General features: G+C 35.1%; 11 protein-coding genes and 1 long non-coding RNA gene across 13 annotated transcripts; 6 read left to right on the top strand and 6 right to left on the bottom strand.

Moving 5' to 3' along the window:
• The first annotated feature begins 6,151 nt into the window (after window positions 1-6,151).
• On the top strand, window positions 6,152-15,176 carry LOC131842506 (facilitated trehalose transporter Tret1-like). Its single transcript, XM_059191056.1, has 3 exons — window positions 6,152-6,294; window positions 10,794-10,926; window positions 13,889-15,176. Exons 1-3 carry the CDS (start codon window positions 6,256-6,258, stop codon window positions 15,169-15,171), a joined length of 1,455 nt encoding a protein of 484 aa, XP_059047039.1. The 5' UTR covers window positions 6,152-6,255; the 3' UTR covers window positions 15,172-15,176.
• Window positions 15,177-22,520: 7,344 nt separating this feature from the next.
• On the top strand, window positions 22,521-46,273 carry LOC131842654 (facilitated trehalose transporter Tret1-like). Its single transcript, XM_059191222.1, has 3 exons — window positions 22,521-22,720; window positions 43,395-43,509; window positions 44,979-46,273. The coding sequence occupies exons 1-3, from the start codon at window positions 22,682-22,684 to the stop codon at window positions 46,271-46,273; spliced, it is 1,449 nt and encodes a 482-aa protein (XP_059047205.1). The 5' UTR covers window positions 22,521-22,681.
• A 2,070-nt stretch (window positions 46,274-48,343) lies between these two features.
• Window positions 48,344-52,251, bottom strand: LOC131842699 (facilitated trehalose transporter Tret1-like). 2 transcript variants are annotated; one of them, XM_059191275.1, is made up of 3 exons: window positions 52,213-52,251; window positions 50,753-50,888; window positions 48,344-49,614 (listed from the first exon to the last, which is right to left on the bottom strand). In XM_059191275.1, exons 1-3 carry the CDS (start codon window positions 52,249-52,251, stop codon window positions 48,344-48,346), a joined length of 1,446 nt encoding a protein of 481 aa, XP_059047258.1. The 2 variants fall into 2 exon arrangements, with proteins under 2 accessions (XP_059047258.1, XP_059047259.1); XM_059191276.1 differs by lacking the exons at window positions 50,753-50,888; window positions 52,213-52,251 and adding an exon at window positions 49,707-49,797.
• A 1,207-nt stretch (window positions 52,252-53,458) lies between these two features.
• LOC131842701 (facilitated trehalose transporter Tret1-like) lies at window positions 53,459-56,811 on the bottom strand. The gene is made up of 3 exons (XM_059191279.1): window positions 56,776-56,811; window positions 55,603-55,738; window positions 53,459-54,897 (listed from the first exon to the last, which is right to left on the bottom strand). The coding sequence occupies exons 1-3, from the start codon at window positions 56,809-56,811 to the stop codon at window positions 53,639-53,641; spliced, it is 1,431 nt and encodes a 476-aa protein (XP_059047262.1). The 3' UTR covers window positions 53,459-53,638.
• An 8,901-nt stretch (window positions 56,812-65,712) lies between these two features.
• LOC131842698 (facilitated trehalose transporter Tret1-like) lies at window positions 65,713-74,262 on the top strand. The gene is made up of 3 exons (XM_059191274.1): window positions 65,713-65,862; window positions 71,744-71,879; window positions 72,840-74,262. The coding sequence occupies exons 1-3, from the start codon at window positions 65,827-65,829 to the stop codon at window positions 74,093-74,095; spliced, it is 1,428 nt and encodes a 475-aa protein (XP_059047257.1). The 5' UTR covers window positions 65,713-65,826; the 3' UTR covers window positions 74,096-74,262.
• A 6,892-nt stretch (window positions 74,263-81,154) lies between these two features.
• On the top strand, window positions 81,155-84,994 carry LOC131842653 (facilitated trehalose transporter Tret1-2 homolog). The gene is made up of 3 exons (XM_059191221.1): window positions 81,155-81,341; window positions 82,849-82,994; window positions 83,276-84,994. Exons 1-3 carry the CDS (start codon window positions 81,155-81,157, stop codon window positions 84,455-84,457), a joined length of 1,515 nt encoding a protein of 504 aa, XP_059047204.1. The 3' UTR covers window positions 84,458-84,994.
• A 130-nt stretch (window positions 84,995-85,124) lies between these two features.
• LOC131842700 (facilitated trehalose transporter Tret1-like) lies at window positions 85,125-89,026 on the bottom strand. The gene is made up of 3 exons (XM_059191278.1): window positions 88,994-89,026; window positions 87,729-87,861; window positions 85,125-86,398 (listed from the first exon to the last, which is right to left on the bottom strand). The coding sequence occupies exons 1-3, from the start codon at window positions 89,024-89,026 to the stop codon at window positions 85,125-85,127; spliced, it is 1,440 nt and encodes a 479-aa protein (XP_059047261.1).
• A 12,741-nt stretch (window positions 89,027-101,767) lies between these two features.
• On the bottom strand, window positions 101,768-138,834 carry LOC131842558 (lysine-specific demethylase 5). The gene is made up of 32 exons (XM_059191129.1): window positions 138,454-138,834; window positions 134,338-134,415; window positions 132,866-133,004; window positions 131,667-131,833; window positions 129,545-129,779; window positions 126,616-126,779; window positions 125,371-125,532; window positions 124,485-124,601; window positions 123,939-124,050; window positions 122,942-123,078; window positions 122,698-122,804; window positions 121,749-121,901; window positions 120,266-120,377; window positions 118,429-118,623; window positions 117,682-117,860; window positions 116,563-116,734; window positions 115,161-115,359; window positions 114,298-114,413; window positions 113,536-113,755; window positions 112,929-113,137; window positions 111,380-111,550; window positions 110,785-111,062; window positions 110,220-110,377; window positions 109,978-110,141; window positions 109,560-109,685; window positions 108,493-108,581; window positions 107,901-108,018; window positions 107,289-107,466; window positions 105,173-105,243; window positions 104,239-104,356; window positions 102,985-103,110; window positions 101,768-102,626 (listed from the first exon to the last, which is right to left on the bottom strand). The coding sequence occupies exons 1-32, from the start codon at window positions 138,658-138,660 to the stop codon at window positions 102,451-102,453; spliced, it is 4,953 nt and encodes a 1,650-aa protein (XP_059047112.1). The 5' UTR covers window positions 138,661-138,834; the 3' UTR covers window positions 101,768-102,450.
• Window positions 138,835-139,896: 1,062 nt separating this feature from the next.
• LOC131842559 (calsyntenin-1) lies at window positions 139,897-459,061 on the top strand. The gene is made up of 18 exons (XM_059191130.1): window positions 139,897-140,136; window positions 430,005-430,165; window positions 440,653-440,774; window positions 442,747-442,958; window positions 444,109-444,255; window positions 445,078-446,196; window positions 446,454-446,534; window positions 447,114-447,296; window positions 448,649-448,776; window positions 449,217-449,397; window positions 449,852-450,186; window positions 450,617-450,892; window positions 452,148-452,264; window positions 452,523-452,627; window positions 453,707-453,872; window positions 454,046-454,254; window positions 455,265-455,391; window positions 456,153-459,061. The coding sequence occupies exons 1-18, from the start codon at window positions 140,052-140,054 to the stop codon at window positions 456,218-456,220; spliced, it is 3,822 nt and encodes a 1,273-aa protein (XP_059047113.1). The 5' UTR covers window positions 139,897-140,051; the 3' UTR covers window positions 456,221-459,061.
• LOC131842557 (uncharacterized) lies at window positions 274,760-278,243 on the bottom strand. The gene is made up of 4 exons (XM_059191128.1): window positions 278,226-278,243; window positions 275,984-276,038; window positions 275,739-275,938; window positions 274,760-274,979 (listed from the first exon to the last, which is right to left on the bottom strand). Exons 1-4 carry the CDS (start codon window positions 278,241-278,243, stop codon window positions 274,833-274,835), a joined length of 420 nt encoding a protein of 139 aa, XP_059047111.1. The 3' UTR covers window positions 274,760-274,832.
• A 5,398-nt stretch (window positions 459,062-464,459) lies between the features above and the next one.
• Window positions 464,460-487,407, top strand: LOC131842581 (fez family zinc finger protein erm-like). The gene is made up of 2 exons (XM_059191158.1): window positions 464,460-464,568; window positions 486,268-487,407. Exon 2 carries the CDS (start codon window positions 486,286-486,288, stop codon window positions 487,405-487,407), a length of 1,122 nt encoding a protein of 373 aa, XP_059047141.1. The 5' UTR covers window positions 464,460-464,568; window positions 486,268-486,285.
• A 12,409-nt stretch (window positions 487,408-499,816) lies between these two features.
• Window positions 499,817-501,399, bottom strand: LOC131842610 (uncharacterized). The gene is made up of 3 exons (XR_009357496.1): window positions 501,385-501,399; window positions 501,071-501,291; window positions 499,817-499,997 (listed from the first exon to the last, which is right to left on the bottom strand). It is a non-coding gene; the product is annotated as an uncharacterized LOC131842610 (long non-coding RNA).
• Between the last annotated feature and the right edge of the window lie 18,745 nt (window positions 501,400-520,144).

Genomic DNA, 520,144 nt, shown 5'->3' with positions numbered 1-520,144 from the left:
GTAATGAAAATAAATTATCGAATTAATTAAAAGAAACATTATTATCGTCCGGTAGTCAATAATGTTCACATAACAAAAGAAGTAAAGGGAAGTGCTATCTGATGCTTTTAACAAAAATAAACCAACATGTTATTCGGCACTATGCCAAATGATATTAAATTGGCTTTTTCCTAATAAACATAGTTGTAAATATAGCACATATTCATATTAAATATATTGTACAAAATTATATTTCAATAAAGGGACTTACGTTTTTTTAGTGGACGATAATAATATGTTGCATCTACCTGCGTTAACAGTATGCACTGGCGAATTCACCAGGAATTAACCGTGTAGTGACAGATTCAAGGGAAACCGTGTAGAGGTCGACCTGAAATATTTCTAGCAATTTATTTAGGCCTATGGCAATCACTACAAACAATGCCACCATAGCTTCCCATGAGAGCGTCTTTAACTCACACTATAAAAACTATGATTCTCACGCCCATATCTGGCGCCCATAGGTTACTAATTACCAATACTAACAATTTCTTACCCCCAATTATTTATTATACATTATTATGTACGTATTGTACTTACTAATCAATTTATTTAATTATATTTAATAATAAATAAATTCTATTATATTTAATATTTTCTGTTGTTTTTATAGATTCAATATATAGCAAATATTGTGGTTAAAAATATATGTAAAAAATCATGACATGTTGTTTAATAGTTTCTAAACTAAAATTATTACTGTTTAACCAATTTAAACCAGAATTTTGTTCTCTGATTGTCACATAATATCGATATTTATCGTTTTAGTAATCGCATCACTAACATCAGTAATGCAACCGCGGAACTCGAACCTTGCGTAAGTTGAAATTACTTTCGCTTCTTTTTCTTTGACCTGCAGTCACTGGTAATAGTACTGCACTAAAAGCGAACTACTGCGATTCCTGTATTGAATTTGTTTTATTTTTTTATTAGATGTAGAATAAATGTATTCTGTATCTATCCTTTATTCAAGTTTATTCAAATGAATGTAACGTACACATAATTAAATAGTACGCAATCTTTTATGATTCTACCGTTATATTCGGAATGCAGATTTAGAAATCTCAAGCAAATTGAACTTACAATTTTCTATGTTATTATTTTAATAGGAATAATAATAACTATTACAATTCTGTAATAACCTTTTTACAGTAATATTATTGTAATCGGTAAATTATTACAATAAAAAGTCAACGACGACGACGGCATTTGAAGTTCAAAACTATCCTCTACTGACTCTATTTTATATTAAATAAACCTACAATTTGAGGGAAGTAGCAAAAAAATACAAATATTTTCTTTTATTAATATTAAAATTACTTGATCGTTCAATTTGTTCATCAATCTTTTAATGTTTTGTATATAATTTTTATACAACGCCTGATAAATTGAAATAGCAATTTCATGTTTTAACAATTTTACTTTGATATTGTTCTGTTGGCGCTCATCAGGGTCATGTGGTTACTTATTTTTATAGAATAGACAACTAAATCATACTTTTAATAATAAATTGGCAAACAAGCAGTTTGGCCATCTGGTAGCAAGTTGCCTATATTCATACTTGAACAGGACTTAATGCTGCATACCCTTTATCGCTCTCCATACAAAACTTGCTATTATGTGAAAATTGTCAACAATAAATAATTAAACTTGATGTTATTAGTTGTATATATATGTATATCTGAGTCACATATATTTATTTATGTTTATTACGTGCGCCACCTACCCTTTCCATATTTTATATATCTCTATCCACCCAAAAGTAGTATGGAAGAGATTGCTTAGCAATAAGACCATTATTGCTAAGCAATCTCTTCCATACTTTTTTCTTCCCTTCCCTTTTCCTTCCCTTTGTATCAGTCAATGTATACTTTCTATTTTATAAATTTTTTTGTTGTGTAATTTTTGTTTTGTGGTGCAATAAAGAGTCTAAATAAATTATAAAAAATAAATAGTGAACTTTCAGAATGAAACACTGAAGAATATCTACATCGTAATTTTATTGAGTGGATACACTCCCTATGACAGGGTAGGAGAACCAATGGCACAATATTTTGGGCACGTCGTCGATCATAAAACTGTTTGAAGAAACTGGCTCGTGCCATTTAACAATATTTTCATCTACCTATGCCTGCGAGTCATTATTTTCAGAGATGAATAAAATTAAAAACTCGGTTAGAAACCGTTTGACAGATGAATCCAGTTCAGCATGCATTTTGCTAAAAGTAACATCGTACAAGCCTGACATAAATTATTTGTCATCTAACCTGCAGCAACAGAAGTCACACTAATTTTACAGTAATTTAATTTATGCGTGTAATGAAAACAATCCAAAATGTACCTCTTTTGTTTACTTTATTTCATAGAGAGTTTTGATAGTATTTATTATTATTGTTTTCCAAATAATCAGAAAGTCAATATTATTTAATGGCACATCAATGACGCCATTAAATTAGTTTCTGGAAAAAAATGGCACGTTGATGCATAAAGGTTCGCCTACCCTGCCCTATGACATCTATGGTACCGTTCAAAACATACATTGCCATATCGGATGATTAAAATACCATTTGTGAACGTCATACTCGTGAACGAGTGCTGCTTGTGGGGACTGATCTGTTTGGGTTGCAAACACTGATTAGACTATTTGCTTTTGCATATGCTGGTCACTCTATTCTCCCAAGTTTGAATTTAAAAATTAATGTGTATTATTGTAAACATGTGTAATGTTAATTTGAAAAGAATACTAGCTGAGTTTCTTGTCAGTTCTTCTCATCTCGAAATCATTCCGAACTGACGGTTGATTTGACATATCATAAGAGTCTGTAATAGACCTACATGAATAAAGATATTTTGAATTTTGAATTTTTTTTGTATTATATATCCGAATTCAATAATTAATCCTTCAAGCGAAATATAGCTTACAAATCAAGCTGATTGGCAGCTAAAAAAAATTAAATAAAGGTTATATGTGAACAAATATGTGTATAAGTGTACGGGTACATACCGGTGCACATATGTGTGAATATAACTGTAAAAATTTGTATAATTACAATACACAAGTCGCAAATTTATGTACATATGTACACAGAAACTTAATAAGGCATTGACGCAAGTAAGTATTCTGTTATTAGTGTTGTGTAGTTCATAAAAGATCTAGTTCGAAGAGCGCGAACTGCGAACTACGCTAACTAATGGACAGATCATTCGCTCTTTAGTTCGTTTTATGAAATATTATAGAGGTCTTGCTAAAAATAACAAAAGAAAATAGCGGGCTAATGAAGAAAGAAGGACACTTATAGAGTTAGAGATGGTCCAGCCTAGTAGGCTACCCTTTGACTCGAGCGACCTAGACTTTATCAAATGTCATTTGCTTGGGTCAGATATCCACAGTATCACCTATTGCAGCTGCCAAAAAGTTACTATGTAGGTATTGTGCAGTATTAGTTCTATCTCTATTAGGAATAGAATAGAAAATCATTTATTCAAATAGACTTACATTGAAGCACTTTTGAATAGTCATCACATTTTTTTTTAATCTACCGCTCATTCGGAAAGCTGTCTCATCACAAGAAGAACAAGCGTGAAACTTGCGTGTTGCTCTTTTAAATAATTTTATTCTCACTTTACATTTTTAAGTTTAAGTGTGTGAATACAAACTATCAATTAGCACTAATTCAATTAAATACTCAAATATAAAAAATATTAAGTATACAACCAACTGGTTAAACAATTAACAAGAGGAAATCAGTCATAGTGATTAGAGCAGACCAGTCCTACAAGCAGCACTCGTTCACGAGTATGACGGAACGGACAAATTTGAAGAGACATTGCATCTCTCCAAGGTCGTGTTGCGTCACACGCAAACAGTCAACATTTTACTGTCAATACTTACTTTTCACTTTACTCGACTTACTCTATTACAATAATAAATGTAAAGGTATTTTTTTTCGTTATTAAATCTTACTAATAATACAGTAGACAGTTTTACAATATTTATATGTTACATACTATTAAGTTAGGAAAAGAATTGGTTGGTTGGTTTAAAATTGACAAAGTTTCATATGAAATTTCATCCCCTATTTTATCCCTTTGGGGGTAGAATTAATCAAAATCCTTTCTTAGCGAATGTTACGTTATAACATCTACCTGCATGCCAAATTTCAGCCCGATCCATCGAGTGGTTTGGGCTGTACGTTGATAGATCACTACGTCAGTCACCTTTGAGTTATATATATTTAGATATAAAAGTATTTACATCTATTTTGATTTCTAATATCTTGAGGCATTTTATTAAATATTTCAGGTAATTATAATTGTCACAATTTATATCTATAATAATTATTTAGATATTTAGCGGCTATGTCGGAACTGCTATTATTTATGTTCATTGTGTTCTTTGTAGCTGCAGCAGGAAAGGAGGAGGTGAAATGATGAGTCCAGATGGCTATGTACATATTTATAATATACAAGTATTTACAATTGATATATATGTATGTTTTTTTTTAATATTTTTTAAATTTAGGGACATTTGTACCATCTAAGTACATGTCAGTCCCATTGTACTCTAAAACCAATCACTTCATTACCTCACCAGTGAACAAATTGCCTCAGCCGCACCGCCCGAAGGATCGGTTAAAACAGTTTGTATGGCAGCAACATCTAATATATTTATTTCATAGTCTGACATTATTCCATGTCGTAGACTCTAGTTCCTGACACACTCCATCAGCAAATGATATACATCCTCTATTGTACCACATACTTCGCAATATATATAGTAGGTATGTACAAGAAAGTAATTCGGTCTCGATAGACAGGCCTGTTATTTGTGTTGCAACGATAACAGTTAATTCGCCACAGATATAGAAATAGAAATAATCTTTATTCAAATAAACTTAATATAAGCACTTTTGAATAGTCAAGTTTTTTTATTCTACCGCTTATTCGGAATGCAGATTCATCACAAGAAGAATAAGCAAGAAACTTGTGTGTTGCTCTCTTAAATAGATATTGATTTACTTATATTTAATTAACAACAAGGGTTAGGCATGCGACAATCAACATAGAAACCGCTACGCGCTTAATCTCTGTTCAATCAGATAACATTGTCAGCGCTATGAATTTTAAATTAGATATTTTCTACATAAACATTATTATCATTTATAAATTCTTCAATTTTATAATAAGCTTTTTTACAAAGAAAAAATTTTATGACACATTTGATTTTTTTTTCTGGCAAATTGACTACAGACTCTGGGAGTTTGTTGTAAAACTTACGCAATTTCCATAAAACGAATTACTGACTTTCGTTAAACGACACTTAGGTAAAACTAGTTTGTTGACATTACGTAAGCTTTAATTAGTGTAATCACCTACTTTTTTAAAAAAATGTTAATGTTTTTCCTGGCATACATAATATTTTCGTAGATGTATTGAGAAGCAACGGTGAGGATATTTGATTCTTTAAAACATTCACGCAAAGACTCCCTGGAACCCATACTGTAAATGGAGCGGATGGCCCTCTTTTTCAAAATAAATACTGTATTTATATCAGCTGCTTTGCCCCACAATAAAATACCGTATGACATAATGCTATGAAAATAGCTAAAATACACGAGTTTAGCCGTTGCCACGTCTGTTTATTGTCTAATTCTTCTAACCGCATAAGCAGCAGAACTAAGTCTATTCGCCAATTTAGAAATATGAGCACCCCATTGTAGTTTGGAGTCTAATGTGTTACCAAGAAATACAATATCATCAACAAAGTTAATAAGTTTATTGTTCAGTACGATTTTTGAATCAACCTTCCTTACATTGGGGAGCGTAAATTTAATACACTTACACTTATAAAGCTGGAGTTTCATATTTCCCTTGTACACATTCCCCAGTCGCAATACTATGGTTTGTCTTCGTCACAAGGTGTTGTTTGCTGTGGTTTTTAGTAGCTAAAACGTATTTATTATCCTGACGTAGAATTGTTCTTTATCATTTAGTTCATTCCAATCAACTGTAATATGATTTGATTGAACTAAATCGAAGGCTCCGAGTCGCGAACTATAAGCACAAATGAAGTGATACATATTCCGCTCACTCGCTCTGTAGATGTGTAATGAACATACCACTGCCGTAATTTATTTTTAGCGTAACAATACAATTAATAAATATAGTTCATTGTACTTAGTATGATCACTTTATTTCTGATATATATTGTACAGAATGAGTTTGAAGTCTAAACTTGTGCCCTTGATAAGACAAGTAAGTGGAGCATATTTTTTTTAATTTAATTATTTATTCATATATATATACATTTATTCATATATTATTAATGGTGGGCCGGGTCATTGGGCTTCCTAAAATATGGTCGAGCGCAGTGATGGCTTGCTCATCCGTCATACTCGTGAACGAGTGCTGCTTGTAGGGACTGGTCTGCTCTTATCACTACGACTGATTTAATCATATTGTATATTTATATTTGATCCAAAAATAGTGCTGGTTGGTAGTTTGTATTCACACGTTTCGACTTGTAGAATAGAATAGAATAGAATAGAAAATCATTTATTCAAATAAACTTAATTTAAGCACTTTTGAATAGTCATAACAATTTGTTTTTTATCTACCACTCGTTCGGAAAGCTGTCTCATCACAAGAAGAACGAGCAAGAAACTTGTGTGTTGCTCTTTTAAATAATCCTTGTAAGTTTACATTTACAAGTCGAAACGTGTGAATACAAACCACCAACAAGCACTAATTTTTTGGGTCAAATATAATCATGCAATAAGATTAAATCAGTCGTAGTGATAAGAGCAGACCAGTCCCTACAAGCAGCACTCGTTCACGAGTATGACGGATGAGCCAGCCATCACTGCGCTCGACCATATTTTAGGGAGCCCATTGACCCGGCCCACCACGCCGCCACATGTCTGGACATTTTAGTGAGCATGACTACTCATTCCACACGACCACGTCACAGCTACAAAAATTACTATATGGTAGTTACAGTATTCGCACTTTACATAAGGATGCATGCGGCTATCAATACAAAAGCCGCTACGCTATCATATATCAAGAAAGCAGTATGAAAATTAAAATTATAACGTTGTCCGCAAATAAACTTATTCTTGCTATATATTGCTATCATCTATAAATTCATCTATCTTATAATAGGCTTTTTTACATAACATTTGTTTAATATAAGATTTGAATTGCCTCTCTGTAAGATTTAGCGTAGACTCTGGCAGTTTATTATAGAATCTTACGCAATTACCATAAAATGAATTACTAACTTTGTGTAGACGGCATTTCGGTAAAATTAGCTTATTTTTATTGCGTAAGTTTCTACTTGTACAGTCTTTAAGTTTCTTGAAACTATCTAAGTTTTTCCTTGTATACATAATATTTTCATAAATGTACTGTGAGGCAACGGTGAGGATATTTGATTGTTTAAAGCATTGACGTAATGACTCTCTAGAACCCATACCATAAATAGAACGTATGGCTCTCTTTTGTAAAATAAATATAGTATTTATATCGGCAGCTTTACCCCATAGCAGTATGCCATATGACATAATGCTATGGAAATAACTAAAATATACAAGTTTTGCCGTCGCCACGTCTGTTAATTGCCTTATCCTTCTAATTGCATAAGCAGCAGAACTAAGTCTACTGGCTAATTTTGAAATATGGGGCCCCCATTGTAACTTCGAGTCCACTGTTATTCCTAAAAAAACTGTATCATTAACAAAATTTACTATTTCATCATTAAGCAATAGCTGCGTATTTACTTGTTTTACATTAGGCAGCGTGAATTTAATGCACTTAGTTTTGTTGGAGTTCAGTAATAGATTATTACATGTGAACCAATTTAGTATAGCAGAGATAGCATAATTTACATCGTCTAATTGATTACATTGGCGACCAATTTTAAACACTAACGAAGTATCATCCGCAAATAACACTATGTCTGCAACTTTCTCTACCATGTAGGGAAGGTCATTTATATAAATTAAAAAGAGAAATGGGCCTAATATTGAACCTTGAGGAACGCCCATTTTTATATTAGTTCCCTTAGACTTTACACCATCAATATCTACAGTTTGCACTCTATCCTCTAGATAAGTTTTCATTAGACTTAGGTCATTATCTCTAATACCATAGTGTTTGAGCTTGTACAAAAGTGTTTCATGATCTACGCAATCAAACGCCTTCGACAAGTCACAAAAAACGCCGAGAGCATCCTGTGATTTTTCCCATGATTCGAATATATGTGTAATAAGCGCCACACCTGCATCAGTAGTAGACTTGCCGGCAGTGAAACCATATTGCTGACTGTGAAGCAGTCCGTTATCCCTGAAGTATTTTAACATTTGGTTAAACATAATCTTTTCAAATACTTTACTTAGAACTGGCAAAATAGAAATTGGTCTATAGTTGCCTAGCTCAAATCTATCTCCAGATTTAAAGAGTGGAATTAATTTGCTAAATTTCATTAATTGAGGAAACACGCCATTATCAACACATTTATTGAAAATAGTAGCTAGATAAGGAGCAACAATATCTATGAATGAACTAACTACTTTAACTGACATGTCCCAGAGATCTTCCGTATTTTTTAAATTTAACTGTTTGAATATTTTTATGACATGAAAAGGGCTGACATGTGAAAATTTAAATGTTAAAGAGCAAGGGCTGACATTAGCCTCCAGTAATGTTTTTGCCCGAATTGGAGATGAGTCTAGAGAAGATGTAATATCAATTGGAATATTAGCAAAAAAATCTTGAAAAATATGAACTATATCTTTTGTTGCTGTTATTAACTTATTGTCACAATTTAATGAGAATTGATTGCAGGCTTTTTCAGACCGTCCAGTTTCTTTGTTTATAATTCCCCAGATGGTCTTAATTTTGTCAGAGGACTGATTAATTTGTTTATTTATAAAATTAGATTTAGCTGCAATACAAACTTGTTTGAAAATTTTAGAGTAATTTCTCACATAAGTTGTAAATTTGTCATCAAATCTATATTTTTTTGATCATATAAATCAAATAAAATGTTTCTACTTTTAAGTATTCCTACTGTTGCCCATTCTGTAAATTTAGATTTAACACAATATTCTCTTTTCTTGAAAATATTCTGGTATTCTTTTGACAAAAGACTAATTAACTTGGTGTAAAGAATATCAGGATTATTAAGACTGACAGATTGTAACTCTAAGTCTAATTTATATTTAACCGTGCTTTTGTATTTATTAATATTGTAAGCATTTATTTGTCTTTTTGATCTTTTATTATTGGTATTTTTTTTAGTCTGATTACTAAACTTAACAACTTGACCACAGTGATCCGAAGGAAGTTTATTTATTATTAATTTTTCAATATACTCACAGTTACAAAAAACATTGTAAATGTAAACTTACAAGGATTATTTAAAAGAGCAACACACAAGTTTCTTGCTCATTCTTCTTGTGACGAGACAGCTTTCCGATAAAAAACAAATTGTTATGACTGTTCAAAAGTGCTTAAATTAAGTTTATTTGAATAAATGATTTTCTATTCTATTCTATTCATGAATAATTATTTATTAGACTGAAAGTAAGATGGGAAGATGATATTAGGAAAACAGCCGGTCCAATATGGACTCGTAAAGCAAAGGACAGGACAGAATGGAAATCTTTAGAGGAGGCCTATGTCGGAAGATAAGCTGTACCGTTTATTGATAATAATATTAACCAAATGTAAAAATATTAGTATAGCAATAAAAGCTTTTTATTTTTATTTTATTTAATTATTTATTATTCATATAATTGATTAATTATTAGTAAGTGAAACTAAATTACTTTTAATTACTGTAATACGTTGAGAATTATATGAAATTAGTGACTATTATCAAGCCAATGCTAAATAAAAATAATAATGGAATGAAATTATAATATAATATAAATAAAATCGTTCCTCACTATAACAAAATAATAAATATCTTATTTTGTTTTTTATTTAAAATAAAACGTACAGGTGTTTCGAAATTAAAGAAATAAATAGATAACACAATATACGAGTATTTTATTACAAGCTGAAACCAGTTTTAGAAACAAATAGAAGAATTACATAGGTATTTTTTTATTTTATTCTAATGTACAGATAAGAATAGACTTTATTCAATGGAATCAATTTTTGAAAAAAAAATTCAGAATGAAATATTGACGACCTTGGCGTTTAAGGTTTTTAACTTAACACGTTAAAAAGATATTACACGTGAAAGAGTGATCACAAAAAATAGTAAAATAGTAAAATCACACACGATTTTGTACGCTGATCGCACTCCCGACGTGCGATTTAGCGCAGAAAAACCGCGCCTGCAAAAACCCAAACGGGGACCGATGTTACGACGGCCTGAGCTGAAGTTCGAACCCCTAGCGGTGCCCTCAGACTAAAGTCGTATCCGTCAGGCTGGAGTTGGCCTTCAGCCGCTCCATAAGTCCTTCCGCGGGTTTGGAGTGCCATCTGCACTCGCCCCCTAACGTCCGTTGAAGCTGTAAAGGCTAGCTGCGGCCAACAGCATTAGAGTAGTGTGAAAAAAAAAGAATATACTTCAATTCTTGTCGTGTATTGTGTAGGTAGCGAACTCTGAAAAAGGGCGAGCACAATAGATCTATGTAGGTCGCAGTGCTACAGGTCCAAGCACCTGATAGCAGCCCAAACGCCCCCAACAATAAAAAGCAACTCATGTACATTTTCCTCAATTTATCTGCTTTTTCAAGTGCCTGGTGACTGGTGGAGTATCCCTGGGAGTGATGGAGCACGGTTTAGTACTTGGCTTTACCGCCATACTCTTGCCGCAGTTACGCCAAAACCCCAAGATGAATATGAATATTTATATCGAATCCTGGATAGGTAAGACAAGTATATGTCTTCACTAGTTTCATCCTGTGGGAAGGCCTGCAGCAAGGTGGACCGACGATCTGGTCAAGATCGCTGGAAGGCATTGGATGCGAGCAGCGCAGGACCGATCGTCGTGGAGATATTTGGGGAGGCCTTTCTTCAGCAGTGGACGTCTTCCGAGCTGAGATGATGATCCTGTGGTACTGCCCGTTTAGAATATAGCCTATGTTAGTTGATGTAGTTGTGTTGTAATACCGAGATATACTTTGAAGAAAGTCGACTGCGAAGGTCTATTTCATATATTTCAGGCGCTGGCTTGATTATGAGTTGTTTCAGTTGAAGAATCTTTTTTTTTTTATATTATAAACGCGAAAGTTTGTAAGTATGGATGTTTGTTACTCTTTCACGCAAAAACTACTGAACGAATCTTGATGAAACTTTACAGTAATATAGCTTATGCATCAGAATAACACATAGGCTGAAAAAATCATGCTGTTCAAACCGCGGGCACAGTTAGTATTATAAACGCGGTAATTTGTGAGTACGTTTGTAACTCTTTTACACAAAAACTATTGAATGGATTTTAATGGCTATATTTTATATTGAATTTTACCACGGGTACAGCTACAGTTATTATAACAATATTAAGCTAAAATAAACATAATAATATAGTCTCAAAATAGGAGCCAATGACTCCGCATAATTTAAACTGATATTGAAAAATAAATTTGTATTGAAAGTAATTGTTTTTACATATGATTCATTTACATACACGTGTCTTTAAAGTTTAATCAAACAATTAAGTTATACATGGTCTGGTAGTTATATTAGATATCTATAGGAATTTACCGTGAAAATAGCTACTTTTAATTACTTCCGTTGATTCAATTGCGACCAAACAGACAGACACCGATAGATTATAATATTTTATATACATTTTTTGATGTACCGTCCTATCAAATGCATTTAGAGCAAAACTATAAATTTGAAATTGCAAATAGTCACTTCAATTTTATTTATTCCTATAGATAGGCACAAAAAACCTAATAAATTTTTTTTTTAGTAAACAAGTGTAGTTCATAAATTAACAGGCTGTTATTATGTAACAGATATTTAAACTAATTATCATTACATAGTATAAAACAAAGTTGCTAAATCTTTAAAACTACGCAACGGATTTCGAAGCGGTTTCTTTTTAAATATAGAGTAATTCAAGAGGAAGGTTTATATGTATAATACAAGTATACCCGTGCGAAGCCGGGTGGGTAGCTAGTTTGTTATAAACCACTAAAGTACTAAGATTTTGAACATTGTTTACATAGCAAAACACTTCCGCTGTCTGTTCACTTGGATCTTTTAAACTACGCAACGGATTTTAATGCAGTTGTTTGAAATAGATAGGTAGTGATAGATAGTGATTCAAGAGGAAGGTTTATATATACTCGTATAATACACTAGCTGACCGACGCAACTTCGTCTGCGTTTCGTTTCCCCACATTTTGCAATACTTTACATTGGGGCTCCGCTCCTATTGGTCTATCGTAATGTTATTTTTTTTTATTTTTTCAAAAATAATTTTTACAATTCGAACCAGCAGTTCCTGAGATTAGCGTATTCAAACAAATAAACAAATCCTTCAGCTTTATAATATTAGTATAGATATACACCCGTACGAAGCCCGGGCGGGTAGCTAGTGTTACATATTTAAGACTTGAATACAAACTAATGTGTTCACTTATTTGTTATTTAGGTCTTGTATCTCCTGGTATGTAAGTTGTTATCGACATAATATCGGCTCGTTAGCCACAGCTCCACGTTTTTGCTCCGCGGCGCCTGCGCAGATATATTTTTTTTTTTTCGGACTACTCTAATGCTGTTGGCCGTAGCTGGCCTTTACAGCTTCACCGGACGTTATGGGGCGAGTGCAGATGGCACTCCAAACCCGCGGAAGGACTTATGGAGCGGCTGAAGGCCAACTCCTGCCCGACGGATACGACTTTAGTCTGAGGGCACCACTAGGGGTTCGAACCTCGGCTCAGGCCGTCGTAATTTCGATCCCCGTTTGAATTGGACGGGGGATCGATCGGAGGGGTCGAGATGATAGTAAAACTGAGCGCTTATACAAATCAGCCACTAAATTTTCTTTAGTAGTCGAGATCTATGCATTACACTAGATTCACAGAAATTATGGATTACTGAAGAAAATTATTTCGGACATTCTACAATAATAAACCGTGTGTTTTCACATACGCTACACAATTTAACGTGTAAATTTAATAATTTTTGTATGCCATCTAGCCGAAACATGTCGGATAAATTCCTTCTATATGTATACAATACAACTCTTCATGTAATCGCATGTTTTACAAATAAAGAACCTGGAATTTTAACCAAAATATATATATCTATAGTTATCTTAGAGAACAGCAACGCGTGGCCGGGTCAGCTAGTTATACATATACCTACATATATGTTAAATTGTATTTTTAACATAGCGCCATCTATTGAATATTTACTCAGTCCAATCAACAGATATTACCATCTCTTAGACTACTTTGGAGTTAACAGATAATAGTGCCTGTCAAATAATAAACAAATAATTTGCTACTATAAATTGAGATGTAAGTCTCTTTTGAGTTGGATCAAATTGAACACAATCATTATAATCTGCTTCTTCCTATCCCATTTATTTGGGGTCAGCGTAATATGTTTTTCTCTTCCATTCATCTCTGTTCGCAGTCATTCCGTTATGTACTCCCTTTCTCACCATATCATCTTTCACACAGTCCATCCATCTACATATACATTCATATGTAACACCGTATATAACACCACCTAATCAAATTGAACACAATATGCAAATTAAATTCGTAATCGGTTCAGTAGTAAGAGTCCATCGCGGACAAACAACGTGACACGTAATTTTTGCATATAATGATTACTTAAGTTACTAACTTATTTTCTTTCGTTTCAGCGTCGATCAACGGACTGTCATTTTTCTGTTCATTTTTCCCGGGCGTGATTATTGGTCCCTTCATAATGAGGAAATATGGACGACGGAAGGCAAACCTCGTCAGTGCGATCATAATGATAATCGCTTGGTCTTGTATTTTTGCAGCTTCAGATGTAAATTTAATATTAACATCAAGATTCCTTCAGGGTGTAGCATTAGGTTTATCTAGTATGTCAGCATCCGTATTAATAGGTGAATACACTACTCCAAAATACAGAGGCGCTTTTTTATCTGTAATGACATTGACTATGCTGTTGGGAGGTTTAATAGTACATATGATAGGATCCTTCTTAATTTGGAATCAAACAGCGTTATTTTGTTTGTCCATAGCAGTATTAGATGCAATAATTATAACCATATCACCAGAAACTCCAGTTTTTCTAGCCACAAATGCTAGATATGATGAGTGTAGAAAGGTCTTTCATTGGTTAAGAGGTTTTGATGAAGAAGACGAATTAGATGCTATGATTAAAGCTGCTGTAATAAAAAAATCGATGAAATGTGAATCAAATAAGAGTAGTTTAAAAGATAAAGTACTGCATGTTATAAGTTTTTTAAAGAGACCTGATTTTTACAAACCTCTGATTATAATGTTGCATTTAGATATAATAGAATTGTGGTGTGGATATATGATAATAGAAACATACGCGATAGATATACTTACCATGTTATTGGGTGATGATATTAATGTACCCACTAATATTATGATCATAGGTGTTTTAAGGATTGTATCCTGTTTATGTGCAATACCAATACATACAAAAATAAAGAGATGTACTGCATTAAAACTATTAATTGGTTTGAATGTATTAAGCTACATGTTTCTATCAGGTTATGCGTATTTGAAAGAGCAACATTTGTTCAAAGATTTTATTGTAGGTTCCTCACTATTGTACTTACTTGTATTTTCATTCTCGGCTGGATCTATACCATTAGTGTGCACAGTATCTAGTGAAATATTTCCTTTAGAATATAAAGAAGTATCTACTATGATAACAACACTGTTCGCATCTTTAAATATTACATTAAAAATTAAAACGTTTCCATACTTAATCGAGGCAATAGGAATGTATGGTACATTTTTAATGTATGCCATACTGTTAACCTACGCGTTGATAGTTACATATTGTATGTTACCGGAAACAAAAGATAAAACTCTGCAAAATATAGAGGAAGAGTATTGGATAAAACCTTCTCAGGACACTAATTCACAGAACGACGAATTAACGCCTATTAAAGTATAGATCAGACATCACATTCAGAATATTATTCTCAATCAAAGATGTTCTGTACATCTTTATCTCTTACTGATAGTATTAAGAATATAATTCTGCATGTTTAATATACATTTTCACTTTTAGTGTATATTTTATTGTTAATTTTCAGTTTGACATTAAATTTTAGTTTTAATTAACAGTAAGTAATTTATTGTGTTTTAATTTGATTTTAATTGTAATTGATATAGTGCGGAATGCAGCAAAATATTGTGATATAGTACGTGGAAATCAACACGTTGAATAGAAGATTGTGCCAGTGTACGTTTTGTCTAACGACATGTAGGTCACGCAGTTGCCCATATATATAGTTTATGTAATTAGTCTAAGCTAGAGTAAATCAAGATGTAACAGTTAATATACAAGTTACACCCTACTGTGTGTGTTTACTCTCACCACCGCTCCCCGCCATCACAATATTAATAAAATGTTTACTAAATTACCAATAGATCTGATGATAATTATATATTTTCATTTTTAGTTTAAATTTTATTGTTAATTTTCATTTTGTCATTAAATTTTAGTATTAATTATTCATTCAGTAATTTATTAATATGATTGTATATGCATATTGGAAAATGTAACTGGCTCCTAATAAAGATAGGTGACACTGCATGTTGTCAACTCACCCGGCCGGCCAGCGGTGGTTCTGGGCCAGACGGATAACGTCTGCCTCGGTGCCACTGTTAGGCAAATTGTAACATCTCGGCTGGAGTTGTACAAAAGTGGAAATTAAAGAAATATAATAATATTAAAGTAAATTAAAAAAGGCACGGACGAATATGTCTGTGGAAAATTGTATTTAAAAAAAAGTAATTTATTAAGTTTTAATTGTAATTTATGTAGTGCGGAATACTCTGAAATGAGCATACTAAGTTACAAATACCAATACAATAAAATAACAAGGGCCCGGACTACTGTCTGTGGCAAGAAAAAAAATAAGAAAAAAATTGTATCTAACTATATTGTCAAGTTAAAAAATGTAGAAAATTGACAAATTAATTGTAATAATTAAAGTCAGAGGCCACCACATGGTATGGTGGTTTAGCGGTTTAACATCACACTTGACTTCCGATGGTCGCGGGTTCGATTTCTCGCATGGTACAAACATTTGTATTCATGATTACGATTTTTTGTAATGGTGTGGGTGGTTTCTATGTACATTCTGTACGTATTACGAAAAAAATGTATCCCATCAAAAACATAAATGTGAAATGATAGCCGAGTTTAATATTAAGATATATGCCTTGATTGTTGACTTCTACGACAAAAGAGATGAGATCTAAATGGGTGCCAAGTTCAATGGTCTGTCCTGAAATGTATTTATAACAATATAAAATATCATTTCTTCTTATAACTTAGGATAATATACTGTAGCCTAAGGTCTAACTTGGCCAGTTCTCATATACCAATTATTACTTTCGATTGCTAGTTACTATTAATATTAAAATAGGAACCGACAAGTAACATGTTTAGAACTTGCGAAGGCTACAGTATATTTCGTATATGAAAACTAGCCAAGTTAGACCTTAGGCTACAGTATATTATCCTAAGTTATAAGAAGAAATGATATTTTATATTGTTATAAATACATTTCAGGACAGACCATTGAACTTGGCACCCATTTAGATCTCATCTCTTTTGTCGTAGAAGTCAACAATCAAGGCATATATCTTAATATTAAACTCGGCTATCATTTCACATTTATGTTTTTGATGGGATATCATTACTTTTTGTACATAAATTATACGAAGTACTTATTTATAACTAAATTAATACCAATTTATTTTTGATAAATTACTGTATTTTCGTATATTTACGGGATATAATTGTCTTTTTTTTGTGTTATTTTCTATATTTTCTTGTAACTTTTAAATGTTCAAGTGCAATGCCAATTCAGTATCAGGAATTTTTGGGCAAATCGGGGCGGTATAACGTCCACAGATGGTTGTACTCTACAATAGAGCTCTCGTGACTTGGATCTAAATTGTTAGGACGTACTCCATCTAAGGTTTTAACTCTGGAGAGTCCAACGTAAACCTGCCCTTTATTAAATATAGAGGAGGCTATGTTGAGAAGAGGACTGCCAAAACTAAGGCCCTGTGATTTGTGGATAGTAATAGCATATGTTAAGCAAATACGGAATTGTTCTCTATCAACATGTACATTATTTAATATCTGAAACTTCGTATTGACACGTTATAGTTCGTAAAGACGATTATGTAACAAATTGACTGTTATCTATTGAATTCTCAAGAAAACAATTTGTTACCAATGAGTTCTCATTCTCCAATTAACTATACATTCCTACTTATAACTATACAAAAATTGTTATTAATTTTTGGTTTAAACTATTGTCTATACCATGCGTATTTACTAAAATAATGTAATAATAATATAATCACAAATATATAAGTATAATTTAAGAAAGCTATAAATTTCGTAGCATAAATCGCAACCTTATAGGTTAGATATCGAGAAACAAAACATTGAGACATGAGGGCGGCTGCCATTCGCTCGGACAGGTTCGCGTCAACGTTTTATCGCACCGCTCCCACACGGCGCCGCCGCGGCGCCCTATACCGAAATGCCTATTATTTAATAATTATTTATAAAAATAATGATTTTACACTATCGATGTGCGCTAAATATTGAAACAATAATTAATACCAAATCTCAGTTAATAACATAATAAATACGAAATTCGACTATACTCCTAGTTATAAGTACGAGTATATTTTAGACAGAATCTAAATTATAGCAACTAGTGTTTACCGCTCAATGCAATATTTGAAGTTTGCTAGTTATCGACACTGATGTGAAGGGGTCAACGTAAATTGGTAATGATCGACGTTTTCATACAATATTAGTCCCCGTCCAGTACAAGATGAGATTTTTCGCCAGGGATCAATGTCAATTGGTGGCTATCGACGTTTTCATAGAATTTTAGTATGTGTCCAGTATAAGTTGAAATAGAATCAATTAAAGTGAAAAATTGTAGTAAAATGATAACAATTTACCAGTTTCAGATTTTTTCCTTTATATTCACCTAATTACCTATCTGCATACCAAAATTGAACTTCCTAGGTCATCTGGAAGTGGGTTATAATTTTGATCTATAGTTGATCAGTGATAAAAATGACGATTTTTGGACATTAATATCTAAATAACCGTTTGAGATATGTTTATGAAATTTGGAACACATATTTATCTCGCAAGTCTCAATATATGAACCAAATTTGACAGGTTTGTGTGAAAGAGTTTTTGAGTTATGAGGGGGTCAAAAGTGGCTCCAAATGGTTCGTGTAAATATACACACGGTGCTGCAGGCCAGTTTACTTGAAACTCGGCTTGACACGCTGCCGCGTGTCTAGATCAGAACACACAAGATCTGCTTAGCTTGGCACTAGATGGCTCTGTGAACTGTCCAGGGATATCATTTTTTTTTCCGGTAGATTTTATAATTTTGACAATTATATGTATTACAAACTAAATTATTCGAAAACAATGATTAAGAATTAATCTCAATCAAATCAAAATCAATGTGAAAGAAAGTTGTCAATTATTACATAATATGGAACAATTTTTTTTAATAGTACTGTTAGAGGTATTGCCAACTGTTGACATCTCAATGAAGCAATGAAGAAACGAACTTTCGAATTACCGTGTTGCGTTCAATTTCTTAAAAGACATTTATTTTGGAAAAGACATTTATCTATTACATTTAAAAAGGTACTTTGATTACAACATGTTTGCTTGTTGGGACTGGTCTGTTCGGTTGCGAACGATTTTTTGTTTTTTGCAATAGCATATGTCACACTATTCTCCCAAATTTGAATTTAACTGAATCTGTATTATTGTAAACATGTACATTTATTTAAAAAAAAATCATGCTGAGAAATTTCTCAGCTCGAAATCAATCTGAACTGACGGTAGATTTGACATACCATAAGAGTCTGTAATGGGCCTACATGTATAAAGATATTTTGAATTTGAACATTCAAGGTTAGACTTACTGTATATTGTACAAGACAATGTTCAATTAATTGAATTAATTCCGCAGCATGTATAATATAAATTTATACTTATATTATACAATAATCTGACAGGCACTATTTTTAGGCATAAACTTAAAACAGACAAATGGTATTTTTATTTGTATAAAACTGATAATAGTTTTTTTAACGCGGGTTATTGACAAGTTATTCTGTGCATAGAATTAGTGCATATAATTATTTAGAACGTTTTGCGCGATGGCGTATGACTCACGTGTTCCCTTAAGTTTAAGGAAAAAATTTACAAGACCGCTGGCTTGTATGGATCAGATATATATATAATTAGAGGAAGTATGAAAGTGGCGCCGGTGTCGGAGAAGAGGACTCGTCTATCGTGGTATGTGCATGTAACGCGTAAGAATTAATATAATATTTTAAGGAAGGTGTTACATAAATAAATACAAAACATCTGTTAAATTATTTTTTACTGAGCAAAGCCTATATTACTCACAAAACGATTACTTGAGTGACGAGCGTGCATGGCAATAGTTGTTCATGCACGAAATTTTCATGTCTAACATTAATGTTAGACATAGACACCTATATAAACATTGTAAATAAACTGGCTTTAAAAAAATCTATTGAATTTCTTGCCAGTTCCTCTCCATTGTATCTATATACTGAACTGGACGGTGGGGAAAAAATTTTAGTTATAATGTAAAAAAAATTACGTTCATAAGCGTCTAAAATGTCCTACACGAATAAATATTTTTTTAATTGTATTTGATTTTTATTTTAAACGAATATTGAAGAATATCTATATGGGACACAGTTAACTAGATACATCAAAATAATAATTGCACTTAATAATGTCTAAGTAAGACAAATCAATATTGTCTACTAAGCACTGCTGTGTCTAAACTGTGTCACCCCACCTTACATTTTCCTATTGTTAATTAGTATATAAGATCATTATTTCTGTGTACATATTGTCTGTTTATTACCATCTGTAATATACATCCTCTCGACAAACAAAATCGTACTCATTCCCCTGCAACAATCTACATAGCAATTTTATAGCGTGGATACCCCATAACATCCATGGTATCACTCAATAAATGCATTGACATACCAGATGATTAAGGATTTGCACATATCATCATCATCATCATCATCAGCCCACTGCAGTCCACTGCTGGACATAGGCGTCTCTGAAGGCACGCCACTGGGCACGATCTTCAGCCCTTCTCTTCCAGTTTTTACCCGCAACCCTACGTATGTCGTCGCTCCACCTAGCTGCGGGGTGTCCTACACTACGTTTGCCAATTCGCGGTCTCCACTCTAGAACACGCCTACTCCAGCGAGCATCGGTTCTACGACAGATATGACCAGCCCACTGTCACTTCAACTTGCAAATACGAAGAGCTATGTCGGTGACCCTAGTTCTCTGGCGAATTACTTCGTTACGGATTTGATCCCTCAGAGAAACTCCAAGCATAGCCCTTTCCATAGCTCGTTGAGCGACTTTGAGTTGGTGGACCAGTCGTATCGTCAGTGTCCACGTTTCAGCACCGTATGTCATAACGGGTAGGACGCACAAGTTTCTTGCTCATTCTTCTTATGATGAATCTGCATTCCGAATGAGTGGTAGAATCAAAATATGACTATTCAAAAGTTTATTTGAATAAAGATTATTTCTACTTCTAAAAAATAACTATACAATCTATATATAAGTCTTTCTTTGTACACTAGATTAATATATATAAATATATGTTATTTTTCTATTTATATCGGACACTGGTTTCAGCTGATAAAATACTCGTATATTGAATTTTTTTTTTATGAATGATTATGGAATGGTGCACCCGCCTGCGCTAACGGGTTACGCTGGCGGGGCACCAGTGGAGGATCATAACAGGTCATAACTGACCTGACCTCATGCTCATCTTATCATCCTGGGCTCCATTATGGGCTAACGCCCATCGTGGTAAATTCACTAGGAATTTATCACGATGGTTTCCAGGAGGTACCGCGTGGAGGTCGACCTAACACCATACATTGCTAGCAATGGGGATTACTAGTCCCCATTACTAACAATCCCCATCCCTCCGCATATTGAGGTTAGCATGAGTAAAAAATATATTCATGACTTGAAAGAGACAGAAACTAAAAAAATATATACTATACTTTATTACCTAATTGCAGGTTGAAATATTTATTTCTTTAATTTTAGTAACACTTGAGCATATAGTTTAAATAAAAAACAAAATAAGATATTTATTGTGTTGTTGTAGCGAGGAATTATTCTTTATTGTACACAAAAAAATACAGACATATAAATAAAATTGGAGTGTCTATTTGTAATATTGAAATAACCGATTTTTACTACATGCATTTGAATATAAATACGATACATACACTAAAATAACATTTTTTACAATTTTTGTCTGTCTGTCTGTTTGTTCCAGCTAATCTCTAAAATGGCTGGACTTATTTTGATGGGATTTTTTTGGCAAGTAGCTGTAGGTAATAAGGAGTAAGTAACTTAGTTACTTTTATTTTAGAAAAATAAAGTTATATCCAAAGCGGGCGCTCTACGCCCGGGCGTACTCGCCTGTAGGTATAGCTAGTTGTAGTGTCTAAAGTTAATACTTGGAATAAACCTAACATTATTACGAATCCAGATCTAACAGAGGACTACTTAGTACTACAGTTAAATCGTTCATTATGTATTCCATACAGAAATCAGTCACTCATGTCTGTCACCGTACAATTACGTTCCATTTTACCAGAAAACTGAAAAGATCAAAAATAATATTAGTTCAAAGAAAAATGTATAAACTAAAAATAAATTTATTTCTATTTATCTAGGTCTTCATTATAACTATTTCATTAATATATAATATTTATTAATGTACTATTAGGCTGAAAATCAGTTTTAAATTACAAGTAGGAGTCCTATACGGAGGAAAGGAACAGCGAGATATTTTTATTGGATCGTTCGAATGGTGAAATAGTCACCATTCGAACGATCCAATACAATACAATAGAATTTTTAAAATGGAGTTTGTATTTTTGCATTTAGATCACTGTTAAACTAGGGGCATCGCAGGTCTAACTTTAGACCATAGACGAATCACGATTTAGAGATAAACTTCATTTTGTAATAAGGAATACATTGGTGAATGGTTTACATATTACTAGTGCTAAACCAGGTTTATCTTTTTGTAATAAGGCCGTAGCAGTTTATTATCTATCGTCTCGAGGCGAGCGTACACGGACCGCCGTGCGCAAGAGGGAAGGGATTCCCTGCGCAAGCGCCGCGGAGTAAAGACGTGGAGCTATGGCTAACGAGCCGATATTACGTCGATAACAACTTACATACAAGAAGACATAAATAACAAATAAGTGAACACTATACTAGTTATTAATGATACTTCACTGTACTCACGTGGTCACTTTATTTCTGATAAACATTATACGCAATGAGTTTGAAGTGTAAATTTGTGAATCTGATGAGACAAGTAAGTGGAGCATATGTTTGTGTAATTTAAATATTTGTTAATGAATAATTACATATTACAGTGCAACCTTTATATAAAGTGCCCACCAATAACTCTTAATGTTATCATTATCTTTAATCTTATAATGTGATTTCGCACTATTCCTGGAAAAAGGAAGTAAGTGATTTTCGCCAACTTTTCAGGAGCTTAAAAAAACTGTCCTATATTTTTTGTATGAGTTCTAGAAATAAGTTTCAAAGAGAAAATCGTAGGTCACAGTTGCCTTCAACTACATGTGTCATTTAATTTAGGAACAGCTTCATGTACTTCCAGATAATCTAAAAAAACACGGTTACTTCTGTATTCCACGAAACACAAAGAACATTTGCAGGGGTAACTACAATTATTGCTTTTTTGTTATGTATTTTGAAATATATGAACAAATTTAACTCTACTTACGTCTTTATACTCTTCTATATTTCATTATAATCTAGAGTTGCAAGTATAATTACGTTGTTATTTAACGGAAAATCATTTTTTGTACATCGAGTTACGTATTTCTAGGGAGCCATTTATTTTAGTTTAGTTAGTGTATTTATAAAAATAGCTTTTATAATGCGGAAAGTAACTGAATATTTAATTTGTATCATTTAATACTTCTTACAGTAAATAGTCCATTATGTGCGTCCATGTAAGTCAAAAGTATAAATATAGAGACAAATTAATTTAGAGAATATGAAAACAAGCAGGGTTATTATTATTTTTTTATTATTTTTAAAGAAATGTTTATTGCCTCCATAATCCACTTAATCAAAAAATGTTCAAAATAGTGATATTTTTATTATTTTTATTAACCTTCATTATCCTCAACTTCGGAATCGGACTCTGTGGTAGCAGATTTAGTACTTAAGTTCTTATAAAACGTCTGATAGTGTGGTGTTATGTTTTTATCTTTATATAGATTCATCAAGTCTTTGTATATATTTTAGGTATCGGTAGCGGTGCATCATACTATGCCTGATTTCAGAAGGCTCGCTGTGTGCAGCTCTTTTTTTCTCATAACTCTTCCGCTTCTATTTGTCTATTATTTGGTGTCTCATCAGCGAATGCGTATTTCATTTGGAATTTCCCCGGACATTGAGGATCTGCCGAAATCTCTTTAATTTTACTCCAACTCGTGTAGTAAATATATTAGGTCCTAACATATGAAATTTGTAAGGGAGTAACCTAATTACTCCCTTACAAAACGCCACTTTCAGTTGATTTTTCAAAATATAATATATTTATTTAATCAAAATATGATCCATTGCTATTCATGCACTTTTGCCATTTGATAAGTAGTTTTATTGATCCCTTTACTAAAAACCATTAGGACGGGAATCGATAAATCGAACTAGAATTTTTCCCTTGCAAGAAATTATCCAAATTTTGAAAGAAAGCAGCAAGATCCGAGAAGTACGGTGGATATATTGGACATTTGAAGCTCTTCTAATTTCGTAACGTTATCCTGAAGCAGCAGTGGCCTATGGTGATTGACCAGTCTCGGTTGTTTAGCAGCTAGCTTTTCCATCATGGTTTGCAATTGCATACAATACACATCTGCCGTAATATTCTGGCCAGATTTAAGAAAGCTGAAGTGAACAACACAGGCACTAGTCCACTAAATGCTCACAGGTAACTTTTTTTGAGTTTGAATTTTCGCTTGGGGCAGGATTTGGTTAGTTTGCTAGGATTCAGCCATTGCGATGAGTGTTACCGATTATCGTACAAGATTCACTTTTCATAACAGGTAATGATTCGATTTAAAATCCCTTCATTATTATGCCGGTTGGCTAATGTAACGCAGCAGTCTACGCACGTTTGTCGATTTGCTCCATTCAATTCATGATCCACCTTTCAAGCTTTTTTCACCTTCCCAATTTGCTTGAAGTGGATTAAAACAGTTTTGTTACTAACACTGCAGCCTGCAGTTAACTCGGACGTGGTTAGCGATGGATCCGCTTCCACATTAGCCTTTAATTCTTCATTATCAACCTTGGACTCTGGCTGCTCACGGGGCTTGTTTTGCAGATCGAAATTTCCAGAACGAAAACATTGAAACCACTGTGTTTTCTTTTGCGACACCATCGCCATACACATCATTAATTCTTCAAGTCGTTTCTGCACACTAGTGCCACGACGGAATTCGTACTCTTAAAAAACGCGATATTTTATGTTTTCCATTTTGTAAACTCAGTGACGTAAAGAAAAAACCAAAGATGGAAAAAACATATGGATTACGGTTTTCGAAAAACAAATGCATGAGTAAATAACTGTACAAATTTGAAATTTGAATTCCTGGCGAAAGAGGAGATATTTGAGATCAAAGTGGCCAGTACGACAACACCAATTTCATATGTAAGGACCTAATATTATAGTACCATCTCTGAGAGGCTGGAGTAACATTTTCATAATCTGGGTTTTTCTTAATGCACTATAAGTATAAACGATGCATTTTCGATGCAAATCGGTGTGCTTAACCGCTAGACCACCAAAGCCTAATTGGGACAGGCCTATATCCAACTTTGGATAGACACAAGTTGAAATTATGATGATTAGTACTTTAATAGTTTTCAGAAATCTTAATCTTAATATAATATTCTAAACACGAAAGTTTGTAAGTATGGATCTTTGTTGCTCTTTCACGCAAAAACTACTGAATGGATTTTTACGAAACTTTACACTAATATAGTTTATGCATCTGAATAACACAGGATATATTTTTTATAGAAATTTAACGCGGGCACAGCTAGTAATTTATAACAAAGTAACGTTTGCGGGACCAGCTAGTATTGTATGTGTACCTATTATGGGCAGTGGGAATTAATATTGAATATTATTGCTAGCAATATATTAGTTCCACGCGGTCCATCCTGGAAAACATCGTTAGTTAATTCCTGTTAGACCTACAATAAGATTCACTGGCAATTGTATATTCGTTTATACATATTTAAAATAGAAGTATTCTTTTTATCTATTGTTTTTATATACACTTCTATCAATTCGCTCTGCTATGGTAAATGTCTAAAAGCAGATCGATTTTTCTATCATTTATTATTACTATTCCTGACAAATTCATCTGATCTCCTGCTCCTCCTATCATCCATCATTGGTGCCCGTACAACCTTATACAATTAGCTAAAAATAGTTTATTTTTTACTTAATTTTAATTACATGGACATATTCTTAATTTTTTTTTCTTGTAAATACATCCTGTATTCAAAATTACCCAACATCGGGTATGAAATGTTACGTGTAATAAAGAAGTAACTACAACTACACTTTACGCATTGTGAAGTTTTGCTGGGGGAAAAGTATGTAACAATAATCACACATAAACTATCAGCTAAAAGTTTCGTAGAAGAAGTACGTAATTAGAATTACACAATAGTCCTAGATTGTAAGATATAGGAACAAGTATTTAAGTATATTTGCTTTAAACATTTTTTTGTAAATCTTCTTTTTGTAAATCCCTTTATGAGCGGGATAATTGTAAAGCGAATAAATGCAAATACGCATACCTCTATTTTATGCTGGAATTTTATGTTTTCTAAAGTCGCAAAATTTTAGTATTTTTGCATTTATTCCTTCATTTTTGTCGATAGCTTCATGAGATTTTGACAGAAGGTGTAAACCATGAAGCTCGCTTTATTTATGTAATAAAACATTTTTGACGCAAGTGTAGTTGCGGCCTTTTTACACGGGATGTGCGATTTGTTGCGGGTAAATAATAAGATGTTGCTGGTCGAGACGATGTATATTACAGATGATGATAAACTGACAATGTGTACATAGAAATAATAATCTTATATACTAAATAACAATAGGAAAATGTAAGGTGGGGTGACACAGTTTAGACACAGCAGTGCTTAGTAGACAATATTGAATTTGTCTTACTAGACATTATTAAATGCAATTATTATTTTGATGTATCTAGGTGATTGTGTCCCATATGATTCATTTCTCGACATGTTTCGACACGCTTTTGTTAGTAAAGTAAACATTGTTGTTTGATGGAAAGTAATGTTAAACACTTCTGCTCATCACTATTGTTAAAGATTTAAGTTAAAATGGCCCTGAAACGTAAAAGGTGTTCCTTATCGGTCGCATAAAACCGAAACATCATTAATTATGTTGACCAAAATCCTATGACAAAAAAATTAGACATAGCTAATAAGTTCGGGATTCCCGCAAGTGCATTGGCTACAATTTTAAAATTTAAAGATAAGTTTTCAGAAGAAAGTGGTTTGAATGTAAACAGTAAAAGATCAAAATCATGCACTATTCTCTTACCTCTTTATAACGAGTTTTAGACCAACCTAACCTCAACATAACAAACCTCAGTTCAACGAATTACTTGATATTACGAATATTTTCTTGATCCCCTCCGATTTGTTATATCGAGGTTGCACTGTGTATATATTGGAATATATAGAATATAGGAAAGTGACCAAATATGTAATAGTATCCTAATATGGAATCCGTCCATTTAAATAGACTGTGATTTTCTACCTCTTTCTACTCCCATTTACGCATACAAATTATAGCATGTCAATCGAGGAAGCCTTTTCGTCGTTGTGACAGTGTTTTGTTTTATCGCTACCACATAAGTTTCTAAGTTATATAAAAAATAAATATTTCACGTACAGAAAGTCCACACAGTATAGTTATTATAGCTTTTATATACTGTTTAGATGTTCTTTTGTATGTTTTAGCGATAAATAATAAAGATAAAAATGTGTATGTCGGTTGGAAATCATTGGAAAATCCAAATATGGACAGATTACAGTATCCAATTATGGATTATTCCATAAAGGGTTCTCTGAAGTATCACCTGACTTGATAATTTTGTTAATTATATATTTTTCATTGTTTATAAAATATAAAAAATTTATTGGCAAAAAAAAACAAAAATAAAAAAATTGAATGAGAAGAAATCAAAAGAGAATATTAAGCCTACGTTAGATTCAGATGATGAGAAAGTGATGCTGTTTGATACAGATAGTGAACCCTATTCCTTGATATGATATACAGCTCCAGATTCTGCAGATTTGGAGTATATTAAAATCCTTTCCATGGGGATGCCTATGTCATAGTAGCTTTATGCATGCAAAATCTCAGCCCGATCGGTTTAAAATTGACAAAGTTTCATACAATCTTTCATCCCCTATTTTATCCCCTTAGGGATAGAATTAATCAAAATCCTTTCTTAGCGGATGCCTACGTCATAACACCTACCTGCATGCCAAATTTCAGCCCGATCCATCCAGTGGTTTGGGCTGTGCGTTGATAGATCACTATATCAGTCACCTTTGAGTTATTGTTTACGCCGAAACGTAACATTATTTCATTTTTACCTATACTTTCCTTACGCAGCGATAGTTCGACCAATACTCTATTTCACTCACACGCAGCCGCGCATCTCGTTCATTCATTTTTAACTACCAATATAATAGAAACAAGCGCGCGTTTTAATTTGCATATCTGTCTCACTCACGCATACTCATCCCATGTATGTCCTTCCTTGTCCTACTTCCTGAAACCATGCAACATGTCAAAGGACAAGAAGAAAATAGAAAGACGACTTCCGCCCAGTTAGTTCAAGTTCAAGTTCACCGCCGGCCGCCAAAAAACGCTAACGCTGCTCAATTCGCTATCCGCCTGTACAAAACTATTATACAATAAACGCATAAAGTGAGAATAAATCCGTAATGTGTTGTGTTTGTTAATCAAGAAGTTTTAAGAAAAACATTATAAAAATATTAGTCTTGGTGAATAGAAAATAGAACCAGCGCCGAGAATCATCGGGAGAAGTCGAAGAAAGAATTCACCGGTGAGCTCCTTTTGTCCTTTCTACCTATTCACTTCCAAGTCCTGGTCCTTCGTCCCGATTCCCTTTCTATCTACTTCATCATTCATTTATTATCGCTATTTACTTTATTTTCAAGTCATTTATAACGCAACCGCATTTAACTTATAACGGTCAATTTTTCTATTGCGCAATTCACAAGATCGCCATTTTGTTTCGCACCCACGCGCCGCACGCCTTTTTTTTATAATAGTTAATTCGCAATTTTACTCCTATTGGTGGGAAATTGCGGAAAAATATAGCAAATAAGGTTTCACCACCATGCGGTAGGGCGCGGTCGCTGGTTCAGAAATATGATGTTAATTCGCTGACTGATTAAAACATTCAAGGCTTGTTACCTGCAATATATTGGGCTCGTACTCCTGGAGACCACCTCTAAACGGCTGTCGCACAGATCACAATGATATAAGCACAAAACACAAAAATATTGTCCAAATTCGAGATTAACTTTTAGCAGCGTGCACGGCGGTTGATTGTACAAATCAGAGAGTTTTCGAAGAATAGATGCACAATTGCACTCGCAGTGACGCGACAGAGGCGCCACTTTACAGGTACATACTTACCCGCTAAATTACAAATATACAAACCTTGACTGCAAATACAACAGACCAGCGAAATAACAATATATATAATTGTTAACAATAAAAATGTTATAAATGGCGTAACCATTCCCCCGCCCTTGAAAGGACCCCTTTCAAAGAAGAAAGGTAAAAACTAGTACCAAAATTGACAGTTTCGCGATAATTGAACCTTATTATAAATATAAACTTAACAATATAGTATAAAGAAAACTTAGCAATAATAAGTAATAAAATAAAATTAAACCTTAAATCCTAATGTTGTGCTTGTCATAGCTATTGTGATGGTAACGGACACAGTTTTACCACCGGCCTTTGTAAAATACCAGCCTTTGTTTTCACTTGAGCTACACGTATTACATTATCCTTGCCCTTATAAATTCCAACAATAAGCCCAAGGGGCCATTGTAATGGCAAAACATTATCCTGCATTACAACAACTACCATACCTTCACGCACAGGGAAAGCAGGAGTGTTCCACTTCTGCCTAACTTGCAAAGTATGTAAGTATTCTCCACGCCAACGCTTCCAAAAAGACCTAATAAGTTGATCAAGAAGTTCGTATCTCTTAAGAAGATTAGGAGAGGCTTCTAATCGTTCCAATGCGGGAAGCATTTTAAGCGGAGAAGTATTTAAAAAATGCGCAGGAGTCAAAGCCTCCAGCTCTGATGGATCAGAACTTAAAACAGTTAAAGGCCGTGAATTTAATAAACACTCTATTTGAGTGAGTACGGTTGAGAGTTCTTCATACGTCAAAATCTGTGACCCAATAACTTTATATAAATTAGATTTAAGGCATTTGATATTACTCTCCCAGCATCCGCCGAAATGAGGAGCATTTGGTGGAATGAGCTTCCATTGTATCCTATTTTCTGCAAGCTCTTGCTTAAACGGTCCGTCATATTCATTTGTGAGAAAAGTATAAAGTTCACGCAAATACGACCTAGCGCCAATATAATTTGTCCCGTGATCCGAATACATGCATTGTACAGGACCACGTCGTGAAAGAAAACGCTTGAATGCAGCTAAAAAACAAACCGTGCTCATCTCGCTCGGTCAATTCAATATGAACGCAACGCGTAGTTAAACAAGTAAACAAACATACGTAAGCCTTACAACTTTTTATACCACGACCACGGTACGGGGTTACATAAAAGGGCCCTGCAAAGTCACTTCCAGTATGGAGAAATGCCTTTTGCGTTTCTCTCACCCTAGCCTCTGGTAAGTTTCCCATAATCGGATAGGTTGAACGAGGTTTAAACCGAAAACATACATTACATTTAGATAACACAGACCGAATTATACGTCTGGCAGCCAAAATCCAATACTTTGTTCGTAAAATTGACATTAAAAGTGCTGTACCAGTATGCAAATTTCTAATATGATGATAAGATACAAGAAGTTCAATAATGTGATCCCTTCCGGGTAGCAGAATGGGATGTTTGTAATCATATGTTTCATTTGAATTAGCTAAGCGTCCACCAACACGAATAATATTATTATTTAAAAATGGATTCAATTTACCGATGCGATTTGAGCATGCCTTGTCATTACTCAAATTCTGAAATTCATCACCAAAATATTTTAATTGCACTTGACGAAACACTTCGTTTTCTGCAAATTCTAAGTCAGAACTAGTGATAGGGCCTAGCGGTAATTTTTTAATAAATTTAAAAATATAACAGGCAACGCGTATAAATTTAGACCAAAATGAAAACCTGTGTGAAAGTTCGCATAGAAAGGGTTCAATAGACGTAACTATTACCATTGAGACCGGTTTCAATTCAGGTATGTCTACGTTAGCAATCACAGTGAAAGGTTTAACAGGCCAATTATCCCTTGAAGACGAGGCCCATAGGGGACCATGGAGCCAAAGTGGATGACTCAATAATTGAGCTGGCGTTAACCCCCGTGAGAGGCAATCGCTAGGGTTCTCACTGCCCTTTATATGATAAAAATGTTTAGGTTGTAAATTATCCTGAATTTTCGTAACCCGATTGGCTACAAAAGTATGCCACCTATGAGGCGATGAATGAATCCAGTTTAATGCAACTGTGGAGTCCGAAAATGCATAAATTGCATCTATAGGGTACCTAGCTGAATAAGTTTCATAGACACGTTTAATCAGCTGGGATAGAATTACAGCAGCGCAAAGCTCAAGGCGAGCAAGCGAAATTACCTTTAACGGCGCAACCTTTGATTTCGCACAAACCAAAGATATTTGGTTTGAACCTTGTGCATGTGTTACATGAACGTAAACTACCCCACCGTAAGCCTTCTGACTAGCATCGGCGAAACCTAAAATAGTGACGGAGCATTGATCTACGACCCCTAGGTGACGAGGAAAATATAACTTCGAAATAAGCGGTAGTTCCGTTTGGAACTGAGACCAACACTTTATTATATGTGGAGGAGGTGTTGCATCCCAGTCCACCTTTAGAATCCATAACTCTTTTATCAGAAGCTTTGCGTATAGGATTACCGGGGCTACCAAACCCAAAACATCAAATAAACGAGCGACTGAAGATAATATATTTCTTTTAGTACAAGGTCGTTCGTCTAGGATAACCTTGAATGTGAAAACATCATTACTAGGGTCCCAACAGAGCCCCAAAATTTTTAAAACATCATTTTTATCAAATTCTACATGTTGTGACAGTCGATAATCTTCTGGAATTTTGTACAGAACTTCCTTGCAGTTACTAGACCACTTAACCAGTTGGAAATCTCCTGCCGCAAATAATGCTATTAATTCTTGAGATGCATTTATAGCATACTCAGGATTCATAATAGAAGTTACTATGTCATCCATATACATATCTCTGTTTACGATTTCCTTAGCTAAAGGAAAGCGAGCGCCATCATCAATTGCAAGTTGAGCTATGGTGCGCAATGCCAAATATGGACTACACCGAAGCCCAAAGGCAACACTATTAAATTCATAAATTTGAACAGGATTGTCAGGGCGAAAACGATATAAGATACGTTGGAAGCAACGATCTTCCTTACGTACCTCTATTCTCAAATACATTTGTTTTACATCAGCCGATAAGGCAATTGGAAAAAGACGTAAGTTTAATAATATAGTTAAAAGATCCCTTTGTAAGTTGGGACCACTGTGCAGGACATCGTTTAAAGACAATCCATTATTCGACTTCGCACTGGCGTCTAGCACGGGTCTCACCTTCGTACTACTTTTATCTGCACGCACTACAGCGTGGTGTGGAATGTAATAACAGCGATCACTTCGTTCCTGTGCACTATGCACCGGCGACAAATACAATTTATTTATATAATCCTGTATGACGTCATCATATAAAAGCTTTAATTGGGGTTGTGCAATAAATTTTCGCTCCAAATATAAAAATCTGCGTTTTGCGACGTCAAAGGAGTTACCAAGTAAGTCGGGGCTACATTTAAATGGCAATGCCACATTATATTTGCCTGCTGAATCACGAGTAGTCGTGGCAGTATAAAATTCCTCGCAATGTTTATCATCTACATTAAGAATAGATTTGGATTCTACCTCCTCAATTTCCCAAAATTTTCTAACTAACGCCTCAATTTGACAAGAAGCGGTAGTACACAACGCTAATGAACGCGGGGATTGCGCAAGCGTAGGCGCTTCCCCGAGCACGATATATCCCAACACAGTCTCGAGGGCATCGGGCGTGCCTGGAGGATTCACTACCTTACCAGACAACAACATCCTTGCGAACAAATTAACACCGATTAATAAATCAATTTCACCCGGTGTGTCCCACGAGTCATCAGCCAGTGGGATATTTCTAAAATTCTCGAAATTAATTGCGTCTACAGGGCATGTAGGGAGAGAACAAGTAATTTGGTTTAACACTAGCGGTTGAATATTAAACTGAAATTTAGTGTTAAACCGTGATTTGAAAGTCATATTTACAGATCCCTTAATTACTTGAGAAGCGCCACCTATGCCTTTAACAACGACAGGTGCGCTACGGTTAACATTGAGACCTAATTTAGAACAACATCTAGCCGTAACATAATGTTTTTGGGAACCAGGGTCTAACAGACACCTAATTGTGACGTCACGACCGTCGCGACCAATGGCATATACCTTTGCAGTAGCCAACACTTCTGTCGAGGCACGCACGGCACGTGGCGACATGACTCCTTGAGTTGATGACAAACTACAAATGGCGACGTTAGGTACAGAAATGTCATCAAAGGACGGGTTTTCGTCCTCATCAACTAATGCTACATTAGCAGTAGAATCGATTAGTTGCGACTCTTGCGACTGGTCCTTACCAAAATGAAGTAACGTATGATGTTTCATATTGCACTTACTACAACAAGATTTTGAATTACATTTCAACGTAGAATGCAGTGGACTTAAACAGTTGCCACAGCAATGATTACTTTTTATAAATTTAAACCTATCAATAGGCGCGAGTGCAAGAAATTGCTTGCATTTATAAAGATGTAGTTGCGAGGGCGAGGGTTCCCTGCATAAATTACACGAAGCCGGTAACGCGGACGCAGACATACAAACGGGTGCGGGAGCTGCAGTAGTTGCTGCTAAATAAGCGCGAGGCGGGCGAACAGCAGCAGCGGGCGGCGGCGCGCGCGCGCTCGCAGCTGGCGCCGTCGCGGCGGACCCGCCGACGGAACCAGTGCGGTTATTGATACGATGTAATATTTTTACATGCTCGCGGATAAATTTCACAAACTCATCATAGTCAGGTACTTCTGAACTACGAATGGAATTTTCGAAACATTTAGCGGTATCAGAATCTAGTAATTTTAATCCCAAATGGACAAAAATAAAATCACTCAGATCATTTATATTAAGCTGCTTTAATGCAGCGATTAAAGATGCGAATTTATCTATGGTTCGTTCTAAATTTACTGCCGAAGGACCGTTAAGAGGTTTCATAGAAAATAATTGATTTAAATACGACGTTGCCAACGCGCGCTTATCGTGATATTTATCAATAAGGGCGTTCCATACGACCGTATAATTCTCAGCGCATGGCACTAGACCGGCACACACGTTCTTAGCACGGCCGGACAAGTGTCCCATCAAATGGTGAATACGTTCAGAATCTGTTAATCTTTTATTTTCATGAATTAAACGTTTAAAAGTTTCATAAAAAAATGGAAAATTGTAAATTTCCCCATCAAACATGGGTAAAATTACGCGGGGAATATCTATTTCGTGTTTAGGTTCGTGGCTCGGGATAGATTGTGGAGTTATGTTCTCTAAAGACGCAAGAACCGTTTTAATTGGATAGTAAATATCATCGAACGCATTCACGTATTGATAATTTACAACGTAATCGTCATTTAATTCTAAATTCAATAAATTAATTTTATCGATGATATCCACATACTCCGATCGTATGTGGTCTACTTCACGAGCTTTCACTAAAAAGATCTCCGTAGTCCGATCTGTCGTTAATTTGGATGACGATTGATATATAGATTGAACCTGACTAAAGAGAAGAGCACGTTTTGCTTCAGATAATTTAAGATTTTTCTTAATATCCATTTTATTAACCTGAGCCATGTTCCAATAATATACTATATCGATATACAATATTAGGAAATAAGATAAACAATAGTACTATGTTATACCCAAACTCTGCCAATCCCAAGTAGAAAGAGGCGTGAATATATTAAGAAATTAATTACAATAAACCTACTATTAGGTATTTATGCAAAAACAAACGGTTAGTTGTATCTAACCAACAGTTAACTGTTATAAACAATAGTTAGATACAATTATAGCGGTAGGTACATTCATTTAATATTTGTACAATAGAAATGCAACTATAAAATATTGCATAAATTCGCGCGGACTGACACCTGCAAGTTATCAGTATAACCTTGACCTATATATGAGGTTAAGTATAAGACTATACTGCGAATATTGGTAAACAACCAAATTTAAATATTTATATTAGATAATCTCTGCCTACCCCTTATGGGCCTAAGCGTGAAGATATAAAGATAGATAAACCCTAAATATGTAATCTAGTAAATTCAATTTATCAAACCGCGTACTAATACAATAAGTAATCACGGCTATGATTATATATATATATACATACTATAATTATGTGCCCAAATACATATCTGAATTATTTCAAATTAAATACATTTACTAACTCAGTAGGTACATAAGCGATTCAATTACGCAGTAGTAGGAGGTTCGAGTCGATGCGGGGTGAGAAATAATTATAATCGAACACGAAACAACCCATACAACGTAATGCGGTGCAGTATAATACAATTAATTTTGCAAATACAATAAACAATGAATACACTTATATACCAGACTATTTTGAAATGCAGAGATAATGAGACATGAACTATACGCAAACGAGTTTATCAAAAAATATGCGGGTACATAAATAAAAACCGTACAACGCTACGTGCGATTTAATTTTTATAAAGTTTAATCTCTTATGAAGAAATTTAATGTATATGTAGTTAATAATATGAAATTACTATAATGCGTAGTTAATATAAAATACCTATGCACTTTTGTATTTCGAGTTACGGAACTAGCTAATGAATACAATCGAACTTAGCCCTATTCATATAACAATAAGGTTCAATTTCAACTGTGCGGAACTGTCAACGTACACCAATTTCGTAATTAGAATTTTATATAATTGATTACTAATTACAATCCGGGTCGAACGGATCAAATATTATGGTGGGAAATTGCGGAAAAATATAGCAAATAAGGTTTCACCACCATGCGGTAGGGCGCGGTCGCTGGTTCAGAAATATGATGTTAATTCGCTGACTGATTAAAACATTCAAGGCTTGTTACCTGCAATATATTGGGCTCGTACTCCTGGAGACCACCTCTAAACGGCTGTCGCACAGATCACAATGATATAAGCACAAAACACAAAAATATTGTCCAAATTCGAGATTAACTTTTAGCAGCGTGCACGGCGGTTGATTGTACAAATCAGAGAGTTTTCGAAGAATAGATGCACAATTGCACTCGCAGTGACGCGACAGAGGCGCCACTTTACAGGTACATACTTACCCGCTAAATTACAAATATACAAACCTTGACTGCAAATACAACAGACCAGCGAAATAACAATATATATAATTGTTAACAATAAAAATGTTATAAATGGCGTAACCACCTATCTATAATACTTATTTATCACTTTAATTACTTTAACAATGTCGAAATTTAAAGACGCAGTTGCAAGTATTAGTAAAGATGAGGATCACCACGTAACGCTCCTTGAAGCAAAGAAAAATTCTTTGTTTAGCATCATTCAACATATTTATGATCTCAGTCTAAAGGTTTCCAATGAGAATTATAAATTGCAATTTTTAACTCGCGTTTATTCGTTAGACAAGCTTCGTTCAGATTTTATAGAAACTTTAGATTCGTTACTGGAGGCTCGCTTAATTATAGACAAGACGGCAATACCGAACTACACGCCGCTTTCGTCATTCGATGAGTTATATTGTCATATTAAACAAGTGGAAAATTCTATAAAAAATCTTAAACAGGATAATAAAGAATTAGATTTATTAAGTCGAAAGTTGCCCCCTCTAAACCTTTTAAAGTACGACGGTTCGAATCCGAGTAAGTGGATTAGCTTCTACGAAAACTTTAAAACATTAATTCACGATAATAAAAATTTACATGACGCCGAAAAAGTTCAGTACTTGATTGGTTGTTTGGCTGGTAAAGCTCTTAATGTCTGTTCAGGTATTCAACCCACCGCCGATAATTACTCGCTATTATGGAACGCATTAGTAGAAAAATATCAGGATGTACGCATACAAGCATCACAATACGTCGATCAGATGTTACAATTTAAAAGTAATCAAACTCTGGATACTTTTATTGAGCAGTTCTGTTCAGCTGAATCTGCGCTTAGGCAGTTGAAAATAGACAATCTATCTGACTATCTGTTTTTACATATCGCTCTTACTAAACTCGATAAAAATATTGTAAACTTATTCGAACAAACTTATAAGGATAAAAATATACCTAACTTTTCAGATTTAACGCAATTTGTAAAAGAACAGTGTAAAATACAAACATTACGCAATTCTCACTCTAATTCTACTAATTATAAATCGCCAATTCAGAATAAATCAAATTATTCGTCAGATAATAAAAAAGTAACGCACACTAACGCATTTCTTGTAAACACGGACGCATCACCTTATAACGCACCACCGCAACAGATATATAGGCCAAAGGTCAACGCACCCTCGTTCGAACTCGCTCGCATACAGCCGCGTCAACTCTCATGCGCATTTTGTAATTCGCCCTATCCTCACGCTTTATTTAAATGTGATTATTTTATTAATCAATCCGTACACGACCGCATTAATATTATTAAGAAAAATAATTTATGTGCTAATTGCTTAGGTTTTCATAATATAAACGCCTGTAAATCTATAAATCGGTGTTATACATGTGGTTATAAACACCACTCGCTTTTGCATATAGATTCCAACATACGTTCACGCTATGACACAGCGCGTCCCACCCCGCAACCCGACCAAAGCCGCGTCGCTACAGTACAATCGGCTACGCCCGCCCCTCGTAGTACTCCGTCGAACGCACAGGCTACGAGTGGGAATTCAAATAATATAACGCTGTCGGTAACTACTCCCGCGCAGAATAAGTTAAACAATACGACTATTCTTTTACCTACCGCTGCTGTTCACGTATACAATCAGAATAAGCGTTCGAATGTACGTTTATTTCTTGATTCGGGTTCTATGAGTAATTTTATTACCAAAACATGTTGTAATCGATTAAACTTAAATATTACACCGTCTAATTCTACCATTAGGGGAATAGGAAAAACAGAGAGTACGTCTTATGGGTACACAACGTTTAAAATTCACTCACGCTACGACGCCCGCTGTTCGTATACAATAACTGCACGAGTCATAGACGTTATAACTGATTATTTACCTAATGTTCGCGTCGATGTATCGCAATTAGAACACTTGCAATCTTTACCGCTCGCTGATGATGATTTCTACTCACCTGGCAGTGTTGACTGTCTTGTGGGCAATGAGTTGTTCCCTATACTGCTTGGTAGTGATAAAGTGACATCACCTACTTCATCAGTTATTGGTTTAGAGACTACACTCGGTTATATAGTCATGGGAAAGGCTGACTGCGACTCTCCTTCTCAGAATAGTACGCTTTCAAATAATGACAAATTATTTTTCTGTCAATCCGACCCGCTTCCGCTTGATACTCTTACACAACGCTTCTGGGAGTTAGAAAGTGTTCCCTCTAAAACGCATATGAGTAAAGACGACGAGATTTGTGAAAACAATTTTAAATCGACTTATTCTCGAGATAATAAAGGTCAATATACCGTTCACTTACCATTTAAATTACCGCCTTCGAAATTAGGAAATTCATACGCTATTGCAAAACGTCAGTATTTACAATTGGAAAAGAAATTAGATTCACAGCCCGATCTACGTAAAGATTATAACTCCACAATTCAAGATTATATTGATAAAGGGTATTTAAGTATAGTAAAAAATCCTACATACGACTCTGAACATTATTACATTCCGCACAGAGCTGTTTATCGCCCTGATAAACAGACATCAAAAACACGCATAGTCCTCAACGCTGGTTGTAAGACCACGTCCGGATTATCACTGAACGACATACTTTATACAGGTTGTAATTTACAAACTAATATTTTTGATTTGTTGATGAATTTACGCATGTTTGCTATTGGTGTAACGGCTGACATAGAACGAATGTATTTCTGTATTAAACTCACGTTTGATCATCAACCATTTCAACGCATACTTTTTAGATTCAATACTGAAACTAATATACAAACTTATGAATTTAACAGAGTCTCATTCGGAGTCTCTAGTTCTCCCTTTCTCGCGATGAGGGTTGTGAGACAACTGGCTTCAGATAGTCGCACTGAATATCCTCTCGCCGCCCACGAGGCTGATAATCACATGTATATGGATGATTATGTATCGTCATTAGATGGTCTAGATGCAGCCGAAAAAACATATCAAGAGATGATTAATATGTTTTCTTCGGGTGGATTTAAATTAGTAAAATGGGTGTCCAACTGTAAGGAATTTATGACTAAAGTAGACAATTCGCATAAAAATCCGCAATTTGTAACATTTGACTGTGACTCAAACGCAAATACAAAAATTATAGGTATGCAATGGAATCCTAAAGAGGATAATTTTAAATATAAAATAAGTACAGATTCATCACAATGTACCAAACGCACTATTCTCTCTGTAACCGCACGTTTATTCGATCCATTAGGATTGCTAGGCCCGATTACCGCATTTTTAAAGCTTCTAGTTCAGGAATGTTGGATGAACAATCTGGACTGGGATGCACCTACCCCATCCTCCATATCTAATAAATGGTTGAAGTTTCAATCTGAACTTCTATTTTTGGAACAGATTGAAATTCCTCGTCATGTAGGTATAACACGCAACTCACATGTAACTCTTATCGGATTCGCAGACGCTAGTGAGTCCTGTTATGGCGCCGTTGTTTATATCAGAGTGAGTAATGATGTCCACTCTGACGGTGTTGTCCATCTCCTTTCTTCTAAGTCTCGCGTTGCTCCATTAAAAAAGATATCTCTCGCACGCCTTGAACTTTGCGCCGCCTTATTACTCGCTAATCTCCTCTCCGCAGTTCATGAGGTACTATCTAAACGCTGTCATATAGACAAGATATTCGCATTTTCAGACGCAACCGTAACACTCACATGGATTCATTCTCCCGCCTATAAGTTTCATACATTTGTAGCGAATAGAATAACTGAAATTAATTCAAAAATTGCCGCTTCCCATTGGTTTCACATCGACGGTAAAGAAAATCCCGCAGATATAATATCACGCCCTGTAACGCCGAAGGAATTATTTAATAATAAAATCTGGTTTTGTGCCCTTCCTTGGATTTCCCTGCCACTAAAAGACTGGCCTATAACTCAATTTAAATTAAATTCATGTTCTGACGAAAGTATACCGGAGACTAAAACCACTTCATTAAAAGCAAATATAATTAATAATGAAAATAATAATCCTATGCAAATTATCATTGACCGCTATTCGAGTTATTCGAAACTTTTACGTACAACTGTTTATATATTACGTTTTACGAAACATTTATGCACCCGAGGCACTATAAATAGAACAGATTTAGATACCGCGGAATTATATATTATACGCTTCATTCAAAATAAACATTTTTCTCAAGATATTTTATCTCTTAAAAAACATAATATTTGTAATAACAAACCGCTTAGAAAATTAAATCCCTTCATTGATGACAATAACATACTTAGAGTTGGAGGTAGGCTATCTCAATCACAGCTTAATTGTGATCAAAAATACCCCATTCTCCTCCCTTATAAGGATCGCTTAACTCAACTTATTGTTGATTATTTTCACATCTCTAATTTACACACTGGTCCCGCTTTGTTACTCGCTTTAATTAGACAAAAATTTTGGATATTATCCGCTCGCAATCTAATTCGTCAGAGAGTTCATGCCTGTAATATATGTTTTAAGATAAATCCTAAAAATAATTATCCCCCCATGGGTGATCTTCCCACTTTTCGCATTTCTGAGGTGAAAGCTTTCGTTCACACAGCAGTGGACTATGCAGGTCCATTTTTTATTACGCATATACGCCGCAGAGGTATTAAAAGTCAAAAGGCATATATCTGTTTGTTCGTTTGTTTAACGACAAAGGCATTACATTTAGAATTGGTCACAGACTTAAGTTCAGATCTATTTTTAGCAGCGTTTAAACGTTTCATTTCACGCAGAGGCCCTGTCGCAATGATATATAGTGACGGTGGTACTAATTTCATTGGCGCTAAGCATAAATTAGATAATATTTACACTCTTTTGCATTCTAAAGCTCATATAAATTACATAGGTGATCAACTTTCACAACAACGTATTCAGTTCAAACATAGTCCGCCATATGGTCCGCATTTTAATGGTTTGTGTGAAATTAATGTCCGTTGTGTAAAAACACATTTGAATAAAGTAATAGGTACACATATACTCACCTACGAGGAGTTCAATACCGTATTAGTGCAGATAGAAGGATTACTAAATAGTAGACCGCTTTGTGTGTTGAGTTCTGATCCGTCTGATTTAGCCGCACTTACTCCTAACCATTTTTTAAACGTCACGCCCTTAAAATTTTTACCCGCCGAGGATTATGTTGAATACGCTGATAATCGCCTTACTCGCTATCAATTACTGAATAAAATAACGCAGTCTTTCTGGCGGAGGTGGAGTCAAGAGTACCTCACTTCCCTTCAGCAAAGACAAAAGTGGAATACACCATCTACACCTGTTCATCGGGGTATGGTTGTCATAATTAAAGATAATAATACGCATCCACTATGCTGGGCTCTGGGTGTTATTGATGAACTTTATCCTGGTAAAGATAATATCGTTCGTACTGTGCGCGTTAAAACTTTATCCGGAACTTATATTCGACCTGTAGTTAGGATTTGCCCCTTGCCTCTCCAGTAATACAATTAATTTTCGTATATGCATGCATTTTTTTTTTTTTATCGTTCGCTTATTTTATTTTAATTTTACTTAATTACCGCATTCAATTAACTTACTTTGTTTAGAGGAAAACCTCTAGGCCAGGGAAGTTGTTTACGCCGAAACGTAACATTATTTCATTTTTACCTATACTTTCCTTACGCAGCGATAGTTCGACCAATACTCTATTTCACTCACACGCAGCCGCGCATCTCGTTCATTCATTTTTAACTACCAATATAATAGAAACAAGCGCGCGTTTTAATTTGCATATCTGTCTCACTCACGCATACTCATCCCATGTATGTCCTTCCTTGTCCTACTTCCTGAAACCATGCAACATGTCAAAGGACAAGAAGAAAATAGAAAGACGACTTCCGCCCAGTTAGTTCAAGTTCAAGTTCACCGCCGGCCGCCATCGCTAACGCTGCTCAATTCGCTATCCGCCTGTACAAAACTATTATACAATAAACGCATAAAGTGAGAATAAATCCGTAATGTGTTGTGTTTGTTAATCAAGAAGTTTTAAGAAAAACATTATAAAAATATTAGTCTTGGTGAATAGAAAATAGAACCAGCGCCGAGAATCATCGGGAGAAGTCGAAGAAAGAATTCACCGGTGAGCTCCTTTTGTCCTTTCTACCTATTCACTTCCAGTTATATATATATTTATGTTCGGGTTGTACCGAAACTATAAAGATTCTGATAGGTAACTGATAAATGATACTGATAGAAACTTGATTAAAACTGTATATTGAAACTTAAAATATAACTGATTCATGATTGTAATGAGTACGCGCGGCGTCCTTGATGACCGAATGCGAACTGATTTTAATGAAATGAGAAATGTAAAATAAAATGTTTATGTTGCGATATAATGTACGATGCTAGCTCGTACAATTTAGATGAATTATTAAAAAAAGTGGTAAAGCAAGCACGATTATTACACGCGGGATTGCACCCACTGTTCGCGGCCGCGGTCTTTCACGTTCACTTCTATCTATATTTACATGCACAGCAGGGATGTTATGGATATGAAATTTCGGATACGGATAGGTTTCGGACATAGGAATGATTATTATACCGGATACGGATACGGATGCGGATGTGAAATTATTTCGGATCATCCGCTAGTTTCGGATAATTTCGGTTACGGATATTATTTTTTAAGGAATTTCAAAAGTAACAAGTAACTAATAAAATGGTTACATAACGTGTCTCAATTAGGCTCCGCCCCTATCCGATATTAACCGGATCTCGCTATAAAGTTCAAACTTGTGGCGGCGTGGTGGGCCGGGTCGATGTGCTCCCTCTAATATGGTTGAATGCAATGGTGGGGACTGGTCTGTTCAGGTTGCGAACACTGATTAGATTTTTTGTTTTTTTATATAGCATATGCTGGTGGTCACTCTATTCTCCCAAATTTGAATTTAAATGAATCTGTATATTTGTATATATGTACAACATTTATTGAAAAATAAAATACGATCTGAGTTTCTTGTCAGTTCTTCTCATCTCGAAATCATTCCGAACTGACGGTAGATTTGACATATCATAAGAGTCTGTAATAGACCTACATGAATGAAGATATTTTGAATTTGAATTTGAAATCAATTTACCTGTTTTTTAGTGCCTGGTAATCGCTGGAGTGATGGTGCACAGTTTGGTGCTTGACTTCAGCGACATACTACTGCCGCCATTACACCAAGACCCCAACATGAATATTTATATCGAATCCTGGATAGGTAAGACAAGTATTTGTCTTCACTAGTTTCATCCTGTGGTACTGCCCGTTTAGGCCTGTGTAGTGTGTCGCTAAAGTCAAGTAGACTTTAGCGACACACTACTGCCGCCATTACACCAAGACCCCAACATGAAAATGAATATTTATATCGAATACTGGGTAGGTAAGATAAGTATTTGTCTTCACTAGCTTCATCCTATGGTACTGCCCGTTTAGGATTTAGACTATGTTACTGGTTGGTTACCGAGATTTATTTTTCAAGAATTTTATTGGGAATTTTTAGTGTTGATGATTCTGATGTTTCAGTGATCACCACTTGGATCCGAGTGCGACAGAGCCATAGTGGCAGTGCCTCCCACTCAGATCTGAGCGAGCGACCCGTTCATTTTGTAGTATTCAGTAAGCCACCGGATTCTGCGTTGTTATCCATATTTTTTAATATTCTTATATACTTAATAGAATAGAAAATCATTTATTCAAATAAACTATAATAAACAAATTCTATAATAAACTTCCAGAATGTACGCTAAATCTTACAGAGAGGCAATTCAAATTTTATATTAAACAAATGTTACGTAAAAAAGCCTATTATAGGATAGATGAATTTATAGATGATAGCAATATATAGCAAGTATAAGTTTATTTGCGGACAACGTTATAATTTATTTTTCATACTGCTTTCTTGATATATGATAGCGTAGCGGCTTTTGTATTGATTGCCGCATGCATCCTCATGTAAAGTGCGAATACTGTAACTACCATATAGTAATTTCGACTTGTAAACGTAAACTTACAAGGACTATTTAAAAGAGCAACACACAAGTTTCTTTCTCGTTCTTTTTGTGATGAGACAGCTTTCCGAACGAGTGGTAGATAAAAAACAAATTGTTATGACTATTCAAAAGTGCTTAAATTAAGTTTAGAAGCTAAGTTTAGAATAAATTTAAATTAAGCACTTTTGAATAGTCATAACAATTTGTTATGACTATTCAAAAGTGTAGTGTAGTGTAGTCATAACAAAAGTAGCCTAAAGAACTAAAAATTATTTGTTCTTCTTAATTTATTCGTTGCATTAGGTACTGATAGGTTCAAACTAATACGTTTACATCCTGCATCATCCCTTATTTTATCCCCATGGGGGTTGAATTTATCAATATCCTATTTAACCGAACGTCTTCATCATAGTAGCTCCAATCTTTAATTTCAGTTCAATCACTCGAAAACCTAAGATGATTTATACAAACTTTCATCCCCTATTTTATCCCCTTGGGGGTAGAATTAATCACATTCCTTTCTTGGCGAATGCCTACGTCATAACACCTACTTGCATGCCAAATTTCTACGATCAAAAATTCAGTACGATCAGACCAATGGTTTGGGCTGTGCGTTGATAGATCACTATGTCAGTCATCTTTGAGTTACATATATTTAGATTCGTTAAGTAACTAAACTCATTTTCATTCTTTTCAGAGTCGATCAACGGACTGTCATTTTTCCCGGGCGTGATGATAGGTCCCTTCATAATGAGGAAATATGGACGACGAAAGACAAACCTTGTCAGTGCGATCATAATGATAATCGCTTGGTCTTGTATTTTTGCAACTTCATATGTAAATTTAATATTAGCATCAAGATTCCTTCAGGGTATAGCATTAGATCTATCTAGTATGTCAGCAACCGTATTAATAAGTGAATACACTACTCCAATATACAGAGGTGCTTTTTTATCTGTAATGACATTGACTCTGCTGCTTGGAGGTTTAATAGCATATATGATAGGATCCTTCTTAATTTGGAATCAAGTAGCGTTATTTTGTTTATCCATAGCAATATTAGATGCAATAATTATAACCATATCACCAGACACTCCAGTTTTTCTAGCCACAAATGCTAGATATGATGAGTGCAGAATGGTCTTCCACTGGCTAAGAGGTTTTGATGAAAAAGACGAATTAGATGCTATGATTAAAGCTGCTGTAATAAAAAAATCTATAAAATGTGAACCAAATAAGAGTAGTTTAAAAGATAAAGTACTGCATGTTATAAGTTTTATAAAGAGACCAGATTTTTACAAACCTCTGATTATAATGTTGCATTCAGATATATTAGAATTGTGGTGTGGATATATGATAATAGAAACATACGCGATAGATATACTTACCATGTTATTGGGTGACGATATTAATGTACCCACTAATATTATGATCATAGATGTTTTAAGGATTATATTCTGTTTATGTGCAATACCAATACATACAAAAATAAACAGGTGTACTGCATTAAAACTATTCATTGGTTTGAATGTATTAAGCTACATGTTCCTATCAGGTTATGCGTATTTGAAAGAGCAACATTTCTTCAAAGATTTTATTGTAGGTTCCTCACTATTGTACTTACTTGTATTTTCATTCTCGGCTGGATCTATACCATTAGTGTGCACAGTATCTAGTGAAATATTTCCTTTAGAATATAAAGAAGTATCTACTATGATAACAACACTGTTCGCATCTTTAAATATTACATTAAAAATTAAAACGTTTCCATACTTAATCGAGGCAATAGGAATGCATGGAACATTTTTAATGTATGCCATACTGTTAACCTACGCGTTGATAGTTACATATTGTATGTTACCGGAAACAAAAGATAAAACTCTGCAAAATATAGAGGAAGAGTATTGGATAAAACCTTCTCAGGAGACTAATTCACAGATACAGAACGAGGAATGCCTACATATCTGTAATTCTTTATCTCTTATTGATTAAGAATTCTAGAGGATTATTGTTTGTTATTTTCATTATGATATAATTTTTTTGTATTAATTATTCAGTTTTAATTTTATTTTAATATACATGGTGTAGAATTCCATAAAATGTTACTAAAGCAATATAAATAGAACAATGTAACAATGGCAGGGTTGCTATTGGGTGTCTGTTGAAATAAATACTAAAAGAATTCTAGATTATCTAAAGTGGTTAGATAATCTAGAATATTTTTGTAACAATTTTATTTGTCAATGTAAAAAAATCTAGAAAGTTGTGAAATTAATATAACAATTACATATATTCTGTACATATTTATAAGAAAAATGTATCGAAGCATATAATATAACAAAAGCTTTGCTTAGCTTAGCACTAGATGGCAGTGAACTGTGCAGGATGATTATTATTAGAGGTATTTTCAACAGTTAATCAATGAAGAAACTATTTAGAACCTTCATGTTCAATATACATTATATGCATTATTAACCGGGTCTTAATACGAATAATTTTATGGCAAATAAAGGTATTTACCTCTCTCGACGTTTCGACTAGGTTGCACTAGCCGTGCTCGGCTACGGTTATTATTATAGATATACATACGGTTATTATTCGTGTTAAGACCCGGTTAATATTTCAAATAATGAAGGAATTAACTTTTGAATTACCGTTTTCCATTACATTTCTAAAACACACTTCATTTTAGACAAGACATTTATTTATTACAATTAAAAATGTAGCATTATCAAACAACATTCAAGGTCAGACTTACTGTATATTGTACAAGACAATGTTTAATTATTTGAATTAATTCCGCAGCATGTATAATATAAATTTATACTTATATTGTAAATACAATAATCTGACAGTTCTATATATAAAAAATATACCTAAGTATTAAATACTTAGGTATAATTTTTAGGCCTAAGGCTTGAAACAGACAAATGGTATTGTTATTTGTATAAAACTGTGATAATAGTATTTATAAACGCAGGATATTGACAAATAATTGTGTGCATAGAATTAGTGCACAAAATTATGTATTTAGAATATTTTTCCCCTAGTGCAAGCTCGTCTCACTCGTATATGAAATTATAAGTTCAAACACAAATGAAGAACTACGAGTAGAAGCACTTATATGTAAGTGCCTTTTCTCTTAGTTCTATGATATTAATCATAGATGAAAGCTAACTGCTTTTTTACCTTGTGGAAAATATTCGGATGACCACCCGCAACCGGAGGGGTCATGAACCGGGTGGTGAACTACATGGTGTACCTAGGAGCACCATAATTGCAGTCACGAGACCACGTTGCATTCTACCGCGATTCCGGCGGTGTTGGAACCCTTTAGAACTACGGCACGCCCCATCTCGTTGTTAGGGCGACCTATATCGGCCTACTATACCGGCCTATAATGATTACTCGTTGCCAAAAACGTAGTTTTAATTGCTCTCTATAAGTAGATTAATTTGGCACTAAAGCAAAGAACTATTTAATAAGAGTTTTTTAATTTTATTTGAAGACCTAATGTATCTTCTCTAATTAAGATTTATTTTAAAAGTGCATTGAAGAATGAAGACTCCAAGATTTTAATTATGTTTTTAATGTATTTGTGATTGAAGATACTCTTGTTCATCTATATACTCGATGGTTATAATAAAATAATAATGATATGTATTCTAGTGTAATGTTTAAAAAATCATATTTATTTGTTTCTTTATAATTACTGTTCATCACATTATGGAAAAAAATATTTATTTATAGATTGCGCTTGTAAATTATACGTACGTACAATGGCCTTGCAGTGGAAGAATACGATACCCGCATATGTCATATGTATAAATATTTATGCTTTTCTACAATGCTCGCTGTGGATGGTGATATATGAGTTTTTGAAATCGTAATTTCAGACCTCCTGTATCCATAAAATCCATCCTTAGAAGCATAACTAATTCTTAGCATTCCTAATATCATTATGATAATATCACCTTTCGAAGAGCATATTCACATCCAACATGACAGACTCTGAATATATAACGGTTTCTTGTAATAATTTAGTATCTTACGCTGAAATAACTAAATATTTTTCATAGAACAATCAACAGTAAGTTTCTTTCCTCTAAACTCCTCTTCTATATCTAAAAGTGTCCTATCCTTAGTTTCAGGTAAGAATATACCAACTATTATAAGACAGTATAACACTAAACCTGAATACAATAAGTATGTCCCGGAGAACCCGATTGTATTGAATAACAATATTATGGTCTTCATACTGATGAAAAGATTCATTGACATACAAAACGTGGTGATTCCTCCACATAATCCTTTGTATTTTAATGGGAATACTTCACCAGCAAGTACATAAGCCATGGGTAATGCGCCTATAGCTATAGAAAACATTTGCAAGTATATCAGCAACATTCCAATATAAGGATAATCATTTTGCAGCAAAATTGTTTGTTTAGCAAACGAATAACCGGAAATAAAAATTAATGTTGCTAAGTTAATACCAACAGTTACGAATATTAAAAGCCTTCTTCTCATTTTCTTTACTAAAACCAAACCTACAATATTTGACAGTATCCTCAAAACGTCCGTGGAAATAATAGTCAGAGCAATATCTGACTCAGAACCTACTAAGTTTTCTGTAAGATCAACTAGATATGACGTTAATATATTTATACCACTCCATTGCGCCATTGCAAATACGTGAAACATTATGAATACAGGCAAATAAAACGTTCTATTCTTAACAGTTTCCTTTACGTATCTTACACTGTTATTAACTTTTTCTCCAATGTTATCGTGTGTTGTTATATCTTCGTATACTTCAGTAACAATAGTTGCTGCTATCATCTTTTCTAATTCCTCTTCTTCCTTATCACCTCTTAAATATCTAAATACATATTTACATTCTTCATACCTCCTTTGTTCGGCTAACCAACTTGGTGACTCTGGTGATAGTATAACTATAATTATATCTGCTATTGCAATACCAATGCACACATAAGAGCATATCTGCCAATTTATATAAATTCCCATTGTGTGAATCACAAATACTCCAATACTTATTGAAATTGAAATCGTCATAAGAAATGCCCCACGATTTCTTGGACTAGTATATTCTCCGATAAGAACGGGACCTAACGTAGTTATCATACCTATTGAAATTCCTTGTAAAAACCTTGCAGCTATCATTATGTTCACGGTGTTAGACAAAACAATGCACACCCATCCTACAATACAGCCCAGGACACTTGTGAGGTTTGCAATTTTTCTTCCATATTTGCTCATTATCGGTGGTACTATAAAGTTGCCTGCAATTATACCGAAACTGGGAAGTGCAGCTGGAATGTAAAAGAATAAGTGATTACATTTATAAATCAATTAGAGAATTAGAGTACTAATTTATAAAAACATATTGTATGGGACAACATACCATTACTCGGGCAATCTTTTGTCCAATTCAACTCGTAAATTAAGACGGTCTGAACCAAAGCTCAAACCTCTAGCAGTGCCCTTAAACTAAAGTCGTGTCTGTCACGCAGGCAATGGACTTCAGCTGCTCCATAAGTCCTTCGAGTTTGGAGTGCCACCTGTACTCGTCATTATTCGAAGAAGCTGTAAGGGCCAGATGCGGCCGGATTAGCCTTAGAATAGTAAACAAAAATCCAGGATTATCCGGAAGAATTATTAACATTGTAATCAAATCTGATCTTTAAGCCAAACCAGGTGTTTGCGCAATTCCCTTTGTATAGTTTAGTTTCTTGTTGGTAATTACGAATAAAATCCTTTGATAATAATACGTATTTAGTTTTAATAGTTTAATCTTTACATCTAGACACGCGGTAGCGTGTCAAGCCGAGTTTCAAGTAAACTGGCAAGCAGCACCGTGTGTATATTTACACGAACCATTTGGAGCCACTTTTGACGCCCTCATAACTCAAAAACTAACAATGACAAGACAAATTCGAAGCCCCGAGTGAAGTTGTTGCCAGTCCTATAGAGGGAGGCAAACCGTGTTCCACTGGGGGGAAGGGGATTGTTAGTAATGTGGACTCTTGACCCCATTGCTATCAATGTACTATGTCAGGTTGACCTCTACGTAGTTCCCCCTGGAAACCATCGTGATAAATTACATGTGAATTTGTCACGATGGGCTAACTGACCTGACCTCATGCTCATCTTATCATCCTCCACTGGTGCCCCGCCAGCGTAAACCGTTAGCGCAGGCGGGTGCACCATTTCATTATCACATAAAAAAAAAAAAAACCGTGTTCCACTTCACATTGATGACGCATTTGATTCCTTATGAGTTTGATAGATTCTGTTAATACCAGGATATGGGTTCTTTAATAGTTAATACATAACATATTATGCAGCAGACAATTTACAAACGGAAAGAGCAGCTAACCTTCCTTGTCCCATTTAGGTAAACTCGTGGATTTGGAATAAGGGACGCAAGGTGGTGATAATGTTTCTTACCTATCCAAGATCCAGCAGAATCATCCACTTCTAACATCGAGTCCTGACTCTTCAGTTGAGGGAGCAATACAGCAGTAAACCCCATTACTAGCCCCATATTCGACATGTTGATTGATACCCCAGCTGTTACAAAACACTGTAATAGTAATTAATTTTATGTTCTTTGTTAACTGTATGAAAGACGACTGCATGCAACTGAAATGCAAATGTTGAGATGGATGTGTGGTGTGACAAGAATGGATAAGATAAAGAATGAATGCATTAGAGGAAGTATGAAAGTGGCGCCGGTGTCAGAGAGGTTGAAGAGTCATCGTCTCTCATGGTATGGACATGTAATGCGTAGGAATGAGGATAATATTTTAAGGATGGTGTTACATATGAATGTGGATGGTTATAAGGGCAGAGAAAGGGCAGGGAAAATTACACCTGATAGTTGGCATGTATATATTTACTCAAATCTGAAAAACAGTATGATTTAGTATTTATTTTTAATTATAATTGTAATTTAATTTATTATTTATTTTTAATTGTAATTTAATTTATTATATGACTAATTTAATATTTTATTGTTAAATTTGATTAGTTATTCTATTCCGAATGGACATATTTGTGCTTAATTTTGGTAAATTTTTATTATTGTTTTATATTATGTTGACATCCATAAAATTGTTATATGGGGCCTGACCAAAATAGATTTACTTAAATAAATCAATTTAAGTCAAACAGAAATGTAAAAGATTAACATCTGTGGAAAGAAAAAAAAGGGCAGATAAAGGCCGAAAAAGAAATGGATGTAAGATGATATGGTAAGAAAGCACAAGGAAGTAAATAACGCGATATGTTTTGGCTTTTAAATTATTATTAGATAATATTGTGGATGAGAATACTAATGTAATGCTGAATAAATGTCTAAACTATTATTATTATTATAAAATAAATAAATACTAGTGGTCGCTCAGCCGTCCAAATTCAACCACAATAAAAAAAGCAAAAATAAAACCAATAACTTTAATTCTTGTTGCTGATTCAGAAACCTTTTTTTATGCATATTTAAAAAAAAGTATTTTGCACTCTCTATCGTTTTTTATGTCCACTTTATGGTTACTAACAAACTTCTTCCACTCTGAGATACAAATTCCAATAAGTAGATTTTCTGCCGTTACAGAGGTTATAAGTAAGTGTGTCTATCTAGACTCTAGATAGACACAAGTCTTTGTGTCTCTAGATTCTAGAGACACAAAGTCTGGGCATTGACAACTTATGAATTAAAACAAAATTTCGTACCCAAAGAGGTGTGCAGTAGACTTGTGTCTATCTAGACTTTAGATAGACACAGGTGTTCGTATCTCTAGATTCTAGAGACACAATGTCTTGGCATTGACAACTTATGAATTAAAACAAAATTTCAATGTTTACATATTAACAGCTGTGTAACTTAAAGATTAAACAATTACACTAACCTGTACCAAAAATGGTGAAATCCATGATTTTGACTTCATTATTTAAATTTAAACTACGGAATTTATTAAAATGTTATCATTATAAAAAGAACATCCATAAACTGTAACGTTGTAATAACTTCAACGAAAATTATATATTAATACTTAGATAACGTGTTCAAATACATTTACCATTTTTATTTATATAAGGCTTCTGTTAAATAATTGTATTAGGTATGTTTATATAATACTATATATAAAGTTCTTTAGAAATGTAGTGACATCTTACGGTATCTAAAGCAGCCCCGGATCTAAAAGGGGGAACACGGGTTCCGTGCCCCGAGAGACAAATTCGAACTTGGCTGATGAAACACATTTTAGACGCACCTTTTACAACTTGACCTCTTACGGACGTCAGTCGTTGAAAATGAAGACATGACTGTTAAAAAGTCACAATTATTATTAGAAAAACTAATTGTGCAAATTACGACGGCCGATAGAGATCAGTGGAAGAGAATGGCATACTGCGCCGACCACAAATAATGGGATAAAGGCAAGACAATGATGATGAATTGGACAATTTAACATAATATTATATATGTATATTGTAAAAATGTTTGCCGGACGGCGAGTTCAGGGGAGTGCTATGTTATATATTAATTTTCGCACCACCTCAAAAATAATTAAAATCGGGAGCCGGTCTAGAGGTAAATAAATATAATGAACGCCATCTGTGTTGGCAGTTTTAAACTACGTACAAACATACTATAGAAAACTGAATATTTCATGAAATAGTCGAGCATGCTATTGTTTTTATTTCATGATGTAATCATCTATTACAGTTGAGCTATTTGCTAGTTTTTCTTAACTGAACAGTGAAATAAAATTTGGCGCGCGCTATTAATAAAAATGTGAATGTAAATTTGACTCTATTCTTCGCATTTAGCCGCTGATCTTGGTCTTTGTTCATGTAGAGCCAAGACTACTAAAGTAGTCAGCCAAGCTCTTCTCAGAAGCGCAAAAGCCTAATGGCATCTTTACAGACTTTACGGTGCGACCTTACTATTTTGAGGATTCATAACAATGTAATCCAACGCAGAAAACTGTGAAGAACTCCCTTATTAGTTTGTAAAAGATATTGTATATAGCTATAAATAATATTATGCAATTATACTTATAATCATATATTTCATTATATCATACTGATATATAACAGTTCATATAAAAAAGGTGGACAAAATATAATATAAGCTATTTTATACTTACAAGTTATCTTCTGTATTTATTCACCAATTTATTTATATACATAGCCGCTATAGTTTTGGTATCTTGTTCTATTACATTACTGGTGTCCAACAAATTATTGGGTATATTATCACAGCCCTAATTACTTTCAATACTTACAGGTGCTTCCAATATCTACATTTGATTAAAAAAAATAAGAATACTATTTAGGTAAAGGACATTGTCGTCCTCTCAATTCCTCTTCAATATCTTGCAACGTCCTATCTTTCGTTTCCGGTAACAATATGCCTACTATAAATAAACAATAACCTAGTACACATCCATATAACAAATATGCTAATGAGAAGCCTATTGAGCTAAATAAAACAGGTATAGTTTTAACAACAACGAAAATGTTTAAAGACATAAACAAGGAACTAATTCCACCACACAAACCTTTGTATTGCATAGGATACAGTTCACCAGATAGCACATATGATAAAGGCAACGCTCCTGTTGCTATGGAGAAGACGTGAATATGAACCAACACAATACCAATGTAAGGACTATCGTATGGCAGTAAATTATTCTCTTTTCCATACGTATATCCAGCTAAAATTAAGTACATTATTATATTCAATGGTACTGTTAAAAATAACAGCAGCCGTCTTCGAATCTTCTTTATTATGATCAAACTGATTGTACTAGTAATCAATCTTTGTATGTCTATTGATATTACTATTGTTGCAACGTTGACTTCAGAACCAATAACATGTTCCACTAAATCTAATGTATATGAAGTAACTACGTTCGATCCACTCCATTGTGCCATCGTATAAAGATGCAACATTATAATTATAGGCTTATAGAAAGCTCTTTCTTTTACTGTAACCTTTATATAACTTAAACTAGCTTCTAATCTGTTAAAAATTGTCTTCGATACATCGCTGGTTTCCTTTTCTTTATTCACATCGACATCAGCTGTTATCATTTTCTCTAATTCATCGTTTTCATTATCGCCTCTTAGAGCTCTGAATTCTTTTCTACATTCGTCGTATTTACCTTGATTTGATAGCCAACTCGGCGTCTCCGGTGTCAATAGCACAATAAGTAAATTTAATAAAACGAATACAATACATATATAAGAAGTTGTTTTCCAATTCAAATAGATTCCTATCGTATGAATTAAAAATACTCCTAAACCTATAGATAATGATAGAGTCATCAAGAATGCACCACGATTTTTAGGGCTGGTACATTCGCCGATTATAACTGGGCCTAAAATTGTGATCATGCCCATTGGGATACCTTGTAAGAATCTAGCGGCGATCATGAACTCGACACTATTTGATAATATGAGGCACACCCATCCAAAAGCAGATATAGTTGTAGTAGTGAGTATTGCTATTTTCCTTCCAAATTTGGTCATTATTGAAGGTACGATGCAGTTTCCAACGATAATAGAAAATGCAGGGATGGCAGCTGAAACAATAATGAAGAAATGTTTAATAGAATTTTGAAATAATGATTTTTATATTTATAAATTTCGCGTTACGTCTCATCTGGAATAAACTCAACCAATCAAACTACTTTACCAATATTTATAAAATTTTGCTCACGGCGTGTTATTTGATACAATTCAAAATGTTAGTTAATATTAGTAACAATTTTAATTTGTTAATTTGTTAAAATATAGTACGGTACAACAAGTTAGTAGTAATAAATATAGGTTTCATCATATTCTGTTATTTCCCGCGTACAAATTTTAATTAGGTAAAACAATTACATTAAGTATATAAAATTATTAATATAGATATACAATCGCCATAAGTAAATCATGATATTGTCTGTGATAAAACTCTTATACAGCATAACGTAATTTATTTATGAGTTCTAAAAACACTTAATAGATGGCTTTGTATATAAATCTATTATATCCAATAGATGGCGGTAAGAAGTCGAACAACTTTTTCCTTGTCAGTACCTAATACACAGAGCAGCGTAGGACCAATTGTCGTGAAGATCTTTGGGGGAAGTCTTTGTTCAGCAGTGGACGTCTTCCGGGCTGAGATGATGATGATGATGATGAATATATAGAAAGGTATTAATATCTATATTTGTGTATTATATGCTATATACTGATAGATAGCACGTATTAATGAAATAATCCCATTGTTATGTTCTCACCTATCCACGATCCCGAGGAGTCATCTATTTGTATAGTTGAGTCTGGTGCCCTCAGCTGTGGGAGTAGCACGGTGGAGAGTCCCAAGACCAGCCCCATGCCGGCCATATTGAGTGCCACTCCACCCGTCACTAAACACTGGAATGGAACAAACGAATTTATGGCTTTTGTATTAGACAAAGTTAAGTTTTTTTATAGCATACACCAAAAGAACAGGTTTAATACCTCTTAAGAAGCAAAAGAGTGAGTTAGGAGTAGATGAATTTTGGAAAAGAATAGCATCGTTGAAGATGAACGCATGGGCCCTTCTACTAACTATATGAAAAAAAATTATATTACATACAACAAAAAATCAGATTGGTTATGAAATTAGTATTGTAAAAATAATCGTTTATTGATTGACCAAAACTGGTCTATGAATTTAATAATTTAATCTATTACATGAGAACAAGATTGTGGGCGTGAACTAATAATATTCAGAACAAAAGATTGCATTGCAATTGTGTGCTACATTTATTGGTAATCTGTTTTCGAGTTTGTAAAAAGGAACTCACTTGTTTCACAAAAGGGGAAAAGTGTGTTACCACCGTAACTCGTGTAGTACAGTACTCACAAGAGCAAAATCGCGGGTAACAGCCATGCAATATTTCATTTTGAATATACCTATATTCAAAATGAAATATTGCATTGCAATTAAGAGATTACATCTATTAAAGTAAAAAATTACTCTTAAACTTAAACTTGTTTCACAAAAGGGGAAAAAATCCCACTATCTCTTGGATTATTATAGTATATACAGGAACAGCGTGGCGGACTTCAAGTAGTTATATTTAAAACTAGTTGTTCCCGCGAATTCATCCGCGTGGAATTTAACTCTATTTTTCTAAAATAAAAGTAGCCTAAGTTACTCCTTATTACATCAGCTACCTGCCAATAAAAGTCCAGTCAAAATCGGTCCAGCCATTTCAAAGATTAGCCGGTACAAACACACAGATATGTACCGTATTTATCTTCATATGCATGTAGTAAAAATTGTTATATCAATATTACGAACAGACACTCCAAATTTATTTATATGTATAGATGAAACATTGCATTGCAATCAAGAGACTACATCTGTTACAATAAAAAATAGCTCCTAAATATGTTTTTCAAATCTATAAAAAGGAACTCACTTGTTTCACAAAAGGGGAAAAATGTGTTACCACCATAACTCATGTAGTATTCACAGAACACCGCTCGACTTTGTAATCTGTACGGACTATAGATTTTATTTCCGTACATGCGAGATGTTAGCAAATCATGGGGAAATATCAACCGAGACGTGCGTGCTCACATCGTGTTTTATAAAAATAAAAATATATTACGCGTAGGGATGTGCCGATACAAGTAGCAGTTTTGTGTCGATACCAGTTTATTTGGCACCGATTCTATTTTCCAATACTTGCTCTGAATCGAAACGAAATTACGAATACGTATCGAATCGAATCAAATCGATATTTTGAGAAGCAATATTTTTCTTATTAATAATATCATTGATAATCATATAAGTTTAGATATGTGATGACCTAAAGAAGGTAATTGGAATGTGAAATGACAGGAAACTTGTTATATTTTAAATGTGAATATATTTTAGATTATCTTACAGTTCTATAATATGATTTAGAAGATATCGCTATGTAAAATTAAGAAAATCTTACCACGTTTTATTATTATATATTTATTGAGTTTCTGATATCTCGTCGGATGTTACAACCATGGCGATTGCATTTAAGTTTAGTTTTATCCTAAATAATGACAGAATCAAATTTTTAAAAGGTGTCGCTGATTATCTATTCGGAGATTTTTATTCATGTAAGTCTTTTACAAATACTTCTAATGACTCCAATCTACCAGCATGTTCGAGCTAAGAAGAACAGTCATGAAACTGAGTACTCACTTATAATCTTATATATAAAATTCTCGTGTCACAGTTTTCGTTCCCATACTCCTCCGAAACGACTTGACCGATTCTCATGAAATTTTGTGAGCGTATTGAGTAGGTCTGAGAATCGGCCAACATCTATTTTTCATCCCCCTAAATGTTAGGGGTAGTCCACTCCTAAATTTTTTTTTTATTTTAAGTCAAAACGTTTGCCGGGACAGCTAGTCTTATATATAAAATTCTTGGGTCACAAAGTTCGTTACCATACTCCTCTGAAACGGCTTGACCGATTTTTATGAAATTTTATATGCATATTCGGTAGGTCTGAGAATCGACTACTATTTATTTTTCATACCCCTAAGTGAGAAGGGTAGGGGTGGACCCCTAACATTATTTTTTTATTTATTGGGCATAATTTTTTATTTATATTTTTGTATTATGTGTCATTAAAAAATACATACAACCCAGAATTTTCACCCTTCTATCACCAACCACTATTTTTTATAGCGTTAATAATTTATATGGCAAAACAACGTTTGCCGGGACAGCTAGTACCTAATATATATAATTACAGAATTTGTTAAACAAAGATAATTCCATCAGCACACATAAGTTTATTAAACTAATACTTAAATGAGTGGCTATCGATAAATTTGGTATCGGAACATCCCTATACAACCGCAGTAGAAGTTTGTTCAAGACGAACGAAATTACTTACGTATAGTGACGGAGCAAGAATACATTTTATTACCAGTTGATGAGTTGTAATGTACAAGACATAAATCTTTGTTATTCCTGCAGGTATGAGTCCGGTATCACGACCATTGTGTCGCAACGGCGGATCCAGGGAGGGGGTAATGGGCCCTAAGTCCCCAGGACTTAGGTGGACCATTAATTGAACATAATGTTTATTTATATATTTTATCACCATACAGATTTTATTAACATCTTTAAGTACAGTACTTACGTACATTAATAAAATACTTACTTTTTACTTGTATCTATTGTTATCAACATTAAATTATAAGTTCTCGACTTGGTCACGACTATGTGACCCCCTCCTGCCGGCAAATCTGGACCCCCTTGTTGTGTCGTCATATCATATCATATTCGTCAAAAAGTCATGACTTCTCGACAATTTTTTTTAGTGGATAAAAATCTTATTCATCTCATTTGTGATCTACCACGAGGTCTGGTGCCTTCCACTTTTCCCTGCACTACGAGACGCTCTATGGAGTCATTACCACGGCGACATATATGGCCGAAGATCAGAATGCGTGACTGCACTGTGATTGATAGGTGCTGATGATGCAGAGTTCTTTAAATATGGAATCATTTGTACTATTCTACTATACAGTCTCGCCTCACCATATTCTTTCTCAACATCTATATACTTTTTCTACAGTAATAAAATAATTTAGACACAATGTGAGTTAAGATAGACCTAGACCAGTTGAACCAGTTGGTTATGTATTCAATATTTTTTCTTTGTTGAGTATTTAATTGAATTAGTGCTAATTGGTGGTTTGTATTCACACACTTAAACTTAAAAATGTAAAGTAATAATAAAATTATTTAAAAGAGCAACACGCAAGTTTCTTGCTCGTTCTTCTTGTGATGAGACAGCTTTCCGAACGAGCGGTAGATTAAAAAAAATGTAATGACTATTCAAAAGTGCTTCAATGTAAGTTTATTTGAATAAATGATTTTCTATTCTATTCTTATTCTATTCTATTCTAGAAGAGATATAATTATTTTACACATAAAAAAAATTGACAAGTCCGTCTCTCGATTCCAGCCATCTTGTTAAATTATATATGCTATTAGAGTAATCTAATAAAGACGAACATAAGTAAGTGCGTAATCGGAGCGGGTCGCTTGTGGATATTAAAAAAAAAATACTACTAGTAACGCACCGCGACTATTTCTACAAATACTTCAATTAATTTACACAAAAACTACCACACTTACTAAGAAAACGCTGTTTTTGTCAGAAAATGCGTTCAGTAGTTTTTGAGATTGTCGCAAACATAAAGACAGATGCGGTGGTAGAGTTTGTTTTATATTATGTACCTATAGGGAAGAAGGGAATTATTAGTACCTAATGTGGACTAATGAACATTGCTAGCAATGTCAGGTTGATCACGCAGTTTCCCCTGAAAATCATCGTGATAAATTCCAAATGAATTTAGATGGAATAACTGACCTGACCTCATGTTCATCTTATCATCCACCACTGACGACCCACTTTTATTATGCCTACATATCAGATGATGAAAACGTAAACGAACGCACTCGGTAGATAGGTTCAAATCATTGCGTAACATTTTCTGCCTGACGACTAAGAACAATATTTACATTGTAGTGTGAGATAAATTTCAATAAAAACCCATTATGAAAGATGATTAATATGAAGGACGCTATACGTTGAACATGAATTAAATAATTAAATAATTGTCTAAACTTATGTTACTTTACTATTGTACAAACTCTGAATAGACTAGTTCTTTTTCAAAAATCATTTATTCATGAAGGACATTTTATTTATTATATGACGACCTCGGTAGTCTAGCGGTCTAGCACACCGGTTTACGACCGATGGTTGCGGGTTCGATTCCTTGCACGGCACAAACATTTGTATTCATGAGTATGATTGTTTGTATCAGTCTGGGTGTTTTCTATGTATAATATGTATTTATTTACAAAAAAAATATCTATGTATATGTATCAGTTATCTAGTACCCATAACACAAGCTTTAGCTAGCTTAACTTGGGTCTAGATGGCGCTGTGTCATTTTCCTGGGATTATTATTATTAATATTATTTATTTAACTTTAATGCACACAATATACTGAATATATATATATTAGAATAGAATAGAAAATAATTTATTCAAATAAACTTAATTTTATTTGAAGCACTTTTGAATAGTCATAACATCTACCGCTCATTCGGAAAAGTGTCTCATCACAAGAAGAACGAGAAAGAAACTTGTGTGTTGCTCTTTTAAACAATCCTTGTAAGTTCACATTATACAACCAGCACTTAATTTATTAAGGTTAAATATAAGTACACAATAAGATTAAATCAGTCGTAGTGATAAGAGCAGACTAGTCCCTACAAGCAGAACTCGTTCACGAGTATGACGGATGAGCCAGTACAGAGGGCTTAACACCATGCGGCATTTTCTACCAGTCAACCATAGGTGGTGCAGAGAATAATTGTTGACGTAGCAAATATAATAAATGAACAAAATGCAATAAAATATAAACAGAATTTTAGCCGCTTATGAACGTAAAATTTTTTATATTATAATTTTTTCCCGAAGTATTGCGACACTGAAGTGGCAATGGGCAGGGCACATAGCTCGTAGGACAGATAGCCGTTGGGGCAATAAAGTCCTCAAGTGGCGACCACGGACCGGAATACGCAGCGTGGGAAGGCCTCAAGCAAGGTGGACGGACGATCTGGTCAAGATCGCTGGAAGGCATTGGATGCGAGCAGCGCAGGACCGATCGTCGTGAAGATCTTTGGGGGAGGCCTATGTCCAGCAGTGGACGTCTTCCAGGCTGAGATGATGATGATGATGAACAATTTTTTCCCTACCGTTTTTGAAAAAATTGCACATGCTGATGTTCACACTATTCTCCGTAATTTGAATTTAAAAATGAATCTGTATTTTGTAAACATGTACAAGCGTATTTGAAAAGAATAAGAGTTGAGTTTCTTGTCAGTCCTTAGTTCTAGAAAATTCCGAACTGACGGTAAATTTTAATATATCATAAGAGTCTGTAATAAATACATAAATAACCCTGGACTATACTCACAACGTCATCTAGATGGACTAGTCCCACGTTAAGCAGAGCTTGTGTTATGGGTACTGGGCTAGTGATATAAAACTACTTACATTTTGTAAATAGATATCTGTATCTATGCATAGAAAACAACCAGACCGATACAAACAACCTTACTCGTGAATAAAAATGTTTGCACCCTTCGAGGAATTGAACCCGCGACCATCGGTAGTGCGGCGTGCTAAACCTCTAGACAACCGGAGCCGTCAATTCCAATAACTTACCAATACAATTGCAGTTTATCATGATGTTCATCCAATGTGCATAAAATGAATCAATTGATTGTAGGACTGCAATTGAAGTAATGAAACTCAATCACAGAATATAAAGAGTGTCTATATTGTTTTATTATATAACTAGCTACTCACCCCGGCTTCGCACGGGTGTACATGTATTATACATATAAACTTTCCTCTTGAATCACTATCTATTAAAATAAAACCGCTTCAAAATCAGTTGCGTAGTTTTAAAGATTTAAGCATACATAGGGACGGACAGACAGCGATAGCGACTTTGTTTTATACTATGTAATGACTAGCTATACCTGCGACTTCGTCCGCGTGTTATAGTAAGCTTGGGAAAATTTTCATCGTTTCATCTTCAAAATTGACTTTTTCTATACAACCATCATCCCCTATTTTATTTTTACAATCTTTGAATGTCATATTTATTTATATTTAAACAATAGCTTAAAATATAAGTTTTAAACTTCTAGCTTTAAAAACGACGATACTTCCATACAAACTCTCATCTCCCCGTACAACCCCTTACAACACTTTTTCTATATTTATATTTAATCAACAGCCTCAAGTCTTGGCTTCTCTGTACCCTACAACCGAAACACATTTAGCCGCTTTGCAGCGCTGGTATGTATTATAGAATAGAAAAGAATAAGGGACTTAGGTCTTTTTACAAGATCTACTTCGATAATAATCATCATCTAATAACAATTAAATATGTCCTTACCATCAGGCGAGACGTATGCTTATTACTCTAATTTCAAATCAAATCAAATTATTTTTATTCATATAGGTTTTTATTCGTGTATGTAGGATCCTTATGAAATGTAAAATTTACCGTCAGTTCGGATTGCTTTCTAACTAAGAAGACCAGACAAGAAACTCAACTCTTATTCTTTTCAAATAAGCTTGTACATGTTTACAAAAATACAGATTCATTTTTAAAACTCATATTTGTGAGAATAGAGTGACCACTAGCATATGCTATTGAAATTCTGTCAAAAGAAAATAGTCTAAATCAGTGTTCGTAACCAGAACAGACCAGTCCCCACAAGCAGCACCCGTTCACGCGTATGATGGATGAATTTCGTTACAAAAGAATAGAATAGAATAGAATAGGAAATCATTTATTTAAATAAACTTACATTGAATCACTTTTGAATAGTCATCACAGTTTTTTTAATCTACCGCTCATTCGGAAAGCCGTCTCATCACAAGAAGAATGAGCAAGAAACTTGCATGTTGCTCTTATAAATAATCGTTGAAAATTTTCATTTTTAACTTGATGTGAATACAAACTACTGAAGTGTGTGAATAAAAAAATATATTGCTCTTTAAAGAACTAGAACAAACAAAATATTATAACCTCTTTTGTTTTTACTTGGGGAAACTCCTTCATGGAGCTCCACCCTCCACGGGGGAGGGGAACGGGTGCTGTGAGACCCCTACTCATTAAAAGTTCCAAGGTATCCCGATGAAGCACCTATTGCTCACAGGATCGGAGTGACACTACGATAAAATATATAACCTCTGGAAATGCAGATTATTAAAATAAAAAAAAACTCCTAACTTCAGGCGAGCCGTACGCATGTATTTGTGAAAATAGATGAACTCGATGATGTAATGTCATGCCCAATGTTTACAATAAATACATGGTCAGTTATGACATAACTCTGTCCAATATTTCAATACTCTGATAACATAATACTGATTCTATACTATATAATATTATAAAGCTGAAGAGTTTGTATGTTTGTTCGAACGCGCTAATCTCAGGAATTAATGGTTCGAATTGAAAAAACCTTTTTGTGTTGGATAGTCCATTTTTCGAGGAAGGCTTTAAGCTATATAACATTACGCTACGACCAATAGGAGCCGAGCTGCAATGAAAAATATTGCAAAAGATGGGGAATTGAAACGCAGACGAAGTAGCGCGGGTCAACTAGTTATAAATAAAAACAATAAATAAAGTATTCGAGACAACAATTTATAACTTCTAGACCGACTTAAAAACTTGGGCGTTATCAATTTGACTGTATGTTTAACTTTATATTACTGTACGCATTATTTAATTAATAAATAATATTTATATATATATATAAATATATATAAATTTCAAGAAGGGTATATTAAGGTTTTTTTATACTATGATGGTGGCAATCAAGCTTACGGCCCATCGTAAATGGTTACCGTAGCCTATGAACGCCTGAAACACCAGGGGTGTCACGTGCGCGTTGCCGACTCTTAAGAAACCTTAATATACCCTTCTTGAAAAACCCCATGCTGTAGTCTCGTGGGAAAACCTCGGCAGGAAGTTCATTCCACAATCTAAGTGTACGCGGGAGAAAACTCCTCTGAAACCGCACTGTTCGGGACCACTTAGGTTCCAGCGTGTGGGGATGAATTCCCTGTCGATGGCGAGCGGTGCGGTGGTAAAAGGTGGCTGTCGGCATCATGTCGAACAATTCAAAGGTTCCTTAAGAGTCGGCAACGCGCACGTGACACCCCTGGTGTTCAGGCGTCTATAGGCTACGGTAACCGTTTACCCTCAGATGGACCGTGTGCTTGTTTGCCACCTACGTGCTATTAATAAAAATAGAATAGACTAGAAAGTTCTTTATTCAAATAAACTTATATTCAAGTACTTTTGAATGGTTATACTTATTTTTTTAATCTACCGCTTATTCTGAATGCTGTCTCATGACAAGAAGAAAGAGCAAGAAACTTGCGTGTTGGTCTTTTAAATAATTTAATTAATTGTTGTAACTTTACATTTTTAACTTGAATTGTGTTGAATACAAACTACCAATGGGCACTAATTCATTAGAGTCTTAATACGAAAGAAAATTAACAGAGACCAATCAAATTGTTTTCAGTTGTTTCATCGGTTCATCAGTCTGTCAGTTTATGCATATTTTTTACTAGCTTTATATATCGCCCAATTTACATAATATATTTTTAAATTATAACCTATGTGTTATTTTGATCCATAAACTCTATTTCTGCTGCGTGCTGCCACACCGACCACAACATTGTACCTGTCCCGTCTACATTACGCCATTAAGGAGCAGGACATTGTCGATTATATTCGTACCAAGAGTAACCTGACATTGAGGGTGACGCAGTTGAAGTCGAGTCACAACGCGAGTTTCAAAGCGTTTGTGGCCCTGGTCCCCACCGACTTGCTGCCCACCTTCCTGAAAGGGGACTACTGTCCGAAAGGTGTGGTATATCGGCGCTACCGTGGCAGATTGCCGTCTTCAGTGCCGTGATCATACAGACAGTATCAATGTATTAGTTTTTGAATATTATATTATATGTATGTTAGTCTATAAGGTATTTATAATATGGGCCAAGTTGCCTGAAATAAATGAATAAATAAATATTACAGTAATGTTTCATCAAAATCCGTTCAATAGTTTTTGCGTGAAAGAGTAACAAACATCCATCCAAACTCTTTGTGATTATGGATGGATGTTAGAGTATGGATCCATGTTTGTTACTCTTTTACATCATCATCATTACATAGTACAAAACGCTGTCCCTGTCTGTCCGTCTCTATATATGCTTAAATCTTTAAAACTACGCAACGGATTTTGAAGCGATTTTTTTTTAATAGATAGAGTGATTCTAGAGGAAAGTTTATATATAATACATGTATACCTAACCGAAGCCGGGGCGAATAGCTAGTTTATAAGATTAGTAAGATTAGAATAGAAAGTAACCTGGGGATCACCTGATGGTGAGTGGTGACTGCCACCTATGTAAGCGAATTGCACCACGAATTGAGAGAGAAATAAAAACATATTAACCTCAGAACCGATTGAGTTGTAAGAGTCGAAATAAATAAATTAATTTTCCACTGATTAACCATGTGTAATAAAGTGCAATAAAGAATGTTTTGGAACACTACGCGTATGAATTAGCGGGAAAAACTAAATAATTGCTTAGCTGATAACGAGGAATTATGGGCTATTACCATTGACAAAATCATTGCATCATTACAAGCAACACGTAGAAATTTATAATCTTTTAATTAACTAGTACCACACACGAATCTGTATTTATAGTTACATGCGCGCCCGCATCTCGATTACTTCTCAACAGCGTTCAAGATCAAGATCTTGTAAATACGAAAATAAATTCATCAGTCTCACACGGAGATGAGACAGTCCGCACGACTGTCCGTGATTGTTATATAGAAAAAAAATGTCAGCGCCATGTTTTACACCTTTCCTGAAACAAGTATGTATTATTTATTATTAATAATATCATATTATTAAATAGAGTTCGTCTTATTATTAGTCTGTTCTAAAATTAAGTTCGTTTTATTTAAACAACTGCCTTCACAATGCAGTTGAATAGTTTTTCAATACAAGAATTCTGCTTTCAATGCAGTCAAATAATTATATTTATATACACTTTTTTATTATGTAATATTTCGATGCCTATTATCACTGATTCTTTTTCTGATACTTATTTATGAAAACGATACTATATAATACTATATAATTAGAGTTCGTTTTATTTAAACAACTGTCTTCATAATGCTGTTAAATAGTTTTTTTTAATACAAAAATTCATTTTTAATTTTGTCATTAAGTATATATTTTATTAAGTAAAATTTTTATGTCTAAATTGAACGGATTCTTTTCCTGATAATTATTTTTTATAACGATACAATTAAATCTGTGTTAGTCCAAAACGAACGATACTTCAATATAACCACATAACATAATTGATATAACCAATATAGGTTATATTGAAGTATCGTTTGTTTTGGATTTAACTGTCTTTTACACGTGTTATCTGTTCAAAAAATAAAATCTAGATTTGTATTCATGAGTATGATTGTTTATATCGGTCTGGGTGTTTCTTATGTATAATATGTATGTGTTTACGAAAAATATCTATGTATTTGTATCAGTTATCTATGTACCATTGTTTAAACTTATTATTGAGACCGTTGATTAAATATAAATACATATGACAGTAGCTAGCTTAACTTGGGTATAGATGGCGCTGTGTGAATTGTCCTGAGATTATTATTGTTATTATTAAATAAATAAAACTGTTATGCACGAAGTTGCATGTAAAAGCTCTCGTTCAGAATACTAACCCTTACTAATATAATAAATGTGAAAGTATGGATGTTTGTTACGCTTTCACGCAAAAACTACTGAAACGATCATCATGAAATTTTGTACACATGTTCTTGGAGGTATTAGAATGAACATAGGATACTTTTTATTAAAAAAATATTTATAAAAAAACAAAATACCAACATTTGGCTACTTCAGCGACATCTAGCAGCCAGTAATGAAATTATCTATTGTAACGATCTCCGATACTTATTTAATGGATTCGATGCGGGCGAAGCCGCGGCTAAAAGCTAGTAATAACTATTAGGCACATTGATTTAAGAAGAAAAAGTGTAATCCATCACGTTTAAAATAAGTAATCATGTTGCTAAGTAACAGTTTATATGTAACGTGCAACTGATCGGAACGAGAATAAATTATATTTACTGCTGCATATGTATGTATGTATGTGTATGTAATCCGCTGAACATCTCCATCAATAACTTTGTTTGTAAACTGGTTGGATTACAACAAAGTTATGTAAACCTCAGTATATTAGTTAAAACCACAACTGAATCAGTTACACAGTTTCTGAGATTAGCAAGCACAAACGGACAGACATAGACAGCGCAGATATAGCACAGGCTGGTGGACTGGACATTCTATATTCATGCATTAATAAAAAAATATACATAGAAATAAACAAGCGATACAAACAATCATACTCGTAAATACCGTTTTTACCGTATGAGAAACGAACCCGCGACCGCTACAAGTAAAGCAATGTGCTGAATCGATAGAATAGAAAATCATTAATTCAAATAAAATTAATTCAAGCACTTTTATCATAGTTATCATTCTTTTAATCTACCGCTCATTCGGAAAGCTGTCTCATCACAAGAAGAACGAGCAAGAAACTTGCGTGTTGCTCTTTTTAATAGATGTTTTTTTTATATAAATATTTACAGTATAACAAGTAAGAGGCATGTGATAATCAACATAGAAATCGCTACGCACTCATTATTAGTGTAATCAGATAATATTGTCAGTGCTATGGATTTAAAGTTTTTCTATAAAAACATTATTATCGTTAACGAATTCTTCAATTTTATATTTATTTATGGTCGTCGTAATATATTTTTCTCTTCCATTCATCCCTGTTCGCAGTCATCGCGTTATTTACTTTCTTTCCTTTCTTATCATCTTTTACACAGTTCATCCATCTCTTTTTCGGCCTTCCTCTGCCCTTATAACCATCCACATTCATTTGTAACACCTTTCTTAAAATATTATCCTCGTTCCTACGCATTACATGTCCATACCATGATAGACGATTACTCTTCAACCTCTCTGACACCGGTGCCACTTTCATACTTCCTCTAATGTATTCATTCTTGTAGTTGTATAGTATATACAGCACTGTAATTATTATTTCAAACATTAATGAAATTGTTAATGCAACTTAATGTGGCAATGTTTGAAATCAATTAACGTTAATATAAATAAAATTGGAGTGTCTGTTTGTAATATTGAAAAAACCGTTTTTTACTACATGCATATAAATACACCAAAATATATTTTTTTACAATTTTCATCTGTCTGTCTATTTGTTCCGTCTAATCTCTGAAATGGGTGGACCGATTTTGACGGGACTGTTATTGGCAGGTAGCTGATGTAATAAGGAGTAACTTAGGCTACTTTTATTTTAGTAAAATAATGGCATATTCCACGCGGACGAAGTCGCGGGTGCAGCTGATATATATTATAATTCTGCTTATTTAATAACAACTGAAATAACATGTTTAGCAATTGTGATATGAAATGTTGTGCAAGATTTTAAATTACTATACCAGTATCATTCAATGAGATGTCTACATTACTGTACCACATGATATCGTTGTCATAATCCTTTAATTACTATAATGATATAATGAGCTCAATAAAACAAAGTTTCCTTCCACCTAGGGTTGCCAGCCATACTTTATAATAACACTAGCTTTAGCCCGCGGCTTCGCTCGCGTTAATTTATCCCCTTATGGGTGGAATTTATCAAAATCCTTTCTTAGGGAATGCCTACGTCATAGTAGCTTTATGAATGCAAAGTCTCAGCCCGATCGGTTTAAAATTGACAAAGTTTCATACGAACTTTCATACCCTATTTTATCCCCTTGTAGGTAGAATTAATTAAAATCCTTTCTTAGCTGATGCCTACGTCATAACATCTACCTGCATGCCAAATTTCAGCCCGATCCGTCCAGTGCTTTGGGCTGTGCGTTGATAGATCACTATGTCAGTCACCTTTGAGTTATATATATATAGATATCCTATTTTATTTTTGGTATATTAAGGTTTCTTAATGGTCGGCAACGGCGCGTGATACCCCTGGTATTTCAGGCGTTCATAGGCTACGGTAACCATTTACCATCAGATGGGCCGTATGCCTGTTTGCAACCATCGTAGTATATAAAAAAAAAGTATGCAAAAATACTTTATTTCCAACCTTTAGAATAGAATAAGAATAGAAAAGAATTTATTCAAATCAACTTCATTTAAGCATTTGAATAGTCATAACAATGTTTTTAATCTACCGCTCAATCGGAAGGCTGTCTCATCACAAGAAGAACGAGCAAGAAACTTGTGTGTTGCTCTTTTAAATAATCCTTGTAAGTTCACATTCACAATTCGAAACGCGTGAATACAGTACTTACTGTGATGCTTAAAACAAAATACTCATTATGGATACTTAACGATTTATAATTACTGAACGAAATGTTAGATGTCAATTGTGAGTCGTTACATTTGTCGCAGCTCAAAATACGTTTTTAGAGCAATAAAAACATGAAATTTAAAAAATACTTTTTTTTTTCTAATACTTTGTTTTTCCTATGCAAACCAGTTTTATGTTTTTTTTTTTTGTGAAAAAAAATTGCCAACCCAATTCCACCAAATACTTTTTTTTTTCTAATACTTTATGGTTCTCCTATGCAAACCAGTTTTATGTTTTTTTTTTTTGTGGAAAAAAAATTGCCAACCCAATTCCACCATATAAAAATACAAAACTGTCTTTAAACTAGCATTTGAACTGAAGCGAACCACGGCGCAATTCGAAATGAAACGTTATTTATTCCCCGTTTTTTTTTAACATTATAATATTTTCATTTTATGTATGACTAACTGTTCCCGCGACTTCGTCTGCGTGGAATTTAACTTTATTTTTTTTAAATAAAAGTAGCCTAAGTTACTCCTTATTACATAATCTACCTGCCAAAAAAAGTCTCGTCAAAATCGGTTCAACCATTTCAGAGATTAGCCGGAACAAACAGATAGATAGCCAGACAAAAATTGTAAAAAATGTTATTTTGATGTATGTACCGTATTTATATTCATATGCATGTAGTAAAAAACGGTTATATCAATATTACACACAGACACTCCAATTTTATTTATATGTATAGATATAGATAATGGAATAAATGGAATGATGCACCCGTCTGCGTGTGCATCATTCCATTATCTATTATCATTATTGACGATTTACGCTGGTGGGACAGTGGAGCATGATAAGATGAGCATGAGGTCAGGTCAGTTAGTCCATCGTGACAAATTCCACAAGAATTTATTACGATTGTAAGAAGCACTTAATATGATTTCCAAAAAACAGCGATATTCATTATATTAATACTAGATTTAAAAACAAACTTGCTGTCCCCAAGTATCGTTTAGAAAAAGGTAATAGGTCTTTTATGGGAATAGGTATAAAAATTTACAATAAGATATCAAAGGATATGTTGGAATTACCCTTAAATAAATTCAAAACATCTGTTAAATCATATTTACTGAGCAAAGCCTATTACTCACTAAACGATTACTTGAATGACGAGTGTGCATGGCAATAGTTGTTCATGCACGGGATTTTCATTTAATGTTAGACATAGACACCTACATAAATATACATTGTAAATAAACTGGCTTTAAAAAAAAAAGTAATTTAACTGACTTTCTTGCCAGTTCTTCTCTCTTCTTCGATATATATACCGAACTGAACGGTAGGGAAAAAAATTAATTATAATGTAAAAATTTGACGTTCATAAGCGGCTAAAATGCCCTACATGAATAAATGATTTTTGAATTTTTTTTTGATGGACGACTGAGGCTTTGAAGCCGGCTACCGTAAGGGAAACCCCAAGTAGCGCCCGTGACTTGTGACACGGGTGTAGGTTTAAAAGGCCCTTTTAGAATGCATTAACACTCACCTTCACTACTTGCAGCTTCCCCCCAGGCCCAACTAAGACCGGGATAAACCCATTGCTAATACAATTCACTTTAATATCCAAAACACAACTGGCACGCTCTGCGCTCGACGACTGAATGCCGCGGCTCACGCAATGATAGAGGATTATTCAACTACCGACCTCCGTATTTATAGACCATACTCAGTGTAGTAGGTTGGTCTATAAATACTAGATGGCGCTATTTACAATATTCGTAATAATCCTTACATTGGGTACTTCATTAGTACTAAAAACAAACTACCTTCTTTTAATATATTTTTAAAATATCGGATTTTTTCTACAATAATGATGTGAATTCTAACACGATGTTTTCCAGGGGAACCGCGTGGAGGTCAACCTGACATGGTGCATTTCTAGCAATAAAATCATTAGTCCACATTACTAACAATCCCATTTCCCCTCGTATTTTTCATATTTTCATTGTAGCTCCCGTCTTATTACCAACAACCTAACTTTACTTCTTTATAGTATAGATATACTTGATATGTATGAGTGTCTGTTTGTAATATTGAAATAATCGTTTTTTACTACATGCATATGAATATAAATAAGGTACATATACTAAAATAACATTTTTTACGATTTTTGTCTGTCTCTCTGTCTGTTTGTTCCGGCTAATCTTTGAAATGGGTGGACCGATTTTGATGAGACTTTTATTTTAGAAAAGTAAAGTTAATTTCCACGCGTATGAAGTCGCGGGAACAGCTATATAAAACAGCAGCTATATAAATAAATTCGTTTGTTCCATTCCAGTGTTTGGTGACGGGTGGAGTGGCACTCAACATGGCAGGCATGGGACTGGTGTTGGGACTCTCCACCGTGCTACTCCCGCAGCTGAGGGCACCAGACTCGACTATACAAATAGATGACTCCTCGGGATCTTGGATAGGTGAGGACATATCAATGGGATTTTAGGATAAATCAGAGCGATGTATGTTTGTATCTTTGATGGCATCTTGTTGTGGGGACTGGTCTGTTCTGGTTACCGCCTTAAATTATTTCCTTTGACTATAATGCAATAGCATATGCAAAAAAATCTTCCAAGGCACGCCCTTGGAAGATTTTTAATTGACCGCTCATTAGGAAAGTTGTCTTATCACAAGAAGAAGGATTTGTTTAGGTTACGGCCATTGACAATATGTCCTTTTGGTAATAATGCAATAGCTTATGCTAAGGGCGTGTCTTGGAAGATTTTTTTATCTACCGTTCATACGGAAAGTTGTCTCCTTACAAAAAGAACGAGCAAAAATTGCGCGTTGCTCTTTTAAATAATTGTTGTAACTTTACATTTTTAAATTGAAATGTTTGAATACGAACTAGAATTGATTTGTTAGGGTCAAAATATTAAATCTATACAAATAAAATTGGAGTGTCTGTTTGTAATATTGAAATAACCGTTTTTTTACTATATGCATATGAATATAAATACGGCACATACACCAAAATAACATTTTTTACAATTTTTGTCTGTTTGTTCCGTGTGTGTGCTAATCTCTGAAATGACTGGACCTATTTTGACGGGACCTTTTTTGGCAGGTAGCTCATGTAATAAGGAGTAACTTAGGCTAATTTTATTTTAGAAAAATAAAATAAAATTCCACGCGGACGAAGTCGTGGGTGCAGCTAGTATACAATAAGATTAAATCAGTCGTAGTGATTAAAGCAGACCAATCCCTACAAGTAGCACTCTCACAAGTATGACAGTTGAGCCACCCATCACTGCGCTCAACCATATTTTACTTATACGATTCCTATTTATATTATTCAAACATTCAGTTTAGATAAAATAAATTATCTAAGACTGTTACAATAAGTGTAATAGTAATAATATTTCTATCAATTGTTTCAGCCGCCATTCCTGGATTTTCAATCATTGTTGGAAATTTCATAGTGCCTTCTATAATGACCAAGTTCGGAAGAAAAATAGCAATACTCACTACTGTAGCCATATCAACCATTGGATGGTTGTGCATCGTGTTATCTAATAGCGTCGAGTTCATGATCGCCGCCAGATTCTTACAAGGCATCTCAATTGGAATGATCACAATTTTAGGCCCAGTTATAATCGGCGAATGTACCAGTCCCAAAAATCGTGGATCATTTTTGATGACTATATCATTGTCTATAGGTTTTGGTGTATTATTAATACATACTATAGGAATTTATTTGCATTGGAAAACAACTTCTTATATATGTATAGCTTTTGTTTTATTAGATTTATTTATTGTATTATTAACACCAGAGACTCCAAGTTGGTTATCAAGTCAAGGTAGATACAGTGAATGTAGAAAAGTATTTAGATCTTTAAGAGGTGACGCTGAAGAGGCAGAATTAGAGAAAATGATAGAAGCAGATATCGCTATAGATAAAGAAAGGGAGACTGGAGATGAGCCTAAAACGTTTGTTGATAAAATGAAATCTAATTTCCATTACTTAAAAGTTACAGTAAAGGAAAGAGCATTCTGTAGACCTATATTTATAATGTTGCACATTTACACAATGGCACAATGGAGTGGAGTCAACATAGTAACATCGTATACGTTAGATTTAGTACTCCGCGTTATAGGAAATGACGTCGACGTTGCAGCAATGGTAATATCCATTGATATACAAAGACTAATTTCAAGCACAATCAGTTTGATCATAATAAAGAAGATTCGAAGAAGGCTGCTCATATTCATAACAGTAACTTTGAATATAATAACGTTCCTAGTTTTAGCGGGATATACGTACGGGAAAGAGAATAATTTGCTGCCATACGATAGTCCTCACATTGGTATTGTATTAGTTCATGTACACGTCTTCTCTATAGTAACAGGAGCTTTACCTTTATCATATGTGCTATCTGGTGAACTGTATCCTATGCAATACAAAGGTTTGTGTGGTGGAATCAGTTCATTATTTATGTCAATAAATGTTTTTCTTGTCGTTAAAACTATACCAGTTCTGTTCAGCTCATTAGGCTTTCCATTAACATATTTATTGTACGGATGTGTAGTTGGGTATTGCTTATTTATAGTAACCATATTCTTGCCAGAAACGAAAGATAGAACATTGCAAGATATTGAAGAAGAACTGAGGGGAAGAAAATCTTTGCCTCAATAAACTTATTTAGAGAAAGCAATTGTGGAATTGTTTATATTTATGGCTGTGATTTGTGATAATAATCAATTGCTGACAGCCGGTCCTGTCGTGAACATGGTGCTAAAATTAGGCAAATAAAAAAAGAAAAACAATTAGTTCATATGTAAAATAATATTTGTATATATTTAAGTATGATAAAGTCCAGTAAGAAACACTATAAAGCTTTAATAAATAAAATTCTTATACAACAAAATTTTGTTTCATTATACATATTACAAAATTTCACATAATTGATGAAAAACAATAGTAATAAATAAATATATACTTATGACAATACATACAAAGTATCCATTTATATAGAATGGATACTTTCTTCATGAAGTAAATAAACAGTGCTGTCTAGAGACTAGTCTCAAACTAAGCGGAGATTGTATTATGGGTACTAGACAGGGCCGGATATACCTAAGGGCTTTTTGGGCTGCAGCCCAGGGCCCCGAGGTTTCAAAGGGCATTTCCCATTGAAACGATATTTAAAATATAGAAAAATATCTAGAATGTTAAAAAACCTATCATAAGGTTGTAGAGCAAGAGCCCACGACTGCCAGACATACGTCATTTTAGTAAACGTGAAAGTTCTTGTATGTGTGTCCCCAACACAGGAAAGAACGATCCCCAAACATGAAACCTGGATCGTGGTTCCTTTGGCAGGTACCAGGTAACAAAGGTGTAAAAAAATTCATATCAAATTCGTTATTTAAAGAAACTCCATATTTTCATATGTTGTTCGTAGCATTATTATAATTTGCGCTGCTCATTGCCAGACACGTAGTGTGGTTCCAACCCCCCGCCGGACCCCCCTAAACTATACTATTTTAGAAATAAACTTACGTCATTTTAATAAAGCTGAAATTTATATATATTATTGAGAGTTCTCTCAAACTGAGTTTCCTAAATTGCCAGACAGTTTTCTTGGTTCCTTATCCTACCAGACTCATTGAAACCGTATATTGGGTAACAACGGTGTATACAATTTCATATCAAATTCGTTATTTTAAGATGTTCCATTTTTTCACATATTGCTCGTAACAGTATTATAACTTGCTCTGCTCGTTGCCAGACCCTTAGTATGGTTCCAACCCCCCGCCGGACCCCCCTAAACTATACTATTTTAGAAATAAACTTACGTCATTTTAATAAAGCTGAAATTTATATATATTATTGAGAGTTCTCTCAAACTGAGTTTCCTAAATTGCCAGACAGTTTTCTTGGTTTCTTATCCTACCAGACTCATTGAAACCGTATATTGGGTAAAAACGGTGTATACATTTTCATATCAAATTCGTTATTTTAAGATGCTCCATTTTTTCACATATTGCTCGTAACAGTATTATAACTTGCTCTGCTCATTGCCAGACCCTTAGTGTGGTTCCAACCCCCCGCCGGATCCCCCTAAATTATACTATTTTATAAATAGACTTACGTCATTTTAATAAAGCTGAACTTTATGTATATTATTGAGAGAACTATTAAACTGAGTTTCCTAAATTGCTAGACAGTTTTCTTGGTTCCTTATCCTACCAGCTCATTGAAACCGTATATTGGGTAACAACGGTGTATACAATTTCATATCAAATTCGTTATTTTAAGATGCTCCATTTTTTCACATATTGCTCGTAACAGTATTATAACTTGCTCTGCTCGTTGCCAGACCCTTAGTATGGTTCCAACCCCCCGCCGGACCCCCCTAAACTATACTATTTTAGAAATAAACTTACGTCATTTTAATAAAGCTGAAATTTATATATATTATTGAGAGTTCTCTCAAACTGAGTTTCCTAAATTGCCAGACAGTTTTCTTGGTTCCTTATCCTACCAGACTCATTGAAACCGTATATTGGGTAAAAACGGTGTATACATTTTCATATCAAATTCGTTATTTTAAGATGCTCCATTTTTTCACATATTGCTCGTAACAGTATTATAACTTGCTCTGCTCATTGCCAGACCCTTAGTGTGGTTCCAACACCCCGCCGGATCCCCCTAAATTATACTATTTTATAAATAGACTTACGTCATTTTAATAAAGCTGAACTTTATGTATATTATTGAGAGAACTATTAAACTGAGTTTCCTAAATTGCTAGACAGTTTTCTTGGTTCCTTATCCTACCAGCTCATTGAAACCGTATATTGGGTAACAACGGTGTATACAATTTCATATCAAATTCGTTATTTTAAGATGCTCCATTTTTTCACATATTGCTCGTAACAGTATTATAACTTGCTCTGCTCATTGCCAGACCCTTAGTGTGGTTCCAACCCCCCGCCGGACCCCCCTAAACTATACTATTTTATAAATAAACTTACGTCATTTTAATAAAGCTGAAATTTATATATATTATTGAGAGTTCTCTCAAACTGAGTTTCCTAAATTGCCAGACAGTTTTCTTGGTTCCTTATCCTACCAGACTCATTGAAACCGTATATTGGGTAACAACGGTGTATACAATTTCATGTCAAATTCGTTATTTTAAGATGCTCCATTTTTTCACATATTGCTCGTAACAGTATTATAACTTGCTCTGCTCATTGCCAGACCCTTAGTGTGGTTCCAACACCCCGCCGGACCCCCATAAACTATACTATTTTATAAATAAACTTACGTCATTTTAATAAAGCTGAACTTTATATATGTATATTATTGAGAGAACTATTAAACTGAGTTTCCTAAATTGCCAGACAGTTTTCTTGGTTCCTTATCCTACCAAACTCATTGAAACCGTATATTGGGTAACAACGGTGTATACAATTTCATATCAAATTCGTTATTTTAAGATACTCCATTTTTTCACATATTGCTCGTAACAGTATTATAACTTGCTCTGCTCATTGCCAGACCCTTAGTGTGGTTTCAACTCCCCGCCGGACCCCCCCAAACTATACTATTTTATAAATAAATTTACGTTATTTTAATAAAGCTGAACTTTATATATGTTATTGAGAGAACTATTAAACTGAGTTTCCTAAATTGCCAGACAGTTTTCTTGGTTCGACAACGAGCAGAGCAAGTTATAATACTGTTACGAGCAATATGTGAAAAAATGGAGCATCTTAAAATAACGAATTTGATATGAAATTGTATACACCGTTTTTACCCAATATACGGTTTCAATGAGCTGGTAGGATAAGGAACCAAGAAAACTGTCTAGCAATTTAGGAAACTCAGTTTAATAGTTCTCTCAATAATATACATAAAGTTCAGCTTTATTAAAATGACGTAAGTCTATTTATAAAATAGTATAATTTAGGGGGATCCGGCGGGGGGTTGGAACCACACTAAGGGTCTGGCAATGAGCAGAGCAAGTTATAATACTGTTACGAGCAATATGTGAAAAAATGGAGCATCTTAAAATAACGAATTTGATATGAAAATGTATACACCGTTTTTACCCAATATACGGTTTCAATGAGTCTGGTAGGATAAGAAACCAAGAAAACTGTCTGGCAATTTAGGAAACTCAGTTTGAGAGAACTCTCAATAATATATATAAATTTCAGCTTTATTAAAATGACGTAAGTTTATTTCTAAAATAGTATAGTTTAGGGGGGTCCGGCGGGGGGTTGGAACCATACTAAGGGTCTGGCAACGAGCAGAGCAAGTTATAATACTGTTACGAGCAATATGTGAAAAAATGGAGCATCTTAAAATAACGAATTTGATATGAAATTGTATACACCGTTGTTACCCAATATACGGTTTCAATGAGTCTGGTAGGATAAGGAACCAAGAAAACTGTCTGGCAATTTAGGAATCTCAGTTTGAGAGAACTCTCAATAATATATATAAATTTCAGCTTTATTAAAATGACGTAAGTTTATTTCTAAAATAGTATAGTTTAGGGGGTCCGGCGGGGGTTGGAACCACACTACGTGTCTGGCAATGAGCAGCGCAAGTTATAATAGTGCTACGAACAATATATGAAAATATGGAGTTTCTTAAAATAACGAATTTGATATGATTTTTTTTACACCTTTGTTACCTGGTACCTGCCAAAGGAACCATGATCCAGGTTTCATATTTGGGGATCGTTCTTACCAGTGTTGGGGACACACATACAAGAACTTTCACGTTTATTAAAATGACGTATGTCTGGCAGTCGTGGGCTCTTGGGCTAAAAGATTTAAGCATACTTAGGAACGGACAGACAGCGACAGCGACTTTGTTTTGTTCTGTGTAATGATTTGTTTGATGTAGCTGTGTATTGGTCTACCGCTCCCCCTCTGTCCTTCTAATTTTCCCTTAGTAACAATTTTCGTAAATTCATCGTGCCGTATCAAGTGTCCTAACATTTTTCTCTATATCTATATATATATATATATATACGAGTATATATATAGCATATTTGCTAATTTTATTACTATAAGATAATACAAGTATTTAAAATTTCAAATGAATTCAATATTTTGTACGATTAGAAAAATATTTTAATCATTTCATCATTCAGTCATCTTATCTATAATATGATTACAAGTCATCGATATAGTTTGTTTCACGTGTTCCCACGATGCTGCCACTGTTAGGTGCCTCGCCGGATGGTTAGGCCGATCCGTCAATGTTGGTAATATTGCGGATTAATAATACAATGTTGTCGGTTGAGACGATGTATATTAAAGGTGATAATAGACTGACAATATATACATAGAAATAATGATCTTATATACTAAATGACAATAGGAAAATGTAAGGTGGGGTGACACAGTTTAGACACGGCAGTGCTTAGTACACAATATTGGATTTGTCTTACTAGACATTATTAAATGCAATTATTATTTTGATGGATCCTAGGTAACTGTGTTCCATAGGTAATATTAAAACTTTCTGCTGATGTGTCATAAAATATATTCTTTGTAAAAAAGCTTATTATAAAATTGAAGAATTTATAAATGATAATAAAATTTTTGTAGAAAGCATCTAACTTAAAATTCATAGCGCTGACAATGTTATCTGATTGAACAGAGATTAAGTGCGTAGCGGTTTATATGTAGATTGTCGCATGCCTAATCCTTGTTGTTAATTAAATATAAGTAAATCAATATTTATTTAAAAGAGCAACACTCAAGTTTCTTGCTTATTCTTCTTGTGATGAATATGCATTCCGAATAAGTGGTAGAATAAAAAAACTTTACTATTCAAAAGTGCTTATATTAAGTTTATTTGAATAAAGATTATTTCTATTTCTATTTCTGCCTCGTATGAATCGTGTATTATTTGAATTTGATGATGATATGACCTACCTCATCTAAATAAGATTTTTTTTACATATTTATTTAATTCAGGCTACATGGCCCATATTATAAATACCTTATAGACAAACATACAATAACAATATAAAAATATGATGGTGTTGTTATGCTACAACGTTACAGTAGTTTAATACGTAAATATTTGTACGCTTGATGTAAACGAAATATTGCATAGGGAAAAACGAGCTTGCGGCTCACCTGATGGTAAGTGATTACCGCCGCCCATGAGCACCCGCAACATCATGGGAATTGCCGCGTTGCCGGCCTTTTGTGAAGGAATAAGTTCTTTTCTTGAAGGTTTTAATATCGTATCGGTTCGGAAATACCTTGCTGGAAGGTGATTCCACTATGTGGTCGTGCGTGGCAAAAAGTTTCTAGAAAAACTTACGGTGGAGGACCGCCTTTCATCCTGATTATTTGATTTTTTAACGCTCATATTTTCATTGCTACTATTGTTGATATATCTTCTTATATATAAAATTCTCGTATCACAGTTTTCGTTCCCATACTCCTCCGAAACGGCTTGACCGATTCTCATGAAATTTTGTGAACGTATTGAGTAGGTCTGAGAATCGGCCAACATCTATTTTTCATCCCCCTAAATGTTAGGGGTAGTCCACCCCTAATTTTTTATTTTTTATTTTAAGGCAAAATGACGTTTGCCAGGACACCTAGTATACTATATATATTGTTATACCACCTACAAAAAATGTACCCACACATTGTTAGCAATAAAGATATATTCTATTCTATTGCATTTTACCCAAAATTATTTATAAAAAAATGTAACCCAAAATCATTCACACAAATGTTACTATTAAAAATAGTTATGGGACACAGGTACATCAATATCACACATGAATTTAATAATGGCTAGTAAGACAAAGTAACATAACATAACAGTCCCGATAGTTTATTTATTTGTTAATAAATATTATGTTCGTTGGTTTCACTATGATATTCCAAGCCGTCCAGCCACCATGACGTTACCAGATAAGGAGACTTAGCAGTTAAAAAATATTACGCTACATAATCATTACTTTCTTATCAATATACGTCTATATGTCAAATTTGATGATTACAATCAGTACTGATATCTGTAGAATCTGCAATTTAATAATCAAATAGCTAATCATTCTTATCACTGGTATTGTCAATCGTCAATTGTTGGTATCGTAATATAGTAGTAGAAAAGAAACGAAATTCAGTTCAGTTTCTTGCCAGTTCTTCTCATTTGGATCTCTATAATGGATGGTAGAGAAAAAAATGCTAATACAAAAGTATGACGTACATAAACAGCAAAAAAATCCTGCATATTCCTGCATCAGTTTTGATTTAGGTTTAGTCTTAAAAAGTGATTTGTAATGTTACGCTTTGAGATGGCACTGGAAACAAGCTAGCCTTGACAAGCCTCTTTTTTATTAAAGTCGTAGCCATTTTGTTGCCCTATCCCAAAGGAGAAATGCTGCAACCGAGCCATGCAGGCGCAGAGTGTCGATGATGGTCAGGTCAGAACTGCTGGAATTAGCGCCTTGTAACTAGTTTTAGATCGTTAGCGATTTTAATTAAAATCGCGCGTAAAAAGAGTCTAATCTTTAATTGTTTGGGTTATTGTCAGGTGGCTGTACCTGTAGCATTGCGACCTACATAGATCTATTGTGCTCGCCCTTTTTCAAAGTTCTCTACAGTCAGGGTTAAGAATTGAATGATATTCTTAGGAGCGATAGTTTTTGAATCGACAGCACTAATATTTATTTATTTTTCAAAAATTTCCATAATGAAATTAGACCTAAATTACCTTGCTTTAGAACATCTTTTTCGTTTCCAGTGTTTCGTGACGGGCGCGGTATGTTGCAACATAATTGGACACGGCTGTGCTCTGGCCTTCCCTGGTATTCTTCTACCTCAGCTTCAACAGCCGAATAGCAGCATCACACTCTCCGAATCTGCTGGCTCATGGCTAGGTGGGTTAGCAGCTTAGCTGGCACTGGACATCGCGTTATTATGTGATGCTCCTGGTTTTTTTATAGCAAAGGGAACAAACGAGCTTAACCGTAAGGCAGATGAACCGCCACCTGAAGGCCTTTTAAGAAGGCATGTCTTTTCTTGAAGATTTCAATATCGTATCGGTTCAGAAATACTATTGCTAGAAGGTGATTCCACAATGTGGTCGTACGTGGCAAAAAGTTTCTAGAAAAACGCACGGTGGAGGACCGCCGTTCATCCAGATGATCAGGATGGTATTTTAGTTTCTGGCGGGTGGTACTAAAACATTATTATTTTATAAAAAAAAAAAAACATTTTCTTAATGGAACAACAAGAAAGTTGCTTTTGCTTGCTGCTTCTTGACTGAAAATTGCATTACCAATGAGCAGTAGCATAAAACAATACTATTAAAAATGTTTATAATTAAGTTTCTGGCGGGTAGTGAAATTTAGAAGCTGGTATTAATCATACAACTCATTTATTGCATTCTGGAGAACTAAGAAGTCATGCCTCTGTACCATATTATTTACTTTAAAACCAAAACACGAATTACAAAGTATGCTATTTTTAACGATGTAAATAGATAAGACAGAATTGTCAACACAGACAACTTAGTAGTCTCAATGAGAATATGTTATGGAGATATGAGGTCATTGTATTGTTGTATGTATAGCAATAATCAAAAGTTGTTTCAATACAATCACAATAGCATTGGTACAATCGCAATAGCGTTGGCCTACACTAGGCCGAGCCTGTCCTGTAGGAACCAGAATATGAATTGACTTATAATAATTTTAAGACTAAAAGTACAATTTGTTAAGCTAAAATATCCTAAAATTATCTAGCAAAACTAATATAATAATGTGTGGGGTCGCGAGTGAGTATATGTAAGTGTAATGTGTCTGTGTGTGTAGGTGGTGCATGAATATGGTTGAATGGAAATAATCTTCATTCAAATAAACTTAATATTCACACAATCTTGATAAGTCATATTTTTTACTCTACCACTCATTCATAACGTAGACACATCACAAGAAGAATGAGCACGGAATTTGCGTGTTGCTTTTTTAAATAAATGTTGTAAAGAATTAGATTTTTGAGAATTTTGAGTGAATAAACATGCCAAATAGCAAAGTGGACATAAATAAATAAATTACTTGAGTAACAGAATCAGTCGTGGTTATCTGAGCATATTTTATTTGATAATGTCAAATTTAAAAATCATTTTAGGCGCTTATGATCGTCAAATTTTTTATATTAGATTTTTTCCCTACCGTCCAGTTCAGTATATAGATTCAATTGAGAACTGAGAAGAAACTCAATTGAATGTATTTTTTTTAAAAGCCAGTTTATTTACAATGTATATTTATAAAGGTGTCTATGTCTAACATTAAATGAAAATCCTGTGCATGAACAACTATTTCCATGCACGCTCGTCATTCAAGTAATCGTTTAGTGAGTAATAGACTTTGCTTTGCTCCACAGCGTCTATAAATGGTTTGATGCTGCTGTTGGGCAGTTTCATCATCCCATCCATCATGTCGAACTATGGGCGTAAGAAGGCCCACATAACACTTACCATACCAGCATTAATAGGATGGTTTGTTACCATCTACGCCAACAGTTTTGAGGTAATTATGAAAACAATCCAATTTCTGATTGACAACGTATGATTTTGCGACAAGTTATCTTCTGATAAAGTAATAATTAATATGATAGAATGACATATAATAAGCATATTGGGATTACTTTTTAAAAAGATATTTGTATATCCTTTACCGGGGAATCTAGCCAACAGATTTCGGCAAATGTCGAAGTAGTACAACTACTAGGTCACAACAGTCTCATATACGAAGAAGTATAAAAGAAGAACTGAATGTGCATTCAACATAAAAATAAATTTTGATTTCAGGTGCTATTAATTGGTAGGATATTACAAGGCATATCATTCGGTATGCTGTGTCAACTGAGGTCCATACTTATTGCTGAGTACACCAGTCCAAAGAATAGAGGAGCATTCCTCACTTTGGTCTCGCTAGCGCAAGCCTTCGGACTGTTCTTCGTTCATCTAATGGGATCTCTTCTCAGCTGGCAACAAACTGCGGTGATCTGCGTCTTCTTTCACTTTTTCAGCTTGATCATGACAATCTACTCCCCAGAATCTCCAATTTGGTTAGCATCTCATGGAAAATATGATAAATGCAGAACAGTCTACCGATGGCTGAGAGGTCATGACGAAGAAGAGGAATTAGAACAGATGATTAATTTACAAATACTAATTGAGAAAGCTGAAATTGGTAAAACAGTAAAGAAACACAATTATATTAAAGATTCAATAGCTACAATACAAAAGAGAGAATTCTACATTCCGATAACAATAATGCTGCATGCGTTCTGCATGATACACTTCTCTGGTGGGACCACGATGGCAGCGTACTCCACAAAGATAATAGCTTTAATAATGGGCCCAGATGTAAACGCTCACTTCTGGATGGTACAACTGGACTCTTTTAGACTAATCCTAAACGCATTAGCTGTGTACGTAATAAATAAAGTGAAGAGACGAACCATGTTGTTTTCAGTAGGAACTGTATCTGTGCTATCACATTTGGCAATTGCTGGTTACGCATACTTGAAAACGCACGGTCTACTATCATATGATGCACAATGGATACCCGTTCTATTATTGAATATTAAATTTTCCGCGGTAGCAGTGGCCATGGTGCCTCTACCAAATGTGATAGCTGGTGAAGTGTTCCCATTAGAGTATAAAGGCATCAGTGGAACAGTTAGTAATTGGTCGTTATCTGGATTCATGTTTGTCGTTTTAAAAACATTTCCATCATTAACCGAAAGTGTTGGGATACACGGAACGTATTTCATATATGCTGGAATTATTGCTTACAACTTAATTATAATGTGGTTTATACTACCGGAAACTAGAGGGAAAACGTTGCAGAAAATAGAGGAAGAATTAAGAGGTAGACCTTTAATCGAACTTGATGTAGAAGGTAGAAAATCATTAGATGTAGATACAGAATCATGTAAAATAAAAGAGTCTCCAAGGAGATCTAGTAGTCCTTTAATAAGTTAGTTAAGTTCATAAACAAAACGTGATATAATACGTAACTCATGATATTAAGGTAATTTAGAATAATATTGAGATATTTTTCAAGATCGTAATGTTTATATTGTAGATATATTTGTAATTTATGTAAAGTATGACATGTAATTAATAAAAGAAGCAATTGGAAGTTTTGAACAATGTGACAACAATGATAGAGGGATATTAGCAATAGTCGAAAGGAGTAGATTTGAATAGAAGACTTCCCAAATTCCAGTGCTTGAAGCTCTTACCCAGAGTGCCATTGGAAAACATGGACCTGAGAATTAGTTTAAAGGTTAATTATAATATGTGATCAATACAGTGAACATTAAGCTGCTTGATATACTAGTACATTGAAAAATAAACGCTCAACCATTAGTACATAGAAAATATGCTCATAATCGTAAATATGATCTCCAACAGTTAAATTTAGTTAATAACTTTATATGAACATTTGAAACATTGCGATCAAACTTGATTTGTAATAATATACACCAAACGCAGAAAATGTATTTTCTCAAAAGATTCTAGCTTTAACTAAATTTACAAAGAAATTAATAATATTGTTAAATATGAACACAAATGTATTAAATAAAATATCAAATTTAATGAATAATTTATTACTCTACCTAATGTTATACTGATGACAATAAAATTAACATGACGGTTGTTCTTTCGCCAATTTATCCCTAAAGGAAGGCTTCTTCCAGTACACTTCTTCGATATACTGTAGAGTCTTATCTTTCGTCTCAGGTAGTATTGTCATGACTACAACTAACGCATAAACTATTAGACCACTATATAAACAGTATGTTCCTGGTAGTCCAATATTCCAAAATAGATATGGTAATGTTTTCATTTTAACAGTAATGTTTACAGCAAGAAATAATACTATTATCATACTACTCACACCCTTATATTCCAACGGAAAGATTTCGCCTGCTATAATATTGACTAGAGGTTGAATCCCAGTTCCAACAGTGATTATTAGAAAATAAACCAAAATTGCTGGTATAACGGGATGGTAAAATCCAAAATTACGGTCTTTGGTGTATGAAAAGATAGCTGTAGATAAATAGGCTAAAATATTTAGGCATACAAACATTATGACCATAGTACGTCTCTTAAATTTTGAATGTACAACTATCCCGCATCCTTTAGCCATCAATCTAACAACGTCCATAGCAATCAACCAGTTGTATACGTTGATATCATCCCTTGTCAGCTTGTGGAGTATATCAATACCGTAAATATCCATCATCATAGATCCAGACCAAACATTTATAACGTCCAAATGCAACATCAGTATCAGTGGTTTATAAAATTCGGATTTTTTCGAAATATCCACAACATATTTGCTTTTAGCTGTAATTTTTTTGAGTAAACCTTTTTTGTTTTGCAATTTAGTCTCTTTACGATGCATGTCAGCTTTGATCATGGCTTCTAATTCATCTTCCTCTTCATGTCCTCTCAGCCAGTGAAATACTTTCCTGCATTCATCATATCTCCCACGGGTGGCTAGGAACACGGGTGTTTCAGGTGATAATAATATTATAATTGCATCTAAAACTGTTAAGCCTAAACAAAACATTGCAGTTCTTCTCCAAGTAAGAAGGGATCCAACAGTGTGGACTATCATGGACCCTAATGACAGTGACAGAGTCATCACAGTCAGGAAACCACCTCTGTACTTTGGTGTAGTGTATTCTCCCACTAAAATTGGTCCTGATAAACTTGAGATTCCAAGCGCCATGCCTTGTATGAATCTTGCGAATAAAATTAGCTTCGCATCGTTCGCAAAGACGGTGCACACCCATCCCAAAATCATTATGAGAGAGCTAATAAGATTTGCTTTCCGTCGACCGTATCTGCTTAGTATGAACGGCGTCATTAATGCTCCAGGGATTAATGATATTCCATAAATGGATGCTGAAACAAAATTAATATTAAATGTGATGAATCAATTAAATTTGATTGTATCATCATCATTCATTCATTTATCAAATTGAAATCAATGACTTTGTATAAAGTTACTGGCTTGACTTTGTACTTGTTCTGTCTGTGTCGCCTATTCATAACATATAAGGTTGACCTCCACGCGGTTCCACCTGTAAAATTATACATTGACAGCCGTAATGGTCTAACTGATCTAACATATATATTATACATAGAAAACACCCAGACCGACACAAACAAACATACTCATGAATAAATGTTTGACCGTGCGAGGAATCTAACCCGCGACCATCGGATGTAGAGCGGTGTGCTAAACCGCTAGACCACTGAGGCAGTCAATATAGACATAAATATCATTATGTACAGACATAATCTATGTATTTGCATCATTTATCTAGTATCCCTAACACAAGCTTTAACTAGCTTAACTTGGGTCTAGACGGCGCTGTGTGAACTGTCCTGAGATTATTATTATTATTCTGTCTATGAGTGACGGTTATATCAAAATCATACAGGTGTAGATATTGATATAAAAAAAATATATAAACTATATATAAAAATGTTGTGTGTTCATTAAAACAATATGTAAATAATATATATATATATATATATATACCTTCTTAGTAACTAAGAGAGAACGTAAATAACTGCAACACAGTTTTTATAAACTAATTTAGTTGTTTACGTTTAAAATGTTATTGTTAAAATTGTTTTTGGTTTAAATAAATTCTTTACTTCTAATTCTTTAACTACTCGCCTGCAGACAAACACCGACAGAAGTTTTGCAGGACAACTATCCTTACTAATATTATAAATGCGAAAGTAACTCTGTCTATCTGTCTGTCTGTCTCGCTTTCACGCCGAAACCACTGAACTCATTGAAATGAAATTTGGTACACAGATAGTTTAGATCCTGACAAAGGACATAGGCTTTTTAACGCAAAATAAGGGTAGCAAAGGGTTGAAAGTTTATATGGAAGTATCGTCATTTTACACGGACAGAGTCGCGGGCGCAGATAGTTCTAAATATTTTAAATAAAAAAAAGAAAACTTTTTGTCTATCTATCAAATGTGCCTTGCAGGACAACGATTTTAATATAGTAAAGGAAAAATAGCAGCAGTGGACGTCTTCCGGGCTGCGATGATGATGATGATGATGTAAGGAAAAATAGGACTTTTTATGTGTCTGTTAGCTCAGGTGTGCTAACTTCTATTACTTTCCAGAAAAATAAAGATTTCATTTCTCAGCTGTGCTATTAACTTCTATTGATTTCATTTAAATTATTATTAAAAAAATCCTTACCAATCCACGTCTCTGTATTACTGCTAACTGTAAATGTGGTATCTTCGCGTAGTTGAGGTATAAGTATAGCAGAAAATCCACCGACCAAGCAATGTTCCATCACACTCAGCGAGACGCCAGCAGTCACTAATGTCTACAATAAAATATTTTTGAAGTGAAACTTCTATATAGATGGGGTGTAGGATTTTTCGGTCATGAAAAAGTTTTACCGTGGGGTGGAGGGTTGGTGGCAGCGAAGAGATCCTCAACAGCGGAGCACGGAGACCGAGGAGTCTGCTATCGGGAGAGAGAAAGATGTCTTGTCGGATGAAGTTTCATTTTTATTATGTGTCTAAACTACGGTTGCCAATCCCAAATTTAAAAAACCAGATTGAAAGTTCAAAAAACCAGGACAATCCAATTTAAAAACAGAACGCAGTAATAATGTTGCAATAGTTATATTTATATGTAGTAAAATTGCAAGTAATTAATATAATCGGGTTTTTAATAATAAAATATTTGATAAAAATATTTAAGTAAATAAATATTTAAAATCGTAATAGTAAATAGTTAAAATCAGTACTTAAGAGGCGCGCATATTTTATAAACTCAGGACGGCTGCCAAATAACTATTCAGGACTTCTCAGGATACTTCAAAAATTAGGACATGTCCTGGGAAAACAGGACGATTGGCTACTCTAGTCTAAACACACATTTTTTTACTTCACAACAGCGGCAAGTATACGGCCCATCTGATGGTAAACGGTAACCGTAGCTTATCACCTAACATCAAGAAAGTTATGTGCGCGTTGCGGACTTTTGTGAAATATCATCATCATCATCATCATCGCAGCCCGGAAGAAATGTTGTGAAATATACCCCATGTAGTCTCTAAAGTAAGTAAGCTTGAATTAATATCTTATTTGATTGTCTTTTTATAAATTGTAATTCCAACCATTGTGAATTGTAAGAGGAGGGAACTGGTACCTAAAATACAAGTTTCTACTTAGTCTAGGTACCAGGGAACAATTTGAATTGTAAATCTTGGATGCAAAATAAAAATTATTATTATTATTAGTCTCAAGAAAATCTCGGCAGATAATTCATTCCAGAATCTAAGTGTACGCGGTAAGAAGCTCCTCTGAAATTGCACTGTCTGATTTCTTTAGCGTAAAGATCTCGGACAGTGCAGTTATCTAACTACAAATCTGGTCGTCAAAAACAGTTCCGTACCAAAATTCACCAATTTTTAATTTCTAATCTTCTTTAACATCAAATAGACTCACCTGTCTAAAAATATACGTAACTTTTGGTAACATTTTATATATTTTTACATGTAGTATTTAATTAGAATGCTATAAATTGCGACAGCCGTCCCAAACAATCGTGGATTGGATTGTGTCTCTAAAGAAAGATTATATACGCGTCATCTACCACAAAGAACCAATAATAGTTGTTATCTTTTAATTATACTTCTACATTATACAATTGTTTTACATTTGTATTTAATAAACATGTTATTTACCGACAAAATAAATAAGATTATCCATTGAAAGGTGTAATTGTAAGAGGCTCAATATTTTTTGCATAAATATTATCTGCATACAATAGTATAATATTGAATTCGCATCACATATTGTTTTCTTCTAATCGCATTGCAGCGGAACTGCCTGGGATTCTATTGTACTAATCGCTATTATTCTTTGCAACCTGTTTACATAAACAACCTATTAGCACCTTGAATTGTTATTGTAGATAATATTGGGCAGTACAGTAAACCAGTAAATATGGTATAAATATTAAAAGAATGTCAGTATTAATAAAATTGTCCACATATTCCGCCATTGTTTTGGCATGCAAAAATTTTAGTAATATACATCTATTATTATATATATATATATATATCCCCTCCGATCGATTCCCCGTCCAATTCAAACGGGGATCGAAATTACGACGGTCTGAGCCGAGGTTCGAACCCCTAGTGGTGCCCTCAGACTAAAGTCGTATCCGTCAAGCAGGAGTTGGCCTTCAGCCGCTCCATAAGTCCTTCCATAAGGTTTGGAGTGCCATCTGCGGTCCCTAACGTCCGGTGAAGCTGTAAAGGCCAGCTGCGGCCAACAGCATTACAGTAGTCCGAAAAACAAAATATATATATTATATATATATAAATAATAGATATTTATTTATTAGGTTCGTAGATAGGGCATCAATAAAAGAGGAAAGTAAAATATCTTAATATATTCACAATGAAGTCTAAATTTACAGTCCTTTATTTCCTTATGTTTTTGAGATGACAAGGAACGTAAAATTCAAATGTATATTTTCCTTATATGAACTAATGAGTAATTAACAGTAGAGCTTTTTTTTGCAAAGCAGGAAGTAGCTGTAAAATAGCACATATTATTGAGTGCAAGGATGGCTGACTCATCCGTCATACTCGTGAACGGGTGCTGCTTGTGGGGACTGGTCTGTTCAGGTTGCGAACACTGATTAGATTTTTTGATTTTTTTTAATAGCATATGCTGGAGGTCACTCTATTCTCCCAAATTTGAATTTAAATGAAATAGTATTATTGTAAATATGTACAACATTAAAAAAAAATACGAGCTGAGTTTCTTGTCAGTTCTTCTCATCTCGATATCATTCCGAACTGACGGTAGATTTGACATATCATAAGAGTCTGTAATAGACCTACATGAATAAAGATATTTTGAATTTTGAATTAATTTTTGTTATAGTGGTGTACGAAACACCATACAAAAATAATAATAGAAATGACTTACCTACGTATATAATTTCACTATGTAATTAAAATCAGTGTATAACATCAAGCGCTGACGGGACGTATCTATTATTATATCACACATCCCCGTAGGTTATTAAAAGCAATATGAATCATCAACAAGTGTAGGAACAACCAGGTGGAGTAGGTACTTTAGCTATTTAATTTATTTTATGAAGTTCTTTTTAAATTACACGTATATAAATAGACACCTATATAAATATACATTGTAAATAAACTGGCTTTAAAAAAAAAGTAATTCAATTGAGTTTCTTGCCAGTTCTTCTCAATTGGATCTATATACCGAACTGGATGGTAGGGAAAAAAAATAAAATTAATATGTAAAAATTTGACGTTCATAAGCGGCTAAAATGTCCTACATGAATAAATGATTTTTGAATTTGAATTTCATTTTTACGACATTAAAAAATAATTATTATTTTGATGTATCTTTGTGTCCCATATACCCTGTTATATTTGAATATAATATCCTAAATATTACTAATATTATAAATGATGCTGTCTGTCTTAGTCAAAACATTATTAAATGCAATTATTATTTTGATGTATCTATGAAAGAATGTATGGAAGAATCGTCTTTTTTGAAGCTAAAAGCTTCTGTATAAATATATGACTTTCAAAGTTTCTAAATATTTTACCCTATTTTTAAATAATATAATAATATATATATAGGGCAAATGTAAATTGGGCGATATAATGATAAGTGTGATGCAGACGAAGTCGCGCGGGTGAGCTAGTATATATATACATATATTATATAAATAAGTATTTACCATAGTGATGTTTCTTCCTCTTTTCCTTATGAAGCAGCCTTGAATTAGAACTTCATCAATTTCATTCTATATTAATTACATATTATTCAAATCAGCATTTTTACATAAGTACAAAAAGTCGTTTGTTTTCAAGGCTTGTTTTGTTAACTTACAGTGTTTTCCTTAATCGTATAGAGAATGAGATTATTCAAAAACTAACTGTTACCTGCGACTTTAGCCTATTTTTTTAAATAAAAGATAATATGCTATCTTTTACTTAAAAAACGTACGTAAGATAAATAAATTTTATGAAATGTTGGAACAATTTAAGAAGTTTCTATTAGAAAATCAAAGGATCTAAATCGCTCTGATGAAGGGTTTCTAACTTGTTTTTCAACTAAAATAGCCATACACTCAATCTCACACCGTAACCCCTATAGTAAGGGTATAATGGGGGTGACACCCCTTGACGGAAAAATTTCTTTTTCTCAGCACCCGTTCAAGAAATCTTCATGAAATTGACAATATATGACTATCGATAAACTAATTATAATAATTTTATTTAAGAATTTTTGCAATATTAGATCAAAAACTATACTTTATATATCTAAGAACTATATTTTATATATCTAGTAAACTAGATTTATGCACATGTCCCATTATTTTATTGTAATATTTTTATATATAAAAACTACGTCACGTTGTTTGTCCGCGATGGACTCCTAAACTACTGAACCGATCGCAAATTTGATTTGCACATTGTGTGCAATTTGATCCAACTTGAAAGATAGGACAGCTTACATCTCAATTTATAGTCGCAATATTATTTTATTGCAAGAGCCACAACGGGTGGCCCGGTCTGCTAGATACTGTATATTTTTATACAAAAGATAAGTCTCGATTAGATTACTTGTAATTAGCTTATAAAATTGTCATTAGAAAAATTGTACAGGATATTTATTTTTATTTATTCATCCGAAACAACATAAATTGTATAGGATACCATAATAGTAACTTAAACAGCACAATTTATGTTATCTAGCACAGTACAATAGGTCAACTTAAGTCTTTATGGTGATTATTATAATCTTATATATAAAATTCTCGTGTCACAGTTTTCGTTCCCATACTCCTCCGACCGCTTGACCGTTTCTCATGAAATTTTGTTATTGAGTAGGTCTGAGAATCGGTCAACATCTATTTTTCATCCCCCTAAATGTTAGGGGTAGTCCACCCCTAATTTTTTTTTTTATTTTAAGGCAAAACGTTTGCCGGGACAGCTAGTCTTATATATAAAATTCTCGTGTCACAATGTTAGTTACCATACTCCTCCCAAACGGTTTGATCGATTTATATGAAATTGATATTTTATATGCATATTCGGTAGGTCTGAGAATCAGCTACTATCTTAAAAAAATATTTTAATACCCTAAGTGGTAAGGGATATCCACCCCTAAATATATTTTTTTATTTTATCGACATTATAATTTAATTTAATTATTATTTGGGTTTGAAAAATAGATACAATCCTAAATTTTCACCTATCACCAACCCTTATTTTTTATAGCGTTATTAATTTATATGGCAAAACAACGTTTGCGGGGTCAGCTAGTAATCATATATTTAGTAGGTAGATATAGTAACACTTCTTGCTAATGTCATAAACGCGAAAGTTTGGGAGCATGGATGGATGTTTGTTACTCTTTCCCGATAAAACTACTTAAGGGATTTTAAAGAAACTTTACTTAGTAATATAGCTTGTGTTATATGTAGCTATATGTACATATATACTTCAGAATAACATATATGCTATAATTTAAAAGGATATTATGTAAATTGAGCTAAAACTAAATATATATAACTCAAAGGTGACTGACGTAGTGATCTATCAACGCACAGCCCAAACCACTGGACGGATCGGGCTGAAATTTGGCATGCAGGTAGATGTTATGACGTAGGCATCCGCTAAGAAAGGATTTTGATTAATTCTACCCCCAAGGGGATAAAATAGGGGATGAAAGTTTGTATGAAACTTTATCAATTTTAAACCGATCGGGCTGAGACTTTGCATGCATAAAGCTACTATGACGTAGGCATCCGCTAAGAAAGGATTTTGATTGATTCTACCCCCAAGGGGATAAAATAGGGGATGAAAGTTTGTATGAAACTGTCAATTTTAAACCGATCGGGCTGAGACTTTGCATGCATAAAGCTACTATAACGTAGGCATCCCCTAAGAAAGGATTTTGATAAATTCCACCCCTAAAGGTATAAATTAACGGGAGCGAAGCCGCGGGCAAAAGCTAGTATAATGATAAATGTCACATAAGTGTGAGGCAGACGGAGTTGCGCGGGTCAGCTAGTATTGAATAAAAATGTCCTCAATCTAATTTTAAACAATGTAAAGTATAAAATAGTCTAAATCCAATGGTAAATTAGTAACTGATTTTATAGATTGTTATCGCGTAAATATTATAAAGTCGATTATATATTGGACTCCGCACTAGGCGAACCTGTATCGCGGGAGTCCACAAAAGAATTGCCAGATGATAATAACTGCTACAGATCAGAGAGTAGAGTAGATTTGAAGTAACTATTGTGAATTTGGTCACTATTTGGGACAAACAACTCCATGCTAAATGAAACTCAAAATTATTTTATATAATGTTTTATATTATTTGGTACACATTAATTGGCAGTCTGTCCAACCATACCTGAAGTTATCATCACATATTGATTCTAGTCATTTTTTATATAGTTATTTATTACAATTACAGCTATCTCCTTAATATAGTTGAACAAACGGATACATACACTTACATTATAACTGTACAACATCATACACGTGTCTATATTTACTTCAGATCCAACCGAGGGTCTTGCACGGTCGATTTCGGTACTTCATTAAAATTATATATTAATTTAAACATTACTATATCCTGACATCGAAAAGTTCACAACACTAATTTGTTTTTTTTTTAATGTCGATTATTGTAGATGGCAACACTTTAATCTGTCAACTATATCTAGTTGGTCATGAAATCCCGCTTATAATCTAGTTCCTATCCTTTATTCATAATGACAAAACTATGTGTTTTAATGTTCAGGAAATTAAGAATAAAGGTAAAGTTTAGTTGAGTTTCTTTTTATTTCTTTTAAAGTTGTTAGCGTAGAAAAAATATACGATCGTAAATATTTAATTGCATAATTTAAAAATATATGAGTAGTTTTCATTTCTTCTTTACATAAACCATAAGTGTGTGAAATTTCATACTACACCGTCCGCGCAGTTTTTCTAAAAAGGGGTACAAAATTTTTGCTTCATTTTATTAATATAATAAGGGCTGTGCCAAGTATTATAAAATGTACAATTAACAGCTCTGTAGGGCTGTGCCAATTATTACAAAACGTACTATTTTTTTTTGTGGATGATAATGGAATGGTACACCCGCCTGCGCTAACGGTTTACGCTGGTGGGGCACCAGACGTCTTGTTAACAGGACTGTGTGTATATACCTCTAGATGGTCTATGGTTTTAAGCCTGGTAGGGATGTGAACTTCTCGTGGTCAGCTCCAGGGCCGCGAGTAGGCCGCGTAAGGCGAGGCGATTAATGTGATGCAGATTTATCTCGGAGCAGAGATCAAATATCTTTAGCCGGCGTGAACTTATAATAGGAAATTTACAGCCACTATTCAAAACAACGCGGTTGGTTGTTATTTTCATAAAGTAAACTTACCACCTCGGCTTCAAGCGTGTGCGTCATAGGATATTTTTTATAAACTCCAGAACAAGTTTTATTGCTGATAACATAGTAAATGTTAAAAAAAATTGAATATTCACACATGTGCGTTTAATGTAGGATTATATTTTTTTTTAATTAAAATTGTGAACTAGTTTTGTACTAAAAAACGTAGTAACAGTTAATAAAATCTAAAACAAGCCAAATATTTTATTATTACAAATCAGTATCAAATTTACAAATCAGCTGTACAGTCAGCCGCAGCTGGCCTATACAGCTTCACCGAACAGGGGGCGAGTGCAGATGACACTCCAAACCTGCAGGACTTATGGAGCGGCCGAAGGCTAACTCCCGCCTGACGGATACGACTTTAGTCTGAGAGCACCGCTAGAAGAAGAAGAAGAAAAGAAGAAAAAACATTTATTGTCAACCATTTTTACATATACACATTTGACAATTGTACACTTTACACATATATATATATATATATATACATACACATATGCACACCCACACTCATATACATATATACATACATACATACACACTTAGAACAATTACGTTCGAACCTCGGCTCAGGCCGTCGTAATTTCGATCCCCGTTGAAATTGGACGGGGATTCAGTTACGCAATGTACATGCTCTACAGTTGTGGATAAGCTATGCATTTTGCTTTATGCCTTTTTTTGGTATGTTTTTTTATTTGATTTTCTTACTCTTTCTTTTAATTAATGAAGTTATATCCAATTAAATGCATTGTGTTATTTCAATTTATATGTTTTTTATTTTGTTTTCTTGGTCTTTCTTTTATATAACAATTTTATCTCCAATTGCTGCTGTCAACATCGTCATTGTTGTGCTGTAATGTGTGATGTAAAAATGCTATTCTATTCTATAAAAAACAGGTAATTAAATCTTTCCTATCTATAAAATTAGACTATTATAATTCACGTACACACGTTCCACATATCAACAAATTTCAACTCACTAAAGAGATCCTCCCATAAATTCTCAATGGAGACAACCAACCGCGTTCGCAAAAAAAATCTTACTCTTAACAACAATCCAAAATATAATTTATATAAAAACGAATTGGGCTACAACGCATGGCTGGACGGTCTGTCCGTCCGTGCATCTGAACTAAATCACACCAACCAAAGTTCAATATCGCTCAACTTGTCATAAAGCTCGCTATATACGAAACTATACTACGCGCGTTATAGTATTGTGTCATCTGACAGACATACAAACCAAATATACAAAACCGTTAAGTAAATAACCCTATGTTTTACATGTTACAAAAAACAATATGTTTAGCTTTATACATAAAATAAACTGAATCACGCAAGTTTTGCGTCTTACAAGAGCTGTCGTTTTTGCAATATTTTCATTGATACTCCGCTCCTATTGGACATAGCGTGATGGTTATAAAATCTATAGCTAAATTGGCTATCGACCACTAAAAGATTTTTTTCAATTCAAACTAATAGTTCCTAAGATTCGTCCGACCAATCAAACAAACAAACTCTTCAGCTTTATAATACTAGTATATGATTACAAAAAGTCACTGTATGACAAAAGTCACAACAAAATTGCTAAAATAATTAGAAAACATCAGTAATAAATAACTTAAAAACATATGCTATCGACGACCTCGGTAGTCTAGCGATATAGCTTTACATCCGATGGTCGCGGGTTCGATACCTCGCACGGTACAAACATTTGTATTCATAAGTATGATTGTTTGGGTGTTTTCTAATATGTATGTATTTACAAAAAAAATCGATGTATTTACATCAGTTGTCTAGTACCCATAACGCAAGTTCTGCTTAGCATGGGACTAGATGGCGCTGTGTAAATAGTCTGAGATATTTTTATTATTATAATTGTTGTCTCATTTTCAGTTTTTGTTGGTTTATTATTTCTATACATATAAATAAAATTGGAGTGTCTGTTTATAACATTGAAATAACCTTTTTTTACTATATGCATATGAATATAAATCCAGTATATACACTAAAATAACATTTTTTACAATTTTTGTCTGTCTGTCTGTCTGTTCCTTCCCGCTAATCTCTGAAATGGCTGGACCGATTTTGACGGGACTTTTTAGCAGGTAGCTGATATAATAAGAAGTAACTTAGGCTGCTTTTATTTTAGAAAAATAAAGTTAAATTCCACACGGACGAAGTCGCGGGTATAGTTAGTAATAAATAATAAATATGTATCATTAAAAGTATTTTGAAGTTTCCTGTCAGATACACAATTATACAGCGCGCGAAATTAAATACATTTATAAGAGTCAATTGCATATGAACGTCTCAATATGGCTATTACATTATATATCTTTAAAGGCGCGTATTAACCGTAATAATACTTATATATATACAATTGAGTGACAAACAATCAGACGGCCCGCCTAATGTTAAATACATCACAAAAAATCATAACTCCCGGGCTACCTTGGCATTTCTGAGGAATTACATTAGAACACTTTGTATAGTAGTATATAGAGCAATTTTACATTGTAATAAATTACTGAGTTTCTTGTCAATTCTCATCTCAAGATCATTCCGAACTGACGGTAGATTTGACATATCATAGGAATCTGTAATAGACCTTTGTTAACGTAATTATAATAAAATATATTTATTTAGCAACCCTGAAAAGGTAGCTCATGTATAAAATGGGAATACAAAAGGTTATTAAATATAATATATAGATTTTGCCAAAAGGAAACGCCACTTAACATTCTATGTGGTTGCAGTTATTGCATAGACGTCTCCTTTGGAAAGTTTAAACTATATCTTGAGGATATAAAAACTAAGAATATCCTTCAATTCTTGACGAGTTGTAGTGGTTTAGAATCCCACAGTATCCGTGCGCACGCCGTCATAAAGGCAGGAGGATCTGTATGAATATATCCCCTAGTAATGCTCAATTTACACTCAGCCCGAGTGGGCAGGGAAGTGAGCAGCGCAAGAGTGTAAACACGAGTGGAAACACTTCCCATGCCATTGGCGCTGCCAGGTGCTCCCTCGATTGTCGGTTTTTCGTGCGCGAGTCAAAGGACTGGCAGCGCGAGGGGCAGCATGTTTTGTTGTCGCCCGGCAATATTTCCGGCAGCGCGAGTGGCAGGGGAAGCGGCTGAATGTAAACGTAGCATTATGCTAGAATGCAAGAAAGTTATATATCTATATATATAGATAACATGTAGGTCATGAATAAAGATGTTTTGAATTTGAACATATATGTATATATATATATAGTTAGATTACTCTTACGTTGCACACATATATTCATGAGTATGATTGTTTATATCTGGATATTTTCATTTATATTATGTATGTATTTACAAATAAAAAGTATACATGTATTTATATCAGTTGTCTAGTACCCATAACACAAGCTTTGCTTAGCTTGGGACTAGATGACGTTGTGTGAATTGTCCTACAAAATTAATATTATTTTATACTTTATCCTAAATTGAACATTTTGTATCCCATAGTATACGAGCGTAAGCGTTACCCGAAATTATAACTACATGCAATCCGGATATATTGTTATGTATTATACTATATAAAAGAAATGTTTGCACGTCTCTATGTCAGGTCAATATTGTCAGAATTTGATTTTATTATACAAATAAAAATATTATATAGTTAAGGCGTCACGATCCTTACAACTAATAGAGTCAAACAACTCTATGTACATACATCAAAATCTACAACTAGAACATTATTTACAATCCAATACGAAATATTGAATATTCTTAATTTATAGAACACGATCAAATCATTATTAACACAGCTATTCAGGTCTTGACATGGATAGTTTTATGTTAACCTCTCGTCTGCGAAGGAGCCAAGTGTTGGACTTGGACACTATAGACCCATCTGTGGAATCCTAATATAAAAAGATATTATATATAAAAAGAGTTTGCTTTCAGTCACTCCATAATACCTTCCTTCAAATATATTTATAGATGCTTCAGTGTACTTTTTATATTTACTGCATAATATTTGCATTATACAGTAAAAACATAAAACACCCTGTATAGTATATATATGTAGAATATGCTTACCAATATTAAAAAGTAAATATAATCCGTCATACTCGTGAACGAGTGCTGCTTGTAGGGACTGGTCTGATCTTATCACTACGACTGATTTAATCTTATTGTTTTTTTATATTTGACCCAAATAAAATTATGCTTACTTTACTACTACTTGACTTATAAATGTGAACTTACAAGGATTATTTAAAAGAGCAACACACAAGTTTCTTGCTCGTTCTTCTTGTGATGAGCTTTCCGAACGAGCGGTAGATAAAAAAAATGTTAAATTAAATTTATTTGAATAAATGATTTTCTATTCTATTCTATTCTAGGGTAGGCATGTTTGTTACTAGCTTCCACGCAAAAACAACTAAACCGATTAACATGAAATTTTGTACACATGTTCTTTGAGTTATCAGAATGAACATAGGATACTTTTTTATTAAAAAAAAAAATATTTTTTTTATAAAAACCAAAAAATAATATATCATCATTTTGCTACTTCACTGCCATCTAGCGGTCAAGAATGAAGTTATGCGAGCGAAGTCGCGAATCCAATAATTTTTGTAAACCCATTTTTTTAAATTATCGGATGCTCCACAGATGGGTCCAAATCCATACCTGTGAGAAGTCAAATTGGTCCCACAGTTGGGGCGTTAATGTCATTTTGACGGCCAACATTTGAGAGGTTAATTAAAAGATATTTACCACATGATTCGACTAGATTTCATCTAATACTTCCACACAAACCGACTCCATAGGAAATGACCATAAAAAACCTTCGTGTCAAGACTCGGACTATATTAATAACGTGTATCAAAATGAATGCGAAGGTTTTAAAAAAAACCAGCGTATTCTGTGACGTCATTAGGTAGTAATAAGTATATCGAAATGTAACAGTAGAGAAGAGATGTACAATGGTTTTTACGAGCGCTTTTAAGCCACGTCTCTGGTCCAGAGCAACCTTTCCAGCTTTTCCGTTTATGTCGAGAAGAGCTTATATTTTCAATTATGGTGTTTAATTCACTGGACTGTAATACGATGTAGTCACACGGATTCGTTCGCAATACACGCACCTATACTTAGACTATCATTTCTTGCAAAATTTCCATTAACGTTATAAATTTCCTAAAGATTTTTTTCGCGATAAAAAAATATTTACAAAACTCTTCGATTCGAATATCATCCCTTACTGTGCCCATTAATTCATCCGCATCAGTATTTTAATCGTCTAATATAAAAAATTGGCCGAATTTACTTAAAGGGTGACGACCTCCATTGAAATTCACTACTTACACCCTTACCCTTTTATTCATAAAAATAAAAACAAAATCCTCAACTATTGGACTGTTATGTCTCTTTCTTCCATATGAAAAGCTTAGCTTGTAAGAAGAGGACGGAACAGTCCAGTAGCTTTATTGTATCACTTTAAAACTTGGTCATTTTTACACTGATATTCTTATACTTATGTATGAGTGTATAATGTTTTTTTTTAACACTGAAGTTGTAGCGATTATTACTTACTCCTAAGACATCTTCATAAAGTCGTAACAATTGTAGTAAAAGACAAACATACAAGATAAAGAAATTTCCATACACAGTTATAAAAATATTTGCGTAAAATACTTTTATTAAGTATTTATATGTATATCTTTATGAATAATTGGGTATCATCATTTTTCTTCATCATTTCTCCAACAGTTCAATTTTATTCTTCATTACATACAAAATCAGAATACATATGTAAATAAATACGAACAGATAATGATTCTGGTATGTAGAAATTTGCCTGTTCACACCTACTCCATGCTTCATACATTTGATCTAGTAAAACTTAGTGGTCTCGACTTTCCTGAGTATTAATTTGTCTTACTTTTAATTATTATGAGGGAGTAATTGAGAATACGTTATGTAACCATGTTGTAATCCTACATTGTATTATTACTTATTGAATATTACTTTGACAATATACTAATATCATATACATACATACATATATAACATAGAACTTATCACTGATCTGTAATTTATCGGATTACAAGATCCGTATCCGTATCCGGACTATAATAATCATTCCTATAATCCGACAAATACGATGGTCCGACATCCCTGCAAAACGTTTGTCCATAACCGGGGGTCCACTGATATATATAATATAAAGAATCATCATTCTGATCTATAATTTGTCATATTACAAGGTACTCTTTTGTAAAAACATTCGGACTATCAGGGGTCTTAGGCAGTACTCTATAATCCGACAAATTCGATAGTCCGACACTGCCCTGCAAAATGATTGTCGGACTACCGGGGGTCCACTGTACTTTCATTTCCCATCCAACGGTCTGTCAGTGCACTTCATTTATTCTTCATTCAAATAAAACTCATATAGCATATACAGAAATTATAGTAATAGTTTCTGTGCGCATTACACGGTCAATGTTATAAATTTTATAACATGGTCATATAAATAAAATAAAGAAAGCTATAAATATATATATATATAATTTGTTGCTTTCAATATATATAGACTTACAATGTGTCTGGATTTTCAGAATGTAGTAAAAAGCAAGCAGGAAAGAAAAAACGAATACCCCTATGTAGAAAATAAAAACTCTTACATCATATCGGCATATATATTGAAAGCTACAAATTTGCGTGCAAACCTCTACTGGACTATCAAAAAAACCTTTTAATAATTTTATTTTGGTACATTACTTATTTATTTAGTACACATCGTGACGTATCAATGTTAAAAGAGTATGATGGAAAATCGTAGAAAGTAACGGAGTGAGCTCCGACAAGAGCGTCGCTCTTAATTTATGAATGAATGAACATTAAAAAAATCACTTACATTGAACCGAATTCTCGCTTTGAACTTTAAAACGACCTTTCGTACATTCCACTCTTTCATTCCTGACCGTTAGATAAAAATTTAAAACAAAATTACCAGTCACATATCAGTAATAATCATTACACAACCAATAAAGTCAGCATTTTATTGTGATTTCACATCATTTATGTAACTTCGAGAACTTATATCCTTTCAAATTCTGTACATTAATAGATAGATAGATAGATAAAACATTGGCGTAGTTAAAACGAAGTTATATATCGCGGTCGAAGAATCTAGAAGACAGTTCAAGTCCAATTTTACATATACCGTTGGTGAAGAATGGAGATCACAATTAGACAAGTCCAATATTACATATACCGTCAGCGAAGACAATTAAATAAGTCCAATGTTACATATATCGCTGGCGAAGAATGGAGAACACAATTTGATAACTCCAATGTTACATATACCGCTGGCGAAGAATGGAGAACACAATTAGATAACTCCAATGTTACATATATCGCTGGCGAAGACGAATAAGTCCAATGTATAGGGTCGCATTACATTACATTAGTGGAGCGGGTGGGCGTGTGCGTCGCCGAGGATGACGGCGGCGCGCAGGCCCCGCACACGTAGTCGTCGTCGTCGCGGAGCGCGCCGCGGCTCAGCCCCACGCAGTGCATGTGGAACCACTGGTCGCATCCGCCGTCGCACTGCACCCAGTCCACCTCCTTACCTGCACCCACCACACCCTATATATACATCTGTACAAATGTACTGGCACGTCGATACAGCTCCGCGATAAGGAGCCGTTCAAGTATTACGTGAGAAGATTTATTACAATTATTGAGCCCCCATTTTGCCTTGACAGCAAAAGTAAGCAAAGCTCTTACTCTTAGTCTTAGCCCCCCCATGCTTATATAAACATTTTAAAATTAATTAATTGTTTTTTAGCAAAGGGAATGTGAGGGTTGCATTTCGTGTAAAAAAGTAAATACCTACCGATGACGTAATCATCATCTACACTCCCCTACCCACATGTCACCCCAAATAAGCAAAGTAAAGAAGATCATAAGATTTAAAATAAAAGTTACCGGTGGGGCGCAGGCAGTCTGCGGCTGCGCAGTCCTCGTCGTCTTCCGCCGACGACGGCGATGAGCTGCTGCTTCGACGCTCGGCTGCAGCCCGCCGTCGGGTACCACCGCCACCAGCAGCGCCACCTGCAAACGACCACAATGACGTATTCTTCTCGTAGTAAAAACAAAACATTAAGAGTATGTATGTATGTGATCCCTAAATTGTCTTCTTATATTTCCTAGTTATTAAGTCAAAGAGAAAGGAACAAACTAGAATCTTTTGAAATGTGTTGGAAAAAGATAAAAAAAATTGCTGGAAAGAAAAAGTAAGAAATGAAGAAGTATAGAAGAACTACACAGGGTGAAAAGCAAAAGTCGCTGTCGCTGTCTGTCCGTCCCTATGTATGCTTAAATCTTTAAAACTTCGCAACGGATTTCGAAGTAGTTTTTTTTAATAGATAGAGTGACTCAAGAGGAAGGTTTATATAAATACATGTACACCCGTGCCAAGCCGGGGTGAGTAGCTAGTACAATATAAGATAAACGAGTGAAAATGTTAGCACACTTAATACGGCGCATGTGAATATTATTATTAAGGGGCAACTAGAAGTGTACGATAAACCATAATAATAATAAATTTAGTTTTCTTCGCTACTAGATGGCGCTAAGACAAAATTACAACGCGATATAGTTTCGTTTTCTTGATTTATTATGTCAATTGCCTTTCAACCGTTAAAAAAAGTTCAAAAATCAGTGCAGTGTTTGTGTTGTGAACAAGAAGTAAAGAGGCGAAGGGAAGACCAAGGCACAGTTACTTCAAGCTAATTATAACCAAAACTGGAGCAGTTGTATCAACGTTTAAAGAGCATGATGGTAGATCGTGGAAAGTGGCAAGAGCTCAACCGACAAGAGCGTGGCTCTTAAATTAAGAATAAACATTTCCTAGTATATTAGTTGTTATCGCTATAATATCAGCTCGTTTGAGATATCTCCACGTCTTTATTCTGCGTATCAATAAGTTTGTATTCACATATTTCGACTTAAAAATGTAAAGTTACAACTAAATTATTTAAAAGAGCAACACACAAGTTTCTTGCTCGTTCTTCTTGTGATGAGACAGCTTTCCAAATGAGCGGTAGATTAAATAATTAATCACTATTCAAAACTGCTTCAATGTAAATTTATTTAGTTAAATGACATTCTATTCTACTCTTTCTGAAAATTTTTATTAAAAACGGGACAAAATTATGAAGTGATAAGTTAACCACTTACCGAGCCTGGCCTGCCGCGCGTGCTTGCCCCTGGTGGATGCGGCCAGTCCTCGTTTGCGGCGCTCCTGCCGCGCCATGTAGTGCTTCCTCATCATCAGGCCTGAGCCTGACGACACACCCTGCCGATACACAAATACTAGGTTATACGCGACTCACATTAGAAAATATATGGATGTGTTCTTAAAAAATTAATGTTTAAAATTTTGATGTGTAATTGTTAGTTGAAATAATAAACTTATACAATTAACACAGCGCCATCTAGTTACAAGCTAAGCAGAGCTTGTGTTACAATGTACTGTACAATGTAAATTCATACATAATAGACGTAGAAAACACCTAGAAAACTATACAGCACGTAAAACCCTGGGTAGGCGAACCTTTATGCATCAACGTGCCATTTTTTCCAAAAAATGTTTAATGGGGTCATTGACGTGCCATCAAACAATTTTGACTTTTTGATTATTTGAAAAATAATAATAATAAATACTATCATATATAAATAATAATATATAATATCGAATTCAAAATCACATTTTTTTTTTCGGACTATATGCTGTTGGCCGCAGCTGACCTTTACAACTTCACCGGACGATAGCGGGCGAGCGCAGATGGCACTCCAAACCAAAGTAAGGACTTATGGTGCGATTAAAGGCCAACTCCCGCCGGACGGATACGAGTTTAGTCTGAGGACACCGCTAGGGGTTCGAACCTCGGCTCAGGCCGTCGTAATATTGATCCCCGTTTGAATTGGACGGGGGATCGATCGGAGGAGACAAAATGACAAATTTCCGATAAAATCAAATTACACATTTTAAAATAAAGCATCAAGTTAATTTATTTCATTCGAGATTGAATGATTTGAATGTATTGTAACAGAATCATAACAATATTAGTAATAATATTATTAGAAAAAATATTGTTTTAGTATAACATACCTGTTTTCTGTTTAAATAGTTTGTGGTGGTAGCGGAGCCGCGTTTTAATGTCGCTTTTGGTGCCACCGTAGCTGTAAAAGAAAATAATTTTAATAAAATTTCTACAGTCGATAGAAATTAAGTATATGAAAATAAAACAAAGGAGAAAACTCTCAGGTCTCAAAATTCACAAAGGTTAAGGGTGACAGATAAGGTATACCGTAAGGTCCATAACCTGGACCTTACGGTATACACAGGAGATGATAGTGTAGTTAGTGATGTCAAAGAAAATACATGAAAAAGGACGGGTTTACAATATTCGAATAATCCTTACATTGGGTACTCCGCGCCTTAGTGTATCTAAAAACAAACTACGTCGTATTTTAATATATTTTTAAAATAACGGCCTTTTTTACGCTAATGATGGGCAGGTGTCGGGGCGCGCGCTGCGGTCAATGGCGGCGCCCCGCGTCCATCACGTCGTATACGATACGTACGCATAGATGCGGCCTAAATGCGCTCGTGGGCAGGTGTCTAAACAGCGCGCGCTGATGTATTAGTCTCTTGCGGCGCCCCGCGTCCATCACGTCGTATACGATACGTACGCGCTAGATGCGGCCTGGTGCGCTTGGTGGGCTGGTGTCGGGGCGCGCGCTGCGGTCTCTTGCGGCGCCCCGCGTCCATCACGTCGTATACGATACGTACGCGCTAGATGCGGCCTGGTGCGCTTGGTGGGCAGGTGTCGGGGCGCGCGCTGCGGTCTCTTGCGGCGCCCCGCGTCCGTCACGTCGTATACGATACGTACGCGCTAGATGCGGCCTGGTGCGCTTGGTGGGCAGGTGTCGGGGCGCGCGCTGCGGTCTCGCGGCGCCCCGCGTCCATCACGTCGTATACGATACGTACGCGCTAGATGCGGCCTGGTGCGCTTGGTGGGCAGGTCGATCGGGGCGCGCGCTGCGGTGACGGCGCCCCGCGTCCATCACGTCGTATACGATACGTACGCGCTAGATGCGGCCTGGTGCGCTATTGAATGGGCAGGTGTCGGGGCGCGCGCTGCGGAGAACTGAAGCGCCCCGCGTCCATCACGTCGTATACGATACGTACGCGCTAGATGCGGCCTGGTGCGCTTGGTGGGCAGGTGTCGGGGCGCGCGCTGCGGTCTCTTGCGGCGCCCCGCGTCCATCACGTCGTATACGATACGTACGCGCTAGATGCGGCCTGGTGCGCTAGTAAAATTTCGCGCGCTGCGTCGGCGCCCCGCGTCCATCACGTCGTATACGATACGTACGCGCTAGATGCGGCCTGGTGCGCTTGGTGGGCAGGTTCACGCGCGCTTAAGGCGCCCCGCGTCCATCACGTCGTATACGATACGTACGCGCTAGGCGGCCTCCATAACGGGGCGCGCGCTGCGGTCTCTTGCGGCGCCCCGCGTCCATCACGTCGTATACGATACGTACGCGCTAGATGCGGCCTGGTGCGCTTGGTGGGCAGGTGTCGGGGCGCGCGCTGCGGGCTGCGGCGCCCCGCGTCCATCACGTCGTATACGATACGTACGCGCTAGATGCGGCCTGGTGCGCTTGGTGGGCAGGTGTCGGGGCGCGCGCTGCGGTCTCTTGCGGCGCCCCGCGTCCATCACGTCGTATACGATACGTACGCGCTAGATGCGGCCTGGTGCGCTTGGTGGGCAGGTGTCGGGGCGCGCGCTGCGGTCTCTTGCGGCGCCCCGCGTCCATCACGTCGTATACGATACGTACGCGCTAGATGCGGCCTGGTGCGCTTGGTGGGCAGGTGTCGGGGCGCGCGCTGCGGTCTCTTGCGGCGCCCCGCGTCCATCACGTCGTATACGATACGTACGCGCTAGATGCGGCCTGGTGCGCTTGGTGGGCAGGTGTCGGGGCGCGCGCTGCGGTCTCTTGCGGCGCCCCGCGTCCATCACGTCGTATACGATACGTACGCGCTAGATGCGGCCTGGTGCGCTTGGTGGGCAGGTGTCGGGGCGCGCGCTGCGGTCTCTTGCGGCGCCCCGCGTCCATCACGTCGTATACGATACGTACGCGCTAGATGCGGCCTGGTGCGCTTGGTGGGCAGGTGTCGGGGGCGCGCGCTGCGGTCTCTTGCGGCGCCCCGCGTCCATCACGTCGTATACGATACGTACGCGCTAGATGCGGCCTGGTGCGCTTGGTGGGCAGGTGTCGGGGCGCGCGCTGCGGTCTCTTGCGGCGCCCCGCGTCCATGACGCGCGCCCCGCGCCGCCCCTCGGCCGCGCGCGCCGCCCACACCGCCGCCCACACCTGCGCCTGCTCCTCCAGCCGGACCTGACCACGGACACACGTTTACTCACTACCTACTCCAAATAGGTAGTTTTTCGGTCCGTCACGCCGTCATATGATCCTCCCATATGATGGCGCGAGGGACAAAAAAATAAACTGACTCGTGTCTAAATACCAGTAAGAGGATCATACAATGACATCAGATAGTGAATAACGGACTGTAAAAAAAATCTGTTTATTACTACAATTTAGACATTACATTTACCTCACTAGGTTTTGCTGTGAGTCATATAAAAATAGACTATATAATGACATCAGTGAGTAAAAAGTAGACTTTAAAAATCTCCCAAACTGTTTATTACTGAAATTTAGATTATATTACTTTAACCCAACATTAATAAATACGCAACACTTATGCAATGAAACTAAAAAAATGCGCGTAAAATCGGACCGACGGCAATTAGTTCATGGTTACAGACCTCCAGGAGATCACCCTCCAGCATGAGGTCTTCCAGCTTGTGCAGCACTGCGGGCGCAGGCCTCGCAGACGTGGTTCGTGGCGTAGCGCTGTACGCGTGCTCCACGCTCGCAGACGATCTGTAAAACGAACACACTGTTATATGAGAAATTTCACGAACGTCCATACATTTAGTGCCAAATTGAAATATAGACTATAGACTGACAAAATCTATATTTTAGACTAGCTGTTCCCGCGACTTCGTACGCGTGGAGTTTAACTTTATTTTTCTAAAATATAAGTAACGTAAGTTACTTCTTATTACATAATCTACCTGCCAAAAAAAGTCCCGTCAAATCGGTCCAGCCATTTCAGAGATTAGCCTGAATAAACACACAGACAGGCAGACAGACAAAAATTGTAAAAAATGTTATTTTGGTGTATATACTGTATTTATATTCATATGCATTGGAAAAAACGGTTAGTTCAATATTACAAACAAACACTCCAATTTTATTTATATGTATAGACTAGATTAAAAAGACTATATAGATATAGTCTTCTAATTCGATAAAATAATTGAATTTACATTTATATTTTGTTGTATATGTTACCTGGGGTTTTGTGACATGTGCGTATCGTGTACTCTTCCTGTTGCTTTCTTTAATTCTGCATTTAATTTGTCAGCTTTTTCTCTATTTACCTGTACAAAAAAAAGCATTATTAGAAATATGTACAATAGTCCGTCGCAGTCCAATTTATGTATATTTAAAACAATTTATACGAAATTCACATTATCCGGTTCGAAGGATCATTCCGTATAATACGAAATAATTTTTAGAAAATATGTATTATTTAGTTCTTTTTTTCAATATATAACTCGCTCGTTGGTCGGTCTGGACCACTGCAGCGCCTCGCCCTCCGCCAGTAGTACAGTAGTACAGTAGTAGAGTAGTACAGTAGTACAGTAGTACAGTAGTAGAGTACCTGCGCGTGCTCGGGTAGCGCGGCGAGCGCGGCGCGCGCGGCGTCCTGCCAGGCCATGGCGCGCTCCGTCACGCACTGCAGCGCCTCGCCCTCCGCCAGTAGTACAGTAGTACAGTAGTACAGTAGTACAGTAGTAGAGTACCTGCGCGTGCTCGGGTAGCGCGGCGAGCGCGGCGCGCGCGGCGTCCTGCCAGGCCATGGCGCGCTCCGTCACGCACTGCAGCGCCTCGCCCTCCGCCAGTAGTACAGTAGTACAGTAGTACAGTAGTAGAGTACCTGCGCGTGCTCGGGCAGCGCGGCGAGCGCGGCGCGCGCGGCGTCCTGCCAGGCCATGGCGCGCTCCGTCACGCACTGCAGCGCCTCGCCCTCCGCCAGTAGTACAGTAGTACAGTAGTACAGTAGTACAGTAGTAGAGTACCTGCGCGTGCTCGGGTAGCGCGGCGAGCGCGGCGCGCGCGGCGTCCTGCCAGGCCATGGCGCGCTCCGTCACGCACTGCAGCGCCTCGCCCTCCGCCAGTAGTACAGTAGTACAGTAGTACAGTAGTACAGTAGTAGAGTACCTGCGCGTGCTCGGGTAGCGCGGCGAGCGCGGCGCGCGCGGCGTCCTGCCAGGCCATGGCGCGCTCCGTCACGCACTGCAGCGCCTCGCCCTCCGCCAGTAGTACAGTAGTACAGTAGTACAGTAGTAGAGTACCTGCGCGTGCTCGGGTAGCGCGGCGAGCGCGGCGCGCGCGGCGTCCTGCCAGGCCATGGCGCGCTCCGTCACGCACTGCAGCGCCTCGCCCTCCGCCAACCGCACCGGCAGCTTCTGCAGCCACACCTGCGACCACATACCGTCACACGTTACTTCACATCCTACCACACATCTCCAATAAGATGGTAGTTAGTTACCATCAAAAACAAAAACTTCTAGATGCAATCAAATGAAAAGTAGTAAACAGACGAGCAATATCACAAATTAATGTATAAAATAAGCTACCCATACTATTTGTGAAAGCCTGTCAGTGGCTTAGTATGACATTTATATTAATTTTATTTAAGTATAGTCAGCCTTGGTTTTCCTTTAACAAATAAATAAATACGTCTAGTAGAAAATAACGTAAAAAACTCACCAGCAAAGCCAGGATACGGTCGAGTCGCGGGCGTTTAGTACGCACGCAGTCGGGACACAGGAACTTGGGTTCGGCCGGGAACGGTACATCTACGCGCTCGTTTCTATCGCGATCCCGTTCCGGGGACTCCTCTCTTTCGTCTTTGGCCGCGGCGATGCACGACGCTGTAAACATGACAATAATTAGTAATATTCGCTCTAATGTCAGGTCTAAATTGACTGAAAAAAGGTACAGGCAGGTACCGTGGAACCAGTCCTTGCAGAGCTCGCACTGCGTCATGACGCCGTACTGCCGCTTCTGGCACACGCAGAACGTGGGCACCGTCCCCGCGCCTCCTCCCCCGCCGGAAGCAGCAGCCGCGCCGCCTGATGTCCGTACTTCTTTGCGCATATTACGCGCTCTATAACAATATGTTAAGTATTGAATTTCCATTAAATTGAGCCAAAATATATGATAGTTTATATGCCAAAATTTGGTGGAATGTGGGAGCCAGATGTGAAATCAGTGAATTACTCGACGTACTTTAGAGTATGTTCATCGACCTTAAGGCGATGATATACGGTGTAGGTAGGTAATAGGTAGAAGTATTTTTAAATTACAGACCTCAATCAATTTAAAATGATAATACTGAGAGTTCAACATTATCAATTCTTGAGAATTTTTTAATTAGCGAACTTCTGATACTAGATCTGCGCTTAATCGTAATTTTACTTCAAAAAACAGACCTTCATAAAGCAAATTAAAGTTACTAATATCAATCACTTGCATTTTTTTAAAATGACTATCATTTCACATGACCAGTATTACCTAAGTTCCTTGATGGCGGTGAGCTCGCGGTGCTCGGCCTGCTTGAAGGCGGCGACGATCTCCGTGGGCGTGGAGTCCTCGCTGAAGTTGCGCAGGAACTGGTCGGCCTCCAGCGAGGAGGGCGCGGGCTCGGCGCCCCCGGCCGCGCCCCCCGCCGCCGCGCCCGCGCCCCCCGCGCCCCCCGCCGCCGCGCCCCCCGCGCCCCGCCCGCGCCGCCGCGGGGCCGGCGCGCTCTCCGTCCGCGGGGACAGCGCCTCCAGCAGCGAGTACGGCCAGCTCTGTCAATAGTCCACGATTACACTTTGTACTACCTACATAGATATAACGGTTAAGATATAAGTAAACACGTGGTACCCCTCGAGTGTTGTCGTTCCTAACGGTTAAAATACCATTTACCCTGCAATTTCACTGTCATAACTCGTGCTTCAAACGGGAACAGAAATATCTAAGATGACGATTTTTTCAAACTCTACCTCACCCGTTTCAGAAGTAGAACATAATGTTAACACTAAAGACAATATTTCCTATTGTCAAAACACATTTCTCTCTTCTATTTAACAGCAATAAGTTCTGGACCTGTTTTTCAATTAATTACCTTTTTCAGGAACATTTCCGCGGCGCCCCTCTTCCATTCCTTAGCTGAGAGTAATGCGGCTGCGAGCTGATCCTTCTCGTACAACGCCAGTGGTATTGATTGACTGCGCTTCACTAGTACTTCCACGCTGTGCATGTACGGGTATAGATCTTTGGACTGCATTTCTTCCACCTGAACAAAACGACGTCACTATTTAGATAGATAGATAGATAGATAATTGATTTATTGCCAACATAACACAAATAATACAATTTACAATAACACACAAAACAAGAAATAAATAATAACATGGAAGTTGGCAATAGGAGCTGCCTCAGCTGTTGCTGATATAAGCACAACCTTAGTGAGGTGCACCTATACAGCGCTGGTTTTCAGGCAGCCCCCATTACTCATAAAAAAAAAACTAAGATTTAAAAGGTTTGTAGCAAGTTTCTACACGTGCTACCATCCACTTCCTAGAATCCTTATCGCACGGCACGTGTAACATTATAAACACAGCTGCGCGACCTTCAGGCCGTTGTTACCTGCAGCTGCGCTTAAAAACGACACGTATAAAATGGTATATAAAGCAGAAATATTTTTACAATAAAAACCCCCGTCCAATTCAAACGGGGATCGAAATTACGACGGCCTGAGCCGAGGTTCGAACCCCTAGTGGTGCCCTCAGATTAAAGTCGTATCCGTCAGGCAGGAGTTAGCCTTCAGCCGCTCCATAAGTCCTTCTGCGGGTTTGGAGTGGCATCTGCACTCGCCCCATAACGTCCGGTGAAGCTGTAAAGGCTAGCTACGGCCAACAGCATTAGAGTAGTCCGAAAAAAAAAATACAATAAAAACACTTATATTCTGTCTCTCGGCTGTATCATTACAAGCTCCCAGGTTCTCAACCAAGTAGGTCACAAAACTAACCCTAAAGGGGAGTGTACACACAACTCTTTAAAGGTTTGATAATGAAAATTAACACTAACTGCTGCGAATTGGCAAGTCAGTCGCAAGTCGAAGGATTCGCTATAGCGTGCGCACTTTCACTCGCCTGGCGTTGGTTAGTACGTATATATATTGTATATACGCGCAAACAGATCAAGCGAGACTTGTACTTACATAGATTTTTCCAACGCTTGTATACTAATACAATTGTTTCGTTCCGCAGTTAAAGTGTTAAATATATACTAAAGACATAAAAAGAGTAATATGTAAGAAGTTTGAGTGACAATTCATAAATAAAGAGCGCTCATCACAGACATGCTTCTTTGCAACTTGTACGGTACAAATTAAGACAACAGTATCGCTCAGTCAATCAGTCGTACAAAATTTTATCATTTCTTTAAATAGAAAATATATTTTATATTTAAAATTTGATATACTTCTATAAAATTTCCTTAGTAAACTGCAAATATTGGTCCTTCGAGCCGGATCTTCCAAACACCTATGGTTCCAATACTAAAGTGTGTTGCAAGATTACAAGAATGTACTCTCCGAGTGTGTTGCCGGGGTGCTAGACGTTATACAAAGGCGTAAATATGTAGGTACGGTGGATAGAGAGCGCGCGTACCTTGGCGAGCCAGTCGCGGGCGTGCGTGAGGGCGGCGGCGAGCGGTGGCCGCGACGGCAGCGCGGCCTCCACGCGGTCGGCGTCGGCCACCAGCGCCTCCAGCTCGGACAGCGTGCTGTAGTGCGCCGCGCCCCCCGCACCCCCCGCGACCCCCGCCGACCCCTCCACCAGCACCGCCCGCGCCCGCGTCTCCCACTCCTCCACTTGACCTGTCACAGAAACCAACGTATCGATACTAGCTCGGCGCCATCGGCACCCAAATCGAGACTTGTGGGTACTGTGTGCACAACTGAATATACAGGTTATTATGTTATGTTAGTCAGACGGAATATACTAAGGCTAGCACTGTAACGTTACTCATAACCCGCGTGATTAGTTCTGAAAGTAATGATTTTTTTTTATAATTTAGTCGTACAAAATAAAGTATTATTTATTATAAAATCGACAACGAATAGGTCTTTAATATTAAATCAGCTGACGTTCTTGATTAGTAGAATTGCATAACAACTAAAAGCATGCCTCCGATTTCTAAGATGGAACATTCCAGATAGGGCATCATATTGCTTATCAAACAAGATGTGCACAACTTATTAAATTTAACCAATACCTTTGAGCTTGTACAACATCGCCCGTTCCACCTCGACCCTGTGATGCGGCACCACCGTGCCCCCCTCCTGCAGAAGCCTGTCGATAACCTCGGGGCTGAGTGTGGAACAGTCCTCGCGGTACGACCGAACCTCTTCTATAAACTTGACCTGCTGCAGCCGCGCTTGTAACGCCGGCAGTTGTGGCAGGACTATGCACAATTGTGAGCCCAATTCTACCACCTGTTTAACGTTACAATTTATCATATTATGGTATTGTACTTGACAATAATATTGTAGTGAGGGTACACGAAAATTATACCGAACATAATCAGTAATAGACTCGAGTCTTCTTGTAAATCATTGCTGCACTGTTTACTCTTTTACCATATAAATTATTATCACCATTAAAAAATAGGGGTTGATGGTAAAGGGTGAAAATATAGGGTAATATGTATTTGTACAGTATGGTAATAAAAAAGAATTAAAGAAAAAATATTCGAGGTGGGCCACCCTTATCAATTAGGAGTATAAAATAGATATAAAACTATTCTCAGATCTATCGAGTAGACATATAAATTTTCATTATCATGTAACAAAATTTTTATGTATTAATATTTTATTAATTTTTAAACATGTGATTTTTTTGTTTTGTTTTGTGTGTTTTAATTATATTGATCCATTTTTATTTTAAATCGATAATAACTGTAAGTATCTATCAAATATATACCATTTCATTTCACTATATCTGTTTAAAAAAACTAACAATATCAAGTGATACACACCTCCTCCAATTCCCTCATATAAGTAGAGTCAGTCTTATCTAAGTCTTTGTTGAGGAGTTCTGTAGCTCGACTCTCGAACTCTGAAGTTTGCCGCAACACTTCCTTGACTGCTGAACCTGGTGACACAGAGTATATATTACAACTAACTTCTAATGATGATGATGTAATCCCGGCCGATTTCGGCCACGGCAACTGTCTTCAACTCCGGTTTTGTCTTTGATGTGCTCGCATGTGACTTATGTACCCAATTGTGTTTGTAAAAATCCTCGCACATTGCGGGCATGTGAGCATAGATAGCAGATAGCCGCAGGTGATCTGGCTTTCAGCTCGTCGCGTCTGGCATCCTAACATTTAATGACGTGATATAATTATTACTTTATCTCTACAAAGTAGGTGTAATGATGAACATCACTGTAAGACTGGTTATCTTATTAGTCTGTAGCGCAGTGGCTATCCCCCCACGACTGCAGCGTTACTTATTTGTTATCTGTAGCATCTAGGTAGTGAGTATATAATTGTACTATTTATTGTATGCTAGCTACTGGCTTTGGAACAAACATATGGCAAACCTAGGCCTATGCACAACAAAAATCTGCAGATTTGGCAAATTGAAGAGCAAACGCCACTACATATTCTATGTGGTTGTAGACCACACATCTATAAACGAAATATATCCTTTGGAAAGTTTACACTCTTTCTTGAGGAGATAAAAACCATCGGTCCTGAGAACATCCTTCAATGTCCTACCTGTCGGGTCTAGGCAGCGAACTTTGTAAAGGGCACAATAGGTCTATGCAGGTCGCAGTGTCACAAGTCTTAGCAACTATCAATGGTCCAAAACCCTCAATAAAAGCAATAGATACCTTCAGGCAGCACGCAGGCGAGCCCGTCGATCTCGGCCGCGAAGAGCGTGAGCTCGTGCAGCGTGAGGCGGTACTTGGGGTCGTGGTGCCTGGTGCGGGTGCGCATCTTGTTGAGGTCGAGCTGTGCGATCACGGACGCGCACTTCTCCGCGTCCTCGATGCCCGTCTCCAGCGCGCGCACCAGCTCCGTCTTGTGCATCTGTGACGACACCCACACCATATAATTATAATCCAATAGGACAATAACATTCACACAGCGCCCAAGTCCCGAGTTAAGCTAGCTAAACCAACTGTTAAAACCATTTGGGGGGAAGGGGATTGTTAGTAATGTGGATTGATAACCCCATTGCTAGCAATGTACCTTGTCATCAAACGTGGTTCCCACCCATCGTGTTTAATATAAAGAATTTGTCACGATGGGCTAACTGACCTGACCTCATGCTCATCTTATCATCCTCCACTGGTGCACCGCCAGCGTAAACCGTTAGCGCAGGCGGGTGCACCATTCCATTATCATCCCCAAAAAAAAATGTTTAAGCCAATATTGCAGCAGTGGTTTTATGTCATGCACACCAATTATAAATCAAACGCCCACCCATAGTAATATAAAAAAGTTCCGTATACATAACGTTATGGAAAAGGGGATTGGTAGTAATGTGGACTGATGATCTTATTGCTAGCAATGTACCATGTCAGGTTGACCTCGCTTTTCACAGTTCCCCCTGGAAACCATCGTGATAACTTATTGGCGAATTTGTCACGAAGGGCAAACTAACCTGACCTCATACAAATTTTATTATCCTCAACTGGTGCCCCACTAGCGTAAACCGTTAGCATTTCAATATTAGAACATACGCATTCTTTTGACATTTTATTATAGAGAATTATTATAATTAATATCATCATCATCATCATCATCGTCATCGCAGCCCGGAAGACGTCCACTGCTGGACATAGGGCTAATAATATGAATACTTGTTAAATTTAATATTGACACAGATTTAAATTTGCACGCTCAAAGTGTAACAAAATAAGGACTTATGTATTTATTTCTAGCTTGTGGAAAAGAAGAAGATCTGCATCATATTTTAATGGAATGTGTTCGTAACGCATATAAAATAGAATATACCATCCAAGCTTTAATGTTAAATAGGTTAGACGTAGGAGTATTTCATGAAATATTGGCAGAACCAGCTTCCGATGCAGCCAAGTTATTGTTCTGGATGGTATCATATTAGATTAAGTTTTTAGTTCATTTTTGTTATTTAGTATAGGTACGATGGGATTGTCATCGTCACATTATGTGCACAAAAATCCCAAAAAAAAATAAAGAGAATAAAAAAAAAAAAAATTATTTCTATAAACGATATAACCTATTCAAAGAAAATATATAAATAAATACCTTCAAATCGTGCGCTCGCTTCAAATACGCCCTCAGTCCGTCCAAGTCACAGGTCTTGGGCGTGTCCGGATCCAACGCGTTCTGGACCGCCTCCGCCCACTCGCGGAACTCGTCCGACTTCTTCTTCAGTTTCTCCAGCATGGCCGGCAGCTCGTCCAATGTGTACCGGTATCTGTGGAAGGGATAACATTATTGTACAATTCACACAGCGTTATCTAGTCCCAAACTACGCTAAACTCGTGTTATGGGTACTAGACAACTGATATACTTAGATATATTTCGTTGTAAATACATAATATATATATTGAAAACTATGTAATATACATAGAAATCTTAATATATCTAGAAATCTCATTTTTATACTTTTAATGTCCTATATCGTCGGTTAAATAGAAAAATATCATTTTTCAAAATTAGAAGCTAGAATTCCTCCTCTTATATAAGTCAATTAAATTAACTACGTCGTCTTAATCATTATCTAAATACTTTTAAAATGATATATAATACTTCTGTGTAAATTTAAGACTTTGAAGGGAAAAATAATTTAAATAAATTAAAAATTTTCTTAAAAAAATAAATCTTTAGATTGTCTTGTAAAAAACATTATAGATTTTGAATACTGCCATTTCTATTTAACCGTGACATGTGTAATCACGACTTAAATACACGTGTTCTTCGTATTTTTCGTTGAGAATTATTCTAATGATGTCAATGTATTTTTCGTTGAGAATTATTCTAATGATGTCAATTTGGTGAAGTGTGAAGGCCAGTTGTAGCCTATGCAGCTTTATCAGGTATTTAGGGTACCTTCATCTCACGGTACGGGGCGAGTGCTGATGGCACTTCAAACCCGTAGGACTTATGGAACGACTGAAAGCCAATTCCCGCTGGACGCATAGGACTTCAGTCTGAGGGCACCGTGTTCGAACCTCGGCTTTAGCCGTCGTAATTTCGATCCCCTTTAAAATAGGACGGGGAATGTATGCCGAAGGCCAACTTCCACTCGGCGGTTACGACATCAGTCTGAGAGAACCGCTAGGCATTCAAACTAATGTTGAACCCCCTTAGAATAGCAGGGGGGGGGGGTGTAGGTGTGTAGATGAGGGTGTGGTGTGGTACCGGAGCGTGTGCGCCGGCGGCGGACAGCGGCAGAGCAGCGCGTGGTGTCGGAGGCAGGCCACGTGCGTGGTGCAGGCGCACGTGACGCTCGACAGGAAGCACGTGGTCTTGCACAGGTGGCACTGCCGCTCGTCGTCCGGCAGCAGCTCGAACGCCTCGCGCTCCGCCTCCGTCACGCCCTGACCAACAAACATAGCAGTATCATAGCAGTTGCTATTATATTAAAAAAATAATAAGTGTGCATGGCAATAGTAGTTCTTGCACGGAATTTTCATTTAATGTTAGACATAATCATCTATATAAGTATACCGTATAAAGACAGTTTCTTCACACAGTATCCTTACATAGATGAGATTTAAGAATTTAAAAGTTTATAATATAAATGTAAAATATTTTTAAAAACTCTATCTGTTTGTAATATTGAAATAACCGTAATAATAACTAAAATAAGATTTTTTACAATTTTTGTCTGTCTGTCTGTTTGTTCCAGCTAATCTCTGAAATAAATAGACCGATTTTGACGGGGTTTTTTTTTTGGCAGGTAGTTGATGTAATAAGGAGTTACTTAGACTACTTTTATTTTAGAAAAACAAGTTAAATTCTACGCGAGCTAAGTCGCGGGTGCAGCTAATGAACGATAAAAGAAATGCCGGTGGTTATATGAGAATTAATATATTTCAATGCGGTGTTCAACGTGTCAGAGGAGTGGTGCAGGTGGGTACCGGTGGGTACCGGTAATGAAGTTACCCAGTCGAGCAGCCCCTTGCGCAGCTTGCGCTCGTCGTGCAGCATGGTGCGCATGTCGCGGTAGGCTGCGAGCGCGACGCTGACGCTGAGGGAGTCTGCCTGGAGCGCCATCTTGCAGACGAGCTCGTCGTGCGAGAACACGCAGTAGCGCCGCAGCGTCGAGTAGTGACCGATGCACTCGCGGCCCATTTTCAGCTGTACGATTTATCATTTATTTAAATATTACATTCAAATATACCCTCACCACTTTTCCCGGCAATCGTTGCTTTGCCATAAAAATTAAAGTCGCAATTAAAAAATAAAGATTGATGCTAGGCGAAGATTGGGGTTGTATGTATTTTTCAAAATTAAATCATAAAAACAACCCAAAAAATAAAAATGTACCCGCAATCATCATAAGTAATACAGTGCGCTAAACCAATATTTAATATTTAAATTAAGTAACTGTAATGTCAAAGAAGCTGACAAGATGACCCGTTTTTTTTATGTAATTATTCCATTCTGTCAAGTATTACGACCTCTCTCTTTCCCTATAGTAAGATTATTATTTCCAGTCAGTAAAATGACATTTCCAATGTTGCAGGTTTTTAGTCCCAAATAAACAGTGATGTGGTAGAATCGAGTTTTTACAATTAAAAGTTAGTCGAGATTACATTTTTTTTATTCAATATCAAATTGCCTTTATACAAATAAAAATTCTAGTATTAATTCCTCTGAATCTCTTTTTACATTTTTTCCCAGCTTTTGTAATAATGTTATAGTGAGAAATTTTAATATGCTGGTAAAGTCCATATTTCTAAAATCATATTGTTTAATACGATATGTATTAAATATTTAAAATTAAAAAAAAAAGTCTTCGATACCTAATAAAATAAAGCATGACTAAATGTCTAAGTCTATTGATTGCCGGACATCACTATTGTAGCGGGTCACCCTTTTTTGTATCAGTGACAGTTGCACTTGTCATTTTACTGACTGGAATTAATAATCGTACTTTAGCTATATATCCCACATGGTGGGGTCAGCTTTCCTTATTTTTGTGCGCCACTTAATCATGTCCCCAGAGACCTCACACTCTATCATGTCCCTAGCAACATTTTCTCATCCCTTCCTTGGTCTGCCTCTGCCCCTTCGACCAGGAACAGAAAATTGCAGCGCCAGGCTTCCGACGTAATCAGGCGGTTTTCTCTTCACGTGTCTATACCATCGCAGCCTCGCGTTTTCCAGCATTTTTTTGGCAATGTCGCGAACAGCCAGACTTCCTCGTACGTACTCGTTGCGGATTATATCGAGCCTGGTTATACCGCACATCCACCTCAGCATCTTCATTTCAGCAACTTGGATGGTATGTCAAGTATTACAACCAATAATCGTAATCATAATATAGTGTTCGAGCGCTATCGAACATGAGCTATTGACAGCCGCTAGGCCGGGACAGCTTTCACTTTATTTATTTATTTATTTAATTTTAATTCGGATTACATCCATATTGTGTTAGTAAAAACTTATAAAACTATGTTAGTAACTTATAATATACATATACGTAGATATATTTAATTCATATATCTGTGTCCACGTCCAGAAGCACTGGGTCCACAATGCAACGTTATCCAGTGCCTCTGGAGCGGACAATCAGGTATATTCGCAACAGTTTTAACTTTGACTACGACGTACAACGGCGTACCTTATTAATTAGACAATTTGTTCCTTGTAATATTATAACTCCTCGTATTAAATATAATAATTTACAGTCCACTACTCATTTTATTTACGAGTCATCAACAATAGCTTTTACCTTTTACTTTAAAATACTAAACATACATATAGAAATACTAACCCAATCAGCTGGTGTAAAGTTAACAGCCTCCGCGAAGTTGTATCCTTGATTGAATCCAGCGTGATACGCGCGCGGGAACGTTATCACAAACTCGCCGGCGTGTTGATCAGTTCTGAATAAAAAAATATATAATAATAATAATAATAATAATAATCTCAGGACAATTCACACAGCGCCATCTAGACCCAAGTTAAGCTAGCTAAAGCTTGTGTTATGGGTACTAGAAACTGATACATATACATAGATATTTTTTTTTTGTAAATACATATGTACATATTATACATAGAAAACACCCAGACCGATACAAACAATCATACTCATGAATACAAATGTTTGTGCCGTGCGAGGAATCGAACCCGCGACCATCGGTCGTAAAGCGGTGTGCTAGACCGCTAGACCATCGAGGTCATCAAATAATAATAATAATAATTTATATTTTGAATCCAATATTTACAATTTAAATTGTTCCCTGGTACCTAAACTACGTACAAACTTGTATTTTAGGTATCAGTTCCCTCTTCTTACAATTCACAATGTTTGGAATTACAATTTATAACAAGACAATCAAATAAGGTTAACACAAAATATTTACCCCATACCCCATTTAATATAATTAACTACATAATTCATTACTAGTTTCAATTATACAACGACAATTTAATAACTATGTGACGTGGTCGAGTCTAAAATGTCCAGACATGTGGCGGCGTGGTGGGCCGGGTCATTGGGCTCCCTAAGACCATATGGTCGAGCGCAGTGATGGCTGGCTCATCTGTCATACTCGTGAACGAGTGCTGCTTGTAGGGACTGGTCCGCTCTTATCACTACGACTGATTTAATCTTATTGTGTTTTTATATTTGAGCCTAAATAAATTAGTGCTGGTTGGTAGTTTGTATTCACACGTTTCGACTTGTAAAATGACTGATTGTAGACTCGGGATTTTTGAAGGTATGTAATCACAAACTTGATAACTTCTATCCATATCAAACTAGATTATTTTAACAATAATATTACGTAATACAACTATGGTTCCGTGACTTTACATGGTCCCTATTTAATAATAATAATCTCAGGACAATTCACACAGCGCCATCTAGACCCAAGTTAAGAAAGAAAGATTTTTTTTCGTAAATACATACTTATTATAACACCCAGACCGATACAAACAATCATACTCATGAATACAAACATTTGTGCCGTGCGAGGAATCGAACCCGCGACCATAAAGCGTATTTAATGTACATATATTGCGGAATATTATAAACATTTTAATTAATTTATTATTTAGTAGTTTGTATTCAAAGTTTTCAAAATATAAAGTTTTACAAAAGCAAGATGCAAAGTTCTTGATCATACTACTACGCTGAACCTGCATACTGATCCGATTCCGCGGTAATAATTATACACATATATTATTGATATTTTAATTTCTCTTTACGTTCACTGGTGTTTTAAAATCCTTAAAGGATGCCTAAAACCTACCTGTATACTGGTACCCCAGCCTTCATCAGCACATTGGGGTTCATGATGGTAACAAGCTGATGCAGGAGATCAGGCTGCAGTTGGAACAGCTCTGGTGCTTCCGCCTTCATGGCCGCTTCGAACTGCTCCGCTTTCGAGCTCGGGACACCGTACCTGGGAAAAACAACAACGGGATAGTGTTAAAAAAATTGATATGAAAGAAAAGCAAGAAAATACATTTATTTGATATATCATTACATAGTATAAAACAAAGTCGCTGTCGCTGTCTGTCCTTATGTATGCTTAAATCTTTAAAACTACACAACGGATTTTGAAGCAGTTTTTTTAATAGATAGATGATTCAAGAGGAAGGTTCATATATATAAATATATAAAATTCTCGTGTCACAGTTTTCGTTCCCATACTCCTTTGAAACGGCTTGACCGATTCTCATGAAATTTTGTGAGCGTATTGAGTAAGTCTGAGAATCGGCCAACATCCATTTTTCATCCCCCTAAATGTTAGGGGTAGTCCACCCCTAATTTTTATTTTTATTTTAAGGCAAAACAACGTTTGCCGGGTCAGCTAATATATAATATATGTACACCCGTGCGAAGCCGGGGTGAGTAGCTAGTATAAAATATACAAACAAAACAGATTTTGTAAATACAGTTTGGATCATTATTATGGTACTAAATAAGTATCTGCTCAGTGTAGTTTGCCGTGCTGAGGCACCACGACGCTAGTATTCTACGGGTACCTTTATACATATAAATATAAAAATGGAAGAAATTGTCAAGTACCTTGTTTTTCGTGACTTGTGAGTCACAGATGTCTGTGAGTCACAAGTCATGAAAATCAATGATTGTGATTATTGTGAGTTTGATTTAGCACTAAGCTAAGCTAAGATTTAGTGCTAAATCACTCATTTTCATTCATTCATTCATTAACAGTAATCATGTATACTGACCAGGTCTTGGGCTCCCCCCAGTGCATGTAATTGATGGAGTAGCTCCAATGGTCCTCGTTGTGCCAGCAGAACGTCGCAAAACACATGCCCACGTACAACCACGGGATCTGAAAATAAAGTCAAATTAAAAAAAAATTCAAATTTATTTATTCATTAAAAAAGGTTGATCCTAATTTAGGGTAATAAAGCACTAGACCACGACATCAACGACGTTTTTTTAATAAGTATCTTGTTGTGTACATACCTTCATTCCTGATATGTCAGCATTGATATGTCCCAGCACGGAACCTTCCAGTACGGGCAGATTGTTCAGATTCCAACTTGACTCCACATACTGTTGCTCGCCAGGATACAGATGAGCACTCGCCTTAGTTGGAAACCCTATAATGTTAAAAATATATTGTAAGAAAGATAGAAAAGAAATAAAAGGAAGAAAAGAAAATAAGAAATAAAAGAAAGAAAATAAAAAAAAGAAATATAGTAAGAATATAAAAACTACACAACAGACTATTATACAACGTTCTCGTACAGCTAAAAACCGTACCACATGGTGACAAATTGCGAGAAGCTCTATCACCAGGAAGGATGATGAAGAGAATCCACTGATACTAGCATGAGAGCCACGACCACTCTATCAAGAATGTACGAATAAACAATAAGAAATAAGAATATAACGCTGAGCACAGACTAGTTCAGGTGAGACTTCAGCTTGTTTGCTATCCTGTTTGGTTACGCCAATCTGTGATGGGTCCCGGCTAATTCACTAACCAAGGGGGTAAAGAGGATTGTTAGTAATGTGGACTGATGATCTCATAGTTAGCAATGTACCATGTCAGGTTGACCTCCACGCAGTTCCCCCTGGAAACCATTGTGGTAAATTCTTGGTGAATTTGTCACGATGGGCTAACTAACTAGATGAACATGAGGATGTTCATCTTATCATCCTCCGCTGGTGCCCCACCAGCGTAAACCGTTAGCGCAGGCGCACCATTCCATTATCACCGCCAAAAAAAAATCCCTAACCACTGATACCCTTAGCTTTTGCCATCTTAGCTGTTATGCTTAAGAAATATTACTGAATTCCTGAACTCCTGTAACCGTGTGGGCCCACTGAATTGCTGTTGGGGTAAATCCTTCATTTTTGACCAGCATGTTCCTATATTATGTTACTACGTATATCATAGCCATCGCACCACTGTTCTAAAAAAACTCTTGCAAGGCAGGGCGAAATGACTACTTACCAGAGCCGTGATCCATAGAGTGCAGGTCAGCTCCGTACTCGACGGTGACATCCTCGTCTATGGACGATACCACTCGCCAGAACTCCTTCTCCACCGTCGACGTGGGCACCATCTGATCACATGTGTCATAATTAATTATACCATACATATATGTTTGGGAGAATCTAAATATATATAACTCAAAGGTGACTGACATAGTAATCTATCAACGCACAGTCCAAACCACTGGACGGATCGGGCTGACATTTGGCATGCAGGTAGATGTCAAGACGTAGACATCCGCTAAGAAAGGATTTTGATTAATCCCCAAGGGGATAAAATAGGGGATGAAAGTTTGTATGAAACTTTGTCAATTTTAAACCGATCGGGCTGAGACTTTCCATTCATAAAGTTACTATGACGTAGGCATCCCCTAAGCAAGGATTTTGATAAATTCCACCTCTAAAGGGATAATTTAACGCGAGCAAAGCCGCGGACAAAAGCTAGTTTACTATAAATGTTTATCAATAACTTGGGTAAATATAATGATTGTAATCATAAACTCACATGTACGGGCATGTTGAAATAGTCAGACTTGAACTGGTCCGCCATTTCGCCGAATTGTTGCAGCGTGTACTCCCGGGACGCCTGCTCGAAGCCGAACGCCTCTGTAGGCTTCGATACCTGAATATACACAACCAGTGATTGAACAGTTTTGACGACCTCAGTGGTCTAGCGGTTTAGCTGGCAGACTTGCTGACAATGGAGCTCACGAGTTCGATTACTCGCGGTACAGGCCTCTGTAGTCTAGCTGTTTAGTACACTGCCTTACTTCCGATAGTTGCGTGTTGGATTCCTCGCACGGTACAAAAGTTTGTATTCATGAATAAGATATGTATAAGACGGTATTATCTAATACCTGGATCAACGCGTCTGTCATATGATTTATTAGTAATTATTACTGCTTACCTGAGATTGGTGTGATTAACAGAAATTTAGATTAAATTATTTTCTTTTGACAAAATTTTCAATAACATATCGCCGAAAAAATGGCAGTATTCAAAATGTACATTTTTTATACAAGCTTTTTTTTTCATTTAATTAATTTTTTTTTTAATGTTTTAAATTTACATAGAAGTTTTATATCTTTTTAAAGTATTTATATAATTATTAAGAAAATGCATGCATTGCATGGTTAATTAAAATTTACTTATATAAAAGGAGACAATTCTAACTTCTCTCTCTCTCTCTTCTCCTAATTCTCATAAATTTGAATTTAAACATTAATCTATAGTTTTGTAAACTTCTACAAACTCCTTTAAAAAGAATAGCAATAGCGAGCTGTGTTTCTTGTTAGTTCATCTCAGCTTGAAATCACTCCGAAATGACGGTAGATTTGACATAATGTAACAATCTGTAATAAAATAAAGATAAAAAAGATTGAAGATGCTACCTCCTCGGCGATGCAGACGGGGCACCGCCAGTCGCCCTTGGGTATATCCGCGAGCGGCGGCACGAGACAGAACGTGTGGTATGAGTCGTCGCAGCCGTCGCACAGCAACATCTGCTCCTCGATGTCCCCCCGTCCGCACACGTGGCACATGTATTTCGCCAACTGTATAAACAATCAATTAGTCGGGAGAAGAGGATGTCCCCATGTCAGGTTCACCTCCACGCGGGAGGGGAAAGGAGATTATTTGTAATGTGGACTTTGACCCCATTGCTAGCAATGTAATGAAATGAAATGAAATTTATTTGTTATAAAAGTAGTACATAATAGATGGTATGCTTATTTATGTTATATAGCTCTCACTTTTAGTCTTTACAGACATGCAAATACAAATTTGAATTGATCTATTATTATTCTTTACACAATTCAATTAAATTACATCTTATACATTTATTATTATTATGAAAGTAATAAAATATTTTTTATAAATGTACCATGTCAGGTTGATCTCCACACGGTACCCCCTGGAAACCATCGTGATAAATTCCTGGTAAATTTGTCACAATGGGCTAATTGACCTGAACTCATTTTACGTGTTATCCTCCTCCACTGGTGCCCCGCCATAACCGTTAGCGCAAGTGGGTGCACCATTCCATTATCATACATAAAAAACTTCCATGCGATCCCTCTGGTAATCATGATGTTAAATTAATTTGCCACGAAGGGCTAATCTGACTTCATGTTCATCTTCACTGGTGCTCCGCCAGCATAAACCGTTAGCGCAGGCGAGTGCACCATTCTTCTATCATCCATAAAAATCCTACTGGGCTATGCAATATTGTGTTTTTGGGGCATTATGTTTTGTGACGGAAAATAAAAAAGATTATCACAACACTTCTTTAGCAGACATACTAATTTTCTTGTGCTCTAACAAGTACAGACTGACAGTAATTTTTTTTAAGCAAGCACTAACTACCTACATAAGTAATATTATCATATGGATTTCATTAAATTCTTGAGGATTTATTATATTATTAGTAACAAATTATTTATTTATTCTTTTGCACACAAAAATGTATACAAGGCGGACTTAATGCCTAATAATTATGTGGAGTCACAGTATCAGAGTAGTAGTCGTATGTAGGTTATCATTATTAATATATAAATAAATATGTAAATAATGTAGTCCAAAAATCAAAATAAAGTTACCGAGTATACGGGAATGTGTCATAACGTGAGTATACGCACCGGGTCGTCGGGGTGCGGCAGGGGTGTGGGCGCGGGCGCGGGGGCGGGCGTCACGGACACCGTCATGTTGGACAGCCTGTGCTCGCGCAGCCGGGTCGACCGCGTGCCGCGCGACCGACCCCCGCAGCTCCCCGCCGCCGACATCCACTTGTTCTCGCGGGGACCTGCGCACGCAAACATCCTGTATAACTATCTACGTAGTGGAGTAACTTGGCACAGTCATGGTCGCTATAAAGTTCAAACTTGCGGTGGGCCGTGTGTGATCGCTCTAATATGACGTCTGGCTAATTCATCATACTCGTGGACGGTTGCTGCTTGTGAGGACTGGTCTGTTCGGATTACGACTGATTATACTATTTCCCTTTTACAAAATTGTAATAGCACATGCTGGTAGTCATTCTATTCTCCCAAATTTGATTTAAAAAATGAATCTCTCTTTGCAAATAAGACCTGAGTTCTTGTCAGTTCTTAGCTCGAAAGCACTGAATTGACTGTAAATTTGACATATAAGTGTCTGTAATAGACCTACATGAATAAAGATATGTTGATTTGATTTGATCCACATGTCACATGAAACACCCGTTGTAACCACACGACACCGTCCTCGCCAACGAGGACGACGACCTCAACCACACCAAACCACTCAATCAATCAATAATGCGCGTGCCTGAGTGCTCCACACCGGCGCATTTAGTTGATCTCCCGTCCAATTCAAACCGAGATCAAAACTATAGATTTATTTCGAAATTATTATATATCTAGGTGGGGCTTAAATTTCTGCATATTCATCTTGTCATCCTCCACTGACGCCCCAATAACGTATACCGTTACCGCAGGCGGGTACACCATTACACTATCATACATACATTAAAAAAAATCTATATTAAAACATGTTTCAACGTAAACAGTTATATCTCTATCTATGATAACATTAATTGTTTGTAAAGATCAAATTTAAAATATGTACTGATAACGTTCTAGCTATTTCATCTTATATATACTTGTAAATACATATATACTGTACGTGAAGTATAGTATACCGTCATCATTGCCTTGCCTTTATCCCATTATTTGTGGTCGGCGCAGTATGTCATTCTCTTCCACTACTCTATCGGTCGTCATATCTGAGCATACTCTCCTTTTATTCATATCATCTTTCACACAATCCATCCATCTTTTCTTAGGGCGTCCCCTCCCTTTACATCCATCCACATTCATATTATACATGATCCTCGTTCCTCCGCATAACTTGCCCATATCAGCTCAATCTTTTACCTCACAACTTTTCTATAACCGCAACTTTCAAATTTCCTCGTATATACACATTCCTTATTCTGTCATTGCTGGTGACCCCATATATCCATCTCAACATGCGCACACGCTTTTCGTCCAACTTTCGACCAACATTCAGATCCATACAAAATGAAGTGTGAAGTATAGTATATATACGGTATATATACTATAATAATAGACATCAGGGATTTTAGGGACCTCCGTAACCGTAACCGAAACTATCGGATATCCGATAAAAAAAATTATTCGTAACCGTAACCGAATCAGAAATAAAAGTTTCGGTTAATTTCGGATAGGAGCGAAGCGTAATTGAGACACGTTATGTAACAATTTTATTAGCTATTTGTATTTTATTTTCAATATTCCTTAAAAAAATAATATCCATAACCAATATTATGCGAAACTAACGGATAATCCGAAAAAATTTCATATCCGTATCCGGTATAATAATCATCCTTATGTCCGAAACCTATCCGTATCCGAAATTTCATATCCATAACATCCCTGGTAGACATTGTTAACCTTAACAGCGTCATAAATGTATGTAGATATAATACATAATATGCATATTATAATACAAACAAAATATATTTATATTGTACGAGCATCAAACCCACAGTATACGAAAATGAAACATTGTATAAAACCGCTACACTTGCCGCCAGGTGAACGACCTTGTTGTTTGCGAGTTAAATAAAAACCTATACACAAAAAAATACAGTCAAACTGTAAACCTTTTTATGAAGTTGAACATTCAGAGATCTTATCAGGATAGCGACTTAACAACTAACTCATTTTCCAACTAGCTTTTACCCGCGGCTTCGCTCGCACTGAATAAAAATGTTTTGTTTTTTTTAAAAAAAAGTATTCTATGTTTATTCTAATACCTCCAAGAACATATGTTCTTGGAGGAATGTTCTTGTTCATGTAATCGGTTCAGGAGTTTTAGAGTGAAAGCGAAACAAACATCCCTATTTTCACATTTATAATACTTCGTCCGCATGGAATTTAACTTTATTTATCTAAAATAAAAGTAGGCTAAGTTACTCCTTATTATATCAGCTACCTGCCAAAAAAGTCCCATCAAAATTGGTCCAGCCATTTCAACAAACAGACAGACAGATAAAAATTGTAAAAAATGTTATTTTAGTGTATGTACAGTATTTATATTCATATGCATGTAGTAAAAACGGTTATTTCAATCTGTTTGTAAATATAACAAGTGTTTGAAAAAGTAATAAACATCCTTCCCATACTCACAAACTTTCACTTATAATATTATTAGTAACCAGCTTTTACCCGCGGTTTCGCTCGCGTTAATTTATCCCCTTAGGAGTGGAATTTATCAATCCTTTCTTAGCTCCTCTTACTATGCCTACGTCATAGTAACTTTGTGCATGCAAAGTCTCAGCCCGATCGGTTTAAAATTGACAGTTTCATACAAACTTTCATCCCCTATTTTATCCTTTTGGGGGTAGAATTAATCAAAATCCTTAGCGGATGTCTACGTCATAACATCTCAAGACAATACATGTCAAATTTCAGCCCGATCCGTCTAGTGGTTTGGGCTGTGCGTTGATAGATCACTACGTCAGTCACCTTTGAGTTATATATATTTAGATATTGTGATACTTACTTCGCCTGGTCTCCAGATTCTCCTCCTTGATGGGCGTCTTCATGACGTTCCTCTTGTCGTCGTCAGCGCCTGCGAGCGCGCCCTCCGTGTGGCTGCCCTCGGCCTGCGGCTCGGGCTCGGCCGCCTTGTAGCGGCGCGCGGGCGGGGGGGTGGCGGCCGCAGGTGGACACTTGCCGCCCGAACGGCTGCGGCTGTTCACCTTCTCCGGCGTCTGTTCTAGCTTCACTTCGATTTTCTGAGGAGTATTCATTGAGTCCTGAGCAATAGAGGGGGGTGTCAAGAATTGAAAACGGATAGACAGAAACATGTAGTACCCATCTGTAAATATTGCGAATATGTACAATATTCATTTGAAAAGAATACGAGCTGAGTTTCTTGTCAGTTCTTCTCATCTCGAAATGATTCCGAACTGACCGTACAATTGACGTATCATAATAGTCTGTAATAGACCTACATGAATAACGACATTTGATTTTTTTTTATCATGGTAAAAAAATCTATTATATATAATTCTCGCGTCAGGTTTCATGTTTATACTACTCTGAAACGGCTTGACCGATTTTTATATTATAGTATATAGTAGGCCTGAGAATAGGTTTATAACTAATTTTATACCTCTAAGTGTTTACAGGGTGGCTCACCCAAAAAAATTTTTTGCAGACATTTTTTTTATTATTCATTATGTGGCATTAAAAGTATATACAACAACACAACAATAACGATGTTGACAGCAGCCTATAAATTATTATATCAAATCAACAGAAATAAAACAATGCATTCAATTAGAGATGAAATCATTACATAAAAAAAAGAAGAATAAAATAGAATAGAAAATAATTTATTCAAATAAACTTAATTTAAGCATTGAAAAGTCAACAATTTTTTTTTAATCTACCGCTCATTCGGAAAGCTGGTTAATTACAAGAAGAATAAGCAAGAAACTTGTGTGTTACTCTTTTAAATAAAAAAACAAACAATAATAGTAATAAACTAAAATGCATATCCTATCCACCACTGTGGAGCATCGTCACCGCGACATTGTAAATTGATGTGTCTAAGGCATCTCAGCATTGTGCCATGACTAAAGCCACGATGCTGATTGTCAGTGAAACCCCGAATAAGTGACTCACGGACAAATGCAAATAACGTAAGTTATTTAATAGTAGCTGACTCCGCAAACGTTGTCTTGCCATATAAATTAAAATCGCTATTTAAAAATAGAGGTTGGTTATAGAAGAGTGAAAATTTAGAGTATTATAAAACAATAAAAAAAACTGTCCAAAAAATAAATGTTAGTGGTGGACAATCTTTATCACTTGGGTGTATGAGAGATTGATAGTAGCCGATTCTCAGACCTACTGAATATGCATAGAAAATTTCATAAAATTAGATCAAGCCGTTTAGAAGGAGTATGGTAACTAACATTGACAGGAAAATCTTATATATAAAATTCATGTGTCACAACTCACAATGTTAGTTACCTACTGAAACGACTAGACCGATTTTTATGTCTCTATTTTTAGGTCTGAGAATCGGCTACTATCTATTTTTCATACCCCTTAGTGATAAGGGTTGTCCACCCCAAACATTATTTTTTTGTTTTTTGTCCAAAAATTTTTTTTTATTATGTGTCTTTAAAAAATACAACCCCAAAATTCTCACCTTTCTATCACCAACCCCTATTTTTTATAGCGTTATTAATTTATATTGCAACACAATGTTTGCCGGGACAGCTAGTACATACATACAATCGACTACATACATACTTAACCAATATTTATGAAATTTTATATGCATAGTAGGTCTGAGAATCGGCTACTATTTATTTTTCATACCCCTTAGTGATAAGGGTTGTCCACTCCAAACATTATTTTTATATTTTTTGTTCAAATTTTTTTTTTATGTGTCATTAAAAATTACAACCCTAAATTCTCACCTTTCTATCACCAACCCCTATTTTTTATAGAGTTATTAATTTATATTGCAACACAATATTTGCCGGGACAGCTAGTACATACATACATATTTTAAAGGGTATATATAAATAAATAGAATATGCTGTGTAGACTATATTATTGAATAGCTTAAGGAAATAAATCTGAAGGTACAAAAGATAACTTACAGTTTCCTTATTATCAACAACTCCGCTGTTCTTGAACAGGTCGTACGGATATAGTATCCTCTCATAGTGACTCTTGAGTATAGAGCCTATACCTTTTCCCTGCGGATGGCCCATGCGCCGCGCTATCTTGGACCACTTGCGGTCAGCTGTACACACTTCGAAACCGCCTGTTGATAAAAACAAGATATTAAGTTATGATTATTAATTTATATCTGCAATGCCAAATAAGCTAACGGCCACTCTATTGGTAAATAATGATTGTGTAATCTTACATGAATACAAAAAGAACTAAATTTCAATAATTATTTAAATAATTACAAGTGCACCTGTCCATTCATTACTAGTTACACATATGTATATAGTTTTAAATATAATTTTCCCACGAGACTACATCATGGGGTTCTTCAGGGTATATTAAGGTTTCTTAAGGGTCAGCAACGCGCAAGTGATACCCCTGGTGATTCAGGCGTTCATAGGCTACGGTAACCATTTACCATCAGACGGGCCGTATGCTTGATTGCCACCATCGTAGTATAAAAAAAAATTGTATTTCTATATATCTAAAAATGAACTGCCGTTCATTAGTCTCGCTAAAACTCGAGAACGATTTGGCTAATTGTAGTCTTGAAATATTCGTGGAAGTCCAGGGAACTTTTAAACGGAGATAAAGTATGAAGAAATTGCAAGGAGCATAGCAAAATTATATTTTATTTTCCCAATACAAACTGTCAAACAGGCTGCGTTCAAAAATTTATTGTAACTAAACCCATGTCAGGTTGACCTCCACACGGTCCTGGAAACCATCATGGTAAATTTCCATTTGCTAAGATGAGCTGAGTGACCTGACTACATACATGCTTATTTTATCATCCTCCACTGGTGCCCCGCCAGCGTAAACCGTTAGCGTAGGCGAGTGCACCATTCTATTATCATCCATAAAAAAAACATAACAGAGTTTTAAAAAAATATATCATCAAGGCTATTATAGTATTCCGAACATTCATCATCATCATCATCATCCACGCCCGGAAGACGTCCACTGCTGATCAAAGGCCTCACCCAAAGAAGCCCGAACATTGTTCAATATAAATTCGAGTTGTGGAATGCAGCACTCACTACGCTGGCAGTTCCCTAGATTTTCCATAAACATCCATAAAGATTAATAATAATATAATTATGATAAATTTCATCATACTGACCTGCTTCCCTGACGATCTTGTGTAACGCATACAAGTCTAGAGGCTTCCGTTCGACCGTCGGGATCTTGAGCACAGAGCCCTGCAACTCCCAAAACTTGATGATCTGGTCCAGAAAATTCAGCTTCACGCGCGTTATAGCCTGTGAACAAAATTATTACAAGGAATTATATGCAGCTCCTAGACTTTATATTGTATAGTATTTTGGACACAATTTTCTGCATTCAACCTTTCATTTGGGCCTTGTGCGATTAACTCCTAGACCAAAATTTTTTTTTCAATTATTAGGACATACATACAAACAAATATATCTTACTAATATTATAACTGCGAAAGCTTGAGAGGATGGACATTTGCAACTTTTTCAAGTAATGAGTAGATTTCAATTAACTTAGTTACACATACAAATTCACATTCAAATAAAAAAATAATATGTAGGACATTTGAAATTAATTACATGTACAAATTAATTTAATAATAATATTCATATACCACAATCAAGTTGCTTATAGATATCAATATTGTTGTATTCCCTTTTTTAACCAATCATCAACAAATCATAGATAAATTCATAGATATCCTATATTAAAAAATAGGATATTTTTTACCATAATAACACATAGGTTATAATTTAAAAAGAGATGTAAATTCTTTAAGTAATTCACAATAAATAAATATGATATATATATACATAACTTAATTATACAGCAAAGAACCTAAAATTAGAAACCTTAAAAAATATAATAACTAAAATATATTATTAAAAAGACCACAGTTAGACTAGGTTCGGAAGATACTGGCAGCATTCACCCTTTGAATAGCTAAACTAATTCTTTGTTCGAGTTAGCTGCCAGCTCTTCTGTGATGTCGACTAACCTTTTTACTATTTCCTTAAAAAGTCTTATAGCGCTAGGATAGATATCCATAACGCTACCATAATTAAGAAGAGAAGAACAGATGTGAGCTTTAATAATTTATTTGATTCTACCTCTATATCAAACTGCAGATTGAATCAAGAAGAACGGAGATAAACTCTTTTGAACAAAAGTTATATGAAAATCTCTAGTATATAAAGTTGTCAGTAGACAGGCTGTCAGGTAGATGGAGATAAACATATTAATAAATATTTTCAAAATCATTAAATTATCAATTTATATTAGTATCTACAGTAATCTATTATTATTATAGGACTAGCTGTACCTGCGACTTCGTCTGAGTGGAATTTAAGTTTATTTTACTAAAATAAAAGTAGTCTAAGTTCCTCCTTATTACATCAGCGACCTGCTAAAAAAAGTCCCATCAAAATCGGAATTTCAGAGATTAGCCGGAACATACAGACAGACTGACAATTGTACAAAATGTTATTTTGATGTATGTACCGTTGTTATATTCATATGCATGTAATAAAAAACGGTTATTACAATATTACAAACAGACACACCAATTTATATGTATAGATGTGTAGTAGTGCTTACCTCTAATTCATTTAATCTTTGTATTCGCGGTGTGAACCGCAATTTGTCCACATCCACTGCAAATGGTGGCTGCCAGTGCTGTGAAAATTAAAATATTATTGATGCGACATTTTGAAATAATAATATTATCTTTATTTATGGATTATATATACCATGCACAATGGCATAAACGAGAAGACAATGAACAAATGAGAAAAGATTAATGCCGAAAATATAATCCAACATAGATGAAGTAGCCAGTTGTCAGTGCTATTATTATTAATGTCCAATTTACACTCAGCCCGAGTGGGCAGGGAAGTGATCAGCGCGAGAGTGTATACACGAGTGGAAACACTTCCCATGCCTTTGGCGCTGCCACTCGCGCTGCCCGGCGCTCCCTCCATTGTCGGTTTTTCGTGCGCGACTCAAAGGACTGGCAGCGCGAGTGGCAGGGGAAACCGCTGAATGTAAACTTAGCATAAAAGTCAGTACTTCCTTAGAGAGTACATATACTGATATACTAAAACAATACATATATTTTTTTAATGGAGGATTATAGAATGACGGTGTCACTTGCACTAATGGTTTTAAATCAGGACACCAGTGGAAAAGGATATGATGATCAAGAGGTCAGATCAATTAGCCAAACATATCAAATTCACAAGCAATTTGTCATAACAGTATCTAGGGGGTAACACTTGGACTTAGTATATTGGTTGCAAGTAATTTGTTCACATTACTAACAATTCCTTTTCCCTATATAAAAAATATTAAAAGTGCTGGAGTGAGAGGGAAGGCACTCTACTATTAGTAGAGTGACTCCATTGCTAGCCTATTCAGTCAAGCTCCATATTGTGGATAATTCCTGCTAAATTTGCCACAATATTCTAACAGACACTTAATACTCATTCTGTAATTCTCCACCAGATTTCCACCACTATATATGTTTCCACCACAGCATTATTAGCTATAATATATATAATACTAGCTGTCCCGGCAAATGTTGTGTTGCCATATAAATTAATAACGCTATAAAAATAGGGGTTGATGATAGAAGGGTGAAAATTTAGGATTGTATGTATTTTTGTATGTTCTATCATAAAAAAATAGAAACTAAACATGTCTGTCATGTCTAAAAAAAATTTTAAAATATTTAGGGATGGACTACCCCTAACATTTAGGGGGATGAAAAATAGATGTTGGCCGTTTCTCAGACCTACTCAATAAGTTCACAAAATTTCATGAGAATCGATCAAGCCGTTTCGGAGGAATATGGGAATGAAATCTGTAACACGAGAATTTTATATATAAGATTTAAAACATTTGTTCAATCATATTTACTGAGCCAAATCAATCACTCACTAAACTATTACTTAAATGACAAACTGCATTGCAATAGTCCTTTATTCATGGGATTTTCATTACATAAGTAGATATGTACCTAACGTAAATAAACTGACTTTAAAAAAAAGAAAAATTGTATATTGTATATAAGTAAATTTGTATATTGAACTGAACTGTATGAAAAAAATATTATTATAAAAATCTTATCTAATATATAAGATATATTGAGGTCAATATACTTACCTATGTATGTATACTATTTGATTTTTCTGTGTCCCACAACAAAAGACAAATATAATAAAGATAAGCCTTTCTTTATTCTGCCCTTTTCATTACCTTTTTGTTTTTTTTTTTTGTTACATATATTTGTTGTTCCAATTATACTATATATTATTATACCATAGCATATTTTTTTTCCACAACAAAAAGTAATCATTCATTTCATATATCATTATTCCACTAGACCACATTATTTTCACATCTATGAATGAAAAATTATATGGGCTAGAAGATATATCATATTTTTGCATTTTATATGCACCAAAAGAAATGTGTTGTCAGGGATAGTGATACCATTGGCAGAGTAGAGACAAACTCAATTCCTAGCACAATACAAACATTTGTATTCATGAGTAATGTAATGTAATATGGACTCTATTCTCCACACTTAGACTCTCATTTAGGTTGTTGTGTAAATAGAGCTGAGACTACTAATGTAGCCAGCCAAGCTCCTCTCAGAAATGCAAAATTATGAGTATATATTTTTGTATTGGTCTGGGTGTTTTTTATGGATATTATGTATGTATTTATAATGGTTGTCCAATACCCATAACACAAGCCCTGCTTAGCTTGGGACTAGATGGTGCTATGTGGATCCTGAGATTTAATATTATGTATATATTTTTTAATATGTTTTTAGTATTGTGGCTTACATAGAATGATTATGTTTAAGTATACATATTTGACTTTTTTGATAAAAAGTTATATTGAGGGTGACAATAAAACACACACACAATTATTGTTAGAAAACAATATTATTATTATATAAATAACCATACATGAACAGTATCATCACATTGCTTATTTAATGTTGTATGGTTAGGAGTTTCATCTCCACAATACAAATATATGTATGAGTTTATCCTTTTGTCTATAAATTATTATATGTATTAGATATGGATATATTATAATAGGAAATATTTATTTGAATATATCCAATAATAGCCTTGTACTTATAAAACAAACATTACTGAGTTAGAAAAAACTTAATATATAACATAGCTTGAAACTAATATTGACCAATGTGATATATCAGGATTTATTTTATAAAATACCAAGTCCACATCACCAAACTATCACTATCAAGAAACACATTAAAACCATACAAATATGTATACACTACAATTTGTTAAAGACTGATCAATATTTATTAAAAAATAATGTTCTTAATTACTCCTAATCAACAATTCTGGAATAGGGTAGCAGACAGAGTTCAATGGAGAGAGCTGGAGGAAGCCTATGTCAAAAGATACACAGAGTTGCGGGACATTTTATAAACCACAAATTGTATTCCAACTTTCAGAAAAAAGGACAGAGTTAGAATGAAGAGAGCTAGAGAAGCTATGATAAAAGCAAATTGAGTTGTAGGACTTTAGAAAAAAGATTATATTATGATTATGCTCTTAATATGTGTGTACATCAGGCAAAACATCCCAGATGAGATGCTAAATGTGGAAAATAGAGTCCATATTAAAAGTGTATACACATATATAACAAATTCAGACAAAAAGATGTGACAATTTCGTAAACCAACCTTGCATTCTCCTAAACTTGCTACTTATTAACCAACAAATAACAAATAACTACTTATTATTCACATTGTGTTCTTTACAACAGGGTCCTTTTTCGCTTATTATAATATTGCATATATTGGAACTAACTTCATGCAGTTTATAAATTTATATTTTTTAATTTTGTTATACATTCAAAATCTGATTATGCTATATGTCACAAATAAGATATATTTGTGTTATTTTAGATAAATATTAGGACAATATGCATATATGGCAACTAATAGCCTAACATTATGGTAAAGGGTATAAACTTTTAGGTATATAGATCTTTCTAGGTAAAAACATTTATCAGGTCATTTCTACAGACTGGAACATTTAACTGTATAGCTTTCATTAATTGTATGTGATCTGTGTTATGCTAGTGCTTGGATATGTTTTAAAACAGTGCACAATTATGTATATATTGTTTTAACACACCCAGGTAGGTTATACAAGTGTCACTAGGAAATGTATTGTTGTCTCATATCATAAATAGATAGGCACAAAAAAATAATGATTAGTCAACCATTATTATCGGATTTTACACAATTTTAAGAAGATTCGTTTGCCATAACGGGTATTACAGTTAGTTACGACAAAAAACCACGACAGTTCTTTTTTTATCTGAAACTATCGTAGGCAGGAGGGCACGACACAAAATGGCAACCTGGCTCGTTTAAACAATATTGCAACAGTGTACATCAATATTACGCTGCACTTTTATGCATAACGAACGCTCTGGGGGTACCCTGACACGTATTCTCAAAGATAAAACTCAAATATTTTACTTTTGATAACACGCAAGAGCACAAAACGGAGTAATATATGGTTGCATCACTAATAGTTTCAGATTGAATAAAAGGTTATAAAACTACTGTGCTATATAATTTTACAATGTATAAATCAATTATAGGTATAGAAACTATGAAGTAACTCAGAAAAGACAAAGAGAAGTACTTACTGCAGGTGGCTTTATCTTGCATATTCCCGACTTCTCGGCGATTGGTCTTATTTTACTGATATAAGCCAGAGGATCTAGGAACTCCTCTGGCGTTGGCTCAAACACGGGAGCCTCCGGTGGTACGGTGAAAGTGAAATTATCAGGTTTCATGGGGGACGCCGAGTCCCCCATGCTAACTTCGACATTAGCTTCATCACATTTTCCCATTTTTGAGAAAAACTATGCAGTTCTCACAATTGCAACTATAAACAACACTTTAGCATCGTCCAATATTAAGGAATAAACAATGCACGGCCACAAAGAAATAAGAGCATCAGAAGTAGTCTTTCCATAGGGAACCACAATAAGTAAATTATTAAAATTATCACCAACAAATAACAGAGACCTCCTGCACGTCCGCCATGCGAAATTGAACTTTCGAAACTAGTATTGCCACGTGAAAAAATACTGTACTTTTTTTTTAAGTTGTGTTTACAAAGACCACTATCAATCTACATTCAGGTAAAACGTAGTCCTCGGAATTCTGAAGTACAAAATCTTATGTCATTAAATTATTATAAAAAAGATAAAAAGAGTTGTTATTCAAATTAGATTTTTTTATACTTATGTGAACACAAAAAGCAATAAATAATTATCATGTGCCACTTCACAAAAATGCTAGGTTGCTGTGTATTTAAGTATGAAAAGTTTTATAAGAGTATTCGTAATGATTACCTGCATTATAAGTTTATAAATAAAGCCTTTCAAAAAAATAGATAGAAAACTCCAAATCTAAGTTTTTGCTGACATAGACTTAACGTTAAAGTAATCACTGCAATGTTAGTCTCAATAATTGCTGAAAATATTACATGTAATCCAGTTGTATTTCTTACTTTTCTAAGATCTTTTTACATAATTGTGTTTACCATATAATTATTGACGTAATGAAATATAAATACGTATACTTTAATAAGATAAAGCATTAAAGAGGATGGTGTTTTAATAAGTTGTTTATAAAACAGTTAAGACAATTTTATATGTATAAATGTTATCACAGATTTGACAGCTCAATTCTAATTTGCTTTCCAATAATTCCTTAATACTATTTAACAATTTCGTAGAATATTCGAATTAAATCAATATGATTAACATGTACATAATTAAACTACTAGTTATTTTTAGCAAATTAGTGGCAACTATGAATTAAAATTATAAAGTATTCAGTTAGAACTGAAAACTGCACATGCGTTTTTTACTTGTAACTTCTTAAGGAAATACCTATTTATCTCCTTCATTTTATTACAAAATTTATTACCCATATTATATTTATATCGCAAATTGTGTGATAATATAAGTATTACGTATTAATAATAAGTTGATATAATGGTAACATTTTAGTTCCGTTTTTTTTGTACAATATTTTACTTTTGTAAACATAACTAACTTCGTGAACGCGCAGAATCGAATGCAATCGATGAACACATCCGTCATCCGCCGCCATTTGCGAAAGGTTGATCGCTGCCTCGCAGCGCGAGTGTCATCTCTTTGATTATGTCGAGTGTTTAATTTGTTATTTTCGATAAAACTGTGAACTCAGTGCCGGTATTTAACCAGTTAAAATGATTGTGAGATTCTTGAGCGTTTTGTGCGTCGGATTTTTGGTGTCTTCGGTGTACAGTGCCGAAGGAAACAACGACAATGAAGGTATGGAACTTCGTTCACTGTATTTATTTTTATTTTAAATTTATGTCACAAGTCGTCTTATGTCGTGTACCTTTCGTGTATTATATTAGGCCAGTATATTTAATTGTGCCGTAGATATTAATAATAATACAACGTGTTACCTAAAGTCGTAATAAACGCAGGTTCCAATGAAAAATATCTGATCACGTCAAGGTATTGGAAAATTGCGTTTGAAAACCTTTGTTTTTGTGAGAAAAACTTTCGAAAATTCTCACTTTTATGATTATTAGGCGTCAGTCTCATGGTTCACCCACGGTTTTCATGTGGGAGTTAGATCGTGGAACCGGCCAGACCACTTCTCGGGCCGTGCATAGCTGCAACCGCACACAGACACAGAGCCCGGTGCTGCGGTAGGCGTGAGTCGTTACGGCAGTTTTGCAGTTGATACATTCTGCCAGACTGTTGTTATGGTGAAATCATTATTTCAAACTGATTCACATCTAAAGGAGGCAAGGAAGTATTTTTATCTAATTAGTACAGTTATTATTCACCTAGCAATGATTCAAAAGCGCGATAAATATAATAAAATATCCTATAAAAACATTATTTTTATTATGATATATCCATGTCAAAATTACTTCTAAATTATTTACAGCAATTATTAAGTTAGATCTAATAAAAAAAAAATTAAATGTTTGACCAACTGGTAGTTGTCTGTCAAATGATTTATCTATAATCATTCTGTTTAATCTATAATCATTCTGTCTAATCAAGTCTGTCTCTAATTGTCCTAACCAATTGGTATCCGATAGCGGGAAATCTTAGCAATTACGATAATACTTATGTAGAGCCTTATAAAATTATTTTTCACATGTTTCGTAGGTGGTTTGTGGTAAGTAGTTACCTAAAAAAACCATTGCTAGCAGTGTATAATATTAGCTCGACCAATATGTAGACTTTCTTAGAAATAGATATGGTTAATTCTTAATGACATCTGGCTGGCTACTTTAGTAGTCTCAGCTCTATGCATACAATGGCCCCGAGGAGAGGCTGATTGTGGAAAAAGGTGTCCAACTTACATAAAATTATATATGTCCTTATATACTGTCTTCCACAGAGCCCCCGCAAGTGTATATGTTAGGGCTGGCGGGTGCACATTCTATAATTGTCCATTAAAGTAATATCTGGGAAGATGTCTAATGTATTATATTTTGACGACCTCAGTGGTCTAGCGGTTTAGCACACAGCTTTACGACCAATGGTCACGATTTCGATTGCTTGCATGGCACAAACATTTGTATTCATGAGTATGATTGTTTGTATCGGTCTGGGTGTCTTCTATGTATAATATGTATGTATTTACAAAAAGAAATATCTATGTACATGTATCAGTTATCTAATACCCATAACACAAGCTTTAGCTAGCTTAACTTGGTTCTAGATGGCACTGTGTGAATTGTCCTGAGATTATTATTATATAAAATTACAGACTAAATAAGTGCATTTACAAAAGTTATTTATGAATTTATGTCAGGTGGCAATAAAGTGTCTGGAAAACCTCATATGATCTTACATTACTTGGTGACATACTATGTTGTAATCTAATAAAACAAATCATACAAATGTCCAGATCATATATTACTTTAAAGTTCTACTACCTGTCCACTCCCACACTCACTCTCTCCAATCCTTTGAAAGAACAGAAGGATAGTCTGACTGCCATTCCCCACTTTCCTTAATTTTTATTTACTTATTTATTTAATTCAATGCTACTAATGGCATATTTGAAATACCTTACAGACTAACATACATATGAAAATTTATTATATGTATCCATTTATTATTCTAACTGACTCTCTGTTTATTGAAACACTGGTAACTAACGAAATGAATCCAAGAGACTCAGCCACAACTGATGTCAGCTGGATTGGATGTGATATGAATTTGAATTGGATTTGATTTGATTTAGACATACTAAGTGAAATTTCGGCATGGCAAGCGTTGCAATGACTAGATTGAGAGTTGACAATATTTTGCCATGTCTCTGTCTGTCCTATGTAAGATAACCGGCGTGAAGGTATATTATGTACTGCTATATATAAATAAAATTCTTCATTATCTAAACGCTAGATGAGATATTTTAACCTATTTACTAAATAAACAGCTACTGATTAAAACTTAATGTTATCAGATAAAGAAAATGGAATCATGTAGAATATAAAACACACAAATAAATGATATACATTGACCTGTGGTATAAACTAGGACAATCCGCTATTATTCGATTTTTTTTATTAATTCGTAAATAACATGTAGGCTAGCCCCAATGCTAAATTAGCATTTTTTAATTGATGATAATGGTGCACCTGTCGGCGCTAACGGTTTACGCTGGGGAGGCACTAGTGGAGGATGATAAGATGAGCATGAGTTCAGGTCAGTTAGTCCATGAAATTATCAAGTTGGTTTCCAGGGGGAACCACGTGGAGGTCAACCTGATATGGTACATTGCTAGCAATGGGTTCTTTAATCTATATTACTAACAACTTCGTTCCCTCGGATATGCTATTTTATCTAGCGAAATGTGATGTTTTTTTTTCATGGATGATAATGGAATGGTGCAACCGCCTGCGCTAACGGTTTACGAGGATGATAAGATGAGTAGGTCAGGTCAGTTAGCCCATCATGACAAATTCATCAAGAATTTATCACCATGGTTTCCAGGAGGAACCGCATGGATGTCAACCTGACATGGCATATTACTCGCAATGGGGTCAAGAATCCACATTACTGACAATGCTCTACCTCCTTGTGAAGTGAATTATACACCATAACATAACTAATTACAATGATCCGGGATAATAGTTTTGATGGTATGTTTAAAAGAATCGAGTAGAAATTTTCTTTGTTACTAAGTTATATAACAAAATTTTTTTCTGTACATTCCAATTTTTTGATCACACCTTTTCTTTAAAGCTTTACTGAACGAAAATGTAAACAAACCAAACCAAACCACAGTAGGTTGTTAGACATAGACACCTATATAAGTAAGTCTTGTAAACAAACTGTCTCAAAAAAAAAGAAATTCAGCTCAGTGTCTTGCCAGTTCTTCTCGGTTGATATACTAAACTGGATGGTAGAGAAAAAAATATGAATACATAAAACTTGACGTTCAAAAGCGGCTAAAATTTCCTACACGAACAAATGATTTTAGATTTAATTTGATATATGCAGCGAATCAAGAACAAGACGGATACGATCTTACCTGAGAGCATCGCCAAGGATTCGAAGCTCGCTAAACGCAAGCTGCTTGACGGCTGAAATCTATCCTAATATTATAAAGAGGTAAAGTTTGTGACTTTGTAAGGTTCTATGGATTTCTGGATTTATTGAACCATTTTCTAAATTCTTTATCCAAGGGGGATTGCTCATTTATCGAGAGATGTTATTTTACTAATATTATAAACGCGAAAGTTTGTGATTATGGATGGATGTTTGTTACTCTTTCTACTACTGATCGGATTATGATGAAACTTTACGATTAAACATCAGAATGTATAGGCTATAAATTTGATGTGGGTGAAACCGCGAGCACAGATAGTAGGTTATATAACATCACGCTGTGACCAACAGGAGCGGAGCTGCAATGAAAAATGTAGCTAAAAAGGGGGTAAATGTGTCGCAGACAAAGTTGCACGAGGGAGATAGTATATAATATAAGTAGACTTTCTACTAACGCTATCTAGGTACAATTGGTATCTTGGTAGTTTATTTTACAATTTAGTTACTTTAGTTTACATTTTAGTTTCTGAAAATATATTTTACAAATTTATACAAACGTCCCTAAATTTAAAAAGAAATAAAAAAAATATACTAGTATTGTAAAGAAGTAAAGTGCTTGAGTTTGGATGTTACAGGTAATCTTCAGTAGTGATGCGCTTTGGAAATATCATTTAGTGTTGGATAGCCCATTTATCAAGGACCAATACGAGCGGAGCTGCAATGAAAAATGTTGCAAAAACAAGAAAATGTGACTCAGATTATATTTTGAAAACGTGCAAATTTGTAAGAAAGTTCCCAAATCTTTACAAAACCTAAAGTGATATACTCATTATGAATGGCGTCACATAAATAATTTTATACAAACCATATCAAAATTAAAAATGCATATTTCTGGCCCTTATTCTAAGGCAATGAAAAAACAATAAATTACATTATATAATGAAAAAGGAAAATAAATATAATGAATTTATTATCAAGTTAAAATAAATGTTGATAAATAAACGCTATTACAGAATCGAAAGAATATTTACAAGATGCAGAAGAGTCATATAAAACATATAAAACGTCCGCCTCTCTTCTACGTTGCTATATCTAACAAGATGCGTATTATGTGTGTGAATTAATATATAATTAATAATATAATATAATACCATAATTACTATATCATAATTGTGCATTGACGATCTGGTCAAGATCACTGGAAGGCATTGGATGCAAGCAGCGCAGGTCCGATCGTCGTGGAGATCTTTGGGGGAGGCCTATGTCCAGCAGTGGACGTCTTCCGGGCTGCGATGATGATGATGATGATGAATTGTGCAATGTCATATAAATAAATAAATAAATAGACGATGTTACGCCGATAATCATTTTTCTTGCTCATTCTTCACATGCTGCTGAATCTGCATTCCGAAAGAGTGATCGAATAAAAAAACTACCATGTATATTGTTTATTAAATATTGTCATTCATTTTTAATCTATGGTATCTGTACAGTGGCAGATAGCTCTATCTTATTTATCTGTTTTTTTGGTATGTACTACTCTGTGCAGTTTTGGTCTTACAAAATTAAATAACATATATATATATATATACTTAGGTTGCTTTAAGTTTGTTTGAATAAAAATTATTTCTATTCTATTCAACCCTACAATATTCGAGCTAGATACTAAAACGGAAGCCAGTCTTAACACGTAGGTATCTGAAGTTTTCAGTGTATCACTATGGAATGAATGTTAATGAAAGATAATAAAAGTTTAATGTACCATTTTACAACAGGCAACACTGTCGCGTGTTATACCCGCGTTATGATCGCAACTGGCAACATTGTTGAACTAACGTAATAAGTACTTTATCTCGGCGCTCCGAAAAAAAGCTACTTCAATCCTTACGAAATTGGTGTCGGATTAAATAGTATTGTTCACAAAAAGTAGCAACAAATCCTATCCTAAACAAAGATCCTATTCTAATCTAATTTTTTTTTATACTAACAACGGAAATGTAAAAATGAGATATTTATTTATATCGGAATGTGAGGAAAAAATTATACATAGAATAATTTCTGAGGGTCACCGTTTAGACGGGAGAAATTATAATGAAAGTCGAAATCTATAAATATTTGGATCGGATTATGACAATTGTATAGTGACTCTCGGAGAAATAAAAAAAAAAACATTTATATAAAATTCTCGTGTCACAATGTTAGTTACCATACTCTTCCAAAAGGGCTTGACCAATTTTTATGAAATTTTATATTCAAATTCTGTAGGCCTGAGAATCAGCTATTATCTATGTTTCACACCGCCAAGTTATAAGGGTTGTCTACAAGGAACATTTTTTATAAAAAAAATATATTTTTGTAATGTATCATTAAGAAATATTTATTTATTTATTAAAGGAAAACTAAGGCTATTTAAATATATCTTAAAATTAATATAGACGTCATACTAAGCCACTGACAGGCATTCACAAATAACAACAGACTAATTTTAAAAAAATTACGTCATTACGTATAAAGGCAACAACACATTATAAAGTTAACAGAGAATATGAAATTAATTAACAAGAGTACAGTAACAAATAGTGAAATTATAGAATTTAATACAACCCTAAATTTTCACTCGTCTATCACCAAACCCTATTTTTTGATAGCGATTTGAATTTATATGGCAATACAAAGTTTACGGTGTCATCTAGTAGGGTTATATAATGTTTGTTTGTTTATGATGCTTTCTCACCTTAACCAATGTTTAGATACCTAAAATTAGGGATGGGGAAGTGTGTACGGTTCTGCTTATTTCAATCAATTATGCTTACGCAGTCGGAGTTACAAAGGGAAACTTGTATTCATATATATATAATTTATATTTTTATGATACTTCAATTTACACTATATACAACTACATACAACTTTATATATATTGAAGTATCACAAAAATATAAAGCACATGCATATTTTGTTGAGTTCTTACTTTTTTATTTGTCACGCCCTGAAAGGGCATGGCAATATGACACAACATACCTATATTATATATATATTTATATACAACAGGACCTCATAATATTATAATTTAAATGTCAAAAATGTCTCCTGTACAATCTATATATATATCAACGCACAACCCAAACAACTGGACGGATCGGGCTGAAATTTGGCATGCATGTAGATGTTATGACGTAGGCATCCGTTAAGAAAGGATTTTGATTAATTCCCAAATTACCCCCTAAAGGGATAAAATAGGAGATGAAAGTTTATATGAAATTTTGTCCATTTTATGTTATGTATATTTAGATTAAGATTAATATATTTTTTCTAAACTGCGTGGTAACCCTGTGTGAACACAATGCAAGTCAAATTACTGTTGCACTGTTCTTGCTTAGTTAAACAGGAAGTGCTAATGTGAATTAATTTTGCTGTTTAATGTATACTTGTAAATTGAATGCACACACACAATTTATAGGTTTCTTATGGAGTTTATGTCCCATGTAATGGTTGGACTGATAAATGAACAAATTGCATTATCAAATACAAGCTATCGGCTTCGGTATGTGCATAACTGACCCTTAAGAAACTTTAATATAACAATTAAATTAAATTATTACCTTGCCTTTATCACTATAGATATTAGTCAATCAATCACCTTCTAGAGACCAGCTCTATTAGCTGTCATATCTTACTAAAGATATTTAAGGTTGACGTGATATAACAATTTTAACTTTTTCATGCTAGATAAAAAAACTTCAAGATTGGAAACCCTGACTGTTAGCGCATTAAAACCTCTTTTTGTATAAAAGCCATAAAATAATTGTAATTAAAAATAAAACCGAAAACCGGGTTTCGGCACCAATTTTGTTTGTGTTTTGTTTGAACGGGTGCTACTTGTGGGGACTGGTCTGTTCAGGTTGTGAACACTGATTATATTTTTTGTTCTTTGCGATAGCATATGCTGGGGGTCACTCTATTCTTCCAAATTTGAATTTTAAAAACTATATTTATTATAAACATGTTCCACTATTATTTGAAAAAAATACGAGCTGAGTTTCTTGTCAGTTCTTCTCATCTCGATATCATTCCGAACTCACGGTAGATTTGACATATCATATAAGTCTGTAATAGACCTACATAATTAAAGATATTTTGAATTTTAATTTGAATTTGTTTTTCACTGTGATCTATTTATAATAAATTTAAAATCAATAAAATTAATAATAAATGATAGACCATGTTGGCAGAAAGAAAAGAAGTTTTTATTTTTATTTTTAATTACAATTATTTTATGGCTTTTATAGAAAAAGAGGTTTCATGTGCTAACACTGACTTGAATGAACATTACGAAGATACTTATAAATAATATATATAATTAAATCAACTACACAGTATGAAATGAAGTCATCGTCATTGAGATTAGTACACGATGACCAAACAACAGAATCATCGTGTCATCTATCTGTACATACAAATAGAATTGGAGTGTCTGTTTGTAATATTGTATATGTGGTTAGGTTGGTGTGTAGATATACAGGAGTGATATTAATAAGAGATTGAATATATGACGGTGTATATAATATCAGAATTAAAAATAACAAATAATAATTAATTTAACAACTTATTAAATCGGTCATTAGCAAGCGAATGAATTTGACATTTTTACAATATACATTTTATTAAATGTATCTTTCTTATATGACTAGTTAATGCAAGGAGGTTGGTAGACTACATATATATAGATGTATCTATAATACAATCAAGTTAGAGATTCCAGGTTTGTACTTTGTATTTCAAATTATTTATTATATTTATTACTTGACAAATTTTAATATGAGACTACAGCTTAGGGTTTTTAACAATGGAATCTGTATTAATGTAAACATGTACAACATTCATTTGTAAAGAAACCGAGCTGAGTTTCTCGTCAGTTTTTCTGATCTCGAAATCATTCCGAACTGACGGTAGCTTTGACATATCATAAGAGTCTGTAATAGACCTACATGAATAAAGCAGGATTTTGTTCACGCAGTTCACTGAATTAATTGAACATTTCTTGTCTTGCATCTGCTCCCATATGACTAATAATATTTTTAAATTTGGTCTCTTAGCAATGTAATTGCTAGTGCTGGAATTATTTAATCGAGAACCCTATTTTGAATTTTGAAAATATATGCGCGTACGAGGACGCATGCATTGTTGCCAACCCTAATTAGAATACACAATATGATAAGCTCTTGTTTAGATTCTAGACTGCAACTTCCTTTATATTTTTGGGTCTAAAATTTGAGCGTCTCGTGAATACAATTAGCTGTGCATTTGCATATTAAGTTTGAGGATAATATTCTAATGGAGCCTGCTAGTGTTAATAATGATAGATAGATATATCGTTTATTTGTTTGTTACTAATCACACACTACATGTTCATAAGAATATAAAATACATAATACAACATAAGATTTATAAAATTGTGTTATTATGTGTGATCTGTAGCAGGCTCAAAATCACCAAGGTGGAGAATTAGCTTTATCAGCAAATAAAAGTCTAAATTTGGTGTTTTTAAACAAATTGATATTGTAAATATTACTTAACTATGTTCATATTAACTGTACCTAATATTTTTTACTGAAAAAGTAAAGCATATTTATTCATATTTAAAGAAATAACTTCAAAAATCATTTCGGGAACGCGTCCCAAGTACCAATCTTCAAAAACTAACGTTGAAAATATTAATAAAATAAAATAAGTTTTAAATGTTTTTCTTACTCAATGGCCTACAATTTTATCATAAATCAATTGATTATTGTTATTACTAAAGAAAGAAACGAAATTAAAGAAAATCAAGTCAATATATTGTGTCCCGCATGTAAGCATCATTTCAGTGAACGCAATTTTGATTCTCAATAAAAATTTTGTTTTTTATCGCAACCCTTAGTTTTCTATGGTATAGTGATGTGAACGATGTAAACAAACGGTTGTCGTCTTTCGTTTTTGCCAAAACAATTGAAAATAAGAGGTAAGCATCTTTCAATTCAATATTTATAGAGCGTACATCAATACGTCATCATACCGGGAATGCGTTTCTAAACCTGGGAAATTGAAATATAAGTTTTGTAGTACTTTATAGCAAATAGTAATCTCAAATATTTTACAATAATAAAACCAAACATGATGTCAAAGATTACTGCGATCTAAAAAAGGCACGCTTATTTAAAAAAGTCATTTCGGGAACGGTCATTTCGGGACCGTTTCCGAAGTTGACGGAGGGTTCTCGAAATGATGATGACGTTCCCGAAATGACTTTTTAAATAAACGCACCCTGTTATTATTACTAACGGTTAATCAATTCAGTGTATGTTGTGCTAACATATTTTTTAATATATGTTTAATGTTATTTAGCAATATGGAGTCTCATATGGCTGAAAAAAATAAAGAAACGTCCGAAATAGCAAGTTAATAAAAATAGTTCGGTTTACTTGCGACAATGGGAGAATCCAATACCAGGAAAAAAAATTTTTTAAATAAGTTGATGGTGAAAGAGAGAGAAATAAAAAGGGCTAAGGATAGAGCCTATTTTTAGAAAAAAAGCTGTAGAGAAAGTTAAAAACATTGATGAAATCAATGAGAGAGTAAAGCAAAATAAAAAATTGGGAAAGGGGCATTAGAAAAATACAGGGAAGAAAGGAAGGCAATATCAGGTATAGTAAACAATACTTTGCCAGATTCGAATGATGAATTAAATGCAGAACGGTTTTTAGGGAGAAAACAACGGAAAGAAAAATTGTTCGGAAGGATAGAGCCAAATCATAAAATAAAACAACAAGAGAAAACAATTCCTAACATAAAATGTAAATATAAAACTTTAAAGAAAAGACTAAGAAGAAAAGAAAAAAAAAGAACAGGAAATAGTTCAGGTACCAACAACGACTCCTAACAGCAAAGTATATAATAAGTCATAACTATCGCACAAGGGCCTCCTCTCATCTGCTTACTACTCAAAAACATAGAACTGCGTCTTTCAGGGGCTCTTTCAGATACTCCGCTACGTCTTGCTGGAATAATATTCCGCCTCCATTACGTGCTAAAACCACAAAATATAGTTTTAGTAAATGTCTTAGAGAACATCTTATTAATAGTCAAAAATTGTCAAATTAAATTAAATTACCTTTTGGATCTGCACGATGGGCACGGCGGTGGATGGTGGCTTGATGTAGCGGAGAATAATCCCTCTGTGTTGTGTTTTTTTCTTGTTGTGCTTGTAGTATTTTAGTAACTGTAGTATTTTTCTGTTCCTTAATATTAATTTTAAAATTGTAATTGTGTACGTGGCAGGTCTCGAACACGTGTAAAAATTTTGCTGTCAGTAACAATAATGACATCTGACAGATGTCAAAGGTCAAAAAACTGACATCGAGCTGTACGTGTTGTCACTAATGGCAGGCACAGAATACCAGCGCCGTGACAGTTAGCTGTCACGGCATATGCTGAGTGTCAGTCATGTTGTCAACCATATTTAGAAATAAGATAAATTATTATTGTAATTGTTCTAAGTGTGTATGTATGTATGTATGTATGTATGTATATGTAAAAATGGTTGACAATAAATGTTTTTCTTTCTTTCTTTCTTTCTTTCAAAGTTAACGCATTGATTTAAAATGTCATAGAACCACCTAAAGTGCGCAAAAATCTCTTATTCAACGAAGTACTGACAGCGCAATTAAAAGAAAAGGCCTGTATTTTATGAAAAAAATCCAAAGAGAGGAAGTCTTCCAAAAATGTGTTAGCGATAGCAAAGAAATATAAACTGATTCGTATGGCTAAGACTTTTATGCCAAAGAAAGAACCAGTACATTGATTCTGAAGACCGATATCAAAATTCGTGTATATAATGACTAAAAAATAATAAGTATAATGTTTAGATGGTTTGATTTATTTACATTGGAATAAAAGATTATTGCCATTGTAATAAAAGTTTAATATGATTATTAAAACTTTCTAATCAGCTGTGTACAGGTTATTAAAAGACTGTAAAGTGTTTTAAGTTACGGTTTTTGATAATTAGGAACCTTATGCAAAAATGAATAAATAAGTACGATGTTCCAAAAACATTGCTCATGATTTTTAACCCTAAATTGTATCTATATCGTCATTTAAGGACGTCACACGCATCATTCCGTGAACACCTCATCCCTTCCGGGAACATCACCAAACTCGCAGATAATACATGATTATTTTAGATATTTTAAAAAAAGCTCTAATAATATTAAAATATGACGAACTTCTCATACCTAGAGCATGTTAATTAATATACAAGACACATCTATTTCTCATATTTAGATAATTTAGACTAAAAAATAGTCATAATATCACCCATTTGCACAATATTTTGCTTTCTAACGTCTTTATTGGCAATTTCATTAGATTTCTTTAATTTCTATGTATAGGTAACATATATCCGCTATTGAATAAGGAAAAAAATAAATACTTATGTTATATTTTAATATTATTATAAACCTTACAAAAACGTTCCCGTAATGATTTTTTTCAGCGATAGGTCTCTTTAAAGATAAAATTACAAGAGTTGTAATCAATTCCATGCTCTGCCAACGTAAATATTGTTTAAACATAAGTTTATGGATCATTTAGGCTGATCATCAAAGTAATAGCTGCTAGGTAAATTCATCATAAAACAGAACTTGGAATTTGCCACCTTGGTGATTTTGAGCCAGCAATACAAAAAGGTCAAAGATCAGGGTCGAACATTGTTCAGGGAACAAAACACTGATTTTCAGCTTTAACCCATTTGAGGGTACGTGAAAATAATAATTAAAATAAAAATAAAAAAGAGCAATATTATTAGTGATTGTCTGTGCGGTGTGTGTATAATAAAAATAATGTAAATAGTTCAGAGTATAATTTGATGTAATTTTAACTGAGTGGTAAGGATCAACAAAAAGAAAAAAAAAAGAAAAAAAAAATAATGCATCCTAATGAGATATTTTCTTACCGAGATATTTTGTAGAAAGTCTGCGTGAAGTAACTTAGTGTCGCCTATTTCAGCCGCCAATCAGCTTGCTTTTTTTTTTCAGGATTCTTCACACAGTTCCTTTTAGTCTTAAGCTAAGACCTCGTGTTACGAGTACTTGACAATTTTTTTTTTAATTTCATATTAAAAAATACTTTTCAATTCATGTACTTAGGACATTTTAGCCGCTTATGAACGTAAATTTTTTGGGAAGAACTACCAAGAAACTCAATTGAATTTTTGTAAATACATAGAATACACCCAGACCGATACAAACAATCGCACTCGTGAATACAAATGTTTGTACCGTGCGAGAAATCAAACATGCGTACATCGGAAGCAAGGCGGTCCTAAACTGTTACACCACCAATCTATATCAAAGCAGATAATCTGTATCGGTCGAAGGGTGAGATACGGCGGTGATTACAGATTACGGAGACACGAGTCCTTAGTCCGTTATTTTTATTTACTCCCTTTCTTACTATATCATCTTTCACGCAGTCTATCCATCTCATTGGCCTTCCTCGGCCTATATTAAAAAGAGTGTTTTAAGGAATTGAGACAATCTCAATCGAAGAACAGACCGACTTAAAATAATGAATAGTTCATTACTATAAAAAGAAGTTAATGGGGAAATTGGTAATTCATTCTGCGATAGACACGACACCTCAAACCTCAGGCGAGCATGCTTACATCGAGCGGAAGGACGAATGGTTTGATGGTAGAGTTACTACAATGTTTGATGTATATATCAATTATGAAATGAAATTTATTGATCTAACACAGGTTACTGACTAACAAAACATTTTGAAATAAAAGAATAAGAATAAATATATTCAATGACAATGCAAAGGAGGTTGCCACGGGTAACCCATGTCGATGTTGTGTCCATAGTGTTGTTCATGCCACTTACCATCAAATGGGCTGTTTGCTTCTATGTTCTATGTGCAATAATATAAAAAAAGCAGTGAAAAGTAAAAATGAACATTTTTAAATATAATAAACTTTACCGGTTTTTGTGAAGAGCATCATTAACCGTGAGCACGCGTTGTTGAAATAAATATAATTACCTCCACCGTAAGGGGCGTGTAACGCAGACGTAGATCTAATAACCATGGTTTATGTAACCACAAAATTCACAATGGTACCGAGTATGACGTCATACAATGCGTGGCAACGTACGGATATAAAAAATGCAACACATGCCGTCGTCGCTGTCTCGGCGCCGTCAGGGGAAAGGAGTGAAACGACCCAGATTCCGTACCTTCGGATTGACACTGTTTGTTTTTCATTTACTCTTAATAATTTATAAGATGTTTTCGATTGGTTTAGGAAAAGAAAGAGCTGCTCGGTTGTTTTCTATGTATATTATTCAATAGCTGAATCGTGCAACTTGTTTGCTTCACATTTCCCCCGGTTTTGCTACATTCTTCATTGCAGCTTCACTTCTATTGTTCGTCTCGTATGTTACATATCCTATAAGTCTTTCTCGATAAATTGGCTACCCAACACTAAAAGAATTTTCAAAATCATTAGATTCGTTGATTATCCCTTTGCAACGTCATAAACTTCACCTCTTTTTAATATTAGTATAGATTTAGAAGCTATAACGTAGCTAACATTATGATCCTAACTGTTAAATAAAGTAAGGTTGACCTCCACGCGGTTCACCTTGGAAACCATCGTGATAAATTCTTGGTGAATTTGTCACGATGGGCTAACTGACCTGACCTCATGTTCATCTAATCATCCTCTACTGGTGCCCCGCCAGCGTAAGCCGTTAACGCAGGCAGGTGCACCATTCCATTATAATCCATAAAAAAAAATCCTACATAAAAAGAGAAAATAAAATAGTATTATAAAAAAAAATCATCATCTGCTTCTTCCTTATCCCATTTATTTGTGGTCGGCGTAATCTGTTTTTATCTTCCATTCAACCTTATTCGCAGTCATCTCGTTATTAACTCCCTTTCTTACTATATCATCTTTCACACAGTCCATCCATATTGTTTTCGCACTTCCTCGGCCCTTGTATATGAAAAAAAGTGTTATACGTAATTGAGAATTACTATTTGTGAAGTCGGTTAAAATTACAAATAGCTCGTTACTATAAAAGGAAGTTATTGGATAAATTGGTAATGTCTCCTGCGATAGACACGACCCCTCAAACCTCTGGGGACCATGAGTTACATCGAGCGGAAGAACGAATGGTTTGAAGGTAGAGTTACTACAATATTTGATGTATATATCGATAATGAAATGAAATTTATTGATCTAACACAGATTATAGTACTTTCAATACATTTAAAATAAGAAACAAATTACTTGCCAATAATAGTTCATGCACGGGATTTTCACTTACACATAGACATATAACAATAATAGTAATAATATCTCAGGACAATTCACACAGCGCCATCTAGTCCCAAGCTAAGCAGAGCTTGTGCTATGGGTACTAGACAACTGATATAAATACATGGATTTTTTTGTAAATGAATACATATTATACCTTCATAGAAAACACTCAGACCGATACAAACAATCATACTCATGAATACAAATGTTTGTACCGTGCGAGGAATCGAACCCACGACCATCGGATGGTAAAGCGGTGTGCTAAACCACTAGACCACCGAGGCTGTCAACATAAATAATCTGGATTTAAAAAAAAATAGAAATTCATCTGAGTTTCTTGCACATTCTTCTCGATTGAATCTATGTACTGAACTGGACGATAGGTAAGATATATTAATAAAAAAATATTTCGTTGGCGCTAAAATGTCCTACATTAATAAATTATTTTTCATTTTCAATAGAAATAGAAATAATCTTTATTCAAATAAACTCATTACAAGCACTTTTGAATAGTCATATTTTGATTCTACCACTCATTCGGAATGCAGATTCATCACAAGAAGAACGAGCAAGAAACTTGTGTGTTGCTCTTTTTAATAGATGTTTTTTTTATATATATAATTACAGTATAACAAATAAGAGGCATGCGATAATCAACATAGAAATCGCTACGCACTCATTATTAGTGTAATCAGATAATATTGTCAGTGCTATGGATTTAAAGTTTTTCTATAAAAACATTATTATCGTTAACGAATTCTTCAATGTTTCATTCTAATGTAATATGTAATAAAACTGATGTAATAATATACGAAATAGTAAAGAGAGTAGGTAAGTAGCTTCCTAGATAAGTTTATTAATGACCTGAGTTTTAGGAGATTGATACATGGAGTGCTAGAACGAATCTATATTAATTAATATTAAAAAGCTGAACAGTTTGTTTGAACGCGCTAATCTCAGGAACTGCTGGTTCGAATTAAAAAATTCTTTTTGTGTAGGATAGTCCATTAGAAGCGTAAATTTAGTTTATTTGAGAATAAGTTTGATGTTCCTAAACTGAATGCAATAGTTAAAATAAAATATCGAGTACTTTTTCCTCGTATTTTAAACCGTTATATTTATTTTTATTTTATTTATTAAACTTTAATGCACAGATACAAATAATGATGCATATGTCGGACTTAACACCTAGAGGCATTTTCTCCCAGTCAACCACAGGGCAAACAGAGATTCATGTGGGCGGTACATTATGATTAACATATAATACATAATACTTACATAACTTAATAATATATATATAAATACATACAAATATATACAAATCAACAATGAGAGTCAGGTTCCTGAAGAGTTAGAGGTATACCGTTGTTAGCTTCATAGAATATGGATGATGGTGTTCTATTGGATTTACATGATATTAATAAGATAACTTTATAAATAAAACAATACTTACAGTTGATAATCACTTTTCCTGTATTTTCAACAGTATTTTACAAAATCTTTTCCACACGTCCGTTCATAACGCTTGCTGCAATCGTAATGATCTCATCGCGATTGTAGAATAGAAACTGGGAGGTAGCTCCCAGTTTTTTAAATAGTCAATACACTTACTTTTACTTTAACAATGCAATTAGATAAAATGGTTATTAAATATCATAAAGAAGCGTACTACCCTCAGGCAATGCAAATAGAACAAATATAATAATCATGAATGACACTTTGGGGTGTTCAGAGTGCACGACGTTCCTTCTAACCGAAATCGTATTTCTCCTTCACCAGAAAATTGTACGGAACTCATGCCGTGATCGCTATTCAATGAGTAACGATGTTTATTGATTAACCGGAAAGATTGAAAAGGCGTGGGCTGCTACGTGACCCACTTACTTTGGAGTTTATGTTCAATCGGTCGTATTGTCCGGTTACAATCGGGTAAATTAAACGCGGTACCGTGTTATGGCTGCAGCGTTTGTTTTCTTTGTTACGGCGGAATGGACGTTTGTTACCTGATGTTTATTAAACGAGCTCTTTTCGCTTAAATTTATTATGTATTTTGTGACGTCATGACTGTACATATCATACTGTATATGTATCATCATCATCTGCCTTTCTTGTTATATATATATATATATATATTAGCTGTTCCGGCAAACGTTGTTTTGCCTTAAAATAAAAATAAAAATTTGGGGTGGACTACTCCTAACATAGGGGGATGAAAAATTGATGTTGGCCGATTCTAAGACCTACTCAATGCGCTCACAAAATTTCATGAGAATCGGTCAAGCCGTTTCGGAGGAGTATGGGAACGAAGACTGTGACACGGGAATTTTATATATAAGATATACGATATATAAGATATATGAAGTTAAACTTGTTAAAAATAAGTTTTAAATAAAAGATGCCTAAGTTTACCACTAAGCATTCTGTAAGTGAAAGTCCCGTCAAAATCGGTCCAGTCATATCAGAGATTATAAAGTACAAACGACAGACGGACAAGCAATTTTTAAAAAGATTTTTACTTAATTTCTGTATACTTTCATATGCATTAAGTGTAAAGTTGTTAATTATATCACAAACAGACGCTTCAAGTTTATTCATTTGTATGTAGGTATATTTGTAACCACCATTCTTTTCGATTAACTACTTCTGCGTAAAGGTCAACCTGACATGGTACATACCATGTCAGGTTGGCCTTTACGCAGAAGAGTTTTTTTTTTATGGATGATAATGGAATGGTGCACCCGGTTTACGCTGGCGGGGCACCAGTGGAGGATGATAAGATGAACATGAGGTCAGGTCAGTTAGCCCATCGTGACAAATTCACTAAGAAGTTATCAAGATGGTTTCCAGGGGTAACCGCGTGGAGGTCGACCTGACATGGTACATTGCTAGTAATGGGGTCATGAGTCCACATTACTAACAATTCCATTCCCCCTTGTACACCTTAAGAAAAAAAAACTTAAGGATAATAAAAATCATTTTCCATCCTTTACATTTTACAAGGAACAATGGTTTATTTACGACGTGATTTTAAGCAATACAGTATAAATTTTTATCCAATTATGAACCTTAAATACATTGATATATGAAAAAACCACGCACAGTCAAACGCAGTAGAGCGACCCCGAAATAAACGGAGCCAGCGCATCAAGTAATTATTAGATTTTATTATAGAATACAAAGCACTTTGGAATTGCATTTCGTAACTAACCAGTTCAAACTTCCCCTAGCTGGGAATAATGTTTCAATTCAATTTAACTTCATGCCACCGGCAATGTTCAACTTAGTTGATATTATAATGAAAATTAAAATGTTTGTAACCTGACCTATAGCAAAAGTTATGTTTGTCTACTCCAGTGATTCCTAAAGTGGTTTATATCGACCCCCTGGGGTCTATGACAATCTGCGGGTCTATGACAGCAGTCATCTTGTTTTTTAAACTTTACTACAGTTAGAAATTTACAAAAAAAAAAAATACCGGTAAGAATGGGGGGTCTACCCGAAAACAAAAAATATGGCAAGAGGTCTATGATAGATAAAAGTTTGGGAACCTATGGTCCACTCAATAGCACCTTTATCTTACTACTATACAATTATAAACGCGAAAGTTAAAAGTAAGTAACATACTCACGATGTATAGGTGTTTGTTACTCTGTCACGCAAAAACTACTGAATGGATTTTAATGAAACTTTACAATAATATAGCTTACACATGAGATTAAAACGTAGGCTATAAATTTCAAGCGAGTGAGGCTGTGGGTGCAGTTATTTACAGAATAAAGAGAAAATCTAAAATAACAATATATTTCTAACGATTTAGGTTATTTCTATATATTATAGAAACATATGTATATAGACTTAGTTATAAAGATATTTAATAGTATTGTTTTATGCTACTGTTCATTAGATGTATCAAATAGACTTAATTTTGAGGATGTTTTATAGTATTTCTTTATGCTACTGCTTATTCGGAATGCAATGCAACTTGTTGCTCCATTAAGAAAATGTTTTCTTTTTCATAAAAATAAAAATGTTTAAGTACCACCTGCCAGAAACTAAAATACCATCCTGATCATCTGGATGAATGGCGGTCCTCCACAGTGCGGTTTTCTAGAAACTTTTTGCCACGCACAACCACATTGTGGAATCACCTTCCAGCAATGATATTTCCGAACCGATACGATATTTCCTTCAAGAAAAGAGCTTATTCCTTTTTAAAAGTCCGACTTCGTACTTGCAATTCCCCTTGTGTTGCGGGTGCTCATGGGCGGCGGTAATCATTTACCATCAGGTGAGCCGCATGCTCGTTTGTCCCCTGTATTATAAATAAAAAAAAAGTAAATAATTGTTTGAATATAAATTGCCAAATACAATGAAGATAAAAATAAAAATTATCTGTTGAGTAACAAAATATTGAAATTTATTACGTTATAAATTATGACAATGTGTCTGACCTCTGATCGTCCCCGTCCAAATTAAAAATTACGGACTAAAGTTCATTTTTCTATATATTATATAACTGTTTTTTTAAGTCGATCCGTCAATAAAATGATGCATCCCGCTGGTTTGTGATCTGCAACGTCTCATCGTCCGGCGCAGGTAAAGGCCAGCAGATTAGATGATAGGAGAAAAAAAAAGTTTCTGACTATACCATCTGTAATAACAGTCGTGAAGGGTATATCATGACTCTATAGCAATAATTTTTGTAGCACATTCGCATTGTTTCTCTGCTTTCATACAAAAACAGCCCGCTACAGACCCGGCGCTATATATTATCAGCTACTTGTCGCAACTTTGAATGTAACACCCATAAAAATAAATAGGGATGCGTAAACTAGGTCGTCATGTGTGAAATTAAAAATTACGGACTAAAGTTCATTTTTCTATTTATTTATTTATTTATTTATTTAGTATAACGGTGTTCCATGTTATGAAAGAATTGTCCTATGCCAATTAATAATCTTCGCTATATATTATATAACTGTTTTTTTTAGTGGATGATAATAAAATGATGCATCCGCCTGTGATAACTTAATCAACCATTTATATAAGATGAGGTCAGGAGAAGCAATCGTGACTTATTCAAATAAAAAGGTAATCATCAAAATCGGTTCACCAGCAATAAAGTTTTAGGGTAATAAAAAAAAAAAATACAATCGGATTGAGTACCCCCTTATTTTGAAATCGGTTACAATAATGTATTTTTATAATTTAATATAAGCGTGTTCCGGCCATGAAAGAATCGACTCCAATTACATTATTAAGGATAACTGAAAAGCTATTAGTCAAATCTTAATCAAATTTATATAAGACCACACGAGAAGCAATCGCTTTAAAATAAAAAGGTAATCATCAAAATCGGTTCACCAGCAATAAAGTTTTAGGGTAATAAAGAAAACAAATACAATCGGATTGAGTACCCCCTTATTTTGAAATCGGTGGCAAATGTATTGTGCACTAATTTCGAAGTATAGATTTAGAATAATTTATTGTTAAGAATATTATGCAAATGATTCATTTACTCATTCATTAGGTTTTCTACAAAACTCTAGATTATAAATATGTCAATTAGCTGTAGAAACGAAAGCGAATTTTTAGGTTCATTAATATTAATAGATATTAAACATATTTAAAATGAATATTAAAAATGCCTGTGGAACATCACAAAATAGTATATAACAAAGTCCCTGTCGCTGTCTGTCCGTCCCTATGTATGCTTAAATCTTTAAAACCACGCAACGGATTTTAATGCAGTTTTCAGCAGTAGGTAGAGTGATTCAAAAGGCACACTTTCACGCAAAAACTACTGAATGTATTTTGATGAAACTTTATAGTAATACAGATTATACATTAGAATAACAGATCGACTAAAAATATCAAGCGGATAGAGCTAATATAAGTCTAATTATCATCATCTGCTTTTTCCTTATCCCATTTATTTGGGGTCGGCGTAATATGTTTTCTCTTCCATTCATTCCTGTTATTATTAATATAAGTCCAATTATAAACGCGAAAATTTCTTTGTTACTCTTTCACGCAAAAACTACTCCGACGGATTTTGACGAAACTTTACTGTAGTATAGATTATACATCAGAATAACATAAGCTGTCTGGGAAATCACGCTCTGCTACCAAAATGTTTGGGAAACTACTCTGCTACCAAAATGTTAGGGAATTTACTCTCTATATATCTATAGGGGAATTTAGTTATAAGCGTCAGTCACGTACCTGTATGGCTCTGCGGATTTCTTGGGCTTCAGGGTCTCGAAGATATCTTCGCTAGCTTTCACACACTTTCACAGTAGGTTTAACACAGTTCTAATTTATTTCAATTCACAACAAATGCGCGCGCGCGTCAACGCCGCTGTACGGTCCGTATGTTACTAGGTAAGGGAGGGGAAGGCAGAAACCGCGGGAACACAAACTAACGGACTCTAATATAATAATCTGTGCTTACGATGGTACAGGGTAGATTTTGAACATAGGCCAAATATATCAAGCGGTCGAAGCCGCAGGCGGAGCTGGTATAATATAAATCCATTACTTTTGGTCGCAGTTTAATTAATTCATTATGAATGGTCATTATTTATGGTTACCATAGAGCGACCAGAGGGAACAAAACACGCAAACCGCTCTCTGGTTTAGCTAACTTTTTCATTTGGTAAGTTTGATTGTCTCGACCGAGATGGGTTGGCTTGTGGAATTTAAATTATCCTACCTCCATAGCGATTATTTATTTATTTATTTATTTATTTATTTAATTAACACAATATAAACTTACAGCTAATTGCCAACACGTTTATATTTTAAAACTATTTATACTACTTAAAATTATATGATGATAAATAGTTTGTTTTTAAATGCATTATTTATTTAAACTATAATTCACTAATCATTAAATAGTATATAACAAAGTCGCTGTCGCTGTCTGTCCGTCACTATGTGCTTCAATCTTAAAAAGTATGCAACAGATTTTGAAGCGGTTTTTCTTAATATATAGAGTGGTTCAAGAGGAATGTTTATATGTAATGAACCTAAATTGTATATTTTATTATTATTATTAATATTATAAATGCGAAAGATTGTGAGCATGGATGTTATTACTCTTTCATGCAAAAACTACTGAACGCATTTTGATGAGACTTTACGGTAATATAGATTATACATCAGAATAAGTAGACTATAATTTAAAAAGATATGTAAATTCGGCAAAATATCATAAATATCAAGTTGAACGGATTTTGATGAAACTGTACAGTAATATAGCTTAAACATCAGAGTAGCATATAGGTTATAATTTAAAGATATATTATAATCACTATGACTGATTTCCTCTTATTAATTGTTTAACCAGTTGGTTATATATTCAATATTTTTTCCTTTTGAGTATTTAATTGAATTAGTGCTAATTGGTGGTTTGTATTCACACACTTAAACTTAAAAATGTAAAGTATTAATAAAATTATTTAAAAGAGCAACACGCAAGTTTCTTGCTCGTTCTTCTTGTGATGAGACAGCTTTCCGAAAGTTTAAAAAAAATGTAATGACTATTCAAAAGTGCTTCAATGTAAGTTTATTTGAATAAATGATTTTCTATTCCATTCTATTCTATATGACTTGAGCGAAATACATATAAAGATATCAGTTAAGTGTAATGCAGACGAACTAGCGCGGGTCAGCTAGTATCTTTCAACTTTGTTTCTATACAACAAACGAAAGGTTTCACCTTTATTAAAATGAATTTCTATTGTTCCAAAAGTTCGACTGTCCTTCACTCAGAGTCGTACAACTGATAATGTATTCCAAAACTCGCGTCTCGAACTTTTTGTACAAAACTAGAATGTTTGCATTCGCCAAAGTTCCACCAGATATGTCTTTCGGGTCGAAATTCTTTTATTCGACCTCTATATTAGGGTTACCACCTCTCGCGGAGTATCGGGAGTCTCCCGGGATTAAGGAACTATGGCGGATGTGAGCTGTGAAAATTATAATCTCCCGGGGACATTTTTTCCGGGGAACCCGGCAAAGGATAAATAAAAATCGCTCTGAATTTTGGAAGTGGGAATTATTTCTTTTAACAGTCGAAAATAATGTTAAATGTATTTTGAATAAAAATAATAATAATAATGTAACTATATTGATTGTCGCATGCCTAATCCTTGTTGTTAATTAAATATAAGTAAATCAATATTTATTAAAAAGAGCAACACACAAGTTTCATGCTCATTCTTCTTGTGATGAGTCTGCAGTCCGAATGAGCGGTAGAATAAAAAAACTTGGCTATTCAAAAGTGCTTATATTAAGTTTATTTGAATAAAGATTATTTCTATTTTTATTTCTAATAATAATATTTTTTGACAGTTCACACAACACCATCTAGACCCAAGGAAAGCTTGTGTTAAGGGTTTTTTTAAGTAAATGCATTAATAATATACATAGACTGCTACAATCACACTAATGAATACAAGTGTTTGTATAACCCGCGACCAGAAGTTTTAAACCACTAGACCACCGAGGTCATTGTTATGAAGAAGTATGTTTTGTTTTATAAGTATCTGTTTTACCAACGACAATTTTAAACAAATATTTTTATATCTGTATATTATTTTATGTATATCTGTCTGTATGTTCAAATAACAAAATATAAGTTCTAAATAAAAACTTTAAAAAATACTTGATAATTTTTTTACTCTCGGATTTAGCTAACTTAAAGGTGGCAACCCTACACAGTCCGTGCAACTTTCAACTGTATCTCCATTACTTTAAGTGTAAATTTTACATGTCTTAAATAAATATGAGACGAGATCTATAATTAATGAGATGTCTGCCAGACCTTTATAATTTTGTATTTATCTTAAATTCACCTTAACAGAGTCATTACCATATTATTTATAACGAATTTCGATACTTTTAATAGTTCGGGTACAGCTTGGGAGCCTAGTGTTTACTCATCGGCGACCAAACCACGACTGAGCCGAGTCAACACGGCTTTCGTAGGTCGTAACGGTAGTCAGGTTTCCGCACCGAGTATATGTAGTCTCACACATGCAAATTGTAGAGGAATTAAACAAAGTAATATAAATCCATAAGATATACTTTTAAGATCACATTAATTTGAAATTTATTTATTTTTATTTTATTTATTTATAACTCTTTATTGCACTTTAAAAACAATCTAAAAAAAACCAATATTCATAATGTACAGAAAGGTAGGCTAGGCACAAAAGGCGGTCTTATCGCTAAAGCGATTTCTTCCAGACAACCTTTGAGTATTACTAGTATTTACATAACCTAATTGTAAAACTAAGAACCTAAAATTAAAAAGCTTAAAAAAATATATATATGATGACTAAAATATATTATTAAAAGGGGTCCCTTTAGGCAACGTTCCGAAGATACTGGCAGCGTTCCCTCTTTGAATAGCTAGACTAATTCTTTGTCCAAGGTAGCTGCCAGCTCTTCGGTCTTCTGTGATGTCGACTAACCTTTTCGTTATTTCTTTGAAAAGTCTTATAGCGCTAGGATGTGTGTAGTGATACGCCTACTAAATCTGGACAGGCATAACCTAAAAATAATGATAGGGACAATAACGGGTCCCTTAAACAAACATACACACATATGTACACAATAGGTGCCACTGACAGTCCCCTGTGCCGGGGCTGCTTCGTAGCCGAGGAAACGGCTGCTCACGTAATCCTGGAGCGCGTAGCAGTGGCCACACAACATAAACAAACCCTCGGAACGGTGAGGTCGCTCCGTGAAGCCTGTCAAAATACCAGGAGACTTCTGCACTTCTGCTAGCTTGGCTGGTTACTTTAGTAACTCTACACGCACAACGGCCCAAATGAGAGGCCAATTGCGGAAAATGGAGATCAACTTACAAGATATAGATGTTTTTTTTTTAATATTGTTCTAGAGAGAATTACTAAAACAAATGTCCAAGAGAGTAAATTGCACATTAAGAGAATTGTATCTATGAAGTTGGAGAACTTAGATTAGCTTTTTATACGCGATTTCGTCGGCTTTTTATTGAGATAAATAGCCTATGTCCCTCCTTATCATACACTATCTGTTACCCATCACTTCGTATGCGTGGAATTTATCTTTTTTATTTATTAAAATATATAAAAATTCTGGAATAAAAGTAGTTTAAGTTACTCTCTATAACATTGGTTATGTGTCAGTGAAAGTACCCTTAAAATTGGTACAGCCGTTTCAGTGATTACCAAGGACAGATAGGCAGACAGAAAAAAAATAGTCATGTAAATATCGTATATAGTTAGCATTTAGTGAAAAGCTGTTAATTGGAAGTTACAAACAGACGCCTCAATTTTATTTATTTGCATATTTTCTATCTTCACTTCAAACTTTAATTAAGATCTATTTAAAGTTTAATCATGTAATGATAACAAACAGACAGCTGAATAATCGCATTTCTAATATTATTTTCGAACACCATTTTTGAATAATTTTATTTATACATTTTTAGAAAGGTAGGCGCACTATAAAAAGAGAGTTAAATATTACATGAATATCAAATACATATACATACAAATACTAAAGGTATATATACATATATAAATAATATACACATACATAAATAAAATATATTAAAAAAAAATACATGTATGACGAAACAAAATATTAACGAATGATTTTTAATTAGAGAGAAAGTGAGATTTGACTAGTTTTTTGAAAATGGAATGGGATTGAGCAGATCTAATAGAAACTGGCTAGGAGTTCCAAAGGCAAATAGCCTGGACAGTAAAGGAGCCATTCATTTAATCTTTTAAAGATAACAAACAGACTGTCACATTTTTAATATTAGTATCAAACATTAACTTAAAAATAAAAAATATCATCTTAGTACTTAAATATAACAATTCTATCCACTGAAATATTCATCACCGACCCATTAAAGAAGTTTGATTACCAAAAAAATAAGAAGGGTGGTCCCAATGTAATCCGAAACGGAAGACCACAAAAAATTACCCATCAACTAACAATGGTTCTTAATAAGGTCGACCATACAAAGGAGATGACGCGACCAAACTGCTCGATATATCAAACAAGGGGATAAGTAAATAAACGCCATCTTTACCTGCATAGTTCTATGAATTAACACCTGCAGTAAGTGCAGTCGGGTTCGTAAATGTGTTAAATTAGGGACCATACATAAATTATATGTCATACAATAGGGCTGGTATATCCCCGACCTCTCTCCATACAAAACGATTAATGAAAATTTTCTACAATAACTTAATAATAATCTCAGGACAATTCACACAGCGCCATCTAGTCCCAAGATAAGCTAGCTAAAGCTTGTGTTACGGGTACTAGATAATTGATACACATACATAGATATATTTTTTTCGTAATATATACATAGAAAAAAACTAGACCGATACAAACAATCATACTCATGAATACAAATGTTGGTGCCGTGCGAGGAATCGAACCCGCAATCATCGGTAGTAAGGCAGTGTGCTAAACCTTAAATTTTATTTAAGACATCAAATTTGATGATATTTTGTCCATAGGATAAGGCAACTAATAACAAAGTTTCAAACTAGTCAGACTTTCGTTAAACAAGCTTGTCTTAAATGTACACGTATCTGAAAAACTCTTTTAATCCTTTGTTTTTTTTTTAATTTTCATAAATAAAATGACCTATCTCTAGCTTATTCGCATGAACAAACCAAGACAGTATATATATATATTTTAAATGTGCAGGATATGTATTGGGATTGTAATGATTTTTCAGAATAAAAAATAGGTATGGCTGTTCATTTTTAATTGGGTGATAATGGAATGGTGCTCTCGCCAGCGCTGACGGGTGCCGGACTGCCGCTAGGATGACATGCATAAGCATGACGTTAGCCCGTCGTGACAAATTCGTCAGGAATTTATCATGATGATTTCCATGGGGAATCTAACATGGTACATTGCTAGCAATAGGGTCATCAGTTTACATTACTAACAATCTGCCATAAGTGAGCACTTGCAAGCAACTTGGCGGCAGAAATACGTAGACCAGAAGCCATAGGGATACCCCGAGTGGGTACAAATTTGACCTTTCCACTTATATACAAAAATGTCAGAGAAGACTTTCGAAATGTGGACTGGCGACTAATGCAATCATTACATAGTATAAAACAAAGTCGCTGTCGCTGTCTGTCCCTATGTATGCTTAAATCTTTAAAACTACGCAACGGATTTTGAAGCGGTTTTTTTTAATAGATTATGTGATTCAAGGGGAAGGTTTATATAATACATGTACACCGGTGCGAAGTCGGGGCGAGTAGCTAGTGTACTATAAAAATGTTATTGAAGGCTTTCGAAATGTTACGAATTTAACTGTATTTAAGTTTTGCTCACTGACGACTAATGCAATAACAGTCTAAATTACTTAATTAAATTAAAGTTACGCGTAGAACCTGCGATCCTCGACTATAATCCAACCATAATTTGTAGACTTTCAAGGTCTAATTTGTGAGTTTAAGGTTTGTTTAATTATAAGTTATGTGACACATTCGTAATTTATGAGCGCAAACTTAATGGTCGACAGTAAAATAGTGAAGTTTACCATTTATATGTATGACTTTTATAAGTAGGCACATTTTGGTCTGCAATGACATAGACATTTCTGAAATCCCCGACAGAAATAAATCAATTTGAGATTTAGATTTGAACTATCGTAATCTTATTAATATTATAAACACGAAAGTTTGTGAGTATGAATGTTTGTTACTCGTTCACGCAAAAGATCACTTATATTTTAGAATCACGTGTTTTAATCACGATGTCAGTCAAGATCACTATGTCAGTCATTCAGTCATCATTGAGTTATATACATTTAGATATTCAGTTTATATTTCGTTAAAGTATTTTAATGTTTTATAGATAATTATATTGTTGTTTGCGTTAGTAAGTTTATTGGTGTGTACTCAGATGTCGAAATTCTGACATAATTGATTTTATAGTACCAGTTGATCGTAAACTACATTCGCGGAGTGAGCGTTCCAGGTTTATGGTGTTCACATATAACAAAGTAGGTAACGACTCAATAAGAAAAAAGATTCAGATGTCGTATAAAACATATTCTCTATAGAAGTGCTTATAAAAAAATTTAATAGTTTGTAAATGATATATATATAATATATATCTACACATATAAATAAAATTGGAGTCAGACACTCCAATTTGTAACATTGAAATAACCTTTTTTTTACTACATGCATATGAATATAAATACGGTACATACACCAAAATAACATTTTTTTACAATTTTTATCTGTCTGTCTGTTTGTTCCGGCTAATCTCTGAAATGGCGAGACAGATTTTGACGGGACTTTTTTTGGCAGGTAGCTGATGTGATAAGGAGTAACTTAGGCTACTTTTATTTTAGAAAGATAAAGTTATATTCCACGCGGACGAAGTCGCTGGTACAGCTAGTACATAATATGTCAGGGCAATTCACACAGCGCCATCTAGACCCAAGCTAAGCAGAGCTTCCATGTTACACTACTTGCGTGGAGAGTCAAAAGTAAGGCTGATACGACTCTATCTAGTTTGTGGTGAGAGTAGTCGTGTTGCAGTGCTTGGTGGCGAGACATTCAAATTCAAAAATCATTTATAATGAATAAATTAACCGCTTATGAACATTTTTTTTGTATTATAATTTTTTACTTATATCATCTATAACCTATAAAAAGTTGTAAATTAGCGAACAATGTAGGTATTTTCTATAGAAACTCCGCTGCGGCACTACAGCAAGTGTTTTGAGGAACTCTTATGAGTTAACCAATTCACACTATCTCATCAAACCGCTTAGAAACTCAAGCAATTAACGCAGTCTGTTGAACTCAGCGGTGTTTGTGCTAAACTATTGTGTTAAATGATGGCAGATTGGGAGAGTTCCCTCAAAATTTGGATAGATTTGTTCCGATGGGACAAATTGAGGAGGGGGAAATGAATTTGGGAGTTTTTGACGTCCATGTACATGCGTCTAAAAAAACAAGAACCTTTATGGCTAAAACGAACAAAAAAAGGTTATGTGTCCCGAATAGGTTCAGTATCAAATAACGTTCGGACAAAAAAAAGTTGTCAGTTGTTTCTTTTGGAGATTTTTCTTCAATATTTTGGGAGGAATTTGCACAAAATTTTGGGGGAATACCAGATAGTCATGAGGCAACACTGTCTACGTTCTAATTAGTTTGCCGAAATCGATTTTCCATTGTGTTGTGTATGACATTTTGCTATTTTGGACGTTTAATAGATTGCTGGCTGGTATACCGCGACAAATTGAACGCTTGGCTTCTTCCTAAAATGATAAATTGCTGATTAGTATCATGTCTATTTTTAAAAACAACAGAATTAGTTTCATTTAAAATAATAATATTTTTTTAAATTAAACATTAAAATAAAGTTAATTCTGAAATAAAAAAAGACTATTCAAAAAGTGAATAAATTTTTTTTATCAACTACCATATTCGGAATTCAACTGAGAAGAAACTTTGTAATAATAGTAATGATAATCGTCGAGGACAATTCACACAGCGCCATCTAGTTCAAAACTAAGCTAAGCTTGTGGTAAAGGCATCAGACAACTGACATATAGAAAACACCCAGACCAGTACAGACAATCATGAATATAATATTTACAAACGAAATGTACCAAATAGACAGACAATTTAGGATTTATAATAGTAATATTAATTTGGTATGGATAACTGGTTACATGTTCGAATAAATTCGCGATCACGCGCAAAAATGGCAGGCAAATGTTGGTGAGAATTTACCAGTTTACTATGAAAGCTTTTAGATATACTGGCTGACCTGACCCGTGCCCGCATGTCCATATTACGCTAATACCCTAAGTGCTTTGGCTTCGCTCCAAGGTCTGCACTAATATAGATTGGATTTAGGGTAATTGATAGTCTATAATCATGTTAAAGTACCATCTATAGTGTGTAGTTTTGTAAAGGGTGAGATATGGTAGTGTAATTACAGAATAGTCTTTCGTATTTTTAAAAATGTTAGGGCAGAAATGTGTTACGTTAGCTATAAAGTTAGTTAGTTAAACTGGCGCTCAACGTGCGGTATACGAAAGAAAATGACATGGACACGTCGTCAGTCATCATAACGAAAATCCGACATAATGGACGCCAATGAAAAAGTTGCCACAGCACAAAAAAGCGCAAATTGACAGAAATCTAGCAGTTTAGTATACCTCCTTATGGTTACGTGTACGATTCTTGTACGACCAAAACGTACATATATGAACATGATTTTCTTCCGGACTATTCTAACGCTGTTTGCCGCAGCTAGTCTTTACAGCTTTACCGGATGCCAAACCCGTGGGTGGACTTATGGAGTGGCTTAAGGCCAACTCCTGCCGGATAGATATGGAATGAATATGATTGTTAGTATTGGTGGTTATATGTGTATTACGTAGGTATATATATCTGTATATCCTTTGTACAAATCACTTAGTTTAGAACTAGATGGCGCTGTGTAATTACCTCAAATTACCTCAAAACAAAGACGATGTCACAAGAAGCAACTAGTTAATATGTAAAACTTTTCCAATACCACGTCTCAATAATCCTCCTAATTATCTACATGTATGTGTATACAAATACCTGAAAAACATTACTTTGACTGTCGTATACAAATATACTGAAATTGTGAAACTTCTTACTCAAGTAGCTCGAAGACAAATATTGTAGAAACGTGAGCGGAAAATTCAATTAGTCGAAGTTGTAACAGACCTGAATAACCCCAGTAATATGTTAATTTTGTTAGCAGCGAGCCTGTCTGAAGTATACCAAATAAATAGCCCCTAATTAATTAATGGGCTCGCATTAAAATATCCAAATAAATCTTCGAATAATTTCGGGTACGAAATGTATTTGTGCTGACATAATGATTAGGTGAGACGAACTTAGTATTCCATGGGTTCACCATGCGAACAAACTTACCATCGACAAGGAGTTCTTCCCCACACGCAGGAATCTAAGTGGTCTCGGACGGTGCGGTTTCAGAGGAGCTTCCTTCCGGGTACACTTAAATTGTGGAATGAAGTACCTGCCGAAGTTTTTTCGAGAGATTACAGCATGGGGTTTTTCAAGAAGGGTATATTAAGGTTTCTTATGGGTCCTGCTGTTTAATGGCGTCCATAGGCTACGGTAACCGTTTACCATCAAATTGGTGGTATGCTTGTATGACAGCTACGTGGTATAAAATCATCACAAGAAGATCGAGCAAAAATCTTTTACATAGACTTTGCTAATGGACTGTATCAAAGAGACGAACTTCGTACCATGCCAATCCAAAAGACCGTGCGGACTGCGGATGCAAAGTTTATTGTGTGGCAAAAAACTCTGACCAGTTCCCGGGACTTGTGATCTAGGTGTAGACTTAAGGGGCTCCTTGACGACATACGTCAATACTCACCTTGATCGCTCGTGTTTCTCTCCCTACCCAGCTAAATCGGGTGGGAGCCTGCTAGTGCAGTTTTAGATACACTTTCTAGTAAAGAAATTACTGCAATTCTAGACAGACAAAGATCGTTTAGAAGATTGTAGAGGTAAAATTATTGTAGGCATCTCTAGGATTTTGGAAAATAAACTGTAGTGCATGTAACGAAGCTCTCGGATCATACTAAATCAATTAATTATTAAATTTAGTATCTGTATTTTCGGCCAGACACGGACGTGACGCTATATTTATCGTCAATCATGGTCACGCAGACGAAGTTGCGGTCCAAACTTAGGTAATAATATACAATACACGTAGTGTCTGCGCCGCTGTTATGCAAAAGAGGCAGTAGCTCAGTTTATTGTTGGCTTACCAGACCACAGATTATTATATACGGTCACAATGATCTTCAAAATTAACAATTGAATTCAAATTTATTCCTTATGCGCTTATACATATAGACTATAATTAAAGATAGGGTAGTGTAGGTACAGTTGTTTGTTCGTCAATTATAAACAGATTTGGATGATCCTTATTACAATCTACCTATAAGTTTTATATTACATTTACTCCCGTGTTCATATTCTTTTCTATATTAAATCAGGTTATTTTGAACTACATTTCAATTTATATTACGTAGGTCGTTGCTATATAGAAACTACAAAGTTTGTCAATAACTACATTTATGAAGCTTCTACACAAGTCCAATCTCTACCAAAATCAATTTATCGTGGAGTTAATAGTTCAAGAATCTAAGTTACACCACTGGGAAATCAACGGGAATAGATAACTGTCGATTCGTCGATACGTCGATATACTAAACGGTATGGTTAAACTAGGAATATATTATAATGTAAAAATATTGACGTTCATAAGCGGCTAAAATGTTTTACGAATAAATCATTTATTCAAATAAACTTACATTGAAGCACTTTTGAATAGTCATTACATTTTTTAATCTACCGCTCGTTCGGAAAGCTAAAATAATTTTATTATTACTTTACATTTTTAAGTTTAAGTGTGTGAATACAAACCACCAATTAGCACTAATTCAATTAAATACTCAAATAGAAAAAATATTGAATATATAACCAACTGGTTAAACAATTAATAAGAGGAAATCAGTCATAGTGATTAGAGCAGACCAGTCCCTACAAGCAGCACCCGTTCACGAGTATGACGGATGAGCCAGCCATCACTGCGCTCGACCATATTTTAGGGAGCCCAATGACCCGGCCCACCACGCCGCCACAAGTCTGGACATTTTAGTGAGCATGACTACTCAAAACACTACACTACGTCAAAGCTACTTACAATTGCCATCTGATAGTTATAGTATTCACATTTTACATAAGAATGCATGCGGCAATCAATACAAAAACCGCTACGCTTCCATATTTCTAAAATCAATCAATTAAATCAAGAAAGCAATGAGAAAATTAAATTATAACGTTGTATGCTAATAAACTAGTTATTTACTTGATATGTTGTCGTCTATGAATTCGTCTATCCTGTAATAGGCTTGACGAATTGAAAATGATTTCTGAATTTGAATAAGGCAGTAGAGTGATGTAGGTTTCTTTAATAAATGGGCTATCCAAGGCTAAAACAGTTTTTAACTTGACTCAGTAATATCTGGGAATAAAACATTCAACAAAAGAAACTCTTCTGCATATTAGTATAGATATTTTGAACAGTAAGGAGGTGTAATGTAATATTTTCATACGGTGGTAAATTGCTACGTAAAACTGCCAAAATTACAGCCGGCTATCAAGTAATACAGTCGAGAGTTTACGACCGCAGGCTCCGGTTATGTTGCGTCATGTGTTCCAAGTCGAGTCCACGTCTTCTCAGAAGTAGATCATGTAGACCTACAATGAGAGTCACTGGCATTTTATATTCGTTTATCTATATTTAAAATTTTTATACATTTTGTTTTATAACACTTGTGTCACTGAGCTCTGCAATAATAAACGTCTATAAAAGCATTTCTTTATTTTCATTCATTTCTACTGGTTATGGGCCCAGGTTCAAACTTTACACCAGCTTCGTGTGTGCTGGTGGAGAAGAAGGCAAGGATACTTGTCAGGGTGATGGAGGTGCACCCCTAGCCTGTCCTATAGGAGACGATCGGTACAGATCAGCCTCCTTGTCCCAGATACTTGGTACATCTTGTACAAGATAGGGTTGCAATTGTAATCCAGTGGTGTGATGGTATAACATATTTTGCGAGAGTGAAGAGGATTGTTATGATATGTCAAATCTATCGTCAGTTTGAAGTGCGATATTCTATTCAAATGAGCTTGGATTAATAAATTAGAGAGAATGTATTCATTTATTACAGACTTATGATATGTCAAATCTATCGTCAGTTCGAAAGTGCATTTAATGTTAGACATAGACACCTATATAAATAAGTTTGTAAAAAAATTGGCTTTAGAAGAAAAGTAATTCAATTTTAATCAACAACCTCAAAAATAAGTATCAAGCTGTAGCTTGAAACTTATTTTTGAGGTTAAAAAATGACGAATTTACATAAAAACTTGCATCCCCTATTTTATTTTACCCCCTTAAGGGTAAATCTTCTACAAAATTTGAATGTCAGAGTTTCTTGCCAGTTCTTCTCAAATGGATCTATATACTGAGCTGGACAGTAGGAAAAAAAATTAAAATTGTAATGTAAAAAATTTGACGTTCATAAGCGGCTAAAATGTCCTACATATATAAATGATTTTTTATTTTAAATTTGAATTTGTATGTACGTTTGTATGTACAGAAGTGACCAACTTCAACCGAAATTAATAAGAAAGTTTCACATTTCCAATATTTTCTAGGTACTATTGATATTTGTTTCATGTACTCGTGGATACTTAACGTTTCAGACCCTTATTGACTCGGGTACAGTCCGAAGCCTTGGGGAAGACCAATTTATGGTAAACTTGGGGTTCGTGATTGGCTACGGATACCCTTCTCAACATTTTTAGCGACTTTCGGATACTTTTAAGGAACATGTCACGCGCCGTGATTAATTCATTGGAAAACTTGAAGGGTCGTGTTCGCCCCTTTAATGAGAGATACCCTTTGTTTCCGAAAGTGACCGTTTCTGCTATACCCTTTTACTGCATGTTTCTTATTATTATTTATATTACATACTTGTTTGTAGAATAGAATAGAATAGAAAATCATTTATTCAAATAAACTTAATTTAAGCACTTTTGAATAGTCAACATTTTTTTTAAATCTACCGCTTATTCAGAAAGCTGTTTCATCACAAGAAGAATAAGCAAGAAACTTGTGTGTTGCTCTTTTAAACAATCCTTGTAAGTTCACATTTTACAAGTCGAAACGTGTGAATACAAACTACCAACCAGCACTAATTTATTTAGGCTCAAATATAAAAACACAATAAGATTAAATCAGTCGTAGTGATAAGAGCAGACCAGTCTCTACAATACTACAATACTGTATATTTACATAGTATAAAAGCTTGTCGCGTCCGCTGTCTGTTCGTTTAGATCTTTTAGACTTAGACTAACGGATTTTAATGTAGTTGTTAGCCATAGATAGAATGATTCGAAAGGAAGGATTATATGTATAATACACATGACACTTAGACTAACGGATTTTAATGCAGTTGTTAGCTATCGATAGAAGATTCGAGAGGAAGGTATATGTATAATACATGTGCACCCGGGTGTGTGAAGCCGGGACAGCTAGCTATTTGAAGATAAACCCAATCCTTACTTCCTTACTAATATTATAAATGCGAAAGTAACTGTCTGTCTGTCTGTCTCGCTTTCACGCCAAAACTACTGAACCGATTTAAATGAAGTTTGGTATACAGATAATCTAGAACCTGAGAAAACACGCCAAAACTACTGAACATATTTAAATGAAATTTGGTACACAGTTAATCTAGAACCTGAGAAAGGACAGAGGGTACTTTTTAATCCGAAAAAACCCGCAAGGGGTTGAAAGAGGAGATGAAAGCTTATATGGAAGTATCGAGAATTTAAGCAGACGAAGTCGCAGGCACAGCTAGTCTTATATATTTGTAACAAGAAAAATGTGGTTTTTATGCTTTTGAGTTTTATAAAAAGATTCTTTGAATTTTTTTGAAGTTGGTATATCGCTGTCATTCATTGAGTTTATTTAATCATTTTGACCCTAGCACCTCTATCTCAGACACATATATATGTGTATATGTTTATCTCACTCTAGCATACCGTCTACTGCTTCATCTGAGTATCATCATTACATAGTATAAAACAAAGTCGCTGTCTGTCCCTATGTATGCTTAAATCTTTAAAACTACGCAACAGATGTTCAGGCGGTTTCTTTAGTACATAGAGTGATTCAAGAGGAAGGTTTATATGTATAACTAGCTTTTGCCCGCGACTTCGCTCGCGTTAATATATCCAAATGTATATATTTAGATTTTTTAATGGTTTATATACCATAGGTATGGCAAAGGCGAAACGAGACAAAATGGCGTCCGTCGATAAATCAATCGCCCGCCTCTTTTTCTGTCACTTTTTAGCGGGATCTGATTTCACGGTGACTATTTTTGGTGGATTGGTGGACCATAATTCAACAGTCGCGATGACAAATTGATATATCATTCGCTATTCTAGATCCGTCTGCAGTTTAAAATATGGCCATTACGGAACTTTTTTGACATATTTCAAAAACATTCCAATAATAAATGTTATTCTATTCTATTATATTATAATATTCTGCTTTCGCTTGCGATATAAGCGAATTAATATTATTTATTGTATTGCGTATTGACATCACTTTACGTAGTTACAGTTCAAACTATTACATACTATATCTTATCTTATATATAAAATTCTCGTGTCACAGTTTTCGTTCCCATACTCCTCCGAAACGGCTTGACTGATTCTCATGAAATTTTGTGAGCGTATTGAGTAGGTCTGAGAATCGGCCAACATCTATTTTTCATCCCCCTAAATGTTAGGGGTAGTCCACCCCTAAATTTTTTTTTATATTTTTTAGACAAAATTTTTAGTTTCTATTTTTTTATGATACAACATACAAAAATATATTTACATACAATCCTAAATTTTCACCCTTCTATCATCAACCCCTATTTTTTTATAAGGCAAAACAACGTTTGCCGGGACAGCTAGTTATATATAAAGTTCTCGTGTCACAATGTTAGTTACCATACTCCTCCGAAATGGCTGGACCGATTTTTATGAAAATTTATATACACATTCAGTAGGTATAAGAATGGGCTAGTATGTATTTTTCATACCCCTAAGTGATAAGGGTTGTCAACCGTAACATTTTTTTTTATTTTTGACAAAAAATATATTTCTTTATAATGTGTCGTTAAAAATACATATTTACAAATTTTCACCCATCCAAAACAATTTTTTTTAAATTTATATGGCAAAACAACGTTTGCGGGTTCAGCTAGTTTATTAATAATAATCTCAGGACAATTCACACTTTTTTCAATGTATATATATATAGTAAGGAAACAGAAAAAGGCATAAGGAAGAATCATTATATAGTATAAAACAAAGTCGCTGTCGCTGTCTGTCCCTATTGAATGCTTAAATCTTTAAAACTACGCAACGGATTTTGAAGCGGTTTTCTTAATAGAGTGATTCAAGAGGAAGGTTTATATGTATCATACATGTACACCAGGGCGAAGCCGGGGCGAGTAGCTAGTGGCTGATAAAGCATTTGTCTCGTGCGCAAAGAATCAATCTACATTCAATCTAGAATCACATATACATACCGAGCAATAAGCTAGTTTCTTGCTCATTCTTATTGTGATGAGTCTGTGTTCCGAATGAGTTTTTTTTTTCTACCAGAATAAATAAAAATATGATGGTAATTCACACAGCGCCATCTAGACCCAAGTTAAGGTAGTTAAAACTTGTGTTATGGGTATTAGATAACTGATACACATAGATACTTTTTTTTCGTATATACATACATATTATACATAGGAAACACCCAGACTGATACAACCATACTCATAAATACAAAGGTTTGTACCGTGCGAGGAATCGAACCCGCAACCATCGGAAGTAAAGCGGTGTGCTAAACCGCTAGACCACAAAGGCCGTTCTTACCCATACACGCCTAAACTATACAAATCATAATAAAAAACGTAATGACAAATGTATTATTCAAACTAAAAATAATAAATCAGCTGGGGTTGCAGGTAGTGGCTAGTCCGAAATGAAAGAGGTTAATGGTAATAAATTTCAATAAGAGGATTATGGTAAATATTCTCCAACAAAAAATCACTATATCCTGCATTGGACGTGGGATATTATGAGGTATGGAATCATACTCGTGAACGAGTGCTGCTTGTAGGGACTGGTCTGCTCTTATCACTACGACTAATTTATTTTTTTTGTATACTAACTGTTCCTGCGACTTAGTCCGCGTGGACATGGTGAAATGGCTGGTCCGATTTTGACGGGACTTTTATTGGCAGGTAGCTGATGTAACAAGGAGTAACTTAGGCTACTTTTATTGTAGAAAAATAAAGTTAAATTCCACGCGGGCGAAGTCGCGGGAACAGCTAGTAAGAAATAAGATATCTCAACGCACAATGTCTTTAGAAATTGTGAATTAAATACAAAATAATCTGAATATTTCATAGATCTTTGATGCGGCGACAAAGGAATATTTCCTCTTTGACGACAATGTCTCATTGAAGGATTTTGCAAATCGTCCGTTCACAAAATGTTTATTGATTTTCTTTTGGGGCCTTGTTAATTATATCCACGATTAGGAAGGGTGAATATAAAACAAGGGCGTACGATGCGCACACTTATAGTTCATATTAAAAAAATACATTATATCAATAAAAAAAGTACAATAATAAGTATTTGATACAAACACGTACATGTGAATTTTGTATTTGGGACATATCCCATACTATGTAGCCATATACATACAGTATCATATTGCAGTATTGAAAAAATAACGATTGCAGTAAATTAGTAGCATATAAAAATAAAATTGTTTTTACCAAATCACTTTAAAGATGAACAGACCAGTGCCCCACAACAACCGATCCGTGATACTCGTGAACTGGTCTCTTCAAGTTACGAACACTGATTAGACTTTTTGCTTTTGCAATAGCATATGCTGTTGGTCACTCTATTCTCGCAAATTTGAATTTAAAAATGAAACTGGGTTGTTGTAAACACGTATAATATTAATTTGAAAGAATACGAACTCAGAAGAACCGTGGTTACCGAATATCATGGATATGTAGCTTCAAACCTTAAACACGGCATATTGCTATGGGGTAACTCGGTAGATATTAATAGAGCATTCGTATCGTAGAAGCAGTGTATCCGAGCAATTTGTGGTAAGCGTCCGATGCTATGCTCGGAGTTACTCTGCGTGATCGAATCAGAAATGAGGAGATCCGCAGAAGAACCAGAGTGACCGACATAGCCCGAAGAATTGCGACTCTGAAGTGGCAATGGGCAGGGCACATAGCTCGTAGGACAGATGGCCGTTGGGGCAGTAAAGTCCTCGAGTGGCGACCACGAACCGGAAGACGCAGCGTGGGAAGGCCTCCAGCAAGGTGGACCGACGATCTGGTCAAGATCGCTGGAAGGCATTGGATACGAGCAGCGCAGGAACGATCGTCGTGGAGATCTTTGGGGGAGGCCTATGTCCAGCAGTGGACGTCTTCCGGGCTGCGATGATGATGATGATGATGTCCGATGACACCATGTTTGCCACTGTTTCGCCAATTAAAGATACTCACGGTCTCTTCAATGTACATACTTGAATGCTGCCTTTTTGTTAAAATGCATTCATATCTATTTATAAAAAAGTGTGACTTCTATAAATTTTCTGTGAGAGATCCTGGAAAACTTGTGTTACCAAAAATGAGAACACGTTTGTATCACAGTAATAGTTATACCTGTTGCATAAATATATATAATAAATTACCAACTACAATTACAAATCTTTGTTTAAAATGGTTCAAAGACAAATTAAGGAAATGGCTGATAAATAAGTGTTATTACTCAGTGAAAGATTATTTTACATGCAAAATAAATTACATTATATAATTTTTATTAATAACTATAAATATTAACATTAATTAATTAATATAGATATTTAAATATATTTGTGAGTATTCGTAATGTAATGACATTAAATATATAAATAAATTATTAAATTATAAGTTACTTGTCAGTTCTTCTGATCTCGAAATCATTCCGAACTGATCGTAGATTTGACATATCATAAGAGTCTGTAATAGAATAAAGATATTTTGAATTGAATTGAATTAAAGGATAAACTTAGGACAAAAACAGAGGCAGCCTTATAAAAATCCTATCAAATTCAACCTAACACAGTCACACACATGGGATAAGGATGAAGCAGATGATGATGATAGTCATAAGCCTGTATTTTATTAAACCTTAAATGCCTCGCAATCACCATAAGCAACAGAATTCATTCATAACAGTTAATATTTCACGACCAATAACAGTATCCAACACATAAAAGTCCACTGAAATGTGAAAATTGCAAACACGGAACTCGTTTGCAGTGTGGTCTGCAGGTAAATGGAAATTGCGGGCTCTCTAAGGAGGTGGGAACATCTGCTTTCATTCCCACGGGATAATCTTCCATTTCAGTGATTAAAACCGTATTACAGAGTTCTATGACAAGAAATGCAGTATACCTTGTATATATTTACGCTGTGAGAAGGAATGTACTGTATATAAAAGAAAAGCAAAGATAATATTAGTAAAGATTATCTTATCTTAATATATGTATTATTAAAACGCGATAGATATCTGTGACTCTTTCACGTGAAAATATGTATAAAAAATTACAATAAGATACTTTGGTTGGATAAATAAAAAATAGATAAATAAATTCAAAAATCTGTTAAATCATATTTACTGAGCAAAGTCTATTGCTCACTGAACTGTTACTTGAATGACGAGCGTGCATGGCAATAGTTGTTCATGCACGCGATTTTCATTTAATGTTAGACATAGACACCTATATAAATATACATTGTAAATGAACTGGCTTTTATAAAAAAAGTAATTCAATTGAGTTTCTTGCCAGTTGTTCTCAATTGGATCTATATACTGAACTGGACGGTAGGAAAAAGTTAAAATTATAATGTAAAAAATTTGACGTTCATAAGCGGTTAACATGGAGATCTTTGGGGGAAGCCTATGTCCAGCAGTGGACGTCTTCCGGGCTGCGATGATGATGATGATGAAGCTGTTAACTTTCACTACATGAATTAATGGTTTTTGAATTTGAATTTATTTTCACGCAGGTGAAATCGTAGGCACAGTAAGTAGATCATACATTATATTTGAAATCAAACGTCATGTTAATATTTGTTGACACAGATGTGTCAATAGATGATGATGATTTCACTGCTAAAACGGCATACATTGGTGTGTATGGACTTGATTATGTATACTCTACAGTCATGAATATCTATATCATAGACTAGCTGATTCCGCGACTTCGTCCACTTGGAATTTAACTTTATTTTTCTAAAACAAAAGTAGCCTTAGTTACTCCTTATTACGTCAGCTACCTTCCAAAAAAGTTCCTGTGAAATCGGTCCGGCCATTTCAGAGATTAGTCGGAACAAACAGACAGACAGATAAAAATGGTAAAAAATGTTTTTGTACCGTATTTATATTCATATGCATGTAGTAAAAAACTGTTATTTCAATATTACGTTATTATCCGAAACTTATTTCGGATTCGTTTACGGTTAGGAATATTTTTTTATGTCGGATATCCGATTGTTTCGGTTACGGTGACGGAGCGCCCCAACATCCCTGCTAAATAGCACTGTTTTGACATTAATTAATATCGTTAGTTCATACTCACATTTCGCGTTTATAATAACAGTGAGAAGGTAACTAACAAAATCATTTTCAAATTTAACATATATTTTGTAAGCACAAACTTACTCAATAAAAATAAGCTAACTTTACCTAAATGCCGTCTACACAAAGTTAGTAATTCATTCTACGGTAATTGCGTAAGATTCTATATCTATAATAAACTGCCAGAATCTACGCTAAATCTGACAGAGAGGCAATTCAAATTTTATATTAAACAAATGTTATGTAAAAAGGCCTATTATAGGATAGATGAATTTATAGATGATAGCAATATCTAGTAAGAATAAGTTTATTCGCGGACAACGTTAAAATTTGTTTTTCATACTACTTTCTTGATATATGATAGCGTAGCGGCTTTTGTATTGATTGCCGCATGCATCCATGCAGTAATTTTAAGTAGCTGTGACATGGTCAAGTGGAATGAGTAGTCATGCTCACTAAAATGTCCAGAAATGTGGCGGCGTGGTGGGCCCGGTCATTGGGCTTCGTAAAATATGGTCGAGCGCAGTGATGGCTGGCTCATCAGTCATACTCGTGAACGAGTGCTGCTTGTAGAGACTGGTCTGCTCTTGTCACTACGACTGATTTAATCTAATTGTATATTTATATTTGACCCTTAAAATTAGTTGGTAGTTTACATTCACACGTAAATGTAAACTTAAAAGGATTATATAAATGAGCAACACACAAGTTTCTTGCTCGTTCTTCTTGTGATGAGACTGCTTTCCGAACAAGCGGTAGATAAAAAAATTGTTATAACTATTCAAAAGTACTTAAATTAAGTTTATTTGAATAAATGATTTTCTATTCTATTATATTCTAACAAAACCGTAATGCGGCTGCCATAAACCGTAATTTTGTAATCGTTCAATCGATTAAAAAGAATCGTTTCCAAGTTTCTGGGAGACAGATATAAACTTTAATTTTGCAAGATTACTCAGTTAAATGTAGGCAATCTCGCAAAATTCTGGCATTCGAGTGAAGCACATCTGTTTGAGATGTTTGGCAGCGTCTTAATTTAGAAGAGAATTGTTAAGGCAATACCCCATTCCTGGAATGCTGATAAGGGAGTTACGTTAGGACTTCTTGGCGTTGGTACAAGTGTACTATAAATCTTATTAGAAAATTATTATTCTTTAAGCGTCTTAGGTTTACAATTGAATACTTTGCTAAGTGTATTTTAAACTGTATTGTTCACTTCATAGGATTCAAATTTTCTTTTCTCCATTAACTGAATGAGATTTTCACTTTAGACTGGTCATATGCGAACATGGAACAGAACAGAAAAAACTATGTGAACATTATTATTACAAAAATAAACTTCAAAATGAAAAAATCTTAACTGCTATAGGAAATATGATTTTTTTTTATATTTAAGGCTTAACTTAAGCACTAAATCAATTTTAAAACTAAGTTACGTGGTATATATTAAAAAAATATAAATCTTTCAATTTCTTACATTCATTGCACCAATAGTCTTGGTACGTCGCTACTAAAGTCCAGCACTGTTGGATAATTTGCCTTCAGTTGTAACGATTTTTAAAAATGAAGGCAAAATTATCCAGCGGTGCTAATTCTCTTGCCTACTCACAAAGCTTAAATTTCAAAGTTTATTGTTCCCTGAATCCTAGCTAAATTCGCGAACTAATTTGATTTCCAGTAAAGTGTCAAAAACATTACTGTTGGGGTGAGCGGGGCCTTTGTTGAGTTGAAAATTATTTACAATAGGTAGCCATTTTAAAATTGGAATTGTGCGATGTTGAAATAGTATCTGAACGAGCCATTTCTCATATACATTCACAACATACTCGTGTATTTAGGTAGATATATAAATTCCTTACATATTTGATGAAACATATTACAAATTAGAATCAAATGAATACCTTTCTTGACATTTTTTGTGTAATTTATATATTGTAATAAAAATCTCGACGTCGACTCTATTCAAATCTTTGTTTCTTATTTTGATATGTATGTATAAAGTAGGTAAGATATAAGTGTATCGAATGTAAAAGTTATGTCTATGAATATTGATGAAGCGCGGTTTTTTTTTTTAATTTTATGCCATCGTCTCTAACTCTTTATGGAATCAATTAAAATGGAGTCAGTCTTCTTTCCAATTAAACAACGATTTATTTTCTCTATTTATTTAGGAGCTTAGGATTACAATAGTGTGAGCACGTTAGGTCTATTTAGCTAGGTCTGTCTTAGCTTCTAAATTAATTACATACTTACATATTTTATATTTATATTACATTTCTATAAAGTAGTATTACTCGAAAGACAATTATTAGCGATTTAACTATTACAGTGTTCGCATTTTACTCTACAAATTTATCATACGTGCAAGCAAAAATGTTAGAAAATTTTAATGAAACACATATGTTAAATTTTACCTTTTATGTACATTTTCACTTAAAGGCAAGTCAATTTATGTACATTTAGTTACTTACATTATTTAAATTATTAACCTGGTCTTAACACGAATAATTTTATGGCAAATAAAGGTATTTACCTCTCTCGACGTTTCGACTAGGTTGCACTAGCCGTGGTCACGAGCTGACTGGAGTAACAGCGGTTAATAATTTAAATAATGTATATTAAACACGAAAGTTTAAAATTAACTATTTAGTTACTTTTCAGAAAGTCAGGTTAAATTCATAGCACAGGGTAGAGATATCAGGACCAGGGTGAGTCTCTACCCTGACCAATAAAGTATCAGGACAAGTATTACCCATTTAACAATTGTAGTGCTCGCATTTCTACTCAACATATTTATCATATATTATACTTTTCAGAAAGTCAGTTTAATTCATAGCACAGGGTAGAGACATCAGGACCAGGGTGAGTCTCTACCCTGGCCAATAAAGTATCAGGACAAACATTACCTATTTAACAATTGTAGACCTCGGATTTCTACTCTACATGATTATAATATATTAAATTTGTATCTTATTTACCGGTCTCTTTGTCCATACGTCGCTTCTGTACATTCCACATTTTTCGACGTTATATTAATGAATTTATCCCTTTTCGTTGGGAGTGGACTGGCTTTATTTCATTTCACAACATTAATGGAAGCTCGTTGGATTAGGTTACTCCAAAAATTTTGTCGAAATACTTTACGACATTGATTCAATGTACATTTTATATAACTTTTCTTCTAAACGAGTCCCTTGTATGAGAGATATTATAAATGCGAAATTTGGAAATATGTAAATTATGTAACATGACCTTCGGAGGGGTGCGCGTGTACTCACACCTTTCCTCAATTGAATAGGGCTAAATAGGTCGCCTTATCAACGAGACAGAGCCTGTACTACACCATCTACAGGGCGTTCCAACGCTGTTGGACCCGTAGAATGCTAACTAACCTCGCAACTCCGGCAATGACTCTCCTCGTGTGTTTTTTTAGTGGGTAAGAATCCCATACACGCCCTCGTCACCCTTCTGGTGTGATAGTTTTAAAAAAAATTCCACTTGATAAAAAAGATCGTAACGTGATAGCGAGATAGGTATATCATATATCAGTCTAGTAGTCTAATACCGGACCTTGTACTATCAGTATTAATCAAATCAAATCAAAGTCATATTTATTCATGTAGGTCATTTTAGCCGATTATAAACGTCAAATTTTTTATGTTAATATATTTCCCTTTTTTCAAACAATTTCAATTATAAGAATTAGCTAGAAACTCAACTGAATTAATAGCGTCCTGTTCAGTATACAGATTCAATTGAGAAGAACCTTAAGCAAGAGCAAGAAACTCAACTGTTTTTTTTTAATAGACAGTTTTTTATATTGTGAACTTATATAGGTGTCTATGTCTAACATTAAATGAAAATCTCGTGCAAGAATAGCTATTGTCATAATGCTTCATTTTCCAGAATGGAAGACGGATTTTACTACCATAATAAAAACAGACGAATTAAAAAAACCCGTTTGTAGTCTTAAAATAACTCTTAATGTGTGCACTACACGCTTTTAGAGGGTTTCGTACGTTGAGTCATATAAAAGTCTCTAACCTTATTTGTGGAACTTTGTAAACGTGTGGGTTGATAAGACTAATCACCTCGTTATCTTATTTTAAAAATGTCTTTGTTACTTTATTCCCGTGTATGAAAGTACAGTGTAGTTAGACAAAGTTCTATGGCAAGGGTCCTCAACCCGCGGCCTGCGGGCCGCTTGCGGGCCGCCGATGTGTTTACTGCGGCCCGCCAGCAGCCCACTATCATTAACGACAACAATTATATAATAAAACTAGCTGTCCCGGCAAACGTTGTTTTGCCATATAAATTAATAACGCTATAAAAAAATAGGGGTTGATGATAGAAGGGTGAAAATTTAGGATTGTATGTATTTTTGTATGTTGTATCATAAAAAAATAGAAACTAAAAATTTTATCTAAAAAATATAAATAAAATTTAGAGGTGGACTATCCCTAACATTTAGGGGGATGTAAAATAGATGTTGGCCGATTCGCAGACCTACTCAATACGCTCACAAAACTTCATGAGAATCGGTCAAGCCGTTTCGGAGGAGTATGGGAACGAAAACTGTGACACGAGAATTTTATATATAAGAAGTACCGTAAGTTGCCAAAATTAGTGAAAACTGCACAGCTGTGTACGTGTTTTGTCGCTTTATTATACTAGCCTGTAATTATGCAATGAAAACAATATCACTTTTAATATATAAAATACTTATAAAAATATCTAAGGTGCAGCCTGGGCAGTAAAAATTGTTTTTGGCCCTTGATTTATAAAACTTTGAATAGAATACAATAGAAAATTATTTATTCAAATAAATTTACATTACATAAAGCACTTTTAAATAGTCATCACATTTTTTTTTAGAAGACCGTTGTTCTATGGGGTACATAAGAAAAATGTATATATATATTGTGTTAATACAGTATTGGGTGTTATTTGGCACTGGGGAAAGATTGTTAGTAATGTGGACTGATGACCCCATTGCTAGCAATGTACCATCTCAGCTTAACGTCCAGGCGGTTCCTGGAAACCATCGTGATAAATTTCAGATGAATATGCCACGATGGGCTAATGATCTGATCTCTTCATCTTATCATCCTCCACTGGTGCCCCGCCACCGTAAACCGTTAGCGCAAGACAATAAAACACTGCACCCAGCACTGTTCTATTGTCTTCTTTTATTACTGGATAATGGGAGAAGAGATAGTAACATGGAGTGATGATAATTTGGAGAGAGCAGAAGAGAAGAGCAGAAGAAGAGAGCAGCTTTAATATATTATACCATAATTGCTAACAAAGGTATCATTTATTTATTTATTTATTTATTGAAGATAAGTTCTTAAATAAACAAATAAATTATATCTTTATAGAATAGAATAGAAAATCATTTATTCAAATAAACTTACATTAAAGTACTTTTGAATAGACATAACATTTTTTTTTTATCTTTGTTGTATGGTATAATATATTAAAGATACACCTAAATGTATCTAAATACTAAAAAGTATATTCCATCCACTTTTTCCATTAAAATCTAACTTATTCATAAATCTGTTAGCTCTATAGTGAATCTATTTTAGATATTTTCTTTTAAACTAGATTTTTCATATGAATTAAATAAACAACAATATTTTAAATGGATTTGTAGGTTACTTAGACTTTTACGAATAAGGGGTTGAAACATTAGGGGTGGTTTAAATATTTAATGTTATAGCTTCAATAACGTTTAATTTTATTAGTAGTTTAAGAATTCATAAATAATACTTTTTTTTATATATATCAAACCCGTTTCGGGTCATCACCCGGTGCGAAGTGCGTATTTCAAATAATTTACGTATAACCTTAATCTATACTAATACTAAGAAGTTTGTTCGTTTGTTTGAACGCACTAATCTCAGGAACTACGGATTAGAATTGAAAAATTCTTCTTGTGTTGAATAGTCCATTTATCGAGGTAAGCTTTAAGCTGTATAACATTACGCTACGACCAATAGGAACGGAGCTGCAATGACAAATATTGCAAAAAGTGGGGAATTGAAGAGATGAGCAGATGAAGTTGCACGGCTCAGGTAGTGCATTATAAATCGAAAACCTTACTTAGAAATCACACTGTTGATGGATGAATACCGCATCATTTTTTAATAGATAGAGTGATTCAATAGGAAGGTTTATGTGTATAATACATGTAATGTATAAAAACTTCATACATTTCACCACCAAAAAGTCCTGTTAGCATAAAATCTTATGGACTTTAACTTCCCCAATCCGCTGCAAGATTTATTATTTCCCATCGGCGTTGTAATGGGCCCTGACGTGAAGAATTTCCTCAATTTCCAATCCCTTTATTACTCAAAACAAAGGGTTCGCTTGCTGGCTTAAGAAAGAAATTCTCGCTATTTGATTAGTATTCATCTTTTTGTTTACATCATTTTGATCTGATTCTTCCAAAGCTACCGATTCTTTATATCTTAAAAGTAGATGATATAAATAAGTTATGATACGTAATATATAACTATATTACATATACTACGCTACGACTAATAGGAGCGGAGCTGCAATGAAAAATATTGTAAAAGGTAGGGAAATAAAACGCAGACGAAGTTGCGCGGGTCAGCTAGTCTAGCTAGTGTATCTAGCTAGTTATAGATCCCTAGCTACTCGCCCCGGCTTCTCACGGGTGTACATGTATTATATATAAACCTTCCTCTGAATCATACTATTTATTAAAAAAACCGATTCAAAATCCGTTGCGTAGTTTTAAAGATTTAACCATACATAGGGACGGACAGACAGCAACAGCGACTTTGTTTTATACTATGTAATGATTGATAAAAAACCGCTTCAAAATCCGTTGCATAGTTTTAAAGATTTAACCATAAATAGGGACGGACAGACAGCGACAGCGACTTTGTTTTATACTATGTAATGATTGATAATATCTTATTCTTACAGTCCAAAGTGAGTAGACCTAGTGCGTGTTTACAAATAGAAATATTTACAACTTTTTTATGGTATCTGGCACCATTGTAACTACAACCCAACCCTTTTGCGTCATCGAGTATAGATTTTCTTATCAAAGCACAAATCACAACGAAAACGGTTTATCGATTGTGCTAGTCTTGAACTCTTTCAGTCCATTAGTTAACATTACAGTTATTTGGAATAGCTTAATCGTGTTCAGAGGTATTGGCTCAAACTTCCTCGAGATCTTTGTGTTCTTGTGTATTACATTACTACTGCCATCACACATCATGTGCTCTCACCCTCTATCGTCCGGTAAAGCTGTAAACGCCAGCTGCATTAGAGAAGTCCGAAAAAACAGGTCATTCTGTGGCGAGCTGAGTTTCTTGTCAGTTTTCTCATCTCGATATCATTCCGAACTGACGGTAGATTTGACATATCATAAGAGTCTGTAATAGACCTACATGAATAAAGATATTTTGAATTTGAATTTGAATTTGAATTTGAATTTGAATTTGAATTTGAATTTGAATTTGAATTTGAATTTGAATTTGAATTTGAATTTGAATTTGAATTTGAATTTGAATTTGAATTTGAATTTGAATTTGAATTTGAATTTGAATTTGAATTTGAATTTGAATTTGAATTTGAATTTGAATTTGAATTTGAAATTGAATTTGAATTTGAATTTGAAATTGAATTTGAATTTGCTTAAAATCCGTCTAACTAATAATTAATATTTCCGGTGGTTTGAATTTGAATGATATCACCTTCCTTTGAATTTGAATTTGAATTTCCTTAAAATCCGTCACACAATAATTAATATTTCCAAGTTTAGCTAGATAACTGATAGAAATACATAGATATGTTTTTGTAAATACATATATATTATGGTTAGAAAACACCCAGACCGATACAAACAACCATACTCATGAATACAAATATTTGTGCGAAGAAATAAAGCGGTGTGCTAAATTGCTTGATCACCGATCGTCATATTATTTTTATTCCTTTATATTACTTTATTGCATTAAAAGGAGTTCCAAAAAAACAACAAATTAGGTAAATATACTCAGTGATATGTGGACATATCAAGTGTGTCGTTAGTGAACGCCTTATGAATACAAACGTGTGAGGAATCGAACCCGCGACCTTGGAAGTGAAGCAGTGTGTTCAATTACTAAACCACCGTCATTTTTTTTTATAGAATAATGGAATGGTGCACCCGCCTGCGCTAACGATTTACGCTGGCGGGGCACCAGTGGACGTTGATAAGATTAACATGAAGTTAGGTCTGTTAGCTCATCGTGACAAATTCACTAAGAATTTATCACGATGGTTTCCAGGGGGAACCGCGTGGAGGTCAACCTGACATGGTACATTGCTAGCAATGTGGCTATCCCTCTACCGTCATAATAATGACGGTAGAGGGATAGCCGACGATGAGACGATGAGAGAGATGACCGATGAGAGAGAGAGAGACGATGATAGTACAATTTTCAATATAGCTTTAATAATAATTAAAGCTATATTGAAAATTGTACTATTATATTGGAATCTACTTCAACAAAGCCTTTCAGGCTGCCTGACATATTGGAATTATTCGGGCTTATCGTGACAAATAGCCGAAGATGGTTTATTTATGAAGACGAATCGATTAGGACCACAATTTGTTAGTTGCGATTATTATTATGCCGATGTATTATCTCCTACACGAATATATATTATGCTGCTCAATGTATAGGTATTTCATTTATGATATCACTAAACGGCTAAGTAATATATATCATTACTAATATTATAAACTAGCTACTCGGTGTACATGTATTTATTATACATATAAACCATCCTCTTGAATCACTCTATCTATTAAAGAAACCGCTTCAAATCAAATAGTTTTAAAGATTTAACATACATAGGGATAGACAGCGACAGCGACAGCGGCTTTGTTTTATACTATGTAATGATGATGTGAAAGTAGGGATGTTTGTTACGCTTTCACGCAAAAACTACTGAACTGATCATCATGGAATTTTGTACACACGTTCTTGGAGGTATCAGAATGAACGTAGGATACTTTTTATTTAAAAAAATAAAAAAATAAGATATCAACATTTTGGTATTTCAACACAGCAGCCAGTAATCTAAATATATATAACTCAAAGGTGACTGACGTAGTGATTTATCAACGCACAGCCCAAACCACTGGACGGATCGGGCTGAAATTTGGCATGCAGGTAGATGTTATGACGTCTACCTGCATGCTAAGAAAGGATTTTATTAATTCTACTCCCAAGGGGATGAAAATTTGTATGAAACTTTGTCAATTTTAAACCGATCGGACTGAGACTTTGCATGCATAAAGCTACTATGACGTAGGCATCCCCTAAGACAGGATAAATTCCACCCTTAAGGGGATAAATTAATGCGAGCGAATCCGCGGGCAAAAGCTAGTGAAGTTATAAATCAGTGTCATCTAGCGGTCGGTAATGAAGTTATGCGAGCGAAGCCGCGGGTAAAAGCTAGTAAAACTGTATAAAAGAATCAATAAAGTTAAACACCTATAAAAATGGCTGTCACCAACAAATCAGCTAATAAAATATACAGAATAGAAAACAGCTGTACAACTATAATTACAGATGATTCGTGTTTCACATTTATTTTGTTTACTTTGTCAGGCAGGTTAATCGATATAATTGGTTATATCGATTAACCTTCCTTAAATTTGATTATCAGTCCTTCAGTTTTGGATTTGTATAAATTAAATTACGTATTAAAAAAAAATTCAATAAATTCAAAATATATTCATTCATGTATGTCTATTCCAAACTCTTATGATTTGGTCAAATCGCCGTATATTATTTACAATGTCTGATCACCCTGTTTGACAGATATCAGCATTTTGTATTGGGAAATATAATTGTTGTCTTTGCTATTTTACATGCAATTTCTTTATTTTATCACCGTTTAAACCTTCCCTGGACTGCTACGAATATTTCAAGACTAAAATTAGCCAAATCGGTTCAGCCGTTCTCGTGTTTTAGCGGGACTAACGAACAGTAATACATTTTTATATACATACTCGCTGTCCCGGTAAAGGTTTTTTTGCCTTAAAATAAAAAAAAAATTGGGGTGGACTACCCCTAACATTTAGGGGGATGAAAAATAGATGTTGGCCGATTCTCAGACCTACTCAATACGCTCACAAAATTTCATGAGAATCAGTCAAGCCGTTTCGGAGGAGTATGGGAACGAAAACTGTGACACGAGAATTTTATATATACATATATAAAGATTTATATTACTTTAGCATGTGTGAGAACACAAATATTCAGTGCGGAGAACTGACCACCGTTATGATCTTTTTCAATGGTGATCAAATTCCGACTGTTATTGAGTCTACACTCATATTGACGACATGTGTTTCGCCTCTGAACATGGCATCATTAGGCTTTGAATAGAGCTCGGATATAGCTTGGAAGCCTGGTCTTGACCAGAGCCTAGTGTTCGGTGACTAAGCTCCGACAAGTCGCAGTTTTGTCGCAGTCGCATTTTTGGTTTGGTAGCGCTTCAATTGAATTAATTACATCAATTCAAACTGAGAATTTCATTGCGTTTAATAATTTCTGTTTAGAGTATAACAGTGTTATTTGCCGTTTAGGTTTCAGCCTTTATCGTAATATTTGCGGATGGTACTATCATTTGCAAAGAGCGAGATAACGTTGCGTCGTTTGTTAGTCTTTAATTACTGTCTGTAACTTATTTTTTTGTTTTGTCAAGGGTATAGAAAAGTGAACCCGCGTATACTACTATAGGCATTGGAGGACTAAACACCGGCGGAAAGACGATGACAACTCTTAAGGCATTCTCTTGACCCGTACCAATTATTATTCTGTTCTTTGCCCCTCTGTGCGGAAGGATTTATAAAAATGATCCTGCCTTTACTAAAGGTATGGGCTGACAAGACACCAGAGGAAGGACGATCACAATCCTTCACGCATTCTCTTGACCCGTACCAATTATTATTCTGTTCTTTGCCCGTCTGTGCGGAAGGATTTATAAAAGTGATCCTACCTCTACTAAAAGTACGGGCTGACTAGACACCAGCGGAAGGACGTTGACAACCTTTCACGCATTCTTTTGACCCGTACCAATTATTATTCTGTTGTTTGTCCCCTCTGTGCGGAAGGATTTAGAAAAGTGATCCTGCCTGTACTAAAGGTATAGGCTGACTAGACACCAGAGGAAGGACGATGACAACTCTTCACACATTCTCTTGACCCATACCAATTATTATTCTGTTGTTTGTCCCCTCTGTGCGGAAGGATTTATAAAAGTGATCCTGCCTGTACTAAAGGTATAGGCTGACTAGACACCAGAGGAAGGACGATGACAACTCTTCACACATTCTCTTGACCCATACCAATTATTATACTGTTGTTTGTCCCCTCTGTGCGGAAGGATTTAGAAAAGTGATCCTGCCTGTACTAAAGGTATAGGCTGACTAGACACCAGAGGAAGGACGATGACAACTCTTCACACATTCTCTTGACCCATACCAATTATTATACTGTTGTTTGTCCCCTTCAAGTATTTAGAAAAGTGATCCTGCCTGTACTAAAGGTATCTCTAGACACCACCGTATCAATTTGATTATTATTCTGTTGTTTGTCCTCTCTGTGCGGAATGACGATCAGAATGATATCACTTCTACTGTACATGTTTTATTAAAAGACAGACTGAAAAGGCGTCTGCGTCGCAGACTCATTTCAGTCGCCAATCAGCCTCCTTTGTAAGCTGTGCTCCAGTATTATAGTGCGGTTAGTCTGTGACTGGATTTGATATATTAGTCTTCTGGAATAGCAACACATGAGTGGTATGATATCACATGATAACGAGATGACTATAGTGTAGAGTTGCCAACCGTCTAGTTTTTCCAGGACATGTCCTAGTTTTTGAAGTGTCTTTTGAAGTCCTGAATAGTTATTTCGCAGCGTCCTGGATTTCTAATAATCAACAGAATAATTTTATCAAATACCTTTTATTAAAAACGTCATTATTAATTGCTTGAATTTTACTACATATTAATATAACTATTGCAACACTATTACTGCGTTCTGTTTTTAAACTGGATAGTCCTGTTTTTGAACTTTTAATCCTGGTTTTTTAAATTTGGAGTTAGCAACTCTAGTAGTTAACTACTATAGAGTTGTTCGTGTATATAGGCGACGTTTACAGTTTACCATTCGGTAGGACGTTAGCTTTTTATATAAAAAATGTGATCCATCGTTTGTGTCTTAACTCTTCTTACTCGTCTCTTTTTAGGTACCTATCTCTAAAATGGAATGAATTCCTCATTAGTCCGTTTTGTCTGTCATCCATTATTTTATATTGCATATTTCACAATTTTTTCCAATATATTTGAACATTAACATTTATTAGTATTTTTTAATAATTGGTCTTTCAAGGAGCAGGATCTTCCTTCGTCCATTTACTTTATGATTCTCTCTCTCATTTTTGTCTGTCAGTTAAGTTTTTTTTTTAATTTTCAGTGCTCTCGATAAATTGTAACGTCCTCATTTCGTGAAGTCAGTCGATAGTCTCCAATTTCCGCTGGTAACAATTCAACTTGTGTATTATTGCTTACTTTATTAGAAACTGACGAAGCTATCAATATCCCTGAAATTGTTGTTGTTGTTTGTTATTATGACCAAGTTTCGGTTTCATTCCCTCTAATTACAGCACACGGTGTATAAATTAAATTTGCTAAGTAGGCCGGGACTTGCCGCCATGACAGTTTCCCGTAGGATACATAAATAAACTTCTAATTATGGCATCTCTTACGAAAATTGCGCTCAAATTATGCCAAATTGTATCACGGTTTCAAGGAAGTGTTTAAGGTTTCCTTTAAAAATTATTTCGTTTCACTGAAAATAAATTTTAAATATTTAATATTGAATACGGAAGAAGCAAGAGATTTATTATAGTACACGCGTTCTTAACAACGTAATAACAATACCTACGACAATTAACACAGCGCCATCTAGTACCAAGTTAAGTAGAGCTTGTGTTATGGGTACTAGACAACTGATGCAAATATATACATAATATACATAGAAAATACCCAGACAGATACAAACAATCATAGTCATGAATATAAATGTCGAAGCGAACACGCGAAGTGAGGCGGTGGGCAAGAAACTCCGCTCTTATTCAAATAAGATTGTACATGATTCGGAAATACAAATTCGTTTATATCTATAGATATATCAGTTTATGTTTATGAAAGATTCTGTTTAATTAGATTAAAAAATAATGACATATACGAACTTAATGCCGCTCCAAAATATAAAGATGATAAAAATTCCTTTCAAGGCATAATTATTTTCCATCAAATTGTACAATATCAATATGACACTTTTGTCTTGGCAGTCGACCTAAACGCAGGTTGCATTCCGTACGTCATACGATAGCCCAGTTCGCCACGCCCTACATTGCATTGTTTACATTACTGCATACTTTATTCACACCGTCACCACCATTAGGAACACCATTGTAGACTTTAAGACACCACGTTAAGGGTTATAATTGTTTAATAAATGTTTACGCATTTATCGGCATTCAATGTTCACCTACAGGTAACATTATTTTAAAGCATCGTGCTTTAAACGTACCGATATTTATATTTCTATTGTCTTCACATTAAAGTGTATTATTTTAACGTTTTTTTTTACTTGCAGCTTAGTTACAAAACTGGTTTATAGTTTTGTCAACATTTTGATTAGTCTAGTTGTTTCATTATGCTTATATTCGTTAGAAGCCCTATCTAAGTCTAGTTATGTTCTAGTATTATTACATTTTCAATTAGCTGGTTCCTTTGTGGAATTCTTAAGTGCATATGCACTTAAAAGTCGCTTGCGTCGTCGTCTCTTATCCTAATAGCAACTGGAGCATATACGTGAGCTGTAATTGCAAGAATAGTTTCTACTTTATCTTAAGAGTTCTTGTTCCAGTAAATTATGATAATTGATTTCTTAACGCCTATCACAGGAAGTTTTGTTAGTGGATGCAGGTGACTCAGTTGTATAGTAACTACACGTTGTATGTGTTTATTGTATTTGACTGTGGTGTAACACGTAAGAGTTTTACGTTCAGTAGTCGATTGCTTAAGTTTTTTGGGACGATTTTTATTTGTAGCTTTAATAATATATTTTTTTTTATTGAGGGTTTTGGGCCATTGTCAGGCGTTAAGATCTGTAACACTGCGAACTACATAGGTGTTTAATCTTTTTTTTCACTACTACGAATTGAAGGATATTTTTAAGAGCGATAGTTTTTATCTCTGATGATGTCTTTTAATAATGTTTACGTCAAGAGTTGATTGCTTGAGTTTTTGGGATAATTTTATTTGTAGTTTTAACGTGTATTTATTGTTCGTTTTGTATTGTTACAGGTAAATGTACACCGTCTCTAAAACTAAATGAAAAAAGGCTGGACGTAAGCAAAAGAAGCATGGAAACAAAAATAGCTAAGATAACATAGAATTACTCCTGCATGTTATTATATAGAAGTGGTTCCTGACTATTTATATCAAGTAGATGTGGAGGATAAGATTATTTGTATTTTATAATTTTAATTATAACTAGAAATTTATTGATATCATTGTTTATTAGAATAATAATAAATAATTCATTTAGAATAAAAAAGTCAATTTCTCAATCTGTTATGTGTGCGTTATTTTTCTTTCGGACTATAATGCTGTTGGCCGCAGCTGGCCTTTACAGCTTCACCGGACGATAGGTGGTGAGTGCAGATTGTTATGTTTTGTGAGGGAAGTGAATTCGCCAATGAAGCACAAGTTCAGTTTTTAGACTGTATTTTTACATTGATTGATACACCCCACATAATTAATATATAAAATACCCGACACAGATGGCACTCCAAAACCCGCGGAAGGACTTATGGAGTGGCTGAAGACCTACCCCCGCCTGACGGATAAGACTTTAGTTTGAGGGCTAGGGGTTCGGCTGAGGCCGTCGTAATATCAATCCCCGTTTGAATTGTCCGGGGGATCGATCGAACTGGAAAATACGTTATTGTGGGTAGTTAGTATTTGTCCTTACGACGAGTTGTTAAAGGGACCCTTAATTTTTTAATAATTATGTCATAAATTATCTCAGTAATCGTTTTTATATCAGAGTGAAGAGAATTGACTCTCACATGCTACACGGTACTAGTATTTTCCCAAAACCAAGTGAATGTGGTGTTTTGATAAACTTCAACAACACTTATGGGACTAATATGAGTTAGCCACAGTACCCGGCAAACTCCGACCATAGTTTGTTAGTTAAAACACACTTTTGGATTATGTTAAACGCGTTACTCGAGTTTTATTCTGTTCCTGCGACCGCCCCTCGATATTATCATAATCTGTAGTGCTTTTAACTTGTTTGCCAATTCATGCATTAGTATACAAAATATACGAAACATTTAAGTGTGTTTGTTTTGGATTTGATGTTATTATTCTAGAATTTTCTACCAATAGTATCAATGGAGTTATTAGTAATATCTTGAAACAGTCATGCTCGCAATAAAGTACACAATTGTCGCGCGTTAATGTGCTCCTATGGTTCAGTGCAATGATGGCTGGATCATTCGTCGTACTTGTGAACGGTGCTTGTGGAGACTGGTCTGTTCTGGTTACGGACACTTATTAGACTATTTCCTTTTGAAAAATTTGCAATAGCATGTGGTGATCACACTGTTTTTTTAAATTTGAATTCAAAAATTAATTTAGTAACTGTATTTTAATGAAAATACAGTTACTAAATTAATTTACACACATGTACAAGCTTATTTGAAAATAATAAGGTTCTTTTTAACTCGGAAATATTTCGAACTGACGGTAGATTTGACATATCATAAGAGTCTGTAATAGACCTACATGAATAAAGATATTTTGATTTGTGTAAATACCATTAATATCTGTGACCTCGTAATTGATGGGTGAGTTTTCAGAAATAAGGATGTTATCCTTTCATCCATTAGCTTTAATGTAATGTTTATTATTCAGTTGGAATTTATAGTCGTTCAAAGTTTTACAGGGAGTTCAATTCAGTGTCATCTAAATACAACATTTATGTTTCGCAGTAGTAGATTAGATATTGTAGTTAGATAACAGTAACCTACTCTAGGTTGCATGGTAAAAATTCAATATTGTAATAATCGGTTATAAAACTGAATTGTATTCAATTCATAAATCTTGGGGCCCGTTGGTTTTATTGGATATTGATATTTTTTCTTGATTATTTGGCTACTGTAAATTATGCCTTGTGGGTTTTTTAAATTTCTTAGCGGTAGGTCTGTGATTTTCGTATATTGTAGTTTTACAGTTACTCAAAATGTAGTATGATTAGGTAGGTTATTGAATATAGTATGATTAGGTTAAAAAACTCAATATATTGTATATTTATTTAATACATTTGTACTGCCCTCACTTAGTCATTGACTATCTCTAACTAGCTACTCATCCCGGTTCCGCACGGGTGTACATGTATTATATATATAAAGCTTCATCTTGAATCACTCTATCTATTTAAAAAAACCGTTCCAAAATCCGTTGCGTAGTTTTAAAGATTTAAGCATACATAGGGACGGACAGACAGCGACCGCGACTTTGTAAAACGTCGCGGTTGCTGTCTGTCCGTAACTAACTATATAACTATGTAATGATTACAATCCATATTACGATTATATACATTACATAGTATAAAACAAAGTCGCGGTCGCTGTTATTTCGGTTAATTCTAAATATATTACAGATCATATTTTTTTTAAATAAAAATAAGGGAGTAAACAAAAGAGTTGAGAGAGATAACTTTGACTGTGCTTTATCAGAGAACTAGCTTACTTGACAGATGGTTTCCTGTCTTAAATACAAATATTGAATTCGAATTAGTATAATTATTAAATCCGCGAACCCTATTTTTTTTATTTTATAATAACCATATCCAGACGATAACAATAACAAAAAAAGAATTAGCGAAATCGGTCCAACCGTTGATGCGTGAGACCGTGACAAAGGAAATATGGATATTATAATATGTATTGTAGATTCCGGATGTATAGCAGCTGCCAGATAAATCTCCATAACAGTAAGTGTTGTTTTCAATCATATTAGCTAATCCAAAAATCTGGCCACCACGCAAATTCCTATAATATTTACAAACACTCGTAATATAATATTGTTCTCATCTGGCGCAATATATCATATTTGTTGAACACCAAACCTACAACATCAGTTTCGCAGAATGTCAGCTTCGCAAAATGTCGAAGTGTTACGATCGAACGTGATAAGATATTGACTTCCTTATAGCTACTACTGAGCGAATCCAAAGAATTATTTATAGACTATACAAGATCCTGACCAGTTTCCGCTTTAGGTTCTTTCTCGGTCTCTACGGAAATAAATCGTTAGTGCGGTGTCTAGACAAGGAATGTAATTGCATTAAGTTTATTTATGTGTAATTTTTGGATTTTGCGCAGTTTAGTTTGTATGCGCAAAATATTATAGACACGTTCCTAAAATTTGTTCAATGTAGTAACTTTTGACTCTTTAATAATGTAACTATATAATCATCACTATTGAAAGAGACCTGCCCTTGTTATTTTTCGTTTAATACTCTTAACTAAATCTACATTTCAAATGTGGTGTTAGAAGAAACCTTTTCGAAAGTTCTTAAACTAATTTTAATAACTTTAGAAATGTTTTTTTTATTAAATATTATCTCTATTGTTATCTTGAATTAACATTAGATTAACATATTATGTATATATATATATATATATATATGGACACCCGGTCGGGTATGTATACCATTGTTATACATTGTATTCATATTACTCGTTTAACTTATCTTGTTAATAAAAGACATTTTCTTCTAAATTTTCACTTTTATTTCACTATCTTACTAGCTACTCACCCCGGCTTCGCACGGATGTACATGTATTATATATATAAACCTTCCTCTTGAAACACTATCTGTTTTAAAAACCGCTTCAAAACCCGTTGCGTAGTTTTAAAGATTTATGCATACACAGGGACAGACAGCGACAGCGATTTTGTTTTATACTATGTAATGATAAACAATTATTCTATGTGAACAGTCATCCATATTTTTTTTTTAATATCATAAATGTTTACGTAATTGTCAATAATGTCAATTTAGCAAAGTAGGTACTAAAGTGATTACATATTATAGCTCATGATTGTACCTCAAATTGAATTAACAAACTAATGTGAGTTGTTTCTGTATTACCATACTAGCTCTTCCTGCGACTTCATCTGCGTGAAATTTAACATTATTTTTTTAAATAAAAGAATTTACTAAAATAAAAATTAGGCCTAAGTTACTCCTTATTACCTCAGCTACCTGCCAAAACAGTCCCGTCAAAATCGGTCCAGCCTTTTCACAGATTAGCCGGAACCAACAGACAGACAAACAAAAATTGTATAAAGTGTTATTTTGGTGTATGTACCGTATTTATATTCATATGCGTGTAGTAAAAAACGGTTATTTCAATATTTCAAACAGACAGTCCAATTTTATTTATATGTGTAGACAAGATAGATGTAAATAATGTGAATCCTTTAGTAGAGTCTATTTTTGGCAAATATTACGTCGCGCGCACGCAACGTGGTATTTTTGGAGATGCTTTTAAAATCATTCTGTGTATCATTCATTTTTATTTCTTTTTATATTTCTTTGTAAGCACCAAATCTCACAAGACTTAGTTGTTATATGTATACACAAATAGTTTCATTTTTATCAAGGGATCCGGGGCTGGCACTCCAAAACACAGTTTACAATAACCTACTTAGGAAGCCAGTTTACCTACCTTCTTTACTATTAGTATATAAAGAGTGACTCTCCAGTTAGCCCTTATTTTGGATAGTGGGCTACAGTGAAGTTATTGGTTTTGAGCTGCATAATTATTAGAATCGGTTATCCAAGTGCCGGTTCGGGGGACTTTTCTTCCTAGGATATAGCCTTCCAAAACTTCTTGGCCACCAGGTGCCATCAGCGGCGAGCGTGCCATAGCGCATGGTCCCCCAGATAACTTTTTGGGTCGCTATATCTCGGGAAGGCTAAGGCTTCAAGAATCGGCATTTGGACACACGATCCTACCCCTTTACTGTTTGTATATAAAGAGTGACGCCAGTTAGCCCGCATTTTGGATAGTGGGCTACAGTGAAGTTATTGGTTTTGAGCAGCATAATTATTAGAATCGGTTATCCAAGTGCCGGTTGGGGGGATTTTTCTTCCTAGGATATAGCCTTCCAAAACTTCTTGGCCATCAGCGGCGAGCGTGCCATAGCGCATGGTCCCCCAGATAACTTTTTGGGTCGCTATATCTCGGGAAGGCTAAGACTCCAAGAATCGGCATTTGGACACACGATCCTACCCCTTTACTGTTTGTATATAAAGAGTGCCGCCAGTTAGCCCGCATTTTGGATAGTGGGCTACAGTGAAGTTATTGGTTTTGTGCTGCATAATTATTAGAATCGGTTATCCAAGTGCCGGTTGGGGGGATTTTTCTTCCTAGGATATAGCCTTCCAAAACTTCTTGGCCATCAGCGGCGAGCGTGCCATAGCGCATGGTCCCCCAGATAACTTTTTGGGTCGCTATATCTCGGGAAGGCTAAGACTCCAAGAATCGGCATTTGAACAAACGATCCTACTAAATATGAAGCACATCCCAAAACCAATAACTTTTTTTCAGACCACTATGTGAAATACGGACTAACTGGCGTCTCTCTTTATATACATACAGTAAAAGGATAGTTAAACTGACTTCGTAAGTAGGTTAATTAATAAACAATAATGTTTTTATAGAAAAACTTAAAATCCATAGCACTGACAATATTATCTGATTACTCTAATAATGAGTGCGTAGCGATTTCTATGTTGATTATCGCATGCCTCTTACTTGTTATACTGTAATTATTATATAAAAAAAATATCTATTCAAAAGAGCTACACACAAGTTTTTTGCTCGTTATTCTTGTATATGACTATTCAAAAGTGCTTATAATGAGTTTATTTGAATAAATATTATGTCTATTTTCTATTTTTCTTGGGTTTTTTGGAGTGCCCGCCCCTGGATCCTTTATGAAAAATGAATATTTTGTGTATAACTGTAGTCCCAATACTACAGCGTCACTCTGTTATTTTAAAACAAACAGCAACCGTTTTGGACCAATAAAAAAATATTGAAAAATTTCATCTAATTTCATAGTGTCTGAACGCAGGTTATTAAATGAACGAGTAGGTTTTATAGTGACACGAGTGGAGGTATCAAATTGAGTGAGCGCGCAATTTAAACAATTATCCACTCAGTTGATCGCGAAAATTGTTTTAGCAGTGGGGCCGTAGCGAACTTAGCAATTTATAGGCCGCCTCCAACTCCAACCTCCGCCTCCAGCAGGCCGACGACGCGCTTCCAGAGGAATCTCGCGCCTGTCAGATACGAACTAAACAACTCGGAAGCAATAAATTTTTAAATTTGTCTCGTGAAAATTGAATACGCGCCATCTATAATATATACATATAAATAAAAATTGGAGTGTCTGTTTGTAATATTGAAATAACCGGTTTTACTACATGCATATGAATATAAATACGGTACATACACCAAAATATTTTTTTTACAATTTTTGTCTGTCTGTCTGTTCCAGCTAATCTCTGAAATGGCCGGACCGATTTTACAGGGCCTTTTTTCCCAGGTAGCGACGTAATAAGGAGTAACTTAGACCACTTTTATTTTAGACAAATTCTTTTATTGTAGAAAAATAACATTAAATTCCACGCGGACGAAGTCGCGGGAACAGCTAGTATAAAATAAAAAAAAAACGTTAAAACATAAAGAAATAATTTTCTTATCACTTAGGGGTATAAAAAATAGATAACAACCTAACCTCTGTAAATTGTTATTATTAATATATTAGAACAGCGAAAATTTGTCAATCTGTTTTTCACCTTTTCACTACAACTAAATAAATGAATCGTTTTAGATAATTTTGTATATAGACAAAGATCGGACATTACCGAAGGATATTTACTACTTTGTCTCTCGTAAAATATAACTTTAATGTGGTTAAATAGGGAATAAAAAAAATATGTGTAAAATTAATGATTTCTTAAGTAAGGGATATGAAACAAATTACAATTTAAAAAAGATTACGCAGACGAAGTCGTAGGCTTTAGCTAGTCCCGCTATAAATATAAGCCGTCATTTCAGGAAGGTGTGTTTCTAATAAATATAAAATGGACGGTCTTTTGAAACTCGCAGCAATTTTTAGATCCGATCGACGATAAAAAGCAAAAGAGAAATAATGGCGGTAATAAAAACTCAACTGTAATATCAGAAGAATCAGTTAGGGCCGTAGTAAAAAATGAGAAATGATAATTAAAACCGAAAATCATTTGTTCTCTGGACCCTCCGTCCTCGAGATAGCCGGGAGCTCCGCGACAGTATCACGAAAGTTTCAAGATCCTTAAAATGTCCGGTAAACGGTAAAGGAAGAGACTTTATGTTACGCGACACTAGTTGTGCCCGCGACATTTCTTTTTTATTTTATATGTATAGCTCTAATAGATATCAAGTGTTACCATATGTTATCTGTGGTGAGAAATGATAATTAAACCGAAAATCATTTGTGCATTGGACCCTCCGTCCTCGAGATAGCCGGGAGCGCCGCGACAATATCAGGAAAGTTTTAAGTGTCTTAAAATATCCGGTAAACGGTAAAAGAAGAGAGAACGGTAAAACTTTATGTACGCGACACTAGTTGTGCCCGCGGCATTATTTTTTTTAATTAGATGATACGCTGTGAAGCTGCAGCAGTGGAGAATGATGAGATGGGCATGAGGTCAGATCAGTTGACCCGTCATAACAAATTCAAACACGTATTTTTTTTTTATAACACGGGACAAATGAGTATGCGGCTCGGCTCATCTGATGGTAAGTGATTACCGCCGCCCATGAGCATCCGCAGCACCAGGGGAATTGCAAGTACGTTGTCGGCCTTTTAAAAAGGAATAAGCTCTTTTCTTGAAGGTTTCAATATCGTATCGTTTCGGAAATACCATTGCTGGAAGGTGATTCCACAATGCGGTTGTGCGAGGTAAAAAGTTTCTAGAAAACCGCACTGTGGAAGACCGCCATTCATCCAGATGATCAGGATGGTATTTTAGTTTCTGGCGGGTGGTACGGTGGTGAAACTCAGCAGCTGGTATTAATCCGAACAATTCCTCAGAACACTCCCCGTGATATATGCGGTAAAAATGCACGGAGATGCAATATCTCGCCGCAAAGCCAATGGGTCGAGTCTGTCACATAGACGTTGATTATCAATGATTCTGGCTGCTCGGTTCTGAATGCGGTCAAATGGAAGTAGCTGGTATTGTGGTGCTCCCGCCCAGAGATGAGAATAGTATTCCATATGCGGCCGGATTTGCGCATTGTATAATTGCAAGCGATGGGCCGCTGTAAAATACCGTCTCACTCTACTGAGCACACCAAGCTTTTTTGAAGCTATTTATATTTTTAGCCTTATCCTCCAAATGACGGTATTGACAAAAAAATCTTTCCTTTGGTTATTTGTCTAGACTTTGTTGGTCTATATGTTGACGCACATTTTACTATATTTTCTGTGATAATTTAATTCAGTTTTCCAACAGTGCTGTCTATGTAAAACAATACCACACAAACAGACATTATTGGTCGTTATTCTATGTAAGACATAAAAGATACATTGCGAGATTTTATTTCTTCGAAAGGCTCGGTGTGTACTTTGCAACTCTTGAAATGTTTGCATAAAGTTCCTAACATTTCTGTAATTCTAATGGCCAACGTATTTTAACATTTCTTTTAATGTAACAGCTTTTCAATTTCACTCCTTCATTGTTGCCGTTTCCGCTTTAGCGTCGTTTGAAAGAAATTATAAAAAGGAAATTGCCTCCGCAAAACTTGTACGGTTGTCTTGAAAAGATTTTTAATTAATATTATCTTCTTATATATAAAGTTCTCGTGGTACAATGTTAGTTACTATACTCCTCCGAAAGGAGTTGACCGATTTTTTTTATTTATATGCATATTCAGTAGGTCTGAGAATCGGATACTATCTATTTATCATACCTTTAAGTGATATGGGTTCTCCCTCTACTCTTAACATTTATTTTCATTTTTTGGACAATTTTTTTTATATTTTTTTATAAAGCATTAAAAATACATACAACAATTATTTTTTAATAGCGATTTTAATTTATAAGACAAAACAACGTTTTCGGGTTTAGCTAGTTAATATGAAAAACGCGAAAAGTTTGTAAGTATGGATGGATGGAAGCATGTATATTATTACTATTTCACCATGTAAGTATGGCTGATGGATGGGTGGATGTTTGTTACTCTTTCACGCAAAAACTACAGAATGATTTTGATGATTGCTTTGTTTCTGTAAAATTACACTAATATAGCTTATACATCAGAATGAATTGGACAGATGCGCCGCAGATCAAAGAAAGTGGAAAATTATGCCAGAGGGTGTACTAATTTGTCCAGCAGTGGACTAATATATGTCGAAGAAGAAAATTAAATTAAAAAAAATATTTATTCATGTAGGACATTTTAGCCGCTTATGAACGTCAAATTTTATACATTATAATTATTACCCTACCGTCCAGTTCAGTATATAGATCCAATTGAGAAGAACTTGCAAGAAACTAAATTGAATTACTTTTTTTTAAAGCCAATTTATTTATATAGGTGTCTATGTCTACCATTAAATGAAAATCCCGAAAATTCGACAAAATGATATTAACGACAAAAGATTCAATTTAATTTAGTGTCTCACAGGAGAGAGATATTTAATTTTATCGTATTTTATGTGAATATATTTGATTTTTAATAACCAACCAACCAACCATATTTAGTGCTGTACCAATGACCTGAACTGTACTAGATTTAGACCCTATAGGTAAACGAAACCCAAGGATAGTACTAGAACTGTGTATATTCAGTAGTAAGAATATTATCCTCCCTATTTATCTACGATTACAAAATCGTGCTATAACTTAAGACATAATGCAAAAATATCTATCTAAGTATGGATGGATGGATGGAAGCATGTATATTATTACTATTTCACCATGTAAGTATGGCTGATGGATGGGTGGATGTTTGTTACTCTTTCACGCAAAAACTACAGAATGATTTTGATGATTGCTTTGTTTCTGTAAAATTACACTAATATAGCTTATACATCAGAATGAATTAGACAGATGCGCCGCAGATCAAAGAAAGTGGAAAATTATGCCAGAGGGTGTACTAATCTGTCCAGCAGTGGACTAATATATGTTGAAGAAGAAAATTAAAATTAAAAAAAATAATTATTTCTTGTAGGACATTTTAGCCGCTTATGAACGTCAAATTTTTTACATTATAATTATTTCCCTACCGTCCAGTTCAGTATATACATCCAATTGAGAAGAACTTGCAAGAAACTCAATTGACTTACTTTTTTTTTAAAGCCAATTTATTTATATAGGTGTCTATGTCTACCATTAAATGAAAATCCCGTGCATGAATAACTATTGCCATACACGCTCGTCATTCAAAAAGATCGGAATAACATAGGCTATACGTTACATGCGGGTGCAACCGCAGGCAGAATTAATATTGTAATATATAACTGAAATTAAGTTTTATAGAATTTAAATGCTCTGTTACTTTTAATATAATAAAAAGATTACAAGGTTAGATTATTGGATTCATTTCGACAAAATGATATTAACGACAAAAGATTCAATTTAATTTAGTGTCTCACAGGAGAGAGATATTTAATTTTATCGTATTTTATGTGAATATATTTGATTTTTAATGTAATAAGACTTTTTTACTGTGCTGTGAGGTTTTGCTGACCTATAGAAGTTTTTGTTTTTATAACACGGGACAAACGAGCATGCGGCTCGGAAATACCATTGCTGGAAGGTGATTCCATAATGTGGTTGTGCGAGGCAAAAAGTTTCTAGTGGTCATAACATTTATACGTCACTGTAGTTTTTTAACGACCTCGGTAGTCTAGTGGTCTAGCACACCGCATTACGTCCAATGGTCGCGGGTTCGATTCCTCGCACGGCACAAACGTTTGTATTCATGAGTATGATTGTTTGTATCGGTCTGGGTATTTTCTATGTACAATATGTATGTATTTACGAAAAAAATATCTGTGTATTTGTATCAGTTGTCTAGTACCCATAACACAAGCTTTAGCTAGCTTAACTTGGGTCTAGATGACGCTGTGTGAATTGTCCTGAGTTTATTATTATTATATTATTACTAGCTGTTGCCCGCGGCATCGCTCGCTTTAATTTATCCCCTTATGGGTGGAATTTATCAAAATCCTTTCTTAAGGGATGCCAACGTTATTGTAGCCTTATGCATGCAAAGTCTCAGGCTGATCGGTTTATAATTGAACTGCTTGTAGGGACTGGTCTGCTCTTATCACTAGACTGATTTAATCTTATTGTGTTTTTATATTTGAGCCTAAATAAATTAGTGCTGGTTAGTAGTTTGTATTCACACATTTCGACTTGTAAAATGTGAACTTACAAGGATTGTTTAAAAGAGCAACACACAAGTTTCTTGCTTATTCTTCTTGTGATGAGACAGATTTCCGAATAAGCGGTAGATTTAAAAAAATGTTGACTATTCAAAAGTGCTTAGATTAAGTTTATTTGAATAAATGATTTTCTATTCTATTATTTCTTATATATGTAGTCTATGAGGTATGTATAATATGGGTCATGTAGCCTGAATTAGATAAATAAATTTGCAGTTTTCCATTACGTATAAAAAACTATGTCTTACAAGAAAAGATGCGGTCACGGTGGACAATGTTGAGATAGCATCTCCGAGGGTATTGGGGGATATTTTAAATCATCTAGGTTTATGATGCCACATGCCATCTTATCGCAAGACTGTTTTATGCTCTTTGAATGGAAGTCCAATTGAAAATAAAATTGAATCCTTTCGTTTCAATTTAAATATATTAATATCTTATTAATAAAGTTTGTGAGTATGGATGGATGATTGTTACTCTATAACGCAGATACTGCTGAACGGATTTTGATGAATTTTACAGTAATATAGCTTACTAGCTTTTACCCGCGGCTTCGTTCGCACTGAATCAAAATTATTTGTTTTTTTTTTATTAAAAAGTATTCTATGTTCTAATACTGTTTTTACCTACGGCTTTGTTAGCATTCAATCGAAAATATTTGTTTCTTTTTTTATTTAAAAAGTATCCTATGTTTCAATACCTCTAATACACATGTTGTGTACAAAATTTCATGATGATCAGTGGGCTAATTATGTAACTTCGTTCGCAACAATTTTCGTATGTAACGTAGTTAAAATGACGTCATCTGTCAATAATGCGATCATATAGACGCCATTTGACGCTGTCAACTAGCATTGCAACGTAAACGCAACTTTACATATCGATAAAAATTATTTCTATCGAATGTCGATTTAGTAACCTCGTTGCAACGTCACGTAATCGCTATTTTGCCGAAATGACAGCGTGGAATTGAAACGGTTTTTACATTATGAGAAACAATTTAGAAGGTGTTTCTTTTGGTTACAATCTTTAAAATATCAGCATTAGCAGCATTATTTATCTTGTTTTGGTAATTTTCAGTATTACATATATTTTTATTATATTAAATATTACGTAGAAAGTCGTGAAAAGGTTTTAAATTTATTAAAATGGGAAAATTGTCACGACTCACAACACGACATCAGTGTTGCCAATTCGATATTTTATTTTCGTCCCAAATCACATAGAATGTTGTATTAACTAGAGTAAATGTTTAATATAAAATTAGGGTTGATTATGATATTAATATAATTAAAAAACTATTTCAATGAATACGGTGCTCTGTGAACGGAATACAACGTTTATGATGCTCTGTGATTTGTTTAAAGTAAATAAATTTATTTGTTTAAAGTTTTTACAATTATGTACAAATTTAAAAAGATGTGCCCATATCATTTTAAATTTATATGGATACCTACGTACTTACCTAGGTATCTATAGCAGAAAAGAAAATTTAATTTGTAGGTTAGATTAATATTATTAATGATTATAAATAGTTTGTATAAAATATGCTTTTATATTCAAAATTATTAACCTTATTTTTTCATTAGAATAGAATAGACTTTCTTTATTTTATTTTATTAAATGTCTATTAATAAAATTAAAATAAAAGAACAAGTGAACGCTGCAGTATATTTTGTAATTTTTGAACGCAATAAAAATTGTTTCAAATCAACCAACTAGTGTAACAACCCAATAAATTAAAATGTATCCCTCTAAAGGTATAAGCTATCTAATGTACTGACTTTTTAAATTGGTCGGATTAACAATATTCCGCTGCAACTTCATAGTAGTGTTTTATCGATAGAAATGATTTATGTTGCGGTCATTCGACCTTACTTGATCGCATTTTTTAAATTGAAATGATTTCATATTGCATCACAACTTCAACAGAAACAATTTCATATCGTGTTACATAATTAGCCCACTGTTCAGTAGTTTTTGCGTTAAAGAGTAACAAACATCCCTACTTTTACATTTTTAATATTGGTAAGGATATTCCTGGGATAATCATTTCTTCAAATTATTATTATTATTTTATGATTAAAATAGGCATACTTGGTGTCTCTCTGATCATTATTACATAGTATAAAACAAAGTCGCTGTCGCTGTCTGTTCATAGGGAGGGACAGACAGCGACAGCGACTTTGTATGGTTAAATCTTTAAAACTACGCAACGGATTTTGAAGCGGTTTTTTTATCAATCATTACATAGTATAAAACAAAGTCGCTATCGCTGTCTGTCCGTCCCTATGTATGCTTAAATCTTTACAACTACGTAACGAATTTTGAAGCGGTTTCTTTAATAGATAGAGTGATTCTAGAGGAAGGTTTACATATATAACACAATTTTATAAATCTTATGTTGTATTATGTATTTTTATATTCTTATGAACATGTTATGTGTGTGACTAGTAACAAACAAATAAACGATATATCTATCTATCTATCTATATAATACATGTACACCCGGACGAAGTCGGGGCGAGTAGCTAGTTCAATATAATTATAAAATAGATTATTATTAAATAAATTACCAATTCAAAACTGATATCTCGAAAGTCGTGAATAATTGTAACAAAACTCATTTTGTTTCATTGTACTTTATGGGGTCCTTGTTTGCCAACTTTGGGACTTAAACTTTGCTATTACCCTTACTTGTAATTAAATTAACCATAATTCTGTTTGCTCCTGAGACGGCACCGTCTTGTACAGGAGTATATAAATAATCGTTTTATGTATATTAGCCTTCGGACGCAAGAATAACTTAAAATACCTAGCAATATTCATATAAAATTCATTGAAATTGTTAAATTCTTAAGGCCTTGTAATAAGGTTTAATTTAGTTAAATAAACCTTATTATTCCTCCTCAATATTTAGATTTAATTCAGTTTGGCATTTCGATTTATATTTAGTTTATTTTATTTAACTTTAAAATTATGTATATAGTTTGATAATAGCGGCTTCGCTCGCGTTAATTTATCGCCTTAGAATTTATCAAAATCCTTTCTCCTACGTCATAGTATCTTTATGCGCAAAGTTTCATCCCGATCTGTTTAAAATTGACAAAGTTTCATACAAACTTTCATCCCCTATTTGATCGCCTTGGGGGTAGAATTAATCAAAATCCTTTCTTATCGGATGCCTACGTCATAACATCTACCTGCATGCCAAATTCGGTTTAAAATTGACAAAGTTTCATACAAACTCATCCCCTATTTTATCCCCTTGGGGGTAGAATTAATAAAATCCTTTCTTATCGGATGCCTACGTCATAACATCTACCTGCATGCCAAATTCCAGCCCGATCCGTCCAGTGGTTTATGCTGTGCGTTTATAGATCACTATGTCAGTCACTCACATTTGAACTATATGTATTTAGATATATAGTTCATGTAAGTGTATCTAGATTAATACATATATAATTATTATTGTTTACATAAATTTTAATTCATATTATATTTATTATATCATGTGTATATATTTAAATATATTTTCTACACACTATATGTTTAATTTTTAGTTATGTTTAGTGTATGTTTATTATCTACCTGCTCATTTTTCAATCCGCATCCCTAAGGTTGCCTTGAAAAGATTGCTTTCAGCAATAAGGCCGCCCTATTGTAACTATATTTTCTTTTCTTTAATATAAATAAAATTCTGTTAACATGATAATTCATTGCATTACGTAGTTATATATCATTTTCTATTTAGTTTACTTTTTATTATATATCCTTATCTAGCTATCTAGCGTATATTGAATGCGTCTATATAATTTAGCTCTTAGGCATACATAGTGTTGGATTACAATCCAGTTTTGTACCGAACTACACGCTCCTAGTTATCTTATATTGACTGTAATCTGTTTTGTATGCTAATAAATAAATAAATATACATATTGTTCTCTAATATATTGTTACAAATAAATTATATTCTATATATCTATTTTAATATTAATTATAAATTATATTTATACTTGAATTCCATAGCTTCTCTCGTCCTATTATATTAATTACCTTTCCTTCAGGATATCCGAGAATCAAACCATTACGGGGACAATTATCCCGAGTACTTTATGTTTTTTTCCTATCTTGAGATCGTACAAGACTCAGCGCACTAATTAAAAATCCCGCCATTATGAACGATCGGACCTTGAAGTATAATGAATGTCAGCGATTTATATTAGAGCAGCTTCCCGGTCCATTTTAATTGTCAATCTATCAGAAGGCGCGAGATCTTCCGACTCATCTCTTCAATTCTATGCATATTTGCATAATTACAAACATTCATAGTCATTACTCAGTTTTACGCAGAGTAATATTCAATTGTAAAAAACAACGGGCGGACGTTATCGTTAACGATTTGTTCAAGTGATGATTAATAATAATCTCAGGACAATTCACACAGCGACATCTAGACTCAAGTTAAGCTAGCTAAAGCTTGTATTATGCGTCCTAGACAACTGATACAAATACATAGATAATTTTTTTTTTCGTAAATACATATATATTATACATAGAAAATACCCAGACCGATACAAACAATCATACTCATGAATACAAATGTTTGTGCCGTACGAGGAATCGAACCCGCGACCATCGGTCGCAAAGCGGTGTGCCAGACCGCTAGACCACCGAGGTCGTAAAATGTATGTAGTCATGAGAGATGAAAAATGTAACAAAGTGTTATGGGTATTAGATAACTGATACAAATATATAGATATTTTTCTAAATACATGCATATTATACATAGAAAACACCCAGACCGATACAAACAAACTCATGAATACAAATGTTTGTGCCGTGCGAGGAATCGAACCCGCGACCATCGGTCGCAAAGCGGTAACCGCTAGACCACCGAGGTCGTCATTATCGTCGTCAGCTATACATAGGTAGTTAGGATTATATAAATTCATAATGTCAAGATATAGCTAATCTTTGCAAAACCGCATTCACATCGCGTCCATGAGTAAGTTACAGGATGTGATACATCGTGATAGATGGTGCATGATAATATAACCAATATGCAGAAGCATGTCCACGCATAAATTACTACCTAATGTATTTGTTTCGCTTTCCCACTTTGGTTAATGTCGTATTTTCTGCACCTACCACCAAAAGTGGGAGGGGGGAGGGGGCAGTTGAACGGTATGTTTTAATTGGAAATAGATATAGTCTTTATACAAATAAACTTAATATAAGCACTTCGCAATAGTCACATTTTTTATTCTGCCACTTCTATCGCAAGAAGAACGAGGAAGACGTTGTGTACTAGACTTATATTCATACGTTGTGTACTATACTTATATTCATATGTGAAAAAACTGTTATTTCAATATTACAAACAGACAATCTTATTTATATGTATAGATTTGCATATGTGTGGAGCTCCACTCATACGCACACAGTGTTGTCTAGATTATTAATATTATAACGTTGAAAGTTGGTGAGTGTGGATGGATGTATGTTTGTTACTCTTTAACTCATGTAGCCGACGTGCCTCGCGACTGCGAACCGTACCTGTAAAATAAAACTAAAATATTAATAAAAATAAAAACACATAAAACATATAGAAATAACCATAATGTATATATAAATCCATACTTACCTTTTACTATATCATCATCTGCTTCTTCCTTATCCCATTTATTTGGGGTCGGCGTAATATGTTTTTCGCTTCCATTCATCCCTGTTCGCAGTCATCGCGTTATTTACTTCCTTTCTTACCATATCATCTTTCACACAGTCCATCCATCTCTTTTTTGGCCTTCCTCTGCCTTTATAACCATCCACATTCATTTGTAACATCTTTCTTAAAATATTATCCTCGTTCCTACGCATTACATGTCCATACCATGATAGACGATTACTCTTCAACCTCTCTGACACCGGTGCCACTTTCATACTTCCTCTAATGTATTCATTCTTTATCTTATCCATTCTTGTCACACCACACATCCACCTCAACATTCTCATTTCAGTTGCATGCAGTCGTCTTTCATCCGTCGCCTTTACGTGGCCCGTAAAGGCGACGGATGAAAGACGCACTCTGATCCATACATACCTTTTACTATATATGTATAAATTGATGCTTCACTGTTAAAATATATTGTTCGTTTGTAGGGTGTATCTGTAAAACTTAATGTTACATACCTGTATACCTACTTATTTGGTAATTAAATTGATGCCACCGCTTGTGCGTAAATAGCGACACCTATAGCAGTTATCACTTGCCTCGCACCGCAGGCGAACGCGTCCACTATCCTCACGCTATATATGCGCAAGCGACACGGACAGCTGGAAACTTCAATCGGTTTTCATTACTGAATATTTCACCTCCACGCTACTGAATGGATTTTAATGAAACTTTACAATATGTTCAAAATCTAGCGGCCTTGATGCGCGCGCGCATTTGTTGTGAATTAAAATAAATTAGAACTGTGTTAAACCTACTGTGAAACTGGAAAGCTAGCGAAGATACCTTCGAGACCCTAAAGCCCAAGAAATCCGCAGAACCATAAAGGTAAATGACTGACGCTTCCCTAACATTTTGGTAGCAGAGTAGTTTCCCAAACACAATAATATAGCTATATACATCAGAATAACACATATGCTATAAATTTTACGTGGTCGAAAACGCGGGCACAGCTAGTAACTAATAACTTAATGATTGCACGGAGATAATTTTTAGTTACTCGCCTATTCGAACATTCTTGCAAAATATAATAATAATAATAATCTCAGGACAATTCATACAGCGCCATCTAGACCCAAGTTAAGCGAGCTAAAGCTTGTGTTATGGGTACTAGATAACTGATACAAATACATAGACAATATTTTTTCGTAAATACATAGAAAACACCCAGACCGATACAAACAATCATACTCATGGATACAAATGTTTGTGCCGTGCGAGGAATCGAACCCGTGACCATCGGAAGTAAGGTGTGCTAAACCACTAGACCACCGGTCGTCTATTTGTGTAACCTTTGTAATTACCTAATATATAATAGGTTCGATTTTGTTTGCTGTATTTTATTTGATTATTAATTAGAAGGCAAATATGCAGTTGATGGTCAAGTTTTTTTTGTGGAAATGTACTACTTTGATTAAGTTCCAATAGCAAAATACATTTTGTTTTCGTAAATACATACATATTATACATAGAAAACACCCAGACCGCTAGTGTTATAAATGTGTTATACTTTGTTCATAATTTGTGTCAATGTACCATATAATTAATCTGTGCAGGATACGGATATATAATACTTTCTCTTTCTTGTTCTCTCTCTCTCTCTCTTGTGTAAAATCCTTGTACTGTGTGACATGTTTTGTTCCCTTGTTTCTACTAAATAAATTCTGTACGTGAATTATATAAAACTGCGTATCTTTTTAACTGCTAACAACAATTTGTAATTACCTAATATATAATAGGTTCGATTTTGTTTGCTGTATTTTATTTGATTACTAATTAGAAGGCAAATATGCAGTTGATGGTCAAGTTTTTTTTGTGGAAATATTTGATTAAGTTCCAATAGCAAAATAGTAGATTAAATTCATAGGATTTCATTCATTTTGAACGGTCTGCTGGTCGGCCGACCGTTGAGAAATGTCGTCGTAATTAAAGAAGAGAGTTTGTTTTAAAAGTAAAATATAATTATTTAAATATCTATGTCCGTCTTTTTTCCTTGTCGAGTCTGTCTTGTCAACCCTTTTGTCTGTCCTAGTCACGTCTTATAACCGGCCAGCAAGCAGTCCTGTCAAGGAGGCCGCAACACATTTTTTATATCGATAAAGATCGCCATAATAATCACCATCCTCCGATAGAAGATGACATCTAAAGAAGATGTTTTTTATGGATGATAATGGAACCATGCCCCAGCGTACACTTTACGCTGATAGGGCACCAATGGAGGATGATAAGATGAGTATGAGATCAGGTCAGTTAGCCCATGGTGACAAATTCACCCAATTTATTTATTTATTTGAATTCCATAATCTTACAATAAAGGTTGGCATAGTATTATTATAAGAGCACTATGGATCCTCACTGGCTTTATCACGATGGCTTCCAGGGTGTGGTGGTCAATATGACATGGTACATTGCTAGCAATGGGGTCAACAGTCCACATTACAAACTATCCACTTTCCCTTCAATTCATGGGTTTTATACGCTTTTATTTTAGAATTCATTATCCTATCGGATCATATCCTAAAGACGGTGTTACATATGTATGTAGATGGTTCTAAGGGTAGAGGAAGACCGAAAAAGAGATGGATGGACTGTGTGAAAGATGATATGGTAAGAAAGGGAGTAAATAACGGAATGACTGCGAACAGAGATGAATGGAAGAGAAAAACATATTACGCCGACCCAAATAAATGGGATAAGGAAGAAGCAGATGATGATATCATAAGGATAATTAGAATTATCTATAAATCTATCCTATTATCCTATTATAAAGTTATTTTTTATTACGATAATTAGAATTATTTTCAAATATGAAGCTACTAGTCCACATGGCGTCTATAAACCTGTCCAAGTGAAGTATTACAGAAATGAAAAATTTATTTACCTCTACGTGGTGTTTTAGTACTAGTTAATATATACATTAACTACGAACTAGCCTATTATTAGTTTCACGGGCATACCTTGAGACATCTAAATAAACATCTATCACCCGATACATGTAAACAGACCGATGTCCCCTCCATCTAAATATATGTAACTCAAAGGTGACTGACATAGTGATCTATCAACGCACAGGTCAAACCACTGGACGGATCGGGCTGAAATTTGGGCATCTAACATGCAGGTAGATGTTATGACGTAGGCATCCGCTAAGAAAGGATTTTTAGAAATTCCACCCCTAAGGGGATAAAATAGAGGATGAGAATTTGTATAAATCTTAGATTTTCGACTGATTGAACTGAAATTAAAAATTGGAACTACTATGATGAAGACGTTCGCTTAAATAGGATATTGATAAATTCAATCCCCATGGGGATAAAATAAGGGATGATGCAGGATGTAAATGTATTAGTTTGAATCTATCAGTACCTAATGGAACGAATAAATTAAGACGAACATAATAATTTTTTGTTTAGGCTACTTTTATTTTAGAAAAATAAAGTTAAATTCCACGCGGACGAAATCGCGGGAACAGCTAGTCCAATATATAAATAGAATAGAAAATCATTTATTCAAATAAACTTAATTTAAGCACTTTTGGATAGTCATACCAATTTTTTTTATCTATCACTCGGTCGGAAAGCTGTCTCATCACAAGAAGAACGAGCAAGAAACTTGTGTGTTGCTCTTTTAAATAATCCTTGTAAGTTTACATTTACAAGTCTAAATGTGTAAATACAAACTACCAACCAACGCAAATTTTTTCGGGTCAAATATAAATATACGATAAGATTATATCAGTCGTAGTGATAAGAGCAGACCAGTCCCTTGGCAGTCGTTCACGAGTATGACGGATCAACCAGCCATCACTGCGTTCGACTATATTTTAGGGAGTCCAATGACTCGGCCCTCCACGTCGCCACATGTCTGGACATAGTGAGCATGACTACTCACTCCACTCGACCACGTCACAGCTACTTAAAATTACTATATGGTAGTTACAGTATTAGCACTTTACATGAGGATGCATGCGGCAATCAATACAAAAGCCGCTATAATTAATCTATATTTGTAGGTATAAAAACTTCACAAGATTTCGTTTAAACCGCTGTGAGCCAGATTGAGCGGGTTTTAACTGGAACATGCTCCTTTCTGAAACGGATTAATTACGAGTGTCTATCTCCCCGGAGGAAAAGATTGGGAAAGCTTCAGAAGGTTTTTAATTTGCTTATTGGTTCATACATTGAATCTCTTTTGTCTCTCGATGAAATGAGTTCTCATTACCTTTTGTGTGACGGTGTTGCTCGAGATATCGATTTTTCGCAAAGATGTTGTAATTTTAAAATACGTATTGCTTTCATCTTTTATATAATCTAAATCTTGAGTGTCTGCAATTTATTGACCTAATTCACGAAACAGATATGAAACCATTCCGTTTGTTTTTCACTACCTACTCGCTCCGGCTTCGCACGAGTGTACATGTAGTATATATATAAACCTTCCTCTTGAATCACTCTATCGTTTTCAAAAAAACCGCTTCAGAATCTATTGCGTAGTTTTAAAGATTTAAGCATAAATAGCCGTCCCTATGCGACAGCGACTTTATTTTATACTATGTAATGATTTTTTAATTTTCTTGGTGTCATTATTGTGATACAATTTAATATTCATATACGAGAACAGTGATAGCAAATTTCCAGAAAATATAATATTTAAAAGTTGTGCAGCATTTTCTTCAAAGATCAACATTCATGTTTCTTGCTGATTCTTCTTAGCTGAAATTGCATTCAGAAGAAAATATAGTAAAAGTGCTTTAAATGATGTTGAGTAACAGATGTTAGTCCTAAGACTGACTGTAAAATGCAATCTATATGTTTTTAAGTGAAATATGTTAGTCCTAACACTGTTAAATGTAGATAACGGTATTGCGTAAGACGTAAAAAAACGAATCGAATTAAAACAGTCATTTGTAAATGGGTTACACAAACATAAAATGTAATTATTGTTCAGAATATCTGGGCCATATCTTTTGTGTTTTGCACTATCTGGTATAGGTGTTGGAACGGATATTTTCAGAGTCTGGCGAGCTGGCCAAGGAAGCAATCATCATAAAAAACCATTGGTTTGCATCATTTTAATCTTATTTAAATTTTTACATTTAACATCTCATACTCTGCGTATAAACATTTAAAAGCGTATAAACAAAAATTTAAAAAAACTTGACGTTCATAAGCGGCTAAAATGTCCTACATGAATAAATGATTTTTGAATTTGAATTTGAATTTGACACGCAATCTTCTTCTTCTTGTGATGTGACGGCTTTCCGAATGAGTGCTAAATTAAAATGTAATGATTATTCAAAAGTGCTTAAATGTAAGTTTAATTGAATAAAGAGTTTCCCTCTCTGAGATACAATGGACCCGACATCGAACTTTTAAGCATTCCATCGGAATCCATGGAATGCTTAAAAGTTCGTTGAGTGAAATGGATTCTAGTACACTTTAATTGACATACGTTGTTCTTCATTTTGTCCTTTCATTTTATATTTTCGTAAAATCGTTACTGTACCTTCAGTTTTTTTTATGGATGATAATGGAATCGTCTGCACCCGCACCCGCCTGCGCTAACGGTTTATGCTGGCGGGGCACCAATGGAGCATGATAAGATGAGCATGAAGTCAGGTTAGCCCTTCGTGATAAATTCACCAAAAATTGATCACGATTGTTGATCTCCACACAGTTCCCCCTGGGGTTTCCAGAGGGAACTGTGTGGAGGTCAACCTGACATGGGGTCATTAGTCCACATTACTAACAATCCTCTTCCGCCCATTGTACCTTCAGTTAACATGTTGATGTGAAATAAATCTGTAATCCTTACTAATATTATAAATATATAAGTAGGTATGTTTGTTACGCTTTCACGCAATAACTATCGAACCGATCATCATGATATTTTGTACACAAGTTCTTGGAGGTATTAGAATGAACATAGGATACTTTTTATTTAAAACAATGGATATTTTTGATTCAATGCGAACGATGCCGCGGGTAAATGCTTGTATATAATAATAGAGACTTAAATCGAAGAAATCAGTTCTGACTCTAATCCGACGTAATATTTATTGCTGAATCTTTGATCATTAAACTTATCGTAGCCTCTATTGATATTAGTTATTGTATATGAAACAATACACTTTTCTTTTAAATTCATTTTCAATATGTGATTTATTATTATTGTGGTTGCTTCATTGCAAAAATTTACCGCCAGTAATGTTCGCATACACGACATTTGTCGCTAAATGTGTTTGTGAGAACTTGTTGAAATCTCTCAATAATGTTAGCAATAAAATGTGTAATAAAATATATCCCGCAGATGCTTCTCATTGCTACTGAAATGTCAAAGATTGCTTTCAGTACCCTCTGCAGGGTTGTCACTTGTGCATTGTTTATTACATTTAAGTATTACATTATCGTGAACGAAATTTGCATATGTTACATTACATTTAGATTAAGTATCATCTTACTGAAATTAGATACATGCAAATTTGTAAGTGTAGATAGATGGATGGTTGTGTCTTCTCTTTCATGCAAAAGCTGTTGAATGGTTTTTAAAGAAACTTTACAATAATATAGTGAAACTGCTGGTACAGTTAGTTCCATGCAGTCTACATTAGCTGTGCCCGCGGTTTCAGCTTCCTGAAATTTATAGCCTATGTGTTATTCTGAAGTATAAGCTATATTATTGGAAAGATTCAGTAGTCCGTAGTTTTTGCGAGAAAGAACAACATCCATCCATACTCACAAACTTCCACGTTTATAATATTAGTAATATCTTAATAATAATATTATATATGCAAAAGTTTATGAGTATGGATGTTTGTTACTTTCACGCAAAAAGTAGTGAACGGATTTTGATGAAACTTTACAGTTATATAGCTTTGAATCAGAATAAGACATAGGCCATATTGAAATTTAACGCAGATGAAATCGCGGGCGCAGCTAGTTTGTCGATAATTTTAAGTAATATGCTGATTGCAGATAGATAAAACAAAGCAGAAAGTAACCATTGGATTTTGTATGTAAATACTGTCATTCTTGAAGTGGCATATTTGGTAAACATCTTGGCATGTTTTTTTAAACAAAGTAACTGTTTAAAACTGAATGAAATCCTCATAAAAGTGATTTTCATTTTAAACTACTATAAGTAGACTGTCTGTTCTTGTCATTCTCTGAACTGCCCTGGACCCTTTGACGGGACTTTCGCTCGCAGAAAGCTAATGTTATTAGGAGTTACTTAGACTGCTATTATTTTAGAATTTTTGTTTATTTTATTAAAAATTAAAGGATGCGGACGAAGAAGCAGATAACAGCTAGTATGCTATAAAAGACATGTCTTTGACCAACATTACATAGAAAATCCATAAGCTAAACAAACTGTTTGTTTTTAGAGATACTTGTAAGTGGTAACCCCTGACCACAGCTATTGGATATCTTAATTTGCGATTTATGACGTCGTCTGTCCAATTCAGAAAAAAATCATATTGAACAGACATTAATGGGCTATTCGACCAAGGAAATGCGACGACGTTTTATGGTCTGATATTCGCTATCTATACAAAATGAACGAAATTTACGAACTTTTTATATTTGCATTATTTAACGTAATAGAGTACTCCGATAGTCTCTGTTAATAAATTCTGCAATATAAATAACTTAGATATCTAGATTATAATCACTCTTTTTTTAAAGGTCAAAGTTAGCAAACAAGTGTTTGATGTTGATCGACTGTTTACATGTCTCGTACGCATTGCCAATCGTTAAGAAAACTCATTACGCCTTTATAGAAAAATCATGCAGTAGACTAGAAGTAATCTTGGATTGAAGTTAGTATATATACAATTGAGAATTAACTATCTTTAAATTTGTCAATAAGTACTTGAATAATGAAACTAATATTTTTCCCTTAGACATGGTTTGTTAAGAACTTTTCTTTTGTACCATTGCAATGGGGTACAGGAGAGGGATGTGGCATCAGAAGTTTTTAGAAATTCCTATATAAAGACTAGTTCGGCCAAAGTTCCGGCTAATCACATGCACATCCTGTATATCAAAGCTATCGATTACACACTCGAGTTCCTCGAGTCCTCGACTAGTCCTAATCGATGAAATGCCGCTCGTTTCGAGTGGATATTGGAGTCCAGTTTGCAGAGTCTACAGCTTGAATCGCATTTAGTTTCAATTGTTGTGAAGTGCACTCAGCGCGCAATGGATTAACCAGGAATTTCGCCAGAAGATTAGCAATCTGATTGCAACATAGATCGCGGAATTAATAGTCATTGCCTTGATGTATTTCATTACTGTCTGCGATCCTCACATTAAAGTGTGGAGCGAAATATAGTTAATGTATTGTAAATGTTTACTCTATAAGAATAAGATAAGAAAATCCTTATTGAAACATAGATGATAATGGATTGGCTTCATAATGTATTAAAAACTCCGCCTGCGCTAATGGCACACCTCGCTGTCAAGGACTGCGTAAAAGTAAAGGTCATGACTCCAGATGGTGAAGGTCGTGCCACCACCTGAAGCCTGAAGCCTGAAGCCTTTAAAATAATTTGAGCTTAAGAAATGCCAAACCATAAAACTATGTTCACACCAGAACGGTCACAGTTCTTGTTGATAGTCCCACTTAATTTCCCCCGGGTGCTATATTCTGTGAATCTGATTTAGACTCTTTAAACGGATATTCTGAGTCGACCGTACGATAGGGGGCGACTTATAATCTGATTAGCATCAGCTCAAAAGCTTAATAAACAGATTGTACAGGGAGTTTCAGATGGGGATTAACTATCTATAACCTATTTCCGGCATGTTCCTTAGGGTCAAATTAGTTAACACCCACAACTTGAGAAAATATGCAACTTTAATGTAGATACTTCAAAAGAATAAAAAACTTCTTCTTTTTAGTCGATTCCCCGAGGCTGAGGGTCTTGACCACATCTCGAATAGCATCCGTCCATTATGTAGATGCTCTAGACCTCTGCCCCTTCTTCCGTCCATATTTGAAACAACCATCAGATAAAGACGTGAATGTTGTATATTATCCTTACATTTAAATATTCTGCAGTTCTCAATTAAATATTGTCCATAATTATTCAACAGCTACAACATCCAATAACAAAATTTATAAACCGGAACGCGTCCATTCCCAAAATTAAGGGCGGTTAAAATCTGATCGTGCGATATTTTAAATGGCTTTTTTATCGACCGTAATTAGGGTTGGCAATTTCCATCTGTATCAGCACAAGAATTACATTCATGAGTATTATTATATTCATGAATGGAATACTATTGTATCGTATCGTATATTTCCCTAAGTAGATATTTGGTTTGTGCGTATATATAAGATCTTACACATCCTGTTGTAGATACTCTATCTACAACAGGATGTGTAAGATCTTATACGCTTTGATCAAACTCAGCAAACTCATTCACTATTAACGCGACTTTCATTTAACAATCCAATTAGATACTAAATTTGTACTGTAACTTTATAATCGAACCGTATTCGAACAGTTCCTTGATTCTCTCCGGAAGTCCTTTAAATTCGGAGAAACCGGAATAAATGTTGGCAACCCTAATCTAGTTGGTTAAGCTAAATTTATCACTACAAACAAACTTTGTAATAATTCAATCATTGTATTGTTTATCGTTTTGAGATTTGTATTTGAAATATTACTTTTGTTTTTGCAAATTTCAAAGAGGTATCCATACCTGTAGTCTTCCATTACTAAAATAGACTAACTGTCATATTCTATATCTGTAACGTAATATAGATTTTTTTATATAAATAACTTTGCATATCTATATATGCATAGGAGATATATAAGAAAATCTATTATCAACCTAACTGTACTCTAAAAAATGTTAGATATTTTGTCTATTTATCTTTAAGTGCGTTTGTGCGAGCTAACATCAGAAACGCTTACCCTATTTGGGTGCTAATTCTACTAAAATATTGTAGTAACAATTGTTATTCCGAATACAATGGGTATAAAACCGCGTGTATAAAATAAATTGCTATTGATCGGACCTGTAAATGAAAGGTATAACGCTATAGTCAAGCTCAATATAACATCAACTTACGATATTTATTATTCACATACACACGCTCAAGTTCGTCATTCTGATTGACGTTGAAATTGTTTTCAATTAAATAATTATAAAGTGCCCGTAACTTTAATTAGGTGCGTCTAACAAATTGATCCCTTCTCAACCGACTTCAGAAACGTGCCGCCGCATTTCGACGGTTCTTTTTATTTGTATGCTAAGTGTTCTAGTTAAAAAGTCCAAATGTTCTGAAAGACAAAATGTTAGAATGTGGTCCTGTACTGCTAGTAACTCTGGACCAACCGGTGTAAGTAACGGTAGTAAATCAGTAAATTGGATACTTAATGGATTTGTATTATTTTATTTAATTCCGCTAGTATTAGCATATGTGAGACCACAAATATTCAGTGCGAAATCTTGACTACCACTACCAGTAGCGTTACGACCTTCCCCATTAGTGATCATATTCTGACCGTTATCGGATCTACAAATATATTGCAACTTATTTTCGTTTTCTTGTGCCCTCTAGTGGAAGGTTTATTATATGAATGTCTTCCTAGTGTGGTGCGTCCATCTGTTCTAACGGTATACGCTAGTGGAGCACCGTGAAATTACATGAAGTCACATCATTTTTTTACTAGCATTTCGCCTTAATAGCCGAAATACTAGTAAAAAAATGAATCTCATGTTGAATTAATTAGGAATTAATCACAATTGTGTGAGGGATGGTGTGGAGTATACCTGACATGTTTCACAGTAATGGCAATAGGCCATATTGCTACCAATCCCTCACTCTTACTTAAGTAAGTTAATGTGTTACGCTATAAAGAAAATTTTACCACAAATATCTAGCAAACCTTTTAAAAATAACATTAAGCCAACACGCTCGCGGTTGGAATTCTTAACGTGTTTAAAAGCTATTTTATGAGGTGCGACAGGGGTGCGCTTTCTCACGTCGGCCTCTCCGAACGGGTGTTTTTCTACAACGCAAGCTTAATCTGTGTCGGAGTGAGGCTTGTGGGTATCTTGTGTGGTGAGTGTAGTGGAACAGAAATGTTAGCGGCTAAATAATGTGTCGCTTTTCTTTGGGCCTTCGTTATTTTTTTTTAAATTTTAAATATTTAGGTACATGGATAGGAGAGGTTAACGAAGGATGGTAAAGCTTTTACCCGTGGCGCCACGTAATAAGAGAATCAAATTAATTAAGAATAATATATGTCCATAGGTATGTGGAATAACGAAAAGACGCTGTTTATATTTCATTTTGGTGAAAATTGGAAATTATTTTTGTTCGTTAAAAGAGAGCCTCAATTTTTATTCTCTTGAATCTTTATTACTTTGGACTCTTCGTTCAAAGTCGTGTGTAGGTACTTCTGTATATATATCGTGTCATATTTCCCATCTATCTAAATATATATAACTCAAAGGTGACTGACATAGTGATCTATCAACGCACAGCCCAAACCACAAGGGCATAAAATAGGGGTTGAAAGAATTTTAAACAGATCGGGCTGAGACTTTGCATGCATAAAGCTACTATGACGTAGGCATCCCCTAAGAAAGTATTTTGATAAATTCCACCCCTAAGGGGATAAAATAGGGGATGAAAGTTTGTATAAATCTTCTTAGATTTTGTAGACCCTAATTTTTTTCACACGCTAAACAAAAGTAATGCCGCAAAAACTACACCTAATTAATAATAATACTTACTACAACGCGAGTGAAGCCGCGGGCAAAAGCTAGTTTCAATGATAATAGTCATCTATCTCTTTTATTTGACCCTTTGCAGTGTAGTAATGTTTCTTATTTTATCTTTCCAGGTAATTTTTTCCATCCTTCTCCAACACCACATTTCAGAGGCATTCTGTTTGTCCCTGATCTTTTCATACATACTAAGGTAAGTCATTAGGAATACCAACGCAAAATTCATAATATTAGTATAGATTGAACTACATTAAAAGAGATTGTGTGATTTAGACAGCGTCAGTGGTTTAGCATACCGCTTTACTATCTAATGGTCGCGGATTCGATTCCTCGCACGGTACAAACATTTGTATTCATGAGTATGATTGTTTGTATCGATCTGGGTGTTTTCTCTGTATAACACTATTCATGTATGTACTATCAGTTGTCTAGTACCCATAACACAAGCTCTGCTTAGCTTAGGACTAGATGGCGTATGTGAATTGTCCTGAGATGATATTATTATTGTAGGAGGAAGAACAGAAGACCTCATTGTAAGACTAGCCCTTGTTTAAACTTGTCTAACTTGCAGTGTGTGAAATAGAACAGTGGTTACTTGACCTAGTGACCGAAGCGGGGTGCCCTTGCTTCCTATACTTTAATACAATGCCGTCTGCGGCATTTCTACTTTTATGACGGTTTTATTGTTCTCGCTTCTTACACTTTGGAATCCTTAGTTGTTATACCCTTTTCTTCAGACTTTAAGACGCGACATTTTTTATATATATTAAATCGAAAAAAAAAAAAGAATTAGGGTTGGACTACGTCTTCCATCTTCGTTTTATTTATATGTATAGATAACTAGCTGTCCCGATAAACGTAGTTTTGCCTTAAATTAAAAAAAAAATTAGGGGTGGACTACCTCTAACATTTAGGGGGATGAAAAATAAATGTTGGCCGATTCTCAGACCTACTCAATACGCTCACAAAATTTCATGAGAATCGGTCAAGCCGTTTCGGAGGAGTATGGGAACGAAAACTGTGACACGAGAATTTTATCTATTATTTATTTATTTGTTTATTGTTTATTGTATTTGTTATATATATATATATATATATATTTATTTATTTGCAAGTTATCATAAAACAATTGGGTGACGTTGAGTTACCTGGTTATGATCGATAACTATTAAGCTTAAGTGTTCATATTCAAATTCAAAATATCTTTATTCATGACAATAGACCTATTACAAACTCTTATGATATGCCAAATCTACCGTCAGTTCGGAATGATTTCAAGATGAGAAGAACTGACAAGAAACTCAGCTCGTATTATCGTAGTAATAAATGTTGTACATGTTTACAATAATACAGATTCATTTGAATTCAAATTTGGGAGAATACAGTGACCAAACATTAATTAGTATGTACATATTTTTAAATCAAAATATCTTTATTCATGTAGGTATAACAGACTGATGATATGTCAAATCTACCGTCAGTTCGCAGCGCTTTCAAGAACTGACAAGAAAATCAGCTCTTATTCTTTTCAAATTAACTTGTACATGATGACAAAAACATAGAGTTTGAAATCGAATTAGGGAGAAATTAATGAAATAATAATTATTTATTTGTTGAGGCATGTTATTTATTTAAGGCGTGTCATATCTATAACTTTGTATGCTTTTTTGAAATGGGCCTTACTCGAAGTTTCTTTATCTTTTCAGCCATTTAGTATTGAAAAGGTAACGAATGCTTTACTTAATAATGATTAATTACTTAAATGTAGTAATCTCCTTTCACGTGTAAATAAGGTCTAATTTCCTATATCAACATCTAGACACGCGGTAGCGTGTCAAGCCGAGTTTCAAGTAAACTGGCAAGCAGCACCGTGTGTATATTTACACGAACCATTTGGAGCCACTTTTGACCCCCTCATAACTCAAAAACTCTTTCACACAAACCTGTCAAATTTGGTTCATATATTGAGACTTGCGAGATAAATATGTGTTCCAAATTTCATAAACATATCTCAAACGGTTATTTAGATATTAATGTCCAAAAATCGTCATTCCTTGGCACCCATTTAGATCTCATCTCTTTTGTCGTAGAAGTCAACAATCAAGGCATATATCATAATATGAAACTCGGCTATCATTTCACATTTATGTTTTTGATGGGATATAATATTGCTCATGCATCTGTAATGCGATATTTATATCACTTTTGTATAAAGTACTTACGTAAGATACAAACGATTGTACCTCAAAGCTATGATATCATCAAATAAATGCCACTCGAGTTTGTATGTTATTCAGCGTTACTTTTCCGTGTGTCTAAGATATTTCCGTACATATATAAAGCTACAAGACAACATTGTTACACCGCGGCACTTAGCTAAATGAAGTTACTTTCAAATGCTTCCCGACTTTATGTTTGTCCTTGATTTAACGTACCTTTATATGGTAACAGTAAACGGATGGTGTTATGGTCACAGTTGATATATCCACTGTCTAAGTTCTATAGTTGAAAGGGAAATCAATTAATATACAAGCTCGTATGCCGTTCATAATAATAATAATAATCTCAGGAGAATTCACACAGCGCCATCTAGACCCAAGTTAAGCTAGCTAATGCTTGTGTTATGGGTACTAGATAGCTGATACATAGTGTTTTTTTTGTAAATACATAGAAAACACCCAGACCGATACAAACAATCATACTCATGAATACAAATGTTTGTGCTGTGCGAGGAATCGAACCCGCGAGCATAGGTCGTAAAGTGGTGTGCCAGACCGCTAGACCACCGAGGTCGTCAAATGTATGTAGTCATGAGAGGTGAAAAATGTAACAAAGTGTTATGGGTATTAGATAACTCATACAAATACATTGATTTTTTTTTCTAAATACATACATATTATACATAGAAAACACCCAGACCGACAAAAACAATCATACTCATGAATACAAATGTTTGTGCCGTGCGAGGAATCGAACCCGCGACCATCGAAAATATGGCAGTGTATTAAACCACTACACCACCGAGGTCGTCATAATCTTTGTCTTCTTGCCTTGTCTATTCTCTCACCTGTAATTCCTCTGGTATTACAGTTCACGGTAATTTATCTATAAATCGTTTTGATTATTACAAATTACACTTATATGTATAAATGTTGACAATATATAGTTCCACATAATATTACCAAGCTTATGTCATTAAATGTGATCTTCAACAATTGAAAAAGATTATCATCTCCCCAACTTTCCGAATGAACGGTAGATTAAAAAAAAAATTGTCTGTGACTATTCAAAAGTGTTTAAATTAAGTTTATTTGAATAAATGATTTTCTATTCTATTCCTGAAAAATTGTTTAGGGAACAAAACACTGATTTTCAGCTTCAACTCATTTGAGTGTACGTGAAAATCTAAATATAGCAAACTCAAAGGTGACTGACTGACTGGACGGATCGGGATGAAATTTGACATGCAAATAGATGTTATGACGTAGGCATATGCTAAGAAAGGATTTTGATTAATTCTACCCCCAAGGGGATAAAGTTAAAGAGGATAAAGGGATAAAAGTTTGTATGAAACTTTGTCAATTTTAAACCGATCCGGCTGAGACTTTGCATGCATAAAGCTACTATGACGTAGGCATCCCCTAAGAATGGATTTTGATAAATTCCACCCCTAAGGGGATAAAATAACGCGAGCGAAGCGGCGGGTAAAAGCTAGTAATTAATAAACTAAAAGAGCGATAAAAAAGCATCAAATATATCTCGCAACCTCGTCTGCCTCTATGGTATAAAAAATCGTCAATATTTTATGTATGTCAAGTTGTTAATACTATGCATCTTTACCCACCCTCTGCTCTGAATACAAAGAATAGGACGGGAAATGCATAAATATAAGACGTCAATGAGGTCGTTAGGTAAACCAACCGATCTCAGGTAGATGGTGCGTACCCAGTTGAAATTCCCATCGGGGTAAACCTAGAAACGTCTATATTGTAATGACGACCGATAGGTACTGGTGGTCTATGCGGTAATGACGCCTGATATTTTCTTTCTATATAGCCTGGTAACAGTTTTATTGTAGGTACTGGTGATGCGAAACAACCTGTCAGTCTCATTAGGGGTTTAACGATACGTCCCCTTCCCAACATCCTGTATAAGCTCTGCTTAATTTAAATGTGAAAGTAGGGATGTTTGTTACGCTTTCACGCAAAAACTACTAAATCGATCATCATGCCATTTTGTACACATGTTCTTGGAGGTAATAGAATGAACATAGGATACTTTTTATTAAATATATATATATTTTATAAAGGAGAATAAAATAAAATATCAATATTTTGTTATTTCAGCGCCATCTAGCGGCCAGTAATTAAATTATAAATCAACGCCATCTAACTGACAGTAATAAAGTTATTTAATGGATTCAATGCGAAGGCGCTGGTAAAAGCTGGTCATCCATAAAAATACAAAAGCGTCCATACAACCTACATACATACAAGTATACTTTCGTATTCATATCATCAGTTACTCGCCGCCCAATCACAAGATATTTGGCAATAACCTGACATAATAACACAGTATTCCGAATAGTATAATCCAGGGCTTCCCAAACTTAATCGTATTGTGGCGCCCTTTTTTTTTTATAGATGATAATGCAATGGTTTACCCGCCTGCACTAACGGTTTACGCTGGCGGGGCACCAGTGGAGGATGATAAGATGAGCATGAGGTCAAGTCAGTTAGCCCATCCTGACAAATTCACCAGGAATTTATCACGATGGTTTCCAGGGGGAACCGCGTGGAGGTCAACCTGACATGGTACATTGCTAGCAATAAGATCATCAATCTACATTACTAACAATCCCCTTTCCCCCCTTGTGGCGCCCTTGAGAGTTGCTATTTTCTTGCGGCGCCCCTCAAAGCAGCCCACTAAAATACTTACCAATTTTAGTACTAGTCTAGTAATAGGTTAACAGAGAAACACCGGAGAAAAGATTTAAATTTCATATAAAACACGTCTTTTGTAAAAAAAACTTGTTATAAAATTCAATAGTTCACTAACAATAATAATGTTTTTATAGAAAAACTTAAAATCCATAGCTTTGACAATATTATCTGATTGCATTAAGAATGACTGCGTGTCGGTTTCTATATTGATTATCGCATGCCTCTTACTTGTTATACTGTAATTATTTATATAAAAAAACATCTATTCAAAACACAAGTTTCTTGCTAATTCTTCTTGTGATAAATCATGTTCCGAATGATTGGTAGAATCGAAATATGACTATTCAAAAGTCCTTGAGTTTATTTGAATAAAGATTATTTCTATTTCTTGGTTATATTATCGACAAGCGACGCCCCTGAGACAACGCCATGACGCATTGAGGCGTCGCGACGCGCAGTTTGGGAAGCACTGGTAGAACCAACATATGTGGATATAGGTGAAGGTGATCAGATCACTATGAAGCATTTACGAGCACGGCAACGGTTCAAGGGAGAACATTAAACCGGTGATGGGTAACATTTGGGCGAAACGAGCAAGATATTATGCGATTTTATGTCTCACGCCAATAATAAAGGTAAAGCTAGGGATAATGAATATACTATAAACGATATCATAACGGCAGTGGTTTAATTGAGATATTCAAATATTATCTCAACTTTAGATAATATTGCAATAGGTTTTAATGGTGTATCAGATCGAACTCCGTCCAATTCAAACGGGGATCGAAATTACGACGGCCTGAGCCGAAGTTCTAACGTCTAGCGGTGCCCTCAGACTAAACTCGTATCCGTCAGGCGGGAGTTGGCCTTCAGCCGCACTACCTATGGTTTGGAGTGCCATCTGACAGCATCGTCCGATGAATGTAAAGGTAGATTAAAAAAACATTATTAGACTATTCAAAAAAAGCCAATAATAAAGGTAATTTGAATAATGAATATACTATAAACGATATTATAACGGCAGTGGTTTAATTGAGATGTTCAAATATTATCTCAACTTTAGATAATATTGCAATAGGTTTTAATGGTGTATCAGATCGAACCCCTGTCTAATTCTAACGGGGATCGAAATTACGACGGAGTGAGCCGAGGTTCGAACCCCTAACACACAAGTTTCTTGTTTGTTCTTCTTGTGATGAGACAGCATTCAGAATGAGCGGTAGATTAAAAAAAAATGTTATGACTATTCAAAAGTGCTTCAATGTAAGTTTATTTGAATAAATGATTTTCTTTTCTATTCTATTCTATTCTATTCTAACGGTGCGCTCAGACTAAAGTCGTATCCGTCAGGCGGGAGTTGGCCTTCAGCCGCTCCATAAGTCCTTGCTTTGGTTTGGAGTGCCATCTACACTCGCCCCTATCGTCCGGTGATGCGGCCACCAGCATTTATCCGAAAAAAAAGTCAATAATAAAGGTAAGTCTTTAGATAATGAATTTATTATAAATGATATCATAACGGCAGTGGTTTAATTGAGATATTCAAATATTATCTCAACTTTAGATAATATTGCAATAGGTTTTAATGGTGTATCAGATCGAACCCCTGTCTAATTCTAACGGGGATCGAAATTACGACGGCCTGAGCAGAGGTTCGAACCCCTAGCGATGCCCTCAGACTAAAGTCGTATCCATCAGGCGAGAGTTGGTCTTCAGCCGTTCCATAAGTCCTTCCGCGGGTCTGGAGAGCCATCATTCATGAAGGTGGGCAGCATGTTCGTGGGGACTCGGGCCACAAACGCCTTAAAACTCGTGTTGTGATTCGACTCCAGCTGTGTCACACTGGTATTGACGGGGTAACAGTAGAGGAAGATTGTGAAGTCAAATTTGTTAGCACTAGGTGAACTTACTAGAAATTAACCACAATGTTTTCCAACCCGTCCACGTGGAAGTCGACCTGACCTGGCCATTAGTTCCCATAACTAACAATCTCCTCCCAAGTCCTTAAATGAAAGTCGTTGGCTGGATACATTACTATAATACGTTTTCCTTATAAATGCGTAGCTTGAAATTTATTACAGCAATTCCTTCTCTTATCTTGAGATATATCGTGATGTTTGAATATCCACACCACACCTAGGTGTGTCTTTGTTTGAAAAACACAAGATTTTTCGACACAGCGCCATCTAGACACAAGTTAAGCTAGCTAAGGTTTGTGTTATGGGTATTAGATAACTGGTGCAAATATATAAACATTACAATTTTTTTTAACCATTTCAAAATAATCTTTTTTAGGGCATGTTTAGATTTATTCTTTAATTTATCATTACGCTTACCATTAAGTGCATAGTATAATCATGGTGTTAGGGGGGGAAAGGGATTGTTAGTAATGTGGACTCTCGACCCCATTGCTAGCAATGTACCATGTCAGGTTGACCTCCACGCGGTTCCACACGGCCCATTGTGATAAATTCCAGATGAATTTATCACGATGGGCTAACTGACCTGACCTCATTCTCATCTTAGCATCTTCCACTGGTGCCCCGCCAAAGTTAGCCCATCGTGATAAATTCTTCTGGAATTTATCACGATGGGCTAACTGACCTGACTTCATTCTCATCTTATCATCTTCCACTGGTGCCCCGCCAAAGTTAGCCCATCGTGATAAATTCTTCTGGAATTTATCACGATGGGCTAACTGACCTGACTTCATTCTCATCTTATCATCTTCCACTGGTGCCCCGCCAAATATAGCCCATCGTGATAAATTCTTCTGGAATTTATCACGATGGGCTAACTGACCTGACCTCATTCTCATCTTAGGATCTTCCACTGGTGCCCCGCCAAAGTTAGCCCATCGTGATAAATTCTTCTGGAATTTATCACGATGGGCTAACTGACCTGACCTCATTCTCATCTTAGCATCTTCCACTGGTGCCCCGCCAAAGTTAGCCCATCGTGATAAATTCTTCTGGAATTTATCACGATGGGCGAACTGACCTGACTTTCTTTGCTTTTAAGAAACCCAACCCCGATCGTCAGAACGTAATTTGGGAGACTGTAAAGCTCACTTAGTGTGAAGTAAATAAATAAATAAATAAATATCCACTTCTGTTAAACTTCCATCAAACTGTAACACTTCACTGGAACATATTTCCTTTGGGATAAGTCCGTTTACAAATCAACTGCGTATTTTATTATCTTTGTATCTAAATTCCCTCTGCAGTATATATAAGAAAGAATTGGAAACACATTCGACGGGTTCGGTGCTCTAGCGGGTTAGCACACCGCCTTACTTCCGATGGTCGCGGGTTCGATTCGTCGCTCGGTACAAATATTGTTACAAATATTCATGGCTACATATTCATTAGTATGATTGTTTGTATCGGTGGTGGGTATATATATATATACAAAAAAATGTATGTGTATTTATATCACTTTGTACCCATAACTCAAACTTTGCCTAGCTTGGGTCTAGTTTATATTTTAGGTAACTTTATTTTTTTATCTCAGAACAATTCACACACATGAATTGTTTAAAATACAAATAAATATAGGACCTTTGTTTGAGTTAGAATTTCTAAAGTAGGTATATAATAAAATAAGGAAAAGATATAATAAATAAAATTGTGAAATACGACTGTAACACACAGTTGTGGTCGGTTTACAATAAAAAGGGACACTTCCCGCAATAATCCATACAATGGCTCCCCGCGATGTTTATTGTGGGAGGTTTTTCTGTGGAATTTTCCCAGCAACCCTCATTTGATGCTGTAAACCAGAGTACATCTAAATTGTCCCGGATTGTTGTTATACCATTCGTAACTATGAAAGAAGAAAATGAGATTTATCGGACGACTAAACAATTATTTACCTCCTTTCATCCCTTATTTGTCGTTCATGTGACCAGTGAACCGAGTCGAATGAGTGGTCGATATACAAAGTGGAGGTTCTCAGCAAATTGATATTAATAATAGGGTACATCATTGCTCATAATATGGTAGTAATTGCCAATCACAAGTGATACAGAGTGTAATAAATGTTCTATAGATTACACGAACCGATACGATATTGAAACTTTCATGAAAAGAGCTTATTGCTTCTTAAAAGGCTGAAGGCACTTGCAATTCCCTTGTAACCGGTGCTCATGGACGGCAGTAATCACTTACCGTCATGTGAGCCGCAAGCTCGTTTGTCTCCTATGAAAGGTTAAGTCTTGATTGTGGAGTTAAAGCATATTTCAAAGTTGTTGGTTTTCGTAGACGTGTTTTCTGCTTTAATTTTTGCTCCATGTTACAAACTGAAACAATAAAAACAATTTTCCATCTAGCTGATTACGGTAGTCGCATCCAGCGGACAAAAAAACCAAAAGATTTCTGACTTAAATTTAATGTGTAATATAATACTACATTATAAGTATCAAAACCATAACGAAAATAGGCGTGACATCGTTCGATGTTTGAAGGAATATATCTTAGAACTCGTAATGCAAACTATAGTTGCCAATAACAACGTTTCACAGATTTGATATGAAATTAACAATATTTCAATTAAAATGTGCAACTACTATATTGAAATTGGGACATTGGGGCCTCGTTCGTTCTTCGACACGTGCAGATTCTTCTCTTCATCACGGGCAGGCATCATTCTATTAGCTGTGCACTGTATATGTACCAAGCTTGAGTACTCACTATTTGTTCTAGTATTTGCTCTAGTTAATACTTGTTTTGCTGCAGCATTTTATAATAATGTCACGTGGATCCTTCAATATTCCCGTAGGTCCCAATTTATATCCAAAAGGGTCCCCTGGTAACCATGGTAACGTAACAAATGGATAAATACTCTCATTTAATATAATGTCATACAATCTCATCAATTGGCCGACCCTCGAACTCATATACCGTATGTTATGGAGAATCGAAAAACGAATACCTGGGGAGTTTGCTACATAACAATTCAGAAAAGTTCGCTCATTTTATTCCCAAATTGGGTCGACCGAAACAAATGTATGACAGCATGTCAACTATTGTGACAGGGTCTACAAAAGGTATAAACGATAAATCTATCTATCGTCATTTCATCCTTTAATGGTAGACAGAGTCGAGTGCAAAAGTCTAAACTCGTACGGCCTCAAGCATATACTTTAGATTCTGATATTCTTGATAATTCCCCAAATCAGATGTAGACTAAAGACTCCAATATAGCGGAGAAAGGTGATTGTTAGTAATGTGGCCTGATGATCAATCAGGAGATCAACTTGACTGACTTGATGATGTACTCTACATTGCTAGTAATGTACCATGTCAGATTGAGTTCCACGCAGTTCCACCTGGAAACCGTCAAAACAAATTCTTGGTGAATTTGTACTATAGCCCAACAGACCTGACCTCATATTCATCGTATCATGTTCTACCGGTGCCCCGCCAGCGTAAACCGTTAGCTCATGCGGGTGTACCATTCCATTATCATCTATTAAGATAAAGTCTTGGTGAATTTGTCACGACGGGCTAACTGTCCTGACCTCATGTTCATCCACCACGATCCACTAGTGTCCAAAAGCGTAAACCGTTAGCGCAGGCGGGTGCACTCTTCTATTATTGTCAATTTAAAAAAATATAGCAACAGGTAAATTAATTTAGAGTTGTACATTGTTGCTCGTACATTATTATTTGTGCTCCTTTACACGCCAATGTTGCAACTGTGTATTTTGACACAGATATACAATTTTAGCAGTGAAGTGACAATTTACGCTGTTTGCTTTTGTAGTTACTTGTTAATTACTTCAATAGATTAACGTTTAGTATGTATATCATTGTGATCGTTAAGTTTACGAGTGTTAAACCAGATTGATGTATTAGGTTGTAAAATTGAAATCTCAATAACGTTTACGTGTATTGAGTTAGTTTCTTGTCATGAGTGTAATGTTGTAATATTGGCCTAACTATCTGTGCCCACGGTTTCATCTGCATTAAATTTATAGCCTATGACTGATGTATAAGCTACATGACTGTAAGTATTACCTATACTATAGTTATTTTTAAACTTTTGTATTTAATATACATTATTGATATTGTTAACCGGGTCTTAACACGAATATTTTTTTGGCAAAAGGTATTTACCTCTCGACGTTTCGACTAGGTTGCACTAGCCGTGGCCACGAACCCACTGTTGTACATCAAAATCTGTTCAGTAGTTTTTGGGTGAAAGAGCAACAAACATCCATCTATACTAGGGATGTTAGGGGGCTCCGTAACCGTAACCGAAACTATCGGATATCCGATATAAAAAAATATTCGTAATCGTAACCGAATCCGAAATAAAAGTTTCAGATAATATCGGATAGGGGCGGAGCCTAATAGAGACACGTCATGTAACCATTTTATTATCTATTTGTAATTTACTTTTGAAATTCCTTAAAAAAATAATATCCATAACCATATTTAACCGAAACTAACGGGTAATCCGAAATAATTTAATATCCGTATCCGAAATTTCATATCCATAATCCGAAATTTCATATCCATAACATCCCTGATCCATACTCACAAACTTTCGCGTTTATGATATTAGAACATTACCTATAGTTGTTTCTATAATAGAATATGATTTTCAAGCTCCCACTTTGGAAGAGTTTCAAGGCCTATAACCAAGTAATCTTTATCAAAGGAAGACGAAATATCAAGTGATTATAGTAACCACAAATATTTGGCATTTATTCGATTCTACATACGTTGTATCCTAAAATAATTGAACTAAAGGATCTGGATGAAAAAGGATTTGTTTGTAATGTACAGGCATTGACATTTATATTCGAACGATTGAAATAACTTTATCAAAATAAATTTTAATTATGTTTTTCAATATAACATTAATAGATGACATATTCGATTGTATCATTATTTGTGGGATTTTCTTGACCTCTTTGTGATATTTTCGAATGTTTATTTCGCGGATAGTTTATATAGATTTCGTCTAACATTTGAGTTTGTATTGATCGATTTTAAGAATATCATAGTAATTGGATTTATTGTATGATAATTCTGACTGTAGTGCAATTTTGTTTTTGTGTTATTTTTGTTGGGTATTGAAATATATTGTTTAAGATTGTATAAAATATACTTATTTGTCCGTTTAAATGTAACGATTACGTAAAATTATAATCATATATAACGTTATGTATGTAATGGTAAGAACAGGGATACTTGTATAATTTTTGGGCCAATTTTTACTATTTTTTGTCGGATCCTCAACATGTCTCTTCACTTTCAAGATATCGGCCATCGCTTGTTGTGTCGGAATTAACCATAGTTTCCAGTTGTTTGAATTGGCGTTCCGTTATTACGACCCGGCCCCTTTGGTCATTTGAACATTTTCATTCGGAATGTATTCCTGTTATCTTTTGTGTTTTATTAGTCCGTCACTTTGTTAAAATTGTTTTCACTGATATTGTGAAACCTATTATTATTTATTTTTATATGAAACCTTTTGTACTTTCTGTTTTTATATATTGTGTATGCTGTTGGTTTCAAATAAATAAATAAATAAATAAACATTTATATAGATTTCTCTAACATTTGAGTTTGTATTGATCGATTTTAAGAATAACATTTGATGTCTATCCGTTTCAAATTTCAAAATCAAATTTCAAGAACCAATCTGGATAATGTGAACTATACAAGATAATATAATAATAATAATCTCAGGACAATTCACACAGCGCCATCTAGACCCAAGTTAAGCTAGCTAAGCTTGTGTTATGGGTACTAGATAACTGATATACATAGATATTTTTTTTTATAAATACATACATATTATACATAGAAAACACCCAGACCGATACAAACAATCATACTCATGAATACATGTTTGTGCCGTGCGAGGAATCGAACCCGCGACCATCGGATAGTGAAGCGGTGTGCTAAACCACTAGACCACCGAGGCTGTCGTATATAACCTATAGGACTCGGGGACAATATACCTTTTCAACAGGTGAAAGAATTTTCAAACTCAGATCATCATAACCGGAGATTGCCCTGTACAAACAAACATACAAACTTTACCTCTTTATAATATTGGTATAGATTTGATTAATTACCTGATAATGCCTTGTTTGTACCGGCGGCACGTGTCTCAATATTAGTACACTTAATGTAAATTGAATTGTTTTCTGTATAAATTTGTTATTTGAAATAAAAAAATTATTATTAGTAACAACACTCGAAGAATGGGATTCAATAATCGGGGGATTCAATAATCACTTATTGAATCCCCCTAAGAAAGGATTTTGATGAATTCCACCCTTAAGAGGATAAATCAACGCGAACGAAGCCGCGTGCAAAAGCTAGTAGAACAATAAAAATATGACTATTACAAAAGTTTGAATTTGAAAAAACTTTTGAATGGTCACATTTTGTTTATACTTTTATTTCAGAAATTCTATTTATAAAAAAATCAATAAGACGAAATCCCGGGTAACAGCTTGTATAGTTATATTCTGGTCTATGGACCATCCAATCCTAAATTATAATCAGGAATTTGTTAAATGAATTGTAAACAATTTATCGCATTGCGCAGCAAATTCCTAACATTAACAATAACATTACGTTCTACTATTGACTCGTTAATTGGTTGAATTTATTGTTTTTTAATACATCTGTATAACCGTCGGAACACCTGCTGTCGTTTGCAGAAATTAATTTATTGCCCCCAGGGGTACCGGCTGATTTATTATGAGTTCCATGGCTAATTTGGTTTTATTATTTATGCTCACCTAATGCAATTATTCGATGTTTAGAATATTTGATTTGTAATTATAAATTTGGTCTATTGTTACAGTAGTGGTATTTGCTTTTATTTATTTATTAGGTTCACTAACAATTATTACAGTAGAAATAGAAATAATCTTTATTCAAATAAACTCATTACAAGCACTTTTGAATAGTCATATTTTGATTCTACCACTCATACGGAATGCAGATTCATCACAAGAAGAATGAGCAAGAAACTTGTGTGCTGCTCTTTTTAATAGATGTTTTTTTTATATAAATAATTACAGTATAACAAGTAAGAGGCATGCGATAATCAACATAGAAGTCGCTACGCACTCATTATTAATGTAATCAGATGACAATATTAATATTTATCATATTGGTTTGTAATTATAAATTTGGTTCGTTATTGTGGTTTTATTTATTAGAAATACATACATGTTGATACAATCTCTTTGAAGTTAACTACCGTTCACCCGCGTTAAATTTCAGTATATAAATTTCAATAAAAATTATGACCTATATGTTATTCTGATGCATAACATTAGTATAAAGTTTCAACAAAATCCTTTCAGTTCAGTAGTTTTTGCGTAAAAGAGTAACAAATACTCACAAACTTTTGCGTTTATAATATTATTAAGATTATAGATAAACACACGGATAACTTAGTAACAATAATATTTATATACTAGAACATTATTAGATATAGGTACCGATCACTTATACTTATAAATAAAATTGGAACGTCTGTTTCTAATATTGAAATAGCAGTTTTTTACTACATGCATACGAACATAAATACGGTATTTTTGTTTATCTGTTCCGGCTAATCTGAAATACTCTCGGCTAATCTTTGAAATAATCTATTTTGACGGGACTTTTATTGGCAGGTAGCTGATGTAATAAGGAGTAATTTAGGCTGGCTAGTTTTATTATAGAAAAATAAAGTTAAATTCCACGCGGACGAAGTCGTGGATGCAGCTAGTAAACAATAAGAACTTTTACAATAAATATTGGCATCACACTCTGTTACAAGTAAGGATAAAAGGCTTATAACGTATTTAATATAAACAGTAAGTTAACTTGAAATTATCTAAGATACGCCCATAATATTACCTCCTTCCCATTAAATACACATAGGAGTACATAAAACATCTGATGATCTTAAAGTTATTTCTTTCAGTCTCAAATTATCTCTTTTCTTTATTAATGTCCAAAAGTTGAGACTATTTATGTTTGTAAAATTTCTTTTTGTATCAAATTTGTTTAAAATCTTTTGTTAATAAAGTCACCTTTTTGGATCAATAGATTTAATTTAATTCTGTTTATTAATTTATTAATTTATACATTAATAATTAATTTAGACAACTCAATCTACAGTACAGCAGTAGCATACCCTTTGTCTGCAGAATTTTCTTTATTTCTTTTCCTTACTGCATTATTGGTTATTAAATTAAGTAGTGTTTTTGCAATTTCTAGTTTTTTGTCATTGTTATCTTCATCGTTTTCGAAGGTTTTAAGTTACTATTAATAAACTATTCCAGGGAGTGTATTCAATTTATCGAAGTCACAATTAATTTTATATTCACAAACGTCCAAAGACGAAACGCAAACTGTAACCGAGGTACTGCCTGTGAACAGTTCCAATTAGAACTAGACCGAGTAACTGCACTACCTGCTCGGAGTTGCGGTAATGCGGTAATGTCACTTGAAATTGTAGACATTGCGTGTACACGTTTCTAGCTAAATAATGGACCAGCCAACACTGGCGTTACACTGTCTACCGTAACTTTGTTATGTCAATCCACTCACTGTACTCAGCGATCACATTCAATATTGACATGGATTTAAGTAAATGTAAATATATGTATTATAACATTTAAGGGCAATCAATCGGCATTTTTAGTCGTATTTATTGACTCGGTTTGAAATGTAGTGTTGGAGAAGGATGGAAAGAATTACCTGGAATTATAAAGTTAAAATGAAGAAGTACTATTGAAAATAGATGAGGAAAATGTTGAGACACTTGATACAGCACGATGAATTTAAGAAAATTATCACTGTGGGCAATTAGAAGGAAAGATGGATAGGAGAAATCTCAGGCGCAGTTGTTACAACAAACAAATTAAAGCCAAAATTGGAGTCGAGTCGTATCGACATTTAAACAGGATGGTGGAAGAATAGAATAGAATAGAAAAGTAAACCATTTATTCAAATAAACTTACATTGAAGCACTTTTGAATAGTCATCACATTTTTTTTAATCTACCGCTCATTCGGAAAGCTGTCTCATCACAAGAAGAACGAGCAAGAAACTTGCGTGTTGCTCTTTTAAATAATTTTATTCTTACTTTACAGTTTAAGTTTAAGTTTAAGAAGGAAGATTGTAGGAAGTGAGATCTCCACCGACGAGAGCATGGCTCTTAAATTATGAATGAATGAACTCGGTAGTCTATCGGTTTAGCTCTCAGCGTTCACTATCTGACAATTATTAGTACGATTTACGTTCTTTTTTTTACGTTCTTCTTTGCAAGTTTTGTTTCGGTGGCTGGTTTTGGAGGCATGAGATCTTAATCTTCAGTAATACCAACGCAATATTTTATATATCAGAAACCAGCGCAGAACTCATCCGATGGCAGTCTTCTCGTATATTGCCTTTTTGTCAGAATAACTGTTCATAGACCGCCCTCTTGTGCTCGTCTGTCTCGATCGCGGACTGCTCGTATTGTCCTTGTTTTGTCAAAGTTACTGTTCATAGGCCGCCATCTTGCGCCCCACTACTCTCAAAAGTCAAAAGTGAAAACATTTGACAGACGTTAATCTGTTGACGTCTAAAAACAATGGTTATTATTCATCATCAGGCAGGCCTTCACCTCGTGTGCCATTTCTGTTACATACAACAATTAAATCCGAAGTAACCCGATTTTCAACAAATTTAGCAGCTGTCGATGTATCAGATCAGCGGTCCTCAACAATTTACAAATCACGGGCCAAAATTTTTTTTTCTACACAGCGGGCCGCACCTTAGGATTTTTTTTATAAGTATTATATATATTAAAAGTGATATTGTTTTCATTGCATAATTACAGGCTAGGATAATAAAGCGACAAAAAAACGTACACAGCTGTGCAGTTTTCACTAATGTCGGCAACTTACGGTACTTTTTATTATTTAATTGTTGTCGTTATTGGGCATATGCTGTTGGCGGGCCGCAGAAAGCACATCGGCGGCCCGCAAGCGGCTCGCAGCCCGCGGTTTGAAGACCTTTGTATTAGATGAATCATCGTGCTCAGCGGCCGCGCTGAAACATTTATTTTTGGGGATACGTACGGTGTGAGCTGTAGCGTTGGCAAGTGTACGCGAGTTTCAATTACGCTGTTCACCGCTGAATTGCATTGTTACTCATTCGTGTTTACGATGGATGGACTGTTTTTAGCGATTATTATATGTTGATTATCGCATGCCTCTTACTTGGTATACTGTAATTATTTATATAAAAAAAAACATCTGTTCAAAAGAACAATACACAAGTTTCTTGCTCATTCTGCTTGTGATGAATCTGCGTTTCGAATGAGTGGTAGAATCAAAATATGACTATTCAAAAGTGCTTGTAATGAGTTTATTTGAATAAAGATTATTTCTATTTCTATTTCTATAAGCAATCTATTTCAGACTACCTTTGGGAGGATAGAAAAAGTAAAAATAAGGAGTGTAAAGATAAAAACATTTATTGCTCTCAAATTTTTCCAAATTTAGAGTTATGTAATTTTTAATATACGAAATATTATTTTGTTATATTAACAATTGTATAAGTTATTTAAAATTTATATAGAAACTTTTGTACTCGATCTACATACTAGATGGCGCTGTGTTAAAAGTAGACGGCGATATGGTTTCGTTGTATTACTGTGTATATATGTACGCCATTTTGTAAAATAAACCCCCCTCCGATCGATCCCCAAGTCAAACGGGGATCCCTCAAGTCCAATTCAAACGGGGATCAAAATTTTTGAGTTCGAACAATTCAACATCATTGATTGTTTTATTTATTAACGTCCGGTGACTAAGTTCAACAATTCAACATCATTGATTGTTTTATTTATTATCACCAGAGGACGCTGTAGTAGTCCAGAGTTTAGTGTTGGGTTGTACAAGAATTAATTCGTAATTACCTCATATTATCCTGAAAAATAATTTAATTTAAAATATATTAAGATTATATTTCGTTTGTATAATGTTTCATATATTGAATTGTATTTTAAAGAAATACTGTACTTTTATATAACATTTCTTAGATTTTAACTTCTATGGTCCTAATTTCCCTTCATTTTAAGGTTTAATTTTGAATTGATCATACACCTACTTACCAGACGCAAAGCAGGAAACGAAGACACTCAGATTCCTGTTTTGTATCGATCATTTTCTAATCAATCATTTATCTATATAATCTATCTATTTATCTAATCTAAAACGATTGACAAACAAGACCGGAATCATATGTTCATCTCCCACTAATAATAAATAAATAAATAAATAATCTCAGGACAATTCACACAGTGCCATCTAGACCCAAATTAAGCTACCTAAAGCTTGTGTTATGGGCACTAGACAACTGTTACAAATACATAGATATGTTTTTGAGGGGGGAAAGTAGATTGTTAGTAATGTGGAGTGATAATCTCATTGTAAATATACCATGTCAGAAAATCGTGATAAATTCTTAGTGAATTTGTTACGATGGGCAGGCAGACAATACAAATGTTTGTGTCGTGCGAAGAATCGAACCCGCGACCATCGGAAGTGAGGCGGTGTGCTAAACCGCTAGACCACCGAGGCCGTCAAACTAACACCAAATTAAACCGCGTTCTTGTAACCAACTTTAAATTAAATGAAATGATTTGCGAAATCAATATTTCATGGTACATTATTGTAATTACTATGATGTTATATGAAATTGATTGATCAGCAATATTTACCATACAGGCATGTATACGTGAAGGTGTTTGTGTTACTTAAATATTATTAGACACTGTAAAAATTACCTTATTAATTAAGTGACAGCCAATTCTTAGTTTGCGTTTGAATAACGTATGAGATCCCAGTTCTTTAATCTCTCTTGGAAGATTGTTGTTAACAAAATATTAACTACACCTTTCTAACAGTCGCCACATTCCGATGATTATTTAAAATTTTAATTTATTTAATTATCCTTATTAAATTAAGTTAGTTATTGTTAGCAGTTATTAATACGCAGTTTTTAGATAATACACGTATAGAATTTGTGTACTTGAAAACATATGTAACAGTTTTCTTTCTTTCTTACAACGACTTTTTAACAAGGGGAAAACAAGAAACAGAGAAAGTATTATATCCGTATCCGGCACAGATTAGTTATATATGACACTAGCCGTTCCCGCGACTTCGTCCGCGTGGAATTATAACTATATTTTTCTAAAATAAAAGTAGCCTAAGTTACTACTTATTACAACAGCTACCTGCCAAAAATAGTCCCGTCAAAATCGATCCAGCGATTTCAGAGATTAGCCGGAACAGACAGACAGACATAAATTGTAAAAAATGTTATTTTGGTGTATATACCATATTTATAGCATATATATATGCATGTAGTAAAAAACGGTTATTTCTATATTACAATCAGACACTCCAATTTTATTTATAGGTATAGATAGATAACTTAACTTATGTATTATATTGTATTTTTTACATTGCACTGAATAAAATATTTTTCTTTCTTTCTTTCTTCTTCTTCTTTCTTATAAAAAAGTGAGTTAACTCATAAAAAAACAGGTATAATATTGCAAGTACAAATAATTCCCTGAATATTGGAGACAATACACCCCGTTGGTATCTAGTACCTGAGTAAATATTGAAACGCCTAGGTAAACTTTGCTTGGGATATATTAAAGGTCTGTATTGTTCCTTGCCTGCGTACACTGAAGCAACCCTGATTTCTACGCTTCAAAACCTTATGGTCGAGCGCAGTGATGACTGGCTCATCCGTCATACTCGTGAACGAGTGCTGCTTGTAGGGACTGGTCTGCTCTTATCACTGACTGATTTAATCTTATTGTGTTTTTATATTTGAGCCTAAATAAATTAGTGCTGGTTGGTAGTTTGTATTCACACGTTTCGACTTGTAAAATGTGAACTTACAAGGATTGTTTAAAAGAGCAACACACAAATTTCTTGCTTATTCTTCTTGTGATGAGACAGCTTCCGAATAAGCGGTAGATTTAAAAAAAATGTTGACTATTCAAAAGTGCTTAAATTAAGTCTATTTGAATAAAGATTATTTTACTATTTATAGCAACCCTAACTTTGTTAATAATCTAAATACATATAAATAAAATGTGTCTGTTTGTATATTGTATTACTACATCATATATATATATATATATATATATATATATATATATATATATATATATATATATATAAATACGTTACATACAATAACATTTTTTCTGTCATTCAAATAAACTGCACCGATTTTGACGGGACTTTTTTTGGCAGGTAACTGATGTAATAAGGAGTAACTTAGGCTACTTTTATGTTAGAAAAATAAAATAATATTCCACGCGACATGTAATGCGTAGAGAACGAAAATAGATAATATTTTAAGAAAGGTGTATATGAACATATGAATGTGGATGGTTATATTTTGTTTGATTATCTGAGTTATGTGTTTTGACTAGATTTTTCCTTTGTAATACCAAACGAAAAAAGAGATGGATGGACTGTTGTGAAAGAAATGATCAATATTAAGAACAACACACAAGTTTCTTGCTTATTCTTCTTGTGATGAATCGGCAAATAAGCGCGATGACTATTCAAAAGCGAAATAAAGATTATTTCTATTTATTGTGTACATTATGAAAATGTGTGGAACTAAATCATTTTACATATTACACAAATAAATAAACGTAATGGATAAGGAAGTAATGCGTAGGAACAGATAATATTTTAAGATGATGATTCAAATGAATGTTAATATAAGGGCAGAGGAAGGCCGAAAAAGAGATGGATGGACTGTGTGAAAGATGATTCAAATAAACTTAATATAAGCAATATTAATAGTCATATTTTTTTTGTACCACTCAATTGGAACGCAGCCTCATTACAAGAAGAATTAACATGTACTATAGGCTACGGTAACCATTTACCATCAGGTGGGCCGTAAGCTTGTTTGCTACCATCGTAGTATAAAAAAATATCTATGTATTGTAATAGATCGTCTATGTCGTGGTAACCGCCATTATTTTTGTTACAGACTTTACTTGTTTTATTAGTAACAAGCAAACCCCAAGGACATTGTTGACGACCTCGGTGGTCTAGCGGTCAAGCACACCGCTTTACGACCGATGGTCGCGGGTTCGATTCCTCGCACGGCACAAACATTTGTATCCATGAGTATGATTATTTGTATCGGTCTGGGTGTTTTCTATGTATAATATGTATGTATTTACAATAAAAAAATATCTATGTATATGTATCAGTTGTCTAGTACCCATAACACAAGCTCTAGCTAGCTTAACATGGGTCTAGATGGCGCTGTGTGAATTGTCCTGAGATTATTATTATTGTCTATACTCATCAAGTTAGTATGTGATACCACTCATTTGCTATTTGCGTTGCCATTGTTGCCAGAGGCCTAAATTTCATGCTCCTTATCCTACAGTTGCCATGACAAAAAATCTTACGATCTATTGTGTGTATGTATATGGTATACTTAATGTGACCATTAATTCTTGGACTCAAAACGGGACATTTTTTTTCTTATGGATGATAATGGAATGGTGCACCCGCTTGTGTGGTTTTTGCTAGCGGAGCACCAGTGGAAGATGAGATGAGCATGAGGTCAGGTCAGTTAGCCAGTGGTAAATTCACAATGAATTTATCACGATGGTTTCCAGGGGGAACTACGTGGAGATCAACCTGACATGGTTGCTAGCGATGAGATTATTAGTACACGTTACTAACAATTCCCTACCCTCCAAAGGGACGTAAGTTTATTTAAGTAAATTAACAGAAAGTCAATATAAAAATAACAGCTCATATAACTTTATATTAATTAGTTAGCTTTTTTTATAACACAGGGGACAACAAGCATGCGGCTCACCTGATGGTAAGTGATTACCGCCGCCCATGAACACCCGCAACACCAGGGGAATTGCGTCCGTTGTCGGCCTTTTAAAAAGGAACAAGCTCTTTTCTTGAAGGTTTCAATATCGTATCGGTTCGGAAGTACCATTGCTGGAAGGTGATTCCACAATGTGGTTGTGCGAGGCAAGAAGTTTCTAGAAAACCGCACTGTGGTAGACCGCCATTCATCCAGATGATCAGGATGGTATTTTTATGTTAGCTTAAAAGTTACAAATAAAAAAATTGCTGTAATATAGCTGATGAATATTTGAAGTAAGAACAGAACACGGTACTTTTTTTATATTCACCTTAATTGTCAACACCACAACCGGCCGACTACAATTTTTTTACGCGGATTCCAAAAACGGGACATTTCGTGTTCCACTATCCATTCGGGAACACCAGGACTCGTATTTGTAATGTAATGTAAGTTGGACTCCATTCTCCGTAATTATCCTCTCATGGCCGTTGTGCGTGCAGAGCCAGGCTACAAAAGTAGTCAGCCAAGCTCCTCCCAAAAGCGCAGCAGTCTCCTGGTGTCTTTACAGGCTTCACGGAGCGACCTCACTGTTCCACGGAGCTCGTATTTATAAGAATAGAATAGAAAATCATTTATTCAAATAAACTTACATTGAAGCACTTTTGAATAGTCATTATATTTTTTATCTACCGCTCGTTCGGAAAGCTGTCTCATCACAAGAAGAACGAGCAAGAAACTTGCGTGTTGCTCTTTTAAATAATTTTATTATTACTTTACATTTTTAAGTTTAAGTGTGTGAATACAAACCACCAATTAGCACTAATTCAATTAAATACTCAAATAGAAAAAATATTGAATATATAACCAACTGGTTAAACCATTAATAAGAGGAAATCAGTCATAGTGATTAGAGCAGACCAGTCCCTACAAGCAGCACCCGTTCACGAGTATGACAATAACAATATAAAAACATAATATAAAAACGGACAGTCCCGTTCCAAACGGGACGTGTGGTCACGTTAGGTATCTATTACAGTTGGTTTAACTAGTATGTTGCCTTACCATATTTGGTGGGGTTGTTTTAGGCGCTGCTAATCCAAATTTGAACAATACACTTATTGTTTTAATTTCGTTAGGTAACATTTCGTTTTTGCATATAATTTAATTACATAAATATAGTATATTATTTTGTAAATTCTTATCTAAATATACCTATATAACTCAAACGTGACTGACATTGTGATCTATCAACGTACAGCCCAAACCACTGGACGGATCGGGCTGAAATTTAGCATGCAGATAGATGTTATAACGTAGGCATCCGCTAAGAAAGGATTTTGATTAATTCTACCCCCAAGGGGATAAAATAGGGGATGAAAGTTTGTATAAAACTTTGTCAGTTTTAAACCGATCGGACTGAGACTTTGCATGCATAAAGCTACTATGACGTAGGCATCCCCTAAGTAAGGATTTTGATAAATTCACCCCTAAGGGGATAAATTAACGCGAGCGAAGCCGTGGGCAAAAGCTAGTTAGTATATAAAGCACACAGTAATAAGCCAAAATGTTAAAAGGAATATATAGTCCAATTTGATTTAAAGTTTAATTTCCAAACAACTTGAATAACGGACCCAAAAAATAATATCACTTTCTTGTTCACTAGTGTTTTGTACTAAGTAATTTTACAAAATAAATATGTATTCTTAATACGCCATAATAATAATAATAATAATAAAATAATCTCAGCACAATTCACACAGCGCCATCTAGACCCAAGTTAAGCTAGCTAAAGCTTGTGTTATGGGTACTATATAACTGATATATATACATAGATAATTTTTTTCGTAAATTACATATCATACATAGAAAACACCCTGACCGATACAAATAATCATACGTATGAATACAAATGTTTGTAGTGTACCGTGCGAGGAATCGAACCCGCGATCATTGGGAGTAAAGCGGTGTGCTAACTGCTAAACTACCGAGGTTGTCATATATATATAAAACTATTGATTAAGGCAATAAACAGTATAAACTCGTCTCGTGTATGTAAATGTCGTGCCTATCCCATACCACACTTATACCTTCGCAAAGACGACTTTGTACAAAGTCACTGTCGGTTTTTGTTACCGTATTCAGTTACTAGTTTATACTTTAATAGGTTTCACCACTGTTACGCGAGTCTGCGTAGTTTTAAATTATCCACTCGGCAAATGAGTTAAAAGTTTCCAACGCTCTAACATCTTTAAGAGCTTCATAGTTTCACTGAACTTCATTGAAGTTCAGAGTATCATGTCCTTCATTATATTATCTAGAAGCAAAAATAATTACAAAAAAATTGCGGCTTCCCTTCCCAATTTGTATGTACATAGGTATGTATGTATATATATAATACATATAAAATATATATTTTGTTTTCATTTGTTACCCACTCGAACTCGAGGAATCGAACCTGCGACCATCGGAAGTAAGGCGGTGCGCTAAACCGCTAGACCACCGAGGGCGTCACAAATAATTAATTACATTTTGTTTTAGTGACTGTTCCAATGAAATAAATTGTTACCAAACTGTTAATTATTTATGTTATACTTTAGTGTTATCTATACATATAAATAAAATTGGAGTGTCTGTTAATGATGCAATAACCGTTTTTTACTACATGCATATGAATATAAATACGGCACATACACCAAAATAACATTTTTTACAATTTTTCTCTGAAGTGGCTAGACCGATTTCGACGTGACTTTTATTGGCAGGTAGCTGTTGTAATAAGTAACTTAGGCTACTTTTATTTAAAAAAATAAAGTTAAATTCCACGCGGACGAAGTCGCGGGAACAGCTAGTAATAAATAGATTAATATCATTTATGTTATTATTTATAAATAAATCAAATATATAAAGTTTTAAATTTAGTAGGTACTATGTATGATTGAATAAAAGCTCTTTGTTTCCCTGAACGAAGAATGCTCTTATATGAAATCCAGTGCCAATAAAAAACTTATATTTACCATTTCAACAACTGCTACTGACAATATTAATTTCCACAGGTACTTGTGAAAATTTATATAAATGCAGTGAGTTACTTTGAGTTAATGAGAAAATGAACGAAATGAATGTGGATTAAAAATGTAATTATTTTTTCATTCATTTTAAGCTTTTTCATTTGATCTTCAGCTTTTTTTGTTGTCTGTGCAAGTAAGCGTATTATTTCTAACATAATTTGTTAATTTAATTTCGTATTTATTTCAACCAAACTAAAATAGATAAAAACTAATTTATTTTTCACTCGAAACTAATTTTCTTCGATTTGCTGTCCACATCGCCTGGTCTCATATTACTAGGTTCTGTCTGGATGAACCGTATCGAAGAGCCGTGTGATTGGCGCTTTCCCAAATGGGGCGGGGCTTAGCAATTAATCCACCAATTGAACGGCGTCTTCGGCACGGCCTTACAACCATTATCGGAAATTCAAATTCAAATTCAAAATATCTTTATTCCTCTAGGTCTATTACAGACTCTTATGATATGTCAAATCTACCGTCAGTTCGGAATGATATCGAGATGAGAAGAACTGACAAGAAACTCTAAGTATGCCAAACGGCACGACAACAGAGATTATACATATAAACCTTCCTCCGGAATCACTCTACGTATCGCTAAAAGCTGCATTAAAATCTGTTACGTAGTTTAAAAGATATAAGCGAACAGACAACTTAAGCGACTTCGTTTAGTACTATGTAAAGATGCTGGATTAGACCAATGAAATGCGCGACTTGCCTGAATCAGACTCAAATCCACACATAGTGTATGTGTGGAGTGTATGTGTGGTCACTAGTACTTCATTTGAAGTGTCTTTTCTGGGACAGATTCAGGTACTTTTAAATGGGACAGATTTTTTTATGGATGATAATGGAATGGTGCACCAGTGGGTGTAGGAGGAGCACCAGTGGATGATAAGATGAACATGAGGTCAAGTCAGTTAGCCCATCATGACAAATTCACCAAGAATTTATCATGATGGTTTCCTGGGGAACCGCGTGGAGGTCTACTTGACATGGTACATGCAATAAAGTCATCACTCCACGTTACTAATTATTATTATACATAGAAAACGACCAGAACGATACAAACAATCATACTCATGGATTGGTCGTAGCGTGCGAGGAATCTAACCCGCGACCATCGGAACTCAGGCGATGTGCTTAACCGCTGGCTACCGAGTCTATAAAGGGTTGCTTCAATAAAACAAAGATATAACATTAGGCAATATGTAAATTTCTCTCCCTTTCTCCCTGTAGCGGGACAGTTGGCGTCCCACAAAATGCATCACGGAGTGCATTAATTATGATGTCCATAGTGTCTTTCCTTGATTTACTTTTAATCAGGACAGTTGGTTTCCCGCACGTGCAGCATTTTTTAGGACGTCTCTCTTTACGGGGTACAGTTGGTAACCCTACTCACCAGCTTCAATATTTGAAGGACGAAACACAATTTCCAGTGGAGCGACCGAGCGACTGATTGGTATTAATGATCGTAGAACTTGTCAGCAAGTTTCAATACGACATCTTGATGAATTGAACGTTAAAGATGATTTAAGAAATCAACCTACTTTAAGTTCATCGACGGAGGCTTTTAAGCGCATCATTTGTCTACCGGGGTTGGGTGATACGACGAGCTTTTAGGTATAAACTAAACTTTTTGTCGTAGATTTGAAATTTTATTAAGTTAGTTCACGTATAATTTGTATAATGGCAAATTTAATTATATTATTATTTTAATTTCTAATTCAATTCTTTAGTCCAAGCAAATTTTGGTTTAAACCATGATGTGAGCAGTTTAAGACGCAACATTTAAAAGTGAGTTCGCAAATAAGTAAACAATATTCAGAAAGTAATTTGATTTAAGTTGATGGGAAAAGAATGAAAAAAAATTATCATGTATTTTTATATATTGCGCCAATTTAAGTCAATGGTAAAGGGATGAATAAATAAAAAAAAAGGACCAAAATATATATCGTGTGACGCACCATTAATTAAAAATGGTCACAATATCATGTAACCTTTTGGAACGTCAGAGGCCAGAGCCAATAATTGTTTTATAAATAATGTGGATGACGGATTATTGAACGTAGGCAGCGGGAGTTTTGGAGCGAAAAAAGTTGATATTATTATAAAAACAAATGAAGAGATGAATTGTGAATATTGTAGGCGTTGAGGTGTTTCTCTCCCTGACTAAGCGGCATTACGCCTAAGTCGTCAGGATACTAGTGATTTTAAAAATATATATTGCGCCAAAACTGGTCACATCATGGTTTTGTGGAGTCGGTAATGATGATGATGAAATAAAATAGACCCTCAACAAATAATCAGTGTATTAATATTTTAGAATATACGAATTAACGCTGCCACTCGCTCTGCCAGTCCTTTGACTCGCCCACGAAAAACCGACAATCGAGGGAGCGCCGGGCAGCGCGAGTGGCAGCGACAATGGCAAGGGAAGTGTTTCCACTCGTGTTTACACTCTCGCGCTGATCACTTCCCTGCCCACTCGGGCTGAATGTAAATTGGGCATAAATCAAAATTTTCGTAGGCTAGTTACAGCATCAATCAATTTATCTTCTAATATATAAAAGCTAGTGTCACAGTGTTGAGAGTGATAATGAGAAAAGGATGTTAATAAAGCTCCAAAGTGATAAAGCGCAGAATAACATTGTGACGCTATATTGGTGTAAAGATTCCTTAAAATTCATTTAGTAGTTGGATCCATTTTTTCGTGATTGAGTTACAAACATTCATCCATCCATAGTCACAAAACTTTCACGTTGATATTATTCAATATTGCTTATATTAAGTTTATTTGAATCATCATCATCTGCTTCTTCCTTATCACATTTATTTGGGTCGGCGTAATATGTTTTTCTCTTCCATTCATCTCTGTTCGCAGTCATCGCGTTATTTACTTCCTTTCTTACCATATCATCTTTCACACAGTCCATCCATCTCTTTTTCGGCCTTCCTCTGCCCTTATAACCATCCACATTCATATGTAACCTTTCTTAAAATATTATCTTCATTCCTACGCATTACATGTCCATACCATGATAGACGATTACTCTTCAACCTCTCTGACACCGGTGCCACTTTCATATTTCCTTCATTATTAGTAAGATACTATTATTATAAAAATATTTTATTGTGAGTAAACTAAACTCCGAAATCATTCAATCGTACAGTATGTACATTGTTCTGGAGAGACCTATATATAAAGCACAGCCAGTATAAGTACCCAGGTGAAGCCGCGGCCGGCCACTAGTTGTAGTTGTAAATTATGTTATTGTATAGATATTTCTGAACTCAATAAATATTTAACGGAAATTATTTTCTGAATTAATGGAAGATATTGGATATCAGATATAAAGTTTCATTTACAGCCTGATTTCTAAGATTTCATTATCTTCAACAGAGTATCTCTGTATTGGAAAAGGGACCTCTATGATTGAATTATGTAACCCAGTCGCTAGTAAATATTTATCGTTAAGAATAATTTATAACAAGATGTTCCCGCGACTTCGTCCGCGTGGAATTTAACTTTATTTTTCTAAAATAAAAGTAGCCTAATTTACTCCTCATTACATCAGCTACCTGCCAAAAACAGTCCCGTCAAAATCGGTCCAGTCATTTCAGAGATTAGCCGGAACAAACAAACAAATAGATAAAAATTGAAAAAAAAATGAGATTTTTGTTATATGTATCGCATTTATATTCATATGCATGTAGTAAAAAACGATTATTTCAATATTACAAACAGACACTCCAATTTTATTTATATTAATAGATAATAGACTAGTGATCCGTTCAGGGTTCGCACGGATGCATTACAAATCTTTGAATTTCTCGGCTTGTTCTATACTATAACACGTATGTATTATACATATAAACCTTCCTCTTGAATCACTCTATCTATTGCTAAAAATGGTATTAAAATCAGTTGCGTAGTTTAAAAGATTTAAGAGGCCAGACACTGGAAGCGACTTTATTTTATACTGTAGGTATAAAAAAAACAATGACTTTACTTATGTTACGGCGGGCGATATTTGCCTTTTAAAATTATATTTTATTTAATTAAAACAATGAAATTATTAAAGTACAAAATGTATAATTATGTCTAATGATCGAACGAGACTAGTGTAAAATGTAACAATTAATAATTGATGTTAGGTGGCAATATTCGTGGTAATTTGCTGTTCCCGGTAGCGGTGTCAGCTTATTGTGCCACACACAGCAATTTACCAGGCGTTACGCCATGGTAACTCTTTTCAAGTGTTTATTTTTTTATATTAAGTTGGTAACACATGCGTGACACCCCTGGTGTGTCAGGTGTCCAATGTCTATAGTCTATAGTAATGTGGACTGATGATCTTATTGCTAGCAATGTACCATGTCAGGTTGACCTCCACGCGATCCCCTTTTTTTTTTTTTACGTGTGAAAACTCTTCAACAAGACCGTCACCCCGCCGGAGGGATGGCGAGGTGGTGTGTGGGACTCGTACTCACTAAAAAACCACACGGTATACCTCGAGGTGCCATGGGCCGAAGTCCAGGGTTCGCACTTGGCACTCAACCCAGACTTCGGCGGCTTGGCCTGTCCTGTAGATGTTGTAGGACAGGCCCCCTCTCTCTGGTTAGGGTGCTATGACTTGCATCCTACCTGCTCGTGGAGGCGTGGGTACACGCGCGCGCCTCCAGGGGCATGGTTGTGGGGGTGGTGCCTCCACGCGATCCCCCTAGAAACCATCGTGATAAATTCATGGTGAATTTGTTATGATGGGCTAACTAACCTAAATTCATGCTTACAATGCCCTCCCCCCTACCCCTAGTGTTTTTTTATTAAGGATGATAATGGAATGGAGCACCCGCCTGCTCTAACGGTTTACGCTGGCGGGGCACCAGTGGAGGATGACAAGATGAGCATGAAGTCAGGTCAGTTAGCCCATCGTGACAAATTCACCAGTAATTTATCACGATGGTTTCCAGGGGGAACCGCGTGGAGGTCAACCTGACATGGTACATTGCTAGCAATGGGTCAAGAGTCCACATTACTAACAATCCCCTAGTGTTTCAGGCTTCCAGAATCTTCGATAACGGTTACCCATCAGTTTTGATCAAGGCCTGTTTTGAAAAAAAATCTGCTTTGATCCGGCTAAAAAATTTAAAATCACAATACTGTTGATTAAAACGTACATATCAAGCTACGGTACTCATTTTAATGATGTCACTGTAACCATTTAAGGCGTGGGTCGTGTGTCACATTTTACTCCGCAACCAGTCATATATACCCGCTATTTTGAGGTCAATTCTTTTTTCGACGCCACACGTAAGGTTAATGTTGTGAAAATAATTCTCAGATACCCGAAGCATTAGCACTGGATTAATTTCAGACTGAATGACCTTTACGTTAGAGTGTAAAACCAAACGTCGTTGAAGCTTAGCGAAACCTAACACGACGTCCATAAGTATGACTTAACATTTACTTTTAATATCATCCCATTGTATTATAAAAACCGTTTGATATGCCATTTAAAAATGAGCCCTATTCATATAGTACGAGATTCTTACCTTGCCGTAACACAGTTATCTAACTAGCACGGGAGGTAATGATTTTTAACTGTATACCCTCAAAAATATTTGTTTTGTTTTATATAGTTTATAAATAGCAAAATTAACAAAAGTGAATAAAATTAGATTAGATTAGAAAATTATATTGGAAAAATGCTAACCTAACCTTAAGTTTATTTTATTTGAATAAAAGATTAAAGAGATTTACTTTTAATATATTTAATCGAATTATGTGTTATTTTACGGACGTCCATTTCAGGTTCAATTTCAAATTCAAATTCAAAAATCATTTATTCATGTAGGACATTTTAGCCGCTTATGAACGTCAAATTTTTACATTATAATTTTATTTTTTTCCCTACCGTCCAGTTCGGTATATAGATCCAATTGAGAAGAACCGGTTAAAGAGTAATCGTCTATCGTGGTATGGGCATGTAATGTGTAGGAATGAAGATCATATCCTAAGGACGGTGTTACATATGAATGTAGATGGTTGTAAGGGTAGATGAAGACCGAAAAAGTGAAAGATGATATGGTGAGAAAGGGAGTAAATAACGAGATGACAGAGATGAATGGAAGAGAAAAACATTCAAAGTTTGTGAAGATTTAAATTATATATCAGGGATATTTTACTAATTTTAGAATAGAATAGAATAGAAAATCATTTATTCAAATAAACTTAATTTAGCACTTTTGAATAGTCATAACAATTTTTTTTATCTACCGCTCGTTCGGAAAGCTGTCGCATCACAAGAAGAACGAGCAAGAAACTTGTGTGTTTTTTTATATAAATAATTGCACAATAACAAGTATACATGTGATAATCAACATACAACATCTTTTAAATAATCATTGTAAGTTTACATTTACAAGTCGAAACGTGTGAATACAAACTACCAACCAGCACTAATTTTTTGGCTCAAAATATAAAAAAATTAATATTTTCTATGTACTTTTTCCAAGTAACTTTCATCTGCATAATGTTCTATTATTTGTTTACTTAAGAATATCCATTACACTCATTAATTTTGAATACTTTAAAAAAACGTATCTCAATTACAAAATGGCGAGGCAATATCAAAATTAATGAGGACTACGAACAATGTTTCTTTGTTGAAAACTGCAGACTAATGTACGTCAGACAGTTTAAGCCAGTGATTCCCAAAGTGGCCTATATCGAGCTCCCGGGGTCTAGACAAACTCCAACTGGTCTACGACAGCGGTCTTCTTGTTTTTGACACAAAACTTTACTACAGTTAGAGATTTGGAATGGAATGGGGTTTCGGTTCGAAAAATATGGCATATACGACACAAAAGTTTGAGAACCTCTGGTTTAAACTAACTCTACGTAATAAATCTTTTGGATCGTGACAGTAGTTGTAGGGGTTACAGAAAATTTCGCTTCTGAAATGAATGCTTTAGCGTTTTCTTAATAATCTCGCCTAATTTCCTTTGTAATATTAGAGTTAATGAATTCCGTAAGTGATATTGTGACATAGCTAATAATATCTAATTAAATACCTGAAATAGTATCTAATTAAATATCTGAACTAAATTGTTCCATATTTAGCTTTATCTTATTAATATTATAAATCCAAAAGTTTGTGAGTATGGATGGATGTCTCTTTCACGCAAAAGCTGTACGGATTTTAATGAAACTTTAAAGTAATTTAGCTTGTACATCAGAATAACATATCTGCTATTTATGTGATAATCATAATTTAAACAATATTTATGTAAATAGGGATTTTTTTTTATAACACTGGGGACAAATGAGCATGTGGTTCACCTGATGGTAAGTGATTACCGCCGCCCATGAGCACCCGCAACACCAGGGGAATTGCAAGTACGTTGTCGGCCTTTTAAAAAGGAATAAGCTCTTTTCTTGAAGGTTTCAATATCGTATCAATTCGAAAATACTATTGCTGGAAGGTGATTCCACAATGTGGTTGTGCGTGGCAAAAAGTTTATAGAAAACCGCACTGTGGAAGACCGCCATTCATCCAGATGATCAGGATGGTATTTTAATTTCTGGCAGGTGGTACGGTGGTGAAACTCAGCAGCTGGTATTAATCCGAACAATTCCTCAGAAAAATATAATGATAAATGTGAAGTAAGTGTGGTAAGACGAAGTTGCGAGGCTCAGCTAGTGATTAATAATGATGGTAAAAAAATTATTATTAGAATCTTAGGTGATTTGCAATGACATCGACCAATGTTATATGACGACCTTAGTGGTCTAGCAGTTTAACATCGCCTTACTTCCAATGGTCGCGGATTCCTCGCACGGTACCAACATTTGTATGCATGAGTATAATTGTTTGTAACGGTCTGGGTATTTTCTATGTATAATATGTATATATTTACAAAAACAAATATTTATGTATTTATATCAATTATCTAGTAGACTAGTGGGTTACAAAATGGCGGCCTACGAACAGTGACTCAGACAAAAAAGTCATTATACGCGCGACCTTCGAACGGAACGGACGAGTTGTGCGCGTCGCTCCAGCACTCATAACACAAGCTCTGCTTAGCTTGGTACGGTGGCGCTGTGTGAATTGTTCTGAGATATTATTAATCGTACCAGTAGATTCACAAACAGCCTGTTTATATTTGTTTTTTTTGGAATTTCATTTATGTGTATTTGTAAAAAAACAAACTATTGTTTATGAAACCTAGTTTTTTATTCTAATTATATTATTATTTGCACTTTACTATATTAATGGCTTTTAAATTAATGCCAATAATTAGACATATCCTCTATTATAGTCCTGACCATGATTTGAATATCCACCCTGGCGCTGATCGTAACCACCAGCTCTGTGACCACCTTCCTGGAAGCCGCTTTCACCTCCGATGTCATGTCCAGACGAGTGGTGTTCATGGGTTATCTGGAAAAAGCACTCTTCAATATATATATACTAATATTTTTGCTATAGTTCTATTATGGTGTTTCTAAACCTTAATAACGGCACAAACAGACGAGGAACATTGACTTGGCTATTCGTCATCAATAAGGATCTCAAGAAAAAATAAACGAATCGTTAATCCATGACAGTTGTGCCTAGCGAAGAAGGACTAGGATGGTTCTAGTACTCAAATTATACATCATCATCATCATCATCTCAGCCCGGAAGACGTCCACTGCTGGACATAGGTCTCCCCCAAAGATCTCCACGACGATCGGTCCTGCGCTGATCGCATCCAATGCCTTCCAGCTATCTTGACCAGATCGTCGGTCCACCTTGCTGGAGGCCTTCCCACGCTGCCTCTTCCAGTCCGTGGTCGCCACTCTAGGACTTTACTGCCCCAACGGCCATCTGTTACTGGACACGTATAAATAGCTCAAATTATACGTGTTTACAATATTAAAGATTAATTTTTAAATTCAAACTTGGGAGAATAGAGTGACCTCCAGCATATGCTATTGCAAAAGCAAACACCACCAGTCCCCACAAGCAGCACCCGTTCACGAGTATGACAGATGTACTAAGCAAGCAATCGAACTCGCTTCAATTCCTCAATAAACCCAGTACTTATTTATTATATCTGTTATAAGTTTTACACTTAAATATTAAAAAATAACATACCTTAGTAACATCATCGTTACTGTACCCACGGTCGTGACCGCGGCTGAAGCCACCGCTGTTGTGGGCCTCGTTACCAAACCCACGGTTCTCTGACCCGTATCCTTGGTTACTGAACTGCTCACCCCGTCCTTGTTCCATCCCGAAGCCAGGCTCACCTGCATAACGGTGAGCCATGACCTGGGTCATTAGACCACAAGCTAATGTAATGATCTGTAATAAAAAATATATATTACACTAGCTGTATTTTCTGTGAGAGGAACAATAAAGAGCTTCATTCATTCATTCATTCATTCATTCATTCATTCACAGATATTCCCGATACTTCGTTTGGATGTTATAGTGACCTTGACCAAATAAAGAAGAAATATTAAATGTTTCATTTTTCTACCATCAGAAATGAAATGAAATTAATGAAAACGAAATTCGATACAAACTTCCATCCCCTTTAATTTTACCCCAGATTTTTTTAAATTTATATTTAATTAACAACTTAAAATATAAGTTTCAAGCTACAAGCTTTAAAAATGATGAATAAATGATGGTCATTAGACCACAAGCTTATGTAATGATCTGTAATAAAAAATATATATTACACTAGCTGTATTTTATGTGAGAGGAACAATAAGGAGCTTCATTCATTCATTCGTTCGTTCATACATTCATTCATTCATTCATAGCTATGCCCGCGACTTCGTTTGGATGTTATAGTGACCTTGGCCAAATCATCATTGCCTTGCCTTTATCCCATTATTTGGGGTCGGCGCAGTATGTCATTCTCTTCCACTTCTCTCTATCGGTCGTCATATCTGAACATACTCTTCTTTTATTCATATCATCTTTCACACAATCCATCCATCTTTACTTAGGGCGTTTTGACCTTGGCCAAATAAAGAAGAAATATTAAATGTTTCATCTTTCTACCATCAGAAATGACGAAATTCGGTACAAATTTCCATCCCCTATTTACTTTTACCCCAGTTTTTTTTTATATTTAATTAACAGCTTAAAATATAAGTTTCAATCTTCATCATCATCATCATCGCAGCCCGGAAGACGTCCACTGCTGGACATAGGCCTCCCCCAAAGATCTCCACGACGATCGGTTTTATTGCTCGCATCCTACGTCCCTTCCCGCGATCTTGACCAGATCGTCGTCCACCTTTGGGGGCCTTCCCATCGCTGCGTCTTCCGGTCCGTGGTCGCCAGCGAGACTTTAGCCCCAACGGCCATCTGTCCTACGAGCTATGTGCCCTGCCCATTGCCACTTCAAAGTCGCAATTCTTCGGGCTATGTCGGTCACTCTAGTTTCAATCTTAAAGCTTTAAAAATGATGATACTTCCGTACAAACTTTCATCTCCCCATACAACCCCTAAATAAACATTTTTTTATTAAAAAGTAGCCTACGTCCTTTCTCAGGGTTTAGACCATCTGTGTGCCAAATTTCATTTAAATCGGTTCCGTAGTTTTGAAAGCGAGACAGACAGACAGAATTACTTTCGCATTTATAATATTATAAGTTGAGATTAGTAGGGTTTACTAGCTGTCCCGGCAAACTTTGTGCTATACAAATTAATATAGCTATTAAAATAGAGGTTGTTGATAGACAAGTGAAAATTTCGAGGAATCGAACCCGCGACCATCAGTAGTAAGGCATTGTGCTCAACCTCTATACCACCGACGCCGATTCTTTATCGTAAATTTTAAATTTGGACAAGTACGTACAAAAACTTCAAGCTTTAAGGTAACGTTTAAATTTACACAAGTACGTACCAAACACTTCATTGTGATGTTGCCAACAGCAAACAAAAGACTGTATAGAGAACATAAAGATGGAACCTTTTATATTATCACTAATCGCGTATTCTGGTCGATGATAAATTGAATAAACCATTATTGAAGTAGTACCTGGTTTAGTTAATAGGTTTTATTCGGTTTTAGTTGACAAATGTCTTGTTTTGCTGGCTTCCCTTAATAGAGATAGCAATGATGTGTCATATCTTGTATTGCATTCATCATCTTTCCAATGACTCATGATGTTGACATAGTTCTGGTTTATCAAATTCAAATTATAGAATAATTTATTTCTAAGTACGACATTTTAGTCAGGCATCACCATCTGTATCATCTGCTTCTTCCTTATCCCATTTATTTGGGTCGGCGTAATATGTTTTTCTCTTCCATTCATCTCTGTTCGCAGTCATCGCGTTATTTACTTCCTTTCTTACCATATCATCTTTCACACAGTCCATCCATCTCTTTTTCGGCCTTCCTCTGCCCTTAAAACCATCCACATGCATATGTAACCTTTCTTAAAATATTATCCTCATTGCTACGCATTACATGTCTATACCACGATAGACGATTACTCTTCAACCTAATAATAGTCAGACATCATAAAAAAAAATTGACTTGCAAAATTGACTAGTCAACTTTTTGTTATAATATTGCCCTTACATCCACTTTAGCAGAAAAATTAGCATAAATACCATTTTTTTTGTTTTTAATGCCAATTTGTTAGAAATGGAAATCGAAATAATGCTATTACTCCATAAATATAAATAAAATTGGAGTGTCTGTTTATAATATTAAAATAACCGTTTTTATTACATGCATATGAATATAAATGCGGTACATACACCAAAATAAATTGTTTTTACAATTTTTGTCTGTCTGTCTGTCGGTCTGTTTGTTCCGGCTAATCTCTGAAATTGTCGGATTGATTTTGACGGGACTTTTTTTGGCAGGTAGCGGATGTAATAAGGAGTAACTTAGGCTACTTTTATTTTAGAAAAATAAAATAAAATTCCACGCGTACGAAGTCGCGGGAACGGCTAGTCTTATATATTATCACTCCGGAAAACTTACAATTAAGTACGTAGGTACTTTACCTTTTTTTGGGACTATATTTAATGTAGATTAAATATAGTCCCAAAAAAAGGTAAAGTTATTAATATGATAAATATCTCTTTTTACAACATAGATAATTATGATTAACGATATTGACGTTTCCAGTAGCTCCTGTTCAAAAATAATTAATAGTTGCAGTTCTTTATCATTGCTCAATATATTTTCGTAGGCGCTATTAAAAATAATTTATTTTATAACGCACTTAAATTTTGCTCCACAAAATAGCGACGCTACTGAAGCACTATCTGTATTGTTTATCTATATTCACACCATGCATTGAATAATAAAGTTAAACATACGAAACAAAAAGAAAAACAATGTGTGTAATATTTACCAGCAAAAACAAAACCGTGTTTTTTATCATTTTGCATACATGTAAATTAACAACGTTTATTTATTTTGTTTCAGGTAAGTTTTGTATGTTTAACAGCATCACTACAAAAGGGTAAACACAAGTCTCTTATTGGTAAATGGTCAATGGATTATGGACCTTCGGGCGGGGTGCAAAAAGGTTAGTAGGTACTGTGTATAAATTTTGTAACACATTTTAATGAAGACTTATAGTTTTAATAAAAAGCCCAGATTAGATTTTCTCGATTAAGCCAATTAGAGAAAGTTGCTTTACCAAATTGGATTCGGTTTGAGGATTCCAACTGGGTCGTCTACTGTGGTTTGTCGTACAATATATTCTGTTATATTAAATTATATAATAGATATGTAATAAGATTAATTTGTATAGATCAAACAGTAGCTGTTTAGTGTACTGCTTTATTTTCAGGTAGTCGCAGGCTCGATTCTAGCACAAATAAGCCCAGTCTTCGCACGGGTGTACACTGTACATGTATTATATATATAAACTATCTATTAAAAAAACCGCTTCAAAATCCCTCGCGTAGTTTTAAAGATTTAGGCATACATATGGTTCTATAAAATAAAATAATATAGTTTAGGGGTGTCCGGCGGGGGGTTGGAACCATACTAAGTATCTGGCAATGAGCAGCGCAAGTTATAATACTGTTACGAGCAATATGTGAAGTTGAGTTTCATAAAGTAATGAATTTGATATGAAAAACTATACACCTTTGTTACCTGTTACCTGCCAAAGGAACCACGATCCAGGTTTCATGTGTGGGGATCGTTCTTACCTGTGTTGGGGACACACATACAAGAACTTTCACATTTACTAATAAGACGTATGTCTGGCCGTCGTGGGCTCTTGGGCTATATAAAAACAGTTGTAGATTAATTCAAAGATATATTTGCAAGAAATAGAAATAGAAATAGAAATAATCTTTATTCAAATAAACTCATTACAAGCACTTTTGAATAGTCATATTTTGATTCTACCACTCATTCGGAATGCAGATTCATCACAAGAAGAATGAGCAAGAAACTTGTGTGTTGCTCTTTTTTATAGATGTTTTTTTTTATATAAATAATTACAGTGTAACAAGTAAGAGGCATGCGACAATCAACATAGAATGCCATCGGTAATGATAACGTCAGTCGTGATATGATAATTCCTATCCTTGATATCATTCTTCCAACCATTACTTTTATCTTAAATTTTTCTATATCATCTGCCATCTTCCCGACCTCTTGGAAAGACGCGCTTATAATTCCTCTCTCCAAAACCAAAAACCCGCTGAATTTTTCAGACTATCGACCCATTTCCATTCTTCCATTCCTCTCCAAAGTTTTAGAACGGCTTGTCCATAATCAAATATATAATTTCCTTTCTACAAATAATCTTCTAAATCCTCTTCAATCTGGTTTCCGCCCTGGTCATAGCACGACTACAGCTCTGATCAAGATTACCGATGACATTCGACTTGGTATGGACAAATCGCAGCTGACAGTGCTAACATTATTGGATTTCAGTAATGCGTTCAATACCGTAGACTTTGACATCTTACTCAGTTTGCTACGTACTCTTAACATATCTCCAACGGTGATTGAATGGTTTCGTACTTACCTGTATGGGCGCCGGCAGTGTATTCGTATTGATGATATTAGTTCATCCTGGTGTACAACGACTGCGGGCGTACCTCAGGGTGGCGTATTATCTCCTCTTCTCTTCACTTTATTTATCAATTCTATCACACTTCATCTTCGTTCATCCTACCACCTCTATGCAGATGACCTTCAAATTTATTCACAAGCTGATCTGCCTAATATTAGCGATGCTATTCACGATATAAATCTGGATCTCGCCTATATATCTGACTGGAGCAAAGCTTATGGCCTTATATTAAATCCTAAAAAAACACAGTGTATAATTATTGGAAGTTCGTATTTTACTTCTAGATTAGACTTCAATCATCTACCACCAGTTACCTTTGATGGCCATGACATTAAATATTCCGTTCAGGTCAAAAATCTTGGAATTCTTTTTGATGAAAATTTGTCTTGGTCACCACAAATTACACAGTTAAGTCGGAAAATGTTTGCAGCCGTCGGAAGCATTAATAGGTTGCGGAACTTCCTACCAGTGGATACCAAAATTGCGCTAGCAAATTCCTTGTTACTTCCAATCCTAGATTATGCGGATTCCTGCTATGTAAATCTCACTGAAGAACAATTAAATAAACTTGAGCGACTCCAAAATATGTCCATACGATTCATATTTGGTCTCCGTAAGTATGACCACATTTCCAATTTTCGCAATCAACTCAAGTGGCTTCCCATTCGTCTTCGCAGGAATTTTCACATACTATGCCTTCTTTACACCATTCTTTTCCATCCCTCTACTCCAGAATATCTAAAAACAAATTTTTTATTTCACTCTAAATCCCCCGGTTCTGCTTTGCGTAGCACCAGAAGCCTTTGTCTGACGATCCCTGCTCACTCCTCTACATATTATTCCAACTCTTTCACTGTCCAAGCCATTCGCCTTTGGAACTCTCTACCACTCTCCATTCGATCCGCTCAATCTCATACAATATTTAAAAATCGTCTAAGGTCTCATTATCTGTCCCTATAGCAAATTTTTTTTTTTTTCCCTATTTAACTCTGAAATCTTCCAATATATTGAATATATGTATGTATATTTATTTATATATATATATATGTATGTCTATTAATTAGTTTGATAATTCTAGTGTCTTGTGTGTGCCATCTACCTCTTCTGTGTATGTTAGTCCTATCTTGCAGTGTTGGGGAGTATTATGGATTTCTCAGTTGGTTATTATGGTGATTGTAATAAAACTAGGTAATTGTGGATAAATGAAATTAATTTGCTTCCGTATATTGTGAAAAGATCAAATGCAATGAAAAAACAAAAGAAGAACAGTGACAGGAACATTAAAAAGTATATGGCTATAAAAAAGTATTAACAAGGAGGTTTTAATCTCCAACATGCCCCCGGGCGTTGAAAGCCTTGACTTTCAACCATCTTCAGACTCAAGAAGTGGACGAGATATATGTGAGAATGACTTGCAGACAATTCCAGTATCTGTCTTGATATCAGCAACTAGACTAATTGCGTCCTCCTGCTTCAATGATAATTAACCGTCTCAACTTCTACTTAAATAACGGAAGATTGTCCTCTCATCTCTCATCTTAGGACAATGACCACCTTGAAAATATCGGTGATTGTTCGCCATATAATACCTTACTACAATTCTGATACAATACTCCAACGGGATGAAATAATATTGACATAGTTGCTTAATTCGCTGGAATCGCTTCTAATGATGATGAGCATCTTGTATGTAGCTTGGCGCCAGCAATGATGTCAAAACATACGTTGATGGAATGTGTTAGCGGTTTCTAATCTTCTAGGTCTGATGCTGACAGAGTGAGCAGTCGAGAATTCAATACGTCCTTGACTTGAACCAAAACAGTGTTGAGCTCTTCATAAGCTAAATGACAATTTCCCAACACTCTTTTCAATTTAAATTTTGATTTTACGCCCGATTCCCAGAGACTACAATATAATAAAAGCCGGTATTAAATGAAATATTAAATCCTCATTGGCTGCACCATAAATCAAAGAATTGCAGATGTTCTTCAAAAAATTTTGATAAATAATATGTCCCCTTAAATGAAGTACAATTGTCGGAATATATGAACATATCATGTGGATTTCCCATACTAGATGTAAATTTACGTAAATCTAGTAATAATTGTACTCATCACTTCCTACCTTACTAAATGATTCATTTTCTAAATGAATGGTATTAGTTAACATATACTTTTACAAGCCTACAGACACGGTACTGACGAGTAGCTACAGTGAATGGATTTGCTTAATCCAAACCAACAGTTTTAAAAGGGAAAATTCCAGATGAAATCCGAAATTAACTATAAATAAATAGGTATACTTATTACTCATAAAAGGAGATATTGTTTTACCCTTCGTACAAATATAGTACAACACATTAATGAAGGCAGTTTGTAAATCTATTAGTGGACTGTATAATAACATTAGGTGCTTTTGTTATATTTAAAATGTTTATTTATTTATTTAAGACGACGCATTAATTCTAAACATTAACAATGAATACTTTTTATGCAAAATCATTAATTTTATTAATCATATATTTGTCTAAATAATGTAATATTTATATTGCTTAATTAAAAATTAGTATTGCTTAACTATAATTAAAGTTAAAATTAATGCTCTTTTAATTTACTATTACTTTACTAACAGTTTTATTCATAAGTAAATTCTAAGATAAAGGTAGCAGTAAATTATAACCTTAGAAAATATTAAATTGGATATTAAAATTATGTTGACAGTTTTAAACATTGATGTGGAATAATATTTCAACCTTACCACATTTGTCAACACTATAAACATATAAACAAGAGTCATAAAATTATAGACTTTAGTAAAAATATGCAATTCAATAAACTTATATGAATCATACACGAGTACACGACATGTCGTGGTGTTTGCATATTATTTAGAGCAAACAAATTATAATTAATCTCAATCCAGATATGACCAATATCTGGTGATATTTGCTCATCCCAGGTGACCCTGAGTTTTAACAATAATTTTATCATATTAACACAAGGAGAGAGTAAACCTAAGGAATTAAATATCTGCGCGATTATAAACAAAATATCATAATTTGTATGTCCTTTAGGATCCAACTTAACTATACAAAAATATAATACGTCCAAGCTAAATAGTAAAAGGCCGTATAAACCTGGTTGCCAACCGAACCTTAAAGTCTTAGTTGACTCATCAGTCATACCGATATTTAAATTAACTAGAGTGTCATTAAAATCACATGGAATTGGATTACTATATTTCCATTTCCGTAAATTAATGACTGCTGAAAGAAGTGCAGAGCTGACCTGCTCACGAATTTGCTTAACCTCACCAATATCATCCCCACCAGTGAGCATGTCAGCGACATTGAAATCACGAATAATTATGTCACAGATTTTATCATCTTTACACTCTAAATCAATATATAACTGATACAACTTAAAAGGCTTAAATGGGTCGCCATGCAATAAAGTTGATTGTATGCATCTATATTCGGGATGTATAATAATTTGCCTGTACATATTCTCTAAACATAGATCTATGATGTATTTATATTGCTTAAACCAAAGAGATATAGACCTAAGATCTTTCTGTATAGTAGGACCGACATATTGTAAATTATTATAAGAAATACTTAATGAAGTAGGACTACTTTCACGCAGAACTCTATGACAAGGAAAGTAATATTGTACAGAATCCGAATTGTTATTAAAACATTTGGTCATATGACCTAAAGATTCATATTCTGATATGAAATCAGTGTACATTATTTTAAATATAGGTTTATTCACTTTCTTATGCTCTATTGAAAAACTATATTTAGCTCGCTGAAATGAATCGCTTAACATGATAGAGTTTTGTTTCAGTGGTATCCTTTCACAAAATCGACCATCTTTCAAACGAGTAATATTTTTAATAAAACGTTCTTCACATAACTTTTCTTCAACGGAATAATTAGATGACTGAGGACAGACTTGTTCGAACTGACAGAACTGCGTTAATTGAGTTGGAGTCTCATCGTGTATAGAAGAAAAATTACATTTTATATTATGTGAAGACGACGATTTGTAGCCACAGTTTATTGGGCCTGAAACCACCCAACCAAGTTTGGTTTCATGAAGTATCGGCTTATTAATACCTAATTTCAATTGCTGTAAACCTATTAAATCCCAAAATATATCAGCGCCGAGTATTAAGTCGACAGCAGATGGAGAATAAAATTTGGGATCAGCTAAATGAATGTTAGATGGCAATTTTAAATCCGTCAAATTTATTTGACGTGAAGGCACGTTATCGGTAATTGATGGCAAAATGTAACAATTAATATTAACCGAGAAACTATTATTCAATGACTTCATTGATACTCGACACATTTTGCCTACGTGCGATGATATATTATTAATGCCTATTACTGACTTATTTACATTAATTGTAGACAAATTTAACTGACTGTACATTTTCTCTGTCATTAAACATGAAGTGCTACCACTATCGAGTACTGCTCGAGCAACATGCTCGCGGTTATGAATATCATACACCTTAACTAATGCAGTCGATAGTAGGACCTCTTGGCCGCCTCTATTCATATCAGCAACATTAGCTGACAAAGAAATCGGAATATTAGACTCATCGCGTATCCTAACAACAGGTCGCGAAGTTTCTGAAGTTGAACAGACATCAGAATGAAGAGTCTCATTATTTAAAACCGATTTAAGGTCGACCACATGAACGAGAGTGTTATGTTTACGTTTGCAAACTTTACAGCCAGTTTTCTTACAATGATTGGCAAAATGACCTTTACGGAAGCAATTGTAACAAACCTTATAATTTGGTAATAACTGAAAACGTTCATTGTTACTTAATGATAAAAATTGATGACAATTACCTAAACTATGATCACCATTGCATTTAGGACAAACCATTGGAACTATATTATTATTTTGTACAGAGACCATTGACTTACACTTTGACGTAGGTTTAATATATTGAGATGGCTGATTACTAGTACTAACATTACGCGACAACTCAAGACTCTCTAATAAATCCGCACGATTACGCAAGAAGGTAATAAAATCATTAAAGGTAATAGGTTTATTTTTATCTAAGTTACTTTTGAGCTCTTCCCATTCACGATATGATTTTGAATCTAATTTATGAATCACAATATGAATGAGTAAAGTATCCCAGTGTTTAACTGGCTCTCCTAGAGACTCCAAAGCACGGAGGTTTTTATTAACCTGATCTACTACCCGTTTTAACACTGTTGATGACTCCTTTGTGACCGGCTCTATATTAAATAAAGCACTAACATGATTCTGTAATAACAAGCGTTTGTTATCGAACCGTTCACATAAGAGCTGCCAAGCTATCTCATAGTTCTTTGAAGAGAATTCAAATGATTGTATTACAACCGCAGCGGTACCTTCTAATGACGCTCTCAGGTAATGAAACTTGTTAATTGGATCAATATCGTCATTGGAATGTATTAGACTTGTAAATGTGTCACGGAACTCAATCCAGGTATCATAAGATCCATTGTACTTTTTTATTTCAATAATAGGAAGACGGACGGGTTTACAATTATTACCAGATCGAGAACACTTTTCACTATCTACGTTTAAATATTGGTCATGTGTACTACTAAAATCTAAAAGTATTTTCTGTCCTAATGCAAGCAATTTATAATACTGAGATTCAAATTCAGTCCTTTCAGAAATTTGTAAATCACTATTTTCGACAATACATTCTAACTGCAATTGTACTTCATCGAATTGGTCATATAATAATTCAATCTTACCAATCCGTAACTGCAATTCATTGACATCAGTGGGAGTCATTGAAGAAATATCTAATGAATTTAAGTATGTTGAAAATGATGTTAAACGCCCCTTGAAACTACCACGCTTCCTAATTAATCCCTTTTCATCGGTCATTCTGGGAGTCGTGTCGCAAAAATATAAACACACTAATAATAAAATATGCAATTAAAAGTGTTGGGTATAAACTATAATACTCACACACTGTTTGGTATAGACCCAAGCGATACTCCTTGCAGAATGTGGTGGAAAACGTGACGGCAACGGCAGCGACAATTTCTTGTAATTTGTAAAACTCCTTTTCTTAATAAATTGTAATTAATTCAATAAATTCTTACATTCGGCTTCGATCTTGGACCATGTTGGGGAGTATTATGGATTTCTCAGTTGGTTATTATGGTGATTGTAATAAAACTAGGTAATTGTGGATAAATGAAATTAATTTGCTTCCGTATATTGTGAAAAGATCAAATGCAATGAAAAAACAAAAGAAGAACAGTGACAGGAACATTAAAAAGTATATGGCTATAAAAAAGTATTAACAAGGAGGTTTTAATCTCCAACATGCAGGTTGTCTGTAAGAAATTGCTTATAGCGATATAGACCGCCTTTTGTTCATAATTTTCTATTTATTGTTTTTCTTTTTCTTATTGTATTTCTTCTATGTGCACAATAAAGAGTTTATTATTATTATTATTATTATTATAGAAATCGCTACGCACTCATTATTAGTGTAATCAGATAATATTGTCAGTGCTATGTATTTAAAATTTTTCTACAAAAACATTATTATCGTTAACGAATTCTTCAATTTTATAGTAAGCTTTTTTGCAAAGGAAGTGTTTCAAGTCTGTAAGGACTAAACGTGAGAGCTATATATTCGTAACATAAATATCATCTATTATGTACCACTTTTATAACAAAAAATAATCTATGTACACCATGTTCTTATATATAAACTATCTGTTCCCGCGACTTCGTCCGCGTGGAGTTTAACTTCATGTTTCTAAAATAAAAGTAGCCTAAGTTACTCCTTATTACGTTAGCTACATACCAATAAAAGTCCCGTCAAAATCGGTCCAGCCATTTCAGAGATTAGCCGGAACAAACAGACAGACAGACAAAAATTGTAAAAAATATTATTTTGGTGCATGTACCGTATTTATATTCATATGCATGTAGTGAAAAAACGGTTATTTCAATGTTACATACAGACACTCGCAATTTTATCATCATCGTCATCATCGCAGCCCGGAAGATGTCCACCGCTGGACATAGGCCTCCCCCAAAGATCTCCACGACGATCGGTCCTGCGCTGCTCGCATCCAATGCCTTCCAGCGATCTTGACCAGATCGTGGGTCCACTTTGCTATAGGCCTTCCCACGCTGCGTCTTCGGTCTTCATTTTATTTATATGTATAGATAATAATAAAGTTCAACTAGAAATATCCTGGTATTAAATACAGTAATTGTAATAAAATTGTTTCTATAGTTAAAACGAAACTTGTTAACAATAACTATTAAATCATTACTCAGGTATTGTGCACGCACAATGATAATTCGCTTATCATAAATTATTTTTTAATGTTACCTCTAATTTACGCCACTTCTCTATAAATTATCTAAATGTCTCATTAATGTACTTGATAGACAACTTCGTTCTCTCCATCATTATCATTATATAGTATAAAACAAAGTCGCTGTCGCTGTCTGTCCCTATGTATGCTCAAATCTTTAAAACTACGCAACGGATTTTGAAGCGGTTTTTTTAATAGATAGAGTGATTCAAACAGAAGGATTATATGTATAATTAGCTTTTGCCCGCGGCTTCGCTCGTGTTAGGGGTGGAATTTATCATAATCCTTTCTTAAGGGACGCCTACGTCATAGTAGATTTATGCATGCAAAGTCTCAGTCCGATCGGTTTAAAATTGACAAACTTTCATCCCCTATTTTATCCCCTTGGGGGTCGAATTAATCAAAATCCTTTCTTGGCGGATGCCTACGTCATAACATCTACCTGCATGCCAAATTTCAGCCCGATCCGTCCAGTGGTTTGGGCTGTGCGTTGATAGATCACTATGTCAGTCACCTTTGAGTTATATATATTTATATAGATATACATGTACACTCATGCAAACTCGTGGCAAGAGTAAATGTATAAAATCAAATCAAAATATCTTTATTCATGTAGGTCTATTACAGACTCTTATGATTTTCTTTTCAAATGAGGTTGTATTATTACTATTACACATGTAGATTAATTTTTACATTAAATTAAGGAGATTGTATTGACCAACTGTTTGACTTATATATGCTATTGCATTTTTGTAAAAAGGAACTAATTGAATCAGTACACGTACCCCGATATAAATATACTTAACTAGTCTTAACTGGTTTCACCCGCGTAAAATTATAGCCTATATGTTATTCTGATATAACTACATTACAAATTACATACAATATATACATACAATTAAGAATAGAATTTAGAATAGAATTTTTTTATTAACTCGTTTTTACAGTAATAACTTAAGAAATACAAGAATAATTTACACATTAAAAAACGGAGTCAATGTGGACCACAACTCAGCATAATGCTGGAAATAGTTTCCAGCGCTGATTTTCAGTTGGGCCCTCAGTACGGACGCGCAAATATTACAATTAAAAAATACGTATACATTAACTTAATAAATCAGATACTATGCAATTAAAATAAAAATAATAATATCAAGAGAAAAGTATATAAATAATAAAAAGTAAAATTATATATTATTAATCTTAAATAATAATCCTAAAAACATTATATACGTAATGGATAAAAGAAAAAATAAACAATTACAAAGAAATAAAATTAAAAAAAAATATATATATACCCACAGTGAAAAAATATATATATACCCACAATTAGTAAAGTTTCATCAAAATCCGTTCAGTAGTTTTGCGTAAAAGAGTAACAAACATCCATTCATCCATAAATATCTTTAACTAGCCTTCCTCGCCTGAAATTTATAGCCTATATATTATTCTGATGTAGCTATATTACTGTAAAGTTTCATCAAAATCCGTTCAGTAGTTTTGCGTGAAAGAGTAACAAACATCCATCCATCCATAAATATCTTTAAATAGCCTTCCTCGCCTGAAATTTATAGCCTATATATTATTCTGATGTACCTATATTACTGTAAAGTTTCATCAAAATCCGTTCAGTAGTTTTGCGTGAAAGAGTAACAAACATCCATCCATCCATAAATATCTTTAAATAGCCTTCCTCGCCTGAAATTTATAGCCTATATATTATTCTGATGTAGCTATATTACTGTAAAGTTTCATCAAAATCCGTTCAGTAGTTTTACGTGAAAGAGTAACAAACATCCATCCATCCATCCATAAATATCTTTAACTAGACTTCCTCGCCTGAAATTTATAGCCTATATATTATTCTGATGTAGCTATATTACTGTAAAGTTTCATCAAAATCCGTTCAGTAGTTTTGCGTGAAAGAGTAACAAACATCCATCCATCCATAAATATCTTTAAATAGCCTTCACCCGCGTGAAATTTATAGCCTATATATTATTCTGATGTAGCTATATTACTGTAAAGTTTCATCAAAATCCGTTCAGTAGTTTTGCGTGAAAGAGTAACAAACATCCATCCATCCATAAATATCTTTAAATAGCCTTCACCCGCGTGAAATTTATAGCCTATATATTATTCTGATGTAGCTATATTACTGTAAAGTTTCGTCAAAATCCGTTCAGTAGTTTTGCGTAAAAGAGTAACAAACTCACACTCACAAATTATTGCTTTAAAAATATTCATGAACTTATGCAAGTTAACAAAGATATTTATATAGATGGTATATAGATAGATAGACAATTTATTTATTGCCAACATTATAAAATAAATAAAACAAGATATAATAAATAAAATAATGAGAAATTAAGAAATTAAAATTAACATACAAAGTTGGTAATATGAGCTGTCTCAGCTGTTGCCAATATAAGTACAACCCTCAATGATGAAAAGAATAGAAATTCATTCAAATAAACTTGCATTGTAGCACTTTTTAATAGTCATCACATTTTTTTTTTCAATCTACCGCCATTCGGAATGCTTTCTCGAAACTCAGACGAAGTTGCAGGCAACAGCTAGTATGTATATAAAATAACGTCGATGTTCTGTGCGTGACGTTCCAAATTTGAATTTTTATAATTTTTTTTTAAATATAATATAATCATATTTACTGAGCAAAGCCTATTACTCACTAAACGATTACTTGAATGACGAGCGTGCATGGCAATAGTTGTTCATGCACGGGATTTTCATTTAATGTTAGACATAGACACCTATATAAATATATATGTATGTATATATATATATATATATATATATATATATATATAGTAAATAAACTGGCTTTAAAAAAAAAGTTATTCAATTGAGTTTCTTGCCAGTTCTTCTCAATTGGATCTATATACCGAACTAGACGGTAGGGAAAAAAAATTATAATGTAAAAACATAACGTTCATAAGCAACTAAATGATCCTATATGAATAGACGATTTTTGAATTTGAATTTGAATTTGAATTTGAATTTGAAATATATTAAAAAGAGCAACACACAAGTTTCTTGCTCGTTCTTCTTATGATGAATCTGCATTCCGAATGAGTGGTAGAATCAAAATATGACTATTCAAAAGTGCTTGTAATGAGTTTATTTGAATAAAGATTATTTCTATTTCTATTTCTATTTCTATTAAATGGCTATTTGCGATCGCAAAAACTTTACATTTTTAAGTAGAAGTGTGCGAATATAAACTACCAATTAGCACTAATTAAATACCACTTTTCAAAAATTTCGTCTCCCTCAAGATTTTATTAACTGTTAAAAAGGATTTTGTGTGTATGTGTATTTTTTTAAACAAGCATGCTGCCGGTCCATTGATGGTAAGTGGTAACTGTCGCCTGTGTACATGAACAGTGCTACAGGCATCACATTATCATATGCACTCTCACCCGTTGCTGTTCCAGAGGACTATCATGCCCTCTTATTATTTCATCAAAATCGGTCAAGCCGTTTCGGAGGAGTATAAACATAAAACACGAGAATTTTATATACATACTAGCTGCAATCACGTCTTCGTCCGCGTGGAATTTAACTTTATTTTTCTAAAGTGAAATAAAATTTCTAAAATTAAAGTAGCCTAAGTTACTCCTTATTACATCAGCTACCTGACAAAAAAGTCCCGTCGAAATCAGTCCAGCCATTTCAGAGATTAGCCGGAACAAACATGTCTGTTTGTTCCGGCTAATCTCTGAAACAAACAGACAAAAATTGTAAAAAATGTTATTATTTTAGTGTACGAGTATGTACCGTATTTATATTCATGTGTATGTACTAAAAAACTGTTATTTCAATATTACAAACAGACACTCCAATTTTATTTATATGTATAGATTTAAATTATGTTGGATAGATATATATATATATAGATCTTGTCTGTTGACATGATGTATATATTACAGACGAAAGTGAACTGACATTTGCAAGTATTATATTGAAGGTATCCCATAAAATACATTACATTATATATTTAAAAAAAAAAGACATAATTATATCAATAATTTTATTTTCATTAAACACAATAAATACAAAACCTAACATAAATATACCGTGTTGATTTCATTTAAATTCTGGCTCAAGATCTAATAAATAATATATAGAACATATAAATTTACAATTGGTTTATTCAGGTTTTTGTTTATTTAACCGGCAAATCCACCTCCAAAACCGTTGCCGAAGTTTTGTTGGCCACCAGCATAGTTTCCGAAGCCACCGGCGCTGCCGCCACCAGATCCGAAGCCACTGCTTCCGCCCATCGCGTGCCCAGATGAGTGTTGGGCACTGGTGATCTAAACATGTTCATGAGACAGAGTGAAAACCCCAACTATAACTTTTTTTCTGATGATATTCATTCATTATTTTGTTATTCTATATTTGAGCCTAAATAAATTAGTGCTGGTTGGTAGTTTGTATTCACACGTTTCGACTTGTAAAATGTGAACTTACAAGGATTGTTTAAAAGAGCAACACACAAGTTTCTTGCTTATTCTTCTTGTGATGACACAGCTTTCCGAATAAGCGGTAGATTTAAAAAAATGTTGACTATTGCTAAGTGCTTAAATTAAGTTTATTTGAATAAATGATTTTCTATTCTATTCTATTCTATTCATTATTTAAAAGTCGCCTGTTGTCGGTGCAGCTCTTGCAATTTACGATGATTTTTCAGCAATCTCTTTAGTTGTTGATTGACATATGATATAAAACAAAAATAAGACGTAAACTTGGACGATTTTTGCATCGTGCGAGGAATCGAACCCGCGACCATCGGACGTAAAGCGGTGTGCTAACTGCTAGACCTCAGTAACTGCTTGCCACTTTATTTTTATAATATGAACTAGCTACTCGCCCTGGCTTCCCACGGATGTATATGTATTATATATATAAACCATTTTCTTGAATCACTCTATCTATTAAAGAAAACCACTTCAAAATCCGTTGCGTAGTTTTAAAGATTTAAGCATACATAAGGACATACAGCGACAGCGACTTTGTTTTATACTATGTAATAAAGCTAAATATATAAAATAAAATATTGTTAAATGAATTACCTGAGTGAATTGACTATCATCATGTCCAGTATTGAATCCACCCTGGTGACCTCCTGCTTGGAAACCTTGATTGCCGAAACCCTGGGAGCCCTGTCCAAAACCAGAACTGCCGAACTGGCCGCCGCTTTGGAATCCCCCGCCAACAGGCAGTACACCTCCCCCAATGGCACCTGGCAGGATGCCTCCCCCAACACCAGCTCCTCCAATACCGCCTCCTCCAATACCGCCTCCAAGCAATGGGCCGCCAACCCCGAATGGCTTTGCGTTCACTGCCAAAGCGCAGCCCAGAATAGCGACAACCTGGGGGGAAATGGGATTGGGGAATATAGACTGATGATCTTATTTCTAGCAGGTTTTATTCTCAGCAGGTTGACTTCCATGCGGTTTCCTCTGGAAACTATCGCGATAAATTCTTGCTGAATTTGTCATGATGGGCTAACCGACCTGACCTCATGCTCATCTAAACATCCTCCAGTGGTGCCCCGCCAGTGTAAACCGTTAGCGTAGGCCGGTGCACCATTCCATTATCATCCATAAAAAAAATAGGGACAACCTGAAAGAAACGACGTTTAGTGGAGATGGAATGAATGAATGAGTATGGAGATCAAATGAATAAGTAACCCTGGACAAATATTTTTTTACTTAGTTAATAATTAATTATACTTCAATACTAGCTGTTACCCAGGACTTCGTCTTATTGATTTTTTTATTAAAGTAAATAGAAGTTCTGAAATAAAAGTATAAAAAAAGTTAGTCACACTTTTTTTTTAAATTCAAAAATTTTTTCAAATTCAAACTTTTTGTAATAGTCATTTTTATTGTTCTACTAGCTTTTGCCTTCGCTCGCGTTAATTTAAATCCTTTCTTAGGGGATGCCTACGTCATAGTAGCTTTATGCATGTAAAGTCTCAGCCCGATCGATTTGAAATTGACAAACTTTCATACAAACTTTCATCCCCTATTTTATCCCCTTGGGGGTAGAATTAATCAAAATCCTTTCTTAACGGTTGCCTACGTCATAACATCTACCTGCATACCAAATTTCAGCCCGATCCGTCCAGTGGTTTGTACTGTCCGTTGATAGATCACTATGTCAGTCACCTTTGAGTTATATATATTTAGATTAGTTAGGTGTATTAGATGTATTAACAACTAAGAGTCGGCTACAAAACTAATAGCAAATAATAAAACGTGTTAATAATTAAGTTAACATAATATACTGTCAGAACTTCGGTCTAAAAGTGTTTATTTGTACAAGAAAATACGTTCTACAAAAGTATGCGTCATCGCTGCTAGTACACAGGTGGCGGTAACTTTTTAAGTCAATAAAGCAATAAAGTGAGTGCTGCCGTAAAATATGTCTGCAGTACTTAAATTTAAACTTTCGCATTTACAATGTTTAATAATTTTTTTTACATATTTAATAGTGCAACCTACTAGCAGTCCAGGATCTGTGGGGTGGAGGGCACATCAGGCTCATGCCCCAGGCGGCAAGTTCTGGGATCAGCAAATTAGAACTTGGCAGATGATTACACGTCATCATTGTTATCATTGCCTTGCCTTTATCCCATTATTTGTGGTCTCCGAATGTCATTCTCTTCCACTGATCTCTATCAGCCGTTATATCTGAGCATACACTCCTTTTATATCCTCTTTCACACAGTCCATCCATCTTTTTTTTGGGCGTGCCCTCCCTTTCCATACATCCACGTTCATATTACACAATTTCTTTAAGACATGATCCTCCTTCTTCCTTCGCATAACAAGCCCATACGACACAAAAACGATTTACAACCCATATCAAAATTAAAAATATATAATTCTGGCCCCTATTCTATGGCAATAAAAATATATATAATAACTAGCTGTCCCCGAAAAAGTTGTTTTGCCTTAAAATAAAAATGAAAAATTTAGGGGTGGACCTAACATTTAGGGGGATGAAAAATAGATGTTGACCGATTCTCAGACCTACTCAATACGCTCACAAAATTTCATGAGAATCGGTCAAGCCGTTTCGGAGGAGTATGGGAACGAAAACTGTGACACGAGAATTTTATATATAAGATAAATTACCTAATATTATAAAAAATAAGAATAAATATAATAAATGTATTATCCAATTAAAACTAATGTGGACAAATAAAGCTTATTACAGAATTGAAGAATACTTGCAAGATATTGGTTAGTATAATATTTAAAACGTACGCATCTTCCACGTTGCAGTGCCTAAAAGGTGCGTGTTATGTGTGTGAATTAATTTATTGTATACCGTAATTTTGTAAAGCAACGTAAATAAATAAATAAATAAAACCAGCTTTTTTAAGCATCCGGCCCATCTGATGGTAAATGGATTACCGTAGTCTATGAAATTTATATTTTTTTTAACTCATCAGAATAACATATGATCGTTCTAAGTATGAGTCTTACAGGAATTAATTAATAAGAATTTAGGTACTGTATTAGACTTATTAGAAATTTGTAACTTACCAAAATCTTCATTGCCATTGCTATCACAAAATCCAACAACTGAATGATTGGACACAACAAAGACAAATTCTTTTATACTTGGTTAATTATTACTTGTATTTATCGCACAGTTAAGTGCTATTCAATATCAAATGATTCATTAACGATTTGGGTTTTATAACCACATTACGGTTATACGTAATGGCTCGTTTGAAAAATTTGTTATACGAACAATATGTACGTAGAGAAAACCTAATTATCTGTAGATATTCGTAGAACCAATTCATAAATGTGCTGTTTCCATTTTCTAATGAATTCAATTCCTTTTATTAATCACTAGCTGTACCTGCGAATACGTCCACGTGGGATTTAACTTTATTTTTCTAAATTTCTGATCTTAATTCTGGACAGACATTGTTATTACTTAATTTTGGACATTTAATAACTTAAATAATTATGACATTAGTTGTTAACATTTTGTTCCCGCACACTTTCAAGACTATTGAACACAATCTACTACTAACTGCATAAAGTTGCTATTTAAATGTTCATAGTCGTATTAGATTTGTTTGTACTCACTCACTTTTTCTTCTTCTACAAAAATCGATAGGTCTCCTCAAAAATTGTCAAAATTAATCATTAAATGACCTTTAATGATAATTTTGACAATTTTTGATGAAAAACATTGTTTTGCCTTAAAATAAAAATAAAAAATTTAGGCGTGGCCTACCCCTAACATTTAGGGGGATGAAAAATAGCTGTTGGCCGATTCTCAGACCTACTCAATACGCTCACAAAATTTCATGAGAATCGGTCAAGCCGTTTCGGAGGAGTATGGGAACGAAAACTGTGACACGAGAATATTATATGTAAGATATATTTTATATATACATATATATAAATGTAATTATCATATAAAAAGGTGCGTTATGTACAACAGGGAAACAGTGAATTTACCCTGACGTATTTGTATATTGTACGTAAGGAAGGGAGACAGTGAATTTACTGCGACATAGCCTTCAGCAATGGCTCGTTTAGATATTAAATTCCCAGCATTATGAGAATAAATGCAGCTGCGGTATGCAGACGTTCAGAGAGATTGTTTATTGAAAGATATAACTAGAAGAAAACGTTTTATATCTCTATAACACAGGTATTTTGAAACAAATATTCCACTTTGTACATTGAAAGAATATTCTAGATACGCAAGAAGTCTAATTTATTTTTCTGAAATAGGAGTAACTGAACTCACGACCCATGCAGTAACAACCTAAATATATATAACTCAAAGGTGACTGACGTAGTGATCTATCAACGCACAGCCCAAACCACTGGACGGATCAGGATGAAATTTGGCATGCAGGTAGATGTTATCACGTAGGCATCCGCTAAGAAAGGGTTTTGAATAATTCTACCCCGAAGGGGATAAAATAGGGGATGAAAGTATGTATGACACTTTGTCAATTTTAAACCGATTGGGCTGAGACTTTGCATGCATAAAGCTACTATAACGTAGCCATCCCCTAAGAAAGGATTTTGATAAATTCCAAGGGGATAAATTAACGCGATCGTAGCCGCAGGCAAAAGTTAGTTGCTTATATATATGAAGTAGCATCGACAAAAGAAGAAATAAAGAAAGATATATATATAAATAAATAATGATATTAATATAATTGATATATGCAAGAGTTTTGACGACCTCGGTGGTCTAGCGGTGTAGCACACCAGCTTACTTCCGACGGTCGCTGGTTCGATTCCTCGCACGGCACAAACATTTATATTCTTGAGTATGAATGTTTATATATGTCTGGGTGTTCATATCAGTAAACGCACACATAACTTTAACTAGCCTAATTTGGGTTTAGATGGTGCTGTGTGAATTGTCCTGAGATTATTATTATTATTATTACTAGGTACTCGCTCGGGCTACGCACGGATGTACATGTATTATATATAAACCTTCCTCTTAAAACACTCTATCTATTAAAAAAAACCGCTTCAAAATCCGTTGCGTAGTTTTAAAGATTTCAGCATACATAGAGACGGACAGACAGCGACAGAGACTTTGTTTTATACTATGTAATGATAATAAAAAAATAAGTGCATACAAAAAAAGTGTTTAAATGTTTTTGAAGACACATTTAGTATTAAGTATTTCCGTTTTGATAGACCTATCACGTAACTCAGTAACTACAATAGAATAGGGCACACGTGCTCGTCGCAAACATTTGGAAGTTTCCACAAGACATTCGAGCTTAAAGTCCCATGAAACTATTATTGAGGAGCAGTAACTTCACATGACCCGAATCGACGAAGTTGCAAGTCGAAGTGTCAAAGTAGGGAGATATAGTAATTTGGTACTTCGTGTCCCAACTTGACAGTTTGATATGTCTCTATTTTATGGGAAATACATAAATATATAAAAGTCTACTTTAGCAATTGTTATGACTGGGTACTGTGTAAGGTATGGTTGAAGGCAATATTTAACTAACTAACGAAATAGTCCTCACGGATGAGACAATATACATAAGAACACACGTACGCGCACACACACATCCACATATATACACATACACATAAATACACACACACATAAATACGCACACGCATAAATATACACCTATGTGCACATGTGTGCGTATTTATTACACACTTAAACATTAAAAATGTAAAGTAATAATAAAATTATTTAAAAGAGCAACACGCAAGTTTCTCGCTCGTTCTTCTTGTGATGAGACAGCGGTCCGAATGAGCGGTAGATAAAAAAAATGTAATGACTATTCAAAAGTGCTTCAATGTAAGTTTAACGATTTTCTATTCTCTTCTATTCGTTTGTTACATAACATTTCCTGTACAAATATCACAAACCATCACATAGCACAAAATTTAAATATAAATTTAATGTTATTTAAAAATTCAACAGTTTTAAATAAAACAAAATATGGTTGTTTTATTGCGGTTAAATACAATTGCTCTCGCGCTGTTTAACGCATTTATTTTACAATTTTCAATATTCAAAAGTGCTTCAATGTAAGTTTATTTGAATAAATAATTTTCTATTCTGTTCTATTCTATTCTGTTATTTGTCTGGTATGCAAATCTAAGCAAATTATAAAAACGCTTTGTATTTCAAGAACAGAATATTTTTACCGGTCCCCACTCCATGTTTTATCAAGAAAATTAAATAAGAATCTAGTTAATTACGGACCGTCTTTATATAAACCTTTTTCGGGAAACTCTTTATATACAAATTGCATAATTTAATATTTGATATTTATTTATTCAGTAACAATTTATATTGTGTTTGAATTTATACAATTTTTGCTGCTAAGAAATTCATCAACACTGTAAAATGATTGCTCCAATAGAAAACAACGCAACCTCCTCCTAAAAAGCTTACAATTATGCATTTTGTTTAAACTATTGGGCAAAGAGTTGTAAAGCTTTACTGCTTGGAAACCCTCACCATGCTTCACAATATTAAGGGTAGGTTTTATAATGTTAGGGTTGTAGGCTACCAACCTCCTTGCATAAACTAGCCATATAACACAGACACATTTTAATAAAAAGTATATTGTCAAAAATGTAAAATTCATTCGCTTGCAAATTACTGATCTAAATGATTTGTTAAATTAATTATTATTTGTTATTTTTAATTCTGATATTATATACACCGTCATATATTCAATCTTTTATTAATATCACTCCTGTATATCAACACGCCAACCTAACCTCAGGGTAATCCATTCTGCGAGTACTTTCCCTTATGTCTCAATTCTCCCTGGTCTCACTACCAACAATACTTTTTACAAAATCTGGTAATAGCACCAATATGTATAAGCATGGTACAGTCAAAATTCTGTATTCTTTAAAATATAATGTCGAGAGATAAAGAGGAAAGTTTTATAAATTTATGAATTCTGTATCTGTACATCAGTTTTGTGTTTTATTTATATTTTAGTTGTGTGTTAGAAATACCCCCTCTGATCGATCCCCCGTCCAATTCAAACGGGGATCGAAATTACGACGGCCTGAGCCGAGGTTCGAACCCCTAGTGGTGCCCTCAGACTAAAGTCGTATCCGTCAGGCAGAAGCTGGCCTTCAGCCGCTCCATAAGTCCTTCCGCCATCTGCACTCGCCCCCTATCGTCCGGTGAAGCTGTAAAGGCCAGCTGCGGCCAACAGCATTAGAGTAATCCGAAAACAAAAATTGACTGTTTTTGTTAACTGTTCTTAATGTTTTACTTAATAATGAATCTTATCTATATTTGTACATTAGTGTAATAAAGACGGATGTAATGAATTCTTAACTAATTGATTGACTCATCACAAATTTGCTTATAAATTTCTAACTAGCTTTCTTGGAAATATAAATAATCATCGTTAAAATAAACTCAATACAAGCGCTTTTGAATAGTCATATTTTTATTCTACCACTCATTCGGAACGCAGACAATTCTTACACATTCTTCTTGTGATGACACAAGAAGAATGTGCAAGAAACTTGTGTGTTACTCTTTTGAATAGACGTTTTTTGATGACAATAAAATACCAAAGTCTTCTATATCTGCCTGAAGAAAGATTTAAATGTCATATAAAACACTTCCTTTGTAAAAAAGCATATTATAAAATTTAAGAGTTCGTTAATGATATTAATGTTTTTGTAGAAAAACTTAATAAACATAGCGCTCATAATATTATCTGATTGCACTTATGAGTGTATAGCGGTTTCTATGTTGATTATCACATGTATACTTGTTATTGTGCAATTATTTATATAAAAAAACATCTATTCAAAAGACCCAACATACAAGCTTCTCGCTCGTTCTTCTTGTGATGAGACAGCTTTTCGAATGAGCGGTAGATTAAAAAAAATGTGATGACTATTCAAAAGTGCTTCCATGTAAGTTTAACGATTTTCTATTCTATTCTATTCGTTTGTTACATAACATTTCCTGTAAATACAAACTATCACATAGCACAAAATTTAAATATAAATTTAATGTTATTTAAAAATTCAACAGTTGTAAATAAAACAAAATATAGTTGTTTTATTGGGGTTAAATACAATTGTGATGAATTCACATTAATTTTGAGATGAAAGGACTCCGCACGAGATTCCTCTCGCGCTGTTTAACGCATTTATTTTACAATTTCCCGTCCCTCCATGTATGCTTTCTGACTTTATTACTGTAAAGTTTACCTTAATATTGCAACAACCGCTTTTTTAGAATAGAATAGAAAATCATTTATTCAAATAAACTTACATTGAAGCACTTTTGAATAGTCATAATATATTTTTAATCTACCACTCGTTCGGAAAGCTGTCTCATCACAAGAAGAACGAGCAAGAAACTTGCGTGTTGCTCTTTTAAATAATTTTATTCTTACTTTACATTTTTAAGTTTAAGTGTGTGAATACAAACCACCAATTAGCACTAATTCAATTAAATACTCAAATAGAAAAAATATTGAATATATAACCAACTGGTTAAACAATTAATAAGAGGAAATCAGTAATAGTGATTAGAGCAGACCAGTCCCTACAAGCAGCACCCGTTCACGAGTATGACGGATGAGCCAGCTATCACAAAATTATTTAAAAGAGCAACACGCAAGTTTTGTTGCTCGTTCTTCTTGTGATAAGACAGCTTTCCGAATGAGCGGTAGATTAAAAAAATGTGATGACTATTCAAAAGTGCTTCAATGTAAGTTTATTTGAATAAATGATTTTCTATTCTATTCAAATGTGAGTTTATAAAGTCTGCGAACTTTTCGAAAATATGAAATTGTGTGTTCAGTTCAAAACTCACTTTTACGCCTGCATTTAGTTTTGAGTATCACTAAAGTAGTTTTGTTAGTTGAAAACAACGCCAATCACTAAGTTGAAGTTTCATAAATATTTTAACAACTTAAATTTATTTGCAAAACGTAAATTCTCACCAACTTTATGTTATTTATGTTCGCAGTTTTTTTTCGAGTAATTTTGCGGGCTCTCGACAGTAAATTATTCAATATTTTAAGTACATTTGTTTTGTATAACTAATATGTTTACGACGTAATATGGTTACGACGATGTATATGACGACCTCGGTGGTCTAGCGGTCTAGCACACCGCTTTACGTCCGATGGTCGCGGGTTCGATTCCTCGCACGGCACAAACATTTGTATTCATGAGTATGATTGTTTTTATCGGTCTGGGTGTTTTCTATGTATAATATGTATGCATTTACGAAAAAAAAAATATCTATGTATCTGTATCAGTTGTCTAGTACCCATTACACAAGCTTTAGCTAGCTTAACTTGGGTCTAGATGGCGCTGTGTGAATTGTCCTGAGATTATTATTATTATTATTATTATTGTTTTAGGGCACACTTTGACCTTTTATTTCAATGGCTTGCATTAATATTAAGTCAATTTTATTTATATTCGTATTTTGGTTTTTATATTAATTAATTTTTTTGGTCACTTTCACTCATTGGACTATAGCTATCACTATACGGTTTTACTATATTGGGTACAGTAAAATCCCTATTATCCGAACATCCGATTCTTTCTTCATTCTCTCTAATTATCAATTTAGATATTTGAAGATTTGTACAGTACCTAACGAGAGAGAAGAAGAAAAAAGACTGAAACTGGGGTTGTAGATCAAGTACCATCTCATGAGATAAAAATTCTTAAGATAAGTAAGAGCTTCAATAGCTTCTACGTGTAGAAGCTTTTGAAGCTCTAGATGTTGTTTTAAGTGGTTTGAAAGACAGAACGAATCGAACCCATACAGTTGTTACAACTGAAGCGCAGGGACTTGGCCGCAATGATAAGATGTGGTTCATTACATCAAGGATCAATAATATATTTCCAACCAAAATTTTAAATTACATTAATATTATGTGATTCATTATCTATCGTTATAAGTAGTTTTTTATATATCGTATTATCTAAGTAAAATCAAACAATATATAAATTTTAGTAATGAAAAATGATTAAAATTTATATATTGTTTGATTTGCTTTGAATTCGGTTATCCGGATTTTCGATTATACGGAATACCCCTGGTTTTAATTGATCCGGATAATCGGAACTGTAGTTTGGTATTTGTAATCATTATGATTAAAAATAACACGTAACTTCAATGATTATTGGTAATTGAGGACTGCCTCTATTTTACATGGTATCTCAACTTTTATTAATATTTGTACCATGGAATCGAACCTGTGACCATCGAAAGTGAAGCGGTGTACTAAACCACTGAACTATCGAGGACGATCAATGAATTTTATGCTATCTGCAGTCCTGTTCATTTTCTCTTCAGGCATAGTCTCTCTATTTATACAATTCAAATCAAATCAAAAATGATTTATTCATGTAGGACATTTTATTATGAACGTAAAATTTTTTGTATTATTTTTTTTCCCTACCATCCTTACATATATTATATATGTAAGTAATAGGTAGCCATTTTATTTTCATAAAAAAAAAATATCAATAATTAAGGTATTTGATAACGGCAACGAAAGCGAATATTTCGTGACTGAACGATTTTTATCAAAGGATTCCAAAACGTTTTTATTGCAAAACATTTTTGTCGTACCTCCAAATGATCGTTATAAAAAAATGACGATAGATATTCGACAATAAAACCGTATACCGTTATTTACGGCCGTATCGTTATTGTAATTGTATTATCGGTAATTGATATTGTGATTGGTGGGTAATTGTTTTGTTTCAAATTCAAAATATCTTTATTCATGTAGGTCTATCACATACTCTTATGATATGTCAAATCTACTATCAGTTCGGAATGATTTCGAGATGAGAAGAACTGACAAGGAACTCAGCTCGTATTCTTTTCAAATAAATGTTGTATATGTTTACAATAATACAGATTCATTTTTAAATTCAAATTTGGGAGAATTGTATGAACACCAGCATATGATATTGCAATAAGCAAATAGTAAATAGTCTAATCAGTGTTCGTAACCCGAACAGACCAGTAACAAGCAGCACCCGTTCACGAGTATGACGGTTTTTCTTTTTAGTATTTTTGTTCACGAGTTTGACGATTTGTTTTATTTTTATGTAATGTATGGCATACAAGATGAAGGTCCAGATACCTGTCGCTTGTAAACAGCAGCTGCATCATCTTCTTATATATAGGTGTCTATGTCTAACATTAAATGAAAATCCCGAACATGAAAACTATTGCCATGCACGCTCGTCATTCAAGTAATCGTTTAGTGAGTAATAGGCTTTGCTCAGTAAATATGATTTAACAGATTTTTTGAATTTATTTAAGGGTAATTCCAATGTATTGTTTGGTATCTTATTGTAAAATTTTATACCTATACCTATTGACTTTTTCTAATCGATACTTGGGGACAGCAAGTTTGTCTTTAAATCTAGTATTAATATTATGAATATTAATACTAGATTTAAAGACTATGCTATTATTGCTGTTTTTTGGAAATAAGTCAAGATTTTTATGAACATATTATGATATATAAATTGACTATATAAATTGAGAAGCAACGGTGAGAATATTTGCCTCTTTGAACAATATAACTATAACACAAATTCTGCTTAAGATAGACCTAGATGGCGCTACCTGAATTGTCCAGGGACATAAAAAAAATCATAAACCAAGTGTTAAACATTCCTTAACTAAATTACCGAGTCATTAGTTAGTATCAACGGTCATTATGGCCGCCGACTCATCAATATTCCCCGGCGGCTGTCTGCCACGTTGATTGCTTGTTCAGCGATTTGGGAAGTTATCCAGTTTGCTGAGTTTCCAATCGCATGTAGTTCGAGCAACATTCAGTGTCTGTTGATCTGGTATTTTAACGATTACGCTGACGTGCAGAAATGACTGAATTGCTTATACTGTAATAATTATTTTTCATTTCTTTATTTGATGACCTCGGTGGTCTAGCGGTTTAGCATACCGCTTTAAGTCCGATGGTCGCGGGTTCGATTCCTCGCACGGTACAAACATTTTGTGTTCATGAGTATGATTGCTTGTATCGATCTGGGTGTTTTCTACTTATAATATGTATTTACGAAAAAAAATCTATGTATTTGTATCAGTTATCTAGTACCCATAACACAAGCTTTAGCTAGCGTAACTTGGGTCTAGATGGCGATGTGTCAATTGTCCTGAGATTATTATTATTTAGCCTAGCCTTATTTCTAGCCTAGTATTGAGAAAAATATATTAGGAAAATAGCAAGAATTAGTAGACTTTAGTAAAAATAGTAAATCTTATTGACGTTAAAATATTAAATATCTACCATCAATATAAGGTAGGTTTTGTTGTACAACGGTTATTTCGATGAACTTAAATGTTAGTCATGTACTTGAAGATTATCATGCTATTGTTTAAGAGCACTAACCAAATCAAATCAAAATATCTTTATTCACGTAGGTCTATTACAAATTCTTATGATATGTCAGATTGTTGTCAGTTGGGATTGCTTTCGAGCCAAGCACTGACAAGAAACTCAGCTCTTATTCTTTCAAATGAGCTTGTACAATTAGAATTTTAAAATCTATTAGGGAGAATGTAATGACCACCAAAAATGCATGCTGAATGCAAAATGCATATGCACTAGCATATGCATGCTGTTGCATTTTTGACAAGAGGTAATAATAATCAGTAGCCGTAACCCATTTCCACTGTACTGTACTTCAAACAGCTGCATAAAATTTACAAAGAAGGTGCTTGGCGGTAGAAACAAGAGAAGCAGAGGCTTCCAATTGGAGGACTTGTACAAACTCTTTACCTTTAGGGTATAAACCCTTTAACGGTTATATTTATTTATTTATTTATTTATCCTTTATTGCACTATTTAAAATAATGTACAATTGGCGAGGTTAATGCCATATGGCATTCTCTACCAGCTAACCATTGGGTAGAAACAGAAAGCGGTTGAAGGGCAGTATTGGGAAAAGGCATACTATTTGTATTTACCTAACTTAGGTATATATATCGATAGTAATAAGCTTACATACCTATGAATATACATATATACGTACTTAAATAATCGCTATAACAGGTACTATATATATATATAAATATATATATATATATATATAAATATACAAGAAATTACTACTATATATTTTATATGACAACGGAAAGCAGTTAACACTCATCTTGTTGCTTCAACATATAATTATAAAGTTTCCTTTTGAATGTTGCCTTACATTGTGTTTTACGTATATCCTGAATTTTTCTTTATTTTATTATTTATTTCTTTAACACAAATTATGTTTGTGTATTTACTTAATTTCTAAGAGTTACTACAGGCTAATGCTGCGGACGTTCGTGCGACCGTCAAAAATTGCCTCAACTTTTTGATAAGTCTTTAAGTACTAAATATATAACTCAAAGGTGACTGACGTAGTGATCTATCAACGCACAGCCCAAGCCACTGGATGGATCGGGCTGAAATTTAGATGTTATGACGTAGGTAATACAGTCCTTAAGAAATGACTGATCATTGAAACTATATGTATATAAAAGTGCTTAAATTTAAGTTTATTCGAATGAATAAGTTTTCATTTACTATCGCTGTTCAACGTAGTAACTTGTACAGACGTAAATATACAATATCACTTTGTACATAAGCTCGAATCGTAAAAGAAAACGCTGTTTAGAAAATAAACAAGACGGCTAAATAAGGTACACTTTATGACGCGGATAAAACAAAAATATTCGTCGAGAGCTAATCATATTTGGAGAGATGTCGTTTTTGAAAAAAAAATACGACTCTACAAAAATGTAATGTAGGATATGCGCTTTATACAGTTGTGAGGGTAGATCGTTAAGCATATGGGTGATCGCCGATCTTATGTGTGAATAAACCCGGTATAAAGCAGTAGTATTACTCATTATATTCCCTACTAGCTTTTGCCCGCGGCTTCGCTCGCGTTAATTTATCCCTTTAGGGGTGGAATTTGTCAAAATCCTTTCTTAGGGGATGGCTACGGTATAGTAGCTTTATGCATGCAAAGTCTCAGCCCGATCGGCTTAAAATTGACAAAGTTTCATACAAACTTTCATCCCTATTTTATCCCCTTGGGGGTAGAATTAATCAAAATCCTTTCTTAGCGGATGCCTACGTCATAATATCTACCTGCATCCAAATTTCAGCCCGATCCGTCTAGTGGTTTGGGCTGTACGTTGATAGATCACTATGTCAGTCTTTATATCAGTCAACCTTTGAGTTATATATATTTAGATATATATATAATCAATTTGTTATGCGGAGGAACGAGGATCATGTCTTGTGGAAAGTGTATAATATGAATGTGGATGGATGTAAAGGGGATGCCCTAAGAAAAGATGGATGGATTGTGTGAAAGATGATATGAATAAAAGAAGTATGTTCAGATATGACGACCGATAGAGAGCAGTAGAAGAGAATGATATATTGCGCCGACCACAAATAATGGGATAATGGCAAGGCAATGAAATGAAAATATATATATGGGATTATCGAAAAAAAAAATATTTAATTATTTATTTTCCTCTTAAAATCGTCTTTACATCGTCTTACGTCGTTCTGTCTACAACTACTCTATTCTTTTTTTTTAAATCTTATATATAAAATTCTCGTGTCACAGTTTTCGTTTCCATACTCCTCCGAAACGGCTTGACCGATTCTCATGAAATTTTGTGAGCGTATTGAGTAGGTCTCAGAATCGGCCAACATCTATTTTTCATCTTCAATGTTAAGGGTAGTCCACCCCTAATTTTTTATTTTATTTTAAGGCAAAACAACGTTTGCCGGGACAGCTAGTAAAACTATAATAAATTTTAAATGCATAAATCCTCTTTCCACATATATACATATATATCTAAGTATGTAACGAACTATAATTACACACAATAATCCAAGGGTTGTAAAGTAGAAATTTAGTTTAAACCACAGATAACATAATATTACATAGTTTAAACTGATTCAGACAGTGGTGATTGACAGCTTTATAAATACCTTTGAGTATAAATTAAACGGTCGGTACATTTTATCTATACATATAAATAAAATTGGAGCGTCTGTTTGTAATATTGAAATAACCGTTTTTTACTACATCCATATGAATATAAATACGGTACTTACACAAAAATAACATTTTTTGAGTCTCCACCCATTTCAGAGATTAGCCGGAACAAACAGACAGATAAAAATGGTCTGTCTGTTTGTTCCCGCTAATCTCTGAAATGGCTGGACCGATTTTGACGGGACTTTTATTGGCAAGTAGCTGATGTAATAATGAGTATTTTAGAAAAAAACATTTTATTTTAGAAAATTAAAGTTAAATTCGACACGGACAAAGTCGCGGGTACAGCTAATACTTAAAATAAAATAGAAATTAAGTCGTTGCTAACAATTGCAAACACTCTCCTTTGTGTCTGGAGTATCAGTCCGCTCTTCTCAGGTCTCGGGGTACAGATTAAATAACTCGCTGTCCAATGAATATCTCGCTGAATCATTATTTTAATTATACAATACCAGCTGAGCCTGCGGTTTTACCTGTGTGAAACTTATAGCTTAGTGAACAAGCTCAGAGTCACTCAATGGAGAGGGCTTACTTGGAGTTTCTCTGCGTGATCGAATCAGAAATAAGGAGATCCGCAGAAGAACCAGAGTGATGGAAATAGCCCGAAGAATTGCGACCCTTAAGTGGTAATGAGCAGGCCACATAGCTCGTAGGACAGATGGCCGTTGGGGCAATAAAGTCCACGACGACCACGGACTGGAAGACGCAGCGTGGGAAGGCCTCCAGCAAGGTGGACCGACGATCTGGTCAGATCGCTGGAAGGCGTTGGATGCGAGCAGCGCAGGACCGATCGTCGTTGAGATCTTTGGAGAGGCCTATGTCCAGCAGTGGACGTCTTCCGGGCTGCGATGATGATGACTAGCTTAGTACTCGCGACTTCCTCCGCGTGGAATTTAACAAAAATGTTAATTAGTTCATATTTTTGAGTATATTCATGAGGCCCATAGTTAGCGACCACGTCTCTGTACCGTCATCACTGGCAACATACATTGGTCGTAAACCTTCGTCTTGCGCACTTCGTCGAACGCTGCCCATCCTCGGATGGTTGTTGGATGGTTTCGACGATTAACTCTTTCTTGAAATTGGACCTACCTAGCTAGTGAGTTTACTCACGGATGTACTTACATGTATTATATTCATACATATAAATCTACCTCTTTAATCACTCTGTTAATAACTGCATTAAAATCTGAAGTGTAGTTTAAAAGATCTACGCAAAAAGACAGCGTAAGCGACTTCATTTGATATTACAGAATAGAATGGAGTAGAAAATCATTTATCTGATCATTCAGAAAGCTGATACAGCTTTCTGAATGATCGGTAGATTAAAAAAAAAATGTTATGACTATTCAAAAGTGATTAAATTAAGTTTTTTTGAATAAATGATTTTCTACTCCATTCTACTCTCTATAATACTACTACTACTCCATTCTACTCTCTATAATCACAAGAAGAACGACCAAGAAACTTGCGTGTTGCTCTTTTAAATAATCCTTGTAAGTTCATATTTTACAAGTCGAAACGTGTGAATACAAACTACCAACCAGCACTAATTTATTAGGGTCAAATATAACACAATAAGATTAAATCAGTCGTAGTGATAAGAGCAGACCAGTCCCTACAAGCAGCACTCGTTCACGAGTATGACGGATGAGCCAGCCGTCACTGCGCTCGACCATATTTTAGGGTATGTACCTAGGTAAAGAACATACAACTCGGCGACTACCAGAGTAAGTGATTTAAAATAATTTATCGTTAAATAAAACAAAATTACAATTATAACTGAAATCATAATAAAAAACACCTTAATAAAACGGAAAATATTATTATACAATATTTTCTTTGAGCTTTCTTCAATATAAATAAAATTGGAGTGTCTGTCTGTAATATTGAAATAACCGTTTTTTACTACATGCATATGAATATAAATACGGTACATACACCAAAATAACATTCATTACAATTTTTGTCTGTCTATCTGTTTGTTCCGGCTCATCTCCGAAATGGCTGGACCGATTTTGACAGGAATTTTTTTTGACAGCTAGCTGATATAATAGAGAGGAGTTATAGTTGTCCTGTCAAAAAAGTAATAGTAAAAATATTTTAGAAAAATTGTTCTATTTCAGACAAATAAAATTGAATTCTACGCTGACGAAGTCGCGGGTACAGCTAGTAGTAAATAAATTTATATATTTACATTAAATTATATTCATTAGGACCCGAATAGGTGCCTTGTCATCTGGTTTTAAAATTATTTGCCTCTGCTTTAAATAGAAAGGATACTTCTACGAAATATTACCAAATATATTGAAATAGAACAAGTACAGACAAAATTTCTTTGATGTCGACATCAAAAGTAGGTAATAATTTTCATTTCAATAAGACTGTATATTACAAAGGGCCGTTCAGAAACTACGTCATACGTTTAGGGTAGGTGGAGGGGGTTATTTACTGGATGATATTGGTGCACCCGCCTGCGCTAACAGTTTACGCTGGCGGGCACCAGTGGAGGATGAAAAGATGAACATGAAGTTAGGTCAATTAGCCCATTGTGACAAATTCACAGGGAATTTATCACGATGGTTTCCAGGGGGAACCGCGTGGAGGTCAACCTGACATGGTACATTGCTGGCGATGTGATCTTTAATCCAGATCACTAACAATCTCTTTCTAAGGGGGAGGGGGTTGACAGAGTGTGACATTATATGTTAGGGGTGGGACACATCTTAAATTTAGTGACATCAGATTTTGAAAACTAAAATAATAGGTATAGTAATATAAAATAGTAAATTTTAACTTCATCTGTATATCTGTATAAGGTGAAAATTATTATATTACTAGCTGTCCCGGCAAGGGTTGTTTTGCCTTAAAATAGAAAAATAAAATTTAGGGGTGGACTACCCCTAACATTTAGGGGGATGAAAAATAGATGTGGGCCGATTCTCGGACCTACTCAATACGCTCACAAAATGTCATGAGAATCGGTGAAGCCGTTTCGGAGGAGTATGGAAACGAAAACTGTGACACGAGAATTTTATATATAAGATTAGATTTTACCCGCAGCTTCGTTTGCATACGAGTAACTTCATTACTGACTGCTAAATGACGCTGAAGTAGCAAAATGTTGATATTTTATTTATTGTTTTAGTAAAAGAAAATTGTTTTTTTTTTAAGAAAAGTATCCTATGTTCATTCTAATACCTACAAGAACATGTGTACAAAATTTTCATGTTAATCGGTTCAGTTTTAAAGCGTAACAAACATATCTACCTTCACATTTATAATATTGAGAGTGAGCGATTGATTAAAAAAAATGTGATGACTATTCAAAAGTTTAGAAGCACTTTTGAATAGTCATCACATTTTCTTGTTTATTCTTCTTGTGATGAGACAGCTTTCCGAATAAGCGGTAGATTTAAAAAAATGTTGACTATTCAAAAGTGCTTAAATTAAGTTTATTTGAATAAATGATTTTCTATTCTATTCTATTCAGTTAGTAAACATGTTGATGGTTCTACACTCTTTACTTGTAAATTAAGTGTATTAAAATAACTTAAAATGGAGAGAAGATTAAAAAAACTTAAAATGCAAGAAGTAAATTTAATTAATTAAATTTATTTAATCAATTAAGTAATCATTTATCATTATTACATAGTATAAAACAAAGTCTATCGCTGTCTGTCCGTCTCTATTTATACTTAAATCTTTAAAACTACGCAACGGATTTTGAAGCGGTTTTTTTAATAGATAAAGTTATTCAAGAGGAAGGCTTATATGTATAATACATATAAATAGGTATGTTTCCGGTTCATGCTGATACAGAAGTGTCTGCTCTTGTTTCTCGGTGAAATATTAACAGCTAAGTCTGCGACCGGACAGGCTACATTGTTTGATTGTCACGAACAGTGATATATTTTTGCTGACACTACATTCGTTCGCGGAAACTTTTGTATACATGATTAGTATACGGCTATAATAAGTGTCTAAATATATGACGTCACACTGGGTAGAGTGATTATCACGAAGTTGAGCAGTACAATACGTATGACAAAAATCAATCTTCGGTCGGGGTCAAAAAGCTTGAAATTCGTATGACGTGGTTTATCGATATTCTAAAATTGATTGTTGTATTAATAACCATTGAATGTTACACGCGCCTCACTAATCAATGTAATATTAAAAGGGTATATATGAGAGTATAACTTTGTAAAGACATATTGTATATCAAATTTGTGTGCAAAATGTTTGTTTATGTACCAGTATACCTCATCTAAAATTTACATTAGACTGAGACGGCGCCTGCAGTGAACTTGGCAGCGTAGCGTTTATTGGTGGTAACTTGTTGCTATGTTGAATTTGACAGGCGTTTCATATTACGGCTCAGACAGCGAAGTAACGATTAATTAATTAATCTTCATAGTTTACGTTCCAATATCATGCTTGGATGAAATTAGTATACCAATAAGGTATGTGTATGTATATCTTTGTGTTTTAGATTCGTTAATATTCCAATTTGTTGTAATTCAAACTAATTCGCAAAATAAATTCCCGTGCCTAAGTTGTTAAAAATGTCCTATATCATCTTTTATATAGTAAAAAGCAAAATCGCTGCCGTTGTCTCTTGGTTTATAATGTATAAATTACGCAAAGGATTTTAATGCAGTTTTCAGCAAAATATAGAATGATTTATGAGGAAGGTTTATATAATATATAATGCATCATGTTGTAGTATAGAACAAGCCGATAAATATATAAAGATATAATATATCTATATATATATTAATCAAAGATTTATAATGCATCCGTGCATAGTTAATATAATATAAATTACAATCTAAAATTACATATACAATATAAAATACAAACATAAATCATAAGTACGTACGATATCTTAGTACATATAAATTGCAATGTGACGATGTGATATTCAACACGCATATGCAATATATATATATATGTATATACACGAGTCGCTATATAAAAAATTTGTACTTATATTAAAAAAAAAATTGTAAGTACGTTATCTACGCAATAATTTATTACATTATTCTTAAGCCGGAATTCTCATGCCTATATACGAGTACAATGAGTCGACTAATAAAGCGACAGTAATTTATAATTGTATACGAAATAGCCCGATGGCGTTTGTTTGTTTATAGACCTATTCTGTACTACGTTTAGGCAAACTCTGTGAGTTAGCAAGTTCAAACCACACGCACAGCAGACTTTTAACGATTTACCGCGGTTTCGATTTTCGGTCTCGCACATTTTTTTATTATTATCTCTTAAGACAATTTACACAACGCCATCTAGTCCCAAGCTAAGCAGAGCTTGTGTCATGGGTACTAGTCAACTATATAAAAACATAGATATATTTTTTAAACCTACATGATATATGTAAGATATTCAACTCTATGTATTATAATGAAATAACAACTATATAACATTAATTTAACTATCTAACACAATTCACATTAGCATTTAAAATACAAAAACACCTGACAATAGCCAAAACAACCCAAAAAAAAACGTAAATAAATAAATAAAGTACTGACTCAACTTGTCCTAAACTGCCAGGATCCGACCAATCAGTACATATCAAGTCAAGTGGGGGCGTTATAATAGTATCCAATTAAATTGTAATTAATTTCAAAGTTTTCCAAACTCAACGCCCTGAGCGCAAACAACACATACGAACATACACCGCCATTGTGTACGTACAGACGGTAAACAATGAAATTTAATTAATACGACATTCACCTACAGTTGCTTGAAAGTCAAACGAAGCGGGTAGCTTTTAAATTATTTAATAATTAGATAACGAACAATTTTACTGATATACGTCACAATTGAAGAAATTGAGTTATGTTTTTGTTAGAAGAGGTGAATTACATTCATCATATTGGTTTTATGACGTCGTCACTTAGTGATCAGAGGTTGTCAGTTCAAGTCTGGGTAACCGTTTGTCCCCACACGCTAGAACCAATTCTAAGGATATGATAAATAGATTTAGGAATTTCGGACAGTGCGGTTTCAGAAGGTTTCTCCCGCGTACACTAAGATTGTGGAATGAAGTACCTGCCGAGGTTTTCTCACGAGACTACAGCATGGGGTTTTTTAAGAAGGGTACATTAAGGATTCTTAAGGGTCGACAACGCGCACGTGACACCTCTTGTGTTTCAAGCGTCCATGGGTTGCGGTAACCATTTACCATCAGATGGCCCGAATGCCTTTTTGCCACCATCTTTGTGTAAAAAAATGAAAATTATGTCAATTTATACTTCTAAGTGACTATCCTATTTATGATAAAGAACAATTTCACTGATGTACGTCACAATTGAAGAAATTGAGTTATGTTTTTGTTAGAAGAGCTGAATTATATTCATCATATTGTTTTTATGACGTCGTGACTTAGTGATCAAAGGTTGTCAGTTCAATTCTGGGTAACGACCATGGGTTGCGGTAACCATTTACTATCAGATGGGCCGAATGCCTGTTTGCCAACATCGTTGTATAAAAATGAAAACGCAAATTATATCAATTTAAAAGTGAATTCAATATATGAAAAAGCTTATATATAGAAAAATCGTATATTAATACACGAATCTAAAATTTTGTACCACTTTTTACCAAAATTCTGTTCCCGCGACCTCATCCGCGTGAAATTTAACTATATTTTTCTAAAATAAAAGTACCGTATTTATGTTCATAAAAGTACGGTCCATTTCAGAGATAAACAAACAGACAGACAGACAAAAATGGTAAAAAATGTTATTTCAATATTAAAAACAGACACTCCAATTTTATTTATTTATAATATATAGAAATATCTGAAGATTGACACAATGACTGGTAGGCTTTCATCTTGGTAAAAATGGCAATGGAGGTTAAGTACGTAAAAAAATTGCAATTTTGTTAATAACAAACAATTTGAAACCAGAGTTGTTCGCAACTGCGTTACTTAATCAAGCTCCAATTCGGTATTGTATACGATGACTGGCATAACACAATTTACGGGGAAAATTGTGTTGTAATTTTATAAGGAATATTATATGTAAGTACTTACGTTTTGTGTATGGTTTCGGAAACAATGTAATATTGTTTTTGACATGTTTATTACAAGTTCCGAATAGATTTACAAGATGATTGTTTCCACTACATACGTATATCACGCGCAACTACCGTTAGGGAGGGCAGATACGCCCCGTCCAATTCAATTGGAATCGATTGATATTACGACGACCCGAGCCGAGGTTCGAACCGCTAGCGGTGCAGTCAGACTAAAGTCGAATCCGTCAGGCGAGAGTTGACCATCAGCCGCTCCATAAGTCCTTGCGCGGATTTGGAGTGCCATCTGTACTCACCTCTATCGTCCGGTGAAGCTGAAAGGCCAGCTGCGGCCAACAGCAGTAGAGTAGTCTGAAAAAAAAATGTCGAATACAGTTCAGCGTATGGCGAGAGGTCGTCGCTGACGGTAAACTCTTTCCATGAGGAAGTTATCTCGCGGAAGGAATCAGCGAAGAGAGAGCGGAAGTCTGATCCTTCCGCCGCAGAAGAATCCGGCCTAAAGGCAGAGTCATATCCACCTCCGCCACACTTCTCCCCCACTGGGCCCAAGGTGCTCGCCTTGAGGGAGGCAGCTCTCCTATTAAATAGCCCCAGAAATCGTGCGCAAGTATTAGTTTCCACAATTGAATAGGCCGAAGTAGATCGCTAACCTAACCCAGCTGGTCAATGCTCGAGAAGGTAGCGTGCTCGGTCCTTCTCGTTCTCTTTGTCTACATTTACATGCTCATTCTTTCCTGCGTGAAACCAGATTCCCGCGTGAAAGAGACGTACGCTCTTAAAGGCTACTGGTGTTTCTCACTCAACATTCTGTTCCCTAATATACAAAACGGGAGGAAAGGGGATTTTTAGTAAGTCTGATGATCTTATTGCTAGCAATGTACCATGTCAGATTAACCTCCACGCAGTTCCGCTTGGAAACCATCGTTATAAATTCTTGGTTAATTTGTCACGATGGGCTAACTATCTTGACCTCATGCTCATCTTATCATCCTCCATTGGTGCCCCGTACACTGCCAGCGTACACCATTAGCGCAGGTGGATGCACCATTCCACTATCTAAAAATATTGATAAAAAAATATGCAGAACTCAAGGGCACATTTGAAATATTAAGAGAAACGAATAGCGCCTACGAATGTACGCAACCTAAAAACTCAAAGACAAATTAATGGTGACAGAGAAATAAGCAATTCGAGTCACTAACTCTTGAGCGGAGTAAGGACATGTCGAATAAAATATGTAAGCCTCGAAGGCGAATGAATGATTAATAGCCAAGCGAACTCCCGGGATTTCTGCGAACACTATTCAAGTGAAGGTCACGTGGCGCAAACATTTTTCGATAAATTTTCCAAGGTGCACGTGTCACTCAAGTCGCCTTGTGATTTATATAGTGGAAGCCCATTTATTTTTATTAATAAACTAGGACCATTCGCACAGCGCCATCCAGTCCCAAGTTAGGTAGAGTTTGTGATGTGTGCGTACAAGACAACTGATATAAATACTTAAATACATTGTTTTTTAAAATTCATACATATACACAGAAATCACCGAAACCGATACAAGCAATCATACTCATTAATTGTTTCCGCGAAGAGAGAGGAAGCGAATCTGCGACCATCGAAAGTATGGCGGTGTTCTAAACCGCTAAACGGCAGAGGAAGTTAACCCGACTTAGAACCTCAAAGATCCTGGGTTCGAATCTAGCCAATTCAGAACGAAGAGTTAATCAGAAATATACGTAGACCCACGTATATTTCTGATTAACTCTTCAGTGACAGCAAAATGATATTTTTTATAGCATAAGGGACAAACAATGATGTTAAGTCATGAGATAAAGATGGAGTCGCCTCTGCCCCGTTGTATTCAAATATACCAAGGGAAATGTATAAAGGTTCAGAGATAGTTCAAAAAGATGGCATTAGACTCTCTTATTTTCATCTAATACTGTCTAACTACCCCCCTTTGGGATTACAGTCAGTAAAGGTGGATTTATAATTGTCTAATGTGTCATGACATGACGCGTTGAACGTTAGCTCTTTTGTATGGTATGGTAACGTTCACACTGGTAATGAGTAATGTGTTGTGACGGCATCCGTTGTGTCATCAGACATGATCCTGGTTGAGTCTGAGCGGAGGGATTGTAATGTGTAGTGACGGCTTCGATTTGTCATCAGACAGGATCCTGGTGGAGTCTGAGCGGAGGGGTTGTAATGTGTTGTGACGGCTTCGATGTGTCATCAGACAGGATCCTGGTGGAGTCTGAGCGGAGGGGTTGTAATGTGTTGTGACGGCTTCGGTTGTGTCATCAGACAGGATACTGGGAAAGTCTGAGCAGAGGAGTTGATATCTGTTGTGACGGCTTTGGTTGTGTCTCATCAGAAACAATCTCAGTTGAGTCTGAGCGGAGGGATGTGGGAACGGGACGTCATGATACGTCAGACAAATGTCCAAATGTGTTGTGACGCGTCGGAGTGTCTTTCCTAGAGTTATAGCTGTAGTGATTCCAAATAACGTCTGAAGGCGTCAGAACAAGCCAACAAGGATAAAAGTGAATCAAGTATTCACGTCACGACACGTCACGACACATCAGACAAATATACATCCACCTTTAACAGAGATATTATATATTTGTTTACTACGGTATTTTTTGATAAATTTTCTCTCGTATCGTGTACATGTCGTGCAATTTGCTGTATGATTTATTTGATGTTGGTGCCTCGTTACTTGTTTATTTTCCTCGTGGAAGGAAATAGAAATATATTTTTTATAAATATAAATTTACGTATTTTATTATAATTTTATTATTAAACAAATTTTCGTTTAATAATAGTAGATCATAGGTTTTATGTAATCACTATAACGGCGTTCCAGTTTACCAGATTCACATTCAAAATCATTTATTCATGTATGACATTTTAGCTTATGAACTACATTTTTTTCAGTTTTTCAGTATATTTTTTTTTTTTTAGAAAGAAGATAATTTTCAGAAATTCAAAATCTATTCGTCACCTTGGATTACTAGGCCAACTACCTTAATTTTAATCCTATAACTCCACTGACCTCTCGTCAACGTACACTGTTAGCACAGGCTGGTGCATTCCATAATAATCCATTAAAAATCTTCTTAAAAAGCTATAATTTTTGGCTCATTTTTACACACAAACGATCTTACGGCTCATAGAAATAGAAATAGAAATAATCTTTATTCAAATAAACTCATTACAAGCACTTTTGAATAGTCATATTTTGATTCTACCACTCATTCGGAATGCAGATTCATCACAAGAAGAATGAGCAAGAAACTTGTGTGTTGCTCTTTTGAATAGTTGTTTTTTTATATATAATAATTACAGTATAACAAGTAAGAGGCATGCGATAATCAACATAGAAATCGCTACGCACTCACTCACTCATCTGATGGTAAGGTTTACCATCGCCCACAAATAAATGAAAAAAATATATAATTAATTAAGAAAAGGCTATAATTTAACATACAAATAAAAATATCACTGGCACACATTTCTCTAACCACTGCTGTGTTTATGAATACAAAGCACTCGAGCTAAAATAATTTCATTGCGACGTCCTCACTGAATATACGGTTATATGAAATTACGTTCAGTAACGAGCCATTGGCGTGTTCAAACGCTATAAAAAAATCATAACAGTATTGATTGTGGACACGAATTTATGAGAACAGTAACTTGGCTGTGTGTAGAGAAACTTATAGCCTAATCTATACATATATATAAAATTGGAGTGTCTGTTTGTAATATTGAAATAACCGTTTTTTACTACATGAATATAAATACAGTATATACACCAAAATAACATTGTTTGCAATTTTTGTCTGTCTGTCTGTTTATTTGTTCCGGTTAATCTCTGAAATGGCTGGACCGATTGTGACGGGACTTTTTGCCAAAAATTCAGTCCAGCAGGTATAGAATAATAATGTTAAATTCCACGCGAAGTCGCGGGAACAGCTAGTATCTTAATAATATTACAAACACGAAAGTTTGTGAGTATGGATGTTTGTTATTTTTTCACGTAAAAATTACTAAACGGATTTTGATGAAATTTTACAGTAATATACGTAGCAGTATATGACGAGTGACGTGACGTGAGAATATTTTATAGGTGAAACATGGAACGCGTCTGTCTCGTCTGTAAGCGGCCAGTTGTAATGAAAATAGGTAATGATGTGAAATGATTATTATACAAATAATTATGCCACTTTTATGCTACGATTACTTTCAGCCGCTTCCCCTGCCACTCACGCTGCCGGTAATATTGCCGGACGACGACTGAGCAAGAGGGCTGAATGTAAAAACACGCTGCCACTCGCGCTGCCAGTCCCTTAACTCGCGCACGAAAAACCGACAATCGAGGGAGCGCCGGGCAGCGCGAGTGGCAGCGACAATGGCAAGGGAAGTGTTTCCACTCGTGTTTACACTCTCGCGCTGCTCACTTCCCTGCCCACTCGGGCTGAGTGTGAATTGGGCATAAATCAAAATTTTCTTAGACTAGTTACAGAATCAATTAGTTTAACTTCTGTATCATGAACGGAGGTAATGGTGTGAAATTATTATTATACAAATATAGACGACCTCGGTGGTCTAGCGGTCTAGCACACCGCTTTCCGTCCGATGGTCGCGGGTTCGATTCCTCGCACGGCACAAACATTTGTAGTCATGAGTATGATTGTTTGTATCGGTCTGGGTATTTTCTATGTATAATATGTATGTATTTACGAAAAAAAAAATTATCTATGTATTTGTATCAGTTGTCTAGTACCCATAACACAATCTTTAGCTAGCTTAACTTGAGTCTAGATGGCGCTGTGTGAATTGTCCTGAGATTATTATTATTATTATTAAATATAGAAATAGAAATAATCTTTATTCAAATAAACTTAATATAAGCACTTTTGAATAGTAAAATTTTTTATTCTACCACTCATTCGGAATGCAGATTCATCACAAGAGGACTGAATATATACAATACATCATGGAATATTATTTCTGCATTATGAATAACAAAATTCAAATGTATAATATTTTCGACGATCATATCTCAATTCCGTTGTGTGGTATGTGAAGCAAAAATTCTAATCTACTCCCATAACCTATCAGGATATTAAAAATATTATAATAAAGCTTACAGAGGTCAATGGAGACCTTTTTACCCCAATAATATAAGTTACAGATACTTATTGCGTTGTCCCGGGCCAAAGCACCAGGGTTTTTACAATATACACTATATTATAGTTAGGGGTTGGAGTACATTGCTGAATATGGGGCGGTTTGATGGCAATTTGATATCTGAAAAGGATAATCTCATCAAAAATGTAAAGTAAAAAAAAATGAAAGGTTTGACAACGTGGTACATCCGCTAGAAAAGTTGAGGTATCATCTATACATATAAATAAAGTTGGAGCGCCTGTTTGTAATATTGAAATAACAGTTTTTTGCATCATATTCATTGCATGCATATGAATATAAATACGGTACATACACCAAAATAACAAATGATAATGTCCTCCATGAATAATGAATTTTTAAATTTGATTTTGAAAGTGGATGTCATATATAAAATAAATAAAAAACACTGTTTGTAACATTTATAAGATAAACCATTAAATCCTTTGATAAAGATTATCGAAGATGCATCCAACACGATTGGAGCATACCTCAAAGGGATTTCGATTTACATATTTGCAACTAGTGAGACGGCATGCTGAGAATTTAAAATGATGTAGCGACGTTGTTACCAAGTTTCCTTCTTCACAGACACATTTCTAAATCACTTTGAAGCTTGCAATATCTCTGTACTGTTCAAAATCAAATACTATAATGAAATCTTATGAAATATTATCAAATATTTTTTTGTGTAATGATAAAGAAGGTCTCGCCTGATTGTAAGCAATAAGTCACTTATAATAAAATAATAATCTTGGACAATTAACACAGTGCCATCTAGTCCCAAGCTAAGCAGAGCTTGTGTTATGGGTATGATAGTTCACAGACGTACTAGGATACATGTTTTTTATAAATACATATAATGTACATATAATATAATTTTTATATTTTTAATTGTAATATAGCATGCTTTCTGTAAGCTAGGACCACTGTCCTAAAACTAAAAACCTTAAAAAATATAATATAATAACTAACATATATTATTAAAAGGAGTCTCTTTAGGCAAGGAAAGATTCCGAAGATATTGCCAGTTCCCCCTTTGAATAGCTTTCTTTACAGACAGTTTTATTATGAGAGGATAGAACAACAATTTTATGTACAATATAATAATAACCATATTGTGTTTATAACCATCTATAATTGTTGTAATCTAATATTCTACATAATTGCCATTTCAATAGAATTAGAAATAATCTTTATTACAGTAAACATAATATACAATAATTTTTTTTTACTCGGAATGCAGATTCGTCACAAGAAGAATTAGCAAGAAACTTGCGTGGTAGCAACACGCAAGTTTTTTAATCAATATTATTCTAGTAAATACACAGTAACAAGGAGAAGGCATGCGACAATAAATGTAGAAACTACTACTACTAGTACGCAATTTCGTAAAATAGGAATATCACATATTTCAGATGTTGAAAAGTTACCAGAGGTATCCCATTCTATTAATCACATTTCACCGAGGTACATATTTTTAATTAAAAGCAATAAACATAGACAGACATACCGTCATACCTATATATGGATATCAAGATGGACGCAGCACAATTCATGCCCATATTTCCCTGGTAACATTTGAATTCGACGTGACAGAAGAACCAGAGGAATCTACCGCTATCTCGCGGAAACATTTTTGAGTTGTCGGTATTTTTACCGGATTGTTAATTACTATTCCTTATTCTATAGTATTTCGTTAACTGTTCTCTTACGTGACAGTTTGGCATTAGACATATACCTACAAAGCCTCAGCCGTGTACTTAGATAACCGCTGTAAGCTTTCAGTGCTTAATTATTCCTGTAATTAGCAACAGACGAAGTAATTAAACTGACGACAAGCTCGCCACGTTGGCGCTAACTGGCGTTATGGTTGCTTCTCTGTAAAAGGTTTTATCCCCCTGCTTTGAGGTGAAACATAATGGGTAAAAGAAATTTGAATCTAGCTCTGTTTTTAGTAGAATTTAGATTTTTTTAATGTAACTTAACATGTAAGGTAATTTGATGTCTCTAGCCAAGGACTCTCATGGTACTCCTTATTCAATGCCGCTGGCGAGGGCGAAGTTATTGTACCTTCGTATATACCCCTTAATGTTCCTGTCATAAACCCTTCAAACAACCCTTTCATGCAACCGCGTAATCAATGAGTTCAATTTGCTATTGTATTTTTCATTGTTAATTAAACAAACAGATGCAATAGACAGATATAATTTCTTTCACAACGTTTAACGTTTAAGTAAATATTTTATTATAAATATTCTCATTGATATTAACTTTGATTTACCAATAGTTTTTGAGTTTAAATCAAGCTGTCTATTTATATTTCTGACTGATGTCTCCGGAGAAGGAAAGGCCGACATCAAATCAATAATTAATGCGATAGTAGGCGGGAAGCTAACCTCCTGTCATGTTGTATTCTATGTAGCATTAGATAGGTTGATGCATGAATTGAAATGTTGAAGGGATACAAAGATGTGTCCGAGGCCGAGAGAAAGCAAGCTGAAAAAACAAAAGAAGGAGAACGCAAAGCAATGGAATAGAGATGGGGAAATAAACGGAAGATTGCAGACATAGGTGAATATTATTACTTGCTCCTACTAAATCTTATACATATCCAACAAAATGGGGACATGTCAAGTGTTGCGTTCAACATCACGTTGATAGCGTTAGCAATTTCTCTGACTACTGCATCTAGAATTACAGTTGTTAATATTTATATTTTCTGTGTGCACCCAAACCAGATTTCTACTTCGTATTTATTTTACTGGGAAGTTGCTGAAAACGCCGAGTGTAGATGAGCCAAGTAATTACGATTGTGGCTGGAACTCTGATATACCGCCGCTCAAGTTGCCAAGAAAAGTGGTGGAAAGTAAAAAGTGGCAACTTGGAATTGGCAGAGTTAGTCCCTGGTGGGTAGTTGCCGGGGATGAGATCAAGGATGCCAATCGTACGAAAATCTCGGGCAACATGTGAAAAAATCCAAAGTAAAATGCACGACTGTACAATGACGATCCAAGAATTCTAGTACAGATCCCAAATTTTTGACCGAGGACATTTTCATCTTCGTGAAAGTGTGTTTCGAGATTTGAGTTTTCTTTTTTATATAGCATAGTGTACAAATGAGCATGCGACTCACCTGGTGGTAAGTGATTACTGCCGGCCTTTTAGGAGGAATAAGCTCTTTTCTTGGTTTCAATATCGTATTGGTTCGGAAAGACCAGTCCCATTGTTGGAAGGTGATTCCATAATGTGGTTATGCGTGGCTAAAACTTTCTGGAAAAATGCACTGAAATTGGTCAAAATATGAGATAATACAAAGTTTGGGCAAAATTGGGAGTTTTTTTACTTCCTCTAGGCTAAATGTTTTGAGGTCGGTAACCCTGGCTGAAATCTCGTCAGTAGCAGTGAGATGCTCACAGAAGTGACTGTTAAGGTTTTATTCGCTATCTTCCAGATAAAGTTAGTAGCGTGGTTGAGTTGGGAATGGTGTGCTACTATTTCAAGTTTAGCAATGCGAGCGACTTTTTAAAGATTTTTTTATTTGTAACTAGCTACTCGCCTTCGCACGGGTACATATATTATAAATATAAACCTTCCTCTTGAATCACTCTATCTACTAAAAAAGCCGCTTCAGAATCCGTTGCATAGTCTAGTCATAAAGATTTAAGCATATATGTCTGTCCCAGATAGCGACAGCGACTTTATTTTGTACTATGTAATGATGAAACTGCTATTTTACGATAGATATCATAGATAGTGGTTTAAAATTGAATGCCTGCGTTGAAAACTGAATGTATTAGTTAAAGCAGTGGTTTTCAATATTATTGATTTCGCGACCCCTTTACAGTTTAAAATATTCTGCCGATCCCCTTCTGTCATAGAAAACCAAAGAAATCATTTAATTAAAGCCTGTATAGGTTAGGTACAAATTTGTTTTTATTTTGGTACATTTATCTATTACTAACTGATCCCGCGAACTCTGTTTCGCCTCAAAACTAAATATGTCAAAGGTTTTTTGAAGTTTAGTTACGCAATTAATTTCTGAACGCACCTGTTTGATAGATCAGCCATTTGTATGGAGAAATATAATTGTTGTTTTACTATTTTACATGCAATTTCTTCATATTTTATCACCGTCTAAACCTTCCCTGGAATATTTCAAGACTAAAATTCGCCAAATCGGTTCAGCCGTTCTCGAGTTTTAGCGAGACTAACAAACAGCAATTCATTTTTATATATATAGAAGATGTCACTAGCAGATCCGGCGACGCGTTGCTGTGGCCGAGGTTCTTGAATAAAATAATATTGCGACTATAAATTGAGATGTAAGCTATCCTATCTTTCAAGTTGGATCAAATTGCACACAATGTGCAAATCAAATTCGCAATCGGTTCAGTATTTTAGGAGTCCATCGCGGACAAACGACGTGACACGTAAAAGATCTATTTATTTGTATCAGTTATCTAGTACTCATAACACAAACTTTTTAGCTTAACTTTGGTTTAGATGGCGCTGTGTGAATAGTCCAGAAATTATTATCTTATATATAAAATTCTCGTGTCACAGTTTTCGTTCCCATACTCCTCCGAAACGGCTTGACCGATTCTCATGAAATTTTGTGAGCGTATTGAGTAGGTCTGAGAATCGGCCAACATCTGTTTCATCCCCCTAAATGTTAGGGGTAGTCCACCCCTAATTTTTTTTTTATTTTAAGGCAAAACAACATTTGCCGGGACAACTAGTTTTTATATATAAATATTTACTGTATCACGTAGTCGTAATTTGATGTGTGAAATAAATTCAGCAGCAGTAACAATTTTGTATATAAAAAGGTAGACAATTTAGAAAATATTCTTCTAAATACAGAAAAAATATTCCCAAATACGCACAAAATGTCGCTTTTCAGAATAATACGAAGATGTCTGTAGGGCGTTATAAATTTTACCGCGTAATAGTGTCGTGAAAGGTGCGACCCTGTTAGGGTTGCTATCGAAATATCGAAGTATCCGGAATGGCAAATTAATAAAAAAAAAATTTTTTAAAAATAATTTTCTAATAAATAAAAAAAATAATTCAAATAAATAAAAAAAAATTTCAATATATAATTTTTTTTTATATTTTATTGAAAACAGAAACATGTATACCAATTCAAAGAAACTATGAATTGACAGAAATATAAAAAAATATAATTCCAAAATATTTTATATATTATTTAAAACAGAAACATGTATACCAATTCACTGAAGAAACAATGAAATTGACAGAAATATAACTGTTGCGAATATCGGAGTCCTCCACCGACTTTACATAATTCCAAATATAATTAAAAAAAATAATTATATATTTATTTAAAACAAAAACATGCACACCAATTCACTGAAGAAACTATGACATTGACACAGAAATATAACTGTTGCGACCCAAGTAAACTAAACTTAACTTTGGTTTAGATGGCGCTGTTGTGGATAGTCCTGAAATTATTATCTTATATATAAAATTCTCGTGTCACAGTTTTCGTTCCCATACTCCTCCGTAACGGCTTGACCGATTCTCATGAAATTTTGTGAGCGTATTGAGTAGGTCTGAGAATCGGCCAACATCTATTTTTCATCCCCCTAAATGTTAGGGGTAGTCAAACCCATTTTTTTTTTTATTTTAAGGCAAAACAACGTTTGCCGGGACGGCTAGTATTTATATATACATACAGTATGTACAGCCTCTTTATTCCCCATTCAGGTTGGACCCCTGCCAACCCTACATGCCTGTAATGCGATGTGATTTATATTCACGCCCAAATGGAAATTCAACACAATAGTTTTGTATTTTTCAAATATTTTTTTGTTCGACATCATTTTGTTATCCATACATATAAATATTATATAATTGAAGTGTCTGTTTTTGTAATATTGAAATAACAGATTTTTACTACATGCGTATGAATATAAATATGGTACATAGAACAAAATATTTTTGTCTATCTGTATGTCTGTTCGGCTAATCTCTGAAATGGCTGGACCGATTTTGACGGGACTTTTTTTTGGTTACGGTAAGGTATAAGGTGTAACTTAGGCTACTTTTATTTTAGAAAAGTAAAGTTAAATTCCACGTGGACGAAGTCGCGGGAACAGCTAGTACAGTAAACAAAACAAGAGTATTGTATTTTTCAAATATTTTGCGATCGAAAATTATTTTGTTATTTCATTAAATAACTCGGATGGTCGCGAGTTTGATTCCGAGCACGGTGCATACATTTGTATTTATAGGTATGATTGTTTGGGTGTGTTCTATGTATATTATATATGTATTTATGGAAAGAAATCCTAAGTATTTATTTATATAAGTATATATTGCGTCGTGGCTTTTGTCATGGCATAATGCTGAGATGGGCCCCTTACACACACATCAGTACACAGTGACGCGGTGGCGATGCTCCGCAGTGGTGGATACACATTTTTGTTTTTTTTTTTTATTTTTATCATTGTTTTTCGTATATGTGTTTATATATATTATTTTCTTGTTCGCTTTTTTTTTATTTCATTTTTTTCTCTCAATGATTTGTATTGTATTTATTATTTCTATTTATATGTTATAATAATTTATATGCTGCTATGAGCATCGATATTGTTGTGTTGTGATATGTGTATATATAGTATAGTAATAAATATTATTCTATTCTATTCTATATTTATTTATATATAGAATACAGGGCATCTATGTAGTACTTTCTGTAGTAGTCCCAGAACTGGAATTGATAACAAATTGTGACGTAACGCTTTTATCAAGCGGTTTCTTATTTCGCTTCACAACCACATCGCCTGGTGGCTCAGTTTATAACCGTCGAAGTTCCACCCACACGGTCCAAGGTTCGATACTGCGCGCGGCAGTTGTAACAACAGACGTCTGGTTTCCATAGCCAGTTTGTCAAACAACAACATGCTAGATCGTGTTCGAAATGAATTTACACGCCTTTCTTGAGAGAGTGGTGTGTAGTGTACGTTTCATACATTTTTTTTTATTTCAATGATTTTTTTTTAATTTGTATTAACATGGGTTGCCCTTAGAATGTATATTTTTATTGTTAACGTAATACAATTATGAATAACGCGCCCGTGATTTCATCTGCGTTAAATTTTAATAGAAATAGCAATAATCTTTATTCAAATAAACTCATCACAAGCACTTGTGAATAGTCATATTTTGATTCTACCACTCATTCGGAATGCAGATTCATCACAAGAAGAATGAGCAAGAAACTTGTGTGTTGCTCTTTTTAATAGATGTTTTTTATATAAATAATTACAGTATAACAAGTAAGAGGCATGCGATAATCAACATAGAAATCGCTTTAATAAAAAATATAGCCTACGTGTTATTCTGATGCATAAGCTATATATATTACTGTAAGTTTCATCAAAATACGTTCAGTAAATTTTGTGTGAAAGAGTAACAAACTTACAAACTTTCGCGTTTATAACATTATATTAAGATTTTGAATAGAATATTTTTTTTTTATATAAATTATTTAATTTAATATAATATAGTAAAAAAATATATATGTATGTATTTACGAAAAAAATATCTATGTATTTGTATCAGTTATCTAGTATCCATAACATAAGCTTTAGTTGGCCCAACTTGGGACTATAGGCTATTTATTTTAATTTTATTATTTTATTACCACTGTAGGGGTTGTTCCTATCACTAGACTGATTTAATCTTATTGTGTTTTTATATTTGAGCCTAAATAAATTAGTGCTGGTTGGTAGTTTGTATTCACACGTTTCGACTTGTAAAATGTGAACTTACAAGGATTGTTTAAAAGAGCAACACACAAGTTTCTTGCTTATTCTTCTTGTGATGAGACAGCTTTCCGAATAAGCGGTAGATTTAAAAAAAAATTTGACTACTCAATAGTGCTTAAATTAAGTTTATTTGAATAAATGATTTTCTATTCTATTCTATTCTATTCTTGTTTATAATCTAAGAGGATGATAAATAAAAGATACGTCCCGTAGTGAGCACTTGATGTTATACACTGATTTATTGTATAGTAATATATGTATAGTAAAATGATATATGCTACGTAAGTGATAATTTATAAGTATACTAGCTTTTGCCCGCGTCTTCGCTCGATTTATCCCCTTAGGGTTGGAATTTATCAAAATCCTTTCTCAGGGGATGCCTACGTCATAGTAGCTTTATGCATGCAAAGTCTCAGCCCGATTTAAAATTGACAAAGTTTCATACAAACTTTCATCCCCTATTTTATCCCCTTGGGGATAGAATTAATCAAAATCCTTTCTGAGCGGATGTCTACGTCATAACATCTGCCTGCATGCCAAATTTCAGACCGATCCGTCCAGTGGTTTGGGCTTTGCGTTGATAGATCACTATGTCAGTCACCTTTGAGTTATATATATATATATAGATTATTGTTATGGTACAGCCACTCAGGTGCCGACTACTTTATTTTTATTAATACCCCTCTTTCTTAAGATTGTCTGGAAGAGATTGCGTTAGCGATAAGACTTCCCTTTATACCTTCTTTCTTTTATACATTAGTAGCTGACACGGCAAACGTTGTTTTGCCAAACGTTGATTGGTGTTGGTGATTTTGCCATATATTAATACTAAAAGACAAACTCGCTATATCGTTTAGAAAAAGTTAATAGGTCTTTTATGGGAATAGGTATAAAAATTTACAATAAAATACCAAAGGATATGTTGGAATTACCTTAAATAAATTCAAAACATCTGTTAAATCATATTTACTGAGCAAGGCCTATTACTCACTAAACGATTACTTGAATGACGAGTGTGCATATGTATTTTGTAATAGACACATATATAAATATAAAAATAAACTAAAAAAAAAAAGTAATAATTCATATCTATATACCGTTTAGGGAAAAAATATAAAATTAGAATGTAAAAATTTGACGTTCATAAGCGGCTAAAATGTCCTACATGAATAAATGATTTTTGAATTTGAATTTGTAATGACACATAATAAAAAAATATAATTAAAAAGTTTTGCCCATTAAATAAAAAAATAATGGTAGGGTGGACAACCCTTATCACTTAGGGGTATGAAAAATAGATAGTATCGGCTACTTAGATCTACGAGTTTCTGTTTCTTCCAAACGGCTTGATGGACTTTTATGAAACTTTATATATTTTTTATAGTCACTAATATTGTGACACGAGAATTTTATATATATAATATTTTATTTGTTTTTATATATAATCTACTTCTACTATCTTTAAATATTGAAGTGTCTGTTTGTACTATAGAAATAACTGTTTTGTACATGCATAGGAATATAAATACGGTACATACACTAAAATAACATTTTTTGTTTGTCTGTTTGTTCCGGCTAATCTCTGAAATGGCTGGACCGATTTTGACGGGACTTTTATTGGCAGGTAGCTGATATAATAAGGATTACTTAGGCTACTTTTATTGTAGAAAAAATATTTTATTTTATATACATATTTATGTATATTGGTGCAATAAAGAATTATAAATAAAATTTTTGACGCGACTATCTTAATTAGCATTTAAAAATAATACATTGTTAGTAATTATATTCTTTTGTGTTGTTTCAGGTATATTCAGCATTTGCAGTAGACGACCAAGTCACGAACCGAGCGAGATAATTACCTTGTCTGTTCCGGGGTCAAACCTGTGATCTGAAACAAAGGAGGCTAAATTATAGTCATTTGCATTTAGGGACATTTTGGGAACAGCGCTTGGATAGTTAAGAGTGTTGACTGTCTACAGAAGTATTTGCCTTAGTATAAATAATAATAATAAAACAAAACCAGCAAGAGCTGAGAGAATATAAAAATAAATGATAATAAAAAAAAACCAGCAATCACTGAGATAATATAAAAAAAAATCAGGACAATTCGCACAGCGCCATCTAGAATCAAGTTACAAATACATAGATATTTTTTTTTCGTACATAGATACATATTATACATAGAAAACACTCACCGATACAAAGAATCGTACTCATGAATACAAACGTTTGTACCATGCGAGGAATCGAACCACCGAGGTCGTCACAGGTGGGTGTTAGTGTGTGTAGATGAGTGAGTATATGATCCGCCGATTGTTACCTTTTTGTCTTATATATGTTGTTGTATTACTTATTGTATTTTCTTTGTGGAACTATAAAGAGTTTCATTGAAATAGAAATAGAAATAGAAATAATCTTTATTCAAATAAACTCATTACAAGCACTTTTGAATAGTCATATTTTGATTCTACCACTCATTCAGAATGCAGATTCATCACAAGAAGAATGAGCAAGAAATTTGTGTGTTGCTCTTTTTAATAGATGTTTTTTTATATAAATAATTACAGTATAACAAGTAAGAGGCATGCGATAATCAACATACAAATCGCTACGCACTCATTAGTAATGTAATCAGATAATATTGTCAGTGCTATAGATTTAAAGTTTTTCTATAAAAACATTATTATCGTTAACGAATTCTTCAATTTTATGGTAAGCTTTTTTGCAAAGGAACTGTTTTATTTGACATTTAAATCTTTCATTCATTCATTCATTCTCGTATACATAAGATTACAAGTTGGCGTCCCTGGGTGCCGTATGCCTAGTTTTCAGCTCTGTTAATGGTTATCTCGGGCAAGTAGACTGAATTATTTATATATAGTGATATAAATACATCCCTTTTTTGTGACTTTCATAACATACATTTTAACTAAACCTCCTCTACTTAAGACTTTCACGAATGCATCTTTGTATCATTAATGTGTTGTTTATATGTGAATCTAATAAATTAGTGCTGGTTAGTAGTTTGTATTGATTGTTTATGTCGGTCTGGGTGTTTTCTATGTGTAATATGTATGTATTTAGGAAAAAAATCTATGTATTTGTATCAGTCCACTGCTGAACATAGGCCTCCCACAAATTCTTAGGACGTTCGACTTGCCCTGCTCGATCATGCTCATGTGCAAATATGTGGACCGTGTGATTATTATTATTAGTCGCACGGAGGCAAGGCTTGTTTAATGTGGAATAATAACCCCATTGATATAAATACATAGTTTTTTTAACCTCCATACATAACATACATAGAAACCATCGTGATAAATTCTTAGTGAATTTGTTACATGGGCTCATCATCATCACCTCATATTCATCTTATCATCCTCCACTGGTGCACCGCCAGCGTAATCCGTTAGCGCAGGCGGGTGCTCCATTTCATTATCATTTACAAAAAAAAAAACCCCAGCCCGGAAGACGTCCACTGCTGAACAAAGGCCTCCCCCAAAAATCTCCACGACGATCGGTCCTGCGCTGCTCGCATCATACTCATGAATGCAAATATGTGTACCGTGCGAGGAATCGAACCCGCGACCATCTGAAGTAAAGCAGCGTACCAAACCGTTAGACCACGAGATTGTTTAAGTATAAGTACGTCGCAGTAAACGTGGAAATGGGAAGATCTTAACCTAAATCACATCTACAGATCGGATGTAACATCAAAAGTGAAGTCAGCGAGACGGAAAATTCTACCTATCTCCAAGGACATGATCCCTTAAGCATCGGATGACGTATTGCAGAACAAGCGAAATCCTTAAATAAAAATGAAATCAATTTGCCGATTGATCGGACGACGCGGTCCGTCTTATGCTAGGGTAGCCAAACTAAAAGAATATACATACATTATTTAAATTATTAACCGGGTCTTAACACGAATAATTTTATGGCAAATAAAGGTATTTACCTCTCTCGACGTTTCGACTAGGTTGCACTAGCCGTGGTCACGAGCTGACTGGAGTAACAGCGATGTCAATGTAGATAGGTGACAGCAAGCAAGTTTTTTCTTCATCTACCGTCACTAGATTGTTTAACGAAAGTTCGCGACACACAGCACTCACGGTATCCGTACACTTATTGACTATTGATGCTACTGAACTTTGCTTGAATTTATTTATGACTGGATTCCACGCAGATGATAATTTTAAGCCATCCTCTCAGTTGAAATTGGGATGTTTTTTAATTTCAATCGCCTCCCGGACCATTCGTGGGTAATAGTGGCGATCAGTAGAGAGGACCTTAGGCGCATGTAAAAGAATATACTCGGAATCTCGGACACGATGTGACACGTAAATTAACTAAGTACTTTTTTTAAGTGACATATACCCTAGGTATATTAAGGTTTCTTAAGGGTTGGAACGCGCTCGTGACACCCCTGGTATTTCAGGTGTCCATAGGCTACCGTAACAATTTACAATAAAATGGGCCGTATGCTTGTCTGTCACATACGTGGTATAAAAAAAAGGTGTATTGACAGCCTCGGTGGTCTAGCGGTTTAACACGCCGTTTTACTTCCGATGATTGCGGGTTTGATTCCTCGCGCGGTGCAAAATTTGTATTCATGAGTACAAATTTTGCACCGCGCGAAGTACAGGTTGGCCCAGAAGTCACTTTACATTTTGATAATTAAATAACTTTTTTTCTATTAATATATTTCTTTTTCTCTTTTCAGAATTAAAAAATATAATCCCTGGAAATTTCTATCATGGACAAGTTTACAACAGAACAACGAGTGAAGATTTCAACAGCATTTGTTGAAAACGCTTCACTAAGTTCCTTATTGACGACGACCTTGGTGGTATAGCGGTCCAGCACACCGCTTTATGTCCAATGGTCGCGGGTTCGATTCCTCGCACGGCACAAACATTTGTATTCACGAGTATGATTGTTTGTATCGGTCTGGGTATTTTCTATGTATAATATGTATGTATTTACGAAAAAAAAAAATCTATGTATTTGTATCAGTTATCTAGTAGTCATAACACAAGCTTTAGCTAGCTTAACTTGGGTCTGGATGGCGCTGTGTGAATTGTCCTGAGATTATTATTATTATTATTATTATTGCAGGCCTACTAGGGGGATGTCGAACATTAAAATGGCGCATATACGATCTTTGCGTTGATCCATCCATTTTCAAAGTAAAATTCAATATCTTCACTCGTTGTTCTGTTGTAAACTTATCCATGATAAAAATTTCCAGGGATTACATTTATACGAGCTGAGTTTCTTGTCAGTTCTTCTCATCTCGAAATCATTCCAAACTGACGGTAGATTTGACATATCCTAAGAGTCTGTAATACCTGAAATAAACTACATGAATAACGATATTTTTAATTTGAAATTTAAAAATATATTTTTTAATTCTGAAAAGAGAAAAAGAAATATATTAATAGAAAAAAAGTTATTTAATTTTCAAAATGTAAAGTGTCTTCTGGGCCGCGCTGTATTTACATCAGTTGTCTAGTAGAGTCCAGAAATGTCATTACACAAGCTCTGCTTACCGTGGGACTAGTTGGCGCTGTGTTAATTGTTCAGGGTATTTATTTATATTATATACAGACATTTGAAATGTAAGAAATTCAAAATTATCCGTTATCATAATTATCTGTATTACTAATTATATAAAGAGGGAAGTTTTCTATATTCGTTTGTTATTTCTTTTCATTCTTCTTGGCTGATACCAAAATTATTAATGGCATAATAAAAAAACAAATTTCGAAACTATTTACATTGTTTTGTAGAAAGATTATTTCTAGTTTTTAGTTAGATACGTAGTTATATAATAATTTTAAGTAGCTATGACGTGGTGGAGTGGAATGAGTAGTCATGCTCACTAAAATGTCCAGACATGTGGAGGCGTGGTGGGCCGGGTCATTGGGCTCCCTAAAATATGGTCGAGCGCAGTGATGACTGGCTCATCCGTCATACTCGTGAACGGGTGCTGCTTGTAGGGACTGGTCTGCTCTTATCACTACGACTGATTTAATCTTATTATGTAATTATATTTAACCCTAATAAATTAGTGCTGGTTGGTAGTTTGAATTCACACGTTTCGAATTGTAAAATGTGAACTTACAAGGATTGTTTAAAAGAGCAACACACAAGTTTCTTGCTCGTTCTTCTTGTGATGAGGCAGTTTTCCGAATAGCCGGTAGATTAAAAAAAACATTGTTTTGACTATTCAAAAGTGCTTAAATTAAGTTTATTTGAATAAATGATTTTCTATTCTATTCTGAATATAACGAGAGAATGTAGGTTTGTATATAGTATATTATATATACATAGGGTTAACGAATACCTAAGATATTCGTCGTCGTAGTCTGTTCGTAATTGTGGACATATTCAGCTAGAAGCATAAATGCTTGAAGAGAATTAAATAACTCGAGAGAAAATTTCCTAGCTATTCCAAGTTTACGATGTAGATATTGCAAGCATCTGAGCATAAACTTAAATTGTCCGGTTCTTCGGAATAATTGAATAAACTGGTGGTATATGGTACCACCTTGATGGTAAGTGGTAGCTATTGGTTATAGCAGTGGTGCGTAACCTATCTTCATTTGCGAAACCCATTTTTTTTTAATTTGCCGTTTCCCCTGAGTAGACAGTCGAGTTTTTTTTAATAATCAAAGTAGTTAAAATTAAACAATTCTGATATTTCCTTTTAGAGCTTTTTACACAACACACAATTTTGTGAAACAATGGTTTTATATATTTTTACTAGCTGTACCCGCGACTTCGTCCGCGTGGAATTTAACTTTATTTTTCTAAAAATAAGTAGCCTAAGTTACTCCTTATTACATCAGCTACCTGCCAATAAAAGTTCCGTCAAAATCTGTCCAGCCATTTCCGATATTAGCCGGAACAAACAGACAGACGGACGGACAAAAATTAAAAAAAAATTTACTTTGGTGTATGTGCCCTATTTATTTCATACGCATGTAGTAAAAAACGGTTATTATAATATTACAAACAGACACTTCAATTTTATTTAAATGTTATATAAAGTTCTATCTCTGAAGCATTTTTCTCACAGTGCTATAAGCCAACGGTTCGGAACCCGTGGGTTACAGACTGAAATCGTATCCGTCAGGTGGGAGTTGGCCCTCAGCCGCTGCATAAGTCCTTCCTTGGTTTGGAGTGCCATCTGCACTCGCCCCCTATCGTCCGGTGAAGCTGTAAAGGCCAGCTGCGGCCAACAGCATTAGAGTTGTCCGAAAAATAAAAAAAGATAGTAAAGAATAAAAAAGTATAAATGTATGAAGAGAAGTAAATAAATTGAGAGAGGATATCCTAGTAGTTTCGAAATGTTGGAGTGCCTACAATGTAATATTGGCGGCAACGGCGCATATTGCCGACGTATGATTTTTACATTTGTAGCTTACCGCTATATTTCTAGAAGTTTCGGCTCAAATAAAAATTTTATTTCCGTCTTATGTAGCAGATAGTATAATAATGGTAATATGACTATAAATAGGTTTTATATCCTAGATATGTATTATAATGGATCGGTGGACTGTATGGGTGTCTAAATGATGAAAACACGTAGTTTGCAATAATATAATATATTAATATGTGCAATTGCGAACTATACGAAAGACAATAATAGAATGATACAATAAATTGAAGTATATCAAATAACATGACATATAAAAAAGAACTCTTCAAAAATATAAATTTAAAAATAATAAAAATATCAAAAGAGTTCGGCGGTCGGTCGCCAACATGTATATATACATAAATAAAGCTGGAGTGTCTGTTTGTAATATTGAAATAACGGATTATTAACTATTATACATGTAATATAATTTAATAAGTTATTTTTTTATTGTGCAAAAAAAAACAGTTACAAAAATGGACTTAGCTAAGGTTCTATATCTACTATATATACATATAACGGATTATTATCTATTATACATGTAATATAATTTAATAAGTTTTTTTTTATTGTGCAAAAAAAAAACAGTCACAAAAATGGACTTAGCTAAGGTTCTATATCTACTATATATACATATAACGGATTATTATCTATTATACATGTAATATAATTTAATAAGTTTTTTTTTATTGTGCAAAAAAAAAACAGTCACAAAAATGGACTTAGCTAAGGTTCTATATCTACTATATATACATATAACTTCACTTTTTATACTAATTTAATTTTTTTTTATGTAAACAAATCGATTGTGTATTAAAAAGTATATATAAAAAAAAAAGAAGAAACAGATACAATATTTAAGTCTCAATATAACATTATGTCACTGCTGTCCTTACTAGGTCATTATAATGACCTGTATGAAGGACATCCAGTTACATTCCCTACGTGAAAGTTAGATTCCCTAGATATTAAAGACTATATAAGTACTTATACTTACACCAAAATAACATTTTTTACAATTTTTTTCTTATTCATTGGCAAGTAACTGATGTAATAGGGAGTAACTTAGGCTACTTTTATTTTAGAAAAATAAAGTTAAATTCCACTCGAACGAAGTCGGTAAAAGACGGAAAAAAATATTAGATGAGTGTAATATTTTTTTATACTAAATAATATTTTTAAATCTGGAGTGTCTGTTTGTAATATTGAAATAACGGATTATTAACTATTATACATGTAATATAATATAAGTACTTACACCAAAATAACATTTTTTACAATTTTTTTCTTATTCGTTGGCAGGTAACTGATGTAATAGGGAGTAACTTAGGCTACTTTTAATGTTCGAGTGGAATTTAACTTTATTTTTCTAAAATAAAAGTAGTGGAATTTAACTTTATTTTTCTAAAATAAAGTTAAATTCCACTCGAACGAAGTCGGTAAAAAACGGAAAAAAATATTAGATGAGTGTAATATTTTTTTTATACTAAATAATATTTTTATTACCATATTTTTGACATATACACGCATATATAATATAATATACTGTTTTATTTTATATTGTATTATATTAAAAATACTGGAATACAGCAAATTAATTCGTAGGTTTTAGTATTTTAATAAAGTTAGGTCCAGTGCTCCTAAAACCGCAATATTAGAACGTACAAACAAAATTATGAATTTTTACATTCAACGCAGCACTGGAGTATTCTGCGCAATATTTATTTAAATTTTCACCGTTTAATTTTTTATTTCATTCGTCGTCTAATTAATCTACTGACCCTGCCAGATCAGGCTGAGTAATTTAACGCAACGAGGATATTTCGTCCCTCATAAAAACTAATACGGCGTGAAGTAGCTAGAGGGATTCTTAAGAAAGTCGTCTAGAAAAATAGCTCGCGTCAGATGTATTTCTATATCAGGCTAGTGCACACGTCCAATCAGTGCCGTAGCTACTTAGGGGCTAGGAGGGGCAGTGCCCCGGGCCCCTCAAGCTCACGTGGCCCTCGAACCGTTACCAGAAAATCTCGATTAACTGAACTTTGGAAAATTTCTCCCATTTTCAAAATAAATACAACCCGACTTTATCTTCGCAACTCAGTTGAGAGAAATTCGAAAATTATACCTTTGGAATTCCCCTAAATTCTTTCTGTGGGTTGGAAGGGTTGTCAATTTGACGGATAGCGATATGAGCGTTTTAATAAAACTGTAATGTAACTGCTCAGCAGTGGGCCCCCTTTTTTTGATTTGCCCCAGGGCCTTTTGTAACCTAACTACGCCACTGCATCCAATATATATATATATATATTACGTACTATATCTCCTTTTGCAGCGTATAATTAGATAATTTTATTAGTGGTAGTTCATCGAGGTGGCTATTTTGAAATAAATGTGGAAAACGACGCGACGTTATGATAGGTGTGAGATGAGAATACGTATATGTGTATGTTAGCACTTTAATGGGTGAAAAGCCGGATTGTGAACCCGTAGGTTGCAACACCACCCACCATCGGAAACTTTTTCACTTACTATAAATGTCATGCACAACCAAATTGTACAAAATTTTAAAAATAAACGTTCTTGTGTTCAAGAGACTATACTCGTATCGCAGTACATCATCATCGTAAGAAATATCCATTGTAAACATTGTATCATATTATCATCTATATATAATATAGTATCTATATAGTATATCTATATAAAAAAGCTGTTCACGGACCATTACGCCATAAATCGTCTAACTATATATATATATATAGTATATCATATTAAATGTGGACATGTCAGGTGTTGTGTTCTCCATCACGTAGACAATTGATAATACCTCTCATCATCCCATCTGGGATAGTAGTCGTAATTATAATTAATAATTTTTATGTACCCACACGAATACAACATAAAACATGAATGAATGTATTCTGCGGTACTCGAACTTGCGTCCTCCAAAAACTGAGGCAATGTGCTAAACCGCTGCATTACTAAAGATATACTCGTATATAACTATAGATTTCCGTTTAATGTAAATATGATAAAGCCAGCGACTCTAAATAGAGCTTCTGATAACCATATATTCATTAATTTTTATATACCCAGAAGAATACAACATAAATCATGAATGAATGTATTCTGCGGTGCTCGAACTCGCATCCTCCAAAAACTGAGGCAATGTGCTAAAGATATATACAGATATAACTATAGCTTTCTTTTTATATAAAATTCACAAAGACAACGGTTGTTAATACAGGTTCTGATATGATATACCCTATATTCATTAATTTTTATATACTTCGACGGATACAACCTAAATCATGAATGAATGTATTCTACGATGTTCGACCCGCGCCTTCAAAAAACTGAGTCAATGTATTAAACCACTACATTACTAAAGATATATACAGGTATGAATATAGCTTTCTTTTGTCTAAAAATCATAAAGACAACGGGTCTTAATACAGCTTCTGATATCATATACCCTATATCCATTAATTTTTATATACTCCGACGGATACAACCTAAATCATGAGTGAACGTATTCTACGGTCTTCGAACCCGCGTCTTCAAAAAACTGAGTCAATATATTAAACCGCTACATTACAGAAGGCAATGTACTTAACCTATATATGTATATATAGCTTTAGCGTTCTTTTTAAGTAAAAATCACAAAGACAACGACTCGAAATACAGCTTCTGATAACCCTAGGATCAGGGCGTCGTGGCCGGCGGCTATCGCCTTCAAAGCTTCTAACAAACCTTTTTCAGCGACGTCTTTTGACGGCCGCTATGAAATATAACCCTTTTGTCTTAAAAAAGCTCGATCCTCATTTCTTTGCGTTTAGCGCGATTTAATTTTTTTAACGGCCCCCGTTCTTTTTTATATATTTTTTTGTGCTTCACTGAAATATAAAACGTCGTCTGTAAGTCTTGGAGATTTATCGCCGATCATTTTGTATTCGAATATTTTTTGCTGGCGTCTCGGGTGCGGTGAGTGAGTTAAATTTAAGATTTTGTACCGTAACGATGAAGTGTTGTATCGTGATTTAGAATACATTTATCTTTATTATACAGCTGTTTTTTTTAAACCTTCCATTTATTGGTATTTACATAACATTTTAAGGTGGAATTCGTACCCACTGGTACAGCAGTGAATTTTTTTATTTTAACAACTCTCCATTTATTGGTATTTACATAACATTTTGAAGTAGTACCCACAGTTGTGTAAGGGTTCTCTATTTTCTTTTAATTTAACGGAGTCTAGCATTGTAGCAAACTTTACTTCGATGATCGCGGGTTCGGTTCCTCGCACGGTGCAAATATTTGTACTCATGATTATTACATCTGAATGTTTTCTATGTATATTATGTATGTAATTATAAAAAATGTATTACACAGTATAAAAAAAAGTCGCTGTCTGTCCCTATGTATGCTTAAATCTTTAAAACTACGCAACGGATTTTGAAGCAGTTTTTTTAGTAGATAGATTTTTATAGGTTTATACATATAATAATACATGTACATCCGTGCGAATCCGGGGCGAGTAGGTAGTTTAAGTATAAGTATCAGTTGTCTAGTAACCATAACACAAGCTCTGCTTAACTGAAGAGTAGGTAGTAAGTGAGCACTGAGGGATATTGAAGTTATTCAATTGAATTGAAAGCTACAATGAGATTCCAGCTACTGTACTTTCTTACACTTTCTACAATAGTAATGTACTTGTTTTTGTAGACACTACTATATCTATATTATTATAGTGCAGCGCTAGTATATAATTCGTCATCTTTTACCGTTTATTTTTTTTTTTATTTTTATATATTTTTTTCATTTATAATTCTTTGGGATTTTGTTTTTATAAAACAATAAAATTCTATTTTGTAATACAAAACGGTTAGGTTAGACCTGTCAGAAATGATGTAAACTATACGCCCTTAACAGGAGTAGGTCGATTTAACCAGTAACCCTGTATATAAAAGTATATAATAAAAATTAACCTAGAAAGTTTGACCAAATTTCTAGGTTTTTCTTAATTCCCAAAATTTTCCAACTGGAATGGATTGCTTTTCTGATTGCTCTCCTGATGGTTACAATCAATCATGTCACACCGTTTCGGCTTGTCGTTGAGTTCTGGGATACCCTGTATATATTTATTTATTTATTTCAGGCTACTAGGCCCATATTATAAATACCTTATGGACTAACATACATATGAAATAATATAAAATTAAGATACTGAAATTGTCTGTGTGATCGTGTATATATATGTATACTAGCTTTTGCCCCTGGCTTCGCTCGCGTTAATTTATCCCCTTAGGGGTGGAATTTATCAAAATCCTTTCTTAGGGTATGCCTACGTCATAGTAGTTTTATGCATGCAAAGTCTCAGCCCGATCGGTTTAAAATTGACAAACTTTCATCCCCTATTGTATCCCCTTGGGGGTAGAATTAATTAAAATCCTTTCTTAGCGGATGGTTACGTCATAACATCTACTTGCATGGCAAATTTCAGCCCGGTCCGTCCAGTGGTTTGGGCTGTGCGTTGATAGGTCACTATGCCAGTCAACTTTGAGTTATATATATTTAGAAGGTTTCCCTTTAGGCAAGGTTCCGAAAATACTGGCAGCGTTCCCCCTTTGAATGGCTAGACTAATTCTTTGTCCGAGGTAGCTGCCAGCTCTTCGGTCTTCTGTGATGTCGACTAACCTTTTCGTTATTTCCTTAAAAAGTGGCTCCTGGTTTGGGCTGTGCGTTGATAGATCACTATGTCAGTCACCTTTGAGTTATATATGTATATATATATATATATAGATATTATCTGAGTGCATAGTGCACAATAGTAATATACCAGTGCAACGTAATCGTGAATTGAACCCGGTGTAAAGACAGAATTTTCAATTTTCCGAGCGACGGAACAGCTAGCGAACCATAACCATACCTACCGCTGGATGCAGACCTCTGTGTTTATGTATGTATATATACATACAATATCGTGCATTCTACAGGGTGGCCCAGAAGTCACTTTACATTTTGAAAATTAAATAACTTTTTTCTATTAATATATTTCTTTTTCTCTTTTCAGAATTAATCTTTATTCATGTAGTTTATTTCAGGTATTACAGACTCTTATGATATGTCAAATCTACCGTCAGTTCGGAATGATTTCGAGATGAGAAGAACTGACAAGAAACTCAGCTCGTATAAATATAATCCCTGGAAATTTTTATCATGGATAAGTTTACAACAGAACAACGAGTGAAGATATTGAATTTTACTTTGAAAATGGATGGTCAATTGTTGCAACGCAAAGATCGTATATGCGCCATTTTAATGTTCGACGTCCCCCTAGTAGGCCTGCAATAAGGAACTTAGTGAAGCGTTTTCAACAAATGCTGTTGAAATCTTCACTCGTTGTTCTGTTGTAAACTTGTCCATTATAAAAATTTCCAGGGATTATATTTTTTAATTCTGAAAAGAGAAAAAGAAATATATTAACAGAAAAAAAGTTATTCAATTTTCAAAATGTAAAGTGACTTCTGGGCCATCCTGTATATTGGGATATGTATTATTGTATCTTATATATAAAATTCTCGTGTCACAATGTTAGTTACCATATTCCTCTGAAACGGCTTGACCGATTTTTATGTAATTTTATATGCATATTCAGTAGGTCTGCACACCACACACACTGGAACCTACATAAGTGGTCCCGAACAGTGCGGTTTCAGAGGAGTTTCCTCCCGCGTACACTTTGATTGTGGAATGAACTTCCTGCCGAGGTTTTCCCACGAGACTACAGCATAGAGTTTTTCAAGAAGGGTAGATTAAGGTTTCTTAAGGGTCGGCAACGCGCACGTGACACCCCTGGTGTTTTAGGCGTCCATAGGCTACGGTATCCATTTACCATCTGATGGGCCGTATGCCAGTTTGCCACTATAGCATCATCCGTCATACTCGTGAACGGGTGCTGCTTATAGGGACTGGTCTGCTCTAATCATTATGACTGATTTCCTCTTATTAATTGTTTAACCAGTTGGTTATATATTCAATATTTTTTCTATTTGAGTATTTAATTGAATTAGTGCTAATTGGTGGTTTGTATTCACACACTTAAACTTAAAAATGTAAAGTTATAATAAAATTATTTAAAAGAGCAACACGCAAGTTTCTTGCTCGTTCTTCTTGTGATGAGACAGCTTTCCGAATGAGCGGTAGATTAAAAAAATGTAATGACTATTCAAAAGTGCTTCAATGTAAGTTTTTTTGAATAAATGATTTTCTATTCTATTTCTATTCTATAGTAGTATAAAAAAAATCCTTTGCCATCCTAATTACACAAAAAAAATATGTACGCACACAAAGTGAAACTAATGTTGTTTTCATATCTTTTCAGGTAACGAACGAAAATTGAAGATGTCTGAATGTGTCCAGGTTCATATTAGAAATATAATTCTTCCTCATCTATATATATATAACTCAAAGGTGACTGACGTAGTGATCTATCAAAGCACAGCTCAAACCACTGGACGGATCGGGCTGAAATTTGGCATGCAAGTAGATGTTATGACGTAGGCATCCGCTAAGAAAGGATTTTGATTAATTCGACCCCCAAGGGGATAAAATAGGGGATGAAAGTTTGTATGAAACTTTGTTTATTTTAAACCGATCGGGCTGAGACTTTGCATGCATGAAGCTAGTATGACGTAGGCATTTCCTAACAAAGGATTTTGATAAATTCCACCCCTAAGGGGATAAAATAACGCGAGCGAAGCCGCAGGCAAAAGCTAATATATTCGTTCATGTAAGTTTATTATGTTCGTATATGTCGGCTTAGAGGGAAATATGTTTATATATCCTCACCTACTGCGTGAGAAAGTATTTCTCATTTATTTACCAAATCAACCATACTATAAATATCTAACTTATAATTATACAGTTTTACGTAAGGTAAGGTTTGTAAAAAGTCGTCTGCGTGGGTATCAACTATCAGTCCCACCTATTTCAGACGCCAATCAGGTATGAAAGATGTATTTCAGTTGAAGGGTAACATAACGGTGGCGACGGTAACCAGTTACCATCAGGTGGACAAATGTATTTATTGGAATAAAATTCTAAATTATTCTACCATCAAGCAGGTTACTCTGCTAAAACTATGTTTAAATATGTAGTATGACATTTAACAGTGAAATTAAAGAGTACAACAGCATGATAGGTACGGATACAACAGTTTAGTTTTTTTTTACTACTCTAATGCTGTTGGCCGCAGCTAGCCTTTACAGCTTCATCGGACGATAGGAGGCAAGTGCAGATGGCACTCCAAACCCGCGGAAGTACTTATGGAGCAGCTGAAGGCCAATTCCCGGACGACTTTAGTCTGAGGGCACCGCTAGGGGTTCGAACCTCGGCTCAGACCGTCGTAATTTCGATCCTCGTTTGAATTGGACAGGGGATCGATCGGAGTAGATTAGGCAATTCATGTTATAATCTTGGTTCGAGCTTGCAGTTAGTGGGTATAAGATGATCTGTGCGATGTAATGGAAGTTTCTAATTTTAGATTGTAAAGAATTGCCAAAATGGTTGGCCATTCGTTCCTTATCTCTAACTCAACATTTAATGACAAATGGATGAGACTAAGGGAAAATCGTAGTAAGTAGTAAAACCTCCACGGCATAAACCTCAAGGCATTTTATCTTCTTATATATATTATATCCAGTGTTAACTATGAATTAAGCTTAACTTAAAATAGAATTTTTGGAGCTATGTTCAGTAATGAATTCTAGGTAATTTATGTTGTCTCTGATGAAACTTGCTGTTAGTGGGTATAAGGTGATCTGTGCCATGTAATAGAAGTTATTAAATAGTAGTTTGTGAGAGATTGTCTTGCCTCTAAGTTCCGTTTTGTCAATCTTTGATATCTATTTAACTAGCTCAAGCTCTAGTCTTTTATTGCCATTCATGCCTTGCCTCTAACTTCCCTTTTGTCAATCTTTGGTACCAATTTAATTAGCTCAAGCTCTAGTCTTTTATTGCCATTCATGCCTTGCCTCTAACTTCCTTTTTGTCAATCTTCGGTATCAATTTAACTAGCTCAAGCTCTAGTCTTTTATTGCCATTCATGCCTTGCCTCTAACTTCCCTTTTGTCAATCTTTGGTACCAATTTAATTAGCTCAAGCTCTAGTCTTTTATTGCGATTCATGCCTTGCCTCTAAGTTCCGTTTTGTCAATCTTTGATATCTATTTAACTAGCTCAAGCTCTAGTCTTTTATTGCCATTCATGCCTTGCCTCTAACTTCCCTTTTGTCAATCTTTGGTACCAATTTAATTAGCTCAAGCTCTAGTCTTTTATTGCGATTCATGCCTTGCCTCTAACTTCCCTTTTGTCAATCTTTGTTATCAATTTAACTAGCTCAAGCTCTAGTCTTTTATTGCCATCCATGCCTTGCCTCTAACTTCCCTTTTGTCAACTTTTGTTATCAATTTAACTAACTCAAGCTCTTGGTCTTTTATTGCCATTTATGCCTTGCCTCTAACTTCCCTTTTGTCAATCTTTGGTAACAATTTAACTGGTTCAAGCTCTAGTGTTTTAGTTAAATCTGTACAAAATTCAAGAGCATCTTTTATTCCTGATACTCGAGCTTTAATAACATTAATTCTGCAGTCTAAGAGGATTACAATAGAAGGTACATTCGCTTTAAATTCAAACGCTGCACTGCGTTATGAAAACCGTTTAATTCATAATAGCAGTCGAGCAAACGTTATTGTTTGACGTATGCTTTGTGCTCGTAGTTACAAACACAGGAACAGTAGCTAGTAGTAGGGCTGCCGCTGTATGATAAAAACAGAATTCTATTTCTAGTTAGCGAGCACTTCATGTGTTTATAGCAAGAGGTTGTAATGAAAATAGGTTTTAGTTAAGAACCTTCAATATTTTAATTCATTGTATTGCTTAGGGTATGTTCGGCTCTGGTCAGTACGATTTATATATTTTGTTGCTAATTTTCGTGAAAAAAGTATGACGTCCAGTTTTTTATTTTTTATTTTTATTGTCACAATCCTTATCCTTACTCCTTACTAATATTATAAATGCGAAAGTAACTCTCTCGCTTTCACGCTAAAACCACTGAACCGATTTAAATGATATTTGGTACACAAATAGTCTAGACCCAGATAAAGGACATAGGCTACTTTTTAATGCGAAAAAAGGGTTGCAAGATTATATATATGAAAGGTTATATGGAAGTATCATTATTTTACGCGGACGAAGTCGCGGGAGCAGCTAGTATAAAATATAACTTAAAACGTGTAGTATCGGAGTTACAAATTGTACATTAAACAACTCTATTTTGAGCTGTTATTTTGCACATTCTTCTTTGCTCAATTTTCATTATCAATGTGGTAGATGGATCATAAAGCAAGTGCAAAATACATAAATTATTTGAATAATGAGGAAATGTATGCAATTTTATCTTATAATTTATTTATGTAGTTGCCAGTTGTGAATTGGTTATATTTATTTAGTTCCTCACTCTTTCCAGAGAATATTTTGACAGCCTCGGTGGGCTAGTGGTTTAGCATACCACTTTACTATCCGATGGTCGCGGCTTCGATTTCTCGCACGGTACAAACATTTGTATTCATGAGTATGATTGTTTGTACCGGTGGATGTATTTATTTACAAAAAAAATGCGTCTAGCACCCATAACACAAGCTCTGCTTAGCTTGGGATAGATGAAGTTGTGTGAATTGTCTTGAGATATTATTATATTATTAATATATCCTACCCGTTATTTGCATAAAAGGATTACATTACCATACTAATTGACAATTATTCTTTGTTTTCTTTAGTAGCGTGCTCATTTTGTTATAATTTATGTTTTGGATTTCTGTTTTGTTGAACAATATTTTAAATAGTTTTCTCTTGAAGTGTACTACATCTGAATGAATATTTTATCTGTGTATCGTAATATTTCGCTACTGTTGCATATTTGTTCGGAGTCGTATCCTCTTTTGTATGATGTTGTATCTTCTTTTTCTTTTTCTTTCTTTTGAATTCCGATACATAAAAACATGTACGCCAAATACATTTTTGTAATGATAGTATAGGATATATTATAATTAGAATTCAATATGATTGGCGAACTTTTCATCCCTAGGCTAAAACTATTAGGTTTAAGTTTTAGGTTAAATAATTCTAATTATTTTAATAAAGAGGAAATCTATACTATTTTATCGTGTAATTTATTTATCTAGTGTTGCCAGTTGGAAATTGGAATTCAATATGATTGGCGAACTTTTCATCCCTAGCCTAAAACCTAATGCTATTAAAGAACTGAAGGTTGTTCACAATACAGCTAATCCAAGTTTCATTCGGGCAGCAGGCTCTTTGTTGGTTAGAACACGTATTCATTTCTCGCTCGAACTAACACAACCGTCTAGCTCCCTATTGAAATATATATTATAAGGAACTATTTCTATAACAAATGGCAGAATTTGCTTTAAAGTGTTCAAAAATATTAAATCTACTTGTGTATTTATGGCATTAAATTAAAACATTTTTTTTTTTATTTGTTTCATCATCTCTGAACAATTTAACATTATGTAATAACTAGACCTTACAAAGATTTAGTAGAAGTATCAAATGTAGTCTCTACCAGTATCGTTTTGATAGTAAGGTTGACTGAAAAACATCCCTATTTGGGATAAGTCCACTTGTATACTCTCTGTACATTTAATTATTTTTATCAATGTGATGCACAATTAATATTTTAAAGAAAACAAGCTTCTCGCGCTTACTTATCTGTTTCTTCCTTATCTTATTTATTTGTGGTCAGCGTAATATGTTTTTCTCTTCCATTCATCCTTTTCGCAGTCATCTCGTTATTTACTCCCTTTCTTACCACATCATCTTTAACACAGTCCATCTACTTCTTATGCAGCTTCCTCTGCCCTTATTACAATCCATATTCATATGTAACACCTTCGTTAAAATATTATGTTCTTAAACTTGTAACGTTTACTGCAAAACAAAAATAATGAAAAGGGGGAAATGGTTAATTAACTTAGTACACTATCATTTTAATTGGTCCCACTTTGTCTGGAGAAATTGCGAAGCTGAGGTAAATGGATGCGAACATTACCTTTCCAGTTTAATTGGCCGTTCGAGGGGCGTTTGACCTTTTGCCCATAAATTTGGACATTACTAATATTGCACTATTAACTTCTGACAGTGGAATATAGTGGAGTTAATACTTTATGGGAAAAGTCGTTTCCTTCTATCAGTGTTTAAATGTATAAAATGTTCAATTGCTACGGGGAGTCAAAGTGGTAATAGTGTTTTGTGGAACTAAATGTTTCTCGTATATTTCGTTTGACTAGTGGATTTTATGTTTGTATTTTATATATATGTTCAGAATTTCATTCGCAATGTTGGAAATACTGTAATAGTCTACATTAAATATAAAGTAGCTTCGTCATGCGCAATTTATTTTATGTCATCTTTGTTTGAAAAATCAATATTTGCTAAATGCTAATGTAGATTGATTACTTCAGTGCGGTTCGTTGTGGTAGGCAATGGTCGACGGTGATGTTCAGCAAACAGTAAAATTACAAAAATATATTTTGGGAAATTTTGTAACAATAGCAGCAAATTTGGTCGCAAGAATAACCACATTAAATAGATATGTATTCGTCAAGGATTTGTTTACTCTGTACCAATTTATATCCACACTGCCGATTTAGCAGTATTATTTATTTCACGAAACTTTGTCTGCATCACACCTAATTAACATTTATCATTATATTTCTACCAATTTACATATTATCTTTTAAATCATAGCCATCTTCTGATTACTGTAAAGTTTCATCAAAATCCGTTTGTAGTTTTTGTGTGAAATCCATCCATACACTACATAACTTTTAAATTGGTTATTATTAAGATAAGGTTCTTCAAATCAGAAATTATATTAGATCAGGTATTCAAAATTATATTAATAGTACCTTTTACAACTAATGCCGTGTTGCGCCAATAGAAAATCAGCTACTCATTAAACGGCGTCCAATCCAAACAATGACCGCACTTAACACTGTCCAATTACAAGTTTCTACCTTTAATAATTAATATTCTCAACATACAACCTGTTTTTAAATGAATAACAAGTTGACCCACATTGTGTGCCCGAAAATGTGACCCATTTTCGGGCACGGAAAGTAAGTAAGGCAACCTTCCTCTCATCCCCCAAAGCCAATTCTCCGACGTTGGCATTATCTTATGTTCCCCAACTCAATATCGTTTTTTCATTCTTATTAGAGATGTTGTATCCTTTTTGGACATTATGGTTAGCAATTTTTAAATTAAAAATATTATGGAGTTCTCAGAATATGTAAGTGTACAGCTTGTAATATTGTTGTATTTTAAATTAATCTCCTTAAAGTAGATATTATTGGACGTGACCCTAATTGAGCAAAGATACCAATGCCAGCTAGTAAAATACAGTTTTCATTTGCTAGCATTGGTAACTAGGTTTGTTTAGCTAGGATCATGTATTATAATATCACTTACAGGGCTGAATGTGATTGTTTGTAATGTGTATTGTTGGCGATATTGCTAGCAGTGCAGTGTTAGGTTGACCTCTAATCGTTGAAACCATCGTGATAAATTCCTGGTGAATTTGACACGATGGATTAAGTGACCTAATCTCATGTTCATCTATCCACATCTATCATATCCACCATATCATCATCATTAATTAAAAAAAGTATCACTTACATATGTGTCACTCCTGTATCCTATTAGAGGATATCAAAGCAATGAAATCCCACATGGTCCAATTCAAACAGACAAATTTCGTTTTCCTTGTATCAATCAATATATTTTTCATCTTTACTTTCTCTAACCACCCAAAGGTAGTCTGGAAATTCCTTAGCAATAAGATCGTCATTTATATCCGTTAGTGTATATTTACTATTTTAAATAATTTTGACTGTACCCTGCCTATATATATTGGTGCTATTAACAGATTTTGTAAAAAGTATTGTTGGTAATGAGACTAGAAAGAATCGAAACATAAGGGAAAGTACTCGCAGAATGGATTACCCTAACATTATGAAACCTACCCTTAATATTGTGAAACATGGTGAGATTTCCAAGCAGTAAGGCTTTATAACTCTTTGCCCAATAGTTTAAAGAAAATGCATAATTGGAAGCTTTTTAGGGAGAGGTTGCGTTGTTTTCTGTTGGAGCAATCTTTTTACAGTGTTGATGAATTTCTTAGCAGCAAAAATTGTATAATTTCAAACACAATATAAATTGTTACTGAATAAATAAATATCAATGTCAAATATTTTCCGTATTTGAATTTGAATTTGAATTTTCTGTATTTGGTGAGATAAAAAGTAGAAATAAAAATAAATATTTGTTCAAGTTTCCAGTAGTAGTACTTAGTAATCTTCCAACAGGTACATGCTTGTTTTTCTAGGAAATATTTGTGACCCCGGCATGCCATCTAAGATAAGCATATATTTATTAATTGTCCAATTGGTAAACATGAATTGTGCATTTTTCTGGGATATCTAATACTTTTGGCCGGGGTAAAAGGGATTGTTAGCAATGTGGACTGATGATCTCATTGCTAGCAATGCTGCTGACATGGTAGGTCTGGTTGACCTCCACGCGTTTCCCATGGAAACCATCGTGATAAATTCTTGTTGAATTTGTCACGATGAGCTAACTGACCAGACCTCATGCTCATTTTATCATCCTCCACTAGTGCCCCTCCAGCATAAACCGTTAGTGTAAGCGGGTGCACCATTCCATTATCATCCATAAAAAAATCTGTTCCGCTTATCCTCGACTGGTGCTCCGCTAGCGTAAACCGTTAGCGCAAAAAAATACTTTTAGCAAAGGCTGTATTTAATTTCCTATATTCCTAAAATTGTATCACTATGACTTTCAACTCACGCTTAGTAATTATTGAGTTTGTTATTCTATGTAGTGGTTATATTATATATTTATCATGAGCGATTGATAAAGTATGTTTTCCTTTGTATATCTTACAAGATATTTTGGAATATTCGAAAAAGGAAACGGTGTATCAAGATGGCGTCGCGAATACAACGAAATGGCCTCACAAAGACGCGTATCAGCCGCCAAATAGTGCCGATAGATTGCTTCATTTTATTTGCTTCCTTTCTACTATTTACTCTCGCATCTCTGAGGTGAAGGGTTGAATGTGTATTTATTTAGACACGGGACGCGGTATTTCCTTGTTTCTTTATTGAACTTTGGCCTAGTTTGAAATTGAATCCACGTTAGTTTCTAATATATAAGTATATTGGCAAACATCTGTTAGATTAAAAATAGCACTTTTGTCAGCTTAATCGAATTGGATGATAAGATATTATTAATGTTACATGATTTTATTAAGATAATGTAAATACTTACGGTTCACAATCACTCTCTTATATTTTGGAAATAATTATATTTTCAACCTTTTAATAAATGCCTCGAAATAAAATCAATATAGTAAAGATTTTTTTGTTTGTACCTAAGCACATTTACTGCAATATTTAATTTGACCACCTCTTTTGATTTTTCACCTAATTTGATAAACGTAATAAAAGTTTTTTTTTATTTTGTTAATATGTTCAGTCATTTTTATCTTTACAATTCAATTAGATAAGTTATTATACAATATGATAGGTAATTAAATTAGTATAATAATATAGATTATCGATAAATTATATTTTATTTTATTCATTAATAACTATCGATAACAATATAGTAATAGTAATCTAAATATATATAACTCAAAGGTGACTGACATAGTGATCTATCAACGCACAGCCCAAACGACTGGACGGATCGGGCTGAAATTTGGCATGCAGGTAGATGTTATGACGTAGGCATCGGCTAAGAAAGGATTTTGATTAATTCTACCATCAAGGAGATAAAATAGGAGATGAAAGTTTGTGTGAAACTTTGTCAATTTTAAACCGATCGGGCTGAGAATATGGACGGGCATGCAACGTAGGCATCCCCTAAGAAAGGATTTTGATAAATTCCACCCCTAAGGGGATAAATTAACGCGAGCGAAGCCGCGGGAAAAAGCTAGTTGTTTTATAAGAGTGTTCACAGTGGTGCAAATTTTATCAAATGCCGTCTCCCAACCACTGTCGAGAAATAACATATTAAGAAATATTACCAGTACGAACAGTTCGTTTTAGTATGTATGTATAAACAGACGGGTTTTAGGGAGCGATGAATAACTAGTACCATATATAGTTAGAGTCGTGTAGATGATAAATTCTTGGGGGCAGAGTAAATGAATTATTTATTTGAGTTACCTGCAGTTGTATCGCTTATCTATACTTATATATATATAAATAAAATTGGAGTGTCTGTTTGTAATATTGAAATAACCGTTTTTTACTACATGCATATGAATATAGTAGTACGGTTATTTCAATATTACAAACAGACACTCCAATTTTATTTATATGTATATAAGTATAGATAAGCGATACATAGCGGTACATACACCAAAATGACATTTTTTAATCTATACTGTAATATTGAAATAACCGTTTTTTACTACATGGATATGAATATAAATACGCTACATACATCAAAATTACAATTTTTACAATTTTTGCCTGTCTGTTTGTTTGTACCGGCTAATCTCTGAAATGGCTGGACCGATTTTGACCGGACTTTTATTGGCAGGTTGCTGATGTAATAAGGAGTAACTTAGGCTACTTTTATTTTAGAAAATTCCACATTCCACGCGAACGATGTCGCGAGTACAGCTAGTTTTATATATATTTATTTATTTCAGGCTACTAATGGACCATATGTATGTTAGTCTATAAGCTACTTATCATAATGAATAGATACAAACTACTCGTCTTAACTCTACTCGTCCCGAAACGGATTTTGAAGCGGTTATTTTTAATATATAGAGTAATTCAAGAGGAAGGTTTATATGCATAATACATGTACACCCGGGCGAAGCCGGGGCAAGTAGCTAGTAATATATATAAATTGAACGTTAGTTTTTATTCTTAATATATGTACAAGTTTGTTTTATACTTGCGTTGTAGTTCGACAGTTGCTCAACAGATGTCGCTGTACGAATCTAAAACGCGATATAGTTTCACTTTAGCACGATGATATATACCCAAGGTGAATGTATCGCTATCAGAATAGTTCGAAAAATAAAATATTTTTGTAAGGATGAAATGGTACAGTAATGTACTTGAACATCCTATATATGTCTAAATTGTATTTGAATGAATATATATATTGTAACATAGTGGTTTAATAATTTATACATACACTTAAATGTGATATACATATAGCTGTTCGAGCGCTATCGGACATGAGCTATTGACAGCCGCTAGGCCGGGACACCTTTCACTTTGCCTTGCGCCTACTACGTCATCGCACGCGTACCTTATTAATTAGACAATGTTCCTTATAATATAACTCCTCGTATTAAATATAATAATTTACAGTCCACTACTCATTTTATTTACGAGTCATCAACATCAGCCATACTTATATTATGAAGAGATAAAGTGTGTATTTTAATCTCAGGATAATTCACACAGCGCCATCTAGACCCAAGTTAAGCTAGCTAAAGCTTGTGTTATGGGTACTAGATGACTGATACATATACATAGTTTTTTTTTTTGTAAATACATACTTATTATACATAGAAAACACCCAGACCGATACAAACAATAATAATGAATACAAATGTTTGTGTGTGCGAGGAATCGAATTCGCGACCATCGTTCGTAAAGCGGTGTGCTAGACCGCTAGACCACCGAGGTCGTCGAATTGTATGTTTGTTTGGTATACTATGTAATTATGATGTTTATGAGTGTTCCCGTGGGATAATTCATAATTTAAATACAAGTGGTCGTAAAAAGGTTACAGAAGGTTCTTATGAACTTGCGTCATGTACTAGTACTATTGCTATAGCCGCTATATATCAGTTAATGGAGTAATTCATGGAATGCATAATTAATGTTTTAATAGAACCTATAATACAGGCTGTACGCGTCTCGTTTAATAATTTACGATACGTCAAAATATGACCTATGTACATACATACACATGTACATAGTCATATGTTATGTATATATGTGTTATGCCTATAGAGAGAGTTATGCCTATAGAGAGAGTTATGCCTATAGAGAGAGTTATGCCTAGTGTTATATTTATTTAAATTGATTAGGGGTAAAATTAACAACAGGCAGGTGTATAGTTGTGTGGAGTTTTTTTTTTGTGTATGATTATGGAATGGTGCAACTGAAATGAGAATGTGAATGTTGAGGTGGATGTGTGGTGTGACAAGAATGGATAAGATAAAGAATGAATACATTAGAGGAAGTATGAAAGTGGCGCCGGTGTCAGAGAGGTTGAAGAGTAATCGTCTATCATGATATGGACATGTAATGCGTAGGAACGAGGATAATATTTTAAGAAAGATGTTACAAATGAATGTGGATGGTTATAAGGGCAGAGGAAGGCCGAAAAAGAGATGGATGGACTGTGTGAAAGATGATATGGTAAGAAAGGAAGTAAATAACGCGATGACTGCGAACAGGGATGAATGGAAACGAAAAACATATTACGCCGACCACAAATAAATGGGATAAGGAAGAAGCAGATGATGATGATTATGGAATGGTACAACCACCTGCGCTAACGGTTTACGCTGGCGGGCTACCAGTGGCAGATGATAAAATGAGCATGAGGTCAGGTCAGTTAGCCCAACGTGACAAATTCACCAAGAATTTATCACGATGGTTTCCAGGGGAACCGCGTGGAGGTCGACCTAACATGGTAAATGTTAATGTTGTAAAATAACAATACCCTTTCCCCAAGTTGTGTGGAGTTCTGTGTTCCGGATGAATATGTATGGTGTTGACGCGACCGAAACTGCTGGCTGTGCCGCGCGGGGCCACTCACTTACTAGGCAAAGCACCGGTCAGAAGAGCACTGCGTACGTTAAATCATATAACGGAGCAAATAAATCTATTTTCTTGTTCTCTGAATCACGAAGATCGCTTTGTTTATTATAAGTTACAATTAATTTAAAAAATAATGTTTGCTGCACTATTGTATTAGGCTAAGACCTGTAAAAATAGATGTAAGTGTGGAAAAATAAATAAATAAAAATAACAAATATATAATACTAGCTGTATCCGCGACTTCGTCCGCGTGGAATTTAACTTTATTTTTCTGAAATAAAAGTAGCCTAAGTTACTCCTTATATGTAATAAGGTTACCTACCAAGAAAAGTCTCGTCAAAATAGGTTCAGAGATTAACCGGAACAAACAGATAGACAATAATTGTAAAAAAAAATTTTTGTGTAAGTATCGTATGTATGTAGTAAAACACGGTTATTTCAATATTACAAACAGACACTCTAATTTTATATGTATAGATTAGCAAATCCGGCCATGCATTGCTGTGGCTAACAGTTCCTTTATATATAAAAATAGTTTGCAATAAAATAATATTGCAACTATAAATTGAGATCTAAGCTTTCCTATCATATCTTCAAATATGCAATCGATACAGTAGTTTAGGAGTCCATCGCGGACAAACAACCTGACACGTAATTTTTATATATAAAGATTATAATTAACTACCTCATTAATAATTTCTCAAATTTTTGCTGTGGTTCCAAAGTTTACTGTATTTATAACAAAATACACTCACTTTTTATAATATTAGTATAGAGTACCACAACAAAGGTATTGGAGAAAGGCTTACAAAAACGGGGAAAAAATACAAGAGATTCGTAATATTTCCTTTATTAGAAACACACAATAACATAACAATGTTTTATTTTAATAAAAAGAGCGAGGTAAAAATGTAGCCGTGTTCCGGACGGCTTACTGTCACTTCAAAAGCAGCAACTGACCAGACACACGTCGCCGTTAGCGACAGGCGGGCTCCATGCGGAAGGAATTTCTCCGTTTATGCTCCCATACCGGAAAATCCTCGGTTAAGAATACGCAAATATGTGCCGATATTGCATTCCCGGATTCAATTCTCAGGGGTTTACATTTCTCCCGGAAAAGGTTCTGGGAAATTATGAGATGGCTGAAATTTTTAAAGGTTTTTACGAAGATAGATCTTGTATAGATTGTAACGTGTAATACTGTGCTATACCATGGGAAATAAATATATCTAAAATACGTGCTATAATAACAAATAAATCTTAAGAATTTATAAGCGAAATAAACGAAAAATGGATGTTTGGTTATCTATATGTGGTCGAAGTGGATGCGAGAGGTATACCAGCGAAATCTCTCTACAGTCTTCTAAAAGATATTGGCCTAGACTACGAAGCGACGTGTAATTAAGATCTAGACAGAACTGCAATAAGTTTTGTACTAGAATGTGTATCTAAAGCTGCACTAGCTGGCTCCTACCAGATGCTGGGCAGGAAAGAAACACAAGCGGTGACGGTACGTCGGAAAGGGTCTCTTAAACCTAAATCCAGGTCACAAGTCCCGTGAACTGTTCGGGGTTTCCCTCTCTGCCACACGATGGAACCGGCACTCGCACGGTGAATCCATGGAGTGCTAAGAAATTGATCATAGTTATACATGCAGACGACTCTGTAAAAAGCCTAGACTCAAGTCTAGTCAAGACTATATCCGAACTCTATTCATTGCCTGATGATGCCTCGTTCAGAGGCGAAACACGTGTCGTAAAATGGGTGTAGACTCAATAACGGTCAAAATTATATCGCCATTAGTGTAGGTCGTAAAAGTAGTCAAGTTTCCACACCGAATATTTGTGGTCTCACACATGTTAATTGTAACGACATTAAACAAAATAATATAAATCTATTAAACTCTGAAACGTTTTTCCGCAAAATAACTCCTAATTAGATTAAATATTGTATAGGTAAGAAATGGGTAGTGAAAATTGAGAATTGCAATTTAAAGCAGCAATTTTTATGTGAGAGCGTTGTATGTATAAGAAACAGTCCACGTAACGTTTTGCACGCCGTAGCTCCTTTACGACGCAATCATAATGATAGATGGCGCGAATTAGGAGGAATGAAACGGAGCATAAAAACTCTGGCTCCAGGTACGGTGCTAATAAGCTTCACTCCGAGTGAACGTCATAAACGGGCCGTAAACCGGACGATAAAGCATACGGCTCATGAACCGGTGAGCAACGGCGTCGTGAAGGCATGTATTATTAGGATACTCACAACGAAGCGACGTGTAATTAAAAACACAAATAAAAACATTTAAAACACGTACTTGTAAGATATATAGCCTAGCCTGCAAGTTCAGAAATAAGGCATGCCTTAAAAATTTTAAGTCTCTACTATAAAGCATATGGCTCATGAACCGGTGAGCAACGGCGTCGTGAAGGCATGTATTATTAGGATATTCACAACGAAGCGACGTGTAATTAAAAACACAAATAAAAACATTTAAAACACGTACTTGTAAGATATATAGCCTAGTCTGCGAGTCCAGAAATAAGGCATGCCTTAAAAATTTTAAGTCTCTACTATAAAGCATACGGCTCGTGAACCGGTGAGCAACGGCGTCGTGAAGGCATGTATTATTAGGATACTCACAACGAAGCGACGTGTAATTAAAAACACAAATAAAAACATTTAAAACACGTACTTGTAAGATATATAGCCTAGTCTGCGAGTCCAGAAATAAGGCATGCCTTAAAAATTTTAAATCTCTACTATAAAGCATACGGCTCATGAACCGGCGAGCAACGGCGTCGTGAAGGCATGTATTATTAGGATACTCACAACGAAGCGACGTGTAATTAAAAACACAAATAAAAACATTTAAAACACGTACTTGTAAGATATATAGCCTAGTCTGCGAGTCCAGAAATAAGGCATGCCTTAAAAATTTTAAATCTCTACTATAAAGCATACGGCTCATGAACCGGCGAGCAACGGCGTCGTGAAGGCATGTATTATTAGGATATTCACAACGAAGCGACGTGTAATTAAAAACACAAATAAAAACATTTAAAACACGTACTTGTAAGATATATAGCCTAGTCTGCGAGTCCAGAAATAAGGCATGCCTTAAAAATTTTAAATCTCTACTATAAAGCATACGGCTCATGAACCGGTGAGCAACGGCGTCGTGAAGGCATGTATTATTAGGATACTCACAACGAAGCGACGTGTAATTAAAAACACAAATAAAAACATTTAAAACACGTACTTGTAAGATATATAGCCTAGTCTGCGAGTCCAGAAATAAGGCATGCCTTAAAAATTTTAAATCTCTACTATAAAGCATACGGCTCATGAACCGGCGAGCAACGGCGTCGTGAAGGCATGTATTATTAGGATACTCACAACGAAGCGACGTGTAATTAAAAACACAAATAAAAACATTTAAAACACGTACTTGTAAGATATATAGCCTAGTCTGCGAGTCCAGAAATAAGGCATGCCTTAAAAATTTTAAATCTCTACTATAAAGCATACGGCTCATGAACCGGCGAGCAACGGCGTCGTGAAGGCATGTATTATTAGGATATTCACAACGAAGCGACGTGTAATTAAAAACACAAATAAAAACATTTAAAACACGTACTTGTAAGATATATAGCCTAGTCTGCGAGTCCAGAAATAAGGCATGCCTTAAAAATTTTAAATCTCTACTATAAAGCATACGGCTCATGAACCGGTGAGCAACGGCGTCGTGAAGGCATGTATTATTAGGATACTCACAACGAAGCGACGTGTAATTAAAAACACAAATAAAAACATTTAAAACACGTACTTGTAAGATATATAGCCTAGTCTGCGAGTCCAGAAATAAGGCATGCCTTAAAAATTTTAAGTCTACTATAAAGCATACGGTTCATGAACCGGTGAGCAACGGCGTCGTAAGGCATGTATTATTAGGATATTCACAACGAAGCGACGTGTAATTAAAAACACAAATAAAAACATTTAAAACACGTACTTGTGAGATATATAGCCTAGTCAGCAGGTCCAGAAATAAGGCATGCCTTAAAATTTTTAAGTCTCTACTATAAAGCATACGGTTCATGAACCGACGAGCAACGGCGTCGTGAAGGCATGTATTATTAGGATACTCACAACGAAGCGACGTGTAATTAAAAACACAAATAAAAACATTTAAAACACGTACTTGTAAGATATATAGCCTAGCCTGCAAGTCCAAAAATAAGGCAAGCCCTAACAATTTTAATGTGTACAAACGAGTAGTGAACGATAAATTTAACACTGATAGTATACGTAAATGGTGCTTCATACATTTTTAAATGTATGTTAATTTTTAGTTTTGCATAGTAAGTGTTTCGTAAAAGAATTCCACTATAATTTAACCGTTAAAAGAGCACTTATATTTTATATTTTGTGGCACTAAGGACTGTATTTACTGGAAAATGAGATACGTTCCTTGGTAAGAAATGCATGTATTCAGAACAATCGCTATCAAAAGTACGTATACGGTACGTCTCGAGCTGGTGTTGAGCCTAATAGAAGAATGTAATATATACTGCCAATGTAGTCATCATCATCAGCCAACTGCAGTCCACTGCTGGACATAGACCTCTCGCAAAGCACGCCACTGGCCACGATCATCAACCCTTCTTGTCCAAACTTTACTCACAACCCTACGTATGTCATTGCTCCACCTAACAGGGATACATTCTTCTATTTGCCAATATAGTCAGCATAACCAGCGGATTGCAGTCCACTGCTGGACATAGGCCTCTCCCAAGGCACGCCACTGGGCACAATCATCAGCTCTTCTCGACCAATCTTTATCCGCAAACTTTCGTATGTCGTTGTTCCACCAAGCAGGGATACATTCTTCTATTTGCCAATGTAGTCAGCATCATCAGCGCATTGCAGTCCACTGCTGGACATAGCCCTCTCCCAAGGTACGCCACTGGGCACAATCATCAGCTCTTCTCGACCAATCTTTATCCGCAAACCTTCGTATGTCGTTGCTCCATCTAGCAGGGATACATTCTTCTATTTGCCAATGTAGTCAGCATCATCAGCGCATTGCAGTCAACTGCTGGCCTCTCCCTAGGCACGATCATCAGTCCAATCTTTACCTGCAACCCTACTTATATCGTCGCTCACGAAATCTTTTTTTTTTTTAGTTTTGGACTAGTGTCAGGTGCTAACACCTGTGGTCCTGCGACCTGCATAGATCTACTGTGCTTGCACTTTTCTTGCCCCAATATTCGCTATCTATTCAAAGTTCGCTACCGTGAGGGACAAGAATTTGTTCCACCTAGCTTCGGGGCGTCCTACGCTACATTTTCCAATAATATATTAAATGAAAATGAAGTAATGAAATTGAAGACAGATACAAATAAAACAGCGTCCCTAATCGGGATGAGCGAAGCCCACGCGATTGTACAACATTGTGGAGCATTATTAAGCGAGAAAATCCTAGAGATCCATTACAGTACAAATAGAGTATAGAGTTCATTAGAACTACCATGAGAATAAGGAGGCGAGAATGTTTTGCTGGTTTTTCAATTGTTTAAACCACAACGCAGTGGTTATATTTCTGGTATAGCAAATTTAATAAGTGTAGTGTAAATTTATTTTAAACTAGCTGTTTTAACTAAACTCTGAATTTAATTTTATTTTCTAAAATAAAAGTAGCCTAAGTTATTCTTTATGACATCAGCTACCTGCCAATAAAAGTCTCGTCAAAATCGGTCTAGCCATTTCAGAAATTAGCTAAGCTTAATTATTATATTAATATTATTTTATGTATATATATGTAACCAAAAGTATAGATCATTATATAATCTTTATTATTTAACTAAGATTTGTAGTTTTTGTATAGTCCTCTTGAACTAGCTCTACCTATATGACAGAAGTCAGTTTATTTATTTCTTTGCTTATTCTGGAATCGTTATTTTTTATATGGTAATTTTATAAGCCAATTACAACGATTCACAACCACCACATTCACACCACTGATCAAATTCAAATGAGAATCGAAATAACAACGACCTGAGCCGAGGTTCGAACCCTTAGCGGTGCCCTCAGACTAAAGTCCTATCCGTCAGGCGAGAGTTGGTCTTCAGCAGCTCCATAAGAGAAAATTTCCCCTCCGATAGATCTCTCGTTCTATTCAAACGAGAATCTAAATTACAACGACCTGTGCCGAGGTTCGAACCCTTAGCGGTGCCCTCAGACTAAAGTCGTATTCGTCAAGCGGGAGTTGGCTTTCAGTAGATCCATAAGTCCTGCTGGTTTGGAGTTTTATATGCACTCGCACTCTATCGTCTTGTGAAGCTGTAAAGGCCAGCTGCGGTCAACAGCATTAGAGTAGTCCAAAAAAAACTGTAAGGATCAATGTAGTATTCAATTATGAAAGCTGATGCAGTACTCTTGGTTACATACAAAATAATACAAATCTATGTTGATCACCCTCACCTATTGGAACATCCAATATCTTTATAATTATTTCCCCATATCTTTCTAACAAAAATGTTTAATCAAGATAACAAAGCGACCTGCGAACGAATTTCCAGCATCCACGAATACTCCCCAACACAATAGCCGATTGTTTTGTTTAATAAGAAATACACAAGATATTCTGAACAATGCTAGCATTATTGGATATGACGTTAGCAGATCACTCATAACTTGGGCCCGACAATGTGATTCATGGCATTGCGGTATACCCGATAATGGCTATATTGCAGAGTACAAGCTACAAGCGTGGTAGATGACTATCATCATCATCGCAGCCCGGAAGACGTCCATTGCTGGACATAGGCCTCCCCCAAAGATCTCCACGACGATCGGTCCTGCGCTGCTCGCATCCAATGCCTTCCAGCGATCTTGACCAGATCGTCGGTCCACCTTGCTGGAGGCCTTCCCACGCTGCGTCTTCCGGTCCGTGGTCGCCATTCGAGGACTTTACTGCCCCAATGGTCATCTGTCCTACGAGTTATGTGCCCTGCTCATTGCCACTTCAGAGTCGCAATTCTTCGGTCTATGTCGGTCACTCTGGTTCTTCTGCGGATCTCCTCATTTCTGATTACTTCTGAGTGACTCTGAGCTTGTTCATGAGTAAAGATATTTTGAATTTGTTTATTTCACTTACATCAAGATCGATAACTAACTTTGTCCAACTAATGATTATTTTAAACAATGTCACAGAAGGTCGCCTTTCTTTGGCCTACAACTTGTCTACAATAAAAATGTCTCGTCTGAATTTATTTCATGGATATTAAAGCGAAAGTTGGCTGACGTTATCATGTGACACAAAGTAGGAATGTAGTAAAGTTAGAAATAGAAATAATATATATTCAAATAAACTTAATATAAGCATACACATAGTTTTTATTCTACGATTCTTTTGTAACGCAGACTCATCACAAGAAGAATGAGGTACAAACTTACATGTTGCTCTTAAAAACGTTATTAATTAAGTTAACAATGATTTAATTTCATTGGTATTTTTTTTATTGAGGCATCTATTTTGCACCAAGTATAAAACAAAATTAAAATGTATGTGTACATACACATCTATACATATAAATAAAATTGGAGCGTCTGTTTGTAATATTGAAATAACCGTTTTTTACTACATGCATATGAATATAAATACGGTACATAGAAGAAAATATTTATTTTACAATTTTTCCGTCTGTCTGTCTATTTGTTCCGGCTAATCTCTGAAATGGCTGGACCGATTTTGACGAGACTTTTTTTGTCAGGTAGCTGATGTAATAAGGAGTAACTTAGGCTATTTTTATTTTAGAAAAATTAAGTTAAATAACCACGCCGCGAAATCAATGAATTACTGACATATTGTTCTAAATCAGCATTATTATAAAAATGGAATTATTCTATTATTATATACGACCTCGGTGGTCTAGCGGTCTAACACACCGCTTTACGTCCGATGGTCGCGGGTTCGATTCCTCGCACGGCACAAACATTTGTATTATGAAATTGTTTGTATGAAATTATTCTATATATAGTTGTCTACACAAGCTTTATTCCATTATTATCATTTCATGATATTAGAAGCAGACTGAAATTATGAAGTACATATGTACCGTCTAGCAAGAATTAAACGGAATACCTCTCTGACTGGAAGTTAATACGTGTGGAGGTATTCAGAACGTTGCATATTGCATTCCACGCCGAGTCGCTAATGACTACTACTAATTTATTCCATTCTCTCGAAATTTCCACATGCCTCGAGAAGATGTTCTCGAAATGTTTGTGGTATCATTAAATTTGTTATTGCATTCCCATTTTACGATAGCAACGCTCGGAATTGTGTTCTTTTTATACATATAGGTGGCAAACAAGCGTAGGAATGAAGATCATATCCTAAGGACGGTGTTACATATGAATGTGGATGGTTATAAGGGTAGAGGAAGACCGAAAAAGAGATGGATGGACTGTGTGAAAGATGATATGGTGAGAAAGGGAGTAAATAACGGAATGACTGCGAACAGAGATGAATGGAAGAGAAAAACATTACGCCGACCCCAAATAAATGGGATAAGGAAGAAGCAGATGATGATGAGGTGGCAAACAAGCATACGGCCCATCTGATGGTAAACGGTTACCGTAGCCTATGGACGCCTGATACACCAGGGGTGTCACGGTTTCCAAATTTTTTTATGGACTTCCGATGTACAGGTTCGCCTAGTGCGGAGTTCAATGTATCTAATCATCTTTACAATATTTTTATGTTTTAAAATAAATGGATATTGTTTTATATTACTGTTGTGGCAAACAACCATACGGCTCACCTGATGGTAAACGGTTACCGTAGCCTATGGACGCCTGAAACACCAGGGGGGTCATGTGCTCGTTGCCGACCCTTAAGAAACCTTAATATACCCTTCTTGAAAAACCTCATGCTCATTGGCCGCAGCTGGTCACAACTTCACCGGACGATAGGGAGCGAGTACAGATGGCGCTCCAAACCCGCGGATGGACTTTTAGCGCGGCTGAAGGTCAACTCCTTTCTGACGGATGCGACTTTAGTCTAAGAGCACCGTTAGGGGTTCGAACCTCGGCTCAGGCCATCGTAATTTCGATCCTCGTTTGTTTTGGACGGGGGATCGATCGGAGTCTACGTTCTACGATAACCATGGTCACTGTTCATTGCAGGTTATGTCTCTTACCACCCCATCAATAATTCAAAAACCACGGCGTATAATGATGTATAATTACCATATTGTATCAATACAGCTAGCTGTATATAGCTAGCTTGACGGCCTCGGTAGTCTAGCGGTTTAGTTACTTGCGATGGTCGCGGGTTCGATTCCTCGCACGGTGCAAACATTTGTATTCATGAGTATGATTGTTTGATCGGTCTGGGTTTTTCTATGTATATTACGTATGTATTTATGGTGTATTGTATATATTTGTATAATAATAATTTCACATAATTACGTCTTTTTCATGAGGACTGGCCGCTTTTAGACGAGACAGAGACGTTCCATAGCTCACCTATAAAATATTCTCACGTCACCCGTCACTCGCCTTATAGAGCTCTGTTCCATATATACATTTTCTGTTAATCTTATATTCCTTCAATATATTTATATTTGTTGAGGGTCTATTTTATTTGTTTTATTTAACATATTACATATACATAACAATTAGTATCGACTCCAGATATTTACAAAAAAAAATATATCTAATTATTTATATCAGTTGTCTAGTACCCATAACACAAGCTCTACTTACCGTGGGACTAGATGGCGCTGTGTTAATTGTCCAGGGTTATTTATTTATTTATCCAGTCAGAAAGAATCTAAGTATTTATATCAGTTGTCTAGTACCCATAACACAAGCTCTGCTTACCGTTACTAGATGGCGCTGTGTTAATTGTCCAGGGTTATAAATTTATTTATCCGGTCAGAAAGAATCTAAGTATTTATATCAGTTGTCTAGTACCCATAACACAAGCTCTGGTTACCGTTAGTAGATGGCGCTGTGTTAATTGTCCAGGGTTATAAATTTATTTATCCGGTTAGAAAAAATCTATCTATTTGTATCAGTTGTCTAGTACCCATAACACAAGCTCTGCTTACCGTTACTAGATGGCGCTGTCAATTGTCCAGGGTTATAAATTTATTTATCCAGTCAGAAAGAATCTAAGTATTTATATCAGTTGTCTAGTACCCATAACACAAGCTCTGCTTACCGTTACTAGATGGCGCTGTGTTAATTGTCCAGAGTTATTTATTTATTTATCCAGTCAGAAAGAATCTAAGTATTTATATCAGTTGTCTAGTACCCATAACACAAGCTCTGCTTACCGTTACTAGATGGCGCTGTGTTAATTGTCCAGGGTTATTTATTTATTTATCCGGTCAGAAAGAATTTAAGTATTTATATCAGTTGTCTAGTACCCATAACACAAGCTTTGCTTACCGTTACTAGATGGCGCTGTGTTAATTGTCCAGGGTTATTTATTTATTTATCTATCCGGTCAGAAAGAATCTAAGTATTTATATCAGTTGTCTAGTACCCATAACACAAGCTTTGCTTACCGTTACTAGATGGCGCTGTGTTAATTGTCCAGAGTTATTTATTTATTTATCCGGTCAGAAAGAATCTAAGTATTTATATCAGTTGTCTAGTACCCATAACACAAGCTCTGCTTACCGTTACTAGATGGCGCTGTGTTAATTGTCCAGAGTTATTAATTTATTAATCCAGTCAGAAAGAATCTAAGTATTTATATCAGTTGTCTAGTACCCATAACACAAGCTCTGCTTACCGTTACTAGATGGCGCTGTGTTAATTGTCCAGAGTTATTTATTTATTTATCCAGTCAGAAAGAATCTAAGTATTTATATCAGTTGTCTAGTACCCATAACACAAGCTCTGCTTACCGTTACTAGATGGCGCTGTGTTAATTGTCCAGGGTTATTAATTTATTTATCCGGTTAGAAAAAAATCTATCTATTTGTATCAGTTGTCTAGTACCCATAACACAAGCTCTACTTACCGTGGGACTAGATGGCGCTGTGTCAATTGTCCAGGGTTATAAATTTATTTATCCCGTCAGAAAGAATCTTAAGTATTTATATCAGTTGTCTAGTACCCATAACACAAGCTCTGCTTACCGTTACTAGATGGCGCTGTGTTAATTGTCCAGGGTTATTAATTTATTTATCCGCTCGATTGATTTGCTAGCAGCCACCTCCACAAAGGCCCGCCCTCCGCTATGTTATCAATTATTAATACAGTTGTTGTCCATTGTTTAACATTAATGGTCGAGTTGCTTTAATAAAATAGCTAGCTAGGGTTTGATAAGTAATGGATTCATGATCTTATGAACAATATACCATGTCAGGTTGATCTCCACGCGGTTCCCCCTGGAAACCATCACGCTATGTTATTAATTATTAATACAGTTGTTGTCCATTGTTTAACATTAATGGTCGAGTTGCTTTAATAAAATAGCTAGCTAGGGTTTGATAAGTAATGGATTCATGATCTTATGAACAATATACCATGTCAGGTTGATCTCCACGCGGTTCCCCCTGGAAACCATCGTGTTAAATTCCTGATGAATTTGCAAGATGGGCTAACTGACCTGACCTCATGTTCATCTTATCATCCTCCACTGGTGCTCCGCCAGCGTAAACCGTTAGCGCAGGCGAATGTATCATTCCATTTCATCCAAAAAAAAAAAACTGACCTGACCTCATGCTTATCTTATCATACTCCACTGGTTAAATTACCTATGTAGTGTGCAGTGTAAACACTAGTAAGTTTAATAATAATAATAATAATTTATTTGCTCAAAAAACACAGTATAAAAGATGGTTATTAAAACTTAGTATCATGTGTTTTGCCATAGTAGTGGCATGCAAAATAGTATTGTATAAAATTAATACATAATTAACTATACAGAAAGAAATAATAATAAAAAATAGTTTAATAGGATTTTATTATTTATTCTCTCTAGTCGATATTTATATATTGTCAAAAAAAATTCTTTAAACTGTAAAATTCCTTATTTTTTAACCATTCTCGTAATTGCATTTAGTTCGAGTAGGGACTCGACTGGCAACCCTAAATCTGGCCTACATGGGGGGGGGGGGGGGGGGTAAGGGGATTGTTAGTAATGTGGACTAATGATCTTATTGCTAGCAATGTAGGTACCATGTCAGATTGACGCGAGGTTCACCCTGGAAACTACGGTGGTGAATTTGTCACGATGGGCTAACTGACCTGACCTCATGCTCATCTTATCATACTCCACTGGTGCCAGCGTAAAGGCGGGTGCACGATTCCATTATCATAAAAAAAAATTGCTGTTAACATAAATTTTGGTCTATGTGTGTTTCTAGATAGAAGTGAGTAGGTGTACCTGCCTCAGTTTGTAGTCACTTATAACTTTGAGATATAAAACCTTATTAATTTAGAGCAGTTTTGTTAAACGCGTCGCTGATATTAAGTTAGGTGTATTCTTTGTGCCATTCTGAGAGTATACTAGTAATAAGAATAAAATAAAATATTTATTACATCACACCACAACACAAGAATGATGTAGCTCACCGCAGCATATATCATCTATACATATAAAATTGGAGTGTCTGTTTGTAATATTGAAATAACCGTTTTAATGTAAGTTTATTTGAATAAATGATTTTCTATTCTATTCTATTCTATTCATGGCAAGCCAGTAAATATGATATGCTAATGCAAATACTTTGTATTGTGGCGTAGTATTAATTAAATTGCATGTCCTTATTTGCATGAGGCAACTATAAATGTTAGAGGAACACGACCTTGTGGTGGTGCTATGTGTACTTTATTTGCGTGTCCGGGACCTAGGGTTAGAGATGTGTCAACTCGAGTTACTAACTCGATTTAACTCGAGTAGAAATAGAAATAGAAATAATCTTTATTCAAATAAACTTAATATAAACACTTTTGAATAGTCAAGTTTTTTTATTCTACCGCTAATTCGGAATGCATATTCATCACAAGAAGAATAAGCAAGAAACTTGAGTGTTGCTCTTTTAAATAAATATTGATTTACTTATATTTAATTAACAACAAGGATTAGGCATGCGACAATCAACATAGAAACCGCTACGCACTTAATCTCTGTTCAATCAGATAACATTGTCAGCGCTATGAATTTTAAGTTAGATATTTTCTACAATAACATTATTATCATTTATAAATTCTTCAATTTTATAATAAGCTTTTTTACAAAGAAACTATTTTATGACACATTTGAATTTTTTTTTTGACTACAGGCTCTGGGAGTTGGGCATAATTCGAGTTGAATTCTGCCAACTCGAGGTGGAAGAAATATGTGGGTACTTAAGGTACCCATAATGAGTATTTTGTTTTACGCATAACAGTAAAGGTTGAAAATAAATTATTTTTGCATACTTTATGTAAAAGTATAAAGTAGGATACGTTATTATAAAGTATGGTTGGCAACCCTATCGGGACCGCACATTCATTAGTGTCATAGACTCTAACCGGCTACGTTTATATCGAGATCTTATTTTATGGTACTGTACTATTTATTGTTGTATTTAAAAAAAATGTGGCTACACTTGTAAAATTTCTGTCACCACTCGATACCCTTTCATTAGTACCTCTCCAGATAACATAAGTCCAGTGTAAAGTTGGTGATAAGGTAAATATTATTATTGAATTCAAATTCGAATTCAAAATATTTTTTATTCGTGTTACAGACTCTTATGATATATCAAATCTACCGTCAGTTCGGAATGATATCGAGATGAGATGAACTGACAAGAAACTCAGCTCGTATTCTTTTCAAATAAATGTTATGCTATTGCAAAAACAAAATCGAATCAGTGTTCGCAACCTGAACAGACCAGTCCCAAGCAGCACATATAAATAAAATTGGAGTGTCTGTTTGTAATATTGAAATAACCGTTTTTTACTACAGGCATATGAATATAAATACGGTACATACACCAGAATAACATTTTTTTACAATTCTTGTCTGTCTGGCTGGACCAATTTTGACGGGACTTTTTTTGGCAGGGAGCTGATGTAATAAGGAGTAACTTAGGATACTTATATTTAAAAAAAATTAAGTTAACTTCTAAATGTACAAATGTCTTATTTATTAACATCTGCCAAATATTATTTATACATCTACACTAAACACAGTAGTTGCGTATTTTTTCTATGATAAAGTTGTAACAACATTAATTTTACAGCTCTATCATCCCTTATTTCGGGCGGCATGGATACTTGTCCGTTGTCGCATCATCTCTCTCCCCAACAGCCTATTTATATAATACCTACATTTATATAGCATATAATAGCGGCAGGTAAGGTGTAGAGATGGACGGTGTATGAACGAACTGTTTTGTTAAACAGTTTCTTTTTGCGTGTACTATTAGACTTGGTTCCTCATCGCCTATCGATTCCCCGTCTAATTCAAACGGGGATCGAAGTGACGACGGCCTGAGCCGAGGTTCGAACCCTTAGCGGTGAACTCAGACTAAAGTTGTATCAATCAGGCGGGAGTTGGCCTTCAGCCGCTCTATAAGTACTTCCGCGGGTTTGGAATGCTATCTGCACTCGCTCTATATCGTCCGGTGAAGCTGTACAGGCCAGATGCGGGCAACAGAGTAGAAACAAAAGTGAATATGAGTCCATTTAAATTCGCGATTGTCTCGTCAAGTCAAGTAAACCAATAAGTCAAACACTAGTCTAGTTAAGTAACCATAAATATTTACTATTTATGGGACACAGTTACCTAGATGTATTAAAATAATAATTGCATTTAATAATGTCTAGTAAGACAAATTCAATATTGTGTACTAAGCACTGCTGTGTCTAAACTGTGTCACCCCACCTTACATTTTTCTATTGTTATTTAGTATATACTAGCTACTCGCCCGGGCTTCGCACGGGTGTACATATATTATATATATAAACCTTCCTCTTGAATCACTCTATCTATTAAAAAAACCGCTTCAAAATCCGTTGCGTAGTTTTAAAGATTTATGTATACATAGGGACAGACAGCGACAGCGACTTTATTTTATACTATACTAGCTACTCGCCCCGGCTTCTAATGGGTGTACATATATTATATATATAAACCTTCCTCTTGAATAACTCTATCTATGAAAAAAACCGCTTCAAAATCCGTTGCGTAGTTTTAGAGATTTAAGCATACATAGGGACAGACAGCGACAACGACTTTATTTTGTACTATACTAGCTACTCGCCCCGGCTTCTAATGGGTGTACATGTATTATATATATAAACCTTCTTCTAGAATAACTCTATCTATTAAAGAAAACTGCTTGTAAATCCGTTTCGTAGTTTTAAAGATTTATGCATACATAAACATTTTGTCAGTCCATTATCATCTTTAATGTACATCATCGCAACCGACAAAATCATATTACCAGTAACAATATTTTATTAAAATTCGTGATAAATCCGATTTCACATAATGAACTATTGTTATTAATTTCAATTAAAAACTGACTGCTTCCAAAGAATTAATCAATTTTAATGCTCTTGTTTGGCGGAAGTTGAATGGAATTTATATGTAACTAGCTGCACCTGCGACTTCGTTCGCGTGAAGTTTAACTTAATTTTTCTAAAACTAAAAGTAGCCTAAGTCACTCCTTAATACATCAGCTACCTGTCAAAAAAAGTCTCGTCAAAATCGGTCCAGCCATTTCAGAGATTATCCGGAGCAAAAAGACAGAGAGACAAAAATTGTAAAAAATGTTATTTTGGTGTATGTACCGTATTTATATTCATATGCATGCAGTAAAAAACGGTTATTTCAATATTACAAACTCCAATTTTATTTATATGTATAGATGAAATTTACCAGTACATAATCTAGATCGTTTTATTTGTTATCAGATAATATTATGAGGGATATAATAATAATAATAATATGAACGTCAAATTTTTATATTATAATTTTATTTTTATCCCTACCGTCCTTTTCAGTATATAGATCCAATTGAGATGAACTGACAAGAAACTCAATTGAATTACTTTGTTTTAAAAGCCAGTTTATTTACAATGTATATTTATATAGGTGTCTATGTCTAACGTTAAATAAAAATCCCGTGCATGAACAACTATTGCCATGCACGCTCGTCATTCAAGTAATCGTTTAGTAACTGTCTCCCCCCCCCCACCCCCCAACCCCCAACCCCCTGACGAACTCCAATGATCGGTCTGCGCAGTCCCCTCTTACATATTCAACATGCCAACCTCAGTTCGGACCAGTTAATTGGTCATAAAATATATTCAATTAACCATTCATTGCCATTAAAGTTGTCGATTTTAGGGCAGTTTTACGGTCACAGCGACAGCTTCACTGATACCTCTCAATTAGAGATTGTATTTAATGACCGATTTGAAATAGATTCACTGTTTGACATCTCTTTCTCTTTCCAACGTAAGAGGAGATGAAGGGAAAATATACAAGGTACAAGATTATATTATAATCTAACTTCGAAATCTAATTCTCAATCTAACATCTTCTAAAGTATAACTATTTGTTACCTTTTAGTTTTCTCCTGTTCATGTCATTTTACCTACCTGTTCGATGTTTCAATCCGTTTCCCTAAGGTTGCCTTGAAAATATTGCTTTTAGCAATAAGGCCGCCTTATTGTAACGATATATTGTTTGTGCTTCTTCTTTACTGTACGTTGCAAATAAAGTATATTCTATCTATCTATCTATCTATCTAACTAATTATTTCAAATTCAATATCTTTATTCATGTAGGTCTATTACAGACTCTTATGATATGACAAATCTACCGTCAGTTCGGAATGATATCGAGATGAGAACTCACAGGAAACTCAGTTCGTATTCTTTTCAAATAATTTTTACATGTTTACAATAATACAGATTCATTTTTAAATTCAAATTTGGTAGAATGGCGTGACTAATAGCATATGCTATTGTTATACCGATACGAGACTCAAAGTCTAATCAGTCCTCTCCATCCTAAGAATGCCTGGAAGAACTCTGTATACTATATCAAAGGAAATCTGAAAATCCTATAATAATATGATTGCAGCGTATGTTTATAGCGGAATAAGTAATTGTTTTATGAGGAGAAACTCGCTTCTAGAAGTAGCACGTTAATGAACTTCTTCTATAGATGGAAATTATTAAATTTTGTCATGTATATAAACTAAAAGAGTGAGTTTAAAGTTTTGAGTGGCATCTGCACTCGCCTCCTGCTTTCAGTGAAGTTGTAAAGGCCAGCTGCGGCCAACAGCATTAGAATAGTCCGAAAAAAGCCTCAGACTCAAACTCATCCGTCAGCTGCTCCATAAGTTTTTTAGCCGGTTTCGATTGCCATCTGCACTTGCCGGTGAAGCTGTAAAGGCCAGCTGCGGCCAACAGCATTAGAGTAGTCCGAAAAAAAAGCCTCAGACTACACTCATCCGTCAGCTGCTCCATAAGTTTTTTAGCCGGTTTCGATTGCCATCTGCACTTGCCCTATCGTCCGGTGAAGCTGTAAAGGCCAGCTGCGGCCAACAGCATTAGAGTAGTACGAAAAAAGTCTCAGACTAAACTCATCCGTCAGCTGCTCCATAAGTCCTTCCGCGGGTTTGGAGTGCCATCTGCACTTGCCCTATCGTCCGGTGAAGCTGTAAAGGCCAGCTGCGGCCAACAGCATTAGAGTAGTCCGAAAAAAAGCCTCAGACTCAAACTCATCCGTCAGCTGCTCCATAAGTTTTTCCGCGGGTTTGGAGTGCCATCTGCACTTGCCCTATCGTCCGGTGAAGCTGTAAAGGCCAGCTGCGGCCAACAGCATTAGAGTAGTCCGAAAAAAAGCCTCAGACTCAAACTCATCCGTCAGCTGCTCCATAAGTTTTTTAGCCGGTTTCGATAGCCATCTGCACTTGCCCTATCGTCCGGTGAAGCTGTAAAGGCCAGATGCGGCCAACAGCATTAGAATAGTCCGAAAAAAAACCTCAGACTCAAACTCATCCGTCAGCTGCTCCATAAGTTTTTTCGCGGGTTTGGATTGTCATCTGCACTTGCCCTATCGTTCGGTGAAGCTGTAAAGGCCAGCTGCGGCCAACAGCATTAGAATAGTCCGAAAAAAAACCTCAGACTCAAACTCATCCGTCAGCTGCTCCATAAGTTTTTCCGGGGGTTTGGATTGTCATCTGCACTTGCCCTATCGTTCGGTGAAGCTGTAAAGGCCAGCTGCGGCCAACAGCATTAGAATAGTCCGAAAAAAAGCCTCAGACTAAACTCATCCGTCAGCTGCTCCATAAGTTTTTCCGCGGGTTTCAATTGCCATCTGCACTTGCATCTGGACATTAGAATAGTCCGGAAAAAGCCAGTGTAATGTTTAATTTATTGTCAGTTTTGTGAACATATAAAAATCTATGAAGACTTATGGAATCTACCCGGTTAATTAGAAGGATGCGTACGTGCAGTGATTTGTGTAAATAATCAACTATGTACCCCTAGGAAGGGCTGATTACATTGCTCTCTAGGGTCAACTGAGGTGAGGGATGGTATGGATTTTATTTTTATATAGCAGTACCCACGACTTTGTCCGCGTGGAATTTAACTTAATTTTTTTTAAATAATAGATTTTTTTCTAAAATAAAAAAAGCCTATGTTACTCCTTATTACATCAGCTACCTGCCAAAAAAAGTCCCATTAAAATCGGTCCAGCCATTTCAGAGATTAGCCGGAACAAACAGAGAGACAGACAGACAAACAAAAATTGTAAAAAATGTTATTTCGGTGTATGTACCGTATTTATACTTCAACATTACAAACAGACACTCCAATTTTATTTATATGTATAGACTAACTATCCGTGACGGCGTCGGTGGTCTAGAATAGAATAGAATAGAAAATCATTTATTCGAATAAACTTAATTTAAGCACTTTTAAATAGTCATAACATTTTTTTATCTACCGCTTTAGAAGTTACTTCAGATGGTTGCGGGTTCGATTCCTCGCAGGGCATTTGTATTCAAGAGTATGAAAATGTCTTCTTTGATACCTTCAATTACTTAGTTCTTGCTTATTTCATGTAAGTAGGATTCGACCGTATAGGAAAGTGCTATGTTTCTAGATTTTGAAGTGTCGACTGTGCGTAGATTAGTTATATTAAGCCTTTAATTAACAAACCTACGTTCCCTGGGATCTCATATAACGATAGGATTAAACCATTATCTTATGATTAACTAAATTCTAGTCCTATATCAGGTTTAATTATGGCTGATAAATAATTTACTGTAAGATTTCTTAATTTGTTTTCTTTTAAAATGTAACGACTTAGTCCATTTATGTTTATTAAGGTTAATAACCTTTATTTTAATTAATTAATAAAAAAAAAAAAAATTTAACACATTGGTTAATTGCCCATTAATAACACATTAAGGTACATATATTGAAACAGAAAAATTGTAAATGTATAGTCTCATATAATTAAAACGGCATAGATTAAAAACAAAAATACTTAGTTATATATATAATATTTTTATATGTATTATATATCATTTTTTCTTCCATTTAACTCTGTTTAGTTTTGTAACTGTCAGACTATTTGGTATATATTTGAGTTTATTGTATATATATGTATATATTTATGTGTATATAGGTATCATATTTGTATATATTTATCTTATATATAAAATTATCGTGTCACAGTTTTCGTTCCCATACTCCTCCGAAACGGCTTGACCGATTCTCATGAAATTTTGTGAGCGTATTGAGTAGGTCTGAGAATCGGCCAACATCTATTTTTCATCCCCCTAAATGTTAAGAGTAGGCCACCCCTAATTTTTTTTTTTATTTTAAGTCAAACAACGTTTGCCGGGACAGCTAGTGTTATGTATTATTGTAGTGTTATATATATATATTTTTTTTATTTTTGTTCTGTTTATATTTTGTTGCATTTTGTTTACGATTATCATTTTGCACCGCCAACAATTATTCTGCACCACCTATGGTTGCCTGGTAGAAAATGCCGCATGCTGTTAGGTCCGCCGAATGTACTGTACTGTACATTATATATATGTGTATTAAAGTTAAATAAATATAATAATATCAGTTATACATCACACAGACACACACACACATAAATTCATCAGATGTCATATAAGATAGTAAACTAGCTAAAAAAACTTAAGTGGCTATGACGTGGTGGAGTGGAATGAGTAGTCATGCTCACTAAAATGTCCAGACATGTGGCGGCGTGGTGGGCCGGGTCATTGGGCTCCCTAAAATATGGTCGAGCGCAGAGATGACTCATCCGTCATACTCGTGAACGAGTGCTGCTTGTAGGGACTGGTCTGCTCTTACCACTACGACTTATTTAATCTTATTGTGTACTTATATTTAACCGTAATAAATTAGTGCTGGTTGGTAGTTTGTATTCACACGTTTCGAATTGTAAAATGTAAACTTCCGAGGATTATTTAAAAGAGCAACACACAAGTTTCTTGCTCGTTCTTCTTGTGATGAGACAGCTTTCCGAATGACATGGTGTAGTGACACCTGATTTAATCTTATTGTATATTTATATTTGACTCAAATAAATTAGTGCTGGTAGTTTGTATTCACACGTTTAGACTTTTAAATGTAAACTTACAAGGATTATTTAAACTCCATCCATCTCTTTTTCGGCCTTCCTCTGCTATTATAACCATCAACATTCATATATAACACCTTCCTTAACATATTACCTTCATTCCTACACATTACATGTCCATACCACGATAGACGATTACTCTTCAACTTCTACGACACCGGCGCCACTTTCATACTTCATCTGATGTATTCATTCCTTATCTTATCCATTCTTGTCACACCACACATCCATCTCAACATACGCATCAGTTGCATGCAGTCGTCTTTCATCCATCGCTTTTATGGGCCAGCACTCTGATCCATACAAGACTGCATGGGAACATTTTTTTCTGTTAAACATTTTAAAAAATGTGTTAACGACTTAGACGACTTTATACAAAGTCACTGAGGATAGTAGTAAGTGTTCATAATGGATAGTTTCATATACGTGAATAGTAGGTTGGATTCCCGGGCCGGGTCAGAGTTTTGCATATAAATTGCCTTGCCTGCGACGAGATTTTTCAAAGTAACAACCCCATTGTAGTCCGGGCCTCTACGTGACACCGTGACACTCGAATAAACTATATATATGTATATATAAATACGACTTACGTCTTTTTCACGTGACGAGTCTATTTCTTTGTGGTATTTTGTTGCATAGATAGAATGGTAAATGGAACTTGTTTAAAAAAAAAATCTCAAAACAATTCACACAGCGCCATCTAGACTCAAGTTAAGCTGGCTAAAGCTTGTGTGTGTGGGTACTAGATAACTGATACAAATACATAGATAATTTTTTTTCGTAAATACATACATATTATACATAGAAAATGCCCAGACCGATACAAATAATCATACTCAGGAATACAAATGTTTGTGCCGTGCGAGGAATCGAAGCCGCAACCATCGGAAGTAAGGCAGTGTATTAAACCACTAGATCACTGAGGCCGTCTTATACAATAATAATTTTTTTATGTCGCATTATTATGATGACTTGATTCCAACTTTAAGTACACGTTTTCGTTCCAAAATACACAGTTTAATATTTTTATGGGACTTAATATTATGATAACTTGATCCCAACTTTGAGACCATGTTTTGGTTCCAGGGTACACAGTTTAACATTTTTTTATGGGACATAATATAATGATAACTTGATCCCAATTTTGAGACCATGTTTTGGTTCGAGAATACACAGTTTAACATTTTTTTATGGGACTTAATATTATGATAACTTGATCCCAACTTTGAGACCATGTTTTGGTTCCAGGCTACACAGTTTAGCATTTTTTTATGGGACATAATATTATGATAACTTGATCCCAACTTTGAGACCATGTTTTGGTTCCAGGCTACACAGTTTAACATTTTTTTATGGGACATAATATTATGATAACTTGATCCCAACTTTGAGACCATGTTTTGGTTCCAGGCTACACAGTTTAACATTTTTTTATGGGACATAATATTATGATAACTTGATCCCAATTTTGAGACCATGTTTTGGTTCCAGGCTACACAGTTTAACATTTTTTTATGGGACATAATATTATGATAACTTGATCCCAACTTTGAGACCATGTTTTGGTTCCAGGCTACACAGTTTAACATTTTTTTATGGGACATAATATTATGATAACTTGATCCCAACTTTGAGACCATGTTTTGGTTCCAGGCTACACAGTTTAACATTTTTTTATGGGACATAATATTATGATAACTTGATCCCAACTTTGAGACCATGTTTTGGTTCCAGGCTACACAGTTTAACATTTTTTTATGGGACATAATATTATGATAACTTGATCCCAATTTTGAGACCATGTTTTGGTTCCAGGCTACACAGTTTAACATTTTTTTATGGGACATAATATTATGATAACTTGATCCCAACTTTGAGACCATGTTTTGGTTCCAGGCTACACAGTTTAACATTTTTTTATGGGACATAATATTATGATAACTTGATCCCAATTTTGAGACCATGTTTTGGTTCCAGGCTACACAGTTTAACATTTTTTTATGGGACATAATATTATGATAACTTGATCCCAACTTTGAGACCATGTTTTGGTTCCAGGCTACACAGTTTAACATTTTTTTATGGGACATAATATTATGATAACAATCCCAACTTTGAGACCATGTTTTGGTTCCAGGCTACACAGTTTAACATTTTTTTATATATAATATTATGATAACTTGATCCCAACTTTGAGACCATGTTTTGGTTCGAGAATACACAGTTTAACATTTTTTTATGGGACATAATATTATGATAACTTGATCCCAATTTTGAGACCATGTTTTGGTTCCAGAATACACAGTTTAACATTTTTTTATGGGACATAATATTATGATAACTTGATCCCAATTTTGAGACCACGTTTTGGTTCCAGAATACACAGTTTAACATTTTTTTATGGGACTTAATATTATGATAACTTGATCCCAATTTTGAGACCATGTTTTGGTTCCAGGCTACACAGTTCAATATTTTTTTATGGGACTTAATATTATGATAACTTGATCCCAACTTTGAGACCACGTTTTGGTTCCAGAATACACAGTTTAACATGCATTCTTTTAAAATTATACAATATCCTTGGACGATTCACGTCATCCAGTCTGAAGCTCAGCGGAACTTGCGTTATGGGTACTAGACAACAGATATATATTAGTAAATACATATTTAATACACATAGAAAACACCCAGACCGATATAAACAATCATAGTCATGAATTCAAAAATATTTTTATTCATAGAACAGAATAGAATAGAATAGAAAATCATTTATTCAAATAAACTTACATTGAAGCACTTTTGAATAGTCATAACATTTTTTTTTTAATCTACCTCTCTCATCACAAGAAGAACAAGCAAGAAACTTGTGTGTTGCTCTTTTAAATAGTTTATTCTTACTTACAATTTAAGTTTAAATGTGTGAATACAAATTACCGATTAGCACTAATTCAATGAAATAATAAAATAGAAAAAACATTCAATACACAACAACTTGAACACTTTGAATTGAATTGATGGCACCCTTCACCCTTAGATATATCACTTAAATATATTGCAACCGAATCATGACAAGGCTGCGATTCTAGATTAGACAACGTACAGATACCGTGTTTACGAGCTATAAACATACGGCGCAGAGTAGCTGTAGGGACACCTACACGCGCACTTTACGACACTAGAGCAGCACTCGACGATAGGGCTGGCAGCTCAGATATATCTTACGAGTATTATTGTATTTGCTATCGAAAGTTTCTGATCTTACTAATATTATTAATACGAAAGTAACTCTTTCTATTTTTATATTGTATTTTTTACATTGCACTGAATAAAATATTTTTCTTTCTTTCTTTCTTTCTATCTGTCTGTCCCGTTTTCACGCCAAAACTACTGATTTAAATGAAATTTTGGTACACAGATAGTGTAGACCAGTGATTCCCAACGTGGTCTATATCGACCCCCAGGGGTCTATGACAAACTGTAAGGGGTCTACGACACAAAAATGTTTGGGAATCTCTGTTCTAGACTCTATGAAAAGACTACTGTTTAATGCGAATAAAGAGTTGGAAGGTCTTGAAAGGGGAAATGAAAGATTGTATCGAAGTAACGTCATTTTTAAAGCTAGAAAGTTCAGCTTATTTTTTAGGTTGTTGATTAAATATAAATAAAGAAAAAGTTGTAAGAGATTGCAAGAGGAGATGGAAGGTAGCATGAAAGTATAGTCATTTTTAAAGACAACTGATATAAATACATACAATTATTTTTGTTATATTATTATTATTATAACTATACATAGAAAACATCCAGACCGATACAAACTATCATGAATACAAATGTTTGTACCATACGAGGAATCGAACCCATGACCATCGGAATTAAGGCCGTGTATTAAACCGATAGACCGTCAGCGTTACGTCCAACGTCTTCTGGTTTCTTTTGCCAACCCTAGATTTAGAAAATTCGTTAAAATTATGACCTTTCAAACATGTATGAAACTGTTATTAGGTTTTTGCGAAAAAATGAGATGCAATGAATAAGATTATATACATTTTCGCAACTCCCGTTCATAAATAATACGCTTTGATTAGATAGATAGATATATTACGGCTGGCAACGGCAGTGAAATAGGGTAATATAAATAAAATTACCAAACTTATAGTGATGTATTTAGTGGTAGCGTATATGACACACTGTAGCAAAACAATATAATAAAAAATATATGTCAAAAATTGTATATAAAAAATATATGGTTTGAAAATAGAAATATCTATAAAAAGAGGTCTATCGCCAACAAGATAGATAGATAGTTCTTTATTCAACAATTACAAACACATAGCATACATGAGATACATTTTATAAATAGAAATAAAGTTTACAGAAATATAATATTACAAAATAAAATAAAAACGGAGGTGGCTCTATGTGTCGCCATGATGAAGAGGCAACCAACTCAGCATGGAGCTACAGATAAGTCTGCAACGCTGATACTCTGTTGGCTCCTATAATTAAATACATACTTATATACATATATACGTGAATGTTTATAAAATATATAGTAGTAATTTCTTGTATATATATTTATTATTATTATTTATCTATTTATACATATCTATATCCTATTTTTGTGTTTTTGTATATATATATATATGTTAAAATTCATTTCGTTCATCCCTCCGTTTAAATCAAACGAAGATCGAAATTCGACGGAAATCCACGGCCTGAGCTGAGGTTCGAACCCCTAGCGGTGATATCAGAGTTGGAGTTGGCCTTCAGCCGCTCCATGAGTTCTTCTGCGTGGTGGGAGTGCCATCTGCACTCCCATCTAAGTTATAACTCATTACTCTCTGTAATTTCTCTACCAAATCTGACTCTGAAACTTCAAGAAAGAAGCTAGAATTTATAAGCGACGTAAAGTCATCCATATAAAATGCTTATACATATAAATAAAATTGGAGTGTCTGTTTGTAATATTAACCGTTTTTTACTACACCCATATGAATATAAATACGGTACATACACCAAAATAACAATTTTTGTCTGTCTATTCCGGCTAATCTCTTAAATGGCTGGACCGATTTGGACGGGACTTTTATTGGCAGGTAGCTAATGTAGTAAGGAGGCTAATATAGAAAATATGTTAAATTCCACGCGGACGAAGTCGCGGGAACAGCTACTACATAATATAAACGCTTGATAATTCAGTTTTCAAAGGACGGCATTTTAATTTTGAACACTCATATTCATAAATAATATCCGCTTAACTTAAATTATAATACAATTTATAATGTATTTTTCACAATCAATTTGCTAGAAAGCATTTTCCCGCGAAAAAGGTCGTTATAACCGTTCTTTTCAATATATCAGGCTGAATAAAATCGCTGAAGCGGCTCGTAAAAACAAAATTACTTAGTACACATTACACCGATAGGGCGATAAATTGTTGTTCTCAAGCGATTATCGCTTGATCTTAATTTGTGTTGTTTTAGTTTATGTATTTACATTGTTTATTACTTCATCATCTACGTCATTATGACAAATTAAATTGTCACTACATATGATTAAAACAAACGAATGATTTAAATCTAAATATATATAACTCAAAGGTGACTGACGTAGTGATCTATCAACGCACAGCCCAAACCACTGGACGGATCGGTCTGAAATTTGGCATTCAGGTAAATGTTACGACGTAGGCATCCGCTAAGAAAGGATTTTTATTAATTCTACCCCCAAGAAGATAAAATCGGGGGTGAAAGTTTGTATGAAACTTTGTCAATTTTAAACCAATCGGGCTGAGACTTTGCATGCATAATGCTACTATGACGTAGGCATCCTCTAAGAAAGGATTTTGATAAATTCCACCCTAAAGGGTAATTAAAGCGAGAGAAGCCGCGGGCAAAAGCTTGTATATCCGTAAAGTAATAATGTTTCTGCTAATACATATAGCTTTAAGCGTAGTTTTCCGAAGACTCTAAACTTGTCCATAGCTTGCAAAATAAGATGCAAGATAAACAACCATACAAACGGCTCTCTACTAAGTTTCCATTTGATTATACATAGCAAAGAACGTCGGCAATCTATTTTTTTAATTTAAAAATTGTTCTTTGAGCAATAATTAACCGTTAAAGAAGATCAGAGCGAACGGAAAATATATTAATTTTATAAAATCCCACCATTCGCTCATTATTCCCGACATTTTAAATAGACGTGATCCGATTTGCCGTTCCGGCGTAATATCTTTTTGATACAGACGTTTCATTTTTTTAATATTTGGGGTTTATTTCAGAGGGATATTAAGGAAATGCTAATTATGCTATTTATAGAAACACTCCCCAGGTTTCATCGATCTTGTGTTTGTGAGTGACGTGTAATCTTCTCAAGGGTCTTATTATACAATGTTCTCCTATCATTATACAAAACCTGGGTATCATTAAATATTACTTTAATAATTTATTTCTAAATAACGGAATATATTATATTCTTCTTTTATATTCTTAAGAACTATAAATACTATCTTTAACCTTACTAATAACTAGCAAATTTGGGCTTATTTCTTTTCATTCCATCAAAGTCCACCGTTGCTCACTTTGTCTAGAATTAAGTCAACTACTATATTTCAAAGAGCAATAAAGTATATATATGTATTTTATAATACATATATATACTCTGTCTATCTATCTGTCGCGCTTTCATTCTAAAACTACTGAACCGATTTGAATGAAATTTGGCACATAGATAGTCTAGACCCTGAGAAAGGACATAGACTACTATAGCTATAACTACATAGGATTTTAATGTGAAAAAAGGGTTGAAAGAGGAGATGAATGGTTGTATGAAAATATCGGTATTTTTGGAGCTTGATGATTTTTTAGACTATTAAATATAAACATGTATTAATTATTGTATTTTTCTTGTTACAGGTAATTCGTATACGCCATGAATGTAGGAAATAGTAAGAAGGACAATCATAGCAAAATTTATAAATACAGCAGCTATAGTCAACCGCTGTTGAATTATACTCATCAGCCACAGTCCACCGCTGGACATAGGCCTTTCACAAGGCACACCACTGGGTACGATCATCACCCCTTCTTGTCCAATCTTTACCCGCGACCCTACGTATGTAGTCGCTTCACCTGCAGAGCGTCCTACGCTACGTTTGCAAATTTGCGGTCTTCATTTTTGAACACGTCTACTCTAGCGACCATCGTTTCTGTAACAGATGTAGCTCAAGCTACTTCAATTTGTAAATTCGTAATGCTATTATCGTTGATAAATACTAAAATGTTTAAAGATTGAAGAAAAGCGTCATTAAAATTTGCTGTTAAATAAAGCAGAATGGTATTTTCGGCACGAAATTTTGCAAATTCTTAAATCTATGACGGTTGATAAATACTAAAATAGTTAAAGATTGAGGAAGCGTCACTAAAATGTTGCTGTCAAATAAAGCACAATGGTATTCTCGGCACGAAATATTTCCAGTATTTTATCAGAGATAATTTGCGAGCACTTTTGTATTCTAAAATGCAGGCGCCATGCACTCGCTGAAAATCAGATAACCAGCAACTTACGTGTCGTACCAGCAATTGCTACTCGTATTTGCTAAAATTCTGCTGCACTTGACGTGCAACTGACGTTGTCTATTTTGAATTTGGCGCTCCGTTTGTAAGGGTGTTCAGTTTTATTTATTTATATAACTTCAATGCACAAAATACCAAGGTAAAAGTACATATGGCGGACTTAACGCCTTACGGCATTTTCTACCAGTCAACCGCAGGATGTGCAGAGAAACTGTAGGCGGTGCAAATGTAATCAATAAGAAAAATAATACCTGTATCATAAATAATATATATTTACTAAACGTAAGTACATATAAACATACATATACAAATATATATAAAGCTATAGATAAATATGAATAAAATACATACCTAAATATACCATATACATATCATAACATACTTAATAGTCTGACAATGAAATAGCAACAGCAGATAGAACATAACAAAAAAAAACAAATTCTCGCAACTATAACGTAGAAAAGATGTACAAATAACAATGAGTCACGCAAAAAGATAAAATCTATCTATGAACAACAACTAACTCATTTGCTTATTTAATGTAAAAAGTAACATCCCCTAATTTAGTGATATAGTTTGTGAATACGAATAGGAATTTGTTACTCTTGCACGCAAAAACTACTGAACGGATATTAATGAAACTTTACAGACTTATACATTAGAATAATATACGTGCGACTCACGAGTTCCCCTTAAACTTAAGGGCAAAATTTACAAGACCATGATCCGGCCTGCTATTTTGTATGGATCAGAGTGCTGGCCCATAAAGGCGACGGATGAGAGACGACTGCATGCAACTGAAATGCGAATGTTGAGATGGATGTGTGGTGTGATGAGGATAGACAAGATAAAGAATGAATACATCAGAGGAAGTATGAAAGTGGCACCGATGTCAGAGAAGTTAAAGAGTAATCGTCTACGAAAAACATCTTTTTCTATAGTATTTGATAGTAAATAATTTTTTAGGCACATTTGTTTTTTATTATGGTATGGGCATGTAATGCGTAGGAATGAAGATCATATCCTAAGGACGGTGTTACATATGAATGTGGATGGTTATAAGGGTAGAGGAAGACCGAAAAAGAGATGGATGGACTGTGTGAAAGATGATATGGTGAGAAAGGGAGTAAATAACGGAATGACTGCGAACAGAGATGAATGGAAGAGAAAAACATATTACGTCGACCCCAAATAAATGGGATAAGGAAGAAGCAGATGATGATGACATTAGAATAATATAAACGCAATAATTTAAAAGGATATGCAAATTGGGCGAAATATAATGATAAATGTCAAGTAAGTGTGATGCAGACAAAGTTGCGTGGGTCAACTAGTTAATATTAATAGACGTTGTTAAGAGAAAGAAAAGAAGTTTTTATTCATTTTTAATTATAACAAATTTTATGGCTTCTATACAAAAAGGTTTCATGTGCTAATGCAAGTAGTGTCTTAGCTTGATTTTTGGGTTGTCTTTATTAAAAAGTTTTAACTTTATTAGCATGTTGTACGTACACTAATAAAGTAAAAACGGTCCTGAGTTTGTTAACTTTGGCAGCAACTATTTGCGTTTCACCGAACTCCAGCCCACTTTCCATGCCGAGTGGGAATTGGTGAACTTTTCTTTTTCAGACCGTAAAAGAAGTTCTGTAAACTCCATCCAGTGTGTGGAATTTGAGTGGCCTATCAGGAATTTAAACGTTGGCTTTAAGTGTATGCAAAGTTTCGTACCGAAAACTAAAGTATTCGAGTCGCTTGAAAAAGTAGGAGGTTCTCGATTGGATTTGTCGATGCCAATTCTCCAGGGTGACTTTGGGCAATCGAATTCCGGATTATACCGAAACTGCATCGAATAAGATATTCAATATTCAACATATATTCAAAAGACTCTGTTATAGTATTATTGACTATAATTATTTATTTCGTGGATATATTTCTTAATAAAATTGAACTGTCTGCTTGTAATTTCATGCTTTTCACTAAATGCATATGAACGTATATATATACGGTGTTTTCAACAAAAAATATTTCTTAAATTTGTTTATCATTCTGTCTATCTATTTGGTTTTGCTAATCTTCGAAACAGTTGAACGATTTTCACGGAAAATTTAGTTATTTTAATTAAAAATGTTAAAACCACGCGGAGAAAGTAACGGGTAACAGCTAGTAAGTTATGTTTTTTCTTATTTTTATTTCAGTAACATTAAAAGATTCTCAAAGGTAGGAATCGCTTTGATTTCTATTGAATTGTATGCCTACAACTAAATGTAATAATTTGCAGAATGAAATTTAAGATTTTCAACCAAAGCGTTCGCTTTGATTTCTATACAATTGTATGTTTAAACGTAATAATTTGCGGAATTAATTTTAATGTTTCTTTTTGTGTATTAAAAAACCTGTACCTGTGTATTAAAAAAAAACATTTTTGCTTAAAAACTCATATCTTTCACATTTTGGCTTCCATTTTCATTCTTTCTAATTTTAATATTAGGCTATGCTTTTTTTGCATTTTAATGTGTGCAAGAATAATCATCATCAGCTCAGCCCGGAAGAATAATATAAATATAAATATGCAAGAATAGATTTTTTGATTTTTTTTTATATAGCATATGCTGGTAGTCACTCTATTCTCCCAAATTTGAATTTAAATGAAATAGTATTATTGTAAATATGTACAACATTAAAAAAAAAATACGAGATGAGTAAGAAGCTCGTATTTTTTTTCTCAGTCAGTTCTTCTCATCTCGAAATCATTCTGAACTGACGGTAGATTTGACATATCATAACAGTCTGTAATAGACCTACATGAATGAAGATATTTATGATTTTGAATTTGAATAATATACCTATGTAAGTAATAATAATAATAATATCTCAGGACAATTCACACAGCGCCATCTAGTCCCAAGCTAATCAGAGCTTGTGTTATGGGTACTAAACAAGTGATATAAATACATGGAAATTTTTGTAAATAAATACATATTATACATATAAAACACCCAGACTGATACAAACAATCATACTCATGAATACAAATGTTTGTACCGTGCGGGGAATCGAACCCACGACCATCGGATAGCAAACCACTAGACCACAGAGGCTGTTGCTTTATACACACTATACCCTTAATTTGTAAAGCATCTCTCGGTTCCAACGTTGAGATAACTTCTTCAGATTGGTATGAAGATGACACAAGTACAAATCTCCTTGAATCTAAATAGAATATAGGAAGTACGCAATCTGGGACGCACATTGCGTACTCCATTCAGATTCAAGAAACCTTGTACTAACCTTACTTCTTACCTCCCTTAAACTATCCCAAGTGCGTCCCACCTCGTGTTCACTCTTCACACATGCTATGAAACAACAGAAGTGGGGTGGAAATAGGGTTGCCAACTTTTTTTGACAAAAAAAACGTATAATCTGGTTTTGTTTTAGGAAAAAAAAAGTGTATTTCAAATTTCATGTCTTTTTTACGTTAACACGTTAATCGCCATACCAGTCATATGTGTCTGACTGTATTAAAATAATGTATATTAAACACGAAAATTAAAAATTAATTATTGCAAAGTAGGATACGTTATTATAAAGTACGTTGGCAACCCTAGGTGGAACGCCACACCCCAGCGTTAGACGAACCATATTAGATTTACGTACAGAAATCGATTAAACGACTATATTTAAATTTGAAGGTTTGTTATACGGATGTGTGGGTGAGGTATTAACTCGTAACTCTGATAATTTAAAGCAATATTTACATGGTCCTCCTACATCTTTACGAGATATAAAATTAAAATTAGGTACAAAGATCTTAATACTCACATTTTTTTAAGTAGGTATAGAATAGAATAGAAAATCATTTATTCAAATTAATTTACATTGAAGCACTTTTGAATAGTCGTCACATTTTTTTTTTATCTACCGCTCATTCGGAATGTCTCATCACAAGAAGAATAAGCAAGAAACTTGTGTGTTGCTCTATATAATGTATACATTAGAATATTACAAAAACTCCAGCACTATCGTTGCCAGCTAACTACCACCTCTGTCACAGCGATAGGTTGGATGCAACAGATCTCTTACAGAGATAAGCCCGCCCGTGCTCGCATTTTTTTTTAACTGTCTTTGTTTATTAATGTAATAAGTGCAATAAAATATATATATATCCTCTGAACCACACGAAATTTTTTTCAGACTATGCATTGAAAGAACTCTGTTATGGTATATATATCTGAACCATACGATACAGACTTGCATGTCTAGTGTGCGGTTCGCCGTAATGTGTATTGAATGTAAAAGTGTTTTATTGGACAATAAAGTTTATTATTATATATATATTGTTGGATAATGATACATTTTTAACATTAATATCCGATAATAGGCACTGAGAATCAAAAATGCACACTGACCTTGTCGCCAAAGACAAGACCCTTGCACAATCTTCGTTCCCGGGAACTTTTGGCAGAATTACAACACTGCACTGCTTTTCATGAACTCGCTATGATACACATACAGTCTTTTCTTGCTTTGTTGTATTTTATTTAGAAATTATAACAGAAGTATTTTAATATTGAATTAATTGTTTGATACGACCTTGCGATAATGGCGGCAATGCAAACAAGTGAACCGCCTTTCTTTTTTTTTTAAGCGTATGGCTATAGATTCTCAGTATGAGGCAAAGACGAGCGCGAACATAATATTGTATTTTTATCGAATTAGGTGTTTTACAGAAGTCCATTTCAATACTTAGCGGATTTATATTGTACTAGCTACTCGCCCCGGCTTCGCACGGGTGTACATGTATTATGTATATAATCCTTCCTCTTGAGTCACTCTATCTATTAAAATAATCCGTTGCGTAGTTTTAAAGATTTAAGCATACATAGAGACGGACAGACAGCGACAGCGATTTTGTTTTATACTATGTAGTGATACAAACCGTTTTGATCAAAAAGCATCAAGAATGTATGAATTATTTCTTTTCTAAAATCAGTTAAGTACCTACATTTTTCTATTTCTAATACAAAAATAAGATTTCGCAATTTACGCTATTCCGTTCCTACCAATGATAAATAGACGCAAATACGTCGCTGCAGTGGACTAGTGGGTAATCTGTCTTAGTCGAACACTGTTTGTCCGGCTGTCCGGCGTGGCGCGTCCGCTGCCATCCGTCACCCCGGACAGCCGGCGGTGGCACGGTTACATTACCCACTAAATGTGTTTCCAAGAACATCACTTATGTACCCACATATTCCTAGTGTCATAATATAATCGCATAAAATATTGTCTGTCAGGTAGATATAAAAAGTGTTTTTTTTACTACTCTAATGCTCAATGCAATGCAATGCAGACAACTCATCGTTACGATAATTAAATAATAAACACTTTTATCAAATTCAAGAGATGTATTCGGTGCAACGGTTATACGCAGAAAGAGAGTTATTCAATTTTTTTTTTCGGACTACTCTAATGCTTTTGGCCGCAGCTGGCCTTTACAGCTTCACCGGACGTTAGGGGGCGAGTGCAGATGGCACTCCAAACCCGCGGAAGGACTTATGGAGCGGCTGAAGGCCAACTCCTGCCTGTCGGATACGACTTTAGTCTGAGGGCACCACTAGGGGTTCGAACCTTGGCTCAGGCCGTTGTAATTTCGATCCCCGTTTGAATTGGACGGGGGATCGATCGGAGGGGCGCCGTTGTGGAGCGCCCGGGCGCGCGTAGGCGCCCGGTTGAATGCGCGATATTGTGTGTTTGAGGTCGTCGTCTTCGCCGGCGAGGACGGTGTCGTGTGTGTGTGTAAAAGTGTGGTCGAGCAATTACCGACCTCCGTATTTATAGACCGAAGCCAGTATAGTAGGGCGAGAAGCAGGCGTTACGATTATCTTATGACAAACAACTTGGTTCGGTCTATAAGTACTAGATGGCGCTATTTACAATATTTTTAATAATACTTAACTTTAATACTTCATTATGTTACATATCAAATAACAGTGATTTGATCAATATAGGCCGAATATAATTAATTAATCAATTAACAATGAAAATAGTCATTGTATTGAGTTTGCGCTATCATATATGTTCAGGGTAAACATGGAGTATGTGATTGTGTGAAAAGTGGCTTACGGCGTGCCTCGGTTTTTCCGCTCATTTAGAGTAATATTTTAAGGACCAAAGATTGAGAAAATCAATTAAAATTAATCAGTCGTAGTATTTCTGTATGTATGCAGTATCGTAGCGTGTAGTATAAGCTCGAATGTATATAGCATAACACAAAAATAATTGAATTGAAAGCTTTCCTCTTTGAAGTTGGTTGAAAATATTGCCGAAGTAACTAACGAGGGCTGAAAACAAGTCAGGTCGCACATAGGCGATCTATCAAATAGTAGCGAAGCCTCTCGCCGGAAGCGTCCGCCATCATGGTCCCATTAGAGGCGGCCGTCCGGCGTCCGGTCCGCTTGTCCGGCGTCCGGTCCGCTTGTCCGGCGTCCGACGCGGCATTACGCAGCAGTCATAGGGTTAGTAATGATTATTGCGTGTGAAATTGGCACTAATGTCCTCTCACATGAGGTACATTTTTGTTTGTACCGTCAGTGACTATTAGGTATTTATTTTTAACGGAAAGTCTGTGTAGGTGATTTTGTCTCTATTAGGCCACGACACATGGGGTTGTTTGAATTAGGGTAAAGGTTGTAACTGGTTGATCAAAAGTTGTTTTTTTTATTTTACGTGACTGGAAAGTAACGTTTCTAGTAATTGAACTGCCATCTTAGTAATATTATAAATGCGAAAGTTTGCGAGTATGAATGGATGTTTGTTACTCTTTTACGCGAAAACTACTGAACGAATTTTTATGAAACTTTACACTAATATAGCTTATATATCAGAATAGCATATAGGCTATAAATTGTATACATAGTTGTATACAATGTTTTATTTAATCTACCGCTCATTCTGAAAGCTGTCTCATCAGAAGAAGAATGAGCAAGAAACTTGTGTGTTGCTCTTTTAAACAATCCTTGTAAATTCACATTTTACAATTCGAAACGTGTGAATACAAACTACCAACCAGCACTAATTTATTACGGTTAAATATAAGTACACAATAAGATTTAATCAGTCGTAGTGATAAGAGAAGACCAGTCCCTACAAGCAGCTCTCGTTCACGAGTATGATGGATGAGCCAGTCATTACTGCGCTCGACCTGCGCTTTAGGGAGCCCAATGACCCGGCCCACCACGCCGCCACATGTCTGGATATTTTAGTGAGCATGACTATTCACTCCACTCGACCACGTCACAGCTACTTAAAATTACTATATGGTAGTTACAGTATTCGCACTTTACATGAGGATGCATGCGGCAATCAACACAAAAGCCGCTACGCTATCATATTTTAAGAAAGCAGTATGAATAAGAAATTGTAACATTATACCAATACGCTAATAAGTTAATAAGTTATTCAATCTATAATGAAGCCAAGTTCTAACATGTAGAAAGTTAAATGAAATGTGTAATATCACATATTGTTAATTAGAATTTACCCTGAACTTGTTTCTCAAGTAAACTCACAGCGTTAAACTATCTAGTGTACAGTGTAAACACTAGCAAGTTTAGGGTTGCCAGTCGGGTGTGGGGCGAAATAGGGCGCCCTAAAAAACTAGTAAGGGCCTACCTTTTTAAGGCCTTGGACCCTTATGTGGTGTGCCTCGGTGCTCAAAACTAGGACATCTCAAAATAATACCCATACAAAGCACTGAATCACTGGCAGAAGATGCTAGGAATAGTACATTCAAAAGCCCTAATAACGGGCTACTCGGATCAGTGCTCCAGTAGATGAGTACTATTGACAGTCCAATAAATTTAAATGGCCAGTTTTGGCGCTATATATAAAGATAAGTCCTCAAATACATAAATAATAATATCTAAATATATATAACTCAAAGGTGACTGACGTAGTGATCTATCAACGTTCAGCCCAAACCACAGGACGGATCGGGCTGAAATTTGCCATGCAGGTAGATGTTATGACGTAGGCATCCGCTAAGAAAAAATTTTGATTACTCCTACCCCCAAGGGGATAAAATAGGGGATGAATGTTTGTATGAAACTTTGTCAATTTTAAACCGATCGGGCTGAGACTTTGCATGCATAAAGTTAGTATGACGTAGGCATTCCCTAAGAAGAGATTTTGATAAATTCCACCCCAGAGGGGATAAATTAACGTGAGTGAAGCCGCGGGCAAAAGCTTATTCAAAATAAAATTGTAATTTAAGTTAAGGGGATAGGGATGAAAATTTTTAAAAAAGTTTTGTGGCTAAACGACAGCAGATAATGAAAAAATTAAAAGGACCTGTTTTGTGCAGATTTTTATTCTCTACAACTTTTAATTAAGACATTTTTGCATATTTCTTACCGTTGTCGAGTTATTTTGAAAAAAAAAAACAAACAGCGACAACGACTTTGTTTTATATTATGTAGAATAGAATAGAATAGAAAATCATTTATTCAAATAAACTTAATTTAAGCACTTTTGAATAGTCATAACAATTTGTTTTTTATCTACCACTCGTTCGGAAAGCTGTCTCATCACAAGAAGAACGAGCAAGAAACTTGTGTGTTGCTCTTTTAAATAATCCTTGTAAGTTTACATTTACAAGTCGAAACGTGTGAATACAAACTACCAACAAGCACTAATTTTTGGGTCAAATATAAATATGCAATAAGATTAAATCAGTCGTAGTGATAAGAGCAGACCAGTCCCTACAAGCAGCACTCGTTCACGAGTATGACGGATGAGCCAGCCATCACTGCGCTCGACCATATTTTAGGGAGCCCATTGACCCGGCCCACCACGCCGCCACATGTCTGGACATTTTAGTGAGCATGACTACTCATTCCACACGACCACGTCACAGCTATAAAAATTACTATATGGTAGTTACAGTATTCGCACTTTACATAAGGATGCATGCGGCAATCAATACAAAAGCCGCTACGCTATCATATATCAAGAAAGCAGTATGAAAATTAAAATTATAACGTTGTCCGCAAATAAACTTATTCTTGCTATATATTGCTATCATCTATAAATTCATCTATCTTATAATAGGCTTTTTTACATAACATTTGTTTAATATAAGATTTGAATTGCCTCTTTGTTTGTAAGATAGCGTAGACTCTGGCAGTTTATTATAGAATCTTACGCAATTACCATAAAATGAATTACTAACTTTGTGTAGACGGCATTTAGGTAAAATTAGCTTATTTTTATTGCGTAAGTTTCTACTTGTACAGTCTTTAAGTTTCTTGAAACTATCTAAGTTTTTCCTTGTATACATAATATTTTCATAAATGTACTGTGAGGCAACGGTGAGGATATTTGATTGTTTAAAGCATTGACGTAATGACTCTCTAGAACCCATACTATAAATAGAACGTATGGCTCTCTTTTGTAAAATAAATATAGTATTTATATCGGCAGCTTTACCCCATAGCAGTATGCCATATGACATAATGCTATGGAAATAACTAAAATATACAAGTTTTGCCGTCGCCACGTCTGTTAATTGCCTTATCCTTCTAATTGCATAAGCAGCAGAACTAAGTCTACTGGCTAATTTTGAAATATGGGGCCCCCATTGTAACTTCGAGTCCACTGTTATTCCTAAAAAAACTGTATCATTAACAAAATTTACTATTTCATCATTAAGCAATAGCTGCGTATTTACTTGTTTTACATTAGGCAGCGTGAATTTAATGCACTTAGTTTTGTTGGAGTTCAATAATAGATTATTACATGTGAACCAATTTAGTATAGCAGAGATAGCATAATTTACATCGTCTAATTGATTACATTGGCGACCAATTTTAAACACTAACGAAGTATCATCCGCAAATAACACTATATCTGCAACTTTCTCGACCATGTAGGGAAGGTCATTTATATAAATTAAAAAGAGAAACGGGCCTAATATTGAACCTTGAGGAACGCCCATTTTTATATTAGTTCCCTTAGACTTTACACCATCAATATCTACAGTTTGCACCCTATCCTCTAGATAAGTTTTCATTAGACTTAGGTCATTATCTCTAGTACCATAATGTTTGAGCTTGTACAAAAGTGTTTCATGATCTACGCAATCAAACGCCTTCGACAAGTCACAAAAAACGCCGAGAGCATCCTGTGAGTTTTCCCATGATTCGAATATATGTGTAATAAGCGCTACGCCTGCATCAGTAGTAGACTTGCCGGCAGTGAAACCATATTGCTGACTGTGAAGCAGTCCGTTATCCCTGAAGTATTTTAACATTTGGTTATATATATTCCGCATTATGTAGTCATAGATATTCCGCAACCCTAGCTGTGTTAAGACGTGGTGTAAAACGAACAGTTTCTTGTTTCTTGCCTCGTGTAAATATGGTATCTAAGAGCCGAGAACTTTACAAGTGCGTCCCACACTAGGAGGTGGGTTTGGTGACCTTATCGTTCGTAACAAGGTATAATTTACTAATATCTAATATTAGTTATTTACATCTTGTTTCAAATTATTCAGGATAGACATTCAAAAATACGAGTTATTTTAAATAGAAGATCATATTTATGACTGCAAACGTTTTTATCATACAGAGTTGAACCCGCTACTTTTACTTTTTTTTTCTTGGAGAAATCCGTCATGGAGACCCGCCCGCTCCAGGGGTAATGAGCGGGTACTGCCGGACTCCTACCGGCTAAAACCCCAAGATGTACCTCTACTGCTTATTGCCGGAGCTCCGGGTGTACGCGAGCATTCTCCCGCAGCCCCGACGGCGGGGACCCATCTCAGTAGACGGGTCACTCATCTTCAGGAGATGTAGACGGGACCAGTAATGTGTGCGGCAACCCTAGCTGTGTTTAATAAGACGTAGTGTAAAACCAACAGTGAATAGGGAACAGTTTCTTGTTTCTTGCCTCGTGTAAATATCATATCTAAGAGCCGAGAATTTTACAAGTGCGTCCCACACTGGGGGTGGGTTTGGTGACGTCATAGTTCGTAGGTAACCTCCCTCTGAGGTTGGGGTTTGTAATTAGAATGCACATTAGTATGAAGAACAATTGTGAACTTATATGTATGTATCTAAATATATATAACTCAAAGGCGACTGACTGACATAGTGTCTATCTATCAACGCACAGCCCAAACCACTGGACGGATTTGACTGAAATTTAGCATGCAGGTAGATGTTATGACGTAGGCATCCGCTAAGAAAGGATTTTGATTTATTCTACCCCCAAAGGGATAAAATAGGGGATGAAAGTTTGTATGAAACTTTGTCAATTTTAAACCAATCGGGCTAAGACTTTGCATGCATAAAGCTACTATGACATAGGCATCCCCTAAGAAAGGATTTTGATAAATTCCACCCCTAAGGGGATAAATTAACGCGAGCGAAGCTGCGGGCAAAAGCTACTTATACATATAAACCTTCCTCTAGAATCAATCTATCTATTAAAATTACTACTTCAAAATCTGTTGCGTAGTTTTAAAGATTTAAGCACACATACGGCCAGACAGCGACAGCGACTTTGTTTTACACTACGTAGTGATATATATGCCGCAACCCTAGCTGTGTTTAATAAGACGTAGTGTAAAACCAACAGTGAATAGAGAACAGTTTCTTGTTTCTTGCCTCGTGTAAATATCATATCTAAGAGCCGAGAACTTTACAAGTGCGTCCCACACTGGGGGGTGGGTTTGGTGACGTCATAATTTGTAGGTAACGTCCCTCTGAGGTTGGGGTTTGTAATTAGAATGCCCATTAGTCTCTGAAGAACAATTGGAAGTTATATGTATGTATATTATATATAGATAATGTAACGACTGGAATATAATATGTAATTGTATTGATTTTGATGATTGAAGTTCTTACATATAAATAAAGTTGGAGTGTATGTTTCTAATATTGAAATAACCGTTTTTTACTACATGCATATGAATATAAATACGGTACATACACCAAAATAACATTTTTTTCAATTTTTGACTGTCTGTCTGTCAGTCTGTTTGTTCCGGCTAATCTCTCTAAATTCTGCTCTAAGTTCAGCTCGTATTCTTTTCAAATATTTTCAATTATTTCGATATAAACCCACCGGTGTAAACTGAAGGACAATGGCTTCGGATAAGTTGCGAAAATTGTATTAATTTATACTGAAACGACAACTGCTATGGCGCGATAACAAAACCCATTGTGATTTACAAGCTTCAAAGCTTATTTTGAATGTTGCTATTTTTATACGCCTTTGAAATGGCAAAGAAAGTGGCGACCCAAAAGTAACCGTATAATAATAATAATAATATAATAATCTCAGGACAATTCACGCAGCGCCATCTAGACCCAAGTTAAGCTAACTAAAGCTTGTGTTATAGGTACTAGACAACTGATACAAATACATAGATTTTTTTTTTTTTCGTAAATACATACATATTATACATAGAAAATACCCAGACCGATACAAACAATCATACTCATGAATACAAATGTTTGTGCCGTGCGAGGAATCGAACCCGCGACCATCGGACGTAAAGCGGTGTGCTAAACCACTAGACCACCGAGGCCGTCAAAGCATAGCGGTGCTATTCTGGAGGTCTACATTTTAATTTTTAACAGGTTACTATTGGCCTACATTATACTTTATTATAATTACATAGTCTATACATATATATAAAATTGGAGTGTCTGTTTGTAATGTTGAAGTAACCGTTTTTTACATGGATATGAATATAAATACGGTACATACACCAAAATAACATTTTTTACAATTTTTGTCTGTCTGTCTGTTTGTTCCGGCTAATCTCTGAAATGGCTGGACCGATTTTGACGGCACTTTTTTTTGCAGGTAGCTGATGTAATAAGGAGTAACTTAGGCTACTTTTATTTTAGAAAAATAAAGTTAAACTGTCGACGACAATTTAACTTTACGGTACAGAAAGTATAAAATAAAGTCGCTGTCGCTGTCTGTCCCTATATATGCTTAAATCTTTAAAATTACGCAACGGATTTTGAAGCGTTGTTTTTTAATACACAGAGTGATTCAAGAGGAAGGTTTATACATATGATACAAGTACATCCGTGCGAAGCCGGAGCGACTAGCTAGTTAAGCTATATAACATTACGACAATAGGATCGGAGCTGTAATGAAAAATATTGCAAAAGGTGGGGAAAGAAAACGCAGACAAAGTTGCGCGGGTCAGCTAGTAAATAAATATAAATTGTACGTGTGGTCACGGCACTGATGACGGCAATCTGCCACCATAGCGCCGGTACACCACCTTCGGCCAGAAGTCCTCCTTCATGAAGATGATCCTTTATATTCTACCTGCCTACTTTGAAATTTCACTGACATCTCTCACCTTTCAAATGAAACACGGCTTCTGAAGCTGCTTTGTAGCTGATAAGTCAGACAGATTCCCACGCAGATTTTGTACATATATAGGATTAGTAGTGTTTACCCGCGGCTTCGCTCGCATAACTTCATTAATGACGACCTCGGTGGTATAGCGGTTAGCACACCGCTTTACGACCGATGGTCGCGGGTTCGATTCCTCGCACGGCACAAATATTTGTATTCATGAGTATGATTGTTTGTATCGGTCTGGTTGTTTTCTATATATAATATGTATGTATTTACAAAAAAATATCTATGTATATGTATCAGTTATCCAGTACCCATAACACAAGCTTTAGCTAGCTGAACTTGGGTCTAGATGGCGATGTGTGAATTGTCCTGAGATTATTATTATTATTATTTATTTTTTATATTCTCTCAGCTTTTGCTGGTTTTTTTTTATTTTTTTTTTTCCCAAAAATTCTATTATTATTATTATTACTGGCTGCTAGATGGCGCTGAAGTAGCAAAATGTTGATATTTTATTTTTGTGTTTTTAATAAAAAATATTTGTTTTTTTTAATAAAAAGTATCCTATGTTCATTCTAATGCCTCCAAGAACATGTGTACAAAATTTCATGATGATCGGTTCAGTAGTTTTTGCTTGAAAGCGCAACAAATATACCTACTTTACTTTTTAATATTAGTAAGTATTCAACAGATGGGGCGAGTAATGTCCGAGTCCAGTACTTGGCTCCTTCGCAGATGAGAGATTATATTTATAGGTAAACAGCATGCTTTCAGTAAGACTATATTAATTTCATGATTAGACCAGATAGCTGCAGTCGTAAACATCAGTAAAATTGCGTTAAAGAACATCGGATAAAGCTAAGATGGCCGGCCGACCAGAAAAGGTAACTGCCTCTCATGAAAAATTAATGAGACTCGGCTCTGTGACGTATGGCTAATGTATGAGATTTGAGAGTCCTGATTTTTTTGGCTAAAAGTTTGGGTTTCATGTCAGGCTTGTACGGGCGAGACTAGGGTTGCCAAATTTTTATGAAAAAAAAACGTATAATCTCGTTTGGATAAGAAAAATAAAGGATTTTTCAATTCTATATTTTTATTGCTTTAAAAATATATTTTTATGTGCTTTGAACACTAGAGCAGTGTCAAATGTCACAACTCACAATTGACATCTAACATTTCGTTCAGTAATTATAAATCGTTACACAGTATAGGTTGAAAATAAGGTATTTTTGCATAGTTTATTTGTATGTAATATAAAGTATAATTACAAAAAATAAAGTAGGATACGTTATTATAAAGTACGGTTGGCAACCCTAGGTGTGACGGTCTGCGGACAGTTAGTATAATGTCGGAATATGTTTGAAATATTTCTGGTTAGGTACCCTAAAAATGGAAAAAACAACAATGTTATAGAGCTATTGTCCAGTAATTTTTATAACTTCCTTCCATTAATATTAATAAGGTTTATTAATAATTTCTCTAATTGTTTATTCTTTGAACGAATTTTCCCTTCCTTCATTCTTTCCAAATGTATGTGCACTATTAAGTATATATACGTATATGTATCTCTATATATATATATACTAGCCGTCCCAGCAAACGTTGTTTTGCCGTAAAATAAAAAAAACATTTAGGGGTGGACTACCCCTAACATTTAGGGGGATGAAAAATAGATGTTGGCCGATTCTCAGACCTACTCAATACGCTCACAAAATTTCATGAGAATCGGTCAAGCCGTTTCGGAGGAGTATGGGAACGAAATCTGTGACACGAGAATTTTGTATATAAGATATATATGTATGTATATAAAACTCAAAGGTGACTGACTGACCTTCCTTATTACATCAGCTACCTGTCAATAAAAGTCCCGTCAAAATCGGTCCAGCCATTTCAGAGATTAGCCGGAACAAACAGACAGACAGACAAAAATGATAAAAATATGTGATTTTTGTGTATGTGACGTGTTTATGTTCATATGCATGTAGTAAAAAATGATTATTTCGTTATTACAAACAGACACTCCAATTTTATTTATTTTGACGACCTAGGTGACTAGACCATTGTGGTCTAGCACACCGCTTTACGTCCGATAGTCGCGGGTTCGATTCCTCGCACGGCACAAACATTTGTATTTGTATTACCGATACAAACAATGGTCTGTTCAGGTTGTGAACACTGATTAAATTTTTTGTTCTTTGCAATAGCATATGCTGGTGGTCACTCTATTCTCCCAAATTTGAATTTTAATGACTGTGTATTATTATAAACATGTTCCACTATTATTTGAAAAAATACGAGCTGAGTATCTCAGTCAGTTCTTCTCATCTCGATATCATTCCGAACTGACATATCATAAGAGTCTGTAATAGACCTACATGAATAAAGATATTTTGAATTTTGAACATCATTCAGTTAACACAGTCCAATAACCACTTTATCAATCAATAACTACTGCCTCCCAACTTGATATTCATAGTCCTTACGAAAAACCTTTTCACGAACTCAGAAAGAAAGTATCATAACGTGAACCGGAGAATATAAAACTTTACTATGTCCAGATCCACGTAAATCTGTCTAGTAGTTTTCGCATAATACTCAGGCAGATAAAAGTTATCTATAGTTCAAAGTTAAAGCTCAAACTGGCTCCGAAACTGTACGTGGGCTGGATTGATAAATGGTAATATGTGATTTGGGTTTTAGTAGATTGTCAGCGCCATCTTGATAGCTTTATAATATACTAACGACTCGCCCCGACTTCGCACTGGTGTACAATGTACATGTACACCAGTGTGATATAAACCTTCCTCTAGAATCACTCTATCTATTAAAAAAACGCTTCAAAATCCGTTGCGTAGTTTTAAAGAGATGAACATATATAGGGACAGACAGCGACAGCGACTTTGTTTTATATTATGTAGTAATGATAATGACTAGCGATTCGACCCGGCTTCGCACTGATATGCATTACAAATTATTATTACATGTATCATACATATAAACGATCCTCTTGAATCACTCTATCTGTCGCTGATAACTGCATGAAAATCCGTTTCGTAATTTAAAAGATGTTTGCGAACAGACAGCCGGGGCAATTTTTTTTATTGTATACTAGCTGTATAATTTAACTTTATTTTTCTAAAATAAAAGTAGCCTAAGTTATTACATCAGCTACCTGCCAAAGATTCCCGTCAAAATCGGTCCAGCCATTTCAGAGATTAGCCGGAACAAACAGACAGACAGACACAAAAATTGTAAAAAATGTTATTTTGGTGTATGTACCGTATTTATATACATATGCATGTAATAAAAAACTGTTATTTCAATATTACAAACAAACACTCCAATTTTATTTATATGTATACATAAAGACTAGCTGCTACCTAACCTCGCAAACGTTGTTTAATTATTGTTAAATTAAATAATTTAATTATTATTAATTAAATTAAATTGTTTAATTAATTAAAATAGCTGTTAAAATAATCGTGCGAGGAATAGAACTTATAGAACTTGCTCCATGTAGAATTTTGTCAAACAGATTGCTCATTGCAAATGAATGAATGAATGAATAGAAGAGAAGAATGGCGACCCCAAATAAATGAGAAAGTAAAAAGCAGATGATGGTTCGATTCCTTGCACGGCACAAACATTTGTACTCATGAGTATGATTGTTTGTATCGGTCTGGGTGTTTTCTATGTATAATATGTATGTATTTACAAAAAAAAATGTATCCATGTATTTATATCAGTTCTAGTACCCATAACACAAGCTCTGCTTAGCTTGGTACTAGATGGCGCTGTGTTAATTGTCCTGAGATATTATTATTATTTACAAAATATATATCCATGTATTTATATCAGTTCTAGTACCCATAACACAAGCTCTGCTTAGCTTGGTACTAGATGGCGCTGTGTTAATTGTCCTGAGATATTATTATTATTTACAAAATATATATCTAAGTATTTATATCAGTTGTCTAGTACCCATAACACAAGCTCTGCTTAGCTTGGGACTAGATGGCGCTGTGTTAATTGTTCAGGGTTATTATTTTAATAAAAAAAAAATACAATACCACGGACAAAATCGCGGGTGACAGCTAGTCGCATATAATTATAACGGCGGCTCTCATTGTTGTTAGAATGTGCCTCATTAAATACGAGATGGGCGGGCGGCATAGGGCGGCGTAGGGCGTCATAGAGCGGCGTAGGGCGGCGTAGGGCGGCGGCCACTTGCCTCAGCCGTCTAACGTAACACAAGTAACGAGCTTCCTCATTTGCGTACATCTTTTAAATTATTTAAATTATATGCAAAATTGTATATTAGTACTAATAATGTGACGTCATAGCGGTATTTTTAAACGTAGATGGGAAACAAGCATACGGCCTATCTGATGGTAAACGATTATATATTATGTACTAGCTACTCGCATCGGCTTCGTACGGGTATACATGTATCTAAATATATATAACTCAATGGTGACTGACGTAGTGATCTAGCATCCGCTAAGAAAGGATTTTGATTAATCCATTCGATCTACCCCCAAAGGGATAAAATAGGGGATGAAAGTTTATATGAAACTTTTTCAATTTTAAACCGATCGGGCTGAGACTTTGCATACATAAAGCTACTATGACGTAGCCATCCCCTAAGAAAGGATTTTGGTAATTCCACCCCTAAGGGGATAAATTAACGCGAGCGAAGCCGTGGGCAAAAGCTAGTTATATAAACCTTTTTCTAGAATCAGTGTATCTATAAAAAAAACCGCGACAGCGACTTTCTTTAATTTAATGTAATAATGATGATTATGTGGCATTAAAAATATATACAACCCTAAATTTTCATCCCTTTATCACCAACCCTTAATTTTAATCTATAGGTCATAACATCGTTTTCGGGGTCACCTAGTATATATATGTATGTAGTTGAGTGTACTAGTACGAACTGGGTAGAACAATTATTGTACTTTCAATGGACAAAGCAAAGTTCCGGAGGCTGACCGCAGACCTTCATTAATGGCGGACACGACAAGATTGAGTATTACTCATACATATTCATTAAATACCTACCTGTTGTCCCTCAACACCAGCGGTTCCCAAACTTTTTAGAATACCGAAACAAAGAATGAATTAGAATACATCACTAACTCATCGATCAACGCGCAAGTTTCTCGCTCGTTCTTGTGATGAGCGTGCATGGCAATAGTTCTTGCTCTGGATCTTCATTTAATGTTAGATATACACCTATATAAATATACATTGTAAATAAACTGGCTTTTAAAAAAAAGTAATCAATTGAGTTTCTTGCCAGTTCTTCTCAATTGGATCTATATACCGAACTGGACGGTAGGAAAAAAAAATTATAATGTAAAAAAATCCGTTCAAAAGCGGCTAAAATGACCTACATGAATAAATGATTTTTGAATTTGATGCGTTCCTAATATGTGGTAGAATTAAACATATTGGTCCAAAGTGGATGATAAAATATTGAAAAAAAATCCTACAGTGATGGAAAGGATTTATAGTTATTTTATTAAATAATATTTGAATCCTTTCATGACCGTATTTTAGCTCATATGTCCCACTGGTTGAGAACCACTGGTCTATACTGATATTATAAAGGACTAACTTTTGTCAGTATATATATGTATATAAGCATAAATGTGTTTCTTAATTCAACGCCCTTTTTGTATGTTGTATATTACGCAATGAGGATGAGATATCGACAGCCTGGTCTAACGGTTTAGCACACCGCTTTACTTCAAATGGTCGCGGGTTCGATTCCTTGCACGGTGCAAATATATTCATGAGTATGACTGTTTGTATTGGTCTAGGTGATACCTATGTATATTATGTATGTATTAAAAAAATTATGTAAATATTTATTATCAGTTGTCTAGTACCCACCACAAGCTCTGCTTACTGTGGGACTAGATGGCGCTGTGTTAATTGTATAGGGTTATTTATTTATTATCGCAAAAACTGAATAGATGATGATGATTCTTTTTGATTTCTCGTTAGATTTTGTTTGCTTAACGGCTTAAGTAAGTCTAATGTGATTTGTATATATATTTTTTTACTATAAAACATACCTGAAATTGTGAGATATGTTTCAAAATATATACTCTAACTAGCTTTTGCTCGCGGCTTCGCTCACATTAATTTATTCGTTTAGGGGTGGAATTTATCAAAATCCTTTCTTAGCTTATGTCAGTAGCTTTATGCGAGCAAAGTCTCAGCCCGGTCGATTTAAAATTGACGAAGTTTCATACAAACTTTGATCCCCTATTTTATTCCCTTGGGGGTAGAATTAATCAAAATCCTTTCTTAGCGGATGCCTACGTCATAACATCTACCTGCATGGCAAATTTCAGCCCGATCCGTCCAGTGGTTTGGGATGTGCGTTGATAGATCACTATGTCATCATTCATCCATCCTACATACAATACAAATCTCTCAAATACCAGATCCCAGTTCCACCTGGTATTTAGCTGAAATATCTACAAGTAGCGTAAGAAGGGCCTATGCACCATGTGTAAAAGTACCGATAGGCAGACCTTGACCCGAATCAATGCCGTCCCTGAGACTAGACTGAGTAACTGGGTACAGTATTAACAAAACAACGCACCATCACATATGTGAAAAGTACCGAAAAGCAGACCTTGACCCGAATCGATGCCGTCCCTGAGACTAGACTGAGTAACTGGGTACAGTAGTAACAAACAACGCACCATCCCATACGTGAAAAGTACCGAAAAGCAGACCTTGACCCGAATCAATGCCGTCCCTGAGACTAGGCTGAGTAACTGGGTACAGTAGTAACAAACAACGCACCATCCCATACGTGAAAAGTACCGAAAAGCAGACCTTGACCCGAATCGATGCCGTCCCTGAGACTAGACTGAGTAACTGGGTACAGTAGTAACAAACAACGCACCATCTCATACGTGAAAAATACCGAAAAGCAGACCTTGACCCGAATCGATGCCGCCCATGAGACTAGGCTGAGTAACTGGGTACAGTAGTAACAAACAACGCACCATCTCATACGTGAAAAATACCGAAAAGCAGACCTTGACCCGAATCGATGCCGCCCATGAGACTAGGCTGAGTAACTGGGTACAGTAGTAACAAACAACGCACCATCCCATACGTGAAAAGTACCGAAAGACAGACCTTGACCCGACTCGATGCCGTCCCTGAGACTAGACTGAGTAACTGGGTACAGTAGTAACAAACAACGCATCATCCCAGGGAGCGGACGTCCAACTTCATCTGGTACATTATATGTTGCGGACGAGTTTGTAACAATAGACCAGGGGTTCCCAAACTTATTGTGTCTACTGCCCACTTTGAGAATAATTAATTTATTTTTACTTTTTTAATACCCCCATTTCATCACCAATTTAAAAACCACTATTACTTCAAATTAAATTAATACATTATTGTGACTTACATACAATAATAGCTGAGCCCGCGGTTTTACCCTCAATAAATTTATAGTCTGTATCATTCTGACGTATAAGCTATATTACTGTAAAGTTTCATCAAAATCCGTTGAATAGTTTTTTGCGTGAAAGAGTAACAAACGTCTGTTTATACTGAGAAACTTTCGTGTTTTTAAAATAGTTAGATTAAACTTTTAGCTTTATACCTCCGAGTACCTTGCTTGGTCTGAAGGGTGACCTACGGTAGTAAACTTAAAGGATCCGGAAGCAATAACTTTGTCTTCTTGAACGGCAATACATGAAGTACTACTAATGTATAACTGTTGTAGTTGATTCGTCCGCGTGTAATTTAACTTTATTTTTCTAAAAAAAAGTAGCCTAAGTTACTCCTTATTACATCAGCTACCTGCCAATAAAAGTCCCGTCAAAATCGCTCCAGCCATTTCCGAGATTAGAATAGAATAGAATAGAAAATCATTTATTCAAATAAACTTAATTTAAGCACTTTTGAATAGTCAACTTTTTAAATCTACCGCTTATTCGGAAAGCTGTCTCATCACAAGATTAGCCGGAACAAACACACAGACAGACAAAAATTGTAAAAAATTTTGGTGAATGTACCGTATTTATATTCATATGCATGTAGTAAAAAACGGTTGTTTCAATATTACAAACAGATTTATATGTATAGATGTGTAAATTTATAACTTTTTGTTTATTTTTATTTTTTTCGGACTACTCTAATGCTGTTGGCCGCAGCTGGCCTTTACAGCTTCACCGGACGATAGGGGGCGAGTGCAGATGGCACTCCAAACCAATGGAAGGACTTATGGAGCGGCTGAAGGCCAACTCCTGCCTGACGGATACGACTTTAGTCTGAGGGCACCACTAGGGGTTCGAACCTCGGCTCAGGCCGTCGTAATATCGATCCCCGTTTGAATTGGACGGGGGATCGATCGGATGAGGGATTAATAACTTGTTAAGTAAGGGATATAAATACCAAGCATAGCCTACCAAAATTACTAATTATAAACAGATGAAATTGTATTAATTATTATGTAATATTGCGACTTTGAAGTGGCAATGGGCAGGTCACATAGCTCGTAGGACAGATGGCCGTTGGGGCAGTAAAGTCCTCGAGTGGCGACCACGGACTGGAAGACGCAGCGTGGGAAGGCCTCCAGCAAGGTGGACCGATCTGGTCAAGATCGCTGGAAGGCATTGGATGCGAGCAGCGCAGGACCGATCGTCGTGGAAATCTTTGGGGGAGGCCTATGTCCAGCAGTGGACGTCTTCCAGGCTGCGATGATGATGATGATGATGACTATGTAATATAGGAAAAACATTAACTTATAGTAATAATAAAACGTGTAGTATGTGCGTGGCTTGTTTATTATTTCATACGGCGTGGTGTGGTGCGAGCCCCAGTTACCGACCTTGGATCGATGCGGCACGCCCCGGGGACGCCGCGGTTTTGCGCCTAATGTAGGGTTGCCATCTCTAAAATTTGGAATAGGACAAGACGCGTGAAAACTCCGGCTTTTCTAGACCAGAATCAGGACCAGAGTTTTTTAAACATTAGTGTAATAAAAAACAGTTAAAAATGTCATAAATCATCTTTTTATTTATTTTCAGACCTTAAATTTAAATGTAGTAATTTTTTGTCATAATTTTAAATGTATTACAGTTTGTTACAAATTGTTTTAATAATCAGTATGATATTTTTGTTCTTAATAAAACATAAATTATTATTACCTTAACTAGCTACTCGCCCCGATTTTGCATAGGTGTACCTGTATATTATATAGAATACTTCCTCTAGAATCACTCTATCTATTAAAAGAAACCGCTTCAAAATCCGTTGCGTAGTTTTAAAGACTTAAGCATACATAGGGACAGTGACAGCAACTTTATTTTATACTATGTGTAGCCGACGTGCCTCGCGACTGCGAACCGGACCTGTAAAATAAAACTAAAATATTAATAAAAATAAAAACACATAAAACATATAGAAATAACCATAATGTATATATAAATCCATACTTACCTTTTACTATATATATGTATAAATTGGTGCTTCACTGTTAAAATATATTGTTCGTTTGTAGGGTATATCTGTAAAACTTAATGTTACATACCTGTATACCTACTTGTTTGGTAATTAAATTGATCCCACCGCTTGTGCGTAGATAGCGACACCTATAGCAGTTATCACTTCCCTCGCACCGCACGCGAACGCGTCCACTATCCTCACGCTATATATGCGCAAGCGACACGGACAGCTGTACACTTCTATCGATTTTCATTACTGAATATTTCACCACTCCACGCTTAACTGTATCGGCTACACTATGTAATGATATGAAACCTAAAATAAGTTACATTATCCGGGGAAACCCGAACGGATGGCAACCCTAGCCTAATGTATAAATTGGAGGTTTTGTGGTAACCGAGTTTTACTCTATACACACCTACTTTAGCACTTACCGTGCTAGTGTGAGTACCTTAATTCTAAAAAATACATTAAATTCAAATTCAAAAATCATTTATTCATATAGGACATTTTAGCCGCTTATGAACGTCAAATTTTTTACATTATAATTTTTTTTTCCCTACCGTTCAGTTTAGTATATAGATCCAATTGAGAAGAACTGGCAAGAAAGAATTGAATTACTTTTTTGTCAAATTAAATTAAAAATAGGTTTACTATACAGACTCTTATGATATGTCAAATCTACAGTCAGTTCGGAATGATTTCGAGATAAGTAACTGAATAGAAACTCAGCTCGTATTCTTTTCAAATAAATGTTGTACCTGTTTACAATAATACAGATTCATTTTTAAATTCAAATTTGGGAGAATAGAGTGACCACCAGCATATGCTACTGCTAAAGCAAATAGTCTAATCAGTGTTCTAACCCGGACAGGCCAATCCCTATAGATATAAAAAATTATGAGAAAAGCCTAACATGCGTCTCGTCGCAACTTGTCGGAACTTGTCAGAACCCGTCCAGATCCCGTATACCCGAGCAGTCCGCTGGTAATCCTCAGGATTATCTGTTGACGTGTAAGCGGGGTAGGATTAAAACTGATAGCGCTCAAGACAAATACAGCACTTTCGTTTCAATTAATATCCATCCAATCCTTTGAGTGGTTGGCTGATTTGTTGCGAGATTGGTAGTTAAATTAATTAATTTATATATATGACGGCCTTTTTTTGTGGATGATAATGGAATGGTGCATGCAAAGTCTCAGCCTGCGTTTGATAAACTTTCATCCCCTATTTTATCCCCTTGTTTACGCTGGCGGGGCACCAGTGGTTTGGAGTGCGTTGATAGATTACTGATAAGATGTATATATTTAGATATATGTTTACTGACGTCAGGTCATTTGATTAATCTAACCATTAAATTGAATAATCGTGACAAATTCACCATACAGAATTTATCACGTTGGTTAAATAGCAAACTCGGGGATCCACCTTAGGCTTTGTGGCTTAGGTCAAGTAGGGGTACCACGTGACATGGTACATTGCTTAGTAATGGGTTCATTAGTCCACATACATAAAAATATTACAATCCCCTTCTTTATACCCACTATATGACATAGGGACGGCAGTATTATGTAATAATAATAAGAGATAGCCGCTCATGGCGCACCGCTTTATATCCGACTAGCTTTTGCTCGCAGCTTCGCTCGCGTTAATTTATCCCCTTAGGGATGGAATTTATATGTCAAAATCTTTTCTTCATTTCTTAGAGACGATGCTTATTATGCAATGTTAAATATATATACAATACTAGTAGCAAACGTTATGCATGCAAAGAAAAATCTCAGCTCGGATCGGTTTAAAATTGACAAAGTTTGATATATAACTTTCATCCTCCATTTTATCCCTCATTGGGCCGTTGTGCGTGTAGAGCCATTAATCAAAATCCTTTCTTAGCGGATGCCTACGTCATAACATCTGCCTGCATGCAAAATTTCAGCCCGATCCGTCAAGTGGTTTGGACTGTGCGTTGATAGATTACTATGTCAGTCAACCTTGAGTTATATATATTTAGATATATGTTTACTAGTTTGCTATAGGTATAATCTCTTGGTCACACCCGTGTCTATAATTGATTAATCTAACACAGCGGGGCTTAAATTGAATAATCTTAACCTAACTTTAGCCCAGTGTATAATATCCACTAACTATTTGTGTTTGGTACAATTTATAAGATATCAGCTGTTATACAGTGGCCGGGTACCGAACAGGTAACGCTTATTCTCAATGGCTCTCATGAGGCTAACTGAGGTTGTTAAACTAATTCTCAGCTTTGTATCTCCGACCAATGACTAATAAATAGCAACCTATATACTCGTACTTAGTGTAAGATCCACTAATTATGATGACAACTTAGTCTTTGAAGCCGGCTTACCGTAAGAGAAACCCCAAGTAGGGGTACCACGTGACTGGCAGGGTGTAACGGTTATCTTATGACAAACAACTTAGTTCGGTCTATAAATACTAGATGGCGCTGCTTACAATACATTTAAAAATATTAAAAGAAGGTAGTTTATGTTTAGTACTAACTAAAAAACTACCTTCTTTATTATACATGGAAACCTTCTCTTGAATCACTCTATCTATTTAAAAAAAACTATTAATATAAGCATACATAGGGACGGACAGACAGCGACAACGACTTTGTTTTATATTATGTAATAATAATAAGAGATAGCATACGCCTCAAACATGGGACAAACCTCAAACATGCTATGATGTCAAGCAACTGTAACCTCTGATATAATTCAGACCTCCGGCTTTAGACAAATTTTGTTACTAGTGCCATAGACTCACCATGCGCTGCATAAATATTCACCAGGTTGTGTATAATTTAGATCATTACATACGACAGGTAATGTAATAAATAGTTTACTTTATTCGATACTAGATGGCGTTGAAATATCATATACTCGTAGTATAGAGGTGTTAATTTTTTGTTCCGATTTCTTCATTTCTGCATGTCGATTGTAAAGCGGATCCATCTATGATCAGAGCATGATAGTTCGTTGGACACGTGCCAGTCACGAACATGCTCCATTGTCGATGCAGTGTTATGTCTATGATGGTTTGTGAACACTGTAAACCGTTAGCGCAGACGGATGCATCATTCCATTATGCAATGTTGAATATATATATAATACTAGCTGTCCAGGCAAACGTTGTTTTGCCTTAAAATAAAAAAAAATTAGGGGTGGACTACCCCTAACATTTAGCGGGAAGAAAAATAGATGTTGGCCGATTTTGAGCTACTCAATACGCTCACAAAATTTCATGAGAATCGGTTAAGCCGTTTCGGAGGAGTATGGGAACGAAAACTGTGACACGAGAATTTTATATATAAGATATATAATTTTGTATATAATATGATACAAATACTTATTCTGCAGTATTACGAAATGTATAAACAAGAAATTAAAATAATAAACGAATGAATGAGCAACGTAATAAGAAACGTTGATTAGATTTTACGATAGAAACCTAACAATTTATTATGTTTTGTTACAGGTATGGAATCAAATTGATCTTAGAAGTTATATTACGCAGCATCAATACAAAAAGAAGCCTCTCGAAGAGTACATTAGACGCAATTTACTAAGTTCTGAATGGTATTTACGGATTCTGTTTACTTGAAAATTCAAAATATAAATTATAAATTTAATGGGAATTGAAGAAAATGGCTCAATTTGTAACGAACCATTGATTGAAAGTAACGACGTGTCTGTAGCTATGAATGACGCCATGGTCTGTATGTTGTTATGTCATTATTTAACTAATTCATGTTCTTCACCAACTATATATTCATACATATGAATAGAATAGAAAATCATTTATTCAAATAAACTTAATTTAAGCACTTTTGAATAGTCATAACAATTTGTTTTTTATCTACCACTCGTTCGGAAAGCTGTCTCTCATCACAAGAAGAACGAGCAAGAAACTTGTGTGTTGCTCTTTTAAATAATCAGGGCGGCAACCTGTAAGTTTACATTTACAAGTCGAAACGTGTGAATACAAATCTCACCAACAAGCACTAATATATTTTTATAATTTTGTATATAATATAATACATGCAATAAGATTAAAATCAGAATCGTAGTAAGAAAAAAAACCAGTCCCTAACAAGCAGCATGGAATCAAATTGGTCGTTCATTACGAGTATGACGGATGAGCCAGCCATCACTGCGCTCGACCAATTTTATAAATTTGATGGGAATTGAAGAAAATGGCCAATTGACCCATTGATTGAAAGTACCACGCCGCCACATGTCTGGACATTTTAGTGAGCATGACTACTCATTCCACACGACCACATATGAATACACAATTCGCAAAAATTAAAGGAGCAGACAAAAAATCCAAATTTAAGGGTGATTTCCAACAGGCTCTATTTCATCTTAATTTTTTCCATGGCCATAGAGTAAAACCCAAATGTAAAAAAATTCTAAATTTTTTTTTTGTTCTTCATCTCAAGATTGCATGAAAACCAGAGCTCTTAGAAAGTTTTACACAAAAATCTGAAAATTAGAATTTTCAAGCTTCAAGAGGTTATTTTTTTATATTCTGTACGACCATTTTTCACTGAAATAGAGCCTGTTGAAAATCTCCCAGATATTTGGATACTTTTTCTGTTCCCTTAATTTTTGCGAGTGGTGTCGTACTATAGCTATCACAACATAAATATACTTTACGTTACCTCATGCATTGCCATATCTTAAGACGAAGAAGTTATGACATATGCCATGTAATTCGATTGTCTTATCGTATATGTTTTATAAGATTTATACATCTTCACTCAATATCTAAATATGTATTTTATGGAATTCCATGTTAAATTGCGGAAATTCATCTCATTAATGGATTTTAATTATTTTCTTTAATTCCGCTACCGTTAGCATGTGTGAAACCAGATATACTTAGTTTGGAAACCTGACCATCGCTACTGGATGCGTTACGGTCTTCTGTAGTGATGATCAAATTCCGAGCATTATTGAATTTACACCCATTTTGCGACATGTGTTTCGCTTCTGGACAAGGCATCATCAGGGACTGAATTGAGTTCGGATATGGCTTGGAAGCTTAGTGTTGATTGTTCAGTGCAGTCAACACTTTCCAAGCTATATCAGTATATTTAGAGACATCGGATACTTGTAACAAGGCAGTATCTTTACTGGCTTCGTAAATTTTCATTGCACCTTCAATATCTGCTTTGTTAGCCACTACATCTTTATTGTGCTCTGAAGGTTTATTATTGTTTTAAGTGTACTTCAAGTTTAAGAGCTTCGTTGTACAATTTACGAGAGCGTTGTATTTGTTACCTTTACTTACTTTGTTACTATTTCATATTTCAATGTCGGACTACATTAAATTTATTCATTTGTTAAGTCAAAATTATGGATTGTAAAAATATATCGTAAATACAAGTTCGATTTTTTAACTAAAAGTAGGTTATTATTTATAGAATATTTTTTGATAAGAAATACTTAATTAAAGCCAGAATTTCATTTTAACTTTGTCTTTATAATAAAATATATTAATACCAAGGTGACGGGTTTGCGTGACATAGTAAGATAAACATTTCTGTTTTGAGAATAAACCTATGCCCACCCAATGTTGGGTCGATAGTTGGTTATCATGGTGATATACAATATGGATTTATACCACATAGCACTGCTCCATCTTCTGTTTTGTTTGCAGACTGCTCGTTTAATTCCTTAGTTCATAGGACGCCATCTTGTGCCCCACTGCTCTCGCAAAATAGTATTACCATATAGCATTGCTCCTTCGTGTATTCTGTTTGCGGCCTGGTCGTTTAATGCCGTTTAGTCCAAGTCACTGTTCATAAGTCGCCATCTTGTGCTCCACTGCTCTCACAAATCCGTCTGTGGTACCACATGAATGTATTTTAACTGCTAATTTATAAATTACAACTGGAAAAATTATATAGGCATGTTTCACACAGTTTAGTGGAGCTCTCGTCTAAGGTCGCAAGTTTGGTGAATGATATGATTAAAAATAAGTTTTAAGTAGTCTTTTCATATTGTTGAGTTTCCTTTGCACTAAATAAGTATTGCTGCTAGCAACAAATACTTATATTATGTTTGAGTCTATGGTAATAGCAGTGCATAAGTGCCAGAGGGTGGCACCATTGAATTCTTTTTATCTCTGGTTTCCACGATTTTGTCTAACACACATTGCTCAGTATAATTATATTGTGTGATTTAAATATAATAAGTTTGGTTCAGGAAAGATGTTTTTACCATCATTAGCAATCCATAGTCCACGTTCTCATTATGTATTTTTTTATTTATAATACAGATACGACAGGACATGCCAAAAAGGGATGAAAGTCCCTAAATTATAAAGAAATAAAAAAGTACTAACGTGTTTTACCATAAATGTCATGACACAAAATTTGAACAAAATTGTTTGTTTTCACAATGTACGTTTTCGGCCTCTGGGACAGGAGTGTTACTATTTTATCCCTGTCCATATTAATAAAACCCTTTCAGGGTTGTACGGGGAGTATTCGACATGTTGGCAGCTGATTCAATTTGAACTGACGTGTTTTACCAGCAACATTTTTGCCTAATTTCCCCATGTCCTTATGAAAGCAGTGATGGCTGGCTGATCCGTCGTACTCGTGAACGGGTGCTGCTTGTGTGGACTGGTCTGCTCTAATCACTATAACTGATTTCCTCTTATTAATTGTTTAACCAGTTGTTGTATTCAATATTTTTTTCTATTTGCTTATTTAATTGAATTAGTGCTAATCGGTAGTTTGTATTCACACACTTAAACTTAAATTGTAAAGTAAGAATAAAATTATTTAAAAGGGCTACACGCATGTTTTATGCCCGTTCTTCTTGTGATGAGACAGCTTACCGAATGAGCGGTAGATTAAAAAAAAATTGATGACTATTGAAAAGTGCTTCAATGTAAGTTTATTTGAATAAATGATTTTCTATTCTATTCTATTCTAAATGGTATGTTTTCCTTTTTCTCCCCCATTACTCGAGTGAGGGGATTATTATCCTGTGAATTACCCTTGTTTGTCTTAGATTAACATGTCCAAAAGTGGATTTACGCGCGATATGAGCTTTCGGGAAAAATCTTAGCGTATTCTTTACGACAGCTTTTAAGCATTGAGTGGGTACATGTAAGTTTACATTTGTATGTAAAAGCACAACATGGCTAGAAATATTTTGGGGATGTATATTTTAAGATTATTTCTCTCTTAGTGAATCTCTCAAATATTGTCCTCAAATTTTATATTTGACTGAAACATTTTTGAAATACAGAGAGTGAATACAAAGAAATGTGTAAAGAGATAATCTCATAAATATAGATATAATACAAAAGCAACTGAGCTTTGCATTTATTTGTTTTTCTCTTTTTTATTTTGTTGACTGTTAGAGTTATATATTTAACTAACTGTTCCAGCGACATCGTCCGCGTGGAGTTTAACTTTATTTTTCTAAAATAAAAGTAGCCTAAGTTACTCCTTATTAGATCAGCTACCTGTCAAAAAAAGTCTCGTCAAAATCAATACAGCCATTTCAGAGATTAGCCGGAACAAACAGACCGACAGACAGACAGACAAAAATTATAAAAAATGTTATTTTGGTATGTGTACCGTATATATATTCATATGCATGTAGTAAAAAACGGTTATTTAATATAATACAAACAGACACTCCAATTTTATTTATATTAAAAAAACCGCTTCAAAATCCGTTGCGTAGTTTTAATGAATTATGCATACATAGTAACGCACAGCGATTTTGTTTTATATCATATAATGATTTCATTGGGCACTCGTTAAAATTTATATTTTTAGTATCTTTTATAATTATCTACCACATAATCCAATTAACTTGCCAGACGCACTAGAAAGGGCAAACAGAGTGAAATGATCACAATAATAGATTTAAACAACTCTTAAGCAAGGTCTTAAATGTTTAATCATTACACAGTATATATATGTGTGTGCTTGTTTGCCACCTAAATGGTATATAAAAAACAATATATATATATAATAAAGTCGCTGTCGCTGTTTGTCCCTATGTATGCTTAAATCTTTAAAACTACGCAACGGATTCCAAATCGGTATTTTTAATAGGTAGTGTGATTCAAGAGGAAGGTTTACATATATAATACATGTTTGGCGGGAGCACCACAATACCAGCTACTTCCATTTGACCGCATTCAGAACCGAGCAGCCAGAATCATTGGTAATCAACGTCTATGTGACAGACTCGACCCATTGGCTTTGCGGCGAGATATTGTATCTCTGTGCATTTTCTACCGCATATATCACGGGGAGTGTTCTGAGGAATTGTTCGGATTAATACCAGCTGCTGAGTTTCACCACCGTACAACCCGCCAGAAACTGAAATACCATCCTGATCATCTGGATGAATGGCGGTCTTCCACCGTGCGGTTTTCTAGAAACTTTTTGCCACGCACAACCACATTATGGAATCACCTTCCAGCAATGATATTTCCGAACCGATACGATATTGAAACCTTCAAGAAAAGAGCTTATTCCTTTTTAAAAGGCCGACAACGTACTTGCAATTCCCCTGGTGTTGCGGGGGTGCTCATGGGCGGCAGTAATTACTTACCATCAGGTGAGCCGCATGCTCGTTTGTCCCCTGTGTTATAAAAAAAAAATGTATACCCGGGCGAAGCCGGGCCGAGTAGCTAGTAAGGTATGTAATAATTTATTAAAAAGAGCAACACACAAGTTTCTTACTAGTTTTTCTTGTTATGAGTCTGCATTCCGAATGAGCGGCAGAATAAAAAAAACTGTGACTATTCAAAAGTGCTTATATCAAGTTTATTTGAATAAAGATTATTTCTATTTCTATAACTTGACCAATGCTAATAAATGGTTTCTCAGTTTAAATTAATGGATCCAAACCAAGGTCTTACTGAGGTCATGCCATCCAATTGTCCTCAAAATCATTACATTACTATTGTCTAACGCAGTGATTCCCAAAGTGGTCTATATCGACCCCCAGGAGTCTATTGTGATGACAGGGGCGGTGGTGAGAGTAAACACACAGTAGGGTTGAACTTGGTTACATCTTCAATTACTCTACCTTAGACTAATTACATAAACTATATATATAAGCTAGTGCGTGACCTACGTGTCGTTAGTTAAAACGTACACTGGCACCATCTTTTACTGAACGTGTTCATTCTCACGTACTATACCACACTATAACAAACTGCAAGAGGTCTACGACAGCGGTCATCTTGTTGTTTTTACTTTATGTTTTCAACACTAAACTTTACTACAGTTAGAAATTTACAAAAAATCAATATCAGGTAAGAATGGGAGGTGTACTCAAAACCGAAAAAGTTTGGGAACCTCTGGTCTAAAGCTTTAAGTCAGTCATTAAGAGTCAAACTGAAGTCAACCGCGCGTGCTATTAAACTGAATCGAGTAAAATGTAATTTGCCATCAAAATGGCGGCAGAGCCCCGTAATGGCGGTCTAATGGCGTATGTAATAGTGCTGTAAATAATTTCTTGTACGGACAACCTTTCAGGGTTTCAGGGGTTTTCAGTTTAAAGAGGTCTCTTTACTTGGACCCAACTTTGACTAGACGAATTAACGATTAATCTAATAGCTAGCTTAAAATTGTCTGTTAATATATTTCTTTCAAGCCGAGGTTTTCTCATCAGATTACAGCATGGGGTTTTTCAAGAAGGGTATATTAAGGTTTTTTAAGGGTCGGCAACGCGCACGTGGCACCCCTGGTGTTTTAGGCGTCCATAGGCTACGGTGACCATTTACCATCAGATGGGCCGTATGCTTGTTTGCCACCATAGTAGTATAAAAAATATGGACAATTCACACAGCGCCATCTAGTTCTATGGTAAGCAGAGTTTGTGTTATGGGTACCAGACAACTGATATAAAAGCTTGCGAGGAATTGAACCCACGACCATTGGAAGTAAAGCGGCCGAGACCGTCAAATAATACTGTTTCATCTGTATTGTCATATGATTATATATCTTAATTACACTGTACATGCAATTCTTAATCCTGTTTGTTCTTACTAATCTCTGATAGGGCTGGACCGAATTTAACGGAACTTTCATTCTCAGATAACGAGTAATTTGGGCTACTTTTTTTTTTTTTAAATACAATATTTTCATAAAAATGAAGTATAATTCAACGCGGATGAAGTCGCAGATAAGAGCTAGTAAATTATAGCAGTAAAGAAACATTAGCCGCGTGGAGTGTGGCCCTCAGCTCATCTGTTACCACAATAAATACACTTCCGTGCCCCTTAAGGACCATTATAAATGTAACGAAGCAAGTTGAAACAAGGGTAATTGTTACATTTATTATATACCTATATAAATATACATTGTAAATAAACTGGCTTTTAAAAACAAGTAATTCAATTGAGTTTCTTGCCAGTTCTTCTTGCCACTTCTTCTAAGAAGAACTGGTACTACTATCTACCAGTTCTTCTCAGTTGGATCTATACGGTATATAGATCCAACTGAGAAGAACTAGTAGATAGTAGTATAAAAAAAATTTGGTCCAAAAAGCTTCAAAGTTATGTCATGTTTCAACAGTGGAAATTAGAAAAAATAACACCGATCACGTAACACGACAATATTGTCGCTAAACATACGCTCGTCATATTTGGACCCTTATTTTCACGTTCCCCCAACGCCCCTGCTCCCACCCCTTCGCATTTTGCATTCTCCCTACGCGCCCAAGAAATGGAAATTGTAACGTCGTTATCGTGCCACAGATGAGGTGCTATTGTTATTTTATAGAAAACAATAACAATGCTCCAGGTTTGGAATATTGGAGTTCCGTTCCAGGAATGCGGAGCTCTTAAACGTGCTATCAGATGTTAAATCAATCGGGAACTGCAAATGTAAATTACTAGTAGTACTTACTTATTGTAAATACTAGTAGTTTAGGAGTCTATCTCGGACTAATCTTCGCATCTACAATATTCTTATTCGTGAGACAGGAGATGGTCTTCATGAGAATTCTTTCCGATAATTCCACTCCAAACCTGCGAAAGAATTTCGCAGGTTTGGAGTCCTCCCTCTATCATCCGATGAAGCTGTAAAGGCTTCGATAATAGTATTAGAATGGAAAAAAATCTATGATACTAGAATTGACCTACCTTTCTCTAGCTGCGTTAGTTCCAAGGATTTGAAGTACTATTACGTATCGATCGGTGAGTAGTCAACGTGACATTGGACGAAATTGCTTTCACAAGTGGATGTTTTGTTCCGTGCATGTACCTCGTGATACCACCTGAAAGTGAATGTTCAGGCAAATGAAAACAGTTTTGCTCAAAGTGGCACATCGTTTATATATGAAGAAGACCTTTTTACAGTAAAATGTAATAATAAACTCAACAAACGTTAGCCCAATTGGTCTGTTGTTTAATTAACATATTATTACACGTATTAGTACGTATATTTTCAAACGAAAATTGACGTAGTGGAGTAATTTTAAAGAGTCATACTCGTGATAAAATTCAAACTTGTGGCTGCGTGGTGGGTGGCTGGGCTAATTATGTAACACTATATGAAATTGTTTCTGCTGAAGTTGTGATGCAATATAAAATTATTCCAATTTAAAAAATTGCGATGAAATAAGATCGATTGAAGGCAACATAAATCATTTCTATCAATGAAACACTACTATGAAGTTGCAGCGGAATATTGTAAATCCGACCAATTTAAAAAGTGAGTACATTAGATAGCTTATACATTTAGAAGGATACATTTTAACTTATTGGGTTAATGCACTAGCTGGCTGATTTGAAACAATTTTTATTGCGTTCAAAAATTACAAAATAAACTGCAGCGTTCACTTGTTCTTTTATTTTAATTTGATTAATAGACATTTAATAAAATAAAATAAAGAAAGTCTGTTCTATTCTAATGAAAAAATAAGGTTAATAATTTTGAATATAAAAGCATATTTTATACAAACTATTTATAATCATTAACAATTTTAATCTAACCTACAAATTATTTTTTCTTCTCTGCTATAGTTACCGTATCCGTATAAATTTAAAATGATATGGGCACATCTTTTTAAAGCTAAAAGACTACAAAATGGCTTCTTCTGCAGACATTGTGACAAACTGTTGTACTCTGATTCCTAATTACTTTATACTCTTCTATATAACTTCATAAGTCTACAATTTACTTATTTGAATATATTACTTATTTATACAAAAAACGCATTTCAATATACACCCTATTATCATAGCGCTAACAATGTATTTATATCAGTTGTCTAGTACACATAACAAGCTCTAGCTTGGGACTAGATGGCAGTGTATGAGTTGTCCCGTGATATTATTGATCTAATGCATTGTTCATAGTGCCGTTCATGTTTAAACGACGATTGCCACTTACAAACAGGTATCGTTTTATTGATCATTCCTATCTTTATATATAAATACTAGCTTTACCGGCAAACGTTGTTTTGCTTTAAAATAAAAAAAAAATTAGGACTTGTACTACCCCTAACATTTAAGGGGGTGAAAAATAGATATTGGCCGATTCTCAGACCTACTCAATACGCTCACAAAATTTCATGAGAATCGGTCAAGCCGTTTCGGAGGAGTATGGGAACGAAAACTGCGACACGAGAATTTTATATATAAGATTACGTGTCATGTTGTTCGTCCGCGATGGACTCCTAAACAACTGAACGGATTGCAAATTTGATTAGCACATTGTGTGCAATTTGATCCAACTTGAAAGATAGGTTAGCTTACATCTCAATTTATAGTCATAATATTATTTTATTCAGGTACCTCAACCACAACAACGCGTGGCTGGGTCTAGTTACGTAAAGAAATCTTCAGTTAATTGCAGATTTTTATAATTTTGTTTACGGCTAGCTAAAGTATGCCATAGTGATACAAATCCCTCCCGTTTCCTGCTCCGACCCTGGCAGTAATGGACCTCACTTTCCAACGCCGACCCACCGTATGCCGCCATTCTAATATAATTGATGGCTGCCGATATACGTCCGGCGGCCGGCGGACTAACCCGCTGCCGCAAACTGAATTTATATCTGGTAATAGAGATTGAGATCATTTGTGGGGAGTTACGCTGGTTTCGTTCAGCTTTCTGCGCTTTGAAAAGATTTATCTGTAAGGATTTAGGGTTGCCAACCGTCCGGATATCCCCGGATTTGTCCCAGTTTTGAGGGCATCGGGGAGCGTACGGGGTAATGTAATTTTTTTAGGTTTAATATTAAAGTATATTAATAATTTGTGTTTTATTTCAAGAATAAAAAAATCGGTACTGATTATTAAAAGAACTTGTAACTAACTGTAATAAGATTCCGTTTTGTTAGGTACATTTAATATATTTAATTTTAAGGTCTGAAAACAAATAAAAAGGTGATTTATGATATTCTTAACTGTTTTTTTTATTACACTGACTATGTTTAAAAAATCTGTTGACATATTTAATTTCTGGACTCTAAAATCCAGGGTTGTCACGTGTTTTGTCGTGGTTTCCAAATTTTAGAGATGGCAACCCTATACGGATTGCGTCTCGGATCTTTCGAGTTCAATAGTACCTATGTTGTTGCCGCAAGTTATTAAATATTATCTGTTTATTATAGCGTTACCCACGTGGAGGGTGCCACGAGGCTACTTGAGAAAATACGCATTTTCTCCCGTCCCCATGGGAATTTCTCATTAAATATTTCACGTTTGTAAGTTATTAACCTTGTGCGTTGGTAGATCATAAGCCCCTTTCTAATTTTGAATTCATATTACTTCTTAAGGGTCATCAACACGTGACACCCCTAGTTTTTCAAGCCTCTATAGGCTACCGTAAACATTTACAATCAGATTGACCGTATGTTTGATGATCATTATTGTGGTGGAAATAAAAAAAATTGTAGCCACTTCTCCAGTATCACATTTACACTATTTATCATTATATTATCATTATATCATTATATCATTTATCATTATATCTGTCCCAATTTAAATAATATAATAATAATAATAGTTGCCATCTCCTCTCCTTAAGAGGGGATGAGAATTTTTGTAAAGTTTTAAAATAATAATAATAATCTCAGGACAATTCACACAGCGCCATCTAGACCCAAGTTAAGCTAGCTAAAGCTTGTGGTACAGGTACTAGATAACTGATACATATACAAAGATATTTTTTTTTTAAATACATACATATTATAAATAGAAAACACCCAGACCGATACAAACATCACACTCATGATAACAAATGTTTGTGCCGTGCGAGGAATCGAACCCGCGACCATCGTCATAAAGCAGCGTGCTAGACCGCTAGAGCACCGAGGTCGTCAAGTTCCAATCTAACATTTTCTTTATTTCGTTAAGGTGACTATTCAACGCGGACGAAGTCGAAGGCACAGCTAGTTGTGAATAAAACAAACACAAATATACCAAATTCTGTAACTTCCTTATCAATAAGTAAATCACGGGATCTTACCACGTTTTATTTGTGGAGGTGAGATTTGCCGAGATGAATATCGAACTCGCTCGATATTCATCTCGGTTCATCAGGTTCATCTCGCTCGATAATCATCTAATAGTGGCAACAAACGAAGACGTGTGAAGGTAGACGAATATATCTGCCCATAAAAAGTTTATTTACGTACAGATCCGGCCGCATATGGAATACTGTTCTCATCTCTGGGCCGGAGCACCACAATACCAGCTACTTCCATTTGACCGCATTCAGAACCGAGCAGCCAGAATCATTGGTAATCAACGTCTATGTGACAGACTCGACCCATTGGCTTTGCGGCGAGATATTGCATCTCTGTGCATTTTCTACCGCATATATCACGGGGAGTGTTCTGAGGAATTGTTCAGATTAATACCAGCTGCTGAGTTTCAACACCGTACCACCCGCCAGAAACTGAAATACCATCCTGATCATCTGGATGAATGGCGGTCCTCCACAGTACGGTTTTCTAGAAACTTTTTGCCTCGCACAACCACATTGTGGAATCACCTTCCAGCAATGGTATTTCCGAACCGATACGATATTGAAATCTTCAAGAAAAGAGCTTATTCCTTTTTAAAAGGCCGACAACGTACTTGCAATTCCCCTGGTGTTGCGGGTGCTCATGGGCGGCGGTAATCACTTACCATCAGGTGAGCCGCATGCTCGTTTGTCGCCTGTGTTACAAAAAAAAAGTTCCACTTGCTGCTCTTCAGTCTACCCGTGATCATGGCCGTTGAAACACAGCCAAAATATCGGGGAAAAAAAAACGCGGTAAGATTCCGTGATTTACTAATTATACTTATAATTAACTAGCTGTACCCTCGGCTTCGTCCGCGTGGAATTATACTTTATTTTTCTAAAACAAAAGTAGCCTAAGATACTCCCTATTACATCAGCTACCTGCCAAAAAAGTCCCGTTAAAATCTGTGCAGCCGTTTCAGAGATTAGCCGGAACAAACAGAACGACAGACAACGGTTTTTTGGTGTATGTTGCGTATTTATATTCATATACCTGCAGTAAAAATCGGTTATTTCAATATTACAAACAGACACTCCAATTTTATTTATATGTATAGATGACCGTCTCGATCTTAAAACAGCATATCTATATATATATAACTCAAAGGTGACTGACATAGTGATCTATCAACGCACAGCCCAAACCACTGGACGGATCGGGCTGAAATTTAGCATGCAGGTGGATGTTATGACGTAGGCATCCGCTAAGAAAGGATTTTGATTAATTCTACCCCCAAAGGGATAAAATAGGGGATGAAACTTTGCATGAAACTTTGTCAATTTTATACCGATCGGGCTGAGATGCTATGCTTTGCATGCATAGAGCTACTATGACGTAGACATTCCCTAAGAAAGGATTTTGTTAAATTCCACCCCTAAGGGGATAAATTAACGGGAGCGAAGCCGCGGGCAAAAGCTAGTTCCTTATAAATGCAATGGATAATGTGAACACATTTCATAAGGTTTACAGCCTCGAAACGGTAATACGGTGAGTATTATTCTCACCTCCAGACATCTTGCAACCGGTTTTATGGGCTGTTTGACGAAATCTCCGCCTTATAACCGTAAATACTCGCATTTTTATAGAACATAAACGGTTTTGACTTTGCGGTTCGGCTCAGATTTAAACATGTTAGAAATAGAAATAATCTTTATTCAAATAAACTCATTACAAGCAGTTTTGAATAGTCATATTTTGATTCTACCACTCATTCGGAATGCAGATTCATCACAAGAAGAATGAGCAAGAAACTTGTGTGTTACTCTTTTGAATAGATATTTTTTTTTATATAAATAATTACAGTCTAACAAGTAAGAGGCATGCGATAATCAACATAGAAATCGCTACGCACTCATTATTAGTGCAATCAGATAATATTGTCAGCGCTATAGATTTTAAATCTTATATATAAAATTCTCGTGTCACAGTTTTCGTTCCCATACTCCTCCGAAACGGCTTGACCGATTCTCATGAAATTTTGTGAGCGTATTGAGTAGGTCTGAGAATCAGCCAACATCTATTTTTCATCCCCCTAAATGTTAGGGGTAGTTCACACCTATTTTTTTTTTATTTTAAGGCAAAACAACGTTTGCCGGGACAGCTAGTCTACTTATATAATTATTTTCCTACCGTATGTAATGATTTATTTCCAGTATTTTGATAATATTGTTGAATGAATCATCTGTTATCATTACATAGTACAAAACAAACTCACTATCGCTGTCTGTCCGTTCCTATGTATGCTTAAATCTTTATAACTGCGCAACGGATTTTGAAGCGATTTTTTTAATAGATAGAGTGATTCAAGAGGATGGTTTATATATATATAATACATGTACACCCGTGCGAAGCCGGGGTGAGTAGCTAGTAGTTGTATAAAAAATATGTTGGACGTTTTCTATGTAACACAATTAGTACAATACTAAATAGTTCTGTTAAATTACATATAAAAGTTAGAAATCGGCTATTATTTGCAGTAATCGGTACTATTGAATCTATCTTATTATTGAATATACGAATCAATCAGAATATTGCATAGTGTACGTAACTACTAATAACATCTCAGTTCTCAAGTGCAATAACTCAAGGAAACTTGAAGTCTGTCCGTCCAGCGATGCGGCCTGCAACTTCAAGTTGGCCAAGTTACGGAATACTTGAGCCAAGAGCCCGCCAAGTTTGATGTATGGTACATCAAACTTGGCGGGCTATTTGTGTGTAGCTAGCGACAACACTTTCCCAAATGAAACTGCTATTTTCAATGCTATATTGAAACATTATGCTTATACTGATTTTATACTTACGTAGCTGTACACGCGACTTCGTCCGCGTGGAATTTAAGTGAAAAGTAACGTAAGTTACTCCTTATAACATCAGCTACCTGCCAATAAAAGTCCCATCAAAATCGGTCCAGCCATTTCAGAGATTAGCCGGAACAAACAGACAGACAAAAATTGTAAAAAAAATTTGTTTTTGTTTATGTACCTGTTTATATTCATATGCATGTAATAAAAAACGGTTATTTCAATATTACAAACAGACATACTAATTTTATTTATATGTATAGACTGCATCACATTTACCTAACATTTATCATTATATTTCGCCCAATTTACATAATATCTTTTTTAATTATGGCCTATATGTTATTCTGATGTATAAGCTATATTACTGTAAAGTTTCATCAAAATCCGTTCAACAGTTTTTGCGTGAAAGAGTAACAAACAGCCATCCATACTCACAAGCTTTCGCGTAGTAAGATTTGATACGAATAATATTCAAGTGAATTGATAAGAAATAATGCAATAAATTTATGAGCATTAGCATTTCAAGGATTCACCGTACAACTGCCGGGTCCATCATGGCAGGAATCTCCGAGTAGTTCCCGGAACTTTTGACCCTGGTGTAAGTCTAAGGAGCCCATTTGCGGACATACGTCAACATTCAATTTACCACTCGTTCTCTCCCTGCCCACCCAAGTCTGATAGGAAGCCTGCTAGTGCAGCTTTAGATACACGTTCTACTAAAGAACATACTGCAGATTCTAGATAGGCAGAAATATTTTAGATAATTGTAGAAAGATTTCGCTGGTGTATCTCTCGCTCACACTTCGCTAGCAAATAAATTTACTAACCTTTACCAAACTGTGTAAAATGATGAAATCCAAAATATTTGACGTACAATTGCAATTCATTAACAAACTAAACCATTAGATCAGATTATACAACTATAGCTGACCAATTTGCACGAGTTGCATCAAATTATAAGAGAGCCAACCATTGGAGTTGTTGTTGACTCAACTGTACAGGAATTCTAAGCGCCCTGCCCTTCACTTCGCCAATTTTCTGGATATTTAGATGAGCATGACTTGTTCAATATAAGCTACTTCTTTCCATCTGTCAAACTTCTTTCGTTGGTAAACAACTAATTTTAAAACTATTTTATAACTATTTGCTGGATTTATTCAAAGAATTTCATAATATATACAAGTTTTATAGAAAATATTCACATTAAGTTAAATTGATATTAATAATTGTGAAGTTCAGTTGTTGCGTACGTCGAAAGAAAAAATATACCCACAAAATATATTGTAAGTAATTTTATGTTTTATATTAATATAATTTGAAGGAAAGGAGCACAATCTAATTCCATTTACTTAATCTTGTAAAATATAGGTTGTATAAATATACCTAACAGAAATTATTCAAAATTTTAGCACTCAAAATAAGTAAGGTTCAGTTGCTGTTCTCGTTGTGATACTTTGTTTCTTTTAGAAATAACTCACTTCACTCTCCCTAGTAACTATTCATATTTTCAATAATGTCACTATCTACCCGTTCCACAATTGCTACGTTGTAATAACTACATTGCTATAATTATGCGTTTGTTATCATCTTTAGTCGTACATTCTCGAAAGTACTCGTCTGTCTTGTCTGTTAGAAGCCAGTTGTCACCAAAAGAGGTAACCTATCCGTATAGGTTACCTCTTTTGGAACTCTATGCAGCCCCGTGGCCGTGGAGTTCTTTCAAGAGAAGCTAAGACGTATAAGATCGACGTACAAGGCAAAGAGCTAATCGTCACCATAGATCGGTTGAAACCAGCTTATATGGCATGTAGTGATAACGACACCAGTCCGCATTCTACGTTACCGCAACAGCGATCACAACCCGCATCTGAGAGGCCACATACTACACGCAGCGGCAGGACAGTTCACTTCCCGGACTACTATCGTTCGTGACACAGTCTCGGCAAGGGAGTGTTATGCTGTACTGTATATATTTGTTTGTCATTTCACATTATTAGCTCTTTTCATGACAACTGGCCGCTTTCAGACAAGACAGATGCGTTCCATAGTTCACCTATAAAATATTCTCACGTCACCCGTCACTCGCCTTACACAGCTCTGTTCCATATATACATTTTCTTTAAGACAATCTATTGTTAATACTATATTCCTATCAATATACTCATTATTAGTTGAGGGTCTTTTATTTGTATTTTTATTGTTACCGACCCCACAAAAGAATGGTCGTGGCTTTTAAGATGGTACCTCGTATTTTCTTCAGTGTCCCCCTTGATGATAGAACTCCTCGCATTTTTTCTCCATCTTCTACAGTTTTTGGGTGTACCAAAATTTCCACAATGGACAGCTGTGTAGCTGACGGAATTGTCGTGGGTTTCACGATGGTATAAGTGGATTTTCTCCAATGTCCTCCTTGATGATAAAGCTCGTCGCATTTTTTCTCTATCTGCTACGTTTTTTGGCTGTACTAGAACATTCCACAATGGACAGCTATGTAGCTGTTATGACAAAGGTCAGTCCATAACGTTAGTAATTGACTCCACGAATGTTTGCCCTAAATTCAAGATTTTATAATTAGTTAGTACCCATAATAATTAACGATCTTCACCCCTTCTCAACCATTTACTACCCGCAACCCTACGTATGTCGTCGCTCCACCTAGATGCGGGGCGTCCTACACTACGTTTGCCAATTCGCGGTCTCTACTCTAGAACATGTCTACTCCCAGTCCACGTCCAGTGGCGTGCCTTGGGAGAGGCATATGTCCAGCAGTAGAATGCAGTGGGCTGATGATAATGATTAACATCAACCCAAATATTCATATAGGCCCCACGCCGCGTCGTTCTGTTAAAAGCAAATACTGTTGATTTAAAAATATCGTCCTCTTTGCAATTGATTGAAAAGGCACACGTTTCACGTTTATTTTCTGCTGATTGATTTTCTCGTTGTACGTTTGTATGCTTAGGATCTTTATAAACGTCATCAATCACCTCTCCTAATTATTATTCGCAGTGACTAACAAAATAAAGTTACTCTCCACTACATAATATAAAACAAAGTCGCTCTCGCTGTCTGTACGTCCCTATGTATGCTTGAATCTTTAAAACTATCAACGGATTTTGATTGTTTTTTAGTAGATAGAGTGATTCAAGAGGAAGGTTTATAATACATGTATACCCGTGCGAAGCCGGGGTAAGTAGCTAATTAGATAGATTCCACTTATTTTTAACTTACCAACGAACTTTGATACGATTTCATTGTGGTGCATAAATTATAAAGACAATTTATATCTTCTGATAGATCCTAACTATTCTATCGGTGGTCTAGCGGTTTAGCCATCTTACTTCCGATGGTCGCAGGCTCGATTCCTCGCACGGCACAAACATTTGTATTCATGAGTATGATTGTTTATGTCGGTCTGGGTGTTTTCTATATATAACGCTACCTAGACCCAAGTTAAGCTAGCTAAAGCTTGTGTTATAGGCTCTAGATACGTGATACAAATACATAGATTCACCACTTGCAGCTTCCCCCCCCAGGCCCAACTAAGACCGGGATAAACCCATTTCTAATACAATTCACTTTAGTATCCAAAACACAACCGGCACGCTCTGCACTCGTCGACTAAATGCCTTGGCTCACACAACGAAAGAGGATTATTCAACTACCGACCTCCGTATTTATAGACCGAAGTCTGTGTAGTAGGGAGAGAAGTGGGGGTAATGGTTATCTTATGACAAATAACTTAGTTCGGTCTATAAACACTAGATGGCGTTATTTACAATATTGTAATAATCTTTACATCGGGTACTTCATTAGTACTAAACACAAAGTATCTTCTTTTAATATCCTTTTAAAATATCGGGTTTTTTACAATATTGATGTGAACTCTAACATTATATATAACGGTAAAATAAACCATTAATCTTACGGAAACATGTCGGCCGTGTCTCGATTTAAAGCTGACATCAAAAGGCTAGACAAATGGTGCGCACTGATCAATATGTCGCAGCAATATTTATGTTAAACGTATTTCATACTTATTCTCGGTCTGAAATTTTTATACATCTAATCTTATATATAAAATTCTCGTGTCACAGTTTTCGTTCCCATACTCCTCCGAAACGGCTTGACCGATTCTCATGAAATTTTGTGAGCGTATTGAGTAGGTCTGAAAATCGGCCAACATCTATTTTTCATCCCCCTAAATGTTAGGGGTAGTCCACCCCTATTTTTTTATTATTTTAAGGCAAAACAACGTTTGTTGGGTCAGCTAGTCTTATATATAAAATTCTCGTGTCACAATGTTAGTTACCATACTCCTCTGAAACGACTTGACAGATTTTTATGAAATTTTATATCCATATTCACTGGGTCTGAGAATCGGCTACTAACTATTTTTCATACCCCTAAGTGATAAGAGTTGTCCACTCCTAACATTATTTTTTTATTCATACATACGTGTAGGAAAGGGGGAAGGTTAATTTTAGAAATATATTCGTTGATGTTCCAGACAACAAATAAACTCTTATATAACAACTGAAAGAGACTAAGAAAGAGACTAATAATAATAAACGAAACTAAACAAAAGTTGGTACAAATATCAAAAGTACTTACTAAGTAAATGTACTGGAATATTCCGCATGTGAAGCCTCGTTTCCTAAGTAATACGTACGTCCTGCAAGGCACACTGCACACGCTGCCATGCCACTGCCATTTGCAAAATGAAACCGCAGATGAATTATTTAGTGAAGCTGCAGCTCGGAGCAGCTATGTTTATCTGCTAAATGTTATCTACGTAACCGTTAGCTTCTGTTTATTCTACTATAGCAATCATGTATTCTATCTGTTTAATAGCAAACAGCACCTCATCTTTTCTTTCATTTCAATGGCAATTAAGTGTATTAACCACAAATGGATCACATTCATCATATATTGGTGGTCACTCTATTCTCCCAAATTTGATTTTTAACGACTGTGTATTATTATAAACATGTTCCACTATTATTTGAAAAAATACAAGCTGAGTTTCTAGTCAGTTCCTCTCATCTCGATATTATTACGAACTGACGGTAGATTTGACATATCATAAGTCTGTAATAGACCTACATGAATAAAGATATTTTGAATTTTGAATTGAATTGAATTCTACTTAAGATGCATTATGCATATTGCTCATTCTTCTAAGATGATAAATCTTTTGTCGCTGTATCCAATAAAAACTGCGATATTTCCACGTCGTTGTTCTTATTCCTGTGGAATCTAAACATATAAATAAAATTGGAGTGTCTGTTTGTAATGGTGAAATAACCGTTTTTACTACATGCATATGAATATAAGTACGGTACATATATCAAAATAGCAATTTTTGTCTATCTGTCTGTTTGTTCCGGCTTATCTCTGAAATGGCTGGACCGATTTTAACGAGACTTTTATTGGCAGGTAGCTTATGTAATAAGGAGTAACTTAGGCTACCTAGATTTTAGCAAAACTCTTTTATTTTAGAAAAATAAAGTTCAATTCCACGCGGACAAAGTCACGAGTACAGGGCGATATTTCCACGTCGTTGTCCTTATTCCTGTGGAATAATAAATAAGATTCCAGTATACCCGACCTCTAAATTCATCCTCATAGAAAATAATGTTTGGGATGTAGATATATATATATATATATATATATACACACACACAAAAATTTTAGAATGTTTATCATTACGAAATAGACTAATAGAGTGTATGGAAGCCACTTTCTTCTTTGTTGATTTGTTTCCACTCATGTTCGTCCTACTTTATTTTTAGTTATACTCTCTTTCTAAAGGTAGTCTTAAAGAATAAAATCGCCTTTATGTACTTACTTCTATTTTAAATCTTTCTTATTCTTTTTGTATCTCCTTTTAAAGCTGATGCAACAAAGTATTATAAAAAAACATTTTTTTAGTAATAAGTATAGCATAAGTAAGGAGCTAACAGAATATCAGCGCTGCAGAGTTATCTGTAGCATTATGCTGAGTTGGCTACCTTTTCACTTTTTCTGTATCTCATGTATGTTATGTGTATATAATTGTGAATAAAGAATTGATCTATCGATCTAACTAAACAATTTGATAGATCCTTTTGTAAACATTGTTCTGTAAGTTCTCTTAAGAACGGGTAAAAAGTATTCAATCGTCTATACATGAACTACAAACTAAATCACACTACTCCGCAATAAATCGGCTTAGAGCATTATGTACGTGCAAATGATAGGATTACGGATCCCTATCATTTGAAAGCCCGAGACGCTCTCCAAAAGTTTATATCTGACCTTTGATATGTTCAGCTATTTCTGGCGACTTAGCCCGTGTTTTCACTACGCATATTCTATTTCGGGTAACTTCTAAAACGGTGTAGTGAATTAGTTGTGAAACCGCAATAAACTGTAAATAACAGGAGCTACGAGAAAATACTTTATTTTTAGATGTAACATGCAGTTTTTTATACAGTCATGAAACTTTTAAGTCAAGAGTGAATAGGTATTATTTGAGCTTGCGTGTAACAGCTTAGACCACATCATCACTTAACATCAGGTGAGATTGCGGTCAAACGCGCTCAAATTATGATATAAAAAAAAAAAAAAAACTTAGTAAACATAAAGTCCAAAATTTACTTATTGATCACTGTAGAAAAAACCATCATAGTAAACTTATCCAGTATTTTTACATTTAAAAAAAAAGTAATTGAATTGAGTTTCTTGCCAGTTCTTCTCAATTGGATCTATATACCGAACTGGACGGTAGGGAAAAAAATATAATGTAAAAACTTGATGTTCATTAGCGTCTAAAATGTCCTACATGAATAAATGATTTTTGAATTTGAATTTAAAGAATTAGACATTTTGAGACAGAAAAAACAATGTCTGGTAGATTTGCTTCTCATTTTGTAACTCAGGCCTTTTCAAATATAGAATTATCAATAATGGTAGAATGTTTATTACCTGATATATCTGTTGCGTTAGATTCTTAGCTTCTTTTTTTAGTATTACTTACCCCGAGTGCGTAAAAATGTAATTCTTTACCAGTTTTTTTTTTGCGGTATTTTATAAACAACACATCACTTAACATCTGATGATATTCAAACGGGCTCAATAAATACGAAGAAATAAATTGGGAATTATTATTCGTTTTGACTTGTCCCTGTTCAGTTAGTTAAGCAATCTTTATGAAGGTTTATACTAATTGATCAAATGCACATGAATCAGTCTTCCAAGCGTTTGGATGGAGGGTTAAATTCTGTATGTACTTATATCTCAGCAAGTTATACAATCGTTTTGGGATCCTATTACAAATCACAGAGTGCCCATTTTCCCTTATCGCAATCGACTTCTGGATAACCTCCCTCGCTAACATGATAATAGGGTACTTCGTTTTATTTAGGTCGATTGACAATTTATAATGAAATCCTCACAAGTTCATCAAAGCAAATTCTTACGACTTCTTTCTACTTTACAAGAGTGATCTTCACAAATTTCCCCCCGAAACTTAAAGTAACCGATTATAATTGCTTCCAGTCAAGAATTTTTCCGCTTGATGGAAATCAAGTCACGTTTAACGACTTAGGAGTTGGTCAATACTTTTACTTCCAAATTAGGGCTCGCTTACAAACTCTAAACCAGACTTCGGTGATAGGTAATAATAACAGATTCAAGTATAAAATAATTTGTTAAAAATCGTAGAAGTATATAATGTTTAAACGTTCACAAAATGTGTTTAAATTTTCAATTATATTCCGTATAAGAATGACATAAGGTACACAGTTATAAAGAGACATGTAAACGGGTGTTGCTTGTAAGGACTGGTTTGCTCCTAAAACTGGGACTGACTTATTTTATAAATCAAGTAGATATTAGATTTATTTACTATTGTCACTCTTGCTATTTGGCTGTTTGTATTCACACAAAATTCTAAATTTGTAATATTGAACAACATTGATTTAAACGAGCAACGCGCAAATTTTTTGCTATTTCTTATTTTGATGAGTATGCTTTCCGAATGAGAACTGTATGCTGTCACCATTAACACACCGACCACGGCAATGTACCTATCCCGCCTACACTACGCTACCAAGGTACAGGACATTGTTGACTACATCCGGACTAAAAGCAACCTGACATTGAGGGTGACGCAGTTGGAATCGAGCCACAACGCGAGCTTCAAAGCGTTCGTGGCCCTGGTCCCCACCAATATGCTGCCCACCTTCATGAAGGAGGACTACTGGCCGAAGGGGGTGGTCTATCGGCGCTATCGTGGCAGATTGCCGTCGTCAGTGCCGTGACCATAGAGACAATTTTATATTTATTTTTCATATTTTATTATTATTTCTTATGTATGTTAGTCTATAAGGTATTTATAATATGGGCCATGTAGCCTGAATTAAATAAATAAATTAACAGTTTGTCGGTGAGAGTACCTCAATTTGTGTATACGCAAATATCAATGATGAAAATTAAATTTACTTTGAACGTTGTATTATATTATATCAGTTGTGCTCAAAAAGGGATTCCTTATACCGTCCACCCACACTAATTTGCTAAAATGGGAGTCCACCTTTTTGTCTGATATATTATTCTCTTTCATACATAACAGGTTAGTACAAAAATATACGGCATTCAATTAACTTGTCTTTCCAAACAAGTTCCAAGTCTGTCAGTTGTCCAATACGTAATTTTCGAACTGCGCAGCCCCATGGGATGTTAGAATCAATATGTTGCTAGCGTGGCCGCCGACAGTGAATTACGAAGACCATGAATAATGGATTCTGTATCCAGACTAGCAGTAAGACTGGAGAAGATTCACGTGTTTGTTTCGGACAGTTGATCATATATACGTTGCATACGCAATGCAAGCAATAGACGAGTAAATATGGTTTAACTATTGCAATAGTTCACTTGAACAATTTCGATTACGGTATAAATCGTCTACAGCTTTGTACATTTATTTCTATTATTAACTGAAGTCCACCTAGCAATCTGTTTCTCTATCTCGTTCTATTGTCAATTCGATCTATAGTTCTTTTAATAGTGTTTAATACATATTATTAATATAGTTAAACGGATCTTAATCCGGATAATTATATAGTAAATAAAGATGATTAAGATATCTGAATAGATACTGTAGGTGCTGCGTGTCGCGATTTATTGTTGGACAATATAATGACAGTAGTAGAAAAACTGCTGGCATCTACCGAAATTGTTATCGAGGTAGTCCAGTCGACTCGTGACCAAGTCCAGTGCAACCTAGTCGAAATGTCCAGTGAGCTTAATAGCTTTATTTACCGCAAAATTATTGGTGTTAAATAAGACATTAATAATTCGAGAATTAGAAATTGTTTCTTTTTTACTTCTTTCCTTTTAGTCACCTTAACGACTCAAGGAATCGTGATGAAACTTAATATATATATAGTGTATTTGGAATTGGGATGAATACAGGCTATTTTTAGCCAGCATTATAAATGTGATAACTCGTAAAGACTTCTAAACACATTTGAAAACGTTTGTTAACATCATAAATTTAATGAAATTTACTACAAAATTAAATTGTATTTGTTTTAGACTATTTTTTATCAAAATTTTAGAATACACAGGGAAATACAAAATGGATGTTCTTTTTCAATCAAAGGACCAATGAACCAATAGTTCCGTCTCTAATACACCTATCGTGTCTATCTCTTAAGGAGTACAAGTGCACTATAGAAGACTTGATTTTATCAAGCTTAAATTCTGTTACAAGGGATCACAAGTTGTCTGCTGCGCCACTTTGAGGGGAACTGAAATGGAAGTATTTTGCTCGAGCGAACAATTTACAAGGCAGGGTGCCTTGTAAATTTCTGTCATTTTTCAACTTCTTTCTGAAACGTTTGCTTCGCTGCGTAAGGTTGGGGAATGCCGCAATTTTAATGTGACAGAACGCAGTAATATGATTTTTATGAGCACTAACGTAGAGTTGTAGTATAATGGGGAACAAGAATTGGCAAACATAACGTAGGGCGTCTCGCAGCAAAATGGAGCGTGACATACGTAGGGGTAAATATTGGAAGAGAACGACTGAAGATCCTGCTCAATGACGTGCCTTGGGAGAGGCCTATATCCAGCACTGGACTACAGTGGACTGATGATGATGTTTGAGATAATTTGATCATTTTTAATTTTGAAGAAATTCTTATCAAATGTTACATTTCAAATTCAAATTCAAAATATCTTTATTCATGTAGGTGTGTGCAGTTCGGATGTAGAATAATTTCAAAATGCTCTTATGGTCGTAAAATGTTTAATTAAAGAACAAATTAAAGCCACAACTAATATAATTTACAACTACATCATAGCAAAGATTTTCTAATTATTTTTTTGTAAAATGCATATGTTCTTTTTGGTAAACTGTAAGGAGAATCTAATTGTTTTAGTTCGCCACATGCAAGCAATATTCAATTAATCATTACATATATATTTAATTGTTTAGACTGAATGCCTTTTATAAAGGTAACCTACTGTGCCATATGTAATTATAGAATATTTACAAGCAAAATATAAAATATTTCGTCTTTAGAATACTAGTATACATAAAATACAGTTTTATTATCTAAACCCTTAAAATGGATCTTCCTTGCATTTGATCGCTTTTGTATTTTCCCTTGGTTTTATAGAGCAATATTCTCTATACACTCAACGTGTTTTAATACTTTCCTAACATCTAGAGTAACGTAATAAGTGCGTACGACGCTGTAAACTCCACTTTTCAGTGTGTAAATTATTTAGGAGCACGTTTTATCGTCCATTGTGGGTACATCAGCATTTATGGTCGATTTTCGAATGCTCCAGAGTGCGAGGGTCCTTCTCCGCGTTGTTATTCAAATTCGTGCCCCCTGAGTGCGCGGTAATTGTCACATTATGCTCGCCTTTTGACTGACATATGGTTTTTGTTGAGATTAATGGCTGTGCTCTTTTCAATCAACCGCGATTTTTCCTCAACGCCTCACTGCCTTTTTTAGGAAGTGACATACTTTGTATTATTTTATTTACATTTCGTTATTCGAATGTTGTAATGGCTATTTTTTAAGCTTTCGTGTTTAATATACATTATTAACTGGGTCTTAATACGAATAATTTTATGGCACATAGAGGTTTTACCTCTTTCCACGTTTCGGCTAGGTTGCACTAGCCGTGGTCACGGGCTGATTTGAGTCAGCCCGTGATCACGTCGAGAGAGGTAAATACCTTTATTTGCCATAAAATTATTCGTGTTAAGACCCAGTTAATAATATAAATAATCTAATGGCTTCTAGTATTTACTTGAATTTCAACCTTTCCAACAGTTGGTTTATAATGTTGACACAACAGAAAGTATAATATCAAATGGAATTTGCGTCTGATAGAACTAACGAGATGATACCGCGTAGGCCGTAACGAAATGATGTATGTACGAACATTTAAGATTTGTGTGTTGATACAAAAATATCAAAAGCATGAGGAATCGGTGGTTTGCGTCAATAAAATCGTGACCGAGGTGAATATTGAATGCAAATACACTTATAATAGACCGCAACATGAGGCTGGAAAAATATTGATGCCCAACTTGCGACATGTCGACTTACAGATACGTGCCCTGGGGTAGTGCGGTTCGACAATGTAACTCAAAGGTTTATGTTGATATATTCTAGCATACATTACGTTACAATATGTTATTTTTGATACACTTGATTTTATTTGGACAGCAAAACACGTTTTGTTTGTAATATTAGTTGAATGATAATGTGAAACAAAATTGAGTATCGTTCAAAACTGTGTAATCATTTCTATTGCTCATTTCATCTGCGTTCCGAATAAGTGGTAGAAATAAGAAATATGACTATTCGAATATGCTTATAATAAGTATTTCCGTAAAGATTATTTATATTTCTGATAATTTAATTAATAAACAATGTACCAATAATATATATAACTAGCTTTTGCCAGCGGCTTCGCTCGCATAACGTCTTTACTGGCTGCTAGATGGCGCCGAAGTAGCAAAATGATGATATTTTATTATTTATATATTTTTTTTAAATAAAAAGTATCCTATGTCCATTCTATTATCTCCAAGAATATGCGTACAAAATTTCATAATGATCGGTTCAGTAGTTTTTGCGTGAAAGCGTAACAAACTTACTTCACTTTTGTAATATTACTAGCTACTCATCCCGGCTTCGCATGGGTGTACAAGTATTATATAAACCTTCCTCATAATTCACTCTATCTATTTAAAAAAAGCGCTTCAAAATCCGTTGCGTAGTTTTAAAGATTTAAGCATACATAGAGACGGACAGACAGCGACCGCGACTGTGTTTTATACTATGTAATTATTAGTAATGTTCTATCAGGAGTTTGAAAAGGAACGTAAAAAGACGACCTCGGTGGTCTAGCGGTCTAACACACCGCTTTCCGTCCGATGGTCGCGGGTTCGATTCCTCGCACGGCACAAACATTTGTAGTCATGAGTATGATTGTTTGTATCGGTCTGGGTATTTTCTATGTATAATATGTATGTATTTACGAAAAAAAAAAATATCTACGTATTTGTATCAGTTGTCTAGTACCCATAACACAAGCTTTAGCTAGCTTAACTTGGGTCTAGATGGCGCTGTGTGAATTGTCCTGAAATTATTATTATTATTATAAATGGTACAATTAAACTAAATATTAACGTAAAGTAAAAGCAATGTTAACATAAATCTGGGCTTCCTTCGGAAAACCGACCCTTATAATCGGCCGTCACATTCGTTTCAGGTAGCAATATATTATTTATCGATAAATTAAAACCATGTTTTGTAATATTAATAAAGATAATTTAAGAACACGGAGGCTTTTACCAAGGACTGAAATATTAAAGGTAAACTTCTATTTTAAAGTCAATAATAATCTCAGCGTGGGAAGGCCTCCAGCAAGGTGGACCGACGATCTGGTCGAGATCGCTGGAAGGCATTGGATGCGAGCAGCGCAGGACCGATCGGATGTAAAGCGGTGTGCTAGACCACTATATCACCGAGATCGTCAAAATTATAGGTAATACATTTGTTTGATTGTATCTTTATTTTTGTTAGAATTGACGACCCCGGTGGTCTAGCGGTGTAACACACTGCCTTACATCCGATGGTCGCGGGTTCGATTCCTCGCACGGCACAAACATTTGTATTCAAGAGTATGATTGTTTGTATATGTGCATTTCATTTCAATGGTATTTCCGAACCGATACCATATTGAAACCTTTAAGAAAAGAGCTTATTTCTTTTTAAAAGACCGACAACGTACTAGCTATTCTCCTGGTTTTGCGGGTGCTCATGGTCGGCAGTAATTACTTACCATCAGGTGAGCCGCATGCTCGTTTGTCCTCTGTGTTATAAAAAAATAAACAGTCATCATTAACTTCTATTCTATTCTACTCTATGGTAGGATTATAAGGGTATTCTATTCTATTCTATTCAACTGTAGGTTGTGGCTTTTAAGACAGTTATGTTCCTTACATAAGGAAATGTAGATACTGAAACTTTGTAAACTTTAAACGTTTGAATATCTCTAGAACATTGGAAACCTTTTGCAAGTTGCGAAACTTCGTGAAGAACCTGGTTGTCATCGGGCTGGGATCGTGAGAATAGGTAGTTAGAGTAATCCTTTGCATGAGGAATATCGTTGAGATTAAGAGATATAAGTTTGTGTAAATGGATATAAAATTATATATTAAATGCCCTCTGCATAAATAAAATCCCAATAAGAACTAGTTTGTTACCAGTATTTTCGTCCACGTGGAATTTCCTTTTTTTTATATATAAATAAATGAAATTTCTATAATCATATTTACTGAGCAAGGCCTATTACTCACTAAACGATTACTTGAATGACGAGCGTGCATGGCAATAGTTTTCATGTTCGGGATTTTCATTTAATGTTAGACATAGACACCTATATAAATAACTATGAATTGTAAATAAACTGGCTTTAAATAAAAAGTAATTCAATTGAGTTTCTTGCCAGTTCTTCTCAATTGGATCTATATACCGAACTGGACGGTAGGGAAAAAAAAATAAAGTAAAAACCTGACGTTCATAAGCGGCTAAAATGGCCTACATGAATAAATGATTTTTTAATTTGAATTTCAATAATAAAAGTAGTTTAAGTTAAGCCTTAACATATTAGCTGTCTGCGAGTGAAAGTCCCGTCAAAATTAGCAAAAACAGACAGAAAAAAATTTTTTTTTTTCATTTAAGTTCCGTATATACTTTTATATTTATCATTATCATTACATAGTATATAATAAAGTCGCTGTCGCTGTCTCTCCGTCCCTATGTATGCTTTAATCTTTAAAACTACGCAACGGATTTTGAAGCGGTTTTTTAAATAGATAGAGTGAGCCTAGAGAAATGTTTATATGTATGTTTACATGTACCCGGGGCAAGTATCTAGTTATTTATATTAGTGAAAAGTTAATTTCAAATTACAAACAGACACATTTCATTTATTTCTATAGATAATATGTAATAAACTATATATAAATACTAAAAACATTTTTTGTAAATAGGTATATATATAAGTATACATAGACAAACAACAAACTGATACAAACAATCATACTCATGAATACAAAGTCGATATAACGAGCGAGGAATCGCACCCGCGACCATCGGAAGTAAAGCAGTCTGCTAAACTGCTAAACCAGAGGCCGCCATTCTCTCTAGCTTACATTATATGAACTCTTCAGTGATTTTACAGTTATATATAGTCATATAGACTTTCAAATGGTGAACCATAGGTGTGTAAAGGTGGTCGACGGTAGGAGACCGCAGACCATCGTCGTACACATTGTGAATACAGAATGAGCAGTTTTACTGAGCAAAATGTAAATTAAAGTTTCCAACGACCTAACACGTTTCACCTCTAAGGGGCTATCCAAAAGTTACGGGGAAAGGGGGAGGGGTGTTGACAAAGTGTGATATAGGGTTGCAAGAGTTTTATAGCTGCACACAAGAAAAATTCAAAAATAATTGATTCAGGTTTAGCCGCTTATGAACGTCAAATTTTTACAATATAATTTTAATTTTTTTCCCTACCATCCAGGTCGGTATATAGATCCATTTGAGAAGAACTGGCAGAGAAACTCAATTGAATTACTTTTTTTTAAAGCCAGTTTATTTAAAATGTATATTTATATAGGTGTCTATGTCTAACATTAAACGAAAATTACGTGCATGAACAACTATTGCCGTGCACGCTCGTCATTGAAGTTGAAATTTATAGCCTAAATTCTGATGTATAAGCTATATTATTGTAAGGTTTCATCAAAATCCGTAAAGTAATTTTTGCGTGCAAGAGTAATCCATACATACTCACAATCTTTCGTGTTTATAATATTTGTAAGATAATGGAATGGTGCACCCGCCTGCGCTAACGGTTTACGCTGGCGGGACACCAGTGGAGGATGATAAAGTGAACATGAGGTCAGGTCAGTTTGACCATCGTGGTAAATTCACCACGAATTTATCACGATGGTTTCCCGAAACCACGTGGTTGCTAGCAATGGGGTTATTAGTTCACATTACGTTAACATCAGGGGATTGTCTCCTTCAATGGGTTGCAAAAGTCAGAAAGTTTGTTTAAAAACAATCATGAAAACAATGTCTCCTTAGAGTTTGTGATATCACATTTTTGTGCATATAAACCGGGTTATAGTTTCTAAAGCTAGCTAATAATGATAAAAAAAATCGACGCCCACAAAAGTCCGAAAGGTCCTTACTTGTTATAGCATAGGGGACAAACAAGCTTGTGATTCATCTGATGGTAAGTGATGCTGTAAGTGACCGCGCCCATAAGTACCCGCAATACCAGGGAAATTTCAAGTGCGTTGTCGGCCTTTTAAAAAGAAATAACCTCTTTTCTAGAAGGTACAATATCGTATCGTTTCGGAAATACCATTGCTGGAAGGTGATTCCACAATGTGATTGCGCGTGGCTAAAAGTATCTGGAAAAACGCACGGTGGACGATCGCCATTCTTCCAGATAATCAGGATTTTAGTTTAATAAAAAAATAATTTTCAAAACTGCTTAAATATAATTTAAGTTCATTTGGCGACCTCGGTGGTCTAGCGGTCTAGCACACCGCTTTACGACCGATGGTCGCGGGTTCGATTCCTCGCACGGCACAAACATTTGTATTCATGAGTATTATTGTTTGTATCGGTCTGGATGTTTTCTATGTATAATATGTATGTATTTAAAAAAAATCTATGTATATGTATCAGGTATCTAGTACCCATAACACAAGCTTTAGCTAGCGCAACTTGGGTCTAGATGGCGCTGTGTGAATTGTAAAAAAATAATAAAAAAAAAATTAATAAGTTTACATTTAATCAGTTTTTAATAGTCACTAATTATCTCTTTAATCAACCGCTTATTAACAAAACTCTCGCGTAGCACTTTAAAATAATTAAGTTGTAACTTTACATTTTTAAGTTTAAATTTGAATTGTAAACGCTTAACATAAGAAAGTAACTAATAAGAACGGACTATATTACTCACTACCAGTCAACCCTGGGTTGACTGGTAGAGATCTCTCTTAGAGATAAGTCCACCTTTGCTCACTCTGTATATATTTAAGTTTACAACTGTATTTAAAAGGATTAAAGAATATATATATATCTTTAATTTTAAACGTTTTGGAATTACGAGATAAAGTCCGACCTTTGCTCAGCTTTGTATATATTTAGAATGTTTACAACTGAAAACCACATTAAAAGTGCACAACAAAAAGAGGAAGAATATTTATATTTTTTAGGGACATTTATTTACGATGCTTACCAGCGAAATGTTATTTATTTATTGAGACGAAGATTAAAACTTTAATGCACAAATACATAAATAAAGGTGGACATGACGAACTTAACACCTTGAGGCAATATATGTCTGAAGAAAATAGTTGAAATTGTGAATACAAAGAACAAACTAACACTAATTCGTTACAGTCAAAATAATAAATACACAAGCAATGTCATTCATAATATAAGAATATGTTTCAATCTTTATTAAATCTATTGTATATGTATTTAAAAAAATCTATATATTTCTAGTACCCATAACACAAGCTCTGCTTAGTTTGGTATTAGATGGCGTTGAGTGAATTGTCTATGAAATTCTTGTAACTAGCTGTCCCGGCAAACGTTGTTTTGCCATATAAATTAATAACGCTATAATAAAATAGGGGTCGGTGATAGAAGGGTGAAAATTTAGGATTGTATGTATGACACATAATAAAAAAATATTCCCAAAAAATATAAAAATATTGTTAGGGGTGGAGAACTCACAACAACTCACTTAGGGGTATGAAAAATAGATAGTAGCCGTTTCTCAGACCTACTGAATATACATATAAATTTTAATAAAAATCAGTCAAGTCGTTTCAGAGGAGTATGGTAACTAACATTGTGACACGAGAGTTTTATATAATATAACATTACGTTTTTCCTTCCTAAAATAACTGTTAATCCTATTAAAATTGTGGAGTTTTAATTTCGATAACGTCGCCGCAGACAGCGGTGTGACATATCCCTAAAATTATGCCAGAATGATACCAGAATATAATTAAAATTACAAGCAAAATATTCTCGTATTCGCCCGATATTATAAACCTGGAACGTGAACACACAGCGAGCTGTCTAATGTATGTCCACATGGTTTCACTTTAGTGTATTTTATTTTATGCTATGTGGACGGTTATAATTTATTTATTTAATTTTAATTCGGATTACATCCATATTGTGTTAGTAAAAACTTATAAAACAATGTTAAACTTACGAATATAAGATAAAGATATATTTAATTCATATATCTGTGTCCAGATGGATAGACTGTATGAAAGAAGAACGAAAAAGAGATGATATGTGTGAAAGATAAGAAAGGGAGTAAATAACGAGATGACTGCGAACAGGGATGAATGGAAGAACCACAAATAAATGGACAAGGAAGAATAGAATAGAATAGAAAATAATTTATTCAATTAAACTTAATTTAAGCACTTTTGAATATTCAACATTTTTTTTAATCTACCGCTCATTCGTAAGCTGTCTCATCACACGAAGAATAAGCAAGAAACTTGTGTTGCTCAACAATCCTTGTAAGTTCACATTTAACAAGTCGAAACGTGTGAATACAAACTATCAACCGGCACTAATTTATTTAGGCTCAAATATAAAAACACAATAAGATTAAATCAGTCGTAGTGATAAGAGCAGACCAGTCCCTACAAGCAGCACTCGTTCACGAGCACGATTTTGTATAGGTGTTTATGTCTAACGTTAAATGAAAATCCCGTGCATGAACAACTATTGCCATGCACGCTCGTCATTGAAAAGAATACCATAGATGTGTAGAGCTTTCCACATTAATCTATAACCATAAATATCATTGTCAGAAACCATAGTACGTGCATAGCCCTTAGTGGAGTCCGCAAAAGCATAGTGTATGAAAACAATGTCTAATATCAGATAGTTATCGTCATTTATAGAGATTATACGAGGATGGCCTCAGATTCTCATTACGATAGCTTCCGACCAAACGGTCCGTAATCTGATCTGTTTCATTATTGTATTCTAATGGTTCAATCCAGGGCCGGGAACATGGATGTAGATTTCAAAAAACGTCGCAAACGGGTCTCCGATCAAAGTCATTGGCAGACTCGGTGGTGTAGCTGTTTAGCATACCGCCTTACTTCCGATGGTCGCGGGTTCGATTCCTTATACATACGTTTGTATTCATGAATACGATTGTTTGTATTGGTCTGTTTGTTTTTATGTATAATATGTATAATATGTTACTCGTTTGTATTCATGAGTACGATTGTTTGTTTTGGTCTGTGTGTTTTTATGTATAATATGTATTTACGAAAAGATCTGTGTATTTGTATCAATTATCTAGTACCCATAACACAAGCTTTAGCTAGCTTAACTTGAGTCTAGATTGCGGTGTGTATATTGTTCTGAGAATATTATTATTATTCAAATTCAAATTCAGAATATCTTTATTTTTTTTTATTTATTCTTTGTATTTAAAAAATACAATTTTCCATAGACATATTCGTCCGTGCCTTTTTTAATGTACTTTAATATTATTATATTTCTTTAATTTCCATTTTTGTACAACTCCAGCCGAGATGTTACAATTTGCCTAACAATGGCATCGAGGCAGACCTTATCCGTCTGGCCCAGAACCACCGCTGGCCGGCCGGGTGAGTTGACAACATGCAGTGTCACCTATCTTTATTAGGAGGATTAGACGTACCAATATGCATATACAATTATATAAATCTTACACTACTACTAATTTCACAGTTTTCATTCATGTAGGTCTATTACAGACTCTTATGATATGTCAAACCTACCGTCAGTTGGGAATGATTTGGAGATGAGAAGAACTGACAAGAAACTCAGCTCAGCTCAGTTCTTTATATAAGAAACCAAAATGACAAACCCATATAGTATAGTGTTTGTTCAAATTACCATAAAATAATAGAAATTCCATTTCACGGTGGCTACAACTCATTATAAATGTACATAGCGGTTCCAGTGCACGCAACGGGAGTTAACGTGTGAACCCAAAACAAACAGGTTAAAAATGCTATGTTAACGACTATGGTTGCCAACCGTACTTTTTAATAACGTCATTCATTCATTCATAATTTAAGAGCTACGCTCTTGTCGGTGGAGCTCTTGCCACTTTCCGCGATCTTCCATCATGCTCTTTAATTCTTGATACGACACGACTCCCATTTTGTCCTCAATTTGTTTGATGTAGCTATTCCTTGGTCTAGACCAAGACTAAGACGTATTCTACTTTATTTTTTTTAATTATAATGTAAAAATTTTATTTATTATTTCTTCGTATTTATTGAGCCCGTTTGAATATCATTAGATGTTAAGTGATGTGTTGTCTATAAAATAACGCAAACTGGTAAAGAATTTTCACGCACTCGAGGTAAGCAATACTAAAAAAAGAAGCTAAGAATCTAATGCAACAGATATATCAGGTAATAAACATTCTTCCATTATTGATAATTCTATATTTGAAAAGGCCTGAGTTACAAAATGAGAAAATCTACCAGACATTGTTTTTTCTGTCTCAAAATGTCTACAAATTCAAATTCAAATTCAAAAATCATTTATTCATGAATTTTAACCGCTTATGATTTTTTAAATGATTTTTTAATTTGAATTTTTGGTAATTATACTTACACTTTTACATAATGCAAAAATAGTTTATTTTCAACGTTTACTGTGATCCGTAAAACAAAATACTCATTGTGGGTACTTAATGATTTATAATTACTGAACCAAATGTTAGGTGTTAATTGTGAGTTGCGACATTTGTCACAGCTCTAGTGTTAAAAGCATACAAAAATACGTTTTTAATGCAAAAAAGTCGAAAAGTATTTTTTTTCTATCCAAACCAGTTTATACATTTTTTTTTGTCAAAAAAAGTCGGCAATAACGTCCGAGCCCCGAGTTTACATACGGACTCACGATACAAATTGCGTATACCTGCCAATTTGTGTATCTGAGAAAGCAAAAAAAAAATGAAAAATGTTTTTTTTTCCAAATTTTTTCCTATCCAAACCAGTTTAGTTATCCGTTTTTTTTTTCTTCAAAAAAGTAGCAACCCTAGAAACGACGAAAATCAACACGCAACGTTCGACTCGAGTTTACATACAGGCTCACGATACAAATCGCGTAGGTATATCCACACATTCGCGTATACGAGAATGCAAAAAAAATTGAAAAATATTTTTTTTTCCTATCCAAACCAGTTTAAGTATCCGTTTTTTTTTCGTCAAAAAAGTAGCAACCCTAGAAACGACGAAAATCAACACGCAACGTTCGAGCCCCGAGTTTACATACAGGCTCACGATACAAATCGCGTAGGTATATCCACACATTCGCGTATACGAGAATGCAAAAAAAATTGAAAAATGTTTTCTTTTTCCTATCCAAACCAGTTTAGGTATCCGTTTTTTTTACGTCAAAAAAGTAGCAACCCTAGAAACGACGAAAATCAACACGCAACGTTCGAGCCCCGAGTTTACATACAGGCTCACGATACAAATTGCGTAGGTAAATCCGCACATTCGTGTATCCGAGAATGCAAAAAAAATTGAAAAATGTTTTTTTTTTCCTATCCAAACCAGTTTAGGTATCCGTTTTTTTTTCGTCAAAAAAGTAGCAACCCTAGAAACGACGAAAATCAACACGCAACGTTCGAGCCCCGAGTTTACATACAGGCTCACGATACAAATTGCGTAGATATTGCGGTCTTAGTGCCAAGATTTTACCCAGCGATCCGTCAACAGGATTTGGAAAATATAAGAATTGAATGTATCGAATCGTAGTCCCTTATGAATGCAAGACACGCGTAAACAAAACATGTCGCCGCCCTAAAGGTCTTTGCAGACGACACGTAAGATATGTTAGATACTTTTAAATGTATATTAATAAAGCAGAAGAGTTTGTTTGTTTGAACGCGCTAATCTCAGGAACTATAATTATAAGTGTGCGAAATTTCATAATCGTGGAAACACGCAGTTTTCGTAAAAAAAGGCACAACGTTTTGGTTTCGCATAATTATTATATAAATTACTTTTTGATGATGACTTACTTGACGGTAGGTGGTAACCGTCGTCTATATACGTGAAGTGCCCTCTGTATATCACGTTATCATGTTACCATTCTAGAGGACTGAGGTGTCGTCTCTCTTATCCTGTACCAGCTACGAGCTACGGCTTCGCCCGGATATACATGTATTATATATATAAACCTTCCGCTTGAATCACTCAATCTATTAAAAAAACTTTCAAAATCCGTTGCGTAGTTTTAATGCTTTAAGCATACATAGAGACGGACAGACAGCGACAGCGATTTTATTTTATACTATGTAATGATTTTCATTGCCAATACCCGAAACAAAGCTTCCAAAGATAACTGTTTTTACAGTCTAATATTTAAAAAAAATCATAACTCAAAAATCATTTAATTCATGACATTTTAGTCGCTTATGAACGTAATTTTTTTTATATTATATTATTTCCCTACCATCCAGTTCAGTATATAGATCCAATTGAGAAGAACTGGCAAGAAACTCAATTGAATATTTTTTTAAAGCCAGTTTATTTACAATGTATATTTATATAGGTGTCTATGTCTAACATTAAATGAAAATCCCGTGCATGAACAACTATTGCCATGCACGCTCGTCATTCAAGTAATCGTTTAGTGAGTAATAGGCTTTGCTCAGTAAATATGATTTAACAGATGTTTTGAATTTATTTAAGGGTAAAACCAATATATCATTTGGTATCTTATTGTAAATTGTTGTACCTATTCCTATAAAAGACCTATTGACTTTTTCTAAACGATACTTGGGGACAGCAAGTTTGTCTGTAAATCTAGTATTAATATTACTGTTTTTTTTTAAATGGGTGAAGATTTTTTTGGGAAGGTATAGAATAAACAAGCGGAAAGCTTCCTACGGTCCACAAATCCTTTCCCGTGGGATCGCAAACAATCCCATTGTGTTACTCGTTACTATAACAACAGTAACGGTTTGCTACGAGTACCTCGCGTTTTATGTACGCACTGTCAGCTAGATCTTTTTACGAGCGAACTTTTGACTCAACTACAATTCTGCGGCGCACATAGGTCTCAGGAAAACAAGACTTGGAATCCAATAAATGTGACTTACAAACAGATGTACTAACTTTTCATTGCATATGTACTACATGTCGTTTTTATTGAGGTACTTCGATGGATATGCTACGTGTCTGGATGGGAATAATGTTCGGACAGAATGTTGGATGAAATATGAATACATATACCGATGTTTGTACCGTGCGAGGAATCGAACCCGCGACCATCGGATGTAAAGCCGGTGTGCTAGACCGCTAGACCACCGAGGTCGTCAAAGGTTGTCTGGATTGTTGCCTCTTCCCTTTGAGAATGTTATATATTTATACTTATTCATATATTAATAATGTGTATAAATGTTTGTTTGTATTCTAAGAGATCACAAAAAAGAATTTTCATTTCATTTTTTCACATCATGTTTTTTTTATTTTTCTTTTATTTTCCAGGGGTATAAAAAATTCGGGAATTAATCGACATTTCTCGTAAGTACTTTTAGGGGTAGGTACCTGGGTACAGCTCCGAGTAGGCTAATAGCCCGGCTTATGCTTATGGGGTCGTTACGGCCCTGCACGACCGTCCTCGCGAATTATTAAATTTCATCATGAGATATTTCACGGCGACGTGTTTGGTGATTATATATAATAGGCATCTCGTTATGACCTCCTGTTGTGATGCGAAATTATATTGTAGTCACACTTGCAATTTTACATGAAAAAAGGACGTAATAAATAGTAGAAGTAGAAATAGAAATAATCTTTATTCAAATAAACTCATTACAAGCACTTTTGAATAGTCATATTTTGATTCTACCACTCATTCGGAATGCAGATTCATCACAAGAAGAATGAGCAAGAAACTTGTTTTATAGATGTTTTTTTATACAAATAATTACAGTATAACAAGTAAGAGGCATGCGATAATCAACATAGAAATCGCTACGCACTCATTATTAGTTTAATTAGATAATATTGTCAGTGCTATGGATTTAAAGTTTTTCTATAAAAACATAGTCTCCTTCGTGTTTCATCGTCATACTCGTGAACGAGTGCTGCTTGTAGGGACTGGTCTGCTCTTATCACTACTACTGATTTAATTTATAGTATATTTATATTTGACCCAAAAAAATTTGTGCTACTTGGTAGTTTGTATTCACACGTTTCGACTTGTAAATGTGAACTTACAAGGATTATTTAAAAGAGCAACACACAAGTTTCTTGCTCGTTCTTCTTGTGATGAGACAGCTTTCCGAACGAGCGGTAGATAAAAAATAAATTGTTATGACTATTCAAAAGTGCTTAAATTAAGTTTATTTGAATAAATAATTTTCTATTCTATTCTATTCCAAATATTGCTTTAAAATTGGTACGGTAAAACATTTTAAACATTAATTATTTCAATGATTTCAGATAGTGCTCTTGAAGCGAACTGAATCAAATATATATTAATATTAAATAATTATTTTTGTAATTTATTTAATAAGCTAAAATCTGACTGTTAAATAATAAATAAATAACCCTGGACAATTAACACAGCGCTACTCCCATGGTAAGCAGAGCTTGTATTATGAATACTAGACAACTGATATAAATACTTAGATATTTTTGTAAATACATAGTTAATACATATAGATACATATAGATACACCTAGACTGATATAAACAACCTATAACCTGCATAGGCTAGTATGACCACTTAACAGTAAATGGGTCGTAAGCTTGTCATTCCAGCGCCATAAAAAAATTAAAAACATAGTAGTATGTGCCAGTATCTCTGAAGTGGTATTCATGTATACATAGGCCACCATTACCACTTAATTTTAGTTGGCCATCAGCTTGTTATTCCAGCGCCATAAAAAAAATAAAAACATAGTAGTATGTGCCAGTATCTCTGAAATGGTATTCATATATACATAGTCCACCATTACCATTTAACAACAAATTGGCCATCAGCTTGTCATCCAGCGCCTTAAAAAAATTAAAAGATGTTCTAATTTCTCTGAAATCCAATAAAAAAATGAAAAAGATAGTATTGTGTATTTAAAATCTAACCAGATGTTAATTTGTTTCCAGACATACCATACTTGGAGCTGGAGGAGCCTGAGGAGGGCTACCATGGACTGATCCGCGAGAACGAAACGCTGGTGGAGGTGACCCCGACGATCAGGGCGCGAGGACCGCTGTGCTCCTTCCTGATACTGAACAACAAGCATCATGGAGAAGCGCCCTTCGAGGTGAGTCAGATAGTATTTAAGAAAAAAATCAGTGTTGGAAACTATTTTATATACTATATATGTTTGTTATGACGTAGGCATCCGCTAAGAAAGGATTTTGATTAATTCTATCCCCAAGGGGATAAAATAGGGGATGTAAATTTGTATGAAACTTTGTCAATTTTAAACCGATCGGGCTGAGACTTTGCATGCATAAAGCTACTATGATGTAGGCATCCCCTAAGAAAGGATTTTGAAAAATTCCACCCCTGAGGGGATAAATTAACGCGAGCGAGGCCGCGGGCAAAAACTAGTTTAATAATATATTTTAGTTATTATATTATATTTTTTAAGGTTTTAAATTTTAGGTTCTTTGTTATACAATTAAGTTATACAGTAAGAGCATTGTTATTACTATACCATGGACTTATATGACTTATATAATATAAAAAAATATATTTTATTATTAGATACGATTTCGTCTCTTATTTGATTTGACGATTTTCTTAACGGTCCCGAAAATGAAAAGACCGTACGAATATTAAATGTTATTAATAATGTGATGGTACACCACTTTCGTCTGGTCGAACATTTTTGTTGGTTGGAAATTTGGTCAATTTATTTGGAAGACTGCTTTCTAATGTGATGACAATATTTCATAACTACCGTCCGACCCTGACTACACACGGGTGATTGCAGATTTCCTATCATTACATACTATAGTATAAACAAAGTCACTGTCGCTGTCTGTCCATCCCTATGTATACTTAAATCTTTAAAACTACGCAACAGATTTTCAAGCGGTTTTTTTTATAGATAGAATTATTCAAGAGGATGGTTTATATATATAATACATGAAGACCCGTGCGACGCCGGAGCGAGTAGCTAGTTTTTAATAAAACGGCATATCACTAGCTAATATTGTAGATTTATAGTGTTATTGATTTATAAATTGAAAACTAAAAAGTAATTTTTGAGATTTTCCACAATAAAATTATGAATTTTTTTAATGTAAATATTAAATTTCTGTAAACGACTGTGATGAACGATTAAAGACTCAATTTTTAGAATTAGGTCAGACATTTGTAATTAATATAGGTCGAGATAATAATCCTAAAAAACGCGCATCTAAAGCTTAATAATTTTAAAACTTAAACAAAAAACAAACATCTCAATAAATACTAAGTACATTTATAAATAATTGAAATTTATTGAAGTGTATAAGATATTTTTACAATTGTATTTTAGAAAGGAAGTAGAATTATTAAAATTCTGAAACATTCAAATGTTCTTTGCTTTGCGCATTGAAAGAGATTCATCTGTGAGTTCTTGGATACTTATTCAGAGTTGTACAGAGGAAAAATGTAATAAAAAAGAAGGGATTTGAAGAACTAACTATACTGTTCGAAAACAGAATATTTAATAATGTTTTTTTTTATATAACTGTAATCTATGTGTATATATAACTCAAAGGTGACTGACGTAGTGATCTATCAACGCACAGCCCAAACCACTGGACGGATCGGGCTGAAAGTTGGCATGCAGGTAGATGTTATGACGTAGGCATCCGCTAAGAAAGGATATTGATTAATCTACACCCAAGTGTATAAAATAGGGGATGAAATTTACTACAAAACAATATACATATAAATAAAATTGCAGTGTTTGTTTGTAATATTGAAATAACCGTTTTTTACTACATGCATATGAATATAATTGAAAAAAAATTCTGTGAATACTTATAATGGAATGGAATAAATAAATTTTATTATTATTATTTATTATAAATACGGTACCACCAAAATAACATTTTTTACCATTTCTGTCTATCTGTCTGTTTGTTCCGGCTAATCTCTGAAATGGCTGGACCGATTTTGACGGGACTTTTATTGGCAGGTAGCTGATGTAATAAGTAACTTAGGCTACTTTTGTTTTAGAAAAATAAAGTTTAATTACAAGCGGACGAAGTCGCATTTAGAACTAGTTAGCAATAAGCAAAAGGAAAATCTTTATGAATGTTATAATTAATTCTGGAAAGCGGACACCCTGTATCAGATTAAATTACGAATTATATGTTACCATCCATGTTTATTGAGCCGGCTGTTATGAACGATCTTTGTTCGTTTTTTTTTTCAATTGACATATGGATATGTTCCTATGCGATTTACCATTCTGTCTGTACATTATGTATTGATTTCGAGTTCATCTACTTTTATAATGTTTGTTCTGTTGTATTGCCAAGTAAGTTTTTTTTTTCGCACTACTCTAATGCTGTTTGTTGGCAAGTGCAGATGGCACTCCAAACCCGCGAAAGAATTATGGAGCGGCTGAAGGCCAACTCCCGCCTGACGGATACGACTTTAGTCTGAGGGCACCCCTAGGGGTTCGAACCTCGGCTCAGGCAGTCGTAACATCGGTCCCCGTTTGAATTCGAAGGGGGATATCTGAGGGGCGACCGGGAGCGCCGGTGTGGAGCGCATGCGCGCAGGCGCCCGGTTGAATGCGCGGTTTGATGTGTATGAGGTCGTCGTCTTCGCCGGCGAGGACGGTGTCGTGATTGTGTGTAAAAGTGTGGTCGGGACGGAACGGGTGGACCCGTGGGGAGGTTTACTGCCGTTATGTTGTCGTCGAGATCAATGAGTGGAATTTTATTTCATTTTTCTAAAATAAAAGTAGCCTAGCCTAAGTTACTTTTTATTACATCAGCTACCTGACAAAAAAAGTCCCGTCAAAATCGGTCCAGCTATTTCAGAGATTAGCCGGAACAAACAGGCCGATAGACAGACAGACAAAAATTTGTAAAAAAAAATATTTTGGTGTATGTACCGTATGCATGTAGTAAAAAAAAGGTTATTTCAATATTACAAACAGACACTGCAATTTTATTTATGTGTATAGATTTGGACTCTTATGACCATTTTATTTCTTTTTGTGAAGAAATATTGTATTTCATTTATATCGTTTGTTTCCATTACAAAATTGCATTGTTGTTGAAAAACATGATCCAATTGAAAAAGCTGAAATTCTAAACACAACGCAATCATCCAGTGAGGAATGATTTCTGTCTAAAGTTGCAGACAACACAAGTGTAATATAATATATTTCTAACATCCTATAACAATATTCTCCGACACGAAGCAGTTTTTCATCGAAACTTCATTTATTTATTTATCAAGCGGTGTATCTTTCAGCGAAATTTTTCTATTACAACTCGCAATAAATCTTAAGTTGTATTTATTTGGTATCAGTTGGATGCGGCGCGTGATACACAACTTGAGTTTTGTGTACTGTAACATTTTGTAACTGTATTATCTGTTTATATTCCTATTATATTATCTGCTCTTCTCTCATCTCTAGTTGTTGCGTATTTAATATTTTTTCTATTTGATTATTTAATTGAATTAGTGCTAATCGGTAGTTTGTATTCACACACTTAAACTGAAATTGTAAAATAAGAATAAAATTATTTAAAAGAGCAACACACAAGTTTCTTGCTCGTTCTTCTTGTGATGAGAAAGCTTTCCGAATGAGCGGTAGATTAAAAAAAATGTGATGACTATTCAAAAGTGCTTCAATATAAGTTTATTTGAATAAATGATTTTCTATTCTATTCTATTCTTGTATAAACACGAATTTCTATATCTTTATCTTTAGTCTCTTGTCTTTTAGGACTTAGATAGATAGATATATAGATGAAATCATTATTCATATCCAAAACATTACAAACAAATATATGTCTGTAATGTTTTGGATACTAATGTTTTGTACTTGCATTTTTGTGTATTTATATATATATCTATCTTATATATAAAATTCTCGTGTCACAGTTTTCGTTCCCATACTCCTCCGAAACGGCTTGACCGATTCTCATGAAATTTTGTGAGCGTATTGAGTAGGTCTAAGAATCGGCCAACATCTATCTTTCATCCCCCTAAGGGGTAGTCCACCCCTAAATTTATTTTTTATTTTTTAGACAAAATTTTTAGTTTCTATTTTTTTATGATACAACATACAAAAATACATACAATCCTAAATTTTCACCCTTCTATCATCAACCCCTATTTTTTATAGCGTTATTAATTTATATGGCAAAACAACGTTTGCCAGGACAGCTAGTCTATCTATATATTTTATATAAAGTATATATAATGTGCGTTATTTTCTAATATTTATTGGTATTATTATACTATCTCTATTATTACCTTTATATATTCTTCTATTCTATTCATGCGCTACTACTTTTGTTGTATTTTCTCTACCTAAAGGTTGTCTGGAAGAGATTGCGTCTAGCGATAAGATCGCCTTTTGTACTTCAATATCTCTTTTCTGTATAATTCTTATGTATTAATTCTCCAATTTCAGAACTCTTTCTCTAGTCGAAAATATAGAGTGGGTTGGACGTCACAAATTTGTTTTTTTACGTCCGTGGCACTTCGTAGCAATGGTAACTATTTTCCATCCTGTGGGACAGCATGTGTCAGCTTTTTGTTTTTCTAATTATATAAAATATTCAAGAAGTTTTCAAGGATTTGTCCATCAGACATACTTTGTATTTTGTAGATTTCTTATCTGTTTTCGTTCCCATTACTCAAAACCTTTCTCTGTACTATGTTTATTTGTGATTTCTTACTCCCAGGTATAATGCTTAAACAAGTTCACCGACCCGAAATTAGATTCAGGATAATCCTATTTGGGAACCTTCAGATCTCACTTAGTTATTCGGAAAGGTCTATTATCAGTGCCCACTCCGTTGGCACAGAGTTATAACGGCCCTGTCTCGACGTGCTTAACTAATTTAACTTAACTTCATCATGCTCACTCAAGTGGGTATATAATAATAATCTCAGGACAATTCACACAGCGCCATCTAGTCCCAAGTTAAGCTTGTGTACTAGATAACTGATACAAGTACATAGATAATTCTTTTTTCGTAAATTCATACATATACATAGAAAACACCCAGACCGATACAAACAATCATAGTCATGAATACAAATGTTAGTGCCGTGCGAGGAGTCGAACCCGCGACCATTGAACGTAAAGCGGTGTTCTAGACCGCTAGACCACCGAGGTCGTCAAATAAAGAAATGAAAAATGTCGTCATATCTGTTATTTGTTACTATATTTATTCATGTACTTCACTAGGAGACCTAACTTAATCTATTCCCACATGTAATGAATTATCCCATATAGTTTTTGCAACATTTTTCACTTTAGCCCCGCTCTTATTGGTCGTAGCGTGATAATTTATTTATTTATTTTACTTTATTTTTACAAACTTAATAATATATAACCTTCTTTAATAATTCGCTATCCAACACTAAAATATTTATTATTTCCTTTGTTACATAGATGTTGGATGCTATTTTCATCACCATCAAGTAACCCCTCTAATTAATGGCCATTCCAAGCCATTTAAAACAAATACTATGAAAAAAATCCTTATCAATGGGGCACAAGATGGCGCGGCCAATGAACAGTGACTCGGACAAAAAAGACATTATACGAGCAGCCGGCGAACGGAACGGACGTGTCGTGCGCACGTTCCTAATATCAGAAGTTGCAATGTCACTCATTATTTTACACATTTGATTTAAATGTGCTGTTTACAATAGATAGTTGATATTTATATATGTATGTTGGTTGGTTGGTTGTTTAATCATTATTTTATACCAGCTGTTCCCCCGAGTTTGTCCGCGTGGAATTTATTTTTCTATAATAAAAGTAGCCTAAGTGACTTCTTATTACATCAGCTACCTACCAAAAAAAGTCCCGTCAATATCGGTCCAGCCATTTTAGAGATTAGCCAGAACAAATGGACCGACAGACAGACAGATAAAAATTATAAAAAATGTTATTTTGGTATATGTACCGTATTTCATATGCATGTAGTAGAAAACGGTTATTTTAAGGACCATATACAAATTCAAAAATCATTTATTTACATAGTTTTTACCTTATATATTTTTATTTCCTACCGTCCATTTCGGTATATATAATTATATATCCAATTGAGAAGAACTGGCAAAAAACTCAATTGAATAACTTTTTTTTTATGCCAGTTTATTTACAATGTATAGGTATTTATATAGGTGTCTATGTCTAACATTAAATGAAAATCCCGAACATGAAAACTATTGCCATGCACGCTCGTCATTCAAATAATCGTTTAGTGAGTAATAGGCTTTGCTATGCACATTGTAATATCAGAAACAGTACGAATTTCGTGCGTTTCGTTATTAACCTGTTCGCATTGAAGACACGTATTGTTGTTATCGCTTTATAACAGCAGTCAGGGGTCGTCGAAACATTTACTTTAACAAGACGGCTACAAACGTACGTCAGACGCACCCCTGCGGCACCCCCGTGGCACCCCCGCGGCGTCTGCTGACTTTAATCTCATTTGTACAAATAAAATATTATATAAAAAATTTTAGTGGGATTTTTAGAGATTATTTAACGATTTGTCATTATTATTATCTCTCCATTGTTACCTATAACTAGAATCTATATATAGAATATATTGTGTAACTAGAATCTATGCATGTAATTAAAATTGGAGTGTCTGTTTGTAATATTGAAGTAACCGTTTTTTACTACATGCTTATGAATATAAATACGGTACATATAACAAAATAGCATTTTTTACAATTTTTGTCTGTCTGTCTGTCTGTTTGCTAATCTCTGAAAGGACTGAACCGATTTTGGCGGGATTTGGTTAGTAGCTGATGTAATAAGGAGTAACTTAGGCTACTTTTATTTTAGAAAAAATCTTTTGTTTTAGAAACTAAACATAAATTCCAAGCGGACTAAGTCGCGGATACAGCTTGTTATAAATAAGTTCACCTGATGGTAAATAGTATACCTAGATACATCAAAATAATAATTGCATTTAATAATGTCCCAGATCACTTTGCTTGATCTCGTCGTTTCCCAGATATCGTCTCGATCACGTCGGCCAGATCACGTTCACCTGATGGTAAATAGTATACCTAGATACATCAAAATAATAATTGCATTTAATAATGTCTAGTAAGACAAATTCAATGTTGTCATCACAAGAAGAATGAGCAAGAAACTTGTGTGTTGCTCTTTTATATAAATATTGTTTTAATTATATTTACATTAACAAGGATTAGGCATGCGACAATCAGCTTAGAAACCGCTACGCACGTAATCTCTGTTCAATAAAATAATATTGTCATGTCGCTATGAATTTTAGGTTAGATATTTTCTACAATAACGTTATTATCATTTATAAATTCTTCAATTTTATAATAAGCTTTTTTATAAAGAAAATATTTTATAAGACATTTGAATTTCCTTTCCGGGAATTTGAGTACAGCATTATCCGTACCAACTCGAAGCCTTTCCTGTACAAGTGCAAACGAACAGTTGAAACGGTTCCCGTTAAAAATATAACTCAAATAGTGACTTAAAGTTGAAGCTCAGTTCAAGTTTGGAACTTGTTCGATGGCGATCCATTTTGTGTCCGTTTATCCCAAAGTGGCTTTGTGTTAGCTTTTAACAGCTTCAATAGACGACAAGTTTTCGTTATGGGTCTATTTTAATTGTTTATACGAAGATGACAGTGAAATATAGTTAATTAGCTTTTGCCCGCGGCTTCGATCGCGTTAATTTATCCCCTTAAGGGTGGAATTTATCAAAATCCTTTCTTTGCGATGCCTACGTTATAGTAGCTTTATACATGCAAAGTCTCAGCCCGATCGGTTTAAAGTTGACAAAGTTTCATACAAACTTTCAACACCTATTATTTGGGTGTAGAATAGTGATCTATCAACGCACAGCCCAAACCACTGGACGGGTCGGGCTGAAATTTGGCATGCAAGTAGATGTTATAACGTAGGCATCCGTAAGAAAGGATTTTGATTAATTCTACCCCCAAGGGAATAAAATAGGGGATGAAAGTTTGTATGAAACTTTGTCAATTTTAAACCGATCGGGCTGAGTCATGCATAAAGCTACTTTGCATGCATAAAATAGCTACTATCTTAGACGTCTAATTGAACTGAAATCCCGTTCTAAGAAAGGATTTTGATAAATTCCACCTCTAAGGGGATAAAATAGGGGATGACGCAGGATGTAAATGTATTAGTTTGAACCTATCAGTACCTAATGGAACGAATAAATTAAGACGAACAAAATAATTTTTAGTTCTTTAGGCTACTATTATTTTAGAAAAATAACGTTAAATTCCACGCGGACGAAGTCGCGGGAACAGCTAGTTTGTGTATATATTTAACTATTGAATGCATAGATAATGGCACAAGAGTCTTGTTCGTAGTCTGGCGCCACCGTTTGCCACATTTATTTTTATCGAGCCACGAATTTCCGCTGTTTCCGGTTCACAGTGCATTCTTGGAAAGTAACCGCACTTATTTCGCTCGTAGTACAGAATGCAATGTGTATTTGCTATCAGCTATTTTAGACCGGATATTGCTCAGTCGTCGTTCAATGTATCTATGTCTGAAATAGTTAGTATTCACACAACATTTAAAATCAAATCAAATGATTTATTTGCAGAATATATTCTTATAGGTGTAAACAATCTGTACATATAAATAAAATTAGAGTGTCTGTTTGTAATATTGAAATAACCGTTTTTTATTACATGCATATGAATATAAATAGGGTACATAAAATAACATTTTTTACAATTTTTGTCTGTCTGTCAAGGAACACACAGACAGCTGTGTGTTCCTTCTGTCTGTGCTAATCTCTGAAATGGCTGGACCGATTTTGACAGGACTTTTATTGGTAGGTAGCGGATGTGATAAGGTGTAACTTTTATTTTAGAAAATAAAGTTAAATTCCACGCGGACGAAGCCGCGGCTACAGTTAGTATTAAATATAATGTATTCTGCCTGCATTGAGACGTGCAAATTCTTAAAAATGAAATTCCGAACAATATTTTTTTAAAAGAGCAACACGCTTCCTGTTTGTTATTTTTGTGTTTGTGATGAGTCTGCGTTTGGAATAAATGGGAGATCAAAGAGATTTTACTATTCAAAAGTGCTTGTATAATTTTATTTTTGAGTAAAGAATATTTCTATTCTATTCTAACTTCTCGATATCTCGGACGATACAATCATTCATGACTATGATTTTTTTGTATCGCTCTGGGTGTTTTCTATATAGGATATCTATACATAAAATAAATATAATGTGATTGTATCGGTTGTCTAGTACCCATAACACAGGCTCTACTTATCTTGAGATTAAATGGCACTGTGTGAATTGTCCTGGATTATTATTATTATTATAAATACATAGCTTAAGTCAATCATTCTAGAGTATTCTAGAAATTAATAAAAAGAAACCCTATAAGTCAATTATGTAGATTATTCTAGAAACTATAATAATAATAATAATAATCTTAGGACAATTCACACAGCGCCATCTAGACTCAAGTTAAGCTAGCTAGAGCTTGTGTTATGGGTACTAGATAACTGATACATATACATAGATTTTTTTTGTAAATACATACATATTATACATAGAAAACCCAGACTGATACAAACAATCATACTCATGAATACAAATGTTGTGCCGTGCGAGGAATCTAACCCGCGACCATCGGTGTGCTTGACCGGTAAACCACCGAGAAACTGAAGTAGTAAATCAATATAATTAATAAAGAAACCGATCCCATGTCAAAATTAAACTGCTTCAACAAATTTCAACAACACAGCTATAAAAACCATTGTTATATCGACATCCAAAGTCTTTGTAAGCCCAGTATGTTCCGATAAAGGAATCGTATTCACGGTCGGCTACAGCGATCTCCCAATACGGGAACAAAGGGATGCTGGGCGCCGATAGGCAGCCGATCATTGAATCGTGAAAGATATTCCACGCTGGTATACTGAAAAATTTCAGTCAAGTGAGAGATTAAGGAGCATACAGAAATAAATTTATTTTCTATTGTTGACACGTGTGAACGTAAACTTTATTCAAATGAAATCATTTATTGTTTGTTTCAAATTCAAATTCACATCCAAAATAGCTTTATTCTATTACAGACTCTTTGGATATGTGAAATCTACCGTCAGTTCGGAATTATTTTGAGATGAGTAGAAGAAAGATGGCTTCGGTGCCTTACTTCCAATGGTCGCGGGTTCGATTCCTCGCACGGCACACATTTGTATTCATGAGTATAATTGTTTGTATCGGTTTCGGTGTTTTTATGTATAATATGTATGTATTTCGAAAAAAAAGTATCTGAGTATTTATGTGAGTTGTCTAGTACCCATAACACAAGCTCTACTTACCGTGGGACTAGATGGCGCTGTGTTAATTGTCCAAGGTTATTTTTGACGAAAAAAATATATCTATGTATTTGTACCTATCAGTTATCTAGTACCCATAATACAAGCTTTAGCTAGTTAACTCGGGTCTAGATGGCGCTGTGTGAATTGTCCTGATATGATTATTATTATTATATAACGTAAATTGAGATATTAATTTGTATTCTGTTTCTATTGCAGATAATGGTGATAGATGAGAACGAGGCCCGGCTCCGCGTGCGATACCCGCTCAACTGCGAGAAGCGGCGCAACTACAAGTTCGACATCGCCGCCGTCGGCTGCGACGGATCCTACTCCAACACGTGAGTCTTCATCACTGACATCATCATCTTCTTCAATATCACCATCATCATCATCTCCAATAGCACCATCATCTTCTTCAATATCATCGTCATCATCTCCAATATCACCATCATCTTCTTCAATATCATCATCATCGTCTTTACTAGTGGTGACGATTTCGTCAGCAGATACATTTGACGCCATCTGTTGATAATCAACAACAGAAAAATATAAAGTACATATACAATAGCCCTGTATTATTTCATTAATGAAAAATAGTTGTTTTTTTCTCTTTCGGAGACATAGCTTATATGTTGATCTACCATAAGAATATATGTATTCTTTGAAAAATTCCTAATTCTGTCGAGCGTATTTATGTACATGTTTAGGAAGAAACTGACTCCTAATATATAGTTTGCGTTAGTTTGGGTGTTAGGACTACGTGTTATATTTTAATTTATGATTCAATAAAGATATTATTATTTTTTATATATATATACTTTATATAACTCCTTTTAAAGGGGTGACAGACTTGACTTTGCGGGTGAAAATCAAATTTATTATTATTATTAAAATTCACCTCAAAAACCTTAAAATAGAAATAGTTTTTATTCAAATGAACTCAATATAAGCTATCAGTTCAGTAGATTTTGCGTGAAAGAGTAACAATCATCCATCCATACTCACAAGCTTTCTCGTTTATAATATTAACTATGCCCCAGCTTCGCCCGGATACATGTATGATACATATAAACCTTCATCTTGAATCTATTGAAAAAAACCGCTTCAAAATCCGTTGCGTAGTTTTAAAGAATTAAGTATACATAGGGACGGACAGACAGCGACAGTAACTTTATTTTATACTAATACTATCCAATGATAAGATGTGGATATGTTAGTTATAAATCAACTATGATTGTAAACTCACCTGAAAATCTTTATGAAACTAAGCCATTCCCATGAAGGATAACACTTGGCGGTGAAGGCAATACAAAGGAGTAATCGAGGCGCGAGAGATTTGTTTGACAGTCTGAAGATGCTCACACAATCGCTCATGCGAAATGAATTAAAGCAACGCCGGGCTATTTATAGCTGTATAAGGGTTGTTACCAAAGACAATATTGAATTGGAGGCAGTACACAACCCCGTAACTGATTATAATAAGCAAGATGAGATTGTACATTGAATTTGGTATGAAATTGATTATTACATTTGCGTCTTTGTCGCAGAAAAATTGTTAACTTGATATCGTTAGTATTCAATATGTGCAACGGTATCTATTCATCATAGCCTTGCCTTTATCCCATTATTTGTGGTCGGCGCAGTATGTCATTCCCTTCCACTGCTCTCTATCGTCGTATCTGAACATACTCTTCTTTTATTCATATCATCTTATATATTATATTATATATTATAGTCTATATATGTGCAACGGTATATATTCATCATTGCCTTGCCTTTATCCCATTATTTGTGGTCGGTCAGTATGTCATTCTCTTCCACTGCTCTCTATCGTCGTATCTGAACATACTCTTCTTTTATTCATATCATCTTATATATTATAGTCTACGAATCCATTAAGTAATGACTTCCACAAAATAACAAAATAAAGTTACAACTAATAATAATAATCTCAAGACAATCCACACAGCGCCATCTAGACCCAAGTTAAGCTAGCTAAAGCTTGTGTTATGGGTACTAGACAACTGATACAAATATATAGATATTTTTGTTTGTAAATACATATTATACATAGAAAACACCCAGACTGATAAAAACAATTATACTCATGAATACAATTGTTTGTGCCGTGCGAGGAATCGAACCCGCGACCATCGAGGTCGTCAAACAACTAAATTATTTAAAAGAGCAATACGCACGTTTCTTACTCGTTCTTCTTATGATGTAATCTTTCCGAATGAGCGATAGATTGAATGACTGTAGATTTTTTCAATAATCGTTCATAGTAACATAAAAAAAATTCTTCCACAGTGTCCCAGTCCACATCACAGTGACTGACGTGAATGAGTTCGTGCCGGTGTTCAGTCAGGCTGCGTACGTGAAGGCTGTGGATGAGGATCACCTCTATGATGAGATACTGCGCGTGGAAGCCACTGATAAAGACTGCACGCCAAGATACGGTGACGTGTGCAAGTATGAGATACTCACTGATAGGAGCCAGCCGTTCACCATCGACAATGAAGGTCAGTTGTTGTGGCTTAAAATCATTTATAAATAAAATTGGAGTGTCTGTTTGTAATATTGAAATAATCGTTTTTTACTACATGCATATGAATATAAATACGATACATACACCAAAATAACAATTTGTACAATTTTTGTCTGTCTGTCTGTTTGTTCCGGCTAATCTCTGAAATGGCTGGACAGATTTTGACGGGACTTGTTTTGGCAGGTAGCTGATGTAATAAGGAGTAACTTAGGCTACTTTTATTTTAGAAAAATTAAATTAAATTCCACGCGGACGAAGTCGCAGGAACAGGCAATTGTACAATATAATTATTAATTACTAATCTCTGAAATGGTTGGACCGATTTTGAAAGGACTTTTTTAACAAGTAGCTGATGTAATAAGGATGAGATTTAATAACTTAGGTTACTTTTATTTTAGAAAAATAAAAAATATTCACGTGTACGAAGTCGCGGGAACAGCTAGTTTATTATATAACTAGAACACTCGGCCACGCGTTGCTGTACCCAATAATAGATAAATAATTTGCAATAAAATAATATTGCGACTATAAATTGAGATGTAAGCTATCCTATCTTTCAAGTTGCAACAAATTGCACACAATGTGCAAATCAAATTTGCAATCGTTTCAGTAGTTTAGGAGTCCATCGCGGACAATCAACGTGACACTTAATTGTTATATATAAAGACTAGCTTTTGCCTGCGGCTTCGCTCGCGTTAAGAATTATTGTTGTAAATTAGATATAGTTTTTGCGGCTTTACTTTTGATTCCTTTCTTAGGGGACGCTTACGTCATAGTAGCTTTAACCATGCAAAGTCTCAGACCGATCGGTTTAAAATTGACAAAGTTTCACACAAACTTTCATCCCCTGTTTTATCTCCTTGGGGGTAGAATTAATCAAAATCCTTTCTTAGCGGATGCCTACGTCATAACATCTACCTGCATGCCAAATTTCAGCCCGATCCGTCCAGTGGTTTGGGCTGTGCGTTGATAGATCAACAATATGCCTGAACAGTTCACACTTTACTAGTCCCAAGATAAAAAATTTGCCGTTCATAAGCGGCTAAAATGTCCTATATGAATAAATGATTTTTAAATATGAAGTTACTATATATTTCCAAAATGCAACGGTATCATGTTGGCAGGTGTTATTCGAAACACGGAGCCATTGGACTACGAGAAGTCCCACAACCATATCCTGTCGGTGGTGGCGTACGACTGCGGCATGATGCAGTCCGCACCCGTCATGGTCACCATCAAAGTGAACAAGCCCTGCAGGCCAGGATGGAAGGGTAAGTTTAGGTTTCTTAGCATTTAATAATAACAGCCCAGGACTATTCACACAGCGTCATCTAGGTCCACGTACGTCCACGCGTCCCCCATGAAACCGTCGTGACAAATTCTTGGTAAATTTGTCACGATGGACTAACTGACCTGACCTCATGCTTCTCTTATCATCCACCATCGGTGCTCGCCAGCATAAACCATTAGCGCAGGCGGATGCACCATTCCATAATCATCCATAAAAAAAGTCCCATGTTACGTGGATGTGTTATGGGTACTAGTCAATTGATATAAATACTTAGATACATATCGATTTTCTTTTCGGACTATATACTCTATTGCTGTTGGCTCCAGCTGGCTTTTACAGCTTCACCGGACGATAGGGGGCGAGTGCAGATGGTACTCAAAACTTGTGGAAGGACTTATGGAGTGACTGAAGGCCAACTCCCACCTGATCGACGGATACGATTTTACTCTGCGAGTGCAGAGTAAAATCGTATCCGTCGGGCTACTCGGCGTACTCGGGCACCGCTAGGAGTCACGGCTCAGGCTGTCGTCATTTCGATCCCCGTTTGAATTGGACGGGAGATTTAGCGGTGAGGCACGCAATTCCAGCGCTTATACCAAGTCTCATTACCAAGTATTTACGTTATTATCATATTTTGTACATATATCTAATATGTAAATTAATGCGAATAAAGGGTCCCAAAGTACGACTATTATAGTGGTTTCATTACCTATTCCAAGTCGTTACAGTTGTGTATTTTTGTTGTTTCACCCTCCAAATCTACCACTCATACATTGTTTGCCTACCTGGCCGGTATATGTAGGTCTGGCGGAGCGCGTGGACTACGCGCCCGGCAGCGGACCACTGGCGCTGTTCCCCGCGGCGCGGCTGGAGGCGTGCACGTCGGACGCGCGCTGTCCGGGCGTCACGCGCATCCAGGCCGCCGTCACGCTGCGAGCAGCGCGCGCCGCCACCGGCTGCGACCGCGACACGTACGCGCTGCACCACCAGCGCACGCTCTGCGGTACGTACGAGTGTCGTGACGGAGGCGTCACGTCGGACGCGCGCTGTCCGGGCGTCACGCGCATCCAGGCCGCCGTCACGCTGCGAGCAGCGCGCGCCGCCACCGGCTGCGACCGCGACACGTACGCGCTGCACCACCAGCGCACGCTCTGCGGTACGTACGAGTGTCGTGACGGAGGCGTCACGTCGGACGCGCGCTGTCCGGGCGTCACGCGCATCCAGGCCGCCGTCACGCTGCGAGCAGCGCGCGCCGCCACCGGCTGCGACCGCGACACGTACGCGCTGCACCACCAGCGCACGCTCTGCGGTACGTACGAGTGTCGTGACGGAGGCGTCACGTCGGACGCGCGCTGTCCGGGCGTCACGCGCATCCAGGCCGCCGTCACGCTGCGAGCAGCGCGCGCCGCCACCGGCTGCGACCGCGACACGTACGCGCTGCACCACCAGCGCACGCTCTGCGGTACGTACGAGTGTCGTGACGGAGGCGTCACGTCGGACGCGCGCTGTCCGGGCGTCACGCGCATCCAGGCCGCCGTCACGCTGCGAGCAGCGCGCGCCGCCACCGGCTGCGACCGCGACACGTACGCGCTGCACCACCAGCGCACGCTCTGCGGTACGTACGAGTGTCGTGACGGAGGCGTCACGTCGGACGCGCGCTGTCCGGGCGTCACGCGCATCCAGGCCGCCGTCACGCTGCGAGCAGCGCGCGCCGCCACCGGCTGCGACCGCGACACGTACGCGCTGCACCACCAGCGCACGCTCTGCGGTACGTACGAGTGTCGTGACGGAGGCGTCACGTCGGACGCGCGCTGTCCGGGCGTCACGCGCATCCAGGCCGCCGTCACGCTGCGAGCAGCGCGCGCCGCCACCGGCTGCGACCGCGACACGTACGCGCTGCACCACCAGCGCACGCTCTGCGGTACGTACGAGTGTCGTGACGGAGGCGTCACGTCGGACGCGCGCTGTCAGGGCGTCACGCGCATCCAGGCCGCCGTCACGCTGCCAGTACTGGCCACTGAGAAAGTAATCACTACGTTAAAACAATACGCGCTCTCTTACATGCCCCGACACCCAAATTATAAATCGACTTTAATGTTAAAAGTTTAAAGTCGATTTTAAAACTTTAATCCCAAATGGTTTTACTATGTTTTACTAAATAATTGTTGTTTATCTCAGGACTTGACCCTAAGACTGTGGACCTGCTGCCCAGCCCCGGAGCCGGCAACGAATGGATCAAATCGCTGAAACCCGACTCTGGTAATGTAACAATACTGTTCAGTCTAAATGAGATTTTGTATGTAATAAAAGAAATATAATATATATGTTCAAAATCTACCCTGTACCATCGTAAGCACAGATTTTATATTAGAGTCCGTTAGTTTGTGTTCCCGCGGTTTCTGTTCCCCTCCCTTACCTACAGTACTGAACTGACCGTACAGCGGCCTTGACGCGCGCGCGCATTGTGTTGTGAATTAAAATAAATTAGAACTGTGTTAAAGCTACTGTGAAACTGGAAAGCTAGCGAAGATACCTTCGAGACCCTGAAGCCCAAGAAATCCGCAGAACCATACAGGTACGAGACAGACGTTTTTCCCTATATATATACATAGTACTTTCCCTAACATTTTGGTAGCAGAATAGTTTTCCAAACATACATAATAATATCGAGTATCTCTGTTGCATACCCCTAAGTGCATATTCAGTATGTCTGAGAATCGTCTCAGACCTGCTGAATATGCATATAAAATTTAATAAAAATCGGTCAAACCGAGAATTGTGTACATACGATAGTAATTTAGTGAATAGTTCGTTACGGTTTGGTTGTTGTGCGGGCAGGCCGCGACGGGGAGCAGGTGTTCGAGTTCGACGGCGAGACGACGGCAGCCGTGGTCCCGGAGACGCTGGTACCGCACCAGCTCACCGGCACCTTCTCCATCTCCACCTGGATGCGGCACGCTCCGCCCCCGGACCACGACAAGCATCGCAAGGAGCACATCCTATGTCTCGCTGATGACCACAGTCAGTAGCACTGCTTTGTACTTTTTTTATATAGGACACAAACGAGCATGCGGCTCACCTGATGGTAAGTGATTACTGCCGCCCATGAACACCCGCCTCACCAAGGGAATTGCAAGTGCATTGCCGACTTTTAAGTAGGAATAAGCTCTTTTCTTGAAGGTTTTAATTATCATATCCGTTCGGAAATACCGTTGCTGGAAGGTGATTTCACTATTTTTTTTTTATTACACCAACATTATAAACAGATATATTGAAAACTATAACAATAGATTAAAGAAATGGTGGTCAGATCTCAGGTGACCATGAACGCCTGAGACCTGACCACAGGTCGTCCATGATCACCATCAGATGGACCGTATGCTTGTTTGCCACCGTCGTAATATAAAAATCCCCATTAATAGCAACTCCCTCTCTCACCTCCCGCATTAGAAATTGAATCCCGCTGAATTGATGCTGACATTTTCAATATTTCAAGTCAGTATTTCATCAGAGCTGAATTGATGTTGATATTTTCAATATTACAAGTCAGTAATTCATCGGAGCTGAATTGATGGTGACATTTTTAATATTACAAGTCAGTAATTCATCGGAGCTGAATTGATGCTGATATTTACAATATTACAAGTCAGTAATTCATCGGAGCTGAATTGATGCTGATATTTACAATATTACAAGTCAGTAATTCATCGGAGCTGAATTCATGCTGATATTTTCAATATTACAAGTCCGTAATTCATGCGAGCTGAATTGATGCTGATATTTTCAATATTACAAGTCAGTAATTGATCCGAGCTGAATTGATGCTGATATTTTCAATATTACAAGTCAGTAATTCATCGGAGCTGAATTGATGCTGATATTTTCAATATTACAAGTCAGTAATTCATCGGAGCTGAATTGATGCTGACATTTTCAATATTACAAGTCAGTAATTCATCGGAGCTGAATTGATGTTGATATTTTCAATATTACAAGTCAGTAATTCATCGGAGCTGAATTGATGTTGATATTTTCAATATTACAAGTCAGTAATTCATCGGAGCTGAATTGATGCTGATATTTTCAATATTACAAGTCAGTAATTCATCGGAGCTGAATTGATGCGCTGATATTTTCAATATTACAAATTAGTAATTCATCGGAGCTGAATTGATGCGCTGATATTTTCAATATTACAAGTCAGTAATTGATCCGAGCTGAATTGATGCTGTTATTTTCAATATTACAAGTTAGTAATTCATCCGAATTGAATTTATTGGCAACAAATATGGTACCCAGAAGTTTTAATTCACCACAATCTTATGTACGTGTGTTTATCTATTATAAAATGTTTGTCCATATTATTTCAACAGAAATGAACCGCCACCACTACGCTCTGTTCGTCCGCAACTGCCGCCTGATCCTGCTGCTGCGTCGTGACTTCGGAGACGGAGATCTCAACATATTCCGACCGGCCGAGTGGCGCTGGAAGATCCCAGAGGTCAGTGGCAGACATATTTAAAAAATAAATCCTTATTGACTATTCACATTAACAATAGGGGTCCAATAGGAGGTGTTATCAACCCTACTGTTTTAACCTGTCGAATGTTCGTCGTCTGTGGCAGCGACCGAACCTGAAGAGGCGGTATGCGTAAATTAAAACTACGCAACGGATTTTGAATCGGTTTGTTTTTAATAGATAGAGTGATTCAAGAGGAATGTTTATATATATAATACATATACACCAGTGCGAAACCGGGGCGAGTAGCTAGTACTTAATATACATAGCAAGCACCCACACCGATATAAACAATCATATTCATGAATACTGTGGTTAACATTGTGTGTGGAATTGAACCTGCAACCATCGGAAGAACTACTAGACCAACATAGCCAAAAATAATTGAGACATTATATTTGATAAATTCAAATGTTATATAGGTGTGCGACGACGAATGGCATCACTATGCGATCAACGTGCGCTTCCCGAGCGTGGAGCTGGTGGTGGATGGTGAGCCTTTCCGCGGTGACGGTGATGCTGGACCCGAAGTCATCGACGATTGGCCGCTGCACCCCGCGCACGGGGTCAACACCACACTCGTCGTCGGAGCCTGCTGGCAGGGTGAGTCATCACGATTATTACGTGATCTTTTATTAATATAATATAATAACGCGCGATAGAACGTGTAAAGGCAGCTTTCGTCTAACTTTATACGCACACTCTTACCTGCTTGAAAGAGCGTACGTAAAGTGCGGTGATACGCCCGCAGGCACAGAGAATAAATTGCTCACGATTGCGCACGCTCCTAATTCCGTGTGAAAGAACGTGTAAAAGCGGCTTTTGTCTAACTTTACACGCACACTCTTACCTGCTCGAAAGAGCGTACGTGTGAACTGAGGTGATGCATCCGCAGGCATGGAGAGCGAATCGCTTACGATTGCGTGCGCTCATATTAATACAGGAAAGAACGTGCAAAGGCAGCCTTTGTCTAACTTTACACGCACACTCTTACACTGCTTACACTCGCACACTGCTCGAAAGAGCGTAGGTGTGAACTGAGGTGATGCGTCCGCAGGCACGGAGAGCGACATGAAGCACCACCTGCACGGGTGGCTGGCGGGGCTGGGTGTGGCGCACGCGCCGCAGCCGGCCGGCGCGCTGCGCTGCGTGGCGCGGTGCCGCGAGGGGCTGCAGCTGGCGCCCGCGCTCTACCTGCGGGCCGTCTCCGTGGAGGGGGACGGCGTCGCCGACGTGGAGACGCTGCTGCGGCGCGTGGCCTACGCGGACGCGCGCGCCGCGCCCACGCCCGGCCGCCGCAACGTGCACGTGGCCACCACCGTCACCTGCGACAACGGCCGCGTGCTGCGCGCGCGCCCCGCCGACTCCTACGTCATGGTGCTGCAGCCGCAGGTCAGTGACCCCCGCCCCCCGCGACGTGCACGTGGCCACCACCGTCACCTGCGACAACGGCCGCGTGCTGCGCGCGCGCCCCGCCGACTCCTACGTCATGGTGCTGCAGCCGCAGGTCAGTGACCCCCGCCCCCCGCGACGTGCACGTGGCCACCACCGTCACCTGCGACAACGGCCGCGTGCTGCGCGCGCGCCCCGCCGACTCCTACGTCATGGTGCTGCAGCCGCAGGTCAGTGACTTCGAACTCGTAGCCATTGGAAACTGCAGCCATTGGAAAGCATTGAACTGTACCCTCTATTTATAATATCCAAACGATTGTGACATATAATCTGACCATCTACTTTTGTATACTATTAACTCCAATTTTAGGGTATTTCGCCAAAAACACAACGGAGAAACATCATTATACAGCCAAAGTTGAATGCACAGGTCCCAAGCGTGCTGCTGAACGGCACGGCAGACTTGGCGCGCGACTACGCGACGTTCCGCGGCGGGCTGCGCGTGTTCCCGGACGTATCGGTGGGCGCGGGCGCCGGGCGGCTGGACTCGTGCGTGGTGTCGGTGTACCCGGCGCTGAACCCGGACCACGAGGCGCTGTCGCTGCCGGACGCTGCCGGCCTGCCGCGCCGGTACGACATCCGCGCCGCCGTCACGCGCGACGGTGTCATCCTCTCCGGCGCAGACTCCGTGACCAACTACCAGACGGTAACTAAAGCACTGGCCTACTTCAATTATTTTTTTTAGTTCTATTTATCCTTTAATGGAAAGGCAAAGGGAACCCATACAACCATATGTGCATTTTTTTGATGTTCTTAATTTTCTTTATGTCTTGAATTGTTGAGATAATGTAGTACAGTGCAAAAACTATTTCTGAGTTTCTCAATAGTTCGGTGCATAAAACGTTCTCGAGTTCCTTAATAATTCCTAAAGAGAGCGCGGGACACGCCCCCACTATGGGAGACCCCAATTAGTCTCCCGAACAGAAGATCTCGCTGCATAGAAAAACCACGACACATCGGAACACACAATCCCCAAGTGTCAAAAATTCTCCACACAAGGAACCCCCTATCCGGAAGACCCTCCGAAATTCACCACATCGAAGAGCACATCCCGCGCTCCCGCCTTGTTTTTACTTTACCTACTCTACTTCACTTGTTTGTTACTCGAATGACAGGCACGCTGACGGACAATGTAATGGAAACGGAAATTTGAGGGAATGTGGGAACCGCATATAAAACATTTAACGATTTTTCAAAATCTAAATTTTAAAGTAATAATAAATATTGCTTGCTGGTTATCTGATGGTAGGTGATAACCGTCGCCTGTATACAGAACTAGCAACACAGACCACACGAAAATGAACACGGACATCACGACTTAATGTGACATCCGTGGTATCAATCATACGTTGTCATTCCAGAGAACTAAACACTAAAGAAAGAGAATGTGTGAGACACAGACTATTTTACAAAAAATGTAACCGGGTTGAAAAAAAATAACAAACTGTATAATATATATAATAGATAATTTTAGTTTATTTTGTTCAAACTGATGGCGCTACACGAATATATAAATAACGTTATTGAAGTGTTTTCTGTTGATCTGTCCATAAATTGTTGTTTCAATTGAAACCCTCAAGCACAAATGTAGACATTTCGTTATCTGTCGGATGTCAGATAATGCCCATCACACTCTGTGTTTCACTTTATTAATTATTATTTAACTTTAATTAACTATTTCCAACAGAATTAACCATTTAATAAGGATAAAAGGTTTTTTATAAAAAAAAATACTACAGGAATGTCATTAAAACCAAAAACAGCGCAATTTACATTAATCTGTGGCACCATCTAGTTTGCACGAAGTGAACTAAAATTACTTGCATCTTAACTATCTTAAACATGGCCCTTAAATGGTCGTTGTAAATATATTTCTTAATTGTACTATTGTTCTGTTCCAGGTGCTACGCGAAATCGAATACAGCAACAAGAAGCCGGCTTACTACCTGAACCGTGTGTTCAAACTCACCTGCTCCGAGCTCAACGGCCGCTTCACCAGCAATGAATACGTGCAGACGGTACGTACCAATTGTTATATATAGTTAAGTTTTAAGCATACATAGGGACGGACAGACAGCGACCGCGACTTTGTTTTATACTATGTAATGATAGTGTATATAAATGTTTGTATATATATTCTGTGAGGTGAACGATAAAGAATTTTTCACTCATTCATTCATTCAAATATACTCAGCAAAATATGGACGGCCATATATTACGATCGCGTCGTAATAATGACTATACTAGTTATTGTTAATTGATAATATGATTGGCAGTTGACGGTGGTACACCCGCACATGTCTGGTGGTGAGCCACTTGCGCGCGAACTGAACCCCAGCGGTATGGCCGACAAGATGGACGCCGTCGCCAGAGACAAACAGGTAACCGTTAGATTGTCAAAGTTCTTAAATAAAATCTTGTCAAAGTTTAAGTCACGTTTAAAACCCATTGTACTTGCTTAAAATTAACATAGCGCATCTGTAAGCGTTTAAAATTGATATTATTTGAATATGGGTTATTCATATTTCTAAAGGGTTTTAAAAACGATACCCTAAAAAATTAAAAGCATTGCACTTGCTTAAAATTAACGTAGCGCGTCTGTAATTAAAAGTATTAAAAATAATACTTGGATTAGGGTTATTCATATTTCTAAAGGGTTTTGAAAAACTAATACTAAAAATGCCTAAAATCAATAAAGATTTTCAGAACAATCAACAATAGCTAACGAACTAAAAACTAAAAGAACCAACTGTTCTTGGTTAATGTAACGTAGAACAAATAATAAAATGTTGAAATATATTTTATTAGAATAAGGGTTATTAAGGGTTTTTAAAAAGTAATCCTACATAAGGCTAAAATCAAAAGTTTTTGACAACAATGCGTTCTTCCCACTGTTCTTAATTAATTTAACATAAAATAACTGTAATAAAATTTTGAAATATATTTTATTAGAATAAGGGTTATTAAGGGTTTTTAAAAAGTAATCCTACATAAGGCTAAAATCAAAAGTTTTTGACAACAATGCGTTCTTCCCACTGTTCTTAATTAATTTAACATAAAATAACTGTAATAAAATTTTGAAATATATTTTATTGGAATAAGGGTTATTTAGGGTTTTCAAAATTAACCCTATAAAAGGCTAACACTAGAAGAATGGTTATATGAAATATTAATTACAAAAACAAAATCGACATTGTAGTTATTAAATTAAGTATGATCATACATCAGTCAATACTTGTTTATAATATTGTCATAAAGTGCATATTATTTTGAACAGTTATATTTTTTTATTCTACCACTCATTCTAAACGTAGTCTCATCGTATAAAGAATGGGAAAGAAACTTGCTTTAAATAAATGTCGTATAAGTAAATACACATTAACAAGGATAAGGCATGCGACAATCAATATCTGTGGCGTCAGATATTTTATGAACTGATGATTGCGGCGTTATGATACAGGAGGAGCACTCTCGGGGCGCGGAGGGCGCGGGCGGACCTCCACGCGGCGCGGCGGCGCGCGCGCTGTCCCCGCGCGTGTTCGCGGCGCACGCGCAGCGCTCGCAGCACGCCGCCGACGTGCCGCAGCCGCGCGTGCTCGACCTGCACCCGGACTCGCCGCCCACCAGTCAGTATACGCTCTCTATACTCCATGTGTGTATGTCTGTGTATATGTTCGCGGCGCACGCGCAGCGCTCATATCGTTCGGTGCAGCAAGTGTAGATGACACTAGAAATTCACGGATGCACTTATAAAACGGCTGAAGCCCAATTTTAGTAGTATAGTGTGACCCGGTTGCAGACCACGTGGCGCTGGTGATCGGCGTGGTGTCGTGCGGGGCGGTGGTGGTGCTGGCGGCGGTGGGCGCGGCGCGCGCACGTGGCCGGCCCCGCGCCCCCCGCGCGCCGCGCACCCCCCGCGCGCCCGCCCCGCGCCGCCTGCCGCCCGCAGACGCAGAGATGGCCTGGGACGACTCCGCCCTCACCATCACCGTCAATCCCATGGATGAGGTGAGCATTGTGGTTACGACACGTTCACACAGCAGATTGCAATATCCGTACGCGTATAGGGGCATTCCAAATGACATAACATTTTGAATAATGAAGTAAAAGTTTAAATAATTCAAAATGTTGCATACCTAATAAGGCAAAACATAATGGAACGTTACATTCTAAAATGATAACCAATGTATACCTATGTTTCTATTAATAAAGTATTTTGACATTCCAAATTTAAATATACTTTTGGGGTTAACCCCATAGAATAAGGGTTTTACCGTATAGGGTATACGGTAAAACCCTTATTCTATGGGGTATTACAATATAGGTTATTAATCAACTAGAGAATATACATAATTCGAAATGATAAATTGTGAAATACTATATTCTGACATAAGTTCACCATTATATCACTTATTTCATTATCGCAAGGATATAGAGATACCGTACATTATGTACATGTCAATGTGTATTAGTGTAGGTTCGTTTATAACATTGTAAATTTTTCGCAATACGATACTGTATTTCAGCGACCTCGGTGATCTAGCCATGTAAAGTATAGATAGGACATACATTAAAGCTGAGTGGAGCCATTTCAGTGCATTTTTGGATGTAAAAAATAATTATTTTATGTTTATTTTTAATTATCTACATGGTAAATTAAGTTTAATTATATGTACATTTTATTTACTCTTTTTTTTTTTTCGTTTGTTAATATTGTATTTTTTACATTGCACTGTATAAAATATTTTTCTTTCTTTCTTTACAATACTTTCACCTATATTATAATTTGTATGTTGTAACAAAAAAAAATGTAAAAAATAACCAACCAGTCAGTCATATCCTTGTAGCATCCTTATCATCTTGTACTTACATGCGTTTATATATTTGGAATTAAGTGGAACTATAGTTCCACTTAATTCCAAATACCAAGGGTATTTATTTATTTATTAGTTCAACCAAACCATTCTGAATAGAATATTACTTGAATACACTGACCCGTGTCCGGTTGTGTCGGACAGTCCGCGAGCGGTGAAGGCGGAGTGAGCCGGCCGGACGCCACAGTGTGTGCACCGGACAGCTCGGACGCCGACTCCTGCTCCGACTCCGACTCTGACCATCACGACTCCTCTGACGACGAGGACGATGGTAAGTACCTACACCCCCTGTCCTCGAATAACCGCTTAGGAACTCATGTGGTACATGTATTAATACAAATAAAATATTAAATAGGAGAAATAGAATAAAAGAAAAGTCCAGATATCACATTTATGAAAATGTGTAACATGTCAATAATGAACACTTTTTTTTTCGGACTACTCTAATGCTGTTGGCCGCAGCTGGCCTTTACAGCTTCACTGGACGTTAGGGGGCGAGTGCTGATGGCACTCCAAACCAAAGGAAGGACTTATGGAGCGGCTGAAGGCCAACTCCTGTCTGTCGGATACGACTTTAGTCTGAAGGCACCACTAGGAGTTCGAACCTCGGCTCAGGCCGTCGTAATTTCGATCCCCGTTTGAATTGGACGGGGGATCGATCGGAGGGGCGCCCGGGGGCGCCGGTGTGGAATGAACACTAAACTGTAAATTAGCAGTAGACATTAGACAGTTTTTTTACTATGGTTTTTTTTGTGAATTAATGAAAATTTGTTTGAACGTTACAAGTAACAGACAAACGGCTGATCTTACTTACCGAATTTATTTATCTCGACGACCTCGGTGGTCTAGCACACCGCTTTACGTCCGATGGTCGCGGGTCCGATTCTTGGCACGGCACAAAAATTTGTATTCATGAGTATGATTGTTTGTATCGGTCTGGGTATTTTCTATGTATAATATGTATGTATTTTGCAGCAGCAGACTTTTTTGGTATTCATTTTGCCGATACTTATTATATTATTTTCGTTGCAGTGATGCCAGGCAAACAACATAAGTACAGGAACATCAGTCAATTGGAGTGGGACAACAGCACGATGTAATGCGTGCGCGCAGTCGCGGACTGTACTTAACGCACCTCCACTATCCCATCCCCCACCCTTCTGCCCACGCAACTCCCTCTCGCGCCCCCATAAACCCCAACATATTGCTATTCACCTGACACGCTTCAATGTTACTCTAAAATATTTATATAAATTGCATATTTTTATGTGTAACTTTAAATGCACCTATATAATTATAGAATTGTACCGATTATAAGAAACTATATTTACTTCAAATATATTCATTTTGTTGCAAATTGCAACTTAAGATGCAACGCAGTGCATTTTATTGCATTAAGAAATAGTTACGCCTATCTCAACATATTTACATGCAATGTTCACGGCTCGAATTTAAATGTATAAGATTACCCATGTCGAAAGGATAACCCAATAGATAGGGTTATTAATATTAAAGGGGTTTTGTCCAATCCAGTGTTTTCTACCCCATTCCATATTAAATGATAGTTTCGAATCGGTTTACGATAATGCAACATTTATTTAAGACATAAGTAAATCATTATATATATTATTGTCTATGCGTAAATGCAACATTATAAAAAACTCATTTAATTACCCTAAAATAAATATTTATCATTGTTATCATGAATAATAAAATATAGACTGAAGAATGGTCTTGTTATATGGAATTGAAACTCCGCAATATCACACCTCATCATCATGAATGTACAGCATTTTCGACCTTAATGGTATACGTATAGAGTACACATTGCGGCGTGTCAGTAGATATTCGTGATAAGGAATTGATTTATGCAGCCGCCGTCGTGGGCTATGCTCGCACAGCATACGGCACGACGCCTGTCCGGACGCCCCGGACACTCCGGACGATCTCTGGTATCTAAATAAAAATAACAAAAAAGCAAAAGCAATTTCACTATAGTGACTAATAACTCCATCTAGTTTATGAAGTCGGTACTAACTTTAAATTATTGATTAAAATAATTATAAAGAAGGTTCATTGAAACATAGTTATGAGAATTAAAACAGTGGCGCGTCACTAAAGTACATTGGTTTTTTGAACGAAATTGTACTCTATGATAATTCGATAATGTCCAATATCGAATAACAAGATGATATGACATATTATATTTTCAGTTTATACCAGGGATCATCGTGGGTCGGGGCCAATTTTATTTCTAGATTAAGGTCTCAAAATTGATCATATCAAAAACTTTATACGTAAATGTTTATTTTTCGTCCTCGCTTGCTTTCGTAGAACGATACTCTCGTTGTTCTTATAGGGATCGCTCTTGACTCTTTTCTATTCGTTTGTAATATTACTGTATGTAAGAAATGACAGTAGTTCTTGTTGTAATTTCGTATGGAAACGGTAATCTTAAGATAGTTTAAGCGTCAGATATGATGTATATTGAACACTAAAGTGACATATAGCTTCTGTGGCACTCCACTCGCTGAACACATTCATAAAGCAAATATTACCGACAACGTGGCGCCATCCACGAAAAATTAACGTCTATTTTATCTATGGATTTTATCTATTCTTTTGGCGCCTATAGTTACGTGGCGCCATCTACAATAAATTATATTTGGTCTGTAGTATTTGTCTATGCTACTTTTGGCGCCAAATTAACGTACAGTTTTGAGTTGAGTACAAATAGAGCATTTGAAAGCATTTATTTGTTTCAGTACAATATAAATTAATATTGTACCGGCAGAATATGTCCAAACACTTCTCCCTTACGAGCTTCTAAAATCGGCTTAAATGTATATTAGGCACAGAGTTATTTGGAAAATGATATAAATGTACGATAATTATACACATTATACAGATGGTATGTCTAGGATCAGTTACTATATAAACTATATTATTATATATATATTTTGAATGCGTTAAGGAATTTTTACTAACAACTAGGTTAAGGCAAAAGCCGCGAGCACAATCAGCCGTAGGCGTTAGTTAGGTTTATTTCATCTGTCGGCCGTCATCTTGAGGGTGGCGGTGTGTCTCGCTCGCACCCGCGCGGACGCATATCGCCATCTCCGTCGAGAGGTTGCATATCATGGATCGTTTGCCATATTAGTATAGAGTATGTGTGATTCACCGACTGTACAATCATTAAGCAATCGTTGTGGACATAATCATTGATGTATTCGTCTAGTTGACGTCTCGTGTTTGTTCGTTTCCGTCACTCTCGCTGTCAGCCCTCTGTCGGTCGTTGCACAAATGTATTATCTGTGCTCGTGACTGACAGCTGTCATTCTGTCAATCGAAGCAACGTAACGTAACACAGCCCAAATTTGGCAGTATGGCCGTTGTCTGTGTCCCCACGCGGTGACTGACAGCTGTCATTCTGTCAATCAAAGCGACGTAACGTTATACTGCCCAAGTTTGGCAGTATGGCCGTTGTCTATGTCCCACGCGCGAATGTAAATGAGTTATGTGTTTAGGAAGTAACTCTACATTTCTTTGCTGTTCTGTAAACGATGTAGTTTTCATTTGTAGTTTGTTTTGACAACGAATAAATCTTCGGCCGGCCCCTGAACACGAACTCGCTGTTATTAAGTTTTTTTTATTGTTTGATCGTTATGATTCGTTCACTCGACAGCCGTCCATTTCTATTTATCCACGTTTTATAATTTTTATTGTCTATTACCCGTTTGCAAACGGACGTGGCACAAATTTGGCACAAAGCAGGCGTTTGGTTTTGCCGTTTTGATGAGTATTATTGTGAGGTAGCTATTTACTTGCTATTATTTTCACTTTATTTTGTATCGTCCTGGTATTATAACAGTATACTTATAGAACTTCTTTGATGTATGAATTATTATATTTTAGCTAAAAATAAAGTTGGTTTAAACTACTACATGTTGTTTTATTGATATTGTTATAAGATACAACCCTAAAAAAATAGACTGGGGGCCGTTCAAGTATTACGTAAGCAGATTTATTACTGTCCCTTACAAGCAGCAACAAAACGCAACGCAGAGGGAGCGTTCTGATTGGAGCGCACACCCATCCAATTTAAATAAAAGAAAACAAAAACATTTACTGACATTTACACATTTGACAAAGGTACATTTTACATATATAAAAAAATATATATATATATACATATGCACACACACACACACATATACATATACACATACATACATACACACTTCGAACAATTACAAAAAAAGTCATATTATTTATATATATATGGTTGGCAACATGGCTGAAAATACGCAACGTAACGTACAGACTTCAAAAATCAACCGATCGATCTAACGTAGAATTTGTTCATTCATCCTAATTTGTAATTGTATTTGCCAATTAAATTCAAGAAAATCAAGCGAATTCTATCATTTATTCACCCCGTAATCTGCTGAAGCCATCAACACCTACTAAGTATTAAGTAAAATGAAGAAAATCTGAGAAGAGCTCTCTCTCTTTTTAAATTCATTCCAATAAGGATTAAAACAAAATCAAGTCAATTTAAATAAATATAAGTATATATAACCTACCCACTTTATTCATGTACTTAGATCTATTATACGTACTTACTTAAGTATTAAGTAAAATGAAGAAAATCGGAAGCCCTCTCTCTTCACATTCATGTATATAGGTAATTAGAGTGACAAATAAGCTGACGGCCCGCCTGGTCGTAAATGTTAATCCTTGTGGTACAAAAGCAGCGTCTTGCACAGCGGAGTTCCTTCATATCTTAAGCATACTCGTATTAGATATTTAATACCAATAGCAAGTACTCGCTGCTTGCTAAGCAAGCTTGTGCTAAATTGGTTTAATTTGGGACTACGGAACTAGATGGCGCTGTGTGTGGTATGCAGGATTGTGTGATGGTATGCAGGATTGTAATTATTTATTTATGTAAGTACTTATGTACTTTTTTTTTTATAATTGTTCCGACACAAATATTGTGTATTATTTATTTCATAATTCAATACAAACAATTACAAAAAACAATCATTGTAATCCAACGCGGCACATAGAGGCAGCGTACCCAAGATACTGGCAGCGTTGCCTCTTTGAATGGCCTGGCTTATGTACTTATTCATAAGATATAGTGATGCGAAATGATGAATATCCTTCCAAATTTGAGGGGATAAAAATAACTGGACACAAGTTCTGGGTAATGAGAACAAGAAATGTAGAGTGGCCATAACACCGTCGAAATAGGTATTTTTTACGGATGATTATGTGATAATGCACCCGCCTGCACTAACGGTTTACGCTGGCGGGGCACCAGTGGAGGATGAGAAGATGAGCATGAGGTCGGGTCAGTTAGCCCATCGTGGTATATTCACCGAGAATTTATCGCGATGGTTTCCAGGGGGAACCACGTGGAGATCAACCTAACATAATACATTGCTAGGGTTAATCCACATTAACAATACCCTTTCCCTATTAGCAAAAGGAACTGTAGGCGACTGCAGTAAATGAATCGATCTAAAAAACGTTTTTGAATTTCAAACGGATAGAAGTATCAAATGAAATAAGGACAATGTTCGTCTGAATACAGATTTCTTAACGGTGGGTATTTTCTTAAAAATGTACAATTTAAGGGCACATAGCTCGTAGGACAGATGGCCGTTGGGGCAGTAAAGTCCTTGAGCGACCGCGGACCGGAAGACGCAGCGTGGGAAGGGCTCCAGCAAGGTGGACCGACGATCTAGTCAAGATCGCTGGAAGGCGTTGGATGCGAGCAGCGCAGGACCGATCGTCGTGGAGATCTTTGGGGGAGGCCCATGTCCAGCAGTGGACGTCTTCCGGGCTGCGATGTTGAAGGGAAGTTTTGACCAAAAAAAGAGGCAATGCCAGATAATAAGGCAAGACTTATAAGGTATAGAGTCTGTAACGATATCGGTGATGATAGTAGAGGGGAAATTATACGACTTTTCAAGAGCCACGACGCGACCTTTTTAATACTACGATGGTGGCAAACAAGCATACGGCCCGTCTGATGGTAAATATAGCCTATGGACGCTTGAGACACCGGGAGTGTAACGTGCATATTGTCGACCCTTAAGAAACCATAATGGGAACATACCTTCTTGTTTTTGCATTTGAAATAAAAAATGCAATAAGTATCGACCTATCTGCATTTTATATTTAAGGTAAATATACTTAAATTTAGGCAATTTTTAATACCTACTTTGTTATTCTTATATTTAATCTACCGCTTATTCGGAAAGCTGCCTCATCATAAGAAAACCGAAGAAGAAATTTGTGTCATCATCATCTGCTTCTTCCTTATCCTATTTATTTGTGGTCGGCGTATTGTTTTTCTCTTGCATTCATCTCTGTTCGCAGTCATCCCGTTATTTACTCCCTTTCTCACCATATCATCTTTCACACAGTCCATCCATCTCTTGTTCGGTCTTCCATTTTTTAGTTCCACATTCATATGTAACACCGTCCTTAGGATATGATCTTCATTCCTACGCATTACATGCCCATACCACGATAGACGATTACTCTTTAACCTCTTTGTGTGTTGCTCTTTTAAATACCTAATTTTTGTTTTAAATTTGCCTGAATGGTTTCCAATGGGAAGCGCAGAGTGGTAGCACTAGTATATCTAGTTATTCCTAAAATTTGGACACTATTTTCCCCAGTAGATATTATATGTTAGAATTCACATCATTATTGTATAATCCGATATTTAAAAAATATATTAAAAGAAGGTAGTTTGTTTTTAGTACTAATGAAGTACCCAAAGTAAGGATTACTACGAATATTGTAAATAGCGCCATCTAGTATTTATAGACCAACCTACTACACTGACTTTGGTCTATAAATACGGAGGTCGGTATTTGAATAATCCTCTTTCGTTGCGTGAGCCGCGGCATTCAGTCGACGAGCGCAGAGTGTGCCAGCTGTGTTTTGGATATTAAAGTGAATTGTATTAGCAATGGGTTTATCTCGGTCTTAGTTGGGCCTGGGGGGAAGCTGCAAGTAGTGAAGGTGAGTGTTAATGCATTCTAAAAGGGACTTTTAAACCTACACCCGTGTCACAAGTCACGGGCGCTACTTGGGGTTTCCCTTGCGGTAGCCGGCTTCAAAGCCTCAGTCGTCCATCATAATTAGTGCTTCTTACATATAGTATTCAATTATTTGCTATTTATGTCTTCTTGTATCTCCTGGTATGTAAGTTGTTATCGACATAATATCGGCTCGTTAGCCACAGCTCCACGTCTTTACTCCACGGCGCTTACGCAAGGAATCCCTCCTCTCTTGCGCACGGCCCGTGTACGCTCGGCTCGAGACGATAGATAATAAACTGCTAGTGTTTCCACATACACTACAGGTAACTACCTAAATAACATGGAAAGACAGCAAAGTGCCAGCCGTGAACCATCATTGTTGATTCCTAATGAATTCACCGCAATATGCTAACTGACCTGGCTTTATGCTCATCCTATCACCCTCCATTGGTGCCCCGTTTTTTGCTCAGGCCTTTGGTTTTGCCGTTTTGATGAGTATTATTGGGAGGTAGCTATTTACTTGCTATTGTTTGCACTTTATTTTGTATCGTCCTGGTATTATAACAGTATACTTATAGAAGTTCTTTGATGTATGAACATAAGGACGATACAAAATAAAGTGAAAATAATAGCATTCATATGAATGTATGAATATTTTAGCTAAAAATAAAATTGTGAGCGATCTTTGTTTATTCCTAATGAATCCATCTTTTCATCCTCAATTGGTGTCCTGTCAACGTACCAAACTGTAGGTATACCTTGATCTAACGCAGACCGGTGCACCTTCTCTTTACGTAAAGTCCGTAAAGAAAACTATCAAATCATTATCATCATTTAAAAAAAATAAATCATTGTAGATTCCTAATAAATACACCAAAATGTTCTAACTGACCTGATTTTATGCCCATCCTTTCATCCTCCATTGGTACCCTGTCATCGTACCAAACTGTATACAACTAGCACAGACCGGTGCACCTTTCGTAAAGTCCGTAAAGAAAACTATAGAATAGTATAGAAAATCATTTATTCAAATAAACTTACATTGAAGCACTTTTGATTTGTCATCACATTTTTTTTAATCTACCGCTCATTCGGAAAGCTGTCTCATCACAATAAGAACGAGCAAGAAACTTGCGTGTTGCTCTTTTAATTAATTTTATTGTTACTTTACATTTCTAAGTTGAAGTGTGTGAATACAAACTACCAATTAGCACTAATTCAATTAAATACTCAAATAGAAAAAATATTGAATATACAACCAACTGGTTAAACAATTAATAAGAGGAAATCAGTCATAGTGATTAGAGCAGACCAGTCCCTACAAGCAGCACCCGTTCACGAGTATGACAGATGAGCCAGCCATCACTGCGCTCGACCATATTTTAGGAAGCCCAATGACCCGGCCCACCACGCCGCCACATGTCTGGACATTTTAGTGAGCATGACTACTCAAAACACTAGACCACGTCATAGCTACGTACAATTGCCATCTGATAGTTATCGTATTCACATTTTACATATATCTACATACTTACTATCAAATCATTATCATCATTTAAAAAAAAACAGATCATTGTTGATTCCTAATGAATGCACCAAAATGTGCTAACTGAACTGACTGTATCCACTGACTGATATCCTTTCGTCCTGCGTTGGTGCGTACAAAATTGTATGGAGTTAGCAGACAGATATGCTTACTTTTTTCGTAAAGTTTGTAAAAAAAACGAATTATTATCATCATTTAAAAAAGACAGCAATAGATCCCTAGGCCCTATTATTACAACCTATCCCTTGAATGCATATTTGGAAGGTATTTACCAATATAAACATGCCTATGTTTAATAAATAGATACATAAAACATCTATTTTATAAATATAAAGTCTCTATTCGGCGTGTTACTCTGTGCAAGACTGCGCAAACCTCATAAAATCTTCGACAAACATACTGCATAATACACGCCACAAGACCCGCCTAATGATTGTGAAAGGGACGGACGATTAGTAACTGCACACGAGCGAGCGAAACGCACTATACGTGGACAGAAATGCGCAGCATCACAGAGCGAGACGGCAAGATTTTAAATGTGTAATCGCGAGAGGGAGGGGCGACGGCTGCCTGCTGTTGGTCCAAATGGTGAATTATTGAAGCCCACGACCGCCCTTTGGGCTGCGAGTGCCGGGCGGTCGGGGGCGGCGGGGGGGACGGGGCCACTTCGCGCGCCTTTCCAACGTCACACCAATTTTGAATTTGGAACCGCGAACGGCCATCTTGGCCGAATTCGGTTTTCGCGAGTGCCGATGTTCATTTAGTGGCAGTTGACCATAAATTAGTTTTGTTTTTAAAGTGATGGATACAGAGCATTGAGGTCGGTGGAAAGCAGGTTGGTTATCTGTAATTTTTATTATCTACTAGCTTTTGCACGCTTCGGTCGGGTTAATTTATCCCCTTAGGGGTGAATTTATGAAAATCCTTTCTTAGGTGATGCCTACGTCATAGTAGCTTTATGCATGCAAACTCTCAGTCCGATCGGTTTAAAATTGACAAAGTTTCATACAAACTTTCATCCCATATTTTATCCCCTTGGGTGCAGAATTAATCAAAATCCTTTTTTAGCGGATGCCTACGTCATAACATCTACCTGTATGCCAAATTTCAGCCCGATTCGTTCAGTGGTTTGGGCCGTGCGTTGATAGATCACTATATCACCTTTGAGTTGTATATATTTAGATTTTTGAAAAAATAATATTGTTAGTTGTAAAATTTGTAGGGTAATTTCGAGGGAGATGGCTCTACTAAATTTAGTGTTCCCTTGTGAAGGAATTATAATTAATACATAACTAAATCACATGGAAAACTATACTTTAATTAAAACTATTTTTTTTTTATGATAATGGAATGGTGCACCCGCATGCGCTAACTGGTTACGTTGGCGGGGCACCAGTGGAGGATGATATGAACATGAGGTCAGGTCAGTTCCCATGGTGATGAATTCACCAAGAATTTATTACAATGGTTTTCAGGGAGTACCGGGTGGAAATCAACCTTGTTATTAATGGGGTCGCCTCCACATAACTAACAATCCCCTTCCCCCCCCAATTTTACCCCCAACTATTATCAATCATTAACGCAAAATCACCTAAAAATAATAGAAATACATGTAAACTTAATTAAAAAAATTCGACTGGCAATTTCCCCCGGAGTATCCGGGAGATATGACCAGAGATCGCCATAGTAGCTACTCGAAAAAAGATAGCCACTACGTAATAGTTTCACAACATCACTTTCTGATCCATATGATTTCCAAAAAAATATCAAAAAAGAAACAACTAAAAATATATCATACGTAATCTTAAACAATACAATCAAACGTAACATGTAGTTATCTTGTAAAAGTATCAAAAAATTTATATATATTCTATATATAAAAATAAACTGTAAATTAAAACTGTATATAACAATAAAAAGAAAAGGATACATACCGGCAATCACGAATAATTCATTAATTTATAATCACACAAAAAAAAACCTTAAAAAATAAAAAAATAAATTTAAAAAATAGCAAAAAAAAAGGATACATACCAAGAACCGCAATTTCATGAGTGTAAATAATCCATCTCCTAATATATAATCATCTAAAAAATAACAACATCCCAAATCCAATCACTCGTCTTAAAATCAAACATTTCACATACTACGCTAAAGCGAGCGTAATCCGAAAGCGCAAACGCAGAAGCTAAGAGTTAAAAAAATATGCTCAGACATCACTTTGGTGTCTAGGTAGGTAGGTACCTATTCCAGATCATCAATAATTTCACGTAGGTATCTGTAAACTCCTGTATTACCTACTTTTGTAATTATGTACAGTCAAGAGCAACACACAAGTTTCTTGCTCGTTCTTCTTGTGATGAGACAGCTTTCCGAACGAGTGGTAGATAAAAAACAAATTGTTATGACTATTCAAAAGTGCTTAAATTAAGTTTATTTGAATAAATGATTTTCTATTCTATTCTATTCATACCTACCTACCCACTACCTAAGTACCGGGGGAAAAGGGATTGTTAGTAATGTGGATTGAGGATCTTATTGCTAGCAATGTACCATGTCAGGTTGATCTCCACGCGGTTCCCACTGGAAACCATCGCGATAAATTCCTGGTGAATTTGTCACGATGGGCTGACTGATCTGACCTCATGTTCATCTTATCATCCTCCACTAGTGGCCTGCCAGCGTAAACCGTTAGCGCAGGCGGGAACACCATTCCATTATCATAAAAAAAAATGAGCTCATCAGTCCACATTCCCCACACTCATATGGAGTTCGAGAACATCTCCACATGACCAACATCTTAAATTTAATATTAGTAAAATAGAATAGAATAGAATAAAAAATCATTCATTCAAATAAACTTAATTTAAGCACTTTTGAATAGTCATAATAGTCATAGTAAACCGTTACCGGCGGCTGCTCCATTCCATTCTCATCCATAAAAAAAAGTTTCAAGTTTCAAGGCACACTTTGGTACCTCTACTAGGTACCTAAACCAGATCATCAACATTTCACGTATTGGTAAACCACTATAGTACAAGCACTTTAGTACCTAATTATGTACAGACATACCTACCCACTAAGTACCTACTTACTTAAATCGATACCTACTATAAATTTGTGTGATCTCAATTTGCCACCCTTTTATACAATAAACGTGCTTTACCATGGTGTGGCGATTTACGGATAGTGCACGGCAACACTGTTGCCTAGCTACGACAGAGCAATAAAATAACAGGTCTGTCATTCGAGACCGAATCGCCTTCTTGTACATATACTAATTGTAATTACTTCTTTAGCGTCTTTATTGTTACCGCTATTATTTGTGTTTATGTTGTGTTCTTGTAGCAGCAGCGGGAAAGAAGGAGGTGAAATGATGAGTCCAGATTGTTGCTATGTACATATTTATAATTACGAAATATTTACAATGAATATATAGGTATGTACAAGAAAGTGATTCGGTCTCGAATGACAGGCCTGTTATTTTATTCTTCTGTCGTAACTAGGCAACGGTGTTGCCGCGCGATTATAATTAATTCGCCACACTTCTATATTATAAATATGTAAATAGTCACGACTGGTTTCTCTTCACCTCTTTCTTTCCTGATGCTGCTTCTACATGAACACATAATCATAAATAATAGCGGCCCCATCTTAGCCGCTAAAAATGTATATATCTACCTAATATATACTCGGTAGGTTTGAGAATAGGTTGCCATCAATATTTATTCATTTATTTACATATTCATATATTTCTGGCAACCAGGCCCATATTATAAATACCTTACAGAATAACATACCTAAAGTAAGATTATTAATTCCAGTCATTAAAATGACATTTCCAGTGTTTCAGGTTTTTAGTTCCAAATAAATAGTGATGTGGTATAATCGAGTTTTTACAATTCAAAGTTAGTCGAGATTACATATTTTTTATTCAATATCAAATTGCCTTAGAATAAAAATTCTAGTATTAATTTCTCTGAATCTCTTTTTACGTTTTTTCCCAGCTTTTATAATAATTTTATAGTGAGAAATTTTAATATGCTGGTAAGGTCTATATTTCTAAAATCTGATTATTTAATACTATATGTATTAAATATTAAAAATAAAAAAAAAGTCTTCGATACCTAATAAAATAAAACATGACTAAATGTCTAAGTCTATTGATTTGTCGAACATCACTATTGTAGCGGGTCACCTTTTTTTGTATCAGTGACAGATGCACTTGTCATTTTACTGACTGGAATTAATAAACGTACTTTACATATAATTTATTATTAAAAACTAATAGATACACCTAATAAAAGCATACATACACACTCACCTATATATCCATCATACATACAAGTTACGTAAATCGGAGCCTTAGGACTTAAAAAAAACTAAATTTATTTAAATATAAACTTTCAATTTTCATATGTTTTCCTTTTATTACATGTTACTATTAATGATGGTGAATTCTTCATTGCGTAGTAGGCAATTAATAGGTATGATAACGAGGTAACTGCCTTGTATAGCCTCAAAATCCTCTCTGTCACATCTTAACTGTACTCTTGTAGGTTTTGGGAGTGATAAGATGTATCTATTGACGACTGTCTAATTCTTGCATGGCTTCATTCTGGAGATGAATGGTTGTTAGATTGCAGTATTTATCCAAGATCTTGGTCATAAAGTATAAACACAGATAGGTACATCATACTTTGACGACCTCGGTGGTCTAGCGGTCAAGCACACCGCTTTATGACCGATGGTCGCGGGTTCGATTCCTAGTATATCTAGTACCCATAACACAAGCTCTAGTAGCTTAACTTGGGTCTAGATGGATCTGTGTGAATTGTCCTGAGATTATTATATTATTATACTGGTACATAACACACACAATATAGTCCAAATTTTATATTACAACATCTTTGTTTTTCTTATAACATTGATCTTTAAATATGTATCTTTAGGTAAAATATCGTTTATATATACCTAAGTATCATGTTCATCATTATATAATATACAACAGAAGACCGAAGAGCTGGCAGCTACCTTGGACAAAGAATTAGTCTAGCTATTCAAAGAGGGAACGCTGCCAGTATCTTCGGAACTTTGCCTAAAGGGACCCCTTTTAATAATATATATTAGTTATTGTATTATATTTTTTAAGCTTTTTAATTTTAGGTTGTAGTTGTATAATTAAGTTATGTAAATGATATATACAACAGTATATTATATATATAACAGTACATTATATTATATATAAAACAGTATATTATATACTGTTTTAAACTTGACGTGGTCATTATTTATACGTATAATTAGTAAGAATCACGGGATCTTACCACGTTTTATTTTTGCTGAGTTCCCGATATTTCGGCAGTGTTTCAACCACCATGATCACGGGTAGACTGAAGAGCAGCGGGTAGATGGGTAATTTTCTATATGTTATAATAGTTTTGATCAATGTATAATAAAAGTTCATGTATTTGGAAGGAACTGACTTCTATCATACGGCTAATGCTAGTTCAGAAGACAGGACCACACAGAAATACTGACAGGGTTGATATTATCTTGAAAGTGTACCTATTGTATGTATATATATATATATAAATAATGCTGTAACGATCCTTCTGAATTAAATAACGATTATTATTATTACTAGCTGTACCCGCGACTTCGTCCGCGAAAATAGTGACCTTGACCAAATAATGAAAGAAATATTTAATGACCTAACCCAATAAAAGCCAAATGAAAAAGTTTCATCGTTTCATCCTCAAAAATGACGACACTTCAAATACATAACTCTTTCAACCCTTTATAACCCTTCTATCGCATTCAAAAGTAGCCTATGTCCTTTCTCAGGATCTAGACTAACTATGTAGCAAATTTCATTTAAATCGGTTCAGTAGTTTTGGCGTGAAAGCGAGACAGACAGACAGACAGAGTTACTTTCGCATTTATAATATTAGTGCTGTGTGGTCACGGCACTGAAGACGGCAATCTGCCACGCTAGCGCTGATATACCACACCTTTCGGCCAGTACTCCTCCTTCATGAAAATGGGCCTTGAAACTCGCGTTGTGGCTTGACTGCTGCTGCGTCACCGTCAATGTCAGGTTACTCCTGGTCATTATATAAACTACAATGTCCTGTCCAATTTTTACACCCCTATGTGAGAACCCATTCCAAAAAATCGTTTAATATTTTGAGCAATTTTTTATTTTAATTTTATGATTCAGTATTATACCTAGATTATACCTACTAGGTATTATAGGAGGTATTATACTACAAATTTATATATCTACCTAAAATCTAAGCTCGTCCCTACTAAACTATAGTCTTCATATTATTATAAAAGCTATTTACGTATTGTTAATTGTCAAAACCAGTTTAAGTCGAAGTGATTATGAGGTGAGGTGATTTAGCACATCAAATTCAAAATAAATTCAAATTCAATATGTCTTTATTCATGTAGAGATCTATTACAGACTCTTATGATATGTCAAATCTACCGTCAGTTCGGAATGATTTCGAGATGAGAAGAACTGACAAGAAACTCAGCTCAGCTCAGTTCACAAGTTACAAGAAGGAAGAATATAGACAGTTTCAAAAGAGTTAGTGATTGCACCAATAAAAGCTTACGGAACAATAATAAACTGATTTTACCTAAATGTCGTTTGGCTAAAGTTAGTAATTCGTTTTATGGCAATTGCGTAAGGTTTTACAATAAAATACCAGAGTCTGTTATAAATCTGCCAGAAAAAATATTTAAATGTGAAATAAAACAGTTCCTATACAAAAAAGCTTACTATAAAATTGAAGAATTCGTTAACGACAATAATGTTTTTATAGAAGAACTTTAAATCCATAGCACTGACAATATTATTTGATTACTCTAATAATGAGTGCGTAGCGATTTCTATGTTGATTATCGCATGCCTCTTACTTGTTATACTGTAATTATTTATATAAAAAAAACATCTATTAAAAGAGCAACACACAAGTTTCTTGCTCATTCTTCTTGTGATGAATCTGCATTCCGAATGAGTGGTAGAACCAAAATATGACTATTCAAAAGTGCTTGTAATGAGTTTATTTGAATAAAGATTATTTCTATTTCTATTTCTATTATTTCTACAATAATGGAGATTCATTTTTAAATCCAAATTTGGGAGAATAGATTCACCACCAGCATATGCTATTGCAAAAGCAAATAGTCTAATCAGTGTTCGTAACCCGATCCATTTCCAACTTAATTATATACACATAAGTATAAAATTCATATGTCACACGTGATTTTGATGAAATTTTATATAGGTATATCTATACCTACTCGGTAGGTTGCCATTACTTTATATTTATTTATGTAGATATTCATTTATTTCAGTCAACACATGTTATAAATACTTTTCCCTGCCGGTCCTAGCCACTTTGTTAATTGGTGAGCCCACCTTTTGTCCGATCGATCCCCCGTCCAATTCAAACGGGGATCGAAATTACGACGGCCTGAGCCGAGGTTCGAACCCCTAGTGGTGCCCTCAGACTAAAGTCGTATCCGTCGGGCAGGAGTTGGCCTTCAGCCGCTCCATAAGTCCTTCCGCGGGTTTGGAGTGCCATCTGCACTCGCCCCATAACGTCCGGTGAAGCTGTAAAGGCCAGCTACGGCCAACAGCATTAGAGTAGTCCGAAAAAAAAAAAAAACCTTTTGTCTTTGTACCTAGCTAAATGATTTCCAGATAAATTTACATAAAAAAAACTATTAAATATCCGGAGATCCTTCCCCATAGAAAGCCTTTGATCTTTAATCCTTCCGTGCTCGGTCTTTCTGTGTATATAATACTTGTTTACACACTTTCTCGTCACTGTAATGATCACTAAACACCTTATTATACTATTATTGTCACTTTAAAGAGAGCTTTAGTCCCGCGCCGACGCAGGAAGTCGCCGACTAGTCTGCCACTTGCTTGTAGTTTTATAACAAAGGGGTGTTATAAGTTTATAGTATTGTAGTATACTAGCTTTTGCCCGCGGCTTCGCTCGCGAAACCGGCTTACCTAATGACTAGGTACCTACAATAAATATATATAACTCAAATGTAACTGACATAGTGATCTATCAACGCACAGCCCAAACCACTGGACGGATTGGACTGAAATTTGGCATGCAGGTAGATGTTATGACGTAGGCAGCTAAGGAAGGATTTTGATTAATTCTACCCCCAAAGGGATAAAATAGGGGATGAAAGTTTGTATGAAACTTTGGCAATTTTAAACCGATCGGGCTGAGACTTTGTATGCATAACGCTAATGACGTAGGCATCCTAAGAAAAGATTTTGATAAATTCCACCCCTAAGGGCATAAATTAACGCGAGCGAAGCCGCGGGCAAAAGCTAGTTCATGTATATATCTCTTGAAATAAATATATCCTCAAAAAATGGTTGGGCTGAATACTGTTATGGAAATGTTGAATAATGTTTTCACTACAAACATTTGTATTCATGAATATGATTGTTTGTATCGTTATATATAATTTGTATATATGTACAAAACAAATGTATATGTATTTATATCAGTTGTCTAGTAACCATTATAGGTACACATGCTCTGCTTAACTTGAGACTAGATGGCGCTGTGTGAATTATCCAGAGTTATTATTATTAAGTACGAATACCTAAAATACCCAATTCATCTTAAACCTGGTAGGGCCATGTGCATGAACCATGAAGCATTTTTTATGCGGCTATTCCCTTATAAGAATGCACCTACTCTGTGTCAAAATTAAGTGATTGGCACCCTAACACGACCTCCCAACGATACCCTCACGCCTCCAACAATGAGAGGGCAGCAGACGCACTCAGGTGCATGTTCGTTTATTATCACATAACTGGATTACCTCCTCAATTCACACCCCTTTGAATTATTAAAAAAAATGTAAATGAACGTGTGATGTGTCTCTAATCATTGGAGATGAGCTCAGTCCTGGCAATGCAACCCTCTCTCCTGGAGGAGGGGGTTTAGTCATGTGGATTAAAAACTAAATTACTAGCAATGTACCATGTTAAACTTCCACGGTCTCCTTGAAGCCACGTTGAACTCCTGTTCAATTTGTCAAGATGACAACATTTTTTTAAAAAGAATACGGGCTGAGTATTTGTCAGTTATTTAAATTATTAACCGGGTCTTAACACGAATAATTTTATGGCAAATAAATAAAAAAATAGCCGAGAGAGTCAAAGAGCACATCGCAGCGGTTAAAAATCGACAACCACACAAATCAGCGATTCCCGATCTTCTACTGAACGCTGGAACAAATCACTGGATTGAACTACATGCGCCTAAGGTCCTCTCTACTGATCGCCACTATTACCCACGAATGGTCCGGGAGGCGATTGAAATTAAAAAACATCCCAATTTCAACAGAGAGGATGGCTTAAAATTATCATCTGCGTGGAATCCAGTCATAAATAAATTCAAGCAAAGTTCAGTAGCATCAATAGTCAATAAGTGTATGGATACCGTGAGTGCTGTGTGTCGCGAACTTTCGTTAAACAATCTAGTGACGGTAGATGAAGAAAAAACTGCTGTCACCTACCTACATTGACATCGCTGTTACTCCAGTCAGCTCGTGACCACGGCTAGTGCAACCTAGTCGAAACCTCGAGAGGTAAATGCCTTTATTTGCCATAAAATTATTCGTGTTAAGACCCGGTTAATAATTTAAATAATGTATATTAAACATGAAAGTTTAAAATCTTGTCAGTTCTCATCTCGAAATCATTCCGAACTGACGGTAGATTTGAAATATCATAAGAGTCTGTAATAGATCTATACATTAATAAAGATATATTGAATTTGAATTTATTTTGAACTACCTGGAAAATATACTTTATTTTTCTAAAATATAATAATGTTAGAAACATTATTGTTGTTTGTAAACTTGTGTGTTGCTCTTTTAAATAATCATTGTAACTTTACATTTCCAATGCGGCCCATGCGAATACAGACCAGCAACTAGCTCTAATTTATTAGGGTCAGATATTAAGTACACAATAGGATTAAAACTGTCGAAGTGATTACGAGGTGAGGTGATTTAGCACATCAAATCTATACATATAAATAAAATTGAAGTATCTGTTTGTAATATCGAAATAACCGTTTTTTACTGCATGCATATAATAATAATAATAATAATAATGTTGCCATCTCCTCTCCTTAAGAGGGGAGATGAGAATTTTTGGATAAAAATAGTAATAATAATGTCTCAGGACAATTGACACAGCGCTATCTAGTCCCAAGCTAAGCAGAGCTTGTGTTATGGGTACTAGACAACTGATATAAATACATGGATACATTTTTTTTTGTAAATAAATACATATTATACATAGAAAACACCCAGACCGATACAAACAATCATACTCATGAATACAAATATTTGTACCGTGCGAGGAATCGAACCCGCGACCATCGGATAGCTAAGCGGTATGCTAAACCACTAGACCACCGAGGCTGTCTATTTACCATATGTATCTGAGTATTTACCATATGTATATGAATATAAATATGGTAAATACACAAAAAAAACCTTTTTAAATTTTTTGTCTGTCTGTCTGTCTGTTTGTTCCGGCTAATCTGTGAAATGGCTGGATTTTGACGGGACTTTTATTGGCTGGTAGCTGATGTAATGAAGAGTAACTTAGGCTACTTTTATTTTAGAAAATGAAAGTTAAATTCCACACGAAGTTGCAGCTAGTATAAGATAAAAAAAATGTAAAACAAAACTATCTATATTACAATTACAAAACCATCTTGTCTCATTGACTCCCGGACGCCTGAGGCGGGGGCCAGCGGACGGGCGAGGAGCGCGGCGCGCCTCAAATATTTGCACCACATAATTGGTGGCGGGTTCGAATCCCCCGCGACTCATGTGCGGTGACACGGGCTCGCGTGCTCGCAACGATTGGATTAATTGAAAATGTTGCGACTATGTCAATATAACTTGTTTATGGTTTCAATACAAACAGACGAGGCGATTTTCCGATTATAACTTGAGGGGTAGGTTTTAGTGTTGTTTAAACTTGAAGGTTTTTTTCTATAATACGTAGCAATTACTTTTAATAGATTTCAAGAAGTGACAGATATTCATTGAACTACATTTTCTTGGTCTTTTAGGTTTATACTACACTAGCTACTCGCCCCAGCTTCGCCCGGGTGTACATGTATAATATATATAAACTATAATCTTTAATCACTCTATCTATTTAAAAAAACTGCTTCAAAATCCGTTGCGTAGTTTTAAAGATTTAGGCATACATAGGGACGGACAGACAGCGACAGCGGCTTTGTTTTATACTATGTAATGATAAAGGTTAAATAATATTAAATTCTCTTTCTCACATAGAATTAATAGATTGCAACGATAAGTTAGGAGGTTACTTAATCCTATATAAGTAATAAATAACACAGCGCCATCTAGTCCCACGGTGAGCAAAGCTATGTTATGAGTACTAGATAGGTAATTGATATGAATAAGTACTTAGATCTTTCTGTAAATACAAACATAGGAAACACATTTTGGGAACCTCAGATCTAAACTAAGAATCGAACCCGGTACTATCCAGAAACAACACAATCGTCTCTAACTACTAACCATCAACAACTCTTTTATATAATCCAGTGAAAGTGACAATATGCAAAAGTTATCTGCAATAACTCGTGAAATATGCACAAAAAACTTGCATCCGTAGGTACCGCGCACTGACGGACCGACAGACCGACGGATTTCTGCACTTGTGTGTATAATCCGTGAACAAATCGGTAATCGAACTGACAATGCATACTTCCGATTTTGGTAGCGAGCTCACTAATATTGTAATCTAGCTGACCCGCGCAATTTACTCTGCGTCACACTTAGAATAGAATAGAATAGAATAGAATAGAAAATTATTAAATCAAATAAACTTAATTTAAGCACTTTCGAATAGTCATAACAATTTTTTTTATCTACCGCTCGTTCGGAAAGCTGTCTCATCACAAGAAGAACGAGCAAGGAACTTGTGTGTTGCTCTTTTAAATAATCCTTGTAAGTTTACATTTACAAGTCGAAATGTGTGGCTTAGGTACTTGATATTTATTATATTTATAGACGGCCTCGGTGGCCTAGCGGACTAGCACACCGCTTTACGGCGATGGTCGCGGGTTCGATTCCTCGCACGGCACAAACATTTATATTCACGAGTATGATTGTTTGTATCGGTCTGGGTGTTTTCTATGTATAATATGTATGTATTTACGAAAAAATGTGTGTATTTGTATCAATTGTCTTGTATGTAGGTACCTACATATAACACAAGCTTCAGCTAGCTTAACTTGGGTCTAGATGGCGCTGTGTGAATTGACCTGAGATTATTATTATTATTATTTATTTCACCCAATTATTATATGATATAGGCATATGTCATTCTGGTGTATAAGCTATATTATTGTAAAGTTTCATCAACTTAGATGGATGTGTGTTACTATACCTACATATAATAACAAACAACCATTTATGCATACTCACAAACTACCACGTTTATAATACCAGCTGTAACTACCCGCTGCTGTAACTAACTACGTTAAATATAATTAAAACAATATTTATATAAAAGAGCAACACACAAGTTTCTTGCTCATTCTACTTGTGATGAATCTGCATTCCGAATGAGTGGTAGAATCAAAATATGATTATTCAAAAGTGCTTGTAATGAGTTTATTTGAATAAAGATTATTTCTATTTCTATTTCTACTTAACATTACCTAATACTCGATTTAAAGATTTACTAGCTTTTGCCCGCGGCTTCGCTTGCGTTAATGTATCCCTTTAGTGGTGGAATTTATCAAAATGGGGATGCCTACGTCATAGTAGCTTTATACTTGCAAAGTCTCAGCCCGATCGGTTTAAAATTGACAAAGTTTCATATAAACTTTTGTCCCCTATTTTATCCCCTTGGGGGTAGAATTTATCAAAATCCTTTCTTAGCGGATGCCTACGTCATAACACCTACCTGCATCCCAAATTTCAGCCCGATCCGTCCAGTGGTTTGGGCTGTGCGTTGATAGATCACTATGTCAGTCACCTTTAATCTCCTACGAAACGGCTTGACCGATTCTCATGAAATTTTGTGAGCGTATTGAGTAGGTCTGAGAATCGGCCAACATCTATTTTTCATCCCTCTAAATGTTAGGGGGAGTCAGTGCCAGTGCGCGGTACCTACGGATGCAAGTTTTTTGTGCATATTTCACGAGTTATTGCAGATAACTTTTGCATATTGTCACTTTCACTGGATTATATAAAAGAGTTGTTGATGGTTAGTAGTTAGAGACGATTGTGTTGTTTCTGGATAGTACCGGGTTCGATTCTTAGTTTAGATCTGAGGTTCCCAAAATGTGTTTCCTATGTTTGTATTTACAGAAAGATCTAAGTACTTATTCATATCAATTACCTATCTAGTACTCATAACATAGCTTTGCTCACCGTGGGACTAGATGGCGCTGTGTTATTTATTATTTATATAGGATTAAGTAACCTCCTAACTTATCGTTGCAATCTATTAATTCTATGTGAGAAAGAGAATTTAATATTATTTAACCTTTATCATTACATAGTATAAAACAAAGCCGCTGTCGCTGTCTGTCCGTCCCTATGTATGCCTAAATCTTTAAAACTACGCAACGGATTTTGAAGCAGTTTTTTTAAATAGATAGAGTGATTAAAGATTATAGTTTATATATATTATACATGTATATGTTTAATCTCCTACGAAACGGCTTGACCGATTCTCATGAAATTTTGTGAGCGTATTGAGTAGGTCTGAGAATCGGCCAACATCTATTTTTCATCCCTCTAAATGTTAGGGGGATGAAAAATAGATGTTGGACTACCACAAAATTTTTTATTTTATTTTAAGGTAAAACAACGTTTGCCAGGACAGCGAGTTTATATTTATTTAGAACAACATTAATTTAAAAGAGCAACACACAAGTTTCTTGAATTTGATTTTTTTTAATTTAATTCAGGCTACATGACCCATATTATAAATACATTATAGACTAACATACATAAGAAATAATAATAAAATATGTTAATAAAATTGTCTCTATGGTCACGGCACTGACGACGGTAATCTGCCACGGTAGCGCCGATAGACCACACCCTTCGGCCAGTAGTCCTCCTTCATGAAGGTGGGCAGCATGTTGGTGGGGACTCGGGTTGGTGGGGAACGATTTGAAGCCCGTGTTGTGATTTTCCAGCTGCATCACTCTCAATGACTGTGTATTATCACAGTATTATTGTAATTATGTACAACATTAATTTGAAAAGAATACGAGCTGAGTTTCTTGTCAGTTCTTCTCATCTTGAAATCATTCCGAACTGACAGTAGATTTGACATGTTACCACCAACGGCAACCGTTCGCCATCGTGCCCCGCTAAAGCAGATTTCAGCGACTACAACGCCATCTGGTTTGAGATAACCACCAAAATATATTTAAAATATTATTTCTGCTTATAAACTGTAAAGTAAATATATAAATAGTAAAGTTTAAATCTAATTATAATTATGACATAAAATGTTTGATATAATCATGTTTATTATTGAGTACAAGATATGTTCTGATTTGACCATAACAGTCCCACCTATCTACTGACTTTAAAAAGAACCACCATATTGTGTGCACAGACCAGTTCGGTTTAGATGCTCGAAGTGAAAAATACATATATACATATATACGTTGCTGCTGCCTCGTAACACATATCATAAGAGTCTGTAATAGATCTACATGAATAAAGATATTTTGAATTTGAATTTATTTGAATAAAGATTATTTTTATTCTATTTTATTTAATTATTTAGGTGTTACTTAATGTAACATTTGTCGATCTGTCGGTCCCCTAATCGAAAACAAATTACTTGTTAATAAACTGTTTACGCTTCCCATAATAGCTTTTCAATTACATGCCACAGAATAATTCTGAACCAATCTCAATGGTTGTTCCTATAAGAAAATATGGACCAGCCAACGTGACCCTCAAATCAGTTCATCGCACATACAAATCTTAAATATTGACGTGTCTGAATATACGGGTCGTTCATAATGACCTTTAGTTCCGAGTTGGGATTATAGGATTCAGACAGAGATGGCTATATTAATTCGCGCGTGATGGAGCGAGAGCGCGTTTAGGGTGGATTATTGGTGACGGGTGTCGGGAACAGTCGGTTCGATTCCGACAAATGCCTCGGTAATGATGTCTTGAGTTGACAGATGTCATCGTCCGTTGACTGACTCCAATTGGGATTTACGCTTTATGATTTTACGGAATGGAAAAAAAATGGTATCGAGTGTTATATTTTTGAGTTCTGGCCGATGACAATGATTGAGAAATTAATAAATATTATGGTGGTTTATGGAATTCAATATCTTGAGTGGTTGCAATCAAATTATTGCAACGATTATGTACTTACTTGAAGGAGCAAACGGATGCAATGCACGTGCGTTGTATCTAGTTGTAGGTACTTAAGTGCAGGTATGATATTTTTAATATTGAATAGAAATAGAAATAGAAATAATCTTTATTCAAATAAACTCATTACAAGCACTTTTGAATAGTCATATTTTGATTCTACCACTCATTCGGAATGCAAATTCATCACAAGAAGAATGAGCAAGAAACTTGTGTGTTGCTCTTTTGAATAGATGTTTTTTTTATATAATAATTACAGTATAACAAGTAAGAGGCATGCGATAATCAACATAGAAATCGCTACGCACTCATTATTAGTGTAATCAGATAATATTGTCAGTGCTATGGATTTTAAGTTTTTCTATAAAAAAATTATTATCGTTAACGAATTCTTCAATTTTATAGTTAGCTTTTTTGCAAAGGAAGTGTTTTATTTGACATTTAAATCTTTTTTGTGACCGATTTATAACAGACTCTAGTATTTGTAAAACTTTACGCAATTGCCATAAAATTACACTAATAATGAGTGCGTCGCGATTTCTATGTTGATTATCGCATGCCTCTTACTTGTTATACTGTAATTATTATATAAAAAAAATCTATTCAAAAGAGCAACACACAAGTTTCTTGCTCATTCTTGTGATGAATCTGAGTTCCGAATGAGTGGTAGAATCAAAATATGACTATTCCAAAGTGCTTGTAATGAGTTTATTTGAATAAAGATTATTTCTATTTCTATTTCTACTTAACATTACCTATTGCTCGATTTAAAGACAAAATTACTATTTGCGATCGCGAATAGCCATTTAATATATTTAAAAATAAAATTATAATATTTCAAATTTGGAACGTCAGGCACAGAACATCGATGCTATTTTATATACATTTAGCACTCCTTCTCGAACATTCCGTGGCGTCATTATTAAAAAATCTGTGCACAATACATTCTAAAGATTTCTTTTATTCAATTTAAAACAAATCAAACATTGCAATATTCTTGCAGCAAACAATTACTGCTACTAAATATAATATAATAAATTACAATAAGATATCAAAGGATGTACTGGAGTTACAATTAAATAAATATTTATTTAGCAAAGCCTATTACACACTAAACGATTATCTACTTGAATGACGAGCGTGCACGGCAGTAGTTGTTCATGCACGGGATTTTCATTTAATGTTAGACATAGACACATATAAATATACATTGTAAATAAACTGGCTTTAAAAAAAAGTAATTCAATTGAAAAAAAACTTGACGATCAAATGCAGGTAAAAATGTCCTACACGAAAAAATGATTTTCGATTTTGTTTTTGATAATCTACGGCCCCATAGACTAACAAATATCAAATCTTCAGTTATCAGTTATCCACTTAGAGCCGCCACTTCATCTACATGTTAAGTACGCGTGCACCTAATATTCTAATAGCTAATAACACTAATATCTGAGTAATCTGCCGATCTTTCACCCCTACATCACCCTCCCTAGATCTCATCTCATTTATCATACATAAACAGAAAAAGATACCTTTCCGTATGACTTTAAGATACACAATAGCTTGACTTGTCTTACCATCACTTTGAAAAGAATATACCAATTGAATTTCGACTCAATTGCCATTGCCAAAGAGTTTAATTTTCATTTGCATACAGAAATATAGCCACGGATGTTTAAATGAAGTGTTATTTCAGTTATGCTTAATATTCGACTTTAAGATATTGGTTTTTAAAGTTGATTTTTCTTTGTAGCGATGTTATTAAGTGATTTAAACCTGCCTAATCTACTATCTCATTGCTGTGTCGTATTAGATGCGATCGCTTCTCGATAACGTGTCGCCTGGCGTGGCTTTTATACTGATTGGTGTGATTAGATTGTGATGATATGTGTGAAGGACTCATCACTTCGGTAATGTGATGGATGCTGGACTCCAATCATTTGATTTAGCGTAGCTACTTAGATCTTAGATCTAACGTAGACTTTTAGTGAATAAAAATGACAATAAATTAAATAAAAAAAGCGTAATCATGGCGAGATATACTTTCAAGTCTTTTTACTTATAACTCTGCATAATTTTTTACTTATTACTTATGAATATTGCATATTTTTATACTTGTAAATAGAATTTAATGCCAGTAGGACTGAAAATTTGAAAATTAAAAGACTCAAATGGATATAGGCAGGTCACATAATAAGAGGAGATGATAAATGGAGTAAGAAAGTGACAAGATGGTATCCCAGGGAAGGAAAAAGGAAAAGAGGCAGACACCACACAATGTACCATGTCAGTTTGACCACACGGTACCTGGAGATCATCGTGATAAATTCCTGGTGAATTTACCACGATGGGCTAACTGACCTGACCTCATACTCATCTTATCATCCTCCACTGGTGCCCCGTGTAAACCATTAGCGCAGGCGGGTGCACCATACCATTATCATCCATTAAAAAAACTCTATATGAGTCGCATATTTCTTTAAATAAATTATTATATTGTATACAATAAATTTTACGTAAGTACAATACGCAGTGTTGTGTGCGGGGAACCGAACCCGCGACCCTATGAAAAGAGAGCACTTCCACTAAACCAGTGCACAATTGACGATTGTTAATTACCGCTAACGGTCGATAGCTATATACAAAACGAACAAAACAATGCGTCGTTGTGTTGGGGAACTTGAGCGGGTATTGTTGTGCCAACACAGCTCTGCCAGCACCTGGCCGACGGTAGCTTGATGGTATACTGAATGCCTACTTGAAAAAAAACATATTCCCATTATAAAATCAACATAAGATCTTTCTCAGTTTGACTGTACATGTATTTTATATATAAACCTTCCTCTTGAATCACTCTATCTATTAAAAACCGCTTCAAAATCCGTTGCGTGGTTTTAAGGATTTAAGCATACATAGGGACGGACAGACAGCGACTGCGACTTTGTTTTATACTATGTAGCTTCGCTTCGGTTCGCATGTATTGTATATATAAACCTTCCTCTTAAATCACTCTATCTATTAAAGAGAACTGATTCAAAATCTGTTGCGTAGTTTTAAAGATTTAAGCACACATAGGGACGGACAGACAGCGACAGCGACTTTGTTTTATACTATGTATTGATAATGTTTATTATATAACACGCAGCAGACATAACTGTATTTAATATTTTTTTTATTCTTCTTTACCTAGCTCTACACGCGACTTCGTCCGCTTGGAATTTAACATACATTTCTAAAATAAAAGGTTTTTGCTAAAATAAAAGTGACCTAAGTTACACCTTACTATATCAGCTACCTGCCAATAAAAGTCCCGTCAAAATCGGTTCAGCCATGTCAGAGATTAGCCGGATCAAACAGACAGACAGACAAAAATGTTATTTTTGTACCGTATTTATCATATGCATGTAGTAAAAAACGATTATTTCAATATTATAAACATACACTCCAATTTTATTTATATGTATAGATTATATAATGTTTATTATAGGTATATATAATAGTCAGTAGGTATAGCTGTATCTCAATTATTTTTTATTTTATTCCTTAAATTGTGTAATCAATATTTTCCAATGGAAATGTATGTGAATTTAAATTAATTTCACACACGTTTTATAACTACCCGCCACCGCACAAGCATATTTCGCGTGTTAACCCCGCACCGAGGGGTCCATTGTGCCCCTTTAATTGTCGCTGCAATCAACCCTCTCGCCGCGACTTTGTTTTAAGAATTGGGGTCCAAAGAGGTTGTTGATTTGAGGATTGTTCCGCTAACGACGGTGCATGCATACTAGTGCAGGCACATCAAAGCGCATGTACATCCGGCCGGACTGATGCTTACTTAACGTCAATTGTTATTTAAGGAGATTTTGTAATTAATTGAATTTTTATGTTTGTCGTTTATGTTAGTTGTTAATACCAAAAATGCACGTTTACCGCTAAAAATAATCCATTTATCGAATCTCCTCTGTTTCAAGACACTCTCCTTGATGTGAAGCCAAACCTCGAGGTCCTTGGCGTTGATATATCCAGTGACGTTCAGTTTTGCGGTCATTTGGAGGACAAGGCTAAAATAGCCTCAAAAAAGCTTGGTGTGCTCAGTAGAGTGAGACGGTATTTCACGGCGGCCCATCGCTTGCAATTATACAAGGCGCAGATCCGGCCGCGTATGGAATACTATTCTCATCTCTGGGCAGGAGCACCACAATACCAGCTACTTCCATTTGACCGCATTCAGAACCGAGCAGCCAGAATCATTGGTAATCAACGTCTATGTGACAGACTCGACTCATTTGGCTTTGCGGCGAGATATTGCATCTCTGTGCATTTTCTACCGCATATATCACGGGGAGTGTTCTGAGGAATTGTTCGGATTAATACCAGCTGCTGAGTTTCACCACCGTACCACCCGCCAGAAACTGAAATACCATCCTGATCATCTGGATGAATGGCGGTCCTCCACAGTGCGGTTTTTTAGACTTTTTGCCACGCACAACCACATTGTGGAATCACCTTCCAGCAATGTTATTTCCGAACCGATACGATATTGAAACCTTCAAGAAAAGAGCTTATTTCTTTTTAAAAGGCCGACAACGTACTTGCAGTTCCCCTGGTGTTGCGGGTGCTCATGGGAGGCGGTATTCACTTACCATCAGGTGAGCCGCATGCTCGTTTGTCCCCTGTGTTATAAAAATCTAATCTACTCTAAATATTTGAAGTAACTGTTCTATCTACCAGCAGATTACCGAGTATAGAAATGATAGATTTGGTTCAATATTGTATGTTAAATAATATTAATAACAAATTTGGATGAGTGAACTAGAAAAAAACAATCGATTGATTGATTTTTAAGGTCTGTACGTTAATTCAATTGTTATAAGTTAAATTTATTAATTGTTTTATGTTTATCTCATTGTTTACTTTTACTTTTTTATAATAAAATCACTCTACAGATTTTAATAAAATTCAACCTGAAGATAGATTGTATCACGGAGACCGAAATATGATAAAAAGACGTAGTTTCAGGTATATATGTCACTTATAAATACAAGTTTACACTTAGAAAGTGTACACTATTATTTTCTTTAGATTCGAACTCACAACCTAAAATCCGTAACGCACCAGTTAACCACGTCACACCATTCATTAATTACTAAAAACATATCTCAAAAGCATTGAAATTGGAGGGTGTTTCAATTCCACATGAAAAATCCATTGACAGACCGCACCATACACAAAACGCTTGCAAACGATTTGAATACAATACCGTAGGGAGATTTCAGCATATCAAAAGGGTAGTCATACAACGCTTTCCAATTTACTTAAAACAAGCACAATACAGCCTCTCGATCTGTGCCGCCGCACCGCTGTCACGCCCACGTCTATGATGCTGTGGGAGATTTAACGGGGATGGATATAGTTGGAAATAACGACAAGAATTTTACGAATTTCCTGGCAAGTGATGGAGGGTCGAAGGGTTTGCGATGATGCGTGGCTTCAAAGGCTTGCTGACAAGAAACGGGAGCGCCACCTAGGCAGTTCAGTACAGACTATAGTGTTCACTTATTTGTTATTTATGTCTTCTTGTATGTAAGTTGTTATCGACGTAATATCGGCTCGTTAGCCATAGCTCCACGTGTTTACTCCGCGGCGCTTGCGCAGGGAATCCCTTCCCTCTTGCGCACGGCGGTCCGTGTACGCTCGGCTCGAGACGATAGATAATAAACTACTAGTGTTTCCACATACACTACACAGACTACTGCCGATACTGCCCTTGTCGGGCCTGTGGTAGGCCAGGCCGCTCTCGTATCGGTTTATACAGCCACGAAAGCTGTTCACAGACCATTATTATTAATCTACCAGGTCGTAATACACAAGTACACAGGTTTTTTAGAACAAGTTCCGTTTCGTTCACTTATCTGAATCTTATTAATATTAAAATATATATCTGCCAGAAAAAAGATTTAAATGTCAAATAAAACAGTTCCTTTGCAAAAAAGCTTACTATAAAATTGAAGAATTCGTTAACGATAATAATGTTTTTATAGAAAAACTTTAAATCTATAGCACTGACAATATTATCTGATTACATTAATAATGAGTGCGTAGCGACTTCTATGTTGATTATCGCATGCCTCTTACTTGTTACACTGTAATTATTTATATAAAAAAAAACATCTATTAAAAAGAGCAACACACAAGTTTCTTGCTCATTCTACTTGTGATGAATCTGCATTCCGAATGAGTGGTAGAATCAAAATATGACTATTCAAAAGTGCTTGTAATGAGTTTATTTGAATAAAGATTATTTCTATTTCTATTTCTATTAGAAACGCCAAAGTTTGTAAGTATGGATGTTTACTACTCTTTCACGCAAAAACTACTGAACGGATTTTGATGAAACTTTACAGTAACAGCTTATACAAAGGAATAACATATGGGCTATGAATATCACGCTGGTGCACAACTAGTATTTTCAATAAATTATTTATAAACTACTGTAATTTCTGTAAATACAGCAGAAAGCGAGTAAGTTTCAAAGGGGTTGGAATTACCGTGTAACAAAGGGGTTGAATTACCGTGTAAATAAAGATTGTTACAATCATCTCTAAATTAATATTTGTAATAAAAACCATATATCAAAATTACTGTGAATAAGTAATTTGATGGCCTCGGTAGTAGCCTATCTTCTGAGGGTCGCTGGTTCGATTCACGTTCGCACGATACAAACATTGAGGTGGGTACAACTGGGTATAACTGATACAACAACTTTTGTATTCATGAGTATGATTGTTTATCGGTCTGGATGTTTTCTATGTAGATTATATATGCATTTACAAAAAATGTATTTAAGTATTTTTATCAGTTGTCTTGTATCTATAACACAAGCTCTGCTTAGTTAACCTTCCTGGGTTATTATTATTATTATATTTCCTGGAATGTTCCATTATGATGCCAACAAGTAACAATAACCAACAAAAAAAACATTTTCATTTTTGTATCTGCTTTGGTTAAAAATATACAATTTACGTTACATTATTTTTCCTTGTTGCAGATGTAACACATCCTCAAGATGCAGCCATTCCAGTCGAGCGGCCGCGCAGACGGTCCCCGGGAGTCGTCACCCGACCGGGCCAAATCTCCTGACACGCCAGCGCCAGTCCTGAACTTCTCTATAGCAAGGTTAATGGAACCAGACAGAAAGAAATCTGTATCACCGGAGCCACCTCCTCCTCCAGGTTTCCTCTCCTACGGAGCCCAACTATTAGATTCAGCATTCAAACAGTACATACCCTCAGCTAGGAGGCAGTTGGTATCTCATTATCCACTGCTGTATTATAGCCCCGATTTAGTATCTTTGACTTACGCTCACCAATTACATCTGCCAAGACCACCACCAGCGCCAACGTCTCCTGTCCAAAGACCTCCAAGTCCCAGACAACCAGCTGCTGATCACGCCGTATCATCAACTACAGGACCTACACCGTCTCCAGCAAAGAACAAGAGTTTCGCTTGTGGCGACTGTGGGAAGGTTTTTAATGCGCATTACAATTTGACGCGGCATATGCCAGTGCACACTGGTGCGAGGCCATTCGTCTGCAAAATATGTGGCAAGGGATTTCGGCAAGCGTCTACATTGTGCAGACATAAAATTATTCACACATCAGAGAAGCCCCACAAATGTCTGACTTGCGGGAAAGCATTTAACCGATCATCGACGTTGAACACTCATGCTCGTATCCACGCTGGGTACAAGCCGTTTGTCTGCGAATTCTGCGGCAAAGGTTTCCATCAGAAAGGCAACTATAAAAACCATAGATTGACGCACAGCGGCGAAAAGGCCTACAAATGCAACATCTGCAATAAAGCATTCCATCAGATCTACAACCTGACCTTCCACATGCACACACACAACGAACGAAAGCCATTCACGTGTAACATATGTGCGAAGGGTTTCTGCAGGAATTTCGACCTTAAAAAGCATACGAGAAAGTTGCATTTGGGTGTTGTAAACTCTAATAATGGAGACTCGTCTTTGGACACTCAAGATGAGTCTACGCAAGAGGCTACAACGAGTCCTGGAGAAGAGGCTGGAAGGGCGGCCTTCAGGCCTTTCTTGGGGTCTTCGTACCCTCGTCTATTAGACCCGGCACGGATGGCAGCGCCGAACAATTTCTTCTCTAAACTGTTGTGACCCGGCGCTGCTTACTACAACAATTTCGAACCTAATGAGTGAATTGATGTTGGATTTGATGTACCTATTAGTTAATAGAAAATTATTTATTGTGTATAATAAAGATTTTATTTAGTTTGTAGTATAATATTATGTGATAACTGTATATTTGTCGTTTAAATTCGTATCTTCTACATTTGAAGATGTATACACCCAGGAACATAAGAATACAAGAGTCAGAGTTCTTATCAATCAGGTCACAAAAAGAAAGAAAAAAATATCAACCTTATCAAGGTATATGGTGAGGGCAAGAGAGTGTGTTCCAATGCTTTTTAAAGTGACTTTCTAACTTATATAATACTAGCTGTACCCGCAACGTCGTCCGCGATTATTTTTTCATTATTTTGGTCAAGGTCACTATTTTAGTGATATGTACAACGCGTTTATTTTTATTGTATTCAACCATAAAGATAACTTTGAATTTCCATTTTCAACACCGTACAACCCTTTTTGCGCGTTAAAAAGTAGTCTGTCATTCCTCGGAGTCTAGAATATCTGCGTGCCAAATTTCATTTAAATTGGTTCAGTAGTTTTGTCGTGAAAGCGAGACACACAGACAGACAGACAGACAGAGTTACTTTCGCATTTATAATATTAGCAAGGATAAGACATAATATAAAGACTTTATAAATTATATAAGTCAGAGTTATAAGTCACTTTAAAAAGCATTGAAGTAAACCTCTTACTTCTCACTCTATATTGATGCAATAGGTCATGAGTTCGAACCTGGACGACCCATATAAAGCTTTGTATTTTAATATCTTTCTGTTTAACTTTCCTGCGATTGAAACAGCGATAACAAACCAATACCATATTCAAATATTGTTAGTGAAAATAGTTTAATCATCGACAATTGTTACAATATTTCTGAACACCCCATCAGGTTGGAGTCGTGAACATTAACTGCAATTGTAAATAGGTTTAAGTTAACTTTATTAGACAATTATGTAAATCATATTAAACTTTACCTATTTATAACGAATAAGTAAATTTAAACATAGTTTAAGTTCCTAAACATTAAACTCCAAACAATAAAACACTTGCTATAGATCCTATAAGTAGCTACCACAGATTTGGTACAAAATAAAACTTGTTAATTAATTTACAACCATAATTGCTTATAAATTGGGTTCTAAATTAACTTTTTTTAGGTGTATTTGACTTAAAATTTCGATTTTTATCAAATATCATTTAAATGCAGGAAGTTTCTGTCGATAAAATATTATTTTATAACATAAAGGCAGGTAATGTCTAGTGACAAACTTAGTATTCATTTATGGTACTTCGTTTAACTTTATCTATCTATATCTGTGGTATCTACGATCATCTACCTAGCTACCGTCGATACCATGCATCTGACGGTAACCATTTACCTTCAGATGGGCCGTATGCTTGTTTGTCATGATATAGTAGTATAATAAAAAATTGCAATACTTAAGTGGCAAATGTTAAATTTGATACATTCCAATGAAGAATTTCAAAAGTGGACCAGTAGCTAGAACTGGTAAAGAATGCAAATAAAAAAAACAGGATCCAGAGAACAATATGATTAAGCAAATTAATTTCTTTAATATGTTATTCTCCTCTTGAACTCCTTCTTCTATGTTCAATTCATTCACATATTCCCATAATCCAGAATAATTCACAGAACGCCATCTAGTGTCAATCTACACAGAACTTGTGTTATAGTTACTAGACAAGTAGTAGAAATACTTATTTTTTGTAAATATATAGATAAAATACATATAAAACATCCAGACCTATACAAACAATCATGATATCATGATACAAATGTTAGCATCGTGTGAGGAATCGAACCCGCGATCACTAGAAGAAAGGCAATGTATTTACCGCTAGATTACTGAAGCCTATTCAAAAATTACAATGCCCCACTCAATGTAATATAATAACTAAAATATATTATTAAAAGGAGTCTCTTTAGACAAGGTTCCGAAGATACTGGCAGCGTTCCCTCTTTGAATGGCTAGACTAATTTGTCCGAGGTAACTGCCAGCTCTTCGGTCTTCTGTGATGTCGACTAACCCTTTTGGTATTCCTTAAAAAGCCTCACAGCTAGGACCCCACGGACCAAGAGTCTCGACACCGAATGGAACAAAATCATATTCAGAGCCTAGACCCCTGTACTTACCTGCTTTAGTTTTTTCAGCCGCTTCACAACTGGCACCCAATGTTAATGTCCCAATTTTTCTCATTCATAATTTAAGAGCTACGCTCTTGTCGGTGGAGCTCTTGCCACTTTCCGCGATCTTCCATCATGCTCTTTAATTCTTGATACGACACGACTCCCATTTTGTCCTCAATTTGTTTGATGTAGCTATTCCTTGGTCTTCCCCTCCCTCTCTTTCCTTCTATTTTCCCCTCAATAATAATTTTCATGAAATCATCGTACCGTATCAAGTGCCCTAACATTTTTCCTTGTCTATTTTCTATGGTGTTCAATATTTGTCCCAATAAATGTCCCAATAACATTTTTAAAATTAAATCAATATAACATCATTCTTATCTGCCTACCCCATCTAAGACTACAGATAGCAGATACGAGAGAGCAGTCTTTCTCGAACACTCGATTGTCAAGAATCCAGAATATTCCATAGTGTTATGACCTTTTCTTTGGATTTACGAGAACTTGTTTTGAAATCTATACATATAAATAAACCTGGAGTGTCTGTTTGTAATATTGAAATAACCGTTTTTCACTACATGTATATGAATATAAACACGGTGCATACACCAAAATAACATTTTTTACAATTTTTGTCTATCTGTCTGTCGGTCTGTTTGTTCCGGCTAATCTCTGAAATTGACGGGACTAGTTCTTGGCAGGTATCTGATGTAGGAAGGAGTAACTTAGGCTACTTTTATTTTATTAAAATTAAATTAAATTCCACGCGGACGAAGTCGCGGGAACAGCCAATTGTACAATATAATTATTAATATACACGTAACGTTTTAGTGTGACGCAATATCATGTAATTAAATATATATACACATATATACAAACCAATATGTCTTTTTTTTAACTCCTTCACTATTACGTATTCACTATTTTCAGGTTGCGAACACTGATTAGATGTTTTGTTTTGTTTTTTTTTCACAATAGCATATGCTGGTGGTCACTCTATTCTCCCAAATTTGAATTTAAATGAATCTGTATTATTGTAAATATGTACAACATTAAAAAAAATACAAGCTGAGTTTCTTCTCAGTTTACATCTCGAAATCATTCCGAACTGACGGTAGATTTGACATACCATAGAGTCTGTAATAGACCTACATGAATAAAGATATTTTGAATGTTGATTTTGAATTTATTATCACTGATTATCAGGAATTCACTGATGTCGATTCCTTCTGGAAACCATCGTGATAAAGACCTAATGAGTTTGTCACAATGCGCTAACTGACCTGGCCAACTCATCTTGTTATCCTCCACAGGTTCCCCGCCAGCGTAAACTGTAAGCGCAGGTGGGTGCACCATCATCATCAGCATCCATTAAAAAACCTCTCATATATCATCACAATTCCGGAGGACAACTATATCATGCCTGTACCCTGAAATTCCACTGCCATCTCTCACCTCACTGTCTTATCTGATCCTTCAACCGAAACAACTTACAAAGAAAACTACTTGCTCACTGAAATAGGTTGGATAGAGGCAAATTACTTTGTCGATTTAAATAATTATTAAAATCATTAAATTACACATAAATATACATATAAATAAAATTGGAGTGTCTGTTTGTAATATTGAAATAACCGTTTTTTACTACATGCATATTAATATAAGTACCATACATACACCAATATTTTTTTTTTACAATTTTTGTCTGTCTGTCTTTTCCGGCTAATCTCTGAAATGGCTGGACCGATTTTGACGGGACTTGTTTTGGCAGGTATCTGATGTACTTAGGAGTAACTTAGGCTACTTTTATATTAGAAAAATAAATTTTAATTCTACGGGAACGAAGTCGCGGGAACAGCTAGTACAGTTATGAAGGTAGGTAGTTTATAAGATCAAATGGCAAAGAACGTTAAACGTCAATAAGTTGACAGTTAGCTGGCTATCATTGATTACAGCTATTTGCGATTATTGAGACACGGCGGGAGTTGTGCTCGACAGGGGCTGAACTGGCATAGAAAATTATAACCTTGATCCGCCCCGACTGGAGGGACTCTGGTTTCCAAAGTTTGTCACAGTTTGAGTTAACGACCGTTATTTTAGGTCACGTTCGTAAAATGAAGGTTTTCATTTGTCACAGTTTGAGTTAGACAACCGTTTTTCCAAGGTCACATATGTAAAATAAAAGTAGTGTAGCTCAAATATTTTCAAATAGAAACAGAAATAGAAAATCATTTATTCAAATAAACTTAATTTAAGCACTTTTGAATAGTCAACAATTTTTTTTTAAATCTACCGCTTATTCAGAACGCTGTCTTATCAGAAGAAGAATAAGCAAGACACTTATGTGTTGCTCTTTTAAACAATCATAGTAAGTTCTCACTTTACAAGTCGAAACGAGTGAATACAAACTACCAACCAGCACTAATTTTTTGGGTAAAATATAAATATATCATAAGATTAAATCAGTCGTAGTGAGAGCAGACCAGTCGCTATAAGCAGCACTCGTTCACGAGTATGACGGATGAGCCAGCCATCACTGCACTCGACCATATTTTAGGGAGCCCAATGACCTGACCCACCACCCCGCCACATGTCTGGACATTTTAGTGAGCGTGACTACTCATTCCACTCGACCACGTCACAGCTACAAAAATTACTATATGGTAGTTACAGTATTCACACTTTACATGAGGATGCATGCAGCAATCAATACAAAAGCCGCTACGCGCTATCATATATCAAGAAAGCAGTATGAAAAATAAATTATAACGTAGTCCGCAAATAAACTACTAAAAGTAGTGTAGCATAAATGTTTTAAAAGTTTGTCACAGTTTGAGATAGACAACCGTTTTTTCAAGGTCACATCAGAGTGTAGCTCACATGTTTTCAAAGTTTGTCACAGTTTGAGATAGACAACCGTTTTTTCAAGGTCACATCAGAGTGTAGCTCACATGTTTTCAAAGTTTGTCACAGTTTGAGATAGACAGCCGTTTTTTCAAGGTCACATATGTGAAATAAAATTAGTGTAACTCAAAAGTTTGTCACAGTTTGAGTTAAATGACCATTATTTTTCGTTACGTTCTTAAATATAGTATTGCTCAAATAAGTGGTTTTGATAGAGAGTTCTAGTTTTAAAAATGAGAAAGTACGGGCTATGTGCAATCATGAAGATTGACGCACCAGATATCTCTACAATATTTTTGTGGTAGAATTCTGGTACTTATCAGAGACGACTTATGCCGATCAGACAACTCATATGTTATCTATTTGATGGAGAAATAAACAATCTCTGCAACGGGGGCCTGCAGGACGAGATATGAAGGATGCATGAGTGTATGGTAAGGTGCTTTAATTTTTTTTTAATGGATGATAATGGAACGGTACACCCGCCTTTCTGCAGCCCGCCTGCTCGAGGTCAACCTTACATGGTACATTGCTAGCTATGGGGTCAACAGTCCTTGCTAACCATTCCCTTTCCCCGAATAGTTACTATTTTCGACACCAGTTACCTTCGTGTTGACAGCCCGTTTGTAAAACTTTTTTTTACTTTTACTATTTATTTATTTATTTGTATAGATATATATTTTTTTAATTTCTATTACCAGTATACCCGAAATAGGTCAGACCTGTATCTTAGGGACTGGGAACGCATATATACCATAAATATTTTCATGATTCAAGCATATACCGTAAATATACCCACTAAACTTTGAGAACCACTGCACCGCTGCAATCTTGGCTGTAACACGAGCTGCTCTATACTCATAATTATCGTATTTTGAAGGCAAAATAATGGGCAAAATGTCGCGCTGCGCTTTTGTAGCTGCGGAAGTGAGGCGGGTGCGCGCGCGCAACCGCCGCCATATTGTTTCGCAAACAATACGTCGCGCGATTGTTGGTTCAGATTGACTTCAATTAGGAATGTCACCATTTAATTCTGCTTTTGATAATGAATTGTTGTGTTTGGGTACAGGACTTTTTGTTTAATGTTTAAGTCTGACACTGGTTTTTGTGCGCAGATCGATATCCCACGGGAACTTTTCCTTACCTCGGTGGGAAATGATCGTGTAATCCAAATCAGAAAGGTAAAATTACTGATTTTATTAATTTCTCTCGGTAATCCCTGTCACTGATTTTTGCGCGCAGATCCATATCCCACGGGAAACTTTCCATGTATCGGTGGGAAATGATTGGTATCGTGTGATCCAAATAAGAAGTTAAATTGACTAAAATTTTCTAATTCTCTCAACAATTTTCTTGCTCTATTGTTTGTTATGCCATGAATTGCATACCATGCAATTCCGATCTTTACCTACGAGTTTATATTTAACTAGCCGTACACGCGACTTCGTCCATATGGAATAAAACTTTTCTTTTCTAGAATAAAAGTAGCGTAAATTACTCCTTATTACATAAGCTACCTGCCAAAAAAAGTCCCGTCAAAATCCGTCCAGCCATTTAAGAGATTAGACGGAACAAAAAGACCGACAGACAAACAGATAAAAACTGTAAAAAATGTTATTTTGATGCATGATGTATGCATCAAAATAACATTTTTTACAGTTTACATTTTTACGGTTTACATTTATTTACGCTACATATACCGTATTTATATTCATATGCATGTAGTAAAAAACGGTTATTTCAATATTACAAACAGACACTCGAATTTTATTTATATTTGTCATAGGTAATTTAAACTCCTATTATTAATTCTGTAACAGAAAACAAATATAATATTTTTAAATGTACTGTAAGGTCCCGGAGTGAGCCTGAAGATGTGCAGTACAGGTTTCAATCCAGTTTAAACTCCAGATTTCAATAAATTGTATTATTTTATAAATAAATAAAAAATACAATTACATGATCATATATACTCGATGGATTTATACTATTTTGTTTAATTCTGCTACAATTAACATGCGTGAGACTACGAATATTCGGTGTGGAAACCTGACCAGCGCCACGACCTTCTCCAGTGGTCTGGTGGTGTGTCTCTCTGATTGTTCCGGCTGATCTCTGAAATGGCTGGACCGATTTCGACGGGACTTTTTTTGGCAGGTAGCTGATGTAATAAGGAATAACTTAGCCTAAGTTTTTTAACTTTTATTTTGGCAAAAATAAATTAAATTCCACGTGGACGAAGGCACGAGAACAGCTAGTTTTAAAATACAATTGTTGTGGTAATAAACTCTTCATGAATTTACCCCAAGCATCCAAACTCACAAACTTTACCTCTTCCATATAATAATAGTATATTTACTAAACATCGTATATCTTTCTTTCATAATTACAGTAGTTCAATATATCCTTACAAACATGAAGTTGTAATATTAACAAATAACAAATTACACAGAAATATAAACCCTAAACCGATTTAACGTGCCGCCGACGCCGAGTCGTCAAACAAAACAGCGCTATATCAATCAAGACGTAAGAGTGATGCGACTCGACGGCTGAGGGTCTGCAAGGCGAGGGTGCCTCATCGGGACCATATTGCTACGGTTTTTTGTCCCCCGTGCTTAGTGATCTCGCCCCCTAAAGGAACACAATGAAATAAATCTGCGTACTCTTAAAGCTCGAGGCGGGGCAAAGACTAAAAAAGTTAGCTAAAGTTTTTTACCTACCTGTAAAATCTATCGCAAAGTAATTGAGGGAAAATAATAGCCTATATTATTATTATTATTTGTATGTTTCGCTTTCTCAGCCTTTTTGCTGGGTTTTTACTCCTTTTTTATATGTATATTATATATCTCCCTTTGATGGCGTGTTAAACTTGTCATTACGGGTGAATATCACCAAACACTGACAATTATAAAAGAAATTATTATTATTATTATTACTTATATCTATGAATAGTACTATGGATATCACAAAATGAAGTTGTGACATACCTGTGTGATAATAAACAACAAACAGCTTACAACATCAAAACAAGTTGATGCAACTCTTTAAAATGAAACTATAGGTTCTTGTACAGATTCCACTCTAATACTATCAGTAGCCACTCCAAGATAAAAGGAGATTATAGCAACAAATTTGTTACTCTATGTCTATGTCCTGAGATTATTATAATTATTATTATATTACAAATACCTTACACCAACCTACGTATGAAAGTTATTAAATTTAAGATAAAAATAAATTGATATATTGAATAAAAATAAATATAAAATATTAATTACTACTAATTAAAATTATTTTCTAGTATAAATCTGATAAAGTTAATTTAATTTATAGAAATATTTTGATATTTGTAGACTGGACGGCTATTCTACGGCTGAACGGATCACAGTTAAATTTAAATTGAAATGAAATGAGATAACAGTTTTTCTAGTGAAGAATCAATTCAATGACATAAAAAGGTAAATGAAACTATCTTCTTTTCCCCATAAACTGTAATAAGAATAACATTTTCAAGCAGCTAGCTTTGTAAGATGTGTTAAATCCACAAGGTCCTAAGGGTACTAAAGGGTATAAACCAAAACACTATACAGGTACAGGTACAAAAATATTACAAATAACATATGAGAAATCAATAAAACGACACATTAGCGCGTTTCAAGTTTGTTACAGCGCCATCTATTGGCTTTGAATGCAAACACTATTGTGATGGATTGGATAAATCAATGATCTTGTGGATAAATATATAATAAGTTCCGGGACAGCAGGTACATAGGATGAGTGGATATACAGATTAATGACACATTCTAATCGATCTCCTAATTATATATATTCCATTATATAAAGAAATAAAATATTTTTGTAAATTCAGAAAGAAAAATATAATGTCACTTTTTTCAATAATCTGAGGAACGAACTATCCAAATTTTATAATACATTACTTTTTAAATATAAAAAGTTAAACTAAAGAGGTTTCACAACAACTATTTGTTGTGTGTTACTGATTACAATCTATTTAAACCTTAACAAGATGTGTTTTATCAAAAGGGCCAAAGACATACCTAACATGATTCCATAATGTCTGTGGTGATATTCATATATATACTGGCCATAGTTAATATTAATGGCAGAAAAGCTGTCAGCTTGTTTCTTATTCTATTGCCAAATATTAAACGACACCGCTGTCTCTCAGATGCTCCCAACTTGTAGGTAATAAACTCGTTATACTTAACTCACCGTGAATTGATATTCTATGTAGTTATTATGATTTTTCCTTAGCTCTCGTGTTTTATACGATCGGTGGAGTGCAGTTAACATAATGTTTATTGCTGCCCTCCCTTCTGTTATTCCATCATTATTAACTGTTAGATCTACTATGGGGGCCAAATTGACCGGTGCACGGCGATTGTTGTTTGTTGAACGGGTTAAATAATGAATATGTTACAAGAGCAATTCATTTTTTATTGTTTTATTGAACTATTTTGATTTTAATTTAATGAAAGCACTTAAGAATAAACAATTGTATTCATTAAACATGACTAAATATGTAGTTTATTAATCACTACTTAGTATAAAACAAAGTCGCTGTGGCTGTCTGTCCGTTCCTAATTATGCTTAAATCTTGAAAACTACTCAACGGATTTTGAAGTGGTTTTCTAAATAGGTAGAGTGATTCAAGAGGAAGGTTTGTGTATATAATACATGTACACCCGTGCGAAGCCGCGGCGAGTAGCTAGTAAACAATAAGAAACGTTGGCTCTTACATACCTCTATCTAAGTATAAAGTTTCAGGTATATTCGTGCGCGTTTAAAAATTGTTGTTTGGTTAAAGTCGACTGTATCGAAAATTTTTGATGAAATCTGATCTTAATTTTAGTATTTTTTTTACTAGTGTTGCGACGTAAAAATTTCCAGTTTTATTGAGTTTTTAATTTACTTTTAAGACATTTAAGTTACATCAATAAAATCCAAAGAATATCTCTTAAATATCCTACGATTTATATATTGATAAATAAAAATAATAAGAGTTTATAATACCAATATAGCTGTATAGGATGTTCCTTAGTGTGGATAAATCTATAAAAAAAAGTAAAAAATATTTTGGCGCCAAACTCTAAAAAACAAAATTTTAATACACATAATAATATAAAGAACTGTAGAACAAATATATATGTATTGTCATATTTATTATTTAAATATATTATAACAGTTTTGAAGTGACGTAATGGTAATAGTACCTACATGTATATTTAAATAAAAATATTGCTATCTCTTAAGATTTTAGAATAAAATAGATAATATTTATTACAATCACACATTACAACACAACAAGAACGATACTCACAGCAGCATATAAATTATTATAACATATAAATAAAAAGATCAATACAAATCATTACATAAAAAACGAAAAAGAAAGTCAAACAAAAGAATATAAAAAATATAAACACACATACCAAAGCAAAAAAAAAGTTTTTTTTACCAAGAAATAAGAGATACAAAAAATCCCACTGATTCCATTTTTTTTTTATTAATAATACCTACTCCCGGATATTAAATTCCAGGCTTGTTACCTTAATTAATTATTTACTACACTTAATTACACTACACTACTTATTTTCTACGGAACATAAGAGTACCTACTTCTTTAATAAATTTCTAAGTAAGAAGCCTCTTTTCTTACCTACGCTATTATATTATGATTATCCCATCAAAACTGAGAACTTTTTCTTTCAAACTAATTATATTTTCTTTCCTTATTTTAATCCAATCGATTATTAAACGGAAGAAGTCGCAATTATATTTTATATTTACTAGGTATATATTTCTTACTAGCTTTTGCCCACGGCTTCGCTCGCGTTAATTTATCCCCTTAGGGGTGGAAATTATCAAAATCTTTCTTAGTAGCTTTATGCATTGCTACATGATTTCAAAGTCAAAAGTCTCAGCCCGATCGGTTTAAAATTGACAAAGTTTCATACAAACTTTCATCCCCTGTGAGCGATAAAGGAAACCAGGGGGCGTATTATGAACTCTTATTCCCATTCAGTTTACGGCTTAAACTGAACTGCCTGGCGATTTCGTATTACGAACGCTATTGATAGCAGCCAGTCAGCGGTCACGTGACAGCTGAACGTCTTCTGCCCGAAAACTGACCGGCTATTATTATTATGAGCGTTTCATTTGACAGATCTAAGCCCGCTTAGATCTGTCAAAAAGACCGTTTAAAAACAATTCAGTTTACGGTGGCTTCATATTAGCTTTTATAGAATTGTTTTCTAATTTATAGCTTCATTATTGTAATTTGGTTATTATTTCTATTTCTATGTCAGTTTTTATTATGTTTAAAACATGTTTGTGCAGTTATTTCGATTGTTTGTGTTTCGTTTTAATTTTAATTATGTGTGATGAACTCGAAGTATTGGAGTTTTTGGAAATGTGTGCACCCTACGAAAAAGAAGTAAGGAAAGTGAAAAGACGGTGATTACGCGACCAATCCAATCAAAATGAACAATTTAGAAAACGTTATAATCTAAATAAAGATTTGGTGCGTAATATGCGTGCGAACTCATATGCCGGTATCATCGAAATTTACAGACCTACCAGTGGAAACTAAGGTATAATGTATTGTAATTATTTCACTAAATCACTAGCTGACTATGTCAGGTTTTAGTAGGATTATTATTTATGCTACAGGCATATTTATCAATGGCCTATTAGTGATATTGCTGTTCATTCTTTAGTACAGCCAATGGCAAATAACCGATTATTGCATTTACCCAACATCCAAAAGTAAATACATATATAAAATTCCAAGGACATCTGAGTAAAGGATAGATAATAAATATTCAAAGGTATCTATTTTACAATTAGCAACTGTTATTGTTGCAAATACATCTATGAGTACCATGTACCATACCATATGATATAGTGATAATATATATGGTAAAATGTATGCATACAAGTAAAGCCTAGAAAGCAAGTATACAAGTATGCAACAGTCTGATGATGTGCAGTCTCTCCGGCACTTTCCTCCGAGGACAATTAATTAAATTAAATTAATTATATTTTAGGTTTTATAATTGAATTTGAATGCTGGGTGTATTGGGCTGTATTTGACTGTACACATGCCACCCCATTGTAAATTAAGAAGAGATATTACTGTAGAAAACAATACCATTCATTAAATATATAATTGGTAAGTGAAATATAAATTAAAAGACATGTTTAATAATATAAGCACTTTTAATATCTTTTTTTAATATAATTATATAAATTAACAATAAACAAGATTTTAGACATGCAAATATGTTAATGATTATACATCTCTAAAGCTACTTATATACTAACAATAAATTGTTTACTTAAATATTAAATGACCATAACACTTAGACATATGTTTCAAATAATCTGTATCCATGTAATTAATCTCATATGTTTCAAATAATATTTATCTATTAATTATTCTCTTATGTTTCAAATAATCTTCATCTATGTAATTAATCTGGAAAAAAATTTTAGGTTATATATTCTATGCTAATATGGAGATTATAAGTGTGGATGCCAACTGGAACTGGAGCTATCATGACATTTGGGCAAACCAGAGGCATTAAGCAACATCTATAGGACTTAAGCTGGAATAAATCCTTATGACTACTTAACAACAAGAAGGTAAGCACAAAATTTTATTATGAGACTACAAACATCATTACATCTAAGCTCTAAACTTCAGTAATTTAGAAACATAGTTATTTATCAGCACCAACAGTTATTGTGCTGTGTTTTTAATGAATATAATACTTTTTGTAAATAAATATTAATATTATAGTATATAATATGTTGTTTTTTTTTTCAGGAGATCCAGGATATGCTTTAGAGAAGTATACTCCCATCTCAAATGCTATACCAGGACCACAAGAAGCATATTACACTGTAAGAACATGGAATATCATTGAGAGCACAATTGGGCTTCTAGATTTAGATGCCTACATGTACTTTGAGTTCTTATAGAGAACTAAATGAAGGTCTAGCTGCTAGACAAACCCATGTTGTTTAGTTGTGGAACTAAGAAATTCAAACATTTATAAATAATAATATTGTTAATAGGTCAATGTTTTAATTATTTGTTTTTATAATAAATGATATAGGTACATTATTTATGTCTTTTATTGGTAGTTATAATTAAAGGGATATGATAATTTTATTATATACTAGTTATTACCTATGACTTTGTCCATATGGCATACCTAGTTTTTGTTAAAATAAATAAAATATCTCAAATAAAAGCAACTTGTTACTCCTTTACACAACTCATTACATATGACAGTGAAAGTATCCCTCAAATTTGGTCCAGCTGTTTCAAAGATTAGCAAGAACAAACAAACGGACAGACAAATATATATTTTTTTTAATTTCATTTATCTTACCTTATATATGTATGCATTTACTGAAAAGCTGTTGTAACTGGTGAACTTCAAAATTACAAACAGATACTTCAATTTATTTGCATAGATACATGTATTTCAGATTTTACTGAGATTCCTATTAAATGAAATAAATTAAAATTCAGATGGTTACCTTATAACACTTAAACTTGACAATCCTTTCCAGTCTTTAAAACCCCCTTTTCCTAAGGAGTTTAATTGTTGAGCGACGTCCTCACACAAGCGATTGGTATGGTATTCTTGGGCGGACTTATTAAAGCCATTTGCCATTTCCCTATGGGATTTTAAAAATCCCATATAATTTTAAATTACCGGTACGATACACGACGTTGGCGAGGGGTTTCAGTCCGTGATCTACAATTTAGTTAGATAAATATACAAATATAAACAGTTAAATATTTGCATCATTTTAAAAAACATTACTAAGAAAATGTTAGGAATACTTACGTTACATTAGGTATATATTTCACAATAATTGAATTATTAAATTTAACTTGCGTATAAAGTCATGGAAAGGCTAAGTTTCAAATTGTACATTACTTTGCGCGGAATTTTAAGTAGATGCACAAAGTTCGTTTGGATATTACAATGAAAATATTTTTTACAAATAAATCGGAATTATTAAAAAAGACAATAAAACTGTCTGGAATATTTTTGTATATTACACAAATTCTACCATTGTATCTTAATTACTGTTTTCTATATTTAATTTACATTTATTTAATTAATTTTTTGTCCAAAAAGTGACACACAAAAACTCAACTTAACGTTGCAACGAATGTATGCGTATCCGAACGCAGCGCGAGAAAATCCACTAACCAGCCAGAGACAAACTATCCAGGCAGAATACGGTTTGAATTTGGACCCTCATAATACGAAAAAGAACAATTCAGTTTAAGGCCGTAAACTGAACTGCCTGGAAACTGACTGGATTTTAAAGAGTTCATAATACGCCCCCAGGGAGTTGTAGGATATATATATATATATTGTATATATTAATATTATAAAGAAACACTACTAACTAGGGCCAGGAAGGAAAACCGAAAAGGAACAATTGATAGCAGTGACAATTTAGTGACAATTTATTGTTTTTTTTTTCTTATTGTATTTCTTCTATGTGCACAATAAAGAGTTTATTATTATTATTTAGAATAGAATTTTGGTATTCGAAATATAAATCTTATAAAATAGTTATAGACAAATAAGTGGCCTGTATTCCACATCCCCTTTTTATCCCCTTGGGGGTAGAATAAATCAAAATTCTTTCTTAGCGGATGCCTACGACATAACATCTAACTGCATGCATTTTTCAAATTTCAGCCCGATCCGTCCAGTGGTTTGGGCTGTGCGTTGATAGATCACTATGTCAGTCACCTTTGAGTTATATATATATATATATATAGATTTTATTCCAACGGACTCAAACGGACGAAGTCGCAGGCATGAGCTAGTTAGCAATAATACACGTAACAAAGAATGTCTTTCAGCGACTTAGGTATCTAAGGAAAATAGATAAGTACGTATTGAGCACAATAGATATAAAATCAATGAGAATCAGGTAGTTTCCACAATGGCGGAATACGATGGGAGCGAGGACATATGCGTCACGCGTACCACTATTCTGGTCACAGAGAGAAAGGAAGAAAATATGTGATTACTATCATTCACAATTACAGACACATAACATTACATGAGATACAGAAAAAACACGAATTAATAAAAGAAATGTAGGTGACTTTATGTGCCGCAAAAGTGAAAAGGCAGCCAACTCAGTATAATGCTACAGATAACTGCAGCGCTGATATTCTGTTGGCTCCTTACTTATATTATACTTATTACTAAAACAAATAGTAGACTACAATAAATCTTTATGAAAATAAATAGTGTGGTTCTTGAATAAAATAATATTGCGACTATAAATTGATATAAGCTGTCCTATCTTTCAAGTTGGATCAAATTGCACACAATGTGCAAATCAAATTTGCAATCGGTTCAGTAGTTTAGGAGTCCACCGCGGATAAACAACGTGACACGTAATTTGTATATATAAAGGTATGTTTATCATTACATAGTACAAAATAAAGTCGCGGTATCTTTAATAGATAGAGTGATTCAAGAGGAAGTTTTATATATACAATACATGCGAACCGAAGCGAAGCTACATAGTATAAAACAAAGTCGCAGTCGCTGTCTGTCCGTCCCTATGTATCTTATGTAGCTTAAATCTTTAAATCTACGCTACGGATTTTGAAGCGGTTTTTTTAATAGATAGAGTGATTCTAGAGGAAGGTTTATATGTATAATACGTGTACACCCGGTAGTAGTATGGAAATAAACATATATTTTGTACTGTTATAAAGGATTTCTACTTTCCCTCCAAAGATTCAGTTGAGAATGACATATTTAAAATTCGATAGTTATAGGTAACACAAAGAATTTTATTTCATTTCATTTTTATTTACAACTTTGTATCAGATAGTCCATTTGTTTGTTTTTCACTTATTCAAACATCTTCGCTCGTAACTCTTGTATCATACAGCGATATCGCAGATCTACTCCAGAATAAGGCGGTCTCGTCACTATTATTGCAGAAATTGTACAAAACACGAGTTTTCCGTGACAATAGCTCTAATCCCCACCCCGATGCCCGCCCGCGCTCACCTATTGTACCATCTCGCGGCGATCACAATGAGTTCCAACATAAACCTATTAGTGAATTCACCGCCGTAGTGTCTGCAACGCTTGCGATCAATGGACGTGGGTGGAATTAATGTCACATTTGTAGATATGACAGAAACATTTGTAATATATATTCTATTAGCTATATATATCTTAGTAGAACATATTTCAAGTTTGGGGGTTTTGGACTTCAAAATTGGACGAAAAATGCTGGCGATTGTACCCAGTTGTGTGCCTTGGGAAAGACCAATGTCCTGATAGTAATAATAACCTCCTTCACTCACCTGTTAACCCCTTACAATCCTTCTACTTTATTTATATTTAATCAACAGCCTAAAAATAACTTTCAATGTTCTAGCTTTAAATAGACGATATTTCCATGGAATCTTTAATCTCGCCTTTCACCCCTTATAGAGGCTAGAAACTTGAAAGTTATTGTTTAGGCTATTGCTATATATATATATAATCAATAGCCTAAAATTAACATTCAAGTTTCTAGCCTTAAAAATGACTATACTTCCATACTATCTTTCAACTCCCCTTTCAACCCCTTACAACCCGTTTTTACACGAAAAAGTAACCTTTCTCAGGGTCTCGCGGCGATCATAATATTTTCCAACATGAGCCTATTAGCATTTGTATCAGTTATCTAGTACCCATAATACAAGCTGTCAAGGCTCTAAGGGATCTTCAATAAATTGGACTGTATGTTTAAATATATTGTATTACGAATTTATAAATTAATCGAGTAAGAGAAATTGACGACGCGCGTTCTTGAAGCCGCTCGTGATGGCATTGAAGAGTGATGCAGATGCAGACCGGCCACTGCGACGACCTGGATGCCCCCGCACCTCAATCCCCGTCAGCATCATACATTGCGTAGTAACATGTTTAACTTTAGCTAGCTTAACTTTGAATTGTCCTGAGATTATTATTATCTAATATAATCCAGATTTCATATCGTAATATTCGGTAAGGAGTACTTATTATTTGAACAACATAATCTTCTGAGGTAGGTACCTAATACATCTATTGAATACGTACGTACGTTAATGCAAGTTGTCACAAATCCACAACACCAAACACTTCTAACAATACCAATAAACGTACAATATGTGTAACCGCCTATTCATATTACATGTAACGTAATCCACCCAGTTACTACTAAGGCAGCCAACGACCATGCTCGCAAACGGTCGCTGTACAAATGGACAAATCTATATACTACTAGTTGACAAATATTGTTTTGACATGTAAATTAAAAAATAGGTGATAAAAAATAGGTATTTTTAATGCCACGTTACAAAAAAGGGAAAAATACAAATTTTGTACAAAAAATATCAAAAAAAAGTTAGGTGTGGACAATCCTTATCACTTCGCCTTCTTGAAAAACTTCATACTGTAGTCTCATTAGATAACCTCGGTAGGCAGTTCATTCCACAATGTAAGTAGGTACGCGGGAGAAACCTCCTCTGAAACCGCACAGTCTGAAATGAAATCTGAAATGTCGATGGCGAGGATTATTATTTGTAGGATCTATTTTTTTATTATCATTTAAATAATTCTGTGTGAAATAATATTTATTTAATAAATACTCGTAAACGAGTGCTGCTTGTAGGGACTGGTCTGCTCTTATCACTACGACTGATTTAATCTAATTGTATATTTATATTTGACCCAAAAAATTAGTGCTTGTTGGTAGTTTGTATTCACACGTTTCGACTTGTAAAATGTGAACTTACAAGGATGGTTTAAAAGAGCAACACACAAGTTTCTTGCTTATTCTTCTTGTGATGAGACAGCTTTCCGAATAAGCGGTAGAGTTAAAAAAAATTTTTTGACTATATTTAATACTTCATTTAAGCACTTTTGTAAGTGCTTAAATGAGGTTTATTTGAATAAATGATTTTCTATTTCTATTCTATTCGTATCTTAAATTGTCGGATATTTCATATGAAGATAGATTCTCTTACGAGGTAAGAAACAGCCCATGTTTTACCTGAAAAAAATATTGTAGGATGTGAGAAAGAGGAAAAAAACTTTGTGCAAATAAAGTAACAGCTATTTTGAAATAAAGATTTATTCTGTTCTTTTATTAGTGTATGTATGCATCGTCAGGGACAGACTTTACAAAACTCTCGATTATTTTTTATAGAAATATTTGCCAAGAATCCAAATAATTTGCGACAATGGCCGGAAGTAGCATTATTACGAATCGGAACTGTTTCTCAATGCGGCGAAGGATTACACGCGTTTACAACATTATTAGCTTTGGGTCTATCCGTTTATAGGCCGAGAGCTCGTGATCATTGCAGTTCATATATATTTTTTCAATTTTTAATACACTATAAATTGTCATTAATGTGTTTTAAGTTACTTTTTGATACAATGAGTTGTATAATAAAAAAAATGCACAGAAAATAATATTCTGTAAGTGTATATAATTCAGATAACCTTATTGGTAAGAAATTACTGTTGACTTGTATTTATGAAGTGTTTACGTCATACATGGCCGCGGTAATTTCAGTTTAAAACAACTCAATTTGTAACATCCCCTAATAGATGTTTTAGAAAATGAATTTCCAACAAAAAATCTGTTCAAATGAAATTAACGGGAATCGTATAGATTGCAAAATACTGTTGAATTCAAAACCGACTGTGTCTAAATTATTATTGCAGATATCATAAAAACAAATAAGCAACTACGCACTGCACATAAAATACCATCAACTTACATACAACATATAATATAGAAAATTGTGGAAAGTGGCAAGAGCGCCACCGACAAGAGGGTAGCTCTTAAATTATGAATGAATGATTGAATGAATGAATGAAGGAATGAATGAACAATATAGATGGCGCTATATTGCACTCCAAACCTGCAGACGTAGTTATAAAACAATTGAAGAAAGCTGCCTGACTGGATACGACTTTAGTCTGACAGCACCGCAAGGGGTTCAAACCTCGGCTCAGGGAGGAAGGGGATTGTTGGCAATGTGGATTGATAACCCCATTGCTAGCAATGTACCATATCAGGTCGACCTCCACGCGGTTCCCCCTGGAAACCATCGTGTTAAATTCCTAGTGAATTTGTCACGGTGGGCTAACTGACCTGACCTCATGTTCATCTTATCATCCTCCACTGGTGCCCCGCCAGCGTAAACTGTTAGCGCAGGCGGGTGCACCATTCCATTATCAACCCTCAAAAAAAAAACCTCGGCTCAAGCAGGCGTAATTTCGATCCATAATAATCCTGAGAAAAAGTTTAAAACAGTAACCTGACTATTTTACAGAGGCACAGCAAAATATTATTACACACTTGTAGCGAACTCTTAACTTGATAGGTTTTTATACTATTTCTAAATTTTATAATAATATTCATTGACATATTCTTTATTGTTCACTTTCGAATGAAAATAATTGATTCAAATGCATGTCAAGAGTGCAATAACAGCAGTCAGACCCTAAATCACATATTTTTCGAATGTTCCGCTTATAATATTCAACGCTTGGTCTTTATTGATAATTTACTGAACATTTACAAGAAACCGGAAAAAATCCCGCGCGACATCCAAGACATGCTAAATAATTTTGAAACGTATATACCTATATATTTATACGTTACCTCGATATCGATGAAACTTTAAATAATTGATACAAATATATGGAGTATGGATAAGACTTAAATTTTGAACACAAATGAAAACATAATGAATAAACATACATAAGAATTGGCCTTTGGCCTCATCACTTGTTCTAATATGAAGAAGTTTAAACGTAGACTAGGCTGTACGGTCTAAGGATCTTTGCCTGTTCCATCACTGAAAAGGAGATGGACGAATATGGGAAAAAAAAAATTATTGTTCACTTTCTATTATATATCGCTGTCATACTAGTCGCTAGTTTATTTAATCTCCGTATTTTCCTTATTAAAACCCTCAGCACCTTTCACTCATCAGACACATTTGATACCTCCGCTTCAACACTTAATGACCATATTGACGAATATGAATACAGTTGAAAATGGGAACAATAAATACAGCTGCCATACTTGTGGTTGTCTCCTGGACTATGATGTGCGGCGCGGTGCATTACATTGAGGCGGGCGCATTGTGCGTTGTTTGTGGGTGTCGGCACAAATCAAATCGTTAAGCCGCCAAGTGTTAAGGATTACTGTACTGAGTTTTATCTTGTCTCCTTAATACGAAGTACTATTTTTAATTATTTTTTTATTGATCTTAGAGAATTAGGTATTATTATCATAAATATATATTGTAAATAAATTGGCTTTTAAAAAAACAATAATTCAATTGAGTTTCTTGCCAGTTCTTCTCGATTGGATCTATATACTGAACTGGACGGTAGGGAAAAAAATAATTTTGTAATTTTAAAAAAATTACGTTCATAAGCGGCTAAAATGTCCTACATGAAAAATGATTTTTGAATTTAATTTTTTTTGAATTTTATTTCAAAATAAAAATCATTCCCAGGATCCATGATTCATCAACATAATTAAAATATCTTTATCCTTGTAGAACAATTACAGACTCTTATGATATATAAAATCTAGTCGTCAGTTCGGAGTGCCAACCCAAGAACTGTCAAGAAACTCAGCTCTTGTTCTTTTCAAATAGTTTGTACATATTAAATTATAAATTCTAATTATAGAAGCTTCTCCTTAAGAAGTCCAAAGGAATTAGGAATTATCAAGCAGCGTCCACACCGCTACTGTGGACGTCCTGACAATTAACTCGCCACCGGAACTGAACTGCGTACACATTGTACAAATGCGTACACAATTTGTACAATACGACGGACGGACGACTACGTTATATAGTAATAGTGAGTCTTCAAGTAGTATTAATCTGTAGCGGAAGCTTGGCACCTTTTGAATCTATATTTGTATTATGAGAAAGAAAGAAGAAAGAAAGAAAAATATTTTATTCAGTGCTTCTCAATAATGTAAAAAATAAAATACAATCAAACTATATAAAAAACTTTGTTAATTTTAAACCGATCGGGCTGAGACTTTGCCTACATAAAGCTATTATGACGTAGGCATCCCCATAGAAAGGATTTTGATAAATTTCACCCCTATGATGATCAATTAACGCGAGCGAAGCCGTGAGCGAAAGCTAGTTTAATACATAAGATTATTATTAAAATGTTCTATGAAATTTCCTACAGGTTCTCAGTAAGTTGAAATAGTAATAATCTTTATTCAAATAAACATTTTATGAACACTTTAACATAATCAATTATTTTACTAGCTGTACCCGCGACTTCGTGCCCGTGGTATTTATTTTTCTAAAATAAAAGTAGCCTAAGTTACTCCTTATTATATCAGTTACCTGTCAATAAAAGTCCCGTCAAAATCGGTCCAGCCATTTCAGAGATTAGCCGGAACAAACGGACAGACAAAAATTGTAAAAAATTACATACATTACATACAGATGCATGCAGTAAAAAACGGTTATTTCAGAATAGAATAGAAGAAGAAGAAGAATAGAATAGAAGAATAGAAAATCATTTATTCAAATAAACTTAATTTAAGCACTTTTGAATAGTCATAACAATTTGTTTTTTATCTACCACTCGTTCGGAAAGCTGTCTCATCACAAGAAGAACGAGCAAGAAACTTGTGTGTTGCTCTTTTAAATAATCCTTGTAAGTTTACATTTACAAGTCGAAACGTGTGAATACAAACTACCAACAAGCACTAATTTTTTGGGTCAAATATAATCATGCAATAAGATTAAATCAGTCGTAGTGATAAGAGCAGACCAGTCCCTACAAGCAGCACTCGTTCACGAGTATGACGGATGAGCCAGCCATCACTGCGCTCGACCATATTTTAGAGAGCCCATTGACCCGGCCCACCACGCCGCCACATGTCTGGACATTTTAGTGAGCATGACTACTCATTCCACACGACCACGTCACAGCTACAAAAATTACAATATGGTAGTTACAGTATTCGCACTTTACATAAGGATGCATGCGGCAATCAATACAAAAGCCGCTACGCTATCATATATCAAGAAAGCAGTATGAAAATTAAAATTATAACGTTGTCCGCAAATAAACTTATTCTTGCTATATATTGCTATCATCTATAAATTCATCTATCTTATAATAGGCTTTTTTACATAACATTTGTTTAATATAAGATTTGAATTGCCTCTCTGTAAGATTTAGCGTAGACTCTGGCGGTTTATTATAGAATCTTACGCAATTACCATAAAATGAATTACTAACTTTGTGTAGACGGCATTTAGGTAGAATAGAATAGAAAATCATTTATTCAAATAAACTTACATTGAAGCACTTTTGAATAGTCATAACATTTTTTTTTAATCTACCGCTCATTCGGAATGCTGTCTCATCACAAGAAGAACAAGCAAGAAACTTGTGTGTTGCTCTTTTAAATAATTTATTCTTACTTACAATTTAAGTTTAAGTTAGTTTTCAATATTACAAACAGACACTCCAATTTTATTTATATGTATAGACTTATTCTTTTCTACGACGAAAAATCCTTAAGACAGCTACTTAATGATAAACCTCGGTACTTACTTTTTTTATTATTTCTATTTCTACTTGAGAAATAGAAATAGAAATATTTTTTTTACCAAATAAACATTTAGGCTACTTTTGAATAGTAATTTTTCTATTTATTTTTTCTATCATTTATTCGTAACGCAGACTCTTCACTAGAATGATTGCTATAACAGTTCCACGCGGGTTTGTTTCTACAAAGGTCATATGATTGATCAAACATATGCGCAACGCCGCGGGCTGTCCACATAATATTTGTAACAGTAATACAGACAAATATTTGTTCATATTAGAGTCCATACCTGCTACCACCCCTCATCCTACTGTACATAATTTATCTACCATTCATTACGATTGAAAAGCTACTGTAAGTGTTAATTGTTTTTTGGAAAATATAAATACGTTAGGTACCTAGCAGAAAGAATTAACTGGAAAGATAAAGTAAGAAATAAATAGAAATAGAAATAATCTTTATTCAAATAAACTCATTACAAGCACTTTTGAATAGTCATATTTTGATTCTACCACTCATTCGGAATGCAGATTCATCACAAGAAAAATGAGCAAGAAACTCTTTTTAATAGATGTTTTTTTATATAAATAATTACAGTATAACAAGTGAGAGGCATGCGATAATCAACATAGAAATCGCTACGCACTCATTATTAGTGTAAGAAATGAAGAAGTTACTACGCAAGGTGAAAGAAAAATCAGATATTGAATACTATTGAAAATAGATGAAAGAAAAATGTTAAAGCACTTGATACAGCACGATGAATTTATGAAAGTAATTATTGAGGGAGAGATAGAAGGAAAGAGGTGGAGAGGAAGACCGAGGTACAGCTACATCAAGCAAATTAAAGACAGAATTGGAGTCGTGTCGTATCAAGGTTTGAAGAGTATGATGAAATCGTGGAAAGAGGCAAGAGCTCCACCGACAGGATCATGGCTCTTAAATTATAAATGGTGGGCAAACGAATCGCAGACGAAGCTACGCGAATCAACTAGTCTACTATAATAATACAAATCTCATGACAATTCACACAGCGCCATCTAGACCCAGCTTATGTTATGGGCACTAGATAACTGATACAAATATATAGATATTTTTTTCTGTAAATACATAATATACATAGAAAACATCCAGACCGATACAAACAATCATACTCATGAATACAAATGTTTACCCCGTGCGAGGAATCAAACCCGCGACAATTGGAAGTAAGGCGATGTGCTACACCGCTAGACCACCGATGCCGTCAAATTATGAATGAATGAATGAATGAAATTGGGTTATGAATTATAGGAATTTTTTTATTTGTAAGTTAATTGTTAATATATCATCATTGCCTTGCCTTTATCCCATTATTTGTGGTCGGCGCAGTATGTCATTCTCTTCCACTGCTCTCTATCGGTCGTCATATCTAAACATACTCTTCTTTTATTCATATCATCTTTTACACAATCTATCCATCTTTTCTTAGGGCGTCCCCTCCCTTAATTGTTAATATATCAAGGATCAATAATACTACATTGATTCTAACATGTCCAAAAGTACTTTAATTTTAATAAAACTGCAGTGGGTTTTATAAGAGAGTGTCCCCAACGCCATCTAGTCCCAACCTAAGCTAAGCTTGTGTTATAGGTATTACTACTGATATATATATTTCGCAAAAAATACATACATAATATATGTATACTAGCTTTTGCCCGCAGCTTCGCTCGCGTTAATTTTTCCTCTTAGCGGTGGAATTCATCAAAATCCTTTCTTAGGGGATGCCTACGTCATAGTAGCTTTATGCATGCAAAATCTCAGCCCAATCGGTTTGAAATTGACAAAGTTTTATACAAACTTTCATCCCCTATTTTATCCCTTTGGGGGTAGAATTAATCAAAATACTTTCTAAGCAGATGCCTACATCATAACATCTACCTGCATGCCAAATTTCAGCCCGATCCATCCAGTGGTATGGGCTGTGCGTTGATAGATCACTATGATATGTGTATATTTAGATTTCATTTGTTACCTTTAAAGAAAACTATAATATTAAATAACAATTTATTATTTTTTTTAAATAATAAGAAATGTACTATGAAAAAACACCCAGATCCCTAAAAAAACATACTTATGAATACAAATGAGTGAGAAACTTGCGTGTTTATATTAAATGTTCTCATTTTTTTTTTAATTTTATTTACATACTATAGAATAGCAAAGTTAATTAATAGAAACTGGGTTTGTTTGTTGTGTTGTTTATACACCAATACATGTTTAGCGAAGTGCGTTAAGTCTTAAAAACTCGTCGTTGACTGATCGAAATTTTTTTGAGTGGTAAATGATGGAAGCCCGAAGTTTGAAATTTTGGTCTCGATCAATCAAACCGTTTTATAGCAGTATATAAAGAGTGCTATGGGACACAGTCACCTAGATACATCAAAATAATAATTGCATTTACATTATTAAATGCAGTAAGACAAATTCAATATTGTCTACTAGGCACTGCTGTATCTAAACTGTGTCACCCCACCTTACATTTTCCTATTTTTATTTAGTATATAAGATCATTATTTCTATGTACACATTGTCAGTTTATCATCATCTGTAATATACATCGTCTCGACCAGCAACATCGTAATATTCACCCGCAACAGTGGTGACCCCGACGTGATCTGCCCAACGTGATCTGGCCGACGTGGTCGAGACGATACCTGGGAAAACGACGAGATCAAACAAGAGATCTCTGTCTGACGGCATCCTGCGCACCACCAACGATTGCACATTTCCACCGGCTTCCCAGAAGCGGGTCTCACCGGCTCGGCTCAATAACATCTGTGCTCCGCTCAATAAAATTTACTCAAACAAGCACTTTTGAATAGTCATTATTTTTATTCTGCCACTCATTTGGACCGCAGAATCATCAGGAGATGAATGAGCAAGAAACTTGTGCGTTGCTCTTTTACGTAAATATTATTTTAAGTAAACACATTAACAAGGGTTAGGCATGCGACAATCAACAAACAAACTGTCAATTAGCAAAATTGACATTATTTGATATAGGTATATAGGTGGCGTATTTAAAATATTAATAAAGTTAATTGTTAGCTTCCATTAGTGGGTAATTTTCTAAATTATCTTTAACCTATCCATCTTCATTTAAAATATATTTAAAAACATATTCTATAAAAAAAAAACCATCACACAAACAGTCATGAATCTACGATTTTAATCGTTCAATAAAATCAACATATCTTTATTCGTGTAGGTCTATTACAGACTCTTATAATATGTCAAATCAAAGTGCTTTCGAGCTGAGAAGAAATGACAAGATACTCAGTTCATATTACATAAATATATAGGCAGTATTGACGTGACAAATGAGGTACATCCACAGTAATATAGTTCAGAGGCAGCCGGCCGCGTCACGTCGCGTGGCGGGGCACTGCGTGCTCGTGGGTTCGATTACCCGACGTGTGTCACAATCACCACACGACCCCATTGTCTTTGTTCGTTGCAATTAAATGTGGGAATATTTTAAATTAAACGTTTTATTTAAACTAAAAGTTCATCATAGTGAGTTAATTTATGGTGTTATTTTGATATGAATCCCATAGATTGATGTGATATCTGTGTATATCGATGGTCTTGATGGTCTTGCGGTTTAGCACACTACCTTTCTTACAATGGTAGTGGGTTCGATTTTTTTTTTTAATTTTTTTATGGATGGTAATGGAATGGTATACGTTTACGCTGGCGGGACACCAGTGGAGGACGATAAGATGAACATGAGGTCAGGTTAGTTAGCCCACCGTGATAAATTCACCAGGAATGTATCACGATGGTTTCCAGGGGGAACCGCGTGGAGGTAGGTTGACCTCCACGCGGTTCCCCCTGGAAACCATGGTACATGGTACATTGCTAGTAATGGGGTTAGGAGTCCACATTACTAACAATCCCTTTCCCCCCAATGGTAGTTAGTGGGTTCGATTCTTCGCACAGTACCTACAAACATTCCATAGATTGATTTATTATCTGTGTATATCGACGGCCTCGGTAGTCTAGCGGTTTAGACACTACCTTTCTTCCAATGGTAGTGGGTTCGATTCTTCGCACAGTACAAACATCTCATACATTGATTTACTATCTGTGTATATCGACGGCCTCGGTAGTCTAGCGGTTTAGACACTACCTTTCTTCCAATGGTAGTAGATTCGATTCTTCGCACAGTACAAACATTTGTATTCATGAGTATGATTGTTTGTCCAATGCAATTATGTCAGAGTGTTTTACAAAATGAAAATAGAATATTATAAAATAGCAATTAAAAACAGGAGAATGTTAGTTGTTTAGTAGCTACAAATAACACAAGCTGTGCGTAGCTTGGCACTAGGTGACGCTGTGTGAATTGTCCTGAAATCATCTTCATTTCAGCCCGGAAGACGTCCACTGCTGAACAAAGACCTCCCCCGAAGATCTCCACGACGATCGGTCCTGCGCTGCTCGCATCCAATGCCTTCCAGCGATCTTGACCAGATCGTCGGTCCACCTTGCTGGAGGCCTTCCCACGCTGCGTCCCGTCCGCGGTCGCCTCTCGAGGACTTTACTGCCACAACGGCCATCTATCCTACGAGCTATGTGCCCTGCCCATTGCCACTTTAGTGTCGCAATTCTTCGGACTATGTCAGTCACTCTGCTTCTTCTGCTCATCTTCTCATTTCTGATTGGATCACGCAGAGAAATTCCGCGAATAGCCCTCTCCAATCTTCTCCTGATATAATAGTAGTATTAATTGAAGAAATCGAACAAGGAAGAAATTAAATTGTATCTAAGTTATTGGTAGGTGATGTTGCGGCTCGAATGGTAGATGGTAGGTGTTGATGGCTTCAGCAGATTACAGGGTGAATAAATGATAGATTTCGCTTGATTTCTTGAATTTAATTGGTAAATACAATTATAAATTACAAATTAGGATGAGAGAACAAACGATCGGTTGATTTTTGAAGTATGTACGTTAGGTTGCGTATTTAAATTGGATGGGTGTGCGCTCCAATCAGAACGCTCTTTTTCTGTTGCGTTTTGTTGCTGCTTGTACGGGACAGTTATTGTAAAAACAAAACTATAAATGATTACAACAACTTAGTAGATAATACCTACTGATTAACAACAAACTTGGAGTACGTCGATACAATTCCACCCGACTTCATCTATACATAATAAAATTGGAGTGTCTGTTTGTAATATTGAAATGAACGTTTTTTACTACATGCATATGAATATAAATACGGGACATACTCCAAAATAACATTTTTTACAATTTTTATCTGTCTGTCTGTTTCAGAGATTCTGAAATGGCTGGACCGATTTTGACGGGACTTTTTTAGCAATGTAGCTGACGTAATATGGAGTAACTTAGACTACTTTTATTTTAGAAAAATAAAGTTAAATTCCACGCGGACGAAGTCGCGGAAACAGCTAGTTTTAATACAATTATACCAAATCAAATATAAGCGGCAAATTCATAAGCGGCTAAAATGTCCTACATGAATAAATAATTTTTGAATTTGAATTTGAATTTGAAATCAAACAAATAGAGTATTCGAAGCTATTGATTGTAGCAATACTACGCCTACACCAGTCTGCAGGTACATTATTGTGTTGATTGAAAAATTGACATACAAATTGTATGGTCAAGTACTTATGGAGAGTGGAGGGGTCGGCCGCTTGTGGGTGGATGCGGGCCGGCCGGGGATTTGGACTTGAATCTGTATACTCGCATATTATGTCGATAAAACCACTCGACCATGTCACTTCCACTTTTTTTTCTAGGCTAATAGTAAATGCTAGTACGAAATGGAGAGCTGTAAGGCTTTTGTTTAGTAATAGATTAGAAATAGTGTCAATCGGTAAAGAATCTTATCAACTGAATTAATGCATCTATACATATAAATAAAATTGGAGTGTCTGTTTGTAATATTGAAATGAACGTTTTTTACTACATGCATATGAATATAAATACGGTACATGCACCAAAAACAAACATTTTTTTACAATTTTTGTCTGTCTTTCTGTCTGTTTGTTCCAGTAATGTCTAAAATGGCTTGGACTGATTTTGACGGGACTATTTTTGGCAGGTAGCCGATGTAAAAAGGAGTAACTTAGGCTACTTTTATTTTAGAAAAATCTAGTTAAATTCCATGCGGACGAAGTCGCGGGTACAGCTAGTCTACTATATATACACAACCATGTTAGTTGACCTCCACGCGGTTCCCCCTAGAAACAATATTGGTAAAATCCTAGTAAATTTCCTGGGATACGTTAACTGACTTGACCTCATGCTCATCATACCACTGGTGCGCCGCCAGAGTAAACCATCATCACAAGTCCATTATGACAACCTCGGTGGTTTAGCGGTAAAGGACAGCGCTTTTCTTCCGGTGGCAGTGGGTTCGATTCCTCATACGGCACATTTTTATTCGTGAGTGTGATTGTTTGTATCGGTATGAGTGTTTTCTATGTGTAATATGTATGTATTTATAAAAAAAGAATATCGATGTATATGAATCAGTTATCTACTACCCATAATACAAGGTTTAGCTAGCTTAACTTGGGTCTAGATGGCGCTGTGTGAATTGTCCAGGGTTATTACCATCTACCATCATTATCATTAGGTACATAGGTAGTATAAAATAAAGTCGCTGTCGCTGTCTGTCCCTATGTATGCTTAAATCTTTAAAACTACGTAACGAATTTTGAAGCGGTTTTTTTAATACATAGAGTGATTCTAGAGGAAGGTTCATATATATAATGTAATACATGTACATCCGGGCGAAGCCGGGGCGAGTAGCTAGTTATGAAATATAGGTAAGTACATATTTGATAATGTAATAACAACCTAATAAACTCAGTAATATTTATATTGTCTGCTTACCCTTATCTACTAAACATGTAGGAGGGAGCCACGTGGCCGCCACGCGGCCCTCTGTCGCCGGATATCAAGTAATTAACTGGTTAACACTTTATTGCTTATTGGATTTGGCCACTGTTTGTCTGTATTGTGACAGTGTGCGTACTTATATCCGGTTGTAACTTATTATACATAAATTACATTACTAAGCTACTATAACTATCAGATGGCAATTGTAAGTAGCTATGACGTGGTCTAGTGTCTTGAGTAGTCATGCTCACTAAAATGTCCAGACTTGTGGCGGCGTGGTGGGCCGGGTCATTGGGCTCCCTAAAATATGATCGAGTGCAGTAATGGCTGGCTTATCCGTCATACTCGTGAACGAGTGCTGCTTGTAGGGACTGGTCTGGTCTAATCACTACGACTGATTTAATCTTATTTAATTGCTCAACCAGTTCGTTGTACATTTAATATTTTCTTTATTTGAGTATTTAATTGAATTAGTGCCAATTGGTAGTTTGTATTCACACACTTAAACTTAAAAATGTAAAGTAAGAATAAAATTATTTAAAAGAGCAAATCGCAAGTTTCATGCTCGTTCTTCTTGTGATGAGACAGCTTTCCGAATGAGCGGTAGATTAAAAAAAATGTGATGACTATTCAAAAGTGCTTCAATGTAAGTTATTTGAATAAATTGTTTCTATTCTATTCTATTTTATTCTATTCTTATAATGTGATCGACTTTCAAATACAAATTCAAAAATCATTTACTCATCTCGGACATTTTAGCCGCTTATGAGCGTTAATTTTTTTATCACTTTTATTCCCTACCGTCCAGTTTAGTGGATATACAGATACAAATGAGAAGAACTGGCAAGAAACTCGATTGAATTTTTTTAAGTCAGTTTATTTACAATGTATATTTATATAGGTGTCAATGTCTAATATTAAATGAAAATCCCGTGCATGAACAACTATTGCCATGTACAATCGTCATTCAAGTAAGTACATTGCTAGTAATAAGATCATCAGTCCACATTACTAATAATCTCCTCTCTCCCACATATAGAAAGAAAGAATAAGAAAGAAAGAAAAATATTCATTATTTATGTATTTACAAAAAAATATATCTAATTATATATATCAGTTGTCTAGTACCACAAGCTCTGCTTAGCTTGGGACTAGATGGTGCTGTGTTAATTGTATACGGTTATTATCAATATATATATATGTAACTCAATGCACAGCCCAAACCACTAGACGAATCGGGCTGAAATTTGGCATGCAGGTAGATGTGATGACGTAGGCATCCACTAAGAAAGGATTTTGATTAATTCTACCCCCAAGGGGATAAAATAGGGGATGAAAGTTTGTATGAAACTTTGTCAATTTTAAACCGATCGGGCTGAGACTTTGCATGCATAAATCTACTATTACGTAGGCATTCCCTAAGAAAGGATTTTGATAAATTCCACCCCTAAGGGGATAAATTAACGCGAGCGAAGCCGCGGGCAAAAGCTAGTTATTATATAAGTGTGCTGTAGGGTACTTAATTCATGTCAAACATTTGATTGGAATGAGACTGCTGAACAAAGACCTCCCCGAAGATCTCCACGACGATCGGTCCTGCGCTGCTCGCATCCAATGCCTTCCAGCGATCTTGACCAGATCGTCGGTCCACCTTGCTGGAGGCCTTCCCACGCTGCGTCCCGTCCGCGGTCGCCGCTCGAGGACTTTACTGTCCCAACGGCCATCTATCCTACGAGCTATGTGCCCTGCCCATTGCCACTTTAGTGTCGCAATTCTTCGGGCTATGTCAGTCACTCTGCTTCTTCTGCGGATCTTCTCGTTTCTGATTGGATTACGCAGAGAAATTCCGCGCATAGCCCTCTCCAATCTTCTCCTGAAATAATAGTGGTATTAATTTCGAACAAGGAAGAAATGAAATTGTATCTAAGTTATTGGTAGGTGATGTTGCGGCTCGAATGGTAGATGGTAGGTGTTGATGGCTTCAGCAGATTACAGGGTGAATAAATGATAGATTTGGTCACTCTATTCTCCCAAATTTGAATTTTAAAAACTATATTTATTATAAACATGTTCCACTATTATTTGAAAAAAATACGAGCTGAGTTTCTTGTCAGTTCTTCTCATCTCGATATCATTCCGAACTGACGGTAGAGTTGACATATCATAAGAGTCTGTAATAGACCTACATGAATAAAGATATTTTGAATTTGAATTTGAAATTTGATTTCGCTTGATTTCTTGAATTTAATTGGTAAATACAATTATAAATTACAAATTAGGATGAAAGAACAAACGATCGGTTGATTTTTGAAGTCTGTACGTTAGGTTGCGTATTTAAATTGGATGGGTGTGCGCTCCAAACAGAACGTTCCTTTTGTGTTGCGTTTTGTTGCTGCTTGTACGGGACAGTTATTGTAAAAACAAAACTATAAATGATTACAACAACTTAGTAGATAATACCTACTGATTAACAACAAACTTGGAGTACGTCGATACAATTCCACCCAACTTCATCTATACATAATAAAATTGGAGTGTCTGTTTGTAATATTGAAATGAACGTTTTTTACTACATGCATATGAATATAAATACGGGACATACATCAAAATAACATTTTTTACAATTTTTGTCTGTCTGTCTGTTCCGGATAATCTCTGAAATGGCTGGACCGATTTTGACGGGGCTTTTTTAAGCAAGTCGCTGATGTAATAAGGAGTAACTTAGACTACTTTTATTTTAGAAAAATAATATATAATTCCACGCGGACGAAGTCGCGGAGATAGCTAGTTTTAATACAATTATACCAAATCAAATATAAGCGGCAAATTCATAAGCGGCTAAAATGTCCTACATGAATAAATGATTTTTGAATTTGAATTTGAATTTGAAATCAAACAAATAGAGTATTTGAAGCTATTGATTGTAGCAATAATACGCCTACACCAGTCTGCAGGTACATTATTGTGTTGATTGAAAAATTGACATACAAATTGTATGGTCAAGTACTTATGGAGAGTGGAGGGGTCGGCCGCGTGTG

This window comes from Achroia grisella, unplaced genomic scaffold (genome assembly GCF_030625045.1).
Source record: "Achroia grisella isolate CSIRO2021 unplaced genomic scaffold, CSIRO_AGI_Agris_v1 utg241, whole genome shotgun sequence".
NCBI lineage: Eukaryota > Metazoa > Arthropoda > Insecta > Lepidoptera > Pyralidae > Achroia > Achroia grisella.
This window is presented reverse-complemented; position numbering and strand designations above follow the sequence as displayed.

What these genes read in the sequence shown, in the direction of transcription:
- LOC131842653 (XM_059191221.1), top strand. Translation starts at nt 81,155, where the DNA reads ATGAAATTAGACCTAAATTACCTTGCTTTAGAACATCTTTTTCGTTTC. An exon ending in ATCTGCTGGCTCATGGCTAG is followed by an intron (nt 81,342 to 82,848) that starts GTGGGTTAGCAG and finishes TTTGCTCCACAG; the next exon opens with CGTCTATAAATGGTTTGATG. An exon ending in TCTACGCCAACAGTTTTGAG is followed by an intron (nt 82,995 to 83,275) that starts GTAATTATGAAA and finishes TTTTGATTTCAG; the next exon opens with GTGCTATTAATTGGTAGGAT.
- LOC131842701 (XM_059191279.1), bottom strand. Translation starts at nt 56,811, where the DNA reads ATGGTGGTAACACATTTTTCCCCTTTTGTGAAACAA. An exon ending in TTTCCCCTTTTGTGAAACAA is followed by an intron (nt 55,739 to 56,775) that starts GTGAGTTCCTTT and finishes GTTCCATTCCAG; the next exon opens with TGTTTAGTGACGGGTGGAGT. An exon ending in CTCCTCGGGATCGTGGATAG is followed by an intron (nt 54,898 to 55,602) that starts GTGAGAACATAA and finishes TTATTGTTTCAG; the next exon opens with CTGCCATCCCTGCATTTTCT.
- LOC131842506 (XM_059191056.1), top strand. Translation starts at nt 6,256, where the DNA reads ATGAGTTTGAAGTCTAAACTTGTGCCCTTGATAAGACAA. An exon ending in TTGTGCCCTTGATAAGACAA is followed by an intron (nt 6,295 to 10,793) that starts GTAAGTGGAGCA and finishes TGCTTTTTCAAG; the next exon opens with TGCCTGGTGACTGGTGGAGT. An exon ending in TTATATCGAATCCTGGATAG is followed by an intron (nt 10,927 to 13,888) that starts GTAAGACAAGTA and finishes CTTTCGTTTCAG; the next exon opens with CGTCGATCAACGGACTGTCA.
- LOC131842557 (XM_059191128.1), bottom strand. An exon ending in CGCAAAGCCATTCGGGGTTG is followed by an intron (nt 275,939 to 275,983) that starts GCGGCCCATTGC and finishes GCGGTATTGGAG; the next exon opens with GAGCTGGTGTTGGGGGAGGC. An exon ending in ATGATAGTCAATTCACTCAG is followed by an intron (nt 274,980 to 275,738) that starts GTAATTCATTTA and finishes GAACATGTTTAG; the next exon opens with ATCACCAGTGCCCAACACTC.
- LOC131842700 (XM_059191278.1), bottom strand. Translation starts at nt 89,026, where the DNA reads ATGTTACCAAAAGTTACGTATATTTTTAGACAG. An exon ending in TTACGTATATTTTTAGACAG is followed by an intron (nt 87,862 to 88,993) that starts GTGAGTCTATTT and finishes ATTTTATTGTAG; the next exon opens with ACATTAGTGACTGCTGGCGT. An exon ending in TAATACAGAGACGTGGATTG is followed by an intron (nt 86,399 to 87,728) that starts GTAAGGATTTTT and finishes ATTTTGTTTCAG; the next exon opens with CATCCATTTATGGAATATCA.
- LOC131842559 (XM_059191130.1), top strand. Translation starts at nt 140,052, where the DNA reads ATGATTGTGAGATTCTTGAGCGTTTTGTGCGTCGGATTTTTGGTGTCT. An exon ending in ATGTCTCGCTGATGACCACA is followed by an intron (nt 447,297 to 448,648) that starts GTCAGTAGCACT and finishes TTATTTCAACAG; the next exon opens with AAATGAACCGCCACCACTAC. An exon ending in CCGTCGCCAGAGACAAACAG is followed by an intron (nt 452,628 to 453,706) that starts GTAACCGTTAGA and finishes GTTATGATACAG; the next exon opens with GAGGAGCACTCTCGGGGCGC.
- LOC131842699 (XM_059191275.1), bottom strand. Translation starts at nt 52,251, where the DNA reads ATGAAGTCAAAATCATGGATTTCACCATTTTTGGTACAG. An exon ending in TTTCACCATTTTTGGTACAG is followed by an intron (nt 50,889 to 52,212) that starts GTTAGTGTAATT and finishes TTACTATTACAG; the next exon opens with TGTTTTGTAACAGCTGGGGT. An exon ending in TTCTGCTGGATCTTGGATAG is followed by an intron (nt 49,615 to 50,752) that starts GTAAGAAACATT and finishes TTTACATTCCAG; the next exon opens with CTGCACTTCCCAGTTTCGGT.
- LOC131842654 (XM_059191222.1), top strand. Translation starts at nt 22,682, where the DNA reads ATGAGTTTGAAGTGTAAATTTGTGAATCTGATGAGACAA. An exon ending in TTGTGAATCTGATGAGACAA is followed by an intron (nt 22,721 to 43,394) that starts GTAAGTGGAGCA and finishes CCTGTTTTTTAG; the next exon opens with TGCCTGGTAATCGCTGGAGT. An exon ending in TTATATCGAATCCTGGATAG is followed by an intron (nt 43,510 to 44,978) that starts GTAAGACAAGTA and finishes CATTCTTTTCAG; the next exon opens with AGTCGATCAACGGACTGTCA.
- LOC131842558 (XM_059191129.1), bottom strand. Translation starts at nt 138,660, where the DNA reads ATGGGAAAATGTGATGAAGCTAATGTCGAAGTTAGCATGGGGGACTCG. An exon ending in CCGCCGGCGCACACGCTCCG is followed by an intron (nt 116,735 to 117,681) that starts GTACCACACCAC and finishes TCCCTTCCACAG; the next exon opens with ATACCGGTACACATTGGACG. An exon ending in CGCTACCCGAGCACGCGCAG is followed by an intron (nt 108,582 to 109,559) that starts GTACTCTACTAC and finishes TTTTTTGTACAG; the next exon opens with GTAAATAGAGAAAAAGCTGA.
- LOC131842581 (XM_059191158.1), top strand. Translation starts at nt 486,286, where the DNA reads ATGCAGCCATTCCAGTCGAGCGGCCGCGCAGACGGTCCCCGGGAGTCG.
- LOC131842698 (XM_059191274.1), top strand. Translation starts at nt 65,827, where the DNA reads ATGTCAGCGCCATGTTTTACACCTTTCCTGAAACAA. An exon ending in TTACACCTTTCCTGAAACAA is followed by an intron (nt 65,863 to 71,743) that starts GTATGTATTATT and finishes GTTCCATTCCAG; the next exon opens with TGTTTGGTGACGGGTGGAGT. An exon ending in CTCCTCGGGATCTTGGATAG is followed by an intron (nt 71,880 to 72,839) that starts GTGAGGACATAT and finishes CAATTGTTTCAG; the next exon opens with CCGCCATTCCTGGATTTTCA.